Source organism: Sebastes fasciatus, chromosome 8 (assembly GCF_043250625.1).
Source record: "Sebastes fasciatus isolate fSebFas1 chromosome 8, fSebFas1.pri, whole genome shotgun sequence".
NCBI lineage: Eukaryota > Metazoa > Chordata > Actinopteri > Perciformes > Sebastidae > Sebastes > Sebastes fasciatus.
In genome coordinates, this window is record NC_133802.1 from 4,127,227 (window position 1) to 4,604,176 (window position 476,950).

The 476,950-nt window shown below is 41.5% G+C and overlaps 1 protein-coding gene and 1 long non-coding RNA gene across 3 annotated transcripts; one reads left to right on the top strand and one right to left on the bottom strand.

Moving 5' to 3' along the window:
• Nucleotides 1-49,939: 49,939 nt before the first annotated feature.
• Nucleotides 49,940-403,688, bottom strand: LOC141772166 (plexin-A1-like). 2 transcript variants are annotated; one of them, XM_074642860.1, is made up of 33 exons: nt 403,439-403,688; nt 348,761-350,178; nt 319,237-319,419; nt 233,163-233,294; nt 213,117-213,217; nt 210,891-211,014; nt 210,454-210,607; nt 208,421-208,520; nt 194,550-194,664; nt 166,937-167,137; nt 150,068-150,164; nt 142,644-142,867; nt 129,576-129,727; nt 126,284-126,404; nt 124,810-124,946; nt 122,545-122,712; nt 111,782-111,875; nt 108,511-108,747; nt 104,385-104,528; nt 95,958-96,192; nt 89,838-89,980; nt 83,453-83,550; nt 82,580-82,738; nt 80,748-80,814; nt 73,637-73,783; nt 72,869-73,028; nt 71,756-71,859; nt 71,554-71,650; nt 66,698-66,888; nt 61,820-61,989; nt 59,601-59,813; nt 56,648-56,798; nt 49,940-53,331 (listed from the first exon to the last, which is right to left on the bottom strand). In XM_074642860.1, the coding sequence occupies exons 2-33, from the start codon at nt 349,958-349,960 to the stop codon at nt 53,236-53,238; spliced, it is 5,715 nt and encodes a 1,904-aa protein (XP_074498961.1). In that variant the 5' UTR covers nt 349,961-350,178; nt 403,439-403,688; the 3' UTR covers nt 49,940-53,235. The 2 variants fall into 2 exon arrangements, with proteins under 2 accessions (XP_074498961.1, XP_074498960.1); XM_074642859.1 differs by having other exon boundaries at nt 89,832-89,980.
• On the top strand, nt 127,098-155,768 carry LOC141772170 (uncharacterized). Its single transcript, XR_012594868.1, has 3 exons — nt 127,098-127,364; nt 129,607-129,836; nt 155,466-155,768. It is a non-coding gene; the product is annotated as an uncharacterized LOC141772170 (long non-coding RNA).
• Nucleotides 403,689-476,950: the final 73,262 nt, after the last annotated feature.

Genomic DNA, 476,950 nt, shown 5'->3' on the forward strand with positions numbered 1-476,950 from the left:
TTTCTTTTGGGCTGGAAGTTGTGCGCCTTCCGTCGTCCGGATCCATTAAGAGGTCGGCAAACCTCCAAAACGGCATCGGCTGCTTTCCTTTAATTTAACGAGACGGTAAAGAAGAGAGCGAGTGAGGGAGACAGTCATTGTGTTGCGCCAACTCTGCCGCGGGGATTTTTGTGTAGACTAATTCACTGTGTTGATTTCACCCGTTCTCAGCACACACAAATTCCATTGCAAAAATAGACAGCACACTAAACTAAGGTGGAGGAAATACAAAATGAAACCCCTCAGTTAGCTAATGCAACAAGTTGCAACAAGTTGCAACAAGTTGCATTAGCTAACTACACTTATAACTAACAAGAAAGACTGACAAACTGACAAAAACTGACAAACAGAAAAAACTATTTATTGGTTTGCCGCTGCTCAGACGCTATATAGTTACATAATATGTCATATTCCCATTTTAGCAAAAACCTTCTTTTTTAACTTGCATAAAAGCACAAAATTAAGCTATTTGTCAGAAAAATAGAAAACAGTGTGGCTAATCAACTTAGTCAGGAAATGACTCAAATAAATATGAAATATCATAGAAATGCCCAAATATACTGGAGGGGGGCTTTAATGGGTCAGTATGCCTCAAACAAAGCGCTTGTTGCATTGTCAAACAGCATCTGAAACCTGAACGTCTCTCAAGCCCTCTTTTTTCATTCTTTACACAGCTACTTTTTTGTGCGTGCAAACAATTGCAACACCATGGATGCCTTTGAGGAGACTGAAAGTGTGCTCTCTTGATCCCTCGTCGCCAAATATTATCACATCTCGGCCCTCTCTATGACGGCAAGCTTTTTCACTCCCAATTCGAGCGTGGCGATTTTGTGTCTCTTCACACGTGTTCACACAAGACATTGTATTAACTAGTCGTTTGTTCCAAGCATACCTCATGCTGCATTATATGTTGTTGCAGGCATATAATGATAGGAGATAGGAGATATGTAAGCCTGCAAAAATTAAAAGACGTGAGATCTGTCTATTTCATACTTCACAAATAACACCGGAAATACACCGAGCAGCGGCGAAGTGCGGCCTGCGACGAGCTGCCATGCAACGTCTATGGAAAGCTGCAATAGCCGCTCCGAGCTCAGCGAGCTGGGGCTGTTTGATCCCGTGGCGTAGTACGACCAAACTTAAGGTTGGGGATAGTTTAACTTTTGGCGGCCAATTGCAGCCAGAGAGGACCAGCAGCCAATCATTAAACAGTGAGAGTCCTGTGACTCCTGTGACATGTTGACCTATGTTACAAAGAATTTCTTCTCATCCGAAACACGTGAACACGCCTCCTGGCTGCAGAAAAAAGGAAACACTGCAGCAAGCCGCACTTTGCCGCTGCTTGGTGTGTATCCGACATAAGTGCTGCAGTAACATGGGTTAAAGAAAAGTAACAGCTGGTCCAGTCTGATTTAAAAGTACAGTGTGTAGGATCTGGCGACATCTATTGGTGAGGTTGCAGATTGCGACCAACTGAGTACCCCTCCGCTCACTCCTCCCTTTCCAAGACAGCAGTAACGCGAGCCGCCGAGTGCAAAACCGTGGTAACGCCGTTGGCCTCGTTCAGAGGCCATCCTTGCCATAATAACACTACTGTAGGAGCAACGGAAGTCAGACTGCGGCTGGCGGCACCACGGTTTTGCACAATCTGCGGCTCACGGTACCGCAGTTTCACAAGCGTGTCGGAAAACTATGGCTTTCAGGTAATGTAAAAATGTGAAAGTCTCTCTCTAGAGTCAGTGTTTGGTTTGTCCGATATGGGCTACTGTAGAAACATGGCGGAGCAACATGGCGGACTCCATGAAGAGGACCCTCACGAGAACACAACAATTATTAGTTTCACATGATTATACACTAAATGAATACACAGTTATGAATATTATATTATATTTCTTCTAGATCCCCCCGAAATGCTACACACTGTTCCTTTAAGCACCTCAGTAGCGGTTATTTTTACTGGGCATTATAGAGGAAGAGAAAGAGGCCAGGAGTTTTACTGGCACATCCAAACAGTCCGTAAAAAAAAAAAAATCTGACAGATTTGGACATGACTACAATGTGAAGCATGTTCTGGTTATTATTATGTTACCCATCCCGGTTTCCTCTTCCTCTCTTTTGTCTTTTTTCTGTGCAGTGTGAACCTATCCAGAGACTAATTACTGAGAGGAGCTGTTCTAACATACTGCTCTCAAAAAGTGTGTGTTTTTATTAGAGTGTGTGTGTGTGTACCGCACATGGTTTGGGGAGTAGTGCTTAATAACCCAATTTCTGCTCTCAGACAAAAACACAGCACACATCCTGCTGGATGCATCAGGAAGCATCGGGCATACAGTACATCCACACCAGCGACTACAGACAGACACACACGGATGCATGTCTACTGTACCGCATCCACAATAGCAGCTAGCTTTGTTTCATAATACATAGAAAGTCTTTCGTATTGTCCCTCCACATGCACTATACATTAGCAGAGGATAGCTGATGAGGGAGTAGTTACGGGCTTATTCCAAGATTGCAGTTTCACATTGGTTGTCTCTGCCTCACTTTTACTGATCTACACAGCGGGGGGGCCCCTCTGTAACCAGGATGCTGTAGAGTGTGTACAGTGCAGAGGGGCTGCAGAGGCCCCGCTGACTGAAGAAACCGATAAAGTCGAAAAGGGAACAGAGTGAGAACATGAGAGCAGGCTGATGCTCGGTGGTCAATACCACAGTCTTAATCAAAACAGATAGACAAAATATCTTATGGATTGAATTTCATAAATCATGTAAGAAGTGCTTACAATCTCATTAATTTCAAGTGATACAGGTAAATATCCTTTTGCATTTGAAACAGGGGGCCCCTCGGTATCGATTCCCTGTCATTCTGCAGCCTATACCTAATGCTGTGCCATCATTTATAGACCAGGTGCTCTTGCTTAACATGCCCTGAAGCCACTATTACATTCAAGATTAGACTATGAATGATTAAAATGAACCAAGGTTGGGCTATTGATTGAAATCAGGAAACTCAAAAACACTCGGTGTTCGCTTCAGATGCGTTTTATAGATTTAGCTTTGTTTTGCCCCATAGGCTACATACTCTGCGAGTACACTTGAGCAGGCTTGCACAAAAAACCCACTACGGATGAAAGACAGCACATCTTTTTGAAGCGTGATAAAAAAAAAATTACAGAACGCAAAGCATGATGAGAGGCAGCGGGAGCAGCGGTTGATAAAAGATTATTATAATTAAGTCAGTGCAAACCAGCCACGTAGACGACAAATCATTTAAAGAAGACACGATGTGATGATGAGACAATACATCGCATAAAAAATACCCAGAAAGGCATGTCACAGGGAGATTAGATTTGATAGAACGGTCTTTTCAAATTGCCAATCAAGGGGAGCAATTCAGTTGGGTGTCATTCGAGTTGAAATTGGTGCATGTGTTGCCGCGTCTGCGAACAAGTACAGGAACTACATAATGTAAATCCTTAGAATGACAAACAATAAAAGAATACATTCAATTTCTCTGCCTGGCAGACTGTGATATGGATGAGGATGTGAGCTCATTTGCTCCAGTCTGCAACTAAACTTAGAAACAACTTTTAGTTTTCCTCCGACAGGTCAGCCAGTTCAGGGCCGAGAGGGAAAGTAAAGAGCGGTGGATGGAGGAGAGAGGAGAGAGTCAGGGAAGGCAAGAAAAACAGCAGCTCACACCAACTCACACGCACAGACATACACAGCCACCCAGAACACCAAGTAGCCACACACGGGGGAGTATTGAGCGGTGTATAATAAGTTTAGCTGCCAGCGACCCTGGTTGGCTCGGTGGAGGTCCAGCTGAGAGGGTCAGGCTGGAGGAGAACCAGGAACGAGTGAGAGCAATGAAGAACAGAGGTTGAAGACAAACTCTTATCAACAAACCCTAAAATACTTCACTTCCTGTGCACCAGGGGAATTATACTGGAAAAAACTTACCATGACACTAACACTGTAACATTTCATCATTAATTAATCTATTAATCTATATTATTTTGTCAATTCATCGATTAATCATTTAGTCGAAAAAATATCAAAAAATAGTGAACAACATCCATCACAGTTTCCACAAGACCAAGGGCAATGTCTTAAAGTTAGGGATGTTAATAATGAACCGTTTAACCATTAACCGACAATAAGAATTTTAACCGATTAACACTATCGGTTAAAATATATATTAATAATCAATTAAAAAGCTGAGCAAAACTCAGAGGAGCGGCTCATCACTTAAAGGAGAAAAGCTGGTTCACCTTAACAGTCCACCTTAAAGGTCACATATTATACTCCATTTAAACTAGTTATTATAGGTCTCAGACACCTCCAAACCATGTCTCTGAAGTTTTTTTTTCAAAAAAACAATCAGATCATGCATTCCAGCATGTCTCTATAACCTCTGTTTCAGCCCATTTCCAAAAGTGCTGATTTCTGTGTCTGTAGCCTCTGTCTCCTCCCACTCTGCTCTGATTGGTCAGCGTTTTCTGTCAATCAAACGTCCTCAACAACAGCGTCACCCTCCCCCTCCCTCCCGGAGAAGCTCTCTCTCTCTCTCTCTCTCTCTCTCTCTCTCTCTCAGAGAGACGAGTGGAGAGATAGCAGCTAGAATAAAGTTTATAAACCACTTTAAAGTTTATAAACCAGAAACTTCACCCAGCGCACGTTACCGGAGGAATCTGATCAGAAATCGGCGACAAATGATGAACATCTGCGGTCCAGATTCCAGGTTCTCCTGACGGTTTCTCTCAGGTAAATAATGCTATTTATATCTCTGTTAGTTAGCTCAGTGTTTACCTCATGCATCAACTCTGTAAACCGTAAACATACACTCTGTTTTACGTCTGTCTTTACAGATCCATCTGTGAGAAATGACCGACAGAATCATCCCAGAGGAGAGCAGACAGCTGAGAGCAGATGGCTCTGTTTACATGGAGATACAAAGCTAACCCGGTAGCATGTAGCTAACCCGTTAGCATGTAGCTACATGCTAACGGGTTAGCTACATGCTATCGCTATGACACGGTGTGTAAACACAGCGACCATCAGGGTGGAAAATAGAAGATGTGAAACAGTAGTCAGTTCATTATTTCTGCTAAAAGATAAATGTATGGAAGATCAGAGTAATGGTATATTATTTACAGTAGTAGTTGTCTCTGTGTTACCATGACTACAGACCACCGGAGCTTAGCTTATCATAGTTTACCAGAGCTGAAGACTTTCTCCTGTACCATGTTAACATAACTGCAGGTGAGATGATTACAAATGCTGTGAATAATTAATATTGTCATCTGTCTACTCAAATAAAGTTTGACTGTGAAACAGAAATGTGTTGTGTTGCTTACAAGTCACTATTTACTACCTGTACTCTGCTACATGCATAACATCAAATATATAATATATAAATATCACCTGTTTAAACAGTGTAATTACATAAAGCCTTTGTGAAAGAACATGTTATATTTAGATGATGGGAGTACATGAAGCCTGTTCTGCTGGTTCTTGCAGACTAACTGTAGGGAGCTACTTTGCTCAAGTTAGGTTGAGGAGGAGAGACAGTGACGCGCTGTGGGCTGGGGTCAGCTACTGAAGGTTCTCTCTGGTTCGACCAGGAAACCCTCACGTGACTTGCATTTCTCTAATGACGTCAAGATACAAGGAAAAAAGCAAATTTTTTTTCTGCACCCATTTCCGGACAAACGGAGGAGGAGAAAAAGAGAGAGGATGGTCTTTTATGATACTATGGTGGCCTGTAGACACACTGGGGACAGATATTGATGTTTAAAAGACATGGAAAAGTGCATTTTGCATAATAGGTGACCTTTAAGACAGTCTGAGCCGGCGTTGCAAGATACAGGAAGTTGGCTCCCGTCTTGAGCTCGCTTGAGCTGAGGAGTTGTAGCGTTTATTCACCGACAAATAAGCTGTTAACATACAGCTACGTTCACAGCTATAACGCCACCGACAAACCCACACTTACCGCCGCCACACAGACACAGTCTGTGTCGAACACTCGCTAAAGTTACGCCGCGCTGACAGACTGTATGTGTGTGGCGAGCAATGGCGATCATGAAGCTACCGGCTTACTAGGAATGTGGCTGCATGTATTCACGACAGTGCACGCAGCACCGTGGCTGCTAACGCCCCCGGACAGGTGAACTGGGGATTCAGTTGTCTGTTGTGCTCATACACTGCAGCTGGCGCACCGCTGCATGTGACGCACTAATCTTTTTGGTTAACGGTTAATAGTTGGTTAACGAGGGTCGGTTATTGGGTAAAACTACTTCAAATTAGGGATGCTAATTTTGAAAAAAAAATGTAACCGATAACTGACCCTTATACCTATAATCGCTCTGTATTTCTGTGGAGGTGACTTTACACAACACAAATACAAAAATACATTTGTGGGTAGTAAAATATTTGTAGATCATGGTATATATTTGTGAATTGTCTTCTTTGGATTACAGCTACTATCTACAGATCTGCTCTGGTATGAATCGGACAAAATTCCGTAAACAAACAGGAGGAAAGTTACAAATGTCATGTGGCCCATAAATCCACAGGAAGCGATCTGCAAATGCGCAAATATCATTCCACGTGTAGAAATAGATGAACAAATGCGTATATATCACTCTACATGTAAACCTTAAAATACGTATTTACAGAGTAAGTTATGCGTATTTGCAAATCGCCCTTTATTTTTGTGGATGTGACTTTACACAACACAAGTACAAAAATACATGTTTGTGGATAGTGAAATATTTGGAAATCATGGTACACATTTGTGGAATGTCTTCTGTGGATTACAACTAATAAAGTCCAAGAAAAACTTCCATACTGTAGCAGTGTGTGAACAGTTTATTTGTCGGTGAATAAATGCTACGAGGCTACAACTTCTCCGCTCTGTGCTCCGCTCAAGACGGGAGCCAACTTCCTGTATCTGCAACGCCGGCGAGGACTCTCTTAAGGTGGGCTGTTGAGGTGGACCAGCTTTTCTCATTAAAGTGACGAGCCACTCCTCTGAGTTTTGCTCAGCTTTTTAATTAATTATTAATAATTCTTGTGACCATTTAACCGATAGCGTTAATCGGTTAAAATGCTTAAACGGTTAATCAATAACATCCCTAGTATATACATATATATATTTTGTCTTCTTTTTTACTGTTACTCATTTCACAGTGATGGTATTGATTTGAAAGGAGACTTGTATGCTTCTTTTCATGTGCACCTGTGTGTGTGTGTGTGTGTGTGTGTGTGTGTAATATCAGTACACTTGTGTTCCGGCAGTGTGTGTGTGCTGGAGGAGCGAGGCGATGAGAGGAATACCGCCAGCGAGTGTCTGACTTAACAGAGATAAGAGGTAGGGTCAGCCAGAAAACCCGGCGCTCCGGTAGGGAGGGGAAATGGCTGCTGGGCAGTCCCTGACCCTGGATCAGAGTCGGGGAGCCAGGAAGAAATGAGACGTGACTAATGGAGACACTGCAGGCTGACCCCTGATCAGAGGAGAGCAGGGAGAAAAGAGGGGGCAGGAAGGACAGAGGGGAGAGGGGGGAGGAGGAGGAGGAGGAGGACGAGGAGGAGGAGGAGGAGGAGGAGGAGGAGGAGGAGGGACGTGCGCTGAATGAGGTGAAGCAGATTGAGGCTTTTAGAAGTGGGGTGGAAGGTGAGTGTGTGTTTGTGTATGTGGAACATGTTCAAGAAGAGCTGAGACAATGTTTGTTCCTAAGTGTGTTTTTTAAGAGATTGAGTGCAGGATCCCAGGTGTGTCAGAGCCCCTGCAGTGACAAATAGAGCTTATATTAACTAACAAAGAAGAAAAGACAACACAGAAAGAGAGAATGGCAGCTCAGAGTAAAGCAGGGTTAAGAGGGAGGACCACGCCAGCAAAGTACAGACTTGTAGTTTTTAAATAGCCACCCACAAATCACACTTCCCTCGTTGGGGCCTGCCAGGTTCCAAAAAACATTACTTTACTTTGTAGGTGACTGGATCAGCATTTAATGAGTCATATCTGCAAACCACACTTTGATTTTCAAAATAAAGTTATAAACGTCACCACTCCCCCAAAGTTTGGTGATTAGTCTGGCTTCCAGCTGCTAAGGCTCGGTTGATATATGGATATTTTCCATCAGTTGCTTCATCCTCTCCACTCCTCTTTCATCTCATGATTCTGCTGATTAACTTTTTATTTTGTTTTCTAGGGCTGTATCCGAATCAAAATTTTCCAACTTGATTCTGAGTCACCACTTTGGACCAACGGTTCTTATTACCTCCTTCCAAGGCCGAAGGTTGCAACAGAGGTTATGTTTTCAACAGCGATGGTTTATTTGTTGGTTTGTCCGTTTGCAGGATTACTCCAAAAGTCCGCGATGGATTTCAATTCCATTTTTTGAAGGGGTGGAGTGTGTCACAATGAAAAATCCATTAGTTTCTGGTGGCTATCCGGATCATGATCCGGCTTCACATTTTTTTTTTAATAACTCTGCTCAGCCTGTGCATTAACACCACAGGCTTTAAGACATGCACAGTGATGACGGGTTCATGACGCGTCACCCTGCCTCCTTCCTTCTGCCTGCAGAGAGAGGGACAGAGAGAGAGCGGGGGGTGGAGGGAGGGGGGGGGAGACACCTGTAGATTCAGCGTGGTTCAGTGATTCAGCACAATTGGTGATTGTTTGAAAGAGTAAAAACGACAGTTTAGTTGAGTGTTATTTTGTTTCTGTCCAGTTTCAATGACATGTTTTACGCTGCTCCACTGCGTACAGCTGATCTCAACATAAAATACACATGGATGAAGGCACAAGCTGCATGGAGAGGGGAGGGGTGGGGGGCAATCGTACTCGGGCACCTTGGCGGAGGTCTGCGCTCTCCGAGTGCCATTCTAGCATGGTTATGTGTTTGTGGCCATTTCCTTTTTCAATCTGTTGATTAAAAAAACAACAAATAAAACCCACTGATTTCTGCACAGTTACACTACAGTCCAGCTCACCTGTAGAGCAGCTTCCCCACTGGAGTTGGGTCGATTTTGGGTCCGGTGTACAAGCTTATACCGGTTTGATTTTATGCCAACTGGTTGTCATTTGTCATTATAACACGTTCTGGCAAATTAAAAAGACATCAGCAACCTGTGCCGACAGCGTCACGGTGCCAAACCCAGCTTGTATTGCATAACAGAGTTCAACAGGGAAGGCAAAAAATCCTGGAGCTTTTTCATGATCACAGGAGCCGTGGCACCAGGAACACATTGTGTGGCGGCATTGAAGAAAGGTACCCCCTCTTATAATAGAATCAAGTATTAATGTAGTAGGGGAGAACAGCGGATAGAGGGATGCAGGCAGAGTAGTGTTAGGACAGGACGGGGAATGCTCAGTGACGATGTTTCGAGCTGAGGAAAGATCCTCCTGTCAAATCAGACCTGTTCTGCTCCTGGCCACTAGTAGTCCTGTGTTTCCCTGCCTCAGCCTATCACCTAATTCATTACTCCATGAGTTGTAGTATTAGGAGTGGTAGTACCAGGCTTTCTCCTGCATAGATCAATATTTGGCGCCAAAGGAAAATCCATAGTGACCAAAATGATAAGAACTGAGAATAAAAATAGCAATTTAAATCCTCTCTGAATGTGTTTAACCCTCTGAGACCCACAATAGACCCGTTTTGGTCTTTTTTAGGGGGGCACAGGAGGTCTTTAGGGGGAGATAGCAGGTCAACAGTAGATGTCACATAGAACTGGCAACCCGCGGGCAACCCCCGGGGTGACCCCGACCGACTTTACTGTCCATGAGAAGCAGGTAATTATCGATTATTGGTATTGGCTGAAAAAAATCGTGCATCCCTAAATATAATGCAACATATTTGGCCAATATGGAACAAAGCACATCAAAACACAACATTATATAGCCTAATGCTTTGCGTCAATGTAAAACCAATGTATGACAGCGTATGGAAAACCATGCTATAAAATATGTACATGCATCATATTTACAACTCAGTGTACATTTCGAAACCAGAAAAAAGTACTTTACAACAAAAAGTATTCAAGAAATATTAGTTAAAATATTAACATAAAAAACGGTATTAAATAATAACATAAAAAGATCATTCAGGGAGGCTAGATTAGATGAGAACCAGCAGTTAGAGAAATTAAAAGAGATGAAAAATAAATTAAAGGGGACCCATTATGCTTTTGTGCATGTCCTCTTTCCTTTAGTGTGTTATATAGTTTAGTCCACGCCAAAGGGAGTTACTTTCCCCCACAGAAACACTGCTCCTGAACTGCCTGAAACGCCTCGCTTGAACTCCCGCCTTTTATTCCGTAACATGGTGATGTCACCAAGTAACACATTTTGGCTAGCGGCTAGTTTGGCATTCCCTCAGACAAAGCTAGTTTGAGTAGAGCTGGAGTGGAGTCCGAAGAGTTTGGTTTGGTTGACCAATCACAACAGAGGGCCAGCTGACCAATCAGAGTAAACTGGGCTTTTCGGGAGGGCTGGGCCAGGCCCTCAAACCGAGCATTTCAGACAGAGGGTGAAAAGACGTGCTGCAAAACAGCCGGTATGAGAAAAATAAAGTGTTTTTTGAACATTAAAGCATGTAAACATGTTCTAATAGAAACCCAAAACACAAGTTTGCACCTGAAAATAAGCAGAATAGGTCCTCTTTAATTCACAATATCTAAACTTTTGGATAAACGCAGAAAGAGTTTCCAATTTAGTGACAAAAGTAATAAGTATAATAATAAAGGGATTTGAAAGAACAACTTTGTTTACTTATGTGCCAGATAATTTAGTCATTTGCTGTTATTCATGGACAAACTTTTTTTTCCTGACCAGCTTACACCAACAATGACCACCTGAAAAGTTTGACAGTTACAGAGCTGGCACATACTGTCCATACACCGAGGCTACTTTTTCTTTTCCAGCTAACATCTGTCTATTTTTCGATCTACCTTCCACATATTCAACTCGATGGTAAATTCCACCCTCGCTGACACAGCGTGGATGTTTTGACTGACTGAACCTACACCAGACCTGTAATTGAATTAATTAGAAAAAGTTACACAGAACAGAACATTTCCCAAATAATTTCCTTCTACTTTTCAAAGATTAGACTTTATAATGTGAGCTGGCATCTCACACCATTGTTATGTGATGCATAAATTCTCTCTAATCTAAGAGAGAATCTAAAGTCTCTAATAATTACACAACGGATGGAATGATTCTGTACAATTTGGTAGAGTACATTACAGCAACAAAGGTACACACAGAACATAAAATAAAACAACACGAAGGCAGCGGGTCTCTCTCTGAGACGTTTTAAGTGAATTTTTTGAAAACAAGTGTATCCTTGGAGAGCGTGGCACACCTCCAGCAGCACAGTAGGAGTTTCTGAGTTCGCCAAATATCAGTGTTTCACTTTTCATTGGCAATAATAGAAAGCTATAATAACATCAGGAACATTAACCTTGATATCCCCACAGATACTCGCAGCTCTGTTACAGATTGAGTGGAGCTGCTGCTCACTTTGCAGCACATCTCAAGTTCAGTTTGATGGTGTGTGGGACACATCTTGCTTCGAGGCATTTTACCTTGTTCTGTGGTTTGTAAGCACTTATGTCTTTCATACTGCCAGTTTCTCAGCTGAAATAGTACTGCAATACTTATGGATGCTGGAAGATATAGAGAACCTTTTGTCTTTAACAGCGACCATAAACACATAGTTTGGCTGTTTTTTCGGATATGCAAACAAACAGGCTACGTACGTTCCCGTGCAAGTCTTAGTGCTCAATTTGGATATAATATCTGATTCCAGCAGGGCTGTGCAATTAATTGAATTTCAATTACAATTTTGGCTTCCAACTAGGGATGCTAATTTTGAAAAAACATTTTAACCGATAACCTACCCTTGTTAACACGCAGCGGTGCTATTTGTAGTGCCTACCAAGCCGCCCAGCTGCAACGAAAAGCCGATGCAGAAACAGGTTAAATCCATCATTTTTCACCAGCTGCAGCGGATGCGCAAAACAGACAACTGAGTCCGAGTTCATCCATCCGGGAGAGTTTCTGTAGCAGCCACGCTGCTGCGTGTATTAGGTATCGACCACCTATCGGCCTGGCCGATTATCGTTATTTGTTTTAAACGATAACCAATAATAATGTATTAATTTATAAATGCGCTTCTTAGGCTCTTATGCAGCTTCCTCTCTCTGTCAGCGCTCTCCACTCAGTCTCCACTGTGCAGTCTGGCTCAATGTCCCGCCAACAGCACTATCTGATTGGTTACCCGTCATCAGCCAATAGCCAATCAACACTAAAGGCTGCTGCTCCACAGACTGGCAGAGAAGAACACACAGACACAGACGGTGAGCGAGAGGAGCTGTATTCCCAAGGTAAGACGGAAGATAAAAGTTGCAATAAACATCCCAATCCTCTATGCTGAAGTTGCAAAAACACCACAATCTTATGATCCATTTATATGCTGACAAGCGTGCCCAGTTTCCCAGTTACACTGCTGAAAATGTCCGCATAATGCACGTTGTTGCAGTGACATACTGTTAACTATAACAAGATAATGGCGTTTATTTATGTAGCGTTAGTTATATCTCTGAGTAATGTTGGTCACAGTGCAACTGAAATTTATTTTTAGCTGCTGATTTGCGAACGTAACATTACTCGCCCGTATGAGTTGGTGTATTTACATGTACGTTTACATGAACAACATAAGATAATGTAGAGCGTCATAGGGCTAACCTGAAAACGATAATGAACGTCAATAAGTTAATTTGTTGATCCATAATTTAACCAGCTGACTAGCAAAACAATTGATCGCTATAACTTTATCTCTTACTCGTCCCTTACCAGGCTGGTCTTCTTACTCTCAACCAGGTGGTGGGCCTGAACTCCGACATCAACGAGAAGGCCTACCTGAAGGAAGTGGCTGACCTGTCACTCTGGAGCCAGGACAATAGCCTCCTCTTGAACGTCACAACGACTAAGAAGCTGATTGTGGACTTTAGGAGAGCACAACCAACCGACGTATACACTGCTGAGGATTAATGGGACTACTGTAGAGAGGGTGAGCAGCTACAAATACCTGGGAGTCCACATCACAGGAGATCTGACAAGGTCTTCTCATACAGACACTCTGGTAAGAAAGGCAAGGCAGCGCCTTTGCCACCTCCGACAGCTGAAGAAATTCAGAGTCTCCCTGAGGATCCTTCAGTCTTTCTACTCTGGAGCTGTAGAGAGCATCCTGACAGGAAGCATCACTGCCTGGTATGGTAAAAGCTCCGCGCAGGACAGGAGGGCTCTGCAGAGAGTAGTACTACTACTAACACACTACTGTGTAAGGGATTTACAAATGGGACAGGTCTGTTATTAGCTAATTAATAAATAATATTCATAGAATTATTATTATTAATAAGAATTATCAATAGGCATTAATAATGAACGGGGCACCACCATGGAATCAGGGACCAATAACTAAAACCTTAATTCAGTCTCAAAAGGGAATTGTTCCCTCCAAATGCCAGTATTTTAACACTACTTTACACTTAGGAGGTGAACGGCGAAGGGTGAATCCGAGCACTAACTCTCATAACCAGCTGTTATTACAATATGAATGCACAATAAACACAGACAACTGCTATTTAAAATAAGACCATTTATTTAAATATAGTGATCTCAATCAACAATAAACACTCTAACAACATCAATCTAAATCAATAGTTATTACAGTAGTAATTACTCATTAACAACACTTTTAATAAACAAATGGATGTTCTACAATGCAGCTCTAAGCACTAAACTAGAATTAAACAAACACAAAGCGAGAGAAGATGTGTGTGCGTGAGAGAGAGAGGTGTGTGTATAAGAGAGAGAGATGTGTGTGAGCGGAGGTGTGGGTTGGTATGTGTGAGGGAGGAGGTGTGTGCGAGAGAGAGGAGGAGCAAGAGGGAAAGCTCGAGGTGGCACGTGGTGACGTCACGTGAGGGAGGAGTTGCTCGAACGTTACAGACCACGCACAAACGGGATGTGAAAGTCCCGCGTGATCGGTAAGGTGGGAACGTGTGTGAGCCTATGTGAGGAGGCGTGTCTATGTGTGTGTGTGTGTGTGTGTGGGAGGAGCAAGGGAAACCCCGAGGCGGCGTCACCACGTAAGTGGTTACGTCACGAGGGAGGAGTTACTCTGGTGGCGGAAGCGCCACGGAAATTACCGACTACGCACGAACGGGAGGTGAATCCCACGCGGTCGATAAATGAGAAAGAGAAAGAGTGTGGAAAAAGAGACGCTCTGGTGCAGCACAAAGAGATTCTCAAGGAAAACCCACGGCGGGGAGCACGCAGTGGTCAACAATCAACACAGTAAAACACAGCAAAATAACACAGCAAGCCAAGCAAAGCAAAGCAACACAACAACAACAAGCAAAGTAAACAAAGCAAACAAGCGGACTCGGCGGTCCGTACGTTCACTATAAAGCACAATAATTATTAATTTATTGTAATACACTTTCACTAATCTCTGCCCAGACACAAGCCTCTTACTTGAACCGCTTCTCCGAAGCGATAGTGGTGTCGATCGTCGTTAGTTGGTCCGGCGGCGTCGCGCTGGCTCGGACAATAACGGGCTGTTATGATGCTCGTCAGCGGGGGGAAAACGGCAGGGCTGGCTCTCCGTGTGGCAGCGGATGGAAGCAGCTGATGTGAAGACGGCGGGGGCGGTCGTCTCTTCCTTGGCGAAGGACGAGGATCCGGGTCTTCCTTCTATAGGTATGGTGGTCTGGACGTCTGATGAACACGACAATGTCTTTACTCGTCCGGCGAGGTCAGGTACTGTGGCTCGATCTTAAAGGGAACGCTGCAGCGTTGGGTACCTCCTGGAGCAAACGTTGTTCGCGGTTGGAAAGGGACGAGCTCTTCAGGTGGCGTGCTTTTATCTCCTGTGAGATAGTGGGCGTTTCACCGGAAAGACCTCACATTTCCTGTTAGCCTCATCCAATGGGGCTGCTCCCGTTTGGATTCAACTGAGATCTCGCGTGAAGACGCGAGATTTCACGAGCTGGCGGTTTAGTCTTTGTTCTGTTATCAGGCTTTAAATCACCCATGTAGGCCGGTATCTTAGGCCTACTCCTAAATTCTGCTCTAGGCCGCTCTTTGTCTGTGAGGTCCCTACAACTGGAACCACACTCCTCTCCCTGCAGGACCTGTACACCGGGAGGTGCAGAACCAGAGCCTGTAGGATTATGAAGGATCCTCACCACCCAAACTACGGACTGTTCCAGCTGCTGCAGTCAGGCAAGCACCTCCACAACTACGCAGCCAAAACAGAGAGACGGAGATGGACTTTCTTTCCCCAGGCCAGCAGGACTGACCTCACCAGGGAGCCCACCAAGCGGCAAACGCTGCCCCTCTTACTCATACACGTTCAGCGACGTCCATGAAACCTGCCTTGGCGGAGGTCTGCGCTCTCCGAGTGCACTTCTAGTTAATTCACACTTATATTTACATCCCACATTGTAGGCCCCTCCTACTGTAAAAATAATGCCATTGTCCCTTTAATTTTTTATTTTTATGCCACATTTCACTGCACATCCTGTATGAGTACGTGACAAATACAAATCTTGAGGATGTCCTGAAGCAGCTCTGACTCTGTTTCTGGTAGAGACATGCAGGATAATGTTGTTAGCGACTTAAGACGTAATTCATTCATTTAACTTGTGTTTTAAATCTCGAGGAATCATTGAGGACATGTCCAAAAAAATAATAAACAAGAAAACAAACAGACAAAATCAGAACACAGTTAAAAACAGTTACATTAAAGAGTAGACTAGTTGGTTAACATGGTTTTAAATTGATTTATTGGTTCAGTAGTGTTATAATATAAGTAATATGTATTGTGATATATGATGGCAAGTTAAAGGCTTTATAAATAAATAGAAACCAGGTCCTGTCACATGCTGCTGTTGGAGATGCCCAGTGTAATGGAATGTAATGAAGCTATTGTACATATTTAGCTGTAGTAATCATTGGTCATAAAGTAGCCTAGTTTTGATGACAGGTTCCTTGCTATCATACGTTGTTAATACATAACATTTTGAATAACTGAAAACAACTACAGCCTTTCTAAATCTGTTTTGCTAGAATAAATGAAACATAGTCATACAGATGCATATGTCAGCTTGCAGCCCCACTTGTTTCTCACTCTCTCTTTCTTTAAACCCTCATTGCAGATGGATAAACCATAAAAAAAAAAGTTAAAAGTGCAGTATGGGAGTATTACACTGACACTCCAACAACACCAGGGAAGGTCTGCAATACCTGCAAAGACAGTGTCAGAATGGGAGGGACAACTGCAAAGATTACAAATACTTCAAACCTGTGGTCCCATCTCAGGGTTCATCCCCGTGTGTTGTATGAAACTGCACAGAAGAAACAGGAACCTGAATGTCAGCAGAGGACAACGACTTCATCTCAGCCTAAAATACATGACATGTTTCAGAACCAAAGAAAGTGGGCAAATTCTGATGACAGATCTAAACTAATGACAGAGATGATAGTCACTGACAACCAACCATTCACAGTAGTCTCTGATGTTGGCTTTAAGCGCCTCATAGCTGCAGCGGAACCACGATATGAACTGAAACGTGAGAAGTATTACCACACCGAAAAGCTGCAAGATATTCACCACAAGGTTGTAGACGAGATAAAAGCCTTAATCCGACCAAACAGGCTACTCACTCTCCTTCACTACAGACTGCTGGTCTGGATCAACAGAACCACTGATGAGCCTAACATGCCACCTTATTGACAATGAATGGACCAAAGGCAGGTTGTTTTAGATACAAGGGCGATGCATGGATCCCACACTGGAGACTGCATCTAACAGGGCATACCTGGGCATGCTTGAAGATTGTACCGTGTAGCGCTTGTGCTTCGAAGACAGTTGGGCAAATACGGTGAAAGGAATGAGGCTCGCTGAACTTCCACACCTCAGCTTCACAGCGCACTCATTGCAACTCGTGGTGAATGATGGTCTGTCAAGTCAAAGAGTCGTCACAGATATCATAGCGATGCTGAAGAAGTCTGTCACCCATTTCCACCACTCGATTCTCGCCAAGCGGCGTTTGAGGGACATTCAGAAAGACCTTGGCTTGCCAGAAAACAACGTTATCCAGGCTGTTCCAACAAGGTGGAACTCAACGCTCCACATGCTACAAAGAGTGCTAGAGCAAAAGCGTGCTCTTAACATATTGTGATGTCATGAGAGGTTGTGTCACAGAGGGGAGATACATTCCCTCCCGGTGGCTGCAGCAAGGACTACAACCCATCATGGCGTCTACTCAAAGACTACAGAACCCATAGTCAGCAGGGCAGTCTGGCCAAAGGTTGCTGCCCAGCTGAATTGAGTGAGCTGATTGCCCCAGTGAGGGAGCTGTGGGGGAGGGGAACAGAGTAGGTGAAGTAGAAGGACAGTTTGAGGCGCACAGGGAGAGAAGACCTTGAATGAGAGTTTTTGTTAGAATACGTTTTTGTTTCGTCTACCGGCTGACTGTAGGAATTAAGTTGACCTGTTATGAGAAGACTGAATACACAGAATCTAAGTTGGAAAGCAAAGCCTGTCTGTCTTCATTTCCTGCACCCACACCTTTAAAGCTCCAAGAGAAAAGCTCCAAGAGAAAAGCTCCTGACATCTCAAGACATCACAATATACTCAAGCAAACACGGAGGATTTGCATGTCCTACTGCTCACAGGTGGGACATTGTGTCCAATTTGGTCCAAACTCTCATCCCAATAGAGGAAGTGACACTAGAGGTGAGCCATAACAGTTTTTCTGTCTGACCGTGCTGAAGATGCTACCTGAAGATGAAGGGCCCTCGACACAAGGCATCAGAACGCTCAGGCAAGTCACGAGGGAGAGCCTGATCAAACGTTTCTCAAAAGTTGAAGAAAAAAAAACTGTGGTGCTGGCATGTCTTTTAGATCCTCGTTATAAGAATCATGCATTCTCCTCTGGCGCTACATCGACTAAGGCCAAAGAATGGCTGAAAGAGGATGTTGTGGACATTGCTACACAAGAGACCAGTCAAGAAGAGCAAGCTGCTGCAGAAGGGACCCATGAGAAAGACCGAACTTCCAAAAGGCAACGGAGAGAGCAGACGTCTTGTCATAGCCGTATCGATGAGATGTTCCATCCTCTGCTAGGACCCTACACTGGTGAGCCGTTGACCGCCAGCCTGGAGGATGAGTTACATCTGTACCTCAAGGAGCCATGATCAACAGGCGTAAGGGGGGATCCACTCCAGTGGTGGAGACAGAATGAAGGGCGCTTCAGGCTACCTGCTACGCAAGCAAGAAAGTTTCCTTGCTCACCAACCCTCATCTGTTCCAAGTGAGCGTGTCTTCAGTGAAGTCTCTGCAATTTGTGAGAAGAACAGAAGCAGCCTCACTGGAGAGCATGCTGAGCAACTCTGCTTTCTACACCACAACCTGCTGCTGCTGAACTGGGACTGCTAATTGAGTGATAAAACTAAAACTAAACTTCAGGGAGATATTTTGTTTATTTATTAAAACTTTATGTAAAAAGAATGTTGCTGGGAGCTCCTCTCCTCTTCATTAACTAAACATAAGCTTTAAGGCATTTCAACGAAGTTTTGTCTTGGAGTTTGTGTTATTGCCATTTTTGACACCAAGATTTAAATTTTTACTGCAACTGTGTATCGGTTCAAAATATCAGTTATCGGTCTCCTTGATTATTAATAATCGGTATCGGTCCTGAAAAACCCATATCGGTCAATCCCTAGCGCGTGTTGTCCCAGTAAGTCTCCATCACATCATTTAGCTGTGAGGCTGTCAGCTGTTTGTCTGCCTGGCATACTCAGTGAGCACGGCGTAACTTTTGCGAGTGTCCGGTCGGGAGACAGCGTATGTGTGGTGGCGGTGTACTCTTGTCAACCAGAGTTTCCGACAGACTGTGTGTGTGTGGCGGCGGTGAGCTGTGAACGTAGCAGTAGCAGTGTGTGTACAGTTTATTTGTCGGTGAATAAATACTACTGCTCCCGTGGTCCTTCTTGTCAAGGTGAAGGCGGTTAGCCGTGGCGTTAGCAACAACACCGGCTCAGACTCTCTTAAGATGGACTGTTAAGGTGGACCAGCTATTCTCCTTTAAGTGCCGCTGCTCTGAGTTTTGCTCAGCTTTTTATTTAATCTTTAATGTTTATTTTAATCGTTTAACCGATAGCGTTAATCGGTTAAAATTCTTAAAGTCCGTTAACAGTTAAACATTAACATCCATTCCTTCAACGATTATGAAAACAAGATAATCGTCATAAAACGATTATTGTGCCGCATTCCGTTTCGCAATGCCGCTCTCGTTTTGTCTTGTGTTATTAATTCAGCGCCCTCCTTTCCTTTACAGCAGTGCACTTTCGCCATCTTGAACCGCGGACCCCGTCTTGTTTACTATTTCTAAGAAAGTTATGGGCACATCTCTGGTAAACACAAGATTTTAAGTGGTGCTTTTGTGTGAGTCTTTGCAGAGAAACTCAGTTTTACAGATCTGTTGATTAGATCAACTAACCAATTAGTCAACAAAATTGTATGAGTGTTAGTCGACTAAGAATTTCTTTGGTGGAGGACAGCCCTACTCCAGTCTAGGGCTGCCCCCTAGCCTTCACCTTAGTCAATTAGTCAACTAAGGTCCAAGCAGTGTATATCAAGGTTGAAAACTACCCACCTGGTACAACTAATAGACGGACAGGTAGAGCTAGATGAAGGAGCAGACTTTAACATGGTATCATTTTTAGTTCAATGCATTCACTGTCAGAGGGAACAGGACCACAAGCCAGCAGGGACAAACTTCAACCTGCAATAATACTTCAGTGTCGATGAAGCTGTGTTATGAGGATGGCAGGTCATCTGCATCATCATCCATCTATTAGCTATAACCCGCTTATCCTTTTATAGGGTCAGGGAGCCAATCACAGCTGACATTGGGCGGGAGGCGGGGGTACAGCCTGGACAGGTCGCCAGTCAATCACAAAGAGCTGACACATAGAGACAGACAAGCAATCACGCTCACATTCACACCTACGGGCGATGTAGAGAGGCCAATTAACTTAACCTGCATGTCTTTGGACCGTGGGAGGAAGCATGTGGAGAACAAAGTCCAATAATATAGTTAAACTGTTCTTTGCAGCTGTTAGCTTGGTATAGTGGTGGCAAAGTTAACATACAGTGTGATCAATCAAATAAAAAAATCTAATAAAATAAACTGCCTCCCCCAGCTTTGACTTCCTAACACTAGCTCTAAGCAGCTTATAATATATAATTAGAACTACTAATCACGCAATATTTGAATACAAATATAATAATTTATTTCCTAATCATTTGAATTGTGTTTTTATGCAAATAACCACTATAGATGATAATAAAAAAGTAAAAGGATAACATTTTACACTGGTTTACACTGACGTCAAAATCAGAATAGACAGGTCAGACTATAAAAAATTGCAATTGGTGCATCTTTAATCAGTAGATAAGTAGTGTTTAAAAAAAATATATCAATAATTTATAATTTCCTCTAGGGCTGACACAATACACCTATCTCCCGATTCGATACGATCATGATACTAGGGTGCCAATTCGACATGTATTGCTATTTTTAAGTATTGCGATACAATATTAGGATTTATTGCAATTTTTGTTAACACTAGACCATGGGAAAAAGTTAAATCATACACTTCTAGGGACTTTTACTTTGGAAAATATATAAATTAATTAAGTCAAAATTTAAATTTTCAGCATGTATGTAGTCAGAGATGTCCTGAAGTCAAATGTATCAGTCATTGTCAGGAATTATTTATTACATTTTTTCCAACAACCCAAAAATCAAAGAATCAAGACATTTCCCTCACAAATTAGTGGTATTTTTCTTTTTAATTCATAAGGGCATGTAATGTTTTATACTTCTGGTGAATATAATCCACTCAATCTTATTTACATATATGTATTTTGTATTTACAGTTCCCTTTGTTAACACCTTATTTTGAAATCACATTACTCAGACTACAACAATAAATAAGGTAACTTCCTTCTACCTCCACTAAGACTCAAATGAAGCAAATATATTGATTCTGGCATTAAAAAAAAATCGTAAAAAACACTTTATTTCCTGTGTTAGTGGGGGTTGTCTAAAGGCATCTTTAAATTTTTGTTAAAACATGCAATCAAAAAAATAGACATACTGTCACAGTTCTTTCATCCTCACAAATTAACAGTAACAAATGTATTCCCTTCTAGGAAGTTGTTTAATAAATTGTTGACCTGGAGAACAAATGGTAACACGCCAACTTCCAGTGGAGAAGGCAAAGAAAATAATAGCACTACGCACATAAATCAAACCAGGCTAAACAGGCAACTGATCCTAAAAAGCAAACAATAATGCCCGCGGTAATGTGGGTGCAGCAGTGCATTGAGAGGCAGACGGTAAACACGGTTCTCATAACAAACTAATTATCCCGGGACTGAATTAGACCCTAATATGCTGCTGGACATTTGTTAACAGATTAATTGAACGGACTGAGTTTGTCCTCGGTGAGTTGCCATGACCAATGCTGTGGATGACAATAACAAGCCGGCATCGGGCTTTTGGGATGGGGCTTTCAAAATGCAGGCTAATCCAATTAATATGACCGATTACCTGCACGCAGCTGCAATCAGTAATTCAGAGGATCACCACTCAGTAATGAAGTCTGATTTTCTTTTCTTTTTTTGTTTCACAATTCCTTTGCCACAGAAATCTATTGAGAGATAATTTATTTCAAATTAACAACTGTAATTTTAATAGTTCATCAATAAACCATTATGAACTCTTTTCCCTTCCAGCGTGTTTAATTTAAGCCAATACCCAATTACAAAAACATATCAGATTAACTTTTCAATAAGGTATTATTAAAAAGCATCTTTAATCTGATGTATGGTGACTGTTTTGGATTCAGACGACTGTAATCCCATTACATGTACCGTGTTACTTCTCTTAGCCCTCAATGGAAGAGCAGCAGCTATTATCGATAAGCTGAAGGCAGAATGTCATGCTTTGAGGAGATTCTCTTTAGATTCATTCACCCTCATTTTCTACTTTCTTTCATCCACCTCAGTGTCTCTCTGCCCTCGCTGGCGTCTCCGAATGAAATGCCATTCTGCATTAGGGAGTGAATTGGTGAGACTGATGGTTTTTGAGGGTTTCGGGAGAGAGCTTAGTTGAGAGTGAAAGAATGTGTGATGGTGCGTGTTTGATTCTGTTTATGTGTGTGTGTATGTGTGTGTGTGTGTGTTGCTGCAAAGGTGAGAGATGGAGAGGAGAGAAAGTGAGAGAGAGAGAGAGAGAGCTTGTCAGCCAACACGGGTCATGAAAAATGCATGGGGGGTTGTGGTGTCAGTTTGCTGGAGCGAAAGCTGCAGAGAAAGAGCACGGACAGGGTTTTCTGAACTCTGCAACTTTCGCTGTCTGCACTCTCACTCACCCGGCCAGCCTGCGCCTTTCATACGCTACGGCTCACTTCATTAGTCCTGCTTGCCGCTCGCTATAGCACTACTTTACATGTGCTTTCTTTAGCTCTCGCTGTGCTGTCGGCATTGATTTTAAATATAGTATATCTCCCATATTAGAGCTTCATGGTAAGGTCCCCCCTACTGTATATACTGTACATCCTCTATAACAGGGGTTCTCAAACTTTTTTTGACCCTTAAAGTGGCAGTAGGCATTATATTTTTGGCATTATTGGGCAAAAATTCCATAATAACCTTTCAGTAGGGGTGTGACGAAATATCGTGCCACGAAATATCGGGATATAAAAACGGGATATAAAAACGTGACATGGTTGAGCCGAAAAACTGAATGAACTGTAGGCCATCATACTGATCTGCATTCTCTTGTTTTTTTCAGTGCTCTGTTTGAACAGACGAGGGCGCTCTGAGTTCAGACCAGTAGGTGAAGCACCGCCCCCCCACCGTCGTCTTGCTTTTTTTTTACAGAAATAAAACCCATTTAGTTCATTTTTACGGCATGTTATCAGAAGATAGTCGGACGACGGACGCTTTAATCTGACAGTGAACGCATGTTATGGTACGTGTCCACAGGGGCGTTTTTTATCGCAAGGGGACGCGCCGCTTCCCAGCATTGGACCCTTGGTGGGCTGTCACTAGACACAAGGCTCTCCCCACCTGAGGCTTAGTTTAAAAGTTTCTAGAGAGTTTCGAGAGGCGGCGAGTCGCGTCGGACGCCCTCGATTTGCATAAAAGTAGACCTCAACTTTATGCAAATGAGGAGCGGGCGTCGTGACGCCCCGCTACCAGAATGCATTGCACGGCTGCTTACATAGACAATGAATTGGGAGCATAGAAAGGACAGATCTTGTGGACACGTACCATCATGGAGTCAGCTCAGAGCGGCAGGTGTCATATTTCACACACACATTGACGAGAGAGAGTTGACAGACCGAGAGGTGGTGGAGGATTTGGTGTCGAAGGGAAAAGCAAACGCACCTATTTGGCAATATTTCAGATTTAAACCCAATGATATAAGGGAACCATAATGTTAATGAGGTAGCGTTAATCGCCCGCAGCAAAAGCTGGACCGGAGAGGCCAGACACACCGCCAGCCACCCGACGCTAAAGATCACAGTAAGAAAGCTGTACATGTTGACCGTCATCTTTTCTTGTAAAATGTCCGGTGTAATTGGTAACACCGGTGTTGTCACAAGTTTATTAACCGGTGGGAATATTTCCTCACCATCACATGCCTAGTGCTGGTGTGGTTAGTACATTTGCAGCTGATTTGCAGCCAGGCAATTATTTGAGGAGTCAGGCGAAATTAGCATAGAAGTTGCGTGATATTTAGCATTTTGTGTCTTTTAAATAAAAGGTTACTTTTTCAGTCATATATTTTCATCATTCAAGTTGTGTTAAAATGATTGTTATAATATCGTATTGTATCGAGATCGTGAACCCGATCTCGAGTATCGTGAGCTGAGTGAATCGTCACACCCCTACCTTTCAGCATATTGTAATTCAAGTGTTCTGAGAGAAAACTAGACTTCTGCACCTCCTCATGGCTCTGTTTTCAGGCTTTAGAAAATCTAGCCCATAACAGGAGACTTTGGACAATCACAGGTCATTTCAGAGAGAGAGAGCGTTCCTATTGGCTGTGCTCCGGCTGGTGGGCGGTGCTTGGTATTTCTTCTATTGATCTCAACATGGCTGCCGGGTCACAAACTTTCTCATTTTTACAGGAAAACAGAACACTACAAAACAAACTGAGGCGAGAAATAGGCATTACAGTAACAGAATATTAATTTATATTTTATCAGCGCTGCCTAGTTTGACGGTTTTGATCGGACTTAGCGAGTCATTTTTGACGGTTGGAATTTAGCACAACATTGACGTGAAAACAGCACTCTGTTTATTTAAATGTTAATTTGCAATACAAATATTTTGTCCCTAAAATCTAGGAATAATTGTGATAAATCGTAATCTCAATATTGATCAAAATAATCTCAATTAGCATTTTGGCCATAATCGTGCAGCCCTACTTTTGCCCTGATATTCCGGTGGTTTTTAATCAGATGTCGCTTTAGCTTGGCCAGCTTCATGGCTTCGTTCGCTAGCACCTGAAGACACATGGGGCATTTCGGTATCCAGTCGCTGTCGCTCGATATAACTGTCGTCATATTTTCTCAATTTAGCTAGTTTGGTGTTAGTGTCACTTGACAATGTGGACTGACTCAAATATTTCTCCATGTTTGCTAAAGATTTGCTCGTCTATAATTAAAATCATAATGACAAACTTACTGGATAATTAAAAAAAAATCTGTATATAAAACTATTTAAAGATATATAATTTAGCAAAATCTAACAAAATATTCTGCTTCAATACATATTTGTTGACGCTAAGCCTTTCAAAACCAACATTTCCACTCCTTTACTCCGCTTGCTGCACACACGTGTATTAACAGGGGGGGTCTAGCAGCAATCTAACAGCACCATAAATTACATTTATTAAACCATAATAACAAAAAAATATATATTTTGAGGATTTTGTTCGAGGATTTGTAATTTTGTTTAGGGTTATGACGTCAGCTTTTCTTCTGTACAAGTAAGGGGGCTTCGAGGAAAATAGGTTGGGAACCACTGCTCTATAACACAGAGAGAAAACATGATTATGTTTTCAGTGTTGGGATGCAACTATCCAATGTTCATCATCTCTAGTCTACACTATCAAAAAAGAGAAATCTTAAGTGTTACAAGAATTGATTATATCTGATCTGTCACGTTGATTTAAAAGTCAGATTTTGTGTTCCAGCATTAATTAAACCGGAGTGTACCTAGAAATATTACACAAGGAGAGGTTTTAACCTCGAGTGTGAACACAGTTTAAAGTTTTGTTTTTTTCTCCTAGAGCTACAGTTGTGCTTAAGAAGTCAGTAGGGAAACGCCACCCTCAATAATGATCACATTAACTTTGGAGAACAGCCAGAACAATGGTCCTGATGATAATGATGTGCACCGCAAAAACATGCACATCTTAAGAGGTTTAGTCACATTCTTATCTGAGTCATACTTGACAAAAAGCAAATAAATTTGCCTATTCAGTGATATATTCAATTTTTTTGTTTTGAGGCAAGACAGGCCAGTCTAGTCAGTGGACAGCCATACCAGCTATACAGTACAGCAGCTCTGGAGCTCTCACCAGAATCTAGCAGATTTTTGGGCCCGATGCCCCCCCCCCCGACAATTGTCAGCAAAGTCCTGATTTTTTTGATAAAACGGTCGCACCAGGTGTCCTCCGGTGCTCCCAACGGCATCTGCAATATTTCACATACCGGAGGAAAACAAGCAGTAAGAGCTGATCTGAGGGCTGCTGTCTATTAGAGCCGGACAAATCAAATCTGAATCAATATTATGTTACGTTAATGCCTATGTCTATACTCACATTTTTTCAGAATCATCTTGTAGTGCACGGTTTAGCTGTAAAATGAGAAAGTTGCCGCTGCCGCCATTGTGAAATCTGGTGAAGGAACGCCAAATACCGGTCACTTGACCGGAGCACAGCCAATAGGAACACTCTCTCAATGAAATGACCTGTGATTGGTCAAAGACTCTTTTTTAAAGCCTGAAAACAGAGCCATGAGGAGGAGCAGAAGTCTAGGTATCTCTCAGAACACTTGAATTACAATATGCTGAAAGGTTGTTATGGAATTTTGCCCAATGATGCCAAAAAAATATACTGCCTACTGCCACTTTAATGCTGCCCTGGCAGAGTCAGTCAGTAATGTTCAGCAACTTTAACAAATGTTTGGTTCTGGAGCTGGTTCCAATTCAAAACTGGTTCTTGCTCCCTGACTCTTGAGATCCCAGAGTGCCTTGCCAGATCGTATCTGAGGCAACACAAGGATAAAGATTTCCCTGCTGATAACAATAACAAAATGAAAACAAAAACTGAAATGAAAATGCTTTCTCCTCATTTGCCGTGTCACTACAATCTATTAGACATCTAACCTTGTTTTGCTGCAAATTACACTCTTTAGGAGTTTTCCATTTCACCACAATCTTATTAAATTTCAAATTCCAAAACACTGCAACATACAGTCAAACAAGGTTGCAGTCACAGCCCTGCTCCCAGCTTTGTTGAATGAGCAGAGGGAAAAAGAGAAACAACAAGCTGATTCTGTGTTTGTCGACTCAGTGTACATTAAGATGGCTTTTAGACGCTTGTTGAGATGGCCTAGCTTAATGGACTTTGTGTGTAAAACCTCATCAATGAATGGTGCTGCACAATGAATAATTAACTGCAGTGCTGTTGAATATGCTGTATGCTTTCATTTATTCAACCATTTTCACATACAATGTGTGCAATGCCTGTGCATCCTGAAAGCTGAAATCACAGTCTTTCCGCGGAGATCTGGAAAGAGAAATGATTCTAAGTACCCTTCGCATCAACAGAGAACCATTAACCGTAAATGCTAGTCTTCGTATGCCACCTGTGGTTGAATCGCGCTGACTTTACTCGCTGCCACCCTCATCTGTCTGACCTTTGGCAGCAGACGAGTACGGCAGAAGCAACACATCGTGACTTTACAGCAGTGCTAGATGTGTTTCATTCCCACACTGCTCTGTTTGTATACTGTATGTTGCCAGCATACACTATTTGGCTCCAGGCAATCGAGGAGCCCAGCAATGAGTCAGTGCCTCTCCACATGCACTGCATATGTCATAGAGAGAGCTTTATGCTTTATACATATGCATATCCCGTGTGACTGCTGCTCAAACATCTTTATTTTTAGATATTACTTCAAACTGTAGCGTGGGCTTTGCGTTTCCTATCTATATGCTCAGAAGACTAATGAATGCAGAGTTGAGTTGACTGTAAAGTTCCTGCCCTACTTCTATTAAATGTAGGGCTGTCAATCGATTCAAATATTGAATCGCGATTTATCGTATGATTGTCCATAGTTAATCGTGATTAATTGCAAATTAACTGCATGTTTTTAATCTGTTCTAAATGTACCTTAAAGGGAGATTTGTCAAGTATTTAATACTCTTATCAACATGAGAGTGGGCAAATATGCTGCTTTATGCAAATGTATGTATATATTTATTACTTGGAAATTAATTAACAACACAAAACAATAATAAATATTGTCCGCTCAAGACCGGAGCCAACTTCCTGTATCTGTAACTCCGACTCAGACTCTCTTAAAGGTCCCATATTTTGCTCATTTTCAGGTTCATACTTGTATTTTATGTTTCTACCAGAACATGTTCACATGCTGTAATGTTCAAAAAAACCTTTATGTTTCTCATGCTTTCTGCCTGAATATACCTGTATTTACTCTCTGCCTGAAACGCTCCGTTTTAGTTAATTTCAACGGAATTGAGTTGCTAGGCAACAGCTTGGGTCCATGTTTACTTCCTGTCAGCTGATGTAATTCCCATACACTGCAGCAGGAAATAAAACTGGGACACATTTCAGAATGTTTACATTTTAAAACTGTGAAATAGTCTAAATATTGTAGATTTGTGACATCACAAATGGACAAAAATCAGCTTGTTTCAAAAGTACCGTTTCTGAATATGGGCTGGGGGCATTTCTCTGTGGATTGAGAGTTTTGATACTTTCACAGTATTTATACAGCACATAAACCTACTTTATGATATAAAATGCATAAAAATCTCACTTTTTACAATATGGGACCTTTAAGGTGGACCAGCTTTTCTCCTTAAAGTGACGTGCCGCTCTTTAATGTAAAAGACATACATTAATGTTATTTCTTTAAACAACAACTGTGCCCTTTCATTTTTACCTGGACCCTTTATGTATTTCATTTAGGGGCCATGGTGCCTTTAAAAATTGAAATAAATAATAAAAGTGTAAATCGGGACCCAAGCTGACTCACTATCAGATGCACGGGTCCAGCTCTCTGTGTTTCACCTCTGACCTCCCTCCTGAGGAGGAGACTCTGATTTCACAAGTATTACCTTTTGTCTCAATATTATTTTTTTTTTATTAAAGTAAATAAATTGCTTAATATTTTCAATTTGCGAGGGCAATGATAGCTTCTGTGTGCTTCAATCCACATCTCTCTTTATGCCTGGCTAGCCCATCTTATTATCTCCAACCCTCCAAGGCAATTTCCAAACAATGTGTCGTTTATTCCTTTTTGTATATGTCGGTGCTCTGCAGTTTGCCATCTCACTACCTGTCAGCTTGACTGTCAGGAGTTTTTTTCTGTCTACCTGCCTCTCTGTCTGCACTTTCTTTATTGCGAGGAAGAATTGTCTACCTGTCCTATGTTTAGTTTGCCCGGCTTGCATTGTGTCTGCCAGACTCACTGTCTTAGTATATCACTGTCATAGTATTTGACAGCCACACCTGTCCACTAAGTACTAAGCAGTGTTTCTCCTGTCTGTCTCTATTTGTGTAGTTTGCAGTCTGTTAAGCTGGTCGGCTGTGCTGTTGCACTGCGTGTCTGATAATCAATGCGACACATACAGACCCTCGGTGCCTTGACCTTGTCTGGTGCAGTGAAGTCATCTCCGACAACATTCTCCTCTGCCCTGCCTCGTCCTGTACTGCTCTGCTTTGCTCTGGGTGGATTTGTCAATGCACATAATTCTCTGCAGATAAGGGAGCTGAGACAAAGATTCAAGGTTTCCAAAGTACATATGGACTATAATATATGATATTATCATCCCAAAAAAAAGCTGAAGAGAGACGCACATCCAAATATCTATGGATTGGAGATGCATATGGTGCAATAGCCTACCAATAAGTAGTAGGGATGTGCATTCCAAGGAAAAATACTATTCGAAAATCACTGGGAATTATTCGATTATTATGCTTGCACACGGACACGACGTGGGGGTGCGCTCGCGGCAGTGCGGAGGGTTTGCCTTGGGAGGTTGGTCCGGTGCCAACGGGCCTGGCACGCCATTCGGAGCCTTAAGCCAAGTGCGGCGCGGCGGCCTCAACCTGGTCGCCTGCCGTGCGCCTCCGGGTACCCAACTCCTCTTCCTCCTTCGGAGGGAGCACGGGGGTTTGTGGAAGCAACACACACACACACACACACCCCTGCGCTAACAGAAAAGAGCCGACTTGAACGTGCCACACACGTTTTACCGGTAGTAACGTTACTACCAGGCAGCGCCTGCAGCGGTTAAGACAAGGGAAATACATATTTTTTTTAAGATGGGACGAATAGTCGCATAAACTATTTTATTTTTTTATAACTAACGACTATTCGAAAAATAAAAAAATCATAACCCATCCCTAATAAGTAGGTCTGCACGATTATGGCCAAAATGATAGTCACGACTATTTTGATCAATATTGAAATGCGGATTATTAACACAATTATTCATAGGAACAAAATATTTTCATTGCAATTTCACATTAAAAAAAACAGAGCGCTGCGTTCGTTTCCATGTTGTGCTACATTCCAACCATCAAAAATGCTAAATATTATCCCTTGACTTTGTTATTGTCATCTTCATAAAATTCAAATGATTAGGAAATAAATTATTGTATTTTCTTTTTTTTTAAATCTTGGCTTTAACAGTTCTAATTATATGTTATTAGTTGCTCAGAGCTAGTATTAGTAAGTTTAACAGGTCATAATTCTCTCTCTAATATCTATTTTATATTGCTGTGAAAACATCTCCTTCAAACAACTACATTTATTCAAGTTTCTCACCAAAAACTAAACATTTTACAAGACGACATTTGAACGCATCATGACAGCTCAGCATAATGTGCTCCGTGCTGTCGGCAGACGAACCGGTCACTGTGATTACTCTGAGCAGCATGCATTGGAACAAATTACAATATAACACGTTTCTGATTAAGTTAGTTGTCCCTTACAGTTGTGACAAATTGCAGCTTCATGTCTTCTTCGCTCACGCTGAAGAACTTCCACACCGATGACATGTTAAGTGTGTGACGTTACTGACTGTGCCGCTGTGTGCCGACGTAAAACCATCATGTGACGACTGCACATGTGTGTGTGTGTGTGTGACCGGCAAAAACTCAGATGTACAGTATGAGACTGCTGTAAACCAGCGGCTTTGATCGGCTGCTGATTGACGGAGCATCTCTAGATGTTAGTTTAGGAAGCGCCTGATTTATGCAGCGGAGCTTACGCATTTTAAACATCAATATAACAATCGATCATATTCATTTAATTGTGGGAAGCCAAAATCGTGATCACGATTAATATTTGATTAATTGTGCAGCCCTACCAGTAAGTAGGGATGGGTACCAAAACCCAGTATTAAACGGGCACCTGTGCTAAATTATTAAAGATAAGCTCCAACGTTATTGGTTCTTTTATCTGTACTTTTTAACATTTGGTGTAATCTATTATCACGCTGCAGCGTGCGTCTCTTCTGCTATCTGTGTCAAGGCTGAGCTTCTCCAACTACACACACACACACACACAGACACACATACGGAAGGTAGTCAGCCATTAGAGCAGAGAGGCCGCAATGGAAACAGTGACATCAGCCAGGTGAAGTGATGTGTGTTTTCACAGCAATATAAAATAGACAATAGTGAGGGAATAGGTGTGAAAAAGGGGAGAGTCCTCTGACATAAAAGACACATGCAACCTTGTACGACAAACTGGACAGTATTCTGTGTGGAAGCGCCTATGCCATAGCCCTAAAAATGTCATTGAGGGGGAAAGCATTGACCAGCAGAGTGATGAAAGTAGGAACTATAGTGTGAACAGAAAGAGGACTGAGGCTCCATCAGAGCTGAAGTGGACCAGAAATAGAACTGAGTCCTCTTTCAAGTGAACTGACAGCAAAAAGAACCTTTTTCAGTTGGTCCACTTTTTGGTCCACTTTAAGAGAGGACTGTTTGGTTCTTTTAAAAAGGAAACTATATCTGGAAACACCCCTTAGATGAGAAGTTCAATACCACTTTCATAACTGTCTGCTCAATATGAAGTTACAGCCAGCGGGCGGTTATCTTAACTTAGCATAAAGAGTAGAAACAAGGGGTGGAAACAGCTAGCCTGGATCTGTCCAAAAGTAATTAAATCAACTTGTTATATCTTGTTAAATCACGTCATTTTGTGCCTGAGAGTGAGAGGAAATAAAGTACTTTCCATACAAGTCCAAAAATGATGCATTATTTTTACTCCAGTGTATTTCTGTGGAAAATGTATTCACTTATCTTTTCAGATGTCAGAAGCTGTAAGTAATGCAGCAAGGCAATGGCAGCAAGTTGTAGGAAAAAGACAACACGATTCATTTCTGCCCTACCAGCTTTGAGAAAGAAAAGGCCGCGACAGCTACTGTGGAACTCTGCAGGCCGCCTTTTCAACCGGGCTGACGGCCCGCGCTGTGAAGGTTTTATCACCCTTGCTTTCGGCCGAGATTGTTAACATACTAAAAAAGGACGCTGCCCAAGGATTCCTGTCTGCCACTGGGCTCGTAGGGAACTGAGAGCTCACAGATGTAATTTGGTGCTAGTCCAACACATGCCTCAAAGCTATATCCTGCGAAATTATTTCGAGCTGCAGACGGGCTAAAATAGAGCAAATAAGGACATGTTTCTAAGAATTAGTTCACGACCAGATGTGATCTAATATCACCCAGATTTCTAGAGGCAGGCTTTAACACTTGAGACTACGCACGTATGGCTGAAGATGAGTAATTAAATTATTTGGTTCCCAGTTGCATTTAATCTCAGATTTTATTGTCAATTTATGTCTGTAAGGCAAACAAGTCTTTCACCAGAGCAAGTAACCTATCCTATATGGAAACATAGAGCCAAGTCACCTTCATGTGATGTACTATACCAAGGTTGGAAGTGTTTTTCTAAAGCTAAAGCGTGGAGATAGAGACGAGTAAGGGACTTAGAATCAAACTTTGAGGGACATCAGATGCAACATTGTGTAAATATAATATGAGGATGGGTTCCATGTTTCCACTAAAAGGAGCAGCTGCTGAGATATGAATGTAAAACCTTATTTAACATTTATTTAAATTGGCAGTAAATGCCATAAGTGATGTAAAAGCAGTGGTCGCAATAACAGAACTTCCCAAGATTGTTGCTAATATTCATAAAACCAAAAAGCTAATAAAAACTGGCAGCTACCTCTGCAATGAAAGATGAAAAGGACAAGAGGAGCTACTTTCTCGACAGCAACAGTGACTGATTGACTGCTTTGACTCGGGATGCAAAGATACCGGATCGGATATCGGGCCGATACTGACTCAAATGGCTGGATCGGGTTATCGGTGACAATGGATCCCATCTATTCAATTCTATTCTTATTCTATGTTAATATACTATATACATTATATACTTGAATTTTAATTCCTGTTTAAATTTTGACCAATTTTTTGCTGCACTAAAACGGTTTACACTTCAATTGTAATTCCTGTTAATTTAGATTTTTTGCTGAGTTTCTGGTGTATGATCTGTTATTTTAATAATAAATTATAGATTTTTTACCAAATTGCTGGTGTATGATTTAGATTCTCTATTACCCATAGAACCCATTTTCATTCACATATCTTGAGGTCAGAGGTCAAGGGACCCCTTTGAAAATGGCCGCGCAGTTTTTCCTGAAAAAACTGAAAACTGAGCCGGATACAACCTAAAAATCGCAGAGTTGTGTTAAAACAAATTTGCTTTAAAGCCTCATCCACACCAGGAACGTCAGGAGCACGTGGCGGCTGCGTTACCTGTTGATTTTTTATTTCGGCGTCCGTATTTACAGGTTAGAGCGTGTCACACCCACGCCTCAGCTGCATCTCTTCTAGGGAATAGAGGTCTTGCCTATTTTTGATGCGTTCCGCACGCGTTTCACGGCAACAACAGACTGTGAAATCATGACATCATACCAGCAAGATTACTACACTTCCTGCTTTCATTTAAAAATAAAAGCCCCTTTGCGTTTTTTCTGTGGACAGAATTCCTTTATTTGTTAACACAAGGCTTTTATTCTGAAATATGTGCCGGACAGTGTTGTAAAATATAAAGTGACTTGGAGAGCTCCATGAATGTATATAGTACAGAGTTTTAATTGTGGATTATTACTATTATTTACAAATTACCACACGTTTCTTAACCTTTCTTTGTCTAAAATAAATATAAATGACATTTATAATTAAATGAAATGGCCATTAATAGGCAAACTCTTTGTAGAAAGAGAGGGCTGACAGTAGCAGCAGACACGCAGCAGACACGGAGCTGAAACATTCACCCGAGGCATGAAATCACGCAGCCACCACGCCACGCATCCGCCACGTGCTCCTGACGTTCCCTGTGTGTCCTATTAAAGATATATTTCCTATATCCAGTTGCCATCTTGTCTGTGTGATCCTGGTGAGTGTGGTTAGACGGGGTGTTGAAGTGTTTGCATTGTAATCACAGTGACACAAACAGTCTGAATGACTTGACCTTATCTGAGAAAACCAAATCAGCTGTGAATGCAGAGAAAGTTGCTCTCACCAGCAGTCTGCTGGCTCTTAAAACTGTATTACCTATGAAACCATCCTACAGCCTTCTTATTAATAGTAGAGAACAACAGTTAAAGTATAGTCTTGATGATATTGGAACTTTTCGTGGTCCCTAACCTGAAAATTAAATTATGTTAATTATAGCGACACATGATGCTCTGTAGTTCCTTGACCTTGACTCTCACCAGCATGAGCCGAGGGCAGAGATGATGCAAACCTCGGCGCACGTTACACTTTGTTGGTTAAATGCCTGTAAAGTGAAAGACGATGCTGGTGTGACCTTATGTATCAGAGGAGGTACTATCCTCAGGCAAGAGGTTGGAAGAAACTTGGAAGAGTACGGTGCACACATGGAACTGATTAGAACTAAAATGGAAAGAAAACATCGGGATTAAAAAGAACTTCTTTACCATAGCAAATCAGAAATCTGAAAGTTCCAGGCACTGTTTTATATTAATGCGAGCATTTGGGATTACAGTACAGGAGTTAAAACAGCACAGCAAAGCACCATACTTCAACTTTCTGCTTGTTTCCTCTTCGCATTTTTCTCTTAACCTCATGTTTAAGTTAAGTAACAGTTCATTGCATAGCATATGATAGAAAGGATGTAGGTAGATCCAACTACTCAGCAGTCAAACCACAGGTTGAATTAATAAACACTTGCCAGTTTATTAGGTCCACCTATCTTAAATAATGCAATAAATTTAACATGTTTTCCACCCCATTTATATCAATGGAAATAGGCAAAATAATAGCATCTTTCATATAAACATCTTTCAGTATAATGCAATTAGGGCTGTCAAAGTTAACGCGATAATAATGTGTTTGGTTAGGTTTAGGCATAAAAACAACTTAGTTAGGTTTAGGGGACCATCGTGGTTTGGGTTAAAATTACTACTTCCTTAAAGGTCCCATATTATAAAAAGTGAGATTTTCATGTCTTTTATATTATAAAGCAGGTTTAAGTGATATATAAATACTGTAAAACTATCAAATCGCTCAATATATGGAGAAATACACACAGCCATTATTCAGAAATTGTGCGTTTGAAACAAGCCATTAGGATTTCTGTCCATTTGTGATGTCACAAATATACAATATTAAGACCATTACACAGTTTTAAACGTAAACATTCTAAAAATGTCCCAGTTTAGTTCCTGTTGTAGTGTATGTAAATAACATCAGCTGACAGGAAGTAAACATGGATCCAAACTGTTGCCTAGCAACGCAATTCCGTTGAAATGCACTAAAACGGAGCGTTTCAGACAGAGGGTAAATACAGGTATATTCAGACAGACAGTATGAGGAAAATAAAGTGTTTTTTGAACATTACAGCATGTAAACATGCTCTAATAGAAACACAAAATACAAGTATGAACCTGAAAATGAGCACAATATGGGACCTTTTAGGTTAGGGGACCTTCGTTGTCAAGTTTTTAATAATAAACACGTAGTTGAAGTGGAAATATCACGCTCATTTTCAGGTTCATACTTGTACTTTGGGTTTGTACTAGAACATGTTTACATGAATTCATATTCAAAAACACATTATTTTTCTCATACTGTGTCTGAATATACCCGTATTCACCCTCTGTCTGAAACGCTCCGTTTTAAGGCCCTGAAACACCAAGCCGACGGTCGGCAGTCGGGACAGTTGGGGCCACCAGTGAGCGTCTGTCGGCCTAGTTTTTGTGTTGTGTCCCGCACCGTTGGCGCTAGTCTGCCCGTGAGGCTTTTCGGCTGATTCAGCTTAAACAAATAAGTGCAGGAGAAGAGAAATAGAAGTGAGGAAAGCAAGCCAACGAGTAAAGTCAAGAGGGCAAACACAGAAGGCTCTTCTCATTTCTTCACGTCATCTGATCGTTCCAACACACGGATATTTTCACAACGACATGGCCATCTGGAATGAAGCTAAGTGGTGAGTGAGAGTGGTGTGAAGATGGTCGGCAAACGCTGCCTTGTTTCATGTGCGCGTCATAACAACAGCTTGTATATCCGCAGTCCTCGGTCTTCCGGTTTCCCTTTTTGAATGACGAATACAGACTACGGCCAAGTCAAAGGCAACGTAAGGCGATGCAACAGTCGGCCTTCATCGCCGCTAGTTCTTTGATGTCGGCCTGGTGTGTCTGGGCCTTTAGCGCCCGTCTCTTTATGCCCCCCTCCTGAAAAACCCTCCTGGGTTGGTAGCGCTCCAGATAACCATATAATTACTGAAAAAGTGAGTTTTTCACAATATGTACCCTTTAAGGTTATGGAATGATTGTGGTAATGATTAAAAAAGAATGGGCGTAGCAGTCAGTTGAGTCTCTCTCGTTAGGTCCACGTGCGCTGCATTGTGACAGACCTGATGTCAAATACCAAATTTCCATGATTATCTTAGACCACATTTTTGTTAGCACAGTTATCTCATCCCAGACTCGAGGTGTCAGAGGCCAAGTGCTCGGCTTTACTGCTTTATCATCTGATATTCTTTGTAAACCTTTCCAAACCAAAGTGCTAAGATGCTTTTGGGAAGCTGGGCTTAGCTCTGCTTAGCACCAGATGACTCCTCGAGCCCCATGCTGCTTCCAATACCGCAGTACCGCCTGCAGCCAAGCCAAGTGATACAGAGAGAGAAAGCAGGAGCACGGGGAGAGGAGAGGCGGCGTGAGAGGAAGGGGGTAGATGAGAGGTCGAAAGAGATAAAAGGATGGCAGCGGAAGTGGGAGAGTGACAGAGGAGCGTGGAGAAGCGAGAGAGTGGGGGGGTGGCGGTCTAAGATGACTAGTTTGTTTGAGCATCCGTCCGTCCTGCTGAGACAGAGAGAGATGAAAGTGTGAGGATCGCTCGGCAGCTAGTGAGAGGAAAGGTGAAGTGAGCTCCTGCGGGGACGGCGAGGAGCAAAAGCAGGCGGGAGGTTAGAGTTGGTGAAAATAGCCCGAGCTGAACTACAAGCTGAATTCCTAATGCCGCATTTGCTTTTCATTGTGGTCTGTCATTCGCCGCTTGCCAGCAAAGCACTTACAATCAGACCTCAAGTATTATAGGAACTCCCTTATGGGTGCTATTCTGGAATTCACTGATCTAGCCAATGCAATGAACGGCAATTTTAACAGGACAGGAAAAAAAGCATATTTTAAATACTTTTCAAACAGTAACTGGGTTTGCTGGTGGAGAGTCCTTTGGTAAAACTGCGTTTGCATGCATGTACACAGTATGAGGAACATACAGAGGGAGCAGGATTTGAACTTGGGCCCAGACGAGTTTATATGAAGCTAAGGGTGTGACAGTAATTAACCACAAAGCGGCGAAGCATGGCCATCTACATTGTCGCCGAGTCACCGTTGAAGTGTTGCTAAAGCGCTCATTGATGTAGTTACGTTGTTGAATAGCGCTGGGAACTAGCTAATGGCATTTTTGTAGACGGACTGTAACAGGGTGAAACAAAAACATATGATTGGTTGATGATTCACCGTGTCATTGGACGTTGACAAAAGTTGAGACCAGCCAAACTTTAATTGTAGTGTGTTTGTAACTTCATGTCACCGGGTTCCATTGAAAATGACTTGTAGCCTGATGCTGTGTTGCTCGCAGTGTGAACACAACATTATTAGTGTCACATCTAGCAAGCAGTAGCTCTATAAATGTTCTAGCAAACATTTACTAACTGCAACAGTAACATGACTAACGCCCGGGACACACAGGGAACGCCAGGAGCGCGTGGCGGCTATGTGGCGTGGTGGCTGCATGATTCACGTGTCGGATGTTCACACCAGCTGCATTTCAGCTGCGTTTCTGCTGCTGCAGCTGCTGCAGCTGCTGCTGTCGGCCCTTTCTTTCTACATAGAGTTTGCCTTTTAATGACCATTTCATTTCATCATAAATGTCATTTATATTTATTTTAGACAGAGAAAGGTTAAGAAACTTGTGGTAATTTGTAAATAATAGTAATAATCCACAATTAAAACTCCATACTATATTCATTCATGGAGCTCTCCAAGTCACTGCATGTTCTAGAACACTGTGCGGCACATATTTCAGAATAAAAGCCTTTTGATAACAAATGAAGGAATTCTGTCCACAGAAAAAAATGCTTGAGGGCTTTTATTTTGAAATGAAAGCAGGAAGTGTTGATTTAAAAATAAGTCTTTACTTTTTTTCATCTCCGTAACATATTAAAAATAAATGCCCTCAAGCAATTTTTCTATGGACAGAATTCCTTTATTTGTTAACATGAGGCTTTTATTCTGAAATATATGCAGGACAGTGTTGTAGAACATGCAGTGGGATGCCGAAAAAATATGCAAAAGTAGAAACAGAATCAGCTTTTGGAGAGATGCAACCCAACGCCACGCTGCGTTGGCAAATCACGTAACTGTGAACCCAGCCATGAGGGAACAAAAGATGTTAAGCAGCGCAGTTAATGGGCCATTAAAGTCACTCTCCCACACAGCCACTCAGCCATGTGGCGAATCGCCATAACGCCTGATCTGATGTGAATGCAGCCAAAGAGACTACAGCCATGACTACAGCCATGCAGCTCTATGAAGCTGTATTTGCATAGGCATACCCTGAGCTAAATGCTAACATCAGCATGCTAACATGCTCACAGTAACAATGCTAACATGCTAATAGCATGCTGATTAGCACAAAACACCAAGTGAAGCCGAGGCTGAGGGGAATGTCACGCTGGTATTTGGTCATAAACCAAAGTATTGGACAAGTTAAAATTCCGACCTGATGAGAAGGTCTAGGGAGCACCAAAGTTATTACAATTCCTCCTGAGGGGAATATAAATGTCTGTACCAAATTTCATGGCAATCCAATAGTTGTTGAGACTTTTCACTCAATGTCACTCAACTTGTGTCAACTTTATAGTGGCACTACATGAAAAGTCACCAAAGTCATTAGGATTTGTCCTCTGGGCACCATAGACATCTGTGCAAAATTTCATGGCAATCCGTCCAAGAGTTGTTTAAATATTTCTGTGGGGACCAAAGTGGTGGACTGACAGACTGACTGACTGACAGATATTGCTATATCCCTACAGCCACAGTGCTAGCATGGCAAAAAAAGTAGAATTATAAATTTTTTCTGTTTCTCATGGGACGTCTCCACTAGGCTTCTCTTTTTTCTAGTAATTCACAGCTGATTTAACAGACGTGTGTGAAATTGGGGAAATTTAAAATGGGTCCAAACCAGCATAGTATTGCAGAATTCTGTTCGTAGTGGACAATTCTGCAATGCATGATTTACATCCAATTCCTATGAGCCCCGAGGCTCATGAGAATGAGAGGTGGTGAAGAGTTCACGATCCCTGCACAGGCCTACAATTAATGTTGGCTTTTTTTCAGTTTCACTTGCCTAACCTTCACCATTAACAATAACAATCAATTAACAATCTTTTTTTTTTTTTTTTAGAACAACGTGGTTGGGTTTAAAACTACTACGTTTGTAAAGTGAAAATGACTCTGAATGTTTTGAACACGTGACATGAACAAACAGCTGATTGTATCGTGACCTACGGGACAGGAGCAGCTGTCTCCTGGATGAAAGCCTTGTGTTTGTTGGACCTATCCACATACCCTCCCGTGTGACCTTAAAGTGTCTTTTCGCTATTTAAACTACATCACCGTACTCTCGGCGCACTTTCTCGGAGCACTTACTGTTGCAATGGATGGGTTTACATTGTAGTTAATGGAATGCCTGGTGCGTTTCATACCGCTGCCACATGACACTGAACGTGACAAAGCCTCTGTATTTGACGCCCCGGGAATGACAACGGGCTGAAATATCTTCTTAACAGAGCAACAATTTTCAAAATGCTACAAGTTCACACATGACGACAAGTGAAATTAATTATTGAGACCTTGAGTTATTGTGGAAAAAAATATCTATTTCTAGAGATAAGTTGGAGTTTTTTTCTGCGTAGTATCTACGTTGCAGCACTCTCCAGATGTCAATCAAACACAGTCTTCATACATGCAAGGTCTTATTATTTGGATTAATTGTCTTCTGTTTAGGCCCTGTCTACAGGTATATATTTTATATTGATACTGATATCTTGATATTTTCCTTTACCTTTTTTGCCTCTTGTCCACATGCAAAATTTTGGGTCACAAAAAACGGATATTTTTGACAACACCTTCTAAGGTGCAGATTTGAAAAACTCTGGTTACTTTGTATCTGTGTGGACGTGTAAAACAGAGCATCTGGGAAACGATGACGTCCTCTCCTCATTTATCGCATGCACATTGTTGCTTTGTGTAATGAGCATGTGCCAGAAACAACAACAAAGTTGGCGGACTACCGGCTTTTTTGACGTTTTCTTAGCAATGCTCAGACTACTTACTACTTTACATTTGAAAAATTTTCCATTCACAGGAGGCCAGAGCAGGGAACACATTAAACATATCGAGGCCGAATGGACATTAAACCTGAATGTCCTTCTTTTTGTCATTTATGCATGTAAAGAGACAGTTGATGACAGCAGTGATGACGTGATGTCATGCAGTTGGACAAGGAATCAGCCCCTCCACCAACAACAACCGTTATCGAACTGACTGTAATGAAGCTGAAGGAAAGGAAATGGGAAGGGTGGTAACAAAAATCCTCGACCCTTAACTTGTGATGTCTCGTTTTTGCGTTCGAGTGTGGACGGAGATATTTTGTGGACGGGGAAAATATCTTTTTTTTAAAATATCTGTATACGTGTAGACAGGGGCTTAGTCTGAGGTCCCGCTCACAGTCTTTCCATCCTTTCTTCCAAACACATCAGCAATGTATAAACCCATTTCTTCCCTTGCTCGTGACAGACCTGTTGGACATCAAGAGTTCAGAACAGCAAATGTTGAATATCTGTAGGTTGAATAACTAGCCCGTAGGGATCAGTGATTAGTTTAAATCATGCAAGCTCACTTACTTTCTGTTATTTTCTAAAGCGCATCCAGACATGCACCCACACAGTCACAATTTAGCACTGCATTTTATTCAGCTGTGACAGAGAGGAAGCAGCCGTGGAGTGGACGTGACTCTGTCTGCTGCCCTGATTCTGCAGAGCTATCATCTTATTTCCCCTGCTGGTCGTCATTTATTGGAGCTTCATAAAGACAGAATGAGCGAGGCAGTATTAACCTCCCGCCTCCTCCGAGAAGACCAAAGTCCACTCTCTCTCTCTCTCTCTCAAAGTCTACACTTCTCCCTTCTCTGCCCTTCTTACCTCTTGTTGCTTTTTCTCTTATCTTTTCTTTTCTTTTCCCCCCCGCTGTTATGTTCTCCTCCACTCTGGAGAAACAGAGGAGTCTTATCCCAGTTTAATCTCCAGCTGAGAGTCGGCGGTGTGGGGCCCAAGCCAATGTGACTCTGTCGTTTATTCTGCGTCGGGACATCTTAGAGGACGGCCGAGTGTTTGTGTTGAGAGCGGCCGCCGTGATTGAATTGCCAGAAAAGCCTCTGGGCGCAAAAAAAAAAAAGAGGGTAGGAAAATGAAAGAGAGGGAGAGTGATTTCTCACAACAAGCACAATTCAAACATGGTAATCTGATGCCCTGAGATACTTGAAGACATAGCCAGACATACGGGCTGCATGCAGGCCATGGGAGGTGGTGTCTGCTGTCTGTGTGAGAGTGTGTGCAACCCGTAGCTTTATCTAAGCACTGCTGTGCTCTACCTACTGTGAGAAGAGCTACAGCAGGGACTCTGAATCATATGCAAGAGGCAAATTAAAGCAGAGGATGGAGAGGAGAAGAAGAGTTGGAGATGAACTCCTGTGGAAACTCACTCTGTCGGCCTCTCTGAAGGACCACAGTAGGTAGAGAGAGGGGGGAAAGAAAAAAGATGAGAAAGAGAAGTATGGGGGGGTTGGAGGGGTGGGGGGGGGAGAAACTGAGTAGAAATAATTACAAATGCTACAATCTGCCTTCAGTCCATCCTCAGCTTGGAACCTCACCATGCAGAGGAAGAAATGGCCCCACAGGTGGAGGGAAGGATAAAAAAAAAAAAGGCTCTTAGGATAATAAAGAGAGGTCAATCCCATTCAGAACAAAGACGAGGCGTCTGTGATATCCAGGTCAGATTCTCTCCGGAGGTCTGAATCTCTCCTCTTTATGTTTTCGTAATGGGCTTTTTAATTTGATTGATGGGTTGCCTGTCAAACCGTCTTGTTCCCGAGGGGAGGGCTCGGCACATTTTAAATGTTACATTTTCCAACTGGTAATGGACAGCCGGAGAGACGTGAGGAGAGGACTTGATATGTTTTCATATCATTTGCTCTCTATGAAGGAAGGATGAAGAGAAAGAGCAGTGAACATAAGTGCCGAGATCAAAGCAGCATAGGAAACCGTTTACTCTATAGAGCAGTATATAGAGATTTCAGACACTTCTGAATTATCGTCATTTCGCGTCATCGCTTACAGGTGTAGAGTCACACAACGGTATATTTTGCAAAATGCAATGTGTGCTATGTTATCAGAAAGCAGTGTACATGCCATGGAGAAATTTCTTTAATTCCATTGTTGGAATTTTTGAGGGCACTGAATTTGAAAATTGTGACACTCAAATAAAGTGGCGGAGGCTAAATGCACTGTGCTATATGGCAAATAGGGTGGACACAGCCTAGTACCGCGTTCACATCATCTGAAAGATTCCCATGTCACGACTTAAAGGTACAGTATGTAGGATTTGGTAACATCTAGTAGTATGGTTGCAGACTGCAACCAACTGAGTACCCCTCCACTTACCATAATAACATACAAGAAAAGAAAACCACTAACAGGTTCAGGCAAAAAAAACGCTTAATTTTACTTAATTAGGGTAAGGGAAAATGTTATGGTTGGATTTAAGTAAGTAAAACTAAGCACAACACATATGGAAACAACCTACGGAAAACATGTCACAAACATCAACAAAAAACATGACTATCGTCACCTGACAAACGGCACTTTCCACCCACCCACCATAAGTGGTATTTCTTGTTTTTATACTAAGTCACTAACTCTTACCGTAGCATTTATACGCAGATGCGTGTACATTGCAGTCCATAAAGGATACATCGATACAATTCCCAATACATCAGGAACTCAAGAAAGGCGTACTTATTACACGCTTAATGCCTTGCGCATTATTGTGGCATTTATACGTCTTTTTGTGAGAACAGGCTGTGTCAAGATATTTCACTATAACACCACCAAAGTGATAAGGATTCATCCTCTGTGCACCATGAATGTCTTTACAATGTTTTGTGCCAATCTGTCCTGTAAATGTTAAGATATGTCACTGGATAAGTGAACAAGTTGACCCGCTGGTAGTGCTAGAGGAAAATTCAGGGAAATCTCCAAAGTTATTAGGGTTCATCCTTTGGGGACTACGGATATCCGTACCAAAGTTTATGCCAATCCATTTGATAATTGTGGAGACATTTCATTAAAAAAAAACGAAAATGTCAACCTCATGGTGGTGCTAGATAAAAAGGCAAGGAATCATCAAAGTACTTGGGATTCATCATCTGGGCACCATGAATGTCTTTACAATGTTTTGTGCCAATCTGTCCAGTAAATGTTGAGATATGTCACTGGATAAGTGAACAAGTTGACCCACTGGTAGTGCTAGAGGAAAATTCAGGGAAATCTCCAAAGTTATTAGGGTTCATCCTCAGGGGACTACGGATATCCGTACCAAAGTTTATGCCAATCCATTTGATAATTGTGGAGACATTTCATTAAAAAAAACAAAAATGTCAACCTCATGGTGGTGCTAGATAAAAAGGCAAGGAATCATCAAAGTCCTTGGGATTCATCATCTGGGAAACATGAATGCCTTTAAAAAAAGAAAATCAAAAAAAAAATCATGGCAATCATAAAGTAGTTGTCAAGATTTTTCAGTCTGGACCAAAGTGGTGGACTGGCAGACCGGCATTGTCTGCACTAGAGCTTTTTAGCCAGCATGGCTAAAAAGAACATGAAAAGAAAGGAAACAGAAAATGTGCCAAAGTACAAGAGAAGACACGTCTTTTATCACCAATTGAATCTCTACCCAGTGAAGCCCAGTGTTAGACATATTGTATTTTTTGAGATTTATGACGATCTGTTTGGAAAGATTTACAGTGTATGCAAAATCAATGGAACACAGAGATTCTGAAGCACATTTTCTCTCACATCATTACTGCGACATAGCACTCATATCTGACAGTGTCATTTAAGGATTCACTGGTCTGGCACTCACTGGGACAATTTCAGTCTTTTGACATGGGGGTGGGGGGGAGGGCGGGGGGTGGATATGGATGGCTGATTGCACTCTTGAAACTGAGCTTTGCATCTTCCCAGCTCGCTACAGGAAGGGGTTTCTGACAGTTAAGTCTGCAAAGTAAAGGCTTATTACCATTTTCTTTCTCATCTTTGTCAACGTCCTTATCATTGTGTCAGAAAAGTGGGGAAATCAAACAGAGGCAGTAGTTTTCGCTTTACCAGAATGCATAGAGTACAATAATATTTAAGTCTCATATGTGCTTGCTTTTGATCTTTCAAGTTCTCTTGTATAGTGACGTGCACTTGAGATAAACCGAAAAACTTCTTAAAACTTTCAAATCCACAACTTTGGCTATATAGGGATGGGGAAAGGGGAATGAAAACATCAGACGAGACAGATTTAGCAAAAAACATGTTTAATCTCTCCTTGATGCGTGTCTATTTACACGTAATAAATCTGCAAAATAGGAAAGAGCAGGATATTTACACAGGCGTGAAACAGCCAAAACCTGTCACAGCAGCTTCAAGTCTGAAACTCTTAAAAAGGTATCAGAATTCATAAAGTATTAAAACTCTTAAAGATATTTTTTTTTCTTTCTACCTCTCTCTTCTTTAATCTGTGTGAAGGGTTTTTTTTACATCCTATGCTCCTTCTCTGAAATGTACTTTAATCAAAGTGAACTCAGCAGGTGAGGAAGCTGGAGAGAACTGGAGGGATGAGAAACTTGCGGAAACTTGAGTGTTGCTGTTGGGGGAGGGTTCAGAAATGGCACATTGCGTATTAAGGTTGTGCGTTGGTGTGTCTACAGTATATGGGTCTGAGGAGGTGCCATATTGGAGGGTGCAGCCCATACTGAAAAATAAGTGCATTTCACCAACACTTCAGAATAGATTTAGACATGGCTTTCAGAATATATACAAGAAAATGGCGTAGGCTCCTGAATAAATTTTTTTGTTTGTTGAAAAAGAGAAATAGTTTGACATTTTGGAAAATGCCCTTATTCACTTTCTTGCTGAGAGTTCGATGACATAATTGTTACCACTCTCAGATCTGTAGCCTATGCTAAATATCTAGCTAAAGCTAGGCTATGGTTAGCTTAGCAGGGGGGAGCAGCTAGCCTAGCTCTGTCCAAAACTTAAAACAAACCAGATATAATGAGTTAGTATAATGAGTTAGTATAATGAGCTTAGCGGTGCTTGTAGGTGCACTTTTTTTCAATCTTGGGGCAGAGATAAGCTAGCTGTTTTTCCCTTCATCCAGTCTTTATGCTATGCTAAGCTAAGCTAATTGTATCCAAGCTCCAGCTTCACCTTTAACCGACAGATATGAGCGTGATATTGATCTTCTCTCTTACTCTTGCCAAGAATAAGCACATTCACATTTTTGAGAAATGGACACTTCGAGAGTGAGATGATAACAATATCAATCGTATGTCTGCAAGTGTAGACCTGGAGTCAGGACGTAGTTAGGTTAGCTCAGTTTAGCATGAACGCTGAAAGCAGGGGTTAAGCAAAGTGAAAAAAAAATAACATACCAACAAAGTGGTTTGTTTTTTTAATCCCTTACATCAGTGGTTCCCAACCTGGGGTCCGGGCTTCCCTTAGGGTTGCGCCACGATTTGTCATGTAATTCAATCATAATAACTAAAATCATAACACACTTACTGGATAATCTACAAAAAAGATATATATTTTTTGCTACTTAGTAACAAAATCTAATGAAATATTCAGTGTCAATCCATATTTGTTGACGTTTAGCCTTTCAAACACAACATTTTTACTGCGGTCAAAAAACCTCCTGCTTGACGCGCCTGTATTAAGCGGGCAGACAAGATCATATTATATTTCTGCATTCGCTTGGCGAAGCCTTTGAGATTTCATCACTTTATTTATGTTGACAGAACTAATAATTTCCATTCATTAAAGAAAGATGATTTAATTAAAAAAAATACTCACTACTTTAATACACTAAATCTACTTATTCAAATTGAGGGAAATAGGTCGGGAACCACTGCCTGACATGAACAAAAATGGGGAGAATAATTATAATACATGATAACAGTTATGTGTCAGAGCTTTTTCTTTACAGTCACAGCATACAGTAGTTCCAGCATGTGACTCTCCTGTTGGTAGGTATATGTTTTCATTATGGACAGAGCCAGGCTAACTCTTTAATTTTTCATGCTAAGCTAGGCTAAACACCTCCTTACATTTGATTGGCATCAAACTTCTCATCTCAGTCTCGGAAAAGCAAATGAGCATATTTCACAAAATATTGCACTATTTTTTATAAGCTCAATACATCTTGAATGACTGACATGTATCTTGAATTTTTTTTAAATATATGGAAAAATACATCATTTTCAGTATGGGAAGACAAGGCACAGTGAACAGTTCTGCGTCGGTCAATCATCGAGAGAATCTCTCCCTCCACCTCTTTCCTCCTCTCACTCCACCCTCCTCCTCCTCCTCCTCCCCTCCTTCATCACTCTATTTTTCTATGTGGAAGTCGAACGCCACAGATGCAACAGAATGGAAAATGAAGCGGCACCATGGCCTTCAAAGCACTTCCTCTGCCTTGCACAAGTCTTTTCATCTTTTACCCCAACAAGTGTTGAAGCAGAAAACAAGAAGCAAAAACTAAGAAACAAAAGCACCAGAGACCAAGTGGGCCTTCTACCGCCATCTTGCTGAACTTTTTTTTCTTCTTCACTAACTAAGCCTCATTACTATTTCCACATCACTAAAATCATCTTCACAAATCTTCATCAAAAGAACAATTGAGCCAGTGAATAGCAGTCAAACATCAATACAGCGGTCCACGTCCTCCGACTGGTTCAGCCATTCATTCAAATTGAACGGAACGTGTTAATGAGTGGAAGTAACATGGCCTCAATTTATCCATTCATCAAGCGTAAATACAAACACTAAATACCTTCAATGAGGGGGTGTTTAAATGACTATAACTAAGTGCTAATTCATTTTGTGGAAGAACTGAAAAGCAGATGGATCGGAGATAATCTCATGTCATGGACTTGTTCTCCTGGTGTGGATGAATAAAGCTTTGGTCAGCCGCCCTGTATGTTGTTTTACCCTGTGTAGATCAGTGGTTCAAGTATTGAAGCACATACAGTACGTTTCATTCTGTCCAGTAAAATATCTACGTATATTTGAAAATCTATAGTTCACTAAAGATATGAAGAAAAAAAAGGAGATGGCTGTAACATTTCCAAAAGAATTGTGTTAAGTAAGTCTAAGTTTGCCATCCAGTCCTAAAAATGAGTTAGCATTTCAGCACCTCTGGTTTCCTCGTCTGGAAGTCAATGGGTTTTTAGTTAGATGTTTGAAATAAGGTCTGTGGTCAACACAAGCTGAAGAGATTTTAACATTTAGTTGTACGATATAAAATACATCAATAAATACCCACTCGCGAATTTTGAAGCCTTTATGCGACTTCACAAAGGCAGTTGCTAACAAGTGGCTAAATGAGACTATCAAACGTCATCACGCCGACTCGTCTACATTTATAGCCTTGTTGTGTGTACTCATGCGACCGGGGTGTAGTTCGTTTATAGCCTAACGTTAGCTTTTTACTTCTGGCGATTGCATTCGCACTTACATTTTTTTTTCATTTGTGAAGATTATCTTGCTGAACAAAATGTGTAAGTATCATAAACGTGTGTTTGCCACAGAGCTTATTTTCTGCAATAATCCAAAACCAAATGGAAAAAACCCATTGGCTTTTTGTCGAGGAAACCCAGGGCGATGCTAACTTTCTGGTTGGCCTACAAAAATATGCATCTCTTGAGCACTCTTTTTATTTTCTTCCATGAAGTGGCATGCCCTCTGTCGGCCATGTTAGGGGCCTCAACTCTTGGGCAACAATGGAGAGATGATTTTCCTCCCAACAGTAAGGAATATTGTTCCCTCTTATGCGGATATAGCTGGGAAATATAATTTGATTAATTAAGCAGGATTAAGCTCGGATTCATTTTTAGAATAACAAATAGCTAGCCAATTGCCTCATCTGAAAGAAGCTAACATCAGCTAACAGCTAACATGTGGCTAGTATAGGGAGACCGAGGGGCCATTGTAACATCTCAAATATCGGCAATCAGAAACGAGACAGAACTATAAAACTCATTATGCACATGGTCTGAGATGATCTGTTTCTGCCTGCCAAAGGACAAACTGATGTCCCATATTTTTCCACCAAAAATTATTTTTGAGGTATGAACGTAATTAATTGTTCAATGGATATTGTTTTTAAATTAAAGAATTGTTTTAACTATATCTATATTCTTGGTAGTTTATTGTGGTCCTTGTTTTTTATATGAAGATATTACTTCTATTGTTAGAATCGCCCCTGCACCTTGGGCAGATATAACATTTGACTTATAGTGTTTCAATCAATATTGTGATTCTAACATTGCTTATAAAAACATGTGATGGCTGTTAACAAGTAGAACACAAATACAAGCTGCCTACGTAAAAATCGTATCCAAATAGCTCAAGAGGTTTTTGAGTAATGATATCAAAACAAAATTTTTTTTTACAATTGCACCCGGTCTCCCCTACCTAGCATTGACTCATAGTTACATTGTAACATAAAATGATAATTCAGGTTACCTCAATCTCATTCTTATCAAAACGTCACTATTATTTGCCTTCTTAAAAAAAAAAAGCATTTGACTTAGATCGGAAGGATTGCTGCTCCAAGACACAATCCAAAAGGGACTAAGGGGTGAATTCACCACAATGTTTCACCAGTCACACCAAATGCAATAGTCACACTTTCATTTCATACTGTAAAACAGCTGTGACTGAACAATTATCACTTGTGATAAGTCAGTTAGTAGTCCATCTGGTGCTTTGCTCACACACTTTGTCAGCTAGCTGCTGGTCTTACAGTATGTGTTCATGTCATTTGAACAAACACAAGAATGTGATTTTGTCTGTACAACTTTTAGATTATTCCATGTCAATTCAATTATTTTGATTATCATTCTTGACTGTAGATATTCATTCTTTTGCTTAATAATTTTGCAAATGTGATGGAGCAGCGCAAAATAAAAATGGCTGATTATCTTACTTAGAATTACAATTAAATAAATCTATATGTATGTTTTTTTTCTGGATTGGCTTTTTAAAGTTACAATAAAGCCTTGAGCATGTGAATGAGTCATCATAGAATCTGAAATTTCTTTTTGCAGATGGATTCTTCATGTGCTTGGAAGTATTTTGGGAGTCTCCCTTTGATCCACTGGATTGTAGGGAAGAGCAGTGCTACCTGCAGTCACAACGCTCTATCGGCAAGACAGAATGACCCAAGACGGTAAGACTGAGTTTGGAAACAAGTGGCGTCTTTCGGTTTCCTCTTCACAAACTGCAGCTCAAACTGTCTTAGTATATATAGGGTCTGGGACAACTCAGAGAGTTATGGTGACTTCTAATGTGAGAGAAACCTACCACGCCTTTCACAACAGCCCTGGCCTGCAAGGTTCCTGATGCATCTGCAAAAGCTCTGTGCTATCTGATCTGGACTGAAGCAGAGGACTCTAGTGTCAGCTGATCAAAGACCTTTCCACTCTGTCGCAGGGAAAAAAAATAATCTGAAGGAAGAGGAAGAAAAAAGAAAATGGTTTTGAGGCATCTGCAACAGTTTTCTTTAAAGTCGTATTGTTCTATAAAAGGTGCATTTGAAGCATTTTAACCAACTTTTTCATCACATTTTTTATATCTATTTGCTTTCAAACCAAACAGGGCGAGCAGGGATAAGCGGAGTGTTGACCTCATCCATCTGATCTGGTTGTTGATATGCCTGGTCCGGTGCAAACTCTTACAGGATGGTTGACAAAACACAGTATATATTACCCTGGCTTGTTTAACATCTTTCAATCTTTTTTTTCTCTATTTTCTAGCCGTTGTTATTAGCCTTGTACCATTTTTACACTCACAGGATAAAAGGAATGTCTTGTTTATGAATGGATTTTTTTGAAGCACTGCAACAAGTTATTGTGGAGCAGCACGTACTGGAAATAAAACATTTTAAGTGTTTTTTTTGTTTACCCCTATAAAACCACAAAACGAAAGAAAAAGAGAAAGGCCTTCAGCTGGTACAAAAACACTTACAGAAATCAAGCTACATTTCATCATCTTTTCATAAACCACATTCACATTTTTGCTTTTACCGTCTTTACTGCAGACTTAGAAAACAAGCCAAAAATGAGACAATACTGTTTCGCCTTCCTCTGCACACCTAAACTGGCCTTCATTTTGGAGGGCTCACTTCATAAATTTTTTTCAGACAAGAGGAGAATTTTAGAAAACGAGAAGAAGTTGTAGAGCGACGGTTCAACTGTTCAAATGACTAGTGCCTAGGGGCCTCTATAGTTGCTGCTACCACAGCGCACGAGGCTGGCTTCAACAGGAATGAACTTCGTGTCATCTAAATCAGCTGACCAGGCCTCGATGTATTTGGTTTCTCTAAAACAAACACAAAAAGCACTGTAGGTCGGTTGGCTCGCAGACATCGCTTGTCTTTTTACCACCTTTAGAGCCAAAGATCACACAACGGTCCCAAGACCTCATGAAATATAGAAAGTGTCTGTGTATATAAACCCCTTTTCTGTTAGCAAACATGATGATGTATTTTGTGGGCGGAGCGTTAAGTGGAGGCAGAATGATTCTCTGAACACGTTAGCTAACGCTGGCTAGCAAGTATTGTTGGCTTGTTTTATTAACAATGGCTGAAGAAAATACTAGTTTCTCTCAAAATGTGCTGTCACTCACTCTCCAGGATCACTAGTGTTAGTTGAGAAAGTTAACATTAACCAACGGGACCAGATTAGCCGACCCCTACGCCACTGGCAGACTACTTCAGGAGGAGTAGACGGCTGGCTAACGTTAGTTAGCTAGCTAGATTGTCTGTCTCCAGAACTGGCTAGTTAGCTAGCTAACGGTTGCTCTCCTCCCAGCGAAGTAGTCTCTTTGCGGCGAGGAGTGAGGCAGAGGCACCGTGACCCAGCGCTGTCCGCTGTTGGCCTCATTTTCTGTAGCATGGTGGAATTAGCAAGGTAGCTAGCTAACTAGCCAGTCGCTTAATGAGTAACATTTAACAACCTAATGCTTCATCCACACACTCTTGTCACAGCGTAGGAAAGCACAGTGCTATCAAGAGATGAGAGACAACTTTGTTCAACTCATTTTCAAGTAGCCAGCCGTCCGACCAGCGGGCTGGTGGCCAACGGCAACGCTGTAAAGATAAATTGAGGGCGTATAAATCTTTGGATGCCTATAATTAATTATCCTTCAGTAAAGTCAGTCTAAAAGAGAGTTATCGGCAAAGCTTTTCAGAGATGGAGAGAAAGGGTTGCTAATAGTTTAGCCTTCTGCTAACTGCAGCCAATGGCTCACGGCTGCAGTTAGCAGAAGGATAAATACGTTTCTCCGATATTGTAGCCCGTTAGAGCATCGAATCACAGTTTGTCATCTCAAATGTATGTGATATCTGGATTCTGGCACCCAACAACACAGCAAGATGACATTTTCGATGTGTAACTTTAGCCCACTGCTAGTGTTTGCCTCCAGTCTTTCCTTTGTTTTGCCTCCAGCTAACACTGTAATCATGACGATGACACAAAAGGGGTCTATATATACAAGTATATATTTGCCATTACCTATTTTTAAACTCTCACTTTCAGTCACTAAGCATGACAACATTTTCATCATAGCACAATTCATCTAACGAAAAGAAGTCGCTTTGCACTAAACAACATTCAAAGTAAAACATGGCACAGGACGACTTTTTCCTTGTGTTTTCATAATTTTTCATCTTGGAAATATCAAATCCTCTTCTCAGACTTATCTTTTGTACATTAAAATGGAAAACATTTTTTTTTTCAAATTTTCATTTGTCTTAAAAACAAAAGGTTTGTATTTATATATCTATATATCTATATATTCATATATCCTCTTCTCTCTTTTGATTTAGCTTTGTTGTGCAAATTCAGCAGTAACACAAGTGGCACAGCACTGGGGAGAGTAGGCAGTTGAAGGGAAAGAAAAATGCAATAACAAATCAAATGCAGAGTTATGAAACTGAGATTGTCCTTTGTCAGACTACAGTGGAGTTCTTGATGATGGAGAGTCGGTACTGGAGGAAGAGTTTCCCTGCAATAGTCCTTCCTCCTGGTTGTCAGGCAGTGGCGGCAGCCTGCGTGTTGCCAAGCAACAACACCCTGCTGTAGTGTCTTTGAGCAACACATTGAATCCATACCAGCTCCGTGGCTGCTGCTCTGTAGCTGTCCCTGACCTCTGACCTCCCTTTGGAGGGCGGCAACAGAAAAGAGAAAATTCCTTACAGGGATCAAGTATCGCAATAATATATCCTGGATTTTTATTGGCTCACAGTCTGAACCGTTGCCGTGGCTGTGGAGAGCTACTAGATGGTGGCTTTGACCTTTCCAGTAGCATTTCAGCTCTGTATCCAGCTAGATGAGTTTTTGGTCACCAGTGTGCATGTGCCGGTCCTGATTGTGGCCAAAGTACCCAACTGCTGCACCCGTAGGACTCTAGGATGTGATGAGGGCCTTGATGAAAATAAAACGCTCTTCTGAGCTCAGGTCTGTATCGGCTGAAGCTGAGGGGGTGCGCTTGATTTGGTTGTTCGGGGGCTGGGTTGATGGCTCAGAGAAAAAAAACAAAAGCCAACCCGGCCAACGGGGCCTCAGTTCCAAACTCTGCTGTCTCTCCAGTGTGCTGCTGCTGCTGGGTGCTTGTGTCCTTGCAGTCTTTTCCCGCTGTTTGTTGTTCGTGATGGTGATAACGACAGACTTCAAACGTCGAGGGCCAAAATGTCACGGGCGTCAAAGGTTGTCAGGGAAGGCGTGTTGGTTGGCCAGTTCTCCCCTAGCCGAGGCGTGCGACTGGCCGGTCCTCAGCTAGCCAGTGCCATGGTGTCGATGACCTGCTCCAGTTTGCCGCGTAGCCGCTGTCTGCGCGACTGCTCGTCCTTCTGTAACGCCGACAGGATCTGGACAGAAAATATGGAAGAAGATTACTCTACGTCATCGCACCTTAAAGCTGCAGTAGGCAGGTTGGAGAAAATATGATTGAACAAAAGTTATTTGTATAAAAACTATATCCTGACAGTAGTGCATGAGACAGGTAATCTGAAAAAAATCATGTGCTTCTGTGTCCTCCTGTGTCCTCCGGTGCTCCTTATGGCATCTGCAAGATTTCACAGACCGGAGGAAAAGAACCAATCAGAGCCAAGCTGGAGCCCTGCCGTCTCTGAGCAGCTGTCAATCACTCGCTAACTCCGATCAAACGGTTAAACTAGGCAGCGCCGATCAAATATGAATCAAGATTCTGTTACTGTAATGAAAAAGTTTGTGACCCGGCCGCCATGTTGAGACCAGCTGAGAAAATACCAAGCACCGCCCACCAGCCGGAGCACACCTTCTCATTTTACAGCTAAACAGTACACTACAAGATGTTCCTGAAAACATTTTACGCGAGACATAGGCATTACAGTAACAGAATATTGATTCATATTTGATCAGCGCTCCCTAGTTCGACCGTTTGATCGGAGTTTGCGAGTGATTGACAGCTGCCTCCGTTGAATGAACAGCCAATAGGAATGCTCTCTCTCTGAAATGACCTGTGATTGGCCAAAGTCTCCCGTCACGGGCTAGATTTTGAAAATCCTGAAGACAGAGCCAAGAGGAGGTGCAGAAGTCTAGTTTTCTCTCAGAACATTTGTATTACAATATGTGGAAAGGTTATTATGGCATTTTTGCCCAATGATGCCAAAAATATTCTGAAGCTTTAATCACATATTTCACTCCTCTAGCATGCAGCAAAACACACCGTGTGCTTCTACTACGCTAAATGTGTTGGTGCTCACACACACCACCTCTTTGGCAGAAAAAAGCGTTCTGATGCTAATTTGAGTTCCCCTGTTAGTGATTACATTTCAAACTGATGCTGACAACATGGATAGGGTTGGCGGGGCAGGCGTGAGGGCAAGCGGGATGTCTGTAATGGCATGTTAGCGGCCACACGGACTGTAAACAGGAGCGTGTGTGTTGGCGTCTTATTAAGTGTGACATGAAAAAAGGGAGGGAGGAGTAAAAAAAACACTGTATTTATGTGTGCATCTGCATCATTATGGTCGATGTTGTGCATGTGCATTAGCATGTGTATGTGAGCATGTTAAGCACGTCCGCATATATTTATGCCTGTGCGTGTCTGTGCTTTTGCGCGTGTAAGGTCGGGGGCATGTGTTAGAGGCGACGGGGACCGTGCAGCTGCCTACATCTGGATAATAGGCTGTAATGAAGGGGAGCAGTTGGTTTGAATGGAGCCAGCTGCAACCAGCCAGCATAACTACTGTAATACTGCTGCTATTGAGGGATGGGGAGGAGGAAGGAGGGCAGGGGAAGAGGCTGAGGCGGTCTTATCTTTCACCACATAAAAGCACGATAAAGTTGGGGACATATGGATGTGTATAAGGAACCGGAGGAAGGTAAAAGGGATAATAACCAGCATTTCTAAAGCTCACTAATTAACATGTTATATCTTGCTTCTTTAATCCTAAAAAAACAGCATACAACATGATAACATCATCTAACTCTCAGCAAGAAAGCAAATAAGTGTATTCTCTAAACTATTCCTTTAACAGATGGAACATGCACACACAAACACATTCTCACTCCCAACTCGTCAAACACCGCTGCTTGGTCAGTGCCCCTCGGCATCGGAGACCAACGCACGTGGTACCCCTCTTTGTTAACTTATGGACCGACCAGGGGAGGCGTGTCAATATGCGCTCGTTACATGCATAGTGTCCTTTCTAAATAAACTTGCATTTTCACAGGAAGTTAGGTTTAGGAAACACGACCACTTAATTAGGGTTAGGAAACGGTTGTGGTTGATGTTAGCTTCACTGACTAGTGACTCACGTGACTCGCGGGACTGACGATACAAAGACTCACGTGACTCACGGGACTGACAATACTAATGAATTACGGAACTAACGACTCACGTGACTCACAGGGCTGACGATACTAACGACTTACGTAACTGCCGACTCACGTGACTGACTATACTAACGACTCACGTGACTCATGTGACTGACAATACTAACGACTCAAATGACTAGTGAATTACAGGATTCACTGGACTAACGATACTAATGACCCAAGTGACTAGTGATTCATGTCACTCACAGTGCTGACGATACTAACGACTAACATGACTAGTGATTAATGTCACTCACAGGGCTGACGATACTAACGACTAACATGACTAGTGATTAATGTCACTCACAGGGCTGACGATACTAACGACTTACGGAACTACCGAGCGTGACTCACGGCACTGACGATACTAACGACTCACTTGACTAGTGACTCCTGTGAATCACATGGCTGACAATATCGAGGAGTCTCCTGACTCACGTGACTCATGGGACTGACGATACTAACGACTCACATAACTACAGACTCATGTGACACACAGGGCTGACAATACTAAAGACTCACGTAATTACCGACTCACGTGACTCACGATAATAACGACTCACGTGACTCATGTGACTGACAATACTAACGACTCACGTAATTACCGACTCACGTGACTCACGATAATAACGACTCACGTGACTCATGTGACTGACAATACTAACGACTCACGTAACTACCCGTAAACTTCCCGTTGACTCACGGGACTGACGATATCGACGAATCACAAAAACTGACGTGACAAAATGAGATCATCAACGCATTTAGTTTCACACGGGACACGAACACTGGTTTCCTGGTTAAAAGTCTAGCTAGCGCATTCTCACGCTATTAATACTCCGTTACTTACTCCGACCGTCGAATAACGCCACCGGTGGGTTTGCATTGGAGTTAGTTGAAAGCCCGGTTTGTCTCATACTGACGCTAAAGGGTGCCTCCGTGCGTCGGTTTCCAAACGGCGGTATTTGGCGAGTTGGGAGTGAGAACGGGTTGAACACACACACAATCCTGGTGTGTCGAAAATGTTGAGTTTTAATCAACTAGCAGCAGCAGCAGCTGTAGGATACTGTGCATGCAGGTCTCTTCTAATGATGCTCCATTAGCTCCATAATGTGTTAAGCTCATGCCTTAATGTGCATCCTAATGGTGATAATACCTTCCAGCCCGTACCAATGTGGACCGGTTATCAGTGTAATTGATTTAAAATGACCTCATGGTATTAGTCAAAACAAGTAAAGTGACACAGCACACCCTGCTACAAAGTAATTACAACACTCTTTTCCCTTTCCATTTGATTCTATGCCATACCCGGCGGGAGCTCACCTCGTCTTTGTATTTGATAATGTAGGAGTAGATCTCGTGCAGCGCCGACATACTGTTGAACTGGCTGAGGTGCAGGCGGGACTGCTCTGCTAGGTAGGCACTCATGTCCTGATCACTGATGGCTGGCATACGGGAGATATCGGAGTAATACCTGGAGGAGAGGGCAGACAGAGTTTTATATACTCCAACATTTGATTCCATCTACAACTGGACTTACTGGTTGTTTAATATTCTGAATCAAACAGTGGCTGATACAGTTCACATTACCATGTTCAATATTTCGCTGATGTTTCAGTATCTTGCTCAAGGACACTTTGCCTGGGCCAAATGGACATGTGAGGGCCAGGCTGGGTTTGAGCCGTGGTCAGGAGGTATAATAGAAACAAGGTTTAACTGCACCCAATTAACCATCACCTATCAATCCGTATCTCATACTGCCTTCAAATACTCCGTGCCAGCCTCAGGACTTGCTGTAACACATTCATGTAGCTTGAAATAAAGAAATGGACCTTGTACCAGGATAATTGTCTGCTCTACTGTTTTAGCTCCTGAGTGCTGCTGCAACCGAAAGGGAGGGGAGAATGCACAATGGACAAAGGGCCGGCTTAAGGCAAAGCCATGTAGGCGGTGACCTAAGGCACCACCTTCTGGAGGGGGCTAGAGCTGAATGGACATGTCATTTACTTTTAAACTAGCATAGTTGAATCAATTATTTTGTTTTATTAGGGCTGGCAAAATTAACGCGTTAACGCAAATTCGTTTTAACGCCACTAATTTCTTTAATGTATTAACGCAACTTGCAATTTTTAGGTTGTAGCGGGCTCCGTATTTTGACATCATATGAAACTAAAAAACCTAATGAATCCATTGGTACCAACCATTGCCATACTAGCTTGTTGCAAAATAAGCAAAATAACGCTCAAAAGTTAGGCTAAACTTTGGAAAAACTGTCATGTCCATTTTCAAAGCGATCCCTTGACCTCTGACCTCCAGATATGTATATAAAATGGATTCTATGGGTACCCACGAGTCTCCCCTTTACAGACATGCCCACTTTATGATAATCACAAGGTCAAGTCAGCACACTGACAGCTGTTGTTGTCTGTTGGGCTGCAGTTTGTCATGTTATGATTTGAGCATATTTTTTATGCTAAATGTAGTACCTGTGAGGGTTTCTGGACAATATTTGTCATTGTTTTGTGTTGTTAATTGATTTCTAATAATAAATATATACATACATTTGCATAATGCAGCATATTTGTCCACACCCATGTTTATAATATAATCTATTGACAGCCCTTTTTAACTTTTATACGTCAGTTTTACCATTGGCAGTTTTATATATAACAGATATTCTCTGTTCTTTCTGTGTATCAGAAATATCCCGTCTCTTTCATCATCTCTTACATCAATGCATGCTGTGGGAGGAGGAGCTGCAATTCACAATACCAAAGCTACTCAGAGACCGTTGGACTCTTCTCCAAAAGCAGAAATGGTGGTAAGCATCGGTGGTGCATAACGTATCTTGAGTTTAGTTAAACATTCCGGAGCTGAATAAAAGATAAAGGGTGAAACAGAGGACGTTTTTTCAGTGAGCCTCCATTTGCAGAGAGAGGTTGCAACAAATCCGCCTTTCACTTGTGTTTTTTATTTTTTACATTGTTTGTTTCTTTGCAGGTGAAGTGGATTTGAAAATCAAAGACACTTTTTTTTGTTTTTTCGACCTGTATTCACATGGCAAGTTTAAAATGTCGCAGACAGAACTGGTACTAGAGATATTTTCTACACTCTGTGTGCACTGTATTTTATATTCATGGGCCTGGAGCGAGCTGTAATTACAGAACATGATTTCTTTTAAGCTAATTTAATCGAACCGTGTACTCAGAGTCCAGTGAAATGCTTCAAATGCTAGTAGCAAGATAAAGTTCAACCACTTATGTTCTCATAATCTTACAGCTGTTTTTAGCTTAGTAGTTTAGAGGTGTGATTTATCCCAACACTCCACCTCCACTTCATGTTTACAGGATCAAGGCCAGCCCACACTAAAAAGATTCTTGTGAGAGACCCCACACACGCCAACATGTTATGTTAAATGTAACAGTTTTGTTGCTATAGTGTGTGGTGAGCTATGATTTCGCCAAAACAGCACACCACACACTAACAGATTCCATTCATGAACAACAAGAGTCCCGACTCAAAAATATAGAAATCTCGTAAAATCTTTTGCGATCAAACGTGACATGGAGGACGACGGGCAGGAAGAATTAGCGACGTTTTTTTTTTGCACTACTTTATACTGAAAATTTACGAAGAAAAAAGAAAAATAATGGATAAAGTCATGGTGACACATTAAATAAACACTCGCGTTGTTGCCACAAATCAAGAAGTTGGTCCTCCATTTCTGAGCTCCACCTTACTACTACTTTATGCTTCACGTTTTGCATTAGCTCAAATATTAGCCGCAGCCGCCTTGACGGCGATGGTTGTTCTTTCTTCTTCTTCTTGGTTCTCTTGTGGCTATCGTTCTTTCCCACGTGACTGCGTCATCGGCTGTCCTCAGGGTTTCCCACACACAACAGGAGATCCGATCGTAAATATTGAACTTTTTTAATATTTACGATTTGAAATCGGTGCGGCCAGGAAGGACTTCCGAGCCGATTGGGGATGTAAAAAACACTCTGAACATACCTCACACCACAGGAACATCTGGAAAGGTAATCTTTAGAACCATCAAAAAATCAGGGCTTTGCTGATGATTGTCGAGAGGGGGGAATCAGGCCCAAAATCAGCTTGATTCTTGTGGAGTGCGTACCCGGCATTAGTCAACCTTCCCAGCTTCCAATAACTCACATGGAGCTTGTTCCACTCAGCATTTAGAACTCTGGATATGCTGTTTTTTTCTAGTTTAATATTGATTTGATTGTCAGTTTGTCTGCGTTCTACTTTGCCTTACCTCTCTACCCAGTTCTTGTAGTTGGGGATGTCTTTAGCGTAGAGAAGCTTATTTGAAGGGGAGTCTTTTCCTAGTTTGTGTTCTGACGTTGAACAGGAGTCCATGAAGGTCTGGGCCACCACAGACAGACAGGCGTCCGTGATGCTGTTCTTATGGATGTCAAATACAAACTGGGGGTTCTTGATGACGTTCACCCAGAACCGCAGAGGAAGACTGGAGAGGGAATACAGAACAGACAACACATAAGTAAGCGAAACCTGGGAATTCGAAGACCTGTCTGAGTTCCTTTGCTTTTGGTTGTTTAAAGTAGCAGTAGGCAGGTTGGAGCAAATATGATTTAAAAATATATAAACCGGTCACTATATCCTGACAGAAGTGTATGAGACAGGTAATCTGGAAAAAAAATATCATGTGCCTCTGTGTCTTCCAGTGCTCCTAATGGAATCTGCGAGATTTAACAGACCGGAGGAAAACAACCAATCAGAGCCGAGCCGGAGCCTTGCCGCCTCGCGAACAATGATCAAACGGTCAAACTAGGCAGCGTTGATCAAATAGAATCAATATTCTGTTACAGTAATGCCTATCTCTCACATAAAATGTCTTCAGAAACATCTTGTAGTGTACTGTTTAGCTGTAAAATGAAAAAGTTTGTGACCTGGCAGCAATGTTGAGAACAGCTGAGGAAATACCAATCACCGCCCACCAGCAGGAACAAAATTTCTCATTTTACAGCTATGCACTTCAAGATGTTTCTGAAAACATTTGAGATGAGAAATTGGCATTACAGTAACAGCGCAAGTGATTGACAGCTGCTTCCGTTGAATGAACAGCCAATAGGAACGCTCTCTCTCCGAAATGACCTGTGATTGGTCAAAGTCTCCCGTCACGGGCTAGATTTTCTAAAGCCTAAAAACAGAGCCATGAGGGGGTGCAGAGGTCTAGTTTTCTCTCAGAACACTTGAATTACAATATGCTGAAAAGTTACTAGTGATTTTTTGCCCAATGATGCCAAAACTATTCTACCTACTGCCACTTTAATTTACTATTGTTGATATAGTAAAGTACACTTTGTTTGCATTTAAGTGTGTTTTTTGTAATGGTTTATATTGTCTACGTAATAATACTGGCCCTCAGGCAGTGTAGAAGGTAACTGATAAAAAAATTTAATTGGTCATAACTTTGTTTGTAAAGAAAAAAGTTCACCTAAATTCTGTGCAAATATAACAAAACATCTTCATGAGATAAATGCAAATAGATAATTTAATTAAAAAAATATTGCAATACCAGTCTGAAGATGTTATGAAATCATCCAGTAAATTATGATCCGACACAACGGTTATTCTAATTCGTTATGCAATTTGCAGACTTGCATTTATTGATTTAATATAATACTTTGGTATGCAGTGTTGTTCACAGAGATATTTACTTTTTCAGACATTTGCAGATGGGATAACACTATGTCCTGTTACATAACACACTCATGTACAGGTCCACTTGAATACACATTGATATGCATCAGTAATTACACTGCCCCCAGGAACACAGTGGTTTTAGGTTAGCAACAACAGTTGGAACTGCAGGTCACATGATGTCACCTGGCTACATCTATTACAAAAGAAACAAATGGAAAACTATCAAAAGTATAAAAACGTATTCTACTCTATTCTTAAACTTTAACAATTTGGACTATTGGCTGCAAATAAATACGCTTCATTACGAATTAATCTTTTTTTTTTTCTTGAACAATCGATTTCTTGTTTGTTCAATAAAATGTCAGACAATAGTGAAAATTGGCCATCAAAAGTCCAAAGTGATGTCTTTAAATTGCTCATTTTGGCCGACCAACACTCCGAAATCCAAAGATATTCAATTAACTATCACATAAGACAAAGAAAAGCAACACATCCTCACATTTGAGAAACTGGAACAAGACGATGTCTGACATGTTGCTTGAAAAGTGACTTAAAAATTATTTAAATATATACTTAAAATCCACCAAGTATATACCAACATGTATAATTTATTGATATGAGTGGGCAGTCAGCCATACTCAGCGAGGGGAGACTCTAATGGAAATGTCTCGGGGGGGTCAAAAGTGTACATATCCATGTGCTGGAGGATAAATTTGCATTGGACTGAATGGGATGCCATCATAGAACCGTATCCAGTTCCCATAATACTGTACATAATACTGGTAATAACTTAACTCTCTCACTCACCAGTTGCTCTTCCAGGTATGTCGTACGTCGTAGTCTGTGATGGAGTGTTTGTCGGCCTGCTCGTCCAGGAAGTCGAACATGTACTTGATGGCGAGCGGCAGCGCACTGCCTCTGTGGGCCGTGCTGAAGATGGTCTCAAACAGGTCGTCCACAAACTTCTGTAGCGTACCCTGAATGGAGGGACGAGGACAGAGAGACAACAAGACACATTTAAACTGTAACTTTAATGGATCCTAGTTTGTTTTCATGATGTTGAATGGCTCAATTAACTGTTTTAACAATTTAAATCTGGAATTAGGTTTAGTGTTTTTATTTATGAATCTATTTTATTGGCATTTATTACCTCCGCCAAGGCCGAAGGCCTAGAAAGAAGGTTATGTTTTCACCGGCGAAATATTTATGTGTGATTAATCGTGTGATTGTCCATAGTTAATCATGATTAATCTCAAATTAATCATATCATTTTTATCTGTTCAAAATTTACCTTAAAGGGAAATTTGTCAAGTATTTAATACTCTTATCAACATGGGGATGGGAAAATATGCTGCTTTATGCAAATGTATGTATACATTTATTATTGGAAATCAATTAACAACACAAAACAATACCAGATATTGTCCAGAAACCCTCACAGGTACTGCATTTAGCTTAAAAAATGTGCTCAAATCATCACATGGCAAACTGCAGCCCAACAGGCAACAACAGCTGTCAGTGTGTCAGTGTGCTGACTTGACTATGACTTGCCCCAAACTGCATGTGATTATCATAAAGTGTACATGTCTGTAAAGTGGAGACTCGTGGGTACCCATAGAACCCATTTTCATTTAACGCAAGTGTGGAGCATTATTTAGCCTCCTTCCTGACAAGCTAGTATGAAAATGGTTGGTACCAATAGATTGGTACCTTAGGTTTTAGGAGTGTCCTATGATGCCAGTATCTTCACTCTTCACTGGCTTTAAAATCTACTATGTAAAAATCAAAAGTTGCATTTATGCGTTAAAGAAATTAGTGGCGTTAAAACAAATTTGTATTATTGCGTTAACTATGACAACACCTAAACTGAATGAAATGGTCATTATACATTTCATTGTATGTAATACCATAATTTGTTATAATTGTGTTTTTGTGCACACATTATTGGTTTAAAAGGGCCGAGTGGTCTGAGACATTAAGGTTTTAAATTGTTATATGGGAGTAGGAGCTGAGATCTCATGTCTGACAAGTTGGTAGTTTGTCTCTGATTCCTGTTGACATTCTAATCCAGGTGATATTGCCTTATTATAGCAACTCACTTTGACCTTTGTTTTTACAGGGTTTATTGTTCTGTTTTTATTACCTATATTGATTTTGTTCATTCGTGTGTTGAGCAGGTTTGTGCCGGTACTCATGATTAATCTACCCAACCTGAAAAACACGTCAAAATCACATATACCTAAGGTTAAATTCTACCTGTTAGTCAGAAGAGAAGAAGGACACCCTATGAAATGTCAGAGAGAAGGTAGAAAATGACAGTAAACACAGTTTCACCGTGTTGTGTGACAGAATCTAGTGTACCATTTCCAGCCACTTGTATCCACAGCACCTGAATGGGCCATAAGTGTGTGCATTTTTGAGTATGAATGGCCCCAGTGGGACTCACAGTGATAACCTGGGCCCTGTGACTGCCTCGCTCTGCCCACTGAGCTCTGCAGAATCACAAACAGGAACCTCGGCTCTCGGATTCGGATGCTGCATTCCTCCAATGACAACGCCTCGACGTAATTACATCAAATGTAGCTCAATGAATTTCCCTAACAACACATTTGTTTCCCAGACTTCTCCATCTGGCAGAATCTATTACGGAGGAAATGTTTGGGGATCGTATTTAGTCGGCCATTGCGAAATGGAACAGGAATGAATTCTGTCCCGGTCGCGGATCAAAGTACTGACATCTGCATAGACGAGACGCCCAGGCAGACAGACGACGGAGAGACAAGGACAAGATGAGCTTCTCAATTGCATTTGCCTCTCTGTTTTTCTTATCATGCATGGCCAAATCTTCAATCCCTCAACGAATTACCTGTCTCCCGACACCTCCTGTATCTGCCTCCCTGCACTCTGCACCACAAGCCCACCGTTTATTAATCTGTTTTTTCTTATTACCAGTGGAAATTGAAAAGCCGGCTCACTTGTAACTGCTGCCCGTTGCTATATTTCCCTCCTCCTCTTCCAATTAGGAAAGAGACGATGAACTGAGAGACACTGAAGGAGGAAAGGAAAGACAGCTGGATGTTGCAAGGATCCAGGACGGGTCTGTTTTCCCCGTGTGTGTGTGTGTGTGTATGTATACGTACGTGTGTATACAATGGGTCCTTTCTCAAATTGGTGACAATAGAGAGCTACAGGAATGAGTCCTAAAACCCGGAAATGAGTTAGCATTTTAGCACTTCCGGTTCCCTCGTCTGGAAGTCAATGGGTTTTTAGTTACTTAGAAGCCTGAAATAAAGTCTATGGTTAACACACGCTGAAGAGATTTTAACGCTTTGTTCTACGATATAAAATACGTCAGTAAATACCACACTTGTGAATTTTACTCAAGCTTTTACGTGTCTTCAAAAAGGCGGTTGCAAACAAGTGGCTAAATTAGACTACTAAACGTCATCACACCGACTCGTCCGCCTTCACAGCCTCGTTGTGTTTATACTCACGCTCATGTGACTTTAGTGTAGTTTGTTTATAGCCTAACGTTAGCTTTTTACCTCTGGCGATTGCATTTACACTTAAAAAATCATCAAAGTGGTCATTTGATTCAAGATTATCTTGCTGAATAAAACATGTGAGTATCATAAACGTAAGTGTTTGCCACAGAGCTTATTTTCTGCAGTAATCCATAACCCAATGGAAAAATCCCATTGGTTTTTTGTCGAGGGAACCCAGGGCGATGCTAACTTCCTGTTTGGCCAACAAAAATACGTCATCCCTGGAGCACTGTATAAGGTTAGGTTAAATGTTACAAATGATCAAGCTTCATCATCAATCAAGAATATACTACAATACGATATACTCTTTCAAGACATCTCACCCACAATCACCCACAAAAGTGACCCCACTTCTGAAGACGCCGACTCGAAAACCCCATCTAAAGTATATAGAACTAGAGGGCCGGTCTCGCTACCACCTTTCCTATCCTACAGTTGCACAGTCTGCAGGTTTTGCTCAAGTTTCCGATTTTCTCTCGCCAACCAAACAAATATGATTTCAAGAGTGGTCATTTACTTCAATATTAGGACTATTAACGCGATAATAACGCATTAATGCAAATTCGTTTTAACACCACTAATTTCTTTAACGCATTAACACAATCGATACTTCGTAGGTTGTAGCAGGCTTAGTTTCATATATAGAGTAAAGGTACAAAACCTTAGGAATCCATTGGTATCAACCATGTCATACTAGCTTGTCATGAAGGAGGTTAAATAACGCTCCAAACTTGCGCTAAATTTTGGCGAGGAAAAACTGTCATGTCCATTTTCAAAGGGGTCCCTTGACCTCTGACCTCCAGATATGTGAATGAAAATGGGTTCTACGGGTACCCACGAGTCTCCCCTTTACAGACATGCCCACTTTATGATAATCACATGCCGGTTTGGGGGCAAGTCATAGTCAAGTCAGCACACTGATACAGTTGCTTGCTTGAGTTTGCCATGTTATGATTTGAGCATATTTTTTATGTTAAATGCAGTACCTGTGAGGGTTTCTGGACATAATTTGTCATTGTTTTGTGTTGTTAATTGATTTCTAATAATAAATATATACATATATTTGCATAAAGCAATCATATTTGTCCACTCCCATGTTGATAAGCGTATTAAATACTTAACAAATCTCTCTTTAAGGTACATTTTGAACAGATAAAAAATGATTAATTTGCGATTAATCATGATTAACTATGGACGATCATACACATGACAGCCCTATTCAATACGGATGATGGGACGTCCCCTTCAACTCAGTCTTTCTAAGACTGAACTCCTGGTGATCCTGGCCGGTCCGTCTGTCCAGCATGACATTGATATCCAGCTCAGCTGCACCTCGCTCTCTCCATCAGAGTCTGCAAAGGTCTCATCTGACTGGCGATCTCTCGCCTTGTAACGCTCTTCTGGCTCTGAACTGGCTCCCTCTTGCTGCTTGCATTCAGTTCAAATCTTTAATGCACCCACCTGCCTGAACTCCCTCATTCACTACGATGTTCAAATTAACCCTCATTTAATTTGAGGAAATCTCTATCTAAACTCCTGTGTGCTCCCTTGGTGATGGAACGAGTTGCCGAACTCAGTTTCGAGGGTACTCTTCAGAGAGTACCTATTCACTTAACACACTCTCTCTCTCTCTCTCTCTCTTTCTATATCTTTCTCTCTACAGAAAAAAACTCTCATTTGCTATACACTTATGTGTCACTTCATGCACCTGCAACCTTGTACCACTTGGAACAGAACATTGTGACACTTCTTGATGTACTGTGCCTCAGATTGTACCGCATTTGAATGCCGCTTTGGACTAAAGCATCTGCCAAATAAATGTAAAATGTATATATATCGTTTCCTGATAAGAGGAGCGCCTTGGATTTTGATGATGCGATTTAATACATTTTAAGACTCCTCAATGACCTGCAGACTCTCTGTACTAGTAGTTTCCTCTACCATCAAATAGGTGAGGTGGATCCCTTCGCCTTAAAGAGCTGATAACGCTGAAAATATCCCATTAGTCTGAGATTCAGTGGAGAGTTTTACTGTTCCCCCGATGGTTCCAAGTGCAGTTTGAGAGTTTTTCTTTTCACCCTGACTGGAATAAACTTTTTAAAACTCTGGCGTGTAGCATACTACTCCCTCTGTGTCTTACTTTTGTAGCCAGCAGCCGGGTCAGGTAGATCTCAGAGACCATCTTGCTGCCTCGGTCGCCCTCCCTCTGGTCCGAGTGGTCGTGGTTCTTCACCAGATGCCACAATTTGGTTCCACTCTCCAGGTCAGGGGTGATCATGGGTGTTCGGGACCGTAGGCTGTCTGGACTGCTGGCTGTCCTCAGCATACTCTCTGAAACCAGATACACACAAAACAGAATTATTATTCGGAGGAACTATGTCGGCTTCTGTTAGAAATGTTGTGATTCAGAAAACAAGCAGAAAAAGCTGATTTCCCTTATTAGAGCAAATATTGCAGCCTATTATTCTTCTCTTTCTCACAGGTAATAAATACAGTGGAAACCGCTTATAGTGATCATGTCTGTCCGGGTCAAATCGATCACTATAAGCGGACGATTATCATAACCAAATGTTTTGTTGTTGTGCATCATTTCTCATGCAGATTACCGTCTAATTGACATTTGTACAGTATATTTATTACATGAAATCAAGGTAATGAAACTGACAGCTTTGCTATTTACAGGCTCGCTACTAATTATGCATTACCGTTTTTGGGCGGCTCTGCAGCACGAGCGTGCATGCAGAACGGCGCCCCTTTGACCTAAACTTGAACTTTATTACATTCTTCATATACATACAGGCACATACATGAAGATTTGACCTCTGAATTGAACCCATCCTAAGCATGTAAGAGCAGTGGGCTGCTGTAAAGCACCTGAGGAGAGACTTGGGGTTCAGTGTTTCGTTCAAGGACACTTCGACATGCAGACAGTAGGAAACGGTAATCAAACCGCCAACCTTGCGGTTAAAGGAGGACCACTCTACCCACTAAGCTACAGCTGCTGGGGCTCCTCATTCTCTCACCCGGTAGCAGCGCGGAGGGAGACGAGCAGCGGCCTGCATGTGTGCGGCAGAGCCGGTTGAGGATCGGCAAAGTTTCACTTTGGGGGCATTACGTGGCCAGGCATTATTAATCCACCTGACGAGGGCGGCTTCATCCACAGGTGCTTTCTCCTCGTTTTTTAGTTGGAGAAAATTATTTTCTTTTCCCGTTATGATGTCAATGTACACACAGCGTCAGCTTCAGGCATCCAGCCGTAAAAGCAGACGGTCCGCGAGGCAAAGTATGACGGGAGTAAAGTTAAAAAACAAAAACTAAAATTCAATTAACGTTAGTCTAACAGAGTTAGTGTTTTTCTGTATATTGTCATGTACGAAAAAACCCAAAATGAACACTGTAGGTGGACTACTTGATTACTATAAGCAAATTATTTTAACAGCATTTGTAAAGGAATGATTCTGGCCCAAGCTTTTTGATCCATAAAAGCGGTTGATCACTGTAACCGTGATCACTATAAGTGGTTTCCACTAAACTAAACTAAAAACATGTAGATTCTCAATACATGACAGGTAAATTAACTAATAAACCAATAATCCCCCAAAATTACGGAAGCCCTGAAAGGCAAGCAACATTTTTTAAAAATTTTTTTTGGTGATCCATTTTTTAAGTCTGATCTAAATTATTTTCTGTCCTGTGTTTATAAATTGCAAAAGAAAACTTGCCAAACATTTTTTTTTCTTCTGTAAAACAAGTGAAAAAAAATTTCAGACTGATCTTTTTGGCAGATTTTTACTTTAAGTTACTTTTTTTTCTTTGCCTCTTAGTGAAAACAGGTGGAAACATTTTGTTTCTCTAATTTTTTTTCCAGGGAAAAAAAAAGTAACTTAGAAATATAATCCTGGCAAAACATTTTTTTTTTACCTGTTCTTAAGCCATGAACACAACAGAGAAAATAATTAAGATCAGACTTAGAAAACGTATGACCAGAAAAAAATAAATTCTCTATTGCCTTTCAGGGCTTCTGTACAAATCCAGCGTGTTTCTTTAATTTTTCTCTCTCTTTTACAGACTGTGACTCACACTCTCTATCATCTACGTCTGTTTCATTATTCATGGTGCGAGTGTCAAAGTTGATTAGAGCGGAGCAAGGAGATGCATATCTACGACTGTTCCATTTAGGATGGAGAGGGGGAAAAGCAACCAGGGAGGTGATGTGCACATGGTGGGCGGGGGAGGACTATCTCCTGACTAGCTGTTGCTCCTGGGGAAGAAGATATATGAAATGGATAGAAGAGGTGGAGAGATAAAAGAGAGAGAGTTGCTGATGCATGTTGCAATGCCTTTATGTTTGGTGAAAGGATGGAGAGGAGAGGGATATGACAGGAACAGTGGGGGGGTGGGGGTGGGCTAAAGGGACACAGAGACAACTCAGGTGAACGGAGAGAGAGGGGGTGAAATGGAGAGTAATGGGAGAGCACGGGATAGAAGAGTGAAAGAGGCTGAGTGGGGTGGCGTCTAGTGCTGTTGATGCTCTTGCCGGCGAGGTGCTGAGTGGCTTTGATTCCAAAACCCATCATGGCCACTGGTGGCCAACATTTACCCGCGCTCATAAAACCTCCTACACACACACACACACACATCCAGGCACGAGCACACACCCACATGATCACAATTAAATCATAAAGCAAACACACATTTTTGAAAATGTATTTGCTGTGAAGCAAAATAGCTGCAGCTGTGTCTTTTAGCAGGGTGAGATGATTCATAAAAAGCCAAACATTTGATTTCAGAAATCTAATTTCCCCCCCGCTACATCTCTCTTTACTAACCCACTACTCAAACAGTGTAGGTGTTGTTTGATGCATTTCTTCAGATGTTTCCATTCTTATTCAAGTCAAGGAGCCTCCGAATAGATAGGCTACAGAATCAGGGATTTGTTGTGAGGGCTATATAGTATATATATATATATTAGGGCTCACTTTTAAAGCTAGAGTGAAGATACTGGCATTATATAAAACTAGAAAACCTGAGGAATCAATTGGTAACCATGTCATACTAGCTTGTTGAGAAGGAGGCTAAATATCCCTCAAAACTTACGCTACATTTTGGCGAGGAAAAACTGGCATGGCCATTTTTAAAGGGTCCCCTTGACCTCTGACCTCAAGATATGTGAATGTAAATGGGTTCTATGGGTACCCACGAGTCTCCCCTTTACAGACATGCCCACTTTATGATAATCACATGCAGTTTGGGGCAAGTCATAGTCAAGTCAGCACACTGACACACTGACAGATATTGTTGCCTTGAGTTTGCCATGTTATGATTTGAGCATATTTTTTATGCTAAATGCAGTACCTGTGAGGGTTTCTGGACAATATTTGTCATTGTTTTGTGTTGTTAATTGATTTCTAATAATAAATATATACATATATTTGCATAAAGCTGCATATTTGTCCACTCCCATGTTGATAAGAGTATTAAATACTTGACAAATCTCCCTTCAAGGTACATTTTGAACAAAACAAAAAAATGTGCGATTGATTTGCGAGTAATTAACTACGGACAATCATGCGATTAATCTTGATTAAATATTTTAATCGATTGACAGCCTCTAGTTTAGAGCTTGTTTGTTGTGGGCAAAAATATGTTATCGCAGGTTTAAATACATGTCCACACACACTGTCATTGTCCTGGCCTCTCTCATGGGTCAAATAGTCAGTCGTCATCGGTCTGGCGACAATTTGGACTATAGGGGCAGCGGCAAATATTTTGGGAGTTCCTGTGTAGCCAGCCAAGACTTCCTCTTCTGTGCGCCGGTCATTGATTAGTGTGCGATAAGCACTGGACTTTTTGTAGGTGTTTTAGGTCCAGACAACATTTTGGGCTAAACTCTATAAACCGATATACGCATATGAATGCAGATAATTAAAAAGCTAATAAAAAAACGAAGTCATCCTGACACGATAGCCGATGTGTTCCGATATCTCATGTCGGACAATGCGCTCTGCCTCTTTTGCCGTTTCTGTTTACCTGCACGCAACCAAAGCACATTCAAACGTGATAAATCAATACTACGCGGAACTACAAACAAAAACCAGAGATTTTACAGTTGCCAGATATCTGTTTATAGAGATTATTAAAATAGAATATTACCCACTTTCATGACATGGTTTAGAGGAAAAAGCAGAGGTATCACTCTCCTGCTATTTTCAGGTACCACAATTGTCATCAGAATCTGCCTTCAATGGATAAAAACTCTGATAAAGAGTCCTGTTTGGGGATGCCAAGTAGCCTGATGGTTAAAGTGTGTAATACATTACTGCAACATGACTCCAAATGACTCCAAATTCCAGCCAAGGACTCTCCCTATGTTTCCTGCATTTCATCTCTACAGTGTTAAATTGAGGAAAAAATGCTACCCCAAAAAGTGCTCTGTCTATTTTCATTTTACACACACAGAAAAAAAAGATTATTAACATTCTAACCTAAAATTTTGATGGGTACTTTTAGAGAAAATCCAGGTTGTTGAGTCTATTTCAGTTGCGACGATAACAGCCGTGCACGCCTGAGGGGTCGCTACCCATTTTGTATCAGACAAGGGGTCCATTTATTTTACTACAGAGTAATTTATCTTCTAAATAGTTTAATTTTCCAGTGAAGTATACCGTATTGACGCCCGGGCCTCTGTCTATCGCTGACTGCCAGGTGTTCTTTCTCTCTCTGTCAGCTGGGGATCGAGGTGTCTACTTTAATGCCTGTCATTTACGGGCTGCTTGGAAATAGCCGTGGAATAGCCTTGGCCTGGGCTGATAGCGACGGATAAAAAAGGATTGCCATTTGCAAAGAATGGAGGCCCCAATCATGGCCACGATAAACAAAGAGAAAGAGCGAATGAAAGAGTGAGGGGGGGGGAGGGTAGGCAGTTGGAGAGATGGGTAATCATTAGATGGAACGATTTAAATAGGGTCATGTCAACGAGCAGAATGGGAGTCGTACCGTATCTGCTGAGGCTCTTGGTGAAGGTGGAGGAGTTGGAGATGTTGTAGGCGGAGTTCTGCTTCGGCACCAGGGCGATCACCGAGCCGTCTGTCACCTGCGCACCAAAACAAACACAACAATATATTCACCGTATGAATCCAACCTTGCTGTTGACTTTTGCTTGTGCCTTTTTTTTATGTGCACGTCGGTGCTAGCGTACCTGATAGTGAGCCAGCGTGTTGAGTCGTTTCCAGTCGTTGTCGATCTTAGTCGTGACATCTTCGTCTTGCAGAATGATTCTGGCCATCCGACCTTGCCGCCATTCTTCAGGAAGACATTGACAGACATGCCCACTTTATGATAATCACATGTAGTTTGGGGCAAAAAACATGCCGTTTTTTGAATGCAGTATTAATGTGTTATTTTCGCCTATTCTAAAATGCTGTGTTTGAATATTTCTGCATACTGGGGTCCCTAAACAGTCTCGGAATTACATAAACTGGGTATCACTGTAAAGCTGAGACTCGTTTGGATCCAAAGAGCTCCACTGTATTCATGTGTGATGATGTTAGTCCCCAAAGTAGCCATTTCATTGTAGTGAAACCATTTTTGGAAATTTGATGTCACTTTTGTGACCTCGAGGATAATCACAGCCTCATGAAACTTTACAGCCACAAACTAGAGACCTAGAGCATTCAGAGGATGGATGGTTTTCCTAGGTAGATTGACAATAAGGGGGTTTCTGAGCAGATTCTAGAACAGAAGTGCTCGCCATCCAATCGCTGAAAAATGAAATTCCTGCTGAAATCTCTTAATGTCAAAAGTTTTTGAAACCAAATCACTGCATGGCTTTTTCTATGGTGTTCCTCGAGGTCTTGGTGACTTCATGTGGTATTTTGGAGGGATTATTGATCATTTTTATCAATTCTCGGGTGGTAAAAAATGGTTTAATTTAGCAACAAATCTGTGTAACAAATGGTATCAACCCAAAAGTTGCTGCAACAACTTATGAGACATAAGTAAGCATGAGAATGGACACCATATACTTCTATTATAAGCCCTTATACACGTTCACAATTTATTTTAAATAAATTAACTAATTAATTTATGTTTATTTATTATTTTTAGGACAATTTGACACACTGCTATCTCCCCTTAAAGACCCCCTGTACCCCCCTAAAAAAGACAAAAACAGGTCTATTGTGGGTCGCAGAGGGTTGCGAGAAACCTACTCATGTAGCAGTTGATATAAGTACGCCTCTGGACCACCATATTGGCCAGTATTTCACACCTGTGCACATGTCTCATGCACATCCAGCAGTGTGTGTCTTACCCAGGTCCATATCGGAAGCTTTGGGCCTTTGTGAATAGGGGCTGCCCTTGTACACAGCGTCGAGCAGCTTCTCTTTGACCTGAGTGATGGTGTCACAGTTCAGACCCTTGACCGTCACCTCCTGAGCGTTCTCGTTCTCTGGGTTTACACAGTGCAACGTCTGGAGGGAAAAAAGAAAACAAACAGGTGGAAACAAAAGGGAATTGGAAACAAACACAAGAAAAGACTTAAGCACAGATGCTGCCAACTAGGGAGATGTCTGGATGATTGTTTCGGTGCATTTGAATGTACATGATGTGCATTTTCACACCTAGTTTGTTTGCAAGCTGCTATTTTAAAACCTGGATGTTTTCCTGGTCCGTTCAGTTTGTTTGGGGCTATAATAACTTTCACACATGGGTGCAGACCAAAACAACTGTAGCAGATCCTGCCGACAAGTAGGTTTGTCTGGATGTTTCCAATCCAAACCTCGAGTGCTTTGTTTTGGAGAGAGAAATGATTAACGCCGGGCAGTAGTGGGGCTGCAGGTTCACGGCCAGATCACGTTCTCTCTCTCCCAACACAACCGATGCTGAAGCGCCATGTTTACCCTGAAAGGAATCCTTCCCCACAGCACACTTCTGACCAATTAAGCAAACGGTGGTCGCCAAATTTCAGCCGCTGATTATTCGGAGCTTTAAAAAATTGTCCTCGTCAAACGTGACCGAAGCTTAACAACTCCTCGAGACCAAAGCAGACAAAGCCTCGAGACACAATAAGTTTACTGACCAGTGTTTTGTAGTCAATCTGTTGCCTGATGAGCTTGTCCTCACTGAGGGAGTAGCGGGCTTCTCCTGTGATGGCGTCTATGGGTCCCTTCTCCATCTGCTGCTTGATGGCACAGTAGAGCATGAACAGCGGCTCCCCGGCACACTCCTGGTGAGGAAGCAGACAGAAAACAGGAGAGTTGCCAGCAGTTAAAACCAAAAGACTGATTTACTTGTCTTAGATTCTTTCATTTGAATGATTGTTAGAGGGCTGAAGGGGCAAACGTGTTCAGTAATTCACAACAAAAACAGCCCTTTTGGGTGACATTTTATAATAATCATCATTAATGAATGGTAAATTGATAGTTAATTGAACTTTAGTTTATAGTTATTTTACTGTTAACAAACAACAAAATTATGATTAACAGTGTTTACTAATTATTAGTAATGTTATAATTTCTGTTATTTTCTCATTAGTTTGTGTAATATGAAATAATTAGTTTATGAATTATTGGGGCTGTCAAATTTAACGCCACTAATTTCTTTAACACATTAATGCAACTTGCGATTTTTAGATCGCGCTGTTTTAAAGCCGGAGTCACGAGGGGTAAATAACGTTCCAAATCTATTCAAAAATTTTTAGAGGAAAAATTGGCAAGGTCATTTTCAAAGGGGTCCCTTGACCTCTGACCTCAAGATATGTGAATGTAAATGGGTTCTATGGGTACCCACGAGTTTCCCCTTTACAGACATGCCCACTTTATGATAATCACATGCAGTTTGGGGCAAGTCATAGTCCAGTCAGCACACTGACACACTGACAGCTGTTGTTGCCTGTTGGGCTGCAGTTTGCCATGTTATGATTTGAGCATATTGTTTTATGCTAAATGCAGTACCTGTGAGGGTTTCTGGACAATATATGACATTGTTTTGTGTTGTTTATTAATTTCCTATAATAAATATATACATCTATTTGCATAAAGCAGCATATTTGCCCACTCCCATGTTGATAAGAGTATTACATACTTGACAAATCTCCCTTTAAGAGACATTTTGAACAGATACAAAATGTGTGATTAATTTGTGATTAATCATGGACAACCATGCGATTAAATATTTTAAATAATGCTATAATTTCTGTTATTTTATCATTAGTTTGTGTAACATGAAATAGTTAGTTTATAAATGATATATTGTATCATAGCTGATAGGAGATGATAGCAATTACATTCTGATAACATTAGTAAATTATTTATTAATAGTCTATTGTTGCACACATTATACCAATTTATATTAAGTATTTGTTAATGATTACCAAATGATTTTAAACCTTTATAAATTGTTTGTAAAACATCTAAAAAGGCATTATCTATCTATCTATCTATCTATCTATCTATCTATCTATCTATCTATCTATCTAAATAACGTTTATAGACGGTTTATAAACCAATTATTAACCATTAACAAAGTGTTACAAATATCTAATGTATGTCATGTTTATAGTTTTACAGGTTTACAAATAACTTGGTAATCATTAACAAATACGTAGTGTAGTTTATAAAATGTTATAATGTGTGCAACAATAAACTGTTTAAATAGTGATAATTACAGCATTACTAATAATTAGTAAATTATATTAATCATCATGTCATTGATTGTTAACAGTAAAATAAGTATTAACTAAAGTTTAATAAACTATCAATGTATCATTCACTAATGACAGTTATATAAAGCGTTACCCAACTGGGTACAGTGATTTGTTTCTTTCCTTCCTATCCCATGAATCATTGCACAACCCTTAAAAAGGGGTTAGAACACAGTGTATCCATCCACTTAATATCACAAGGATTCAACTCAAAGCCCGCTCATGAAAGCGCTTATATCTGCTATACTGACAGCTCTGGGGGATATCTCAGGCTGCTGCAAATTAGTGTCAGGGGCGCAAGATATTTCAATTTAGCGTGGAAGTTACTGAGACTACAGATGTAAATACTGTGAGCCCAGCCGCGGTTCATCTGATTTGCAAAGTGTCATTAAATGAGGTCTAAAAAACGGGCTGTTTTGACGTGTGTTGAGCATGTCTGAGAGGTAATTAAGATCAGAGAAGAAAAAGTGTTTTTTTCTGCCGCTGAACTTGGAATATTGATCGAAGAGAGAAAAAGTTTTGCAAGCGTGCATTTATCCCACAAGAGGAAGGCTGCATGTGAAGACAAATATTAGCCAGCGCAGCAAAAAAAAGATCAATGACTGAATGACTCTGACTCGCTTATTCCTGTTAATTCAGATACAAAATAATATAACGGTAAAGTATCACTGGCTACTTCAGTCACATCACACTTTACTTGAGCAGCTGTGACTTTTTGAAAGGCTGGAAAATAAGCAGGAGGCCACTGTGTCACATGACTGATTGTTATGCTGAGCTCAGCGCAACACGTGACAAGTTTCTCTCACTCTCACTGTTTTGACTTGGCTGTCTCTCATATGAGTCCATGAAATAGCAGATTTAACACTTTTAACATTTCAGAGGCAACTTTCTTCGACGCAGTTTCCTGTGATGAATCAGGTGCTGCAGCTTTTTTTTTTTTTTTTTTTTAGTGTATTTCCATTCTCTCCTCCTACATTTTGTGCCTCTGAACGGGAACACCTTAGAATATATGTTGCATGACACCAAACATGCACTTTCTATCTGTGCTCTTCCATTTTACCAGCACTGCACCACAGTGTGCTCCTTTAGTTAATGAGGGCTAATGCAATTTGACGGTTTATCACAGGCGTATTCAATTACTTTTTTAGAAGAGGCCAGAGTTGAAAAACAGTGAAGTGGTAACGTTGATGAACGGGAATAAACTGTCTTATTGGAAGAAATTATTATTAGGAAAAAAAACAAAACCTTTTCATATTTATAAATGATCAAAGGGCCGCATTCGGCCGCCAATTGAATTAGCCTGGTTTAGCATCGAAAGAAGGGCCACGGATCCTCACCAAATATACCTGTAATATATCTGTGTTTAACGGCGGAAATGTTCCACAGTTATACTAGTTATCAGTAATAGAGTTCATGACATGCTTTTTGATTTTAGGCCCCAAAGTAAGCCGGTTTCTATTCCAACCAAACACAACACCACGTGCAAAGGGGAGACGAATGTGTAATAGGAGTTGATTAGTTGGATTATTTCAATCTTTTGAAAAGTACAGATTAAACTAACATCATAATGTTCTTACACACCCCCAGCACTTTTCATCTGTCTTCTGTCTCTCTCTCTACTTCACATTGCCTTGTGAAGCAGTGTTAGCATGACGAAGGCCCAATTCTAAACCGGTGCCTACACCCTCCCACTCTGAGATTGAGTGAACTCCATTTGTAGGGTGTAGGGGGCGGTTTGGAATTGGGCCGCTGTTGCAACAGTGTTATCAGGTTATCATGTTGTGACGTGAAAGGTCAAACAAATCTGAACCTGCTGATATTAAATATGGGAAATGGTCAGACTGACACTGGGAGTCAGAATCCAGCCTGTAAGATGAAGATGGAAACAGGTATAAAGTATGGACAGATTTAAATACATTCAGCCCCAAAAAGGCATTTTTCACTGCGATGAAATTTTCAGCATCGGGTGAATCAGCCTTAAGTGATCTCTTTCTTTCTCTTCCCGTCTCTGACTTATAGCAGCGTTATATAAATCTTTTCAGTTCTCTCCCACTGTCTACATCTCAGAGCTTTATTCGACCAGACACAGATGTTATAAATATGTTTCCCACTCAGCGCTCCATCAAAGACACTTGCCAATCAATAGTGTCATTAGTCATCACTTGGGCCCAAGGAAAACACTCCCGACTGAAGTAGCAGCGGTTTAGAGGGGAGAGAGAGGACACATCACGGCCAATACTCATCCTGACGAGAGCTTAATGATCGACCGAGCAGTGCTCAGGGAGACACTTCAGACTGTGTGTGTGTGTGTGTGTGTGTGTGTGTGTGTTGGAGATGCATGAGGTCCAGATGAGAAACAGGGGAAAGTACTAATTTATCTGTCTCACCTTCAAGCACACTCTACAAATCGCTTTTTCTTTCTAACACCTCCTTTTTTTTTTTTTTTTCCTTCTCTCTTTCATCTTCCTTATCTTCATCTCTCTTTCACATCCACACAATATGTTCTTCATGGAGCTACTTTGGATTCTGTGTATATTGCAAATGTATAAGATGTATAGGATGCTATTGTATTGGGTTTTAAAAGCTATAACAGGTGAAGCCAGTAAATTATACACTGATTCTGAAAGAAACGTGTGCTTGAAAATGCTCACCTTCACAATAATTACACTAATCTTTAACTACAATGTGGCCTGTAATATGGAGACGAGACGGTTTATGATATTTGTATGATGTCGTAATGTCAGAGGAGTGCAGCTGTCATCATTTTGATTTCCTCCTTAAAAAAAATAATAAATCAGTTATTGCAGGTTTAAATTAAACAAGAACACCTGGAGAATCAAGGAAAAAATCATTTGGTTGGCCACCAACCAGTAACACCTGCAACCTATTACAAAGCAGGCTGGTCTCATACACTGTTCGTAACTATACCTACAAAAAGTAATGCACTGTAATTTGTGTGTATCCCAAATCAATTTGTGTGTAATTCTCGTAGTCGTGAAACTGGAAATATAAAGAGCGGCAACTGCGCGTAGGGAGGAGGTCGGGGTGGAAGGGTGGTCAAAAAGTACCAGACTTTAACCCAGGAGACCGGCGTTCGTATCCTGTGTGAACCCAGAGGTTGACGGATTTGTCACGTAACTGTGTTATTTTAACCCAAACCAAAATCTTTTCCTAGACCTAAATAAGTAGTTTTGTTGCCTAATCCTAACTAAGTCGACATTTTCCCAAGCCTAGCCAAAGAGCATAGAAGCAAAGAGACGAAACTTCAGTGTCTGCCGCCATTTTGGACTGAAAATGCTTATTACATTTAGAATATTTTATTGTTCAACACAGGCCATTTCGATAGAATATGACAATAGAATAGAAATAATTTTGTTTTACTTTTGTACAGCACTTTTTATTCAAACGGTTTGCTGGCGTCCGGTAGTCGCTTTCAGTCCAAAATGGCAGAGCCGTACCTTTGCTGTTGGGCGCCGACGTTACCATGGAACGACCAATTGACTTTCACTTCTCGGCAATATACGTTCTTTTGCTTAACTAAGTAGTTTTATTCCCTAAACCTAAGGAAGTTATTTCCTGTGAAGACGGAAGTTTATTTTGAAAACTGTATGCACGTAATGAGCGGAAATTGACACGTGTTGCTGGACATTGGTAGAAAAATTAACGAAAAAAGGAGGAATAACTGATTCATAAGGTATCGTATGAACTGTTGTATGAAAATAAGTTGCAAAAAGATATTTGATATTTGATAATTCAAGGATTCCAAAGATAACGATAATTAACGAATGCTGTTGTAACATAATACTATTTCTCTTTTTTGAAGTCTTTCCACTGTGTTTGTCCTTTTACTCCCCCCTTCATCTCTTCCACTCATCTGAAGCACTGCGCAACAACATGTCTGGCTACTTACATACTAATGTTTCCAATGTTCTGGACACCATGACAAAAACAACATCTTGATAAACTTGTGCTAAAAAAACACGGAGCTAAACTGATGTTGGGATGTTTTTGTTTTTTTACTTTCTCTACTTTCTATTACGCTACCCTGCCTTCTCCCCTTTGTCTCCTACCTCCTTCTTCCTCACCTCCTTCCTGCCTCTCCTCCCCTTTCCCTCTTCCTCTCCTCTCCTTAATCCTAATTGTCATGCCCTCCTCTATTCTTCTCCCCTCTCCCCACCTCTAACCCCTTCCTCTCTTCCTTCCCGCCTCTCTCACCAACCACCCCCTTTCTTCCCCTCCTCACTCCACCTCCTAACGAGAACCTCGTTAGCATCTGGGCCAATTAGGTGGGCAGCTGCTAACGAGATGGAGCGAGCATACATCACGCTGTTATGCTTTCGCCTTCCGCGCCCGGGCCGCTGCACGCTTGTCGACAAAATTTGCCTTTACTCCCATATAGTGGCTTCATTAAGGCTCCCTAATTGTATGCTGACATTTACATTTCAGGGATATAATGGTGTCTCTTGTTGTATAGAGAAAGGAAAAGGCTCTGATTCCTACATCTCTAACAGTGGAAATCAGCAATGCACAAAGGATTTTGTGTATTTATTATATTTTAGTTAAAGAAATAGAAAATTTAACAGGTTTTAAGTAACAGTTTATGTGCATTCTGAGCACAGAATACATGCATAAACTATAACCATGCTGTGTATACAACATAATAATCAAAATGAAAGAATTACATCCAATTTAAGGCCATCTTCTTCACAGTCCCCCCCGCCCCCAGTACTCAACTCCTTTTTGCTTACTATGTGACAATAATATCATAATGTGATTAGGATTACACTGGCATATAATGACAGCTTCACAATTTGTAATTAGAGTTTGGAGAGGAAAAGAGAGAGAGAAACAGCAGACCATTTCTTTAAGCAGGGAGCGAGGAAGAGTGGACGGGGGGGACGACGAGGATGACGGGGGCGCGTGAGGACAGTGTGAGCGACATCGCACCCCCCTGGTGAGGAGAATGACCTTAAGGCGGAGAGCAGACTGACAGCGGAATAATGACAACAGAAGCTACGCAGATGAAAGAGAGATCAGAGGGAGAGGAGATGTGAGCTAAAAGAGAACGACACAGAGATCAGTGAGGAGGACGTGTCGGCTACAAGAGTGAAATTACGAGAGCGGAGAGGGGATCTGTGGACTAAAAGAAGGACATTAAAACAGCAGAGGAGAGAAGAAAGGCAACGCTGCTGGGAGGCTTTGATGATCTACTGTTTGTATACTGCACTGGTAGGGCCGGAAAAAATATACAGCTGATAAAGGAAAACCCCTTTTAATAACCTCGGTGAGATAAATGCAGCGGGGAAATAAAATAAGGTTTTAATAAAAGCCTCTAACACACAAGGCAGTGTAAATACATTTAAAACAAATCCCCCTTCAGATGATGAGTATTAATCAGTGTTTAGAAGATACAGCCAACAGATTAAATAAGGATGTTATAGGAGCATAATAAGGGTGTTCTAGGATCAGGCCTTGTCGTCGTACTTACCTTGAGGAACTTGTACAGGAGGAATGTGAACCAGTTGGTCAGCATCTTCTCAGCGACGGACTCCGTTCTGACAAACGGGGAAAAACACCACATGTGAAAAGTGACATTAAAAAGAAAAGTTCTAACAAAATGACATGATTATGAACAGGCGTTATTTTCGCTTATCCTAAAATGGTGTATTTGAATATTTCTGCACACTGGGGTCCCTAAAAAGTCTTGGAATTACATAAATTGGGTATCACGGCAAATATGACAATGGATCATTGTGGATCCAATGAGCTCAACTGAATTCATGTGTGATGATGTTAGTCCCCATAGTAGCCATTTCATTGTAGTCAGACCTTTTTTTTTTTAATTTGACCTCCCTGTATAAAATGACCTGTGGTGACCTCTAGGATAATCACAGCCTCATGAAACTTTACAGCCACAAACTAGAGACCTAGAGCATTCAGAGGATGGATGGCTTTCCTAGCTAGATTAACAATAAGGGGGTTTCTGAGCAGTTTCCAGAACAGAGGCGCTCACCCTCCGATCGCTGAAAAATTAAATTCCTGCTGAAATCTCCAAAAATCACAGCATGGCTTTTTCTATGGTGTTCCTCAAGGTCTTGGTGTCCTAATATGGTAGTTTTGGAGGGATTAGTGATACTTTTTATCAATTCTCGAGTGGTAAAAAATGGTTAACTTTAGCACCAAATCTGTGTAACAAATGGTATCAACCCAAAAATTGCTGCAACAACTTATGACACATAAGTGAGCACGAGAATGACCATCATATACTTCAATCATCATGTTCTATGCTTTTATACGCTTTCACAATTTATTTTAATTAATTAATTATTTTGTATTTCTGATTTATGACTAGAGCAACTCGACACACAGTGCTGAGCTGCATCTCAAATTAATCTTCAGGTTCCCAACTTTCAGATGATGTACACCACTTCTATGTGCCATCTACTGTTGACCTGCTATCTCCCCCTAAAGATCCCCTGTACCCACCTAAAAAAAGACAAAAAATGGGTCTATTGTGGGTCTCAGAGGGTTAAAAGAACTGCTCCATTTAAACTGGTGGTTACCAAACCTGCTTGGGGTTGTGGCCCAATCAAAAAAAAAAATCAAAGTGGTAGCATCAGTGTGGACATGAGCTGTGAGAAGCGTCATTTGAGGACTTTTACAGCCCTCAAAAGGTGAAAGTATCACGTTTGTTTCTACAAAAACAGGCAAAAAGTAGAGAAAAATTAACAATTTGAACATTTGTACAACACACCTTTTTTTCTTCAACTTAAATCACTTTGAAAGCCCTCAAATTTATCTTCCCGGCTCCATGTTTAAACACGACTAAATATTCATTCATTATTCATTTATTAACGTTCATGTTCATCTGGCCTGCTGTGCACTTTACATTTGCAATTCATTCATTCATTCATTTGCATTGTTTTCATTATTATCAGAGGAAACAACTAGAACTCAATGAGTATTAAAGACACTCAGTTTTCACAATGAGTATTTTCTTCAAACAAAAAATTTTGAGTTTTCACCCTAAAACAATGCATGCTGGGAAGTGTGCTGGTATGCTAATCCTCTTTTTGTGGAAACTTAATTTCATGAGTTCAGCGAACACTCGGCCGTACGTTCATTCAACCCGTTTCAAGTCAAAAGACTTCAAGTTAGAACAACTGACGAGTTTAATCAAACTAAATAATATAATAATAATAAAATTATATATTTACATTAAGTTCAAGATAAAAGATGAGTTTATTCCATTACATTCCTGTGAGGTGTTTTACAGCCTTTAGTCTATATTTGTCCCACGTCTCTCCAAATCCTCCTCACCTCCTGAGCAGCAGCTTGGGATGGTTTTTGCTCTCCAGGTTTCTGTCTATCAGGTCGGACAGCAGCTGTTTCAGGACTCCGGTGGCATACTCCATCTCCCCCTGCAGGGCCGTCATGATCAGAGACGCCACATTGCCGCGGTCCCGCATCGAAAACGACCTGGAAATGTATAAAAATAACATTCAATATTTCACCACTGCTTTCCCCCAGCTTTTGTCGAGTCACGTCTGAAGCTGCTCCTCAAAATACACGTGTAACCTCATAACAGCTCATTTAAATATTAATGCACATTTAATCTTAATCAAATGGTGTCTCGCTCTGTTTTGCCATAAACCATTTGGCTAAGTGCTTTAGGGTAATTTTAGAGCTGGTAAAATGTTTTTACTCTGTTTATCAATTTGCCTTTCCTGTCCTAATCAAAGGGGAAGCGCAGCCCTTTCATGTCATATTTATCAAATTAAACAGGTGATAAAAGCACACTTTCCAAGACAAATGAGCCTTTTTTTCCCAAGAGACCTGTTTTTATCTGGTCTGAAACCTATTATCCAGTATTTCTAAATGAGCTACAATATTTATTCCGAAGAAAACCCCCCACAAAAAAACAGATGAATTTTTTATTTCATTAAAATGAAGCATAAAATATGCAGTATACTGTATTCACATGATCCTATTCTGATGGCTGGAAATATCATGTGGGTAAATGCTAAAGCTCTTGAATGATTTATATATTATAGTTTTTTTCCAAAGTGGTACATATTGTTTATTAAATTGTAGAAATTTGTTTTGGAAAAAAAAACAATTTACTGAAAAAATAAAAAAAATGTATGTCTGAACAATACATAAATAAATAAATAAATAAATAAAGATTAACACCTCTGTGCCTCCAGGGTCCGTATGAATGTCAACAGGAAGTGCTTCTTGGTCAGCAGCTGGCCAAACAGCGTCAGGGCTTTCTCAACGTTTGCCTGGACCTGAAGAAAGACACAGAGACACACGAGTTACAACAGAGAATAACGGCAGTGTCGATCTATTTTCTGGATACAAATATGTGTGTTCTTCATTGAGGAGCATGTTTTTGTATTGTTGGAAAAAAAAACATTCCTCTGCCTTTTACAATCCTCAATTTTCCCAAAGAACTCACCTTTAATCTGAGTTTAAGACGTGTATGTTAAAAGCATATGACATCACAAATAGTGATAGCTGTGGGAGAGACACTGACAGCTGTTGTTGCCTGTTGGGCTGCAGTTTGCTATGTTATGATTTGAGCATATTTTTTATGCTAAATGCAGTACCTGTGAGGGTTTCTGGACAATATTTGTCATTGTTTTGTGGTGTTAATTAATTTCCAATATTAAATATATATATATATACATTTGTATAAAGCAGCATATTTGTCCACTCCCATGTTGATAAGAGTATTACATATTTGACAAATTTCCCTTTAAGGTGCATTTTAAACTGATAAAAAAATGTGCAATTAATCGTGATTAAATATTTTAATCGATTGACAACTCTAATATTCACATATTGTACTGAAGATAATTAAACTTTTTTTTTTGTGGAAAAGCCACATCAGACACAACTTGTTTTTATTCAATCTTTGTGACTTTCCATTACAATATTGAAACAGATAAATGCTGCATTGTAAACTTGTGGAATGAAAAGTTGATTTTTTTAATAAGGTAGCCAACCCTGAGATTTAGAAAATGACTAATTGCAACAAAAATCATCGTCTTTCAGTTTGAACGTGGACACCCATGAGGAGATGGTGTGTGTACAATCAATTGCCAAATATAAAAAATAACAAAAATAATAAAATAGATAAAACTATTCATATTCTGAGCAACTGTGAGCAGTGAGGCTTTTGTTTTTTCACCGCGTGATGAGCTCAGATCGGCTTGTAAACAGCGAGGTAAGACTGATTGGCTACTCTCTCTCCCGCTGCACCGCTGTGTGCTGCTGTCTGAGTGTTTGCCAGTTGTCACTCTCCAAATGATTTCAGCAGACGTTTTACATAATTGTCATCTTGACATCGGGGGGCGGATGGGTCAAAGCATCCTCCAGTTGAATATCCATAAGACAAGAATTTTAATCATCGGTCCTGACCGAGCTGCACACGCTCTTTAGCAGTCTGGACTCCCTGCGTACCCATACATCATCTTTGTTTATCACTTTAAGCTTTTAATCTTCCCTTAAAGGGGCTGTATGTAACTTTTTACACGTATAAAACATTTTTTATTGCCAATGTGTGAACAGATTGTAACCTAACCTAAAAAATAGGTTTCCTCTATCAGCTTGTAGACTGCTTTTAATGTGAAGAACCCAGGCCCGTTTCTTTCTGGAAAATCCAACGAATGTGATGTCATGCCGGCTCGCGAGTGCCTTAGCCGTAGCTAACGTTCAGTTAGAAATGGAGTCCGCTAACGCCAACAAACGACCAGCCCCCACCACAACTCAGGCTCCAACACAAATGTGAAAGTTATATCTAGTGAAGTCTGTCTTGCAAATCAGGAATGTGACCGACGTCGGAGGAAAACTAGAATTGTGGGAGTGTGTGTGAAAGTGGGAAGTGAATGGTGAAACAAGGGAGAGAGGGCAGCGGCGAGTGTGTGAGAAAACGAGCGAGCAGCGGAGCGGGAGAGAGTTAGTTTAGCTCTGACAATATCTGTGAATGTACAATGGAAGTTGCAGTTTGTGCAGAAATGTGTCTTGTTTCCCTGCTGCTGAGTGAAGTGACGGGGGGTTAACTCTGGAGCAACTAACGTTATCGACTCCGGCCTAAGTCTCCTCTCTGCCTTCTGACCACGGTCGGGAAGCTGAAGCAGGAAAAGTTAAGGCTGGGATTAACATTGGTCGGGCCTTCCATTCATGGACAGACCTTTGTTTGGTAAGCTAACATTACTGCCAAGCAAGTGAGATATATAATGATATTGTGGTTTTAGCTGCTAATGTTGCTAACGTTAATCAACATGATTCCTGTCACGTTCAGTCTCGCGTGTCAGTAGTGCGAGCAACAGGACGCTGACTGTCGCTGACTCAGCGGCCACAGGTGTCACTGTTAACAAGCATGTTCTGATTCTTACATAGAGTCCCTTTAAACTGAATCTTTTAATAACGCTTGTGACCAGCCTGAACCGACCCAGCATGGGAGAGATCTCTCCGTCAAACAGAGGAGGGAGGAAGAGATGGAAGAAGAGGAGGTGAACAAGCGTTGGGGGCATATATAGCAGGCCTGTGTGTGTGTGTGTGTGTGTGTCGGGCTTGGTGACAGAGGTGCACCCCGCTTGTTCCACTGGCTGGCACCTGTCACTACTCATCAACAACACACTGAAGCCCCCGAAGACGCCTCTCCTGTCGCTCACTCACTCGCTCCATCTTCCTCACCGCTCTAATTCTCTCCCTCGCACTTATTGTTGACTGTTTCACATCATTGGTCTTCCTCCCATTTTAATTCCTCCCTCCCGCTCTTTGTCTTTGTGTGTCTCTCTAGCACACACACACACACACACACACACACACACACACACACACACACACACACACACACACACACACACACACACACACACACACATCATTTCCACCTCCCTCTCTCTCTCTCTCTATTGTCATCCTTTTGTACCACTGGAACATCTATTCTTTCTTCCTGGGATGTGCCATAATAAAGTGTCTGGGCCTCTCTCTAAAGTGCTAAATGAGATTCTCGGGCCTCCAGGGTGGATACTGAGTGTGTGTGTATGTGTGTGTGTGTGTGTGTGTGTGTGTGTTTGAAAAGAAGGAGTGAGAGCAAGAGAGAAGAAGAAAGAGAGACAGATGGAGATGCATGTATGACCGAATTTCAAAGAGAGCGTTAGGAAGGGTTCATCAAGCTATCTGCACGGTGCATGTGTGTGTGTGTGTACATGTACTGCATGTATTTGTGTGTGTGTGAGAGAGAGAGCCTAACCGGTGTGCAGTGTGGCTGTCTAGCTTAGGGAAGAGAGCAGTCACACAGAGCAATAAAGCTGGGAGTGTTGGTTTACACAGGCCATTGGATTACAGCGGCAACCCCTGGGGGAAATACAGAGGGAAGGAGAAGGAAGTCTAGACATAACTATAAAATACATAAGATCCCCTTTACTTCTCTGGCTGCCTGACACCTCAAATTAAAGGTGGACTGGATTTTTATCGGGGGACATCTCACCCACAGTGTCATGTTTCTGGTTCTTTATTTTGATTTGCCAAAAAAGTGAGAAAATTTGATATTTTAGGACCTCTCAGGTTGACCGCTCGATAAAACCAGCTGGGCGTATTCATGCCAGGCATTAAACCTGACTTGCTTTCACAAAGAAAAGTTGAGATGATGTGTGAATGCCAAATATGTTAAGCTGTATAGAATAGCAGTTTAGGGTAGGGCTGGGTTCAGATAGGCAGTTCCATTTTGCATCTGGTTCCCGTCTGGCAAAAAAACACAGATTTGTAAAGCCAGTGATGTCAGTCAATCTCTCATCAAACCTTTTTACAAACGCAGTTGGAGTTTAATCGTTGGCTGTTGCTCTTTCAAAATGAAAAGGCGGGGATCAGTCCTCTATGCAAATGAGCCCGTCCAGCGCGACGCGTCTTAGACCAAGCTGTCAAACTAGGCGATCTAGTTCTAAAATGAAATGAGGTTCAGCAGTGGCATGGCCTATTTCTCACTTAAAATGTATTCAAAAGTAGATTTTGTAGTTTTGAAGTAGATGAGCAGGTCATTAATGTTTCCCATATTTGAATAAAAATTCTAATTTCAAGCCCTAATACAAATATACAAAGCAAATATGTGTGTGTATATTCGTGCTTTTCATTTGTCTAACGCACATTGGTTGCTGACATGCTGTGTTTCATTTTGTATTACGTGTCCTGTCTTATTTTACTAGTTTGTTTAGAGGTGTTTTGTCACTGTGCGTATGGTTTAATTGGGACCTGCCAAGGGGCCTGCAGATGAAAAATAGCTTAAAGCTAACTCTCTCCAACAAACGGAAACATCTATGTTCAATATTGCACAAGGGTCCTTACAGATACAACTAATACAATCTAATTAGCAGTCTCCCAGGTAAACTTGCACATCATATCAATATTTAAATCACCTTTAACATTCGTAAAAAGTAGTTAAAAGTAGACTGCACCTGTTTCACACATTTAATTACATTTCATGTTCTAGTTTTCAGCTTGTATCTACAGGTTGTGAACATTCATTAGGCTACAAGTGAAAACTGTGAAAACTGTGCTGTGTTTCTGGTATCTCAGATAATAAAAGGTGACTGCAGAAGTGAATTAAATGTTTCAGCTTGTGTTATTTCTAACTTTATGAGCTTAAAGCTTAACCTAATTAAATTCAATAAGAAAATCCCATTGAATTATGTCACAAAACTTTATGTGAGTCTGCAAAAGTGGTAAAGCTAAATACGTAGGAGGGAAAATATGGAGTCTAAGTGCCCTCTGCTACATTCCTGTTGGTCAAGACTTTTAGATATTGCAATATCAGTAGATTTCACTTTATTAGTTATAGCGTTATAGTCTCTGCTAGAAACCACAATAGGCTTTTTTTCTATCTCCAAGGATGATTCTACTGTATTTAAGTAATCACTTCTGTTCCTTGTAGCCAAAAATAAGAGAGGATGAATCACTAAGAATGAATCAAAAGAGGATGACGTGGCAGCTATGAGACCGCCCAGAGGGCATTTTTTTCTTCATCTTCTTCTTCTTCTTCTAGGAATATAAATCTACTTTCTGGATTAGAACGATTAAATGAAGCTGTAAAAGGTCAAACAAATTATTCCTTGACTCCAAAAAGTCAGTGCTCCAATCAAAGTCAATGGAGCAGCACCAGATTCTACATCTTAATGATACTGCTGATTACAAACTTGGCTCTCTTGGTTTCTAGCTCTCGAGGAGAGTAGTTTATGTTGACACACCATTAATTGTACTTCCCTGGGTCTCAGCGGTAAAATGTCTTTATAAATCGCATGCACTTTCTCCCTTCAGCTGTGCTGGCAAGGTGGTTGCATGCACTGGCTTAATTAATAACTTAACAGTGATGTATAATGCAAGTAAGAATCCTGGTAACCCTGGATCTTATTTCTCCTTCTCTGCTCTAATCCTCTTTCCCTTCATCTTTTGCTTCATTTTTGCTTTATTTTTTACATCTCTTTATCCTCTTGTATTTCTTACATAACATTTCAGTCAATTTCAAGCAATCCTCACTTTAAAACTCTAAGTTCTTCACATCAAGAGGATATGGTGGTGAGCATCTGTCCCATGAGATCATACTAATGATGATACTAAGGCTCTTGACAAGTCATTTGCATTCATTGAGAAAAGCTGAATGCATCGGCACAAAGAAGGTAAAATATAGGTTATGATTGCTTTAAGGTGTCTGGAGTTCATCTTGCATCACATCTCAGACATCTTTTGGAGAGAACTGTCTTTGATGAAACATGTCATGGGATAATGGCTACATAGACCATTTTTGTGTCTACGTCATGATTTCGTCACGGTGTTAGCTGGAGGCAAAACAAAGGAAAGACTAGAGGCTAACACTAGCAGTGGGCTAAAGTTACACATCGAAAATGTCATCTTGCTAGCTGTCTTGCTAATTCCACCATGCTATAGAAAATGAGCCCAACAGCGGACAGCACTGGGTCACGGTGCCTCTGCCTCACTTTCGTCGCAAGGAGACTACTTCGCTGGGAGGAGAGCAGGCGTTAGCTAGCTAGCTATGTTGTCAGTCTCCGACCAAGCTAGCTAGCTAACTAGCCAGTTCTGGAGACAGACAATCTAGCAATCTAACTAACATTAGTCAGCCGTCTACTCCTCCTGAAGTAGTCTGCCAGTGGCGTAGGGGTCGGCTAATCTGGTCCCGTTGGTTAATGTTAACTTTCTCAACTACCACTGGTGATCCTGGAGAGTGAGTGACAGCACATATTGAGAGAAACTAGTATTTTCTTCAGCCATTGTTAAAAAAAGAAGCCAACAATACTTGCTAGTCAGCGTTAGCTAACGTGTTCAGAGAATTTTTCTGCCTCCACTTAACGCTCCGCCCACAAAATACATCATCATGTTTAACAACAGAAAAGAGGTCTATTAAGCAGTATAGCCAGAAGGACATTCAATCCAAATTTCACTTCTTTTTTCTACTTCTGGTGTTAGTTTATTAGTGCAAAAGGCTTGAATCTTGATTGATTATTTGTGGTGAGTTTGTTTCAGTTTCAAACTTGGTTGGTTGTGTACTGACCCGTACCTCCATCTCCTTGAGCACAGGGTGGTCCTCAATGCCGGGGAACAGGACCCTCATTGCGTAAGTCCGATAGTCCAGGAAGGGAATCCCAGCTCCGTCCAGCTCCTGGGTCAGCTCGTGGATGTCCGTCTGAAGCTCGGCAAAAGCTATATGACGAACGGACAAATAGAGAAGGTGATTAGATGAGGGATGTTGAATAACCATCCTGAGTGGTACGGTTGTTTTTGTTTGTACAGACATACATTGCATTCACTTCACAACAGTTGGTTGCCAGTTCGTTGCACAACCTGCTTATTTTATGGTCGAGTGGAATGACACTCAGACAGACAGTCAGGTCAAGTGATGAATCTTTCGTGGTAGAGTAAGGAAATCATTTTGTAATGTAGCTATAGGCCTACTTGGAGAAAGAGCTTTAGAGTGCTACAGGAATGAGTCCTAAAACCTGGAATATATATATTCCAGTTGATAGCTTAACGTTAGCTATTTACTCCTGGCGAATGCATTCACACTTCAAAAAACATAAAAGTGGTAATTTGTGAAGATTATTTTACTGAACAAAACGTGAAAGTATCATAAACGTGTGTTCGCCACAGAGCTTATTTTCTGCAATAATCCAAAACCCAATGAAAAAATCCCATTGACTTTTTGTCAAGGCAACTTGTGCGATTCTAACTTCAGAGTTGGCCTACAAAAATACGTCATCCCTGCACCACTCTATTTATGACTAACTAGCGCGAGATTCCCAGCTTGCTAGCGTGCTGGTTGTTAGCTCATCAGCTACAGTAGCTCAGCAACTTTCCCTGCAAGTAGTCCTTACAAGCCCACATTTAGGATGACCAGTTCACTCAACAACACTGCAGGATACGCTCTGTGACAAAGAAAGCACAAGGACTTCCTTGGTTGAATTAGAAAGTGACATGTTTTACCAGATTAATGCTATCAATCTGTAACACTGGTTATCCCAATTTCATTATTTTATGAAAAGCAGAGGTTGGAGAGTAATTCAGTAGCCTAATTCATTATATGATGCTCAGCTATGACGAGGTAAGAGGCCCAGAAAGGCAATAAATAAGAACTAAAACAGACAAGAAATAAGCATGAGGGAATACAAGGGTAAGTAGACATTAAAGAATAATAACAGATCCAGAATCAGTTCTATTGCATTAAGGACATGTAATAAAGTGTGGTTAAAAGAGCAGCGATGTGATTTCTCTACAAATTTTTACCTAATTTAGAAATGTTTCCGTACACATAAATCCTATAAAGATAACACTTAAGAGAAAAATGACAGGGCTGAAATATGTAGTGAACTGAATTTTTTTCCTTGGCGTCTTAGCCCCGACAAATTCAATCATTGCTTGTCCAAAAAAGACCCAAAACATAATGAAATAATAAGGGAGAGCTAGCTTGGGGGAGAGAGCAGGAGAACCAGGAGACAGAAAAGAAAGTTCCTGGAAAGGAAAGTCAATTAATTGCATGAGTGGATAATTATTAAAAGAGCGACAGATGAGTTTTCATGCATAATTTCTTCCAGCTGTTATTGGACTGTTTGGTCCACTATAGAGATGGAGAGGAGAGGAAGCATAGAAGATAAAGGGAAGACAGAGAAAAAAGGAGGGAGGAGACGAAAGAAAGATCAGGAGGTAAAGAGGTGAGGGTGACAGGGGAAAGGACATTCAGAGGACAGAGGACATAAGTGGACCAAAACAAATAAGAGCAAAGCAGGTTGAGGTCAGACCTGCGAAGAAGTAGAAAGTAGAGTAGAGATGAGGACAAAAAAAACTAAATAGGCAGAGCAGATGAAGTAGAATAGGAGATAAAGGCAAGTAAAGAAGAGGAGAGGAGATAAAAAGGGTTGCTTCCATTTTCCACTCCTTCATCTAAACTCCTCTTCTACCAATAACCAATCCCTCATTTATTGCTCAAATGATAAATTGTTCTGCTTAAAAAGGACCAAGCAGCGGCCTACGTAAGACAGAAACAGCATAACGATGGCTTCTGATTGGCTTGAAGGTTTGTTAAAATGACAGCTGAGACTATGACTTTGTTGAACTGCAGCCACTGTGGCCATAAGCAGTTGAAAGATACTGAATTCCCTTTGATTTATTTTTGAGTCAGTTTCAAAGACATCATGACCAGACTGAGCCCAAACAGAACGCAACCACAAGCAAGAAATAATTAACATGTCGGTTACAGCAGTATGCAGGCATCAGGGGTGAAAAAGGTGGCAAAGATGTGAACCCATTGTTTTTTTTGTTTTTTTTTAATCGTGCAATTTGGTGCATGATTTTAATCAAAGGCTGAGGCAAAGGCACCGATTTATACATGAAAAGTATAAAATAAAACATTTTACCTTAAAAAAAGGATGCTGCTAGTGATGGAGTCCTATTTCTCTTCTTGTACTTATTTAACTATCCAACTAAATTTTAAAAATAAAAATAACACAAATATCTGTACTTATAATCTTTATCAACTTTAAAAGGCAACCACAATCTACATCAGTCAAAAGACAAAAGTTAAAAAGATAATGATAATCTCTCCTAATACCCCAGTAGTGCAAGTGTCAAAGACAGACTCAATCCTCCTACTGGGGACTGAGGGAGCATTTTGCTCACTGGTCATTTTGGTGAACTATTTTCAACACTTTTGAATTACAATGTACAGACACTGAACAAACACTTTCCCAAAAAGGTTACAGGTCACTCACAATAGGTTAGCCTATATATCTGAAAAGCATCTATAATGCTATGAAATGGAAAATAGTAAATTAATATAATAATAAAAAAACTTAAACTTGTGCATTAAGAGGTGTTTCAATTAGTTCCACCTTTTGCTATACTGCTTCTGTAACTGTTTTATCTTGTTCTGCTTTTGCGTCTAACGGCTGCTTGAAAGCAGCGGGGATAAATCCTCTTGTGGTACTAACTGCTAAACTTAGCACTTATTGCTAGCGGCGTATGGCTATAAGTTCCTGAGCAGAACTTGCGCTTGTGAATATCGCCATCAATTTCAAAAAGTCACCGGATCTGCACAAATCCCATATGGATGACCATGTAAGGCTGTGTAGCAGCAAAACTCCTGAGAGTATTACATCGAGCAAGAGTGCATTTTATCTCTTATGAATTCAACTTTTCATTCGTAAGGGGGAGATTGTGTTATTTCTTCTCTCAAAAGTTGCATCGTCTCCCTTTAAGTCAAGAGTTCTACCACTATTTGAAATCGGTGCAGGTATATTCAGCTACACATAACAATTACAACCAAACATATTGGATGTTTTATGTTGCCAGTTAACTTTCACTGATCAAACCAACTTAAAAAACAAACAAATTGATTGCAGCCTTAAAAAGAGCTTTTTTTAATTTGTGCTATTGTACTATCAGGAAAATGCAATGTGGTGTTGTGACAGAAAGGACTGACATCACATTAATATTGTGAAAATTATGATCCCAGTCTAAAGCAATCAGAATTGCACAAGATGTTCAGAGCCAACAATCCAGGAAACACACCCATTTGATGTGATTTTATTTTTGTTACTGTGTCTGGTAGGTTCCTGGGAAAATCTTCATGTTTTTCTGATTGGAGTACGCAAAGAAAAGACCTGTCTACACAAAGCCTGGGAAGTGAAGTGTGAAAACGCCACAGCGCTGAGTGTGCTTACATTAGCATGTAAACAATGCTTTGCCCACGAGATTGTTAGGAAGCTCATTTGCATTTTGTTTGCTTTTGTCTCAAAAAACATCTATATTACCTCCCTTGAACCAAAAAGTGACACTTGCCAGTCAGCAGTTGTCATTTCTAATGTGTAACTACTCATCCGTGACTGCTAATATGCTAGCTGGGATGATAGTGTACAGTGCGATGTCTGCTTCTCACGGATGACTGAACCAAACGTCCCCCGTCTCTTCCCCTCAAGACTCACACTCTTACTTTTGCTATCACACACACACACAGGCGGCGGCCCGCCCACTTCATCTGTTCCTCCGCCCACACACACTGTCTCGTCTCTATAGGCCAGCTGGGAGTACAGCAGGCGGGGCGGGGTGGGAATAAGGCCATGCTTCATTTCCTGGAAAACGGAGTGCTTTTTTTTTTTTTTCCTATTGACTCGAACTCTGTCTGGTTTCTCTTTGAGGAAAGAACAGGGTTTCTAGTTGTGTTTTTCTTGAAAAGCACTAATGTCAAAAACGATACAAGGAGAGAACACATTTTCTGAAAATGTCAGAAAACAGGCATCGATCACCCTGAACCTGTAGCACTTTAAATCAAAACCTGCAGTTTTTTTGTTCGACAAATGATCCTTGGCGGCTGATAGAGCTCTGACTCTGTGTCGGGGCTGTAGTGTAATCATATTCTAACCTTGTGCCATGGCTGTGTGTGTGCCTATGTCATTACATGGAGTTTAAACACCTCCACATCAGCTCCCTCTCAGCCCAGTCTGTCTCTTGTCTAAATGTTTCCCCCTTGTTACTTTAACCTTGCATGACCTCACTTTCACAATCTCCCTCCCAACGTCTTTTTCGGACGCTCTTCCGCTGCTGTGGTGTGTTTTCACTCAGTGGTACGGACAAATGACCAACATGTGAGTGCTCTCCATCACCATCATCAAAACAGCATATAAGGGGAAAATCTCACAATTGTGTCCATCCATCCATCCATCCATCCATCAAGAGTGAGATTTCCATGTTGTTGTTTTTATTATAAAGCAGGTCTAGGTGCTATATTCATACTGTGAAAGTATCAAAACGCGAGTAATGCATACGGGCGGTATTCAGAAACTGTGTCTTTAAATGAGTCGTCAGGACTTCTGTAAGGTTGTGATGTCATAACTACACAGTCGCCGGTAGAAGTGTTGCAGTGATGCTGTGAAGATTGGGACGGCGCAGATGTGGAAGACCGGAAAAGCTGACCAATCAGAGCAGACTGGGCTTTTTGCGGGAAAGGGGTTTAAAGCCCCCCCTCCAGCCAGTGTTACGTCCATGTTTTTTGGTCAACGTTCTTTCTCAAACAGAGAATGGGGGGTGTGGTTAATAGTCAGACGTAATTCATTACCACGGCAACCAGATTGCATTGTTTTTACTGTTTATCAGACCACAAGCGAGACAAGAACTAGCGCAACACATCATCTCTCTCTCATTCGCTCTCTTCTTTACTGTCTCCGCCGCACGCCGGCTACAGCGCCGGCTACAGCGCCGGCTACAGCGCCGGCTACAGCGCACTGGAGGACGGTTGGATATGTTGCCGAGGTCCGCCGTTTTAAATGCGTTTTTGGGGCGTTTTGGAGGTGCTAACACCGTACCCTCTCGCCTCACTTTAACTCTTGTTTTCATTTGGGCTGAACGTTGTGCTTTCCGTGGTCCAGACCCGTTAGAGGCCGACAAATCTCCAAAACGGCACCGGCTACTTTCCGTTAATTTCTCTTTCAGACAGAGGGTGAATACGGGTATATTCAGACAGACAGTATAAGAACAATAATGTGCTTTTTGAACATTAAAACATGTAAACATGTTCTAGTATAAACTCAAAATACACGTATGAACCTGAAAATGAGCACGATATGTCCCCTTTAAAAAACTGTGAAAAGGAGCTTTGAAGCTATAAAGTTAACTAAGCGACTTTATAATATTTTTAGTGTTAAATGTTTTTTCCCCCTTTAATTCATCACTCATCTGTGTGTCATGTATATATATATATATATATATATATATATATATATATATGCTCTACATGCAGCAAGGTTTGGTTTGCCTCCTGACTAAATGTCTGTGACAATGGTAATATAACTGTTACTAAACTGGCTGTATGATTTCATATCAGCCCTGTATTTTCATAAATAAAACACTTTTCTTTGTGCTATGACTCAGCTATGACACAGTTATGCACTTGCCTCAGTAAACACACCCTGCAGAAACCCCGTTGTCAGTGATGATGGCAGCATCCAACCGCTGTTGATTGCATCTCTGTCTGCATTCAGAGTTCTCTCAAGTATCTCTCCCTCTCTTCGTATTTTCTTTGGCTAACATTCCACACTGACAGTCGAGTCTGTAGAAATGTCCTCGGACTTTGTTCAGTCTGCACATTCATACCATCTTGTATAGCAGCAAACACACTGTTGTCACCGCCTACCTTCTTTACACTCCAGGGCCACTCTGGATTCCAGGTTGTCCATCTGGAGCTGCAGGCGTTTCAAGGTGCGGTCGGCGTCCCTCGACTTCCTCTTATAGGCAATCAGCACGGCGATGATGACCAACAGAAGCAGGCCGCCACCTCCGCCGATGCCGATAATGGCGGGAAGCGTCAGCAGGCTGTCCGAGTAGATGTGAAGAGTCCCGGGGGAGTACTCGAACCCACCAGCACGAATCTGAACACACACACACACACACACACACACACCCAACTGATGTTTAAAGATGAGGAAGAAAATACACATAGTTACCTGGGATGAGTTGTTCCTCTGGTTACACTTTATAATAACCATCATTTATAAATGGTGAATTGATAGTTAATTAAACTGAGTTAATAGTTACGTTACTGTAAACAAACAATGACATTATAATTAATATTTTATACTAATTATTAGTAATGTTATAATTTCTTATAGTATACATTAGTTTGTGTAATATGAAGTAGTTAGCTTATAAATTATATATTGTGTCATAGCTGATAAGAGATGATACCAATCACATTCTGATTACATTTGTAAACTATTTATTAATATTGTTGCACACATTATAACATTTTATAGATTATGTATTTGTATATTATGTATTTTATTTTACTTTTAAGAAATTGTTTGTAAAACATCTGTATTATCGTATTAGTATTATCTATCTATCTATCTATCTATCTATCTATCTATCTATCTATCTATCTATCTATCTATCTAAATAATGTTTATATAGCTTCACAAAGTATTTGTTAACCATTTAACGACGTATTATAATCATCATCTAAATAAAGTTTATAGATACTTTACTGGTCTATTATTAACCATTAACAAAGCGTTACAAATATCTATCGATGTAATGTTTATAGATGTTTTACAAGCAATTTCTTAAAGGTTTACAAATCATTTCGTAATCGTTAACAAATACTTATAATATAGTATACAAAATACTATAAAGTGTGCGACAATAAACTGTTAAAATAACCTACATCACTAATAATTAGTAAATATTATTGATTAGAATTTCATGGTTTGTTAAAAGTAAAATAACTATTAACTCTTTAATTAACTATAATTGACCATTTATAAATGATGGTTATTATAAAGTGTTACCGTTTCTTTTTAAAGGAACTTTAACGAGGTCGAAGGTTCAGTGCGTTGCCACCAAGGCGGCTCTACCACAGTCGATAAGGGAGAGGAAATTGCTTCTTATTAACATTCCCCTACCACATTCTCTTCAGCCGGTCTGAGGTTTTTAAACTACCGCCTTCGCAGAGAGACATAAAAAACAGGCAGCGGCCACTTTCTCCAGCAGCAGGTGGTTTGAGAACAGACGAGGTGGTCTGATGAAAGAGAAGCTGGTTGACCCGATTTTCTACCACAAGGATCATTAAATCTTTATCTGCTCTGCACTCGCACTAAACAGGCCCGATCTTTGACGAGGAGGCTTACATCGCCTCGACTGCTGTGAAACACGTCTTGTAGGAAAGGTTTTCAAGTCTTGCCTTCGGGGGAGCAGCTTCAGAGGGTTTTGGTAATGAAGATCTCACAAGTTAACTTGTAAGCTCAGTCCTTTGAATGACTCACCTCAGCTCCTTCTGCATTCTCTGCAGATATTTAGGCTCCGATATTTCGGGTTTTTGAGAAAGATATTTTGTCGTTAATGCCCTCATTTATCACTGTCAACTTTAACAAACTGATTTAGGTCAGAGACTGAATGCTGTGTACGTGAACAAGGTTAAAGCAGTGAAGGTAGACACAGACAGTGTTTTCGTCTTATATACGCGCCACACGTATACACACATATACACCGTACACATACTCGACTAAGTAATCACCAGCATTTAAATCTCTCCCCAAGGAGTCTTGGTAATTATGGGAAGTCAAACACATGTTATGTTTTTTTTTTTTTCTGACTAACTACATTTACATAAGCACACTGTGTCTCAGAAAGAAAAGAAAAAAACCCTCACAGCGCTGGAATCCATCAAATCAAGCTATCCACGAGGGGGGTTGATAAACGATTTAAAATGAGGTGTGATTATGCACTTTGAAGCTCTTGTAAGTGCACTTGCATGTTAACATGATCAAAGTCTGATTTAAAGAAATAAAATGGGAGAGGCTGTTATATCAATATCAATGTAGGCGATACCTACAAATTGAATTTGAACAATAGTAGAGACAATCAAATTGGCTTGTGTTTAAGATTAAGCAGCCGAATAGCTGCGTGGAAATGATCAGGGTGCAAAGACGGAGATTAAACTGAATTTACTTGGACACAAAAGTCAGCTATGGTATGAGTTTGGATTAGTGTGGTTGCAGAGAGACAGTTCCTCACTAAAAACTGATCATTTCAAGAAGTTGCAAGTCCAATCTGAAGCCAGCAGTGAGGTTTGCACAAGCTGATGCAGCTTCATGTACTGCACTTGTGTTTTAATGGCACCGCTGTCAACGTATTGGACAGGCTCAGAAGTGTTAAAATGCAACTCATTTCTTGGTTTTAGGACTCATTTCTGTAGCACTATATAGCCATGTAGATTGTTTACGTTCATTATGTCAATTTTGTGTGTGGGGTGGGGTGGGGTGGGGGGGAGTTGGAGGGAGGCCTGAAGTGTTGCCGACTTGGATACTCTCTCTCTCTCTCTTTTGGAGCTGCTAGCTACTTTTATTGGAATTTTATTTTATTGAATCTAGTGTACTATTGTTAGTTTCTCAGCATTACTGACCTACCTTTAAAGGGACTGTTTGTAACTTCTTACACGTATAAATCATTGCGGGTCGGTGTCCCGCTCGCGTGTGGCTACGCTGTTCAGACTCAGACTCCAACACAAACTACACGGAAGCACCAAAACCGCAAAGATCTATCTAGTGAAGCCCGTCTGTTAAACAGTGTTGGCCGCGGTCGGAGGACGCGGGGGAGACCGTAGCTTTGGTCTCCAGGACCGGAGTCTCTGCTGTACTCTGCTCCTCTGCTCCTCTGCCTGCCTGCCTTCACTCACACACCGCGCTCGTTCTCACTCGCTCTTTCGCTCCACTCTCACGTGCATGCCTGCACACTCCACACTGCAGAAGAGTTAGTTTAGTTCTGAGAATATCTAGTGAATGTACAGCGGAAGTTTGTGCAAAAATTTATGCTGCAGCTCCTCCAGACCAACAGAGGTTTCCCGTGTCTTGTGAAGTGACGGGGCTCCACAGCGAGTAAGTTTATCTTCTTCGACCAAAACTCCGGTGTCTCCCCTGTTCCCTCCGGCCGCGGTCGGAAGGCTGAGGCAGGAAAAGCCAACACTAGGATCAGCATTGATTCATGGAGAGACCTTCGTCTGGTCAGCTAACATTACTGCCAAGCAGCTGAAATATAGAGTGATATTGTGCTTTTAGCTGACGTGTGTCGCCTCACTGTTTTGAGCGATGCTCATTCAAGTCTATGTAGAGCGAGCACAAGCGCGAGTGCGAGCAACAGGACGCTGACTTTCGTTGACTTAATGGCCACAGGTGTCACTGTTAACAAACAATTTCTGATTCTTACAAACAGTCCTTTTAAGGGAAATGAAAAAAGGTGTCTTCTGTATGTTGCCACACCAAGCTTGAGTCAGGTCAAGGACTTGTTTTTTTATGATACAGGATAGATCGCCTGGGTCACTCAAAAATCTATGCTCACATATTGGATATACAGTAGGCCTCGACAGCAAAATGTATCAATAAAACAGAATGTTTGGTGGTACGGGTTTGCTTTGTTGTCCCTCACATTGTCAATTATCATCTAATAAGAGATCACTGCTACATCTGCTACAATTATCCAGGGGGAAACGTATCCTCAGATGACTTGAACGCAGCGCGAGTATAAGTAATATTAAGTTGGTGACACATTTTCTAGGCATTTGTCTATTTTTATACTCCTGACAGACTGAAGGACTGACGGAGGAACTTAAAAAGCTGAAGGCCAAAACAACAAACAAGTTTCTTCGAAAACTCAAGGGAGGCGCACAGCTGCCAACACACAGCTGAGCATCTGAAGGGACACGCAAAGACGCGCAGACACACACACACACACATACAGCAGTTCTCTCTGTACGCCCACACACACTAGCCCAGTATGTCTGGACACCCATTGGGGTCCCCTGTATGTAGGTCATTGTACACAGGGAATATTATTGTGCTACAGCTGTGTCCTTCTCTGCAGCATTCCACACAGCACACGCAAAGACAAAGATGTGCACGTGGAACACAAACATACGAGCGCTCACACACACACGAGGAGGAAGCCACAAACACACATACAGCAGAAGAGATCGGAACAGACAGCTCCATTTTTTCTTCGGCTATTGTCAGACGAAGGACTAACTCCACCACCCCCGCCAACACATCTCATCGCTCCGATATTCAACATGACATTTTGTTAAAAAAAAAAGAAAAAAGGGGGTAAAAAAAAGAAAATAAAATCCAGTTCCTCCTTGGAACTGGCTGGTTGCGTTGAGAGCTATCATATTGAATTACATGGATGCGCTGTCAGTGGCTTTCTAGGTATATTGGCTGTAGCTTGTGGGGAGTAAATGTCATAAAGATGTAGTGAAATGACTGTGAAAGGACATTGGTGATAAGTTTAAAAGGGGTAGGAGGTGTGGGGGTGGAGGGGTGTGGAGTTGAGTGGGTGTACTGACGGGATATTCAGACGAATATATTCAGAGTGAGTGCTGCGTCGCCTGGCTGAGGTTTGACCTTCCTTTCCTTCCAATACAGACGCTCCAGGAGCTGCGCGGTGATTTTGAAAGTCTGCTCCAGTCAGAGTGAATCAGGGTTTTTCAGTCTGTTGACAGCTCTGTGGACAACTAAAGCTGAACGGTTGCCCCGGGACGCACTTGTAAACTTGTTATTTGACTTGTTCCAGCACTATTCCCTTCTGTGTCGTAATTTCAGAAGATACGAAACTCTAGAAATAGTTGCAGCTTGTGACACTTCACATAGGAAAAACAGGAATTGGAGAAAAGAAAAAAAAAAACGCAACTTTAGCTGTGATTTGCTGAGAGTTGGACAAAATTTGCACATCAGAAAGGTTTATACAGTGAACGAGGTTCCTGGATTAGAGCTTAGAGACAAGCTTAGCGTCTGCATATCAGTGGCATCCTGGAGAAACAATTCTATTCTTAATACCACCTTTTATGTTTCTGAATAACTCTAGGACAGAGTCGTGGACACAAACTGTAGCGAAAGTGGAAACTCATACACTTCTTACCACAATTTAACTCTCTGTTTGCACACAGTTGTAGTCAATTTTCTAGTCTTATAAATATAATTTTTTCGTGGATTAGGTATTATTAGACCGTTAATACTTCTTGAGAAGTAGTTGTGTATATAACTTTATACTGATAGTATGTTCCAAAAGAAACTGGCCATGTTAGAAAAGCCAAAATATCAGGTGCACAAAAAAAGGGAGCTCTATATTTACCTTTAATTGAGGTCGGCAAAGTCAAGTGAGATGAAAACGGTGACAGAAGCCGAGCCCCTGTAGGAGAAGGGGGACGCTGGAGGGCGATTTTAACATGTAACAGAAGCATTCTGGTGCACTCTGAGATGAAGAACGGGGAAAATAATGTTTTCATAAATGTTTTCTGCTGTTGGAATCTTGTAAAGGCTTCCAAAAAATATTCCCCAGCTAACCTACACGACCCGTTGCGCAGACTATGGAATTCAGTTCAACAGCATAATTTTGAAGCGCGTGATTTTTAGTGCTGAGATGATTATTGACAATTCTGATAATCAATTAATCATCATTACAAATTAAATATCTCTGGATTTGGGGACTATTGATTCAACAAAACAAGTAATTGGAAGGCTCTGGGAGCATTTTCCACTATTAACCGAGTAGACTAAATGACCAAAAAAAATAATTGACAGTTTAATTGAGAACAAATAAAGAATTGCTGATTTTAGCCTGTGCAAATATTCCAAGCGCTTGCTGTTGCTGCTTAGCCGTGTGCCCCTTTCTTCTTCGCCCTTTTCTCTCTCTCACTAGAACGGCTCAAGCAACCCTGGCAGCGGAATTGAAGACGTGCCTGAAATATTCTGGCAGTCTCAGGTCATGCTAAATGTGACAAAGTTCAGGGTATAATACATCAGACCGGCACATACGGGTACTTAGCAAAAAGTCAAGGCCGCGCCCCCTTTTGGGGGAAAGACAACTGAAGATCTCATAGACTTCAATACAATTTGACGTATGTTTGGATTGCAATTTTGACAAGTTCGTATGCATTCATTCGTCGTTATACAAACATTTGTTTTATACACATCTTGCCTGAACATGAGCGTTCGCGATACCTTAATAAATTAAGGTTGATCGCCCGTATGTCCCTTCAGTGTTCCCCCGTCCAACACAGTGGACAGATATTGCTTATCCAGACATCTATACATATTTGAATCCCGTTAAGTTAAGTGTTGTCTGTAAATAGACAACATGTTAATAGCCAACTGTTTGATCTATAGGCTGAGATTTAGTTGGAGATGACAGTCTGATGCTGCTATAATATTAAAGGTCCCATATTGTAAAAAGTGAGATTTTCCTGACTTTTATATTTTAAAGCAGGCTTGAGTCCTATATAAATACTGTGAAAGTATTGAAATGCTCAATCCATGGGGAAATACACACAGCACATATTCAGAAACTGTGCGTTTGAAACAAGCTGTCAGGACTTCCGTCCATTTGTGATGTCACAAATGTACAATATTGAGACCATTTCCCGGATTTAAACGTAAACATACTAACTGTGTCCCAGTTTATTTCCTGTTGCAGTGTATGTGAATGACATCAGCTGACAGGATGTAAACATGGACCCAAGCTGTTTCCTAGCAACACAATTCCGTTGCCATTCCGTTGAAATGCGCTAAAACGGAGTGTTTCAGACAGAGCGTGAATACAGGTATATTCAAGCAGACAGTATTAGAAAAATAAAGTGTTTTTTGAACATTAAAGCATGTAAACATTTTCTAGCAACACAACAGCTTTTCATCATATTCTCTCCTATGACAGCGAGTTTCTTTCCATGCTGGTCTTGTCTATAGCTTGGAGCCATAAAGCCCCTCTATTATATCTTTTTTAGGACATAGCAGGGGAACAAATCAGAGATCAGGGTTTTGGGATTTATTGTTGGTGCAACCAACTACACAGCAACTCTTCAGCATAGCGTTATTACTATTACCGTTTTTTTTAAAGTAGAAGTTTGGAGACATGTTTCAACTTCTTCTCTTTACGCCGTTATCGTCTATGAGGGACACGGGATGGACGCGTGGTCATGTGAGCCTATTCTGGATGACGTTATGCCGGTCTGATGTATACTGGGCTAAGTGTCACTGCAGGGAGCGACTTACGGAGCAGTGGTGATGAGTGTAGCTTCGATTAGAGTTGAGAGTGGGTTGTTGATTTACTGAGGGTAAGGTAAATCATAATTTGTGTACTATTAAATATCTACACCATCAAAGTAAAGTGAAGCCAATCAAAATACGTGAAAAAGTGAGACGGCACTGAGGGACTCTCTAATCCAAAACCAGCAGCACCTGCAGCGAAGAACTGCTGACGCCTGCACAGCTGTTGAGGTGGATACACTTCAGCTGATAGAAAAAGAAAACATGGTTTTCAATCTGCAGACATGTCTGGAGGTTCACTGTGGACATGTTGAACCCGTTATGTGAAAAGTGAATGATTTCCCCGTGAGTTGCGTATTTCAAACTCTTAATGGATTTACCTCAACAGCGCTGAAGTGGTGCAAAGTCTGCAGATCTGTGCTTTGTATATTGCATGTTCAGTCATATATTTATCAGGGAGTCTGAAAAAACTTCCACTGCCTCATTTTCAGCAACAGGCTAGCTGAAGGCCAATGAAGATCAACATGTTAATTAAGCGTTAAATATTTAACAGCAGCCTTGGTGTGCAAGCTCAATGGAGCGTATCCTGGATCTGTCATGAGGAAATCGTTTAGAAAAGACGCGAGGGGTTATTCACATAACTCAACAACAAGGTTAGAGTGACATTATGGGCTGAGATTGTCAGGCTAGAATGTTTTCATATTCATAAACATGAATTACTGGGTCAGTGTGGATATACCAAATAGAACCGGTGGTCTTTTTTTGTCCTTTAATAGAACTGCTTTTTGAATAAATCCAACAAACAAAAGAAAACTGACCCAGTTATTTAATGAATAACAAAGATAAGAAATGAAAACAAATTAGATTAAGAAAGAAGTCTACCATGAAGGTCTCAGCCCATAATGTGCAGATTCAGATAATTCATTCAATGCGTCCAAAATGGGATGCAAAAGTGCATCATTTAAGGAAGTCAAAGTCATGTCACTGATGGAGACAGAGATGAAGAGACAGAGGACGCAGAGTGGTGATCTGACCGTGACTTTGTGTTGTCCGGTGAGGTTGGGCCATTCACACAGCAGCTGGCTCTCAGACAGGGTGAGGACGCAGGGGGTCTCTCCAATCAGCACCGTGTAGTTGAGACGACTGTTACCCGGAGCCGCTGGGATCAGGTTACGGCCCTAAAGACAGACAGAGACACTCGGTTCATTTATGCACACTTTTTAATGCAAACCCACAGTGTGTGTGTGTTCAACCCAGTTGCCAGAAAATATGTTGGCATTTCTGCAAACCACTGAATACTTGTTTCTTTCATAAATACGCTTCATATCAGCCTCGTATCACGCACGTATACGTGGTTAACGTTGTGTCACTACTGGTTAGGTTTACGCAACAAATAAACTACTTTGTTACGGTTAGAAAAAAACCTTGGTTTGTTTTAAATTAACAGCGTAACAATGTAACGTAACAACCATAACAACGAAATTAGTGTAACAATGTAACCAGCATAACAATGTCACTAACAATGTGACTAGCTTAAAAATGTAACTAGCGTAAATAAACAACCACCCTTAGCAGACTTACATAACGTTACGTAACAAGCTTTACAAAGTCCCGTACAACAATGTCATGTACAACAATGTTGCATAAAGAATTGTTGCGTAAAACAGCGTTGCGTAAAACAATGGTACTCAAAAAGTGTAAAGTCAACGTTCTCTTTTGGTTTTTACGCGGGACACCAACAGCGGTCTCCTGGGTTAAAGTCTTGTGTTGCAACTGATTGCTGATACACTGTTCTCATTCATTTGATTGTTGCTTAATGTGTGAACTAAGGTGTTCTAGGATCGAATATTCCCAATTTGTAATCCTTTTTTAAAACAATTCTGATAAGTCAAACGAAAAACTGGAGAAGAAAAATAAGACAGGAAGACAAAGAGCACTAAATGCATACTGTATATATTATATAGAAGCAGTCGGGAGGCACACAAACTCTCACCAACCAATACTGGTTTGTCGTCTGTCCACTAAACTGAATTCCACGCATAAAGCCTGCACCTGAGGTGTGTAAATTCTAACATTTGTCAATTTCAGTTCCAGTTTTTCATTTCAATATCAAGTCCACTAGTTCCAATTTGACACACACTTTGTCTGTGATGGAGGGGAGGCAGTTAGTGGTGTGAAAAGCGGGAACTCAAGCAACAGCAAGAAAACAAAAACGCAACGGGGGGAAAGATGAATACAAAGAAAACAAGACAGATAGGAAACGAGGCGAGAAAACATCAGGAGATGCAGGCGCGAGGAGCGGGGAGAGCAGAGAAAAAGATTACGAGAGAGGTAGGGAAAAGATGAAAGGAATATATACTCTAAAGTGAGAAAGAAAATGGGACTGAGCAGAAAACAGAGCTGGCGAGCGAGCGAGATCGACGGAGAGGGGGGGGAGAGAGAGGAGATAGCTGCCGCGTCTCCTGCTGGCTTAGCAGTGGGACGCAGAGACAGACTCCGTTTTCCAATCCCATCGTCTCTGCAGGCCGCCACCCAGCCCCGCTCTGCAACCCTGTAAACATGCATCCCATTCCATCTCGCAAACACACACAGCCTCGTAGCCACACACACACACACACACGCAGAGTTCAAGCAACACACGTACTCAAGTTGAAGCCACACATGGAGCTGTTGCCACACACACACACTACAGGCAAGAAGCATCATGCGGGGACACGCTCTCAGAAACACACACAGGAAAGCACTCACCAAAGACCAAGACCAGATAAATGTTTTTTTCTCTCTCTCTCTCGCTAACACACCTCAGTGAAAACACAGCCGACACTTCAGATGAGAAATTAATTGCGTGGCGAGCGCGGTGCACGCATCTCTGAGAAAATACAACCCCCGCATCCCACCCCGCCAAATTGCATTTTTGTCCGTCTCATCATCAGCGCTTCCAATGGGTAGGCAGTTCCACCAACAAGCCAAGCAGGAGATTTGGCAATTACTGCGAGGCTCTTTGCTAATAAATTATCATTTAAGAAATAAATTACGACGGTTATGCTGCTTTCAATCCCTTCATGGGAATAAACAGCGTAACGCACTCTCTGTGATAACATAGGAGATAGTCAAGGCGAATTCTGGCAGAAGATAAAAGCACCGAACACTGGATTCAATGCAAATGTTAACACATCAATGCGGCACTCATTGAAAATAAATGGATTCTATATTGTCTTTTTATTGTGCAAAGTGTAGACTCATGAAAGGTGAAGTTATACGTGGTTTACACAGACGGTCACGAGATTGCAGTCAATCATTGTAGTCGAACGTAGATTTCGCATTATCTGTACATTCTTGTTGACTATACTAGACCCCTGCAGAGTCCAACCACCAGAAATGTGTTTATTATTATCACCTGTTGTGAAATGGGTAACGTTAGATCAGACATAAGTGTGATTTGACTTGGGGGTCCAGGGTCTGTTTGGTTGACACTGCGGTCGGCGTTCCAGTTTTCCTCAGCGATTCCTCAACAGGTATAACGTTAATATAAAACTGGAGACTTGGATTTTGGTCTTGTTATTAGTACAACCAGTCACACAGCAGCTCTTTGTATGTCTGGCAGGTGAACATTAACTTTAGACCCCTGACGGATCTCTATTAAACAGCGTGTTGCTGGTTGCTAGCAAACGTTAGCGGCTAGCCATCAGTCCGAAAGGTAACGCCAAAAGTCGACACAATACTGCAGATATGTCCGTTCATATTTAAACAAACATTAGCTAACGTTAGCTGTTAGCACTCAGTCGGAAACGTAACCACAAATGTCAATAGGCTACGATAGTGCAGATACATCCGATTCCCATTTAAACAAACATTAGGTAACGTTAGTTTTTAGCCCTCAGTCAGAAACGTAACGCCAAAAGTCAACACAATATTGCAGACATATCCGATTCAAATTTAAACGAACGTAGCTAACGTTAGCTGTTAGCCTTCAGTCAGAAACGTAACGCCAAGAGTCAACACAATACTGCAGATATGTCCACTGTTAATGCAAATGAAAACCAATATAATCCGAATCTTGTGGACCGTGGGCCTGTGTGAGCTTCCAGCACTAGAAAATGAATTACACAAATTGAAAAGAGTGTTATTTAAGAGGGCTCGAGGCCGCAGAGGAGGAAGTCAGTTAAAGAAGGTGCTGTTAGTTACTGAATGAAAAAAATTGGCCTTGGAAGGTGTGGACGTTGGTTTTCAGCTTTCAATTATATATTTTTGAGACCCCCCCCCAACCCCTTCCAAGAGACCTTGTAAACACATTTGAGAGATTCTTTTTCGTTCCAGTGACAATAAAAATGTGTGTTTGTATGTGTATGTAGGCTTTGCCATTACTAATACAAGATAAGTTCAATATGTTTGAGTCTCGAGCTGAAAGTAGAAAAACCTTGGGAGAAAAACATTCACAGTACCACCACTACCTGAGACCTAGGTTTAATAAAATATTTAGAATGTTTAGGTAAACACATGTTTTGTATGGTTGCTAAGGTGCTCAGGCTGTTCTCATATACTGTTCGTAGCTATACCAACAAAAGGTTGTGCACTATAATTCGTATATAACCCACGTTATCAATTCGTTCGGTATAATCGTGAGCTAGGAGAGGTGATGTAGTATAAAAACTGAGAAAATCTGCGTATCAGGAAAAGGTCGAGGTGGACGGGTGCATCTGCGGACTTTCACCCAGGAGACTGCTGTTAAAGCCCAACAGGCAACAACAGCTGTCAGTGTGTCAGTGTGCTGACTTGACTATAACTTGCCCCAAACTGCATGTAATTATCATAAAGTGGGCATGTCTGTAAAGGGGAGACTCGTGGGTACCCATAGAACATATTTTTATTCACATATTCATTCCAGATCCAAATCTGGATAATTTTCAAAAACCAAGTAAATGTGTCAATTCTGTACAAGTGTCACTGGCGTTATTCTTGCTGCATGAGCTGTCTAAAGGGAGTCTTTTCAGCTTCCCAGCTACACTGTACAACACGTCCCTGACGAGTTGTGTTTACACAGCTCCCTAGCCAATGCTGTTTGCAAGGTAAAAACATCAGATCAGAGCACTAATGGGAGAAAAAGTGAAATGTACGGGAAAGCAAGTAAATCTACAAAAACAACAGTTGTGCCTTTCTGACCTTGAGAATGAGCGGCGACGTGGGCTTGAGCTCCAGTACCCCGGAGGGACTCAGCGGTTCAAACACGGGGTCGGGGTAGTAGCTGAAAGTCTCGTTGACCACCACCAGAGCGTTCACGTTGTCCATGTAGAACCCGATCTCATCCGGGCCGGTGCCGGTCTCGGAAAAACCCAGATCTGAATCGGCCACTGACGGAGCCAGGCACACCATGACCGAGTTATTATACACCGTACAGTTCTGAAAAAGAAAGAGAGAGAGAGGAAACAAGAAAGAGTTTATGGCTTATGTTTTCAGTCAAATCTATAGATGAGTAGGGAGTCGTCTTTGTATGAAACTATATGTGCACTGGACACAAATCCAAACCCACTACTTTTCATCATAATCCAGTTAAAGTTCTATTTACAAGAGAATGTCTTGTATAAAACAGGCAGAAATACTAAGAATAACCTGCATGCTATAATTCTTTTTTAAAATAGACCCGTCGGGTATAATAACCCATCCTTTTTGTAAGTCAATGCCCTGTGAAACGGCGATGCTGTTATGCCTATTGGAAATGTAAATTGGTTGCAAATTTATGATCAACTGTTAATAATGGGCAATGTGCTGTGTGCCTTTGCTTGTACCTGAGAATGTTTTACATCGTTGCTTTTTGAAGAATACATGAATACAAGATGTCATGGTCATCTTCGCTTCAATTTATAGTACGTTTTGGACCATTTACAAAATGTTTTTTCTGCATACAGAAGATAAGCTTATGTATAACTGCTTTATTGATTTAAGTACACCTACAGTGGGTATGTATATATTAAAGTTCAGTGAATGAAAAGATATTACTTCATCTCACTTAAAGCGGCAGTAGGCAGTATATTTTTGGCATCATTGGGCAACAATTCTATAATAACCTTTCAGCATATTGTAATTCAAGTGTTCTGAGAGATAACTAGACTTCTGCACCTCCTCATGGCTCTGTTTTATATTGACTGATATTTGATCAGCGCTGCCTAGTTTGACCATTTGTTTGGAGTTTGTGAGTGATTGACAGCTGCTCAGAGACAACAAGGCTCCAGCTTGGCTCTGATTGGTTGTTTTCCTCCGGTCTGTGAAATCTTGCAGATGCCATTAGGAGCACCGGAGGACACAGAGGCACATGATTTTTTTCAGATTACCTGTCTCATGCACTACTGTCAGGATATAGTGGCCGTTTATATAAAATATTTTTTTTTAATCATATTTGCTCCATTTCTACCTACTGCTGCTTTAACTCCTGTACTGTTTGTACACCTGTGCCAACACTCAGAGAAATGTAAATATGAAATAATATGCTTATTGTTTGCCTTCATCTTTTATTTTCTGAGTACATGACTTGCGAATGCAGTGATATTCCATCAAGGCAAGTCTTGCTCTGAGCACGTCACCGAGATTTCAAGTCAATCCAAACATTCCATCGCATTACAGTTAGGGCTGTCAAAGTTAACACGTGTTAATGCAATTCATTTTAACGCCACTAGTTTCTTTAACGTATTAACGCAACTTGCGATTTCTAGCTTGTAGCGGGCTTAGTTTTAAAGCTAGAGTGAAGTTACTGGCATCATATTAAACTAAAAAACCTAAGGAATCCATTGGTATCAACCATGTCATACTAGCTTGTTGCAAAGGAGGCTAAATAACGCTCCAAAATTACGCTATAGTTTGTCGAGGAAAAACTGGCATGGCCATTTTCAAAGGGGTCCCTTGACCTCTGACCTCCAGATATGTGAATGTAAATGGGTTTTATGGATACCCACGAGTCTCCCCTTTTACAAACATGCCCACTTTATGATAATCACATACAGTTTGGGGCAAGTCATAGTCAAGTCACCACACTGACACAATGACAGCTGTTGTTGCCTGTTGGTCTAGAGTTTGCCATGTTATAACTTGAGCATATAGTTGTATGTTAAATGCAGTACCTGTGAGGGTTTCTGGACAATATTTGTCATTGTTTTGTATTGTTAATTGATTTCCAATAATAAATATGTACATACATTTGCATAAAGCAGCATATTTGCCCACTCCCATGTTGATGAGAGTATAAAATACTTGACAAATCTCCCTTTAAGGTACATTTGAACAGATAAAAAAACGTGTGTTTAATTTGCGATTAATCGCGATTAACTATGGACAATCATGAGATTAATCACGATTAAATATGTTGATTGATTGACAGCTCTAATTGCAATACAATAGTAATGCCACTTTGACCAAAAAAAAACACAAAAGCAGACATGATGTTCATTGTGATGGATTGCCTCTCTCAGTCAAGTCTCTGTAGGTCTGGCTGTCACGCAGTAATGAAATGAATAAGAAAGGCCGTCTGGAAGGGTTATTGAAAAATGTAAAACACTATGGTATGCTTTGGAAAATAGCTGTCATTTCAGTATTCATGATTTGTAGTAAATGGGCGACAGCATTAAAAAACATCAGCGTGGTCCCTTTAAGTGCACTTTGATAAAGGGGCTGTGTGGGATGCATCATGCAGGCTGTTTGGCTTCAATAAGCGACAGCTTCACCTGCAGGTTGAAGTGCCTCGGTATTGTTTGGAGTTCAGTTCTTAACCTTGACAACTAAAGAGCTCCAACTCACTGTGACAATCACCTAAGTGCTATGAGAATCTATAGAATTGATGGAACTCTACAACTTTTCAAATGGGACTTCAGGTTCTCCATGGATCTTTTTTTTCTTTTGTCTTCATTCCCCAAAACATTCTCTCTATCTCTCTCTCTCTCTTTTACACACACACACACACACACACACACACACACACACACACACACACACACACACACACACACACACACACACACACACACACCGTCTCTCTCATGTTGTCTGCTTTCTTTTTGTGACACCAACACTCATGTGGTGCGGTGACATTTGAAAAGCTCTGTGGCCTGAGGTAGCGTTAGATGTCTGAAGCTGTAGCTGTAGAGAGAGAGCAGACGTGAGCAACGCACACAGACACACTGTCTGCCACCTTCAGCGGCTCTGGAGAAGCAGTCGTCTGCAGATATATTTTCTTGTGTATGCAGAGGGGTATGTCTGAATCTATTTGTCAGTTAATGTATGTACTGTATTTGTAAAGATGAATAATGTATACCGTATATACTGCCAGGGTGTGTTTGTGAATTCATATTTGTGCCGGTGTGTCTTCCTGCCCGGGCTGCCTGTTGGTTAGTCTGTGCTTGTAGTGTGTGTGTGTGTGTGTGTGTGTGTCATCCACATCAATACTCACATGAAAGGACTCTGCCTGCCCATACTTGGCCCTGATCTTTGGTTCTCGGATGGTCGCGAGGTTGGTCCCGCTCACTGTCAGCAGAGTCCCACCACTGTAGGGACAAAGAGAGAAGGGGAGAAGATGGAAAAGATATCTGTGATCAGTAGCAGTTTGTATGTACCTGCAAAACGGAGCCTACAACTGCAGGAAGTCATGTGACAAATGTTCCAAAAGAAAAGCTGATGAGAACTTTCTGCTTTGCCAAAGCAGCTCTGTGAACTGTGTTTGCAGAGAGCAACATCTCATTACAACATTGAAATTAGAGACCATTAAGCTGCATACAATATTATGCTCATAATAAGAGTTTTTACTGTAGGCATATGCTGAGACAAGTCGCAACTTTCAGCCTGCATAACATTTGCTGAGCTAACTGTCTCCTGGAAGTTACGTATATACTACCAATTTGGTTTCCCGATTACGTAGTGGGGTCAAACACAATATAAAAATATAAAAAAAATATTATTAAAAAGAAAAGTAGAGCTCAGGGATGAACCGTTTACAATAGGGATGAGTATTGGCAAGATTCTGATGATACGTTACATCTCATGATATAGGGGTAACGATTCAATATTGCGATTAGGGATAGAATGATATGACTTTTTCAGTCCCAATAGCGATACATTGGTTTTGGGTATCGGCCGATATCAAGCACCGATCCGATACCAGTGTTTAATTATTAAACTGTATGCTTCACTGTGTGGAAGAGACTGGGATCATTCTTTAATGTTTAAGGCAACAACAGCCTTGACTTAAACATTGCTTTCCTAACTTTGTAAAACAAAATGTGACCGATAAATACATAGATATTAATTTATTTAATTTTACTTTATTATTAGAATAATAAATTGTACACCAACAACTTGGTAAAAAATCTTCAAAATTAACAGAGATTACAATTTGCGTGTAAACCTTTTTAATGCAGCAACAAATTGGTGACTAACATCATCACACATGAATACAACTAGACTCATTTGATCCACAAGAGTCTCAGCTTTACAATGATACTCAATTTATACAATTCCAAGACTGATTACGGACCACAGTATGCAGAAATATTCAAATACACCATTTTAGAATAATTGAAAATGGTACAAACAAAAAATAACACAAACAGCTGCTTGTTTTTTTGCCCCAAACTGCATGTGATTATCATAAAGTGGGCATGTCTGTAAAGGGGAGACTCGTGGGTACCCATAGAACCCATTTACATCCACACATCTGGAGGTCAGAGGTCAAGGGACCCCTTTGGAAATTGACAGTTTTTCCTCGCCAAAATGTAACTTTGGAACATTATTTAGCCTCCTTCCCGACATGCAAGTACGACATGGTACCAATGGATTCTGTTTTCTAGTTTCATATGATGCCAGTAGGTTCACTCTAGCTTTAAAACTGAGAAAAAGGGACAAAGAGCAGAGTGAGAAATTGAGCGAGGGGGAAAGATCCACAGAGACACTCTACATACTTTAATCACAACTCCATCCGCAGTAAATAATATGTGTTTGCCTTGAGCCGGTGAAGGTCACTGGACTGAATCCAGTAAATAACAACGCCAGAACTTGGCTGAAGCCCCGAGCTTCATTTTGTTGGTGAGCAGTGTGTGAAGGCAGACTCACAATGTGTAACGATGTCTATGTGGTGCAGGATCGATTCTTAGAAGATATCATGTTTTTCTCCATGACTGAGACTGTTTGTTATATAGAACGGCTGATTGGTTTGCAAACTCCACCGGTCAAATTGGCAAGTGTTTTTTGGAGTTTGTGATGCAAGTTTTGGAAAAAGTTTAGGTAGCCTTCAGTGGTATCCCATGTTGGTCTGACCTAAAATAAATGGTGGACTTGTTTCTTTTGATGACCCCCCACAATGCAAGATTACAAGTGCTGAGAAAGGATCGTGAAGTTCACTGGAAAAACACAATCGCTATTATAGGAGGACTCTTGCCACTTGTAAACAATGACAATGGAGTTAGTCTTTCCTTTTTTTCACTGCAACACTTCTATTGGATTTATGAGGTTTTCATGAAAGATCTCTTACCTTCTTGAAGCCTACCTTGTTTTACAGTGGCAGTTGCAACCTCTGAGAGCAGTACTCTCCTCTGTTTTCTGCTAGGAGGCGTTCAGTGCTGCCTCTGAGAAATATAGTTTGGAAGATTCCCTATTCCCTCAAGCCGTAGATTCAGAGTACCCCGCTTCACGAGCAATAGGAGTAAAAACTCCTTTGTTTCCTGTGCAAAAACTCTTTATTTTGCGCATGTAATTTATAATTTTAGAGATTGTTTTGCTGCAGTAATGTATTCTGTATATTGTATGTACAGGGCACATTTTTGTATGTTTTGTTGTTCTCATTTTTGTTTTGTACTTTATCTTATGCACCTGACTGCAATTCATGTTTCCCATCTGGAATAATAAAGTGACTGAACTGAACTATGGTGTGTCTTTCTACAGGTTTTTCACTGCCTGGAGGGGGATATACTGTAGTCTCTCACACTGCTGCCTGAAATAAAAGGCTGAGATAAAACCTTGTATCTTGAAAAAGTCATAAACAATATGCAGCTCCCTTACTGCACGTTGGACACTAAAACATTTTTTGAAAACATGCAGTGGGCATCGAATGAGTATTTTTGGGCCTGGGTGAAGTCTGAAGTTCAAACATCCCATGGCCAACACCCACGGTTATGATATCTCCGTAGGCATCTCGCGGGCTGGATGCGGTGTGTAGAGCATCTAATTCTCTGCTCAGAGATCCCTGTGCCTGACTGCTGCCTCCGCTATCTACACCTTAAAGACAAGTGTTCTTCAGATTTACTCCCTCTGTTGCTTGGGTATCTCCAGTGGTGACGTTCACTGCGGAGGGATACTGCCGAGATAGGGAACGGCTCACTGTCACCGCCGTGACTATTTAACTACAGGAGTCTCTATTCTGGAGACTGACTCGCCACTTACTGTGTTGTTCTTTTTCTTTAATATTGTGGAGCTGAACCCCAACGTAAAATTTCAAATGTTTGAAAACCAGACATCTGGGCATATCTTGACCAATCATCTTTAAAGACCTGTAAACTGTGGAGTCCTCAAAATATCTACGGGAGCTGGACCTATAAAACAGCCCAGTACACAGCAGTTCGTGAAATAGTCCCGAAATTTAATGTATTGATTCGTGTACACAGACACGAATTTCACATTTTTTGTGAGGGTCAGAACGAAATCAATTCGTATGTAATCCATGTAATTGTAAACCGGGAAGTATAGAGAGCTGTGAAAGCCGCATAGGGAGGAGGTCGGGATGGATGGGTGGGTCAAAAAAGACTTTCGCCCAGCAGACCGGTGTCCGTGTCCTGTGTTAAACCACAAGTCAGAGTTGATTTATTTGTCACGTACTTTCAATACTTAAGTTATGGCACTTCTGGTGTTATTTTGACCCAAACCACGATCTTTTCCTAACCCTAACTAAGTATTTTGTTACCTAAGCCTAACCAAGTCGATCTTTTCCTAAACCTAACTTAGTAGTTTTATTTTGAAAAGACTGGATCAGAAATTGACACATGCGTCACGTGTTGCTGGACATTCGTAGGAAAAAGCACGGAAAATACGTCGTTAAAAGTCGTGCTGAACTTCACGAAAAAAAAGGGAAATTCATGTCAATGTACACGATTCAAATAGATTACATTTCCTGACTATTTCATGAGCTGCCATGAGACTGTGTTGTATAAAATGCTCTTCCAGTTCTTGATCCCTTTATCCCAATTCCTTATTCGCCATTCTTAAAGGATTCATGATGACTTGGATGGCTTTGAGTAATCCAACAAGTCTGCTTGTATTGCTTCCATGTGGACGCCATTGGACCTACCACATAAAGTATCCATTGGAGAGAATTTTCACCACTTTTACCTTTTGCAGCTGCAGGTGGATGAGTGGTGATCCCACCAATGACCCACTGATTCTAAATTGTAGGATTAAGATGTGACGGCTGGAGCTGACAACCATTTCTGTCTCTACAGCGGTCAAGCTTAAGACCGGTCAGCGTACGCCGAGTCCTACCTCCCTGACAAGGAAGGTAGGACTTCCCTGTGGTAGTCGGAGTCGTTGCTAAATCAGAGGAAGTTCTAGTTCTCCCTGCAGGATCAAGTAACTGATCCTGGCAACACATCCGCAGGCCATTATAGAGGTCATACAGACAGACACAATAACTAAAAAGTTATGTTATAGCATCACACCGCTCAATGGGGGCATTGGACAATCCTTCGTCCTTGGCTCAGCTCGCAGCTTAGAGAGTACCCTCTCCAACCCTCCACTACAGAGGGATAACAAGGCACATTCCTTCTGGTGGGTTACCATGTGCCACCATTGATTTCTGCCAAACGCAGGTGTCTTTTCATTGTCGACATTAATCTGACACTTATCCAGAATGACTGTGTAAAAGCGCCAACAGCAGAGTAAGTGATATGGTGATACGAAGTAGAGACAGAGCCTCTTAATATCTCGTATAGAGAGTCTGGCTGGCTAACGCCAGACATTCATCTCTCACTCTAATCCAGGACGACTTACAATAACAGCAAATGGTAATGATAGGGAGGGACAGAGAGTCAATGATAAAGGTAGACGCACCATCTCTGGTATTGTTGGTAGACAAAAGAATTCAAGACTGACTATTCTTCTCAGCAAGAGGTTTTTTTCTTCTTCTTTTGGCAGGTTTCCCATTACTGGCTAAGACGATCGGGTCCCATTCATCCTAGATTTCTTTGGATAACAGCATCGTGCGTAAGCTGTGACTGTAGCTGTTATTGGGGATGTAGCAAGTCTTTGACAGGGATTTTGACAGCTGACGTAGGTGTAGCGGTATTTTCTCTGCTCCTACTTTTACACACTATTCAAATTCACTTTTTGTGATGCTGTATTCTTGTCATTTTCTACTACATTACTGTCATCTTCAAGAGCCAAATTCAGATCGAGCAACTGGAAATGAGACACTTCAATTCACTATGGCTGAGTGCCATGACACTCTGCCATGATGTGCTGAAATTAATTTTGTACAAAATCAAGTCTGTTCTGTTGAACAGAGTCTAATTAATTTGAATGAGTTGTAATATTGTGCCACTTCCACCTAAACTAAACAACAAAATGTATTTTGTTGTTGTTTTTTTAATCTCCTATTATCCTCTTTGAATGCAAATTAGTTTTCTGAACTGTCACAGCAAGGGAATGTACATCTATTAGTTTGGACTGTTCCCATGATTGATATTTATATTAAGACTGTCAAATTTAACACAATATTAACGCATTAACACAACTTGCATTTTTAGGTTGTAGCGGGCTCAGTTTTAAAGCTAGAGTGAAGATACATCATATGGTCTAGCATCATATGAAACGGCAAAATCTCAGGAATCCATTGGTATCAACCACGTCATACTAGCTTCTCACGAAGGAGGCTTAATAACGCTCTACACCTGCGCTAAATCTTGTCGAGGAAAAACTGGCGTGGCCATTTCAAATGGGTCCCTTGACCTCTGACCTCAAGATATGTGAATGTAAATGGGTTCTATGGGTACCCACGAGTCTCCCCTTTACAGACATGCCCACTTTATGATAATCACACGCAGTTTGGGGCAAGTCATAGTCAAGTCAGCACACTGACACACTGACAGCTGTTGTTGTCTGTTGGGCTGCAGTTTGACATGTTATGATTTGAGCATATTTTTTATGCTAAATGCAGTACCTGTGAGGGTTTCTGGACAATATTTGACATTGTTTTGTGTTATTAATTGATTTACAGTAATAAATATATACACACATTTGCATACAGCAAGCATATTTGCCCACTCCCATGTTGATAAGAGTATTAAATACTTGACAAATCTCCCTTCAAGGTACATTTTGAACAGATGAAAAAATGTGTGATTAATCGCGATTATATATTTGAATCAATTGACAGCCGTAATATATAGCTATCTCTATATACTGTACATATCTATATATAAAGTATATCCATATATATCTATCTATCTAGAGAGAGAAAAAGAGAGAGAGAGAGAGATAGATGTATAGCTAAACAAAACAAAGTATTATTATTAATCTGGCCCATATTGCTGCATAAGCAATGCTTCAACACCTGTATGTTTAATACTGTGTTTGCTCATATACTAGCATTATATTACTGTGCTCTTTATAAGAGAGACGAATGCGGCTGATTAACAAAGGAGCAATGGAGCCAAGGCCACTTTCAAATGAACTGATTTTTAATAATGTTTCTGCCACAAATGCATCGTGGGACGAGGCAGACTGCACTTAAACAGTATAATACTGCCTGTCCTCCTCCTCCTCCTCCTCCTCCTCCTCCTCCTCCTCCTCCTCCTCCTCCTCCTCCTCCCCCCCTCTCCTCCTCAGCTTGATGTATATTTGTGCTGAGTCCCTCTGTCCCCGTTGCTCCTCTCTTTGTCTAAGTGAGTCTCTTTAGCTCAGGTACATGCTTCAGGGAACCGACAACAAGACAATCAGGATAAACTCTCAGGGATAGCTGTGGGAATCCAACCACTGTTGTTAGTATTTCTCTCTGGTCTGCTCCCCTTGCTTCTCCTGCCATCTCTGTCCTCTCTTTCTGTTTTACTACTCTCTCTGTTTTCCTTTTTTTCTCACCCTCTCTTCGGTTTAATCCTCCTCTCACTGACTGTCAAACATCATATTATAAATGCTGAAACCACAAGTTGTGATTACATCAAAAGGGGGAAGATTAGCTGGACATTGCCTAATTCAAACAGAAATAGTGGCAAACATAAATTAAATGCACACTTAAAGGGGAACTACGGCCATTTTCAAAATGCATACATGTTATTCCCTTGGTCTAACACAGTCCAAAAAATATTAGTAAACATTAATAACTCTCTCTCAAATCCAAAAACTAGAGTGCTAAAACTCAAAATTGTGATGTCATAGGGTATAAAGTCCAGTACTGCTCCATAGACAATGAATGGGAGACTGATTTCGTGGACCCACAGAATGTTTGTTTTCTTTTTTATACTCCAATTAGCTTTATTGTATTGTAGTGCTCTCAGTTCTGCAGTTCTCACTGGAGACTCTCGGATTCATCTAGAACATTGCTCCCAATTTATTGTCTATGGAGCAGCTCCACACTTCATACCCTACGACATCACAAGTTTGAGTTTTAGTACTCTAGTTTTAGGATTTTGGAGAGAGCTGTTCATGTTTACTAATATTTTTTGTCTTAAACCATAAGAATAACATGTATGAATTTTGAAAATGGGCGTATAGTTCCCCTTTAAGGCTTGGTCACACCAGCATTAAACAGCAAAATGTTTTGGGAAATCAGGAATTGTGATTCACTCATTGGGGATGAAATAATTTACATGAATATTTTGCTTCGAGTTAATCTTTGGGGAACTTTGACACACTGTTGACAAAGAGCAATGTGTCCTGACGGTGCTGGCGGAGAGCCGGAGGTTCCAAAATGGAGTACAAATGGTATGAATACATGTTTGGAATAACAGCGTGAACTAAACGACCTGTTAGCGGATGAGCTAACGCGGTTGCTAACTAAATCCAGTTAATTAACAGTTAACAAGCTAGCTAACATGAAGAGCTTTTTCCCCAAATAACTAATCTTATTTACTTACTGATATTATATTCCATTTCTGCCAATAGATGCACCTAATTGTTACACACTGTTCCTTTAAGTAAATGTGCACTTTCAGTTTATTGTAAGAGCTGCCTGCTTGTTGCCTGAATCACTATCAAAGAGTATCGAAGCAAAGAGGCGAAACTCTGATGCTTTTTTGATAACAGCCTCTAGATGGCGCTGCGGTAGCGCTGCCACCATATTGGATTGAAAACGCAAATGAGTCTGTTAGCATGGATGTATAAAGAGACGTCTGTTCATCGCAGGTTATTTTTTTCTTAGGTAAATCAACTTCCCAGTATGAACACTTACATAACCCTCATTTAAATCATTAAGTTCTAAAAGATGTTAAGTTCACTTATAGCCAAATCCAGAGTTATTTCCTTTGGTATAATGAACATGCATCAGACCCACGGGATCGCACCGCCATGCACGCTCATATGACATATCAGGTATGTAAGCCTGTACCGTAATGGATGTATTAACGTCTCTGTTCCCAAACAACCGTCTATCTGCCAGTAGCTAGTAACATGACATAAACAGAATTTAATGTAGTTGTAGGTTATCAACACGCAGGGCAAAAGCACAGGACACAATCTCTTCTACATCCATGGTCTGTGGTCTGTTCATCGATTTTGGAGCTCCTTGACATGAAAAAGTTTGAGATTGCTCTCAAAATCCGCATGCTGCATTTCTAACTTGCATTTATGTCCATCGCTCACTTTATGCTCCTCTAGGAAGCAGCCGGGCAAAAAAAGTTCAGTTAAAAAGTATAATAGTATGCATATTTAGACTATTTAGACTATTTAGACTACCCAGTGCAACCAGTTTTCTAATGCTTACCATTAAGCATCTGCACCGGAGTAGTGGGGATATTCAGTGCCTTGCTTAAAGGCACCTTGGCAGAGTATACTTGCTGAAGCAGTGGCTGCTTTAATCTGCTTTATTCATCCGGCCGGTTTTGGGAGGAGATTTGAAAATTTAGGTCCAAAATTGCTTCTCTAACCTGTGCCGCTGCCCAAATATCTTTCCCCCCGGTGTCCCAGATGAGCCCTCCTCATTGATTTATTTTTGAAGTGCTCTGTCTTCTTCCTAAATGGAATATCATCAGCCAAGCACAATGATAATGCACTCTATTCACCCCCCCCCCCCCCTCTACTGCCCCCCCCCCTGCTCTTTTCTCTTTCTCTTTCTTTCATCCACTCCTGCTATCGTCAACCAAGCACAATGATAATGCTCTGCAGGCGTGCATGTATTAGCACAAAGGCAGACAATGAGGCAGATATGAACCAATATGATATCCCATCTCATCGGTTCGTTATACTTTCTACCTGAGCCAACATGTGACACTGTGACAGAGGGCACTGGCTGAAACGCATCAGCTAAAATTAAAGCTTCCGCTAGCTGGAAGCGACACACACAGTTTTGTCGCTGTGTGTGAGGTGTGTGTGTGTGTGTGTGTGTGTGTGTTCTTTTGTAGTTTTCTCAGCCAGATGGAGGAGGGATCTGGGGCCAAACATCAGGGACTCTGGGAATCAGTGGGGTGTGTGTATATGTGTGTGTGTACGTATGTGTAATTTTTTTTTATGTGGGATCATCACCCCTGAGTGAGCTTCCTGAAGTAGAACCCCAGGTTTGAGCGCCACGCACACACACACACACACCCACACCCTCGCGGTAGGTGTGCGGCGCAGTGATTGGGCCTCAGCTGCTCCTCGGCCAGTCCTACTGGGCAAAAGGAGCAGGGCAGGATTCATCAACACTCCTCTCTAACAAGCACTGCATCTATCTGCCACCATCTACTGATGAGTCACCGCAGGGGGGGGGGAGCAACACAGAGAAGGAAAGAAAGGAACAGGAGGGAAGGAGGTAAAATGAGGGGAAACAGGACAAGATAGCTGCCTGTTTCAATATCCTGAAATAAATGAAGAAGATAGGGAAGGAAAAAAATGCAGAGAATATGGGAAAGGAAAAAGCGTACAGCAGGTGTTCTGACATATGTTAGAACGAACAGGCCTGTTCAGACAGGTGGGTAACATAATACTGTCAACTCATTAATCTTGAAAGAATTTTAGGCACCGCCAAATCACAGGTTTGTAATAGACAAAAACATTATGCAGGAAAATATTCACCTTCGTTACCTGCCAGCATCCAGCTCTTAGAGATACACTTTAGATCCAAACATTTTTTCAACCCCCTGACAGCATCCGGGTTTAGAGTCGTTTCAATTTTTTTTTTTCAGCGTCGAAATATTTGCCGGGCATTGACTAATCCAATCAGAATTAAAATCACCCAACCCCAATCAGCAGAAAAACCAGGGAGGTAAAGGTTCTTTACAAGCAACCCAAGTCTCCATCATAAAGATGAAAGATAAATGTGTGAGTCTGCCCTCCATGCCAGTACATTCACTTTAATGTGAAAGTCTTTGCATGTGTGTGTCCTCCCCAGTGACGCTCCGTTCATGTTCAACGCTGAGCAGTTGAGGCTCTTTATTTATCTATTTAGCTGGGGATGTACAGTACAGTACTGAGCCGATAGCCGCTGATGATTTCCTGCACTAAAATATGTCTTGATTGAGCCAGATGAAAATTCTCCGGAGGCAGCATCAATCTATCCAAACCCCGCTGTCGGAGCTCACGTCCAGTCCGCTCAGACTGCTTCACCAATGCCTCCTTACATTTATCCTGCTAATGCTGCGGTATTACAAGCAGTAGTGTAAAAATTCAAGGTCGAAGCTCGGATTTTCCTCAAGCCTCCATCAGCCTTTTAGAATATCCACCCCCTGCACTCCAAAAAATTCCAGTCGGAAACAATTTTTTTTTGTTTCGCATCATTTATTGAGCTCCCCCCAGGAACTCTCCTGAGCTGCTTGGATTCATGTTAGGAACAACAGCCATCGGTTGCTATAACTATTCAGATATCCTCTCTCAACCCAAATCTGTTATTCAGTGAGATGGTAAGTTTCCAAAAAGAGATACTGAGTACCAGTTTGTCTAGAAGCTGTGGTTGGGCTACAAATGGGCATGGTGAACATAAATGGACTAAGTCAATAAAACTAGGTCATCCATCTAAGTCAATGATAACGCAACACGACAGTTTACCTGGCGATGCTCCAGTCAGGCTCGATCCTCAGGACAGTGGGGTCTTCAGTGTAGTTAAACTTGACCTCGGGGTTTCGGAGCTCGGCGTCGTCGATGTCCACCAAGACCGACGCGCTGCCCGCCGCTAACCCGGCTGGTGTAACGCACACTATCTCACGGGCATTCCTCCTGGAGGGACAGACAAAAAGATAAGTTACAAATACATGCAAGATTGCAGAGAGAATAAAAGTGAAGTGAAGTTATTTTGGGGAAAGAAACAATTCATCCATCAACAGAGAGACGGACGGCCTCAACAAAGAAGCTGTCTAGCAGCGTCTGATCTCTCTAAAAACAGAGCTATAATAATAAAGAGGCAATGACTACATTCCCTAAATACTGAGGGCCACGCTGAAGCGTTGACGTATTTAATGACTTGCTGGTTGTGCTCGTAATTACCAGTGTCCAGCCTGGGAAGCTAATTAGTATCATTCTCTTAAAATCATATTGTAACCTGCTAATTCCATTAGATAATCCCACTTGTGACCAACGCACTTCAGCTCAGCAAGCCACGCAAGTCTTGCAAGATGGACGCTCTGTCCTGGCCTGATGGATCCATAGACTGTGTATGTAAGAAGTGGACGTAGTTACCGTGACGTCACCCGATGGATTGTGGACTTCCGTTTTAAAGCCAGAATTTCGTCGTCGCCATTTTTTTTTTTTGCAGAGGTGGAAAGTTACTAAGTGCATTTACTCAAATACTGTACTTAAATAGAAATTCAAGGTACTTGTACTTTAGTTGAGTATTTCCATTTCATGCTACTTTATACTTCTACTAGAATACATGTCAGAGGTAAATATTGTACTTTTTGCTGCATTTACCTGACAGCTTTAATTACTTTACAGTTTTGCATCAAAAATAACTGCATGGAAGTGAAAAGTCAAAATGTATCATATAATTATTCCACTTGTACTGAGAAAAATAATTATGTAAAGAGATTTTTGTAGGATATGCCCACATTTTCAAAGGATGTGAAATAACAATAAGACTATATTATGACTGACGTTACCCCTCCTCTATAGTTAGTATTTTATATAAAAATAAACATGATGCGTTCAGTGTAGGGAGGAAGAGGAGGATGTAGAAACAAGTCATGTGAAATCATGTTTAATGAAGTTTACACCTGCTATGATTGGTGCACCGACAAGGATCAGCGGCACCAGTCACAAACACTGAGGGAGGGATGGAGAGAGAGTGTGTGTGTGTGTGTGTGTGTGTGTGTGTGTGTGTGTGCGTGTGTGTGTGTGTCCCATAGGCAAAATAACATTTTCAATTGCAGTCCCCAGTAGCTACACTATCTAATATGTATTTAGCACAGTTGAGTGGTGGCTGCTTTTCTGGGCCATGACTTCACAGGAGCGATGTGTGTGTATGTGTGTGTGTGTGTGTGTGTGTGTGTATACACTTTAATGCAGTGTTGCACATTCTATTGTGCCTCTACTATATGCTATGGCAGTCACACAGAGACGACGGAGAGAGTGAGAGAGAGTGAGAGAGAGAGAGAGAGAGAGAGAGAGAGAGAAAGAGAGAATCTACAATATCTAAACCTCCGAGGTCCCTTGGCCTGTAACCATAGCAACCCCATTCACAAAGAACACATGCCCACAGCATCCTTCACAAGATGCCACAAACACACAGTCCCATGGTTAGGGTGTGACAGATGAAGACAGAGTCGAGTTAAGCGAAGAGTCGCGTCGAGGTGGAATCTGTTGGATTACCGTGAGGGGGGACGGCTGATGTGACATCAAAGCTAGCATACTGTTGCTTCAATAGAGATTAGCTAGGAGAGGCTAATCCGTGCATTTGACAAGCGAGCAACTGTGGTGATACTTTGGTGTGTTTTTTCATGCACTAGATTAGGGGAAGCCTGTGTGAACGCAGACAAAGACACGCCGTGTGTCTGCATGCACGCACACTTCAACACATACACAAAACATCCCAGCCTGACACACAGATTACATGCTTACATGTGCATGTAATATCTTTAGGATTTGTTTGCAGTAAACACAAACACATCTTTGAACAGTTTATTTATGCACATATTTTCTGTAGCTATTAATTTCCTGTACTATCTACAGTACCTTCAGCCATAATTATGAATTTGTTTTACTATCTTAAGTGCTTTTTTTTGGTCTTATTCTTATCTAAATGATATTCTCCTCTGCTGAGATGTTCCAATTTCCTCACAGGGATGATTAAAAATTAAATTTTGTTTAATTGTTCCTTACTTTTTGAAGTAGCAGGGCTGTGGTCCTATGCTGACAGACACGTAGCTGCCTGCGTTGAGGTAGCTTCCCTCGATGGTGACCCGGGTGCCCCCGGAAATGGGCCCCTGAGACGGCTGGATACGGGTGAAGAATGGAGTCTGGAGAGGAGAGAGAAAACATTTATCTGTCTTTAGCGAATATAAACACATTTACAGACGCTTCATTCTCAGAAATCAATAGGAAGTAGAATTACCACCTCGCTGTTGTCAAGCGACTCACGGTATTGATCCAAAATGGCGGAAGCGTAGCTCTGTTGTATACAATCTTTGCCCCCATATTTAGACTACCCAGTGCAACCAGTTTTCTAATGCTTACCATTAAGCATCTGCACCGGAGTAGTGTGGATATCCAGTGCCTTGCTTAAAGGTACCTTGGCAGAGTACTTGCTGAAGCAAATTAAGTCAACCTTACTTCTAGTTTGACCCTCCCACCTACCCCTCCCGCCCACCCGCCCTCAACAGACTTTCACGCTATTAATACTACGTCACTTGCTCCGACCGTCAAATAACGCCGCGGGTGGGTTTACAATGTAGTTAGTTGAAAGCCCGGTTAGTCACATACTGTTACTAAAGGGTGCCTCCGTGCGTTGGATTTTGATGCCGAGGGGCGCTGACCGAATGGCGGTATTTGATGAGTTGGGAGTGAAAATGGGCTGGTTTGTGCCAAAGATATTCCCTCCAGGCGTTCCTGAGATATTGTGATCACGCCACAGCTGTTGCCGGTGCGGAGGTGTAAAAATCAAGAACATATCAGTGACAACAGCATTTATATGTAAATAGTCTAAAAAACAATCATCCTGTATACCATCGCTTGATTATGATTCAATCAATTATGTCATCTTGTTTTGATCTGTAATTTCAATGCACCCCTTGGACCATCGTAATTATAAAAATGACAGAAAGCAGTGATATGATGTCTTGCACAAAAAAAAATCCAATCATGTGGCACACAGTGGAGATTTATGCTAAAAAAAAAAAAAATGTAAATTAAATGACATAAAAAGAAGTCTCTTTCTTATAGGTAATATTCAATTAGGCAACATATAAAATTTTAATGGCTTGAAAACAAAGTATTGACTGAAAACTGCAAAAATTACAGAACACAGTAGTTCTTCATGAAGGTGTGAGTTGCTGACTGCTTCCACAGACGTGCTAAATTTGCCTTTGTGTGCCCAAAATATAACAAATTTAATGACACAATGATCCTACATGAAAACTGAATATGGCTGACCAAAAGAAAACCAACATTAATCTGTGGTAACTTTAAAACTAAATACTAGAAATACTCTAAAATACTTTAGAGCCATACTTTGACTTTCTTTATAAAACCATTCTCAAATTGAACCCTTTGCTCAGTTACTGGAGACGTTTCATGAAAGCAGTGTCCTTTTTTGAGTCATCACCGTCCACATAGAACAACTTTGTTTGGTGCTTACCACAAAGGTGAACGGCCTGGACGACAGGGCTCGGTAGTCGTTGACGCAGTCTCTCACACACACCTCCACCTGAGCTTCTTGGACCCTGTAGCCGGTAGCGTCGTTCAGCAGACACACTATTCTGTGGATGGAGAGTTGAGGGGATTCGTGGAGAAAAGGAGAGAGTAGAGTCAGGTTGTTGCTGTTCTAGTCTAGCACTTATACGTCCCATAATGTAAAAAGTGAGATTTTCATGTCTTTTATATTATAAAGCAGGTTTAAGAGTCTGTCTAGTGCTTTTATTGTGAAAGGTACGAACTTACGGCCGTTGTGAACATGGGGGGTATAAGCGTATTTTCAAAAATTAATAAATACAAAGTACTTTGTGGCCGTTTGTGTTGTGATGCTGCTCTGCTCACGTTAAATGCATGTTGTTCGCGCTGCCCTCTCGTTGTGCCCTCTCTTTTCTCTCGTCTGTCTGCCATTTTTTCCTTCAGCGCAATGCATGATGGTATATAGTGCTCAGTGTGTGACTTTTTACGATATAATAGTGATGCTCACCATATAGGTATAATAATTCTCACTATACATTCGGACAGCACAACAAAATGGCGAACTCACTATATAGTTTACTATACAGTGATTTCGGACAAAGACTATGTGAATGACATCAGCTGACAGGAAGTAAACATGGACCCAATCTGTTGCCTAGCAATTCCATTGCAATTCCGTTGAAGCGTTTCATACGGAGGGTAAATACAGACATATTCAGGCAGACAGTATGAGGTATGAGGACAGTATGAAAATAAAGGGATTTTTTAACATTATAGCATGTAAACATGTTCTAGTAGAAAAAAAAATAGGTTTATAATATATTATAATAAGTATGAACTTAATATGGGACCTTTAAATGACAACCAAAATTACATACTTTTCTACTTACCTGTAGTGCTATTTAGCAATTTAGATTGTTTTGATGTGAGTTACCAGCTGTAGAGATGTCTGCCTTCTCTAGAACATAATGGTACTAGATGGCACTCGGCTTGTGGTGCTCAAAGCGTTAGTCAAACTAATCCACAGACCTTGTTGTGAGCAGTTTCAGGTAGGAACTATTTTCTTTCTACCGAACTACACCCGGCAACTGTATAACCACGCATCTACTCATGGGCGAGAGGCTCGTGCTTGTGAAAGCGCGAGACGGTTAACATTAATGCTAGACTTCCAACACTCAGCAACTCCCACCAGAACAATCTAGATTGATAAATAGCACTACAGGTAAGAGAGAAAACATGTCTTTTTGATTTAGGGGGTGAACTGTCCCTTTAACACATACCATCTTATCAAATGCTGCTTCAACACACCTCACATCCACAGTATTTCAGGAGGGGTGACCGAAAGAATAAATGAAACAGAAAAAAAGCTGACAAGGGAGGAGGGGAAAAATCTAAAAAAGGATGCACATCCTAGACATGTTTGAAGTGGTGCGTGGATGTCAGGAATAATGTGCAAAATAACTGATGTGTGTGTAATATTTGAATAGAGATGCCCTCTATCTCAACATGCATCGTTTCCCAACTAACTGCACTACAGAGGGATTGTTTGATCTGCGTGAACTCAATTCCTCAGCCGTGTAGGACCCTGCAGACGAGTAAATGTCAGGATGAGAAAAATAAAGGAAAGAGCATATGTAGGGAGTAATGGAGGGGAACAACAGATGGAATTTACACACACACACACAAAACCTAATATCGCTATCTGTTCAGCTGCTGAATGAGTCTGCATGGACACCTACACAAAAAAACGTGTTCTGGTTGACATTTTTCATTTGATTGGTCAGGATGAGAGAGGTACTGGTTGCCGCTGTCTTCGGGGAGTGTGTCCTCAGATCAGTGAGTGTGTGTGTTTGTGAGGCAGACAACTGCTGCCTGTGTGTGTCAGTGCATTCGTCTGTGTTTCCGTGCCATTATCTCAGTCTGTGAATGTCTTTCTGTGCATGTGGATGTGTAGTAGTAGTATTGTGCTGTCTCTCAATTTGGGCACTTCTGTATTTACACGCTGACAAATATGGCAAAATGCAGTGCACTATGAGTTACCCGGATGGTATTACTCATAACGGTCAAAAAGTTGAGTGTGGAACACTGGACAAGTTCTCAACGGTCGCCATCTTGGCTACATAGCAGAAGGGGAGGTACCAGTAGCTGTTGCTCCGATGAACACCCCACTATACAAAGGTAAGTTAAAGTGGCAGTAGGCAGAATATTTTTCAAGTCACTGGGATAAAATTCCATAACAACCTTTCAGCATATTGTAATTCAAGTGTTCCGAGAAAAAAAATAAACTTCTGCACCTCCTCATGGCTCTGATTTCAGGCTTTAGAAAATCTAGCCCGTGATGGGAGACTTTGGCCAATCACAGGTCATTTCAGAGAGAGAGAGAGCGTTCCTATTGGCTGTTCATTCAACGGCGGCAGCTGTCAATAACTCGCAAGCCACGATCAAATGATCAAACGATCAAACTAGGCAGCGCTGACCAAATATGAATTAATATTCTGTTACTGTAAGGCCTATAATGTTTTTCAGAAACATCTTGTAGTGTACTGTTTAGCTGTAAAATGAGAAAGTTTGCTCCGGCTGGTGGGCGGTGCTTGGTAATTCCTCATCTGTTCTCAACATGGCTGCCGGGTCACAAACTTTCTAATTTTACAGCTAAACAGCACACTACAAGATGTTTCTGAAAACATTTGAGATGAGAAATAGGCATTACAGTAACAGAATATTGATTCATATTTGATCAGCGCTGCCTAGTTTGACCGTTTGATCGGAGTTTGCGAGTGATTGACAGCTGCTCAGAGAAGGCAAGGCTCCAGCTCGACTCTGATTGGTTGTTTTCCTCCTGTTTGTTAAATCTTGCAGTTGCCATTAGGAACACCGGAGGACACAGGCACATGTTTTTTTTTCAGATATGCACCACTGTCAGGATATAGAGACCATTTTATAATTTAAAAAATATATATATTTACTCCAATCTGCCTACTCCAGCTTTACTGTTGTCGGATAGAAGCCATCAGTTTTGTTTATTGGGTTCATTTAGCAGTCTGTAATGACTTGTTACCACAAACAATAAAGCTGCTAGCTAGCTAGTGCTAACAGCAGCGATAGCCCACCCTGCAAAAATTCACGCACTATGCAAGTAAGTACATAGTGTACACAATGTACTACATAGAAGTGTACTAATGGAAGTATCCAAATTGAGACATATCTTTAGTGTGTGTGCTTGAATGCTGGTGAGCGAGTCCTCTGTTCCTTTAACTTACCTCTCTGCGCTCACGTACTCCTCCTCGATAGGCACGCAGGGTACCTTGCCCAGTCGGACGCCCATCTGGATGTCTCTGAACTGCAGACCCAGGTTCTCCCCCAGGATGGTCACCCTGGTTCCCCCTTGGCGAGGCCCCGTCTCAGGGAACAACTGGACCGACAAGAGGATGGAAGACGGGGGTCAGGATGGATGGAGGAAGGAGGAGAGAAGGAGACAGAAGAACAGAAGAAAAGAGACATAAGAGCAGGGAGATGTAAAGGTGAAGATGAAGGAAAAAAGAGGCAAAGCTGTCTCAGTATGCTAATATACTCACACACACATTAAGGACACAGAATGTATTCACAGTTTCATATGCTGCCCCCGTTCAACTAGTTTAATGTCTGAAAATGGTCCTCAAACATGACATAGCACGGACAGCCCCACGCAAACACACACGCAGGCATATACACGCATAAAAACACAGCCACCGACCCACACCGTACAGAATTGCCCATATCAGGTGATTTAAGATTTAATGAAGAAAAATCACCCTCTTGGCTTTGAAAAACACTGAAAATGAGATAAAGAGAGAGCGAACCAAACGGGCACCGACCAAAGGCATCATCTTGGGAGGTTTAATTGAAACTTATTACGCCGGCTTGGCTCCGTCGGCGGGGCAGCGGCGGTGTAACGCTCAGTCGCGCCGCCCGAACCATAATGTGATTTATCTAGCCAGATTATGGCGCGTAACGGGGACAGGTGTGGTGTGACAAAACAAATATGGTGACTGATGGACGGCACACACACACGCACACACACGCGCATGCACGCACGCACACACACACACACACACACACACACACACACACACACACACACACACACACACACACACACACACACACACACACACACACACACACACAACACCCCGCAGCACGGACATGCACACACAAAACCTAATCCCTAACAAGCATCATGAGGTAATTATGTGTAATCTGTCCATTGCCCTATTCTCCTGCAGACAGCGCGGTGTGGAAATGCAAACTGAGGCGCCGACAGTACGGAGGCATAGCGCTATTATTAAACCACAGACAACAGACCTTGACAAATGGGTGATTTCGACAGTGTGGACTAGTTTGGGGGAATGAACGATTCGTCTTGCCAGGCACATGAGGTTTAACTCTAAACTTTTATCAAAGTCAGCTGAGATCCAAACCCCCGCACCCTGCTTCGGCAACCAACGGCTACACTGTTGGCTAATGAACAGCACCACCAGAGCAGCTGGAGGTGAAATGCCTTGCTCAAGGGCACTTCATCTGTAGTCACTGATAAAGGGGAAGAGCCCTACTCATTGAAAAAAAGGTAAGCAGATGGTCCGGGGTTTGCATATGAAACCTTCGGTCTACTGCATTGCCAAACATATGGAGAATCATTTTTCCACAGAAACACAATTAAAAGGGAAAATTGAGAAAATTAAAGCAGAAAATTGGAACGGAAAATGGAAAAATCTAAAGGAAAAATGATCAAATTAAAAGCTTAAACGTAAGAGATTAAAATGAAAATGACAATTGGAAACGATAAAGGGGAAATGTAGGTAATAAAAATGGAAAATTGAAAATATAAATGTACAAATTAAAAGCTTTGCCTGAAAGCCAGTAGTAACAAACTCAGAGAATGACATGAAAAGTAGGGCTGTCAATCGATTAAAATATTTAATAGCATGATTGTCCATGATTATTTTGATTAATCGCAAATTAATAGCACAATTTTTATGTAATACTCTTGTTCACATGGGAGTGCATGGGATAATATGCTTGCTTTATGCAAATATATATATAGGACCCATAGACGGATCCATAGAACCCATTTTCATTCACATATCTTGAGGTCAGAGGTCAAGGGACCCCTTTGAAAATGGCCATGCCAGTTTTTCCTCGCCAAAATTTAGAATAAATTGGAGCGTTATTTAACCTCCTTCCCGACAAGCTAGTGTGACATGGTTGGTACCAATGGATTATTAAGGTTTTATATTTCCATATGATGCCAGTATCTTCACTCTAGCTCTAAAACTGAGTCTACTAAATACCTCGAAATAAACCGAAATATCGGTTGCGTTAATGAAATTAGTGGCGTTAACACGTTGTTATCGCGTTAACTTTGACAGTCCTAATAAAAAGATTTTAAAACTTAAGAATTTGAATATTTCCAACTATGACAACTCACAGCGGTAGTATCAAAAGAAATTTTAACCATCTTGTATTTCTACAAACAGAAAAGCATGCTAAAAGATGCTATAATTTCATAAAAAATACACATGGATAATTAATCTATTCAAAATGAATAGATCAAATGATTCTTTGAAATGAGCTAAACCTTTAATAATAGTACGACAGACTGCCAGATAAACCCCATTTTGGAAGCTCCTGCATGTTAAGAGCAAAAACATAATACCTTTGGCAGCATCATGCTACAACAGACGTTAACTACACAAAGACAGACCGACAGGCAATATCAGTCATGTGTTCAAGAGAAAGAGTTTGAACTGAATCTAATATTCCTGCTAGGGCTGTCAAAGTTAACGCGATAATAAAAATTCATTACAATGCCACTAATTTATTTAACACATTAACGCAACTGGCAATTTTTAGGTTGTAGCGGAAGAGTGAAGATACTGACGTCGCGTAAAACTACAAAACCTAAAGAATCCATCGGTACCAACCATGTCATACTAGCTTGTCGGGAAGGAGGTTAAATAATGCTCCAAACTTATGCTAAATTTTGGCGAGGAAAAACTGGCATGGCCATTTTTAAAGGTGTTCCTTGACCTCTGACTTCCAGATATGTGAATGAAAAAGGGTTCTATGGGTACCCACGAGTCTCCCCTTTACAGACATGCCCACTTTATGATAATCACATGCAGTTTGGGGCAAGTCATAGTCAAGTCAGCACACTGACACACTGACAGCTGTTGTTGCCTGTTGGGCTGCAGTTTGCCATGTTATGATTTGAGCATATTTTTTATGCTAAATGCAGTACCTGTGAGGGTTTCTGGACAATATCTGACATTGTTTTGTGTTGTTAATTAATTTCCAATATTAAATATATACATACATTTGCATAAAGCAAACATATTTGCCCATTCCCATGTTGATAAGAGTATTAAATACTTGATAAATCTCCCTTTAAGGTACATTTTGAACAGATACAAAATGTGTGATTAATTTGCGATTAATCACAATTAACTATGGAAAATCATACGATTAATCACAATTAAATATTGAATCAATTGCAGCCCTAATTCCTAGTAACGTCTGAATGTATGGGAGTTTGAAATGAATACCTTACAAATGATCTATAAAACGACATACTAACTGCAGTGAACTGAATTAAGAAACCAAGAGGGAGAAGGAGAGAGCGAGAGCAGTCTGGGCCAGGGATAATGCTGCCTACTATTTGGAAGCTGACTCGCGTTGGAACCTCAGGCGCCAGTAGAGCCTCAGCACTTCGGTTCCACAAACACAATAGCTGGTAAACACTGACCAGAGCGAGTAGCCATCTAGCTCTAGGGTACGATATGGACAACAGATGTCAGGGTGTGGAAATGGGGCTTCAGATGGTTTTGGAAGAATGAAGCTATGATGCCACAAAACACAATATCAGCTAGCCACCAAGCCCTGGGATATAAACACTGGCAGAGCCACAGACAGACAGGCAACAGAGAAAGAAGAGTGCTGTTAAAAGGGATTACCATCATCATCTGAAAAAGGGACGCAATGAAAACTATGGGAACACACACTATCGCACCATTAACACACACAATAGTCACCAGGCTGTGGTGGAAATGCCTCAGGGCATGTTATGCATATTAGAACAGTTTGAAGGGAGCACATTTCATTTAACTGGGGATGTTTTCCCAGTAATAGGTTTACCTGGTCCCGTAGGAGACTTTAGATGAAAGCTATACTGGAATTGTAAACTGTAGTTAACATTAAATGTCCAGAATAGTGATAGCAAACTTACTGAATCTGTTACTCAACTAAACTAGCCTTTTTTAGTGACCATCGGCCACTCCTTACCCATATTTGTGAAAAGACAGGTGAGGCTGTGATTAGGGATGTCATAATACCAGAAGCTTAGTAGTCGATACCAAATACCAGTGAAATACAACAATTCTCAATACAGATACCATTGTGAAGTTAAACAGTAAAACTCTATTATATATTTTATATTGCTGTGAAAACATCTCCTTCAAAAAACTAGTTTTATTCAAGTTTTTGCTAGATTATTTGAACACATCACAATACTGTTAGAACTGCCCCTTCACCCAATATTCATTTTAATACTCAATTTTACTGAATAGAGCCAAAACGCATCATAGGCCCTGTTCAGACCTGGTATTAACATGCGTCCTCAGTGATCGGATCACAAGTGGACAGCTTTAAGTACAGGTGTGAACGCACTCAAGACGCATTGAGGACGCATTGAGATCGGATCTTCTAGACCACATTCAGAGGTGGTCTGGGCCACATATGACCACATTCTTTTAGCAGTGTGTAAGCGAATGCGTCCTGGGCCACATTAAGGACCGCCTGCTCATCTGATGTCCAGCTGGGATCAGCGGGATCACCGTGCCCCTCAGGTGAATAAACAGGCAGACACGGGCGCTTGTCAGCATGGAAATGGCCTCTGTGCTCTACTGTATGTAGACTAGGCACGCAAAGTGCATTATTATCATACTGTCGGAGATGTGTCAGTGTTTTTGTTTCGCTGCTTTGCGCCGAGCTGACACCCGACTGCCCGCGCTGTACCCCGCCCTTGGCTGGCAAAAGCAGCGATGCCGGTAACGGCAGCGCTGGGGTCCCCGGGGACCGCCGGTACAATAACCTTTTATTTTGATGTTAATACAATGTACCAGAATTCATGAATAGGATAGTAGGATATTACTACTGACATTCATGTAATATTACGTCACAACTGCTGCTGTATCAGCCGTGTGTTTACTACGTGTTTATTTGCATATGGGGCGGGGAAGTGAGATCGGATCACAAGTGGCCACTGAAGATGCATGTGGAGACGCATTTTAATGCCAGGTGTGAACAGACGTACTTAAAGCTGTCCACTTGTGATCGGATCACTGAGGACGCATGTTAATACCAGGTGTGAACACGGCCATAATTTAGCACTTCCAGTTGACATTAACTGTTAGCGCTATGTGGGACTGTGCTGCTTACCGGGTTGCTAACAGCTAACGTTAACTAGCTCTTGTACTGCTGATTTCAACATAGATTTGTTGTTCATAATGTAGCATTATCAGGGAAAAAATAAGGTGCGTCTCCTGGACGCGTCGATAGTGAGTTTACTGTATCTATCGTCCCCTGTGGTACTGTAGAAAAACGAGTACCGTCGTGTTTTCAGAATTTTGGCATCGAAGTATCGGTTTCTTCTGACATCCCTGGTTGGGATTGCTGGGGCATCTTTTGTGCAAACTGCTTCCATATGCGTCCATCAGCGGGATCATGATGGAGCTCTTTGAGACGGGGGAAGCACCGAGAAGTAAATGGAAGCGCTGGGCGCTGCCGACCAAATGCAGATTCTTTAAATACTTCACGGAACAAGGAGACTTAAGCAAGCAATAACATTGCCTCTAAGAAGCCACAGCATGATCTCTAGCTATGTATCTGAAACATGATCGTTGTGGTGCAGAACATGGAGCCAGGCCGCTACACCTCCTAGCTATTGGTTTGTGTACCATTATGTTATTTCTGTGAGTGTCTATCTGAGAGTGGGTTTCCATTGGAACCTCAGAAACTCTTGGAAGTATACAAGTATGGCATCACATAACAAGATAACCAGTGCTGGCTGAGCCTGTGGGCATGCAGCAGACGCCACAGTGTGGAAATGGGACCTCAAAGCAGCTTTAGACTCATGTTGCTATGATTTGACACAACACTACCACATTCAAGCACACAACCACCACTCTCTGGGGGAATGTAAAGAACAAGACGCCCTGAACGCTGGAAAATGGACCTCAGGTGGTTTAGGGAGGATAGTGATCTGATACAACACAACCACATTCAAGCACTAACTAACTAGGATGTATTTCAGAAGGATAGCACATATAATTGTTCCTCATGAGCAGCCAAACTGACCCAGGACTCAACTGACATGAGGACCACAAATGCTTGTGGAGTCATTCTAGTATAACACGATCTATGCCAGCTACTAGCCGCTAACCACTGAAGCCTGGAGCTGATCAGTGAGCCTGTTATTCAGACTGAATGGCAAATTTGTTACTACTCCGTCTCACGTTACATTCCTTCTTAGCTGTGTTGTTTTGGTGGGAGGCTTTGATGTAGCTCCAACCAATCACCAATGACTCACTATATAAAGAGAGGCGAAGTCCTTCCGGTGGACCACCATGGGACCTTATTTCGGAATAAATTTGAATGGCGAGTGGCATATTTACACATATATTTGTCAATTCAAAACATAATTCTGCAAGTCATGAAGGTCGTAGTTTGTTGTAAAAGTGTTGAAGTATAATGCCAGGATCAGACTACCAAATATTTTTGACGCTTACGATGGTCACTATGTCAGATTAGACGATTGAGATTCATAAATTCTTGTTGTGACTCGGCCGCGACACATGACAGACTACACGTCGGTCCCCTGTTCCGACAATACACTGTCTCCCGGCACCGTCGTCTTAATATACAGCATGACCATGTAAAGGGGCCCACGAGGCGAAAGCGGGCGCCAACGGGAGGCTCCATGCGCAAAGACGCAACGCCGGTGGTGTTTTTTACTCCGGCACAACCTAGATTGAATATCTTACTGCGAGGTCCGGCAGCAGTTGCGCCGGCAAAGTCCGATGACATCATTCTGCATAATAAGTAGCCATGTGCTTCTGTTTATAGCTGTGTACGTCAGCCGGTCAAATTCACGGCCGTGACGGAACACGTCGTGGAAAGCAAAAAAAAAAAAATCAAACATGCTAGAATTTCTGTCGGGACGTCGTGATGCGTCCCAGACGTGGCGTTGGTTGTTGTGTACTATGATACACTACACAACATAAAACGATTGATTTTTGCACATGACAGTCATTTATTGTTCCCGATCCGAGTAGACACCCTACGACGGCTATAATTGGGCTGATATCGTGTAGTCTAAACCAGGCAAAAGACTGTGAAAATACGTAATTAGAAAGACCACGCACCCAAGAGTCGCGTAAGTGGTGTCTCTCTCGATGAAGCTACGATCAACGGGTCTCGCTCGTTGTTTCACTTACCGACTGATAAAAAGTCCAGGAGTCGCTGGATAAAACACATCAGGTAAGATAACGTTTCATTTGTGCGCAGTCATGGCTTAGTTAGCTAGCTAGCTAGTGTTGGTGATGTATGTTGTGGGAGACGAGAGATGTAGTTCACTGAGCGGTTTCACACAAAACTAAATGATACTACGACAAACCTACGACAGACTGAGACTTTCTTGACTTGAAAGATTATGTTTTAAATTGAGAAACATATGTGTGATTCATGGCGCAATTCAAACTGGATCCAAAAAATATTTGTCTCTCTCCGTTGACTACCGAACATATTCGTGTCAGAAATAAGGTCCCATGGGGTCTGCCAGAAGGGGCGGGACTTTGCCTCTATATATCCGGCTGATCTGACATCATTTTACGTAAACATCAAATCTGCATTAACCAGCACAGTTGGCATAAAACCCCAGTCAAATTGAGAATGCATGTTGTCTATGCAAAGATGGATAAAGAAAAAAAAAGGAGTTCCCTCCACCATGTCCACTGTTTCCCAATTCTGAAACCCCTCAGAGCTGGAGAGGAAGTCTGGCTTTATATTAATGTCGTCCATTGGGGTTCAAAGCTTTGGAGGTAGCAATAAGTCCAATTAATCTTTTCATCTTTGGCATATTTTTGTGGCCACTTCTTTTGAATACCACTGACCAGGAATCCACGGGAGGTAAAGTACTATGGCGTCGCTCCGTGGTGGTGTGGCCTTTATATTGCAGTCCTAACCACATAATAGCCACATCAAATCATCGACAATATAGCAGTGGTTTCCTAGTAGTCTGTCATCTAGCCTGTACACGCATTATGTGTGTGTGCGTGCTGTAACAGGGTAACCTTGCTGTGGTCTGAGCGGTAACCAATAGCACATGAGCCATGGAAGTAGAGCAGCTGTTAAATACTGGGAAAGTTGTTCATGTGGTCAGAAAATAGTTTGGGAAGTCTGCTAAGGCAGTCTAATGAACGGGAAGTACGGGAAACTCAATTTGCAATGGGCCTTTTCTTTCTTTCTGGGGAACACTGCCTCAAACAGATAATCTATAAATAATCTATAGTTATGATGTTCAAATGTGTGTGTGTAAAACCTGGGAATGCTAAATTGGGAATATAAATTTCTCAAAAGTGGATTTTGGGTGTTTGGAGACGTTATTAAAGGGTTCTTGTTTTCAACAGGATGGACTCAGGCTGTTTTAATGTGCTGCTGGTGGGCTCTTGTTTTCCATTTGGGGTTACTGCCAGTGATACCTATGTGATTAATAGGGTTGGGAGGGGTACTTTAAAAATGTAATCTGATAATTACGAATTTAGTCAGTAACCTAATCAAAGTATCACAATATTAAGGTAAGGTAAATTTACTTTCTGTTACTTCTTGATTACCTCAATACCAAATATGCAAATAAAGACAAGAGAAAAATGCTGAATTTTTTCCATTATATTGTATGTAAAGCAGAAAAGCGCAACAACACAGTGAACAATCACAGTACAGTGCAAGTTATACCTTCTAGCTGTGAAAATGCTGTCATCATCCAAGGACTCAAATCATTTGCTGGATTTTAACTTGGAGCAGCAGCAGCATCCATATAAATTAAATTGAATTAAATCAACCTACATGCAAATTTCCCAGTTTTGTCCTGTATTATGTTTGGTGGACCAGAAATATTGAAGGATTCACTCATTTCCCACTAAACCGTCTTTTCACGCTGGAATGCATCACGGCAAAATTAATAATCTTGATGCACTGTAAAGTGTGCAAACCATCCTGCTTTGTGATAACTTGAACTGTACTGTGATGTTGATGCCGTTTCTGCTTTACATACAAAATAATGGCAAAATTTCCACCCAGTGAAAGCATTTTTTCCACCAACGTTAGAGGCCATTGTGTATAAGACTTGTGTCGTGAAGTGTTGTAATGTGTGCAGATGTGCATGGCGATATATTTTTCTTTACTTTAAAATGTATTTTAAAATTGTAATCCTGCTAGTAATCCCCATTTTTGCAAAATGTATCGGTAATCTAATTACATCTTTTTTTTCTGCGTAACTGTCGAATACTTTTTTTGGGCTAAACCCATTTTCATTCAGATATCTTGAGGTTAAGGGACTCCTTTGAAAATGGCCATGCCAGGTTTTCCTCGCCAAAATTTACCGTAACAGCGTTTTTAAGCCTCCTTCCTGACAAGCTAGCATGACAGCATGCTAGCTGGGTGTTAAGGGGTTAATGAAATAGCTTAACCTCTGATGGTCTAACGTGCAGTTGGTGCTGTATGGCCAATTTATGGTCTGTTCACATAATCAGTTCTGCTGGGAAATGTAAGCATCACATAATTACATAATTACATAATCATCGGGTGGTTTTAAAATAACTGATGTACCTTCTTTCCTTTAATTGTTTTAATTAGCCTGTTCAAGTCTACAGAATGCCTGATCAGTGAATAGAACATGTACTGTACTGGATATTATATATCATAATGGCTGCTCTACTTGATAAATTAAATCCTCCTGGAAGGTAATATAACCTAAACAGGGCAAAATGAATCCATGAATCAAGAGAGTAGAGACATCTGCTATTGATATCAAGATGTCTTTCACTTTTTACTTTCAAAGCTCTTTAGACAGTTATTACTCCCAGTCTACCTGTACTTGTTCTATATAAAAACACATCACTCTTATACTCTCCCTTCTCCTTCTCACACCCAGACACATGCACAAGTTGTGTAGGAATCAAACCAGAAGAACTTCCGAAACCTGCCTTTCATGTCTGCCTTCTCCGCCATCACATTAATAGTTACATAATTTTCTCATCAAATTTAGGTAACTCTTTTATCCAGACCAACTTATCTAACTAAGTCATAAAGCAAAGAATCTCTCTGTCTCTATATATGTATATGTGGGTATGTCCTTCACATATCTCGACAACTGTCCATCTGATCGAGTTCCCACTTGGCAGGAGTATTGCTGGGGACCCAAGGACATGCAGTGTCAAAGTTGGTGCAATTTGAACATGCAATAAATATTAATAAAGAAAGAAAGATGTAAGAATCAGAAATTGCTTGTTAACAGCAACACCTCTGTCAACAAAAGTCAGCGTCCTGTTGCTCGCGCTTGTGCTCGCTCTACATAGACATGAACGAGCATCGCTCAAAACAGTGAGGCGACACACGTCAGCTAAAACCACAATATCACTCTATATTTCAGCTGCTTGGCAGTAATGTTAGCTGACCAGACGAAGGTCTCTCCATGAATCAATGCTGATCCTAGTGTTGGCGGAGATTTGGTCGGAGACGATAACATTACTCGCTGCGGAGCCCCGTCACTTCACAAGACACGGGAAACCTCTGTTGGTCTGGAGGAGCTGCAGCAGTTATTTCTGCACAAATGTCCACTGTACATTCACTAGATATTCTCAGAGCTAAACTAACTCTTCTGCAGTGTGGAGTGTGCGCACATGCACGTGAGAGTGGAGCGAAAGAGCGAGAACGAGAGTGGTGTGTGAGTGAAGGCAGGCAGAGGAGCAGAGTTCAGCAGAGACTCCGGTCCTGGAGACCAAAGCTACGGTCTCCCCCGCGTCCTCCGACCGCGCCCAACACTGTTTAACAGACGGGCTTCACTAGTTGTAACTTTGCGGTTTTGTTGCTTCTGTGTAGTTTGTGTTGGAGTCTGAGTCTGAACAGCGTAGCCACACGCAAATGCGCAATGATTTATATGTGTAATAAGTCCCTTTAAAACAAATGAGAAAAGATTAAACCAAGTGACACAGATTACACCATTACTATCAAGATAATCATCTGAACCATTAAATGTTCATTTGAGCTGGAATCGAGCGTAAATATCTCATCCTATTCACAGATTTTATACCTGCTATGGAATAAATTGCCTTTTGTTGGACAATAATGTTTGTTCTGATCCTGATTTTATAACAGCTGAGGATTGAGAAAGCCCGTTTTTCTTACTTCTTCGACTAAGGAAACGCAGGTCAGAAAAAGATCCACAAACGAAAAGAAAAAGAAAGAAAACAGATAGGAATGAATCTTAAAATATGTCTGACCAACACTGGATTTCCGAGCCTTCCAAACACATCAATGCACAGAGAGACAGTGACATACAAGAAGGACAGTTCAAAAAAGAATCAAACAAAACAAAACCTCTACGTGCCTCTGTCTCTAGAGTAGCAGTTTGATGTAACAGTGAGTAATAATACCGTTTCTGTGCCAAGGGCAGGCACAAGGTCCCAACAAGAGTGTGTTTTAATAGCAACACATTAAAATGGAGCAGCTCGCACTCTCAGTTCAGGACACGTAGGGCTTTCGTGACCACGGGGGCTTCGACAAAGAGAGCTGACGCAACGGCCTATCAAGGTTTACCAGCCTTGGATCTCGGCAGGTGACTTTACACTCTTCACGAGTCGACGAGATTATGATGTGGCGCTCAAAGAAGCCGCGCTGCTTCTCTTTGCAGGTGATTTTAGAACTGTAACACTGGAGGGACTTTTGATTAGAAGAGTTTCTTTTGGTTGTTGCCGAGTGTGGATGTTGGATGTGCTTTTTTTTCTTTCATACCAATGGTGAAACTGTTGAGTAATACTGTGTATATATATATATATATATTGCATTGACGTGATACAAACTTAATTGTTATGGGGGTTATGGTTACTTATATTTCAATATGTCTCATACATTACATTTTGCAGAATTTATTAAAATTCTAAACAAATACCAAGCCAGAGCAAATAATTGAAATAGTAGAGCAGGATGCTAATGGAATGTTTTTCCATGTTATGATTTGAGCATATTGTTATGCTAAATGCAGTACCTGTGAGGGTTTCTGGACAATATTTGTCATTGTTTTGTGTTTTTAATTGATTTCCGATAACAAATATATACATATATTTGTATAAAGCAAGCATATTTGCCCACTCCCCTGTTGATAAGAGTATTAAATACTTGACAAATCTCCCTTGAAGGTACATTTTGAACAGATAAAAAAAAAGTGTGATTAATTTACGATTAATCACATTTAAATATTTTGAACGATTTAATAGCCATTGAAACTTAAAGAAAAATAATGACTTTTTGAAGACACAATCTGGGATCTAAATATTAAACAAAGGACCGCCCTGCCAAAAACAGAATATTCTAAACACAGGACTAGAACCTGCTGTCACTCCAAACTGATTGGTAGATTGGACACTAGATAACAACTAAAGCAGTTTAAAGAAGTTATTGTTTTTGATGGTGTTGTATAGTGAAAAAGCAATACAGGCCATAATTCAATTATGGTCTGTAGTTTATGTGGTCAAAACTACTGATTAGGCCTTTAATGTTTGAATGGGACCCACACTAGCCTCAGGATTAAGTTCCAGGTATGTTAGCTCGGAGAATGATGAATGTGTTATGTGGCTGGGTTTTGGGTTGTTGTATTTCGTTTGACCATGGCCAAGAATCAACAACCCCAGAGCTCCATGTTTCAAGCAGTGGCTCAGGAAAAATGCTGTCCGCATCATGTGATCCCTCTACAAAGTTGGACTCTTCTGTGAATTGGAACATGCTCTATTTTATCTGAAAAGAAGCCAGCACTCTCTTTCTGTCTACCTAGCAACCATTCATCATTAAACAGTAGAAAAAGTACTAAAAGTACATTCTCTCAAATACACAAACTCTCACAGCCTGTTCAATATTGAACAGGTGCATGCTGAACAGGTGGTGTAATGTACTGTATGTATGTGGCCATACCAACAAACACACACACACACACACACACACACACACACACACACACTTACCTTAGTGATCTTGGGGTGGGTGCAGCGGCTGTTCCCAGAGGTGGCGTGCATCCACCCTCCGCCTTCAGCCAGCTGCAGCGGGAGGTGGGAATTCCCGCCGCCGGTACATTCCTGCCTGAGGGAGCACTTCCTGTCCTGGACGCACCAACCACATTCAAACCTGGGGTCAGCCTTCAGGCACATACCACAGCTGTCCCGCAGCGCTCTGCACTTGTACAGGTGGGCTGGACGGGGGACAGAGAGAGAGAGAGAGAGAGACATTTGATGTGAGTTGCAGTCATACAAACATTCCTCACTCACTGGGGGAACAGCAGTTTTTCCATTATCTAACGTGTTCACTGTTAATGTTGACTCTGATCAATAGCCTACATGTATAAACACATATCAGAATCAGAAATACTTTATTGATCCCCGGGGGGATATATATTGTATAAACATAAAAACATGTAAGAAAATAGAAATAAAGGAGTATGTACCGTGGATTATACATAATGCTACAATATAAACACAATATATGTAAGAAATATAAGTAAATTCTAGGCATGCACCAATACCGATACCAGTATTGGGTATCGGGTTCGATACTGTGCTCATGTACTCATACTTGTACTCGCAAAACAGCTCCGATACAACGACATCGATACCACTTTACGGCAGCGCGACATTAACCTCTCGTCACCATCTTTCGGGTCCTATCACACGCGTTCACGCTCCACCTCCGCGACGGTGCGGGTGCTGGTGATGCGCCCGACCCCGCAGGGCCAGGATCCCACCTCAGGCGGCGCGCGCCGGCCCTCATTTTCATTGCGCCACAGGGTTTTGCTTGCACCCTCTGACTCGCTCGTGCGTTACACTCCTTGGTCCGTGTCAGGTGGGTTGCAGGCATCGCCGCAGACCCTTTTTACGTTGGCCGAGCCCCGCCGTGGGGGAACGACGCGGTTGGGGCGCACTAAGGACAGTCCACCCCGGTGACACTTTGGCCACGGACCTGGGAAGCACCTTCTTCCCGAGGCTTTCCAAGCCGACCTAGAGCCGGTCGCGGCGCACCGCCTTGTATGCGGGACTCCCCAGCCTGCCGCTCACACCCTCCAGCTGGCTGTTAACGAGGGTCTTTTGGCACAGAGTAGTACTGGTATCGGTACTCGGTATCGGCGAGTACCCAAATGTAAGAACTTGTACTTGTACTCGATCTTAAAAAAGTGGTATTGGTGCATGCCTAGTAGGCTAAGTACTCAAATTAGAAATAAAAAAATATGGCAGTGACATTCCCTTATGTATGGCCATAGCATTTATGATGTTGGAAGATTAGCATGCTAGCTTACAAAAACAGTGTGTAAAGACTAGCTAACTAGCTAGCCAATTTAGCACCAGTATTTTTTCAGTTAGCAGCAAGAGCACTAGAAAGCATTAAGAGACATGATATCACAGAGAACGTCACACACCCCTGTTCAACTCATAGAAAGTTTCTCTTAGCATTATTTCATTATGTAGCTTTTCAGAAAGAGTTATGAGAAAATACATGAAACCTGTCAGCTAGCGGAGCAGAGGCTAACTCAGGTGGAGTGGGACGGTAGCTCTCTTGTTTCTTACTTTGCACTGTGAGGTTGAACTGAACCTGCTTCCACATGCTTGCTACAACTGTCACATTTCTGGGCTAGTACCTGCTCCGCTAACTAGCTAGCATTATTCCCTCCACCATGTGTTTCTGTAGTTTTAATTTGAAAAGCTGAGACACAATGTTGCACACAATGTTTGGGTGTTTGGCCTTCACTCAAAGGTTAATTGATATCTAGCCTATACTACTGTACTTGTAACATTTTAGCTTAATTTGTTAGCACCCCAAAAATAACTTGAATTTCATTTTACCTTGTTTAAAATGACTGGGAGCGAAAAATAACTATTTTTTACCTTTGGACCGAGCCAGGCTAGATGTTTCTCCATTTCCTGTCGTTATGCTAAGCTAAGCTAACTGGCTGCTGGCTGTATTTCTTTCTTTTTGATGCTTTCTTTATTGAACTCATGCTCATTTACGGAGGGATGAAAAGGAGACAAAACAAACAATAATTACATATACATTTCCTAATGCCAGAGTTCACGCTATATGCATTAGATTAATTTAATAACTTAAAGGTGTTAATGGCTTTTTTGTTTTTAACATTGGATAAGATGGTGCTATATTGTTTGAATTCATTAATAACGTACAGGAAAGTTGGCTTGGTTCCTGACCATTTTGTCTTATGAATATGGAATTTTCCAAAAATAATAACTAATTCTATGATATACAGCAGCTTCATAACTAGCACACATATATGACATAGATCTCCTCATTTACCTCTCAGGAAGAAGGCACATAAGCATATTTCACAAAATTTTGAACAATTGCAACAAAAGTTGTACCTACTTATTCATCAAACTGCATAGAACATTTGTATCATTTTTCAACTTTTGGGGAAAAAATTATTTTACTACATGTTAAATGCATGAACTAGTGTTGCTTTATTGTACGAAAGTTACCTTTCGTATACTGCTTGAGAAATATTATTCTGATGAACAGAAAGTTCTGTAAGTTGTTAATTTGAAAGAAAGCAAGAGTGGCAAGAAAAAAGTCCAAAAAAAGTAATCAGGAGTTTGTGTCTGTGAGCTCGAGAGAGACAGAGAGGAAGGAACAGCATAAATGAATGTTAACCGCCTAAAAACCTACGGTAGGTGATTATTACCACTATGAGGCGGTTACGTTGAGAAAATAACTGCTTCCACAGATAAATAGAGGCAGAAAAAAATGAACAAGCAACCTAGAGGGATATTACAGAAATTAATTCAACAGGTAATGTCTTCTAACGCCAATAGGGAACTGATAATTTGTTGTGTAAAAAAAAAAAAAACATTCCCTCAACTCTGCTGAGTGGAAAAAGTCATTAAAAGTAAAAAAAATGAATAAATAAATAAATAGATAAATAAATAATTAAATCCTCAAACACCTGAGAAAGGAGACGAGGGGGAGATGAAAGGCAGCGGGGAGGAGAGAGAGGGGGGATACATTTTAGCTGTGCTTGTTAACAAAACAGCAACACAAATTGTTATGAATTTAAAGATGGTGAGGCCCCGCGAGGCCGAGAGAATCAGAGAAACAGATTAGAGCCAGAGAGAGTGGGAGAGGTTGAGAGAAAAAAGAGACGACAACAGAGAATCTGTGCGAGTAGAGAAACGAGCACAAACAAACAGCGGAGAGAGAAAGTCGCATGCAGACGAGAGAGAGAAAAAAGTACAGGTAAATGGATTTTTTGTTTTGGTTCCATTTGTCGAATGTTAATCTCTATAATTATCTCAGTTTATACGACAATGCCAAAAGGTTTGTTTGCTGTCACACCAGTTAAACAGATCTGAAATGAACTGAAGTGGAAAAACAGCAAAAAAAAAAAAAAAAAAAAAAAAAAGCAACAGAGCATGGAAGAATCTCCTCCTCTTCCTCCTCCTCCTCCTCCTCCTACTCTTCGGCAGTCAGACGGCGAGCCGGACTTCAAAGGGAGCTTCTTACGTATCCATCTGCCTGCCTCGGCCCTCTGCTCGGGCCCTAATCTGATTAGCCACGGCTCAGCTTAAAAGTAGCGCGACGCTAATTAATCTGAACCAAATGAATGATTTAATTAACATTAACATCTCCACTTTACACCGGGGCAAAGCCGGGCCAGCGCCGAGCGGCTCTGCTTCAGACGGATAATGCAGCTCCGGATTGAGAAAGAAAGAGACGGGGATGGAGCGGGGAGGGATTAATAGAGGATGGAGAGAAAAGAGGGAGGAGAAGGTCTTCATGAGATTTGTGTGAGTGTGGACGGTTTTATAATGCATGTTTTTAAGGAGTTTTAACACTAAGCATCGCATTGAACTCATAATCATAATAGGTGTTCTGTGAAGCTTTAGCACAATAACTATAATATATCTATGGGGGGGGGTTGAGGATTGTTGATTCTAACTGATTACTCATCCATAGCCTCGCCAGCTGGTTCAGTTTAAGTCTGTTTTGTTGTGAGGAACAGAAGCAAGCGCTGCTTACTCATAGTCTAAACAACAGGAACACACTTGTCAAGTTCACACACAGCGCCTCTAAGATCGTTGGATTTCACACTCCCAAACTCCTGACACCATTTGCTGTTATGTGCAAAGCGCTCGCATCCCCCGGGGGTCCGTTTCAAGAGTTAGCTGGATAACTCATATCTGGAGCATGGACTGATGTCAAAAGCCCTGTTATCACTTTTATTCAAAGTAGGACTGTCAAAGTTAACGCGATAATAACACGATAATTTGTTTTAACGCCACTAATTTCTTTAACCCATTGACGCAACTTGTGATTTTTTAGGTTGAGTGGGCTCAGCTTATCACGAAGGAGGTTAAATAACGCTCCGAACTTACTCTAAATTTTGGCGAGGAAAAACAGGCGTGGCCATTTTCATAAGGGATCCCTTGACCTCTGACATCCAGATATGTTAATGAAAATAGGTTCTATGGGTACCCACGAGTCTCCCCTTTACAGACATGCCCACTTTACGATAATCACATGCAGTTCGGGGGCAAGTCATAGTCAAGTCAGCACCAAGCCCCCAGGAAGAGCGCCGGTCGTCGATTCCGACTTTCGTAGTGGCCAAACGGCGGTACTACAACTTCAGTGTCCGTCACGTGATGCCATTGGGCCCAAAAAGACTTTTTCCCATAGACTTACATTGAGAAAGAGACGTCTGTAACTCACCGGATCATTTTTTAGGTGAATCAAATCCCCAGTACGAACACTCTGATAGTCCTTATTTAAATCTTTAAGTTTTAAAGTTGTAAAACGCACTAATAGCTGAAACCAGAGTTATTTTCCTTTCTCCATTCATGTGAGTGAGACCCAGTCCGAGGCAGGAGCGCAAGCCGTGATGACACCAAAAAAATTAAAGTTGTAATTATGTTCTTTAAAAATTTAAATGATCTTTAAAATTCTGACTCACTAGTGAGAGAGACCAATCCAGGAGGATGACTAGTACATGACATGACGGCATGACCCTTGACCGAGTCATGTGACCAATCATCTCGGATGCTACTCTGTCAAGATCCGGGTACTTTTCCAGACGGAAGTCGAGCCATTTAGGCTTCATGCGCCAATGAGCAACTCTCATAGGAATGAACGGGGCCCCACCTCCAACGCTGTATCCAGTTCTTTTAATACATCCATGGTCAGCACACTGACACACTGACAGCTGTTGTTGCCTGTTGGGCTGCAGTTTGACATGTTATGACTTGAGATACATATTTGTTTTGCTAAATACAGTACCTGTGAGGGTTTCTGGACAATTGTTTTGTGTTGTTAATTGATTTCCAATAATAAATATATACATACATTTGAATAAAGCAGCATATTTGCCCACTCCCATGTTGATAAGAGTATTAAATACTTGACAAATCTCCCTTTAAGGTACATTTTGAACAAATAAAAATGTATGATTAATTTGTGATTAATCGCGATTAAATATTTTAATCGACTGACAGCCCTAATTCAAAGCTATCCAGACCACTAAAATCCTGCTTTTTGGTACAAGCTTCTGAACTGCCAAAACGCACCCTTAGTCCATGTTTAACACAACTGATCCAGGAGATTTAAATAAAAAAAAAATGCCATATTTCTAATACTTTGAACCGAATGTTGGGAAATATCCGATAGCAACAAGTGAAGTAAAGGCACCGAGACCACTTGATTCACCTTTATGTTAAATATTTTAAGCCATTTTTTAAAATATCAAATTGGCAGATCTATTTTCTCTAAGCTGGATGGACCTATAATCAATAATTGATCCAAAAAAGTTATATCTTCTATGAGGTCAGTCATTGCTTCATTTCAACCCGAGACTATTATGGACCCTCTTTTTTTATTTTATTTATTCTTATTTAACCTTTATTTAACCAGGAGGTCCCTTGAGATTAAAATCTCTTTTTAGAGGGAGACCTGGCCAAGATGGCACGCCATTATAAAGTTACAAAAATTATACAATGAAGCATTTTAAAACAGACAAAAGACAACAGATACATAATACAAAATCCAGTTTAGGAATAGCAATTGCACTCTTCAGTTACACAGCTTTTTTTATCAGAGCTTTGAACTCTCCCAGGGAGACAAAATCATTAAGCTGTAGTGTGTTCTGAAGGTTGTTCCATGACCAGGGCGCAAAATAGGAGAAAGCTGCTCTACCAAGTTCCGAGCAAATCCTCGGTACCCGGTAGAGCAGCCATCTAGTGGAGCGAAAGTTATAATAGCTGTATAATACAAATATAGGCCTGTATTGCTCAGTTGACTTATCTGATTGGGAAAAGTCATCGTTCAAAATGACAGTCCATCTACTTGATTGCACAGAAATGTGACTATATGTTTAGTTGAGGCATCACACGCTAAACTCAGGACGTTTAATCCCCCAGACAGGACCTTTCGGCACAGACAGACTGACAATATTAAAGGAGCATATTTGAAACAGAATAACACAAGCAGAAGAATCGGGTCATGACCGATAAGCAACTAATTTTCCAAGCAATCTGCAAAAAGAACCGCACGTCTGACATTTATCAAAATGAGGTCAGATAGAACACAAAGGATGTGAGATTAACACGTGCGCGTGCGTCATCTAAAGACTGAACAGAACAGAAAAAAAGAGAAGAGACTACAGTAGGACAGATGAGTTAATCTGACTCCAGACATGCAAATTCAGAGCAAAACACTGTATGACACACTTGAGAGCAAGACTTATATTATCTTGTGTAATGGGACGTCTAAAATCATTAGCCTCCACCACCCAATATATTACACTTGATAAAGAATTTAGAAATGGTAATTGTTTTCCACTTCATGCACAAATAGCGATTAAAAATAATAAATGCCATCCCTCCGTGTCGCTTTCTGTTTTTCTTTATCAATCCCTTTATTCTCATCTACCCCCCCTCCGCCATTACACGCTGCATTTATCAACCTGTCATCCACCCATCCTTCTTCCCCTTCATCCTTTCTTCTGCCAATTGGTTTTCGCCATTTGTTTATCTTCCTCTCTAACATCCATCCCTATTAATTTCTCCCGTTGGATGTTTGTTTGTTATCATCGCCATCCATCAATCACTCCCTTCTGCCTCTCTCTTTTATCCCTGAGACAAGAATAGTGTTTTTCCAAAACGGATGGTACACTTTCACCTTTCTCCCTGATGGCTGTCAAAAAATGAAATTACAGATTTCTCATGAAGGGGAAAAAACTGCACACGACGTTGTTGTTTCACAGAAAATCATTACAGACAGATAAACAAGCGGGGCCCATTCAAATCTTTTTTTTTTTTGCCATGCTCCACCAAAATGTGACTCAAGAATAGACTTACAGACAGAGAGAAAGACAGAGAGAGAGAAAAAGGAGAGGTTCTACCTTGAATGTTGAACGGGTTGTCAATCACAAAGTTTCCATTCCACACCACGGAGAGGTCGACTGGTAGGTCACTGATGTCACTGCCCTCGTAGTCGTACTGAAACAGACCAGAAAGACGAGGCGCGTGTGAGAAATTGTTGATTTATAATGGATTCAATGCAAATCGGGAATTGTGTGAGATATCGTTTCATTTGCATAGTGATTCGCCCCGGCTTGTTCACCGCAGACAGTGATACAGGCCCGAGCATGCACGCATGCATAAATCCATATTCACCAAAACAGACATATTTCATAAATACACATAGAGAAATAACAGATGGGTTCCAGCTGAATGGGCACGGACGAAATGGAGACAGGAATGGGATGGGGAGGAGAGGAGATGAGGTAGGATGGAGAGAGAGAGAGACGAGAGGAAGAAGAGGAGGAGGAGGAGAAGTGGTCAGAGAGGTGAAAGCAGACATGCGAGAGGACCTTATTCATTTACGCATGAGCTAAGTGGTGGGATGAGGGTATGGGGAGAGATAAGATGCGGAGCAGTGTAAAGTGAAATTGGCATTTCCAATTTGCTCCCTGACACACTGGATTTGATAGACGGGACTCGACCATCCCAAATGGGCAATGGGGCCTGAGACACACACACACATACACACACATACCTACACACATACACACACAGACACACACACTTATGATACAGTCAAAACTTTTCTCCACTCTTCTCTGATTCACTACCAATGCCTCAAATACCAAACATATCACAAGAGTGAATTATTGTGTGTAGAATAGATGAAGTTAAAATGCTGCTGTTGTTTCCCCCACACACAAGTTAAAGGTCCAGAGTGTAGGATTTAGTGACATCTAGTGGTGAGGTTGCAGGTTTCAACCAACTGATGACTCCTCCGCTCACCCCTCTCTTCTTTTCAAGCATGTCGGAGAACTACGGTGGACTTCAGGTAACTTAAAAACGTGGAAGGCTCTCTCTAGAGCCGGTGTTTGGTTTGTCCGTTCTGGGCTACTGTTGAAGCATGGCGGTGCGAGACATGGCGGACTCTGTGAAGAGGGGACGTGTCTAGAAGGGAGTCTGCAAACTGTGAAATCTGATCTGAGATCTGCAAAAAACTTTCAAAAACTCTCGCGAGACTCGCTGCCCGACGACCTATCCTAACCTTAACCATTCAAGATCAATGCCTAACCTTAACAATCTCGTGAAAGTTTTCCCAGTTTGCAGGCTCCCTTCTAGCCACTACCGTGAATAGGACCTGCTCTTTATGTAGATATGAAGGGCTAGTTCTAAGCGAACGAAAAGTCAACAATTCTTAGTTTCAGGTGATTATACATGAATGAAAACAGTTATTTGGGCTGTCAATCGATTAGAATATGTAATCGTAATTTATCGCACATTTTTGGTATGTATATAATTATGACTGGAAATCAATTACCAACACAAAACAATGACTAATATTGTCCAGAAACCCTCCCTGCTTGAGCACTCAAAATAGTCTAAAATTGCCACTGATGGAATCTGTTAAGCTGGTGCTAAAAAAATAAAAAGGGCGGGCCTACTTAAGAATAATGAGCTGCATGGGTTGCCTTTATACCAACAAAGTAGATCATCGTTTAGTTTAGCAGGTTGTCAGCTGTGTGACTGCCCGGCGTAACGATACTCTGTCGCCCGGCGTAACTTTAGCGAGTGTCCGACAAACCGTGTGCGCATTTGTGCTACATTAGCAGCTGTAGCTCTGCTGTGGCTTTGTGTTCCTCGTAGCCACACACACATACGCTTTGTCAGCGCGGCCTAACTTTAGCGAATTTCCGCCAGACTGTGTGTGTGTGTGGCAAAGCAAAATACATGTTATTTCAGATCAGTAATGGTGTCAGTTCAGCCTCAAGCCTCGAGGAGAAGGCGATGAAACACAGGGATGAATAGAAGAAAGAGAAGAAATCAACACAAGGAAAAAAAAAAAAAAAAGGAGACATTGTCAGCAGCCACAGAAGAAGGAATGTGGGAAGTTTGGATCTCTATTGAGACGGTTAAGAAGCTGAGAGGAACACAGGCCGATGAAACCACAGGATTCTGGGAGGTCAGCAGCTCCGGAGCAGAGGGATTCAACCCAAACACTCTTTTGCCACAAAGGAAAGGCTGATTGGTCTTATTCCCTTCCCACTAGTTCAGCATGACCCTGATCCATCACACATGAGGTAGGCTGTTGACTTTATTAGCATCACCATTACGTCCCACTGTTTAAAGGCCTGTGTATGGCAGCCAGTAAAACCACAGGACCCACACACACACACACACACACACATGCCCACACACTCCTCACTCTGTGGCGTGGCCCCCATTAAACTTTAAGGGCTTCGACTTGTCCGCCGTCACCAAAACACTGGGTGAGCTTGTTCTCTTGTCAGTCCCCTGCCCACCCTGCTGCCCGCCACATCATGCTTTATTCATACTGTCACATGGTTTAAAACACCGACGCAAACCACACTGTGACACTGCGACACCGTGCTACACTGAGCATCACCCACTCACCCACTAACTCACTTCCTCGGGACACTTCGGAGTAAAAGAAGAGGTTTTCGGGCGTTTCCAAAATAAAGAAAAGATAAGGAAGAGAGATTACAAGAAGAGGGATTTCAGGAGGGAAGACACATTAAGCTAAAACTGCTGTAGAAATAAACCAGTGATTCTCAAAGTAGGGTCTGGGGACCCCCAGTTGTCAGTGGAACTCTGTCAGGGAGTCCGCAAAATAATGTGCTATAAATCATATAATTGTGCTGTATCATTGAAAAGTACATATCTACAGATGGGGGCCATATGCGGCAATAAAAAAAATATATTGTGTCCATTACTACCACCCATGTTAGTTTTGGGCCTATAGAAACTCTGACATGATTTGTGACACATCACGTCAATCTGTCATGAATCAGTCACTTCACTCAGGAAGCAACAAACTGCTCCTGCAGCTGCTTAGCTGGCTGAGAAGATGATAAAGCTTGATGAAAAGTCTGGCGATCACCAAAGCTATTACAATTCATCCTAAGGGAACGTGTGTACTAAATGTTATGGCAATCAATCCAACAGTAGTCAAGACATTTCACTCAAAACCAGAAATGTTAACCTCATGGTGGCAATCACCAGAGTCAATAGGCTTCCTTGTCTGGGACAAAATTTCATGCATTTCAATGCATCCAGCAATCGTTGGTATATTTCAATGTGGACCAACGTGGTGGACCGACAGACCATTTAGAGCCATGCCGCCAACATGGCTAAAACCTTATCTGAAAAATATTAAAGCCACATCAGGGGAGCATCTCTTTAAGCTGACACTTTAATAATGTATCACACTGGTCTTGTCACTCACCAGTTATTACCGTACTATGACCTCTGAAATTAGAATTTCTTCTCTAATTAAATGAGATTTAGAAGTATGGATGGCACCTGATATTAGATGCAGGCATTTTGCCACGACTTTGGGTCCAATTTACAAGGACAATTCATATATTTATCCACTAAAACCTTCCCTATGAAGTTCTTATCAACAATGTAGTGATCATTTTTATGGGGTCACTGCCAGCATCTATTTCTCTATCTTCTCAATGGAGGTATGCTTTAAGGGTGTCCTCTGGCGGTATCTAGCGATAAGGTGAGGAGATTACAACCAACTGAAGCCTCTCCCGTGTGCCAAGCGTGTTGGAGAGCTACGATGGCCGACGCGGAAAGGTGAATGGCCCTCTCTAGAGCCATTTGGAGCAGAGTCAGGGCTTAGAGTGTGTGTGTGTACGTGGGAAGTGAGTGGTGAAGCAAGAGAGAGAGAGCTGCGGCGAGTACTGTTATCGACTCCGGCCCAAGCAAGAAAAGTTAACGGTTTGTCCGTTCTGGGCTACTGTAGAAACATGGTGGACTCTATGTAGATGTAAACGGCTCATTCTAAGCTAACGGAAACACAACGATTCTTATTATCAGGTGATTATACACTAAAGAAAACATACTTATTAATATTATTTTCCATTTCTGCCAATAGAGCCCCCCTAATTGTTACACACTGGTCCTTTAAGCTTTTGGATGGACAGAGGTCTAATTCTGGAATGAGGCTCTGCATGTCTGTCTCAGTTAGACAGTCACCTTTTGAAAATGTTGACAGATGCTCAGACATCATGATTAGAACTGTGGCATGAAAGAAAGTACATCTAATTATGAAACACTGCCGAAGCTGTTACCTCTACTTGAACCTGTCTTTACAAAACGGCAGCATTTGAAAGGATGGATGTGTGTTTGAATATTGAGTGAGGGCTGTCTCAGACTGAGATGCTTTGAGGGGGAAGTTGGTATACTAAAAGAAAAGACATTTAATACTGTATGCTAATTGCTAAAACAAGATAAATATTAAAAAGGAGACAAGGCGTATTTATCTCATTATGATGGTAGAATCTTTCACTTGTTTTCAGCTTGTTTCTAATAACTTATCGCTACACAATCTTATCCTGTACATAATGAAATCCCTTTTTTAAAGTTTTCACCCTTCCTCTCACACAGCAGATAGTTAGTGTACATCAGATCTTGTGTATTCACTCTGCTCTGGCCATGTGTGTGTGTGAAAGTGATTGTGGTGTATGTATACTTCCTGTATCTCTGGAGCTCCAGAAGGGAAACCGGGAGGGCAGAAGCAGGTTTCAACCGATATTCTGACATGTAATCTGACTGTAACTAATGAGCAAGTATTGCCTACGATGATGTCAAATGTCTAAACCAGAAAAAAAAATCCATTCCAGTTTCACCTCGCTGTTGCTTTGACTCGTGGGCTGAAAGCAATTGGACACCTTACACCTTAAATCATCTTTTAAAAACTCTCGGCTTAATGAGAAACGGTCGCTGTCTTTTGTTTGTGTGATTTATTATCCGTCCTCATGTTTTTCCACATTCCCCGCATTTAATTATGTTTTTTTGTCTCCCAGCCATCCCACTCTGGGTTCCCTCTTTGGCCTCCATGTAGGATTTCTTCCATACTAGGCATTCCTCTGGTCTATGGTGATTAGATGTTTGGGTTTTTGTCCTGCAGCTTAATTGATTACAGTTATGAAGCAATGGCGCCGGAAGTAAGGGGGGCCCAGGGTACAGCTGAGACTCACATAATCAGAACCTGGACTGAAGCATTTATTTACGCAGTCTATTTTTTACACAATACGTGCGTAAACTTGAGGTTTATGACCGATAAAAAAGCACTGAATAATATACTTTTTTTGGGCAATTTTGCAATCGGCGGAGCAGAGTGTGGATCTTTATCCAATCATAATCAACCATTGTGTAGCCTATTTCAAATGAAATCAAAGTGACCTGACACCCAGCTGGCCACAGTTACATAATGAACCGAAAAATATTTTTACACTTTCTCAACAGGTGGGCTGGCCCCTCGCCGGGCGCATCGTCTGGTGCGCCGCGACCGAGGTCTGCTTGGAGAGGCCCGACCGTGAGGTTTACGTCACCCCTCGCTCCGACCTCGCTGTTGCCCGGAGTCGTTGAGTTCTCGCTGCGAAGTGCGCCCTCTCTCCCTGTGGGGGAGGGATTCCCGGCGCGACTGTCAACCGGGACAGAGAGTCCTCAGTGCGAAGGGTTTGCGGCGATGTCAGCACGCCGTCTGGTTACCATGCTTATGCTGTGTGACTTTTTGACATCAGCATTCTTAACCATACAGCCTTTATGATTAAAACCGTTTACCAGGGCAACAAGTTCTTCATAGATCTAGCCTCGTAATGTTGCTCTCAAAGTGCTCCAGATTGATGCATTTAACTTTAATATGTAGGGCTGTCCTGAATACCAGTTTTTGGGCTTCAAAGCGTCGGTAAGAAATATTTAAAGGCATTCGAAGCTGGTGCGGCGCAACAGGCTGACACGTTCTTCTATCTGTCTCCGTCTCCCCCGTTTCAGTGTCCAGGACAGTGGCGCTGTCGCACTACTGTACACACACAAACCTCTACACACAACAAACAGCAAGAAAGACTAATAATAATTAATGTTGAATATGAATAATGAATGAACAACGGATGAAGCTTCAAAGCATTCGGGTCAGCCCTTTTAATATGTTCAAAATGTTCTTCACTGTGTCTCAAAATCCTACGGGTAACACTGTATTATGTCATCCAAAGATGCCCCCCCAACTTCAAAACTCATTACGGCACTACTGCTATGAACATACTGTATACTGTAGGTGATTGTCCTCCAGAAACAGACGGCTTCCGGTTGAAATATTTGCTCTTTGGTACTTTTTTTTAAACTTACTGAACAGCTATTGACTACCAGCATGTCACTGACTTTATCTGCTACAGCTTTGATCTAAAAGTAGTGGCACCAGTGTTGTTTAAAACTCTGTACTGGTGGAACCATGTGGGTAAAAGTTGTAAAAGAAGAGAGGAGAGGAGAGGAGAACAGGAAGTTAGGTGGAGGGAAGGGTATAGGAGGAAAAAGAAGAGGATACGGTAGAGGAAAGTTGGGTGGATGCAAGTGGAGGACAGCTAAAGTGCAGATAAGGGGGAAAGCGAGAGGAGAGGAATTTGGAAAGGAGGAGGGGAGATTAGAAGAGAGGCAATGAGAGCTGGGAAGGGGATGACAACGAGACGAAAAGAGGGGGAGACAGAAAGAAGGAGAGAAATCGGACATACATAAACGAGTGGAGGACAGTGGAAGGAAGGAGGGGATGAGGGAGAGGAGAGGTACAGAGACGAGGAGAGGCAATGAGAGGGGACGAGGGAGGGAGGGAGGCGAGGTGACACGAGGAGAAAAAAGGAGAGGGAGGGGAGGAGGTGTAAAAAAACTACAAGGTGAGCACAAAGCCGTCCCTGGCCTCATTACAGTAACACAGCAGCCTGGCTCGGGTTCATTCGTTATCTGCTCCTGCACTCGTTTATTCTCTCGCTACATGAATCGTCTCCATGGATTGCATGTCCCCGTGGATTGTATGAATAGATATGGCTTGTGTGTGTGTGTGTGTGTGTGTGTGTGTGTGTGTGTGTGTGTGTGTGTGCATGCTCAAGCGTCTGAGGGACTGAAAACTGCCGATGTTAACAAAACAGAGCAGCTGGCTGATGAAGGGGGGGGGGGAGGTAGAACAACCGGGAGGTGTGTGCATATGTGTGCGCGTCCATGTGCAGGTCACCCTCATGTAATTAGTCATGTTGAAGGATACCTGAGTGTGTGTTAAAAATACACTGCTAGTGCACAATACACACACACACACAGACACACAAGTCCCCCATTCCGGTTCGGTTTAATTTACTTCAGTTCAAACTATATTTCATATGTTTAAGTTCACTCTTGTAATAAATAAAAAAAAGATTCCATTCAACCATTTGAACAATATACCAATAAAAAATTCTTCACACCTCACCTGGCACTTCAACTTTTGATTTCACTTTGTTTTAGTGACTCTCTTTCTCAGCTACATCTGATACGAGTGTGTGCTGTTATTTGTTCTTATTAGGGCTGTCAAAGTTAACGCGATAATAACACGTTAACGCAGCTTTGTTTTAGTGTCACTAATTTCTTTAACGCATAAACAGAATTGATGTTTCGGAGGTTGTAGCGGGCTCAGTTTTAAAGCTAGAGTGAAGATACTGGCATCATATGAAACTACAAAAGAGTGAATCCATTGGTACCAACCATGTCATACTAGCTTGTCGCCAAGGAGGTTGAATAACACTCCAAAATTGCCTACATTTTTGCGAAAAAAAAAAAAATGTCATTGCCATTTTCAAAGGGGTCCCCTGACCTCTGACCTCAAGATATGTGAATGTAAATGGGTTCTATGGGTACCCACGAGTCTCTCTGACACGCTGACAGCATTTGGGTTTGAGTTTGCCATGTTATGATTTGAGCATATTTGTTATGCTAAATGGACACAGTTAATCACATAAAATGTGTCATACATAACTTTAACTTTTCAGTTACACACATGCTGTAAGAGTAAAAGGAAGATCAATTGTGATCAGGTTTACATTTCCTTTCGATACATTTAAATGTGCCTTAGAACCACCTGTGAGGGTTTCTGGACAATATTTGTTATTGTTTTGTGTTGTTAATTGATTTCCAGTAATAAATATATACATACATTTGAATAAAGCAGCATATTTGTCCACTCCCATGTTGATAAGAGTATTAAATACTTGACAAATGTCCTTTTAAAGTACATTTTGAACACATAAAAAAATTATTATTAATTTGGGATTAATCACGATTAAAATATGGACAATCACTAGTTATGTCATTATACTGTAAGTTACTCTAAGTGGTCATGATTTGCTTTAATTTTACAATGTTATATGTGTTGTTTTTGCATAGATTTATTGATATCTTTTCTCTTTTTGTCTATGAACACACAGTAAGCTAGGTACCAATCGCCTTTGCTCCAAAATGCAGGCTATTTGGCAAAGTGCATTAGTGGTATATAAACTTATTTTGTAGGAGGCAGTGCTGCAGAAGTGCACAAGCACGTGTCTACATTAGCCTACGTGTGTTACTCTGTATGTGTGCTATATGTACCATGTCTGTGAAAGTTAGGAAAGTCTACACCAATTTGTGGACTGTGAACACACAAACACACACACACAGTCTGTCATCCACCTAACATGTACTATGCTGCTCACAACAGGGCCAGAAGCATGGACTTACAGTGGGAAGTTCATACCAGCAGACACACACACACACACACACACACACACACACACACACACACACACACACACACACACACACACACACAGAGAGTTTGATAGCCTATGTGTGTCAGTGCAATAAATCATGTAAAGCAGGTTGCTGGTTGTTGCTGATGCTACAGTCTCCGTCTGCTCCACATGATTAGGGAGAAGATCATGTGGAGAATCTCCATATGTCTGCTTCACGTTGGGCTTCCAAACCCCTGGGGAGGATGTGTGTGTGTGTGTGTGTTTGTACCATGAACAAACCAGTAGGTACCCACGCAGCTTGCATCCTATCTGTGTGTGTGTGCGTGTGTGTGTGTGTGTGTGTGTGTGTGTGTGTGTGTGTGTGTGCGCCAGCGTGTGTTTTCCTGTGAACACCCCAGTGTGCATCCATGCGTACTTGTGGGTCCCTGGTGTATTTGAGTATGCACGTTCAATGTTTCAGTGTTTGTCGAGGGGCTAAATAATGCACAAAGAGACAGTAAGATTGAACGGATGAGTGTACATCTACTGCTGGCTAATTTTCTCTGTGATTTATTACACTCTACTGTCCCAGTCACAGCCAGCTGTGATACATATACACACACTTCCCTACTGAGAATACTGAATACAATGGTAGTGGGTACACAGGCTCTCCATCATCGATGGATCTTCTGTGTGCTGATCCTCTCAATTAACTCTTTCATTCTCAATTTTTCCTATAAACACACCTATTATTACTGATGAGAACCTGTTACTCGCAAAGGGAAGGCTACACAAACATTTACATCTGGGCTAAGAGAGCATGCCGGCGTGCTTTTAGCTTCTTAAAGCTGCACTAATCAATATAAAAAATGTGTCAAATGATGTGTGTAATGTAGAAGGGGTCTTTAGTGGTGATGAACCCACACAGATTTAATACCAACTCTGCAGCTACGTATTGCATTTCTTTAAAGTTGGGGGAAGATATCTTGACTTTTAGTTCCTAGTATAGTCAAGCTCCAAAAACACTGGATCCTTCACCTCCCAAAATGTAACTTGATAGATTAGACATTAGACCCTACCTAAATGTGTCGATTCATCGGCAACAAATTCATCGGTATCAGCCGATATTCACATGGTTGACTTACATCAGCGTACCGGCAAAAAACATGACTTTTGCCGATGGCAGTTGCATCAATTTTGCGCCGGCTAAATGTTGTGTTTGTTATTTGCGGATCGGTTTCGGACAACAGTAACCAGCTGCTGATTCAGAGAAAGAAGCCACTGGCTGAACATGACCCTGACGGTGGGCACTATGTGCACGTGTGGTTTGTTCACAAGTAAAAGTGAAAGTAAAAGTCGGCCGTGTGGGGATATTACACTGTCTCGGACAGCGACAAGAACGATGTTATATTCAGTGACAAATGAAGCAGTAAAACAATGGCTTACAAGATTTCTTAAAAACAATCAACGTGGTCTGGATGGGAACGAACCTCGTGTGTGTGTGTAATGTGTCACCAGAAGCCTGTTAGTCCAACGAGGGGTGACGCAGAACCCAGAACATTACCCGCTCCCGGGCGAGCAGAGTGCAGCAACACGTCGGGGCCGCCGCATCGTAGTCCCGTGGTTTGCATGGGTCCATGCAATATAAATTTACAGTCATCAGTTATAATGAAAAGCAGGTTAAGAATACGCAAAAAATCAAACAAACTGCTGAAACTCTGAGAGCCAGTCAAAATAACACTGCTATCTTATAATCTTCATATGTGGCGTCAGCCTATAGGTTACGTCAGCTATCTTTGTGTTTACTGTGCTTCTAACCGGGGGCTGTTTTGATAGTTTGTGGCAGAAACGAAAAAAACTACTCGTATATTCGTGTCATCCTCCTCGCCACCAGGATACTACTTCGCTGGGAGGATTGCGTGCAGCAGCTCCGGGAGACAGACCTTCAGTTAGCAGGTATGTAGCAACTTTGATTTAGTCAGTCCAAACCCCAGGGTTGGGGGCCGGGGGCCCAGAGACCCCACAGGATCAGAAAACTTTAGACCCAGTGCTCCACCAGCAGGCTGTGACTCACTGGTTTGCGATGCCTGAATGCGAGGTGCTGCAGGTAACTGCTAACTGAAGGCCTGCCACCCACCCGCCCTCCTCCCAGTGAAGTAGTATCTTGGTGGCGGGGACAACAAAACAAAAACACAAGTCTTCTTTGGATTTAATCCAATAAAAAAACTACCAAAACATACATGGACCCCGTACCTTCAACGTGACAAGCCCTTAGGGCAGCTCTACTTCTTTGTCCTGGACTGAGGGACAGACTGGACGCTACAGTGACTCACTGATGCCTCTCGAGATACAAGTGGTATAACAAGACAGGACGGGCCGGGGCTAGCTGGTTTAGCATGCTCATTTAAGTAGATATCTCTGCAACAGATGTCTTCGAGATACACTGTAACTTCTTCACATTCTGCTGATAATGTTAATTCCTTTTTTTTAATGTTTTAAACTAAAATGCTGGCTAGATCTCGTGCATTGCCCTTTTCCTTTACGGTATGAAAGTCACACTTGAAACTTGCTTGATTGGTGTGATCCATCACAGTGGATATGAAGTCAGCATTCATTTTTTATCAAAGTTGAGTGGGTCATGCAATGTAGATTTTTCTAATCGATCTGCACTCAAACTGCATCGCCACGCCACAATAATGTCACATTGACAGAATTCAAACTCGGTCTGTGATTGATAACTCGACTCGAGCAAGTTTCTAATAGATGTTCATTTAGTGTGAGAAAAGGCCTGAAACAGCAAGAAAAAAACAGAAAATGTCAAAATTATACAAATTAGACACTGTTTTTTCAAGTGCCTTGCTCAAAGGCATCTTGAACGGTAGTTGTTGGGCGGGATGTTGCTAACTTGTCTGACTTCTGTGCTGTACAACTGAATAGGTATGTGTGAACACTGTCCCTATTGTCCCCACTGTCCTCCCGCCCTCCGCACTTCTAGTTAATCTCAGCAGTTTCACTTTTGCACGGATCATGATTTTCTTTTCTTTCAGCATCACTTTCTCAAACATGCACATCTTTTATATTCCACATACTCTCTCTCTCCATCTGTTTCTCCCTCATTTGTTTGTTTGCCCCCAAGTCTGCTTGCTGAGCTTAGTCTTTCCTTCCTCCCCTCTGTCTTTCTTTATTCTTCCCATTCTCTCTTCCCTCTCTCTACTCCCTCCATCGCTCCTCTTTGTTGCGTCGTCATTGTCTGCTGCTAATTCCCTCACCTCCTCTTTGGCTCTCTCTTTCTTTGTCTTTTTTTGCTTCCTTCTTTTTCCGTTTTAGTGGAGTGCCAGGCTTGCGTGTGTGTGTGTGTGTGTTTATGTGTGTGTGTCTGTCAGCCTACAACACCGCTGCAATTCATCATCATTTTATCTACAGCTCCCTTAATTGGATCCTATCACCATCCCACCTGACGAGGAGAGAGGTGGGGGGTGGAGAGAGGGAGGCTTACTCATTCACAACACCACATGGATCTGCTCTCACACACACACACACACACACGCACACACACACACATACAAACTTCCGCCCCCTGTGTCTAGCTTCATAAAGAGCTGCAAAGTTGTGTTGAGGCTCGTATATATTTGCTATTCCTCCTGCTTCCTGCAGAAAAAAACAAAACACTGGGATTTTACAAAACATTAAAGTGCACTGAGGAATGAAGAAATGAATGGATGTGCATGTGTGCATGTGCACCCATTCAGTTTGCCAGTGAATTTGCTGAGGAAGGTCTCTGTCTTCCAGCATCAGCAACTCTCCGCAGTAGTACCGGTGTTGTAATGCATGTACGGGAGTGTGTGTATCAAACATTGGGGATGGAAACTGCACACGGCTATTTCCTGGAGTGAGTGCTGGTGTTTGAAAACACTGTGAAAACACTTAAAGGGACTGTATGTAACTATTAACACATTTACAGTATATTGTTTTTTAATGCCAATGTGTGAACAAGTTGTAAGCCAACCTAAAAAAATGAGACCTTCCGTGGCTTTCTAGGTGTCTTCTATCAGCCTGTAAACTGCTTTTAATGTGAAGAACCCGGGCCCGTTTTTTAGACGTTTGGTTAGAAATGGAGTCCGCTTACGCCAACAAATGACCAGCCCCCAACACAATTCAGACTACAACACAAACTCCACGGAAGCACAAAAAAAACTAAAGTTATATCTATTGCAGGCTGTCTTGTAAAACAGGAATGTGATTGACGTCGGGCAAAAACTAGTGTTTTGGGAGATGTGTGTGCACGTGGGAAGTGAGTTGTGAAGCAAGAGAGAGAGAGCAGCGGTAAGTGTGTGAGTAAACGAGCGAGCAGCGGAGCAGAAGAGAGTTAGTTGAGCTTTGAGAATATCTGTGAATGTACAGTGGAAGTTGCAGTTTGTGCAGAAATAAATGCTGCAGCTCCTCAAGACCAACAGAGGTTTCCCATGTCTTGTTTCCCATCTGCTGAGTGAAGTGACGGGGGGTTAACTCTGGAACGAGTAATTTTATCGACTCTGGTCCAGGGATACTTGCCAACCTTGAGACCTCAAAAATAGGGAGGATTTCAAAACCAAAGCGGGGGGTCTGGCGGTTCTCCTCCAGAAAAATGTGACTTTCAGAGACTTTGTTTCCTTCATTCTGATGACATTTAAAGAATGAAAATAACAAAATAATAAGTTCACTGCAACAGCAATAGGCCTACTTTTAATTTTACTTTTAATTCTCAGGAAAGAAAACTGAATAATTCGCCCTTCCGGCATGAATTGCGTGAATCTCTGGTATAAACCAGGCTAATACTCATCCGTTTTCATTCATTTTTTGCCCCTGCTTGAGTATTTCTTTCTCTTAGTATCTCAATATCTCAACAACGTGACAACAGTTGAGTGATCTGAAACCCGTTATTTCCAATGGCTTGCGGCACGCCACGCCAGCTTTGCTGTGATGCTGTGATGTGCGGCGAGCGCAGCTCAAACCGATGCCCCATGTCGCAAGCAGCTCTCCTCTGCTGGGAAAATACATTTGGTGTTGCTCTATTGCCATCTGGGGGGAAACTGTAGGGCTTATGGCTTATACTGTACACACTGTACGATTTCAGATATACGTTGAGATAACGAAAACGAAAAAGAAAAAGGTGTAAAAAATTTTAATAAATCGGGAGAAATGCGGGAGAATTGATTCCCAGGAGGAAACCGGGTTAGGGCAATGAAAAACGGGAGTCTCCCGGGAAAATCGGGAGGGTTGGCAAGTATGGGCTCAGGAGACCATTCATCCATCGATTTTCTTCCATTCATGGAGAGACCTTCGTCTGGTAAGCTATCATTACTGCCAAGCAGGTGAAATATATAGGGATATTGTGGTTTAAGCTGGTTAATATATCTAACGTTAATCAACATGATGCCTGTCGATCACGTTCAGTCTTGTGTGTGTCGGTAGAGCGAGCAACAGCACGCTGACTTAACAGCCACAGATGTCACTGTTAACAAGCAATTTCTGATTCTTAAATGCAACAGAGATTGAACAAAAACAGCAATACATGGTTTATCTATTTTTAGAAGCACTGGGGTGATAACGTCAGTGATGGAAGTCAGGACTTACTTCTTAGAAAGGATGCTGAAGGTTGAATGGAGTAATTCAATAAAGCCTTTAGTAACAGTCTTGTGTGTTTAACTTTGAACAATTTATTCAAATGTTAAACTTGGTGTACAACAATTACGTTTTTTTGCAGCTCTCCCTCTTTTCAGTAGGCTTTCAAGTTCAAATCTGACAAAAACACATGATAACAACCCGAAAAAGTCAAAATCACTCTCATGAAGCAATTACAGAGACACAAGCGACTAAATATGCACAAATTACCTTTTCCAAAACACAAAAGAACCGTAGGAGCCATCACACACTACGATCTGGAAATCAACTTCAATAACGTGCCACAAAAACTACTTTCCGTGTCACCGTGCAACATCAGAGGCAGAGCTCTGACTTCCAGGATCACAACGCTGAAGCTCATTCTTTCCCTTTGACTGGGTCGAGTTCAAAAAACAGCAAGCGGCCGCTAAATCAGCGATGTGCTCCCGAGCCCAGCGGTGGTGATGCAGGAGCCGGCTAAATGACCCGCAGCCACTGACGAGTGTGTGACAGGCTGAAGAAAAGGCGACCGGCGAGGCTGCCAGAACCACACGCCGGCTCCTGCTGCCTTTTTTACTGTAACTGCGAGGACTCGCTGTTGGACCTATCGCTGTGAGCGAGCGCTGCGGTGCGCGACTCGCATGTTAATCATATGTCCCGTTAAGTAAGTCATAATTGGTGTCGTTAACATGCCTCCCCCCTCTGCCTCGCGCCCTGAGTGGAGGCTGAGGAAATGAACATTGCTGAAATGGTCACTGCCTATTAGCGGTTGACAGTTTGACTGAGGGCTAAGAGGCAGGAATGAAGAGAGAGTGGCTTGGCGACAATCAGTCCCTGCGGCCATACGCCCTCAGTTTCATACCACACCAGTCTATTACTGCCGGTCTCTCTGTCTCACGCTGCAGCAGAGCTAAGCAGCTGTAAAGCCTACCGACGGTTAAACCAGTACGGCTGTCCTGAATGGAGCTCCTGCTGACAGATTAAACAGCCGGGGTCGGTCGGAGCACTGAGACATTTGATCAGGATTTGCTGCCTGAGATGGTAATCAGTCAATAGCAAGTGACTTATTGTTGTTTTTGCTCCATCTCTGTTGCATTTCAACCCTCTGAGACCCACAATACACCCGTTTTTTTGTCTTTTTTCAGGGGGGTACAGGTGGTCTTTAGGGGGAGATAGAAGGTCAGCAGTAGATGTCACATAGAAGTGGTGTACATCATCTGAAAGCTGGGAACCTGAAGATTAATGTGAGATGCAGCTCAGCACTTTGTGTCACTGTGTTGTTCTAGTCAAATAAACATGAATACATTAATTCATTAATTCATTAAAATAAATTGTAAATGTGTATTAGGGTTTAGAACATCATGATAGAAGTGTATGATGGCCATTCCCATGAACTAATATGTCTCATAAGTTGTTGAAGCAATTTTGGGGTTTTGTTACACAGATTTGCTGCAAAATTTCACCATTTTTACCACTCGAGAATTGATAAAAATGATCAATAATCCCTCCAAAATACCACATTAAGACACCAAGACCTTGAGTAACACCATAGAAAAAGGCGATATGACCTAAAATGTATTTTGCGGTATTTTTTTTTGTTTTTTTGCGGTGATGCTATTATATCACGGTATTACAAAGATAAAAGGGATACTATACTCCGAACCTGATTCTACCTCTTTCTTTCTATTGGCAGTGTAAGGGGACATATCTTAAAGACAAAACATATTTTTTTAAAAACAGATGTGTTTATTGGCTCCAAATTGAAAATGAGATATAAGCCTACACATGTTTTGGGAGGAGTAGCCTGCCCTATAATGTAAATGTAATGTGATTCATTCAGAGTTAATAATAGTAATCATGCTCTTGTTTTGAGTTACGAGTGAACTATAGCCGATTGCCGAGCAAAATTTTTTTGTTTTATCACATATTTCCCAGCCAAACTGGGAATTACATTACATTTAAAAGAATTTACATCTTTGAAGAAACCAAAGGCTGTGATAACCTTTTTACATCTTAAACCACATGAAGAAAGAGTTTGAAAATAGGCTACAGCGTAAACGCTGTTGGACCGGTACTTGTAAAGAAGACAAAGGGATCGTGAGCAGTGCGGCTTGGCTGTGGGCGGCTGTGAAGATGATCTGTTGAGGGCTGGCGGTAGCAGCTCAGCAGCAGCGATGCTGTCTGTGTGGACGCCACACACGTAAGAGCCGCAGCAGTTCACCCGCGCTGCTGTGTGGCTGCTCTAACCTGTTCATTTTGGCGCCGTAATGACAATCGCAAAGGTTCCACAATGAAACGGAACGCCGATAACCTGTACGTAACCGCAGACAACCTGGGAGGGTGTGACGTAGTTCATCGGGTGATTTATCTCCCTCATGTGTGCGCTAAACCGAAACGTTTGTTTATCAGTGTAATGGCAGTATTGCAGAATCCATGTTGAGGCCAAACGTGACACCGGTGAGGGTGATGAAAACCGATATACTGCCCACCCCTCTAATAGCAATCCCCCAAAAACTCCCATTTATAAAATCAACAGACATTGCATCACTTGATTTTTTTTTTTTTTAGCCTTACCATGGTCTTCTGACACTGTATGCTGCTGCTGTTGAACCTCAGAGCCGGGACGCTGTGTGTGCTGCCCTGGATGTGGAAGATGCACTCATAGTTCCGCTGTCCGGACTGCGGCTGGGGCAGGTTCTGCGCCAGCAGGGTGATCGGCCTCATCACTCCAGCAGGGATATAGATCTGGGTGGAGGGCAGGATCTGAGGGCACTCCTACAGAGTAGAAAGATATGAATAAAGAAATTGAGACGTGACTGGAAAACGAAAGCAGAAAATCTCAGTGGGAGGCAGATCTGAGCGGACAGAATGTTCTGGACATGCTGCTGTAAAGAAAACTGCAACACAGTCTCACGGCAGTTCATGAAATAGACACAAAACTTTTTTTTTTATTTGTGTACATAAACACAAATTTAGGTTTAGGAATAGACCAACTTGGTTAGGTTTAGGCAACAAACTACTTAGTTAGGGTTAGGAAAAGATTGCAGCTTGGGTTAAAATAACTCCGGAAGTGGCGTAACTGAAGTACGGAAGCTACGTGACGAATACATCAGCTTTGACTTGTGGTTTCACACGGGACACGAACAGCAGTCTCCTGGGCGAAAGTCCTGTGTTTTTTGACCCACCCATCCACCCCGATGTCCTCCCTATGCGGCGTTCGCCACTCCTTATACTTCCCACTTCATAATTACGTGGATTACATATGAAATAATTTTGTGCTGACCATCACGAAAAAGTGTGAAATTCGAGTCTATGTACACAAATCAATACATCCCATTTTGAGACTATTTCACAAACTGCTGTCCAACTTGGCTGAAAACTGACATCTTCTCCACTGAAAAAAAACACAGATCCTATACACAGGCTATTTGTCTAATTGACAAGTAATTTATTGTGTATATTAGAAATGGCAGCATGTCATTACAGATGTGCATAATTACCTAGGAATCATTTTATTTTTCCTCCCGAGAGCATCCAACCACATAACCACAGCGTCCTTTGTTCTCGTGGGTGAATATGTTTGAAGAATCAGGCAGCCTAAAACCTCCACTTACAAATTATCAACACTCTTGAGGATCAACTCTTGTCCTATTTATGAACCACTGAATATTCAATGTGGCAGCTACTTGTCAAAATGAGTACACGCCATTTTGGAATCAAACCCTTCCCGGTATTAATGAGGCTGTTATGGATATTAGGTATGTTTTTTTTTGCCTAAATGAATGCACTAAAGGATATTCTAATTCTTTCAGCGTGGACAAAAAATGAGAGCCTGAGGCAGCGTCTCTGAGGAACATGGACAGTGTTAATTCTACCACGCTGTACTGTGAAAGAGCTACTGTCTCACGGATTAGAGAGGGAGATGACTGAGGGGTCAGCGCTTCCATTCAGCGGTTTCCTGCTGCTTTTCAATCGATACAAATTTGGCTAGAACAGTAGCTTTGCACCATATTAATTGAAAGAATATAATTGAAATATCTAAGTGTTTTTTCTCAGCCCTAAATAAATCAAAAGATGACATGCAGCTGTCAGCTGGAATCCATGCTACAGCACTGCTCTACAATTCATTAGTGTTTTTCAAATGAATTTTCAAGATTTAATTTAAACATGCTCATGTGTGGCACTGATACTGCAGTATTTACCTCTATAGCATACTTCCTATCAGTATGTTGAATTTACATCATATACTAAAAAGTATCACAGCTATCTACCTGTATTAACTTTTAACATCTTCATTTTTCTTATCCTCCTGAGCCCTAGCCCTATTCCTCGGAAAAAAACGCCAAAAATAACTACCCGAAAATGAATCAGGACTAGCTCCTCAACCATAAGGCTTATATGCATATATCTGGTCTCTTTTGAAAGGTAAGGAGCTAAGGAATATTAATAAATTGTAAGTCAACTAAACTATGTTACCATAGAGATCACAATGGCAAACAAAAAACATTATTTTTCATCCTTGCCTAGTATAAAATCTTAATTTCAAAGGCGATATCACCATTAAAACCAAGATCCCAGAGACAATGATGGAACTGAGTGTGTTCTACTACTCTTTTATTACAACTGTAACTATAAAATTTATTAAAATACACTAAAATATAACATTTATGATACAATTTATAAAGATATATTCATGTTTTGCACATATTTATTGTTTACATATTGACTATTTAATGGGAGTTTTACTTAAAAAAAAATATCTATTTCCATATAGCCATGTTGTAAATAACATTATATCCTAAAAACATTGAAATATGTAGCAATCAACACAATGAATACTGATCAATACTCATACCGTATATGTTTGAAAGCTCGGAATTTCTAGCTTACAACAATATCAAGCATGACATTTAGCCTTACATCGCAGATATCGCGGATCTTTTGATCACAACTTGTTCTAATATTTAAATTTGTTTGGACTACATACACTTGGTTTCAGGATTCTGAAAGCTGAAGAACTCCGGTTTTCAAAACGGTACGACAGTCATATATTCTATAAATAGGTGAATATGAAATAGTGGTGTTTTCTAAACTACGTCACGGGTGTCGGGCTCTTAAAAAAAGAAAGTATGACCGTGGTGTAAACTTTCACTCATTAATAGGACAAATAACTAGTTTAAAGAGATTTAAGTTGCCTTTTCTTCATTGTTCCAAGATGCTAAAATTATTGTGTGTCGAAAATGCTAATTTATATGAAGTCTGACTAAAAGGCGGTGACTTGTTCAGACATTTTCTACAGTGTAAAGCGGATGAACAGAGCCTTTGCAATATCATAAAGGCTGTAATTACCACTAAACAAGTCATATCCACTAATGTGTGTTTGGTATTCATCTGGAGATGCTCTAAACAATCATAAAGGCCATACAAATACCAAACTAGAATTTATGAATTAAGTCGTATTCCACTTTAAGCACCATTAAGCAAACTATAATTTTCCTATTAGGATAGCAAACGTTTATATCTGCAATGATAAATCAGCGGGAACGGCGTTCTATTTAATCAGGAATGAATACCTAAAGTCAAACCACAGCAGCCGCCTCGTACTCTGCAGAGTAATCGCAGTATGAGTTAGCTCCGTGCAGAGGTACTGTCTAATGGAGCATCGGTAATGACTTGCAGATTGGCCTGGGAATGGCAGAGAGAGGTTTGGACATAATGGCACCAAGAGACACCTCTGCTCCCATCACGACTATATAGCACACTCCCACAGCCGGATAGCACTGGCGCCATATGGGGAGGTGAAGGGTGGAAAAGTCAAAGATGTGAATATTTATATAAGATTATATGACACAGGGAGCGTTTGAAACACTGTTTTTCATCTGTAATTCAACGCAGTTCAAAGCTGATAATTGTCATGTAACACTGTAAATAAGATAAAGGGGGAAATTGATCTCATGAGTTGTTGAAATGCTTCTATACAAGGAGATCTGAAAAGGTTTTATCATCAACTCTGAGAGACCTACATGGACTCATGTTTGTCTTCTTTTGGGGGGATACAGGGGGTCTTTAGGGGGAGATAGCAGGTCAACAGTAGATGTCACATAGAAGTGGTGTACATCATCTGAAAGCTGGGAACCTGAAGATTCATTTGAGATGCAGCTCAGCACTGTGTGTCAAATTGTTTTATTCATAAATCTGTTATAAACACTGTGTTTTGGTTAAGCGCCTATTCAAATGTTTGAAAGTTTAGAGTGTATGAGGGCTTAGAACATTACGATAGAAGTATAGCATGATGGTCATTCCCATACTCACTTATGGCTCATAAATTGTTGCGGCAATTTTTGGGTCGATACCATTTTTTACACAGATTTGGTGCAAAATGTAACAATTTTGACCAGTTGAAAGACATGCTGTGATTTGGTATGAAAAAGCTTTTGACATTTGGAGATTTCTGCAAGAATTGCATGTTTCGGCGATTGGATGGCAAGCGCTTCTGTTCTGGAAACTGCTCAGAAACCCCCCTTATTGTCCATACACCTTGGAAAGCCATCCATCCTCTGAATCCTCTAGGTCTCCAGTTTGTGGCTGTAAAGTTTCATGAGGGTGTGATTATCCTAGAGGTCACCACAGGTCACTTTATACAGTGAGGTCAAGTTTGAAAAAATGGTTTCACTATGTGAAATGGCTACTATGGGGACTAACATCATCACACATGATCATTGGATCCACAAAGGTCTCAGCTTTCCAGTCATACCCAATTTATGTAATTCCAAGACTGTTTGGGGACCCCAGTATGCAGAACTATTCAAACACATCATTTTTAGAATAGGCGAAAACAACACATTTATACTGCAGGCAAATTACTGCATGCTTTTTGCCTAAAACGGCATGTGATTATCATAAAGTGGACATGTCTGTAAAGGGGAGACTCGTGGGTACCGGTACTCGTTAGCCTCCTTCCCAACAAGCTATGCAAGGGATGCCTCAGATCGCCTAGTTTCATATGATAGCAATATCTCTACTCTAGATTTAAAACAGAGCCCACTAAAGACAGTAATGTCGGCCAGGATTGCCAGCGGGAAGTTCCCTTAAAGCTGCACTAATCAATATTCTTTAGATTAACAATGGGTCAAATAAGTATGTGTAATGTTAAGTGTGTCAATACAGAACACAGAATTGTCATGCAACAGGCTGTGCAGAGCTTTTAGCTTCTTTTAGCTAATTGTTTTGGTTTCCAGGCCTGTAAACTCTAGCTGCAGCGTTACGACGTTTTTTTAGCAAAAAGCTCTGATGCTGACTGGTCCCCAATTGAGGTAAGGTGATAATTAGGTGATAATATGTCAATGTTGTGTATTTTAATTTGTTCTGCTGCCCCCAAGTGGCTGAAAACAGAGAAAATATCAATGCACCGTGAAAACAATCCATAAATTAAAGGACCAGTGTGTAACAATTAGGGGGATCTATTGGCAGAAATAGTATATAATATTAATAAGTATGTTGTCTTTAATGTATAATCACCTGATAATAAGGACTGTTGGGTTTTCGTTACCTTAGAATGAGCCATTTATATCTACGAAGTCCGCCATGTTGCACCGCCATGTTTCTACAGTAGTCCAGAACGGACAAACCAAACACTGTTAACTTCTCCTGCTTGGGCTGTAACGTTACTTGCTCCCGTTGCCGCCGCCGCTCTCTCTCTCTCTCTCTTGCTTCACCACTCACTTCCCACATACACACACATTCTACACACTGGCTCTGCACCAAATGGCTCTAGAGAGGGCCATTTCCGCGTTGGCCACCGTAGCTCTCCCAACACGCTTGGCACGCGGGAGAAGCCTCAGTTGGTTTCAATCGCCTCACCTCTACCGCTAGATACCGCCTGATCCTACACACTGGACCTTGAAATACAACAAATACTGAATGGCTTTTTGTAGAAGTAGATGTCTGCCAACTGTCTTGGTTCACTTTATGACCACAACAGGGTAATGTGAAAGCTGCTACTTGGAATTACCAGTACTGTAGGAGGCTGGGATGAACAGGTTTTTTTTCCCAGCTGGCAGCTCATATTCACGGAGAATCTAACATGATGTGAATGCGGCTGTGTAGTGGTAAGAGAGAAAGAAGAGGAAGAGCAGGAGGAGGAGGGAAGAACTGAGGAAAGAGAGACAGAGAGGAGATCAAATCAATGCCAGCGAGCCCAGTGAAGCAGATTGTCAATTAGTGAGTCTGACAGTTAAAGTTTAAAGTATTCACAGATGGCGACAGACCGCTAATGAACTGCTTCTAGCCTCTAATAAAATGGAAAACAGGACTAAAGAGGCTCAGAAAGGAAAAGGGAAAAGTGTGTGTGTGTGTGTGTGAAGAGATCCTCTGACTGGATGGTAGAGTATCTAGTCTGAAGTAGCGGTCGTTGTTAATGTTGTAGAGACCGGGCTCAAGCATCTGCTCCAATTGTGGCATGGAAATCCTGTTTGGCTGCCACACACACTCTCACACACACACACACACACACACACACACACACACACACACACACACACACACACACACACAGAGACCACTTCACATCTGTGCCTCTCTGCTGCACATTCTGGTCCCTATTGCTTCCACACACACACACACACACACACACACACACACACACACACACACACACACACACACACACTCCTAAGGTCTGTTTCCTTATTACTGATGCATCAGAGTCAGGATAAAAAGCCCGGCGTCACATTCCTCTGAGGAACATGATAATATGCACAGCACGCAGGAACACACACACAAAGGCATTCCCCACATCGGGCCTACATATACAGTACAAAGACTCACAATCGAGCAAACACATAAAGGGAAAAGAGTGGGTGTAACGCGCACACACACTCGGAGGAGGAGGGGGGGGAGGAGGGAACGAACAAAAGATTGGGGAGCAGAGGATTGTGGGAGCTGTTTCATTAGGAGTGGTGACAGGTGTCAGAGCTGAGTCTGCATCAGATAGCGGAGCAGTTCGACACAATGAGACACAACAATCTCTTTACCTGGGGGATTCCTCTGATCCCTTCGCTTTCGCTCCTTTCTTCCTCTCGCTCACACTTGATCTTTTTAACATTCTCTTTATCTATTCTCTCTCATTGTCGCCTTGTTTTTCAACCTGTATTTCAACTGAGCGGCATCCTCTTTCCCAGAAACAACTTTCATCAGATTCTTGCGTCTCCATACCTGGAAACTTCCCAGTACAACTAACGGGCTGCACAATTAATCGAATATTAATTGTGATTTTGGCTTCCTACGACTGCGATATTATCGTTTAAAATGCTCCGCTCATAGAAAACTCTGCTGCATAAATCAAGCGCTTCCTAAACTAACAGCTAGAGATGAACTGTCAATCAGCAGCCGATCGGAGCCGCTGGTTTTCAGCAGTCTCATATATCCGGATATTTTTGCCGGTTACACATCCATGTGCTATGACGGCATATTAGGACCACATTGAGGCAAAAAATAAATCTGAGATTTCGAGAATAAAGTCGTAATATTAATAGAATAAAGTCATAACTTTACGAGAAAAAAAGTCGTAAAATTACGAGAATAAAGTAATAACATTACGAGAATAAAGTCATACATTTACAAGAAAAAAAAGTAATATTATTACGGGAATAAAGTAATAACTTAACGAGAAAAAAAATCTGAATATTACGAGAATAAAGTCATGGGTTTCACGTGTTATTTTAGAGGGGAAATATAGCAGCGTGCCGCCTGTGTGATGATGGGAATGAGGAACGTGGCGCATCGTGTGAAGTTATACTTTAGTTTAGGTTTCACAAATAAGGAAATTCTTAATCTTTTGGCACATCAGCAGCACATTATCATCAGTATCAGGACTTTGAAAAGATTGTGCAAGAAACTGCATTGTCCTCTCGCCCGTTTTGTTGGTTGCTGGTAATATGTTTTCCTAATATTACGACTTTTTTTTCATAAAGTCACAACTTTATTCTCGTAATATTTCGACTTTATTCTCGTAATTTCAGGATTTTATTCTCGTAATTTTAAGAGTTTCTTTCTCTTAAATTTATGACTTTATTCTCATAATATTACGACTTTATTCTTGTGATTTGAAGACTTTTTTCTTGTAAAGTTATGACTTTATTCTCGTGATATTATAACGTTATTCTCGAAATCTCAGATTTTTTTTTTCCCTCAATGTGGCCCTAATACTCCGTCATACATGTGCAGCCGCCACATGATGGTTTTACGTCGGCACACAGCGGCAAAGTCAGTAATAACATACACAACATAACGAAGTTCTTCAGTGTGAGTGAAGAAGACATAAAGCTGCAATTTGTCACAACTGCAAGTCCAAAATAAGCCGTGGAGGAGCAACCGTAAAAACATTTGGAACAACCAACTTAATCAGATACTTATTATATTGCAATTCATTCCCATGATGCTGCTCAGAGTAATCACAGTGACTGGCGATGGTAAATTTTAACGCTATCATGATGTGTTCAAATGTAATCTTGTAAAATACAGTTTTTGGCGTGAAACTTGAATAAATACACTTGTTTGAAGGTGATGTTTTCCCAGCAATATTACAGAGAAACATGATTTGTTTAACTTCCTTACACTAACTCTAAGCAGTTTATAATATATAATTAGAACTACTAATGCCAAGATTTTTTATTAATCAAAGCGAATATTTAAATAAAAATAATAATCATTTATTTCCTAATCATTTGAATTGTGTGTTTTCATGGCAATAACCACTATAGATGACAATAACAAAGTAAAGGATAACATTTGGAGTTTTTGACGGTTGGAATGTAGCACGACGTGGAAGTGAAAGCAGCGCTCTGTTTATTTAAATGTGAAAATGCAACACAAATATTTTGTCCCTAAAATCAATGAATAATCGTGATCTCAATACTGATCAAAATAATCTTGATTATTATTTTATTTTTTCATAATCGTGCAGCCCAGCACCAGCACACAACATACTTAATGCCTTGTTGGGATATAAAATTTACTGCAGTGCGAGTCGGGGACGAACGTTGATGCAGAGGATGAGCAGAGATAAACCATCGGATGTGAAAGGGCGAGAAGAGGTGAAGCGAGAAGGGAAGGAGGGGAGGAGACGAGGCGAGGTCTTGGGAGCCATACACTCGTTTATTAAAGTGTGGGATGAGAGTCGAGGAGGTCAAGTTCCCAACAGAGCGAGGCAGGGGGTGGAGCTCCGCAACATGGGAGTCATACACGCCGCTTATATATATCCGCACTATTTCCCAGACGAGCAGTACAGACACACACACCCAAACTACGCTCTACATCTAGATAGATATACCCAAAATGCACATAATACACACACACAAACCAAACCCCATTTATCCTCACACACCGACTGCTAGATCAAAAGCTAAATCCTGCCCTCTGGCTCTGTGCAGTAAACTGGTGCAGACTCAGGCCAGTGGAATGTTTTACAGTAGCCTTGGGGCCAAAAACACAGACACTGTGATCAAAGGTAGGAAAGGTAAGACCTCAGAGAAAAAATGAGTCGGTCTTCCGTATTACCATTGTAAAACCTCTAGGTCTCTGCCAGAGCCCCGAGGCTACATTTTGTGGGAAGTGATTGATATATTCCCAATGTGTTTATTTATATGGTGGCCATTTGGAACGGGACAACTGGAGACTGTATGCAATATGCATATTATTATGATTTGTGACTATGTAGTTCGATCACACTGGAGGATTGTCAATGCTAGTATGCACACTGAGATCTGAAGTGTTGTTGGGCATTTCTGTCCCACATTAGGGCTTCTTCACAGCAGACATTTTGACATGTTATAGTAGGAAAGGCACAGCTGTATAAGAATTAGGGCTGTCAATCAATTAAAATATTGAATCACTATTTTTATCCGTCCAAAATGTACCTTAAAGGGAGATTTGTCAACTATTTAATACTCTTATCAACATGGGAGTGAGCAAATATGCTGCTTTATGCTAATGTATGTACATATTTATTATTGGAAATCAATAAACAACACAAAAGAATGACAATTATTGTCCAGAAACCCTCACAGGTACTGCATTTAGCATAAAATAAATATGCTCAAATCATAACATGGCAAACTGCAGCCCTACAGGCAACAACAGCTGTCAGTGTGTCAGTGTGCTGACTTGGCCATAAAGTGGGCATGTCTGTCAAGGGGAGACTCGTGGGTACCCATAGAACCCATTTTCATTCATATATCTGGAGGTCAGAGGTCAGTAGGACCCCGTTGAAAAAATGGCCATGCCAGTTTTTCCTCGTCAAAATTTAGTGTAAATTTGGATATTTAAAACTGAGCCTGCTACAACCTAGAAATACTGAACCACCATTGATAGGTTAGTAGATATCTAGTACATCGAGCACATCTAGTACAAGTAGTATCTATAGGTGACTGACAGCATCGTTGTCAGCTGTGATACCCAGTATACGTCATATTACAGTTAAGAGCTTACTGAAAGCCACACCATGGCTGTGTCTGAAATCACTCCCTATTTCACTCATTCGCTATTCCATATGTAATAGACACTCAACAGAACAATCAATAGTGAGCATAAATAAATAAATGTACTCAGTCGGACCCTTCAGACAGTCAATATAGTGCCCTATATGGTAAATAAGGAGTGATTTCTGCCATGTGAACAGTGATGCAATCGCATAGCTTGGGGGGGGGGGGAATCATCAAATAACATAATCAGTGAGGAATCTTTAAAGTGAACTGAAAGAAATGCTTAAAATCAGCCAAGAGAGCGGTAATGTTCACCTCTAACAACAGTTAAGCCTAAAGCAAATGCAACATATAGTTTTCCATTACATTTGGGCAAATTTGAGACTCACGGACGTAGGACAGTTACCTTCGGGTGATGTCATATCTATAAACTGCTATATAATGAAAAACACAAGATGGACCAGTTGTATCCTCGGTCATGTTCATTTCCTACAACTCTACCACAGATAATATTCTGTTTCAGCCTCTCTCGTCCGTTCTTCAGTTTTTCTCTCCTGCTCTCTCTCTCTATATGTCTTCCTCTCTCATCTGATCCTCCCTCCCTCCCTCTGCTTTCTACCTGCTCTGCTGTTTATTTAACTGGGATGATGAACTCCTGCTGGCTAGGACGCTCTACTGCATTATCATATTCACTTTTCCTCTCTCCTCCGTAGCCTCCTTTTCTTCACATCCTTCACTCTTTGTTGGTTGCTGGAACATGATCACGATATCGGTGTAGAGGACTTTGAGCAGGCCATCAAAACAAACAGAGGCTATAGTTAGATGATATGTGGAGGCAGGAGTGAAATGGAATGTTAAGAACGTATATTGCTAAGAAGTGAAAGTCAATTGTTCGTTCCATTGCAACGTCAGCGCCCGGCAGCAGAGCTACGTATTCGCCATTTTGGACTGAAAGCGACTACCGGACGCCAGTAAAACGTCCGCTCTTCAAATTGCCGTACAAAGAAAAACTAAATTATTTCTATGCTGTTGTCATAAATTTAATGTCTCTACCGAAACGGCCTGTGTTGAATGATACAAAATGTATAAATATGCATACTATTATAGCTATTTACTTACTTACTTCTTTATTTATTAAACTTTTTTGCCCGGTCGCTTCCCAGAGGAGCATGACGTGAACGAAAAATCCAGCACACAGACTTTGAGAGCAATCTCAAACTTTTTCATGTCAAGGATCTCTAAAATGTCCAACAGACCACAGACCATGGATGTAGAAGAGGTTGTGTCCTGTGCTTTTGTCCTGCGTGTTAGTAAATAACCTACAACTACATTAAATTCTGTTGATGTCATGCTACTAGCTACTGGCCGATAGCCGGCTGTTTGGGAACAGAGACGTTAATACATCCACCACGGTACAGGCTGACAGCATACAGCCCATGGGTGATAATACAAGTGATGAATTACAGCCAATATATCCATTATTACAGCTAGCAGGAACGGATATGTCATATTGAGCGTGCAGAGCGGTGCAGTCCCGTCTCTTTGTTTCTATACTCTTTGGTGAAAATGTTTATGAAGTTCAATTACTTTTGATGTTTTGGCAAAACTATTTATGAAAGAGGAAAAAAAAAAATGATATTCGAGATGAAAGACGGAACAAACACACAACATATGTAGCTCTGACACACACCTAAAGTCATCATCATATTATCTCTTTTACTTTCTTCCCCCCTCACTTCTAATTACTTTCTATCAGGACGGAGACATCCCATCCACGGTGATGTCACAGATGAGGCAAGGGCCCCGATTGGCTGCCGGCTGTCGCCCATGAGGCCACCTCACCGAGGCGCTGACAGACTCCGAGTATGATGGATGAGGGAGTCTGTGTGCGTTTGTCTATGTGTGTGTGTGTGTGTGTGTGAGTGTCAGGGGGGGGTCAGGGCAGTGTAGAGGGTCCCCACGGATTAGCGTTACAGTCCAATGAACCGTTTCAGAAAGGAGGGAGGGCAAGACCCCATCGACCAGTGCTTTTACACACACACACACACACACACACACACACACACACACACAGAAAGAAAGACCTGATATGATGACCACATCTCCCAGGAGAGAGAGAGGAAGAGTCATCTGTTGAGCAATGTTTCAGTTTTAGACGCTAATATAGTTATACCCTTAGAGGATAAATCTAACAGAAAGAAACACACACACGCACACACACACACACACACACACACACACACACACACACACACACACACACACACACACACCAGAGAATACAACAATAACGTGCAATGGGTCATGCCGGTAATCCCGATAGATCTCTCCATTCAATCACCACACAGACAGGTCATAAGGCTGTATCTATATAGATCTCCTCAAAACACTTTCTCCCATTCGGACACATCTTTCTCTCTCAGTGTATCTCTCTCACTCCGCATTAACAACGTTTTCTTTGTCTCCGTCTCATATAACCCCCCAAGACAGGTCAAAACTGGAGAGAGCTTTATCAACCTAAACATCGTGAACTCCAGCTATTTCTGCCACACGTTGTTCAATAAGACCCCCTCCCTAGTGGCTGCCTATGCACTGAATGCTGCTTTATGTAAAAAAAAAAGTTAAAGAGGAGAGGTCAAACGAAGGCCAGATACAAACTGATATCCATCAGCACGGCAGCCAGGTAGTGCTACGATACTCTTGTGGGCCTCGCTGCTGCAGAATAATAATGTTTGATATGTGGATTGTGTACGGCTCGTAGACTGGTTTGGTGTGTACGTGACGAGGCCCCACGATACAATATTATCACCATACTTAAGTCAAGATACGATCTTACTGCGATTTTACACATTTTGCGATATGCCACCTTTTTTCAGCTGCAAAATATGCAGTTTGTCAACACCTGTCTCATCTAATATAAGGCTGTAAAAGTTAATGCGATAATAACGCATTAACGCAAATACGTTTTAAAGCCACTAATTTCATTAATGTATTAACGCAACTTGCGATTTGTAGGTTGTAGTGGGCTCAGTTTTAAAGCTAGAGTTAAGATACTGGTATCTAACTTAAAAAATGTGCGAATAACTATTTGAATTGATTGACAGCCCTAGCATCTACATGATGAGATATGCTGAGTGTTGCGATAAGATATATTGAGATATGTTGTGATTTATTATCTTTTTCAACTGCAAAATATGCAGTTTGTTAACATCCATTTTATCTAATAAGATACAGTTTTCACTCAGTTCATCTCAGAGTTCTCATTCACATATCTTGAGGTCAGAGGTCAAGGGACCCCTTTGAATATGGCCATGCCAGTTTCTCCTCACCAAAATGTTGCCCAACTTTAGAGCATTATTTCGCCTCCTTCCCAGCAACCTAACATGACATGGATGTTACCAATACAACTGCTACGACCTCTGAAACACAGAATAGCGATTGATACTTGCCGCCCGTGTATTGATACAATATTGCCACGCAAAAAATCGCGATACTATTCTGTATCGATTTTTTTCCCCCCACCTCTAGCACACGAGTGGTCCAGGACCACGATCACGGCTTGACAAAACCCATCCGCCTGCCACCTAAAACAAGGAAAATGAAAATGAAACCATTAGAGCCATGCATACATGGCTCAAACAGTTCAACTTTGTGTTAAGCGATCAAGCTATGGAACAGATACCGTGCCTACTGGGGAAAAAAAAAACTCCACTCTGACTCTACAGAGCTCTCCATCCCACATGTCTCCATTAGAATAGCATTGCCCTGTGTGGTATCTCTGATGACCAAGTGTGATTGTGTGTCTATCTGGATCCTATCAGGACTGGATGGTCAAAGAGGAGGATGTAGCCGATAAGCATCAGCTAGTGGATCGATAGGAGCCTCTAAAAATACACAATCTGTTTGTGAGTGTCTGTGTGTGTGTGTGTGTGTGTCTGAGGGTGACACAGAAGATACATGACAGATAACGAGAAGCTCTTCAGGACGGACTCAGCTCCGTGTTCTCTTTTTTTTTTCTTCAGCCCGCAGGATCAAAATTTGATGAATTTTGTTTCATCTCGCGAGCGGGAAATGACACAGTGCTCCTTGTCATGTGGGAACCAAAAACAGGCTCGCAACCCAGTTTAGACCGTGACCCAGTGAATATTAAGAGATTTCTGTGACCCACCTAAGAATCAGCCGACCTTTCAAGGTCAGTATAAAAGCCCATGATAAATGTACTCACTTCCTCATCATCTGCCTTCATGCAGTTGAGTGTATTTTCTCCATTAGTCTTGGGACGAAATAATGAGTTTCTCGGTCCCAAAGGTGCTAGGTCGGAAAAGTTTAAGCAATGCACAACACAAGCCAACTTCACAACAAAAGACATCGCAATATCTAGTATGCAAATTCACTGGGGCCGAGAACTTTTGAAAGCGATCGCTTCTCTCTGTGCGAGACCCGTTTCATGTTTTATTCCAGATTCGTGACTCATCCCCTGTGCTTCATTTCAGCAGGAAAACATTTCATCTATTTTGCTCAAATGACCCGAGTTCCTCAGTCGTAGTCTCAGGTGGAAGGAGGGCAGGCACCCCCCCATCGCAGTAGACTAGGAGCTCTTCTGTTCAATAAAAGACACTTTGAACTGCGTTAGAAGCCTTTGTCCACCCACTCTTCTCAGCCCTTTACTACAGGGGATACGGAGCGAGGCGGATCGTGTGGTAAAGATAAATCACGGGAAGAGTTCACGCTGTTGTGAACTGAGATTTGACACTTAAATAAATGTATGAACATATACAATCGTACCTTCTTTTGAAAACTTGAACAAACTCGGTTGTATTACCCTCATCATTTTTAATCAAAGCATCATATCACCTTTTTCTTCACATCTCGAGGGGAACCTACACCGCTACTCAACGTGACTCACAGCAAAGCCGAACTAAGAACACAGTAGAAAATGGAACTACGACAACATGTGTAAAGGCCTTTTCACAACAAGTCTGTCCGAAATTGTCGCACATAATAAAATAAACACAAAAATGAATACGTACTCACTTTGTGTCAATCACGTTTACATACCTGCTCCAGAACGTTCGTCCGTCACTAAAGTTTCGGAAGAGGTTACATTTTCGGCGTTTTTTCACATCTTTCGTCAAAAGGCAAAAGAGGGTTGTTGGACCACTCAGAGCCACTGTTCGTGCATTCATACATTCACTTTGTTCTCCCGGAACAAAGCACTTAAGCACAATAAATTAATAAAAGAATACAGAGATGCAGAATTTAAAGATAGATTGTGGCAGGTGATTGCAGAGCAGCTTGTAATCGGGGACGGTTGCAGAACAAAAGATGTCGGAAAGATTAGACAGTAGGAAGCCAACCAGTGATTCTCAAAGTGAGGTCCGTGGCACTCTGTCAGGGGGTCCGAGAAATAATTTGCTATAAATTATAAAACTGTGCTGTGTCATTAAAAAGTGCATATCTACAGATGGGGACCATTTGCGCCAATAAAACGAGCATATTGTGTCCATTACTCCCATCCACGTTAGCTTTGGGCCGATAGAAACTCCGATATGATTGCGACACACAGCAGTAAGTCCGTTATTTTAAAGTTGTACCACTTACTGACAGTCAGCTTCAGACTGGTAAGTTTAAATGTCTGGATTTATTCAGGCTATGCCAGTCTTGCTACTGCGCATTTTCTGAAAGCTTTTAAGATCAATTACATGATACGTAGGCTATAACTGCTGTCAAGTTGAGTAAAAAAAAACTTGGCGTGCAAAGACCTTTATATGTGGAATCTGTGAAATGGCTGCTGGTACCTGTACAAAGATTCATAAAACAAAAAGGAACAATGGCAATCCTCCATTTCTTTACCTGTCTTATCTAAACAACGCACTCAAAAATGACTCAGTTTGGACAAGTCAAGTCAATTTGCTTCATATAGCCCAGAAATGTCCTTCAAAGGGTTTTCCAACCTGTACAGCATACAACACAACCTCTATCCTCAGACCTATCAGATCAAATGTTAGCCTGCATGATGCAGTCATGTCAGTCAGTTCAAAGCAACGATTATGCTTTGAACTGGTTGAATTGAGTGCCCCTGGGTATGATTACTTCTCCAAGACCAAGAAAGTGTTCAGAGGTGTCTTGTTGTTTCCTTCCAACAGCCTTTAAGACATGTTTACTCCTGTTTGGTGGATCTGTCAGATGTGAAACCAATATAACCACAGGGCCAGGTATCGAACCGCAATACTTTTTTTAGAATTGAGACTGAAATGCGTCCATTGCATTGTGTAATCAAATCAAAATGCTTTGTCAGATCTTTACATATTCTTTAATCAGACATTTCAAGATTTAGGTCACTACTTTGCCAATTCTTTACCGGTTGATTTCAAAATCTTTAAAAAAGTATGATTTGGTACAGGCACCGAAGGTCAGGTATCATATTGACACCAGTGTCAAACATGACCCAGCCTTATACAACCACGGTTACAATGAAACAGAACATAATGTATATCAACACTAGAGTGTTTCAAAAGCCTTCACAGCATGGAGCACATTGTATACCAATAACAATATATTTGAACCTTCACATTCAAGGACACGTCTGCATTCATTTGCTTCTATAAAGGTAGAAACATTCTGGTACCAACATGTAGCCACAGGACTATACCATCCTTTATACTAAAGGGTTATTCAAGCAATATAGTCAGGAGACTTATAAGAGAGGTTTAAAAACACATTGAAAAAGTAAACTTTTAGTCCCTAGTATTGGTCAAGCTCCCAAAGCAGCGGGGTGTATATTCATAAAGGAAATCAATAGTGTCGTTAATAGACCTTCAATAGACCAGGTTGAGCAGTAGGCTGCTCTTTGTGACAAAACACCGTCTCACGGCAGGTCGTGAAATAGTCACGAAATTTAATATATTTGATTTGTGTACATAGACACGTATTACCCTTTTTTTTCATTACGCTCAGCACGACTTTCAACAACATATTTTGTCAGCAACACGTGACGCACGTCAGTTTCCGCTCCAGTCTTTTCAAAATAATATTACTTAATTAGGCTAACGAAAAGATTGAATTGGTTAGGTTTAGGCTACTAAACTACTTAGTTAGGTTTAGGAAAAGATCGACTTGGTTAGGTTTAGGCAACACACTTCTTAGTTAGGCTTACGAAAAGATTGAATTGGTTAGGTTTAGGCAACAAAACTACTTAGTTAGGTTTAGGAAAAGGTCGACTTGGTTAGGTTAAGGCAACAAAACTACTTAGTTAGGTTGAGGAATAGATCAACTTGGTTAGGCGTAGGCAACAAACTACTTAGTCAGATTTAGGAATAGATTAACTTGGTTAGGCTTAGGCAACAAACTAAGTTAGGTTTAGGAAAAGTCTGAGTTGGTTATGCTTAGGCAACAAACTATTTAGTCAGGTTTAGGAAAAGATCGACTTGGTTAGGCTTAGGCAACAAACTAGTTTGTTAGGCTTAGGAATAGGTCGACTTGGTTAGGCTTAGGCAATAAACTACTTAGTTAGGTTTAGGAAAAGATCATAGTTTGGGTTTAAATAACACCGGAAGTGGCGTAACTTAAATATGGAAGTTACATGACAAATATATCAACTTTGACTTGTGGTTTCACACGGGACACAAACACCGCTCTCCTGGGCAAAAGTCCTTTGACCCACCCATCTACCCCGACCTCCTCCCTACACGGCGTTCGTCGCTCTCTATACTTCCCAGTTCACAATTACGTGGATTACATTTGAATTGATTTCGTGCTGACCATCCCGAGAAAAAAATTAATAAATTAGTTTCTATGTACACGAATCAATACATAAAATGTCATGACTATTTCACAAACTGCTGTGTGACTGAACTTCATGCAACATTGGTGGATTGCCCCTTTAAAAAGTAAAAAACAAAAGAACCATGCATACAATGTAGTCAACCCCCTACCTTTTCTCTACACATTTGGTCTTTAATAAATGCTTTTAGGAATAAAAAAAATGTGATCTGATCTCGTCCTTTACCTTGCATACGGTTGAGATAGCCTGTTAGCATAGAACAATGGACTGAAGAGCATTGATACCCTAGTTAATTCCCCTGTCCCTCTGCCTCAGTGCACTATTCAACAGTTTAATGGCCATTAAATTTATCCACTGAGACGGTGAGCATCATCAGAACTCTTTCAAAACTAATTTCCCACATATGATTACTCATGTGCCTTCACAGGAAACTGTGGAATGAAGTTTATTAAGCCTTCGGAGTGAGGGGGAAGTGGGGTCAGACGGGAAACAACACAGGGAAGTGTCATTTGGATTGAGACACACACAAGAGTTACAAGTCATCACAGACTCTCAACCCTCCGAGATCCGCGGGAATGCAGGGATCCCGACCGACTTTACCAACCGGTTCAGTTTTAGAGGTAGAATGAAGCTACAGAAATCAACCAGAAAACCTAATCCATTGGTAACAGCCATGAGGAAAGAGGCAAATTAATGCTCCAAAAAACTGGTATGGCCATTTTCAAAAGGGGTTCCTTGACCTCTGACCTCATGTGCCGATGGGTCTCTCCTTTACATACATGCCCACTTTATGATAATTCCACACCTTTTGGTGCAAAAACCATGCAGCTTTATGCATGCAGTACAAATGTGTTATTTTCGCCTATTCTAAAATTGTACGTTTGAATATTTCTGCATACTGGGGTCCCTAAACTGTCTTAGAATTACATAAATTGGGTATCACTGTAAAGCTGAGACTCTTGTGGATCCAATGAGCCCAACTGTATTCATGTGTGATGATGTTAGTCCCCATAGTAGCCATTTCATATCGTGAGACCATTTTTTAAAACTTCACCCCACTGTATAAAATGACTTGTGATGACCTCGAGGATAATCACAGCCTCATGAAACTTTACAGCCACAAACTAGAGACCTAGAGCATTCAGAGGAGGGATGGTTTTCCTATAGGTAGATTGAGAATAAGGGGGTTTCTGACCAGTTTCCACAACAGAAGTGCTCATCATTCAATCGACAAAAAAAAATGCAATTCTTTCAGAAATCTCCAAATGACAAAAGCTTTTGATACCAAATCACAGCATGGCTTTTTCTATGGTGTTCCTCAAGGTCTTAATGTGGTATTTTGGAGGGATTATTGATCATTTTTATCAATTCTCAATTGGTAAAAAATGGTTAAATTTAGCACCAAATCTGTGTAACAAATGGTATGAACCCCAAAATTGCTTATGAGACATAACAGAGCATGGGGATAGCCATCATATACACCCACAATAATGTTCTAAGCCCTTATACACTTTCACATTTTATTCATGTTTATTTCTGATTTATAACTAGAACAGCTTGACACACAGTGCTGAGCTGCATCTCAAATTCATCTTCAGGTTCCCATCTTTCAGATGATGTACACCACTTATATGTGACATCTACTGTTGACCTGCTATCTCCCCCTGACAACCCCCTCTACCCCCGCCTAAAAAAGACCAAAACGGGTCTATTGTGGGTCTCAGAGGGTTAATATTTTCATAAATTCATCAGGAGCAGTTTATTACATGTACATATTTATTATATATTCTGCCCTGCTGGGTATGTGCATCAACGAGAGAAGCCAGGAATAAGGCAGTGAACAAGGATGTGAATGAAAAGTGGCTCAGAGTGACTTAATCATCGGTGACATTTGAATATTTCCTATTTATGTTCTGCAGACAAAAGTAAGTTGTGTAAGACAAACACACGATGCAATTAAATGTTTCTCAGCATGCCGAGCTTCCAGCAAAGAAGAAAGTAGGGCAGATAGCATTAAATAAATGACATGGAATTATTAAGTAGATGCTGAGGAGACATGATGCACGGGTATAGTGTCGTGACCCTGAAGTATCCTTTCATCTCCTGAATGGTTAAAACATCCCTTGCTTCCTCCTCCCACTCCTCCACCCTTCTCCTCCTTTCATCAACTCGCTCGCTCGCTCGCTCGCTCGCTCGCTCGCTCTCTCCTTTCCTCCTTGTTAATGTCTCTCCCTCCAACTCTGATGTCTTTCTCTTATCCTTAATCCGTCCAGCCCGGTTCTTCCTCATTCCTCCTATATCATATCTCCCCGATCTCGCTACTGTCCCACTTTTTCAAAAAATTATCTCCCAAACATTATTTAAGTACGCCAACTAAAACGACACGATCAATCAATCCTAATTTCATAAAGCTTGTAGAGAAATTGGCCTCGAGCAATTTGGACAAATGCGCAGTCCAATCTGCCATCTTTCTAGAATAATGAGACAATTAAAATGAGCTCCCTGACACAAACTTAATTACAGTCATCGTCTCGTGACCTCTGGCCTTCCTCTGGAGTGAGAAAAACAGTTGATAACACATCGAGCCAGGCGGTGTCTCTTGATATCGCTTCCATTTGTATTCCAGTTATTAGACTTAAAGGGATAGTTTGGGTGTTTTGATGTAAGGATGTATGAGGTACTCATCTATAGTCAGTGTATTACCTACAGTAGATGATGGTCAGCAAGACCACAGTTTGGAGAAACCGATACAAGAGCAAAGTAATGCACTGCTGTGGACGGCAGAAAAAACTTATTTTAGGAAGAAATATCCATCTAAAAAAAATCAATATTAAAAACTTTGTATATGAATCATCATATACATACAGGTACAAAATTGTCCTCTGCATTTAATCCATCCTAAAGCATTTAGGAGCAGTGGGCTGCTGTAAAGCGCCCGGGAGCAGCTTGGGGTTCAGTGTCTTGCTCGAGGACATGCAGACAGAAGGAGCTGGGGATCGAACTGCCAACCTTAGGGGTGAAAGAACGACCCACGATATCTGTTTCAGTGTATGTTATATTTGGAATATTATCTCCGGTTTATCATGTCGTGAGACAGCTATACGGTCTGTGTTTCCAAGCCGTTATCTATACTTTCGCCAAAGCCACCAGACTCCATTGACAAAAACAGTAATTTGCTGGTCTACCGCTGATCTCGATCGGTTAGTTTGTTTGCGTTATTGTGTGACTTTGGTTAGTCTGGATTCACCAAAGTCATACAATAACACACAAAAAAGTAACCGATCAAGGCAGTGATTTGTGTGTTCTGCGAGGTAAAATAACTGTTTTTTTTCAAAGGAGTCTGGTGGCTTTCGTGAGAGCATAGATGGAAACAACGGCTTCAGTTCCCCGTCGAAAACGGCTGTCTCACAGCAAGGTAAGGCGGCGAAAATATTCTAAATACGGTGTAAACTGATATTGGCCTTTCTTTTAGGTGGCTAAAATACATGTTGCTGCTGCCTCTGTCCACAGCAGTACAATGCTTAGCTTCCATAGGGTAACTCCTGTCTGTTTTTACAAGCTGACCGTCATCTACTGTAGGTAATACACTGACTATGGATAAATACCTCATACAAGCCCACTTAAAAAACACCTGAACTATCCCTTTAAGCTTATGGCCTTATTCTCACACAACTTTTAGAGGTGTCAGTATCAGTGTATTTGATTTATTTGCCTTTACTTAACCGTGCATTGTTAACTGTAGAAGTGAAGGGGTTTGAATGTGAGACCCGTGCGCAAAACTACAGGCTGGCTAAAATTTGTTAAAGGGAAACCTGCATAATAGAGTGTGCACTATTTTTTGCAGAAGGCATTTCTTTTTTAAATTTTTCTCATGTGCAGTGTGCACACAGTTTCATAAATGAGACCCTCTAGTTGTTTTAGCAAGCTGGCTTATTCTCCAACAACTAGGCCACTGCCACACTCCTCCCCTTATGTTTTATTGTGGATGCTCAACCTTTCGCTTCTCATCTCATCTGTCTCTCTCCATTAAACACGCCGACGATCAGAGAGGCATCTGGAGATGCATCTTTAAGCTTTAATACACTTTGAATAATTAACACACACACACACACACACACACACACACACACACACACACACACACACACACAGCTGAGTCTATCAGTGGCAGGCAGCTCCCCCCAGCCAGAGAGAGACCCAGAGGGAGAGGGGAAGCTCGCTCTGTGCCAGCCCCGGCCTCGGAGCCTCGGAGCTGGGCCGCTCAGAGCTGTGTACCAGCCTGTGCTCCAGCAACAATGGAATGACAGATGTAACTCTGACACCCTCAGCTGAGAGACAGAAAACAAAGGGGTGTCTGGCTCCAGCTAATTGACTTGTTGAAGGAATGAGGGAGCGGGTGAACAAGAGGAAAGAGCTCATTGGGTTAGAGATCAGAAAGGGGAACCCGCATGGAGATGGCTGGCGAGGTGTGTGGCGTGCCTTGAGCAGTGATACTACATCAGGAGTCTGTGTGTCGGCTTGCTGTGCGTGCACATGCAAATAATGCATCCCTGCGAAAGATATGACCATCTTACTGACTCACCCATCACAGTGATTCATCCTCTAATTAGCAGCACGAAGGTTAACACTGATCCACATATCTATATTCACCTTCTGTTCATCTGGAGCCTGAACACAGCCTGCTAATGATTATCAATGAGGCTATAGGCTACAAAGCCACCGGTTCAATCTCCTGCACAGCAGCAATGCATCATGGTACCTACTGTACGCGTACTGTATTTCACTGAGCGTAAGGAGGTCAGGCTTCTCGGGAAAGAGGGAGAGAGTGGAAAGAAGGAGGAGGAAGGGAAGAAATAAGGGATGAACGGGGAAGAAGGGAAGAAAGGGGAGGGGGGACTGAAAATAGGAAGAAGTAAAGTGGAGGAAGAAAGAAAAATGGGATGTAGGGGAGGAAAAAAGGAGGTAAGGATACAGGGAAAGAAGGAATGAAGAGAAAAAAGGAAGGAAAAAGAAAGAAAGAAAGAAAGAAAGAAAGAAAGAAAGAAAGAAAGAAAGAAAGAAAGAAGATCCCACTGAGTCAGAGCTGGGGAGTTGAAGTTTCACATATTGAAAAGGTCAGTAACTCGATAGTTAAATAAAGTGTTTCAGAATGGGTGATGCAACACGGGCTCATAATGAGCACTTCTTTTGACACATTCTGATGACTTCACTCAGTCTTAATGAATACATCAGACAGAAATAAATACCAAGCTACACTTTCCTAAAACATGAATAAATAGAACTGCAGCTCTAAAATCGACACGATCCAAGACCTCAACAGTCTTTGTGTCAATGCTGAAAGTGGGATCCATTATACAGTATGTAACTAGGCACAAACTAACGGTGTGGAAGTCCAGCCCAGTCTCACAGCAGTTTGTGTATTGATGTATTGAATCGTGCACATAGATAATAATTTTTTTCTGTAATTGTCAGCACAAATTCAATTCGTATGTAATTCAGGTAATTGTGAACTGGGAAGTATCAAGAGCGGTGAAGGGAGGATGTAGAGGTGGATGGGTGGGTCAAAAAATACAGGACTTTTGCCCAGGAGTGCTCGTGTCATGTGTGACGCGCCAAAGTTGATTTATTTGTTGCGTAACTTCCGTACTTTAGTTACGCCACTTCCAGAGTTTTTTAACCCAAACCATGACCTTTTTCTAAAGCTAAGTAGTTTTGTTGCATAAGCCTAACCAAGTCTAACTTTTCCTAAAGTAATTTTATCTTGAAAAGACTGGAGCGGAAATTGACACGTGCATCACATGTTGCTGGACATTTTAAAATGCTGTACGAATGACACGCAAAAATCAAGAAAGGCGTATTTATTGCATGCCAAACGTCTTGTGCATTATCGTGACATTTATACGCCATTTCGTGCGAACGGGGCTGGTTTTCCAGAGCCCTCTGCATCAGGAATACACTGTGATAACTCAGTAGTCAGTAGTGATGTAAATGAGAGGGCTGTGTTTCTTTCACGCAGCCTTATGCCTACTACACTGTTCTAAAACACATACAACACTGACTGTATGACAGAGGGTTAAATGGCTGTGCAAGCTGCAAGCACTGAGTCCAAAGTTACAAATAAAGCTTTTGAAATGATTAGAAGTTATAATAAAAAAGACCTTGTAACTGCCAATCAATTGACTTGGTTTGAATATTCTTCAATATGTGTTTACCAGTTGTTTTTTGTGCTTCTCATAGTTCCAATGATATATGAAGGCAATATTAGGATATCATCAATAACCAGAAGCTCAGATCACGACTAATGACAAAACTGTTGTTGCATGGAGTTGGAGCGTTTTAGGCGCACACACACAAAAAAGAAAAATAAGTCAGTGCCTATCAAAGCTCCCATCTGGGGCTGTTACTTGGCAGCCATTTTGTGCCTCTGCTGTCAATCATGCGCCGCATTAATTCATTTGTGGGACATGAAATATCCTGAGTGAAAAGCGAGCCCATCCAAAATGAATGAAGGACTTAATTAACAAGCGAACAAATTGCAATCAGCGAATGAATAAGCAGGCACGCTCGTAGACAGGAAAACAAATGCAAACAAACCTCCTTTCCTATTACTCTTTCTGCTGCTTTTTATTAGCCTCTTATTTTTCCTATTTCCTTCAATCTGAATGAAGTCATTTTGAACCAACCCGCGGGCGGGCCCCGGCGTCGGGCCCGGCGTCGCCTCCACCGGCCCCCAATGCTGGGATTCATTGGAGCGCAGCGAATTTGTTTATTTGTCCCGGTGTTTGTTTCTCTCATTGTTTGTGTTTATGCACATTTCTGTTCACGGCCTTCTCAAGTGTTTCTCCGACTCTGGCAATTTTCTGCCTGGTCGCCCCTAATGTGCTTCTCTGTTTATCCGCTGTCACAACGCAGCTGATTTATATATATTTACATATCCAGGAAGTGACATCAGACAATTAAATTCACTTCGAGAAGGCAAAAAAAGCGATACATTAGCGGTGATCTGTTTACACACAGGATGGGGAAAAAGTGTATTTTTTGTGATGTGGCAACGGATTCACAGATGCTATGAGTTTTATCAGATATGAAGTGAAGAAATATGACAAATGCCTCTGGGAAGATAACCAGTGTAGTGTGAATTCAATCACTTTGGCAACCTACTGCTAATGACACAGGGGGAAACTTTTTCAGGCAGCGGAGATGGGCAATATTGCTTTCAGCAGGGGCTACGAACTGGCAAATTGGAACAAAACCAAGGCTATGAGGAGATAAATGTGTGATGACAAAACTGCTGCTGTTGACTGAAGTGTGCATATGCATTGCGTCAAAATGTTACCTAGTCAATGACAGAGAGAGAGAGAGAGAGAGAATATATGGCTACATCAAACACACATGCGTCCATCACTCTCTGTTGTGTTAATAACAATAATCCATGTAAGGATGTGATGAAGGCACTAGTATATATGTGTGTGTGTGTGTGTGTGTGTGTGTGTGTGTGTGTGTGTGTGTGTGTGTGTGTGTGTGTGTGTGTGTGTGTGTGTGTGTCTATCAAAATTCAGCACAACCCCCCTGACATTCAAAATGTCTTGGTAACCATGGCAACGCCTGCACCAAAAAGACAGAGTACATCAGAAGACAAAATAGGAAGGAAAAAAAATAAGATAAATAAATAAAAGGCTGAATTGGTGTGGTTCTCCAAAACAAGATGAGGACGGCTGTCAGTCTGGTGGGTTTGTAGGACATGTGATGACAGGGTGTCCCCCTTTCTGGCTCTCGACCGGCACACGCACGCACGCACGCACGCACGCACGCACGCACGCAAGCACGCAAAATGCCCTGAAATTGCTACCCGTTTTGTAGTCTTTAACAGACACCATTACAGACATTTGATGGATACCCATACACTTGGACACCAGCAATGTCTAAAAGGAAAATGTTTGCCACCTTTTATGTGGATGTCCAATCGGTGTTGATGGTAAATGTAGTGGATTGAAGCAATACATTCCTCGGTGCGTATATTGACAGAGAAAGTGGAGTTCGCAGATGCAAAAATCTGTTGTTCTTCCTGCTTCCAGTGCTGTTACGTAACAGTGACGTAGTTGGAGGAAAAGCAGAAACAACGGGCTAGTTCGGCGTGCATTTCTCGTCTCCACCTCTGGGTATAGCCAGGAGAAGTGCTCTAGATGCCGCTCAAAAAAACAGAACTTCCTTGTTTTCTCGTTGCTTGTATTGCAAACTAGCTCCAACAGCTAAATTGGCATCCCAAAATAAGAGTGCAGTGGATGTTATGGACGAGGATACATTATACATTTATGTTTTGACTGACTCAGATATTCAGCTGTATTTATTATTCGAGATTCGAGAGTATATGGCAGAAGAAGAGCTGGTACTTGTAGGCACTGGCGGCACGGCTCCCCGAGCAGGACAACTCAGCTTTCTCGGCCAATATAGCACACGCACTCAGGAATGTATCGCCTAAATCGACTACATTAAGCATCAACACTGTTTGGACCACCACATAAAAGGTGGTTAATTTCCCTTTTAACTAAAAGACAATGGTCATGTACACATAATTGTTGGGGAGGTTGGTGCCCTGATTGATTTATTACATATATATGGAAATAAGATTGGATTATATTCACCAGAAGTATAAAACAGTACATGTCCCTTATAAATTATAAACACAATACCTCTAATTTGTGAGGGAAATGTCTTTAGTCTTTGATTTTTAGGTTGTTGGAAAAAAAATAATAAATAATGCCTGACAATGACTGATATATTTGACATCTCTGACTACACACACGCTGAAAATCAAACATTTTTACCGAATCAATTTAAATATTTTCCCAAGTAAAAGTCCCTAGAAGTGTATGATTCAATTGTTTCCCATGGTCTAGTGTTATAAATCGCAATAAATCGTAATATTGAATCGCAATACTTAAAAACCGCAATGCATATCGAATCACACACACAAACAGGGAAATCCTAAAAACACGTAGGCACCCTCACATAAACATATGCAGGCAGACAAACTTGCACATATCCAAACACAGCCCTCCTTCATGCCCACCCACACCGAGTACTCTGAGTTGTATGTTTTTTTCCTGATTATATGCTTTCAACGTGTCATGTTTTCAGCTCAGAAAGATGGAGTAAGTGAAAGAATGAAAGAGAGAGAGAGAGAGAGACGTAAAAAGATAGCACAGGCAGCAAAAAGGCTGAGTGAGAGAGGAGAAAGATGCAACAAATAAAATGGTTGTCTGAGAGGATAAAATAAGATTTGTCGCCTGACAGCACAGGTGAGAACAGAGGAATGACAGAAAAGAAAAGAAAAAAATCTCAAATAGCCTTCTATCGCCTTGCCTGCACATGAAAGTGATTTTAAACTTGTGCTTGAAATAGAGACAAAACTGAAGTGAAGGTGGTTGGGTGTTAAGTGGGACTTTCTGAAGACACCAGAGTTCTCTCGTGTTTGTTGGTGTGGATTTCTGTGTTTGCGTTGGAGACCGTGAGAATTAGGGGACTGTGGAAGCGAGTCAGCTCACGGATAGATGAGGGTTTTCATGCAAATATAACATTTGGGACGGTAGTGCGCTGCCATTTGCATACTCATTCACCCCGACTTGTTTATAAGTGAATAAATCCAGCGCTGCTTGGAGTACAACAGCTGCTGCTGGGCCACTCACAGCAGCGCTCATTCATACACACACACACACACACACACTCCAATGGTGTGCATGTCCCAGCTGCACCCTTGGAATTGCTATGCCACTGTATCGTACTCCTGTGTGCGTGCGTGCACATGCGTTAAATACTCGTAAATGTATTCATGTGTTGCTTCGTGTGTCTGCTCTCCTGAATCTTTGTGTGTGAGTGTTTTTGTGAGAGCATGTTGAACTACATGGGTGGTTGTGCGTTCCCTCACCTCCGAGGTGTTGACTCGTCCCTCCTGGAAGGAGCAGTCGCTGGCGTCCTGCGTGCACATGTGCCGATATTTGCACCAGTGACAGGGGAAGTTTCCATTAACACAGGATAGGCACCTGGAGCGAGGGAGAATGAGAGAGAAAGAAAGGAGGGTTAACGTATTTTAAAGCAAAATAACCAAAAAATCTAATTAAATATAATCTCTCTTCAGTTTGACGTCTTTGGCTGTCCAGAAATGCTAAACTAGGGGTGAAACAGTGTCAGGTTTGTCCACCAGAAAGCACTGTCAAGTTTATTTTTCAACTGTCAAGTGTACCACTCAATACCTTGGTCACAATCTTTAACTGCAGCCCAACAGGCAACAACAGCTGTCAGTGTGTCAGTGTGCTGACTTGACTATGACTTACCCCAAAACTGCATGTGATTATCATAAAGTGGGCATGTCTGTAAAGGGGAGACTCGTGGGTACCCATAGAACCCATTTACATTCACATATCCTGAGGTCAGAGGTCAAGGGACCTTTTGAAAATGGTCCTGCCAGTTTTTCCTCGACAAACTTTTGTGTAAGTTTGGAGCGTTATTTAGCCTCCTTCCCGACAAGCTAGTATGTCATGGTTGGTACCAGTTGATTCCTTAGGTTATGATGCCAGTATCTTATAGCTTAATAGTGATATTAGTACTGGTCTCAAATATCCAGTAAAAAAATGACATCTGGAAATACTGAATACTCAATTTGGGACATACATGTCCTCAATGCAGCATAAAGCTGCATCAGAAGACATCCCTGTATTAGACATTATTATTCTTTAATGTGAACCATAATTAATGCTTTCATCTGAGAACAAATTCAAAATAAATTGAATGTGTAGCAACATTTAGGAGACAAACATAAATAACCAAACATTTGAGAATTCTATGTTGCTATTTGTGAAATTGCGCCTTCTAATTAGCATGAAACACCGTGATGAAACCCAGCTTCTACGAGCTGGATTCATCATAGATTAGGTTTGAAATGCTCAGGGAGAGCTGTTGCCAAGTGGAATACAGGAAGAGTGGAAAGATAGATGAAAAACCCTTCAACAGGAGACGCGTATCACACGCTGACAGGCCGAGCGTGGACACGCATCGACGCGTTCGCACAACATCAAATGGTTACGGCCAAATCTCCAGAAATCGCGTTGGAGCGACGAGTGTTAACTGTGGCTTCCTGCATTAAGACTTTATTCCAGCTGTCAGCGAGGCCAAGGCGGACGCTGAGAGAGAGCAGGAGAGAATCCTTGGCGATCCACTCCTCCCTTCTTATTCTCCATGCTTGGAGGCTTACAGTGAACTAAGCTGGCAGACCAAGATAAGCCTGTTTTTATATAACACTTGTTTTTTTCTTCTTCTTCTTCTTCTTCTTCTTCAGAGTTGAGGAAGCAAAATGAATATATGCAACATGGATTACCACACAAAAACAAGGCTATCATGGCTACCAGAGAGAAAAAAAAAAGCAATGCGAGGGAAGTTTGTACAAAAACATAAAGGTTAGTTTAGGATTTTACTTTTATATTTACAGGCTGATGGACCCCAGCTAGCACATGAGAAGTTAAATCAACATTTGCTCAATAGTTATTCACTTTAGCAAAGCTTTGTTTCATAATGAACAAGGGGAAATAAACCTTGGCAATGGCAAACATATTGTCTATATAGGGCTGTCAAAGTTAATGCCATAATAACACCACTAATTTCTTAAACGCATTAACGCAACTAGCGATTTTTAGGTTGTAGTGGGCTCAGTTTAAAAGGTAGAATGAAGATACTGACATCATATGTCATATCACAGGCCATACTAGCTTGTCAAGAAGGAGGTAAAATAAAGCTCCAAACTTTGGCAGAAAAACTGGCATGACCATTTTCAAAGGGGTCCCTTGACCTCTGACCTCAAGATATGTGAATGTAAATGGGTTCTATGGGTACCCACGAGTCTCCCCTTTACAGACATGCCCACTTTATGATAATCACATGCAGTTTGGGGTAAGTCATAGTCAAGTCAGCACACTGACACACTGACAGCTGTTGTTGCCTGTTGGGCTGCAGTTTGCCATGTTATGATTTAAGCATATTTTGAATGTGAGGGTTTCTGGACAATATCTGTCATTGTTTTGTGTTGTTAATTGATTTCCAATAATAAATATATACATACATTTGCCTAAAGTAAACATATTTGGACACTCCCATGTTGATACGAGTATTAAATTCTTGACAAATCTCCCTTTAAGGTACATTTTACAAAACAATTTGCGATTAATCGTGATTAAATATTTTAATGGATTGACAGCCCTAATAGAAAATGATTAGATCAGCTTTAAGACATCAGATAAAATGTGTGACGAGTCACCATTCACCACTTTGAGCCTGTCTAATATGTTGACAGCAGTGGCATTAAAAAATTAATGCAGTAGCATGTACTGTGAAGAACAAGACACGTATTACATTCACTACATGAAGCTGCATCAGCTTGTGCAAACCTCATTGATGGCTTCAGATTGACTTGCAATATCTTGAAATTATCAGTTTCTCTGCAACCACACTAATAAATATATACATACATTTGCATAAAGCAAGCATATTTGCCCACCCCCATGTCGTTAAGAGTATTAAATACTTGACAAATCTCCCTTTAAAGTACATTTTGAACAGATAATCATAATAGTAATTGCAATTAACTATGGACAATCATGCGATTAATCGTGATTCACCATTTTGATAGTTTGACAGCTCTAATTCTATTCTAAATTCACCCGTCAACATGTCCTGTAACATGACTTAATATATTTTGTTCAGCCTCTGCTTGATCATAATTTTTTCAGGTGTTTAAATATGACCATTGACATATTCATATCACGCTGTATTAAATCACACTCTGCTTTTCTGTCAACCCACGGGAGTCTTTGTCACATTCTTGTCATTTTTAATGCAGGAGGTCTTTGCTAGCTGCAGAAACCACTTAATATTGGGCTGTAAAGTGTGTTGCAAAAACGATGAAAACAAATTAAAAGTTAAATAAACAATAATTACGGAGACTGACAGAAGTTGATGACATTCTCTTTTCAACCAGAAGTCCTGGCTTTGTAGTCTTTACACCACTTTTGAACTAAATTCCACTTAACTGGCTTAAGAACAGCGAGCTCTAATTACATGTTGCGTCAGTCCTCTCTCCAGTATGCTGTCAATGTACTCAAGCAGGCCTCCTATAACTCAACCCACACACACACCCACAGTCTCTGCTCGCCAAATCACATCCACCCTGAGGAAGTGACTGGGAACATGTGGGGTCCTCTCTATGGATCCATCATCCAGCTATATAGCTCTCCACATTTATTTGCCCAACGTTGCTTTGCACTGCGGACTGTACTCCATGTTAATATCGTGTTAGTTAGATGACGATCGATGCCACTCTCATGTCTGTACACTAAATGTGAAGCTATAGAGTGCTCCAGGGTGATGTGTTTCTGTAGACCAACCAGGAAGTTAGCATCGCCCTGGTACCCTCGACAAAAAGACAATGGGATTTTTCCATTTATAGCCTAACGAAAAAACAGTGACTGCACGTAACAAGCGGAAACTGAAGCAATAGTGATACGTAGAGCGTCATAGTTGGAGCTGTGAGTGGGAACGTGTCGTTTATATCACATTTGTTCAATTCGTACAAAATCTCAGGCTAGAGTGGTAGCTAACGTTTGGCAAGAAAGCAAATAACTGCATTTTCCTAAAATGTCAAACTATCCCTTTAATGTTGATACATTGAATAAATTGAATCAAATATATTGATTAATGAAGCTGTAAGACAAGCGTGAAGTGAGCTCCTTGAGGAACTATTCTCTTTATATGACACACGCAGTGACAACCCCGTAGAGAATTTGGGAGTTTTTAAGCCTTTTTCTTTTTAACTTGCTTGGAATTTATAGTGCTGGACGTGTAATTTGTCATAATGTTACGTGCTGTGTTGAGGCTTAAGAGCTTGTGTCCAGTAATCCAGGAAGTTTTCTGTGAAGCTCGTATCGAGGCTTGTACTGTTTTAGACCAATGACGTAAAAATCGAAGACGCCCGAAACCGAAACACAGTTGAGAAATTATTGTTCCTGAATAAAAATGAATAAAGTCTCCCCTCTATCATTTTCCTTTAGTTAAGCACATTCACTGCCTGCTGTTCCCCGGTTAAACCACTGCCTCACATCTGTAATATATCTTCCCCTTTGCTCTTTGACCAATAGGTGGTTTCGTGTGCACGTGAAGCCCAGACGAGGCTTCGTGAAATTAACCCTTTTGCGAAAAACAATTTGCTCGCCATCACTAGTAATTTGGCAGTTGTTTGCTCGCATTAACCATAACCGCGTCAAGGCAGCATGATGATAACGCTGTGTGTGTTTCAGTTTGTTTTAGAGTTTTACTGCCACCCGGAGGCCAAAAAGTGTATAACGTTTTAAAGCTGCATGACATTACCTTGCCACGGGAAGTCCCTTCTTACAGTCAAAGTTACTATTAGGGGTTATAGTAAAATCTATCTATGCTGAGCTCATTATTGTACTGTACAATGCCTAAATCCATACAGCCATGTAGGCATAGGTTGACATTCATTTCACAGTACATTACGGTCATGTTGCTACCTTATCAGTGACAGATACAACACACCAGTAATTCAGATACTTTTGTATTTCAATTTCTTAACAATTCACTACCCACTTCCTTTCACAGTTTCTTTGTAACTAGGTGTCAGATCCACTCTTATCACACCAGATCTGTTGATCTTCTATATAGTCAGCTCTATAGAAATAGCCTCGCTGTCACTCCTCATTCCTGCTTCTTAAAAGAGATCTCAAACTTCTCTCGACAGGGTACAGTATTATTATGTAAATGAGGCGGATACAGCGAAAGAAAGCAGTGTAAACATTTGTTATCGTCATCCTTTTTTTCATTTATTATTTTGTATTCTTTTTCCTCGTTGTCTTTTTATCCCTAGCATTTCTTGTTTGGAAATAGTATTCTTTTTAGATATTTTATATTTTGACAAGCCCTCAGGTTTTTTTTTTTTTTCAACCCATCTCTGTGCATTTATTTATGTTATTATATATCTCTTCTCTTTTTGCTATATTTTATTATACGCACAAATAAAGAAATAAAATAAAACAACGCATCGCATCACAAATATTGCCCTGTTTCTAATCAGCTGCTATCTGGCTTTGCCTCGGAAAATAAAAAAGGAATGGTTTTTATCTCGGATAAAGCTCATGAAGAGATGCTAACTTTACTGTTTTTAACAGTAAAATCAAAGGAAAAATAAATCACAATAGTACCTTCACTGTTTGACAAGTGATCTCTGACACGTCTGTAGTGCGAAAGCGGCCCAGTAATGAGCCACCACGGGGGTTTAAAACCGGGTCCTCCAAACTGAAGGACAATTGCTCAGCTCACAATGCCACCCCTGCCGCCAGAAAGACTGACTTTAAATTGGATTTCAGTCTAATCCGCATTCTGTCTTTGTCTCTCTGTCCTTGGTTTATTCAGATTTTAGAGGGTTAACTCCTAAATCGCCTGTATTGGAGTGTCAGAGTGATAGGGGCTTCATATAGCCGGCGATAAGCTGCTGAGACTCCACTGAACTGCAGTGTGAGGTTTATAATCAATGCCAGTGGATTTCCATGGGGAGCAGGGTGGACTGAGGTTATGCTAACAGTCTGCTGTTTGTTAGTAGAGCTGGTGAGCCAGTTCCTCCTCACTATTAACCCCGGGGTTTATCGATTTCTTGTTGCAGGGGACGTGTGGCCACACATTCGCAGCCCTGTGTGTGTGCAGCGCGGCCGCGATAACACACACTCGCAGAGACTGAGACACACCTATACACACGAGCTGTCGCCCGTGTTGACATCGTAGCATTCCTCTGGGTCACCTGGGCTGTGGAGACTTGTCCTACAGTAGAGCTGTCAATGCCTGGACGACTGACTCGGGTAAGTGGCCGCGCAGCTGCAATGTAGTCAATAAAGTCCCCTGCTATTTAACAAGGCCCGGCAACAGAGCTGGGTCAAACGCCTTTTCATCTTCTCCGAGCTTTTGTTCCGGGCGAGGCCGGATCGATGGAACAAAGCTGTTGATATGCGAGCAATGGCACCCGCACAAACGTATATGAAAGTGCTCATTTCATTCTGCTCAATGTGGATGGAGTCACAGATAAAAGCTGCAATTCTTTCCTAATTAGGAAGTATCTAACGCTCACCAGAACATGACAACATGTGTCGATCTAAATGGCCTGTGACCCATTTTGAAGCATAAAGCTTTAATACCCTAATCAGTGGGGGGGGGGAGGGAGGCGTTTTTAATGCCAGAACTGACATATTTGCTTCATTGAGTCTATGCAGAGGTAGAAGGAAGTTACCGCTTTTATTGTTGTAGTCTGAGTAATGTGACGTCGTATCCGTCAACCAAAACAAACCGCAGTAAGCCGAAACGACAAAGTAGAAAACGGTGGAGGGTTCGCATGGATACGACCTGCACCGTCACATTTTAAATCCAGCGTGGTAAACACTACACATCCAGTAAAGGATGGAAACACTTTGGGTTTCACACATTGCAGGAAAAACAGAGCTAGACATCACGGCTAAAGCTGCATGCTAACTCTGTCATGGACAGGAAACGCGGTAACGTTGCGGTCAAGCCAGCCGTCACTCATCTCCGTGATCAAATGTAGCCAACGCTACAACTGTAGAGCACCCATATACTGACATTTATGTTAAATGCATTCAAACGGCCCCGATGGAGCTGACCATGGATGTATAAAGAGAACGGAGCTGACGGGAGAGCTAGAGACGGACTTGGAGAAGTTAGAGGAAGTATACACGTGTGACTACATCCGTTTTTCAAAATACGGTGTTAACAAAGGGAGACGTATATACAAAATACATATATGAAAATAAGATTGATTGGATTATATTCACCAGAAGTATAAAACATTACCTGTCCCTTATAAATTAAAAAGAAAATACCACTAATTTGTGAGGGAAATGTCTTTATTCTTTGATTTTTGGGTTGCTGGGAAAATTTTTTATATAATGTCTGACAATGACTGATATATTTGACTTCAGGACATCTCTGACTACATACATGCTGTTTCAATTTAGATATTTTCCAAAGTAAAATCCCTAGAAGTGTTTGATTTCACTTTTTCCCATGGTTTAGTGTTAAAAAAGTCAACAAAAAATGAAACAAATCATAAAATTAAATCGCAATACATATCGAATCGGCACCAAAGTATCGTGATAGTATTGAATCAGGGGGATATGTGTGTGGTTCCAGCTCTACTAGTCAGTGCTTTAAGCAGCCATAGGCATGTTGTGATTCTGACTAAAAACTCAAGATTGGCTCGACATCATCTCTCCCACGTTTCATGTGGACATTGTTTAGCAGAGAGATTAGACCGGCTGTGCTATGTGATCTATTAATAGGCCTCTTTGTGTTTTATCCAATAAAGCTCCAAAGTGAGCAGCAATAAAATGATGCATACATCATTAAGTTTATACAGCACAGGAACCGAATGAGAAGTTTAGACTCTCAACAGGGGACTCGGACTCATTATGCGTTATTATTGCATCTTGTCACGGCGATGTCCAAAAGCAGTACGTCTCAACCCGCAGTTTAATTAAAGCGGGTCACACCTATTGAAAAAATTGGACCAACAACTATTGCAACAGAAATCGACTAATGGTGAAAAGTTGAACTGTTTCCAACAAGATGAGTTGCCAGAAGTTGCCAGTGTAGTCTCTGAGCAGCAGGCCAGAGCGAACGTTCTGCCTGGAAGTGAGAGCCCTTCCTGGGGGCCGGAGCGTGGGCTGGTCCCCTCCCTTGAGTGCCTCTTTTCACTGCATAGATTTCAGCTCCTTTCATATTGTAATGGTCATGGTGGCCTGAGGCTGCGGCGCTAACCTTTTCGCTGTGTGGGACGCATTATTCCTAACACAATGGACACAATCTCTGCCTCGTTCGCTAACACTCTGCTTTATATCTCGCTCTCCCTCTCCATGCCTCCTTCTCGGTTCCCTCAGCAGCTCTCAGGGAACAGCAGTTCTCTTCCTCGTCCCACTCTTCCCCTCCGGCGCTCTTCTCCCTCCCATTTGTTTCTCTTCCTCTCTTTAAAGATGTATTATTCTTCCTCCCGCATGCTCAATTAAACAATTTCAAACCTTTTTTTTTAAAATGCAAATTTCTAATATTGTAACAGCGTATGTAACTAGCTCGCAGCGTTATTTGCCGTGCCAAGTCTGTGTGCTGTTTGTGTGAGAACGTGCGACGCAGGTGCTGCATCCACCTTTGAGCGTGTCTAGCGAAGCCTGTGTGAAGTTGCACACGAGCCCCTCCGGGCGCCTGCCTGCCTGCAGGCTACTCCGCAGCTCGTGCATCTGTGCTGATACTGTACGTCTGTGTGTACTTTCACCCGCCCACCACGCCCACGAGGAGAACTCCATTATCTGCCGCTGAACGCCGCTGGCTCCGGCGCCCGGCCTCCTGCTGCAGGCTGTGTCAAAGATTGAGAGGTGGAAGGTGACGGGGAAGTGTGGGGGGGAGAGGGGTGGGTGGTGTATAATACGTGAGTTTATGTTACAGCTGCCACGGTGATAACTGCACTGTAGTTTTACAGTCCTGCGGAGGCCTGTGGGGGCCGGCGGAGCCGACATCAAAGGCTTAAACAGCAGCACGCCTGTTTATGCAGCAAAGAGAGGAGGGCTAGGTGGGCTGGTTAATCAGGGGTACACGGCATAAACACACACACACACACACACAAATGAGAAAACACTTCCTGCATCCACAAAAATATGCATAAATATACACTACAGTGGAGTTACTTTGACACATCCTGTACGCTCTTTAACTCACAAGGAACAAACAGAAAACTCCACGCGCACATGTTCACACCCACACATTAACAGAATGAATCAAAGCTATTGAACTGGGCCTGGAGGCGCTGAGAAGTGGCCCAGGTGAGCTCTCTCTCCAAGCCCACTCCATTATGACCATCTCACACAGGCGCCCCGGCTAGAGCTAATTAACGGCCTATTACTATGCAGATATATTCAGGGCCAAGAGCGGAGCGCAGGCAATAAATGGGCCTGATGAACGAGAGAGGGGCAAGACAAGGGAGGGAGGGGTGGGGGGGTGGAGAGGGCTAAGAGGGGTCGGGGCCGGGGGAGGGAAGAGAGGGATGGGAGAGGAGAAAGTAATAGGCAGACAAGAGGAAGGTGGGAAGGCAGGAGAGGAAAAGAGGGGCCAGGGGGATAGGGGGAGGGATGGTGGCGTGGAAGAGAACAGAAGCAGGACAAGTGCACTTTACACTCCTTATTACTGGCTGCTTGTAATGCCGGCGATTCAGGGATTAAAGGTTATTGTCATAATTTGTAGTTTGGAGTTTTTTCTTTTCACTGTTTTGGCCCGGGAACTTTTTCAACAGAGGGACCAGAGTCTAAATTGAGTTCCTGGGTCATAGTTTATTTAATGCATTTTTGGTCTATTTTCTTAATCTTCATGGTTCCTCGGATGCATTAGAAAAGCACAAATTAAGCCAAACAAGAACAGAAGAAAAGACACTTTGGAGACAGAGGGCCCTATCTTACACCTGGCGCAAAGCGGAGCACAGCGCAGCGCAACTTTCGCTGCTAGTATCACACTGACACAGTTGTCATTTTCACGCCCTGCGCCCACATTGTCTAAGTAGCAAATATACTTACGCCCATCTATGCGTCCATGGGCGTGTTGGCCTTAAAATGCGGTGTGGTCAGGCGCATTGTTGGCGCATTGCTATCTTTACGCGGCAGAAAGTGATTGTGCCATTAACCAACAAAAACCTGGTCTAAAGTCTGGCGCAGTATTTTCCTGCTATTTAAAGGGTACATTATTCAGATAGTAAGATGTGTCTACACAGGCAGGTTCACATCACGCACACACTCTGCTTGTTACACACACAGGGGTGCAGCAGCAGCTCTCCTCCTCCTCAGTTTAGTACAGTGTTGGCGCTAGAACAATGTTTTTATTTATGTTAAGGAAAACACTAAATTCAGGTGGTAGGTGTCAATTCAGAATATAATGGAATATAATGAAGTAAGGCTCTCAGGAGTTCCGTATTGCTCAACCTGCAGCGTGCTCTCAGCGCTCCTCCGGCAAGCGCACCTGAATCTTAAATGAAATGGGAGATGACACTCTGATCGGTTTAATTCCTGTTACGTCCGAAACACACCTATGATTAATTAAGGGACTAAATACAACCCCATTTCCCCTTGCACCTTACTTTGTGGCCAGGTTATGCGCCGTTTAACTGTGGAGTTGGACACGCCCTAAATGCACCCGCGCCATGCACTTTAAACCATGCGCTATAGATAATTTAAAAAGGGCCCAGAGTTCCTGGTACTGTTTTTCTGTTTCGGTTTTCCATATGTCCTGATATTCTGACTCTCCTTTGCCTTTTATTATTCTTTTCTTTTACAAGATATGTTCATCTCATCCCCAAAAGACAGAGAGAAAGAAAAGGAAAAAAGCCCCAAATGGGTTTTGTTCTTATTTTAGGATATTGTAAATGATGTAAACATTAGGGGAGGAAGTAATGCTGTCATCAATCTACGCTTGGCGAGAGAAAGAGAAATCCACTTTGTGTATGCCACAGATGCATTTTCATTTCAGGTGTATCGACACAAAGTGCAGAAACCTAAATGAGAGATGTGAGCCTGTGCCAGGTGGTGGAAACCGGAGTGGGAGAGGGAGAGGGAGAGAGGGAGAGAGGGAGAGAGAGAGAGAGAGAGCGAGAGAGAGAGAGAGAGAGTGTAACAGTGTATCCCACTCAGCGACTTCAGAGCAGCAGCCAAGAGTCATTTAGGAATGACATTTTATTTATTTTCATTTAACCTTTATTTAACAAGGCAGGTCAATTAAGAACACATTCTTCTTCATTCATTATCAGGCCCATCTTGCTGCTGCTCTGCTTCCCTCTCTTCTCTCCCCCTCCTCTCTTTGTGGACCTTCGACTGAAAATCTTTTTCAAGACAAAATCACTGTTGAGGGTGAACAATTTTGGAAAAATTAATTTTTTTCTGACCTATATTAGGATTTAAACTCCAGGCCGCCAATGTGTAGTCGACATAGCATTAAACAAGATTTGTTTTTAGTATTTTTTATTTTCCATTTAAAGCGCCTATAGCTACGACTTTTTGGAAAGACATTATTTCCGCTCTGTTAAAGAGAGTTTCCAATACTTCTTAATGAATGTGTCACTATCTAATTTTTCATTTGATTTACTGTCATATTTACAAGGATTTACAAGAATTATTTTATATCAGCATTCTATAAAACTTTGGGTAATTACAGGTAGATTTAGATGCATATTGAGATAATGGGAAAGAACTTCAATTGTAAAAATGTTTTCAATCTTTTAAACGTTGAATACGCAATTTTTGCGTAATGACATTATATATTATATTAGGGCTGAGACGATACACCTATCTCCCGATTCGATACTATCACGATACTTGGGTGCCGATTCGATATGTATTGCGATTTTAAGTAGTGGGATTTGTTAAGCATTGTGATTCAATATTATGAGTTATTGCGATTTTTGATAACTTTTTTTAACACTAGACCATGGGAAAAAGTTGAATCATACACTTGTAAGGACTTTTACTTTGGAAAATCTCAAAATTGATCTAGTAAAAATGTTTGATTTTCAGCATGTATGTAGTCAGAGATGTCCTGAAGTCAAATATATCAGTCATTGTCAGGAATTATGTATTACTTTTTTTTCCCAGCAACCCAAAAATCAAAGAATAAAGACATTTCCCTCACAAATTAGTGGTATTTTCTTTTTCATTTATAAGGCACATGTAATGTTTTATACTTCTTGTGAAAATAATTCAATCAATCATATTTCCATATATGTATTTTGAATATAAAGTTCCCTTTGTTAACACCTTATTTTAAAAACTGGATGTATACACACGTGTATACTTCCTCTAACTCCTCCAAGTCCGTCTCTAGCTCTCCCGTCAGCTCCGTTCTCTTTATACATCCATGGTCAGCTCCATCGGGGCCGTTTTTATGGATTTAACATAACTGTCAGTATATGGGCGCTCTACAGTTGTAGCATCGGCCTATTTGACCACGGAGATCAGAGTGACGGCCGGCTTGACGGCACGTTACCGCGATACGATAACGTTTCCTGTCCATGACAGAGTTAGCATGCAGCTTTAGCCGTGATGTCTAGCTCTGCTTTTCCTGCAATGTGTGAAACCCAAAGTGTTTCCATCCTTTACTGGATGTGTAGTGTTTACCACGCTGGATTTAAAATGTGAGTTTGCAGTTTGTATCCATGCAAACCCTCTGCTGTTTTCTGCTTTGTCGTGTCGGCTCATTGCGGTTTGTTTTGGTTGACAAATACGGAATGGAAATGACGTCACGTTACTCAGACTACAACAATGAAAGCGGTAACTTCCTTCTACCTCCACATAGACTCAAACAAAGCAAATATATTGATTCTGGCATTGAAAAAAATCGATTTCAAACTTGTAAAAAAAAAATTGCGATACATAGGTGAATGATTTTGTTTCCCCACCCCTACTATACTGTATATGCAAATAAGCAAATGACAGCATTTAGCAACATCTAGCTGAGCTGAAGCTAAGTCTAGCGTCCCAGAAAAGCAAAGATGCTTTGAAGAAAAGACTGCTCTATAGCCCTAAATACCAAAGGTCTTATTTCAAAGTCTAAAGGTGATAAGCTAAAACACTGATATAATAAAAAAAACTGTAATATTCTGACCACTGTCTGCTACCTGCCAGCTGTTGGTCACTTGCACTGAAAGACTACCATGCTAGCTGCTAACTGTTCTCTATAGACTCGCAACAGTTCAGTATGTTACTGAACTTTAGTATGGTTTCTTTAAAAAAAAAAAAAAACATCTTTGGAAGAGTATTAATTGTACAGCCCCAGCATGCAGAGAGCAGATAACATTATACAGACAACAGCAGTTTCACTTTATAGCTTGGCCACCTCACCTAATTAGTGTTAATTAGCTATTAGCTAAGAGTTGTCCTTACAGCCAACAACAGTCAACAACTAAAACAGCCCTTTAACATATCATACTTTGACTTATTAATGAAATCTGGGCTCTTATAAATTTCAGTTTTAATAAAAAACAATTAATTGTTCAGCTCTAACAACCACAAATAATACTGCATCGACTGAAATAACATAGTAGATTTATATGTTTAATGAATCATTTCTTCACCAAATTAGAATAGTGTATAAAAATGTGTGTGTAGTCTCTCCAGTCTCTCTCTCCTTCCCCGTTCTAAACATGCAAAAACTGCTCTCAAACCAGTGCTGAAAAGCCAATCAGCATTCCTATACTTAAATTAGGGATAATTCATTTCCAAGAAACACGACTGACGCGTTTTAGCCTCCCAAGCTCGGCTGCCCATCGAGGTCTTGCATGGTTAGCAATTGATTTATTATTTCACTCACCAGTACTCCCTTTATTGCTCGAGATTTAATTAACTAATTGATTTGTAAAAAGCTTGAATACATTGAATAATGAATTAGCAAAGGTTGCATGCTGTTCTCTCCATTCTCCATTATAGGAGTTATTTGCAGGCCAATATTTTACCATTATTGCTTTTGGGGTAAGAACCACAGTCGCCCCTCTATTGATCAATGCTTTCCACCAGTCTGCATCTAGCCGGGTGGAGGGCATATGCAAAGAGACGTTTTCTCACTCCTTTCTTCCACTTCTAATTCAACTCCTTTACACTTAGTAACAAACTCTTAATTTTGAAAATTGAAACTAAAAAAAAATCAAAAACTTACGATTGGTGGACGCTGCAGTTGTAGAAGACAAAGTCAACGCTGGCGAACTTCTTCCCCGTCTCCTTCGACTTCAGATACAACTTTATAACACGTTGGTCACCTATGAGGAGTCACAAAACACCATATTACCAGCATGCTTTTCTTTTTTTCTTCCAACAGTCTTCCAATATTTCTATATTGTACAACTGATATTATCATATACAGTAATGGAAAATGTTTCATGAACCCAGGTTCATGCCCGAGCCCAGGCGATGTGTATTCTGAAATGTTAAGCCCGGAGCTGAATCAATAGTATTTCGTAGAGGAAGCGGTTCTGAAGCTGTCCGTATACATTTATGGATTGTGTGCAGTAAGTTTGTGAATCAGCAGTTTCTTATTATGATAATCACAAAGAAACGGGTGCAGTTAAAGAGCGGAGTGACTCATGTTTCACACAGATGAATGAACAGGCTGAATGAAGCAAACAATTTAGATTTGTGCAGCATCAAACAAAACCGCTCAACCGAGAGGAGCCAGGAATGAATTAGAGTCGTCTTCTCTCTAAAACAAAAGTTTGTTAAGCGTCCGAAATGTTAGGAAACTTTCTTTTTTTTTAGAAAGTGCAACTTTCAGACACTCAGAGAACCTAACAAAGCATGACAACTGTGTTAGCGCGACTAATTTACTGTAGCTCCAACATGTTCAATATTGAATACATAAATGGAATAAATTGTAAATATTCATATGAATAAATAGTTGTCACTTTTCTTGACAGTCGTGTTGTCACTGTCCTCTCACCTTTCAGCCAATCACATGTCCCCTGCCTCCTTAGCAAACAAGCTCAACAACTGCTACCAGATTTAGCCAGTTAGCACCTGTTAGCTAGAGCAACAACAATATCATCATGTCATTTTTATTGATCTAGCTTAAAGAAACCCGAGAGCCCCCGGAACCAACCATTGATGTAGTTAGATAACGCCACTACAACTACTCATAATCATCTATTTATAGAACATATGAATGTTATACCGCTTCAGAAACCTGATGTTTTCAACTTTCAGAGTCCGTAAACCAACTGTTTGTAGTCCAAACTATGTCTTATTACCAAGTATTTTAACAATAAAGTCATACAGGTATGATAAAAAGATTTTTTTTTTTTGCTCATCTCTAGATGCTTTTCCTAAACGGTCTTGCTGAAGCGTAACATCCGAGGTTTGCCCACTATTTGCTTGTGCAGAAAATATAAAAGAACATTTTCCTCTAACATTTTTAAGGATATATATTATGTTTGTATTGAAAAAAGTGAAAGAGGTTAACTGTGTCTGTACTGTGCATTATGTTTAATACATATTTAATAATGTTTTTTTGTTATTAATTTTAAAGGGCCCATATCATGCTCATTTTCAGGTTCATGCTTGTATTTTGGGTTTCTACTAGAACATGTTTGCATGCTTTAATGTTCAAAAAACACATTACTTTTTTCATACAGTCTGTCTGAATACACCTGTATTCACACTCCGTCTGAAACGCTCTGTTTTAACGGAATTGCGTTGCTAGGAAACAGCTTGGGTCCATGTTTACATCCTGTCAGTTGATGTCATTCACATACACTGCAACAGGAAATAAACTGAGACACAATTCATATGTTTACGTTTAAAACCGTGAAACGGTCTAAATATTGTACCTTTGTGACATCACAAATGGACAAAAATCCTAACGGCTTGTTTCAAACACACAGTTTCTGAATACGGGCTGTTTGTATTACTCCATGGATTGAGTGTTTTGATACTTTCAAAGCATTTATATATCACTTAAACCTGCTTTATGATATAAAAGACATGAAAATCTCATTTTTTACAATACGGGACCTTTAATATCAAACACTTTGAGGTCTCATACAGATATTGCTGATTTTGAATCGTAACGAAATGAACATTTTCTTTCAGGTCGAGAGTTCAAGTCAGAGATCTGGGAACTTCACACCATAATTTTACAATTCCACATCTTTTGGACCCCCTTTGTTTTTTTTGTATGTTGGGATATTTTCTCTTTACCTTGGTCTCGTGTGATGGGGGACACCTCTTTTGTAGAGGGTGACAGGCAGAAGATCCGTCCACCATAGATGCGTCCTTCTGTCTCTACATAGTCCTCGAACGAGCAGTTCACTCCGGCAGACAGACTGGGCACGTTCTGCGTCTGAAGCGACAACTGGGAGAAGGAAGGGAAGCAGAGAAAGGAAATCAATATACTTTTATTAGTGATGCAATAAGCACGATTTCTACTGCCCCACTGCAGAAAATGATGCTTTTCAAGCTCAAACTAAAAATGATGGACATATTGTCATCAGTGATGACTCAAGAGCAAGCTTCACATTTATCTTTCTCACTTGTGCTGTCCATCTTTCTCTCCCCCACAAAACAATACACAAACTGACACATCTAAACACACACACACACACGCACTGACACACCGACACACCAACACGCTGTACCTGCACTTCTGACATGGTGACAGAGATGGTGTTGGGTTGGACGGAGAGTCGGACGCACTGCTCCACTCTGGTGGTGAAACGCTGAGGCTCCTCTGCTCGTTCACAGCGATCCTTCCTCGAACATCTAGAGGAGGACGATACACTACAGTCACATCTCCATTCAAAAACCTCATAGATCATATTCAATTCAGATCTGTTTAGTATATTAAATACGCACTAATCTTGTTTACTGATTATTTAGGTAAAATACATTTTGTTTAGTTTCATGCACCAAGGTTAAAATGTGGCATTGGTTCCATCAGCTGCGTCACGCTCGTGAGAAAAAGTTCCCCTTCCTCACAGAGTTAACATTCAAGGTCGCTTGAAGTGCATTATGAATTAGTGATACAGTATTTATTGAACAACTCCAGGATGCTGGGTTTCAGGCAGAGTTTCTGTTTATTAGTGGTGTATGGATGCATGGAAATAAGTAGATTAGGGAGGTGCATGTGAACAATCAGTTGAAAGACAGCAGTAACTGGAATACCGTGTTTTAGTGGCTACATGATAGTTAGAACTTTTTCAATAGCACTGTAAAAGAGTGAGAGTGTTTGAGAGGGATGGAGCTCTCAGGATCGTGACGTTTGGTATCCTGACAACAATAGGCTATGTACTGTATGTGTACTTGTATGTAACCAGGAGTGGCATTAATCAACATGTAACTTTGGTTCAACCAGGTTTTAGAGCTCTTATAAATAACTCAAAGGCTGTCTATCATAGTATAGCACAACAAACAGCTCAAATAGAGCCCAGTAGATAAGCAGAGTGAGAAACCAACGGGGCATAGCGCTTAGTGCACGCAGAGCATTGAAGTCAAACTTGCATTAGCTGATTGGCACAAGCTGCTCATTCATGCTTCACCATCGGTGGCTCGTTCATCAGCTGACTGGTAGCATCCAATCATTTTAACACGTGTACATGGATTACCCCCTCCCCCCCCCCCAAACTGAAAGTAATAGTGTCTGCTCCTTACAGTATCTCTGCTCAGAGTAGCAGAGGTCAAAAACACGGGATGAGAGACAGTTGACAGACAAGATGATGGCGGAGGATTTGGTGTCAAAGTGAAAAGCAAAAGTGCCTATTTGGCAATATTTTGGATTTAAACACAATGCTATAAGGGATCCATAACGTTAATGAGGCAATAACCAGGCAGAGGACGAAGCGGTCGCAGCCGGTGTGCGTGTTGTCACAAGTTTATTAACCGGCGTGAAAATTTCCTCACCGTGACATCCCAATTCCCAGGGCTTCAAATACCAGAAGTTTTGTAACGGCCCTCTGTTAGCGATGCACAAGGCACCGGGCTTTCAAGTAACTCCAATGTAAACCCCTTCTGCGTCAGTATTAGACGCTCGGAGCAACTGCTCTGTAAGTCAGGTGACGTAGTATAAAGAGAACAAAGTCTGTGTAGGGAGGAGGTCGGTGTGGATGGATGAGTCAAAAAACACACAACTTTTACCCAGGAGGCCGCTGTTCATGTCCCGTGTGGAACCAAAATTCAACGATGACTTATTTTAAGTAAGTACGTTCTGTAGAGTACTTAACTTACATCACGTCAAGTTATGTAGCTTACGTGATAAATACTAATTTTAACCCAAAACCACGACCTTTTACTAAACCTAACCAAGTAGTTTGTTGCCTAAACCTAAGTGATGCCAAGCGGCCCTGACCGAGCGTCCATATATGACAAGTATGTGTTTGTTTGGATTCTCAGTCGAGTCCTCGTAGCATCTCTAATTCTTTGGGATCTCCCTCATAGAGCAGAACATTTCCGACTAAATCTACCTGTATTGCACAACTGTAATTTGCTACAAATGGTGAGTTCATTGACACAAACATCTCCGACTGAATTAGCAGTCAAACGAGTCAAACCACGTGCATTTCTTATACACACAACAAACATCTGAATAAATCCATATGTTCGCAGCTTTAATAAATGTGCATTTTCATCTTTCTGGGATTTTTTGTTGTAGTTGAACGCAACCCTTATGAGGCTGTAAATTGTAGCATTTGCAGTGTTAAAACACATACAAGAATGTAATGCCGAGCAGATCTATATAATACTGGTGGCCATGAACATAAAAATGACTAATACAAATGGAGCTGATAAAAATTCCACAATCCTGTGCATCACTGTAACATTATAATTGACTGCAGAACACCCACTTAAAGAAGAGTATATGCACTTACACGTTATGTAGCACACACCAGCCACAGTGAGGGTCCCCTGATCCCAGGCAGGCTCCACAGGAGCTGTACTGCTCACAGCTCTCCACTGATACACGGGTGACCTGGAAATAAAACACACACCTGGTTAATATCGTACACAACACACTGTGCACACAACACCTTCAAACAGCTTACACCGTATAGGCCCCGGTGTACGCGGGATCTCTCGGAGGTGTCCTCGCGCCTGGAACATGAGATTAAAGGAACGAGCCCACTGTGACTATCAGAGATAAACAGCTCTGGAGGTGCTGCTTACAACTCCTCGCTGCTGCGTACGACAAGGCTAACTAGAGGGGGGAGAAGTAGAGGTTCAAACACATGTAAACACACACTCGGGTCAAGATTACACCCCTCTGACAAACATCTCTTTGTGATACACTGTGTACTGCCCTTCAGTTCTCATGTGGATCAGGGAACACCGATGCAAGCTAGCAGTTTACTTCAAGAGACACTAAACAGTCTAGAAAAACAAAAAGCTCCACTGGAGCTAGAAAATTAATCTTCAATGTCTGGACAACGCCCCTTTTAAATTAAGGGGCCCCTTCTGGTCACTTATTTACTTCCTGTCATCTACAGTATAGATCCATATGTGACAGTTTAACAACTGTGCATGTTCCTCCTGTATTATCTTATTGTGTTCATGGGATATGTATTGATCTTTTTTAATTGTTGCATGTTGAAGACCTTTTCCCCAATCACCTCTTATCACTGGTAGTATATAAACTGGCTTATAGTACAAATTATTTGAACTGAATTGTAACAGATTAAAACTGAAAGAAAATCAATTTTGACCGCTCTTTTCTTAAAGGTATACTATGCAGCATTTTCCTAACGAAAACAATGTATAGACTGATACAAAAACAATCCTGGGTTGTGCGGAGGTGTGCAGAGTTTATATGTGCTTTAGAACGTAACTGCTGTGAGACTCTGATTCAATGCTTTGTTCTCATTAACGCCGCCCCCTCTCTTTATTCATTCTCTAGCTCGCCACCGCTGCTGTCTCTCTCTTTCTCGCTTGCACGTTGAGCCAGGGAGGATAGGGAAACTTCGAATGGTCTGTTTACAAACTCCAACCAACAATGCTGCATAGTATACTGTACCTTTAACCTGACTCTTGAAAGTACCCCAAATGTATGGATGTGCAATTAAAAAATTGCCGAAGTATCACTTTAAGGCCTTTCATGCAGCAATGAACCCATTCTGTCAGGATGTTTTGCCTTACCTTCAATACTATGGAGGACGGAACCTGCCAAAATCAAAAAATATATGAAACAGATAAATAAATGAATATGTCATTAAATGTAGCAAAAATAATATCAAAAATAAATGTAGCCATTAATAAACTGATAAAATGTGACATAAATTGATATTTATGTTTTAATTTGCTTCTTTATTTATTTATCTTTGTATTAATTCCCTTGTTTATTTACTCTTGTTTAATTTCCCCTTTTATTTATTTATTTATTCATGTATTTATTTTTATTAATTTTTAAATGTATTTATTTATGTTTGCTTATATTTCTCATTGTTCATTTATTTTAACATTTATTTTGTAATTTATTCATTTATTTTAACATTTATTTGTAATTTGTTTATTTACTTTTGCATTTTTTATTTTATATTCATTTTTAAATGTATGTATTTATTTATGTAAGTATGTATGTATGTATGTATGTATGTATTTATTTGTTTATGTATGATTTCCCTTTGCATTTCATCCCATATTTATTCCCCCAAACATATTTATTCCTGTATTCTTTTCTTTACACATGTTTTTATGCATTTCTGCCTCATTATGCAAATGAGGGGACTGTGGCTCAACATGTGTCATCAAAGGGTCAGGGTGCAGGACTATATGCTTGTGAGCGAGCTAGCTAACGGTGTCTGCTGCCGCTTATCAACTTATGTTTAATAATATTATTGCTACATTTAATGAAATATTTATCTATTTATCAAGTCATTTATTTATTCATTCAGATATTTTTTGATTTTGGCAGGTTCTGTCCCCCATACAATACCATACATTCCGAAGCATGATATCCCGTCAACAGCTTTAATTGTAAACAAAAAATGTATGTTCTTGATATAATCTTCCAGCTGTCTAGAACTACAAACCTTCAAACCAACAAAAAAATTGCCCATTAAAATGGGAGTTGCAGTACACAAGAAATACTTCATCTTCATTCACTTTAAACTGAAACCTACACATGGTTGACAAATTTTTTGCACTAGTTCCTTGCAAAGAAATACGCTATTGTACATAACACCGTTGAGATAAGCATCAAGGGTTGCTCCTTTTGTGCGCTAAATCTCTACCGGCTGCCATCTGTGTGTCTGCATGACTACGGTAAGAAGATGAAACTTTAATGATCTCTTTGGGGAAATCGGAGAACATGGGTATTAACGAGGACATCAAACAGTGCCGTCCAGATGTACCTGCCTCTTTAACTGCAACTAACTATTAACTATTTAACCAAAGAAGTACACCAACATCAAGGGGGGAAGAGTGAGAGAAATTATCATTAAAGAAATCCATTCCCACAGATAGTTGTCTTTGCACTTGTCATTAAACGGACATATTTTCTGCTGCTGCCTGCGTTTTCACCATCCGCCATCTGTCTGCTCAACTATCAGGAAGAGTTACCCTGAATTTCACCCAGCTTGTAGAACGCTCTAAAGTCCAGGAATTATCCTAAAGAAGGCGTTTTGAAATGATTTAATCATACCTGTTCACACTCGGGTCTACTCTGCTCTCGCTTAGATCTCAAAAATCACCCGCGCATCAGCATCCATGTGTTTTATCTCAACTTGCTGGAAGCAGTTTTGCCGGTGACAGACGGATTGGCAGACATAAAACTGCCTCAGGCAAACACACACACACACACACACACACACACACACACACACACACACACACACACACCAGTGAGAAAGTTACAATTTGGACCAAATTGAGAGTTTGAGACAAGTTTTCTGGGGAAGTTTTTTAAATACTTAAAACACATCACTGACCACCCAAGACACAAGTTCACACGTACGAGCACACGCACGCCCGCTCACCTCCAGCTGCCTCCGTCAGGTGAAGTACGACATCAATAACACTGCAGAGGCAGGGGGCACACCAGGTGAGCTGGAAGGTGGTGAGGGTGAATTCTAATGGCAGCTGCAGGCGCAGCAGTGTAGAAACCTTCAAAGAGGAAACTCTTTCCTTCAACTTCTCAACCTTCAAACAGTGTATCAGGCTCTTTTCATGTCCTTTGCCTCAACAACTGCTGCATGATTAGTCAGACACAAAAGCATATGTTGGTTTTCAGGTCACCGTATACTTCAAATATGGTCTTCCATCAGATGACTGCGTACTGCAACGGAGCAAGCCCTTTGCCGCCCTCCTGCAGGGCGACATGTCATTAATTGGTGTATGATCATGTATCGGTGTTGCAGTTCAAGTCTTCAAAGACTGAAATCTCTCAACAACTATTACACGGATTAGCCATGACATTTGGACATGCATGGTCCCCAGAGGTGGATCCTGACTTATCATCTTGCGCCACCAGCAGGTTTAAGTTTTCACTTATCCAGTGAAAATATCTCAACATCTGCTCGATAAATTGCAGCAAAACTTTAAATTAAACTACTTAACTTTCTGGGCTTTGTGTAAAATGGTGTAATGAAAAACACCTATGTCTATAATGCATTATCAACATAACTATAATGTGTTATAATCTGCACTGTGTAATTATACTTATCACTCATTAATATTAATAATGCTTTATAAAAACAATCATAACACATTTTATAATGACTTACAAGGTCAATAACTATAATACTTAATTGCCTGTCACTCTTTTTTGCGAGAATCATAATGTATTCCCATAGTTGTAATACATTATATCTTTTATATTTTTTTATAATGTCATATATTGCATTTTAATCATATATTATGTGTATTATAATCATATGATGCATTATATGTGTGTTTATAATGCATTATAGACATGGGCTTGCAAAAAAAGTGACCTTAGAAGTGACAGTAACATAACATTATAAAATGATTTAGAATGTGATTATTGTTATAAATCATTATGAATATGTATGTAGTGCTTATAACTATAATTCTAAAGTGCAATAAGCAGATTATAATGCATTACAAGTGTGTTTAGAATGCATTATAGACACGGGTGTCATAGAGAGTCAGCCAATTAGACTGTTATCAGGTCATTAAATGGGTGTCATCAGTTGTTATAAGCCTCATAGATGTGGGTCAGTATATATTATAAATACACAAACTATTATAACCATTTACTTCTACACTTCCTCTATACTCCTACTACATCTCAAAATGTTTCATGTCAAGGACCTCCAAAATCGATGTCCAATAGACCACAGACCATGGATGTAGAAGAGGTTGTGTCCGGTGCTTTTGACCTGCGTGTTAGTAAATAACCTACAACTACATTAAACTATGTTTATGTCATGCTACCGGATGCTACTAGCTACTGGCCGATAGCCGGTTGTTTGGGAACAGAGACGTTAATACATCCACCATGGTACGGGCTTACACCATACAGCCCATGGGTGAAGAATTACATCCAATATATCCATTATTACAGCCGCATACAGCTAGCAGGAAGCTGGCAGAACCGGATATGTCATATTGAGCGTGCAGGGCGGTGCAGTCTCGTGGGTCTGATGCACATTCATTATGTTGAGGAAAATATCTCTGGATTCGGCTATTAGTTGCAAGTAAGTGGTTTTGTTGCCTAAACCTAAAAAATATGTTTCGTTTGAGTTCAAAACATTTCATTCAGTTTGACAGCGTGTTAGAACGTGTTGCTTTTTAAGTTTTACCTTCACTGTTACAGCGCAGTACAACAGGTTAAAATGTGTTGTTTCAAAGTTTCGCTTTCACCAGGTAGTAGGTGTAGTAGGCCCCTACTGACCCGCATGAATGAGGCTTATAACAACTGATAATGCACATTTAACGAGTTGATAACAGTTGAATCGGGTGAGAATGTGCTACCGAAAATTCATTTATTTGTAAAGTTGCATCCCTAGACAGCTTTCATAACAGCGCAGCTTTCAAATAGCCGCCAATAATACCTCCATTTCATCCTCAGACTGTACATCTCCTCCTTCCGTGTCACTCCGATATACAGTCGAACACAATAGCTTATGGCAGATTCATAGCATGATAATAGTAACCTGTGTCCGATAACTATTATAATGCTACCATTACCAGGCACAGGCCTCTTACAGGAAATAGCAGCAAATTGCAGTCATTACTTGCACCTGGACAAATACCATGCTAGTAATACAGCCACAGCATCTGATAGAGGGAGGAAGAAAAAAAAAAAAACATGTCACGCTCAAGCACAATAGCCAGGGAGAGAAGTTTATTCAATGTGGCTTTGTGGTAGTAGGGCGGATGATGTATTCCAATGGAACAGTTCAATTATTGAGTTTTAGAAAACAGATAATGGGATGGGAAACGAGAGATGCTCAGCCAAAGACTCTTTGTCTTACTGAGGTGGCTCAGGAGTGTGTGTGTGCGTGCGTGTGTGTGTGTGTGTGTGTGTGTGTGTGTGTGTGTGTGTGTGTGTGTGTGTGTGTGTGTGTGTGTGTGTGTGTGTGTGTGTGTAAGAGACAGTAAGTAAGAGAGAACCACCTTTTTATATTAAATATGGCATTTTCATTCCTGGCCTATTTGCTGTTGCGGAGGGAAACACATCCATCTAAGGACAGTGGAGGGAGGCGGGGGAGGAGAGAAGAAGGGGAATTAGGAGATGAGGTGGAGGAAGATAGAAACCATGAGATCACAGTGGAAACAAATTTCCATTTGAAGCATTCATTTTAGTCTCCAAACTAATAATTGACAGTGTTTGTGGACAAAAGAAGCTTCCAGTGGGATTCAGATGCGTCTTAATTTTTTAAAAAGTCAGCAGGCCAAAGGACCTTTTCTTATAGAGCCCCCCTTCCTCTGGAATAACCTCCCTATAGACATCAGACAGTCTGATTCTGTGGTGGCCTTTAAATCCAAACTCAAACCCATCTTTTTGCCCTAACTTCCAATTAGTTAGTTAGTTAGTTATTATTTTATTATTCAACCTTTCTCTGCCCCTCCTGATTTTTGGAGCCTCATTGGAAATGATGGACCTGGACCTCCGGGTGATTTCGGGTGCTTTCACTTTAGGTACGATTGATCCGTACCGTGCCCGAGTACGATTGTCCCCACTCCCTACTCCCCCGCGGCGCAGCTTTCAAACTGTACTTGTTGATCCATACCTGAGTGCGCTTGCGTCACACCATCTACGCGTTTTGTGATGATGTTGCTATGGTTACATTTTAGCTGAAGAAATTCCAATCTCATAGGCTACAATGGAGTCGACCTTCCTTTTATGCCTTGGAGACAGTGTCAAGGACGAACCTCTCGCCTGCCTTCCTACTATATCAACTATGGGATAGCAGTTCAGCGGATGAGATTGTGCTGCGCTCATACGGAGATTTCAGAGGAGACAGACGGCGATGAGAAATGCCTTTTCAATTCTACTCGCCAACTGCTACTCCCGTTCATCAATAAGTTGAGAAACAGATCAGTTGTTGACCAAAATCTTCTCTTTTGATTTACACAATGCCTTTGAAAAATGTGGATTAGCTACCTAACCGGTGATAGAAGTTATGTTATTGTAATGACGGTGACAGCAGCACACACACACCTATGCTCAGGTAACTTGGCGAAGTGCAGTGGTGGAAGAAGAAGCCTATTCAGATCCTTTACTGAAGTAAAAATAGCTACTAATAGCCCACCACACTGTGAATATATTCCACCACAGGTAAAAGTCCTGCATTCAAAACCTTAATGCAGTAAAAGTATAAAAGTAGCCTATTATCAGCTAAATGTAGTTAAAGCAGGAAGTATTGATAGTATACAGTAGATGTGTCAGTAAAATGTTCTCTGTCAGTGTTTTCCTATTATGTCGGATGTTGATTAGTCTTTGTATCAATTCAAATCAGTCCAAAGGGGCTTATTGGCATGGGAAACATACAAAAGCAACTGTGAACTAAAACAAAAATCTTGTCCTCTCTCTAGGTTCCATGGTGGTGAGGAGGTCGTGTCTGTTTGGCGGTGCCAGGAAGCTGCTTGACATCTCCTGGATCCATCTCTTCATATATCCTCACATTATATGTAGCATTTTTTTTTGTTATCCTGGAAGGGGGATCCCCCCTTTGTTGCTCTTCCCGAGGTTTCTTCTATTTGTCCCTGTTCAAAAGGTTTTTTTGGGGGGGGGGATTTTTCCTCCTCCGATGAGAGGGTCGTACTGTAAAGGACAGAGGGTGTCGTATCCTGTACAGATTGTAAAGCCCCCCCTGAGGCAAATTTGTGATTTGTGATATTGGGCCGTACAAATAAAAATTGACTTGACTTTGCCTGTCATGTTTCCAGAGTGGAGGAAAGAGGGAGAGCTGAGGAGATGATGGGGGAGAGTTTATTACAAATAAATAACGGCTACAAATGAGCCTCTCTCATTTGGGTCATGATAGAGAGGCTCTTAATTTGCCTGGTGGCAGATGAGGGGAGGGGGCGGGGGTGAGAAGAGGAAGGACGGGGGGGTGGTGAGGGATGCAGGCGAAGGATGGATGAGAAAGACACACAAATGTAATTGCGACTGATGTTTCATTCCACATATGGGGCCCGTGCGGTGCCAGCTAGCCGCGGCTATAGGCCCGGCTGTAATTGTCTATTCTGTATAATATGGGGGAGAATGTGAGGCGCTATTACTACACAATAGGCTGATGGATGGCTTATTCTGCCAGCCAGCTGGATTTTTAAGAAATACAAGCGCACACGTAACCAGCAACGCAGATATGCAATTTGTGGTATGCTCATTCTGACGTGATAGAGATAGTCTACACGTGTGAGTCAATAAAGTATGAACTTTTAACATGTGGATATGAAGCACGATGCAATGAAAACAAGGCGGTCGCCAGGTGCACAACACACACACACACACACACACACACACACACACACACACACACACACACACACACACACACACACACACACATATTCTGGTTAGAAGAGCTACAATATGAATATACTAGGGCTGTCAATTGTTTAAAATATTAAATCACATTTTTTATCTGTTCAAAATGCACCTTAAAGGCAGATTTGCCAAGTATTTAATCAACATGGGAGTGGGCAAATGTGGTGCTTTATGCAAATGTAAGTATATGACAATGAAAAACCCCAGAAACCCTGACAGGTTCTGCATTTAGCATAAAAAAATAAAATCACAACATGTTAAACTCAAACCCAACAGGCAACAACAGCTGTCAGTGTGTCAGTGTGCTGACTTGACTATGACTTGCCCCAAACTGCATGTGATTATCATGAAGTGGGCATGTCTGTAAAGGGGAGACTCGTGGGTACCCATAGAACCCATTTACATTCACATATCTTGAGGTCAGAGGTCAAGGGACCCCTTTGATAATAGCTATGCCAGGTTTTTCCTCGCCAAAATTAAGCATGAGTGTGGAGCGTTATTTAGCCTCCTTCCCGGCAAGTTAGTATGACATGGTTGGTACCGATGGATTCCTCATGTGTTCTTCTAGTTTTAAAACTGAACATGCTACAACCTAAAAATCGCAAGCTGTGAGTTAACTTTGACAGCCCTACAATATACATATACCTACACCTGTATAATAATAATAATAATAATAATAATAATAATAATAATAATAATAATAATAATAGCAGGATCTAAAATAAACACACTTTTTTTTTTTTTCTTTCAGAGGCGTTTCCGCTATTTTTGAAAACTGTCCAATTTCCGTCCTCTCTCCTGCTCTCTCTGCCTCTGCCTGTCTCTCTGTTATGCTCTCATCTGTCATGAATTTGGCTGGACACACCGAAAAACACAGCAAATGAGGCCATAGATCACAGGTAGACACCGGCAGCCTTGGAGGAGAAAGACGGAGAGGAGAGAAACAGAAGGAAAACACCGAGGGGATTTCTCCATCATTATCCTTTAAAAAGTGCATTCTTGTTTTCATAAGCTCTCTAATCACGAGCAGGTATTAGTCATATCCCAACAACAAATGGGCAATGGGAAACACGCTGTGGGGACACCCAGCACGTCTTTGACAGCGTATATGATCAGCAAAACCTACACAGGAATCCCCTTCAACATGTTTCTCTTTTTCATCTTTCCCTTTTGTGTGACTCCTGCACGAGGCATATTGAAAGGAGAAGGCAGATTGCAGTGTGAAACATCACTGTACTGTATTGTCTGGATCAGGCTAAGATTACAGCCTTAGTGACTACAAGGAGTGTCCCCTTTATACTAAAGAAGAGGCCCTTGATTGACACCTTAATTCTCTGCTCACCAGAATATAAAACAGAATAGTTTTGGGGAAATCCTCTTATTTGCTTTCTTGCCGCTCTGTTCATTAAATATGACGCTACAGCAGCAGACAGTTAGCTTAGCTTAGCATAAAGACTCAAAACAGGGGGAAACAGCTAGCTTGGTTATGTCCAAAGTTAATGAAATCGGCCTACCATCATCTTTAATGTGCACTAATTAACGCGTCACATCTGGTTTGTTTAATTGGTACACTACAGCAGCAGACAGTTAGCTTAGCTTAGCATAAAGACTGGAAACAGGAGGAAACGGAAAGTCTGGCTCTGTCCAAAGTTAACACCTTAAAAGCGCAAACTAGCGCATTACATCTGGCTTGTTTAATCGGTACAAAAGCCAAAGTGTAAAAACATTACATTGTAATGTAGGCATGCGAGAAAAACAACGTTTACTTCACAAATTCAAGGTAAGTCGGGGTGAGTAATTGATATACGAATAATCATTTTGAAGGTGAAGTATTCCTTTAACACACACACACACATTCAGTGACTCAGTTTAGCTCTTTCACAAATCAACTTTGGCCCATTTCCTTGTTCAAACCCAGGTCACGCTGTTCCTCTCAACCACATTAAGACATCTCTCTCTTTCTCTCGCTGTCTGTCTTTTTGACTGTCTCACAAATCACATTCTGATCAGCCGATCACTCATCTCTCTGCTTTGACAGACAGCCGGAATGTTTGTGTGTGTGTGTGAGGCAAGAAAAGGACAAGGACTTTGGCAGATATGCCATTCAAAGATATGCTAGTGTAATGCAAATTAAAAGTCCTTTCTTTGAGTCTTTGACAGCACACTGCAAATATGTGATTCATATAATAAAAACACATTGAAATATGACATTTAAAAATGTCATTATGAGTTATGTTAAGTTCTTCTTTTCTTTTTCCAAGCTAGGATATATAACAAAATGAAATAGCAATAACATATACATATTAAATGGTTTGGAACATGGTGATGGATGGTAAATGAATTTGCATTTATATAACACCTTTCTAGTCTTGCGACCACTCAAAGCCCTTTACATTCACCCGTTCACACACACATTCACACACTGATGGCAGAAGCTGCCATGCAAAGTGCCAACCTGCCCATCAGGATCTCACCGACGGCACTTCAGGAGCAATTTTTGGGGTTCAGTAACCTGCTCAAGGACTGCTGCATGCAATGAATTGCTGGAGGAGCTTGGGATCGAACCGGTAACCTTCCGATTGGTGGGTGACCCGCTCTACCCCTGAGCCACAACCGTCCCCATGCAAGTCCATGCTAATTGCCTCAACTGCACTTTGTGCTGAGACGGTGTGATGTGCACTTCAAAACAAGACTTATGTCCAGCTCTGAAATCCTCACAAGAAAAAACCTAGTACACTTCCAATGGGATCCACACAGACTGTTAATGAGCACATGAGCAACTGCTATCAACACATAGCAGCACTTCCTCTACTGCTGTCTACTTAAAGGACCAGTGTGTAACAATTAGGGGGATCTTTTGGCAGAAATGGAATATAACATGAATAAGTATGTTTTTTCTTTAGTGTATAATCACCTGAAAATAAGAATTGTGTTTTGTTACCTTAGAATGAGCCGTCTATATCTACATAGGGAGCGGGTCCTCTTCGCGGAGTCAGCCATGTTGCAGAAGAAACAGAAAAAGCTTGGTATATCTTTTCTATTTGTCCAGAGTGGCTGTTTACATCTGCTTTGGAACCACTGCTCATTTTTTTATTGTGCAAAAAAAAAAAAAAAAAAAGTCTGTTTGTTGATGCCACTGGTTAAACCCACAAGGGGCTCAGTGGTCAGGAAAAGTCAAGTGTTAAACATAGAAAATGTCTTACTCAGAGATACTTCAGAGAGGATATTCACAGTTGTCTACTGCTTGAAATGACAGTATCTTTAAGCAATAGTTCCATCACTAATTTCAACTTGCCCACGCAAAACAACTGCTAAAACACGGCGTTCCAAAACTCAACTCACCAATTAGCTGACAGGGCCCAAGGGCACTTCCGATAGATTTCTGTCCCCTCCCCTCTCTTATTCTCCCCCGTCCCTGTCTTCACCAACATTTTTTTTTTTTTTAGCCACTTCAGAGTTGGACAAACACCAAAGAAGCTGCTTAAAAAGGAGCGCGCGGCAGTCTTTTCTCCCTGACCTCCAAGTGCAGTAAATGCTGAGTGAATTGAATATGAACCTCCTCTGATGTGGTGCCAGGGGTAGGGTTTCTCCACTGTGCAGTACAGTACTGGCTAAGTACATTTCTGTACTGTAGCTAAATCGATACACGGAGGTACATCATCAGACCATTATGCTACTGTCTGAGGGGCCTCGCGGAGGCAGGGGCGAAGGCATCTGCTGCCAACGGGTCACCTTACGAAGCTGTTTTACAAGCGGAGAGGCTTGACCTTGGCCCCTGTGCGTACAGCGGCAGAGACGTGGTGGTGATGCTACAGCGGAGGAAAGATCAGAGACTGGGCTTGGCCTCGCAGGCATATTACTGCGCATCAATACGAGAATTACAAATCTCCAAACAAACAAAAAATGTAAAATACAAAACCCTCAGGCAGTCTGAATTGGAATAAAAATGATAATGGGAAATAGGTGAATAGAAAGCGTCACCTCATAGCTGGATAGTAGCAGGAAGACTGGTAAGCATATGATAAGTGAGTAATTTGGCACAAAGGTACAGTACAAAATCAATAGAATATGAGCTGTAATCCACTTAGTCATTTACTTTAAAGCAATTAGGTGATGTCATCCGTGGGGACGCGCAGGATACAAGAAATATCTGTCTCGGTGACATCAACAACAGAGGCTGGTGACAGGATGAAAAATCTCTCCTGCCCTGCTGTTTTATTAGATCGGGACAATTTGAACATGTAACGAGGAAACAACGGCAGTGATAAAATTGATTTAGTGCCATTGTTCATTTTTTTTATGAGCACAAAAATGACGTGATATCGCCGAACGGAAAGAGACGGACCAAAAGCTGGAGGCAGCAGAACGATACACGGAGGGAGGAGAACATTGAGAGACTGTCTGTGTGAGTGTATGTGTGTGTGTGTGTGTGTGTAGCAGAGACACAAAGAGAGCCATGTATAAATCCATCGCTCGCTAATCGAAAACTCTCCTCTCCTCACGGTGAATCGGGCAGTTTTATGTTTTCGCACTACGTGTGTGTGTGTGTGTGTGCATGCGTGCTTATGTGTGAGCCCGGTACTGCTGTACAGATACGCGGTCTATACGCTGCAGTCCAATCCACCACTTTTAATTATGTGTGTGAGTGAATATGGGAAAAGGTAAATTGCTCTGTCAAGCTGGGAAATGGGCTTTGTGATGTTTGAGCTCTCATCACTTGGCATTTCTATTATTCAACAAGGAGAGAGGGATGGAGGGATGAAGAGGAGGAGGAGGAGGAGAGGACAAACAGGGTGGAGGTACACCTCACTTCTGGAAGTGATTATTACAGAGAGAATGTATATAACAGGCTTTCAAATTACTTGGCGAGAACAAGTCCCAGTGCAGGCCTCACCGAGGAGCTGATGTCCGCGAGCCAATGGGAAGGGTTTAGTGTTTCCAGAGGTGAGGCGCATCACTTCCATCAACAGACATTCTATAGTTTTTTATGGCCCAGCAGCCTGTTGTTGCACCAGCTGTACAGAAGTTCTCTCTTAAAGGTCCCATATCATGCTCATTTTCAGGTTCATATTTGTATTTTGTGTTTCTACTAGAACATGTTTACAAGCTGTAATGTTAAAAAAATACATTATTTTCCTTATACTGTCTGCCTGAATATACCTGTATTTACCCCCTGTCTGCATTTCAATGGAATTGCAACGGAATTGCGTTGCTAGGCAACAGTTTGGGTCCATGTTTTTACTTCGTGTCAGCTGATGTTATTTACATACACTAAAAATAGAAATAAACTGGGACACATTTAGAATGTTTTCATTTAAAACCCCTGTAATGGTCTAAATATTGTATATTTGTGACATCACAAATGGACAGAAATCCTAACAGCTTGTTTCAAACGCGCAATTTCTGAATACGGGCTGTGTGTATTTCTCCGTATATTGAACGTTTTTGATAGTTTAACAGTATTTATATAGCACTTAAACCTGCTTTATCATGTAAAAGACCTGAAAATCTCACTTTTTACAACATGGGACCTTTAAGTTAAATGATATGCTGAAACTGGTTAGTCAGATACTAAATCTATGTCTATGCTTGGTTGCGACACAGAGAAGCAAGGCTCATCTTAGCTACTCTGGCGTAAAGTCCACTCTAATCAAAATATTGTCGTAGAAAATGACGTTTTCACATTCTGTGGCCAATCAGTGAAAAGCATTATTTTTGATTCAGTTTAGCGAAGAGGCTAAGGGCTAACTAAGTAGATTTGTTGCATTATTGTTTTGTTTTACATGTTTATCACGTGTTTAAATCTGCGACCGCATTCTGTGAGAAAATACATTTCCCTCTAAACGTATTTTGGATATTTAGGGAGACAGGGTTGAGTAGAACAGATGGAATGGCCATCTCTTTGTAAAGCAGTAATGGCCTAACCCAACATTGACCAAATTCACAGTCCAGTCAGAGAAGAGAGAGAGAGAGGGAGAGAGAGAGAGAGAGAGAGAGAGAGAGAGAGAGAGAGAGAGAGGGAGCGAGAGAGAGAGGTGAAGAGCGCTGAGGAGGTGGGGAAATATAATTGGTTTGCAGGATATGGTCTGTCCCTTTCTCCGACTCTTCCTGCCTCATCTTTTCAATATTCTTAGGGTCCTCACTTCTGTCTCTCTCTCAGATGGAGTGAGTTTGTGAAGTAACTGCTCTCCCAGTAGCAGCTTCAGACAGCATAGAGAAGAATAAGGATCTCCCCTCTGCTGCAGAATGTGAACTTGTGTTCCAGCAGAGGCTCCCTGGCTTGCTGATGAGGAGCGTCTTCCTAGCCAGAGGCTGTGTGGACTGGAGATAATGTATCGGGGTTTAAGGTCGCTGGCCAAGCCCTGGGGTGGATAAACTTGTGCTTTTTTTTTTTTCAAGCCACAAAAAGTATCCAAAAGATAAAACCTGTAGCTGCTTTCTCTGGACTCTAGATAGACATTACATTTATGGATCCGGTTTAATGACAACATACAAGTAATGAACAGTTCCACGACCGAAATAGCACAGAGTGTAACCATGTATGAGCTGCTGTCTTGAAACATCAGAAGTTTAGAAACGTATGCACATTTGCCCAAGAGACAGTGTGCCACATTAACATGTTCTCATCCCAACTCGTCACATACCACCACTTTGTCTCGCCCTTTGGCGCCACTTTATTTTCGGCATGAAAAATCACAATAGTTACCCTTGGCGTCACTTTAGGATTAGGCAACAAAACCACTATAGGTGAGTTAGGTTTAGGAAAGAACTACATCGTCGGGCTTAAAACTACTGCGTTTGTACAGTGAAAATGACACTGAAAGTTTTGAACACGGGACACGAACAAATAGCTGATTGTAACATGAAAGTGAGACTTAACACATAGGATAGGAACAGCGGTCTCCTGGATGAAAGTCCTGTCTTTCTCTGGGCGTTAACTGTTGCCGCAGATGGGTTTACATTATAGTTAATGGAACCCCCGGTGCGTTTCATACCGGCGCTAAACAGTTCCGTGTGAGGTTGGTACCAAACGCCGATGGCCGTGACAAAGCCATGGTATTTAACGCATTGGGAGAACGGGCTGGCCACGACCAAGAGGGTTCAAATGTGAACCCAACGACTTGATTGGAAATTAACTTTGGTTGAAATATTTTGGGTAGTGACATAAAATAAATATTTAAATATTAAGTTGGGTATAGCTATAACCTTGTGTTCAATCTATTATTTGAGACGTTTGTAACTATCATTAGTATAAACAAGTTGTGAATAAAAATGTTGTCCAACGTAATGCTAAACTTATGATCGCTAACGTTTGGCAGGGGCTAGTAAAGATTAGCTTGTTGTATATATAGCTGATAATGTGTTTGTCAAATTTTGCGTCATTACCTTTTTTTTCCTGGCGGGAATGATTTAAAAGTTCAAAAAAATCATAAATTCAGAATATGTTTTAGCACACATCAAAACATCACTAAAATCAGGCACTGAAAAACAGTGTTCATGTTTTCCGTTTTATTCTAGAAGATACAAAAACTATTACAATGTGTAAAACATTATAGCCCTGGACTATTGTCAAAGAGGCTGTATGGAATGTCATGTGACATTTACCCTCGTATTTTTTTAGCAAATTTAGTCGAGTATCGCTTCCACACCAAACACAACACAACAAACTGTATTTAGCTAGGTTTTGGAACTGGTTGTCTGACAGGTTGTCAGTGTACATGGTTAGTACTGATGGGGTCCTTATGATTTCTAGTTTCATATGATGCCGGTATCTTCAATCTAGCTTTAAAACTGAGTGTTCGTAAAATTGCAAGTTGCGTTAATGCATCAAAGAAATTAGTGGCATTAAAACAAATTTGAGTTAACTCGTTATCATCGCCTTACCTTTGACACGCACAGTGTGGATGCACTTCTTGCATGGATGGATGGTTATAATATATAACAGTATCACGTTGGATCGCATCGAAGAGGAGGCAACGTGGTTTCTATACGAGGCTTCTCCTCTGTCACTGCCTGGACCTCCTTACAGTCAGCGCACTAACATGCACAGACATGTAGTGGACATATCAGTGCTCATGAAAAATAAAACACTGGCTTTAATAATTGAAAAGGACGTTCTGGTGGCAATAGCAGTCATCTTTAATGCAGATGACAGGAGTTAAAAGGGTAAATCTGCGAACACTCCCAGCATGGACTTTCAGCTTCTGTCATTCTGCTGAGCAGCCGCTGAGCACTGCTGGCTGATACTGAGAGACTTGTTGAACGCAGGCCCAGTGCTGAGATTATCATTCTAAGTGATATCATCGATTAAGTCTTATAGTCTCTGTTGACAGCTCGCCATTTTTTTTTGTAATATTCTGAAGCTCTTGTAGCTCTTATCCAGAGAAGTGAGTGAGTACTTTGGCTGAGACTTTGGACCTTCTTGCCATCAATTTTTGTAATATTATTTTTTGTAATAAGTAAATCTAGTATTTCTGTCATGTTGATGTAGAAATTCAGCCTAATTCTACAGTCTGCAGTCTTGAGAATCTAGACACTCACACATATTCTACTGCTTCAATCTTTTTAATGCTGCAGTTGAAACAGTGCTCAAAGTGGAAGTATTATTCACATTCTTATTCTTATTCACATGTTGGCGTGTGTATCGGCTGGTATCAGCAATCTCTTGCGACTTATTCCTATTTATCATTATTTCTTTGAGCATATTATACAGTGTCAGTCATAATCAGCTGGGATTGTATTGCTATGTTATTATACTTGGGCTATGCATCTTCTATAGTAGGCCTATAATACTCCAATGATATTCCAGCTTGAACATTATAGGGTTAAAGTGATGTGTTTAAGTGTTTTCCTGTGTTATGTGTAGCCTATAGTTGGGTATCATTCAGGTTTTAGGAGCAGTATTCTTCTACATATTATACAGCAGAATAAAGAGACACATTCTGAATTCCTACAGTGAATAAAGGTACTAGGAGATATTGGGTTTGGGGGTTCTCCCTCTAGGAAATTTGAAGATTTCTGACCTAAAGTTATGCAAATTTACATCATTTTGGACCATTATTATTACTAGTTAAATGATTATTTTATTATTTACACGTATCACAGCCTTCGTCTGAACATTTAATTCTTCTGGAAACGTTTTCCCTAAAAGAGCAAATTCAGAAATATTTTAAATAATGTTTCATTAATTATATTTGATCATAAATAAAGCAAAAAAAAAAGATGATGAACAGTTCACTAATTATTTTGCAAAAAGGATGTGGACATTGTATTGATTGATTACCCCCCCAGTGTGCCATCTGTCAGTTTGTCTCCACATAGTTTTTATGTTCGTACAACTAATGAGCAAATACACTGGCACTGCGCTGCTATGAATCGCCGTTATGATCTCCCTGATCCATCAGAACCTGATATGGAGAGGGCAGAGAGGAGTACCGGCAGCTTTTGAAAAGTGCTGGTGCGCAAGAAAAAGGTTCCCGGAACGACAAGGAGTAAAATATAGAAGTGCTGGAACCGGTGAACACCGTCCCACTTCGAGCACTGGCTGGTTGAACGATATCCTAATACATTTGAGAATTAAATCCCATTCTGAATCAACTTTTTCTTTCTTTGCACACGTGCATGATACTGTGGTCCAGCGCGTGCAATTAAAAAAATCAGTGGGTGGTCTCCCTCAGCTTGAATATGGATTTATGAGTCTTCCTGTACATTACATACCGGCCTCCTGGACTGGGACTTTATTTCCTCTGTCACATCAACACCGACGCCGTCCACTCATATCAATTACACTCCACTTCCTCTCTGTGCTCATTCAGACACGTGGAAGTCAATTATGTCTAATTGCTGGTAAATTACACAGCACTCACATGGCAGTTACTGGCCACGTAGCGGGGAAAGTCTTGTTGAAGGTTATCACATCGCAGTCATTAACCGTTATGAGATGAGAGAGCCGGGCAGGTAAAGGAAGGAGAAGAGGGGAATGTGGACGTAGCTGAACTCTGCAAATCAAACTCTCAGAGATGAAGTCGTTTTAACACAACAACACCTACATGCCAGGACTGCAGGAATATATATGATATATATATACAGTATATATATACAATATGTATACACAATACATTGATCTGGATGTGTACGGTGGTCTTCAAGTAACATAAAAACACAAAAGTCTCTCTTCTTAGAGCCAGTGTTTGGTTTGTCCGTTCTGGGCTACTGCAGAAACATGGCGGAGCAACATGGTGGACTCTCTCAAGAGGACCCGCTCCCTATGTAGATATGAAGAATTCATTCTAAGCTAACAAAAACACAACGATTCTTAGTTTCAGGTGATTATACACTAATGAAAACATAGTTATGAATACACCTCAGCCGGTGCGCACCAGTCCTCACTTTCATTGCGCCACAGGGTTTTTAACTCGCACGCACATTAGACTCCTCGGTCCGTGTTTCAAGACGGGTCAGGTGGGTTGCCGACATCGCCGCAGACCCCTTGCACCTTTTACGTGAGCCGAGCCCCTATCTGGCAGCACGACGCAGTTGGGGCGCACAGAGGACAGTCCGCCCCGGTCGACAGTTGCACCGGGAGAAGAGGGAGAGAGGGCGGTGCGGTCCACAGTGCGGCGAGGTCCGGGCGGGGAGCACTGTAAAGCTGCGGTCACGAGCCAACTTCGCCCCGAGCCTTTCCAAGCCGACCTAGAGCCGGTCGTGGCGCACTGCCTCGTATGCGCGACTCCCCAGCCTGCCGTGTGTCGCTCACACCCTCCAGCTGGCTGTTAACGAGGGTCTTTTGGCACAGAGAAGTACTCGTATCGGTACTCGGTATCGGCGAGTACCCAAATATAAGTTCTTGTACTTGTACCCGGTCTGAAAAAAAAGTGGTATCGGTACATCCCTTAATATTATATCCCATTTCTGCCAATAGATCCCCCAAAATGTTACACACTGTTCCTTTAAATAAAAGTGGACGATGCAACACATTTAATAAGCTTCGATAGCTTCCTCCATTATGGACTCTCCGGCTCCCCGTACCCTCCAAAGACTGTCAGCACTGTCAACTGATTCCACAGCGTTTCAAATGCTAGTGTGACCAGGCCTTTAAAGGGAATATGGTAGTTCTAAAAACAATCAAACTAACAAAAAGATCTTCAGAAGTAACCTTGTTGTTCCTGTGAAACTTAAGAAGTTTCATAAGAAAAACAAAGCTGTAATACTTTTTAATAATAAATATTTCACACAAATGGAGAGATGGTACGTATAGGCTATACTGTATCCCTGGTGGAAGATATGGTATGGAGCTTCATCCTACAGTACATATAACACATTTTAATATTCATGATATTAATTAGCACTTATGACTGTGTGTGTTTCCGTGTGTGATACTGCTTAAATTGCAAATGTGTTCATGCGCTGTATGTGCTACTGTATGTAATTAGCTTGATTGCTCATTCCCCCGGTGTATGTTTCTAATACATCTTTCTCATTAGGTCTTTATGGTGCTATTCCACTGTATCCAAGCTCTTTCTTCTTCTGCTCTCTCCCTTTCTAACTTTCATTACATCAATTGTTAGTAGTGGCAAGGTGTGTGAGTGTGTGTGCGTGTGTGTGTGTGTGTGTGTGTGTGTGTGTGTGTGTGTGTATGTTATATGTTATATGTTAATGTATATATATACATTAGACTTGCTGAGTGCTCGCAAAAACACACACATATATATATATATGAAAGTGTATGAACGCATCCGAGTGTGAAAGCAAGGTGTGTGTAGATCGTTACAAACACACACAAACTGAGCTAGGTGTGCATGTATTAGTGCGCCATGGGCTGTCACGTATCACTGGATCTGTCCCAAAAATCACCAGACCTCATCACGGTTGTCAACAGCAGCTGTAGGCTGTATTATGGGCTGCACTGCTAACCTTGCCTGGCTGTAGGTCATTATATTTTTTGTCTGTGCGATTCTCCTACCTGTTTATCGGTGAGGGCGTATAAGTGCAGATGATCTGGGCTGAAGAGCAGATCTCTCAGGATGGGGCTCCCGTCGCTCACCACCACATTCTCATACAACAAGGCAGGCTGGACGATGGAGTTCACCAGGATCTGGAGGAGGACAGAGGGAAAATGGCAAAGCAATGGTTACAATCCAACGTTTCTTAAATCATTGTTTAACAATAGTATAAATACCAAAAGAAGTAGTAGACTGGCAAAATATGATACCTTTTCTACACTTGTGACAGAGAAATTATTTGACTTTTGTCTCTGTTACACCACTGATTACTCTGGATGATCCAAAGAGCTCACGGTGAACAGTTTTCATTGGAGAACAAGAGGCATGGACTTGAAGATGAAGATGATGTTATGAAGATAGAAGCTGTGTCTGTCAACTTCCAAGTTACGGAAGCCCTGAGAAGCAAAGTGAGAATTTTTTTTTCTGGTGATCCATTTTCTAAGATCTAAAGTGTTTTCTCTCCTGTGTTCATGACTTAAGAACATGTGAAAAAAGTTCAAACAAATTCATCTGTGAAACGTGTGAAAAAAAAAAGTTTTGGCAGGATAATTTTTCAATGTTACTCTTTTTTCATCTGTGAAAACAGGTGGGGAAAAAAGTTTTGCCGACTGTTTTTTTTTGTGTGTGCGTGTTTGTTACTGTAATACTCATTTTGGCCACAAGAGGCTGAAGTGCACCTCTTCCTCGTCTTCTAAATAGGACTAAAAGCATTCATGTTTTATGAACACAAGGTGCGTACATCGTGTGTTAGCAAATTATGTAAATTAAAACTCCCCTAGGAAAAAAAACATTAATTCTTTAGTTAATGTGTTAGTAAAAATAATCTGTCTCACAGATGAAAAATAAACAAATAAATAAAATAAGGAACTTAGAGAGATAATTATTTTTAAGTCATACACAGGAGTGAAAACAATTTAGATCAGACTTATAATATGGATCACCAGATTTTTTTATTTTTTTTACTTGCCTCTCAGGACTTCCGTACAAAGTAGTGTTAGCAAGCAGATTTTTTTAACATTAGCTTGTTGACTAAAAATGCTTTGTTACGAGTTTACACAGTCATGCCACAGCAGTAGGCCTACATATAGTACAGTAAAAGGATAATTATTAGCATGATGTGCACTGGCTGGTGTAGTTTTATGTTGAAAGTTAGCTGAAAGCTAGGTAGTTAGCTGGAAGCTGGTACTTGGTGTGTTTAGGTACCAGTGTTTTCAGTTAAGCTAGCTAGCTCTCAATACCCCACACAAACCAGGAAGAACCAAGCTTACATATCTTTTTTTACATTTATTACATTTTTATTATTCATTCATGTAGTAAGTTACATTTTGGTTGTCTGATTAACTTTCACTACATTTTGTCAGTTTGAGGGCTCCACATTACACACCGTATGTCCCATGTACAGTATAGTGCACCATAATTTGGTTTATTTGAATATTCCCTTGTATATTTATTTGTTATTGCCCTCAGACATCAATTGATCACTGTGTTAAACACAGCTTACCTTGAAGAACAATAAATCATTCTTGTTGAAGACGTTTAATTTTTGTTAGACTCATTCCAGCCTCTTCTAATGGAAAGCAGTTGTGTTCAGGAAAATGATGCATTCGCTTCCACTTCATGTACAAGCAACCAATTCCCATTTCATCTAGTGTAACACTTCAAAGTTCACTTTAAATGCTGCCATCAGCTGAAAAACAGCAACTGAAGTGAGAGAGGAAATTTCCAACACTTTCATTTGGTTCTCAAATTTATGCTTAAACTCAAAATCACACCAGTTGGCTATGGTGCCACACTGCAGAGGGTGTAACTTCAACTAAATGATGGCTCTTTTTTTGGCGCTTACAGTGTTAATTCTACTGGCAAAATTACAGATTTATGAGAGTCCCTCTCTCTTGTACCAGCAAGTAAATCTTCTCCTTCTCTCTGTACTTTTTTTTTGTCTGGATCTTTCTCTTTCTAATTTCCCGACCACCACCTGCTCATCCATCACCTGACAGCAGTTTAGTCTGCAACAACTTTTCTGTGTTTCTGCCGCCTCGGCTCGCTCTTTCATCTCTCTCTTTCGCTCCTTAGTCTCAACAGTCTCTGCAGTTATTAGCAGCCAAATCACTTCCAGAGTTAATCTGTTTTACTGAACAGAAGGCTCATTAACAGACAGACTGTCATCACTGTATGTGCTTTTGTTGCTTAAGAGGAGTGAGCGGCTTTGGTTGAAAGTCAAGTGCTTTGACAAATCAGCTTTGAGGAGTTACTCAGTGGGACATTGAGAGTCTAAACCGTGGAATTGACACTAAAAGGTCAAATGTGCGACATGTACAGCAGAAACAGAACAAAAAAGTATTGTACGATTTATAGGGCCGGGATGACAACTATCACGATACTTGGGTGCCGATGCGGTATATATTGCAATTTTTATGTATTAGGATTCAATATTATGATTTATTGCAAGTTTTTTAACACTAGACCATGGAAAAAAGTTGAATCATACACTTCTAGGGACTTTTACTTTGGAAAATATCAAAATCAATACAGTAAAACTGTTTGATTTTCAGCATGTATGAGGTCAGAGATGTGCATTTAACATAAATGTCAGTATATGGGTGCTCTACAGTTGTAGCGTCGGCCCATTTGACCACGGAGATGAGAGTGACGGCCGGCTTGACCGCACGTTACCACGATACGATAACGTTTCCTGTCCATGACAGAGTTAGCATGCAGCTTTAGCCGTGATGTCTAGCTCTGCTTTTCCTGCAATGTGTGAAACCCAAAGTGTTTCCATTCTTTACTGGATGTGTAGTGTTTACCATGCTGGATTTAACATGTGAGGGTGCAGATAATATCAACGCAGACCCTCCACCAATTTCTGCTTTGCCGTTTCGGCTCGCTGCGATTTGTTTTGGTGACGGATACCGAATGGATATGATGTCACAGTACTCAGACTACAACAATAAAAGTGGTAACTTCCTTCTACCTCTGCATGAACTCAATGACGCAAATATATAGATTCTGGCATTAAAAAATATATTTCAAAATCATAAAAAAAAAAATCGCGAAACATAGGTGAATCATTTTTTTCCTACTCCTAACAGTTTAATGCATCTAGACAACAAAAGTTGCATATTACAGAACTTTTCCTGACTTCCAGGATAGGTGTATCTGTGTGGGTGGAGGAGGTGTACCCAAGTTGTTGCTGTCCAAAGGTCATTTGTTTTAGCTGTCCCTTATGTTGCTCCCACATGAACACAAATACACTGAAACTTTTATTGATGGGATTGTGACCTTTTGTCTCCTCGTATTTCTGGCTGTGAACAACAATACAGAAGAGCTCTCACATTCACACATTCGCTCACGCACACACAGTAAGAGAGGAAAAATAAACTTTGTTTGGCCACTCTAAAACTGCTACATGCCCTGGGCCGCCGTATCGCTTGTGATGAGTGACGGACTGTGGCGGAGAGAGGGGGGAATAGGAGCAGGGAGCGTGCTCTGGCCTACAGCTCGGGGCAGAGGGCAGTTGGAGTGGGATTCAGGTCAGCTGGCACAGAGGGGGACGGCAGACTGGAGCAGGTGACTGTCGATTCTCATCTAGTCTACTAGCCTGCAGGTTTCTGCTCCCCTTCTGTGACCGATGGAAGTTAGAGTGTCCAAACACTGACTTCTCACTGAGGAAGTGGCAGCACTTAAGGGTGAGAAACTTTCCTTAACCCTCCAATGATCCACTGTTTTTCATGTGCTTTTCTTAGAATCTATACGACAAATATCTGCTACTGCCGTTAAAGATTCAAATTCTTACAGTCTTTAAAAGGTATTATATGCCAGAATTAACTAAAAAACGACGTATAGACTGGTACAAAAATAGTCCCTTTCAATCTTCACTTATGCCACACTAGAAGTGTGTGGCGGTGTCTGTTTCTGCGGGGACCCTGCAGACCTCTACCTGGATTTTCTCTTTTCTTATTATTTTCCTTTATTCGGGACGCTTCTGGGCGTCGGCAAAGTGGCTATCGTCCCAACGTGGGGGTGTAAGCCCCAGCCAATAACAGGGCACAGGGTGTGCAGCCCGTTCAGGTGATCAAATGCCAACACTTTATCACGCCCCACGGCATCTGATAACGACTCACAAGTCTCCACATACAAAGCGGCCATATTTCACAGCATTCACTCAAAATCTGGCAACTCCGTGCCTTCTCACAGGGTTATGCGGAGTTAGTTGTGTGTTTTAGAACATAACCTCTGGGAAACAATCAAAACATAACGTTTTATTTCTCTGATTTGCGGCTATATTCTCACTAACGCCGCTCCCTCTCTTCAGTCACTCTATAGCTCGCTAGACCACCGCTAATCTCTCTCCCTCACTCGTTGAGCCGAGGAGGAGGGGCCAACTTTGAATGCTGTGTGTTTACAAACAGCAACCGACAACGGTTACATATTATACCTTTAATGCACACCTTTAGATTATAATTTACAGTCTTTAAATGTACTTTTTTTTTTTTTAAATACGTACATATCATCTGTCACTTTATGTACATATTGTAATATGAACATACCTATCAATGTAAATATAAATCCTAGTCACTGTACATTAAGTATATAGACATATCCACATGCACATGCTGTACTGTACATAATCATCCAGTCCATGTATATCCATCCGGTATTCATTTCTTTGCATTTGTATTGTTACAACTTCCGAACACTTGACTTTTATGAGCACTTGACTTGCATATAGACATTTTATTTTTATTATTGTATTCTTTTATTCTGTTATTTCTTTTCTGTGTAAGTACATTGAAAGAGCTGCATAAAACCGGAGTCAAATTCCATGTATGTATATACTTGGCGAATTGCATAGCGTCATATTAGAAGAGTTTCTAATAAATGTCATCTGTTTACTTAGCTGAAACCCCTGCAGGGACCAGCTTCACAAATTCCACTTCCTCTCTTTGTGTAGTCTGCGCTCACTAAATTCAAAGCCATAAAAGTGGAAAAAAAGGGCGACACTGGGGCATCTGGAACTTTTTGATGTTTCCATTTGTCCAGTTTCTCACTTTCTGGAACTTATTAACGGAGAGCTCAGCCTATAAGATGAAAGAGACTCTGCTCCAGAAGCACTGTCTACTTGTTGTAAAAGGCGCTTATTGAATATGCTTTTATAGCTGCTCCAAGGGTGATTATTAGACCAAAAAAAGCCCATAAAGGATCCCACGTTGATGTTACTGACAGCTTATGAGTCATTAAAACAGGCTGTTTTTTTGCTGATTAGTTTACCTCTGTGGAGCGAGACAATCATACGTATTTTTATCGTGCTCAGCAGGGCCACTCTACGATGAGTGCGCTGAACATTAATTGCTGCTATTTGCATTCAAATTATCCACCAATCAATTAGTTTCAAAACACAGTGTTTACTTGGAATATATTCTGGGCTAAAATGACATATCAATTCAGTCACTTCAAACAGAAGAGAGCAGGGACGCTCCATTTATATTCCAGACACTTAGCTAATGCTCTTTTCCAGGGTGATGTACATTGAGGAAGCAGGAGCAGGTTGCGTGTCTTGCTTAAGGACAGCGCAATAAGACATGCATCATGTCTTCGACCTTTCAGCTGAAGTGCGGTTTCTACTCGGCCACCTTCGGTTACGCAACTATACGGGGAAAGTTGGGATCAGGAGGGAAGTTAAAGGTGACTTTTCCTGATGAGTTTGCAGCCTACACTCCAAACTTCGGAGTCTTTTTCCCCTTTCTTTGCCGTCCCATGTGTCCCCCCGTCACCTCTACCCTCCTGGGATTAAGCTCATTACCAAACCAACGCTGCTATCATCAAGGACACTCTAACCCCCACACACGTTGAGATCCACAGGTGTACACAGAAACGCATATCTGACTAAGTACACACACTCACACCTACAAACCCATATGCCAACAAGTCCTCCAGACTAAGTGCATTGTTTTTCACTACTTTGGAAATCGGCCTGATAACAATTTCAAGCTACTTTTACATTTGCTCCAGACAGACAAAAGCCATAATTCACATTGAATAAACATTCTTAGTGAATATTCTCGTGTAAATTCTATTATATTAGTTCATTGTCTTTAATGTGTTTAATTAATAAGCTGTATGCCTCACTGTGTGAAAGGGACTGGGATCATTCTGTTATGTGATAACATTTTACTGAATTGTATTAAACTGATAAATCGTACGCCAGCAACTTGGTAAAAAAATCTTTGAAGGTATTACAATTCAAGTGTCTTTAATGCAGCCACAAATTGGTCAAAACTTAAACAAGAATTCAAATTCCAGAATATAATATATATATATATATATATATATATATATATATAGTATATAAACATAGAACTGAATTGAATAGTTCGGCCCCATTGTCACGATACCAGGTATTTGAGTCAGTATCGGCCCGATAGAGAGAGGGATGGTTAGTGTGTGTGTGTGTGTGTGTGTGTGTGTGTGTGTGTGTGTGCACACAAGTGTGTAGAGGAGGACGAGGTAATAAAAGTGAACAAAGAGGAGTAATGAGGTTTGGCTGCAGTGGTGCAGTGATTAATACCATGCTGGGTTCAAGCACCGGTCACACCTTTGGGTCAGGTAGGCTGGGAAAACTATCAATTCTTCTTCTTTCAAAAACTCTCCTTGTTTCTTCTTTTCTCCCCCCAGTGGCTTTGTTTGACTTCCTTTCTCCTGTCACTTCCTTCTCCTTTCACTTCTTTTCCTCTGTCTTTCCTTTTGGCATGTATTTATGGAGTGAATTTTTGCTCATTATCCAATTTTATAATTGTACTTTATTCACGCTTTCTTTCATTTCCCTCCCTTTTCTCACCTCCCTTCTGCCTAGTTATAGAGTGCTTCAGGGATGACATTTTTGTAGACCAACCAGGAAGTTAGCATCGCCCTGGGTTCCCTCGATTGCAGAAAATAAACTCTATGGCAAACAAACATTTAGGATACTTAGACGTTTTGTTCAGCAAGATAATCTCCATAAATGAACACCACTTCTATGATTTTTGCGTAAATGCAATCGGCAGAAGCAAAAAGCTAACGTTAGGCTATAAACAAACTACACCGCAGTCACAAAAAAAAACATTGACTTCCAGACGAGTTGTAGGACTCATTCATGTAGCACTCTATTTCCTCATCAACTTCTTCAGTTCATTTCATCCCCATGTTTCCTCTTCATCCCCTTTTTTTCCCTTCCTTCTTGAGATTTCTCCTCCCTGTCCTCATTTCATCCTTTCTCCACTTCAACTTCACTCCCCCTTGTCCTTTTCCTTCCCTCACACACACACAGACCTCTGTCTCTTACTGTGTGTGTGTGTGTGTGTGTGTCTGCATGCATGCGTATAGGTTATGTGTGTCCAGACACAGCAGTGCCCTGTCCAACCTCAGCTGTTAGACATCTAGTTAATTACACGGTTGGACAAAGGGAGGGAAGATGAGGAGAAGGAGGGAAGGAAGGATGCAGGGAGGAGGAAGAAGAGGAGAAGATATAGGAGCAGCTTGTTAACCTCGTTGGCATTTCTTACTGAAGCCGATGTCACGAATGTCCGGTGAGGACGAGTAATGAACCGCTGTCCTAAATGTTCGAGTAGCTCTTTGATGATGGAGGGAACGGAGGGAGGGGGAAAAGACATTTCCTTAATGAAATCTACGCTGGTGTGTGTGTGTGTGTGTGTGTGTGTGTGTGTGTGTGTGTGCGTGCGTGCGTGCGTGCGTGCGTGTGTCTGTTAACGGCTCCTCGTTGTATTCATGATCCCTAATGAAATTGATTTTGGTCTCATCTGTTGAGAGGACGGTCTGACACGCACACGCACACACACACCTAATAACTGACAGCAGGATGTTTCCAAAAGGAATTTCAATTTAATACCAACAGTTAGTAAACAAAAAGGGGTGAGTGAATATTATTAGGGCTGCCATCATCTGAAACAAGAAAAACCTAAAGAACCCATTGGTACCAACCATGTCATACTAGCTTGTTGAGAAGGAGGCTAAATAACGCTCCAAACTTGCGCAAAGTTTTGTCGAGGAAAAACCGTCATGGGCATTTTGAAAGGGGTCCCTTGACCTCTGACCTCAAGATATGTGAATATAATTGGGTTCTATGGGTACCCACGAGTCTCCCCTTTACAGAAATGCCCACTTTATGATAATCACATGCAGTTTGGGGCAAGTCATAGTCAAGTCAGCACACTGACACACTGACAGCTGTTGTTGCCTGTTGGGCTGCAGTTTGCCATGTTATGATTTGAGCATATTTTTTTTACGCTTAATGCAGTACCTGTGAGGGTTTCTGGACAATATCTGTCATTATTTTGTGTTGTTAATTGATTTACAATAATAAATATATACATACATTTGCATAAAGCAGCATATTTGCTCACTCCCATGTTGATAAGAGGATTAAACACTTGACAAATCTCCCTTTAAGGTACATTTTGAACAGATAAAAAATGTGGACAATCATGCGATTAATCACGATTGAATATTAAATAATTTAATAAATGAAATAATTTTAATCGATCGACAGCCCTCCATATTAAACATGCATCTAGTCACATGTTCAAAAAGACACGATGTGATAGGGAGAGATTAGAGAGAGAGTTAGAGAGAGAGAGAGAGAGAGAGAGACGCTGAACGGTGTCAACATGAGTCGGTGTGGTGGGATTTATAAGGTAGTCATGTCAGTGAATGTGTATGTGAGTGTGTGTGTGTCTGACCCTGACTGGAGGGCATCCAAAGTATCACAGCACACCTGCTGACTACACAGTCTACAGCTCTCACACATACACACACACACACACACACACACACGCACACGCACACGCACACACACGGCCTGGTAGAGCCACATCAGCGAGACAGGTTACTCTGAGTGAAATTAATCATCGTTCTTTTGTCGCACCGCTGCTCTCACAACAGGAGGCCGGCCCCAGGTGACACACACATATGCAGACACACACACACACACACACACACACATACACACACACAGAAAGAGTGACGGTCAGACAGCTGGCCGGTGACAGAACGCCACTATGAAGCTGTTTTTCCTAACAGCTAACAGTAGTTGGCTCTGGTTAAAAGAGAACGGCGCTGTGGTCAAGTAAATGTACAGTAGACATCGAGTGTCACTGCTTCAGTCAGATAAATATCCATATGACCAGTGCTCTCATAATACACACCGGACAGATCCCTTTAGATCATCAAGTAAAAGGTCTCCTTACGACCACGAATACATTTCCAATCAGCTCACGGTGCCTTCAGTCATCATGCTCCTACTGGAACTGTCTGCCACTTGAACTAAGGTCTGCTACAGCAGTGTCCTCCTTTAAAAGCACACTCAAAACATATTCTTTTTCACAAGTTTTTAGTTGTGTTTAATGTGTGGTTAATGGGTTAAACTTATTCCATTTTTAATAATTATACCTTCTTATCTTATTCCCCTTTTACTGTAATACTTTCTTATATTGTGTTTTTTTTTATCATATATGATCTTTGCCTGTTTTTTTTTGTTTTATTTGATGCACATTGAGTCTACACCTGTTGTATGAAATGTGCTATATAAATAGAATTTGATTTGATTTGATTTATAATAGCAGCAATCCAGTGCTGATGCAGGGATCCTGGTGCATTGCTCAGAGATTGCACTGAGCCTGGATCAAACTGATCACATGTGTGGCTATCTGTTGTGGTCAGATAAGAATGCTTTGAGGCTTTTGATTAGACTTCCTGGAACACTAGCAAGAACTGAAACATTTAATGCTGCAGCATCAGCATTAGCGACACATGTATAAAAAATGTAAATGTAAAAGATGACTTGCTGCTGTTGCTTCACCCCTTGTGCGGCTCCCCACAACGCTGCAAAGAAGCCACATTAAAAAAAGCATCCTTGAGCTCGTTTGTTTTCTTCATGATCTTATAACTTTACATTTTGTGATTCGGACACTTTGTGTCCACGTTTTTTTTTCCCTTTTCTGCTATTTTTTTCTCTTTCTCTTCTCCCACCTGTAGCATAAAGCTCTTTGACATGTGATATAAAAGTAAAGTTATTTAGTCTGTATTCATCATTCAGAAAGGGAAACCGGAAGACAGAAGACTGCAGATATACAAGCCGTTGTTTATGATACGTACGTACATGAAACAAAGTGGCATCTGCCGACCGTTTTCACACCACTCTCACTCAACACTTAGCTTTATTCCAGATGTTCATGTCGCTGTGAAAATATCTGTGTATTGGAATGATCAGATGAGATGAAGATGAAAAATGAGAAGAGCCTTCTGTGTTTGCCCTCTTGGGTTTACTCGTTTTACTTGCTTTCCTCACTTCCGTTTCGCTTTCTTCTCGTGCACTGATTCGTTTAAGCTGAACAGCCAATCAGAGTGATTTCTATCACTGACGAGCTCTGTCGCCGATTCAACATGCTGAATCGGCCGAAAAGCCTCCGACACAGGTAGACTAGATTCGACGGTGCGGGACACACGGCGAAAGCTAGACTGACAGATGCTCATCGACACTCAAAGTGATTTTTCGAAATGCGATGTCATCGCGACGACAAAGTTAAACAGGGCAGAAAATGAGCGTTTGCCAGAGTTGATCCAAGAGTTTGGTCTTTAAATTGTGACGGCTGTTTAAACCTAGTAAAGATGATGTAACTGCATTCCCTTCTAGCGATGTCGCCACTTTCCCTGATCTCATATATTAACTCAATTGGTAAAATGTCGTAATAGTCATGGGAGTAATGTCCAGAACTACAAAAAGTTAGACCCAAGTTGTGAAAAGAAAAAATTGGACTGCACAGTTTTCCTCACTTTCAGCTGCCTCTTCCTGCCAGCATGTGAAGGGTGGCTAAAAGCAGCACGAGCAATTACATCCACTCCCACTAAAAACATCTCAAATGTAGAACTTGACAACAGCTTGACGTTATTTTTCTTCCCCAGACCCCTGGCCTGCTTTATTAGCACTATTAGCGCTGTGAGGATGAAACTGCAGGGCACTGCAGAGCGTCAAAATGTCACTGCATCCCTTTGACTTACAATCCCTGCTGGGGAATATGTGCTATAAAATGTCACTGTATAACCACAAGACACTAACAGAAGACGTCTCCTTCTATTCAAGTCAGGAGCACACAGATAAGCACACAGCTCCGTTCACCAGCGCTGCATCTGTACCCTTCTTGTCAGATAGTGAGACAGGGCACGGCACTTTTTTCCGCTGTCAGTCGGGCCGGGCTGGCATGGTCGCATGTGTGTGTGTGTGTGTGTGTGTGTGTGTGTGTGTGTGTGTGTGTGTGTGTGTGTGTGTTTACGGGTGTAAGGACTCTTTAATCTTTCACAAGCGTGATGGACTTGTGTTTCCCCCTCAGCACCGCTCTCACAAGCCTTTTTCCACTACACACACACACACACACACACACACACACACACACACACACACACACACACACACACACACACACACACACACACATACATATACACACACAGCTTGCCTCCCCTGCCTGCTCCTATCATAACCACAAGCTGTAACCAGTCCCCGGAACGCTCGCTCGCTCGCTCGCTCGCTTCGTTCTCTATTCTCTTTGCTCACTCACTCTCCATCTCTTTCATCCCTCTCTCATCTCTTCTCCTCTGCTCCTCTTGTTAACTTCATCTCCATATCTCTCTCATACTTTTCTTGTACTTTTGCTCATCGCTCCCTCCTTCCATCTTTCATCCCACTCACATCTATCTTTTTGCTCCACCGCCCTTGCACTGCTAAAACTCGTAGCCATTTAGCCTGATTTTAACCCTCTGAGACCCACAATAAACCTGTTTTTGTCATTTTTAGGGGGGGACAAGGAGTCTTTAGGGGGAAATAGCAGGTCAACAGTAGATGTCACATAGAAGTGGTGTACATCATCTGAAAGCTGGGGACCTGAAGATTAGTTTGAGATGCAGCTCAGCACTGTGTGTCAAATTGTTCTAGTCATAAATCAGAAATAAACATGTATTAATTAATTAATTAAAATATATTTTTGAAAGTGTATAAGAGCTTAGAACACTATGATTGAAGTATATGATGGTCTATTATGTCTCATAAGTTGTTTCGGCAATGTTTGGGTTAATACCATTTATCACACAGATTTGGTGCTAAATTTAACCATTATTTTACCACTCGAGAATTGATAAAAATGATCAATAATCCCTCCAAAATACCACATTAAGACACCAAGACCTTGAGGAACACCATAGAAAAAGCCATGCTGTGATTTGGTATCAAAAATGTTTGGGAGATTTCTGCAACAATTGCATTTTCCGGCAAGTAGATTGCGAGCGCTTCTGTTCAGGAAGCTGCTCAGAAACCAATGGAACCTGTTTGAAAATGCCAGTTTTTCCCGCACCAAAATTTAGCCGAACTTTGAAGCGTTATTTAACCTCCTTCCTGACAGGCATGGTATGGTTGTTACCAATGGATTACTTCTAGTTTCATATATCACTACCTTTACTCTACCTCTAATACTGAACCTGCTACAGCCTCTGAAATACAGTAAAGTCTGTCGGGACTGCGGGTCCATTGGATACGTTTTTTTTACCCTTTAAAACAAGCAACTGTCTCACTTATTTCAGTAACAAGTGTCAAACAAGGCAGCAGAATGATGCAGATCACTCGACTAGTATCAAAAAATGACAAAATTCACCATCTTGAACTGAGTTGATTTGCATTGAAATTGGGCGGAATGGCCTCTGCCCGTTGGCGGTTTGAGATTAGACTTGTTGAGGTTCCTCTCCCCTCCTCTCCTTCGGTCCCACTGTACCATTGTACCACTGTACCCTGAGAATGCTTCTGACATAACTAGGTCTGGCTGTGCGCTACAACAGCAGCTCCACATTCTTCCCCGAGGCAGATCCTGCAGGCCGAGGCCAGTGTGACACTAATGACATCCACACACGTCTGCAGAATGTCTTGTAATGGTGTGGTTGCTGGTGGGAAATCTGGGACCAGCTGGGGGGAATGTGGGTAAGGTAGATTGTAATTATAAGCAGGTCCTAAGCATATCCATGCCTGTTTATGTATTAGGGCTGTCAGAGTTAACGCAATAATAACGCATTATTCTCAAATTAGTTTAAATGCCACTAATTATCTTAAACGCATTAACGTAACTAGTGATTTTTAGTTTGTAGCGGGTTTTAAAGTTTGAGTGAAGATACTGGCATCATGTTAAACTATAAAAAACCTAAGATAACCATTGGTACCAACCACGTCATACTAGCTTCTCACAAAGGAGGCTAAACAACGCTCCAAACTTACGCTACATTTTGGCGAGGAAAAACTGCATTGGCCATTTTCAAAGGGGTCCCTTGATCTCTGACCTCAGGATATGTGAATGTAAATGGGTTCTATGGGTACCCACGAGTCTCCCCTTTACAGACATGCCCACTTTATGATAATCACATGCAGTTTGGGGGCAAGTCATAGTCAAGTCATCACACTGACACACTGACAGTTGTTGTTGCCGGTTTGGCTGCAGTTTTGCCATGTTGTGATTTGAGCATATTGTGTTATGCTAAATGCAGTACCTGTGAGGGTTTCTGGACAATATCTCTCATTGTTTTGTGTTGTTAATTGATTTACAATAATAAATATATGCATACATATGCATTGAGCCAGCATATTTACCCACCACGATGTTGATGAGAGTATTGAATACTTGACAAATCTCCCTTTAAGGTGCATTCTGAACAGATAAAAAATGTGCGATTAAATATTGTAATCGATTGAAAGCCCTATATGCATCTATCTATACTTGTAAAGACTGTATGTTCTCTGCCATCTTCCCCTGGTTAAATATGTCACTAAATAATTTAAGCACTTTGTAACACCATCATCAGTTAGCAGCATTCTGGATTTCAATTTCATTTAGCAGACGCTTTTGTCCAAAGCGACGTACATCTGAGAATTCGTACAACATGAGCAAGGAGATCGGAGGGAACAACGTGAGTAAGTGCCAACAACAGCTTCAAGTACGATTGGACACAGGTGCCGACAGGCAGCAGCACACAGAGGCACATCACTCCTGAGCCTCACGTACTGTATACGTGGCATCTCTACACATCTCAACTTTCTGTAGAAGAAGATGAGGGAAAAAAGAGAATCCCCCTTAAAAGAGTTTCCCTGTTAGCTCCAATGAATGGGTCGGTTGCTCTTTAAGCCACGATGTCTCAACTTCTCAGTAATTAGTAAAGTTGACGAATTTGTAAAGTAATGTGAATGACTAGTACTGTAGGTCATGAGTGATGATTACATTTTCCAAGTGACGGGCCAGGAGCAATAGGCGTGACTGGCTCATGATGATACATGATGACACATAATTCCCAAAAAGCCCCAAAAAATGGTGAATTACTAACAATTTTTCACTTTTAGATCTGGCTGACTTGGGGCTGTCAGTCAGTTCAAATATTTAATCACAATCGCATGATTTTTCAACAGTTAATCACAATTAATTGCAAATTAATCAAGTTTTTTTTCTGCTCAAAATGTACCTTACAGGGAGATTATCGACGTGGAAGTGGGCAAATATGCTTGCTTTATGCAAATGTATGTATATATTTATTATTGGAAATCAATTAACAACACAAATCAATGACAAATAATAGCATACAAAATATGCTCAAATCATAACATGGCAAACTCAAGCCCAACAGGTAACAACAGCTGTCAGTGTGTTATCATGAAGTGGGCATGATAGTTTGGAGCGTTATTTAACCTCCTTCATGACAAGCTACAGTAGTATGACATAGTTGGTACCGATGGATTCCTTAGGTTTTTCTAGTTTCATATGATGCCAGTATCTTCATTCTAGCTTTAAGACTGAGCCCGCTACAACCTAAAAATAGCAAGTTGTGTTAATACGTTATTATTGTTTTAACTTTTACAGCCCTAGATTGACTACTATTCTTTTTCTTTTTTCTTTTTTGTGTGTCCCATCATTGCTTTCTGGAACTACCTGTACACCGATACAAGGCCAGTAGTATCTCTGGCAGAGAATTACTTACTGACGCTTCAGTGGCTGTCATTCTATAGGTCCATTTACTAGCTATTAAGTGGTGCTTAAAATTGGATTGTTTTGTCAAACTGTTTTTTCCAAGGTCAAAAAATAACTTCCGTGCTTTGCTTATAAGCCGACACGGAAGTCGTAAAAAAGCTATGGATAAAATCCTAACAGCTGCCGAGCTTTCATGTCAACAGAGCCATCGCCATGACAACTGAGCAAACTCCATCCTCCTCTAGAGGCCGTATGATATGGATGAAAGCTCCAGAAAAAGCTAGTAAGAGGACGTAGAAGTAGTAGTAGTATAAGGCCTTTCCATTTGCACTTTTGGCCATGCTGTTATCTCTGCAGTTAGGAGTTTAGTATCTCTCCTGTGTCCTTGTTTGTACTTTCAGATATCTGCTTTAGTTTACCGTTTCACTTTCAGCTGTATAGGAGTCGTGTTAAGTTACTGCTGATAAAAAAAAGAACAACATTTCCTGATTTTGCTGCATAACGAAATAATGGGGGACTTTTATTGGGAAGACTTTATAGGAAATGAAATGTGTTTATCACCGAATTAGCGGAGCTTTGCGGCTATTCTTCTACAAAAACAAGTCTACTTATACTGCAGGGACGAAGAGTACAAGCAGCAAAAATAACAGGGTAAACAGATTCTCTCCAGAATCCTGTCACCTCCCTGTGGTTCTATATGTATGGGGATGCCCTGTGTAGCCTGTGAGGCTGTGGATTTCAAAGTGAAACAGAGAGCTTAAGGCCCTGACACACTAAGCCATCAGTTGTCAGTCGGACAGTTTGGGGCCGTCGGTGAGCGTTTGCTGATCTAGTTTTTGCGGTGTGTCCCGCACCGTTGGCTCTAGTCGGCCGGTGTCTGAGGCATTTCGGCCGATTCAGTATGTTGGCGCCTGTCCGTGAGAAAAATCACTCTGATTGGCTGTTCAGCTTAAACGAATCAGTGCACGAGAAGAGAAACAAAAGTAAGGAAAGCAAACAAACAAGTAAAGTCAGGAGGAAAAACACTTTTCATCTTCATCTCATCTGATCGTTCCAATACACAGATATTTTAACAACGACATGAACATCTGGAATGAAGCTAAGTGGTGACTGAAAGCGGTGTGAAAATATTCGGCAAACGCCGCTGTATTTCATGTACGTATCATAACAACGGCTTGTATATCTGCAGTTCTCGGTCTTCCTGTTTTTCCGTTTTTTTGAATGACAAATTACGCTAAGATGCGATTTGTGAAGATACGTGTTATCTGGCCGTCGGCTGTAGTCTACGCGGTGTGTTAAAGTGCAACGTTTTGATCAAGACAAAGGTGACGTGAGGCGACTTAAAGGCTCCGCCTCTGCCTCTGCTAGTTCTTTGATGTGGGGTTGGTGTGTCTGGGCCTTTAGGTCAACGGAGAGAGAACTAGAAAACAATTCTGCACCCAAATAGAACTGCTGTCCCTGAACTATTGTTTTCACACTCCAACCATAATAGCTTTATCTCGACGGCTCTGAGATGACGACGAGTGGCGACAAATCTTCATCTCTCGAGCTTTATCGATGATGTGTGTGTGTGTGTGTGTGTGTGTGTGAGTCTGTATTTGTATCTACACAGCGTTTCTCGCAGTATCTGATTTGGCGCTACTGTTCCCTCTCAGTCGCTCCTCAGAGCTTTGGGAACAATTGCATTTCTCTCTTTTGTTTCTCCCTCTCTCTCTCTCTCCCTCTCTCATCCCGCTCTCTCTTCAACTTGTCACACTCCCCCCCCCCCCCCCCCCTCCCTTTCTTCCTTGATGTACCAGCTCAGCTGACATACATGAGCGGCCAAGCAGAACACACTTGTGTATAGCGCAGCGTAGCAGCGTGTGTAGGTGTGAGTGTACGTCCGTGTGTGTGTGTGTGTGTGTGTGTGTGTTTTGCCCTGCAGTGAGTGGTGAAACTACTGCTAAACTAGCTCAATTTGTCAGGAGCAGAGAGGTGTGGGCCTTGAGGACCACTGTACCGCTGTCTTGAGGTAAACAGAGGAGTATGGATTTAAAAGAAAACGGAAAAGAAAAAGAATTTCAAGAATGAAATTCCCATAGATGCTACGCACACACTTTGTATGTACACACAATTCTGTTGTTTCGGATCAGCCTGACTGGAGCAAACACCAGGAGGAGACGATACTTCATCACTGCCACTCCTTCAGTGTGTGTGTGTGTGTGTGTGTGTGTGTGTGTGTGTGTGTGTGTGTGTGTGTGTGTGTGTGTGTGTGTGTGTGTGTGTGTGTGTGTGTGCGTGTGTGTGTGTGTATGTGTGTGTTGACTTTGACAAAGAGCGGTCAAGACCCCAATGTTGACTGAGCATTTTATGTGTGTGTGTGTGTGTGCGTAAACAAGAGGCCGCCCCACCTCGAGGAGACGACATCTCATTATTAAAGGGGTAGTGCGTATAAATTATCAGCTGCTGGCCTGAATGAACTGAATAAAGAAAACAATGTCACGGTGCGGTCACAGGGTGAGCGTCTACTGAACGAATGATATATGTCTCTCTTTCTTTCTCTTTGCTCTCCTCCTCTGGCCTGTTGCCACGGCGATTAATTCTGGGATGCAGAGAGAGAGAGAGAGCGAGAGTGATGAGAGTGATACAATTTGGACAACCTTGCTTCAAAAGCCAAAAGCTTATCGCACCGACACACACACACACACCGACTGTGCCCTGCTACTGCCCTCCAAACACACACACACACACAAATATGAATCCATACACCTGAAGTTATAGGTGAGTGCAAGTGAACAGTGAGTGATGAGCCTCAGGAATGGTGTGTGTGTGTGTGTGTGTGTGTGTGTGTGTGTGTGTGTGTGTGTGTGTGTGTGTGTTTGTGTTAGCATTTAGTATAATTTTATTTTTACTCTGGTTTAATTGTGAGGTGAAAAAGCTATTAAAAAGACAGAAGAGGCGTGGATTATGAATTTGTGCTGGTAAGATAATGAGAAGTGCAAAAGGAGTATGTAAAAAAGTAAATGTTTAATGTTCTTTCATTCATAAATCTCTACCTGACGCTTTCACACTCAAGGAAGGCCAACAAGGAAGTGCCAGAAAACTGCAGTTTCTCAAATGGCTACTTGAGGCTGGTTCGTAAAGCGAGTCAATCCCCATCGACCGCCATGTTAAAATGCCCGACTTTACAGCAGAAATAAACAAGCTGACAGCCTGGTACAAAAAAACGGTTTTGATCTCTATAACTAGTTTACCTGTTCTTGACAATTGTACGGGGGTGAGTTTTGATATGACCCACCCATTTGATTTATATTAAAGGACCAGTATGTAAGCGTTTACATACTGAATGTTTTTGAATCGTTTTTTTATTGCCACACAATTATTTTATTGTGTGAAAAGGTTGTAGCCTAACCTAAAAAATGAGACCTTCCGCAACTTTCTGGGTTTCCTCTATCAGCCTGTGGACTACTTTTAATGTGAAGAATGCGGGATGTTTTTATAGTTACAGGGCTAACAGTGTGAAACCGTTGCTAACATTCGGTTAGAAATGCAACAACTCCAACACAAACTCCACGGAAGAACAAAAAAAACAAAGTTATATCTGGTGAAGCCCGTCTTGAAAAACAGGAATGCGACCGACGTCGAGTGAAAACTAGGATCAACATCGGCCGGGCCTTCGATTCATGGAGGGACCTGCGTTTGGTTTCGGGTATCAAAACGGCCCCCGAGCTGGCAAAATTCCTATTGGAAATGGTAAGCTAACATTACTGCCAAGCATGTGAAAATATATAGTGATATTGTGGTTTTAGCTGGCTAATGTTGCTAACGTTAATCAACATGATGCTTGTCACATTCAGTCTCGTGTGTGTCGCTTCACTGTTTTGACCGATGCTCGCTCGCGTCTACGTACTGTAGTCAGAACACAAGTGCGAGCAACAGGACGCTGACTGTCGTTGACTTAACGGCCACAAGTGTCACTGTTAACAAGTCATTTCTGATTCTTACATATAGCCCCTTTAAGGCTTAAAGTTAGGCAGAATTGAGGGTGTGGCCGCTTTGACTGACAGCTGGGTGCTGTATCAGGTCGCTAGCTGCTAGCTGTCTGCTCTGCTGCGTCGCCCGGGCTCGCCTCAGCTCCACCGACGATCCACCTCTTTGCCTGTGTTTGGATTAGTCGAGTCATTTTGGATGGCGACGGCCGGAGCCAGCTTGCCCCCAGGAAGTTGGCTCGGGCATTGAAGCAAATTTTCGTAGTGGCCGAAAGGTGGAATTACAACTTCTGTGTCCGTCATGTGATGCCATTGGGCCCAAAAATACTTTACTCACTCATTGACAGGGAAAGAGAAAGAGATGTAACTGTAACTGTAACTCGGGGGTAATTCTTTTTTGAGGTGAATCAAATTCCCATTACGAACACTTGAATAGCCCTTGTTTAAATCATTAGGTCCTAAAAGTTGTAAAATGCACTGAATCCAGAGTTATTTCTCTTCCTTCGTTCATCTAAATGAGACCCAGACCGAGGCTGGAGTGAGGGCTGGGAAGAGGAGTTAAAGGGAACGCTACTGCGCCTGCTCTACGGTCCCAATGGATGAGGAAGATCACCGGATGATCCGGGTACTTTATCACTCGGCAGTCGAGCCATTTTGGCTTCATGCGCTACTGAGCAACCATCACGAGAATGAACGCGAGCCCGCCTCCAACGCTGTATCCAGCTCTCTTTATACATCCATGGAAGTCACCCACCTTGAGCTTCACAACGGCTCATCAGAAACCGATGGGTGACATCACGGAGACTACGTCCATATTTCATACAGTCTATGGTGTAAACACATTTCTTATGGCTAACCAATTAGCAAACACTTGGTTAACTTTGCTGCACATGATGATAGCTCAACAGTAATTGAGGAATTCAAAGTAAAAAAGGTCGTTAGTTGACGGCTGACATAGCTAACATGCTATATGTCTGAGGCAGCTTGTCTCTGGGAGAGTTTCTACATGATCCCATTGTTCTCTTCCTCCTGTTCTCTCTCCTCGTCTTCCCTACTTTCTTGTCTTGGGAACAGAGAGAGCAGCGGACAGTCAGATTAATGACCTCGGCCTCTAACACACTCCGTCTTCCTCTTTATGTCTGTCTGCTGCTGTATAAGAGCCTCACAGCTGCACTGGGATGAGACACACAGGGAGAGCTCTGGCCGAGGAGAGCAGCACTCATATCTGTGGACCGTCTGTCCTCCCGCTGTGCTGTCATTCATCTCCACGTTTGCATATTGGTCGCAGCTGTTGACAGAAAGTAAAAAGTCACTTCCTTTAGCGAACGGGCAGAGCGTCGGCGGAAGGAGCGCAGGTGGTAAATAACAATAAATGTGCATGTATCAACCGATACGTGCACGCCTTTCCCGTGTCTGTGCATCTGTCTGCACTCTGCCTGCTTATGTGAGTGTCTGTCGCCCTACTCGGATGTGTAATTACAAAGGAGAGACGATAAGCCAGCTTTTTCCCCCCTCTCCTGTGGGAGCTCACAGCTAATTATAGAGCCAGCGGAGCTTCAAATTGCCATTTAAAACAGCCATACGGTGGGAGACAATAACACACTCCCCTGGTGGTGTCACCGCTGTGTAGTAAGTGTGTCTGCATGGAGGTATCACAGCAGAAAGAGACAGCACAAGAAGCCGCAACAGTGGGGAGAAAAAAAAAAAAAAGAAGTACCCCGCAGCCCTGTTAGCCAAAAATGACTGATTCCCTGAACAGGAAGCCATATTTTAGCAGGCTGAATTTTATAGTGTGTAGACAGCTGTGGGGGCAGATTAAGACGAGGGGTTCAGGCTGACGTGAGACGTTAACGGGCGGAGGGAGTCTTTAAGTCAACATCATTTAACAGGTAAGTTTCTTTCTGGAAATCGTACTGTTTTCATTTGTTCATTTAAAGCTGCAGTGGGTAGAAATGGAGCAAATATGATTTTAAAAGAGTGAATTTTGTAAAACGGTCACTATATCCTGACAGTAGTGCATGAGACAGGTCATCTGAAAATAAATCATGTTCCTCTGTGTCCTCTGGTGTTCCTAATGGCATCTGCAAGATTTCACAGACAGGAGGAAAACAACCAATCAGAGCCGAGCTGGAGCCTTGCCGTCTCTGAGTAGCTGTCAATCACTCGCTAACTCCGATCAAACAGATCAAACAACTAGGCAGCACTGATAAAATATGAATCAGTATTCTGTTACTGTAATGCCTATCTGTAGCGTGAAATGTTTTCAGAAACATATTTTAGTGTACTGTTTAGCTGTAAAATGAGGAAGTTTGTGACCTGGCTGCCATGTTGAGATAAGTTGAGGAAACACCTGCTCAGCTGGAGCAGACTTTCAAATTTTATAGCTAAACAGTACACTGCAAGATGTTTCTGGAAACATTTGAGGCGAGAAATAGGCACTACAGTAACAGAATATTGATTCATATTTGATCAGCGCAGCCTACCGTTTGATTAAAGTTTGCGAGTGATTGACAGCTGCCTCCGTTGAATGAGCAGCCAATAGGAATGCACTTTCTCTCTGAAATGACCTGTGATTGGCCAAAGTCTCCCGTCAGATTTTCTATAGCCTGAAAACAGAGCCATGAGGAGGTGCAGAAGTGTAGTTATCTTTCAGAACACTTGAATTACAATATGCTGAAAGGTTATTATGGAATTTTTTGTCCAATGAAGCCAAAAATATTCTGCCTACTGCCGCTTTAATGCCAGCCCTAACTCCTCTATAACCAAACACAGACTGATTTCTACTCCTTCACCGTGCAGCACTCTGCCAAAACAAACTCCCAGTTCCTCAGCTGAGTAAGAGTTTGAATCCAGAGGCAATTTTCTACCTTTTAGGCAAGATGGAGAGAGAGAGAGAGGAAGGGAGAGAAGAAAGATGCTGAGAGTTGGAGGTAGGTGAGGGAGAGAGAGATGGAGGGAGAGATAAGAGAGAATTAACCGAAAGAAAGAGTGAGGAAGGCTAGAGAAAGGACAAGGAGGGATTTTGTGGTCTGCGGTGGAATGTGCTTTGAGGGAACGATCACTGCCAACACACACACACACACACACACACATGAAACAATCTTCCTCTGCCTCTGGCCGTGCTTTACCCACACAGGAATCCCATCGTATACTCCGTCTCTCTCTCTGTCTCTCACACACACACACTGTGACCACACAAAAATAAAGACCGTGCAGTAATACACACATTCCTTATAAGCCATATAGCGTTGCATGGTATAACACGTGTGCATATATACACTGACACACACTCATTACACTTAACTTTTCTCTCACACATGCAGATGAATCTAATAGCTGCAGGACATACTGTAGCAGGATAAGATGAGAAACCAACATTAATGAGTCATCACTCAATTTATGTTCATTATGAACACTCTTACTCGTTTGTGTGTGTGTGTAATGGAGAGGAGATGTGGAAGAGCATGGGATCATGGCTCATTGTAGATGTGCGTGTGCGTGTGTGTGTGTGTGTGTGTGTGTGTGTGTGTGTGTGTGTGTGTGTGTGTGTGTGTGTGCGTGTGCGTGCACTCTTTATTGGTGTGTTTCCTGACAACACTCCCTCGGGTTTACATGGGCCGTAACTCATGTGTCAATTAATTACCAGCATGGGCGTGTGTGTGTGTGTGTGTGTGTGTGTGTGTGTGTGTGTGTGTGTGTGTGTGTGTGTGTGTGTGTGTGTGTGTGTGTGTGTGCGTGCGTGCGTGCGTGCGTGCGTGCGTGCGTGCGTGCGTGCGTGCGTGCGTGCGTGCGTGCGTGCGTGTGTGAGATGGAGTTACAGACCATCAGTGTAATGAGTGTAAGAGGAGCTGTAACCAGACACGGGTCCTATCTGTAACTAACACCAGGTTAGATCCAGTCAGAGGTCTGTAGCAGTCATGTTATGTCTGCAATCCCACTCCATGTACTCAGCCATTGGCACGAGGGCTGTCAACCAATATTCTAAACTTGAATATATATTTGAATAGTAAAAAAACAACTGATATTTGATTGTGAAAATTAATATTTGATTGTGAAAAAAAGAAATGTAACAGCAAGCGTTACGTTACGTCTGTTTGTAAACCAACCACGTAGCTATCAGCTGTGAGCTCCAGATCAGACTGGAGACGTAACCACTTAATAGATGGGTTAGTAGTACTTGCTGTCTTCCAACATTTTCACTTTTTAAACAGAAAACACACATTTAATATTGTGATATTTGCTGGAAATTAGTTATAATATAGCTAACAGCAAGTAAGAAACTGTCAGGCGATCTTCTGTTCACCTTATTCAGGTTTTTGTTGTGAAATGAGGAGGTATCGTTTAGGGCGTTCAACAAAAGTTCAGCTCAAAGTGGCGCACCACGCTGTGCAGTGCTGCGTTACTCGAAGGCAGTTAGAACATAGTGTCATGGACATAATGTGCAAAAATAGATATCCAAATAGTTTGAACCTATGTGTTTTTTAGAACTAATATTCAAAGGTCAAAGTATCATGGGAGCTGAAATTGATGTCGGGTTTTAGATCCTTAATATTTGTTTTTCCTGATGTCCCCACTCCTTTTATGTTAGGCATTGGCAAAACGACATGCATGATATGTCTACAATCAAAGAAGCACAAATAGGTATCCTCCAACTAGATATTTATTTTGGTCTTTTATAGAATTTCTGGCATTTTCACACGGCTTTTTCATGTCTAAACTGAAAACACAAATAAAGCTGGTGGATGAAAACCAGTCAACTAATGTCTATTTTTTTTTCTCGGATTCATGAGCTAGTACAGTGACGCTGAAGTGACAGCAGAAGTGTCCACCATGGTTGAACACACTACAACAGCAACAGCTACACAAAATCAAACTTCAGCCACAGGAAACTCTATGAAACAACAAGATTAAGAGTCTCTAGCAAGCGGCGTCCTCCATTGCTGAGCAGTGAAGTCAGTGCAGAAGGGCTAAAAACTGCAGTTCATCGAGTGGCCACTTGAGGCTGGCTCCGAAAGGGAGTCAATCCCCATATAACCCCATGTTAAAACTTAACAGAAATGAACATGTTTACAGCCTTGGTCTCTATAGCTAATATTCTCTTTCATTACAAACTGTATGGGGGCTGAATTTTTATATAACACCCGTTTAAATTAAAGTTATGCATAATTAAGGGTGACTAAACAGGTGGGGGCCATGACAGCGGCTAGCTGTCAGCTATTTGTCACCTCAACTAATTTGAGTAACTGAACTTAGCCTCTGGGCCGTGTTTGTAATATCGATGCCTTTTGGAGATATTTTCATGCACATATCGGACAAATATTAAGGCTTGCTGTGCGGTTAATTTTACAACGGGTATCCTGCTGGCCAATGTGCAGGTGTTGGATGATGGGCTGCTGGATACTGGAGGACCTCCTTGCCCGCATCAGTTTCCAACGGGATATTGGGAACTGTAATGTCTCCGAAACTTGGCTAAATCCTGGAATACCAGACGGCGCCATTCAACTGTGACTCTTTTTCTACATACCAATCATGACGGAACAGAGGACACTAAGTAAAAAGTAGGAGGCGCATGCTTTATGGTGAATAACGTCAATGCACAAATTGAAGGAGCTGGCAGTGCATTTCACTGGGGTTGTAACGTTACCTTATACGGTTTCATATGACAAATAAAGCTACATTGATTGACTGATTTGAAGAAGTCTGTGCTCCAGTTTTTCTTGGTGAAATTCTAACGTTAGTTGTCGAAACATTTCACTCAAAGTTCAACCACATCATGGCGCTAGAGGAAAAGTCAGGGGATCACCTAGATCACCGGACTTCGTCCTGGAGACCATAAATTTCTGTACTAAATGTCATGGCAATTCATCCAATAGTTGAGATGTGTAAGTCTGGACCAAAGTGGTGGACGTATCGACTAACAGACTAGCATTGCTGTCCATAGAGCCGCGCTGCTGGTGTGGCAAGAGATCACCTGAGAATGAATCAAATCATCTAACCCAAATCTCAGTCGGGTAAGCTGCTATAGCTACACACAGACCGTTGCTTGTTTTCCTTGAGAATACACACCCCACCATCACCATACACACCCGCAGAGCTTTTCCCATGACTGGTAATCTCGTTACAGTGCCAGGCAGAGACGTGCACACACACGTGCACATCCACAACACAGCCCGCTGACCCCTTGTTTTTTTTTCACTTCCCACCCACGTGTTTCAAGGGTTCTACATGTGCTATTAAATTCACTAACAACTCATATAGTTTCCAACTCTACCTGATAAAGTGTTTAAAGGTTTTATGGGGCCAGACAACAAATGGGACTCCAGCCACAACAAAAGGAGCTGGTGTGTAAACCATACTAAACCCAAACTACCCTTTTTTATGTGTGCAGAATGGTGTTTACCAACCTTTAACAACCTCTCCAAGATGATAAAAATCTTTATGATGTGAATTCACAGGCAACATTATAGCGGATAGCATCAAACTGAAGCAAGTTATTGGGGGATGGATTTGTTTAAGGGCATAATATGAATCAATGCTTTTGTGCAAATGTAATTGATTTTTTGCTTATACTGCTGCCTTATGCCTGGAGGGTCATACAATAGTTTACTCACCTTTTTATTTACCGCAGCATCATTGCAGATAATGCCTGGCTGTAAACTGCAGCTCCTGGCTGGAGGCTATGAAAGGTTCCACCCTTCCCATTATTGCTGTATCTGTATTTATGGATATAGGGTTTTGCTTCACAGCTGGTGGTAAAGCTAAAGCCTTGCATTCCACAAACAGCCGCCCACCCAGCCAGCGCACACCCGTTACAAAATCAAACGCACCCCGAGGGGAAGATTTAAATATGGTTCCAAACATAAGCAAATGCAGGTTTATTTATTTATTTTTTTAATTCAGCTCTCTTTTCCAGCAAATTTCTAATTAAATGTCCCCACTTTTTCTTCCCTCTTTACGTTTCCCTGATGGCAACCTGTCATTCGGCTCATTTTCTTTGATCACCGATTTGTCGTGGTTATGGCCTTTCCTCTTCTCTTTATTTGTATAAATGGAAAAGAAAGAGAGAAAGAAGCGACGAGGAAAGGAGAGGTAGTGTGTGACCAAGAGGTTGAGTGGTTGGTTTGATCAATCAATCAGTCAGTGGAATACATTTCTATCCACAAATTAAAAAGGTGGTGACGGCACCAATTTGATCTTCCATTATGGACTGATGAGATTTGGATGAATAGTAGGATGGTGATGAGGCAAGGAAGGAAGGAAGGAAGCAGGGATTAAATGGCCATTCCAACAAATAACTGAACGTTTGAATAAATGAGTCAATAACAATTTTCTCAAAAGTTCACAGTCTAATGCCATTCCCAAATACAGTAAATGACTGACCATCAGAATGAACAATTGCACTATATTGCTCATATATTGTTAGCTTATGTACTGCCTATTCCGCATACTGTGTACCGCTCTACAGAATGTTATGGTCAGCTACTTCAACGCAGTTAAACTTGTCCATAACACCATTTACGGGCCGCAATCCTAATAAAACCACAATAAAAACTGTTCACTAGCTCTGAAGTGATGTTTTCATAGAAATGGAAATTATGGCTGAACCCTAAGACAATGTTTTACAAAACATCTGCACAGAAGACAGTACACTAGAACAAGGTGATATAGTTTTTATTAGGGCTGTCAAAGTTAACGCGATAACACATTAACGCAAATTTGTTTTAAAGCCACTAATTTCTTTAACGCATTAATGCAATACATCTTTTGGAGGCTGTAGCAAGCTCCGCGTTTTAAAGCTAGTGAGGAAATTGGTATCTTATGAAACTAGAAAACCTAAGGAGTCCATTGGTACCAACCATGTCATACTAGCTTATCACGTAGGAGGTAAAAAAAGAAAAAGCTCCAAACGTACGCTAAATTTTGGCGAGGAAAAAATGGCATGGCCATTTTCGAAGGGGTGGAGTCTGCACGTTCTCCCCGTATTAGCGTGGGTTTTCTCCATGTCGCGATGACGATGAAAATACGATTAATCGGTCAGCCCTACCAGGGTGTACCCCGCCTTCACCTAACGTCAGCTGGGATCGCCTGTAGCCCCCCCCCCCCCCCCCGCGACCCTGAATAGGATAAGTGGTTACAGATGATGGATGGATGGATGTTGATAATAGTATTAAATACTTGAAAAATCTCCCTTTAATGTACATTTTGAACAGATAAAAAGATGTGTGATTAATTTGCGATTAATTGCAATTGTATAATTTAATCGATTGGTAGTCCTAGCTTTTTTTTATATTTTTCTATTTATATATATATTTTTTTAGGAAATATTGTATTTAGTACGAGAAGTATTGTCAGTAGTAAAGTAGTAGTACTTGCAGAATATAGTAGTGTTTTTAATAAAAAGAAAGACAGTGAGACAGTGAGCAGGTTAGGAGGGAAGGGTATGAAAAGGGATGAGTGGTTTTGAGAAAAAAAAGGGAATGGATGCGGAGAAGAAGAAAGTTTTGTCACTGAATTTGATATTCTCCTCAGGCTGCTCTCAGCCGCTCCAAAAACCTTCCACCACCTCCACCATGACGGAGCCAGGGTGCTGTCTGAGTCCCACCCGCTGACGGAGCACTATCCCGGGGCTGATCTCCTGTCACTCCCCCAAACCAGCCAACTCCTTTGTAGCTCTGAGCTCTTGAATAAAAAGGCATCAGTTCGAACGTCGGGCTGTTGCAGAAGTGACAATGTCATCATTTGAATGTGACATAAGGGGCCCAACACGCCGTGCGACTGAACCCGAATGTGTGAGGGTGCGAGAGAGAAAACTGTCAGCTTCAAACGCGGGGTTGTCAATAGTCATTTGTGTTTGTGGGAGTACGTGTGAGTGTGTTAAGGGTGACAAGTTTCCTTATCTTTGCAGAAACCGTAGCCAACGACAAATACGCTGCCTTTCAAGTGATTTTGACAGATTTAACCTCGCTTTGAACCCGAGAGGAAAACTTAAAAACATGTCCAATCCATTTATCTGGATTAGTTCAAAAGCCTCATACAATAGTGTCAGACTGGTGAGAGGTCAGAGCCTAGACGTCAAATATCAAGGCTGTACATATTTTAACAAAATGAAAACAAGTTGTATGACTGAAATATTATCTGACCAGAACCCCTCCCCCAAAAAAACGTCTAATGGGCTGATTGCTGGGAACATTTTCCCCAAGGACATAAACAATATTGATTTCAATGACTCCATTGGCTATAATCATGTGCCACCCTTAAGACAAACTTGACATTTTTAGAATAGTAAAAATTGTCACTGTTTTTGTCCTGTCCAATATTTCTGCATTGCGGCTGTGATGAACTGACTATCGCAGCTTCTAGGGGCCACTTGTTTTCTCCTTCATATTTTATGTCTTCCTTAGGCTACTTAGAGAAAAGTACTGAAATAAAGACATTTCTTACTCTTTTAATAACATTTTGAAGTTTTTCAGTAAGTGACTGCTTCAAAAAAAACATTATATATGCCTGACAGTGTCTTTATGCAGGAAAAATAACATGTTTGTCAAACTGTATGTGTGCATGCATACAGTAAGTGTGATTATATGCCAGCAGTTGTGTGTGTGTGTGTGTGTGTGTGTGTGTGTGTGTGTGTGTGTGTGTGTGTGTGTGTGTGTGTGTGTGTGTGTGTGTGTGTGTGTGTGTGTGTGTGTGTGTGTGTGTGGTAAGCTTGGGAGGAATGTGGGCATGTGTTGATTCCCTTTTTGCTGTGGGTGGGCCTCGGTGTTTGCTGTGCCAGGCAGTAAAAGACACCAATCCGGCTCTGAGTGCCCTAATCCCTCCATCCTTCCTTCTTTCCTGTTTCACCAGGTCTTTCATTTTTCTGTCTCTCATTTACGCTTGAAATATTTTCTTCTTTCTTTTGCCTTGGCAGACCTCACGGTTACGGTGAAAAAGACAGAAAGAGAAAGAAAGAAAGGAAGGAATACAGAATATTTTGAGTGTGCAGACGCGGGACGTTTTCGCTCTACGGAGACAGGAAGTTCAGCGTCAGTAGGAATGAATGGAGAGACAGAGGGAGGGCAGAAGACAGAGAGAGGAGGGATGGAAACGGCCCAGTGGAAACCATGATGTCATGATTAGTGAGGTGCGACCATCCTGCAGTCACATTGGCACCACATGGACGCCAGTGGAAAGCACACACACACACACACACACACACACACAACCTCTCTGTGTCTGCCACTAACCGATCACAGCTGCTGCAAGAAACAATGCGGCCATTGTCACTCTTAACCTCCATCATGGGCATGCAAACACACACACACACATACATACATACAGTACATGCACAGTATATCAGTATTAATACACTCTGATTCTTCAAATCCTGTGGAAGCATGGCGCTGGTGAACAAAACTGTTTGTTTTGAGGATCCTACGAATGAAAATGTTGCATATTTAAGAGCAAAATACTTAATTGTCTCCTCCCTGAATGAATAAATCTTCCTGCATCTGCCTCTCTGTCGGTAACAGATGAAATAAAAAGCCTGAGTAAAGTTTCTGTGTTTTCCTTCCACTCTATTAATAGAAAAGACACACATGGTGATTAAAACCAAAACTGGCAGCTCTGAATGAGGTTGTTTCTCAGCCTCGTGGGGCTCCTGAGAGAAGAGGAAACATGCTGACTGGGTGGGAAGACTAAACTCAAGCTAACAGGCTGATGTTCACAACTGAAGAAAGACAAGTGAGCATATTAAGGATTAATTAGGGGAGTGACGGAGCTGACGGAGGAATATATAGGCATAGATGCAAACAGTCCCCCTTGTTCTGTGTTAGTGTGTTTAGTTAAAAAGTCGGGGAGGGGTGACAGGGACCAGACGACCCAACAGAAAATGATCTCACAAAATTTCTGTAAATGAAACAGAGAAAAAAAAAGTACATTTATATTAAAGGTCCCGTGTGTAGGATAGGGGGATCAATTAGCAGAAATGGAATATAATATTAATAACTATGTTTTCATTAGTGTATAATCACCTGAAACTAAGAATCGTTGTGCTTTTTCTTAGCTTAGAATGAGCCGTTCATATCTACATAGGAAGCTTCAGAGTCTGCCATGTTTCTAGAGTAGCTCAGAACAGACAAACAAAACTCTGACTCTAAGAAGAGAGACTTTAAAGGTCCCATATCGTGCTCATTTTCAGGTTCATACTTGTATTTTGTGTTTCTACTAGAACATGTTTACATGCTATGTTCAATGTTAAAAAAAAACTTTATTTTCCTTATACTGTCTGCTTGAATATACCTGTATTTACCCTCTGTCTGAAACACTCCGTTTTAGTGCATTTCAATGGAATTGCAACGGAATTGCAACAGAATTGCGTTGCCTGGCAACAGTTTGGGTCCATGTTTACTTCCTGCCAGCTGATGTTATTAACATACACTGCAACCAGGAATAAACTGGGACACATTTAAAATGTTTACGTTTAAAACTGTGTAATGGTCTAAATATTGTATATTTGTGACATCACAAATGGACAAAAATCCTAACGGCTTGTTTCAAACGCACAATTTCTGAATACGGGCTGTGTGTATTTCTCTGTATACTGAGCGCTTCAATACTTTCAGAGTATTTATAAAGCACTTAAACCTGCTTTATAATATAAAATACATGAAAATCTCACTTTTTACAATATGGGACCTTTAATGTTTTTACGTTACCTGAAGGCCACCGTAGTTCTCCGACACACTTGTGATACTATATAGTAATGTAAGCCGCAGATTGCAAAACAGGGATATGCGATATACCGGTATTGATGATATCCATGACATCCATAAAATTGAAATATTTATATCATGTTAATAATACACATATGGTAATATTGTGTAAATCATTTTGTATATACAGTTCTGGTTACAGGCTTTCATTCTACCGCCCTAAATTCCCTATATTTTGAGTGTAATTAATTTTCAAAAAAAGAGACAAAAATACACAATAAACGCACAATAAACAAAATAAAAGATGAATTTGACTGAAAGCATTATTTATTTTATTTTTATATCGTGATAATATTGTTATCGTGAATCCTTTTGGCCACAATAATCATGTTGAGTAAATCTGATATCATGACAGCCCTAAGGCAAAACCGTGGTACCGCCAGCCGCTGACTGTATTTCGTTGCTCATAAAGTGGTGTTATTATGGTAAAGATGGGGTCTGAGTGAGGTGAAAGGCGTTACTGCGGTTTTGCACTCAGCGGCTCATGTAACCGCAGTATTGGTTGCAATCTGCAACCTCACCACTAGATGCCACTGAATGCAACACAGTGCATCTTTAAATGGGAAAATATGAACACAAATGAAACGCAGTATGATGACTTATCATTCGTAATAGCTGCCATTGTCGGTGAGCAGTTTCTCAAATGTTTGCACAAATGCAAATTTTAGTAGTTAATTATTTCTATGTCTTTTTAAAAGCAGTTGACTCGCGCAACTTATTTTATTTTGGCTGTAAAAAAAAAGAAGATTTTCATTGAATTTATTTTGCATCAATTTTGCCTTTCTGAGCCCTTCATCAATTAGAGGCTTAGCTCGACACCTACAGCGAAGTTATATTTTGAAAATTGATGCGAGCCTATAAAGTTGGGTAAACTCTGCTCTGCAAAACTGAAAGGTGTGTAAACAGGTCCGTGGGTCCCGATGCTCCTCGCAGCGGCGCGCTCATTAAGACGGCGAACAGAAACAGACAGCAGAGCGGAGACTGGACCGACCCTCAATCCACAGAAACGCACCGAATCCGGCACAACGGGAAGCCTGAAGAAAACAAGCTGCTTTGCAATTACTGCTGATAAAAAAAATAAAATGAAAAAAGAAGCTCCCAGTTTCTGCGATAAGAGGAATCAGCGTGCGGTTCCTGTTGGCGTACGTGCGTCAAGTGAAGGGAGATGAAGGAAAAATTGATTTTTTGATACGTCGCTCTGTAATGAATGCAATTTCATTTTTGTCACAGACTTGTGTCAGCAATGTATGGAGTCCCTGTGTTATGCCAGTGAAGCATCCGGTGGATTCATGTGAACTCAGAGAAATGGATGGAGAGACGGTCTTTGTATTTCCCATTATTGTGAAGATAAAAAAGCTGCGGCAGAGAGCGAGCTGACCGGCAGCACTGCTGGCACTCCTCACAGGAACACACTCATTAATACGGGAAGCTTGGAAGAGCTGAAACCTCCTGCTACTTCCTGCTAACAAACAGGAGGATCAACTGAACACCTGCTTCATATTCTCCTCAGAGTAATGAGGAACATACACACACACACACACACACACACTCAGACAGGATCACTCCACTTTGAACACTCCGTATCTCTCTCTGGTCATTCGATTCAATCAGCGTGCTGAGAGAGACAGATGAGATCAGAGCTTTGACCTCTACTCATGAGCAGTCATCTGACAAAAAACACACACACACATATACACACACACTCCAAGACAAGGGGCCTATTTGAGGAAATGACATCATCATCAGCCGCGGTGTCGCCGGGGTCAAGGCTGGCTGGGACCCGTCCCATCACAGCGGAGATTACCCCGGCGAATGGTTATTACACCTTATGAGGGATTGCCACGGCGAGGGTGACTACAGGTACACCTCCCCCCACCCGCCCTCCCCCTCCTCCCCCACCTGAGCCGGATTGATAGCGCAGTCCATTACTGATAGATGGATGGAGCAGATTATGGGACGCTCCATTAGTGTCACTTCATATAGGTGGGCGATGTGTGTGTGTGCGTGTGTGTGCGTGTGTGTGCGTGTGTGTGTGTGTGTGTGTGTGTGTGTGTGCGTCTGCAGCAGAGACGGCTGCACAGGAGAAGGGGAACAAGCTGGCACTCGTCACTGATTGTAGTGGTGTCAGTATGGGACTTAAAGGTTATCTACTGTGGAGTTTAGAAGAACAAGAAGTGCAATCAAACTGGGAATCTAAAGTCTGATTGTTGAAGACAATTTAAACATATTTAAATGCATATTTCCTGCAATCTGCAGATATACCATATATTAAATTGCACACCTCTTGAAGTAACTTCACATATCGTTGTACGTCTTATTATATGAATGCTTGTAGGGAGAATCTCTGACTGTATTTTCATACGATTTTATTCTAATGTGCAGTGCTGGGAAATAGTTTCTGAAATATGTAAACAAATATGTGTTTTAGTAAGTTTGTTTTGCATTTTTTATTGGTTTTCCATTAAAGCCACCATACACTTGTTTGCAGCATACTGTATATTGGAACTGAACGTGTATGCAAGCATACGCAGCAGCATTATTCAAATTATTACAATTGTGAACGGTAACCTACTAACATGCCAACACATTCTCACTCCCAACTCGTCAAATAGCACCTCAGTCAGCTCATGATCAACCGTATGCAGATGACCAACTGTATTTTGTACTGATTGTGATCTTTCTTTTCGAGTTTGGGCAACTATATCAATAAAACTGACTTGAATTGTGTGTTGTCCCACTGAGGGATGAACATCCAGTAGGAGGCTGCTCAGTGTCACACACACACACACACACACACACACACACACACACACACACACACAGACACAAAGAACTTATACCGCATGTGTGCACTGAAACGATGCATGCACAGACGCATAATATACTCCAGAGAAGGTGGCCATGACTCCTGCATGTCTGCGTGCTTCATTACAAGCTGCCACCACACCCATTTACCTTGACCCGAGACCATGCCGCTACAGCACGGAAGGTCTCGCTCAATCTTTCTCTCCTCCCTCACCGTCCCATTCCCTAGATGAGGGTGTTATTAACCCCTATGGAGCCAGAGGGAAGGTGATTCACCTCAGTTAAGATAATGCCGCCCGTCCTCACCTCATCTCTTGGCTAATGGAGCCTGGAGGGCTGGCTGACGTAGGGTGGAGGGGGTATTTAATCTTGGGACAAAGATTACTCTGTATCATTAGATGGAATAGAATAGAAGATGCGTAGCTACAGCTTCAAGAAAGACTTTTCATGTCCAGTTATGTCTGCTAAAGGAAATAGGGTGCATATACACCCTTTTTGTGTCGACGCCATGATTAGTACAAAGTATTTCCTTTTATTATTGTGATATAACTTATTATTTTTAATGGAGCTTCCCAGCAAAAAGTATTACACACAATTGTACTTGTATAACCGGCGTGACAATAAACATCTTGAATCTTGAACTTAGCTGGAGGCAAAACAAAGGAAAGACTGGAGGCTAACACTAGCAGTGGGCTAAAGTTACACATTGAAAATGTCATCTTGCTGTGTTGTTGGGTGCCAGAATCCAGATATCACATACATTTGAGATGACAAACTGTGATTCGAGGCTTTAGCGAGCTACAATATATCGACAAAACTTCAGAGATGGAGAGTAAATGTTGCTAATATTTAGCCTTCTGCTCTCCGCCGCGGTGAGCCATTGGCCGCGGTTAGCAGATGAATTATACGCCCTCAATTTATCTTTACAGCGCTGCCGTTGGCCACCACCCTGCTGGTCGGACGGCTGGCTACTAGCTAACTTGCGAATTCCGCTATGCTGTCATGCAACACAGAAAATGAGCCGAACAAAGTTGTCACTCATCTGGCGACAGCACTGTGCTTTCCTACGCTGTGACAAGAGTGTGTGCATGAAGCATTACATTTTACTCATTTAGCGACTGGCTAGTTAGCTACCTTGCTAATTCCACCATGCTAAAGAAAATGAGCCCAACAGCGGACAGCGCTGGGTCACGGTGCCTCTGCCTCACTTTCGTCGCAAGGAGACTACTTCGCCGGGAGGAGGGCAGGCGTTAGCTAGCTAACTAGCTAGGTCAGTCTCCGGACAAGCTAGCTAGCTAACTAGCCAGTTCCGGAGACAGACAATCTAGCTAGCTAGCTAACATTAGTCAGCTGTCTACTCCTCCTGAAGTAGTCTGCCAGCGTCATAGGGGTCGGCTAATCTGGTCCCGTTGGTTAATGTTAACTTTCTCAACTAACACTGGTGATCTTTGTGTGAGAGGAACTAGTATTTTCTTCAGCCATTGTTAAAAAAACAAGCCAACAAAACTTACTAGCCAGCGTTAACTAACAGACATCTATTGGCCTGCTAATGCTTCTCAGGATTAATGTACCAGTAGGCCTATATGCATCAGAAAAACACATTCACATGGAAGTGTGACCTGTGTTTGACACATTTTAAGTCCGTAACTGCAATTTATATGCCATCTATATTTAAATATACTGTATAATTAAGCACATTACACAACTCAAGGTTGCCCCCGTCATTAGGAGAGGCTCTAAATGGTTTGTGGGAGTTTGAGTTTGCTAGCAGGGTGAGCACTGGGTCCTTTTAGCCTGCCGTGACCTGTGATCGATGGAGACCTGGCAGAGTTTTAGCTGCTAACACTGCTGTTATAAGGCTGCTAGCATTGACCACCACTCTGCTCTCTTCTCCGCTGCACTTAACTAGAGGTCTCTCTCTCTCTCTCCCTTTCTTTCTCCCTCTATTGCCAGTCCCCCCTCAGTCACATTCCTCATCCACTCCTCGCTCCACCATCTCTTTTCCTCTCCTCACTCCCACCCCGCCACCCCGCCCTCGCCTCCTTTCCCTGTCGCATCCATCTCTCTGCTTTTAATCTCTCCCTCTCTCTCTCCTCGTCTCCCTCTCTCTCTCCTCCCTGCTCACTTTCATCCCTCTCTCTCGCTTGGTGCCGTTGAGTGACAGTACAGTTAAACTGTTATTGGCTTCTGCAGAGGAAGCAAAGCAGCAGCGCCGTGGCTTGGCAGCACAAAAAGAGGAGTGTGTGTTTGTGTGTGTGTGTTGTTGCAAAGTCAAATATAAAAGTATATGATTCAAATGAATTGTTCCAACTATTGAAAAAAGTTGCATGACTCCGACAGAGGAAGGAGGGTGGGGTGGTGGTGTTGGGGGGGTGGGCTGTAGAAAAATAATGCGAGGGCGGAACATTGTCATAATATCTCAAGCCAATCAAAACACCACAATTCGGTGCTATCTCTTAGCATAACATCACTCGCTTGCACCCAAGAGAACACACATACATGCACACTCTCAGCATTTTAAACTCCAGCACTGCAGCTTTGGGAACACTCTGTAGGTTACGGAATCTAGGTCATGAAATGTGAGTAAAGAGAGAATCATTCATAGCTTTTAATTTCAGCATTCAGTTTCATTTCATTCATAATGAAATGGAAGTCGTGGGTTTGGTGCCAAGAAGTGATATCTGCTTTGGCTTAATGTAGGCCACCTGACTCCAAGGATATGAAACCAATACGCCAGTGTGCATTTCATACTGATGACGGTTAAAAAACAGTAAGAGAAGAAGGATCTACTATGGGGCTGTCAATCGATTAAAATATTTCATCGTGATTAATCGCATGATTGTCCATAGTTAATCGAGATTAATCACACTTTTTATCTGTTCAAAATGTACCTTAAAGGAAGTTTTGTCAAGTATTTATTAATCTTATCAACATGGGAGTGGACAAATATGCTGCTTTATGCAAATTTATGCATATATTTATTATTGGAAGTCAATTAACAACACAAAACAATGACAAATATTGTCCAGAAACCCTCACAGGTTGACTATGACTTGCCCAAAACTGCATGTGATTATCATAAAGTGGGCATGTCTGTAAAGGGGAGACTCGTGGGTACCCATAGAACTAATTTTAATTCACATATCTTGAGGTCAGGGGTCAAGGGACCCCTTTGAAAGTGGCCATGAAAGTTTTTCCTCGCCAAAATTTAGCATAAGTTTGGAGTGTTATTTAGCCTCCTTCGCAATAAGCTAGTATGACATGGTTGGTACCGATGGGTTCATTAGGTTTCTTAGTTTCATATGATACCAGTATCTTCACTCTAGCTTTAAGAATGAGCCCGCTACAACCTAATAATCACAAGTTGTGTCAATGCGTTAAAGAAATTAGAGGGCGTTAAAACGAATTTGCATATACGCGTTATTATCGTGTTAACTCTGGCAGCCTTAATCTAATATTAATAATAAAGCCTACTGTGTTTGCTGCTTCATGAAAAACAAAAGTCCAATGCAGTGATTCCTTCCCTCTTGTTACACTACATTTCCTTTCTATATCCTGTTACACCCTCCAAAGCATTAACTGTGTCCTTGTTACTTTCAACAGAATAAAGTGGAGTTTACTCCCTTTCAACTTGTGTTTCCTGCTTCTCTCTACATCTTACTAAACTCTATAAAGACTCCCTCCTCTTCGGCTGTCAGAATTGTAACAAAGCAGCTTCACAGATTAGATGATTTCACAGCAATTCACATCTCTTTTAGACAGCTGGTAAAATTGCCAACAAGAAGACGGCATCACAATTGTCACTACCAATCCATCTGGCCGTACAATGGCTGTTGCATCTCGAGTCCAACAATGATGTTTTTGAGTCACAAAACTAGACGAGATCTAATAAGAATAATTATCCAACCCCTTTTGAATTCTCCGATAGCTCCATTAGCTTCGAACAGGCGCCTGTCTTGCTATAGGACTGAGCTGTTATTTTGTTTTCACTTCATTCATTAGTCTCACTGACTTTAGCTCATTTTAGTTTCGCTTTGCCGTAACTCAGTGGTTCCCAACCTGGGGCCTGGGCCCCCTTGCACATGTATAACTGAAATCCTAATAACAGACTTACTGGTTATTTTTACAAAAGTCTGCATTTAAAAACTATTTTAAAAGATATCTTTTTTTTGCTACTTAGTAGGCCACATACTGTTCAAACCTGGTATTTGTGCACAGCTGTAGATATAGATAAAGCTACACTAATATTATTAGTATGATTTGTAGAATTAGATTCCAGTGGTGGCTGTGTAGTTTCCGACTCGTGTGATCCAAACATTTCCAATTACTCCAGAGCGTTGTGAAGTCCAAAAGTCAACATTTATTGGAAAAAGTTAGATGTAATCATTTCCAAAATTCAAGACATGTTTTTATCTGAGAAAATATTCTGCTTCATCCATATTTGGTGGCATTTAGCTGACAAGTTATAGTCATTGATGAAAGCTGAATTAATAAAAAAAAAAAAGAGTTTTGTTCATGATCGTGATGATATAAAAAAAATATGGGGTGGGGCTCAGCTTTTCTTCGATAAAAGTAGGTGGGGCTTCAAAGAAAATAGGTTGGCTATAACCAGTCAGTAGTGACTGATTGACATTGACAAGTGCATTGCAGCAATGTTATTTTACAACGGACACAGAACCTGCAGTAACAGATAGAAGCAGCCCACTTAAGAGCCATCATTTCTGTAATTCGACTTAACTTGTTTCACCATTTCGGCTGGGTCACGCCAGTATTTCAGAGAGACAGTTGATGGTACAAATACTTTGTTTTTAATTAATACAACAAACAGAAATGTCTTATTTCCATCCAGTTACATTGTTTTTCACCATTTGAGGTTCGACTGGCGCTCTTAATTACATCATCTTGTTGCGCCCTCTTCTTCTGCAATGGTATAATATAGGGATGTCAATTGATTAAAATATGGAATCACAAATTAATAATTTTTTATTTGTTCAAAATGTACCTTAAAGGGAGATTTGTCAAGTATTTAATACACTTCACATGGGAGTGGGCATATGTGCTTGCTTATGCAAATATATCTATATATTTATTATTGGAAATCAATTAACAAAACAAAACAATGACAAATGTTGTCCAGAAACCCTCACAGGTACTGCATTTGGCAACAAAAAAAATATGCTTAAATCATAACATGGCAAACTGCAGCCCAACAGGCAACAACAGCTGTCAGTGTGTCAGTGTGCTGACTTGACTATGACTATGACATGGGCATGTCTGTAAAGAGGAGACTCGTGGGTACCCATAGAACCCATTTTCCTCGCCAAAATTTAGCTTAAGTTTGGAGCGTTATTTAGCCTCCTTTGCGATAAGCTAGTATGACATGGTTGGTACCAATGAATTCCTTAGGTTTTTCTAGTTTATTATGATACCAGTATCTATACTCTAGCTATAAAAGTAGAACAGAGCCCGCTACAACCTAAAAATCGCTGTTTTAATGCGTTAAAGAAATTAGTGGTGTTAAAACAAATTTGCTTTAATGCGTTATTATCACGTTGACTTTGGAGAGTTAACTGGAGAATTGGCGCCACTGTTTGTCTCAATTAACCAACTCCTAATAATCGCATAACGGTAATGGATGGAAACAAGCATTCATTCACATTTTCTTTTGCTGATTATCTTGAAATTCAGTTAAAATTTGCAACACATTTGGATGCAAACCTGTCGTACGTCACCGAGCGTCTAAAGCTTAATATTTTGTATAGAGGCGACACTTTCTGGTATGACCAGGCCCATTCTATATGGCTCTCAGTTATTTTCAGCCATGAGATGAAGAAGCGCGCTGGGCTACTAGGTACTGGCTGCTCTAAAAAACTGCCTGCCATTCTGGCTGTCGAGTCTGGAGTCTGTGTCGGGCTAGAACAGGATGTTAACTGCCTCAGACACATGAGAGGTTGAGTCTGGGCATCTATGACAGATGAAGCAGTAAAATCATGGGCAATTTTTTTTCTGATCATCAAATTTAAAGACCTAATCCCATCTGTGCTTGATCAAAGGGAGCATCCCAAACGGACATACCAGAGTGTGTTTGTGTGCACAAGGGTACGGGCTCGCATGGTTTCAAGAGTCAAACTCCAATCGAATGGAGGGGGCCTTGAATCTTGAATTTTTGTGTCAATATTTGTGGACCTTGATGATTGGGTTTCTGTGGATTCAACTGTGAGGAACTTCATCCCACAGCATGACTCAGCTCTATACTAAAATAACACAGATAACCCAAACACAGACGAGATAAAAACTCCTGTCTGACTGAGTATTCTCTCTTTCACCCCTATTATAAATATTCATACAATGTGCCAGAGTTACTTTCCGTGTGTGTGTGTCTGCCCTCCTGTATATGTGTGTGTGTGTGTGTCTATACCCTTGCACACGGCAGGACGCGTCCACCATCTCGCTCCGTCACAAATTACCTCATTAAATTTCATTGCATTAAGCCACTTTTATGAATTTAGCGTAGTCCCAGGCCCATTGTTCGCCTGCAAATGAGATTAAAGCAACATTTGCCTTTCTCCCCGCTTTCAATTATATTTCTGGAAGGACAGCTCGGGCACGGCGCCTTAATGAGGAGAGAGGGAAAAAAATAAGAGAAAAACGGGGCATTCACAGCACTTTGGACAGTTTATGCAGGAATTAAGACAATTTAGTAACACATTTTGGGAAAATTCAGGCTTTCATCCCACAATGTTCTGTAGTCGCAATTAACATTTATTATTTTCTTGTGTCAAAACTGCGAGATAATCACAGATTTTTCTTGGACGTTTTTTGTACAATCTTGGGTTTGTTTTTGTCTTTATTGCTGGTAAAAAAATATCTGTAATGGGCACAGAAGTGAATGGCATCCATATAAAAATACAGTGAATGGATTTATCCGCCCATTCAGATTAATAATTAATGCATTTCTATGTGTGTGTTTTGTGTAAACAGCATTGTGTACTCCTTTTGTGTCTGTTATCACGCGCCCCTATAGGGACACAGCGCAATAAAAGAGAGTGAGCTGAGGTTAAGCTTAAGGCTGCCCTCACACGATGCAGATTACAGCAATTGAAAACATAAACACACACACACATGCACGCACAAAAGATGAGCTAACGGCCGATGAGATCGTGTTGCTAGGCAACAGATACAACTCTTGCCAGTAACATGGGAGCTGATGGAGAGCCAAGTCAAATTTTAAATATTGTGGAATGTATGTAAGGATGCCCCAGGGGAGTAAACCTTTGCTCTGGTATGAACGTCAATACTCAAAACTGTTCGGGTGGAACAAATTGAGTATTTGATTTGCAATGATCTGTAAGAATTCATAATTCACTGTGTATAAGCGCACAAGGTTGTGTCTTGTACTCCAGCGGGGGCCATTTGTGAGATTCACTGTCACTCTGGTCTAAAAATCTCAAATCATCTGTTAAAGTGTCACTCAATGAGGCAGTGGAGAAATGGGCATTCCGCTATGGGAGAAAAATGGGTTAAACATTTTTTTTTTTTTATTAATTAAAGGGGACATTAGATGCTCATTTTCAGGTTCATACTTGTATTACGTATTTTGTGTTTCTATTAGAACATGTAACATGTTCAGAAACACTCCAATTTAGTGCCTTTATCTTAAGACCCCCTCCCGAAAAAAGCCCAGTCTGCTCTGATTGGCTTGCCAGAAAAATATGGCACACCTTTACAAAGGTAGTTCTCAAGCTGTAGGCGGTATATTCTAATGAGCCAGCATGAGACACAGGAAGGGGAGCCACATCTGAATGGCTTGTTGAATCATGTGTTTTCTGTACTAGGCAGCCCCTAAGCAAGACACAACAAAAAAAAGTATATGGTGTACGGTCAGTCTGTGACTTCTCAGTCTGTGTAAGTCTGTTTAAATGCTGGTCTGGGCACCCAGACCGGCTCAACTTGCCGCGTTTGGGAACTCCCTTGAAACTTTTAGATTAACCGTTGTCGATCCAAAATAAAGGCAGATTTAGCAACTGAGTGACTTATCTATTGCATAAAATGTTTTCAGAAACACATTTCAGTGAACTATTTTCGTGATATAAGAGAAGAAAGTTTCTAAACAAGCCGCCATGTTGATTCCGGTTTGAAATCTGGGAGCAGCAGCCCATGAGCAAAGAACATACAGTATATTGATACTCTTTGCCACGAGGGAAACGTTCGTCCAATCAGGTGCCTAGTGCCTTGTGTCGCGTGGCAGCCCAACAAGCATCCACTGCTGGGAGGCGAGGTGATCACTCATGCAGGTGAGTGGAACCGCTGACACGCCCGCCTGAAAACCTGAACAAAGGACCGTACCTTGTAATTTTTAAAGAGCAACGGCCAATGAGGAAACCCCAACACTCGGCGACCAATCGTGTAACTTCATCACTCACTCATTCACTCAGTGACAGACTTTTGCGTTTGTAGGGCTGGCCCTCTGCGGTCCAGCCAAAAACTGACTGGGTTGTCTTATTTTACAGTTTGTGGGTTGGTAGGCACTCCAGGTACCCAAATGTATGCGCACACGCACTGAAAAAGTGAGTTTTTCATAATACGTCCCCTTTAAAATAGACAGAATAATCACTCCACTAGTGTCAAGAAAGACTCAACAGAAAATACACATAATATCACGATATTATATTTTGTGATACTGTATCGATTCTCAAAAACACTGTATTGATTTTCGATTAATAGTTTACATGCAAATATTATCTAAATATATAAATAAGTATCCAATTTTATGCATATGGTGGTGTGTTCTTTATGCTATGACAATTTTCCTAAAATTAGATTAAAAAAATCGCAATATATCGCCCTGCTTACAGTATTCATCGCAATATATTGAATTGTGATATGTATCGTATCGCCAGATTCTTGCCAATACATAGCCCTTACATCGACATGTAATTTTGAGAAAAATAGAATGTCAACACTCAACACCTGATTACAGAAACTTCACATGGATGTTTCTATACAGCTTTGAGTCAAACCAGAATAAACAGGCCCCTCCGGCCGTCAGCCGAGTCAACAACCACAGCAGCCAGTGAGCATTGTGTCTACAGAAAGGAGCTGGTGGCCAGTCGGCCAACTATACAGGACAAGTGGGTTTTGTCAAGAAGTTGAAGACTATAGCAGGTCCATGTGAAAGCCTGTGTGGAGAGGCTTATGTGGCTGATCTGCATGTGAAAAACACGGGGGCTGCACACACACACACATTATACGAGGCTTTGACCCTCTCAAAGAAATGGATACACACACACACACACACACACACACACACACACACACACACACACACACATGCACTCCCAAAACAACAAACAAGAGGAGAGGGAAAGGGGGCGTAAAGAAGGAGAGCGAGGGCACACTGCAAAACATAATTTTATTTCTTGAGGATTGGACAACATTACGTGACGTCCTTTTCATTAAGGAACTGAGTATTATATTATGCTGAAACAAATCACGGATTAAATGAACCCACTGACTGAATTCTGACATTATTGTAAGTCTTAAGCAGTGCAGGAGTTTTCAAAAAATAGAAAAACACACGAAACCAACGGCAACAAGAACCGCAGTAAACAGCGAGGGGAGTCTTGTGCGACCGTGGAATCCCAATTTGTTCCCCGTTGTTGCACCAGCCAGAGCGCCATTGACGGAGACTACCTTTGCTATTATTAGTTTTTTTGTTTATAGAACGGTCCTTTCTGTCCCTTTTTTTTTTTTACATCTGCGAATTCAAACTCATCTGTATTCGTCCAGGCTCCGGCATCACTCGCAGCCAAATCCTTCTCCTATGGCGTTCCTCTCAACGCCCTCCAGCTCTTTTCCACAAAAAAAATAAATCTAAACACCTCCCTTCCTTTTTAAACTCCTGTTCTAAAGGCTCGCTTCGTTCCTTTTTTTCTGCCCGTTTTATTTCAAGGCCTGCTATCCCTTTCTCCATGCCTCCTCCTCTTTTCTTTTCATAAACTCCTCCTTCCCCGCTTATTTCCCTCTCCGCTCTCAAAGACATCTCTTCATTTCTTTTTATTTCCAAGTAACGCCTTTTTCCTTATAGCATCTATTGATTCTCATGACTGCTCTTCAGCCAGTTTGATGCGTTAATGTAATTGAGTATGTGTGTGTGTGTGTGTTTCAGAGTATGTTCGTGTGTGTGTGTGTGTGTGTGTGCGAAGGGAAGAAAGTAGCATGTGTTTCACTGCACAAGTGTGTGGGAGAATGTGTGCACTGCTTTATGAGCCTGCACGTCTGGAAGTGTGCGACAGAATGCATGCAGGTGTGGGGGAGTGTGTGTGACTGTTAGCACGCACACGTGCACGTTTAAGCACGTTTATGCACTTCCGTGTGTTAAATGCATATTTGAGAGTAAATGTGCATATGCATGTCTATGCTTTTTTTGCCTGCATGTGCATTTCCTTACAAGAGCCTGCATTTGTGTTGACATCCGTGTGTGTGTGTGTGTGTGTGTGTGTGTGTGTGTGCGCGAGCGCGTCTTCATGCATATGTGTGTGTGTGTGTGTGTGTGTGTGTGTGTGTTTGATAAGGTGGGAGGCTGGCAGATATGACACACCTCATCTTCCTTTCCGTAGGCCTCTATTTTAATCTGGCAAAACAGGCTGTGCGTGTAATGACCTTTAGAAAGGGTGAAGATAAGTAGATGAGGCTGACTGTGAGGAGTGTTGAGTTACTGTATAGAGGAGCCCAGTGCTGAAATAAGGAGGGAGATGACAGAGGGAGGAAGATAAATGGATGAGGGGATGGGATAAAGTGGAGCATTTAACGAGATATATGCAGACAGAAGGGCTGAGAAACACGGAGGAAGACTCTGAATTATAAACCGAAGGGGATCCAAACCTTCAGTCCAACAAGCCTCATGCATGTCCTTACAGAAAGGCCTCTCCATTCTTACGACATCAACTAGGTTTCCATTTCTGTGCTAGCATGGTCAAACCTTGTCTCCTACAAAATTACATTCCCGTACAACTCAACTGCATTCCCGATTACGTTTCGAGGGAAACATTTTTTCCCGGATTACAGTCGCAAAAATTGAAAGAAATTGTAAAAGTTAGGTTTAGGCAACAAAACTACTTGTTTAGGTTTAATAGAAAACATCATGGTTTGGTTTAATTTTTATTTTTTTTATTTAAAGAACATTGCAAGGCAATATAAATTACAGAGCAAATAAGTAGTCTTCTATTTTTCATCCATTTTTCCCTCCCACCCCTGACAATAAAGGAAATAACCAATATAACACTAATAGTTAAAAAGACTTAAGGCAGCAATAAAACCAAAATTAGAAACACACTAGACACATTAAATTATAAAACACATATAACATTCACATATACACAAAATAGCATAAATAAAATCAAATAATAAAATAAATGAATAAAGTAGTAAAAAAAAATAAAAAAAAGTTTGTCTTAAAATGACTATGTTTGTTACGTTATTTAAGCTACGAACATAAATTTAAAAAAGTGAATGTTGACTTTTGGCTTGTTTGGACCCATATTACAGTCGCAGTTTGAAACATGTGGTTCAATAAAATAAATATAAATAAAAAACTTAACAAACTACTTGTCTAGGTTTAGTAATATCCATCCATCCATCTTCAACCGCTTATCCGGGATCGGGTCGCGGGGGCAACAGCTCCAGCAGGGGACCCCAAACTTCCCTTTCCCGGGCCACATTAACCAGCTCTGACTGGGGGATCCCGAGGCGTTCCCAGGCCAGAGTAGAGATATAATCTCTCCACCTAGTCCTGGGTCTTCCCCGTGGTCTCCTCCCAGCTGGTCGTGCCTGGAACACCTCCCAAGGGAGGCGCCCAGGAGGCATCCGTGCTAGATGCCCGAACCACCTCAACTGGCTCCTTTCGACGCAAAGGAGCAAGGACTCTACTCCGAGTCCCTCACGGATGACTGAGATTCTTACCCTATCTCTAAGGGAGACGCCAGCCACCCTCCTGAGGAAACCCATTTCGGCCGCTTGCACCCGCGACCTCGTTCTTTCGGTCATGACCCAACCCTCATGACCATAGGTGAGAGTAGGAACGAAGATTGAACGGTAGATCGAGAGCTTTGCCTTCCGGCTCAGCTCTCTTTTCGTCACAACGGTGCGGTAAAGCGAATGCAATACCGCCCCTGCTGCTCCGATTCTCCGACCAAACTCACGTTCCATCGTCCCCTCACTCGCGAACAAGACCCCGAGATACTTAAACTCCTTCACTTGGGGTAAGGACTCATTCCCTACCCGGAGTAGGCAATCCACCGGTTTCCTGCTGAGGTTTAGTAATAGTTTGGGTAAAAATGACTACAACGTTGAAACAAAACAAAACAAAAATGCAACGAGACTTCTTGGTAAGGTATAGGCAACGAAACTAGGTTTAGTAAAAAAACATCATGGTTTGGCTTAAAATTAAAACATTTGTTATGTTTTTTAAGTGTAAATTATAATAAGTCAAGACTGACTTTTGGTTTCACGCGGGACACGAAATACCTTTCCATCAAAACATAATTCACAACGCGGTTTCTTGAATGAGAACATTTTTTAGGAGACAGAACTGGACTGAGACACAATCACCCAAATGTCGAACACCATTTCAGAGTTATACTTACAGTAAAACAGAACATGCAGTTATTATTCACATACTGCTGCAATCAGTGCAACTTTTTCCGATGTTGGCAGTTCCTACTGTATGATGTATACATTCAGGATCAACATCCATGAATACATGGGAATGTCATTTCTTTCACAGGTAGACCTGTTTGGTCATGAAGTGGGCAAGAATTTCCCATTTCATGGGAATCCATCAAAAATATTTCACTAAAAAACAAAAATTGTGAAGTGAACCTCACGGTAGCACTAGAGGAAAATTCAGGGGATAACCAAAGCCAGTAGGCTTTATCCTCTAGGCACCATGGACAAAATCTCATGGCGATCCATCCAATAGTTGTTGAGATATTTCAATCTGGACCAAAGTGGTGGACCAACAGACCAACATACAGTAGCCTTACAGCCACTCTAGAGTGGCTACAAGTGTCATAACACATGTGCAGTGCCACTCACATGCCTACTGATGGCATTTCTGAGTAGCCTAATCTGTCCTGAAAACAACAATATACGGCATGCCTAGATAAGATGTACAGTACTGTATAGTAACTATGACATATGCATGTAAATTAAGAAATTTGTATGCAGCGCCGTGCTTGTCTGTGTTTCTATTTTGGTTGTAGCTATTGTTATCAGCGCTTTGAAACCTCCGCACCTTGAATCTGTAGTGCAGCTCTACATGCTGATACTTCCCTCACTCTAAATTGCTTTCCCTGGCACCGCTCTCATGTGGTCGGTCGGTCAGCGTTCACAAGGCGTATCGGACTCTCTCGACACACAGCCGGGACGTCTAAACTTTGATGCTCGGTATCTCAGAACTGCACTCCACTCGGGCGGGAGCTTGTAATTCCGAGCTGCTGAGCTAAACGCCTACAATGTAGAAGGTAATGATAAGGATAAGCGTAAGAGGATGAGGTCAGGGGGGATGAATGGAAGTGCGGGATGAGAATGAGGAATTGAGCGGCGCTGAAGAGACTGAGGGGAAGGGTAGAGGGATAAGGGGGAAGGATCGGGAGACGAGGGGGTTGACGGGGGATGAGGGGGATGGCGGGCAGAGCAGCAGAGGGATGACGGGATAAAGGGGGTGGAACGCAGAGGGGGGCTGGGAGGGGGTCCTCACAAGCCCCTGATTATACTAATCCTGGTGGACCCCCCTCATAGCAGATTAGTGCCTGTGCACACACACACAAACACTACACACACACACCTTCTGTTGCCCCAGCACATGTTGATTTGCCCCACTCTCTGGCACCCCGTGGCCACATCCAAATCCCTCACAGATTGGGCAAAAGAGCAGCGAGGACATGGGAGGGACGGTGGTGAAGTCACGATTCCCTTCAAACACGACTAGTTTTGATTCATACTGAACTTCCAATCAGTACAACAAGCTTTTTTTTTAATTCCACTTTCTAAATTTAAGGCTGTCAATTAATTGAAATATTTAATCGCGATGAATCACATGATTGTCCATAGTTGATCGTAATTAATCATTTTTTTATCTGTTCAAAATGTACCTTAAAGGGAGATTTTAAGTATAGCATTTAATACTCTTATCAACATGGGAGTGGACAAATATGCTGCTTTATGTAAATGTATGTATATAGTTATTATTGGAAATCAATTAACAACACAAAACAATGATTAAATATTGTTCAGAAACATTGTCAAAAGGTACTGCATTTAGGATAAAACAATATGCTCAAATCATAACATGGCAAACTGCAGCCCAACAGGCAACAACAGCTGTCAGTGTGTCAGTGTGCTGACTTGACTATGACTTGCCTCCGAACTGCATGTGATTATCATAAAGTGGGCATGTCTGTAAAGGGGAGACTCGTGGGTACCCATAGAACCCATTTACATTCACATATCTGGAGGTCAGAGGTCAAGGGACCCCTTTGAAAATGACCGTGCCAGTTTTTCCTCGTCAAAATTTCACGCAACTTTGGAGCGTTATTTAGCCTCCTGGCCGACGATCTAGTATGACACGGGAGCCCGCTACAACCTAAAAATCGCAAGTTGTGTTAATGCGTTAAAGAAATTAGTGCCGTTAAAACAAATTTAAGTTAGCGCGTTATTATCGTGTTTTCTTTGACAGCCCTACTTGATTTCTTAAACTCTCAAATCTCAATATCAGTACTGTACAAGTCTCAAAAATAATTAGTTGTGATATGATATGGATCGTTTGACTTTTATGTTCCCAAGATTTCCTCTTCCAATACTTCGGCTTCTACCTCCATATAACAGAGGTGTATAGAATTACATTTTTATCACAGCTTTTAAAAGTCATATTTTGACAGAAAATCTTAACTCAAAGTCAACTTTGAGTTTTTTTTCCTGGGTTCGTTGTAAGAGTTCTCAGAGTGCTTGGATTTGGCCCTAAGAACCTCTACTTTCTTGGAGCTGTCTTTTATTATAAATGAAAATTTATAATTTAACTCACGGTTAGACCTTGAAGACTGGGCGCTGGATCCTTAATGTAGATGGAAAAAAGAGGAAAGACAGCAGTCCAATTTGACTTTTTAATATTGCTATAATTGGAGTGCTGTCCTAGCTGTCCTTTATTCCCCATTTTATTTGAAAAATATTGGACAGGTTAATTTCCTTTTGTGCTTTTGGACCCACATGAGTCTTGCCTTTGGAAAAACTAATGAAAATTGTTTTAAAAAGACAATTTCTAAGGTCAGAACTTTCAAGCAAAGTTCAACAGCAAACTTCCAGAGACAGTGGCTTCGTCCAAAATAGCACACTATGCACTACGCACCCAATATGTGTGCTATCGTTGAACATACTTTTGTTAGTGTGTATCTTTTCGGATGCCCTGACCAGTGATTTATGTCATTACTTCCTCAGAGCCTCCTTGCCGGTTGTGTAACCATTGAATTTCCCTTCAGGAATCGATAAAGTATGTCTTCTTCTTCTTTAACCTTGTGCCAACCTCATGTGACCAAAAAGTCTGGATTAATTTAAAATATAGATTACGCCTAGCAAAGTGAAATCTTATACTTACAGTTAAATCGAAGCCTTATAGATGTTACAGAGCCGTCAGACAATGTCCATTTTGAACGTGGTCCTCACTACTGCATTGCATTGTGGGATATTTATGCTACCGTAGTGTCCAGCATTGTATACTGTAATATTTCACCGGAAATAGTGTGCAATTTGCCTACTATTGGTTTCATACTAAGGTTTCAGACATACTAAAATATCTCATATACTGTTTTAACTAGGGATGCACCGATACCAGTATCGGGTCCGATACTGTGCTCATGTACTCGTACTCGCAAAACCGCTCCGATACAACGGCACCGATACCACTTTACGGTGGTGCGCCCGACCCCGCAGGGCCGGGATCCCACCTCAGCCGGCGCGCGCTGGCCCTCAAGGTCATTGCGTCACGCGGTTTTGCTTGCACCCTCTGACTCGCGCGTGCGTTAGACTCCTTGGTCCGCGTTTCAAGACGGGACGGGAGGGTTGCCGACATCGTCGCAGACCCCTGGCGCTTTTTACGTGGGCCGAGCCCCGATCTGGCGCAATGAGGACAGTCCACCCCTGTTGACAGTCGCACCAAGAGCAGCGGGCCGTCCCCGGCGGGGAGAGAGGGCGCAGCGAGCCCTTCGTCCATGGTGCGACGAGGTCTGGGCAGGGAGCGCTGTAAAGCTGCAAGTTACCTTCGCCCCGAGCGTTTCCAAGTCGACCTAGAGCCGGTTGCAGCACAACGCTACCTATGCGGGACTCCCCAGCCTGTCGTGTGTCGCTCACACCCTCCAGCTGGCTGTTAACGAGGGTCTTTTGGCACAGAGAAGTACTCGTATCGGTACTCGGTATCGGCGAGTACCCAAATGTAAGTTCTGGTACTTGTACCCGGTCTGAAAAAAAGTGGTATCGGTGCATCCCTAGTTTTAAAGTACTATATAGCATGTTGGTATGGAATTTCGGACGCAACCAGCGGCTCAGATATTCTGAATAATCCAAAGAACAAGCCCTCAACGTAGATTGGTAAAAAGCGGTTCCTATAAAACTGTTAAATCATACACTTAAACATACTCTTAAAACCATGAGAACACTTTCTTTGAAGCCTCTTTTAACCTACTAAGACGTGTCCTTTAACCAAGCATTAAACTCTCACCTGCTGCTCATTGACCCACATCGGTAGCTGTGGCCTTGCTGAGCAGGTTCAAATGTGTAGAACTACCATGGAAGCAAAGCAGAAGGATGTTTGTAACAGAACATGTGGGCTCAGCAAACATATCGCGTGTGAATAGCTTTAAAAAAGAATGCCGGAGACAGATTGTGTCACAGTAAGCTACTAGTCGAGGAGGTAAAGAAGAGAGGCTGAATGGCAGGATATGCTTAACGTCAGCCAGATTGCACAGTGCAGCACTTCTCACTGCAAATGACACCAAAAAGGATGAAGAGGGATTAGAGAACACAGCATGCTGGATGCTCCGCAAGAGTTACCGAAGCAGTCTTCTAAAAGTCACGAGTTGACGGCGCTGATACACGGCAGCCTTTAAACACATCTACAAATCACGCTCTTTGTCGGGCATGTTTTCCATGGAAATGTCACAGAGGATAAACAACAGTTGAACCATTTTTTCATCCATTTCATTTATCCTGTCTTTACGAGTGTGACTAGTTATAGACACAAATGTCACCGTGGGCTGTGTTTTGTCTGCTTCTGAGTTTCACAGATTAGCTGGACACACACCTGTGTTTCTCTTTCACAGGTCATCCAATACTCCCTCTGCAAATATTAAATTAGTTTCAGATTCCACTGAGACAGAGAGAGGGATGGGGACTAACAAAGAGAGAAGAGATAAAGAGGTCAGGAAATAAAACAAGAGAGAGCTGATATGTTTGTTGTATGATATGTGATTTATTATTATTATTATTTTTTTTTTCTCTAACTTTGGTGATAAGCTTTCATTGCTGGAGATTTGTTTGCACTTCGCCCTCAGAGAGGCAGTGAATCTAGTACTGTGACATCTTTTTTTTTCATATTTTCTAGGGCTGTCAAAGTTAACACGATAATAACGCGTTAACACAAATTTGTTTTAACGCCACTAATTTCTTCAACATATTAATGCAACTTACGATAGGAGGTTGTGTCAGCCTTAATTTTAAAGCTAGTGAAGGTACTGGTATCATATGAAACCTTAAGGAATCCATTGGTACCAACCATGTCATACTAGCTTGTTGCAAAGTAGGCTAAATAACTCTCCAAAGTTAGGCTAAATTTTGGCGAGAAGAAACTGGCATGGCCAATTTTTAAAGGGGTCCCTTGACCTCTGACCTCCAGATATGTGAATGAAAATGGTTCTACGGGTACCCACGAGTCTCCCCTTTACAGACATGCCCATTTTATGATAATCACATGCAGTTTGGGGCAAGTCATAGTCATCTAATTAATTAATTTGTGATTAATCACGATTAACTATGGACAATCATGCGATTAATTGTGATTAAATATTTTAATCGATTGACAGCCCTAGTATTCTCACAATGCCATTTCATAATCTCAGACAAGTTGTTTTTTTTCTCATGAATTTGCCACTTTAATCTGGGAAAGTTATTTTTCATTATGTTGCCCCATCCCCCGGCTCCATAATAATAATATATACATTTTTGTATGGCCCTAATACGCCGTCATACTGCTCTTACTAACAACATTATGATGTTATTTATTTAACGGTTGTAGCGAGCTCAGTTTTAAAGCTAGAGTGAAGACACTGGCATCATATGAAACTAGAAAAGGAATCCATTGGTACCAACCATGTCATACTAGCTTGTCACGAATGAGGTTAAATAACGCTCCAATCTGAAAAACTGGCCATAGTATTTTTCACAATGCGAATTCACAATCTCAGAGAATTCTAATTTTGATCTCGCAAATTTAACAATTTAATCCCGGAGATCCTGAGTTTTTCTCTCAGAATGTTACCCCCCCCCTCCCTCGGCTCCGTAAATAGATATATTTTTTAACACACCAGGCTCTTAGTAACAATATTATTCTTTTATTTATTCGTCTTCCTAATGAAGTCCCCACGTTCAAACAAACAAATGCAGAATCACACCTCAGTTCTGGGGTTCACAGAACATTTGCGGAGCAAAACAAAATGATTCAGAGAATAGAGAGCTGAATAATTATTACATAACGTTATAGGCTTATAAGCTATTTCAGCAGTAATACCTTTAACTTGGTGAGGTGGTGCTACATCTTTCCTCCGCATTCCGTGTCCCACCCACAACAACGGGACACTGATTTTGAACTTAAGTAGGTCATCCATGCGGGAGGTAATCGGTCCATCATCACCCACCACAGCTCCTCCATCTGCATAACGTGAACACTGTCAACATTAAACAGTCTGCGGTGCCAGAAAGGTAGGGAACTGTTGGCCAGCAAAGGCAGAAGCAACTGAGACACTTCTCCCTTTTTTGTGTTGAGACTGAGGCTAAGGAGACATTTACTTATGTGAAATTTCACAGATTATTACCTAAACGGCTTGTTAACTCACTTGTAATTCCCAGGGTTTTTGTGATCTTCTGCTGCTGCACATAAACATTCGGTGACAATCCAAGGCAGGTGTTGCAAATACTAATGCAGAGCAGTGAACCAAACTGGATTGGATTTACAGAGAGAAAAGCAAGTCAAATTAAATAGTAAAATTACGGAACAACAAAGAGGAGATCTGTGTGACACTGCGAAGAACATGTGACATTACTGCAAAACCCATTGGTTTGTGGACTGCTGTTTTGAGGCCTCGAGTTCGGCATTTTGGCCATCGCCATCTTGTTTTTTTTTTTGCAACCAGAAGTGACACGAGAAGGTGGAGCTAAGTACAACTGAACGCTGAATAAGACAGTTTGAGGCGACCAAAATGTTACAATAAACTTTGATGAACTGAAAACACTGTGAAAAGATTAAAGTTCCAAGTTGAAAACATGGACAACTCTCACACCGGACAACGCCGTGGTAGCGACCTGTCTGACCATATTTTACAAAATGAACATCATGCTGTGTTAAAGAAGACTTGAAACTAGCGATTGAGACCATAAACTCATGTTTACAATGTTTACTGAGGTAATAAATCAAGTGAGAAGTAGGCTCATTTTCTCATAGACTTCTATACAATCAGACTTATTTTTGCAACCAGAGGAGTCGCCCCCTGCTGGCTATTAGAAAGAATGCAAGTTGAAGGAACTTCAGCACTGGCTTCACTTTTCACCGTCACCACGTTGTTATCAATGTGTAAGTCTCTGGTACATGTAGGTTAAAAAAGATTTACTACTCAGTAGAGCTGTCAATCGATTAAAATATTTAATCGTGATTAATCACAAATTAATTACACATTTTTGTATCTGTTCAAAATTAACCTTAAAGGGAGATTTGTCAAGTATTTAATAACATGGGAGTGGACAAATATGCTTGCTTTATGTAAATGTATGAATAAATGTAATATTGGAAATCAATTAACAACACACAACAATGATAAATATTGTCCAGAAACCCTCACAGGTACTGCATTAAGCATAAAAAAATATGCTCAAATCATAACATGGTAAACTCAAGAAGAAACTTGACAATGACTTGCCCCAAACTGCATGTGATTATCATAAAATGTGCATGTCTGTAAAGGGGAGACTCGTGGGTACCCATAGAACCCATTTTCAGGTTGTATTCTGAGGTCAAGGGACACCTTTTGAAAATGGCCATGCCAGTTTTTCCTCGCCAAAATGTTGCATACGTTTGGAGAGTTATTTAGCCTCCTTCACGACAAGCTAGTATGACATGGTTGGTACCAATGGATTTATTAGGTTTTCTTGTTCCATATGATACCAGCATCTTCACTCTCGCTTTCAAACTCAGCCCGCTACAACCTAAAAAATCACAAGTTGCGCTAATGCGTTAAATAAATTAGTGGCGTTAAATCGAATTTGCTTTAACGCGTTATTATTATCGCTTTAACTTTGACAGCCCTATACTGCTTAGCAAACTGAAAGGTGGCTGTAAACTCAGGTCCCTGCAGGAATAACATGAAACCATTTCAAAGATTTTTCTCTTTTTCTTTTGATCCCCAGGAAATGTCTCAAGCCATTTGAAAAATTACAGTTGGGATGTGTTTCCTGAACACTATTGTAACCAAAATGACCCACAACATAAAAAAAGTATAAGTCTGTGGTCCCTTAAGCCTCCTAAACACTGCCACTGCAGCCCTCAGACGCTGGCCCCTCTCGCACCCATTCCGCTTGGTGACTTTCCGTGGCTGATTGAATTAATGTTGCATCTGCTAGTGTTGACACGGGAACCCTGCAGTGATATTTTGGTGCTGTCTGTTTCTGTTGGGTCTCCGAGCCAGGACACTCAGAGTAACAGGCAGCGTGGCCTGGCCTGGTGTGCGTGTATATCTGGAAGGGTGCGTGTGTTTGTTTGTTAACTCCTAGGCCACATGGCTAGAAGGTAATAATGTTAGCAACAGGGTTGATAAGTTCACGTCCGCCAAACACACACACAAAGACACACACACAATGCTGGGGCCAAATAGCCTTCTCTCCCTAACTGTTCACTCATCTGAACTTCCTTAAATGGATTTAATAGGAAATGTTCTGCGAAAGATTTATGCATCGCCTCCGAGTAAAAGCTCAATCAAATTAGATTCCAGTGGAGTAAAACACAAGCTTTGAATAGGAGATGACAAAAAAAGGTTCTTTTGGAGCAAAAAACGTTAATAATGCGTAAGTTACTGGGTCCGTTAAAAAGATGACCCCATGCCAGTTGTTATCATGAAATCACCATGAAGGCAACATAGCTATTATTTCCTGGAAATACTCAGAAAACCCAACGAAGTAACGCTCATCCAGGATTTTACAGATGGGTCATCTTTACGGGGTCGTTTCCGACCTCAAGCGAGAAGCATGCTCAATGTTTTATAATGCTGTCAGCGTGCATCCAGGATATCGAATTTTAATTCATCAAGTGAACTCAGTCAACCAATGCAAAGACTTAGAAAACATTCATCAATGCATATACTTCAGGAGGCAGGAGGCATACAGAGTGAAAAAGGAGAGAGGCATCTGGAGAGTCGATAAGTCGACGGCGTGCTTCACCGGGGAGATACCTGTCACACGTGGTGCTTTGTTGTGCTAACGGGGAAATCTATAGAAAATTGCATTTATCATATTTGGTAGCGGTGGAAACATTGTTTCCTTTGTTGGGAAAGAAGTGAACATATTATTTGTCCCCCGAGAGACGGTGAAACTACATGTTCAGGCTGAGGGTGTCTCCAGCTGGGATGATTGCCTCCAGTTTATGTTTAAGCCCCGTCTCCCTGATAGGACCCTGACACAGCGAGCTGACCTCAGAAGAGCTAGCTCTCACAGAGGCTGGCTGATAAAAAAAATGTTCTCACATCTTAAAAGTTGCACTTGAACACAACGTAAAGCTTACAGCTGACAGCCAGTTGGTGGCCAACATATGGACGTATATTTTGCCAACTCGTTTTCACTCCTAACTCGTCAAATATTGCCGTTTGGTAAGTTCCCCGTTGGCATTGGAAACTGACGCACGGAGGCACCCTTTAGCAAAAGTATGTGACAAACCAGGCTTTCAGCTAACTCCAATGTAAACCCAACCACTGAGTTATTCAACAGTCGGAGCAAGTGATGTAGAATGATTAGCGTGAGAGTCCGCTAAGAGTGGGCGGGAGGGGTGGTGGATGGGTCAAATAAACTCAAGACTTTCAACCAGGAGACCGGTGTTTGTGTAACGTTGACTTATTTTGTCACGTCCCTCTTTAGTGCGGTAGATCAAGACTCACCTTTTCAGGAGGTTTCAGACCGGTTGTTTAGTCCACAAGTCATAGTCCGTTTGGCTAGCCCGAATCGGTTCCACAGTGCACAAATTAAAGCGGACCAATTAAAAAGAGCAGCTACTTCTATACAGGGATTCGCTGACTTTGAAATATTGCTGTCGAAATGTTTTCACCTCGACTCGGCCCTGATCTACTGTGCACAATAATCCCTTCTTCTTCAGTTTATCTTGAATGACTTTATAAACGTCATTATTTTTGTAGACTTTATTTAACATATTCTGTGTGTTCTCTTCGGCCCAGCTGTCAAGCAAACATCAAACTTCTGCTTAAATCCAAGTCAGTCCTCTCCCACTCATGACAACCTGTCATTTACCATCTCAACAAAGACCTGCACAGGCAGCCTGCGTTTTGGTTCACTTTCTGCAATTGGGTTGGATTAAATTCTCACTGCAATCGAAGCGCATTAGGGTTCACTTGGAACTGGACCGAGACCACTTGCAAGAGATGTTCTCGGACTGGTTGTTTTGCGCCAGACCAAATGTTGGCTTGTGAAAGCACCGTAAAAGTGTGAAAACACCCTTAGTTCCAATTAAGGAAAACCTTTTAATTCTACAGCAATACAATGATAGTTTAAACAATATGGTGCCTCCAACTTTGTAGCAACAGTTTGGGGAAGGCTATTTCCTGTTTCAACATGACAGTGCCTCTGTGCACTAAACAAGATCATAAAGAACTTTCCTGGACCCTGGCCTAAACCTCATCTCACAGTTTTTTGGGATGCGCTGGAACACCGACTGCGAGTCAGGTCTTATCACCCAACATCAGTGTCCGACCCCACTAATGCCCTCGTGACTGAATGGGAGCAAATCCCTGCATCCTGGTTTCAAAATTTAGTGGGAAGCTGTGAGATGAGAAGCTAGATGATCAGTCTGTGACTGTGTGGCAAAATACAAATAGTCAGTAGTCATGTCTATAATGTTAAATCCAGCGGTACATGTCCACCAGGTCCGGCGAGGACACTAGGGGACGCGCTGCTCCACACAACTGGCCGTTCGAGCTGTGATGTACCCTATCGTGGAATGCACGTGATTGGTCCCTGGTTTTCTGCTTGCCGCTTCAAACAAGAAACATTATGGCGGCATGCTCGTAAACTTTCTGTTATTTCGTCTAAACAATCCACCAAAATCTACTTCTGAAAACATTTTAAGCGAGAAATATGCCACGCCGCTGCTGAGTCTCGTTTCATTTTAGAACTGGATCGCCTAGTTTGACAGCTTGGTCCAAGTTTTGTGAGCTGAACGCGTCACGCTGGACCTGCTTTCCATAGGAAATGAATGGAAAGTGTTGAAACGCCCTCCGGAGTGGAACCACTGACAAGCCCCCCGCCCGCCTTTTCATTTTGAAAGAGCAACGGCCATTGAGGAAAGTCCAACACTCGACCGACCAATCATGTAACTTCATCACTCAGTGACAGACGTTTGTGTTTTTAGGGCTGGCCCTCTGCACTCCAGGCAAAAACAAAGTAAAGAAAAACCCATAAAGCTCTCTTTACTGACGGCCTCCGTTGTCGATTCATCATTCTCAAATCAGTCCGAACGGCCAACACACCTCAAAAACTACAGGTGACGGCCTGACAGCAGCTGATGGCCAGCTTGGTGTGTTTGGGCTCTTATAAACACACACACACATTCACACGGGCATTTTATGGCATATGGCACCGGCAAAAAGCCCAAAACATTGGACATCAAAACAAAATACGGTACAACAACTGAATTACAATGGAGACCTTTGTCTCCCTGGAGAGGATGTTGACAACATCTCTCTCTCTCTCTCTGCCTGCATCTGTTCTGGTCTCTCTCTCCCAGTATTCTCTATCCCTCTCTCTATCTTACACTCTTCTCTCTCCCTTCTTTCAGTCCTCTTCAATTGAAACTGAAAACCGGCAGGACAGGAAAGAAGCCAAATAGTATCAAATGAGGTCATATCATTGACATTGCTCTCTCTATATATGTCAATCTAAAGTTTAACATCTTAATTTCATCAGATGTAGTGAACAAAACAGATTAACTGTCTTAAAAGTCAAACTAAGAGATCTGAAACAGAGCTAAACTCTTCAGTCAGAAAACAGCACCACGGCTCCATTTTTGACAACGGTAAAACCAACTGAGTCGACGCTACAGACTTCAACAGACGAGTGTCTGTTTCTCCGGAGAAAGATCGTTCACGCCGATGTCTGTCTAGACACTGTTGCCTTAGAGTCGTGCTGGAGGGGCAATCACGTGCGCGCCCATGCATGTGCACAAGAGCTGCGGGGAGAGAAAGCCAGCAAGCGTCCCAGCTGTAATTAGCTAATGTTGCTAGTAGGCTCAGTGTGATGCTCGCTGAATGAGAATGGAGTGAAGTTCACCGCAAGGTCACAAGTTGAGAAAGTGGCTACAACACGCACACACACACACACACACACACACACACACACACACACACACACACATACTGTATACATTCACACACTGATAATACACACTGGCTGACACACAAATGCATGTACTGTAGCACACATTCCGATAGTTGGGGCGTCTGGTCAGTGTCACTGTAGTGTAGCAGAAACACTGATAGCTCTGTCAGCCAGCTTAAGGCCTCTGTACTAGAGCTTTGATTCTCTGATTGGACCCGACCCAACCCGTTGAGTCACATGTGTGCATGTGACCATCCAGGTTCACATGCACACACATATAAACATACATTACAGACAGTCAATTACATATTGTGGTGTAACGATAGATTGTGGTACGACATTTGGTGATATGCGACGTTTTGGGTCAGGATCTGATTTGATCAAATCTGAATCCAGTATCCGCTTATTGGAATCGAATCCCTCTCAAGTCCAAATCTGATTTATAAAAAAAAAAGCAACGCTAATGCAACCAAGAGGCATTCAAGAGAGATTGAAAACCAGCTCAAACCAGAACTTTCACCTGGAACTAAGAACCTTTGAGGAACTCATCGCGTTTCGACCGCAGGGACAAGGGTCTTAATTAAGTTCTGGGGACATTTTCTGGGGCCTTTTTAGACCCCCAAAAAAGGCCCTGGTCGGGGGGTAAGACTTTCTGAAAGTACTGGAACTTTTGAGGCTTGAGGAATACCATAGAAAAAAAGCCATGCTGTGATTTGGTATCAAAAACTTTTGACATTTGGAGATTTCTGCAAGAATTGCATTTTCCGGCGATTGGATGGCGAGCACTTCTGCGCTAGAAACTGCTCAGAAACCCCCTTATTGTCAATCTACCTAGGAAAACTATCCATCCTCTGAATGCTCTAGGTCTCTACTTTATGGCTGTACAGTTTCTTGAGGCTGTGATTATCCTAGAGGTCAACACAGGTCACTTTACACAGTGAGGTCAAGTTTCAAAAAATTGTCTCACTATATGAAATGTCTCCTATGGGAACTAACATCATGAATACAGTTGGGCTCATTGGATCCATTAGAGTCTCAGCTTTACAGTGGTAAGTGATTTATGTAACTCCAAAAGTGCTTAGGGATCCCAGTATGCAGAAATATTCAAACACACCATTGTAGAATAGGCGAAAATAACAAATTTATATTGCATGTGATTATCATAAAGTGGGCATGTCTGTAAAGGGGAGACTCGTGGGTACCCTTAGAACCCATTTTCAATCATATATCTTGATGTCAGAGGTCAAGGGACCCCTTTGAAAATCACCATGCCAGTTTTTCCTCAATAAAACTTAGCTTGACAAAAGACGATGATGTCGGCCGAGGGTGCCGGCGCCCTCGAGGACCGTAATAGGTTGAACTATCGATATGATATGAATTGAAGTTTCACTGGGAGATTCTGACTCCTGACATTGAAGTGACACAATCAGCTTTATAGTTTCATTAAAGAAGACTCAACACAATCCACTCGCAATGGCACGGTGGCGATAGAAGGATGTGCCTTTCTCTAACAAATGACCGTCGGCTGAGTGCAGACACCTGCTTTCAAAGAGCACACTGACCAGACAGACAAAAAGCCAAGTTTCAATTTGGCCTTTTGTCAACTTTTTTAATGGAATTAACGTTTATTAGCTACAGCGGATGTAATTTGCCATTGGTGATGTTTGACTTTTCCGACTGGCGAAAGAGACGATCAGTGCCGGTTAGAAATTAAATTGCTCCTTGCTAATAAAAAAGAAAAGAAGAGTTCAAAAATTCAATAGGAGATTCGTCAGCCTCGGAGTTTAGCGGATCCGGGCATTCTGCCAACTTGGACCTGGATCAAAAAATCTGGAGTTACATTTAAAGAATAAAAAATGAATATAGGTATAATTCATCCTTTTATTACAGGGAGTGTTAAGTAAATCATCTCGGAGGAGGGAGTAGACATGCACGAGTAAGTAAGCGCAGCTAGCGTGCACTACGAAGCCCTGTACAGCTCCGTGTGTTTTCATAGAAAGCGCTAACAAGGTCAAAAGAGAACAGCAACAAACATGATAAAGAGAAAGGAAGACGGAGGGGGGAGTGACGGCTCAACGAATCCCTCAGCATCCCTTCCAGTCTGCAGCCATCGCTTCTTACCATCTCTATAAACATTATGCAAATGTCTGTGCCGCTGCCGCCGCACAGTGCGCCATAATGTCATGTTGGCGGTAACAGTGAGCAGTAATCATGTTTAAGGAGTATGGGTGGAGAAATCAAACAAGGGTATTTATTATCCTCCGATCCCTAATCCGATAAGCTGTCATCACTTCACTCTGCAGCAATGCCTTCACTCCCTGCTGCAAAGGAATGAGGAAGAGGAGAGAGAGAGAGAGAGAGATTCGGTCTGACTGAATTATCTCTCTCTCTCTTCTCCGAGTGCAGACAAATCTGGATTTAGCACCGTTATTGTGTCTGTCTAGTTGTGGGTAATTAAATGTAGCTGATAATTTGATCTTTTTGTCTTGTGTCTTTTTTTTTCCCTTTCTCACAGCCGCTGTGGGAGACTATAGTGTGGTGTGTGGTGTGTGTCAGTGTGTGGGGGTGTGTGTGTGTGTGTGTGTGTGTGTGTGTGAGATCAGACTTGTGATGCCATAAAAGACTGTGCGCTCCTTCTAGACGTCTTCCAATTAGAAGGTTAAACAAAAGGAATGTGTTGAATAGCAGCTTTACCCCGAAGGAGATAAAAAAGGAAAAGAGAGGGAGACACAGGTTGACCCAACACACACACACACACACAACAAATAATAGCTGCATTGTCCGATTTGCCCTCTCTCTGTGTGTTCAATGATTTTATTGCTTCATATTATTCACTCTTTCAGGTTATTATAGATATTGGTTATTATATACTGCCGTGCAATAAATGTTTCAAAGCCAAATAATTCATCAGCTCAGCGTGGTCTCACTGTTACTACTGTTGTCCGTTGGGTCTTTTTCTCTATATTTTGTACATCGCTATGGCAACATAGTTTCTAATAAACAGCCATTTAGGACACTGGAGTGGACGGAGTGGCCATGCAGTAGAGAGAGAGGATGAGAGAGCCGACTGGTGCACAGACAGGAAACAATCAATCAAACGCCCTCCCTCCCCCCCACTGCATCTCGCCCTCCCTTTCTTTCTTTATTAAACTTCCTCTCTGTTGACCTTTGACCTCGCGGTTCCCAGCTCCCCACAAGCTCTAAAAGTGAAGCTTTTTGCCTTTTGAACCCCCGTCTACAGGCTTTCGCCCCGAGGCTGGCTGACAAAAATGTTTCTCACTGTTTCTTTTTTTTCTATTTCTTTGTACAAATAAACAACTCACAATGACTGACCTGGGAGCAGCACTGCAGATTACTGGTTCAATCCAAATAAACAATAAAGGGGACACACACACACACACACACACACACATATATATATATATATGTATATATACATATATATATATAAAATCACTCATTTTTTATCTTTTTTTGTCATACTGTCAATACTCTTAATAACATGGGATTGGTGTGGTTGGAGTGTTTGCTTTATGCAAATGTATGTGTCTATTTATTATTGGAAATTAATTAACAACACATAAAATTACAAATAATGTCCAGAAACCCTCACAGGTACTGCATTTACCATAAAAAAATATGTTCGAATCATAATATAATATGGCAAACAGCTGTCAGTGTGTCAGTGTGCTGACTTGACTATGACTTGCCCCAAACTGCATGTGATTATCATATCTATATCCATATATATCTGATCTGAGATCTGCAAAAACTTGCAAAAACTCTCCCGAGAATCGTGGCCCGAAGACCTATCCCAAGGTCAATGCCTGACCTTAACGATCTCTCGAAAGTTTCCTCAGTTTGCTGGCTCCCTTCTAGCCACTACGATGAAGAGGACCCACTCCCTATGTAGATATGAAGGTCTCATTCTAAGCTAACGAAAACTCAACAATTCTTGTTTTCAGGTTATTAAACATAAAAGAAAACAAAGTTATTAGGGCTGTCCATCGATCCGGATATTTAATCATAATTAATCGCACATTTTTGTATGTATATAATTATTACTGGAAATCAATTAACAGCACAAAACAATGACACGTATTGTCCAGAAACCCTCACAGGTACTGCATTTAGCATAAAAATATGCTCAAATCATAACATGGTAAACTGCAGCCCAACAGGCAACAACAGCTGTCAGTGTGTCAGTGTGCTGACTTGACTATGATTTGCCCCAAACTGCATGTGATTATCATAAAGTGGGCATGTCTGTAAAGGGGAGACTCGTGGGTACCTATAGAACCCATTTTCATTCACATATCTTGAGGTCAGAGGTCAAGGGACCCCTTTGGAAATTGGCCATTCCAGTTTATAGTTTCATATGATGGCATATTCACTCTTTAAAACTGAGCCCGCTACCACCTAAAAATCGCAAGTTGCGTCAATGCATTAAAGAAATCAGTGCCGTTAAAAGGAATTTGCGTTAACACGTTAACTTTGACAGCCCTATTTTTTTATTGGTTTAATTATTTTAGTTAACTATGTTTCTGTCTAGACACATTCTGTCTGATGTTATTGAAATATTCCTGTAGATTCAAAGTTACTTCACATTTGTTTTCTCAACTACAACCTTCCTTGAGGCTCATGTATCCGTTCTGTGCTATTTTCCACCTTTAGTTTGATACATACACCGCATGTATGGGGAAGAATGCATCGTATTTGCACCTGATAAAACACAGTGACCTCTCATGTGATTTTCTTGTAATAGTGCGATAATTCAATCCATATTTCTTCAAGTGGAATAATCTTGTAATCAGTACACCTGGTCTGAGATCAGTTGTCTAGTTTGTGCACCTAAACCCCGTCCAACAACTTTGGAATGAACTGGGACGCAGACCAACTGATTGATGCCTTTGGTTTTGGGATCACATATGGGTGTAATGCTTAGGTGTCCACATATTTCTGGTCACAGAGTGCACCTTAAAATGCTCATATAGTATGCAAGTCCATGCACACAAAACGCGCACACTCGAGCACAGAGACCATCTCCGAAAGTGAACCCACCCATGCAGTCCAAGAATCTGTTATCCCTTCGTCTCCCTGCATCTCTCCTCCTAAATCCCTCCCTCCACATTCTGTCATCTGTCTGGCAGAGAGAGGAAGACACACAAAAAAAGAAAGAAATAGAGAGAGAGAGAAAGAAAGAGAGACTCTTGGCTGGCGTGCAGGCTGTTTGGACTGATACAGGAGAGTGTGGAGAGCTCTCTCATCTCTAATCTCTCCCCTTCCTCTCGCCTGTCCCCCATTCCCTCCTCTACCTCTCTCACTAGTCTATCGGTCTGTTCATCTGACTCAACCTCTCCCCCCTGTTCTGCTCCTTATTCCCAATGTTTTCCACACTGAGGAGCACTGTTTATAACATCGGACATCTTCATGCAACTGCAAAGTAAACCAGGCATATCTAAAACAGCACCAACCGGATATGTGGATGCATGTTAGTGACTCTTCTTCAGAACATAAATAAGAGCCTTGTTCATGTTATCACACATCATATTGTGATAGAAATAGGTTCAACTTCAAAAGACAAATCTCACTGTATAACAGTTGATGAGAGAGAAAAAAAGTGTTAAACTAGGGCTGTCAATCGCATCTAATATAATTAGTTAGTCATGATTAATCACAAATTAATCGCACATTTTTTATCTGTTCAAAATGTACCTTGAAGGGAGATTTGTCTAGTATTTTATACTCTTATCAACATGGGAGTGGACAAATATGCTGCTTTATGAAAATGTATGTATATATTTATTATTAGAAATCAATTAACAACACAAAACAATGACAGATATTGTCCAGAAACCCTCAAAGGTACTGCATTTAGCATAAAAATATGCTCAAATCATAACATGGCAAACTGCAGCCCAGCAGGCAACAACAGCTGTCAGTGTGTCAGTGTGCTGACTTGACTATGACTTGCCCCCAAAACTGCATGTGATTATCATAAAGTGGGCATGTCTGTAAAGGGGAGACTCGTGGGTACCTATAGAACCCATTTTCATTCACATATCTGGAGGTCAGAGGTCAAGGGACCCATTTGAAATTCGCCATGTCAGTGTTTCCTCGCCAAAATGTAGCGCAACTTTGGAGCGTTATTTAGCCTCCTTCTCAACAAGCTAGTATGACATGGTTGGTTCAAATCAATTCTTTAGGTTTTTCTAGTTTTATATGATGCCAGTATCATCACTCTAGCTTCTGCAACATAAAAATTGCATGTTAATTCGTTAAAGAAATTAGTGGCGTAAAATTGAATTTGCGTTATCACGTTAACTTTGACGGTCCTAGTTATCACACAATTCGACACTCATATTATGATGAAAATAGGGTCATGTTCAAAAAGACAAATCTGATCGTATAACAGTTGATAAGAAGAAGAAAAACTGTTGAGATAACAGCCATAGTTCAGAAACAACTTGACACAAACAGCATAGTCTAGATATGTTAAACATAATGCGGACACTAAAAGTAAAGGCTTTGGGTGCTGTTGCTTTGGAGATAATGTTTCTAACGTGTTAATAAACCAAACGGTCTTTCTTTTACATGGAGCCTATGAAGACTGTGCTAATCTGATTACTCAGAAACATTCTCCTGTCCAATGGTTTTCCAACGGGGCCCTGGGGACACCTGCGTGAGCACCAGTGGGCCCCTGAGGAAAATGTGGAATAGTGTAATTCCACCATTGTTTAATTGACCATAAATTGTCCTGATATTGTTCCCCAAGTGCAGTCTCTGCTCTCGGCCACCGCCACCGCCACCAGATATGCAAACACTACACGCTTCTGTCAAATGAGAGACAATATAGGCTCCTGTATAAGCTCTAATGTGGCTTATCATATGACAAGACCTGGTGACTTTAAACTAACTCCTGTGTTATTACCACATTAAACAGTTCCACTACCTTATTAACCAATTTCCCCTTGGATGGCTCTTTTTTTTCTATCAGTGTGAGGAAGTCATATGTTGTGGTGCTGCGATTGCAGGCGGCCGTGTGGTCCACTGACCTGGTCAGAAGTCCCAAAGGTCTCATGGTTCTATTTACCACTAGCGTGACTGGCTCATGCGATTAAATGTCACGACACTGGGGTCAGAGTGCAGATTATCAACACACACTGTGAGGGTTCAATGAGTCTGGCCTCACAAGAAAAAAACCACAGTGTTTGTTCAACTGCCTAAAAGGGTTAGCTATGCTTCTATTTACCTATCCCAACTCTGTTTTCATTTAACCATTTTCTCTCATTTTCTCTCTCCATAAGTAGTCTTTCTTTAAAACACAGCAATCATCAGGTAGTATTTAGTTAAACTAAAATACAATATTTACCCAACCTTAACCAAGTTATTTTACTTTATTTTGGTATTGATTTCCATCTTATGATATATTAAAAGACTACTACTGAAGCAAAACCTTAAATTTCATTTAGCCTCCTTAAGCAAAACTGTTTGTCAGTGAAGGTTAACACTGTACATATTGTCTCTTTCACATAATTATATTGAATACTACATAACCAGATAGCCGATAGACTAGATAGACATACCACTACTCTTATTTTGCTTTGACAATTGCAGAGAAAAATGGCAATTTTGGGCATTTTATTTTTACCCATTGACCTCAGTTATGTCACAAAGAGTTCAACTGGTCAAACAAGGCAACCCTGCTCAATGTGTTTTGCATTTTTGATAAGAAAAGCGGTTGAACCAGGGCTTCCAGGACAAATTCATATCGGCAAAAACTAGTGCAAACATCCATCCCTTTATCTGTCTTTGATCCTTGAACTTCTATCACTCTCCACCATCCCTCTATCCATTATTCTATCCCTCATCTCTCTGCTATAATCTCCAATTCAGCCATCCCCACTGCATTGTAATCTGCTGTAATCTGACGGATTAACCTCGCTGCTCTTTCTCATCAGCGGATGGTTCTGGTTCAGTGCTGTGGCTTCAACCGCCGCTGCTGCTCACTTTTTGCTCCTTGACAGTGTGTGTGTGTGTGTGTGTGTGTGTGTGCACAGTTTTCGAGCAGGAAAAAAAATGACCAGAAAGAGACATGTGAAAAAGATGAAATACAACAAATAGATAGAAAGAGGGTATGAAAAGCAAATAAGAGAACTGAATTGAATCCTGCTTAAATAGCAAAAGAAAAAAATGACAATGTTTAGGCAACATATTGTTAAATCTAGTTGTTTACGTGCATCTTGTACCTCAGCTCTATTTTAATCTCAGACTGCACGTGAAGCACAAAGGAACATGTCATTATATGGAGAAAATATAACACCTCTAACACGCGGATTCAAGGAGGTTTTAAGGATTTAAATTTAGATTCTGGTTTGCAGTGTAAAACTCAGAGGCTGTCAACACACACACACACACATACACACACACACACATACACACACACACACACACACACACACACACACACCGCGGTCTAGCTAAACGCACGGGGCTTTCAAAGGCCTGAATCACTCGTGCCTGGCTCAGAAGGTGATCGGGAGCACAAGACCAAATCCTGCACACACACTAACACACACTTCAGAGAGCGACAAGACTGAGTAGATTAACTTCTCCTTTTGGAGATAGAGTCTTAATTAATGTGTGTGTGTGTGTGTATGTGTGTGTGTGTGTGTGTGTGTGTGTGTGTGTGTGTGTGTGTAGGTGTGTGCACCAAATCATATTGATATCTTACCAATACTAATAATGTATATATTAACAAAATAAAAACAGTTGGAGCTGCGGGTGGAGGATGTGAGTGACACACAGATCATGGAGGAAATTAAGGTGCTTTACTCTCTGAGTCCAGCCTGGTCTCACTTATATTTGCCGCAGTAGTCGTTGTTAACGGTGTTACACGTTGTTCGGACGTATACAGATTACATTACTTGCCCCCCACCCGCACCGTTGTTTTGCTTTTTTTTTATAGAAATAAAACTCATTTAGTTCCTTTTCGCGTTTCAGTGCCATGTTGTCAATACATAGTCGGACGACGGACGCTACAAACTGAAAGTGTCTGCAGGAGTCAGATTTCACACACAGCACGAGAGACCGTTGACAGACAAGACGATGGCGGAGGATTTGGTGTCGAAACAAATAAAGCGCCTATTTGGCAATATTTCGGATTTAATGCTATAAGGAAAACCAATGGCGTGTGGAGGATGGAGCGGTCACAGCCGGTGTGCGCGGCGGTTTCCGGGACGAAACCTGCAGCCCTGCAGCGAAAGCTCGACCAAAGAGGTCAGACACACAGCCGTCCAACGATACATCCCTACCAGTCTCACTCCCAGGGCGTCTAATAACAATGCTTGGGCAGTAGCCCTTGGCGTCTTGATCAACTAGCTCCGATGTAAACCCATCTATGTCGTCATTAGACACTCAGAGTGACGGACGTAGCATTCAGAGCGAGAAAGTCCACTCAGGGTGGGAGGGTGTGATTGTGGTTGGGACAAACAAACACGAGACTTTCACTCAGGAGACCGGCGTTTCTGTCTCGTGTGAAGCCATAAGTTGAATAACGTGATGTCTGCTTGCTTATCTTAAGCCAAACCAGGATGTTTTTTCTAACCCTAACCAAGTAGTTTTGTTGCCTAAACCTAACCGCCACCTAAAAACCAAGATCAAGGTCAAGATACGATGCAAAAGACTTCCCCCAGCGTCATTATAGTAATGGCTTCTGGCCAAGCTGCAAAATACAGTATGATAAGTAGGGATGAGATCAATTTGCAGAGTCATAACTCAAAAATCAAATCTGAACACACAGACATGAGACATATTTTTTAGATTCCTACATAGCAAACAGGAAGTGCTGATTCAGCATGATTTTAATGGGATGCAATAGTCTCGATGTTGTAGAGTAACTGCGGAGTATTTGATGCACGCTTATTCAATTTTGCTGTAATAAAAGACTAAAAGGAATGTCCTCATCAAATATATATCCGAGCCACTTAGAAATATGACTCCAAACATATGAAGTAGTATATGAAATGTAATATTGTTGCATTATGATCCACTGGGGAAAGACTAACTGCATTAGGTCTGTTGTTACTGTCTAATTATCTCCTTCATCAGCTCGTACTCCTCTCCATCCTCTCTTCTTCTTCTCTCGTTCCCATTCTCCTCTCCATCCTCTCTTCTCGTTCCCATTCTCCTCTCCATCCTCTCTTCTCGTTCCCATTCTCCTCTCCATCCTCTCTTCTTCTTCTCTCGTTCTTCTCCCATCACTGGTTTCTACAACTCATCGAGTCCTCCCCTTTTTCTTTCCCCTCTCTCTTCTTCTTCTATTGTCCCTCCATATGACTCTGTGACATCAGGCGGCCTGCCAAGTCACTGTACACTTCAATTAGAGGAGAGACCTCGACACACACACACACGCACACACACAATGAAACCAACGGTCGCCTGTCTATCAGCTGAATGCTTCCCAGGGAAAACCAAAAGGCAGCAGAGAGACAGGGTGTGTGTGTGTGTGTGTGTGTGTGTGTGTGTGTGTAGGACTGGCACTTGGAGCGTGTCCTAGAGTGTGACTTTGATATCAGTCTTGGTAATCTAAGTCATTCTCTCCGCTGTATCCAGATACAATAGAAGCAGGCACACACACACACACACACACACACGCATACACACACACACACACACACACACACACACACACACACACACACACACACACACACACACACACACACACACACACACACACACAGACCAGATGGCTGAACAACACCAGCTCTGGTTGGCTCTTTGTCCTCTTCATTCTCTCACTATCAGCCCCGTATATATGTTCTCAGTAGTCCTCTGTGTGTGCTTATCAGTTTGTGTGTCCGTCTTAATGCATGTTTATCTGTTTGTCTCTTTCCTCCCTGAGAAAAACTCACAGTCACTTCCAAACTTTAAAAAGCAAAAATAGTCCGGAGCAATTCCATGAAAATATAATCTGGATTTTTTCGCTTGTGTGCCGGATTAGTTGATGAACAGGAAAGGACAGAGAGAGAAGTTAAAAAGAGAAGAGACATGGAGAGAGTGATAAATAATAAAGTCACTAAATGTATTTCAGGAAAAAAAAAAAATATTGCCAAAAATTGGAGCCTCTTAAACCAGGTTCAGTATGGTTAAGTATAGGATGTTTCTCACTGGGACAGCAACAGTTCATCACTACATCTAATCTTTTGTGTAACTGGTGTCCAGTAGGGGTGTAAGAAAATGTCCAATATATAGAATATCGCGATACAATTGTTGTGATGCTGTATCGATTCTCAAAAGCGCCGTATCAATTTTTAATAAAGAGTTTACATGCAAAGATTGACTCAGTCAATATTTAATTTAATTTCCAAAGAGATGCGCCCTCTTAGTGTATGTGCCTTCTCAAAGAAGTGCTATGATGTTGGATGTTACAGGGACTGTGATAAATGCAAATGCAGATCCCACTGTTCTGACTGCATAAAAAAGTCTACTAATCTAAACTCAGATTTTATGCATATGGTGCTGTGTTCTTATTACTATGACAGTTTTCCAAATATTTATTTAATATAGCGCCTTGCTGAAAGTATCGCGATATATCGCAATATATTGAATCGTATCCCCTGTATCATTATATTGTACGTATTGTATCGCCAGATTCTTGCCAATACACGGTCCTAGTGTCCAGTCAGCAAGCCACTTCCGTGCTGTTAATATAACTGCTTAACATTAACTAATATAGCACTAGAACCTTTAGAGGAATGTTGTGTTATGTTAAAATCTAGATCATATTTTTATAGTTTTTGCATCAAGTATTTTAACATTTCAATCACTAAAACAAATACTGACATCTGGAGAATAAAGTCCAGTGTAAGCATCATTAGCCGTCAGGTTATTACAAAGGTTCTTAACACCACACTATCCAAGTTTATTGGTACGCTCTTTGTTTTTTGTATATCGCCTTATAGCACCCTAGAATTTCAACCGTGGGTTGTATCAATATCAGGGAATGCACCTTTGAAGAAATGATCCAAACGTAATAATTTGACAATCCAGTGAAGATGTCACAATGAATGCACTAAAAGACAAGTAATCTGTGAAACCACAGCTGCAGCCAAAATCTTACTTACTTTAGGTAAGTAAGCATGTGTGTGTGTGTGTGAGAGACAGAGAGAGACGGTGTACATGGAGTGAAGGGTCATTGTCCTTGATTGCAGAGGCCACTCGAGACATTAGATGTTCTCGCTGCAATCACAATGTTCACAAGTGTCCAAATCAGAAATCAGGAAGCTTCTGGATCCAATCAATATCATAAACATCATCAAGGACAACGCTCCGACTCGCTCTCTGACACTCAACCTTCTTATTTTCTGTGTCATTATATCTCCTTGACCTCCACCAACCCTCAGTGTCTCTCTCTCTCTCTCTCATATTAACATATGGCTGCTGAGCCCAGGCTGACATTCTCATGTCTGGCTGACAAACTCGGTTTTAGTTGGACTTAAGCACATAAAGAGAAACCAAGGTTAGGACAATGATTGGGCAAAAAAAACAACCACTGGATTTAACAAGAGCTCATGATTTAGAAAATGCACCGTAGAGTTGGGGAGTTTTTAAGCATAGAAAACAGTGGTTTTCTTTAGATCTGTGCGGGGGATGAAGATAGTGCTGGCTGAATCACAGTTGTCCATAGTTGGTTCATTGTACAAGAGTTTCATACCACATAGGAAGGCTTGTAAGACTAAAAGCTCCAGTAGGCTATAATTAGGGGAGGGAAAAACAATCGATTCACCCATGTGTCGTGATTTTTTACGATTTTGAAATCATGTTTTAATGCCAGAGTCTATATTTTTGCTTCATTTGAGTCTATGTGGAGGTAGAAGGAAGTTACCGCTTTATTGTTGTAGTCTGAGTAACGTGACGTCATATCCGTTCCGTAACGGTCAACCAAAACAAACTGCAGCGAGCCGAAACAAGAAAGTAGAAAACGGTGGAGGGTCCACGTGGATACGACCTGCACCCTCACATTTTAAATCATAAGTGGTAAACACTACACATCCAGTAAAGGATGGAAACACTTTGGGTTTCACACATTGAGAGGGAAAGCAGAGCTAGACATCATGGCTAAAGCTGCATGCTAACTCTGTCATGGACAGGAAATGTTATCGTATTGCAGTAACGTGCGGTCAAGCCGGCCGTCGCTATCATCTCTGTGGCCAAACGGGCCGACGCTACAACTGTAGAGCACCCACATACTGACATTTATGTTAAATGCATTCAAACGGCCCCGATGGAGCTGACTATGGATGTATAAAGAGAACAGAGCTGACGGGAGAGCTAGAGACGGACTTGGCGAAGTTAGCGGAAGTCTACACGTGTGACTACATCCAGTTTTCACAATAAGGTGTTAACAAAGGGAACTGTATATACAAAGAAAAAATACAAGATTTATTGGATTATATTGACCAGTAGTATAAAACAGTACCCAGTGTCCCTTTAAATTAAAAAGGAAATACCACTAATTGGTGAGGGAAATGTCTTTATTCTTTGATTTATGGGTTGCAGGAAAAAACTTGATAAATAATGCCTGACAATGACTGATATATATTACTTCAGGACATCTCTGACTACATACATGCTGAAAATCAAAACATTTTACCGATTTAATTTAGATATTTTTCAAAGTAAAGGTCCCTAGAAGTGTTGATTTAACTTTTTACCATGGTCTGGTGTTAAAAAAGTTAACAAAAATCGCAATAAATTGTAATATCGAATCGCAATTCTTGTAGAATCACAATATTTAAAAATCGCAATACATATCGAATCCGCACCCAAGTACCGTGGTAATATTGAATAGGTGTATCGTCCTAGCCCATACTATAATTGATCGGAAGTCAGATGGTCAAACATCATCATCACCAAACATGGGTATATCTTTTGGATGAATGGATCCTTCCAGGGAGGCTTTAGATGAAACAACACCCTTCACTTCATAACGACTTTTCCTTTAATCTGTCACCTATCTGTAGACGACCTCTGATGTTCCCCCTCATGGAATAAACCACAGAATGGAGTTGCTTCTACCCTAATTGTACCATTTTATTAATCCGAAATGCCATGAATGGTGTCAATCAAAACTGACACACATTTTCCTCACATGAGACGTCAGAGAATACACATAATTGTCGTGACGGACCCCATTGAGTGTGACGTACGCCGTGTGTGTCTGATAAGGCGACAGAAGGGGCCGTGTGTATGCATTAGTGTAAGGGTGTGTTTGTGTATTAATGGACGGACAGATGGGGCAGTCTAGAGGAACAGTTGATGAAGGCTTTACACTGCAGCTGGCCCCTTTCTCCTCCTACTCTGCAGCAAACAAACACTCAGACATACAGAAAATGGATGCTGGCACTGTGTCTGTGTGTGTGTGTGTGTGTGTAGTGGGCTGTTAGTGTGGCAGCTGCCCTGGCATCAGGTGGGCAGCTCCCATTCTACATGAAGAAAGCACAGCTGCTGTAATATGTAAACACACGCTACTTCCTACACTAAACACAAAGTGATGAAGATGAGCTCTTATACGTACGTAGGGAGTGTGAGATTCCCTTTAATCTTAGGGGCAGCGTCTCTCAGCAAATGAACCCCTCTGCAGTTCTATAACACACACACAGTCTGTATCCTTTCCTGCATGTGCCCTCTAATCAGATGCACATGTACACACACACACACACACACACACACACACACACACACACACATGCAGGCTGCATCTCTCCTTGATGTGAAGGAGATTAACATAACAGGCACAAACACACGCTGAAATGTTTCTTCGGCCCTCTAATCAGACATAAACACACACACACACACACACATCTACGCAGCATCTTTCCCTTGATGAGACTATCAAACACATACACATAGTGAGCTGCATCTTTCCTCAGATACTAGTACAATGTACCAAAGAGTCCGACAAACCTGCATAGACACACACTCCCATCAATACACCACACACACACACACACACAGTCAGCTACCCCCTACATGCCAGTTGTTCTCCAGATGCCCCGCCAGATACAGAGACACATGTCCGCCCGTCACCTCCCGTATCTGGGCAGACACATGTTGTGATGTGAGGAGGTTAGCCAGCTTGAATCAGGCCACTGGCACCTGACACCGGTCATCAGCACAGCAGCTGTCCGAACACATCGCTGGGCCGCTGCTGAACGTCTGCATATGTGTCTGGGTCTGCTGTTTTGCCGCGACTTTGTGGCCGCACATGCCCTAACAGCGGGACATTCTGACTCAGTGCCGGGGCCGGTGGTGTCTTACAGTACATGGGCTAGAGGGGGGACCTGGACCTGGACGTTTTCCACTCGCAGTCACAATGTGCTGTGTTCACACTACAGCCATATGTGAATTACATCATAGAGGGGGCAGCCCCTTCCTGGAAGGCAGTGGAGCACATGGAAACAGTGGAACATGGGGAAACAATTTAAAACAAGGCTGGATCGTGTATGGTTAGATTGTGAATTTGTGGCTAAATTGTTACACAGATAGTCAGTGGTCGTGTCTATATTGTTAAATCCAGCGGTACATGTCCACCAGGTCCAGTGAGGACACTAGGGGACGCGCTGCTCCACTCAATTGGCCTTTCAAGCGGTGACGTTATCTATCGTGAAATGCACCTGATTGGTCCCTGGTTTTCTGCTCGCCGTTTTAAACAGGAAACAACATGGCGGCCTAAACTTTCTGTTATTCCGTCAAAACAATCCACCAAAGTGTACTTCTGGAAAAATTTTAAGCGAGAAATAGGCTATGCCACTGCTGAGTCTCATTTCATTTCAGAACTAGATCGCCTAGTTTGGAAGCTTGGTCCAAGTTTCGTGAGCCGGACGCGTCGCGCTGGACCTGCTTTCCACAGGAAATGAATGGAAAGCGAGCAAGCGACGTAGTATTAATAGCATGAGAGTCCGCTAAGGGCGAGCTGTCAACCAGAAGACCAGTGTTTGTGTCCCGTGTGAAACTAACGTTGACTTATTTTGCCACGTCAGTCTTCAGTCACGTGACACGTCGGTATCATCAGTACAGTGAGTCACGTGAGTCATTGGTCATGTGAGTCGTTAGTATCGCCAGCCCCGTGAGTCAATAGTCATGTGAGTCGCTAGTCAGTGAAGTTAACATCAACCACGACCGTTTCCTAACCCTAACTTAGTGGTTGTGTTGCCTAAACCTAACTTCCTGTGAAAACAGAAGTTTATTTTGAAAGGACACTATGCATGTAACAAGCCTATACTGACACGCCGTCCCTGGTGTTTCCAAAAGTAATAGTCTCTCAGTAGTCTCTGATGCCGAGGGGCACTGACCAAGCGGCGGTATTTGATGAGTTGGGAGTGAGAATGTGTGGAGAGGATGTTTTTAGGCAGTTGATAGTAAAATAGTTTGTTGTGTGTCTGCAATCTAACACTACTGTATCACGATGACAAATTATAGCAGCTCCTAATAGAACTGTCAAGTTACACAATTTACATGAACATAGGGACAAATAAAATGTCAATGTTATGTGTAAATAAAAATATACGGTAATAGGAACTTCAAGGAGGACCGGCTAAAAAAACGCCTACAGGTCTGACTGTAGTAAAGTTACCCCATTTAATAGCAGCATTATTTGATATGAAGCTTTATAAACTCTGTTCTCCATGACAACAAAAATGATGACTTCATAATAACATATGAAACAACAATTTTGGCATAGGTTTGTCCAAAACCAGTGGATATTGCCTTTATATTTCGGATGGATTTGCTTCATACAGCCAGCAGGCATATCACTTAGTTTCCATAATGGCAACACCAAAGTCAGTCTCCGCTAGGGTTTTGTGTGAATTAAAGCCATCTCACAGTTGATAGGTTTAGCTGTGATCTTTCCCTTTGTCTCTTGACACTCACAAAGCCTTCCCACTTATCAAAGATTCATTAGCTCACTAATCCATCCATCTAGCTCCATCCATGCAGATCGTCCATCCATTAACATTGAGCCGGATTCCTCCGGAGGGACTGCTGAGATAATGCCCTGCTCAAGGACACAGGGGGTAATACATATGAAGTGATAGCCCACCCGGGAATTGAACCCACAACCGCAAAGGCACATTAGCAGCGGCTTGCCTCTAATAAGTGATGCAGAACAGTATCATATCAGCCTCCGTCCCGGAGGTGGCAGAGATCCTGCTGTTGTAATTCAGATCGCTCTGCCAGCGCTCTAAAGGACTATTTCTGTATCACTCCATGCTCATCGGATGCTGTGCTGACTCTGAAAAAAAAAGGTTTTACTCTTTTTTTCCCCCTCCAACATACTGTCCATTTGTCTCCTCCTATAATAAGTAACACCTGGGGAATTCAAATGCAAATGAATCTAGAGGAGACACTTTAACATGTGGAAGTCAGTCTGAGGTGGAGTCCCATTAATTCATCTTCACACTAATGCATTCATTTCCTGTGTGGCAGCAAAAAAGAAAGAAGAAGGACTTTGATTTCCTCAAAAGAAAGTCATTTAACATGTACTTTAGATGAAGATGTTTTTCAAATCACAAAAAAATGACTGAATACGAATATTCTAGGGCTGTCAAAGTTAACGCAATAATAACAACGCGTTAACGCAAATTTGTTTTAACGCCACTAATATCTTCAATGCATTAACACAACTTGCGATTTTTAGGTTGTAGCGGGCTCAGTTTTAAAGCTAGAGTGAAGATACAACCATGTCATACTACCTCGTCGCAAAGGAGGCCAAATAACGCTCCAAACTTACGCTAAATTTTGTCGAGGAAAAACTGGCATGTCCATTTTCAAAGGGGTCCCTTGACCTCTGACCTCCAGATATGCGAATGAAAATGGGTTATATGGGTACCCACGAGTCTCCCCTTTACAGACATGCCCACTTTATGATAATCACATGCAGTTTGGGGCAAGTCATAGTCAAGTCAGCACACTGACACACTGACAGCTGTTGTTGTCTGTTGAGTTTGAGTTTGCCATGTTATGATTTGAGCATATGTTTTATGCTAAATGCAGTACCTGTGAGGGTTTCTGGACAATATTTGTCATTGTTTTGTGTTGAAATGGATCTCCAATAATACATATATACATACATTTGCATAAAGCAATCATATTTGCACACTCCCATGTTGATGAGAGTATTAAATACTTGGCAAATCTCCCTTTAAGGTATATTTTGAACAGATGAGAAAAATTGCAATTAACTTGCGATTAATCGCAATTAACTATTGACCATCATGAGATTAATTGCAATTAAATATTTTAATCCATTGACAGCCCTAGAATATACATGTATGTTCACATATGACATTCATTTGAAGATATTTTGAATGCTACAAATTGTGTTTTTCTTTACCTGTGCATAATCATGTTCTGAATATATTCCCGCCAGTTAAAATCTATCTTTAATACAATAGACTGCATTGGTTATATATAGAAAAGCCTTGTCCATTTGTCCTCTGGATAGGCCAGCAGTGAAAAACGCCCCATTGAGCTCCATTAAACTCATGTATTTGTATTGCATTGGGTCAATTGGCTGCTGCTTTTCATTTGGATTATTATTATTATAAATGATGACTTGACAATGTTAGCTTAAGACATTGCAATAAGTACATCAACTTTTACACATTCATCTCATCTTAAACTTTCAGACAAACACGTGCATAAAGTTGCATGTAGATGCTCACTCTGATCACTTACAAGTAGGCCTATCATATCACTTTTGTGTCTGCCTTTACACGTCTTTGTATCTGTTTCATCTATCTCGCTTCCTCTCTGTGTTCCTCTACGACTCTCTCTCTCTCTCTCTTTCTCTCTCATGAAAGGCTCGACAGAGATAGCACTTTTTTTTTCCCGGGCTGACGTACACTAATGTACTAATGGATAGAGGAGATAAGGAGAATGAGGGAGAGGATGAGAAGGACAGTACGCCCCACACACAGAGATGAGGCGGGAAATTCTCTAGGGAGGCAGATTTGCGGGCATCCAGCCCACCTCGGTTGGGAGAGAGGGAGCTGAAGGTGACATATGAGGGGAGCAGAGGGGAAGAGAGAGGGGGGGGCTGTGGACAGGAAAAGACCTGAAGAGAGGGGGTGCAGAGAAGTACTAGTGGCGGAGAATAGGATGATGATTCACTCAAACATTAGCACCGCTTATAGCAGTAATATTATCTCTAAAAGATTTACACACCAGAGGATCACACCCAAAAACATCATTCCACTGACACTATTTCATATACGTGTCCACATAATAGCAAGTACACAGTGTGCATGCCGAACTACAGTTTCAGAAACTCACTCACTCACTCCGGGAAGAAGCTCCAGACAGGAATGACACCACTAACACACACACACACACACACACACACACACACACACACACACACACACACACACACACACACGGCTTCACAAAAGCCTGGTGTGTATTCTGAGAAAGTAATAGGACATTATTCCACTAACTTCTACTTAATGGGATAAAGATGGAATTAGTGTGCTCAGGTGTTGCGCTCATCTGCTCATTATGAGTTTGCATTGGAGAGAAGGGGAAGCTATAGTCTGCACACACTCACACACACTCACACACAAACAGGGAAACAGACAGCAGCCCGACCCAAGATTATCAATCATCTCTACCAGCCTGGTGTTTTTGCCATTTAACCAGCCTGAGCTGCCGATGCGCCGCTTCAATCATCGTCTGCCAGTCTAAATGCTAGTGCTAATTAGCATTCACATGCTAAATTACCTCCCATCCCATGTTTCCTGATTAGGCTTAATCATTCTGACAGCTAGTTTTACTGCTAAGCTCGCGGAGCCAATACACGCAAGGCCATCTCAAACTCTAGGAAGAGATCCAAGGCACTCTCTCATTCACTGGATTGCTGGGATTTACAGGGCTTGTATCCTTAGAAGTATACTGGTTAGAGCAGTGGTTCCCAGTCGGAGTGCTGTACTGTACCTGTCCAATGGGTCACAAGATAAGTTGGAATGGTTCAAAGATGATTTACAGGCTTCAATAAAATTATACTGACTTCTTCTGTAATCACTGCTCTTTCTGTAAAACATTGGATAGTTTGCCTCTAAAATTTATTCAAATAAAATACAAAAACAATCCCTTTTGAAATGTAGTGGAGTAGAAGTATAAAGCAGGTGGATGGATGGGTGGGTCAAACAACACAGGACTTTCGCCCAGCAGACCGGTGTTCGTGTCTCGTGTTAAACCACAAGTCAAGGTTTGATTTATTTGTCACGTAACTTCCGTACTTTAGTTACGGCATTTCCAGAGTTATTTAAACCCCAACCACAATCGAGTCCTAGAGCTAACTAAGTCGTTTTTGTCATTTACCTTCCTTACTTAAATTATGCCTCTTCCGATGTAATTTAAACTCAAACCGCAATCTTTTCCTAAACCTAAATAGTTTTGTTCCCTAAGCCTAACCAAATCGATCTTTTCCTAAGCCTAACTAAGTAGTTTGTTGCCTAAGCCTAACCAAGTCGATCCATTCCTAAACATAACTAAGAAGTTTTATTTTGAAACGACTGGAGCGGAAATTGACGTGCATCACGTGTTGCTGGATATTCATAGGAAAATGCACTAAAAATACATTGTTGAAAGTCGTGCTGAGCATCACGAAAGAAAGTGAAATTTGTGTCTGTGTACACGATTCAAATAGATTAAATTTTTTTGACTATTTCACGACCTGCCGTGAGACTGATTTGGCTGTACAGTTAGATGTATTTCTTAAGAGATGATGGGCATCCTGACTCAATTCACACAATACATACTGCCTATTATATTGCCAAATAGCTGATTTCATTAAGGGGGTGGGATACTGTTAACAGAGTAGAGTATGAGAGTGAGGGCGGTACAGTAGATAGGACGGGGTAGTACTGTATACGTCGCACAGAAGCTGAGGAGAACACATGAAGCATCTCGGCAAAAAAAAAGTGTATTAGATAATCTCTGAGTGGGAGGGATGTATAATCGAAGGAGCGGGGCCGGTGAACTTCTGGTCCACCTCGCTGAGCTCCGAGATGCCCTGAAGTCTAACCAGTCTCTCACTCGTCTCCATGTCTCAAGGCAGTGAAGTGCCAGCGTTGTGTCAATCAACCGGTTGGCACAGTTACCTCAGCAGCGCTGCTCCAATCGGCCCTGTCACTCAGACTATCTTCCAAGATAGAAAGGAAAGGGAAAAGTAATTGGATTTGCTGCTAGCAGGGAAATGATGAAATGACATGAAACCACCTCCCCCCTTCACCCACCACACACACATCCACATTCACACACCTATACACCGCTGAGTAAACCTCCCCCTCTTTCTCTTTCTCTTTCTCTCTGCCTTCATTGCTTGCCTCTTTTTTGTTTCTTAAATTTGGAAATACTTCAGGCTGCTGAGAGTTTCTTTTCATCTCGGCCTGATGTGGCGAGAGGAGAGCGCCTTGTTCTCCCAGGTAGACAAAAGAGGAGACGAAATGAGGGGAATGAAAGGATTTCCAGGTTTTTACCGAGATCTGAGGAGGGTTTTTTTTTAAGGATGTTTCTGGCAAACGGCACAGAAGGCGGCCCATGGTGCAATTTCATGCTGTTAAAAGCTATCGGTCCCCCACCTACACCGTGTCTCCTTACTGTGGTGCTTAAAAGAAAAATGTAATCATGTTTGACTTTGAGGTACTGAGCAAAGAACAACAATATATAATGTGTACATATGCTGCTGCTGCTGGCATGAGACTGGTGGCGTTTCACTAGGAGAGAGGCAGCCTCTTCTGACAAGGCTGCATCCTAAACGATTCCCTACACCTAATAGCCATACTGTATGTCCCTACATCCTACTATACATCTTTCATCTCACATTAGACACCCTCCAACTCATAACTTTCATCTTGCAACCCTGAGTCTCCTATCGTACATTCTAGCAATGTCCTTCAGCCTTCAACGCCGTCGTAATCCTTAACGATGCCTTCATGATAACCATGTTAACGCCGTCTATGGGTCGAGTTCACTCGATGAGGTCACGGTTGTGATCATTCATGACTTAAGTTGAAAGTTTCTAATGTTTTGGTACCAGTTAGTTGCTTTTGTCGTCTCCCCTTTTCTCGCACCAAAGCGTGACATTGGAATGCCGTATACACAAAGTCAGCAAGGCAATAATGTTTTAATAACATAAAAGTGAGACTATGTATGAGCCGGCCACCATGTTTCTACAGCAGCCCAGAACGGACAAACCAAACACTGGTAGCACCATAGCTCTCCTACCCATTTGGCACACGGGAGGTATTTTGGTTGGTTGCAATGTCCAACCTCACCGCTAGATGACGCCAAATCCTACACACTGGCCCTTTAAGAGTTTTTTTTACTACTGTTTCTAAGGTCAAGAAAGACCTCAATACATGATGACTCTTGCAGACATGATGACTAGCATTTAGCATTAGCCCATGACTGTCACATGTGAATACAGTGGCCACTGTTCATCAAAGACTATATAGTCTCTCTTTAAAGCCCAACAGGCAACAACAGCTGTCAGTGTGACTTGCTCCAAACTGCATGTGATTATCATAAAGTGAGCATGTCTGTAAAGGGGAGACTCGTGGGTACCCATAGAACCCATTTTCATTCACATATCTGGAGGTCAGAGGTCAAGGGACCCCTTTGAAAATGTCCATGGCAGTTTTTCATCGCCAAAATTTAGCGTAAGTTTGGAGCGTTTTTAACCTCATTCGCGACAAGCTAGTATGACATGGTTGGTACCGATGGGTTCCTTAGGTTTTTTTCATATGATGCCAGTATCTTCACTGTAGCTTTAAAATTGAGCCCGCTACAACCTAAAAATCACAAGTTGCGTTAATGCGTTAAAGGAATGAGTGGCGTTAAAACAAATTTCCTTTAACGCATTATTATCGCATTGACTTTGACAGAGTAGCAGATTAATTTGCCTAGAAAATAGTGAAAACAGTCACAATTTCCTGTATTCAAGGTGACATCTTCAATGTGCTTGTTTTGTCTAACAGTCCCAAAATGAAACGTTAAATCAATTATTATCATTGTTAAATATTTGCCGATTAATTTTCTTTGGATCAAGCTAATCCATTCATCGATTAATTCTTCCAGCTCATCATAAGCTCTTAAATCTTATATCCAGATCAGCATGAATACAGTATCAGCATTCTGTCATTGCTCTGCTTCTTTCTTATTATTACAGTGTCGCTGAATGTAACAGCTACCTTATCCTAACAAAGGCCATACTGCACCATTAAATCACTAAATTAGCTTTGATTTTGACACGGAGCTCTTAATCAGCTGTTCTCTGCCGTGCCACATAAAACCAATAAAGACTGTTAATAGAATGCTGATTTGATATAACTCAACAGTCAGAATTGCAGTATGAAAGGGCAACTTATACAACAGTGTTATTCCTCACACTCACAGTCAAAACCTGTAAAGAAAGAAAGCCAACAGTAATGGAGACGTTAGGTGGCTATTTTGCACATACATGCTGTGTGCTTAGTCAGTCCAGGCATTGTGATTAGTCATGCCAATGTAAAGCAGCAGTCTGGCTTACGTCACAGCTCTCTCCCTCCCTCTGTCTGTCTCACACACCCAGACAAAGACACCATCACTTATCCAATGGACTGCCTAGGTTTAAGATTTACACTAACGATTATATATTCATAGATCAATCAATACGGGGAGTCTAGCAGCCGAGACGTGTGCGCGCAGACCGGACGCGCGTTCAGCAACAGTCGCTTCGTAGGAATTCTAATGAGCGTGTGCGTGTGTGCCGACATCGATACGCTGCAGCTTTACATTTCATTAGGCCAAGGAGCACAGTTTAACTCCCAATGAATAGCAATAAAACCACACAGCCTGTACCTATCTCTCTCCCATCTGCCTCCGCCTCACTCTCTTGCTTCTCCTTCTATCTAATCCTAGCTCCTTCCTCCCTCCAAACTCTGTTTTGTACAAAATCTAGTTCAGTCGTTTAACAGCTGTTGTCCAATTTATTTGGAAAGTAAAGCTAAAACTAATCGCATCCCGTGTCAGAGGGGAGACTCAGCCAGGCACCGACAAATGTAAAAACCTTGCTATAGGTGTAATCACTGCTGATTTATTGTAATTGGTGTCCCGCCTCGCCATTTCCCTGCTCATGCAGACGACTGCATGTTACTGCGGCATCTGCATTGATCTGCGCGAAGACACCGGCGGCCCTCCATCCTCCGTATATTCATTCACCTTCCTCCCCTCCATCCCCGAGCACAGGAAGACATGCAGGCTGAGGGGAAATGGGATTCCGATCGTGCGGGGGTATCATCCAGGATCTGCTGACCCCACACGCTCAACAAGCCCACACAAATCATCTGTCTGCACACACACACTCACAGACACAGTACAGGGGTCAGGCACAAGGACTAGTGGGCCAGGTTTCAGTCGACTTAGCAAAACACCAGACACAGGAAGCTGTGTAAGGAGGCATGTGTGTGTGTGTGTGTGTGTTACATTATCATAGCCTATATAAAAGCAGTTGACAGCAGCATTACTGCGACAGACATTCCAGCTTCGACAGAGACACACGGGCCTATAATGCTTAAGCTGTCAAACTCCTATCAAAAAACTGTAGCGGCTGAATATTTCAGATGCATTTCGCTTTAATAAATCATGACGCATGTAAACACAAAGACTTCCAAACAAAGACATCACCATTTGATAGAAAGGAAATGAGCATCTACAAAATGATTGTTGACTTGAAAGAGTTCCTTGAAAAAAAATCTCTAAAACTTCAAATTGAAATGCTGCTGACAGTGAAATGTGGATGTGTTTTGTTTTTTTTCATTTATGTTGCATTATGTACGTATTTATGCAATTATTTTTATCCTCAGGTGACTGTTTTATTCCCGTCTCCAGAGTATTGGTGACACGGACACACTCGTATAGAGATGTCCTGCTGAGGATAAAAGTGAAAAAAGAACAGAATCAGTCGGATCTCAGATGAAGGAGCGGCTGATTGGCACACACGCCGTGTGGTCTACTCAACATGGGTACACCACACACACATACTGTAAACCCACACACTCACAAAGGGGGACTGCATGCTGCGTGTATGCTGAACATGATGGGAAATTACTGACTAGCCTGTGATTGAGGATGGATTTTGAGGCCTCCCATTGCAAGCAAACACAAAGATCTACACACACACACACAACACATGGGGGGTTTTCGCACCTCGGGAGACACATAAGAAATCATCCTCAGCCACCTTAAAGCCACTCAGATACACTCACCGGCTCTTGACAACACTGTGACGAGACCACCAAACAACGCTCGGCAAGATAAAACCCTGCACAGCTCCGGTTTGTCAAACAGCACGCGCTCTACACATCAACACACAAACACACACTGCCTCATCTCCAGAGCTGCTGCCTGCTGCCGACCTCACACCAAACAACTTTTCAAGTGATTTCACCGTCGCAGACATATTCCCAATGTCGAAATAAAATCATAAAACTCAGTCCGAGATGTCTTATGTCAGTCTTTTTCTTGTCTTGACGTTCTGATAAAATCAAGCAAGTTTAATATTATCGTACGTTCAATGACGCGCACATTGTCAACAACCAATAGGTGAGCTCTCTCTCCAGCAGCAAACAGGAAGCAGCAAACGGGGTAGAAAGTAAACGTCTCTTTTTGACGTTTCCTCCCATTTGTACCGAGATAGAGTGGAGGAGGAAAAAAAGCTGCAGCTCTCGAAATCCCTGCTAAGTATGCTAAATGCTATAGCTAGCTAGCAAAACATTGTCCCAAACGGGCTACTTGCAAGCTAACGTTAGCTATAATGGAATGTTTGCTATAAGCCTATGAGCTAACTGTATGTTTCAGCTGAAGATTTCTGGCTTCAATCATATAAACAAAGAACGTATATTGCAAAGAAGTGAAAGTCAAGTACGTTGAATTCTGTTTATGTCATGATACTAGCACTACTAGCTACTGGTCGATAGCCGGTTGTTTTGGAACAGAGACGTTAATACATCCACCACGGTACAGGTTTACAGCATACAGCCCATGGGTGTATTATAAGATAATAAAAGTAATGAATTACAGCCAATATATCCATTATTACAGCCGCATACAGCTAGCAGGAAGCTGGCAGAACTGGATATGTCATATGAGCGTGCAGGGCGGTGCAGTCCCGTGGGTCTGATGCACGCTCATTATGCCGAGGAAAATAACTCTGGATTCAGCTATTAGTGAATTTTACAATTTTTAGGACATACTGTAACAATTTAAATGTGGGCTATTTAAGTGTAATTACTGGGAAGTTGATTTACTTAAAATTACCCTCTGATTTACAGACGTCTCTTTATACATCTATGGCTATGGACCCATTGGCGATTTCATTCCAAACTGGCGGCAGCGCTTCCGCAGCGCCATCTAGCAGATATTGTCAAAAATACAGAAGTTTTGCCTCTTTGCATCTATACTCTTAGATATATATCTGACTGCAGTACTCGCTCTCTCTCTTTCTCTCATATATACACATGGGTTTCCATTTATATGACTGAAGCTAGCAATCTTCAGATGAAACATACCGTGTGTTCCAATCCACGTACTTCCAGAAGTACACTTCAATGTAGTGCACTTTGTGCACTCTGTACTCACTTGAGTAGTGCGTAAATTTCAGCGGGGTAGGGTCGTCTCAAATCGAATACTCTGCGGCGCACTGACCGGAAGTTTCCCTTCTAAACTGTATGTGTCTTATTTAGTATGTTTAGAAGCAGTGAAAAGACATTTTAAGAAAAAAACACACACACACAATATGCCATTAAAGATGCACACACACACACACACACACATCACAGCTGATGTCTGCGATGATACTTGTGATGACAAAACCATTTGTCAGCGTTGACAAAACCAATGACCATTGAAAATACATCATAAAATGACAGAAAATTGCTTCAAAGTGAAAATGGTTTTCTGTAGAGCATGGGACACACACACATACACACACACACATACACACACACACACACACACACGCACACATTGTTATACGCTGGCAGGAGCATTTGAATCCCCATTTTAGTCACATTTTATTATTATTTATGTCAGTTATCACTGTAATTTATAGTTTTTTTATCGTTCATAATGTGCAAGAAACATCCAATGATAAAAGCCAGAACATAAACATGATAAAATAGCACTACGGTCACTGTCAGAAAATTGTGCCTTACCTGTAATCATATTTTTCAGCAGGTTTAAATAAAGTGGGCTTTGAAAAGAATTGAATGATTATTGAATATTGCCTGTTTGAAGAGTTTGTAATCCTTTACTCCAAGTTAATACATCCATGAGTCATCAAAAATGGAGTTGCAAGGGTTTTCACACCACAATGGCAATACTGCTTCAAACTGAGCGCACGCACACACACACACACACACACACACACACACACACACACACACACACACACACACACACACACACACACACACACACACACACACACACACACACACACTCCAGGATGCCTACCTTCTTCATGCGTCCGCTGCGGGTGCCGGTGAACGCCACGGTGTGTCCGTGGTAGTCGTAGGCCGCCACGGAGGTCATGCCGTCGTCCTTGTCCACGTAAAGCGGGATGCCCTCGATGGCGGTGGTGCCCCCTAGAGGCTGGTTGAAGTCCTGGCCGCAGAAGTTATCGTCTATCTGCAGCGGCTGGTGTGGTGGGGGAATTGGGGGATAAGAAGAAGAGAAAAGACATTAACTCAACCATTAACACTTTTTAAATCCCTTTTCTCGTTAAACTAACATTAATTCTTAAAGAAGGAGGAGGCTTTCCATCTCCCCGGCACTTAGTAGACGTTTTATGGTGCTGGAGCGGAGCCAAGCCGCTGCAGATTTACTGAGAAATGGTGTGAAATTAATGGGCGTCGCTGGAAAAATTAACTTCAGTTTCCTGAACTCCCTTTTTAAAAAAAATTAAAAATAATAATATTTTTTGATAGAAAAGGGGAGACAGTGATATTTGTCTTTCAATCAAGGTCAAACAGCACAATCTAACCAGTATGCAGTGTCAGCTGCTGTGATTAATGCCTTCCCCTCCATACAGCCTTTGATTATTTCATTGTACATGATGTCAAACCAAGCAATTAAGCATCTCAGCATGCTCTGAATGGATGAACAGTTGCTCGCTAATGTTTTAAATATTGATTTCTTTGTATACAGCTTCGGCGATGTAGTTTCTAATAAGAGACGAGCCGATACAGTGAGTAAATCATCAAACGGAGCCGGGGTAGAACACGGAGGGGGAGGGCGAACACATGAGCAGGACACCAGAGGAGAAGACAGAGACATGACAGGAAGTAAATTATAGGTCAGATTAGCATATCATAATCAAAGTGTCTCGTACAGGCACATTGCCACACTGATATGTTGATATGTCACGCTTGATTTATGTGTGTGTGTGTGGGTGAGTGTGTGTAATAGGCATGTCATTAAAAGCATGTGATAGCTATGTTCGCATCAGGAGGTGTGCGGCGTAGACATGAGTAACAGAGATAATCGACTGCATCTAAATTACTGCGGCGACCTCTCTCACACACACACACACACACACACACACACACACACACACACACACACTGTACACACATATCAAGAAGCACAAACACACAACTTCAGGTCCATACAACTCTGAAAGGAGATAGAGCAGATGTACACTCTCTCTCACACACACACACACACACACACACACACACATTCATACACTAAAGTACGTGCAGTGCAGACATATACATAAGTCAAATTTCCTTGCAAAATAGTGGTGCGAATTTTATTAGTTGGTTCATCGAAGTAAACAGTTGGTGCCAGTCAGGTGCCATGTAGCTAGGGCTGTCAAAGTAAATAATAACCTGTTATTTAATGTTAGTTAAATTAGTTTTAATGCCACTAAGTTTTTTTAACGCATTTACGCAACTTGCGATTTAAAGATTGGAGCGGGCTCACATCTTTAAGCTACAGTGAATATACTGATATCATATAAAACTAAAGCTAAATAATGCTCCAAACTTACGCTAAATTTTGGCGACGAAAAACTGGCATGGCCATTTTCAAAGGGGTCCCTTGACCTCTGACCTCAAGATATGTGAATGTAAATGGGTTATCTGGGTACCCACGAGTCTCCCCTTTACAGACATGCCCACTTTATTATCAATAATCACATGCAGTTTTGGGGCAAGTCATAGTCAAGTCAGCACACTGACAGCTGTTGTTGCCTGTTGGGCTGCAGTTTGCCATGTTATGATTTGAGCATTTATATTTTTTATGCTAAATGCAGTACCTGTGAGGGTTTCTGGACAATAATTTTCATTGTTTTGTGTTGTTAAATGATTTCCGATAATAAATATATGCATACATTTGCATAAAGCAGCATATTTGCCCACTCTCATGTTGATAAGAGTATTAAATACTTATTACTTAAAAATGTTTGATTAATTTGCGATTAATCGTAATTAACTATGGACAGTCATGCGATTAAATATGTGAAGTGATTGACAGCCTTAATATATGTTAATATTCACAGGAACAAATATACAGCACACACACAAACACACACAGGATCGAGCCTCCCACGATTAACATGCCAGCTTCCTCTTGTTCATTACAAGACGTATCGTCTCCGTAGAGACTAATCAATCACCCCATCCCTCCAAAACAGCAACGCTGTAGGGGGAACATGTGTGCTTGCACACATATCTGTGTGTGTGTGTGTGTGTGTGTGTGTGTGTGTGTGTGTGTGTGTGTGTGTGTGTGTGTGTGCAGGTTGAAAAAGATGTTGAGAAAAAGCCTGTGGCGGACATTGTCTCCCTTCTAGCAGACTTTCAAAAGGCAGCCAGAAGTTTAACTTCAATGGACACAAAGACACAAAGTGATAGAGAGAGAGAGACACGTACACACAATGCTTTAGCTTTTGTATGATTTACATAAACATGTTCTCAATTTTGGAACTGTTTTGCGAGTAATCTGAGAGGAAGAAAGGAGGACAAAAGGAGAAAAAACAAGAGAAAAGGGAATTCCTTTTTCTCCACTTTTTCTCGAGGCGAGTGAAGCGATGCAGAGGAGATGGAGACAGATATGAAGAGGAGGGAATAAAAATGTAGAAACGCAGAGAGGGAAAGAAGTGAGGAAGAGAGATGGCCATGGCTCAGTGAGAGTAGGAACCCCGGCCTTGACTCCCTGCCATGCAGTTCCCCTTGTTTCCTCTGATAAAGTCAGAGCAGAACCAGACCTCCATTCATTTCTTCCACTCATTTCCTCTTTATCTTCTTTCCCTCCATCCCAGTCTCTCCTCCTCCTGCTAATCCTGTTCTTTCACTGTCTCTTTTTCTTTCACTGTCTCCAACTTCTGTCTTCACTCCCTTGATTCTTTTTTTCCCATGGTTCACTGGGACTGGTCAGTTGGAAATCATGTCCGTCCCAAAGGGGTTATTCGTTTTTTTCTTTCAGCTCTCTGAGCCCATCTTTCCTTCCTTTAACAGCATTATCAGGATGAGGATCCTTGGTTTCAAGCATTTACAGGTCACATGGTTGTTGAGATAAATAACTAAATGCTGTTGCACAGGTCTTTCCATCAATTATAGGGCGAAAAAGAAGACTTATATGCCACGATGGTCAAAAGCAATGCTACTGAATATTAGCACATATCTTTAATAAGACCACTAGCATTCTGCTCCCCTAAAAAAAAAGGTCTGCAACCCTCTTGTTTCCAAATCCAAAGTTTTAAAGGAACACGACCCAGAGTAAAAAATGGTTTATAATAGTAGCTCATAATTACATCATTTAGCCTGAATTTATTTATGCCGGCGCCTCGTTCTTGTAAACTAATCTGCATTCCCAGTGTCTGTCGAGCTCGCACACACAGGAGTGAGATCGCCGTCTTTCGCAGCGCCGTCGCCAGCATGCTGAGGACGCTAATGGTTTGTTATGTTTAGCCTGACTTGCATCATTACCATAGAGTCAACAGCTCAGATTGAGGCACAGTGGAGCGTTCAGTCGACGTGTTTTTTTTCACTGCAGACAAATGTGGCCTCACACAGACCTGACATCTGCTAGCTGTTGTGCGCCTTGTAGACATGTAATTCCTACAGTCTGCCTCCTCCATCATTCCTCTACTACGGCGACGCATTGAAGAGATGCTGAAGCTTTTTCAGCCACATGTACCGAAGTGACTGGGATAATTCTTTTATGTGTACAGTAACATCAGGCTTGACTCAAATAATTATTTCCTAACAAATAAATACATGGATATAAATTGACTGAACTGATATTTATTATTAAAATAATAAATCATACACTAGCAACTTGGTTAAAAAATCTTCAAAATTATCAGGAATTACAGTTCAAGTGTAAACCTTTTAAATGCAGCAACAAATTTCTCAAAACTTAAACAGGAATTAAATTGCCAGTATATAACGTGTATAGTATATAAACAGAATTGAACTGAATTGAATAGATCGGCCTCATTGTCACCGATACCCGATCCAGATATTTGAGGTAGTATCGGCCTGATATCCGATCATCCAGTATCGGTGCATCCCTAGTTACTTTTACCTCACTTCACTGAAAATTAAAGCTGGGTACACCTGAGATTCGGTAACATTATTGCAACACCAAAATGAATACTTTGTTGTATACCTTAATTTGAGCAATATACTTTATTTTAATCTAACAAAAGAAGAAAAACTTTACCTAACAAACGTTAACAAATGCTATTACGGATGTCACGACAACCAATACTTTGGTACCGAGTTGATGCCGCAGGTACCGTCAGGGCTTGAGACTTACGGAGTCCCGTTGTCCCAGGGACAATAGAGGATGTGTTTGGGATAAACTCACCATCGACATACCCTATTTTTTCCCTGATGATGCAACATCGTGAACAAACAAATCCGTGTTTGAATCGGCAGGACGAGAGCTTGTTAACGCTAGCTGTTAGCAGCCGGTAAGCAGCACAGTCCTGCACTGAGCTAACAGCTAATGTTAACGGGAGGTGCCGAGAGGGAATTATGACCTGTTGAACTTCCTAACAAAAACCAGCATGTGAACAGTAATAAAGGAGTGTATATGTTGAAGTACATGGGATTTGTTGTTTTACTTTTGTTTTTTATTGTGGTATCGAATTGGTATCGAGAATCAGTGGTGAATTGCACTGGTTATGGTATCGACTTCTAAATCTCTGGAGTCGTAACATCCCTAAAAGCTATAGATACCCCATCTTGAATATCAAATATCTGTCATATTATCAGGGCCAATTTGAATGGTTAAATCATACTCCAATCATCAGCAGCATAACTCAGAAATGTTCAAACAGCCCTTTACTGTGTCTACTTCTGCCACCGACATCTCAATTCAATTTGTACTTGAAGAACAGAACTGTCTTCCATATTTGTATTGGATTTATGTTTTCAAAAAGCCTATGAATGGACCATCACCTGGATGGTTCTACAGTGTTTGGTGTAAATCAGTGTAATAATCCTTTACTGTGTCCCTAACATAAGGTGACCTGCAGTAGTCTTTTACTAGTGCTTTTATAAGCTCTGCGTAGCTTGTCCCTGTTGGCCTACTGGACCTCTGACCGTGCTATTATTAATACAAGCTATAGCTCATACTCAGGACACTGTACATAGTGCACGCACACATGCACGCACACACACACACACACACACACACACACACACACACACCTTTGTTCTATTTTCAGGGGGTTAGACAAGGACAGAGTCCCCTGTGTTGTCCTTGCCGAAGACCTCTGCTGTACACAGGCGCAGGCTGGCCCCTGGCAACACACACACACACACACACACACACATGTAGACCCCTGCCAAACTCTTGCTGGGTGAATGATGATGGGGTGATGAGGGAAAGAGTGGGGCAAGTGAGATGAGGAGAAAGGAGAGGAGATGGGGAGAGAAAAAAGGGATAAAATGAGGGGAGATAGGGAGGAGAGACATAGGGGAAGGCTAAGAGGTCAACAGCGCTCTTGTCGCCACTAATGAGCCTCAATCCAGGAGGAGAGCGAGGCGAGTGAGAGACTGACAGAGAAAGTTTGAGTTCAGCTCTTTCAATTGTCCATTAACCATGTAAGCAAAAGAGCTGCCTGACCATACCGTGGTGGAAGAACAACTTTTCCACAGTAACGAGAGCACACATCCATTGTCAAACTACTATTTCAGTTACCTTCTATGTGTATTTGCCTTCTATTTTCTTACTTTGCACTGACCACCAGCTCACTATCAGCTCTGACTACATGGTGTATCCTAATCATCACAGCAGAAATATGTTCTTTAGGCGAGACGGAGATTGTTATCTGTGGGGTCCGGCTGGTCTCATACGCCGTTCGTAACTATACCTATGTAAAAAGTAATGTACTGTAATTTGTATATATCCCACGAAATGAATTTATGTGTAATTCACGTAATCGTGAATCAGGAGAGGTCTCTACCGTGTATACGGGAGGAGGTCGGGGTGGATGGGTGGGTCAAAAAATTGCTGACTTTTGCCAGGAGACCGGCGTTCGTGTCCTCTGTGAAACTAGAAGTCAATGTTGGTTTATTTGTCACGTAACTGACGTATTTAAGTTACGGCACTTCCCGAGTTATTTTAAGCCAAATCACCAAGTAGTTTTGTTGCCTAATCCTAACAAAGTCGGTATTTTCCTAAGCCTAACTAAGTATTTTCTTCCCTAAAACTAAGGAAGTTGTTTCCTGTAAAGACTGACGTTTATTTTGGAAAGACTGCATGTATGTAACAAACTTTGACAACGTGTTGCTGAATGAAAAAGAGGAATAACTTTTTCGTAAGATATCATACAAACCGGTGTATGAGAATACGTTGGTGCGGTGCAGGGGAAAAAAATGAGGAAGAAGTTGAAAGACATTTTTTTTTTATGAAATGTTTTGGATCAGGTCTCCTTTTTTATGCACATCATTTTCAGGTAGTATTTCCATGAGTCTGGATCTGTGAAAACCTTTACTCTGAAATCAAAAAGCCATTTTAAGCCATATTATAGGATCCATTGTTGCTGTACTATTTGTGTATTACACTGTGTGTGTATTTGCACCTTATCTTTTTTTCAGCTCACTGCAGCTGTAGTTTATTGGGTATAAAAGCATCTTCATCTGTCTAATCAACTTAAATTGTCAGCGTTTCTTTTTCAAACCTTCATTTAATTTGCAGAGATGTAAGAGCACTGAAAATCACATCACAACGAGAGAGATTGGAGAGAGAATGAGCGAGTCGGGAGACGGTGATTGAGGTAAACAGAGAGGGAGAGCGAGAGAGATGTTGTCAACATGCTCTCCAGAGAGCCAAATGTCTCGAGCATCTCCTCATCCAATACTGGCATAAACACGCTGCTCCAGTCCCATGGAGAGCAAACGTGTGTGTGTGTGTGTGTGTGTGTTAAACATAGCTCGTGTCACATTCCCATGTGAGACAGATAATGTAGAAGCGAGAGTTGTACTACTGAGACACGCCGGCTGATGCAATGAACAACAGGACTTGCAGAGTGGAAAAATGCATTTAATTATGTGAGGGTTAGTGAGTGTGTGCGTCTTTTTTAATAAAGAATGGAGATGAGATTGGACTGCCGAACTTGGGAAGAAGAAGTCAACAACACACATGCACGCGCACATGCACGTGCACACGCACACACACTCTCTCTCTCTCCTGGCTCGCATCCAGGTATTTGTTGTGACTTGGCGTTGGAAGCGGAGAACAGGACTGGTTGGCCTTTAGTTTCCCCCCGTGAGCCAATATCTGCTCTCTAATTGGTTGTTAATGAGTGAGTGTGTGTGTGCGCATGTTTGTTTGTCAGTGTGTATGAAAGACAGAGAGAGACGGTGTGTGTTTGTTTGTGTGTGTGTGTGTGTGTGTGTGTGTGTGTGTGTGTGTGTGTGTGTGTGTGTGTGTGTGTGACAGGGTAGGAGCTCCTTTAAGATCCCTGATGGGTGCAACAGGGATCTTAAACATCTGTCTAACAGACTGGGACACTTGAAGCTTTGACCTGCTTAAACACACACACACACATGCACACACAAGTATGCGTGCACACACAATCCATTGTTGTTCAATGCGCATTTGTGTGCCTGTGGGTGAGCCAGAGTGTGTGTGTGGTGGGAAAGACGAAAGTGTACAGCCGCTGCAAAACATCCATACACACACACACACACACACACACACACACACACACAGAGTGGACTTTGTGCAGACATCTGGCAGTGCAGTCTGCTCTAATGGCAACAGAACTTCGGGCATCTGCATCCCACACCCACACACACACACATGCTGTCACATGCACCCAGACAGCCACAGCGCCTGCCTTCTATCACTGCAGTTGGTATAATAGCTGTTATAACAGCATAAGTACAAGGTGTCATAACTAGCATTTGTAATAATATTAATGGAATGGAATAATAGAGGAGCTTGAATATTGTCACAATCATAATAGAGTGCTACAGGAATGAGTCCTAAAACTCAGAAATTAGTTAGCATTTTAACACTTCCGGTTCCCTCGTCTGGAAGTCTATGGCTTTTTTGAATGGCTTTTTAGTTAGAAACCTGGAATAAGGTCTGTTGTTAACACAAGCTGAAGAGATTTAACGTTTTGTTCTACCATATGAAATACGCCAATAAATACCCCACTCGTGAATTATGTGTCTTAAAATAGGCGGTTGCTAACAAGTGGCTAAATGAGAATACTAAACGTCATCACACCGACTCTTCCGCCTTCACAGCCTCGCTGTGTATACTCACAACGTTAGCTTTTTACTTCTGCCGGTTGCAAGATTACCGAGATTATCTTGCTGAGGAAAACGTGTAAGTATCATAAACGTGTGTTTGCCACAGAGCTTATTTTCTGCAATAATCCAAAACCAAATGTAAAAATCGCATTGTCTTTTTGTCGAGGGAACCCATGGCGATGCTAACTTCCTGGTTGGCCTACAAAAATACGTCATCCCCGGAAAACTCTATGAATGACACATGATTTCTATCTGTCCTCTTCAAAAGGTACCTCGTGGAGTATTTGTCAACTCTGTTTTTATTAGCAGGTCCCCACTTTGTTTGCATCATGTGTTTTTAGTGGCATGCACACAAGGTGGCAAATGTATGCACATGAGCATGCAGGTAATACTGTAGCCTACACACAATAAGGCTTGCCCACTTGCCCAGGGCAAGTAAAATGCCTCGTCAGTCTAGTAAATCTAGCAACTCACTTGGCCAATCGAGCGAGGGCTTGAAAACGCCGGAGTAGTGTGGAAACTTGGCATAAATGTAGCAAAAGTTATAAATTTATTAAAAAAAAAAATTTAATTTGAGATAAATCGCAATTAACTATGGACAATCAAAAGATTAATCCAATTAAATATTTTAAACGATTGAAATATTGAAAAAATCTGCTTTGCAATAGTTTAAATGCATTCAACAATCACTAAAGGATACACAAGACAAAGCAAGAATGTAAACAAACTGTTTTTGTTCATAAGAAAACTCGACAAGGTATACTTTATCTCGTAATTAAGTTGCCAAAAGGGCAAATTTCCCCAAAAGTAGTGTTTTCCTTTAAGGTTTGTTGCATCATTGATGCTAATATAAATGTTGGGAGTAATATTATATCATTATTTTACCATTGCAAAAATCTAAAAAAACTATTTTGTTCCATCATCTGCAAAGAGCATCCCAATCCACTCCAGATCAGTCTTTCCCTTCACACTAATATATCCTGCAAAGCAGCTCAACATGTCTTGGTGGAAATGGCATCACTGACTTTATTTCAGTGAGCAAAAGGCCACTAAGACCGTTGGGCACTATTTGGTTTCTCAATCGCTGACATGAGAAAGGACTGCCTGCTTCTGATGTTTGCATACAGAACAAGGCATCATTGGCCTGATGCTTTTTTTTGGTAAATGTGTTTTATTTTTCTGCGAGTTCACGAGTGGAGGGAAGGCACTTTGACATTTCAGCATCTGTTGTTTTGGCTTGGGTGAAATGAGGAGTATTAAGTTGGAGATGGAGGGAGAGCCTGGCAGCGAGGAGATGTGCTCTGGTGGAACGGAAAGCTGCAGGCGAAAGAGAGAGAGAGAGAGAGAGACTTCAGCCCCATAGGTCAGAGTTAGAGGAATAGCTGGGACGCCGAGAGATCAACATTTATTCGGCAGCTAGATTTATTCCAGACTGTTTCCTTGCTCTGTTGGTTTCATCATTCTCTAGCCATACTTCTATCTTGTTTCCTTTCATTCTTGGATTCATTCTCTCTTTTCTCTCATTCCTTTCTTTTATCTCTCTCTCTCTCTCTCTTTTTCTCCACTTCCTCCACTCCCCCCCCTTCTCTGTGATTGAAAACAGATGTGTCAATGTGAGGAGCTGAAACATTTGAAATGAAAAACATACAAAACTTGACTGACCTGCTGCAACCATAAAGTGTGAACATGTGTGTGTGAGAAAAATATTTATCGCAATACCAGTGGAAGATCGTGTCTGTATTTCTGACACTGAATAGCATGTAACCATGTGCGTGTAAGTCCCACAGTTCTCCCACAATTTCCAACTTCTTGATTCTTTTTTTTTTGTTTTGGCTGGACCGCAGAGGGCCGGCCCTGCAAACGCAAAAGTCAGTTCCAGAGTGCCTGACTGAGTGATGAAGTTACATTGGTCTGCCAAGTGTGGGAGTCTCCTCATCGGCCGTTGCTCTTTCAAAATGAAAAAGGCGGGAACAGTCCTGTGTGTATGTTCCGAGCGGGTTATGGCTAGTGTAAATATGACGTCACGTTCTCTGTTGCTGTTACTGTTATATTAATGTTACATGTTGATTTCTCACTTACTTTTAACTGGCTGAAACAGTCTCAATATAATACTAATGCCTCTATATGACCTACATAAGTAAACGAGATCATCAGCAAGATGATATATTATTCTTGCCACTGGGTCCGATTTTGGCGAAATCAGACGAAATCATGCAGGTTCACAACAAAGTCCCTCAACTCACTTCAGCGGGGCCTGCGGCAGCAACCGGCTCACCGTGGACGGACCCAGATCTGGCTTCCCAGCAGCAGTCGGAGCTTTGGCGGGAGGTGGAGAGCTTTGTACCCGGCAAAAGCGGCTCCTCCTACGGCCAGAAGCAGAGCTTCGCCTCACTGCTTCCATTCATTTACTATGGAAAGCAGGAGAAGCAGTCGACCAGTGCATGAAGAGAGTTTAAGGGCAAGTTGAAGAGGGTCTTGCATGAAGTTGAAAAATCTCAAGTCTGTCCAACTTTGACCAAGCTGTCAAACTAGGCGATCTAGTTCTTAAATGAAACGAGATTCAGCAGCGGCATAGCTTATTACTCGCTTAAAATGTTTCCAGAAGTAGATTTTGGTGGATTGTTTAGACGGAATAACAGAAAGTTTATGAGCAGGCCGCCAAGTTGTTTCCTGTTTAAAACAGCGATCAGAAAACCAGAGACCAATCAGGTGCATGATAGGGTACGTCACCGCTTGAATGGCCAGCTGAGTAGAGTAGCGCGTCCCCTAGTGTCCTTGCTGGACTTGGAGGACATGTACCACTGGATTTAACATTACAGACATGACCACTGACTATTTGTGTAACCATTTAGCCACAAATTCACAGACTGACCGTACACGGTCCAGACATATACTCGGTTTTGACCGAATCTTGTTCTTTTCTTTCTTTCCCCTTTTCTCTACTCCCCTGATTATCTGCATCAGCACAACACAAGCAAGTAAACAAATAAAAATAAGATATGAAATTATTTGCCTGGCAATAATCACATTATTTCCCAGTTGTCTAACATCCCGTCTACAGTCTTTCCCTTTTCCTTCCTCCATTATTCAACACAGGGATCGGTGCATGCAGGAGGCCTCATCAGCTCCAATATTTGTCACACTCAATATACTTTAAAACACCTCGAAACACTCTTTTGGGATAATTGATTTAATTGCAGAGTTTAAACGAGGAGGCTGAATGTGAGCCGATTGCTATAAGTGCCACGCTGGTGAATAAAAAAAACAAAACAAGGTGGAGCAGATTTAAAAATCCGTGCCAGTATCTGCGTTTGTCGAGACTGAAATCCCGGCGGGAAACTTTTCTGGGTCATAATTTCATGAAGGTGTGCAGGAAAACAAAACGTGCAGAGTAGAGGAATCCCAGAGAGACAGAGACAGAGAGGGCTTGGCTCCAACACTCCAGTGTCAGTTGACCATATAGGTTAATGCGCCACAGTGGGACAGCAGCTCGCTTTACCCCAGATAGCCTCGGCCATCCACTGAGCTGATTCCACATGGAAAGCTCCAGTCTGGCGGGCCGCTTTTCTGGCACGGTACACGTTTGTTGACAGCAGCGATGCACACTTTGAACATTTGTGCTTGCTGTAAATGTGTATCTTTCTGTGTAGTGTTTGCAGTGGAATTCAAAGTGGAATCGTGAGGCTCTGAATGACTTTCATTATCTCTGTCAAGCGTGAGACTGTGGGGAGATCATGCATTCCGTTGTGTGTCTGGGTGTGTGTCTGTCTGTCTGTCTGTCTGTCCACGACTAATCTCTCTTACTGCTGGATCCATCTGGCTAATATTTTTTGTGCTCATTTATGACTGTATGCTCAAGGACCTTTTGTGGTTACAGTCATTCACAATTTTTGAATAAACATATTTTATTGACTGTTTCATACCGTCATTGACTGATGACTCCTCGCTCTTCTTAACCGGCCTGTAGTGACCCGCAAGTGATCAACAACTGCTTCGGTAGCAAAATGCATTTCTGGCAATCGGCTAACTTAAAGACAAGCCTTACCTAGTCTGTTGAGGACCACATTTTGGCCTTTGTCGTGGCTCAAAAACTGACATCCTTAGAAAAAGTTGATTTCATTTTGAACCGGAGCATCTGCATATTAATTCCATACCTGATATGTTATGATCCACTAAAGTTAGGCACAAGCTGAATAAATCCCTGTTTTTGTTATCTTCGGCGGAACACCTGAATACCCACAATCCTAAAATGTCACTTCATGCTCATGGGCAATTTTTAAATATTTTTTGTGCTCATACTAGGGCTGTCAATTAATCGATTATCGCGTGATTGTCCATGATCAATCACAATTATTCGCATATTAATTGCACATTTTTTATCTGTTCAAAATGTACCTTAAAAGGGAGATTTGTCAAGTATTTAATACTCTTATCAACATGGGAGTGGGCAAATATGCTTGCTTTATGATAGCTTTAACCTGTTTGTGTATAGGTTTATCGTTGCAGCTGGGCTGCTTGTAAGGCACTAAAAATAGCACCGTTGCGTGAGACGCACTAACCTTGTCGGTTAACGGTTAATAATCGGTTAACAAGGGTCGGTTATCGGTTAGAAAAAAACGGCCAAAATAATCCAGATCGAATGTCGACCCTTTCTTTACTGTACTCATCTGTGTTTGGTCCACCTCAGCCTGCTATGACACATCTGCTACTCTTTGGCCTACATTTACCAAATGTAGACAAACATCACATCTGCACGTTTGCCAAAATGCTCTTTCTATGTAACACGAGCCAGATGATGCTCTTTAAACCACGCTGTCCATCTGAGCACTGCCGACTATAATCTGTGTAATCTGAACTAAAGCCTTCCCTGACAGCTATAATCCAATTAGAACAGACCACTACAGGGATCCACCCAAATACGGGAGCCTGTAGAATACTGCGCTGTGCTGCTGTGTGGTGAAAGTGAAGAGAGGGTGTGCTGAGAATACAGGCACGTAGCTCCAAATACACACTTACGTGCACACAAGACAGCACACAACACGCAGACATGCAATGGCTTATTAAGCATAATTTAACAGAATTATGAGTGACTGCAAGACTTTTGTTGTTGGCTGGATCACGAAATTGATATATATTTTTTTAAGGCTGTCGATAATCGCGATCAATCACATGATTGTGCATAGTTAATCGCAATCTGTTCAAAATATACCTTAAAGGGAGATTTATCAAGTATTTAATACTCTTATCAACATGGGAGTGGGCAAATATGTTTGCTTTATGAAAATATATGCATATATATATTATTGGAAATCAATAAACAACACAAAACAATGACAAATATTGTCCAGAAACCCTCATAGGTACTGCATTTAGCATAAAACATATGATCAAATCATAACATGGCAAACTGCAGCCCAACAGACAACAACAGCTGTCAGTGTGTCAGTGTGCTGACTTGACTATGACTTGCCCCCAAAACTGCATGTGATTATCATAAAGTGGGCATGTCTGTAAAGGGGAGACTCGTGGGTACCCATAGAACACATTTTCATTCACCTATCTTGAGGTCGGAGGTCAAGGGACCCCTTTGAAACTGTCCGTGACAGTTTTTCCTCGTCTAAATTTTGCTTAAGTTTGGAGCGTTATTTAACCTCTTTCGCGACAAGCTAGTATGACATGGTTGGTACCAATGGATTCCTTTTTCTAGTTTCATATTATGCCATATCTTCACTCTAGCTTTTCAACTGAGTCCGCTAGAACATAAAAATCGCACGTTGCCTAAATGAGTTAAAGAAATGAGTGGGTTTAAGATGAATTTGAGTTAACGCGTTATTATCGCGTTAACTTTGATAGCCCTACTTAATATACAATGCTGTTAAGAACAATTAAATAAATAAATAATGCTACACAATAAATAGAAGACTTAAAATAGACCCTGTGATCGTGATCTGTATCAACCGATACTGATTCCTGTGATCTGTGGTCGGCCCCAAAAATCCTGATCGGAGCGTGTTATAATTGAGTTGGGGTTTTTTAGAAATATTTGAGATTCAAGTTCATGCTGATGAAATGCTGACGAAGAACTTGGTAAGTATGGTGAAATCCATTTCAAATGTATACTTTGCATTCTTTTCAATATTAGCGCTTTGATATGTGATATGATGTGTGTGTGTGTGTGTGTGTGTGTGTGTGTGTGTGTGTGTGTGTGTGTGTGTGTGTGTGTGTGTGCGTGCGCACATCTCAATACCCACACACACCAATATGAAGCCAAAACATGACTTTAAGCTTTAACTCATCTCACGGCGCCTGGTGAGCAGCTAGCAGGAAAACCCAAACACAGCTGGGACAGACTGCTTTAGACACACACACACACACACATACACACACACGCACACAGACGCACGCACGCGCACACACACACACACACACACACACACACACACACCACACCCACATGAATAATTAAATAAACAAATACACAATAATGAATGCTTGCAAAAAACACATGCATACATTCATGTCTGTCATAAGCCCGAACAAACACACACATACAAACACAGCATGGAGGCCCATCAATAAATAATTAGACTCTTCATTAGAGGCTGCAGGTCAGCGGTTTGTGAGTGTGCTGCAGAGACAAAGAGTATTGAAGCAAAGACGCAAAACTCTGGTGCTTTTTTTGACAAAAGCAGCTAGATAACGCTGTGGTAGCGCTGCCGCCATTTTGGACTGAAAACACCAATAAGTCCATTGCCATGGATGTATAAAGAGACGTCTGTAAATCAGGGGATCATTTTTTTGGTAAATCAACTTCCCAATATGAACACTCAAGTAGCCCTCATTTAAATCATTATGTCCTAAAAGTTGTAAAACTCACTAATAGAAGAATCCAGAGTTATTTTCCTCGGCATAATGAACGTGCATCAGACCCACGGGACTGCACCGTCCTGCACGCTCATATGACATATCTGGTTCTGCCAGCTTCCTGCTAGCTGTGTGCGGCTGTAATAATGGATACTTTGGCTGTAATTTTATCACTTTTATTATCTTATAATACACCCATGGGCTGTAAGCTGTAAGCCTGTACCGCGTTGGATGTATTAACGTCTCTGTTCCCAAACAAGCGGCTATCGGCCAGTAGCTAGAAGCATGACATCAACAGAATTTAATGTTAACTTTTGTACGGCACTTTGTAGGCGGACGCAGCTCTGCTGAGTTGCAATGGAACGAACAATTGACTTTCACTTCTTAGCAATATACATTCTTTGCAGCTACAGAAGGTATGCATTAGAGTTTCATCGCCTTCTGTTCCCTATGAGCAGATTGTTTAGAGGACTCATAAATGATATTTGACACAGAGACCAGCATAGTTTACGGTTTAGTGAATTGTTGCACCACTTAATCACGTCTAATCCCAGTCGTTCTTGACGGATAAGAGCTGTTCATTTCAAAATGTGACACCCTAACGCTTTATCCACACAGGGAATGTCAGCAGCGCGTGGCGGCTGCCTCGCTGAACGGCCGCGTATTTCACGCATGTGGTGTCCACACCAGCAGCATTTCTGCTGCTGTCAGCCCTTTCTTTCTACATAGAGTTTGCCTTTCATAATGGCCATTCCATTTCATTATAAATGTCATTTATATTTATTTTAGACAGAAAAAGGTTAAGAAACATGTGGTAATTTGTAAATAATAGTAATTATCCACAATTAAAACCCCTTACTATATTCATTCATGGAGCTGTGCAAATCACTGCATGCTCTACAACACTGTCCTGCACATATTTTAGAATAAAAGCCTCAAGTAAACAAATGAAGGAATTCTGTCCACAGAAAAAAAAGCTTGAGGGCATTTATTTTTAAATAAAAGCAGGAAGTGTTTATTCTAAAATATTTTTTTTACCTTTTTCATGTCCGTGACATATTCTACAGATGTCTAGACATTGAAAGTGTAGTAATGTTGCTGGTATGATGTCAAGATACTGTCAAACGATCACTTTCACTGTCTATTGTTGCTGTGAACCGCGTGCGGGTCACAGTAAAAATAAGCGAGACCTCAAATCTCTTGAAGAGCTGCAGCTGACACGCAACCGAGACGCGGTTGAGCCTGCTGCTCACGCGGGCTGTGTGGCTGCTCCAACCTGTTAACATGGACGCCGAAATAAAAAAAAAGGTTCCACAGCCGCCACGTGCTGCTCACGTGGGAGGTATGGACACGCCGTAATACTGAGGTTCAACTTACTGCAGTACCACTGTTGATGTTTCTGCTCAGCATCAACTCAGAAAGCTCTTTCAGACTACTGGTGAGTTGCTGAGAAAGAAAAGGTCACTTCAGGTCCAACTCATACAGCTTTAAGGCTAAGCAGCCACAAGCCCCCAAATACTCCAAATCCATAACAAGCTGACACTCTCATGATCCTACAGCAGCCATTAATCCATTTTGTCAAGCGCTGGAGTTAACAATGAACACTACTGTGCAGTAAATGAAGTTCACAGGCACCATTCATACTGTCCTGAGAAATTCCCCCTATTGAGAATTCACTATAAATTAGGAAGATTTCACTGCATGGTGGGCACCACCACGTGATCCAGCCCGAGGCAGGAAAATATCACAAGACAAAAAGCATATGGGGAAGTGTTACGGCTGGAGTCATTAAAATGCCTCAAGGTATGTCATATTTTGCTGCGTCATCATGCATCAAAATGTCTCAAGAGGCAGCAGTGAAAACTGCACCTCATCAAAAAGTGTTTCCCTCAATGGGCTGTATTCTAGACAGCGTTTGACAGCAATTCACCCCGGCGCTGCATGTATTTATCACTGCACTGCCAGAAAAAATCATCTTTACAAGTCACTTAGTCTCCCACGGAGTCATAAAAAGTTGAGTTCTGAAAACACGGGAGGAATTCTTCCAGTGGCCTGAAATAACACCACCTGTTTCACGGTTCTTTCACCTTCAAGAAACAATGTCAATAAATAAGTGACTTATTTATTGACATTGTGATGTCACGTGATGGCTCCAGAGCCAGATGTAAAGTACCTCATAGTTTGTAGGCCTATCAAGCTCCATTCTTGGCTCATATTCCAATGAAGGGATAGATAGTCGTAGCAACAATAATTTTAAGCCGCACTAATTATTGTTAGGGCTGTCAATCGATTAAAATATTTAATATTAGTCCATAGTTAATCGCGATTAATCGCAAATGAATCACATTTTTCATCCGTTCAAAATGTACCTTAAAGGGAGATTTGTCTTGTCAACATGGGAGTGGGCAATTATGCTGCTTTATGCAAATTAATTAATTATCATAAAGTGGGCATGTCTGTAAAGGGGAGACTCGTGGGTACCCATAGAACCCATTTTCATTCACATATCTTGAGGTCAGAGGTCAAGGGACCCCTTTGAAAATTGCTATTCCAGTTTTTCCTTGACAAAATTTTGCAAAACTTTGGAGCTTTATTTAACCTCCTTCTAAACAAGCTATGTACAGTATATGTATGTACGTTGGCACCAATGGATTCTTTAGATTTTCTAGTTTCATATGATGCCAGTATCTTCACTCTAGCCCAGCACAACCTAAAGTTGCATTAATGCATCAGTGAACTTAACTTTGACAGCCCTAATGTTTATATTAACACCGAGTTAAATGACTATATGCAGTGTGAAAGAAGTCACCCAACTGTGTAGTTCCCCTCAGCTCCACAGTGTTTTGTTCTTTTAGCACATTCCTTTCATCGTACCAGCCACAACTCGTGTTTTGATTCACTTCCACAGCTCTCATCAGCATCGTTTTTCTAGAAGCAGCTCTTTTCAGCAAAAAAAAAAGCTCTAAAACCCTCACTGCATTCTACCTGTCCAGCACCAAACAAGAGGCAGACAAAGCTGGCAACTAGCTGGTGTACACTGCGAAGCATCTAGCAGCTAAAGAGCCAGATATTTCCCCGAGGAGTTGGTGGAGGACAAACAGAGCTAAAAGTAGTGTGAATGGACTTGCATTCACCGGAGACTTGCCTCCAAACGAATGCTAATGTTGCTTCCTGTCTGCTGGATGTAATGTGATGTGAGTAGGTAACTGTTTGCGAACAAGTTTTCCATAACAAGTTTGTCAGGTGATAACATGTCAGTGTTACATTTACAGCTTGTTCCCTCTTTAACAATACTACAGATTTATGGAACCGCATCATTTTCATTATTTTGAATTAATTTCTGAGGAATCTTGTTTCGGTTGTCATAGCAAACACAGGTATGAGGCGTGAATAAGAGATGTAGCAAATTCAGTCACTGCAACATTTTCGCTAAATTTATCCAGAAATTAGCGATTCTGAAAGATTCTGAAAAATCGCTGATTGAAGCTTCTGCATGTATTATTGGGTTTCTACAAACTATAGTCTTTTGCTTCAGCTCACTGTAAATGGTGCACACAACAGAATTTTAAAGTTTTTTTTTTTTTTTTTGGAGAGATTTTTCAAGCATTTTATTGATAGGACAGTGTGGAAAGAGTGTTGGAAAGGGGGAGAGAGAGGAATGACATGCGGAAAGGACCACAGGCCGGATTCGAACCCGGGTCCACCGCTGCTAGGACACAGCCTTGGCAATACATGGGCGCTCGCTCTACCGACTGAGCTAACCAGCCGCCCCACACAACAGAATTTTAAGCTTGGTAATTGGACTACTCTTAACCTAAATGATCATTACATTTCTATCTACACAGGCCTGTACCTTTGACATGTTTTTTTCAAAGAACCAGCTATTTACGAACAATATTAGTAGTATGAGTAGTAGGGCTGTCGAAGTAAGCGCAATAATAACGCGTTAATGCAAATTCGTTTTAACGCCACTCATTTCTTTAACGCATTAACGCAACTTGCAATTTTTAGGTTGTAGCGGGCTCAGTTTTAAAACTAGAGTGAAGATACTGGCATCATATGAAACTGAAGCTAGAAAACCTGAGGAATCCATCGGTACCAACCATGTCATACTAGCTTGTCGAGTAGGAGGTTAAATAACGCTCCAAACTTTTACGACATTTTGGTGAGGAGAAACTGGCATGGCCATTTTCAAAGGGGTCTCTTGACCTCTGACCTCCAGGTATGTGAATGTAAATGGGTTCTATTAGTACCCATGAGTCTCCCCTTTACAGACATGCCCACTTTATGATAATCACATGCAGTTTGGGGGCAAGTCATAGTCAAGTCAGCACACTGACACACTGACAGCTGTTGTTGCCTGTTGGGCTGCAGTTTGCCATGTTATGATTTAAGCATATTTTTTATGCTAAATGCAGTACCTGTGAGGGTTTCTGGACAATATCTGTCATTGTTTTGTGTTGGTTATTGATTTCCAATAATACATATATACATACATTTGCATAACGCAAGCATATTTGCCCACTCCCATGTTGATAAGAGTATTAAATACTTGGCAAATCTCCCTTTACGGTACATTTTGAAAAGATTAATCGCGATTAACTATGGACAATCATGGGATTAATCACAATTAAATATTTTAATCAATTGACAGACCTAAAAAAGGTTAAATAACTGTAGAGGACAGAAATGCAACACTAAACTGGATTAGAGCGGGCATTAAACAATAGCATACATTAAACAACTAGAGCTGCAAAGATTCATCGATTAGTTGTCAACTATTAAATAACTCTGCAACTATTTTGATAATCGAGTAATAGTTTCAGTATTTTTTTTTAGAAAAAAAGTCAAAAATCTCTGATTCCAGCTTCTTAAATGTGAATATTTTCTGGTTCCTTTACTCCTCTATAACAGTAAACTGAATATCTTTGGACAAAACAAGACATTTGAAGACGTAACGTTGAGCTTTGAGAAACATTGATCAACATTTTTCACCATTTTCTGACATTTTATAGACCGAACGTAGTTAACATACTGCAGTAGCTCATCTCTTTTGCACTGATGATTCAACAAGGACAGTTTCATGCTCATCCAAGCCAACTGGAAGTGCTCCAACTGCATGTCACAAAGCATCGTCTTTACTTCCGGTATCCTAAATGCCTGAAATAGCTTCTTCCACTTTGTGACTCTATGAAATACCCAGACTTCTACCAAAGACTGAGTTTGCACTGACAAACCCGTCATATTGCAGATATTATGGGAATATGGTGCTCAATATCCCTTATCCAAATGTCTACTTGCTAGGGTAAGAGGTTGTTTAGGTCATTGTAAAGTCATTGTAAACTTTGCTATAACAAATATTAAGGATATATTAGTGTGCATCATGATGTAAGCACAGCCATTAGAGTCTTAATATTCCCCACCCAGCAGGCCCAAAGCGTGATGCAATGTGTGGGTGATCCATCCACTGAGGGCTCAAGCTAGCGGTAATGAGACTGAAGATACAATAGAGAGATAGAGAGAGAATGAAGCAGTGAACGGACACAAAAACACACACACACACACACACACACCAGCCACCCGGAAGACAGAATACAAAATGCAACCGAAATAGAGTATAATCCTGGCCAGCAGTGATCAACACTGATAAATATTAATAAACACTATTATGCTCAGAGAAAAATAGAGACAGAGTGAGCGAGAGAGGGAGGGAAAAGATAGAGAGAGAGGGGCAGAGAGAGGTAGATTCAGAGAGAGAGAGAGAGAGAGACAGAGAGAGGGCAATAACAAAAGAGTCTTCTTGCTCTCTGTTATTGCAGCCAATTTTCCCTCTGACGTCCACCTTGTGCTTCTGCAGACAATGCAACACACACACTCTTCTTATTATCAGCCCATTTTCCTCTGTTTGTTTCCTCTGTTGTTTTGTCCCTCTTCATCGGAGGCCAGGATAAGAGGTGGGCACACACACACACACACACACACACACACACACACACACACACACAAGCACTCTGAGAAGTATATACAGAGAGGGAGAGACGCAGAAAAAAGGAGATAAAGTGAGTCCTAAACACACACACACACACGCACACATACACAGAGAGGATAGTATCTCCCTCTCTCTGTCTGAATCAGTCTCATTAGTCATGCTGAGGCCGTAGCGTTGCCAGGTCGGCCTGCTTACAGAGCTGTAGAGCTGGACGGCAGCCCGCAGCCGGCGAAGGTCACCCACCACTCAGTTTAACTCCCAGAAGACCAACACTGGCCTCCTCCTGATAATGAGCGGACATAAAGATGCACAGGGAGAGAGCACCCTGTGCATATATACAGAGCCACACCCATCGTGGTGGTGTGGAGCTCTGGGAGAAAAAGGCCCACCCAAACCGAAGAGTACATGGGACGACTCAGTTACACACAAACCTGTTGTTGCTATGCATCCCAAGTAATCTGAATGTAAGATCTACAAAGATGTTTTTGTTAAAGAAACGGTGGTCATTACAGTTGTTCCGATACCTGTATCGGAAATGCGTCCGATAATTCCAAAAAGTTTGGGATTTGATATCGGCTGGGATTTGATATCGGCGAGTACGCCAGTCTATGCACCGATACGACACATTCAAAGATCTGGCAGAGATGAAGGCCGACTGCTGAGTCGCCTCACGTCGCCTTTGTCTTGGCTAAAAAGTTGCGGTCGAACACACTGCAGAGATTACAGCAGATGCGCCAGTTAGCACGTATACGTTCTGCGTCTGCGTGAGAGGAAATAACTCTCCGCACCAGCAGGTGGCGGTGGTCTGTATTCGTCATTCAAAAAGGGGAAACAGGAAGACCGATGACGGCAGATATAAGCTGTCGTTATGATACGTACTGTACGTGAAACAAAGCAGCGTTTGACGACCATTTTCACACCACTCTCACTCACCACTTAGCTTCATTCCAGATTGCCATGTTGTGAAAATATCCGTGTATTGGAACGATCAGATGTGATGAAGATGAAAACTGTGTTTTTCCTCTTGACTTTTACTCGTTGGCTTGCTTTCCTCACTTCCGTTTCTCTTCTCGTGCACTGATTCATTTAAGCTGAACCGCCAATCAGAGTGATTTCTCTCAACACCAACATGCTGAATCGGCCGAAAAACCTCCATCATGGGCAGACTAGATGTCCATGATGGCGCGGGACACATCGCAAAAAACTAGGCCGACCGTCGGCTTGGTGTGTCATGGCCTTTAGGGTTAATCGCCATATTCATGCTGGGTGTTAAGCAGGCTTTGCAGATCATGAATGAAGGAACATTTTCTTGCTTTCAGCCGGGCCATTGTCCATCCATCTGCCCACATTTCTGTCCGTTTCTCTTGCATCATCTTATTCCTCCTCTGTGTTTCACCTCAATACATTTTTCTATCCATTTTCCGTGACACAATGTATTCATCCTGCCGTTACTGAACATAAGGCAAACATGCAAACCAAGCAAAAAGACCTCTCAAATGTGACATTGTAGCTCAAACGCAGGATAAAATGTCCCTCTTGTTGTCCATGTAGCTCTCTTGTTTAGTAAGTTTCATATAAGTTACAGTCTACAGGTCCCAAATGTACTCTAGGGTTAAACAGGAGTGCTGAATCTCAACTCCAATGATAGATGACATTGTAGATACCCTCAAGGACTGACACATCATACAAATGACTCTCTCCTATATGTGAGTTATACTACCTGAGCCGTTGCAGGAAAATCGGAATAGGACTTGGACTGATTTCAAGTCAATTTTAGACAGGGTGTGGAACTGTGACCATAAAGTCCCTCCTTTTAGTAGCTATAAACCTGATACAAGTAGTCAATGTTAATCCACTGCCATAGGAATGGGAGAGTTATATAATAATTTGTAATGAAGGTGAAAAGTTTGACATCTTTTACAATACTAAAAATCGTATAAAGATCTTCATAGAGGGCTGTTTTTAGAAAATTATTTTCTCAAGTGCTTGGTTTGATAGCCTCCAGGTAAAGCGAAAGCGCCCGAGTGTTGACTGACTGACCCGACCTTGTCTCTCGAAATGAGCCGATATGAAAGTTTCCACATGACACTATAGCGCGGAGGCAGAGGGGCTGTCACCGTTCTCATCAGGAAACGCTGAACATGCCCGTACGAGGAGATGATAAATTCATCACGGCGACGTCCCAGGGCGAGCTCCGCTGACACGACCTTGATCGATCGCAGGCAGAACGACAGATGGCCATAAAGGACAATCATGTAACTGTACGTTCATTAGCATAATGACATGCATATACAGTACACTTTTATACTACAAGGCCACATGGCGCCCGCACAGCACCGGTGGGGCTCGTGACAGAGATGCAATGTCATTATCAGTCTTGTTGTGGGACACTTTTAAAAAGGAAATGAAATTAGCAAATATAACAAGAACCTGCTGGATGGGATTCAGTTATTTGAAAATGCATATTGTGTCAGCGCCCAGCTGAAGAGGCAGTGACTTTCCTCCATTAAACAAGAATACATGGCGACATGGCTACCTTTCCCACGAACATATTTTTTTTATATTTTGCAGCGCAATATGAGTGATAAACAAGTTATTAGAGTGATCATCCACAACCCACAAGCGGGTTTGAAAGGCACATTTTCTTTAAATAAATCGCCAGTAATACAGGTTTCACAGCCAGAAACTGTAAAAACAGAACTTGTTTTTCAAATTTCTGCTTCTGTCTGGAAAAACAACCAAATCTAAGCTTAAAATAGTGATATTTCATCAAAATCACTCTCTTTCTCTCTCTCTTGGTCCCAACTTTAGTGAGGACCAAGTCCCAGTACTTATTTTGGAGAACTTACTGATACACAAGCACAAATACTTCAGAGACCAACTTTTCCTACTTCATTTAGTTTTTTTTTACAAAATCGTGAGAACAGATACTTTGGTACCAGGTTGATGCCAAAATTCTGAAAATGTGACGTTATTCGTTTTTCTACAGTACATCTACCATCAGGGCTTGAGTCCCGGGGACGATGGAAAATGTGTTTGGGACAAAATAATGCTACGTTGTGAACAGCAAATCCAGGTTGAAATCGGCAGGAGGAGTGCTAGTAACGATAGATGTTAGCAGCACAGACCTGCACTGAGCTAATAGCTGATGTTAACAGGAGGTGACACTGATTTACATTGTGATTCAGGCTCTATTCAGTAAAAATGAGTATTGGGCATAGGTCAATTCTAATGTTATCATGATGTATTCAAATGTCATCTTGTAAAAAGTAGTTTTTGGCAAAAATACTTGAATAAAACCAGTTGTTTGAAGGAGATGTTTTCAACAGCAATATAAAATAGAGAGAGAGAGAGAGAGAGAGAGAGAGAGAGAGAGAGAGAGAGAGAGAGAGAGAGAGGGGGAATTATGACCTGTTTAACTTCCTAACAAATAACAGTATGCAAGCAGTAATAAAGGAGTGAATGTTGAAGTACATGGGATTTATTGTTTTACTTTTGTTTTGGTATTGAATTGGTATTGAGAATCGTAGAATTTCACTTGTATACATAGGTATGGACTACTACATTTCTGGTATGGTGACATCCCTGTATTACAGTGAAAAAGAAGGCCACAGTGAGTAAAATGTGACGCCCTGAAACTGCTTGGGGTTCAGAGGTTTAATGGGATAGCCACAGGTTTGAAACAAACAAATTCTGTCAGACGTAACCTCTATTTTATCACTACATTAATTTATAGAAAACATACCGCGCACTTATTTTTCAGCATTTATTATACTGAAAATCACTCCAAACAGCATATTATTATGAAAATTACAGTTTTTGAACCATAGAGGACTGACTGTTTTGGGCAGTAATGTTTCCATTAACAAAACTTAACAAAACAGAGGATCCCCCAACATGCCAAAATATAAAAAAAACATGCACTGCAGGTCCAAAAAGCCCTATTTTTCAGGGCAGGGAGGGTAGCCTACTGTACACAGTACTGTACTGTACTTTGTTATTGTCATCTATAGTGGTTGTTTGCATAAAAACACACAATTAAAATGATTATGATTATTTAAATATTTGCTTTCATTAAAAAACATCTTGGCAAACTGCTTAGAGCTAGTGTTAAGAAGTTAAACAGGTCATAATTCTCTCTCTATTATCTATTTTATATTGATGTGAAAACATCTCCTTCAAACAACTGGATTTATTCAAGTTTCTCACCAAAACTACATTTTACGAATTAAATTTGAACACATCATGATAACGTTTTAATTTACCTTCACCCAATAGTCATTTTTCCTGAGCCAACTTTGAACGGCTGATAGTAACACGAACGTCAATGGAGGTGCCATTGATTTATTATTAATTGTCCTCCTGTTGATTTCAACACAGATTTGTTGTTCACAGTGTCGATTTATCAGGGAAAAATAGGGTGCAGCCCCTCAGGTTTAGTAGCGCCATGCTGTTGAGCGCTTTCTTTTCTCTTCACCGTGTCTCCGGTCCAAAACAAACTGAAACACAATACAGCATGCATATACGTCATTGTGCATGCGTTCTGGGGGAAAGCATCAATACAGAGGAATCGATTGTCAGAGATTCCTCCGCGTACCACTAGAGAGAGCACGCAGTAGTTTGAGAGCATAGTTTGAGAACCACTATGCTAGCTCATTCTGACTCCCCCAAGCCTGGTCATAATTGGACCAGTGATGTCTGAAACATTGCATACGCTGTAATGGCATATAACGAATAAAAGGACAAAAACTGGTCCAAAAATCGAAGAATAAGGAGAGAGAGAGGATTGGCTCAAACAGAAGCTCAAAGAGATAAAAAAAGTCCACCGTCAGTAGTGTTGTTCTTAATACTTTAAGTCTACCAACAACCATCTATCAATCAACTAGCTATGAACTAAGAGTTTACAGCCTCTGTGAGGCGGCACTTAGGCACAGCGGTGCTTTGTTTCTTTTCTCATCCCCTCGTCCTGCCACATCCCAATAATTCATCTGACTTCCCACTCTTCCTCACATCTCCCCTTCTCCTTTCCCTTTCTTCATCAACACTACCCTCCTTCCACATCCTCCTTTCCTTCCAATCCTCCTCCCCATGAAACCAACGGAATCCTGCTTTCTTTCATTCCCTCTCGTTCTGCTCCCCTCTTTCACTGGCATCATCTGTTCCCTCCACATTGTATTTTCAGATCACATCCATCCAGGCACTGGCTTTACACACTAAGTCACTCTACACCTCATCACTCAGTGGAAAGTCAAGGAGAGGGCAGAGAGAGATGGTGAAAGAGCAAAGGCTTGAGAAAGAGAGGGGGACAAGAGGGAAGAAGCTGAAGAGAGGGGCAAAAGGAGAGAGAATGTAAAAACGAGGGAGGTTAAAGGTTAAAAATTATAGGCAAAGAAAAGAGGTCAGGGAGAGGGAAATAAAGAGAAGCAAAGCAAGTAAAAAGGCAGATAAAAGAAGGAGCAGAGGGAGAATGGGGTTAGCAGAATGAAAAGAAATCTTTATGCAAAGGATGAGAGTGAAAGAGAAGACAGAGAGGTGGAGAGTAGTCCAGAGATTTATGGCAGGTTGTTATGGAGCACCGACTGAATAACAGAAGGTGAGACCAGGTGAATTATTCATGAGGATACAGGGCCGTGTGTGTGTGTGTGTGTGTGTGTGTGTGTGTGTGTGTGTGTGTGTGTGTGACATGTGGGTGACACACACAGAATGTCTCTCAGGCCCCCTTAGGCCAGCTCATCTATGAGGAAAAGGAAAGACAAGCCACCCACAACCTGTGGACAATCTGAATTATTCCTAAAAAAAAAAAAAAACAGACAGCTGTCCTGTCCTCAGGCTGAATGAGCAGTCTCATTCAGCCGTGGAGATATTTTAACCAAATTATATTAAATTATGATGGAAAAATACACTTTCTTCCCTCTTGATTTTGCCGGTGTCAGTGGTAAGAGATTCCCACCTGCACTACTCGACGATCAGAAGTCAATGTATTCAGCTCTTTTAGTTCTCCGTCTGGTAGGGCTGCACAATTAATCGAATATTAATCGCGATCACGATTTTGGCTTCCAATAATCGACTGCAATATTGACGTTTATAATACGTGATCCGCTCATATAAAAACTCTGCTGCATAAATCAAGCACTTCCTTCACATATCTTGAGGTCAGAGGTCAAGGGACCTCTTTTAAAATGGCCATGGCAGTTTTTCCTCGCCAAAATTTAGCCTATAAGTTTGGAGCGTTATTAAGTATGTCATGGTCATATTTCATATGATACCAGTATCTTCACTCTGGCTTTAGAACTGAGCTCAGTACAACCTAAAAATCATAATACTTTAAAGAAATTAAAGGCGTTAAAACAAATTTGCGTTTATGTGTTATTATTGCGTTAACTTTGACAGCCCTAATAATTAGCATGTCCCGATACCCGATATCGGGTATCGGGTCCGATACGGGTATCGGGTCCGATACTAACGGCTCCGATACAACGGCACCGATACCACTTTACGGCAGCGTGACGTTACCCTCTCGTCACAATCTTTCAGGTCCTATCGCTCATGCTCTACCTCCCCGACGGAACGGAGAGATGGGTCGGTGGTGCGCCCGACCCCGCAGGGTTTTGCTTGCACCCTCTGACTCGCGCGTGCGTTAATCTCCTTGGTCAATGTTTCAAGACGGGTCGGTTGGGTTGCAGACATCGCCGCAGAACCCTGACGGCTTTTACATGGGCCGAGCCCTGCCCTGGGGGCACGACGCGGTTGGGGCTCTCTAAGGACAGTCCGCCCCGGTGACACTTTGGCCACGGCCCCGGGAAGCAACTTTGCCCTGAGCCTTTCCAAGCCGACCTAGAGCCGGTCGCGGCGTACCGCCTCGTATGCGGGACTCCCCAGCCTGCCGTGTGTCGCTCACACCCTCCAGCTGGCTGTTAACGAGGGTCTTTTGGCACAGAGTAGTACTCGTATCGGCACTCGGTATCGGCGAGAACCCAAATGTAAGTACTTGTACTCGGTCTGAAAAAAAGTGGTATCGGTGCATCCCTAAACAGAACTACTAATGCCAATCAATTTAATCATATAATCAAAGCCAATATGTAAATAATAACACAACCATTATTTCCTAATCATTTGACTTGTGTGTTTTCATGCAAATAACCACTATACATGACAAAAACAAAGTAAAAGAATAACATTTAGAATCGTTGACAGTTGGAATGTAGAACAACATAGAAGTGAAAGCAGCGCTCTGTTTATCTAAATGTGAAATTGCGATACAAATATTTTGTCCCTAAAATCTATGAAAAATTGTGATAAATAATCTTGATCCCAATATTGATCAAAATTATTATCATTTTGGCCATAAACGTGCAGCCCTATACCGTCTGGTAAGTTTACATCAACTCACATCATAAGGATCAGCGACCACAACGACCAATGATCTATTCTTTTATCAACCCTGATGGAGCTAAAAACATTATAGAGGGAGCGAGAAAGTTGGAGGATGAAGGTTTTCAAAGCCTTGAGAAAACATAGGCTACTGTATGGCAGGTAGGCGCTAAGCATGAATACTCTTTCTGTTAAGGAGATCATGGTTAAATATACTGTGTTTTCTGCCCACATTCTCCCATAGTGCTATAATGCTGGATTGGAAAAATGGCTAAACGTGCTGTCACACCTACACTGGTTGTTTTGGCCCAAACCAGAATGGAAAATATTACTTAGTTGCATTTAGGAATTTGTCCAGGTTCATACTTTCCACTTACAGGTTAACCAGGGAAACTTAAATAGATGCACGAGCAGCTTGACGTTTTGGTGACCTGCCATCCTGCCATCCTGCCAGGGTGGAGATTTTGGCTTCGGTAGTGGGAGTATGGGGGGAGGGCGATGGATTAAATTTCTGCAAATTTCATTTAAACATTAGGCTAATGTTGGAATTCTTCCCAAACATTGCCTTTAGGGGTTTTTCCTGTATAGTTTGGCTTCAGTTCTGTTCTCACTACTGAGAAATTGCCCAGCAGTTCTCTGAGAACCACACATTTTCAGGCCTCACGGTGCAATTATTTGAAGCCACCCGACAGCATATTTCTCACCTACGCAGACAGACAAACTGAACTAATGGAGTAAATGCTTCAGAGCTCTCGAGAAATGCTTAATATGAGCACACCCTAAACCCATGACCACTGAAATGCTTTTGGCTCGGTTCAAGGTAAAGACAAGCGGTCCAATCCAACCTTATTCCGGGAACTAGCAACTGTACTTGACAGTTAAAGTGAACTAGCATATTCTGTGTTTTCAATTATAAACGAACACATGCACACACACATCCACAAGGGAAAAAAAACAATCAGGAATAACATAATTTTTATGACTTCTGATGATCACAGAATCACTTTTAGGAGCTAGTGCCTCAAACACTCACCGAGTTGATGCAGGCCAGCTCCTTGTTGAGCAGCCAGGGCAGGGAGAGTTTCCCCTCTCCTCTGTAGCACGACTGAATCCTCTCTTTAATCTTCTCCTTTATCCGTCTCATTGTGAACAGACACAAAGCCGACTCCTTGGGCGGCTTGGCTCTGTTCTTCTGACCCTGGGCGAACACAGTAAACAGAACCTCCTCGTGCTCTTGAATACCAAGCGAACGCGCCAAGCGGGTGCCTGGCCAGGCCAGATAAGCATCCTGAACCAAGCGGTACTCCACTCCGTCCTTGGTGCAACCAATGGGGAACTCAACGTAGGAGTAGAACTTCGGATCGTCGACGCACAGACGGACAATTTTCGAGGTGAAGAACTGCTCGCTGCTCGCGTCTGGCGAGGTGAGCTGGGTGTCGAGCTGTAAGGTGAGATAATACACAAACTGCTCGCTGTTGAAGCCGTAGATGTAGTAGATGTCAAACGCTGGAAACTTGGAGAGCGTGTCCGAGGGGATCTTCAGCTGCGAGGAGACAAACTCGTCCTGGTAGACGAAGCTGAACATGTCAGCGTTCTCCTCGTTGGACATCAACTTGCGGCTCGACAGCGTCGGGAAGTACTCAGATTTTCCATCGATGGGAGTGCCGACAAAGAGTTTCCCACCTCCGCCAAAAAGATCAGGGGAGATCACGACACCTGACATTGTGCCTGCCTCGGCCACGCTGGATAGATAGTGCTCTTTGCGGTGGTGGGGCTCGCCGAGCTTGAACAAATCATCCAGACGCAGGAACTGGCATATTCCCTGGGAAGTACTCCCACAGGCAATTAAGCGGTTGTGGGCGGCATCGAGTAGCAGGAGTTTATTGACATTAGAGGTCTGCACCAGCTCGTGGGGGCAGGACTGGACTCCGGGCGGAGGGTAACAGCGAGGGTTGTCTGTGACGGGGCCAGTAACATGGCTTCGTAGCTTGGTCAGGTTGCTGGACAGCTTGTAGATCCAGTTGACGGCGCCCAGGTAGACCTCGCCCGTTTTGTTGTGAACCACCAAATGTGTGAGACCTCCTTCAGGTGGGAAGAAGGAGAGGAGGGGCAAGGAGGAGGAAGGAGTGGAGGTGGTGGTGGAGGTGGAGGTGGAGGTGGAGGACACGGGCAGGGAGAGGAGAAGGAAGAGGATGGGGAGGATGAGGAGAAGTGGGTTGAGGTGGGAGGACATGGCGGTGAGGGGAGGGGAGGTGTGAGCGAGTGGGTGTTGGTGTGTATTTTTGAGTGTGTAATCCTCTACAGGGTCAGTCAGAGCCTTGTAGGACTGCAGGGTATGATGATAAAAAAGAAGAGTTTCCAAGCAATCGACTTCCTCTTTCTTTTTTTTTTCTCTCCGCCGTTGTTTTTATAACCTCATCCCCTGATCCTCAGCCTCGTCCGCCACCAGCCCTGAGAAAGAGAAACAAACAAAAATCTTAGCAAACACAGATGTCAATACATTTCGTGGACTTGTGTTTTGCACTTCCAGAGATCTGACAAAAAGGATTCATTTGTTTGTATCGAAATGACAAGACACTAAATATTCGCCCACGGACTCAGACTCGGAGGCCTCGGTGCTGAAGTCCAAAAAAACAAATGAGGGCACTATCGGCTTTGTTTTATTGACTTCTCGACTCTTGGCTCGCACCACTCGGTGGAGTGCATCTTTTAAAAGAAGACAGGGCCGAACATTGCTCCTGTGCGTATTGATTGTCTGGAGGTATTAAAAGGATCCAGCAGACAAAGTGTGCATGCACACACAAAAATACACTTCGAATACACCTAAAAAAAAGGCAACCTGTGACACAGGAGTGTATGCAAGTAAAAAAACATGCAGATGTGCAGGAGGAGACCTACACACATACACAAAATCACACACAGGGGTGAGCTGCTGATGTGCAGTATTGTGATAGCACGTAAACATCTATAAATTATAAGGGCTGCGGGGAGAATCCTATAGTATATTTACAACAGAGCACCTCCCCTGCTTCTAAAAAAGAAAGAGGAGAGAGGGAGAGAACTGGTCCAACAAGATAAAACGGGAGAGACAGTGAGAGGGAGAGAGAGGTGAAAGCTATTTGGCTTCATACCAGTTCAATATAAAGGCAGTCGAGATGGTGGCAAAGATTACTAGAAGTGGAAACTATAAAAAAAAAGTGAGGAAAAAAGAAAGGGAGATGGACCATCCATCTATTTTCCATCCATTCTTTATCCACTTTTCAAGGTTCAGAGTTGTTAGAGGACTGGGGGCATATCCCTGAATGCACCGGGGGACTGGTAAAGTCTTGCAAAAGCAACGTGGCGGCTCCACATCCCCAATCGTCAACACCATTGTTGTTGTCTCACCATGTGATAAAGACGACGAATGTTATTGAAGGTTTTTACTTGGTTGTGAGAGAGACATGCTGAATAAAGAGCATTCGAAGTGTAGGATAAACATTTTTTGTCCAAAATGTGTCAGTCAAAAGTGGAGTTGGATTTTCTCTTACCCAAAATTCAATTTGTTTGCTGATGTCAGCAAACTCTTGACCTGTCTTCTAACCAGCAGAGACTGCTCACCATCACCAGTCATACCTTACTCTAACTGTCAAGCCAAACCAGATGTAATCATCCAAGTCCTGTCATTTTCTCTGAAAGCAAGCAAAGTGCACTGCAATGCATGCTGGCACAGAAAATTAACTTTACGCAAAAATGTACGCTTGTGGTGTCTCATGCCACATGTCAGCTGAACCATTTGGCTGAAGACAGAAGTGATCTTGGTTACACAATGCTTGCAACAAGAGAACGCTGGGAAAATGCTGCAAAAGTTTTTCTTTAATAAGTTTGTGGATTAATGTCCTGGTTACTAGGGCTTTCCTCGACCAGAAAATTCGTAGTTGATGAAGATCTGTGAAACTGACTTTCTCCACAAAGATACACACAAAAGCATCAGTTTAAATCTTGCGTTTACCAGAGATGTGCTCATGTTTTTTGGAAATAAAACTTAAAATTTAACTTAAAAATCTCATTCAGCATGATAAAGCCTAAAATACGACTGATTGTCTAAAGAAATCTTAGTCGACCAAAACAACCGATTAGTCAACTAATCGACTAAGAGCCTTGGTAGTTACAAAGCTATCTCATTTAAAAGCCATTTTGTTTTGACAAAACTCATCCATCTGTGTAACTTAATCCCTTTGGTGTGGCTCAACAACAGCAGGATACCATGGCAGCCTTGCTGCCAGTTTGTCTCAGTGAACTCAACTTGGGTACTACAACAAACAACATTGTGCCCGCACATCAAAGGTACAAACAACGTATCTGTAAAACTCCCCTCAAAAAATTACACAAGAAATGACCAGTGGGCAACTCCCGGTCTGGGAAGTGAAGCCAATGCAGAAGTGCCTTAAATTTGCATTCTTTCTAACAGCCAGCGACTCCTCTGGTTGTAAAAAAAAGTCTGATTATATAGAAGTCTATGAGAAAATGAGCCTACTTCTCACTTGATTTATTACCTCAGTAAACATTGTAAACATGAGTTTATGGTCTCAATCGCTAGTTTCAAGTCTTCTTCAATACAGCATGATGTTCATTTAGTAAGTTATGGTCTCATTTAGAGTCAGATAGACCATAAAGCAGGGGATGCTTTGGGGAGTGGCTACCTTGTGATTGACAGGTCGCTACCACGGCGTTGTCCGGTCTGGAAGTTGTCCGTGTTTTCATCTTATAACTTTAACCCTTTCACAGTGTGTTTTCACTTCATGAAAGTTAATTATAACCTTTTGGTCACCTAGAAATGTCTTATTCAGCATTCGGTTGTACTTAGCTCCACTGTCTCGTGTCACTTCTGGTTACAAAAAAACAAGATGGTGGCGGCCAATATGCCGAACTTGTGGCTTAAAAAACAGCAGTCCACAAAGCAATGAGTGACGTCACGGTGACTACGTCCACTTCTTATATACAGTCTATGGAAATGACTCCAAGATGTAACATTTTAAAAACGTTATCAGAGCAAATGAAATGAATGCACATACGTATCGGGCCACACAAAAGGGGGGTAAAACCAGAAAGAGAAAAACAGTCTTGGTGTATACATGCACCTGGTGAGTAACTTTAATTGGAATGAACAGGCACCCTCTTGGAACAAGGGTATCCAGTTCTCACAATACATCCATGGGGTCAACCTTGAGAGGAAGACGTTACATTTACTGATGTCCCCTCAGTCTGTCAAACAATCATCTACCATTGGGACAGACACAAAATAGTGGTTCCAAATGCTTCTTCATTGGGAACTGTTCTAAACCAACCACGTACCCACACACTGCCCAACCTTCTTTTCATTAGCTCATTGGTTTATGCTCGGCTAAATAAAGAGCACAAGGCAAAGGCTTGTTTCATAATGGAGTTGGGTCAGCAAACTATTCTCGTCTCTTATTTCTGCTGCTGTTTCTCATTCCCCCCCTTTCATTACATTCCTCTCTCTCCCTCCCTATCTCTCTATCTCCCTCAGACACTTCACTTCTTGTCAATAGTGTCTTTCATCTCCAGCCCGGCCATGATTACAGTGGCCCAGATGACGATGCTGTTGCCTGTCCCATCAGGACAATACAGCTACTGTTAGTATCTTAGACACACACACACACACACACACACACACACACCAATGCACAAAATGTGAACATACAACATACAGTATGTGGTCCGCAGGATTTGTACACACTCTCACAGATCCTACTGAGGAAATTTAACTCACTGCACTAAATGACATGTTGAGATGGTTATTTTTGCAGCATTTTCATCTCACCTTCTCTGATGTATTTTACAAATTCTATAAATAAGTCAAAACCAGGCAGCACATGGACTCAGTGGCCATAAGGCTTTAGTAGCCAGTGGAGCTGCTTGACTAAAAAACAAGTTTCTGATTTAATGTCTGAATTAGATGATAATACAAAATATAACCGCCTGAGAAAACATAAGAAATCCAATGGTGCCAACAATGGCATGCTAGCTTGTTTGGAAGAAGGATAAATAACGCTCCAAAGTTAGGCTACATTTTGGCGAGGAAAAATTGGCATGGCCATTTTCAAAGGGGTCCCTTGACCTCTGACCTCAAGATATGTGAATGTTAATGGGTTCTATGGGTACCCACAAGTCTCCCCTTTACAGACATGCCCACTTTAATCACATGCAGTTTGGGGGCAAAAAGTATAAATGTGTTATTTTCGCTTATTTTTAAATTAGGTATTTGAATATTTCTGCATTCTGGGGTCCCTAAACAGTCTTGGAACATATCTTTAATATCACTGTAAAGCTGAGACTCTTGTGGATCCAATGAGCCTAATTGTATTCATGTGTGATGATGTTAGTCCCCATAGGAGCCATTTCATTTTAGTGAGACCATTTTTTAAAATTTGACCTCACTGTATAAAATGACCTGTGGTGACCTCTAGGATAATCACAGCCTCATGAAACTTTACAGTCACAGACTATAGACCTAGAGCATTCAGAGAATGGATGGCTTTCCTAGTAGACTGACAATAAGGGGGTTTCTGAGGAGTTTCCAGAACAGAAGTGCTTGCCATCCAATCGCTAAAAAATGCAATTCTTGCAGAAATCTCAAAAGTTTTTGATACAAAATCACAGCATGGCTTTTTCTATGGTGTTCCTCAAGGTCTTGGTGTCTTAACGTGGTATTTTGGAGGGATTATTGATATTTTTTATCGATTCTCAATAGGTCAAAAATTGTTAAATTTAGCACTAAATCTGTTTAACAAATGGTATCAACCCAAAAATTGCTGCAACAACGTATGAGACATAAGTGAGCATGAGAATGACCATCATACACTTCCATCATAATGTTCTAAGCCCTCGTACACTTCCACAATTTATTTTAATTAATTCATGCTTATTTCTGATTTATGAGAACAACTTTACACACAGTGCTGAGCTGCATCTCAAATGAATCTTCAGGTTCCAGCTTTCAGATGATGTACACCACTTCTATGTGAAGCTGACCTGCTATCTCCCCCTAAACACCCCTGTACCCCCCCAAAAAAGACAAAAAAAGGGGTCTATTGTGGGTCTCGGAGGGTTAAAAAAGGTAGAGTTTAACAACAGAGTTTACAAAATATGCTAACAAACTTTCTTCCTGCTTCGATGCATACAATCCTAATCCAAACAGTCTGACAATTTGTGTTATACTTGTGTGGTTATTAAATTATGTGTGTGTGTGTGTTTTTACCAAGAAAACCTTGAATTACCAGGCCTTCAATTGTGTGTGTGTGTGTGTGTGCTTGCGTGCGTCTGTGTGTTTTGTCAGGGCCATCCTGAAGCCCACCTGCCACATCAGATGAAGCTGTAGAGGCGTTCAGGTCTGTCCTGCACTGATTTATTGCTGTTGGCACATCGATTGCACACACAGCCGCAGACCTTGGCCAAACACTTAGGCAAATTTATACACACCACTTCTTTAGCATGGAGCTCACATCCGTGCCCCAGTCTGTGTCGATGTGCATGTGTGTGTATGTGCGTGCATCCTGCGGCATCTATTCAATCTTATTTACTACTAAAACACACACAGACGCATGTCCAAACACATCGGGCCTATACATAAACCTTATGTACACAAAGCATATATAATGGTCGCCTAACTGTACAAACCACAGGGACAGTATAAACATTTACATTCATGCCCGTCTTCCATTTCAAACAACATTTCTTCTGGATAAAGGGGCAGTGGAGAGAGAACATGTTGGGGACATGAGCTGGAATTGAACCACTTGATACCTTCACCTGCATTTATGACCCTGTTGATAAAAGCAAGTGAATCTAGATGTTTGGTTTTCCACAAATAATCAGCAGCAACGGCTTAAACTACTCATGACTCTGAGCCCTTGGGCTTTCACTGTATATAAATGGACATGATGTCACCCATTGGTTTATGGATTATGGTTTTGAAGCCTTGAGTTCAGCATTTTGGCCGTCGCCATCTTGTATTTTTGGAACCAGAAGTGACATGAGAGGGTGGAGATACTGTAAGTACAACCGAACACTGAATAAGACATTTTTAGGCTTCCAAAATGTAACAATCATGTACTGAAAACTAGTGGGACAGCTAAGCTGAAATATTCATAACAATTGTGCATTTTGTGATAAAAGCTACACATTTGGCACAGATGTAGGTTTATATGTTATGAAAAGATATAATTATCGGGGAGCTGCAAATTTGGCCCCTGGGGGCCAGGGAAGCCATTTTTCTGCAACATTTAGGAATATTAATTCATTTTGAAAAATGGCTCATTTTCTCATAGATTTCTATACAAACAGACTTATTTTTCCAACCAGAGAAGTCGCCCCCTGCTGGCTATTAGAAAGAATGCAGGTTTAAGGCACTTCAGCATTGGCTTCACTTTTCAGCTGCCTGTTTGTGACACCACTCTGGATTTACACCTCAGGCTAAAGGTTCAAGATATTTTACACCAGGTGCTGAAAGTTCAAGTTATTTGAACTTTAATCTTGTTTGCCGCTGATTTTTCAAAGCGTGTGCAGTCAGTTTACAACAAGCTTGTACATTGACAAATCAACAGATTAAAAAATAAATGCATTGGCTTTTGTGCATTACACTTCAGCCTTGAGCTGGGTTCTCATGGACTGCATCCAACCCAACAATGAGTACCTGTCAGACCACTGATCATGTGAGCCCTATAGCCACTACACAATAGTATGAGACTGCAAGGTGGGGTACAGAGCACAGTGCAGAGGTAAAGTATAACGTTGATTTACCTCTAGTGTTGAAACACTTAGCCTGGGTTGCACCAACAACGATTCATTTTTAAACCCCATTAAATTATGGTTTAACTTTAATCATGTGCCAAAAAGTAGAAATTTAAACCACTCTAAATGTCAGTTTAGATTTTCCCCAAACCTAGATTCAATTTGATTCTGTTTCGCCAATTTAAACTCCAATTTAAAATGTAACTCAGTATTAACTTTATTTATTTATGTATTCAATTACTTACCAGGGACAGTGCATATTAATCAACATTTCATTTGTGCATGTGCACAAGGATGCACGTGTACGGTGACGAGATACACATTCCTGCCAATGGTTTCACATCATTCGACCGATCTACAGGTGGCTGTAAAATACCGAGATGTGCTGCAATGGGCCAACAAAGGCATAATAGAAGAAGACTGCTGGCGGGTAAACATGCATGTAAACAACGCTGGATTGAAAATTGAAAATGCTTAGATGCAGAAAAACAGACGTCTCAAAAGTATGCATGCAGAATTCGATCGGATCAATTCACTTTTTAACTCCAGGATTTTTGCAACAGATGGTATTAAAGCTAAAGTTATACAGAGCAGGTCAGATGAGGATAGCGGAGGAGGAGATATGAGAACAGAGGCAGGAGGCGGACACACACTTGAACGTGAGGAGATTTCTATTTGGAATCCATTTTCCAAAAGGCGCAATATTGACAAGTGCTAATACTGCAGACAGTAGTCGACTCACATCCTCCTCTCCTGACCTTTAACAGATAGATAGAGATAAGACAAGACAAGGAGGAAGGGAGAGGACGAGGGACTTGATTACATTGAAAGGAAAAACACAGACAGTTCTACAAACAGCAAAAAATAACCTGATTTAAAAAAAGACCTTGAATCTAGCATTGTATTTCTACATGCGTCTGACAGTTAGATGAAAAGAAGGTCACGATATTGTAACCCTAGTTCTATAAGCACAGGCGGAGCCTTCTACTGGACTCTATGGGTAATACTCTCATCCAATCACATGCATGCGTTCGCCCACTGAGATTTGCGATAATGTAGCTGGCCAATCAGGACGTCCCTACCGAATATGTGCGTTACCACAGTATATAAGGCGGCGTCCAGCTATGTCTGGAATCCCACGTCCTCGCGGCCGGAGCGGCAGGGTCCCCTTGGTAGAGCGCTCCGCCTGTGCTTACAGAGCTAGGGTTACGATATCGTAACCTTCGTTCTAACTCACACAGGCTCTGCCATCAACTGGACTCTGTGGGTAGAGTGGGTGAAGCCTGATGGATCACCACATCGACCTAACCACACTGATCCAGACTGGCTAAATACTAGATACCACAGGTACTTCTTTGTAACCTAGGCCACCACAGCGGAGACGTAGGGGGCCCTAGCCACTTCAGATAGTACACAACTGATCCAGGTAAAGCCATGGCCTAACCCTGCAGGGGTCAAAAACAAACAGTAGACACCCTGCACATCACATTCCCCGGGTCATCCAGTAGCACGGGAACATGTAGTCAGCGGGGAATCGCCGATTGACGAAGAGAAAAGGATGCCAGGCAGCGATGGACGCCGCTGTATATACTGTGGTGACGCACAGGCACATCCTGATTGGCTGGCTACGTTTATGCAAATCTCAGTGGGCGTCGAGCGTGTGATTTCAGGAGAGTATCACCCATAGAGTCCAGTAGAGGTCGGAGCCTTTCTGAGTAAGAACAGGCTACTTGGTACCAACACCAAACTGGTTTAAACTTCGTGTCATTTTCCCGACACTAAGAGAGACTATCAACTCTAACCAGCTCTGTTTCAAGATACTGTCACATCTACGCAAAGACAATAAGATTTGGAATCTTAATAGAAGGCTTTCATGTGATGTAACACACCGTTTAGATTTCATCACCTCTGAACAATTTGACATAATGAAGCCATTCATGACTGAGATGGAAATGCTTCTAAATGAGAGCAAACTATTTGCTAAGATGGAGCATTTTTGCTCAATTGGAACACAATTTAGTGAGTCGACGTAAGAACACTGTTCACTGTTAACTTTTGACATTATCTGTGTTTATATTTAACACATTGTTTCACTCAGTATTTCTACATATTAAGACTACTATCTTAGTCCTTACCGCAGCGATCCGTGCCCCTTTGCTGCATGTCGTCCCCCCGTCTATCTGTCCGATCCATTAAAGGCAAAAAAGCCCCCAAAAATTATATAAATAAAACAGAAAGTTAGACTTCTATGGCACACAACGCACTAACAGACCCCTCCATTTGAATTCCTTCTACTTGTGAGGTGAGTTCCTCAATTTAAACCCATACCAGGTTTCAGCTGGCACAGGATGATGTCTTTTAATTGCATTTTTTTCATGTTTTATCTTTTATGCAAAAATAATTGGACAACACTGATGACAATATGCCATTTCGTCTAAATTAATTGGACCCCTTTGCCTCTACTTGTGTGTGAATCGAATGGAATTAAATAAGTGTTTTGTGTGAGGCTGAAGGGATAAAGAGAATGTGGGTTGGACTGTGTGTGTGTGTGTGTGTGTGTGTGAGTGTGTGTGCACATGTGGGCTGCTGCACCATGCAGTGGGGACACAGTGGTTCATTTACAGTCGCACTCCACGACCGACACACGGACAGCTGCACACACACAAACACACACGCTGCTCAGTTGTATGGCAATCATTCAACATAAAAGAATTCCTCGTGGTTAAACACACACGCACACACTGGCTATTTTTCTTACAACAATAGGGATTAGCAGGGAGAGACAGACGATACAATGACTCCACTTCATTCATTAAGAATATTCAAACACACACACATGCGGTGAAACAGATGTAGGAACATGCACATCCATTAATGCGTACATTTGTCAAACACACAGCCACAGCCACACACACACACACACACACACACACACATACCCACACAGACACACATCCATATGCATGCAAACACCTACACACATACACAGATACAGACGTACAAACTCATGCACACACACTTCCTTTCCGAGCCGACAGGTGCAGCTCAGCCATCACTCATTCAGACGCTGCAGTAGAAATGTAGAGTAAACAGAGCTGAGTGGCTGAGCCTTAATCATTGTTAATCTGACTGAGTCTCCTCTACGATACGCTCCCCCCTGTCTCCACGCTCTCCAGAGTGGAGGGATTTAGGCAGTTTCCAGATAAAGTAAAACCCTGACAACTGCAGTACGCTTGTTTTTGCACCCTGTAACGGACAAATCACATGAGGTTTCACTTCATTTTTCTGGTGTATTTGATTTATTTCAATCTGCCTCTTCTGAGTGTAGTTTGGTGGTCTCACTGGACCAGCCACGCTCCCATTAAGGGGAAGCACACTTGCTATTAATTTTACACATGCAGGTGGAGAGGGTGATAATAACTGCAGCAATGTAGTGAGAGTTTTCCCAATTAAGTGGGAAGAAGTGAGTCATGCCTCTCACACAAAACGCCTATTATAAGGCTGTAAGTGGTCAGAATGACCTGACACCTCAAAGACTTTGCTCTTTAACAACTTACTTAATGTTCTCAATCTGAAATCCAATGTTGTTCGTCTTTCGGCTGCTCCCGTTAGGGGTTGCCATATTTGATTTGGCATAGGTTTTTACGACGGATGCCCTTCCTGACACAACCCATGTGTGATACATGTTTTGGTGAGGGGATGAAACTGGTGTGAGGGAACCGGAGAACCCGGAGGATATCCACGCGAACACGGGGATAGACCCCATACCGGGGATGGAACTCTCGACCTTCTTGCTGTGAGGTGAAAGCACTACCGTGTCGCCCCTGAATGTAAAATCAAATCTGTCCTGAAAATAGTGTACATTTAGCTAGGGCTGTGCAATTAAACAAATTTCAATTACAATTTTGGCTTCCAACAATTATAAAATAATTATAGTGCCGCATTCTGTTACGCAATGATGCTTTCTTTTTGTCTTGTATTATAAATCCAGTGCACCCCTTTTCTTTACGGCAGTGTCTTTTCGCACAGCGGGTAAGGGATGGACACTCCCCGACGATGGCCGACCAGCGCCGGGTAGTGCATTTCCAACATAGTGGTGTGCCGCAACTGGCTCTAGGTCGGCTTGGAAAGGCCCGGGGTGGAGGTGGCGCTTTACAGCACCCCTCGCCCGGACCTCACCATTTAGCGCTCACCGTGGCCTCTCTCCCTGAGGGGAGGGACGGAGCTTCCTGCTCCCGGCACGGCTGTCAACAAAGGCAAGCTGTCCTCAGTGCGACGATGTCGAAGTTCCCTCAACAACCTTTTTTCTTCTTCTCTTAATTTTGCCCTCAAAGTGCACCAGATTGATGGATTTAACTTTAAATTGTAAGCTACAACATGTTCTTTCTAAATGCATTTTTCCAAAGTCAATGAATAATCGTGTTAAATAATCATAATCTCAATATTGACCAAAATAATCGTGATTAGGATTTTTGCCATAATCGAGCAGCTCTACATTTATCCAGAAAACCGCTGCCATTTCAGTAGATCACGTTTCACTAAGTAACAATCATGCTAAATACACAGTATATGCATTGAAAATATTACCATTCAAGCTAAATATATTTGTATCATTAGTCCTGTTTTTGTATCTCTGTATCTCTATCATGTCATACACCAGAAGAGTGCAACAGCACTCCAATCTACTCCACTACAACTAAATATAATTCACATGTTATCAGAGTTGTTGAAAAGTTGATGGCTTTGTTTGGATTCTTTATCTGCAGAAATGTCAATAGCAACTTTTGTCCATAGATGTGATGAGTAGGCCACCACCTCTTTGTTCCTACACACACTTCACTTCATCAACTGGTACCTGATGTGTGTCAGTGAGTGTTTTCCCACAGTTTCTCTAGTATGTTCTCCGTTGAGTAAAAGATCCGAGGGGCAGAGGCAGAGCAGCTACTCAAACTACTCTCACTCAAGTAGAAACAAACAAAAACAACAGCACGAATGCTCTAATAATGGGTATTACTTTTTCATGGCTCCAGTGAGTTGTCCGCAGCTGGATCTGGGAGAATAGCATGAACCTATTTGCACACTACACTCTCCAGGTGTAGCTCGTCTCCGGCAGGTATAGATAAGAGGCTGGTGTTCAACTCATGTATCAGAAGAAGCACATGTCTGCTTAGTGCCACCCCCAGGACATCGGGGAAGTTAGCAGTAGGGTTGGGGGGGAAAAAAATCGATGTATCGCAATGTTTTTATACGATTTTGAAATAGATTTTTTAATGCCAGAGTCTATATATTTGCTTCATTTGAGTCTATGCAGAGGTAGAAGGAAGTTACCGTCTTTAGCTCTCCCGTCAGCTCCGTTCTCTTTATACATCCATGGTCAGCTCCATCGGGGTTGTTTGAATGCATTTAACATAAATGTCAGTATATGGGTTCTCTACTTTTATCTATAGCGTTGGCCAATTTGACCACGGAGATGAGAGTGACGGCTGGTTTGACCGCACGTTACAACAAAACCATAATGTTTTCTGTCCACGACAGAGTTAGCTTGCAGCTCTGCTTTTCCTGCAATGTGTGAAACCCAAAGTGTTTCCATACTTTACTGGATGTGTAGTGTTTACCACTTTGGATTTCAAATATGAGAGTGCAGGTCTTATCGACGCGGACCTTTCGCTGTTTTCTACTTTCTCGCCGGCTGCGGTTTGTTTTGGTTGACAGATACGGAACAGATATGACGTCACGGTACTCAGACTACAACAATAAAATCGTCCCAGCCCTAGTTAGTAGTGAGAAGAACCGCAGTGTAAAAGGAATCCAACACTCCAAACTGGATACACCATTTCTGACACTATCTTTCCTACTATGTAAAAGATTCCCCTCTTTTGTCACCCATCAAATTTACATAAAAGACTGTTCCAAAAATTATGTTTATGAAACTTTTTCTGATCTGGCCCTTATGGTTAAAGGAATAGTTAAGCATTTTATGAAATCTGCATATTCACTTTCTTGCCGATGAGTTAGATGAGAAGATTGATAGCACAAGTCTGTCTGTTTGGTAAACATGAGGCGAGAGCTTTGAGACGATGAGCTTAGCGTAGCATAAAGACTGGAAGCGGAGGGGGGATTAGGTTTGTACTTTGTGAGCACATCCATCCACCAAAAACTTCTCCCTATATAAGCACTTAATTTAACCATTAGAGCTGTGTGATCAGACAACACACGCTGTCCTTTTTTTTTTCGAAAGGACAGTCTTCTTTATACAAATAGACAAACATGTCCCTTCAATATATGGACATGCAGACACACACTAATAGTCCAACAGGAGTGAAGGCGTGTTAACAGATGCTGTGAGCTGGTAGGAATGGGAGTGTGTGTGGGGAGAGAGAGAGAGAGAGAGAGAGAGAGAGAGAGAGAGAGAGAGAGAGAGAGAGAGAGAGAGAGAGAGAGAGAGAGAGAGAGAGAGAGAGAGACATTTGTATGTGCCGACAAACCTTAAAAAAGAGAAATTACTCTGCAGCTGGATCATTCCCATGATGGGTGTTGAACTGCAATGGAGTGTGTGTGTGTGTGTGTGTGTGTGTAGTCTCCAAAGAGGGGACCCTGCAGCTAAAGCCATTTAGATGGGCTTTAAGTGCTTGAATAGGCCTAGAAACACAGTTCTTTATCAGGGAATTTGGCGTAGATAATCGAAGCTGGCTCCCAACCGCAGAACAGCAATTTTGCAGTTTAAGAAAATGAGAGGGAGAGAGCAGTGAAGGATGGAGAGATGGAGAGAAGGGGGAAAAAAAGGAAACAGCACAGCCCGTTAATTCCAGGTCTGGAAGAGGAAAACCGCTGCATTGGAATCTGTGTGTTTGTGTGTACATCATGCATAGAAACAGAAACAGTGAGGACAAAAGAGGAGAGCTCCTACTGTTGCTGATAGGGCTGTGTGTGGAGACAGATGGGAAACTAAGTGCATACTGTAGTTTCATATCTGGAGGCGAGAGGAATATCACCATCTATCTTGGTTGAGAGACTTCATACATCGGGGCCGCAATAGAAACCTGTTTTATTGTCACAGCGGTGCTGTAACACTGGCTATAAACTGGGGGCTGTTAGTACAAATGTTCAGTCGTCATTAGCAGGGCGGCGACGTAAACACGCTGATTTGGCAGTGTCTGTTCTGCACGGGACTGAGTGGAGCTGGCTTAATGATGGAGCTCTCTTTTAATTAGAATCTACTGAATTAGTAAAGTTGCATGGAGACGAGAAGGTTTTTAATATACATGAAGAATGGTAATGGAAACGAAAAGCGTAAAGAAAATGTAGGTGTTAAATAAACCAGTACACACAAGCTCACACAGATGCAGCCATAACCCACAGTCGCATACTTTATACCTTCATTTCTATCAACATGTTATGTGCGTTTTTATATAATTCTAATTGTACTTATTTTCATCACATATGAATTACTAGCTAGTTTAAAGGATACTCCAGTGATTTTGTGTTTCACTTCCATAATGTTGGGGAACTTGAGTCAGATTAAACCAGCAGTAGACACTATATCCTGACAGTAGTGCAGATAATCTGAAAAATCTGTTTTCACAGACCAGAGGAAAACAACCAATCAGAGCCGAGCTAGGAGCCTCGCTGTCTCTGAGCTGCTGTCAATCACTCGCGAACTCCGATCAAACGGTCAAACTAGGCAGCGCTGATCAAATACGAATCAATATTCTGTTACTGTAATGTCTATTTCTCACATAAAATGTTGTCAGACACATCTTGTAGTGTAATGTTTAGCTGTAAAATGAGAAAATTTGTGACCCGGCAGTTTGATCAGATGAGGAAATACCAAGCACCGCCCACCAGCCGAAGCAAACTTTCTCATTTTACAGCCAAACAGTACACTACAAGATGTTTCTGAAAAGATTTTACGCAATAAATAATCATTACAGTAACAGAATATTAATTCATATTTGATCAGCGCTGCCTAGTTCGACCGGAGTTCGCGAGTGATTGACAGCTGCCTGCGTTGCCTCTCTCTCTCTCTGAAATGACCTGTGATTGGCCAAAGTCTTCCGTCACGGCTAGATTTTCTAAAGCCTGTAAACAGAGCCATGAGGAGGAGCAGAAGTCAAGTTGTCTCTCAGAACACTTGAATTACAATATCCTGAAAGGTTATTATGGAATTTTTGCCCAATGATGTCAAAAATATTCTGCCTACTGCCACTTTAAACAGAAAGAAATGGTCATGCTAGCAGCACTGTGAGGCTGTACTCAGGCACAGTGGCATTTTGAGCTAAATGCTTAAGTTGTTGCAAACTATCCTGAGGGGGACGTGAATGTCTGCATCAAATTTCCAAGGCATTGGACTTGCATTTATATATCGCTTTTCTAGTCTTCCAACCACTTAAAGCGCTTTAAACTACATGTCAGCATTCACACATTCATACACTGATGGCAGAGGCTGCCATACAAGGTGCCAACCTGCCCATCAGGATCTGATCTAAATACTCATTCACACACCCATGGCACAGCCATCAGGAGCAATTTGGAGTTCAGTATCTTGACCAAGGACATTTCGACATGTGGAGCGGAGGAGCCGGAGATCGAACCGCCGATCTTCTGAGCCACAGCTGCCCCATTACATCCAAAAAAGGGCAACCAGGAGTGTCTGTACAAAATGTTTGTGCTAATCCTTCCAGTAAATGTTGAGATATTTCCCTGGATAAGTAAAAATTTACTCCAATGTCATTACGTTTCATTCTCTGGGCACCATGGCTATATGGAAGCGCCACATTTTAATGGCAAAGGTGGACCACAGTGGTGGACCAACCACCAAGGCTGAGATATCCTGACTTTAAGTCCCTCATAAGCTCCAAAAACACTGGCTCCTCTTTGGCCAGAAAATGCCCACATTGTTCAAACACACAGGCTTTCTGTTGAAAATGGAAAGTCCAGATAACCTCTGATGACTTCATTTTTCAGAAGGAAAAGCAAAGGCAACATTCGTGGGGTGACATGTTTTTCAAGAGATCGTTTTCTGGAGACCTTTCATTTCCTCCTGTAGGTTTCGGATGATTGACGGTAAGCAGAGTGTAACATAATGCAGCCCAGATACTCAACGCAGCTACAGTAAAGATAAAGATAGAATAGAATGTATCTTTATCGTCCACCAAGGTGGAAATTTGTCTTCGGCTCACCAAGCACAAAAAGCAGACAAGCAGTTAGTAACACATAAACAAGGCCATATTACTCATTAAAACAGTGGTTTGTCTGTGGTTTAAATCCTCCCAGTCACTTTGTTAAGTGAAGAATGTTGATGGCATTTGGGATGAAGGACTTCTTAAATACATTTTTAGTTGCCAGAGGGGCTCGATAGCACCTCCCGGAGCTCAGACTGGCTGAAGGGAGGACGGGAAGCTATCTGCCAGGATACTCTTTGTTTTCTTCCCTGTCCTTTCTGTAAAGAGTTGAGTCGGGGGCTTTTAGGGTTTGCCAACTGTATTTTACTTGCCACTGGCACAATCCCAGAAAGTTTATTCTTAGATCTACAGTTTAGGTGAGATCAAACACAGACTTAAAACAAACCATGTCCACCAACACATTCTCACTCCCAACTCGTCAAATACAGCCAATCGGTCAGTGCCCCTCGGAATCGGAGACCGACACACGGGGTACCCCTCTTGCGTTACTTTTGGACGGACTGGGGACGGCGTGTCAATAGACGCTCGTTACATGCATAGTGTCCTTTCAAAATAAACTTCCGTTTTCATGGGAAGTTAGGTTTAGGCAACACAACCACTTAGTTAGGGTTAGGAAACGGTCGCGGTTGACGTTAACTTCACTGACTAGCGACTCTAGGGACTTACGATACCAACGACTCACGTGATTAAAGACTGACGTGACAAAATAAGTCAACGTTACTTTTAGTTTCACACGGGACACAAACAGCGGTCTCCTGGTTGAAAGTCTTGTGTTTGTTTGACCCATCCACGAACCCTTCCGCCAGACATTAGCAGACTCTCACACTATTATTAATACTACGTCACTTGCTCCAGCCGTGGGTGGGTTTACATTGGAGTTAGTTGAAAGCCTGGCTCATCCCATACTGTTGCGAAAGCGTGCCTCTGTATGTGGGTTTCCGATGCCGAAGGGCGCTGCCCAATCGGTGGTATTTGACAAGTGGGGAGTGAAAACGGGTTGTGACCACCAATGATAGCATTGTGTGTATTCTATTGGATTATCCCGCTCTATGGAAACACTAATTTTGTTGAATTTTTTGCTTTTTGGTTTCATATTGACAGTCACTGTGCAGATCCTTCAGAAGATCCATCAGCTGTCCGTTCTGTACAAGCTTGTTGACTGTAGAACTGAAGAAAAAAAACCTCACACGGTGGTGTTTCCGTCTCCGCTGCTGTTCTCTTTGAGAGAAAGCCTACATTCAGCCTAATTGGCATCTTTCCAGGTTTAAATATGAAGTCAGCCCTGCAGATGATAGAGGTGAAATCAACTCCGTGAGCTCTTTAATGTCATGCATACATTCAGTCTCGCTGATTTCCCGGCATGCGTGGTCGTTAGCTGCTGAGCATGTACTGAATAACTGTACATGTACAGTTATTCAGTTTAATCTCTTTACTTTAGGTTTTCCTGGTGTTTTGGTAAATATGGAAAGACATGGATCCCAGGGATACCAACCGTCCGTCTGGCAATCAACACCATCAATATGCAGTTAATTACAATGGTAACACTTTATTTTAAGTCCCCCCTATTTAGTATGTATGAGCAGTACAAGTATTATATTGTTTATAACACACTATAATGTAGTTGTAAGCAGTGTAATACTTTATTAATGCGTTTTTCCACAATTATAACATTACAACATAAGAGGATAGTGCTGTATGAACAGATAGTGAATGACAATATAGTAAAACAGTTGTGATAATGTAATTGCTAACAAATACTATACAATAAGCTGTCCCTTATAGGTGCCTACAACTACATTATAGTAAAATTAACTCCAATTACGCTACAGATTTTAGTTGGTAACGTACTACTCTATTAGTAAGTTAGGATGAACCTGACCTCCACTTCTGAGCTTTGAGAACTGCAAACACTTGGTATTTAAGTGGCTTACTTTGACTTTTGAACTTACCTACCGGTGCCGTCATAATGTAACGTTCAATAGAGCTAACAGGTCCACTCTGCTGTCAACGCTGCTCTGAACACAGCGTTTCAATCATTTTAAGAGGTAATAAGAGGTTAAAACAACCCCTGCTGCAGATAATCACGATGAAAGCCTTTTGGCTGTGAAGTATAACTACAAGAGTGAATAAAATTAACGGCAGCCAGGAGCCAAATGCTGGCAAATTTTGGTAATAGTCTACTCCATCAGCCACTCTGGCAGGTCACCAACCACCATTTGAAGGTCCTTTATAGTTCTAAAAATCAAGCTGCTTGGTACAATTGTAAAAAATGGTGGGCAGATGTACCTGCTGCTCGTTTCCTGCAGACTGAGGAGGACGTTTTCATACTGCGGGAATGTCCTGGTGGTTCTCAGCTGCCTCCTTTAGAGTGCCTTTCCCACTGCTGCACGGTTTATCTGCAGTGATTTAACAGGAATTATCATGCTGCCATGGATTCAGTGAGTTGTGAGCTGTGGACTACAACTTTAGCCACATTTTTTAGCCTATATCTGATTGCATTTTAAAAGCAATTTGGCGCATTAAAAGTATGCCGTATTAGCTATTAGCAGTTCTTGTTTGCAATGTATTCATGGATGTACAGACAACAATCAGTGGATCACTCTGATACTGAAGAAAACCTAAAAACATGATGATTCTACGGCAAGTTCTGGAGTTGAGGAGCATTTATTTCCTATGATTTATAAGCGGATGAATGGACATTTTTATTCACAATGGAAAGTCATACTGAATGTAAAATTATGTGTGTCACGTCTGTGTTCAGATTTGACTGAGTTATAACTCAGAGAACAAAAAGCGCGTTTTTATGCCTCCACTCCAGCAACAGTTGTGGCCGGACGCATTATGTTTTCGGGTTGTCCATTCATCCGTCCGTCCAGATCAGTCTCGTGAACGTGATATCTCAGGAACGCCGGGAAAGAATTTCTTCAAACTCTAATCAGTTAATCCTTGAGTCCACTTGGACTCAAGGATTAACTGATTGGAATTTACACATTTTGGTCAGCAAGATAATCTTCACAAATGAACACCACTTTTATAATTTTTGAAGTTGGAATGCAAAAGTAAAAAGCTAACATTAGGCTATAAACGAACAACTTCACGGTCGCTTGAGCGCAAGTATACACAACGAGGCGGACAATTCAGCGTGACGAGTCAGCGTGATGACGTTTAGTAGTCTCATTTAGCCACTTATTAGCAACCGCCTTTTTCAAGACACATAAAGGCTTAAAAATTCACAAGTGGGGTATCTATTGATTTATTGTATATCGTAGAGCAAAATGTTAAGATCTCTCAAGCTTGTCATTTCCCTTCTCATTCCTGCAGCACTCTATTCTTGTGAATGTGATATCTCAGGAATGCCTTGAGCGAATTTGTTCAAATTTTTTGCACAAACGTCCACTTGGACTCAAGGATGAACTTAATTGATTTTGGTAATCAAAGGTCAAGGTCACTGTGACCTCACAAAACACATTTTTGGCTATAACTCAAGAATTCATATGCTAATTATGACAATTTCACAGAAATGTCTAACAAGATAAAGTGATGACATTTTGGACAGACATGGATATAAACTGCAACTTGACTTGTTGGCGGAAACATACAACTGCGAGGCAGTAATCCTAGTTTTTATGTAAACTGCAGCGACCGGGCGCTAAGGGGTTTTAAAGTGTCACAGCCACTGTGGCTCCAACTGCTGACCCCGTTGGTGAGAAGGCCAGACTACATTATCCAGCTTCTCATTGTTTTTAGAACAGTGGCATGCACCTGTCCGTTTCACCTCATGCAATACTGTATCTCTGCCTCGCCTCTTTCCCTCACAGTTCCCTCACAGAGCTTGTAATTATTTGCCATGCAAATGCAGCCAGAAAGTAGTTCTGAAAAACTAAATCCCTTCCAACTCCTGCTCTGTAGCTGACTGTGACCTCTGAGCAAAAAAAAAAGATAATTTCCCCACAAGTACCAACAAATGATCACAATATTGCCGTTATAATAATATTTGTAGGAGCTATTGTCACGAGGGACCTGTATTAATACAGTACACTGAGGAGACACACTTATACACCCACACATGGAGGTAGGCATGGAAATAGTAGAACAGGTACGATGTGTCAATTGCTTGCTGACAAGCCAGAATATTATTTGATTTCATGTTACATGGAGAACCACAAGCAGCACCTCTTGATCACGTAAGAGAGCGCTCTCACACCCACAATCTGGAGAACACGGAGAGGTTATTTGCGGGTAGGTTTATGTATTTATGTACTCTCACTCTCGCTCATGTTGCTATTTATGCTTCTAATCCTCTCTTCAGAGCCTTTATGTGCTAACTGCTGCATTTCTTTTGGCACATCCTACTCTGCTTCTCATCTGATGTGTTCGAATGTTGTAACAAAATGGCACCCATGCACATGTAAAGAAAACTATGAACACAACTCACACACACACACACACACACACACACACCACACAGGACATAATGCAACGGCTCTTTCTGCTGCCTACATTACAGATGCCAAGCTTACAGAGGAGGAATATCACACTTGATTAAACACTGCCACTTGAAGCAGCCACTCACACACCTACACAGACCTACACACACACACACACACACGCACACATACATACATGCAATCATAAAGACATATGCATACCTTAGGGCAAGAGGAGGCATTCAAACACACACACACTCTCTCAGCCAAAGCTGTCTTCATGAGCATCTAAGAGTGAGGCAGTGTGTGGTGCTGTAGATGTTAGATGTGTGTGTGTGTGTGTGTGTGTGTGTGTGTGTGTGTGTCATCTATCCATATGTCATCTCTCCTCTGATGTGACCTTTACACACAGATATTTTCTTCCCGCCCTGCCAGCAACACTGCTAACACAATTACACTGGGCTAATGAACAGAAGACCCTGATAAAGTGGTTCACACACACACACGTTTCCTCCATGCATATCAATCTCCCTGTAAAGGCTACATTTGCATCTTTAATATAAATGAAAGTGCTTATTAAAGTGCACACAGCAGTTCAGATCAGATGGAGGAAGAGCACGTCTAAATCCGGAACGTTTAACCCCCTCGCACTCCTCCTCCTCCTCCTCTTCTTCTTTTACATCCGACCGTCTTTAACCCGTCTCCTTCCACATGGGTCAAGCTAGTAAAACAGCTTTGCTCATATTGTGCTTCAAAAACGTCTTCAAAAAGTGTCTGAAATAAGGCTGTCAATCGATTAAAATAGTTAATCATGATTAATCGCACCTTTTTTTATCTGTCCTAAATGTACCTTAAAGGGACATTTGTCAAGTATTTGTGGGCAACTACAGTATAGGCTTGCTTTATGCAAATGCATGTATATAATTATTATTGAAAATCAATTAACAACACAAAACAATGACAAATATTGATCCAGAAACCCTCACAGGTACTGCATTTAGCATACAAAAATATGCTCAAATCATAACATGGCAAACTGCAGCCCAACAGGCAACAACAGCTGTCAGTGTGTCAGTGTGCTGACTTGACTATGACTTGCCCAAAACTGAATTTTGATTATCATAGCGTATTTGTAAAGGGGAGACTCGTGGGTATCCATAGAACCCATTTTCATTCACATATCTTGAGGTCAAAGGTCAAGGGACCCATGCCAGTTTTTCCTAGCCAAAATTTGCATTAAGTTTGGAATGTTATTTAGCCTCCTTTGCGACAAGCTAGTATGACATGGTCGGTACCAATGCAAGTTCCGTTAAATGCGTTAAAGAAATAAGTGGCGTTAAAACTAATTTGCGTTAACGTTGATAGCCCCAGTCCGACACCCACAAATTTTCAATTTGCATTCATATAAAACAGAGAAAAGCAGCGACTGTTTGCCGCTTTTACTTAATAAATGACTGAAACAATAAATTGTAAAAATTGTTGTCCTGTAATCAATAAATCCATGAAAGCGTTAATTATCCTGCTTATCAGTTGAGTGTTTCCAGCACTCTACAGAAAATGCTGTTTTAAAGGCTCTTTGAGTAAAGTTCCAGTGTGAAAACGGCCATTTAAAGACACTGAATATCAGCAGCAGCTTTTATTTTCAAAGTATCAATACTGACATTTAGCAGCGTGCGTCAGTAAAACCTCGGCAATACTTCCTCATCTGAATAACATTTACAGCAGTTAGTTAATGATAATGCTGCTGCAAGGAAGCAAATCTCACTCAGTGGTTTTCTCAGTGAGACTGAGAGGCTCTTAACCTGAAATGATCCCACTGTGACATTTTGATTAGATTTCACACCAGTATGAATACATTTTGTTTCATTAGTAGTAGCACTAATATTTACAAAATGTTCTCAGAGGGCTTTTCCACGGTAATATAGTGTAAGAGGAAAGCTCTTCACCGGTTGGTTGCCGGGCTTTTTATGCAGGAAGAGGGAACTTGAGGATTCATGGGAGGCAATGTATGATAGCCGTGGAAATGACACTTTAGATCATCACTTTTTCAGTGCTTGTGTACATACATTTGGGTATCTGGAGTCCATACCAAAACCACTTACTGTGAAATAAGACAACTGTGGGCTGCCTAGATCAGAAAACATGTGATTCAACAAGCCATTCAGATTTGTCTCTCCTTCCTATGTCAGATGCAGACTCATTAGAACAGTGGTTCTCAACCATTTATTTGTCAAGGACCCCTAAATTGATACGCATTAGGTCACAGACCCCCATTTGAGAAGATTCCGCTTCAGGGACCTCCATTTGATTTTGGTTTTTAGTTATGACTAAGACCACAATTCTATGTTGTCAGCTACAATTGAGGAGATAACTGTGGAGGAAATGAAACCTATGATCAGAATATTCACTCTTATTACTCGTACTCACATTGGGCTCACTTCTATAGGGAATTAAATACTGAAAAGAAACCATTTTTGTTGGGGAACCGCTGGAATTCCCTCAAGGACTCCTGGGGGTCCCCAGACCCCTGGTTGAGAACCACTATATTAGAATATATTACCCACAGCTTGAGAACTACCTTTGCAAAGGTGCGCCATATTTTTCCCGCAAGCCAAACAGAGCAGACTGGGTTTTTTCTGGAGGAGGCCTTAAACAGGCGCTAAAATGGAGCGTTTCAGACAGAGGGTGAATACAGGTATATTCAGACACACAGTATGAGAAAAATAATGTAAACATGTTGTACAAGTAGAAACCCAAAATACAATTATGAACCTGAAAATGAGCGTGACACGTCTTCTTTAAAAGTGCTTAATGTGAGATTGGGAGCATAAACATATTTTGTCCACACGGATCTCAACATGGCGAGTGGCCGTCAGCTAGCCCGCAGGGCATGCTCAGAGGCACAAACATGCACTAAAAGCGCACGTGGCTTACCCGGCTATGTCAACAAAGCACAGAAAAGCTCATATTACAACACACAGAGAGGGAGAGTGACTTCACTCCCTGATCAGGTAGACATTACTCCTCTATATATTTACATAGCAAATAGTTGTTTGCTGCTATATTAATGCTCTGGATATCGTTTAGAGCGCCTTTAAAACATAGACACATTTCTTTACAACTATAAAGGTAATTCTGCATACAAATCAATCGTTGTGTAGTCATGGATACTGCTTTTATTGCACAAATGTTCAATAGGCCTATTGTTTGATGTATGTTTGCATGTGAAGTTCTTCCATGTTGACTGATTTGGTAGAATGTAGCAGGAGACGCGACTCAAATTTGATTGGTTGATATTTGCGGTACTTGCGGGTTGAACTTCGATTCCAACTTTTTCACCCTCCCCAGCGCAGCTCACTCAGAGGCTACAATAAAAAAAAAAATCCCTTTTCCTCTGCTCTTGTATGATCAGTGTCCATAGAGAACATTTCTAACCCACCCTCACTTCCTGTCATAATAGTGGTCGTGGGCTCTGCAACAGAATGGAGAAAAACTAGACTATAATTTAATCCTCTTGATATGATTCCAGTTAGAAAATGTATGATGTCTTTTTCTGTTCACGTGTCACTCTCAGCACTACCATCTTCCCATTTACATTTTGGACACACTTCACTTCAGTCCCATTCGACACTTAATCAACAACAGACCTCTTTTCCTCATGAGGTCCCCGGGATACAAAATCTTCTCAAATGGGGGTCTGGAGCCTAATTTGTCTTTACTCAGGGGGCCGTGACACGAAAACACTGAAGAAACTCTGCTCTAATTCCATTGCTAATCAAATCTGGATCTACAGTTTTGACATGAGGTTACAGTCGCAGAGGAAGAGGGCGAAATCTTGAGGCGTTGCATTTGCCTGATTGCGATTGGACGGGGTCCTGGGTTGCTGAGTCTGGTTCTGATTATCATGTTTAAGAACTGACAGCACTCCGGCCCTGCTGCAGGGCCACGGCCTCACAGGGGGGGGAGAGGATTAACCGCCGCGCACGTGTTCCTCTCATCCTATGGTGCTTTATTTGACAGAACAAAAGAGGAACTGATGGTGGCGTGTCGATGATGGTTAACCCTTCAACTAGATGATCCAACCTAAAGACTCTGATTCTGGCAACCATAAACTTTTCTGTAGAGTCTTTTGAGTACAGAGCAAAATCCCTCCCAGCTGCAGGGCTGCTGCTCTGCAGCTGAACCTGACCTCTGACCTCCCCATGGGCAAGTGAAAAGATAATTTCCCTACAAGGAGTAATAAAGTCTCACAATAGTGTTATTGCAGTCTAATGACAAGCCGGACAGCCAAACAAATGAGAGACATTGAGATTCGGTTCATGAGCAGTTCAGTATCTGTAGGTGGAAGTATGTACAAGTTAATAATCTATAATCCCCCCCCATCTCCACAGAGACCAAGGCGAGAACTGATTATCTGAGCAAGTCATCTTAAAGTTGGACTTTTTCCAAACAAAGTGAAGGATATCTGCCAGTAAGGTTGCTTTCACACCTAACCTGTTGGGTCGGTTTAAAACAAAATCTGGTGTGTTGGCCGTGTAGTGTGGTTTGTTTGGGCTGGTCTGAAAGCTGTGAACCACCTGAGAAGGAAGGTCTCAGTCCACTTCCAAACTGACTCTGGCGCGGTTTGTTTGTGGTCTGAAAGCAAACGGACCACCCGCAGAAGTTTCTATGTGATTGTAACATGACTTCAAACGCTTAAAGGAACAGTGTGTAACATTTCCTGGGATCTATTAGCAGAAATGGAATATAATATTCATAAACATGTTTTAATTAGTGTATAATCACCTGAAACTAAGAGTCCTTGTGTTTTACGTTACCTGAAAGCCACCATAGTTCTATTTAGCACGTGAAAGTGCGGTAACGTAAGCTCCAGAGTGCAAAACTGTGGTACCGCCAGCGGCCGTCTGACTTCCTTTGCTCCTAAAGTAGTGTTATCCTGGCAAGGATGGCCTCTGAGTGATGTGAACGGCGTTACTACGGTTTTGCACCCGGCGGCTCATGTTACAGCAGTCTTGGAAAGGGCGGAGTGAATGGAGGGGTACTCGGTTGGAATCTGCAACCACACCACTAGATGCCGCCAAATCCTACACACTGTCCATTTAACTGCCATTGAATCCATCTGATCGTGAACTGTTCAGGAAGCAATTTTATAACAAGTGATCAGTAAAAACGATGTATATATTTATGCAAATCATTTAGTAACCATGGTTACACAAAAGGTATGGCACATCAGCACGTGAGTGTGGAGGTTTTCCCTGATCTTTCAGATAGAAAAAAAGTCTGTTGAGCTGGTATCCTACTTTGTGTACTATGCTAGTTCATTAACTAAAAAGTGACACAGCGATCCCTGATTATAAGCATTATTAGTCATTTCTTTGTGAGATCTTTGTGACGCCAGAGAAGTGATGCACGACCTGCTGTCAGTCACAGGAATTTATTTTCCCCATGTAGGCCCATGTTTCACTGTTGATGCAGTATCACATACCTAAACTGCCCAGTCAATGAGCAACCAATTACATTTATTTTTATATAGTTTTGTTGTATATATATTGTATATATAAAATCATAACAGAAGTTATCTCGAGATGCTTTCCATTTAGAGCAGGTCTAGCCGCAGAGATCCAACAAGAGATCCCCCATGAGCATGCACTCAGTGCGACAGTGGCAAGAAAAAACTCCCCTTTAACTGGTAGAAACCTTGGGCAGAGCCCGGCTCTGGGTGGGCGGCCATCTGCCTCGACAGAGACTCTGTCAGAGTCAGTGTGCACACACCAACACCAGATGATTATTATAACCTTTATCCAGTCTCACTTGTTTCTAGTGCAGTTCAGCCTTTTAGAAGAATGATCTTATATCAAGTGTTATCATCATGTTATCATCCGTCTTGTTTTAAGATGTAAAACTTGATGCATACTTGAAGTATTTCAAGATTTTAAAAAAAAGTGCAAAAGAAATCGAATAAAAAGAACATTTAATAAACTAAATGACTTCATAAGGACCTTCGTGGCTGTAGATGACAGCACATTATTGAGCTAACTTAGGTAAGAATTCGAGAGGGACAGGTAGAACCTGTCACAACTAAGACATAAAACTACTGAGAGGGGACCGGAGTTCACCTTTGGTCTACAGTAATAAATACATAATGGTTCACAAACACAGAAATTCCTACTCTCTCTTACTGCTACAGCCACACACACACACACACGCTATGTACACACACATTTAGACATTGAAGAATTCCTTGTTTCCTCATCCCGGTCACTCTTACAAACACACACTTGAATAACTTCCCTATACAGCAGCACATGGACTTTGTACAGAGCCTTGTGTAAACTAATGACCAAGTTCCACCAACACACATTTCATTTCTGAACACAATGTTACGCTGACGTTGCTCTTGTTAACATAACGTCCTAACCCAAAACCCTCCAGCCCTCGCTCTCTGACTGTACTGCGTTTATCTCGGGCATGAGGACTTGAAGGATTGTTGCATTTCTATATAACGCAGCTATAGATATTCATGATTTGCTCTTGTTAACCTTCTAGCAATATTTCAGCTGGGTGCAGTGCTGTGGTGTAGATTTTGGCAGGCATACGCCCATGGGGCTACATAAATAATCAGCGGCATATGTTAGCTGTCCTGGTTGAGAGTGGTGATGTATTGGAACTCGCCTTCGTTTTGCTTTTCTTTCAGTGTGGAAATCATAATTCAAGTGGATACGAAAAAAAAAAGTACTTCCAGCAAAATTATAGGGTTTTGGTTGTCGTTATTGTTGTTCGCCCTCTTGAACAATGATGATAATAACCTTTCTGGAGAAAAATAAAGAATAAAAAACTGGGTGGTAAAATTAAGATGAATAAAAGAATGAAAATGAGATTACATAATACAGCAAAAACATAAATTAATTTTAATGACACTAATTTCTTTAACGCATTAACGCAACTTTCAATTTGTAGGTTGTGGCAGGCTCAGCTTTTAAAGCTAGAATGAAGATACTGGCATCATATAAAACTTAGGAAAAACTAAGGAATCCATTGGTACCAACCAGGTCATATTAGCTTGTTGGTAAGGAGGCTAAGTAATGCCACGAATTTACGCTAAATTTTGGCAAGGAAAAACTGGCATGGCCATTAAATTATTTAAATGTAAATGGGTTCTATGGGTACCCACGAGTCTCCCCTTTACAGACATGCCCACTTTATGATAATCACATGCAGTTTGGGGCAAGTCATAGCTGTCAATGTTGCCTGTTGGACTTGAGTTTGCCATGTTATGATTTGAGATACATATTTTTTATGCTAAATGCAGTACCTGTGAAGGTTTCTGGACAATAATTGTCATTGTTTTGTGTTGTTAATTGCTTGCTTACTTACTTACTTAATTGATTTCCAATAATAAATATATACATACATTTGAATAAAGCAGCATATTTGTCTACTCCCATGTTGAAAAGAATATTAAATACTTGACAAATCTCCCTTTAAGGTACATTTTGAACCGATGAAAAAATGTGCGATCAAGTTGTGATAAATCTGGATTAATCATGGACAATCATGCAATTAATTGCAATTGAATATTTTAATTGATTGACAGCCTTAGTTTAAACTTGTAATCATGATTATAGAATACTTTAAAAAATGTGTGCAATTAATTTGCAATTAATCGTGATTAATTATGGACAATCATATGATTTATCGCGATTACAAATTTTAAATTGACACCTCTAATATATACAGTATACTGTATATACCATATCTATATAAAACTTATATGTAAAAATATAAAAAATAATGACAGAAAAAAACAGTAAATATATAAGGCTACATAATAAGGACCATCACGCTCAAGTTAGGACAGCTTTCTAAAAGTTGTTTATAAAAGAAATTCTATCTGTTTGCTTGTATTGATAAAGAGTGTCGGTGGGGGGAAAACACAGCCCCTACACTCTACTAATGTTGACCGGTCGGTGCAGCTCATGTCAAGCTTCACGCTGGAAAATGAAAATAGTGTTCCATTGTGAAATATCAGCGTAGCGCATATGATCCACAGCCGAAGACCTGCTGCTGCTGAATAAATATTCAGTCGGACTGTGTTACAGCTAGTCTTTCATGATACTGCTGTTAAACAGTTTTTGCTTCAGGCATGGGGACGGGACACCCCTGGGCCTGGGGGGGTCACAGAGGGCGTGAGAGCACAGACAGGACTGGCTGGGAGAGAGAGAGGGACAGAGACGGAGACAGAGACTGAAGGGATCGTGTCTCTGAGGATGCACTCCCAGGCAGCAATCCAATACTGTAAACATGCTGTCTACCCTTAACCTGGGAGGCGCGACCCGCAGAGGATGCTGGGAGAAGATTTTCGGTAGAGTTCATAAGGTTATTAACAGAAGAGTCCATCTTTGACAAGCCATTTAGTACTTGGTCATAAAAATCTAACTTTTCTGAAGATGTTAAAGATCCCCCTCGCTCACTTAAAGGGGAACACCACCTAAATGAAGAATTCCTACATGTTAAGTTCCATCAATTAGTGAACATGAGCTACTCTCTCTAAAAGCCAGAAACCAGAGAAGTACAGTAAGTCTCAAACTTGTGATGGCATCAAGTATAAAGTGTGGAGCTGCTCCATAGACAATGAATGGGAGACTGATTTTGTGGACCCATAGAATGTTTGTTTTCTTTTTTATACCCAAATGAGCTTTATTCTATTGTAGTGTTCTCAGTAGTGAAACAGAAAGTGTTCCCATATACTCAGAATATTCCCCTGGGTGCTCTCAGTGTCATCTAAATTGCCTATGGAGCAGTTCCACACTTTATACCCTATGACATCACAAGTTTGACTTTTAGCACTGTAGTTTTTAGATTTGGGAGAGAGTTGTTCATGTTTAATAATATTTTTTTTGTGTCAGACCATAGGAATAACATATATGAATTTTGAAAATGGGCCTAGTTCCCCTTTAAAAGTCCTGTAACACTGCTACGTCCCGGAAAATGCATCATCAGTGATGACCTCATGCTGCACTAGTCCAAAGGAAGTCATCACAAATCCCAGGACGCCCCTGTGACTAGATGCACACTCTCTCCCTCCTTTCCTGTCATCGCTACTGATATTAGTTAATAAAGCCATCACAAACATTTTTCAACAATCATATACCTTTCTGGCTGACTATCAAACCGCTTTTCTCTCCAAAACTGATCACAAATTAATTCGTTCACCGTCTAAATTCACATCCTGTCATACTGTTTGGACAGGAAATACATTGCATTGAAGCAGCAGTGGGTAGAATTGGAGCAAAATATGATTAATAAAAGTTATATCTCATAAAACGGTCACTATATCCTTACAGTAGTACATGGGATAGGTAATCTGAAAAAAATCATGTGCTTCTGTGTCCTCCGGTGCTCCTAATGGCATCTGCAAGATTTCACAGACCGGAGGAAAACAACCAATCAGAGCTGATCTGGAGCCTTGCCGTCTCTGAGCAGCTGTCAATCACTCACAAACTCCGATCAAACGGTCAAACTAGGCAGTGCTGATCAAATATGAATCAATATTCTGTTACTGTAATGCCTATTTCTCGCCTCAAATGTTTTCAGAAACATCTTGTAGTGTACTGTTTAGCTGTAAAATGAGAACGTTTGTGACCCATCAGCCATGTAGAGATCAGTTGAGCACCTGGAGCACAGCCAATAGGAACGCTCTCTCTCTGAAATGACCTGTGATTGGCCAAAGTTTCCTGTCACGGGTTAGATTTTCTAAAGCCTGAAAACAGAGCCGAGAGGAGGTACAGAAGTCTAGTTTTCTCTCAGAACACTTCAATTACAATATGCTGAAAAGTTATTATGGCATTTTTGCCCAATGATGCTAAAAACATTCTGCCTACTGAATCTTTAAGAGAAAAAATATGGGGCCACATGTTACATGGCATCAAATGTTTTATTTGACCTGTAAATCTGGTCATTTGGTCTTAATATGTTATATTTAGTCAATTTTGAGTTAAGAAACGCTTTCAATTTGACTGCTTTTGCATTCACCTCATTCATTAAAATGTTAAAACATTTAAGAAGTCGATTTTTGCAAAAACAATAAATTATGTAATCTAACGGTCGGAATTATCATTTTTATAGATTGACTCAATATGACTGCAGCGTTGCCTACAGGTTAAAAACTATATAATGAGTCAGTATCCTAACTGCACAAAGCCAATGATGTGACTCATCACTTTGGACAAGCAGCAGACTGTCTGCAGATTTCATTAAGCAAAGATGTATCTCTGTAGCTGTTATCATTGGCTGAGTTTAAACTACTACCGCAACTATTCTGGCTGTAAGTTAGACCGAGGCGCTGTGAAAACAATAAGGAGCAGCTCATAAAGTAGTGTTGAGCTATCAAGGTGACTAGTTATCATAGCTGACCTTCCAAGTCCAAATTAGAGCCATAAAACACCGACACTGGAGGACAGCGAGTTAGCTGGCCCGCTGGTTTTCCTTGACCGTGAACGCTCTGGTCATATTTTACATGTAAACCAAACATCTGCCCTGTAAGAAGTTGGGTAGAATCCAATAAGAATATGTCTTTGGAGCAGCACAAATGTTTGTAAAACCAATCTGAAAACGAGCATCAGTTCTGTTTGCCAGGACTTCTTGGCAAAGACTGACGGGCCATGTTCCAATTTTTTTGCAAACATATATCTGTTGCTGTTGCCAGTGTTAGAGAAGGGATAGCTTCCATCAAAAGCCTCGCATCCCCAAATTTCAAGTTGTTTTCAATCCACTCATGATACACTTTTTTTCACTTCCTGGAACCTGGCAGTGGCCGACTATCTTCTCACAGGCTCCGTTTGTTTATTTGCTTTCGCCATAAGCTTTTTGAACATTTCCATCACAGGGCACGGGAGAACTATTAACACGTTCAATTGCACTTTTTTTTTTTTATTCCAGTTGAATGGCTCTGCTTCTACCTAAAGGCAGTCCTGTCAGGTATCCAGGTGAGTTTTTTTTATCTTGAAGATAAAAACGATGTAGAGTAGAGGGAAATGATAGGAGGCGTGGATAAGTCACAGAAGGTGTGGTTACGTACAGAAACATGGCATGGTCTGAAGGCTTCAGCAGCTTATCTAAGCACTCTTTATAACAAAAACAAGAAAAATACCAACATTTACACAATGAGACATCTGAAAGGACATCTCATTCTGTAAATCAAGATAATCATACCAACCCGGTCTCACAGGAAGGCATATAAATACTACAACATTACACGGACGTTCCGTGTGTCATGAGTACGCATTTTAGCCTTTTCGCGTGTCATTTGTACAACACTCAAACGTCCGCAGTTAGGCAAGAAAATGACTAACTTAAGTTCAAGAAAACCACTTAGTTAGGGTAAGGAAAAACGTCATGGTTGAGCTTAAAATAAATACGTAAATAAAGTAAAACGTACGGAAACAACTACTGAAAACACGTGACAAACGTCAGTTAAAAACACGCCACGACTAACTGACTAACGGAACTTACAACAGTGATTCTCAAAGTAGGGTCAGGGGACCCCTAGGGTAAAATCATTTGCTATAAATTATAAAATTGTGCTGTATCATTAAAAAGTGCATATGTACAGATGGGGACCATTTGCACCAATAAAACGAGCATATTGTGTCCATTACTCCCGCCCAAGTTAGCTTTGGGCCAATAGAAACTCTGATATGATTGTGACACAAATGTAATTTAAATAAAATCACCCTCTGTTTAAAGGTATATACATATAAGTGGCATTAACATTCAATAACACTGCAAATTTCCCCGCTGCAGGACTAACAAAGGAAAAATCTTATCTTATCTTAAAATGATTCAAATTGAAATGTGTTTCTGATTATGACTATGAAACTGGGCTAATGTATTTAGGTTGAACATTTTTTACAATACAAATAGCTCCTATGGCATCTAAGAGTACAAATGGCGGTAAGCATATGATAAAGTCTCCTGGTTAACAGTCTGGTGTTTGTTGGGCCCATCCGCCTCCCCACCTGACCATCACCACCACCACCTGACCATCACCACCACCACCGTAAGCTGTCTTTCTTGCTTTTTATACTACGTCACTCTAACTGTAGCATTTATGCGTTTATATTGCAGTCAGTGCAGGATACATGGTGTACAAATGACACGCGGAAATCGAGAAAGGCGTATTTATTGCACGGATGCACACATTGATATCATCTGTCATGGGCTTTTGGAAGCAAGACAGACATGGAGATTAACTACAGAGTAGATATCACTGAAGTTGATATATGAGCACTGAATGAAGCGAAATTTCAAATCTAAATCATAAGCAGAAGAAATAACAGACTACTAGTTAAGTGAGAGAAGATACATGTGACCTTTGTTTCACTCAAAAAAAGGTGTAACACACCAAAACCCAGCAACATCTGTCCAACAAGATCTCTCCTTAAACAGTGAGCCACTGTGAAGAGTGAAAACAGAGAGAAACACAAGCACCGTTCATGTGATGCATACTAATGATGTCTGCGTGACTGTGTTTTTTTTTTTTTGAGTGAAAGGGAGAAGGAAAGCTCCAAAAGATTGTGAAAACAAGTTCCATTTACGGTGATAAAAATCTGTTAATCTGCCTGAGCTGGCCCCCTCTCAGTATATCAGCCCCATTCATTTCCCTAAAGGACCTCTGGAGTGGGGTAACACTCAGCTCTACAACACACTCACACTCACAGACGGAACCAGATGTTTGAACCGAGTGGATGTGCTCGTTGCATTCGTGCAGTAATCCCGTCCGCCGTGTCACTGAGGGCTGACGTAGTCTTTTCGCCAGCAGGCACACGTTTCATGTAAACAAGACATCAAGCAGACGTAAATGTAAAGACATAATCAACTCACAAAATGTCAAACACGCGGCTGCTCGGAGATTTCCGATTGCACTGCAGTCTGCGATGTGACTAAAACTCATTTTGTGTGTGGAAAAGCATACGGAAGAAGTTGACAGGACCGAATTAGCATAGCATGTGCACATGTGTAAGCGTCCATGAGAAGAGGGCAACCTAGGGCACAGACTTGAATGGAAATGTGTGTCTTTGCATATGTGTGTGTGTGTGTGTGTGTGTGTGTGTGTGTGTGTGTGTGTGTGTGTGTGTGTGTAGGGGTGTAAAGCCCATGCTCTGGCCCTGTAGCCTGTTTTTCCAGCCTGCAAAATGTGGAAAAAATGCGCTCTGACTCCAAGCGTGAAGCAAAGTGCCAGAAACACTGAACCAGGACAAACACATAAAAACCCATGGCTCCATCAGCCATGCTCGAGCTTAGCCTGGCACGGCTCGGTTTGGTTCGCTTTGGCGGCATGAAATGGATTTCAGAACAACAGCTGCACATAAAACTAATTCCAAATCCACTCTTCGGACTTCAGCAAAGACAGATATGTAGATGTATAAAGGCCCTATTGTCTGAATCGTAATCTATTTGAGGACAACTTTCTGGTGGGTCCCCCTTTATAATGGGGGACAAAATCTTTCATTGTCTCCTGCTGTACAATAATGATAATGTATATTATGCACAAGACTGTCATCGAGTCATTATGACATCACCCAAACATCGTCTTGAAACAACGATTATAATCTAACATGCTTGTGTCCTCACAGCTGTGACAGTTTACAGTGTAACAGTGTGAAGAGTGGATCTAATCATAGGGGCTGGAATGCGACCTCTCACCCCTAGCTGTGTCCCTCTGCAGCCGCTGTAGCAGCCTTATCTGATTGGTCTGTCTAGCACGGTAATCATTTCCAGAACCCAGACAGGCCCGCCAAAAACTGGAGGGACCGGGGGGGGGGGGGGGGGGGGTGGGAAGAGACCAAGAGTGGGCCGTTTGAACGCACAAGTGCTACAAAATCCTGCAAGCTGCTTGTGTGGAACTCTTGTCGAATGATTTGAAGATTAAACAACTCAATGTACGTTTCCATAATTCCATAATTGACAACAACAGCAGAAAGTGGAATTTAAAAGGCTGATGCACAAATCACTTCAGAACAGGTCTAAACAGAGCAGTTCTGTTGGAGGAGTTATTCTGGTGTTATTCATTGTAAACAAACAAAAAATGTGTTTGTTAGTTTCTCACCAAAATGCATTGTTTGTATCATTGAGGCATAACTAATGTGCGGAGTGTATTTCCTTACTCACAGGCAGATTTTTTGAATTAAGAAAAAATTAAATTGTGCAATTGTTTGCTAGCTTGCAGTTCTCCTCTTCACTGCCTTTGCTGGCACACTCTTACGCTTCTCCACGAGCTAATGCCACCCAACTGACAATTAGTGGAATAGTGTGAAACTGACAGCAGAAATGTGTATTCTATTGGCCACATGTTCGCACAAGCGCAATACAAACAAAACAGGAGCGCTACCAGTGGGGTACCTCCGGGTCTGAAAAGCGAAGCCAATGCTGAAGTGCCTTAAACTTGCATTCTTTCTAATAGCCAGCAGGGGGCGACTCCTCTGGTTGTTCTTCAATACAGCATGATGTTCATTTAGTAAATGATGATCTCATTTAGTGTAAAATAGATGATGAAGCAGGGGATGCTTTAGGGATGCACCGATACGGATACCAGTATTGGGTAAGACGGGTCGGGTGGGTTGCAGACATTGCCGCAGACCCCTGGCGCCTTTTACGTGGGCCGAGCCCCGCCCTGGGGGCACGACACAGTTGGGGCGCACTGAGGACAGTCCGCCCCGGTGACACTTTGGCCACGGCCTCGGGAGGCACGTTCGCCCCGAGCCTTTCCAAGCCGACCTAGATCCAGTCGCGGTGCACCGCCTCGTATGCGGGACTCCCCAGCCTGCCGTGTGTCGCTCACACCCTCCAGCTGGCTGTTAACGAGGGTCTTTTGGAACAGAGAAGTACTCGTATCGGTACTCCGTATCGGTGAGTACCCAAATTTAAGTACTTGTACTTGTACTCGGTCTGAAAAAAAGGCATCGGTGCATCCCTAGCATGCTTTAGGGCGTAGTTACCTCGTGATTGACAGGTTGCTACCACGGCATTGTTCGGTCTGGGAGTTGTCCTGATTTGGTCTCAGAACTTTAACCCTTTCACAGTCTGTTTTCAGTTCATGAAAGTTAATTGTGACATTTTGATTGCCTAAAAATGTCTTATTCACTTGTACTTATCTCCACCCTCATGTCACATCCGGTTGCAAAAACCCCAAGATGGTGACGGCCAAAAAACTGAGATGGTGACGGCCGAAATGCCAAACTCGAGGCTTTAAAACAGCGGTCCACAAACCAATGGGTGACGGTCACGGTGAATACGTCCACTGCTTCATGCAGTCTATGAGTGCTACTAGTGGTCGACAAAACTCCACAGGGCATCTTTAATTTTGATTGAAATTTGAAACTGTGCTGCAGTGATTTGTTTCACAATTGCAACAGTGAAGCGTTTTGAATTCTATACCTCTGGCTTCTTCTTTGTACCAGCTACAGCTGAGGCTCAAGGGTATCCATCTGCCACCAAACTAATGGGAAAATGCACTTTGAAACAACTAGAACTGATGGCCTTAACATAAACCTGTAGTACCATTACATCATCCAGGGGACTCTGCAGTTTATTGATGATCACTGACGACGCACTGAAAAGAACATTTCAGACTTCACAACTTTAAACCTTTTTTTTTTAATTCATTTTGAAGCTCTAACCGGGTGACACAGACACTACCATTGGTTTCCTTTGTTTACAGTAATCATAACAAGGTATCACAGCTAATTTGATAACTGTACATAAAGGTATTACTTGTAGCAAGCTGCAAGGAAGCCAAAGACATGGGAAAATATCCTTGTTTTGTCAACAAGAAAACAAAGTCTTCATCTGGAATAACAATCTCTGTATCTGTTTCAACAATAAAAAAGTAGATATACAAGGCTTTAATTTATTTTAAGATGGAGTTTATTATGTCTGTTGCCTTATGTAACATAAAATTTCACTTTCACAACGTCAGTGTGTGGGGTTCGGATGATGAACTGAAGCTTTGCACTGTATTCCTGCAGTATGTTACACCCCAAGTAGCCACTAAGTCACTCTTAAACAGCACCACGAGCAGCAATTCCTCACTCTCTGTCTCGCCAGCTCTCCCGCATGCACACAAACACACACTCCCCCCTACTCTGTATTTCTCTACATGCTACATTTTTTTTTTCCCGGTTCTGAGCATCAGCATGCAGAGAAAAACCCATCAGTAATCCCCTGCTGCTCAGCTCTGGAACTGCCTGGCTGCCCCATGGTAGTTATAGGTCACACACACACACATATTTACACACACACTCACAGACACACACACACACACGTCTTCAAAAACTCATACATGCGCACACATCCACAAGCACCAGTGCACACACATCTACAAGCGCTCCTGTAGGTCATGGTAGTTGTACATCGTTCGCACACACTCACTCACACACATGCACACACACAGCAGCAGCCCGAGTGTGTGACAGAGAAATGCCAGTCTTTATCGCGCCCTGCAGTTTAACCCCTTCTAATCCCTTCAGAGTGGCGGAGCTTTATGGTCAATTCACACTCTGTCATGCTTTTTATTCTGTCTCTCTCTCTTTCTCTCTCTCTGTAGCCTCAATAGTAATCCCCAAAGCAGCTGTGGCAAAACATCCGACGTGTAGAATAGACTCATCATACACAGCGACAGTGACATGGATATATTAACAAACAGACACAAGAGCACAATGATACACAACACCGGGTGGCTAGTGTAAAAATGACATCTGAATAGACAGTGAAGTGATTCATTTGTGTTCCAAATCCAACACATTCTCACTCCCAACTCGTCAAATGCGGCAGCTTGGTCAGTGGCCCTACGCTTCAAACTATGACACTCACACTTACCCCTCTAGCGTCAGTTTTGCATGTGCTGATATCTGCTTGTTACATGCATACACTGTCTTTTAAAGGTCCCATATTATAAAAAGTGAATTTTTCAGGTCTTTTATATTATAAAGCAGGTTTAAACTATCAAAACGCTCAATATACGGAGAAATACACACAGCCCGTATTCAGAAATTGCGCGTTTTAAACAAGCCGTTAGGATTTTTGTCCATTTGTGATGTCACAAATCTACAATATTTAGACCCTTTACACAGATTTAAACGTAAACATTCTAAATGTGTCCCAGTTTATTCCTGGTTGCATCGTATGTGAATGACATCAGCTGACAGGAAGTAAGCATGGACCCAACCTGTTGCCTAGCAACGCAATTATGTTGTTATGTGCTAAAACGGAGCGTTTCAGACAGAGCATGAATACAGGTATATTCAGACAGACAGTACAAGGAAAATAAAGTTTTTTTTTAACATTACAGCATGTAAACATATTCTAGTAGAAACATACAATACAAGTATGAATCTGAAAATGAGCATGATATGGGACCTTTAAAATAAACATTTGTGTTCACAGGAAACAACTTGGTTAGCTTGAGGCAGCGACAGGGTTTACATTCGCTGGCATATGCCGGCTTGTTGCAGGTATTACGTTTAGTTGTTCGGCAGAGGAAATTATCAACGGCCAAAATGTCTGTTGGGAAATATGCCAAATAAATAAATTCATTAATAGCATATTAAATTGCCTAATATTGTGTGGCCCATGATATGTTTCCAAGACAACTTAAATATAAACTTATTATATAGAAGTTTATTTGCCTTCACTGTGTTTGGAATCCGATACACTTTTGTCAAATTCAGCGAATAAGTTAGTAGTACTTGCTGTCTTCCTACATTTGAACTTTTTAAAAACACGTTTTATATTGTGATATTTAGCCTACTGGAAATAGCATACAATATAGCCGACAGCAAATAGGTAGATATCTATCGATCTTCCTCCAGCCAGCTGCCACCTTATGTAGGATTTCGTAGTGAAATGAGGAGGTATTGTATACCGATAACTCCTCAGGCCTGTCGTGCATCTCGCTCGTGCGGGACGAGATGCGACAACACCACAGGCAGTGATGCAGAAAGGTGCCGAGATAAGCTACGGTAAACGGGGAGTTTAACAACAGATTAATCCCAACATTATGATAACTGATATGACTGAAATACTTTAGTGACGGCCCACATTTTCCATAGTTTCTATAGTTGTCACCTTTGTGCTGTGTGTTTCTGTGCGACAACGCTTGGTTTAAAAGTTTCTCAGGAGTTTCCGGTGGCGGCGAGTCACGTCGGACGCCCGTGATTTGCAAAGTAGCCGAGACTTCAATTTTATGCAAATGAGAAGCAGGCGACGTGACGGTCCGTTTCTCGAATCGCGCCGCCATGCAAGCAGAATGCATTGCACGGCTACATAGACAATGAATGTGCGGTGTTCATACACAGCGCTGGCTCTGGGAAACATTCTGGGATGTCATTTTGGGTTGTGATGGGCATTTTTCATAAATGTTCACAATTTAACTAAATGACTAATCAATTATTAAGAAAAATTTAAACTTTAGAAATAAAAAAATAACTAGTCTTTGCTGGAATAGCTCAATAGTTAAATAGTCATGATTGGTTTTATGTAAAAGAGAAAAGAATCCAAAGCAGAGTTGACTGAAACCTCTACATATGTAACAAATCTACTACTGTATATGAGGACGCACCCATTTCTGAACACATCATATCATGTCAACACACACACACACACACACAGGTGCAGGTATGCGTGAAGTGAGTTTATAATAAAGCTCTACAGAAGAAGAAACGTGGAGTTGAATTCCTCCAGGACTACACAGGGAAGCCAGTCAACTACATCAGCACACAGTGGGAAAATGAAATGTTGTGTTCAACAGCCACATAAACTGTTCAGTTTCCTCGGTTTCACAAGAGGAAAGAATTTGAAACAGTGTGTGCTGGAGAGGCGAGGCATGAAGCACACACACACACACACACACACACACACACACACACACACACACACCGACACACACACAGACACACACACACACACACACATAAATACTCAAACCCCATAGCTACACACCAAAAAACACGCTGACTCAAACACACATAATATTTCACACAACCAATTTCACAAAACCACATACATAAACACTCAAACGCTCCCACCGCATACACACAGGCACGCGCTGCTCCGAACACACGCGTGCACCCACACACACACAGACACAGAGCGAAGGAGTGTATGTATGTATGCAGCGAACGGCTCCGTTCCTCTCATTAGGGAGAAGGAGCTGCCTGCAGCAAAGCCTCTTCTAGTCAGTCTGCTGAGATCTCTAAAACCAACAGCACTAGTCAGACAGAGAGGGGGGGTGGGGGGGGTAGAAGACTCATACACTGCAGCTACGCTGAAACAACAGATGAAGGGCCTGAATGGAAGAGAAAGTGGAATCATAAGGAGTAAAAAAAAAAAAGAAAGATGAAAGGAACTCAGTAGATGCAGACTATCTTCAAACTTACTGATTTGACTTTCACCTGTAGCACACAGCAGACACATACAACGGACAATAGTAGCCAAGATACAGTATTTGGGATGTGCCAGTGAGATAAAATTGATGCTTTGCTGGAGCTTTAATGCATGTTGATGGTAGCAAATAGACCAATTTCACGGCTGATTTCTGTTTTTGCATTTCGAATCGATACGAAAATATCGCGATACAGGGGTTACGATTCAATATATTACAATATATTGCGATACTGTAAGCAAGGCGATATATTGCTATCCATACAGTGTTTTTGAGAATCGATACAGTATCGCAAAACATAATATTCATATGTTTCCGATATTTTCTTACACCCCTAATATTGACAATATTTCATTATGTAGCAAGCTCGAAAGTATCTTCTCAACATATTTTTTTTGGCATATTCACAGTGAGAGTCAACTGTGATTGGACTTCAATCAGTACAGTTCTTTGGGTGTAGATAAGTTGGAAATGTGATAGAAACAGTAAACAATGTAAATTTAACTAAATTAATGGATTAAATATACAGTATTCTATAATAATATAATTAATAATATAATATAAAAGTTTAAACTAGGGCTGTCAATCGATTAAAATATTCAATTGCGATTAATCGCATGATTGTCCATGATTAATTCAGATTTATCACAACTTGATCGCACATTTTTTTCATCTGTTCAAAATTGACCTTAAAGGGAGATTTGTCCAGTATTTAATACTCTTAAAGACACAGAAGAAGCACCTCTAATAAATTACTGTGCATTAAAAGCTTACCCTCTCACCTATCCTCATTATGCTGTTCCTTCAGCCCACAAACAGAAATGAGTGTAAATTCGAAGAATACCTAAAAGACTGACACACAGGAAAGTAATGTAAAATACTGTGAAGACGAAGACAAAAGCTGACATGGGGAGTGTCAATAAGGATGGTTAAAATAGTTGAATCCAAAACATATGAAAACATTAGGGCTGTCAAATGATTAAAACATATAATTGTGATTAATCACAAATTAAGCGCACCATTTTTATCTGTTCAAAATGTACCTTAAAGGAGATTTGTCAAGTATTTAATACTCTTATCAACATGGGAGTGGGCAAATATGCTGCTTTATGCAAATGTATGTATATATTTATTATTGGAAATCAATTAACAACACATAGAATGACAAATATTGTCCAGAAACCCTCACAGGTACTGCATTTAGCATAAAACATATGCTCAAATCATAACATGGCAAACTGCAGACCGACAGGCAACAACAGCTGTCAGTGTGTCAGTGTGTTGACTTGACTATGACTTGCCCCAAACTGCATGTGATTATCATAAAGTGGGCATGTCTGTAAAGGGGAGACTCGTGGGTACCCATAGAACCCATTTACGTTCACATATCTTGAGGTAAGAGGTCAAGGGACCCTTTTGAAAATGGCAATGTCAGTTTGTCCTCACCAAAATTTAGCTGCAAGTTTGGTGCGTTATTTAACCTCCTTCCCGACAAGCCAGTATGACCATCCAATGGATTCCTTAATTTTTTTTTGTTTCACGTGATGCCAGTATCTCCACTGTAGCTTTAAAACTGAGCCCGCTACGAGGTAAAGTTGCGTTATTGCGTTAAAGAAATTTTCGGCGTAAAAACAAATTTTGCGTTCACGCGTTATCATCGTAGCATTATTATTAACTTTGACGGCCCTACCAAAGACATCTAAAAAGTGAAATCTTTACATACACAATAATGTTATTGCATAGGTTTACAAGTCAGATGCGAGTGACTGCAGCTTGTTTACTTCCGCCTGCAACTGGGTAACTCTGTAGGACAGTATTGTCTTTTAATGTCAGATGTTGCCAGTGTGGGGGCTTACATACACATATACATGTACTGTACAAAATAATGGCCGTTGGGGGTTTTGATGCCAACATACATGACAATGTGTATTGCCCTTAATTGTGAGAATAATGAGATCAAAGATCAGCTGCATTAGTAACTGTGGTCTGGATAAATGGAATAGTAGACAAAAGCGACTGCTGCTACGCGGTGAAAAAACATGAAAATACCTTAAATAACTAATATTATTCAAGGGGGTTGAATTTAGATACACGGATTTCTTTCAGCTTTTTCAAAGCCTTGTGAATATCCTGAAGGACGAGGAGAGAGAGAGAGAGCAAGGGAAGCAGAGAGAGAATAAAGAGACGAGGAGAGGATAACACACAATACCTGCGCTGTGGAGAAAGAGAGAGAAATAGAGATAGGCATAAAAACAGGAAATAATAGACAGCCCCATTAGGCAGAGGTTATTGAGTAAATTCATCTCACGAGACAAAAGCTTCTGCTGCGGGTGTGTCACTGCTGCCTCCACAAAACTCAACACTTTCTCTCCAATTTTGGTCCATTTGCAACCCCCCGCGTCTGTTAAAAGCATAAATTGGCCGTCTGCATCGCCTTAAAATGGTTTCCCATGCATCACCACCCTATGAAGGTAGCGATACGCGGGGCAATTTCAACGGCCAAGGAGATGCCTGAGCACCGCCGCTTTCAAACAGCAAAACCTCAAGGTGCCTTAAATGGATTTCAACGTGTTTTTGACCCTGCGGTTCACTTTGTTGTGGGGGAGTGGAAGCATTTACTATCAACACTACACCGTTTCTGTGTCTTATCAGCCACATCCTTCTTCCAGACAGAACGCAGGGGAATTGAAAGCTGGCATACAGAGACGGAGGAAGAAGAAGGGGAAACAGAGCTGGATCGGCGGAACCTCGCTCTAGGAGGCTTAAACTGAGCCGAGAAAAGTTAATTTCTCAACTTGAGCGAGAAGTTCATATATCACAGCGAAGCAAAAGCCGTTACCTTCAAGCAGGAGTCAGGCCCCTGTACACTGTACTTCTCCTTCCTCCTACAGTTCAGAGCAAGATGAATGTCCACTTGAGATGTTGGACCACTCTGCACCAGAAGCCTGATTCCCCAAGGAGACATCGGTGGTGCCGTGGCGCAGGTTGGTGCAAAGTCAATAAAAGCAATCAAACTAAATAGTAATGTGTGTTTATGGAAACTGTACAAAAAAAATAGGGTCGTCAAAGTTAACATGATAGCGCGCAAATTTGTATTATGTCACTAATTTCTTTAACGCATTAATGCAACTTGCAATTTTTAGATTGTAGGGGACTCAGCCCAAAAGCTAGAGTGAAGATACTGGCATCATATGAAACTAGTAAACCTAAAGAATCCATCGGTACCAACCAAGAGCTTGTCGCGAAGGAGTCTAAATAAGACTCCAAACTTGCGCTAAATTTTGGTGAGGAAAAACTGTAGTGGCCATTTTCAAACGGGTCCCTTGACCTTTGACCTCAAGATATGTGAATGAAAATGGGTTCTGTGGGTACCCACGAGTTTCCTCTTTACAGACATGCCCACTTTATGATAATCACATGCAGTTTTGGTCAAGTCAGCACAATGACAGCTGTTGTTGCCTGTTGGGCTTAAGTTTTTTGCTAAATGCAGTACCTGTGACCAATAGTTGTCATTGTTTTGTGTTGTTAATTGATTTCCAAAAATAAATATATACATACATTTGCATAAAGCAAGCATATTTACCCATTCCCATATTGATACAAGTATTAAATACTTGACAAATCTCCCTTTAAGGTACATTTTGAATAATTAAAAAATGTGTGAATAATTTGCGATTAATCCCGATTAACTATGAACAAGCATGCGATTAATCACGTTTAAAATTTGTAATTGACTGACGGCGTTAAAAAAATAAAAAACTGAGGTGTCCTTGAGCAAAACGCTGAACCTGGAAGCGACACTTGTCAGGATAAGAGAGGATGCATCGTTCTCTGATCCCATTTCTCAAACACACACACACACACGCAGACAAAACCTTACAGCCACCCCTTCCTCACACACACACACACACACACACACAGGTTTGTGTTTGACTAAGCACTCAACAAAATGAGATGAGCCTCTGTGTGTGTGTGTGTGTGTGTGTGTGTGTGTGTGTGTGTGTGTGTGTGTGTGTGTGTGTGTGTGTGTGTGTGTGTGTGTGTGTGTGTGTGTGATGATCAGGGGGAGTGTCATTGTATTCACTGACTCAGCATTTCAGTGCCGACTGTCATCCCTGTCATTTCACCACAGTTTCCTCCCTCACAGCGGGGCCAAGTGGAACCTGCCAGGATCCCTCTCAAAATGTCTAAAACACAAGATCGATGGCTCTGTCTGTTTACCTTATATTATTCCCCAGCTGGCAAATTGTTTCTGTTGGCAGCATGATGAAACACTAATCATAGAAAATGCTGTTTTTTGTTTGTTATGGTCTGTCTCGTTTCTGTGTTTCTTTTCTTGTTATTTCTTTGGTTGAAATGTATATGTGGGCGTGGGGCTTTTTTTTCCTTTGGTTAAAATTGAGGAATATGAATATTGACTGGACTCCTGGTGAGCTTTGTTTGGCCCCACAGTGTGGGGGATGACTCAACTCTGGATTGTTATGTTTTTCACAGCGGGAGAAACCAAACAGTTGAGTAAGCCCTAGCTTGACATTGCATTGATAGTGAAGATACACTTGTGACGTTTAGTATACTAAGAACAGTATATACAAAGTATATACTTTGTGCTGCAATTATAAAAAATATTCAGGGATTAGGGCTTTATGAAATCCTTTTTATTTTTTTCCAGATTCCGTGTTTTCCGTTTAAATTTTTCTGAATTCTGTGTTTTAGGATGTATTGGAAATTTTCCTGATAACTTGATGGATGAGAACTGTCAATAAAGATACTGGAAAAATAAATGTCTTCGTCTTATTTATTCTTGCAGTCAATGGTTGTTCAGCAAAATACATAGAGCATATGCAGTTCGCAAGTCTGTTCTTAGAGCCAACAACCCAAATAATGGTGAAGCTATATCCTAACAAAGCAGGATGTGGTTACTTAGCTTACAGAAGTCAGTCCAACGTTTTTAAGAACACTTGGGCGTATAGAAACTAGTCTAAACCCGTCTGCAAGACAGGTGTGAAAACAAAAATACACATAATATGATAAAAAGGCAAAGTGTGCTTTCCAGGTCAGCTCAACAAATTTCCATTACAGAAGAACAAGGTCAACATGTCACACAAGCCAGTATATTTTCCATTACAAGGATTTAAGTGCCTGATCATGTGGTGGATGAATAAAATAAGAAAATATGCAAGATTTAATGATTATCAATGAATTTGATGTAACACAACATTGCACTGTGCTTTAATACAGCTATAAAACAAAATGTTCCATCCTTTTGTAAAATAAAGTGCTCTAAATTTAGCTGTTAGTGTTGAATTCCTCAGGTTTTTGGATGACTAACAGGTGACCCCCTCCCCGCAGGTTTCCCCTCAACCCCGTATCTTGCGCTCTCTTTGGCTGCAGCTCCCCTACAGGTCAGACATTTAACCTGCTAAGTGATGCATCGCCGAGCCTTTCGGCCTTTCATGTCTTTGAACGGCGAGCACCGAGCCAACGCAAAATTTGCCTCTGATCTGGGGCTTTTTGTCAGGTAGCTCCAAAAATTGTTGGCGAGTGGAAAGTCGTGTAGTGTGAACTATACGCTAGTCGTTTGAGAGGGGCCTCTTCGACATGACTGTGTGTGTGTGTGTGAAGCAGCTGAGCCTCGCTCTCGGTGAAATGCCGAAACAGAGAGCAGAGGAGAGAAGCAATGTGCCCGTAAATGAAACCAATCAGCTTATCATCAGATTCCGTGATTACGTCCGTGTTTTCCGCGTAGTGGAAATCATAGGGCCATAAGCAATTTCAATGTCAGACATTGAGTATTTCTTTGAAAATGTCTCTCAAACAATAGTTATTTTTTACCAACATTGAACAAAAACACATAATTTCAATATTAGACTAACTGTTTGCTAAATCCATCAGTACAAAAGTGCAGTACGGAGTCCCTAGTCATGATAATACCACACTTTTTAAGTGCTATTTCTTCATGCTGGAGAGTCTCAAACTAGACTGCCACAACAGATCAATGCAGACACAATACTATAGGATACAATTCTAAATATTACAGGTAACCATTAGAGCCTCCGAGGAAGTTACCGCGGTCGCTCCACTTTCCCTGCTGTACTGAGCTCTTTGTGATAGCCGCTGTACATATTCCACACATAATCTATTCTACGGGAGTCGGCTAACTGAAATACCTTTATTGTTTTCTTCAAACTAATCTGCGCCAAACAATGCCATTGTAGTTCCCAAAGTTGGATTATGTCCCACGTTATTCACACTGAAGCTCTCCTAGTTGAGAGCAGCGTAGTGCTGTAGTGAAGGACTCCACCTGCTGATGCTGTTCTAAGGAAAATCTAGCATTAACTATAGAAAGGGTCGAGACGTAGTCATCAAAATCAGCAAGGTCTTATTCATCAAGTGACGCACCGAAGTCACTCTGCCTCTATGTCTCCTTTCACCACTTCCTTTTCCAACTTCCCTTTCTCTCCTCATTCCTTGTTGATCTTAATCACTTCCAGAAAAGACCAGAATTTGAATTGCACAACCTCAACCCCAGTCCCCTTTGTTTCTATCCACCTCCTCCCCCCTTTCTCTGAGTCCTCTCATCTGAGTCACACTGTCAGGAATACCGTCACTCTCTCTTTTTGCCTCGCTGCTTCCAGCTCCCCCTTCTCTCGTTCCCTTCCATTTCTCACTTTTTAAAGCTTCGCCTCAGTGGTTTTTCTGCATGACTTTACTCTCTTGATGTTCTCTTATGTTTATTCATCTCCCCGTTCATCACATCCCTCTCAATAGAGGCCGTAGTGAATATATCACTAGGTAGGTTTTCCAAGTATGTCGAGAGTTTGTTAGATTCCATTAATTACAAGGTAAGTTAAAATATTACCAAATACACTTGCTCATCCTCTGACAGCATGATATATGGCTAACATTAGAGGACACCAAAGGACAAAAACACTTGTCTTGTGGATATTTCCTGATAGAGTTGGATAGAAACTAGGGCTGTCAAAGTTAACGCGTTAACAACGCTTGTTTTAAAAAAGTTTGTTTTAACGCCACTAATTTCTTTAACGCATTTAAACGCAACTTGCGATTGTTAGGTTGTAGCAAGCTCAGTTTTAGAGAGAAGAAGAGAGAGAAGATATTGGTATAATATGAAATAAGGAAACTTAAGGAATCCATTTGTACCAACCGTGTCATAGTAGCTTATTGGAAAGAATGCTATATAATACTCCAAACTTGGAAAAACTTGGCCATTTTCAAAGGGGTCCCTTGACCTCTGACCTTAAGATATGTTAATGAAAATGGGTTCTATGGGTACCCATGAGTCTCCCCTTTACAGACATGCCCATTTATGATAATCACATGCAGTTTGGGGCAAGTCATAGTCAAGTCAGCACACTGACAGCGGTTGTTGCCTGTTGGGCTGCAGTTTACCATGTTATGATTTGAGCATATTTTTTGTGGTAATGCAGTACCTGTGAGGGTTTCTGGACAATATCTGCCATTGTTTTGTGTAGTTAATTGATTTCCAATAATAAATATATACATACATTTGCATAAAACAATCATATTTTCCCACTCCCATGTTGATAAGAGTATTAAGTACTTGACAAATCTCCCATTTTGAACAAATACAAAATGTGCAATTAATCACGATTAACTATGAACAATCATGCGAATAATCGCAAGTATATATTTTAATAAATTGACAGCCCTAATAGAAATGTCTGTCATTACCTTTCCTTTAGACCTTCTCACCCCTACAACATTCACATTTCTTCAGCCTCTTTCATCCCATCCCTAGCAGAACCACTTTCACCTACATCTCGGCTTCACAGGCCTCTCTCCCTATTCTTCCTTCTTTCTGACTCTCTCTCCTCCAAGTGTCTAGGTCAAGTAAGACACTTTTATACAGTAGTCGCGCATCTTCCAACAGGCTGCAAACATAAAAGTGGTTCCCATCCCTACCACCCGCTACAGAATCTCTCTTCTCCTCTCCCCCACAGGAGGTGACAGAAATTCAAACTGCTTCATAAACACCATTGAGCGAGGGGAGGAGGAAGAGGAGGTCGAGGACTCGCCAGTGTTGCATCTTTGGCTTCTCTTGTTCCTTTGGTGTCATTTGGTGCAAAGCAACAGACCTCAGCAGGGTTATTTAAGATAAGCCTGCAGTGTGCAGTTTGTGTAAATTCTGACTTTCAAATCCTCTCTCTGAGACTGCAAAGGGGTGTACTTTTAACACAGACGCTTCACCTCAAAGTGCTTTACATGGGCTCGCCTGGGGGAGAAATCCAGATGAACAAGACAAACCTATTCCTCTCAGAAAACCCATTCAATGGAGTTTTTGAAAATGTTTTTTTTTTTTGGCTTGTATCATAGTAAGAACCCTTCCAGGTGCTGTAAGGCCAAATTTGAGAGCAGAAAATAACAGCTGGCATTGTTCTTCAAACTAAACACAGAGGGTATGATGCCTAGTAGTCCTAGCAGTATTGCCTTATCCTTCCCTCTGCCCACCTTTGCATTTCCCCTCCTGCTCCTCGCCATGGCCTGGGGGGAAGTCTGACCACCACTACAGATAACAAGACAGATCTGCATCTGAAAGCCATGTACGGAAAAAACAAGAACACAGCTCTCTAACTTTGACCTTGGCCCGGCACTAAATATATACAAGGAGAGAGAGGGAGGATGTCCGAGTGTGTGCCTGAGGAATACGAGGACGTGCTGATCGGACTAATGTTGCAGAAGCACAGGAAACACAGACGAGTTCAGTAATGCGGGTTTGTTCGGCTGCACGCGCACACACTCGCACGCTGATTATTTTGCTGCCTCAACTGTTCAGACAGCACAGAACATAAGGCAGAAATTGGCCATTTGGGACAACAAACACAAGCTGTATGGTCTGTAGCAGCACAAGAAAATGGGTTGCTGAAATTCGTCTAATTGCTGACAAAACAACAGCAGAATTATCCTTGCTCACACTACTAGGATAGGAAAATATCTCCCCCCGCCCACACAGCCACAAGCCGCTGGTCTTGCTTCACAATACCGAACGCGGATACTAACGACAATCAAAAAGCTTCTCGCAAGTCCTATTTTGAACTCGGGAAGCGAGTGTTTGCAATCAGGCGGCGTGTAAAAGTGGCAGCCACCTCGGCGGCACGGTTGCCTGTCACATCTGTGCGCCGTCGGAGCGTCTCTTCCCCTTACAAGAGAAACTATTTCAATCTGCCTGCCCTGTTTGATCTGCCTTGGCCTTTCACTGCGGAGGCTGCATCAAAAAGGTGCCAGCAACTTAAAAGCGCCATCGCTTCATCTCTCTCTCTCTCTCTCTTTTGCTCTCATCCTCTTTTTCTCCACCTCTTTCTCTGTCTATTTTGTTCAGAAAGAAGTTGGAAAACACTTTGTCACTGGCTCATTGGAAAAAGAGGCACAAAAGCAAGAGGAATTGGCTCATCCGCTGTAGTATCACCAATACTCATGCTGGAGTCAATATAACAAAAGGCTGTTAAATATAGACTACATGAGGTGAAGAGGCAATTACAGTTATTATAATATTCCTCTACTGATGAATTTCCACTTTACTTCCTGTCAGGGCTCGTCTCATTTACAGATTCTTAGGTCGTCCAATCTGGCCAATCATCTCTCTGCCCACAGTTCTTGAGCCAATTGGTTGTTGGATGCTGCTCTTTAAATAACAATGACTACATTTTTCATGGACACTCATATTCTACTATTATTCTGAATATGGCAATATTCTGAATTTGATATGGGTTATGTAAACAGCACATTCCATTTGGATATTCTGAATTAGGCCATATTTCGAATGTAGCATTTTCCGATTATGGGATATGCTGATACTATTTAGGTTTTAGGAGCATTCTTTGGGCACATATAGAGTGTATCCAGAATATGTGTCTCAATTGTTTTTTTACGGCAGTTTGTAACACACAGCCTCTTGCCCGTTTACGGCCAGCTCTGTGCGTACACAAACCTAACTAGCTGACAGTTTGCAGAAACATATGCCCAAAAGAAAAGAAGGAAACACATAACTACTTATAAACATTATGGAAGACTTGGATATCATCAGTTTTTTTGGGATATGTACAAATATCGCAATGCCGACCTTTTCAAGAAGGTGGTTGAAGGAATGGAAAGAGGGAGGCTGTGTTCGCACGGTCCAACATGTAAGCCACCGGTTCGAAAACTTGAAAAAAAAAAAATATTTTTGATGTAAAAAAAAAAGCAAAATGGCACAAGCGGCTCCTGCCGTTCCACTTTTCTATATTTTGACGTGATAAACGACATGTTAGGGCATCCGACCCTTTCAAACACGTCCGAGAATGGCGTCGATGTGGGATTCATTGGCCCCAGTGATGAGGATGCCCTGAGCTCCTCAAATGGGCCAGATGATGATGATGATGGGGAGAATAGGAAAAAGGATAACTACGTAACCAGCTGACTTGTTGTAGGCCAGCATGATGTACGTCATGGGGACGTTTTACGTTAATCGGAGTATGCATGGCTGCATGTAAACGGGAATATTGGTGGAATAGTCACGTTCATTAGCCCTGTAAACAACTTAGTAGGAATACTGTCATTTTTGGAATAAGGGCAAAAAACGGAATATGTGGTGCATGTGAACGTAGTCGTTGTCACATCCGGACTGTCAGACCCCCATCATCACCACCACGATCTTCAGATCAGGCAGATTCACCAGAGAGGTTTTCCACCTACTGGCTTACTCCACCACCACCAGCAGCATCTATACTGAGAGGAAGTGCTGTCCCATCTCTTGTCTTCCTGGGCCTAAATTTAATGAATGTGTTTTATTTAAATGGTTGCTTTTCCAATAGTATTGTTTTGAAATAATCTCTCCTTATTGAATTGACTGAGAGAGACTGATATAGCCAGCAGAGGGAGAGAGAAAACCCTGTCAACACATCATGTCTTTTGGTTATAATCGAGTCTGTAACCTAGTAGGAATGTTTCACTCACAAACCTTACTCTCATATCACATCTGTCAGACTTTTAACTGAGGAAGTCTGTCACTCTGTTATTTGATCTGAGGCTAATCAGATAAATTGCCTTCCAAAAGCTGCTAAACTGGTGTTGTATGTGGGATTCAAACTGGTATTTTGCCATGTAATATATCAGCTTACTTGGCAGTCTGCAGTCATCACCGCTCAATAGGCGAGAGCGTGGCTCGAACACTGCTGGGTGTTGCTTCGGCTCCCGCTGGGGCCGCCCATACAGCATTTAAATGCAGACTCCGAACGCACCATGAATAAAAACTCCTCAGCTAAATGCCAGTTCCATTACATCCTACGGACATGTTAGGGCAACTCACCTTTCTTCTGGGTGTTTCTCAAATTGGAATGAGTTAAAACTGCTTTATCAATCAGGTTTATTGTCGATTCTACTGCCGTCTCTCCCCCCTCCGTTTATTTATTACAGGCACTTGAGGTGTGAAGCGGCTCGACGCAGACGGACCGCAGGGTGCATCGCCAATCGTCTGAAGCTCTCAAGCTCAGCTGGGGTCTGAGAGCACTGACACAACACCACCCCCACACCCAGCTGAACACCACCCCACACACACGCACACACGCACACACGCACACACACACACACGCACGCACGCACGCACGCACTCCCCGTGGCGGTTTGGTGTTTTCGCCCAAACACAACAGCTGTGAGCCCAGAGTCCTTTCTCACTTATGATTTGGCTCATAAAGCTCAATATCAAGGAAGCTCCAAAAGGAAGAGACTTCAGCCAACAAAGCCTCATCCATGAACACAGAATACCTACCTAAATGCCCCCCCTATAAAAAAAAGTAGGACTGTGCAGTTACTTATTCATGAGTTAATCTTAAAGGGAAACTACATTGTCAATAATGACACCAGAGCTTTCGAATATCATGGATATATAACGGGTTAAATCCCAGAAAATCACATCAAATTGCCATAAAACGTCGATGTGAGATACCACATCCATTATCACTACTGAATACCACGAACACAGTGTGGTTTTAGCCACTGGAGATGGCAAGAACGTACGACATGGTTACTTTAAATATGCAGCTGACAGTATCACATGGGGAGGTGTCATCCTATAGAACTTCCTTTAAATATTACTGAACATGTCTATCACACACAGAAAGGTGGATACATAGAGAGCGGAAAGAAAAAGGATGATCTCCTCTAAGAACAAATTAATAATAAAAGACTCCCAAGAATAAACTAGGTAATTAGGTTACAGGCAGCTCAAAGCGCATGCAAGCGCCGCTGTAGTCGGAGTCGCATTCTGATTCATTTTGGGCTAAAAAACCTGTGAAAACACTGTGTGTCTGCGGGTTGGAACGGGAACTAATATGTTCCGCAGTCATTATAATGTCACTGTAACCAGGCGTGCAGTCACTTTGGATGTCACGCCTCAGCCCCAAAGTGGAGGTGATGTTCAGGGTCTCAGCCTTATCAACGCGTCCCAGCACAGGCACTTAAGAGAGAGGGGGGGAGAAGTCTTTCTTCCTCATACATCTCTATAGCTCCCACATCATCACACACACACACACACACGTACACTCATCCTCACAAGTTCACCCTGGAGAGAGATAAGAAGAGAGAGAGAAGGAGATGAGAGGAGATTCAGAACATGCAAAGAGAAGACTCTCTCCTCTCTCTCTTTCACACACATGCACACACGCACACACACAACCTTAAGAGATTTCTTCTGTGCTTTGGCAGCCAAACCGGTGGCTTGGCGCCCATAGTCTCTCAAAATCAGCCAGTCTGCCTCACCTACGCATTTCAAGTCAAAAATTCATAGGGTGACACAAAACTGTCAGAGCACGTTGATGCCACTCCAAAATGACGAAGCTGTGTGTGCATGTATGTGTGTGTGTGTGTGTGTGTGTGGGTGGTTGTGGGGCGCACACACACACACGCAGGCACGCACGCACGCAGGTCTGCACATTCACTCACTAAACACACATTCAAACACTTACATTTTGCATCCGAACAAGCACAAACAGGCACACAGCTGCATATATATATATATATATACAAACTTGTGCACTGTATGCACACGCGTACAATCGTGGTCAAGAGGACGCTGCAAACATACACACACACACACACTGACACAATGATATATGCGCACATGCACGCGCACAGTGAAAGCAAAAGAGTGTTTTTCAAGTTCAAATTCGCAGTCTTGAGCGCATGCAGATGCAGCGATGTCCATCACGTAAGGACGTCCAGGTTTAATCAGCAGAGAAGCATCAGAATAAACAACAACAGCTACTAATCCAAACCTGGCACCACTGTACCACTGCGACAACATTCCTATAATACTCCATATATCTACCCTAAAACATTAAAGCCCAAGCTTCTTGGAGATGAAACACAGCCCGTGGAGCTGTATATATACACTCCTCTTTAAACACTGACACTTTGTATCCAAAAATCCGCAGTTCCTTTGCCTTGGTGAAGTAAAAGTAATCCTTAACCTTCAAACAACTTGACCAATTCCAAGAGAGAGAGTCATTTCGGAACAGATTCATCCGCAACCTTCCACCTCATGCGTCTGGCTGATGCTGCTTCTTCTCCTCGGGTGCGCAAAACAAGCCATGCTGATGGTTAAGAAGCGCACAACATGGAATCAACAGAGAGCCGGATCTCTCCAGCAACACACCTAGACTACTACTCCATGTGTGCTGATATGTCAAGACGGGAGAGAGACATCGGAGGGAAGGGATGACAGAGGATAGAGGGATATGGAGAGGTGAAGGGTAGGAGAGGAGAGGGAGAGGAATGTCATCAACATTTCGGGGGTTGGAAAAAAAGCGCTCCAAGACGAGATGATTAAGAACCGCAAAAAAAGTTTGTCTTGTACTTACTGATCAAACCGCCCTCCGCGTACCTCCTGCTTGGCATGTTTTTTTCTTTTCTCTTTAGGATGTCAGAGTTGCAGCAGAAGACATTTCCATTCCCAACGGCGGGCTTGTCAAACAGCAGCAGCAGCACCGGGTCCGAAGCTCAGCTCTCTGCAGATCCGTGCGCACAGGACAGCAGCGCTCAGCATGAATGAGAGGAGAGGAGAGCTGCGGTTACACTCCGGCATCCACTGCTAGAGAGAGAGAAAGAAAGAGGGAGACAGAGGGAGAGAGAAAGAGAGAGAGAGAGAGAGAGAGGTTAGTGACGTGAGTGCGCCCCCTGGCTGCGTAAAGCGCGCTACAGTGGCTCTCCAGACGCACCTCTCAATGGTGCGCATAGGTGGCAGCATCGGACCCGACACAGGAGTCATTCTGTAATTAGGGCTACATTTCATGTCAACCAAAACGGAAGAAATCAGTTTTATTTTTTTGATAAACAATTTAGTTGTTACCATAATATATATATATATCCCCTAAATGTGCTGAATTCATAAATTGCCAAGCTTTAGCTCTAATGACTTTTTCAATATTTTAAATGAAAATAAACATTTGATTCATTATTTTGTCAACTGTGTTACAGACAAATGTTGTGTCATATAAAACATGAACAAGGTACTATATCACATTTGTTTGAAAGTTTTTGAGTCTATTCACCAGAGGTTTTAAGGTTGTCTATGTTTTGAAAATATGAATTTTGAGCTTCATAATGGACATTTTATGGGATGCTATCAGGAAGGATGAATATTTGTTCAACATAAATCCACATTACACTGAATTTAGAGTTATTCACTATCCTTATGTAAGACTTTCCTCTCTAAAGATATCCTCCATCTTTTTTGTGACAGTTTAGCCAACATTTAAAAGATTTATGACACAAAAACCACACGTAACACAGTTGACGGAGATTTCTCGGACACACACAAAGTGGATGATTTAATGTACATGAATGAGCCAAATAGCTTTTAAAACACCTTTCTCATATTTTAATGATTATTTTGAACAAATAATTATGAAAATTATACACAAAAACATGTATTTTAATGTTAATCTGAAGAGCAAAACCTTACATTTAGCAAATCGGACAGCACAAAAACAGCATATTCCAGTAAAGAATATGCATTTTTTGCAAAATAAATGATGGGACCTGTTGACTTTTTTGTATTAAATGAAAGAGAAATGTGCCCTGATATAAAATTGATCATTGCTTGAAGGGAATATTTAGTAAAATTGATAAATACAGCCCATGGACATGACATGTACCCCTAATTATAGAATCACACACAGGCTGCTGTGCCGTGCGCTCTCCTGGCTCCTTGTAGTGGTGGTTGAGGATCATAAATGACACGATAAAGGTGCTTCTACTGGAATCACATACTTTGATATATTCTTGATAAAAGGCTGCTCGTATTGAGCTTGATTGATTGCGCTTGTCATCTTATAACGCATGCAGAGTGGCAATGCTCTGTTTCCATGTCCCCCCCTGCTGCTCACCGTGTGTTCTTTTATGTGTCTATTGTTCATGTTTCTTTCATATCAGTGTATATATGTAAAATGTGCATGTGTGTGTTTTCTGCAGTGTGAGTGCAGTGAGTCTGTACTTCAACGTGCTTGTGAGCATTTCTGTGTGTCTATTCAATAGCGTTCCCAGCTGAAGGTCAGCTCCCTTGGAACTTGACGAATCATCTCTATCGGCAGCGTTGGCCTTGTCCGTTATACTTCACCAAAGACCACAGGGGTGCCGGGGCTAATTCAGAGCACATCTACCACTCCGGAACTTTTTTTTTTTCTTCTCGGATAAAAGTGTTGCCTGAATACTTCAATACTCGGTTTTGAATGAAATCGTTTAAATGTAAATCAACTTTCTATTTTCAAGGTAGATTCTAAACAGACACTACCTTTAATCACTTCACTGCTTCATTCGTCAGTTGACTCACCATTGTGAGCGCCCTCAAATAAACAAGCGTGAGGAGTCTCGGGTGGATTTTCAAAAAGAAGGTTTTATTTACCCAAAGATTAAGCAAAATATATAGCAAAGATCTGGGCCCATAAAAAAGGTCAACTAAACAGAGTTTACCCCAGGCTATGCTGACTCAACATAAACTGAATAGAACTGAACGGACAAACCACAAATATATAGAATGGCTGGATGGATCAGACCATTTTTGAAACAAAGTGGTAACACAAATACAAACACTACCAACTAAACTTAAAATGAAACAAAACAGGACAATTATTTCAGTATAAATAATTTAGCAATTTACGAAAAACAAGAGCACAAACTAACTAATATACGTAGTCTAAAGAAATAAACATGAGGTCTCCATTCATAATGGGGCCGTCAGTTGGTAGTTGTGTCAAAGAACGTATATTGCCAAGAAGTGAAAGTCAGTTATTCGTTCCATTGCAGCGCCCAGCAGCAAAGCTAGCGACTACCGGACCCCAGTAAAACATCTGCCTACAAAGTGCTGTACAAAAGAAGAGCCTACGCAAGTGGCCTACAGTACGCTGTTGTGAGCATTTATACTTGTTCGCTGGTGTGTCAACATCACTCTGCAATTACAGCGCCAATACGCTAGTTGGCGGTGGGGTTTCTATGCCACTGTAGTAAGTTTCTTTGTGTAATTCAAAAACAACAGCGACTGAAACTGAGCGGAACGTGTTGGAACTAATAAATGTTCAACAACAGTTACTTTTACTGAAACTACTGCAACGTGAATGTCGGTGATACGGTGTGTACGACCATTGAATTTGGTCCATGTTCACAGAGAAGAAGGAGCAGCAGGAAATGCATAGGAGAAAATGCAATGCTACCGAGCTGCGTTGCTCCAGCGTTTCTGGGGAGGTGCACGTCACATCAGGCTGTGGCGTAGTCTGGGATGTATGGTAACGCAGAAGTATACACCAGCCTATAGAGCTCTGCTTTAGGGGGCACATCTTTAGCTCCGACCTGACAAGATGTCCCTCCAGCAGCAGCAGCAGCACCCTAGACTCAAAGAAAGAGAAATTAGAATGACTTAAGGCAAACTTCTCTAAAAGACAAACTAAAGTGTGAATGTACAGCTGACAACAATACTAAATAAACTATGATGTATGAAACTAAAGCTAGTCTATATGTCAGTTTTCAGTGAAGAAGCTCTGACAAACCCACTGTATGCACCAAAGAGCAGACAAAGCTGGCAGTTAGCAACATACTGAGGTATGTTTAGCCGCTAAAGGGACAAATATTTGTCTCAGTAGTTGGTAGAGGGCAACACTGAGCTAAAAGGTGAGTGACTATTGGACTTATAATCAACAAGTGGCCAGAAACACGACGCCTAATGAATGCTAACGTTGCTCCATGTCAACTGGAGGCATTCATTTGCCAATCGGCTAACGTTACATTAGCCATAACCTTATTCACTTATTAAGTCATCTTGTCCCTAGTGGCCAAAAATCATACTGGTTTTGCTTACTGGTTTTTAACTAAACTACAAATCACGTACATCAACATTAATGAAGACCATTATCCAAAATATATCATATCATTACCTTTTTTAGATTTAACTCAATCCAGGCCGCCCACGAGGCAGCTGCCATAACGCAGCTGCAAAGAGGCCGTTTAGGCGCGTTCAAGGACGCTCCGTCATCTGAGACTCCAGAGGCTGCTGCACAGCAACATTTTTAATTCAAGTAACTGATTTCACCTCATCTTTTTCACCACGGCCATGTTTGCTTGTCTGTCCTTTGGATTAAATTCTTAGACACTTTTTGGCAGCTCAAAGGCTTTTTTAAAGGCAGGCCTTTTAATATTTAACAGATGGCTCACTGTCGCACTGTCATGGCTTCCTGGAACACCTGTGTTTTTTCTTCTATGAGGAGTGAGATATTTGTTTTGAAAAAGACTTATTGTCATTGTTCAGAGGTCAGACCATCCCTAATTAACATGTTTGTCCCTTGGTTGCAACTGTAATAATCATAATAATGTGACTTTGATACAAAAAAGGAATCAAATTGTTCTAGTGAATTACCACCATGTGCAAGTTAATATTCATGGCAAACAACTGAGTAGATATTTTTACACCAATTTTTAAGTTCAAACAACTACTAAAATATATACATAGTGCACAATTTCTATGCTGTTCAATGAGCTTAACAGGACAACATTTCCTTCTGGCACCGCAGGCTGTGATTGGACCAACAGCACGTCACAGCTGTTCCTGGTTTGTCAGTGCTTCTCATTCACTCTCCAGTGAAAGCTTAGTATCCAGTAGTTTCATCCATCGGGTCGAATGTGAGGCTCTGCAAGTTTTTGTCCTGGGTCACAGTCAGTGGGCATGAAGTTGAACATATGCCATTTTAACATTCAATTTTAAGTTTTATTGACGTAAACATAACACAAATTTAGGTTTTGTTTTCTACTTAAAGATTTTAAGTTACACAAAGAAAGAAATGGAAGTCGTACTCAACCTTTTCTGACGTTGCTTTGACTCATTTTTACTAAATTATCTACTAGAAAAAAATAATACGTTGGTAAAAACACTGAAATTTGTGGTAGTTTTATGTTAAGACAGCAAAAAAAATTGTTCAGCATAACTCTGCAACTCTTGTTGTAATTATGTGTTTATGTTATGTAAAGTGAACACAATTTATTTTCATTTTATTGAACAAGAAAATAACTACTCGTCATATGAACATAAAAACATTGAGTACATATTTGTTCACATTTTTTAATAGTTCATTCAACTATCAAATTGTATGCACAATGTGTATGTTGTTAATACATTTTAGTTAAATAAACTCAAAAATCTGAAATTGTAGACAACATAAAAAATTAAAGTTAAACTCACACGGGATGAGTGTTTGTGTCAAGTGAACATAACGTTTTTAAGTCATTTTGACAGTTCTGGACATTTGTGTAGGCTTTACAATATTTGTTTGTGTCATGGAAGGATTGGGGTTTACAGTGTACAGTGTACTGAACTGAAAAATGCCTTGATGTTAGAAAAGCAATGTTTGAACTTATGGTAAGCTTTGGAAAGTGGTTGTCAGAAATGTATAATAATATATATTAGTGGTTGAGTTAGAACACAATCTCTGGCTGCATTTGCGTGTACTTTCCTGAATTTATTGTACGAGGATGGTACAATCATGACTTCCACTGTAAACATTTAAAGAGGGACTTAGGGAGAGGAGAAAAAGGTGGATTTGCACCATAAAGGAGGATGCGTTGTTGGTGTGTGCTCAAGCTCCATCATTTTCTGCAAGAATTAGTGTTGTTTTGTCTTCATCCTGGGCCCCTGCTATGACCTTTGCGGTCCCCTTGTGCATATTAAATGTTGATATTCCTGCCCATATTAGTGATGACTAGGGAGTTTTCATATAGGGCGGTGGGGTGTCAGGTTCCTCCTCTCCACACTGAGGCAGAGGATGTGGTTACCCAGATGATACTCTGCTACTCAGATTACTGGACGTGTGCATGTGCATGTGCATGTGTGTGTTTGTGTGAACATCCTTTCCGCTAACTCCCATGGTCTTGCGTGGCTCAATGTGGCACTGCCGGTCTCGGAGTTCATTTCTCATCCTAAAAAACCTCTGAGTCATCCATATCTACCCTGTTCTGCTTGTACAGCTGAAATCTTTATCAATTGAAATTAGCGTTGTGCTAAATGTCTAGTTAAAAGACTTGTGCTTTCGGTTGTTGAAAAGCAGAAGCAAGATTCAGCTGAACGTTATTAAATTGCTCGATTTGTTGGTTGCATATAGGGTGTACCACCTCTTTAGGTTACAATAAACCATAGTTTAATTACTTGTGAGTCATGAGAATAAGGAATGGGAAATTGGGAAAAACATGATACATATTTTCCTTATCACGGTCACTTTGTTTTTACCTTTACACAACTGAATAAAAGTGAATTAATATTGCTTAAAATATCAGGTATCACCTTCAACATTTTTATGAAAGTGAAAATAGTAGAGTAAACTGTACGCAACAGAACAGAAAGGACAGTTTCTTCCAGTAAACATCTGATAGCCTTTAGGGTGCAATGGCTAAGGCTACTGCACCCCTGGCATGCACATCTACAGTATGTATTTACCTGCAAGCAAAATTACATAGCATACCTTGTGAAAATTTTGCAACTCCCTCCGTGAAAGATAACAGCGTATTAAGAATTTGTAGCAATAAAGTGGCAGTGGGTTTATCAACGCTCAGTTTTGGGCCATTAAAGCTGAAGTAGGCGAGATTGGAGCAAATATAATTAAAAAAAGTTATTTTCATAAAACGGTCTCTATATCGTGACAGTAGTACATGAAACAGGTAACCTAAAAAAACTCATGCGCCTCTGTGTCCTCCGGTGCTCCTAACCGCATCTGCAAGATTTCACTTACCGGAGGAAAACAACCAATCAGAGCTGATCTGAGGTCTGCTGTCCAGCTGCTGTGTATGAGACCCAGCTGTCAATCACTCATGAACTCCGACCAAACGGTCAAACTAGGCCGCGCTCATCAAATATGAATCAATATTATGTTACATTAATGCCTATTTCTCTCCTCAGATGTTTTCAGAATCATCTTGTAGTGCACGGTTTAGCTGTAAAATTAGAAAGTTTGTGAGGACGCTGCCGCCATTTTTAAATCTGGTGAAGGAACTCCAAGTCCGGTCACATGACCGGAGCACAGCCAATAGGAACGCTCTCTCAATGAAATGACCTGTGATTGGTCAAAGTCTCCCGTCACGGGCTAGATTTTCCAAAGCCTGAAAACAGAGCCATGAGGAGGTGCAAAAGTCTAGTTATCTCTCAGAACACTTGAATTACAATATGCTGAAAGGTTATTATGGAATTTTTGCCCAATGATGCCAAAAATATACTGCCTACTGCCACTTTAAGTCAAAACAATGTGCTGAAAGATGCTAAAATGCTCCGTAGAGCTGGTGGAACTGCAGAGTTAGGTGGTAATTCTCTGTGGGTTGATCACTAAGAGCACCACCTTTCACATTAAACATACTATAGCACTTTTATATTAACAATGGATGAATGACTGATTACTGAAACTTTAAAGTGGACATATCACGCTCATTTTCAGGTTCCCACTAGAACATATTTTAATGTTCAACAACAACATTATTTTTCTCACACTGTGTGAATATACAACCCGTTCTCCCCCCCAACTCGTCAAATACCGCTGATAGGGCAGCGCCCCTAGGCATTGGAAACCAACGCATGGAGGCACCCTTTAACAACAGTATGTGACAAAACAGGCTTTCTCCAACTCCAATGTAAACCCACCAGTGGCGTTATTTGACGGTCGGAGAAGTGACGTAGTATTAATAGCGAGAGAGTTTGTTCAGGGCGGGCAGGAGGGGTGGTGGATGGGTCAAACAAACACAAGACTTTCAACCAGGAGACCGGTGTTCATGTCCCGTGTGAAACTAAAAGTAACGTTGACATATTTTGTCACGTGAGTCGCGAGTCAGTGAAGCTAACATCGACCATGACCGTTTCCTAACCCTACCTAAGTGATTGTGTAAACCTAACTTCCTGTGAAAATGCAAATTTATTTTGAAAGGATTAGTATTTTGGTTTGTCCAAAAGTAACGCAAGAGGGGTACCCCGTGTGTTGGTCTCTGATGCTGAGGGTCACTGACCAAGCGATGGTATTTGACGAGTTGGGAGTAAAAATGTGTTGGAATATACCTGTATTCACCATCTGTCTGAAATGCTCCGTTTTAGTGCCGGTGTCTTTAAGACCCCCTTCCTAAAAAAGTCCAGTCTGCTTTGATTGGCTTGCAAGAAAAACATGGTGCACCTTTGCAAAGGTAGTTCTCAAGCTGTGGGCGTACATAGGAACATAGGTGACATAGGAATGGGAGCCAAATCTGAATGGCTTGTTGAATCACATGTTTTCTGATCTAGACTGGATTGTCTTATTTCACAGTTTGTGGGTTGGTAGGCACTCCAGATACCCAAATGTATGTGCACAAGCACTGAAAAAGTGAGTTTTTTTTGTGATTATTCCCCTTTAAAGTCTGGTTCTCCACATTTTACATAAAAAGTAACGCTGCTGATATTAAAAATGTACTTGTATACTGTATTTCTTTGTATTTGTTTCTGAAATTTGAATGTTTATAGGTGGCGCTCTTTTTATGTTCAGTCAAGGTCACTGAACAAAGATCACTGCTAAAGGCAGGAGCATGCTGCACAAAGGTGAACGTGCACAGGTGTTAGAAGAAGTTCACTTCAATGTTTCTTTTATACTAGACGTGAGCAAGTTTTTGTCTTTTTCTTTTTTTGTTTTGGACGTTGGATTAACCAATCAGCTTGTTTAATGTGCAGGGCTGCACATGGGGTTTTTAATTTGGGGAGGTGTGTACATTGGTTCCTCTGTGACCCACAATACAGCCCGGTCGCACAACAGTTCGTGAAATAGTCACAAAATATAATGTATCTATTCATGTACACCGCGTAGGGAGCGGGTCGGGGTGGATGGGTGGGTTAAAAAACACAGGACTTTCGCCCAAGAGATCGGTGTCCCGTGTAAAAGCAGAAGTCAAAGTTGATTTATTTGTCATGTAACTTCCGTACTTAAGTTACTGCACTTCCGGAGTTATTTAAACCCAAGCTGCGATTTTTTCCTAAACCTAACTAAGTAGTATGTTGATTTAGCTTAACCAAGTTGGTTTATTCCTAAACTTAACTACGTAGTTTTATTCTGAAAAGACTGGAGCGGAAATTGACAAGTGCGTCATGTGTTGCTGGACATTCATAGGAAAGCCCCAAAGTATGTTGTTGATAGTCGTGCTGAATGTCATGGGAAAAAAAAGGGAAATTTGTGTCTATGTACACAAATCAAATAGATTAAATTAAAAACTGTGGTGAGACTGTGTTGCACCATAACACCCCTCTCTGGGTTGATCTGCAGCGACATTAACATGTATATTTATGTAACTTTAATTCCAGCCTAATGCTGAATATACCGTACTATTTATTAATCTCACATTTATTTCCAACAAGCCAGAAACAGAAGATACATCACTCCTTGTGCATCAAATGATTCTTCCAGGAAGAGACAAAGAGCATACATTCAGTGTTTGGACTTGCAAATGGAAAAGCTTTCATTAGCTCGACTAATTACATCAACTGACAATAGAGAGTAGCAAAACAGACGTTTTCCATAAAAATGTTGTGGCTTTTGTCTGGTTAAGGGTTGTGCTTCCGTCGTGGGTCTGGGTGTGCATGGCTTGTCAGCATGTAGCCGAGCATGGTGTGAATGAAAATGTGTTTGATCAGCTCCACAATCTCTCTCTCTCTCCCTCATTTTCTGGTTTGCTTGTATCTCCCGCCATCTCTACCACCTTCCTACAGAGCCTTGATCAACAGCGTCCATTTCATCCAATAAACGCCAGCTGATGCCAAATCATAATTAAAATCTCCACAGAGAGCTGCCTGAAAAAGAAGCTAATTAGGCATTTAAAAAAAAAAACTGGTTTTCTCCCTTTTTTTCTTGCTTTTATACCCAAATCAAATTTTGCACGAGGTCTCCGCGTGCGTTTGTCGAGATCAGGCAAATTTCCTTCTGTCTTTTATTCGCAAAGTGAGTTTTGTTTCACCTATACGCGATTCTTTCCGTGTTATTTTTTTGTTTTGAAAAACAACTCAGAGCGATACTTCTGATGTTAGACTCAATCCTGAGAGCAATTGCATCAGCAATTACATAGAGAAAGAGAAGATGAGATGTAGATGGGGAAAGAGGCATGACAGCAGGAGAGGAAGAAGAGATGGAGAGTGAGTGAGAAAGAATGAAAGAAAAAGAAAGAAAGAAGGGTGGAAGGAGAGAAAAAAGAGAGTGGGTGGCGGGGGACTCTTTTAGTATAGCAGCTCAAAGGACGACCAGGCTTCTTTTCACTTGTTTTGTCTTTGCTTGATCTGTATCGCCCATGTGATGCACACCCACGCACACTGCACAGGTGTACCCACCCACACACACACACACGCACACACGCACACACACACACAGGGCTTAAAGGCCAGACTTCTTTCGAGCTTCCTCCTTTTGTCTCCTCTGGATGCGTCTGTAATTACAGCTCGGCCAGTGATGAACAGCAGGGGAGGCTGCTAATGCTACTGTACAAGTGTAAGCAAGAGCGCCAATGAATAAGAGCCAGAGAGAGAGAGCAAGGTGACTGGCTTTTGTTCATATTGTTTCCAAGAGCGCGGAGAAACGGAGACTAATATGCTGCTCGTCTGCGGCGTTATACAGCTTCTGTTTGTTCCCCCAGTGCAGAGCTCTTCTTCTGCCTCATATGCATTCATTAAATCACTAATATATCAAATTTACCTAGGGGAATGTGATTGATCACTGAAATTAAAACTCAAAATTTGTTTTGTCTTTTCTTTTTATATTTTCTTTTGAAAATATAGCTTAATAGATCGTACATGAAAATGTATTTTTTGTAAAGTTCTGATGAAGTTTGGGTCTCAACCCTCATCGCATTCAGTTTATAACAAAAACCCATTTGTTTTTGTTATAATGGAGCATTGGCAGGGTTTCTCTTTTATAGTTTAATTTCAGGCGCTGTGTCATGCTGAATCTTGTTTCGTTTCTTCCACCTCTTGTCAACACTATAATGAGTTTGTGCACAGCAGTTTGTGAAATAGTCAAACTTTAAAGTTGATTTGTGTACATAATCATTAATTTCACATGTTTTCCATGATGGTCAGCACAAAATTTGTATGTCACGCAATTGTGAACCGGGAAGTATAGAACAGGCAATGCTGCGTAGGGAAGAGGTTGGGGTGGATGGGTGGGTCAAAAAACCAAGGACTTTGTCAAAGTCGATTTATGTGAGGTGAGACGATGTAATAGTGGTTGAAGAAAGCATAATAAGAATAAATAACCACACCACCAGCAATAGAGAGGTCATGATAGCCAGAGCAATAGAGAGGTCACGATAGACCAGAGCAATAGAGAGGTCACGATAGACCAGCATATGAGTGAATAGGAGTAATCACCTAAGCTATGAATAATAGAAAATAGCTGAATATAAGATAATAAAAGAGTGTGGGAGTATTCAAAGGTAGTGAATTGCTTGTAATGATCTGAATTAATTAATCTGAACAGATGAATTGATGAATGCCAAGGTCAGCTGTGACAGGAACCAGATAAAATAGAGGGACGATTAGCAGCAATGCAGCCGCTAAACTGAACACCACCACCAGTTATATGCATGAATATAGAGGATCTCCTATCTGCTGTTATTTGTGTGACAGGTCGTGATGACTTTCTGTGCAGATGAACGCATGATGCTTCCGTTCAATCTGAAGAGTGTACTATTGGGAAGCCAACGATTGAGGTACACATGAAGTAATATGATTGTGTTCCGATAGTACTTAGTCAAAGTCGCATGTAATTAATCATGGATTTAAAAGGGGCAAAACAAGAATTTAGGCGAGCCACGATTACTGAACATGCACCTGCACTTTTGGAGTGCTTAGGAGTAAACTATAATGACTAGGTTGAAAGGCGAGATCCGATTCAATGATTAGTTGAATATGAGATAAGAAGAGAGTGTATGAGTATTAAAAGGTAGAGAATTAGCTGATAATAAATGAAAGCATTTGTTAGAAATGATGATACGAAGCACTCGCCTGAAATATGATGAATATAAACATTTGCAAAATAAAACGTGAATATGTAGTAATAAAGAACCCATACTTGAGCAATTAGCCGAAAGGCCAAGAATTGCTTGCAATGATCCAAATTAATTAAACTGAACAGATACCTGATGAATGCCGAGTCAGCTGCAACCGGAACCAGCCAAATAGAGGGACGATTAGCAGCAATGCAGCTGCTAAACGAACACCACCACCAGTTATATGCATGAACATAGAGGATCTGTTGAATGACTTGCTGTTGCTGCTGAGATAGGTTGTGATGACCCTCTGTGCAGATGAACGGGTGATACCTACGTTCAATCTGAAGAGTTTACCATTGGGATGCCAACGATTGAGGGACACAAATGTGATTGTGCTCCGATGAAGGCCCTGACATGTAGCCCACGAGCCTATGATGAACACTGGAGCCAGAGGGAGGCTGGCGCTGAGACCGTACCGTTATATTCTCCCCCCAAAAGAAACCCAACGGATGACGTATCCGTGGGAACTGAGACTGTGTAATTTGCTTGCTCGTGAAGATGAATGTATGCCGTTATGCCACTGCACAGTTGTGTGTGATGTTGAGATGAGGTCAGCCATGACTAAACACTGTTTAAAGTGGATCGTGTGATCAAGCATATGTCAGAAGGCGACGCGTCCCCAGCCATCTGGTTCCAGTTGGACGCCGTAGCTGCACCGTGGTTATGAGGTGACGCCAGAGGTGACGTTGTTTGCACGTTGAATACATTCCGACAGACGTTCTTTATTCTCGTAGATTTTGATCGCATTATTTCACCCCATTCACATTTCCAGCGTCGGAACACCGATGCTTGTCGCAGCCATCGCATATATATTGACCGTTAAGGCTTCAGTGTTTCCACGAGGCACTGGGCCTTCCTTTACCACGATGTTAGACTTTTATTTATTTATTTCGAGCATGGGTTGGAATCTGCCTCCAGCTGCCGTCCGTGAGAGCCACGAGACGTTCACTTGCAAACACCGACCGACTTTCAGACCAGTCAGCTCTGATCAATTATGAATCATATTCTGATACTGTAATGCCTACTTCTCTCTCAAATGTTTTCATAAACATTTGTAGTGTGCTGTTTATCTGTAATTGAGAGTTTGTGACCCAGCAGCCATGTTGAGACAAAGTTTGAGGAAATCCCGACATCGTTCGCCGGCCGGAGCAAAGCCTGAACCGGAGCCTTGAGAAATTCAAGATTCTAATTATCCCTTAGACACATGAATTACAATATGCTCAAATTCATTATGGAATTTTGCCCAATGTGCTGATTTTGTTGCCCGTTGAAGCTTTAAGGCCTCTGCCAAAATGAGGCGACATAGAGAAAGCTCCGGGTCATGAGTAGAGGAAGTCGTAGTGAAAAAAAAACAAAAAACTTAAGAGCTTCACCCAGGACACTGGGGTCTCGAGACCCGTGTGATCAATTCATGTTACCATATTTATTCATTTATATAATTATTATTATTTAATAATTTTAACGTTCGAAACCTTCGTTCGTGCTATGGTTACTGGTGACTGCTGCTTGATAAGCTGCACTGAACGAGGTAGATACTCTGTGCATGTAGTGAATGTACGCCATGAAGCATTTAGTCTTTCCATGCTTAGTCAATATATAAAGCTGAAGTAGGCGAGATTGCATCAAATATGATTAAAATGTATATATATTTTTATATTTAATAAAACGGTCGCTATACCGTGACGTAGTACATGAAACGGGTAACCCGCATCTGCAAGACCTCTCCTCAGGAGGAAACAAGCAGTAAGAGCTGATCTGAGGTCTGCTGCCCATCTGCCGTCTATGAGCCGGCTGTCATGAATCGATATTATGTTACCTTAATGCCTATTTCTTTCCTCAAATGTTTTAAGAATCATCTTGTAGTGTACTGTTTAGCTGTAAGATGAGAAAGTGTGTGACGCCGCCGCCATTGTGAAATCTGGTGAAGGAACACCAAGTTCTGGTGAAATGACCGGAGCATAGCCAATAGGAAAACGCTCTCTCAATGAAATGACCTGTGTTTGGTCAAAGTCTCCCATCACGGGTTAGATCTTTTAAAGCCTGAAAACAGAGCCAGGAGGAGGAGCAGAGTCTAGTTATCTCTCAGAACACTTGAATTACGATATGTTGAAAGGTTATTATGGAATTGTTCCCAATGCAGCCAAATACTGACTACTGAAGCTTTAACTGATATAATGACTATAAGGTATTAACTTGCATTTAAGTCCCATTACACAGGACTTGTAGGAACGTACAAGCGCCACTAGATGGAGACAGCATGAAGATCCCGTATGAGAACTTGCAGTGCTTAATACCGTAATACACGTATTTAAAGGGACTATTTGTAAGATTCAGAAATGCTGCTTAACAGCGACACCTGTGGCCTTGAAATCAACGAAAGTCAGCGTCGAGCTCGCGCTTGCTCGCTCTACATAGACATGAACGAGCATCGCTCAAAACAGTGAGGCGACACACGTCAGCTAAAACTACAATATCACTCTATATTTCAGTTGCTTGGCAGTAATGTTAGCTGACCAGACAAAGGTCTCTCCATGAATCAATGCTGATCCTAGTGTTGGCTTTTCCTACTCAGCGCAGGCTTCAGCAGCGGGGCTCCTCAACGAGTTACGTTATCGCCTCCCGACCGCAGCCGGCAGCCGAAGACACCGGCACCCGGTCGGTAACGAGACGATAACGTAACTCGTTGAGGAGCCCAGTCACTTCACAAGACACGGAAAACCTCTGTTGGTCTGGAGGAGCTGCAGCAGTTATTTCTGCACAAACGTCCACTCTACATTCACTAGATATTATCAGAGCTAAACTAACTCTTCTGCAGTGTGTAGTGAGTGCGCGTTCACGTCTAGAGGTGGAGCGAGACAGCGAGGACGCGCGCGCCGTCTGAGTGAAGGAGAGCAGGCAGCGGAGACGAGGCTCTGGCCACACGCGAGTGCGCATATGTGAACGCGCATGTGTGCCGACCCGCTACATTTATACGCTTAAAAAGTTACAAACAGTCCCTTTAAGGTTCCACGTAATTTGCGATGCTTTATGAATTATGCAGAGTGATATTTGTAGGGTTTAAGACGCATAATGTTGTCAAGAATACCCAAGCAAACCGAGAGTTTGCTATGTCACAGATTTTAAGAACAGAAGGCTGCTTCAGTCCAAAGTCTGTAGCCCACCGCTATTACAGCATTTACGGTAATAGTTCCCTGTGAGCCGTGATGCGCCGAGAGAATGAAAAGTGTTACAGTTTGAACAAACACCTCGAAAACTAGTTAAAAGACAGCTGGTTATCTACAAGTACTGGATCCCGTGAGACCACCGGTTTGATGTACCCGCTGAACTTATGGAGTTATTGAGCAGATGACTTTGAATCACGCCGGTTCTTCTGTGAGGAACCCGGAAATGTTTTAACTCGGTCTGATTACGGAGCGGGTTGATATGACACATTGATATCGAAGCTATCAAACGTATGACAACGTTTCCTCGATGGTGATATTATGTCGCCTCTTGCCAGGCAAGATGAGGCTCGTGAATTCTGTGAAGCCTTTACCTTTAGATGAAGCAGCTTGAGGTGGAATGAATGTAGTGACGAGGCGGCTGTGATGAAGAAGCCTTACGGTGATGAAGACGCTGATGAGGCGTAAGCCTGAGCATTATGAGCCTGAGCATATGAGCTGGAGGCTAGCGTAATATTTGCTGGATTTAACCGAGACTGCGAGTGCGATGTTTGTAGCCTGGAGTAGCAGATGAAACTGCCTGAGCAGTGAACCAGAGGGAGGAGAAGCTCCTCTGCTGAGGATCAGACGTCGCTTGTTATACCACTGAGACTGGATGAAGGTAAATGAACTATTTGCCGTTCGCATCGAGCTGCTAGCATCCGTTTGTGCTGAATACTGACACTGAAAACAGCATAGAGGAGAACGGTTTTTAAACTTTTGACAGCAGCAATGTGATTGGTTTAGGAAGATATGGCAAGATCTGATTGGTCACTGAAAAGAGAGACGCCCATAATCAGCTGACATATGAGAGAGAGACCCTGAATGAATGAGATTGCAACCCTAGTCTTCCTGACAGAATTTACGCATAAGCTTCATTAGTGTGAATGTGGTAATTTATGAACGGGGTTTGTTATAAATCCCTGTAAAATCCTATGCGGATTTAGAGGAGACTTTTATTTTTAAATCAATTCTGGTGTGTTATTTCTCTGCTCTTTAAATATATGTTTATGGTAGTAAATACGTTTTCATTTAGAATTTGTATTAGGGCAGTCAAAGTTAACACAATAATGAAAATTTGTTTTTAAGTGGCAGTAGGCAGTATATTGTTGGCATCATTGGGCTAAAATTCCATAATAACCTTTCAGCATATTGTAATCAAGTGTTCCTGAGAGAAAACTAGACTTCTGCTCCTCCTCATGGCTCTGTTTTCAGGCTTTAAAAAATCTAGCCCATGACGGGAGACTTTGACCAATCATAGGTCATTTCAGAGAGAGAGCGTTCCTATTGGCTGTGCTCCAGTCATGTGGGCGGTGCTTGGTAATCCCTGAAAAGATTTCAACATGGCTGCCAGGTCACAAACTTTCTCATTTTACAGCTAAACCGTGCACTACAAGATGATTCTGAAAACATTTGAGGCGAGAAATAGGCATTAACGTAACAGAATATTGATTCATATTTGATATTTGATCTATATATCATAGAGACACATATTGGACAGCAGATCCCAGGTCAGCTCTGACTCTTTGTTTTCCTCCGGTCTGTGAAATCTTGCAGATGCCGTTAGGAGCACTAGAGGACACAGAGGCACAAGGTTTTTTTTTCAGGTTACCTGTTGTACTACTGTCAGGATATAGCAACCGTTTTATAAAAATAACTTTTTTTTTAATCATATTTGCTCCAATCTCTCCTACTTCAGCTTTAATGCAACAAATTTCTTTAACACATTAACGCAATCGATCTTTCGGAGGTTGTAGCGGGCTCAGTTTTAAAGTGAAAGAATGCAAGTTTAAGCAATGGGTAACCTCTGGGTCTGAAAAGTGAAGCCAACGCGGAAGTGCCTTAAACCTGCATTCTTTCTAACAGCCAGCAGGGGGCGACTCCTCTGGTTGCAAAAAGAAGTCTGATTGTATAGAAGTCTATGAGAAAATGAGCCTACTTCTCACTTGATTTATTACCTCAGTAAACATTGTAAACATGAGTTTATGGTCTCAATTGCTAGTTTCAAGTCTTCTTCAATACAGCATGATGTTCATTTAGTAAATTATGGTCCCATTTAGAGTCACAAAGACCATAAAGCAGGGGATGCTTTAGGGCATGGCTACCTTGTGATTGACAGGTCGCTACCACGGTGTTGTCCGGTCTGGAAGTTGTCGTGTTTTTGTCTTAGAACTTCAACCCTTTTACAGTATGTTTTCATTTCATAAAAGTTAATTATAGCCTTTTTGGTCACCTAAAATTGTCTTATTCAGCTTATTCTTGTGTGTCACTTCTGGTTGCAAAAAGCCAAGATGGCGACGGCCAAATAGCAAGATGGTGACGGCCAAAATGCCGAACTCGAGGCTTCAAAACGGCAGTCCACAAACTAATGGGTGACGTCACGGTGACTATACGTCCACCTCTTATATACAGTCTATGAGTTTAAGGCACTTTTCAGACTCGGAGGTTGCCTTCTGGTAAGGCGTTAGGAGGACAGTTTTGTGTAGCAGGACTGCTGTGTAGCTTGCCTTTTTTTGTAGCTTAGTATTTGGATGTATAAATGTATTTTGGTTATTTATTTTATTCATCTTTTTGGAAAGCTAGTGCTTGTTATGCTCACTTCTTTTCCTCGTTTCATTTTGGACTTTTCCCTGGGGAGTCACAGAGAGCAAATAGATACTGTGAAATGCTTGTGTTTGTCTACAATTACAGTGAAGTTGCTAGTGACATGAAAGATGCACTACATATGCACATGCACACACACACACACACACAGAAATGCACACACCTTTGTTTTCTACAGCCAACATTTACATTTCATCTTAGCCTGACCTGATTCTGATGGCTAATGAAAAAAGGACGGCGGGTGTATGTGTGTGAATGTGTGCCCTCCATTAGGGATTCAAAAACAGAGGCGGACATGGACCATCGCGCACGCGCACACGCACGCGCGCGCGCGCGCACACACACACACACACACACACACACACACACACACACACACACACACACACACACACACACACACACACACACACACACACACACACACACACACACACACACACACACACACACACACACACACACACACACACACACACACACACACACACACACACACACACACACACACACACACACACACACACACACACACACACAGTGAGAGAGAAAAGTCAGATTAAGAATTATCAGATGCTTGTGCAGTTATATCATCACTGCTTTTATACACATTTCAAAGAAGGTTTTAGTATATTACAGTGTGATAACCTAGCAATCACATCCTCCGGCTAATGTGTTCATTGTACTTAGGCTCCATTGTTCCTCTCAATATACTTTAATGCATTTCTGAGCTTTTCTTCTTCATCAGTCAAACACCTGAAAATGACATTAAGTCGTTGACACTATCATTTATGTTACAGTTGCCGTATAAAGTCATCAATACCTTACAAATTTGACTACAAGGTGCATCATCAAGAGCTGTTGTTTTTTGAGTGTTAATATGAGGAAAAATTGTATCGCCAGAATAAAAATGCTTAATATAGCCCCCTCCGAAAAAAAAGCTAATTAGTCAGTTTGGAATGCTCCCGACATTTCATCATTCAGGATAAAACAACAGGTATTGTGACGGTGCTTGCACTGAGATATTTAAATCTTATTACTTTGCTCACCAAGCGTAAATAACACCAGTGAGCCTCCGAGAAAGTCTGAAACTATTTTCTCAACATTTATTCCAATTACACGCTGCGGTGCATGTAAACACAAACTTCATCAGATCACTTGATTTAGACTTCAGATAAACAGTTCATTTGGAAACTTCAACTGAAAGGAATTATATTCGGCGATAGTAGCTGCACATAGATGCTGCTTATGCTGCTTGTGTTGTATCCATACAAATTTTTTACATAAGCAAAGAGCAGCAAGAGCAGTATTTTTGGTCTGTATCGGTAAAAATGACACTCATGAATGCTCATACACAAACGTGAGGTCCACTTCACCGACAACACTTATCAGGACACGAGATAAAGCTTGAGGTTTTTTTTAAGTTTCACTACTCACACCGTTACGGCCTCTTGGCTCTGAAAAGTGGAACAGTTGTCATGATATTATAATGCAGCTCAGTTTGGTATAACTCTGGGGCTGGGGACAGGAGGGATTCTGGGACAAATAAATGTGTGTGGATGACACAGCGGGGGAGCGGCGAAATGAAAGTGTAATGGAAAAAATGCTGTTGATCATAATTGCCAGTGGTGAAATTGCTGGTCTGTATTTCCCCGAAAATTTGCCCGTGTGTTACCGTCTGCAGGGGCTCCAACGTCTGCAATTATTTCTCCGGGAAGGATTCGGCTTGAACTTGACTATCGCCTCCTCCTCTTCCCCCTGTCCTTATTCCTCCTCCTCCTCCTCCTCCTCCTCCTCCTCCTCCTCCTCCTCCTCCATCTCCCTCTCTCTTTTTCCCCCCTCCTTCTGCTCCGGACCAATTTGGGGTGGCGAGGCGATGGTTATCTAAATGCAAAGTGATGCTGTAATAGCACTCACGAGGAGGCGCAAACGACTAGTGAGACCCGGAGATGGAGGGATGGGGGAGGGATGGGGGGGGGGGAATAGAAGAAGAGGGTCTAAGAGAGTGGTACAAAAGGGAGATGAAAGATTAAGTTAGAGTTATAAGATATAAGACAGCAGGGGAAAATGGAGAAAATGGAAAGGGAGAGACCAACGGAGGGAGGGGAAAGAAGGATGCAGCAGAAAAAATTACAGACTGTTCTCAGCGGAAAAGCAGAAGCCTTGGTTGTTTATTTCAAATGCCCAAAACTATCTATGTGTACGTTTACCTGACAAGGTCTTCTTGTGGTCATGGGAGACCTCGGTCCATTTGAATAATGACTCTCAAAAGCAAAGTCGGAAGTAGAGAGATGTTACAGCGCCACTAAACCGAAGTAGGTAGGTAGGAAGGTGGGAACTAATTGTGGTCAAATGAAGCATATATGACTCTAACATGGGAGACCCCTCTGAGACCTGCGGGACAGCGGGCGATCCCGGCAGACTTTACTGTATTTTAGAGGCTTTAGCAGGTTCAGGTTTAGAGCTAGAGTGAAGGTACAAATATCATATGAAACTAGAAAATCTAATGAATCCATTGGTACCATGTCATGCACGTCAGGAAAGATAACGCTCCAAAGTTACGCTAAATTGTTGGGGTCCCTTGACCTCTGACCACAAGATATGTGAATGTAAATGGGTTCTATGGGTACCCACCAGTCTCCCCTTTACAGACATGCCCACTTTATGGTAATCACATGCAGTTTGGGGCAAAAACCAGGCAGTTCTTTGAATGCATTGTTATTTTTGCCTATTCTAAAAATGGTTTATTTGAATATTTCTGCATAGTGGGGTCCCTAAACAGTCTTGCAATTTCAAAAAATGGGTATCACTGTAAAGCTGAGACTCTTGTTGATCCAATCAGCCAAATTGTATTAATGTGTGATGATGTTAGTCCCCATAGTAGCCATTTCATTATAGTAAGACTATTTTTTAAAACTTGACCTCACTGTATAAAATGACCTGTGGTGACCTCTAGGATAATCATAGCCTCATGAAACTTTACAGCCACAAAATACAGACCTAGAGCATTCAGAGGATGAATGGCTTTCCTAGGTAGATTGACAATAAGGGGGTTTCTGAGCAGTTTACACAACAGAAGTGCTCGCCATCCAATTATCCAATTTCCAGCAGAAATCTCGAAATGTCAAAAGTTATTGATATCAAATCACAGCATGGCTCTATGGTGTTCCTCAAGGTCTTGGTGTCTTAATGTAGTATTTTTGAGGGATTATTGATCATTTTTATCAATTCTTGAGTAGTAAAAAAAGGTTAAATTTAGCACCAAATCTGTGTAACAAATGGTATCCAGCCAAAAATTGCTGCAACAACATATGAGACATAATAGAGAATGGGAATGGACATCATATACTTCTACCATAATTTTCTAAACCCTTATTCAGTTTAAAATTTATTTTAATTAATTAATTAATTAATGTTGGTTTCTGATTTATGACTAGTGCCATTTGACAAACAGTGCTGAGCTACATCTCAAATTAATCTCCATGTTTCCAGCTTTCAGTTGATGTACAAATCTTCTATGTGACATCTACTGTTGACCTGCTATCTCCCCCTAAAGACTCCCTGTACCCACCTAAAAAAGACAAAAATGGGTCTATTGTGGGTCTCAGAGAGTTTACAGAGCTTACCCAACCTTTAAGCTTCTATAATCAGTATTTCTCTCATTAACAATGGATTAAATAAACCAAATGTACGCTACCTGCCCAGAACCAACAACAGACAGTCAAAGTTAGCAACTAGAGGTGGAGACCAAAACAGAGAGCAAAAAGGAAAGTGAATATTGGACTAACATTTATCAGGTAGACCAGAAACATGACTTCAAATGAATGCTGGACATGTAAATAGATGCCACAACAATTTTATAAGGTGATAATATGTCATTGTTGTGTTTACAGTTTGTTGCTCCGCCTCCAGGTGGCCCAAAATCTATTATTACCGTTTTAACCAAGTCGTTTTTAGCTGCAGCGGGGATGGCAAAGTCAAGTTTTTTGGTTGACACATTTGTTTTTTATTAAGACATTCATGGTCCCCAGAGAATGAATTGTAATAACTTTTGATCTTTCCATCTAGTGCCGTCATCAAGTCAAAACAGCCTCAGCTGTACATTGTGTTAAGTGCTAGAAAATGTCAGCATGCTAACACGCTAAACTAAGATGGTGAAGTTACTTTGTCTTGTTTTAACCAAAATCATACACTTTCCCTAACCTTATTCTTAACCTAAGACAACCTTAGCTACAGCTGTGGCAGATCAGAAAAGCAATCACTTTTGTAACAAGTTGTGAAGACACTGACAGATGATGTCCTCCTGTCGATAGGGGCAACGCTCTTATGGGTTTTCATTTCGGAGGGCAATGACAAACGACCTGTTTTTCCCTTAAGTTTGGAAGACTTGTTGAAATTAAGAAATGTTTTGTCTCGCTTGTAAGGAGAAAGAGGAAGGGAGGGATGGAGAGGAAAACAGGTTAGTAAAAATAAAGGTTTGAGAAGGAACAACACAAAGAGAAGCTTTTCTTATTGTTAAAGACTACTGATTGATTTTCTGGTAATATTAGTCACACATTTTACCTCTTTGCTACTAGCTTCCATCAGCGTCACAGGCTTCTTTGCTCTGATGCCAGTGAAACAGAATTGAACTGAAACGAGAATGAAGAGAGGGACAGAAAGAGAAAGGACTGGAGAGAGAATGGCTTCGACCAGCTTGTGTTTGAGCGTCAAACACTTCATTTCCTGCATTCTGGTGAATTTGTTATGCACCAATTTCTGCCTTTTCTGCATCAAGTTATGGTGGGAAATGTCTTTATTTATTTAAAAGAAAACACTAAATTCTGGTGCATGTTGACAATTCAGAATATAAACAATAATCAAATGGAACATAATGCAGTAAGGCTCACAGTCATTCTGTCTTGCTTTTTAAAGAGTCAAGAGTCTCAGCTTTACAGTGATACCCAATTTATGAAATTCCAAGACTTTTTAGAAATATTCAAACACCATTTTTAGAATAGGCAAAATAACTCATACTGCATGCATAAAACTGCATGTCTTTTGCCTCAAACTGCATGGATTATCATAAAGTGGGCATGTCTGTAAAGGGGAGACTCGTGGGTACCCAAAGAACCCATTTGTATTCACATATCTTGAGGTCAGAGGTCAAGGGACCCCTTTGAAAATCTCCATGCCAGTTTTTCGCCAAATTTTTCGCCAAATTTGGAGCGTTATTTAGCCTCCTTTTCAACAAGCTAGCATAACGTAATTGATATCAATGGATTCCTTAGGTTTTTTTAGTTCTCAGTTTAAAAAAAAAGGACGGCTGTAGCTCAGTGGGTAGAGAGGTTGTCCTTTAACCGCAAGGTCTACTGTCTGCATGTCGAAGTGTCCTTGAGTGAAACACTTAACCCCAAGTTGCTCCCCAGGCACTTCACAGCAGCCCACTGGCCCTAAGAATGCATTAAATGCAGAGGTCAAACTTCATGTATGTACCTGTATGTATATGACAAATCTAAGTTTCAGTCTAGTTTCATATGATGCCAATATAAACTGGAAAAACAAAGTTCGGAAACTTGTGTTTGGTGGATTATTTCTCTGTTGTTACAATGCTAATTGTCATTGTATTTTACATCGTTGGAAAGCCTGTTTATTTACCTTCGCAATGATGTCCAATTTGTAAGGATCATGCATTTGTGGGATGAGCAGCACAGCTGATTATGTGGGTAGCGCCCAAGAAAAATTTGCCAAAATGCTCTAAACAGTGTATTCTCATTCGCTACCAGGAAGCCTGCAATGACTGCCCTTCACCGTCAGGCCCGTTTGCGCTGGTGTCGACAACACAGACAATGGAACCTGAACATGTGGGGGAATGTCATGTTCAGTGATGAGTCCAGGTTCTGTCTGCGAAAGTTGGTCGGCAGGTCAAAGTATGGAGACGACGCGGAGAACGCTGTGCTGAATTTTGCACCGATGGAGTAACAGCTTTTGGTGGAGGCTGTATCATGGTGTGGGGCGGCATCTCCCTCACTGGCAAAACAAGGCTTGTCCTCATTGAAGGCCATCTCACTGCAGTGAGATATCGGGATGAGATTCTGCAGCCAGTGGCGATCCCATATCTCCACAATCTGGCACCTAACTTCATCCTCCAAGATGACAGCGCTCGCCCCCACAGAGCCAGGGTTATCACAGACTACCTCCACAATGCGGGAGTAGAGAGAATGGAACGGCCTGCCAAGAGTCCACACCTCAACCCAATTTAACATGTGGTATCAGGTTGGGCGTGCTGTACGTGTTAGAGTGACCAACACAACCTTGTTGGCTGACCTGCAACGAATCCTGGTTGAGGAATGGAATGCCATCCCACTGCAACGTGTGACCAGGTTGGTGACCAGCATGAGGAGGAGGTGCCAGGCTGTTGTGGCTAGGTATGGATCTTCCACCGCTACTGAGGCTCCTGACATATTGTATTAAATGAATAAAGTGTAAAATAGCCAATATGTCATGTTTGTTCCTTGTTACTGATAGAGAGTTCAATCATCCAATCCACCAAACAACTCAAAACAAGAGTCAACACCAACAGGAGAATACACTGTTTACCATTGACGGAGCATTTTGGCAAATTTTTCTTGGGCGCTACCCACATAATCAGCTGTGCTGCTTATCCCACAAATGCATGATCCTTACAAGTGGGACATCATTGCGAAGGTAAATAAAAAGGCTTTCCAACGATGTAAAATACAATGACCATTAGCATTGTAACAACAGAGAAATAATCCACCAAACACAAGTTTCCGAACTTTGTTTTTCCAGTATATCTTCAGTCTTTGGTTAAATTCGGTATACCGTTCCGGTACAGAAATCCTGACGACTTGTTTCAAACGCACAGTTTCTGAATACGGGCTGTGTGTGTTTATCTGTGGATTGAGCGTTTTGATACTTTCACATTATTTATACAGCACTTAAACCTGCTTTATAATATAAAAGACATGAAAATCTCACTTTTTACAATATGGGACCTTTAATATCATACCAGTTTGAAAATCTTTACAGCGGCCCAAGCCTAGAAGAAATCAATCAATTCTTCTGTGCAATTAATAGCCACTATAATAATATGTCACCTTCTAAAATATCTCTACGTAACTGTTGCCATGGCAAAGCCAATATGGGAGACGTGCCAGTAACAGCTCTCCACGTGGAGTGACGGAGTCACCTTTTGGCCTCTGCTAACAGGCCAGTTTGTCTGTCTGTGTCCCGGCCAAAGTGTTAGCATTTAGCTCATTGATTTCCTCCAGTCAGTCGCTGTGATTAATCCGAGACAGGAACAGTGCCCTGCATTCTGAAGAGCACGCCTCCCACTGCAGGGGGGCAAACAGCCTTAGACAGGGCCTATTCATTAGAGACCTTGACACATTTTCCTCGATCCGACATACTGTCAGTTTTTTTTTCTGTAGGCCTACTTGTTGACAACAGGGATGATTTGTCGGTTACATTATAGAATCAGATATAGGAATCATATAAGCAAATGATGGTTTTCAGTCCATATTAGTAGCATTTTGAAAGGGATTTATGAACTATGCAATGTCTTGCTGCAGAATAGCAGGTATTGATTTTCACCAGTGTAGAAAGAGAATGCTTAAATAGAAAACACTTTCCTGTATTCTCAATGGGAGGAAAGCAGCACTTTATAAAATTAATTCTACAGTTTAATACAGAGGTTTATTTGGCGATCAGTGCATATAAATATGTGATTGCTCATTGTGTAATATTCTTTTTCCATCCTTTCCTGTTAGCATTTAGTGCCGATTTTTCTCCAAACCTGTTAAATTACAATTAATCCCTATAAACATATCTGCATTTGAATGCAGCAACGAGACAAGATTTTGGTGTCGGAAGTTTTCTGTTTTCCATTTGTCGTCCATTTGTAGTCCGAGTAGTATTAACCAATGAAGTTTGAGCGGGTTTTGGTTGCATGTAGGTAAACAGTCCTGGTGGAGAGCAAAAGAAGCAGAACGCATCGGCCGAAATGCAGTCTCATCTGACGACGATTTAGCTTTTTATTAGCTGAAAAATATACTGTTAACTGCTACTTGTGAAACAATTCAATCTCTCAACTCCAACTTCATTCTGCGTCTCAAGTTGCTAATCGGACTGTAAACAATGGTAAATGGACTTGCATTTAAATAGCGCTTTTCTAGTCTTCCGACGACTCAAAGTTCTTTACACTACATGTCAGCATTCATCCATTCAAACACACATTCATACACTGATGGCAGAGGCTGCCATGAAAGGTGCCAACCTGCCCATCAGGATCTAATCTAAATACTCATTCATACACCGATGGCACAGCCTCCAAGAACAACTTGGGTTTAAGTGTCTTGCTCAAGGACACTTTGATCGAACCGCCGACCTTCCGATTGGTGGACGAACTGCTGTACCTCTGAAACACAGCCACAATGACCAGCGCGCGGAACAGGAAGTCTTGGCTGGCTACGCCAAGGATGTATAAAGAGAACTGGATAAAGCGTTGGAGGCAGGCTCCTGTTCATTCCTATGAAAATTGCTCAGTGGCGCATGCTGACTGATAAAATACCCAGATCTTCTGGCAAGCTTCCGCATCCATCGGGCCAATAGAGCAGGCGCAGTAGCGTTTCCTTTAACTCAACCTTATTCACATGACTGGAGGAAGGAAAATAACTCTGGAAACAGCTATTAATGCTTTTTTCACAACTTTAAGGACCTAATGATTTAAATAAGGGCTATTTTGTATTCTCAGTAGTACTCAGCATAATGTCCTGTTTTCACAGGAAGTTAGGTTTAGGCAACACAACCACTTCGGAAGGGTTAGGAAACGGTTGTGGTTGATGTTGACTTCACTGACTAGGGACTCACATGACTGATGATACCAACGTTACTGGGACACAAACAAAGGGCTCCTGGTTCAAAGTCTTGGATTTGTTTGACCCATTCACCTCCCCTCCCGTCCGCCCCTGAACGGACTCTCACGCTATTAATACTGCGTCACTTGCTCCGACCGTCAAATAACGCTGCGCGTAGTTTTACATTGGAGTAAGTTGAAAGCCCGGTTTGTCACATACTGTTGCTAAAGGGTGCCTCCGTGGGTCGGTTTCTGATGTTGAGGGGCACTGACCAAACGGCGTTGTTTAACGAGTTGGGTGGTCCTGGGGGCTTGGGCTACACCAGAACCCCCGAAATATTGTCCGCTGCCCCCAGAGAGGCTAAATCATCACCAGTCCGATAAACGATGGGTTTCGAGATTGAGTTACAATAAGTGTACATATATGTACACAGTAGCTTGGTTAAAAAAGTGAGAAACAAACTTTGAAACCTTGACTATGTCCATTGAGTTATACCACAGATTTCTTTCTTTGACTTATTCTCTCACATTTTTATAAAACCATTTTCAAATGATATTCAGACCCCAAGGTCTCAGAATGGGAGTTTTTCTGAATATAAAGGGCCAAGGTTGCGCAGAAAGAGCTAAGACCTTAAGTTTGTACAGCTTTTCTATGTGCTGCCGTACTCCTTTCAGAGCCTTTTCAATCCCCACTATAGATGTTCACAATGATGTGGCTTCACTCATAATGGCAGACCTTACTCAATAGAGGAGTCATTCGACTGAGGTGGCATTCGCAATCTGTGTGTGCCTACTGGTGCTTTCAGCGAGAGAGAGAATGTCAGGGTAAAACTCACAAGAAGATTTGTTTTCAAAGACACAGAAGAAGCACCTCTAATAAATTACTGTGCATTAAAAGCTTACCCTCTCACCTATCCTCGTTATGCTGTTCCTTCAGCCCACAAACAGAAATGAGTGTAAATTCGAAGAATACCTAAAACACTGACACACAGGAAAGTAATGTAAAATACTGTGAAGACGAAGACAAAAGCTGACATGGGGAGTGTCAATAAGGATGGTTAAAATAGTTGAATCCAAAACATATGAAAACATTAGGGCTGTCAAATGATTAAAACATATAATTGTGATTAATCACAAATTAAGCGCACCATTTTTATCTGTTCAAAATGTACCTTAAAGGAGATTTGTCAAGTATTTAATACTCTTATCAACATGGGAGTGGGCAAATATGCTGCTTTATGCAAATGTATGTATATATTTATTACTGGAAATCAATTAACAACACAAAACAATGACAAATATTGTCCAGAAACCCTCACAAGTATTGCATTTAGCATAAAAAATATGCTCAAATCATAACATGGCAAAACTGCAGCCCAACAGACAACAACAGCTCTCAGTGTGTCAGTGTGCTGACTTGACTATGACTTGCCCCAAACTGCATGTGATTATCATAAAGTGGGCATGTCTGTAAAGGGGAGACTCGTGGGTACCCATAGAACCCATTTACATTCACATATCTTGAGGTCAGAGGTCAAGAGACCCCTTTGATAATGTCGATGCCAGTTTTTCCTTGCCAAATTTTAGAACAAATTTTGAGCATTATTTAACCTCCTTCCCGACAAGCTAGCATGACATGGTTGGTACCAATGGATTCCTCAGGTTTTCTCGGTCCATATGATGTCATTATCTTTCCTGTAGCTTAAAAACTGAGTTAACTGCTTTAAAGAAATGAGTAGCGTTAAAATGAATTAGCGTTAACGCGTTAACTTTAACAGCCCTAAAATATTCAAAATGGTGGTGACTTTGGCTGATGTTGCTTCATTTCCTGCTAGTTGTGGATAGAAGTTGATAAATACGAGGTGGATTTTGGTGCTGCCTATGACAAAATTGTCATTTTGGATTGCATTGTTACTCATAGGCCCAATAATGCAACATACAGGACCTCCTTCCATTGAACCAAAAACTACAGACTTGGGTCTTGTTGACTTTGCAGTGAGGTTTCAGTCCTGGATGGTTCTGTGTCTCAGACATCGTGCAGCCTCCAACAGTTCCACTGCTTGTCCCACTGTGCATTCCCACATTCATGCTGAGCATTTTAGACTATGTAGTGTTCATGGGTGCACTGAGCTCAGAATACAAAATAATAAACCTGGGGCCAGATGTATAGACAACGATTAGGCATAAAAAACACACACATATATTTAAACTGATATTTATAAGAAAAAGAAACAGCTAGCTGTGAGTGATGTAATGAAGTAGAGATGAAAAGTAAGGTGAGAGACAGAATCCAATCTGCATTATTCCCTTAGCTTGTTCCTTTAGGTTGCAATTTCACTGAGCATATATGATTTTTTTTGCAGTCAACACACCTATTTATAGAACTGGAAGGCAGTCTGAGAGGAGGTGAGCTACTGCACTGCCAACACTACTTCAAATGTGTCCATTCGTCATCTTCTTGCACATTCAGAACATGAAAAAAGTATAGGGACAACTGTTAAATCAGTTTATGATCAACCCTGTTGCCAAACTGGGATGTGCTGGACAAACAAGTCCGATCCATGGAGGCCCCACCTCGCAACTTACAGGACTTAAAGGATCTGCTACTGACGGCTTGGTGCCAGATACCACAGCACACCTTCAGAGGTCTAGTTGAGTCCATGCCTCTACGGGTCAGGGCTGTTTTGGCGGCAAAAGGGGGACCTACTCAATATTAGGCAGGTGGTCATAATGTTATGGCTGATTGGTGTATATCAAGCAGCACTGTGCCCATACATAAAATAGAGGTGCAAGTGCAAAATAAGAGAAATTACTAAATAAAATAACATGATCCGTGTGGGTTGGTTTTCCTCCTGTCCTCCCCAATTTTTTGAGTCACCAGCCGCCACTGGTGCACATGTCAACTACAGTAGGGTTAAGGTTATAAGAAAAGATTTTTGTTAAGCAAATCAACGATGCTAAAGGTATTATCGTATTATTTACAAGACACAAACTCCAGTCTCCTGCATGATGATCAGACGTGCACATCCACCCCCACAACCTCCACACCTTTACTCTCTGCCTCGCAACATGAAGGGCAGACTGCTTGCTGCACTTGCACTGAACGTTGCCATTGGAGGTGTGAATTTGTTCAATATGGATGTAATTCCCAGGGATACTGGAGAGTGAAGTAACACTCAATGAAACATGGATGTGCTCACACAACACAGCACAGGACTTTGCTGTTTGGAAGACTATTAACAGCAAAACGACTGGGCGAGCACAACACAAAATCAATCTGCAAGTCAAGGTTTAAAGGGGACAAATATCATGAAAAAACTCACTTTTTCCAGTGCTTGTGCACATACATTTGGTTATCTGGCGCGCATACACACAAACTGTGAAATAAGACAACCCAGTCTAGATCAGAAAATGTGTGATTCAACAAGCCATTCACATTTGGCAGATCACATGCAGGCTCAATAGAATATATCACCCACGGATTGTGAACTTTACTTTGTAAGGGTGCACCATATTTATCTCGCAAGCCAATCAGAGCAGACTGGGCTTTTTTGGGAGGGCGGCTTAAAGAGACAGGAGCTAAAACGGAGTTGTTAGAGGATGAATACAGGTATATTCAGACAGACAGTAGGAGAAAAATATATATATATTTTATTTGAATTATTTTTTTGAGCATTAAAGTGTCAGTAGGCAGTATATTTTTGGCAACATTGGGCAAAAATTCCATAATAACCTTTCAGCATATTGTAATTCAAGTGTTCTAAGAGAGAACTAGACTTCTGCACCTCCTCATGGCTCTGTTTTCAGACTATAAAAAATCTAGCCCGTGACAGGAGACTTTGACCAATCACAGGTCATTTCATTGAGAGAGCGTTCCTATTGGCTGTGCTCCGGTCACGTGACCGGAACTTGGCGTTCCTTCACCAGATTTCACAATAGCGGCGGCATCACAAACTTTCTCATTTTACAGCTAAACTGTGCACTACAAGATGATTCTGACAACATTTGAGGAGAGAAATAGGCATTAACGTAACATAATATTGATTCATATTTAATCTGCGCTGCCTAGTTTGACCGTTTGGTCGGAGTTTGCGAGTGATTGCTGTCTCATAGAGAGCAGCTGGACAGCAGACCTCGGATCAGCTCTTGCTGCTTGTTTTCCTCCGGTATGTGAAATTTTGCAGATGCCGTTAGGAGCACCGGAGGACACAAAGGCACATGAGTTTTCAGGTTACCTGTCTCATGTACTACTAAAAATAACTTTTTTTTAATCATATTTGCTCCAATCTCGCCTACTTCAGCTTTAAAGCATGCAAATATATTCTAGTAGAAACCCAAAACACAAGTATGAACCTGAAAAAGAGCATGATATGTCCCCTTTAAAAAGTGTGAAATCGGATAAGTCCAATTTTATGCGATTTGTGTCTCCCTCTTCTCTGCAGCTGTTACAGCTGTTATGGAATTTGAGCGCATGTCATAAATGTGTGGCTAACAGGACATGTCTAATGGGGTCATATCTTTTAAAAAGGTAGATGACAAAGTCTACTGATGACATTGGTAAGTAACTTGGCGTAGCTGAGACAGAGTCCATCAGTATGACACTTGACCTTCAGGTCCAATGTAATGGACTTTGCTTTAAGAAACTGCCAAAACCTGGGTGTGCAACTCTGAAGATAGCAAGCAAAGGAAGCCCTGCTGATCACTCAAATCTCGTGGTACAGCTGCTTTAATGGGATCAAAACATGGCTTGTAACCACTATTAGGATGGTTTACTCCTGACACAATCTGCCCCAGCATGGTTCAAAATCTTGACTTCCAGATAGATTAGCCTACTTGTTGTTGTTTGTGCTCACTCAAGAGACAGGACACCTTGGCCTTGACCATAACCAGGTAGCCACGTGGGACAAAGGATGCTCACCCCAGTCTCTGGTGTCCTGTAATACTGTATGTACACTCAACCATCCACCCTAACCTCCTCTGACTTCAGTGTAGCATAACGGCGGGTTCACATAGGGAACGGAAGTGGTGCTTTATGTTAATCGTTGCACGAGCTGAAGCCTGGCTGTTCACACCAGAAGCGCCAGACTTCTCTGCGCCGGTCAGTATGTGATTCTGCTCCTCTGCGGTCTACTATAGAGCTCTCTCTCTCTGTCTGTCTGCTGTGTGTGTGTGTGTCTGTTCATCCCTCTCGCTCGCTGTTTAGACACAACTGAATTTAAAACCCATGATTACAAACAGCAGTGACACTGGGACTGGGAGAGAATCGGAGGAATCAGAACTCTGGGAGAACAGCAGGGAGAAAGGGGAGGGAAGTCAAAGGCGTTCGTGGGATGCATATTTTATCATAATATCAGAATCAGATCATGTGTATCATGTATAATATCTCATTTATATAATTTACATTAGATTATCAGTGTGTTTTCTTGCCAGATTTGCTCCAGCCGGCCACAGAGCTCCGTGGCACGTCGCGTATTATGTGAACAGCCCTGTTGATTTACATGGGCGCCGAAAATCGCAGCCCTTTCCGCGTGCTATGTGAACCCGGGGTGTGAATGTCAGAACATTGCCAGTGAATGTCATCCAGACAGCAATTATATTTTGTACATGTTTTGTAGGAGACAGTATAATAAAAAAATAAAAAAATAAAGAAAAGAGCAGAAACTTCAGGAATATGACCTGAACTTTACTTTGTTGCCTTTCTCTCTTTCCTCTTCCATTCTCTCTTACTCTCTCTCTCTATTTTGTTCTGGACATGAATGAAAGTGAGTCGAGAGATTTTAGCCATTACAAAATCTCTCAGGGAATTAAGGAAGAAAAAAAATCCCTTCTGGGCAGCCCTCTGAATTGTTGCACAAATTAATCCCCTTTCCCAATTCCATCATTTGCCCCGAGCTCCAATTTCGGAATTATCCCTTTTCAATTATTTCTCCCTCCTTTTCTAATTTCTAGTCACCATTGGAAAATATCAATGGTGATGAGAGTGGAGTGGAGAGAAGAGGAGTGAATGCGTTATTAATTGCTCTGATGTGGATTAGATGTGAGCATTGTGGCAACCCCCTCCACCCCCCCCCCCCATCCTCCAATCATATTTCAATTAATAACAGTCAGCCAGGCTTCGCCTCAAGATGTGCTAGCAAGATGATTGGCCTGTCAGTCAGAGCTGCTAGGGAGCATTTGCAATTTGTCATCAGTTTCCTTTTTCTTCCTCTCTTTTCACAATCACTCACTCTTGTTTCTATCTCGTAATCTTTTTTCCCCTTGCTCTCCCTCTCTTTTGCTCCTCTCATCTGCCTCTTCACCCACAAGTATTTTTTTTTCCCATCCTCAAAATCCTGCCACATTTCATCCATTTATTCATTTTTCCCATGATAGCTTGGTCAGCGTTGAAAAGGACGGTCTACATGTGAGTGTGTGTGTGTGTGTGTGTGTGTGTGTGTGTGTGTAGGGTTCTACTAAGAGGTTTCCTCCTGCCTGAGACGACATGCAACTTTAAAAACTGTCGCCACATTTCAAATGAGATGGGAGACAACACAGCCATCTTCTACTGAGGCCTGCATGCTCTCATGATAACCTGCCACTAAAATACACACAACACTCACACACTTCAATCATCTCTTGTTTACGTCCCCCTCCTCTTGTAGCCATCTTCTCTTGTCACCTGCTCCTGTATGTGTTACAGCAAATATGATGCCTATGAGGATTGATGGTAGCACTATTTTGTTCCTTTGTTTTGGTCTTTTTGCTTTCATTTTTCACCCTTATGTTCATCTACTACATATTCTTATTATAACTAGTACTAGTACTTGAGACACAATGAGCACAACCTGTAACTAATGTATCAACCTAAACCAATTCTGCTCAAATAAAAGCACATTTGCTGCTTGACACTGAATTCTAAACCACACTTTTTTTCAAAACACTACACACTATTCTCTACATTTGGCCCAATCTTCATGAATAAAATCTCTTGTGTAGAACTATTGCGGAACACACTGCCGTTCAAAATGCTAAACTTCTATTTCCTACTATTCACTCTCTGACTCCTCACATGGACAAACACGTTGTTCCATTAGCAATCCAAACTTTAGTAATAAAAGGGCCACAGGTGAGCTCTGGTGTTTTGGAGCACGAGATGCCAACAGGAGAGAGAGAGGCATAGCAAGAAGAGTGAGAGGAAGAGGAAGAGGAAGAGGAGAGCCATAATCTCCGATGAGATTCAGGCCACTTTACTTGACCGTGGTTTAACAATGAGGGAAGCTGGGCAGAGAGTACAACCAAAATGATGGTAAGCAGGTTCCCAGTAGGTATGAAATCTACTCTCATTACAGTATTGTAGTACTGCATCAGTACTAAATGCTTACTGTAGTATTGCAAGTGGACCATTGTATGATGTCTTACGAAGAAGTTATTTGTAATTTTCCGTTCGTTTTCCGACGAATGTCCAGCAACGTGTCAATTTCCGCTGCAGTTTTTCAACATAAACTTCCGTCTTCACTTGGTTAGGCAACAAAGCTACTTAGTTGGGTTTAGGAAAAGATCGACTTGGTGAGATTTATGCAACAAAACTACTTAGTTAGGTTTAGGCAATACTAAGTTAGGTTTAGGGAAACATCATGGTTTGGATTAAAATAACACCGGAAGTGGAGTAACTTTAGTACGGAAGTTATGTGAAAAATAAATCAAGACATTGTAGTTTAACAAGCAACCAGCCTATGATTTGGAAGCATTTACTTACCATCAACAGCTATGTTAATATTAGCTCCAGTGACAGCACGCAGCACTCTAGAAATCCCAACCTCACGGTGAAGCTGCAGGGTTCACACGCCCTCCAACTCTGAACCGAACCAGGTGATTCCTGAACGTAGGATTACCAGTGGCCAGCTAAAAGGCACATCATCTACATGACTGAATTTACTACTGGGTGATGCATTTCATTAACAGCAGTCACATTTCTTCTCTTTTGGCAGAGACTAACTGTTTCCCACACCTCTAGCGTCCGCACAAGTCTCTCCATTGAACACACAGAGACAAAATTAATATCAATAATCCATCAAATTCCCTGTAAGATAGCAAATCAGAAGACTAAAGGCTGGCCCACACTAAAAGATTTTTCAAATCTTAACATTTTTTGAAAATATGAGGGACCCCACACATAATGACATGTTATGTTAAATTTAACAGCGGAAATCTCGCAGAATCTCTCACGATCAAATGTGACTTTGTTGTAAACAAACATGGCGGACGACGAGCGGGAAGAACTAGCGAGACTAGTTTTTGCTCTACTTTCAATTCAAAATTCACTAATAAGAAAAAAGAAAAATAATGGATGAAGTCATGGAGACATGTTAAATACACACTCGTGTTGTTGCCACAAATCAACAAGTTGGTCCTCCATTTCTGAGCTCAATCACACTACTACTTTATGCTTCACGTTTTGCATTAGCTCATGCATTAGCCGCGGTCGCAATGACGGCAGTGATTGTCATTTCTCCTTCAGTCAGCTTGGTTCTCAACTGGCTATCGTTCTTTCCCACGTGACTGCGTCATCGGCTGTCCTCTGGGTTTCCCACACACAACAGGAGATCCGATCGTAAATATCGAACATGTTTAATATTTACGATTTCAAAGCGTTGGGCCCGGATGGACTTCTAAGCCGATCGGGGGATGTAAAAACACTCTTAGCATACCTCACACCACAGGAACATCTGGGAAGGTAACCTTTAGGACCATCAAAAAATCAGGGCTTTGCTGACGATTGTCGGGGGTGGAGGGGGCAAAATCGTCTTGATACTCGTGTAGTGTGTACCTGGCATTAGAAACTGTAATGTAATTACAAATTATAGTCCCTTACTCTCATTACTGAAAAAAGCAATCACATTACTATAACATGTTACCATGTCTTATTGCCCAACACTGCTCACAATCTGGCAACAGGCTGGATCCCAACATTATTTGGCGCAACAAAGAAGCATAACTGTTGTGTATTTATATGGAAATGGTGCAGATCATCACTTAAAGTATACAGGTAGTGCTGACAGATGCCTTTGGCCAAGCACCACAGGAAGATTGTGTTAGCTTTTGTCCATTTGTTTTCTGTCCACTTTTCCTTTTTTGTCCAATTCTCTCCTCCATTTTCCTCTACTTTTTTTCCCGTTATTTTTCTTCCTTACACAGTATGCTTCATCTCAAACAGAGTTATTCCCCTCGTTTTCCTTCTATGATATATAATGCAGAGTGACTGGACACAATCTCCAAAAGAGCTTTCAGCAATCATTCTTGGGTGTATGCATGTATGAATGTGTGTTCTTCTGACAGAAGGTGAATTATTTTTCTGCCAGTATTTGGAATTGCGCTACTTATTGAGGCTATTTGCAGATGGTTGGGAAAGCCTCCAAGCATTTTATTAAATACTATATCTTCTCTTGTGGTGCAGTGTTTTGTTCGTGCCTCATTTGGTGTTTGAGGGCAGCTCCTGCAGGAATAACAGCAGACTGAGCCGGTGCTTCTTATCCGGCATGTCAGAGGCCATGCAGCACCACGGTGCGGTGAAATCAGGTCAGATGTGTTAAGGAAATCAACGCTGGGTCAGTTACAGGGGGGCGGAGGTCATTATTATGTTTATTTAGACTCCCTTTTTCTTACAGTTTTTACTGGTTTCCAGCTCAGGGTCTCTTAGAGCTCCAACTCCTTTTACTTGTTGAGTGAGGGCAAAGAGTTACTCAGTTCTAACATAATCATTATCATCTTTTATCAAAATTAATGCAAACTGAAATCATTCAGAGCTCCCTGTACTGCTGCCAACGTCTCAGAAACGTTACATATGACTTCTCCAAGCAATCAGTAATTTGGTGGGGGAGTTTCGCTGTGTTGCTGAAATTGCGTCTGCACAAATACAAGCTTACAGCTCTCCACTTTCCACTGTAATATTACAACCACAGTCAGCAGCAGCATCTACGGAGCCCGTGAACATTCTTGACATGTAGTTATCCCACCAGACACGGTGGGAAATGGATTTTTCACAGATCTCAGGATGGAAATGACAAGGAGACAAATCAATTTTTTGTTTTTGTTTATTGGAACAATTGTCTCCTTTTTTCAGTTATGACAGATGCTGTATGCCTTCTTTATGGCTGTAGATAGTCACAAGACTCTTGTCTTTATAAATTTACAGTCATTGCTCAGTTCAGTTTTTCATTTAATAAGCGATAGCATCATACATACATAGCCTACATGCAATGGCCCTACCTAGTCACTACCCAATTAAGAGAAGAACAAGTTGTAGTCCGTAGCGAGAACAAGACTCCAGACTGAAGCAGTTGTTGATCAATTGCAACCTCTACCGGCCGGTTAAGAGGAGTGAGGATTCAGCAGTCAATGACGATGTTAAACAGTCAATAAAATATGTTAATAAAATATGTTTTCAAAAAGTGTGAATCACTGCAACCACGAGAAGTCCTTAAGCATACAATCATAAATAAGCACAGCAAATATTAGGCTAATGGGTCCAGCAGTATGCGAGATTAGCCGTGGACAGACAGACAGACACAAAGATGCACATGCACAGCTGAATACATAATTTCCTGGCGGAGATAACAACATTGTAATGCCACGGTGTTCTGAAAACTGACTCGATCACTGTTGTGGGTACGGATATCAGTTTGAATTGCGATGCTTTTGCTTAGCTTAGAACAAAAATTGAACAAACTACTTTGGTGACTACGAGTCTTTAAACTGAGTTGAATGAAATGATTCAAATTACACAGTGAATACAAGTGATTTCTAGTCCCCACCTCTGCTCTTGTGAGAGTTTCTCAAGGTGAGGCTTTGTCACTGCAGTGCTGGATATCACTGAAGGCTAACTACAGCTGAAGTTATTCCTACATATAAACAAACCAGAACTGTAAAGACGGCATTTACTGAGACGTCGTTGTGACTCATTCTGCTTAAGAATAAGAAGGAAAAGAGGAAACAAACTGAGAGCCAGTTTTTGAAATGGTTGAACACTCAACCTTATCTTGAAAAGGTGTGGAAATGCTCTGATTGACAAGCCAGATGTCCCCTCCAGCTCCCCCATGGAACAGCAAACACACCGCTGAGCTCAAGGAAGCAAGAATGTGAGGAGAAATGAGAAAAGCCTCAGCCTATCTTCTTTTGGCCGAGTGGCTCTGCTCTGCTCTGCTCTGCTCTCTCACTCTCCCTCACTCTGCTCGCTCTCCTTTCTTTATTAAAAAGAAACACATGTAGTGTCGGGGCGTCCAAGTATGAAATTCAATTCTCATCCCCCAAACGGTGTTTTTATTAAAGCCGTTACTATCACGGCAAGCAGGCGGGCCTGGCCAGCTCTGCTTGGCTCAGCTCCGCTGTGTGGGTACATACTGTACAGGGAGGGAGGGGACGGACAGCATTAGGGAAAGGGTGCAAGAGGGAGGGCGGGAGACAGAGAGAGGGAGGATACAGTGTGAACAAGGCAGCGGAGGATTGGGGCAGTCAGCAACAGGGCGACAGAGGGCTTTAATTTGCCCAAAAGGCAGCTCAGCCTCTTATGCAATTTAACCAGGACGTGCTTGACTTGAGCTTGGGTTAGCACCCCGGCACGGCCCGGTGCACTGAATCAATTGCACATTGGACATGCAGAGAATAATAAATAATAACAACTATTATTTTTCATCACTGTAATAATATTGCCCTGACTTATGACATAACAGCTTCGAAGCCATCATCAGAAGCTCACACTTGAAGAAAGTTTTCTGACATTATGACATATATGCAGTGGTATAAATATCAACGGCCCAATCGGTGCGGTGCACCAGAGGCCAGAAGCTGTCACCTTCCTACTCCGTGTCCACAATGAATCTGTTATATGCACTTCTGTTACATCATGTAAGCAAACCACGTAAGCTACCTATCAGCTGTGAGCTCGAGATCAGACTGGAGACGTAACCACTTATCTTCCATTTTGTTCTTTTTTAAATAGAAAACACGTTTAATATTGTGATATTTACTGGAGATGACATACAATATAGCTAACAGCTCCCTGGTGATCTCCCTCCAGCCAGCTGCCGCCTCATTAAGGCTGTTGTAGTGAAATGAGGAGGTATCGTAGAGATAACTCCTCATTTCAACTTCACCAATCAGCCGCTCCTGGTCCATTGAGGTGATTTCAAGGAGAGCGACAGGAATAAATAGAAACAGCTGGGCGTCTGACAAAAGTTCAGTTCAAAACGGCGTGCCATGTCATAAAAAGGACATAAGCTGTGTTGTTAATGACTATGAAAGAAGAAGAAGAAGAAGAAGAAGAAGAAGAAGAAGAAGAAACCTTTATTTGTCATACAAGTACATACATGAAATTTGACCTCTGCATTTAACCCATCCTAAGTATTTTAGGAGCTTGGGGTTTAGTGTCTCGCTCAAGGACACTTCGACATGCAGTCTGTAGGAGCTGGGGATCAAACCGCCAACCTTGTGGTTAAAGGACGACCCGCTTTAACACCTGAGCTACAGCCGGCCCACTCTTTGCGGAGCACAAGACCTGTAGGATAAATTTCTAATGACTCAGTACTGTTTTCTTTTTGTTATTATGGAGTGGGATCAGGGATTGAAATTTATAGCACTGTAATTGTTATGTCTCATATGTTGGAAAATGTGCAGCTACTGAAATCTGTGTCTGTGATAACATTTTAGCTGCTGAGTTCAGGGCAGGCAGTGAAGTTAGCGTTGATAAATGTGGCACTCCGGCTGCTCTCCGTGGTGCTGATCTAAGGCTGGTTTGCAGGATGGGAGTTGCATGGTGAGCCTCCATGCTGGCATAGTAATTGTCTGCTTTGCAATTGTCCGGAGTGGTCGTGTGTGTACTTGCTTGTGTGCACACAAACAGTTGTTGATAGTTCCTGGTACTTTTTTAAAGTATCACCTAGGTCGAAGTTCCAAGTGAGCTGAGCCGATACTAGAAGTTGGAGTTAAAAGACTGCCACGGGACATCCTGCAAAAACCCACCATTTTTAAATAGAGAACCTACCATCAACCCCATCAAGCTACCGTCACTCGACTCAGATTTTAAAGAATGGAATCCTGCAAAAACCACCCCGTGGTCAATTGACAAAGTGTCACAGCGGTTTCACGTGGCTTCGCTTTGAGGATCAGCAAAGAATCCTGCCTACATTCATGGGGTATTATCATCAAAGAGTATAGAAGCAAAGAGATGAAACTCTGGTGCTTTTTTGACAACAGCCTCTAGATGGCACTGCGGTAGTGCTGCCGCCATTTTGGACTGAAAGGGCCAATGAGTCTGTGACCATGGATGTACAAATTGACGTCTGTAAATCAGTAAATTTTTTTAGGTAAATTAACTTCCCAGTACAAAAAACAGTATGTTCTTAATGTTGTAAAATTCATTAATGGCTGAATCCAGTTATTTTCCTCAGCATTATGAACATGCATCAGACCGACAGGACTGCACTGCCCTGCACGCTAATATGACATATCCTGTTCTGCCAGCTTCCTGCTAGCTGTAATAATGGATATATTGGCTGTAATTCATCTCTTATTTATTATCTTCGTATAATATTATTTATTAATAATACACCAATGGGCTGTATGCTGTAAGCCTGTACTGTGGCGGATGTATTAACGTCTCTGTTCCCAAACAAACTGGCTATCAGCCAGTAGTAGCACCAAATGAACGGAATTTAAAGGGACTATTTGTAACTTTGTACGCGCATAAATGTAGCGGGTCGTCACACATGCGCGTTTGCATATGCGCCTTCGCGTGTGGCTGGAGCCTCGTCTCCGCTGCATGCTCTCCTTCACTCAGAATGCGCGAGCGTCCTCGCTGTCTCGCTCCACCTCTAGACGTGAACTCACGCTCACTACACACTGCAGAAGAGTTTAGCTCTGAGAATATCTAGTGAATGCACAGGGGACGTTTGTGCAGAAATAAATTCTGCAGTTCCTCCAGACCAACAGAGCTTTCCCGTGTCTTGTGAAGTGACGGAGCTCTACAGAGATTTATGTTTCCCTCTCGTTACCGACCGGGTGCCGGTGTCTCCCTGCTCTCTCCAGCTGAGGGCGGAGAGAGCAGAGAAGACATGCTGCAGAGCCCCGCTGCATCAGCCTGCACTTAGGCAGGAAAAGCCAACACTAGGACCAGATCTAAATCATGCTCATGGAGAGACCTTCGTCTGGTCAGCTAACATTACTGCCAAGCAGCTGAAATATAGAGTGATATTGTGCTTTTAGCTGACGTGTGTCGCCTCACTGTTTTGAGCGATGCTCGTTCAGGTATATTTAGAGCGAGCAAGCGCGAGCCCGATGCTGACTTTCGTTGATTTCACGGCCACAGGTGTCGCTGTTAAGAAGCATTTCTGAAAGTTACAAATAGTCCCTTTAACGTAGTAACATTATTTGCTAAAACGCAGGACAAAAACACAATGCACAACAGGCACAACCTCTTCTACATCCTACATGGTCTGTGGTCTATTGTTCATTGATTTTGGAGGTCTTTGACATGATCAAATGAACAAGTTTGAGATTGTTCTCAAAATGTCCTTCACTCAATTTATGCTACTCTGGGATGCTATTAATTAAGTAATTAAATAAATAGTTATAATAGTATGCATATTTAAAATATTTTATTTTTCAACACAGGCCATTTCTGTAGAGACAATAAATATATGACAATAGAATAGAAATAATTTTTATTTTTTTTTTTCATTATCCGTAACCGCTTATCATATTCAGGGTCGCAGGGGGGGGCTGGAGCCGATCCCAGCTGTCCCAGCTGACAGGTCGCCAGACTATCACAGGGATGACACATAGAGTCAGACAACCATTCACGCTCACATTCACACTCATAATTTAAAGTCAACAATTAACCTAACCTGCATGTCTTTGGACTGTGGGAGTGAAGCCGAAGAACCCATAGAAAACCCACGCTAATGTGGGGCCCCAAGCTGGATTTGAACCTGCGACCCTCTTGCTGTGAGGCAACAGCACTAGCCACTGCACCATCGTACAGTATGTATTTTGTTTAATAGTGACGTTTTACTGGTGTCTAGTATTCGCTGTCAGTCCAAAATGGGGGAAGCATGGGTTTTGCTGCTCGGCGCTGATGTTGCAATGAAATTCACTTCTTATCAATATACATTCTTTGCTGTCACCTTTTGCACCTGATACCAACAGTGAGCCGAATAGAGTTGAGCTGAGCCGAGCCATGCCGTGGAAATGAGGCAATAGTTACAGTATGCATATTAGATGATCTACCCGGGTGTAAAAAAAAAACTGTAAGTGTGCAAAACTGGTGATTTTAATGGGCTTGTCCCCTCGTTTCAATGTGTGTTTGTCAAGTCTGACATTTCTCTGTTCAAATCCAGTAGATCAAATCTGCCTGAATGCTTTTTGGAAAACCTTTACCCAAACTACTGAAGACAGTAGTAACGTGTTGAAAACACTGCCTGATGGACGGCATTAGAACACAGACGTCATAGTGAGACAACACAACTTTACAGTAGACACTTATGATATGAACTGTCATGTTACACTATGTTGAATCTTTTTAGCAGGTATTTTTGAGAATTGGCATCAACGTTTACATTTTCCACTCAAATTCTGTTTACTGCACTTTTTTATTCAATGATATCATTTTCAGTCAAAGTACATTTCTGTTCTGTCTGTGTAATTTCTACATTACGACCTGAATGGTTGTGTTTTGAGGCCTGAAATCACAAAAGGAAAAACAGAATTGTCAAACACTCAGCCACTGTTAGATCTTTCTGCTATGAATCCCCCCCCCTTCTCCATCCTGACAGTAAATACACAGTCGGGGTCAGTTGACCCTGTCTGTGCCTCAGAGAAAACAACGCATTGTAGCTAAACTATTCTGACAGGCCTGCCCTTTTTACACGGGGAAGACGAAGAAGGGAAGGGAGCGCTGGATGGGTGGGTGGATGGAGGGTGGGGGGGATCATCGGGGAACAATGCAAACAAGTGAGGAGGAAGTGAGGGAGGACAGGGAGGAGAGAAAGTGAAGAGATGACGATGGGGGTCACGGTGGGACTCGGGAAAACAAGTGGGGGGCATGACTGCGGGGCTGGCTGTGTGGCTGGTTGGCTAGCTGATTAGGTGGAAGGCTGTGTCATTGGCTGGCTCAATTCAAGGCTGACTGACTGGATTCTTTGACCAACGGGCTCGCTTGTTGATGCGGTGGCCAGCTGCAAGGCGGGCTGACTGGCTGACAGGGGCGCTTGACGGGCGTAAAGGTTGGATGGCTGTCTCTGTGGATGGCTAGTTGGCTGTCTGTGCATTCATTATTCATCGTGTGTATCTGATGATGTGGGTCAAGCTCAGTTCTAGTCAGCTGGGGCTGCAGACAGGCTGTGCAGCAAGTAAGGCCCTTAAGCTACAGCCTGCAACAATACAGCACAGGCTGCAGCATCAGCAGAATCCTAATATACCGGAGTTTACTATGTTCCACTCTTTGGGCGAACCCAGGACATATGCTTAATTTGTTCTGTAGAGTCGTTTCAATCCCTGATGAATTACTTGGATGTAAAGGAGTAGTTTTATTTTGGGAAATGCCCTTAGCCTATTCACTGTCTTGCTGAGAGTTAAGGTCTTTGCACACTAAGTCCATATTTTTCGAATGCATATTTTTACACCTTGCACACTGAGTCTGATGTGTTTTATTATTCTATTTGTTGCAAAAATTTGCATTGCTAGACAGAACTGAATTAATTACGTGGGTGCAATGGATAGCGCTATTGTCCCAAACGGGGCTAAGAATGAATGACATTAGTAAGAAGCTGTCGTTTAGCTGCCTAGAGCACAATCACCACGGTCTAATCTTTCCTACAAACTTTGTTTTTGCGACCATCCCCGATTCCAACCTGTTCTGCAATCACCTGCCAAAATCGATCATTAAATTACTGTATTCTATTATTTGTTTATCGTGAAGTGCTTTGTGCTGGGACATGATGTGAATGTTCATCATGTCATTTTTGGATGACGTTTGCTCGGACGGACGGTGGCCCTGAGTGGTCAAACAACCCTATTTTGCCTTTTGACGGATTCGAAAAAACATCGAAAATTGAACCTGTTCCAATAAAATGAATGATGGACGAAAGTTTCGGAGTCGGTGTGTAAACGTGATTGACACAACGTCAGGTCGTATTTCTTTTTAAATGTGTGACAATTTTGGATCAAAAATACGGACTGGGTGTGCAAAGGCCTTTAGATGCCACTCATGTCTGGATGGTAAATGAAGCTACTGCGAGCAGCGGGTTAGCTTAGCTTAGCATAACGGCTGTAAACGGGGAAAACAGCTAAACTGATTCTGTCCAAAGGTTTCAAAATCTGGCTACTAGCACCTCTAAGGCTCACTAATTAACACGTTATATGTTGAATGTTATTTGTTCAATCTGTAGAAAAACCTCAAAACGTGGCAATAAAAAAATTAAAAAATCATCTTTTTACAGTGGGTTATGTGCCTGAATATTTCACTTGGTTTTTGTACGGGTTAAAAACAAACAAGACCTAACATGTTCATTATTGAGCTTTATCACCGCTGCATTTTGATAGAAAGGCTAGCTGTTTCTGTGTTTACAGTCTTAAAGCTAAACTAAACTAATAAACTGCTCGCGGTAGCTTCAGAGAGTGACATCGATCCGATCTTCTCATCGAATCCTCAACCAGAGAGCGAATAAGCGCATTTCCTAAAAGGTCAAATGATTCCTTAGGAGTCACATCTTGTAGGCCATGCCTCTATAAACTACATGGCCTGAGAAAATAAATACATTACATACATAATTGAAACAAAGCAAATAAAACACATTAAGAAATACTAAACTGTGTAAAACTAAACACTTTACAGTTACAGTCAGACTGTGCAGTACAGTATGTGGGCTAGACTGCAAGTGTGCATAGGTAATGTTGAGGCATGATGAAGCAGAATTCTAAACACCTTGAGCAGTGGAAACAACTTTGATTGACACATGTCCGTCCAAATCAACTTTGAGGAGATATGTCATCCTTATATAACAGTCCTGACCCAAGGAAGCAGATTGCCCTTGTCTCCCTCTTTTTTTCTCTCTTGGTCTCTCTTTCTTGTTGGGATCAGAATTTGAAACATCATAGCTGTGCTATATAAAGACGTCAGGACAGCATCGACTCAACTCAACTTTTACTTTTGCAAACGCAGCTGATACATATTGAGATATACTGTACACAATGGCGCCTTAATGCATGGGCTTATTACCGAGGCTGAAGCCCCAGGCCCCCCCGAGTACCAGGGGAGCCCCAAGAGACACAAGCTTAAAAAAAATGTATCTGGATGAACTAGGGCGCTGTAATGTAATCGATACAATCAAAAGATGCAAACTGTCTCTGATACTGTCAAGTTATTGTTTAAATATGTGCAGTATCCCAACTTGAGAGATTGAAACATCCACTTGAAGATTTTTAACTGGAATCCGCTCAATGACAAACAGCTTTTCCTTTTTCCCTCCTTTATTTTGTAGGTTGAGATGAAAGTTCAGTTCAGTTCAGTTCATTAGTCATTTAGTCATTAGTCATTAGGAGAAAAACCTTAGAAAAAGAAAAAATACAGAAAAAGAAAATATACACATTATTACAAAATAAGTATAAATAAGAACAAATTCATTTTTTAAGACTTTGCAAAAATAATTTATCCTTATTTAATTTAATACACACAATCCTATTAAATGCCTCATGTTAAACGCAAATAAGCAAGTGTACACTGCTGCAATAGCCTTTGCCTTAACATAAAGGTAATATATATATGTGTATTTAATTTAATTACTATTTTTAAGTATTTAGTTAAACACAAAGTGTTTTATAATTAAGTTTGATTTCATATTAAATCACGCAGTAATTTTAAACTACATTTCCTATAAGCCCATGTACTTCTCACCACATTTGTGAATGAATGAACCAGGATATGCCCGCACTTAACAAACAAATCAACAAACAATCAACACCCTTTTAGCTCTTTGATCGCCACAATTCACCGTGCCTCTCACTGTATTATCTACATTAAACAAACGATCTGCTACAAACAAAGTTAAACTACAGGCACAAACAGACGGACTAAACAACAGCATCAGCGATCTCCGCCAGGTAAACAGTCTCTCAGTCTGTGATCCAGTATTCTTACCGGCTGCCTCTCACACTTTGTAGATGTCCGTTCTGCACATAGTATTACTGCAGATCGCAGCGCTGTTTGAATGACAGCCCTGCTTGTTAGCGCGCTGCTAACTTTTCAGGACCCTTTTTACTGTGACACCGAGAGTGTTACTTTTCTAAACTCCGGGCGTAATTACATTAATTAGTCCCCTCTGGTTTACTCCCTGAGCACTCAGTTTTTCTAGTGGACTTATTAATTTACAAATTACTTTCTGATTTATTTATTTTCTATTTTTTATTTCTGATTTATTTATTTCCTATTTTTTCTATTTATATTAATTTCTTAATTGCTATTTATTAATTTTTATAAAGCTTAATTTCCTGCAACCTTCAGTTTGACTTGACAGATACAATGTTCATGTCCTGCAAAATCAGTACACAATATCGCAGATGAGATCGAGTCATGTAGCAGTCATTCTGTTAGAATGCTGGGGCGGAACTGGGTTCATCAATGTGCAATGATAGACACTGAAAAATTGAAAAGTTCATCACACTAATTGAGTGCCAAATAAACGTTGGGTAGTTAGTGAATAAGTACAAGAAGACTGTCACTGCCTGTGTCATAAATGTTTATAACTGAACATAACATGCAAGTGTTTTCGTGGTAGCCCATCTACCGTACGCACCGCTGTCATCATCATCAATATTAGGTCCGAGCAGTGGGAAATAGATCAATAACACAACGGTAGTGGCTCATAACATAGGCCTATGTTCATCACGTTCATGTTTTGAACACACCTGATGCAACTCAGCAGCCCTTACTGTTGGATCAGGGCTGAGCATCAGCTGGTTCACGTGTGTTAGAGCAGAGAGAATGGAAGACAGGCGGGTAGGGGGTCTGGAGGTCTGGAGCTGGGAACCCAGGGTCTATAGTCTAGGAGCTAGAATACTTTGAATTAATGAAACAGTATTCAAAAGTTTTCTGAATCTGCTCTATTGATTTACAGGATATGGTTTTACATGACAAACGTTGCCAGAAGAATTAAATGTTCAGACGAAGGCTGTGATATGTGTAAATAATGAAATAATTATTGTAGTAAGTTTTGTTTTTAAGCTTTTTGGGCGTTATCCATAGTAATAATAATGGTCCAAAATGATGTAAAATTGCATAGTTTTACATTTACATACATTTATACCGGTTCTTTGCCTTGCCTTGTGGGTTTTTAATTGAAAACACTGATCTTCTTGTGTTGCCGCTGTGCACACAGGACTACTTCGCTCAATAACCTAGCTTTGTCTTTACATATTGTTAATGCACTGTCTTATAATGATGATTTCATATTCTGTTCATGATTAGGAGGCCACTCCATTTAATATTTGTCACTGTCCATTGACGGGGGGGTCTGAATTAAAGTTACCATGGCATATAAGGGAGGGAACGGCCTCCAAAACGTCCGTATCCCCGGGCCCTCAAGTCATATTAAGGCGCCCCTGGATATACAGTACATACACCATGTCTAGGTTCAAACTCCAATACTTAGTTGAAAACCTATTTTAAACCATATTCCCATGTTATCTGTATCAATGTAGACAACTGCAGCTTAGTTTAGGCTACTTCTGCTGTACACCGATATCAATATGGTTGTCACGTGCCATAGTGTGTGTTGTGTTTTTGTGCCCTCTCCTGTGTCTCTTCAGGCGCCGCCCTCCCCCCCGCTGTGCAGCTGCAATCACTGGATGTACGCGGCTGCACCAAATCAACAATCAGGGCGGGCCGAATAAGAGACCGGGAGAGAGGAGTAGACGGGTCCAGTGGGCCAAACAGCAGTATTTATTGAGTGGTTCATACCGTGTGTGGTGGTTGACGTCGGTGGCTGGCGTGTGTGTCGGCAGTGTTTCCCTCCTTTCAGTGAATCAAGTGTGTTATTGCTGTATTGTTGAGCTGTATAGCTCTAAGTTGCGCTTTCTGTTGTAGAAAGTAGATTTAAGTTTGGTCTTTGTACACTTTTCATTATTGTCAATAAACTGTATAATTTTTGTTCACATCCATCCGTTGCTCCGTCTCTCTCTTCCTGTTTAAATGTTATTGTTACTCCCTCCATCCCCTGGACCTTAAACAGGGGAACAATGGTAAAAGATGAACAAATACAAATTACATTTTATTTTCTCCTGTCTACAAGGAGTTACTTACTACTTGCTTTCGGATATTTGAGAGCTGCATTTTATTCACTCAAAACAGCTTCCCTGTATTTAGGTTCAGTTCACTTTTTTGTGGACATGCATTCTAGAGAACAAATAGCTCAAAAAGATAAAAGTAAATTTGGGAGATTTGTTTTTTGTTACTTTTTAAAATTTTTAAAGTCAAGTAGCCTGTGCAATGTGATTGGCTGATTCCAGCACTGATTTCTGTCACGGATGTCACAATTTCAAAGCAAGCAGCAAAGCAAGCAAGTAAACTATACAAGCCACAAGGGAGACAGTAATGAAGGAGCTAATGAGGAGACCCCCACGAAGAAAGCAGCCTTTGTCTGCGTCCTTTTACACTACATTTTTAGGGAAAGTATGAACTATTGTGCAGCTGCCAGCCAGCAAAAGAGCAACAAAAGAGACTACGCCAGACAGAGACACTTATTTTTCACCAAAAATAACTCATTTGAAGAGATCCTTGTAATTGTCGCCAAGGTAAGACAAATGTATTTCCCAGTGAGAAACCTCCACAGCTATGCTACCACATACTGTGGTAACAAGATGCTAGCTAGACTCCTTCCTCACTATGAAAAACAAAGATTGAAGCAGCAGGCAACCACACAGCTGTAGGGTCGGGGAAATGAGATTATATTGGGGCTGCTGTGGCTCAGGAGGTAGAGTGGGTCATCCATTAATCATAGGGGTTGGCAGTTTGATTCCCGACTCCTCCTGTTCACATGTCCAAATGAGTATGTGAATGAGAGTCAAAACTGTAAAGCACTTTGTCCATTAAAGCCGCAGTGGGTAGAATTGAAGCAAATATGCTTTAAAAAAGTTATTTTCATAAAACGGTCACTATATCCTGACAGTAGGACATGACGGATAATCTGAAAAAAATCATGTGCCTCTGTGCCTCAAGATTTCACAGACCGGAGGAAAAACAACACTGTAATAAATTTCAAGTCGGTTCAACTTAGAAACGAAAGTTCACTGGCTGCCTTAAAAACGTGAGTAAACTCAACTCAAAGAAAAGCTTTGTTTCAACTCAAAATGTTAAGTTATACAATTTGTTTAACTAATGATCATTTGTTGTTGTAAAACATCTAACCGTTACATTATCCATTCAAGAAAACTTGCTTTATCTTGTCAAACAAACATACAATTCCACACTATTGCAACTCACAATTTCAAGTTAAGATAATTTCAACTACATTCATACCACTTCGCGCCATTTCAAGTTAAGTTGACTAATGTTTTTACATTGTTTCTATTTAAATGTATTCCTTAACTTAACTAATAATGGTAAATTTGCCAGTTGCCTTAAACTCAACTTACAACTCATCTGTTCAAAAATATAACATTTATTTGAACCAGAACATATCCAGGTTTCTAAGGCAAACCTCCAGGTATCCAAATAGATGTAAAATCATAAAATGAAGTGTAGCTTTCTGGTCTATAACATCCCTAATATACACAATTTAAAAAAAAAAAATTGCCATCATTTTTGTTGAATTTAGTTTTTCATAACTGCTAATTAAATACACTAAAGCTTCATGTGTCCTCTATGTGAACAAGTTCACATACCTTTTTGACCTCTGACGTTTTTCAACAAAACTTGGTCCTTTACTGACGTTACGAATATACTGTACATTACCAAAATAGTTAACTGTTTCTACAAGCAACAAGAACAAGCATGTGTCATTTTTCTGCCTCTAATCAATGCTCGACTGTAAAATGACACTTTTCTTCAGCAGAACTTGGCTTTTGCTTCACATGGTCTGTTAGAACAATTTTGCAGTGTCAGGCAACTAAAGTGTCCTCCAAAAGCTTGAGATGTCCATATACAGTATCTCAATTCAGACTTGTTTTCAGAACAAGTCTATAATGTTTTTTACCTCTGATTTTTCTCTACGTTTAGTCCATACATTAATTTCTCTGGCGAAGCATTGTTCAAAACTGCAGAGTAACAGTTCCCTCCCAGTTGAAGCTTGAGATGTGCAGTCATCTGTCTATAAACGATACCTCAGCATCGGTCAGGTTTTATCTTCATGATGACCCTCTGCAGGAATTCAAACGAGTACTTCATCTCACGAGGGTACTCCAGATTAAGGTGGTACATGGTGCCCGATAGCATAGCAAAACCACTGGACTCATCTCTGAGGTCATGAAGAACAATCGTCTCCTCTACCACCACAGTCACGTTGAGGATGTCCGGAGGAAAAACATCTTGCAAGGCGCCTTCATGCCCAATCAGGAGTCCATGAGGAGGTGCAGAAGTCTAGTTTTTTATCTAAGAACACTTGAATTACAATATGTTGAAAGGTTATTATGGAATTTTTTCCCAATGATGACACTAATTATTCTGCCTACTGCCACTTTAAGTTCTTCATGGAGGTCTTTGTGTTTTTTTTTGTCTGTATGTGATGATACATCAATCCACAGCCTAGATAATTCCTTACACATGAGCAGAAGGCTCAGCGATGGCAGTGAGCCCACACTGACTTGCCTCCTCGGACAAAACTGAGCGGTTCTTTTGGCCGGGTCCAGGCTGGAAGCCTTAAACTTTAATTTTCTACCTTAATCTACCTCAACCATCCTTTTTATTACATTCGTCTTCTTTCCTTTCACTCATTCAGCCCTTCCTTCCCACCATGAAACTCATTTCCTATGCTTCCATCTCTCCTTTTTTCCACCTTAACTTCCTCTTTTCTGTCCCTACTAGAATGCATATGCCCACCAGTGGAAGACAAAATACAAGAAATAAACGGCTTAATTTACACACCCAATGTCATCACATAATATAGTGCTTATTTTCAGGTTGAATGTTTTTTTTTTTTTTACTGAGCATGATACAACCTGGCTGTATGTATCTAATGTAAAGAATGTATTTACTTCTTTCTCTCTGCATCCACTCCAAGTGACCCGACTATCCATTCTTGGCAGCTCAGGATCTCCTACCCTTCTCCGACATCCTGCATTAATTCCAGATGAAGTGAGGAGTAGCGACGGAGATTTCCCCCGTGGTGAAACGGAGATGCTGTGATTAACACCAGAGAGGAGAGATGCTGGGCTGGAGGAGGAAGAACACAGGGGGGGGGAGGGTGGAACATGAGAAGAGAGAAGATGTGGGGTGAGGTGAGGACATCGCCCAGAGACGAAGGTGGAGGGATGAACATCGGGGATTGGGTGTATAAAAAAATGGAAAACAGGAGGAGAAAGGAGACGAAAGAGGACAGATGACTCATACCGCTCCTCCTGTTGGGCAACATTGAGCAACAAGGGAGACTCTGGGTAAAGTTTGAGGTGCTTGTCAGTCCAGCAGATATGGCCCCAAACAGACTACACGTCAACACAGTATTTTAGGGAGAATTTCAAAAGCTGAGACAACTCCATTGTAAAATTCAGAACAATCAAAAACAGTTTGGGCTTTCCTGCTGTCAAGCATTCTGTCTCGACCAGCGTTGCCTTCTCTAGCTTAGTCATTGTTTATTTACAGAGGAAGCTGTAAATCAAACTGAATACTTTTGTTATCTGACAGAATGTTTCCTCGTGTCTAGCGGTGTCTAGTCCCACGCCATCAAACAGCCTGCAGGCTTTCATTCCAGCCATCAAACTAGATGATTTCATACACCTTCACTCAGAAAGGAAGGTATTTTACTTATGTCTAGTTCACACTACACGACTTTAGCTCTCATTTTCCACTCCCCGACAATTTTTGGTGCTCCCAGACAAAAAGCCCCAGATTAGCGGCAAATCGGCGTTGGCTCGCCGCTCGCAAATTGGCGCATGAGCCTCATGTGTGAGCTGCTCAAAGACGCGACGCTCGCCAACGCTTATCGATGCCTTACAGACACATTCCAGATATTTAGCATGCTTAATATCTGGACCTGTTGGGGACTCCAGCTGCAAGCTACAGCCAATGAGAATGCGAGACACGGGTTGAAGGGAAGCCTGGGGAGGAGGGGTCACATGTGGTAGTGGCTCGAAGGGAGCCTGCAAACTGGGGAAACTCTCGTGAGATTTTTAAGGTAAGGCAATGATCTTGAACAGTTAAGATTAGGCAATTGACCTTGAATAGTTAAGGTTAGGATAGGTCGTTGGGCAGTGAGTCTCGCGAGAGTTTTTACAAGTTTTTTGCAGATCTCAGATCAGATTTAGCAATTTGCGGGCTCCCATCTAGACACGACCATCGCATGTAACAATAGGAACTTACTGTATGTAAGAGTGTGAAAACAATCTGTTTTGTAAACACGTGCCAACAACACCATCAGCAATGTGTCTCACGTATGGTATCACATCATTTACTGTGTATATCTGGCTTGTGTTTTTTGCTACAAAACGTAGTTTGGAGACCTCATCGGGGATTCCTCCCGGTGAGAGATCTTGTAGTGTGTGACTCCCTGTCGCCGGTCAGTCATGAAGTGTGAAAACAACAATGACTTCAAGACTTACGATTACAAGACAGCAAGTTGGTTAGTGTGAACAGTACTGAGATCTGACCACTTTGAGAGTCGTGTCGTGTGATTTTGGCTTTAGTGTGAATAAAAATCGGCATATTCTCTGATGCTCGAGAAATTATGGAAACCGGTGTTTTAGAGGAAAGACCGAGAATACATTTAATTGTTTCCCAGCAGCATTAGGTCCTCAGGATTTTTACGGCCACTGGTTTCCTTGATATGACTGTGTCATAAGTACGGCTCTGGACCTGCCTGTCAGTGCGAGAGTGCTCCGTCCCCCCCCCCCCCGTCTCCAATCCAGCTCCAGGAGGATGCCAGGTTGAGTTTTCAGCCTGAGTGCATGGGATGTGCACGGTGCAACCATCAGTGTCAGCAGAGTGCAGTACCTGAAGCAGCCCCGGTCAAAACGCTGACAGGCTGAAGAGATGGGAGATGGGAGGAGGAATCAACCGGCAGTCCAGTCAACATTAAGTGCACATAAATGACATTACAACATTTATTGTTATGACATTTTTCATTTCTTCCTCTTATTGTTATTACCAAACTCTTGCTCTCATGGCATTATTGCAGCTACATGTGCTCTCCAACGCAGAGCAGCCTGATCATTCAGAAGCTGCATTCACTGTCTTCTTCACTGAAATGCGTTAACCCAGTAATATTCCTCTGTGAGCATCTAGGGGAGTAGTTAAGGTTGACAGGCAATCCCACTGATATCCTATAAACACAGAGACAGCCAACTAAAGGTTAAATCCACAGCCCTTGATGATGTTACATTACCACTAGCTCACCCAGCGCATCTTAACATTGGATAACAATAAAGGCAGAGACATAATTGTTACTGAAATGCAAGATGCTGCTTTTAAGTGCCGCAGGTCAAAGAGATACATTTCTAAGAATGCGATTTTTTGGCAGCATGTGATACAGTTTTACTAATATGGACCTAATCTGTTACTGATGCGCCGACAGGGGTGCTGTTTTACAAAAAAAATCTTATTAATGTTTAATGAGTGGTATCAGAAATACTTTATTGATCCCCAGGGAGGAATTACAGTTGTTCCATTTTAGAATAACAATATATATAACATACAGAAGTTGTAAGAAAAATAGAAATAAGAATAGGGAAGAAATGTAAATGTAAATGTGTGTGCATTATCAAATATAAACAGAAAAATTAGATGTTAACTATCAAAGAAATCACAAACTCAAGTAAAGGGGAAATCAGATTATTGCACACATTTATTTTTAAAATTAATACATTTTCACATTTTCACATTTTTAATTCATGAAAAAAACATATAGAAGTTCCATGTTCTGCCATCTATTATTCCATTACTTTTCCTGATGTTTTAGATGTTTGCCGTGGTATCGTTTCAGTATCGAGATATTTAGGCAGGGTATGGTATCGAAGTGAGAATTTTGGTATGGTGACAACACTATATGGAGCATACAATGTATGATTCCACAGGTCGTCAAGTAAGATCACATTAAAATGGTAATAAGTTAATGTGCACATGAACTAATTAATCCGTCTTTCACATTAAATGTTTCGTTTTTATTTGTGGACAGTAATTGTGATATATTTTGCAATAGTTTTTGTTTTTTACTGTGACTATACATACCTCTTGAGTTGCACAGATGTTTTACTAAAAGGCTCTAAAATTCCAAATTCCAAAAATAGGCCTATCTCTGATTGAGGGATTGCCTCCACATGGCTGGGCTGGTGGCTGGCGGCTGGCGGCTAGCAGCTAACGGTGCTAACAGCACAAACAGTGCAAACAACAGCAACAGTGCTGACAGAGCTACCAGGGGGTGAACCGGCGGGTGGACGCTATGCTAAAGCGATGGCGCCATTGGTTGGGATGGTGTTATCAGTGGTAACTGCCTGGTATGAGCGCGGTGCAGAACGGCGGCGACTGGCTAGCCGGTGGGGCACACACACTGGGACTCACATGCATACAGAGGGAGAGTGTGACTTCATTCTCTGCTCAGGTAGACATTATCTTTACATAGAAAATGGCTGTTTGCTGCTATATGAATGCCCTTAATTTATAATTTAGCACCTTTAATTCTTAGAGTGAGTGAAAAATGCAGAAAATCAGTTCACCATTCTGTTCGTCTGTTTGAATTTGTCAATCCTCATTGATCATATTGGTGGTATATAAAATTATTTTTGGAAATTCACCCAGTGTGAGATTATCCCTTCTCTCCATGCCATGTGCACTTTAAATACACCAGTATAAGTACCTGCTTTAAAGCCAGTGTAATTACCGTCGAGGAAATGTATGAAAAGACAAAGACAACAACTGAACTACTGCCATACACAATATCCAATACATAAAAAGGTACTGCTATATTTTGCATAGAGCGGTGTCAATATTAGGTGGTGCAATTGTCTGGTCCTTCAAACTATTTTTGGAAAAGTCCCACACGGCTGTTGTGTCTCCAAAGACAGATTGCAGGGTGCAGTATCTCTTCACCCTCCGTGGAGTCATGTTCTTGTCTGTCTGACTGACTGTGTCTGTCTGCGGCCGTCCGCTGCTCAAGAGGACAGAACTGAGCTTCTTTCCTCAGGTTTCCTATCACAGTTTTGCTTGTGGGAAAAAGCACACCTAAGCATTTTTTGCTCCTCCCCATTAAAACCTGCGTCCGACGACGGTTTTCTGCAGATGCAGTGATTTTCTATCCCTTTCTGCCGTTACTCATCTTTGTCCTTCCTCCCAAATACAGTAAATCATTAAAGATTTGGCCTGGACTTCTTTCTTCAAACACATTCTCCCTCTCTGCCCTTCCCACTTCATATCCTCCTCATTTCCTTCTTTCCTCTACTTTTCCCCTCAGAACTCAGTCACCTTCTCCCAAAACAATAATAACAAGCTTAGTGATGCAGCTCGCTGACCGGCTCATAATCCAGAAGGAACCGAATCCCACAGCTCAACAGCAACAGATAATCCTCTCTGCAAAGCCAGCCTTCCCCTTCTGGAACAATGCTCTCATTTACACCAGAGTGACCCTCAAATTAGTGCAGGAAAGGGTTGAGAGGAGGGAGAGACGGAAGGAAAGACATGGAGACAGACTGTACCGAGTTCAGCGCTGAGAATGATTTTTTAAGAGAGGCCACAGGATTTTGGAAAGTCTTGAGAAAATGCCAAAAAAAACTTTCAAACTTTTGCTTTAAACTAACAGGAAAAAGCTCAAATTCTAAGCCTTAACATAGCTGCCATACCCGTCTGCCAACCCCATCACCAAGAATACAGCAATTGAAGTCCGAGGTTTAAAACTCACACTTGCAGAAAGCACGCACCGTGTGACATTGGGACAGTGGAAACCTCGCGGCTCTGCGTCCGTCCTCAACCTCCGATGACTGCCAAGACAAACACAACAGCAGCTGCGAGGCCCAAACAAGAGGAAGCATTATTAGACTGCTCTTCAAAGCTGTAACCACTAGCTGGACTTGGTCAGATCACACCAGGCAACACACACACACACACACACACACACACACACACACACACACACAGGGCACAGACAACCCTGTGAGTGAGGTTGTAGTTAGTGAAACAGAAATGTGCCAAAACGGAGTACTAACAATAAGAATTCCGTTATTTCTGGCATCTCCCCCCCCCCTGAAGGACTTGGACCATTGAGTTCCCTTTACTTACTCGACTTTTACTCACACAAACTTGCTTTACATTAGTTCAGGTAGGACTGCTAAGTGTACACCATGCACTAGGGGTGTAAGAAAATATCAAAAGTATTGAGTATCGCGTTATGTTTTGCGATACTGTATCGATTCTCAAAAACACAATTGATTTGCAGTAGGCAGAATATTTTTTGCATCATTGGGCAAACATTCCATAATAACCTTTCAGCATATTGTAATTCAAGTGTTCTGAGAGAAAACTAGACTTCTGCACCTCCTCATGGCTCTGTTTTCAGACTTTAAAAACCATGACGGGAGGCTTTGACCAATCACAGGTCAGAGTAGAGCGTTCCTATTGGCTGTTCATAGGAGGCAGCTGTCAATCATTCAAAAACTCCGATTAAACGGTCAAACTAGGCAGCGCTGATCAAATATGAATTAATATTCTGTTACTGTTATGCCTATACGTCACGTCAAATGTTCTCAGAAACATCTTGTAGTGTGCTGTTTAGCTGTAAAATGAGAGAGTTTGCTCCGCCTGGTGGGCTGTGCTTGGTATTTCCTCAACTGATCTCAAAATGACAGCGGGTCACAAACTTTCTCATTTTACAATTAAATTTTTTGGGCTTTATTTATGTATTTATTTATTTAAAAAGGATCCCTATTAGCTGATGCCAATGGCACCAGCTAGCCTTCCTGGGGTCCTCAATCATATTTATCATATACATGCTTTACATAACATCACATTAGTGTTACATATATAATAATATACATACTCATATTCACTTTTAATTGCCTTACATTAAAAAAGCTGCCATTCAAATTTTTCCAACATTCATAAATTTTACATTCATTTACATCATCTATAATTATTTAGCCTCAAGGTCCATTATCAGGGGAAAAAAACAAAACATCATACATGACCAACACTGGACTACTGATCAGCTGCTAAGTAATGCATTCTTAAATGGTATTTGAATGAGGATTTGCTACAGGACTGACGTGTGTAAAGAGGGAGCTATTCCAGTGATTGATGGCACTGATGGCACGATACATTTCTGTCTTTTTTAAGGCATTCGATTTTGGGTGAGGTAACATGATTTGGCCGTCACCTGCTGTTCTAGTGAAATGACTGTGAAGGTGCCTGCATTAAAAACTCAGGTTTAGCTGAATAAATGTTATTACTAAAGAATGTGACTGTGCTTAAGGCAAGTCTTTCCTCTACTGGTAACCATGACAGTTTACGATGCTTGATGTCTGTGTTTATTCTTACGGGGAAAGGTAAGACTAGTCTTGCAGCTCTCTCCTGGGCAATTTGTAGTTTCCTCAGTACACTTTTCGATGCAGAAGACCATACAAGTGAGCAATAGTCCACGTGGTTTAAATTTAAAGATTTATTATTTATGCAAAGATGAACTCAGTCAATACTTTTTTTTGATTGCAAAGAGTAGGGTATGTGCCCTCTCAAAATGAATGCTATGATGTTGATGTTACAGGGACCACGATACATGCCAATTCAGATCTCACTGTTCTGAATTTTAAAAAAATACGCATTTTGCAATTTTTAAGTTGTAACGGGGCCAGTTTTAAAGCTAGAGTGAAGATACTGGCATCATATAAACTATAAAAACCAAAGGAGGCTAAATAACACTCCAAAGTTATACTAAATTTTGGCGAGGAAAAACTGTCATGGCCATCTTCCAAGGGGTCTCTTGACCTCTGACCTCAAGATATGTGAATGAAAATGTGTTCTATGGGTACCCACGAGTCTCCCCTTTACAGACATGCCCACTTTATGATAATCACATGCAGTTTGGGGCAAGTCATAGTCAAGTCAGCACACTGACACACTGACAGCTGTTGTTGCCTGTTGGGCTGCAGTTTGCCATGTTAGGATTTGAGCATATTGTTTTATGTTAAATGCAGTACCTTTGAGGGTTTCTGGACAATATCTGTCATTTTTTTGTGTTGTTATATGATTTACCAATAATAAATATACACATACATTTGCATAAAGCAGCATATTTGCCCACTCCCATGTTGATAAGAGTATTAAATACTTGACAAATCTCCCTTTAAGGTACATTTTGAGCAGTTAAAAAAAAGTGTGATTAATTTGTGAACAATCCTGCGATTAATCGCGATGAAATATTTGAATTGATTGACAGCCCTAATAAAAAAGTAAACTTTTTTTAGATTCAGATTTTATGCATATTATGCGTGTTCTATTTAACTATGACAGTTTTCCTAAAATTAGATTAAAAAAATAAATAAATAAAAATATGACGGTATGACATACCGTCACATATCTTATCACCAGATTCTTGCCCATACACAGCTATACCATGCACACCAAGTAGGCGTAAGCTGATCAGCAAAGGCTCCAAACAAACAGCAAACATTTTCTTCTTAATGCAGAACTTTCCATTTCCTAATTTTCCTGCTCCTTATTTATCCCTACAGTTTCTTTCACACCGTTGTTTCTGTGGACTCTTACCCTCTGTCTCAGCCTGAAGATATGTTCCTCAGTCACATGAAGGATCTTCTCTCTCCACTTCAATCCTAACCCACCATCACAGCTCTGGCCTGGTAAATAAAAGATGACTGCTGTGCCTCTGGAAGGCAGCATGAAAGAAATGACTTCTCTGTGACTGCTACTCAAATGTTTGCTCCTAAATGGTCTTAGTAATGTATCGGTTCATGGCATTGTGAGCATTGTAACTTCTGTCCTCTTCCTAGCAGAATATTATTCAGTATTGTGTTAATTACTATTTCAATATTTGGGGATATTTATGTTATTTGTAACATGGGTATATGGAAGTAAAAACTCCAAGTAATCAGTCAATATGTATACAGTATACATGACCAAAACATGGAGAGCGCCTGAGTATATCTTTATAAATTGTATTATAAATGTTATATTTGAGTGTATTTTCATAATTTTTTTAGTTACAGTTGTAGTCAAAGAGTAGTAGACTGCACTCAGTTGCATCATTGTCTCTGGGATCTAGGTTTTAATGGTGATATTGCCTTTGAAATTAAGATTTTATACTAGGTGAGGATAAAAAATCATATTTTTTTTATTGCTTCTCCATTGTGATCTCCATGATTATAAAGTTTTGTTTACTTACAACGTATTCATATTCCTAAGCTTATTATCTTTCAAAAGAGACCATATATAAGCCTTATCGTTGAGGAGCTGGTCCTGATTCATTATGGGTAGTTATTTTAGGCATTTTTTTCCAAGGAAAGGGCTAGGGCGCAGGAGGATAAGATCATTTTAAATCAGCTGAACTGATTCTAGCGGGGGTTTTCTCCGGGTTCTCCGGCTTCCTCCCACAGTCCAAAGACATGCAGGTTAAGTTAACTGTTGACTCTAAATGTTCCGTAGGTGTGAATATGAGCGTGAATGGTTTTCTGTCTCTATGTGTCAGCCCTGTGATAGTCTGGCGACCTGTCCTGGGTGTACCCGCCTTTGCCCAATGTCAGCTGGGATCTGCTCCAGCTTTTATGTGGAATTAAAATACGTATTTACAGAGTAAGTTATGCGTATTTGCAAATCGCCCTGTATTTTTGAGGATGTGACTTTACACAACACAAATACAAAAATCACTTTGTGGGTAGTGAAATATTTGTAGATCATGGTATATATTTGTGAATTGTCTTCTTTGGATTACAACTACTATCTACAGATCTGCTGTGGTTCGAATCGGACAAAATTCCGTAAACAAACAGGAGGAAAGTTACAAATGTCACGTGGCCCATAAATCCACAGGAAGCGATCTGCAAATGCGCAAATATTTTCCACGTGTAGAAATAGATGCACAAATGCGTATTTATCACTTTACATGTAAACCTTAAAACACGTCCTTTGTTTTTGTGGATGTGACACACACAAATACAAATACAAAAATACATGTTTGTGGATAGTGAAATATTTGGAAATCATGGTACACATTTGTGGAATGTGTTCTGTGGATTACAACTAAAAAAGTCCAATAAAAACTTCCATATTATTGATGTTACCATCACCTGTGCTTTTCCTACGAATCAAAATGTGTGCTGAAACTGTAACTACACATAACTTGTTTACTTTGACTGCTTGGTGATGTCATGCTCTGCTGTTTATTGATGCACTCACTCTCCGCCAAATCCCAACCACATCACTTTGGAGGTTTAATTAATTTGATTGCTGAATCTTTAGCATCCTGCTTAGATTCATGCAAGAAGCACCCGAGAGAACACAACAGTTTCTGCCTCGTACAGCCGGTAATTTAATGACGTAAATCTACCTGATAAAGTCTTAAATTAAAATTATGTAAATTTAGGGTGTTAAAAATGTCTTCCACTCAGACTCGAGCGCCGTTATGTAGGTTTTTAGTTAGATGCAGCTATAAAATTAAACTGTGGACTTAGCAGACACATTACATTAAGTGATATTATCCATAATTGGAAACACAGGGTAATGTAACAAGGAATCGTGTTGTTGCCTTACAAGCTTATTTCAGGAGATGTCATCCCTTCTTCTCTGTTCCTTCGTCTTAATATACTTTTACTTCTTTTCTTTTACTTATCTCCGCTAGGCGTAAGCCTGGAGGGGATCATGCGTTCAGTCGTGTGTTTGTGCGTGCTTGTGTTTGTGCGTGCGTGTGTCTGTCTGTCAGCAGCTAATCTCGCATACTGCTGGACCCATCAGCCTGCTATTTTTTGTGCACATTTATGACTCAAGGAGCTCTTGTGGTTGCGGTGATTCATAATTTTTGAAAAACCTATTTCAATGATTTATTGTTTTATATCATCATTGACAAAATTTAGATCATCTTTCTTCAGGAAGTGCAGTTAGTGACCGCGTGGGCTCCATGGCAGCTCCGACAGCTTGACGAAGTAGCAGCGGGGGGATGGGACTTAGCGAATGATCAATTGTGGTTTGTATTCATTCAATCAGACATTACAGCAGTGGTCGTTGAGGCCCTGACACACCAAGCGGACGTCGGCCTTCAGACAGTTTGGGGCCGTCGGCCTAGTTTTTGCGGTGTGTCCCGCGCCGTCGGCTCTAGTCTGCCCGTGTCAGAGGTTTTTTGGCCGATTCAGCATGTTGAATCGTCGGCGGAGCCCGTCGGTGAGAGAAATCACTCTGATTGGCTGTTCAGCCTAAACAAATCAGTGCACGAGAAAAGAAGGAGGAAAGCAAGCCCACGAGTAAAGTAAAGAGGAAAAACACAGATCTTATTGTTCATCTTCAGCTCATCTGATCATTCCAATATACGGGTATTTTCACAATGACATGGCCATGTGGAATGAAGCTAAGTGGTGAGTGAGAGTGGTGTGAAAATGGTCGGCATACGCCGCTTTGTTTCATGTACGTATCATAACAACGGGTTGTATATCCGCCGTCCGCGGTCTTCCGGTTTCCCTTTTTGAATAATGAACACGAATGTATAAATGGTAGTAGGCCGTCGGCTGTGGTCTTTGCGGTGTGTTCGAGTACAGCTTTTTGGCCAAAACACAGGCAATGTGAGGCGACTCAACAGTCGGCCTTCCGTCACCGCTAGTTCTTTGATGTCGACAGTACGGGCCTTTATAAACACACCTAGCGGAGATCATGAGTTTCTCATTGGTCGAGTTTCTGCTACAAACCAAAAAAGAGACATTTAAGTATTTAAAAGTATCCGTTGACTCACTGGTATTAATTACTATATTAATGTTATGATGATGTGGGCTCAGAAACCTCCTGCTCGCTGTCCCTATAAAGAACTCATCCTTAGGTTTTGCACTGTAATTGCTGTTTCCTTTTATACAGTATATGTACTTTGCCACTCAGTCGTTGGTTACAACAAACTGTGAGGCCAGTATACTGTGAAGCCTTGAGCTTCTACATGCACAAAAGATAGTCACGCTTGGATCTGGTTTTGTTATTTATGAAGAAAATGGGTTTCAAAAAATATGATTTTTTATTCGTAGCTCTATTTGCCTCATACATTGTATTCTTTCCCTGCTATTGAGAATGAATTTGTCTTTCGCCAAGGCCATCTCTGCTACTACAGCTATGAACAAGAAGGAGAACACGAGGGAAATAATTTCCTTCCTTGTATATTATAGCGTTATAGAGTTAAGTTTGCATGCAACATTTAGGCTGTAAGGACAATAAAATTGTAAACCAGTCCAATCCAAGTTTTAGTTTATGATAATAGCCTTGCACCAGAGTAAAATTCTACCTCTTTAATATCTGTGTACATCTACATAAAATTGCAATAGACTGCAACGTGAAACACGTGAAACCCCCCATTGAACTCCCTTCGTTCATCCACTGATGCATCTCATCTTTTCTCTTCTCTACCTGCTACCACTGATTCCATTAGACAAAGGGTCGCACGCAAACACACACATTGGAAGAGTGAGTCACAGGGATAGTCTGTGTGTCCCTACCTGTCAATCAAGCCTCCATTAGCGGCTACTTGGCCGGGTGGCTCGGGGTCCACTGCTGTAGATGTAGATGTGAGATGACAGCACTGTGTTTCCTCCTCAATATACACATTTTACATCCGTGTGTGTATTGTTGTGCGGTGTATTAAACCACAGACACACAGCAACACGGACGCACATGCCTCACACACACCTGTGTATGTGTGTGTGTGTGTGTGTGTGTGTGACTGTTTGATTCACACATGAAAAGCAAGGAGGAGACATTTTTCTCATCACTTCTGTTTGCGTGTGTGTGTGTGCACGGACAATATAATGTTACCCCGAGCGACGTTGAATTCCTGCAGGATTTAAATTTTATGTAAAATTCTAATCTCCTTTTGCCGACTCACGAGCACTCGAAGTGTTTGTGAGTGTGTGTGTGTCCCTCGTGCCCCCCCTGGAGGCAGGTCGTCATGAATCATGTCAAACCAAATGTGCTATTAAAAGGAGCCCCTCCGCACTGAATGGAAAGTCACACACACAAACACACAGTGGCTGGTTGGTTGGTAGCCAGCAGTAGTGAATCACAGCGGTCATCACTTGGTGTTTCATATGCGGAGCGTGACAGACGCAGATTAGTGGAGCACTGCTGTATAGCTGGCATCTGCTCTGCTCTCCTCTGCACCTCCTCCGCTCTCTTTCTACTCCTTTCCTTCTCTTCTCCATCTCCTTTCTTTTCTCTTGCACCTCCTTCCTTCCCGTCTGCACCTCCTGCCCTGTCTTCTAGGACAGTGTTTCCTTAGGTTTCCTCATAATAACACACCTACTGGATAATTTATACAAAAGTCTGTATTAGGGCTGTTAAAGTTAACGCGATAACAACACGTTAACGCAAATTTGTTTATACGCCACTAATTTCTTTAACGCATTAACGCAATCAATCTTTCAGAGGAGCCATGTCATGCTAGCCTGTCGCGAAGGAGGCTAAATAGCGTTCCAAACATGCACTATATTTTGGCAAGGAAAAACTGGCATGGCCATTTTCAAAGAGTTCCGCTTGACCTCTGACCTCAAGATATTTGGATGTAAACGGGTTCTATGGGTACCCACGAGTCTCCCCTTTACAGACATGCCCACTTTATGATAATCACATGCTGTATATACATACATTTGCATAAAGCAAGCATATTTGCTCATTTCCATGTTGATAAAAGTATTAAATACTAGACAAATCTCCCTTTAAGGTACATTTTGAACAGATAAAAAAAATTGCGATTAATTTGCGATTAATCGCGATTAACTATGGACAGTCATGTGATTAATCACGATTAAATATTTTAATCGACTGACAGCCCTAGTCTGTTTATATAACTATTTAAAAATTATTTTTTTTGCTTCTCAGTAGGCCACATTTCTTTTAATCCTGGTATTTCTGCACAGTTGCAGATAATAATGAACTAATATTATTAGTATCCTATGAAATATTCTGCTTCAAACCACATTTGTTGGCGTTTAGCCTTTCAAAAACAACATTTTCACTGCGGTAAAAAAAACACTTGCCGCACACAAAGGGAGACACTGATGAGTTATAATTATCAAAGAAAGTTGATTTATGAAAAATTGACTAACTCATTTAATACATTGAATCACTTCATTCAAACTGAGGATAGGATTTTGTTTTAAGATTTGTAACCTTTTTTAGGGTGGTGTCCTTAGATACAGGAAAATAGGTTGGGAACCACTGTTCTAGGACATACCCGCTCTTCTGTCCCTTCCTCTGCACCTCCTTCTTTCTCTTTCTACCTCCTTTTTTTATTTTCACATCCTTCCCTCTCTTCTCTATCTCATGCCTCTTCTCTCGCATCGCCTTTCCTCTCTTTTTTTGCACCTCCTTCCTTTCCTTCTGCACCTCCTGCCCTGTCTTCTATCTAGGACATACCTGCACTTCTGTTCCATTCCTTTCATCTCCTTTCCTTTGTTATTTGTTTTCCCTCCGTCCCTCCCCCGTTTTACTTTCCTCTACTCTGCAGCTTCTTTCTGTTCTCTTGCACCTCATTCCTTCTGCTCTACACTTCCTTTTTCTTCCGCACCTCCTGCCCACTCTTCTATTATATACCACCTTTCCCTTGTCTCTATTCTGCTCCTCCTCCCTGATGTCATCATCACCTTTATTCCTTTCTTACCACCTTTCTTCTCTGTTTTTGCCCCTCCTTTCCTATGGTTTACTCAACTGGACGTATTTACACATATTTTCTTCTTTTCTGCGCCTCCTTCCCCCTCCTTTTATCTTCACGTCTTCTGCTCAATTCTTTAAATTTCTCCTCTCTTTTCCTACAGCTTTACCCTCTCCTATCTCCACTTCATCTCTTCATCCTTCAGCTACCCCTTATGTCCCTTTACCTCTATTTTATCTCCTCCATTTCTACCCTCCTCCACCCCATCCTCACCTAATTTGGCAGCCCAATGCAAAAAACATTGAGAAAATAAAATTCAAAATAGATTAATTAATAATTACTAAGTCATTTCTTGACGGAATTTAACCTTGTGTGATTAATCATCTGCCTGTTGCCTCCAGGTTGCCTGGTAGTTTGGAGTGGATAATAACTTCTGTTAATCAGCTTTGGATGAATCCTCATTTCTGTCTTGAGGTTAAAATTATTTTAATTCCCTTTCAAATATTCTCTTATCTGTCTTTGTCCAGGTTTCAACGGTTTATTTGGACATTTCAGGCGTGAATGTTTCAGGTATGAAGTGAAAAAGCATCGCTCTATGAAAGAAACATAGCTCAGGGAGCATTACACTGGAGGACACAGTATGATGTTTATGTGTGTGTGTGTAAACTGAAGGCAAGGCTGCCATCTATCGTCCCCACATGATCCCACCATGTGTGTATGCATCCACTGTGGAGCCACACTGAGTATTCCTTCTTTCATCAGATCCACAACTAACTGCACTAATGCTGTTAGTCGTTTTCTGATAAAGAGGCCACTTCTCTATAATCGGAAATGGCTGTATGTTACAAGTGGTCATTCAGTTTTAGAGCACAGTATACTACATGCAAGTGAAGCCTAAAGTACTATAGAGACAGAATATTGGGGCTTGTAGTCACTTCCTCAAACAAAATATCTTGTATCTGTACTGCATTCTGGTCTATTGCAGCTATTACTCATTCTCCCTGAAGGATTGCTGAATGAGAAATACAAACGTGTTTTTTTTCCAGTAGTGCCTTTTCTCTTTGATTCTGTCAGATTGACACTAAAACTTGACATTTGCTGCTGTTTTTACATTATTAAAACATTTTCTACTGCTCAAGATGTTCTTGCTGAAAGGCAAACATGTTTTGTCACTTTTTTTGTTGCACTTTTAAATGGTGTGTTTGGTTTCAGAGAGTACAAATTATAGCTACTGCTTTAATGCGGCAGTAGGCGGAATGATTTTGGCATCATTGGGCAAAACATTCCATAATAACTTTTCAGCATATCGTAAATCAAGTGTTTCTGAGAGATAACTCTCTCGGCTCTGTTTTCAGGCCTTAGAAAATCTAACCCCTGACGAGAGACTTTGGCCAATCACAGGTCATTTCAGAGAGAGAGAGAGCGTTCCTATTGGCTGTTCGTTCAATCACTCACAAACTCTGATCAAACAGTCAAAGTAGTAATATTCTGTTACTGTAATGCCTATTTCTTGTGTAAAATGTTTTCACAAACATCTTGTAGTGCACTGTTTAGCTGTAAAATGAGAAAGTTTGCTCTGGCTGGTGGGCGGTGCTTGGTATTTCCTCAACTGATCTCAACATGGCTGCCGGATCACAAACTTTCTCATTTTACAGCTAAACATTACACTACAATAGGTTTTCTGAAAGCATTTTATGCAAGAAATAGGCATTACAGTAACAGAATATTGATTTATATTTGATCGGCGCTGCCTAGTTTGGCCGTTTGATCGGAGTTTGCGAGTGATTGACAGCTGCTCAGAGTTGGCAAGGCTCTGATTGGTTGTTTTTCCTCTGGTCTGTAAAATCTTGCAGATGCCAATAGGAGCACCAGAGGACACAGAGGCACATGACTTTTTTTTAGATTACCTGTCTCACGCACTACTGTCAGGATATAGTGACCGTTTTATAAAAAATATTTTTTATTATCATATTTGCTCCATTTCTACCCACTGCTACTTTGATATTGATTTCCATCATTTTCCACAATTTACAAATCCCTCTCTAAGCGGCCTTCTTACCTCCCTGACACCAGTGGGTGAAAGCAGTAATGATCAGAGATGTCAATGGATGCACCTCATGAACTGAATATGCCTGAATATGTTGCATACCTAATGAAATGTTCAATAATTCGCCAGTGGACTGGACAAAGGACTTTCATACTCAATCAATACAAGTTACATTTTGGCTATGGGCCAATCCACTGTGCACAAACACATGGAGCAAAACTTTGCACTGTTATTGCTCAGATTCCTTTAAAGCCCTGCAGTGACGATGTTTGCCTAAAGATCCGATATGTGCTGCAGGATCTAACCACAAAGTGCAATATGATGTTTGGCAAGTCTGAGCCTCTGAGTCAAAATCCAATATATTTCTTTACTTCTGACTCAATAAAGTTCTTGAAGAGAAAATTGCATTCTTCCAACGTGTGTTGAAGCTCAAAAATTATCTGGTTAGTTTTGCTTCAATTTTGCCGGATTATGTGATGGGCTTAGTTGTGAGGAGTTGCAGCAGACTAATGGAAGAGTTCTCTCGAAAACGTGTGTTTGCAGCTTTAAAATGAAAAACTACCAGCGGAGAGGCAATTATTCAGTTGACATACAGTTTTCTTACTATCACAGTTACTGGGGCTGATATTGCTCTGTGTTTAAACACTGGTTCTGATGTTTAAACAGGATGTCCAGATGCTATTTCACAATAAAGGTACAATTATACAGTACATGATGCATCTTGCGGGGAAAAATGCAACTGTTCAGCCAATTAGACTATTGTAAGGCTATTAAACAGTCTTTATCAGTCGCTATAAGCCCCATAGATGTGGGTCAATAGGGGCCTACTACACCCACTAGTAGGTTTTAACACCTATTCACATGGTATATCACAGAAAGAAGGTATAAAAGAACACAACAGCGACCTCTAGCGACCGTACTAATTATAACAAGAGCAGAAGCGGAAGTCAGGCACTGTAGTATAAAGGATGATGGCTGGGACACAAAACACAGGGTTTTGACCCACACGTTTGTATCCTGTGTGAAACCAACAATGTGTAGTTGTCTTTGAGTTCGCAGTTATTTTAACCCTAAACTTAAGTGTTTTATTGCCTAAACCTAAAGAAGTTGTAGTTATATTGCCTACACTTCAAAAAGTTGTAGTTTATTTGCTTAACTGATTGATAACTGTTTTTATTTTTGCCTAAACCTAAAGAAGTTGTAGTTTTATTGCCTAAACCTAAAGAAGTCATAGTTTTGTCGCCTAAACCTAAGAAGTTGTAGTTTTGTTGCCTAAACCTAAATAAAATGTAGTTTTATAGCCTAAACCTAAAGAAAATGTGCATAAACATAAAGAAGTTGTAGTTTTATTCCCTAAACCTGTTTTTATTTTTGCCTAAACCTAAAGAAGTTGTAGTTTTATTGCCTAAACCTAAAGAAGTCATAGTTTTGTTGCCCAAACCTAAAGAAGTTGTAGTTTTGTTGCCTAAACCTAAATAAATTGTAGTTTTATAGCCTAAACCTAAAGAAAATGTGCCTAAACTTAAAGAAGTTGTAGTTTTATTGTCTAAACCTAACTGTTTTTATTTTTGCCTAAACCTAAAGAAATTGTAGTGTTGTTGCCTGAACATAAAGAAGTTGTTAGTTTTGTTGCCTAAACCTAAAGAAGTTGGTAGTTTTGTTGCTTAAACATAGCTGTTGTTTTGCCTAAATCTAAAGAAGTTGTAGTTTTGTTGTCTAAACCTAAAGAAGCCTTTTTGTTTGTGTTCAAAATGAGACGTTTCATTCAGTTTTACAATACGTTAGAAAGTAGGCCCCTAATGACAAACATCTATGGTGCTTATAGCGACGATAACAATCAAATCGGGTGCACTGTTGTTTTACTTTTGGCAGATTGTCTATTACTAGAGATGAGATTAACAGATGAATACATCTGTGTTTTAAAGCACTGACATTTTGTCATACAGACGTTATGTGTTATGATTTCTATAATATGTTGACAAAAAAGACAAACTTGGATGCTCATTAGCTGGCTTTGGAAGTCGGTCTGGTGTCTCCAGCTTGTAAGATATTTTCTTATTTCTCCAATTGTGTTTTAGACCTCGGTTACATACTGGCACGTCGCCATGGCAACGTCTAGTTAGGCTAGAAAAATACTACAAGGTTTTGATAAGATTTAGCCCCAATTAAGCCAGCCCACACATATTTAGAAGGCCAGAGTGGAAATCACACAGCCATTCTTCCCAGAGGGTTTTTTATTCCAGAAATCTAATTTAGCATATTTGTCTGAAATGGGACTTTTACAAAGTAAAGCCTTACATGATTAACTGTTTGACTAGATCAAGGCAAAATCTGAAATATTTATCCATGCCCAGAGCATCGTGTGTGTGTGTGTGTGTTATCTAAGCCTTTCCTCAGTGCGAACACCTCCGGTACGAGAGATCATATAAACCTTAAACACACTCACGCTCTCCCACCCACTTGCATGTGATCACATGTTAACCTTCCTCTCAATCATACCTAATTTATCACACCCACAAAGACACATGTATGTCTTTTTGGATATGTGGAAAGGATATGTAAAAAAAAAAAAAAAAGTGGGAATCGACTGAAACAGTTGAGCAGGAGTGTTTTTCCTCTTGGTGTTGTGTCAAGTGCTTGTCTGCCAATCAAGGGACCATAGGGGGAGGCAAACCAGACACTCTGTCATACATCATTAAATAGGGCTTGGTTGGAAAGCTGTGGATATAGCAATATAAAAAATGCAGTCTTGTTATAATTGGGTAAATAATTACATGTCCAGGGGGCAGTTTGAGGGAGCATGAGACTGGCTGGTAGCAAATAAGTAGATGTTTTGGCTCCTGGTTCCTTGTTAATAATGTATTTTGCAGGGTGCAGGTAAGCATACACTATATTCCACTGTCCTCTTGTTAAATTTGACCCAGCTGCTCAATTTCATCATATAGAATAATAAGTAGGATTTTTTATGATAATATTATATTTTTGCTCTTCTCTCAGGTAAGAGAAAGAGTGGTCGAGAGCAAACATCTTGTTTTCACAGTCCGCTAATTGTTTGACCAACGCAAGGAAACATAATTTTGAATTCATAATCATATAATCAAATTTTGATTATTATATGTTTTAGAGTAATTTGTGGGCAAATTGTATTTTATGTATATTTAAAATATTTATTATTATCTCTTTTTTTTGGAGTCATGACTGGTCATTTGGGTTTACCCAAATCTTAAAGCTGCAGTGGGTAGAAATGGAGTAAATATGATTAAAAAATGTTATTTTTTTAAAACGGTCACTATATCCTGACAGTAGTGCATGAGACAGGCAATCTGTCCTCCGGTGCACCTAGTGGCATTTGCAGGATTTCACAAACGGGAAAACAGCCAATCAGAGCCGAGCTGGAGCCTTGCCGTCTCTGAGCAGCTGTCAATCACTCGCAAACTCCAATCAAACTGTCAAACTAGGCAGCGCTGATCAAATATGAATCAATATTCTGTTACAGTAATGCCTATTTCTCACATAAAATGTTTTCAGAAACATCTTATAGTGTACTGTTTAGCTGTAAAATGAAAAACTTTGTGACCCGGAAGCCATGTTGAGAACAGTTTAGGAATTACCAAGCACCACCCACCAGCCAATAGGAACGCTCTCTCTGAAATTACCTGTGATTGGCCAAAGATTTTTTAAAGCCTGAAAACAGAGCCATGAGGAGGTACAGAAGTCTAGTTTTCTCTCAGAACACTTCAATTACAATATGCTGAAAGGTTATTATGGGATTTTTGCCCAATGATGCCAACAACATTCTGCCTACTGCAGGTTTAATATTCCTCAATTGTCAAGTGCAATAAGAGTATAACTTATTTCTCTCTCAAACCTACAGTCACAGGGATTCACTATTTACAATTAAGCTCATTTGGCATATAAAAGAATTGGTGTAAACCTCTGCTAATATGGACATGTTAGCAACTCCTGGTCATAGAGTACAGACGAAGAACAAATCCTAACTTTGGTTTGAATACATTTTCTACATTTTGCATCTTTTTCCTCTTAATAATTATGTCAGTGAAATTGGAGAAAGGCTTCAGGAGTCTTTGTCCCAGAATGATCATGTAGGTAACGACAAATCAAAGACACAAAATCTCTAATGCAGTTGCAATAGGCCTTGAATCAATTCAAGCACATTCAATTGACTACCTGTGCAACCTGATTGGGCTGCAGCATGTACTGCCTCATGCTACAAGTAGTGACAAGGACACTAGCAGAACACAAAACTAGAGAAGAATCAGTCAGGAAGGATGAGGTGAGAGTAATTGTCTGTGGCCACAACATGCAAAACCATTCCCTTTTTGGGAGTTGTCTTGCTGTTGCCTCTCCATTGCACCTGTTATCACTTTCATTTGCACCAAAGCAGGTGAATGTGATTCATAATCACTTGAGCTTCCTAAATGGACAGATTGATATCCCTGAAGTTTAACTGACTTGGTGTTATACTGTGATGATTAAGTGTTCCCTTCATTTTGAGCAGTGTATATACAGCTATCAAAACCTGTTCATATCCTCCCACCTAGTGCATTCAACATAAGTATTTCAATATAATTCATGACTACAGAGTCAAGGCTTCTGGTCGACACTTATCTAATACATCAGTGTGGTTGCTATTAGCAACAGGAATGACGTCAGACTACCTTGACACCTTCTTCTGGCTGAGAAACATCAGGAAATGTATTAAACTAGTCCTTAATGGCTCTACACGTGTAATAAGCAACATGCTACATTGAGTCTCGAGGCCAGTAGTTAGTTCTGGGTTGGAACCATTTACACATTTAACAGAGCTCTCATTAAAAGGAAGGGCGAGAGGAGCTAAAGACACGTTTCACTGTCAAAGTTAACATCATTAAAACTGTGAGCGTCAAACCTCAGATCCTGTGTTCATAATGAGAGTTGGATCTATCATTATATTTCTGCAGCTCTAATAGAGTTTTTCCATCCAGAGTCTTATACTGTTATACCTGCTTATCACTTCTTATTTTCTCTTTCACCTTCTGTCCATTTTCAGATTAGTTACCATTCTCGGAAGGCCTTCTTTTTCTCCCTCAACCACTTGGCCATTTGGAAAGTCTTTCACAGTGTTGTTAGGCATAGATGTATCGGTATAAAGTGACACCTAAGAGCTGACACCAACATCTCTGAGGTCATCAATATCACTGCAAGTTTTTTTCTTTTAAAACATGTTTCAGTTTCGAACAGTCCAAACAGACCATGTCAGAACATCTTTAGGAGAGTGCAACTCACGGGGATAAAGTGCATACAGTCGCGATCAGCTGTCCCCAGTGGACGCAGGGTCACAGATTCACAGTATGAGCCTCTCTGACAGAAACATTGCACAAGTCAAGTACTTTGCTGTGCCTAGTGGGGCGAGACATACAATGATGAAAATTCCCTAAGAGTTCTTGACATTGAGCATTTGTTAGTCTCCATAATGGGGATCAGACATATGGATTGGGTTGTCCGTGTTGCCTTGAAAAATAGGATATCTGCAGTGAGCATCATAAAGCATCAAAAACAAATAACAGGAATTCCTGAGGCATATCCGCAGGGCAGAAAGACAGCAGCGCTACATCTTTGGTCCAATCTGATAAGGCCTCTATCAGGAGAATGCAAGCGTTTTTATTCCTTCATTCATGTAGAGGCAAGACCCGTCTTCTATTGATCTGCCAGCAATCCAAGTGTCACGGTGCATGAGTAAAGGTGTGCTGAACCTTTCAATTATTACACCTGAGTCCAAGTCCCTCTCAGGCAAACATACAGTATCTCTATGAGTGCTCAAATCATAGACATGGACGACGCGTCTCCACTTCCTCCCACTGTACAAAAATTAAGCCAAAATATCTCGGACACGAGTGCTGCAATCTTGCCAGGGCTGGCTTAAGGCATAGGCCATATAGGCGGTTGCCTATAGGGGTGCCACCTTCTGGGGGGCGCAGGTCACCCTCTAAAAAAGAAAATAATAAAAGAAAATTGAATTAAATTAAAAAATGCTGGTGGGCGCCCGTCTTCATTTTCCGCATTGAGCCAACAAATGAACACATGTATAAAGAAAGAAAGAAAGAAACTTTTCACCCATGTAAATCCCTCTCTCACATATTTTTTATATACTCAAAATCTGTTAACTGTAACTGTTTAGCTAGATAGATACTAACCATAGATACATTTATGATCAAATTTATGCATGTTGTATTGTGCAGGCTCGTAATTTGTGTTTCAGAAATGTTATCTGTGTCTGAATATGAACACACACAGCAGTCCGACAGCACTGGCTAACCTTTCTGTCAGTGGATATGTTGCTAAACTAGCTAGTGACTGTATAAACCACAGACTGTATATAAAGATCTTTATATACAGTATATGTTTGAAACAGACAATCATGGTTATGGAAAGTAAAAGTTACATCTTCTCTCCACGTCCTACTCTACGTACAATTCCAGAGTCTCCAGCTCCACATCGACTACTTCACTCAGAGCAGCTGTCAATCCCAGCTGTCAATCACAGCTCTCACCCCGTTTATAGCATCAAATAACTAACCTAAACCAAACTTAAAAAATATCTGACTTGTACTTTGATTTTTTAGTTTGGCCCTTGTCCCATCTGCTAACATGGATGGGGCGGGGTTTATGACCTATACTGCAGCCAGCCACCAGGGGGTGATCCAGATGTTTTGGCTTCACTTTTGGGGTGTTGTCATGTCGTCCATTTTTGTATACAGTCTGTGGCTCAAACGCATGCATTTGTACATTTGTAATTATACCTATATGTATTACACCTATGTATAACACCTATGTATTATGTATGTATGTACACCTTATGTATTACACCTTTTTTTTTTTTAAATGTCTCATCTTAGCCTTTCCTGATACTTCCTAGTATTCCCGTTGAAAAGGGAGCTCTCAGAATGAGACAGTTAACAACATTACATAATACACCACATAATACTGAAACTTCACTAACTTTTAATACACTACATTTGGCATGACTGATAAAGTTGAGTTTTAATAATTAATTCTTCCAAAAATTGATCGTTAAATAATTTTCTTCTGTTGCACACCCACACA

Coding starts and splice junctions, on each gene's coding strand:
- LOC141772166 (XM_074642859.1), bottom strand. CDS start 349,960: ATGTCCTCCCACCTCAACCCACTTCTCCTCATCCTCCCCATCCTCTTC. Junction 319,420..348,760: donor AGCTGGCCTGCATCAACTCG/GTGAGTGTTTGA, acceptor CCACCACACCAG/CCGCTGCAGATAGACGATAA. Junction 233,295..319,236: donor GCAGCGGACGCATGAAGAAG/GTAGGCATCCTG, acceptor GTCCTCCTCCAG/ATCCTGGTGAACTCCATCGT.